This window comes from Pogona vitticeps, chromosome 2 (genome assembly GCF_051106095.1).
Source record: "Pogona vitticeps strain Pit_001003342236 chromosome 2, PviZW2.1, whole genome shotgun sequence".
Taxonomy (NCBI): domain Eukaryota; kingdom Metazoa; phylum Chordata; class Lepidosauria; order Squamata; family Agamidae; genus Pogona; species Pogona vitticeps.
Window position 1 is genome coordinate 56,217,707 of NC_135784.1, and position 513,604 is coordinate 56,731,310.

The 513,604-nt window shown below is 40.9% G+C and overlaps 7 protein-coding genes, 1 long non-coding RNA gene and 1 pseudogene across 18 annotated transcripts; 5 read left to right on the plus strand and 4 right to left on the minus strand.

Moving 5' to 3' along the window:
- Positions 1 to 14,861: 14,861 nt before the first annotated feature.
- Positions 14,862 to 248,581, minus strand: SRGAP3 (SLIT-ROBO Rho GTPase activating protein 3). Of its 5 annotated transcripts, XR_013541621.1 has the most exons (23): positions 248,043 to 248,581; positions 154,867 to 155,062; positions 134,944 to 135,106; positions 106,711 to 106,773; positions 99,721 to 99,906; positions 95,495 to 95,623; positions 66,406 to 66,627; positions 65,861 to 65,962; positions 64,702 to 64,899; positions 63,053 to 63,137; positions 57,589 to 57,616; positions 54,457 to 54,559; positions 49,329 to 49,359; positions 48,371 to 48,431; positions 46,736 to 46,813; positions 44,358 to 44,492; positions 41,716 to 41,821; positions 41,256 to 41,483; positions 37,885 to 37,964; positions 31,783 to 31,963; positions 26,215 to 26,364; positions 25,663 to 25,990; positions 17,171 to 17,278 (listed from the first exon to the last, which is right to left on the minus strand). XR_013541621.1 is itself a non-coding variant. In XM_020791403.3 (22 exons), the coding sequence occupies exons 1-22, from the start codon at positions 248,107 to 248,109 to the stop codon at positions 16,862 to 16,864; spliced, it is 3,306 nt and encodes a 1,101-aa protein (XP_020647062.1). In that variant the 5' UTR covers positions 248,110 to 248,581; the 3' UTR covers positions 14,862 to 16,861. The 5 variants fall into 5 exon arrangements, 4 of the variants coding, with proteins under 4 accessions (XP_020647062.1, XP_020647063.1, XP_020647065.1 ...); XM_020791403.3 differs by lacking the exon at positions 49,329 to 49,359 and having other exon boundaries at positions 14,862 to 17,278; XM_020791404.3 differs by lacking the exon at positions 54,457 to 54,559 and having other exon boundaries at positions 14,862 to 17,278; positions 248,043 to 248,533.
- Positions 144,931 to 145,085, minus strand: LOC144587660 (U1 spliceosomal RNA; annotated as a pseudogene).
- Positions 248,582 to 345,437: 96,856 nt separating the features above from the next.
- THUMPD3 (THUMP domain 3 tRNA guanosine methyltransferase) lies at positions 345,438 to 370,056 on the plus strand. Of its 4 annotated transcripts, none has more exons than XM_078385225.1 (10): positions 345,438 to 345,577; positions 351,647 to 351,923; positions 352,528 to 352,605; positions 353,747 to 354,250; positions 355,116 to 355,246; positions 355,933 to 356,002; positions 358,322 to 358,437; positions 358,593 to 358,700; positions 363,616 to 363,739; positions 367,257 to 370,056. In XM_078385225.1, exons 2-10 carry the CDS (start codon positions 351,672 to 351,674, stop codon positions 367,386 to 367,388), a joined length of 1,515 nt encoding a protein of 504 aa, XP_078241351.1. In that variant the 5' UTR covers positions 345,438 to 345,577; positions 351,647 to 351,671; the 3' UTR covers positions 367,389 to 370,056. The 4 variants fall into 4 exon arrangements, with proteins under 4 accessions (XP_078241351.1, XP_020647070.2, XP_078241350.1 ...); XM_020791411.3 differs by having other exon boundaries at positions 345,513 to 345,815; XM_078385224.1 differs by lacking the exon at positions 345,438 to 345,577 and adding an exon at positions 346,053 to 346,163.
- Positions 349,060 to 372,052, minus strand: LOC144586672 (uncharacterized). Its single transcript, XR_013541622.1, has 2 exons — positions 371,911 to 372,052; positions 349,060 to 349,568 (listed from the first exon to the last, which is right to left on the minus strand). It is a non-coding gene; the product is annotated as an uncharacterized LOC144586672 (long non-coding RNA).
- On the plus strand, positions 371,548 to 377,480 carry VHL (von Hippel-Lindau tumor suppressor). The gene is made up of 3 exons (XM_020791430.3): positions 371,548 to 371,914; positions 373,887 to 374,009; positions 375,216 to 377,480. Exons 1-3 carry the CDS (start codon positions 371,698 to 371,700, stop codon positions 375,398 to 375,400), a joined length of 525 nt encoding a protein of 174 aa, XP_020647089.3. The 5' UTR covers positions 371,548 to 371,697; the 3' UTR covers positions 375,401 to 377,480.
- Positions 377,481 to 381,167: 3,687 nt separating this feature from the next.
- IRAK2 (interleukin 1 receptor associated kinase 2) lies at positions 381,168 to 415,502 on the plus strand. 2 transcript variants are annotated; one of them, XM_020791419.3, is made up of 13 exons: positions 381,168 to 381,473; positions 387,202 to 387,381; positions 393,228 to 393,356; positions 395,079 to 395,179; positions 399,355 to 399,552; positions 400,558 to 400,604; positions 402,656 to 402,770; positions 405,638 to 405,747; positions 407,244 to 407,439; positions 408,529 to 408,591; positions 411,181 to 411,381; positions 412,337 to 412,862; positions 414,449 to 415,502. In XM_020791419.3, exons 1-13 carry the CDS (start codon positions 381,305 to 381,307, stop codon positions 414,559 to 414,561), a joined length of 2,148 nt encoding a protein of 715 aa, XP_020647078.3. In that variant the 5' UTR covers positions 381,168 to 381,304; the 3' UTR covers positions 414,562 to 415,502. The 2 variants fall into 2 exon arrangements, with proteins under 2 accessions (XP_020647078.3, XP_020647079.3); XM_020791420.3 differs by having other exon boundaries at positions 414,452 to 415,502.
- A 9,205-nt stretch (positions 415,503 to 424,707) lies between these two features.
- TATDN2 (TatD DNase domain containing 2) lies at positions 424,708 to 443,439 on the plus strand. Of its 2 annotated transcripts, none has more exons than XM_020791409.3 (7): positions 424,708 to 424,832; positions 425,501 to 425,892; positions 426,850 to 428,352; positions 433,221 to 434,114; positions 435,217 to 435,344; positions 440,434 to 440,617; positions 442,121 to 443,439. In XM_020791409.3, the coding sequence occupies exons 2-7, from the start codon at positions 425,515 to 425,517 to the stop codon at positions 442,259 to 442,261; spliced, it is 3,228 nt and encodes a 1,075-aa protein (XP_020647068.3). In that variant the 5' UTR covers positions 424,708 to 424,832; positions 425,501 to 425,514; the 3' UTR covers positions 442,262 to 443,439. The 2 variants fall into 2 exon arrangements, with proteins under 2 accessions (XP_020647068.3, XP_020647067.3); XM_020791408.3 differs by lacking the exon at positions 424,708 to 424,832 and adding an exon at positions 425,004 to 425,272.
- A 10,120-nt stretch (positions 443,440 to 453,559) lies between these two features.
- SEC13 (SEC13 homolog, nuclear pore and COPII component) lies at positions 453,560 to 479,741 on the minus strand. Of its 2 annotated transcripts, none has more exons than XM_072989487.2 (9): positions 479,556 to 479,741; positions 472,013 to 472,057; positions 471,244 to 471,359; positions 470,372 to 470,523; positions 466,670 to 466,803; positions 466,350 to 466,483; positions 465,367 to 465,487; positions 461,190 to 461,336; positions 453,560 to 454,374 (listed from the first exon to the last, which is right to left on the minus strand). In XM_072989487.2, exons 1-9 carry the CDS (start codon positions 479,739 to 479,741, stop codon positions 454,264 to 454,266), a joined length of 1,146 nt encoding a protein of 381 aa, XP_072845588.2. In that variant the 3' UTR covers positions 453,560 to 454,263. The 2 variants fall into 2 exon arrangements, with proteins under 2 accessions (XP_072845588.2, XP_020647092.3); XM_020791433.3 differs by lacking the exon at positions 479,556 to 479,741 and adding an exon at positions 475,621 to 475,765.
- LOC110077864 (cullin-associated NEDD8-dissociated protein 1) lies at positions 479,399 to 511,576 on the plus strand. The gene is made up of 15 exons (XM_020791407.3): positions 479,399 to 479,798; positions 486,171 to 486,314; positions 487,467 to 487,621; positions 491,135 to 491,258; positions 492,327 to 492,583; positions 494,370 to 494,475; positions 495,710 to 495,858; positions 496,712 to 497,004; positions 498,700 to 498,841; positions 499,662 to 501,167; positions 502,055 to 502,150; positions 504,201 to 504,370; positions 506,428 to 506,592; positions 508,860 to 508,967; positions 510,341 to 511,576. Exons 1-15 carry the CDS (start codon positions 479,731 to 479,733, stop codon positions 510,566 to 510,568), a joined length of 3,711 nt encoding a protein of 1,236 aa, XP_020647066.2. The 5' UTR covers positions 479,399 to 479,730; the 3' UTR covers positions 510,569 to 511,576.
- Positions 511,577 to 513,604: the final 2,028 nt, after the last annotated feature.

The following is a 513,604-nucleotide window of genomic DNA, read 5'->3' on the forward strand; positions in this document are numbered from 1 at the left end:
TTTTAGTTGGGGTTTTTTGTGCCATAATTGCTCAATCTCATTCTGTAAATCTGTCTTCAGCAATCTTTTCAAATCCATTCTCTTCAGTTCTAACATCCATATCTGCTATCCAGACCCACTTCCTTTGAACAATTATTGAGTCACACATGGTATGAGCCAGATGTTTATCAGTGTGAATATGGACATCCCATTACATTTTGACTTCTCTATTTTCAAGAACTATTTTCAAGAACTTTTTCAGCTTTGTGATCTTACTAGTTTTGATCACTGATATTTCTCTTACAGATATTCCATGCACCATTGCTCCAACTATATTTCCTTTCAAATAATCTGTTTGTGCAACCTTCTTGAAGCCAAAGATACTGTTTCATCTGCCTCTTTACACAACTGATAATCACTTTCATTATATGATTTCTCAGCCTGGGTTTTACTTGCACTTTTTGTTTTCTCCCAACTTACAGCTGTATCCTGTATCCCCTGGACCAACAAACAACAGAGTGCTGTCCTCTGAAGATGCCGGCCACAGAGACTGGCGAAACGTTAGGAAGAACAACCTTCAGAACATGGCCAATGAGCCTGAAAAACCCAGAACAACCAATTCCTGTAGTCTCTCTCCCAGTGTGTATTTAAGAATTGGCAAAGTCCCAGATGCTCATGTAGCCCTCCCCCCCCAGCTATTTTTGTGGGTCTCAGACCCATTGTATCCCCTGGACCAACAAACAACAAAAAGGTGATTTGCTATTCCTGGAAGCTTCCAGGTAGAGTGAGGTTACCTGCATAATTAACTTGTAAACCGCCCAGAGAGTGCTTGAAGCGTTATGGAGCGGTATATAAGCAGCACGCTTTGCTTTTTGTTTTTTGCTTCATTCTTTACATAGGCCACAGGGCAGGCCAACTGAAGTGTTTAACAGCCAACAAATAACAAATTTTTCAGAACTGAAAGTGGACCTCCATCTGTTTCTGATTTCCATTTTCTCAGCTTTCTGTGGTCCCTGCATCTTGGAGGGTTCTATGGGCAGAACATTTGCCTGCAGATTGCCTTCTCCTGGGATACAGGACGGTGCTTCTTCACAGGTAGAGTAATTGTAAAAAAAGGTTTTGAATGCTCTTCCAGTGTTTCCATTCAAACATGGAATTGCCACATGCTTACAGAGATCTCTGAGTGTCACCCTCACACATAATGATTCTCCTGCTTCCCCGCCAGCACAACTTACTAGTGATAGCATGGAACATGGAAAAGTAAGGGCTGGCACTCGTCCCAGAAAAACAGACATCAGTAGTGTGATTCTAAACATTAACCATCTGTCTCATTAAGTGGCATCGTGCCAAACCTTCAATGCAGGTAATTCAGTCATTTCTCAAGGTTTATGGGCTGTAGTGGGAAGGCACATGCATTGCATGGATAAGTCAGTCCCGAGCATCCAGAGGTAAGGCTAGCCCATGTTACACATAAAAATAAATCTATGTCTGTCCGGTAAACTGCCTGTGTATTCATGCTTTTGTTACCAAATTGTACCAAAACACAAAACATACTTGCTAGAGGGAGCTTTTAGGCGTTCTGAGAGCAACACAGCTCACCGAGAGGCATTCAGGGCCGGAACTGAATTTACAACAAAGACTCAGAAGATGGCAGCATGCCTCTTTCTCCTGAATTGCAATTGGGCCTGACAAAACTCTTGAGTGTTGCTGGCAATATTATTAGGATATCACTATTCTAGTTTGGACTTGTAAAATCCATAGATTTGTTTTTTAATTTTGGAAAATCAGAGACTATGTGTTTGAAGTCATTTCATTGGGAGTGAAACTTAGCTACATAAATCTGGACTCGTTTGAAGTCATGAAGCCTTGGATTATAGTGGAGAGAGTGATGGAGTAGGATTCAGGATACCCGAGTGGAGCATGGAAACTCAGGGAGAGTGTTGGCATTGATCAAATCACTCCTTCAATATCTCACTTACCTTAAAAACCTTATCAGGGACTCTCTGTCAGATGTGACTTGACATTGTGTAACAGATAGACTAACACGGAGATCTTGAAATGTTACATATATGGAATCTGTAAGCAGTTAGAAGTAAATACTGTACTTATAGTTCCAAGGGTACAAATCATAGCTAGTTACACTTTTGAAAAGTAACTCTTTGATTTCCTTTTTCTTTAAAGTAATTGAAATAATTAGTTTAGATTACTTTTAAACCTTTCTGAATGCCTACAGGCCACTGTCCTATTATACAAAACAGTCTGCTGTTATTGCATTGTCAGCCACAGCAAAGCTTGTGCCAGTACTTTGAGGCATAGCACGAGCCCACACTGGTTACGGCTACACTTCAAACATCTGTTGTTATCCTTCTTTAAACTTACAGTCATCATATAACTGAATTCTATGTCTTAATTATAACAGGAATGAATTACAAGTTAATGAGTTATTTCCAGAGAAGGACGGCAGCAGAGCAACTGTCCAAGAAACTTCCTTCTCCTGCGACAAAATTCACAATGAGCCAGTGGCAAGGAAACCGTAAGCAATTTTGGAGGGTGTTCAGAAACAGCAGAGAGCGGTGTGGCAGGCAATTCAGAAAATCCAAACTTGGAAAACTTTCATTTTTGGAACAACAACTAATCAAAAATACTTGGTTTTTTTCCAACCTCTGGCAGCAACTGTAGGATAAGCTGTGAACATTTTGTATGAAAAAGCTATCCCCTACATCTTTGGGAAGGGATAGTTTAGTGGTGTAGCACATGCTCTGTGTGCAAATGATTCGAAGTTCAGTTTCCAACATCCCCACAAACAGATACTTGATCTAAAACTTTGGAAAGTCTGTATTGCTCAGTGTAGATTATGGGTGACCAACCGCGGCCTCCAGGCTATCTTTAGCCCACAGTACCCATCAGCCCCAGCCAATATAACCTGTGATAAGAGATCTATGAAAGATACAGAATTTTTTTGTAAAACCAGCAGAGTTACAGTATTTGAAAGTGCTCATATGCAGCAGCTGTTCTATGTTAGTTAAAACCAATACCATGTAGTGGTAGCAAAAAGAAAGCAAAGGCCCTTACTCAGTCTTTGGTAAGGCCAAAAGCAAGATTTTCTTTTCCACAACTCACAAATAATTTACATACATTGAAGCACATGTTGATTCAACTTTGTCCAAGTTATCAACTTACTATTAGTTAAGCAAGGCATTTTTCCAAAAGAAACATTCTTCAGGAGCTCATCTGTGAATATTAAGGGTGTGGGTTTTTTGTGTTTTTGGACTGCCACTCCCGAAATGATGCAAGAATTCCCTCCATCTTGGATTGTGCTGCCTGACTGCCTCACTGCCTCCATCTTGGATTCTTTCCCTTTTTAGCTTTTTTTCTTGGTTTTTGGAAGGATTTTTCCCATACCTTTGGAATATGTTTGTTGTTGTTAGAAAGCCTACCTGTGCCAGCATGACTCATTGAGACGATATTTAGATCCTCCTCAATTTATTTCTTCTTTCTTTGGTCTTTCCTTCACTTATATTGTTTTTGCTGATGCCTGCTGAACTCAAAGAAGAGGACCAGACGCCAAAATATAGGGGGGGGGGGAGATTTCCCCATTTAATTTTGATGGGGTGGGGGCTTTATTGATTGATTGATTGATTGATTGATTGATTGATTGATTGATTGATTGATTGATTGATTGATTGATTGCCTTTGCTTTCTTGCTGGTTTTTGGGATAAGGGATTGTTTTTCTTTTTTTGCTGTTTTTTTTCCAGTGTATGTACTATGTGGAGGGAAGGTGGTTCTTTCCCTATTTTACAGGGTTTTTAAAAAGTGATTTGATTAATTTGCTCTGAGTGGTTGAGTTTTTTTTTAAGGTGTACATCTTGTTGGTGGTTTGGGGGGGCTATTTTTGTTTGATGGTGGCTGCTTGTACTGTTGCCTGCTTTTGGAATAGACTGATTATCTGTTGCCTTACCTCTGCTTTTTGGAGTAATTTTTAATTAATTTAGGGCTTTTGAATGAGTGCCATAAAACATGAAAGGGAAAAAACAAAATTATTTGACCCAAAAGAAGTTATTTATTTTATGTAAAACAAAAGGACCAGTTCACAAAACTAAGAAAATGAAAGTGGCACTCCAGAAAGAATACAAAATGAAACATACATTTATTTATTTATTTATTTATTTATTTATTTATTTATTTATTTATTTATTTATTTATTTATTTATTTATTTATTTATTTATTTATTTATTTATTTATTTATTTATTTATTTATTTATTATGAACATTGCTCATCTTTCCCATTTACCCTTTAGGTAACACTGTTTCCTTCATGGAGCATCTGTCATTTCTTTTACGCCCCTTGCGGCCTTTCTTTCTCTTCTACCTGATTGATGCTGCCCCCTGTCCTACAGCTACTCCTGCGTATATTTGCCTCTTTTTTTGCTCCAATATACTTCTCTCTCTAAATAACCTTACTGTCTTTAGAACAAGTGGCCACTGACATGATTCTTTTTAATTTTTTGGTACAGACAACTACCAACATGTTATCATTATGTGTAGTCCACAAAATTCAGGACCATTACTGTTCTTAGTACCTTATTATTATTACAGTGGTGCCGCGTTTTACAATTGCCCGCATTACAATGAAACCGCATTACGATGATCTTATTGATCATTGCAAAATGATGGTCCGAATCAGTTTTTTTCGCTTTGCGATGATTGGTTCCCTGCTTCGGATTCTTCAGACCGATTCTTCGCAAAACGACGATTTTCCTCCAGCTGATCGGCGGTTTCAAAATGGCCACCGGGTAAATAAAATGGCTCCCTGCTGTTTTCTGGGATGGATTCCTCGCAAGACAGCCACTGAAAATGGCCGCCCTATGGAGGATCTTCACTGGACCGTGAGTTTCCAGCCCATTGGAACACATTGAAGGGGTTTCAATGTGTTTCAATGGGCTTTTTATTTTCGCATTACAATGTTTTTGATCTACAGCAATTTTGCTGGAACGAATTAACGTCGTAATGCGAGGCACCACTGTATCTTTTTACAATCTTCGGTATTGTCTCATTCCTCCCCCCTTGCTCACCACCTCTCTCTCTGTGTGTGTGTGTGTGTGTGTGTGTGTGTGTGTGTGTGTGTGTGTGTGTGTGTGCGTGTGTGTGTCACGTGCATGAGAGAGAGAATCAGTCTAAGGTTTATATTTTCTGGGCACAGCGACAAGGACCTGTGTATGCCTTTTTTATCTCTTCAGAGATTTCCAGTGTGGCCTCTAAATCTATTGCTAAACTAGTGTAGAAAAATTGCCAACTCAGCATGCTGGAAATCAATCAGGAAGAATTATAGCAAAGACTGGATTTAAAATGTGCCAGGGTGACAGGGGATTAAATATTAATTTGCATTGCACAGTTAAGGCCAATCAGTCTTTGGAACCGTGCTGCCAAAAGGGCAAAGATCGTACAAGCGTGGCAGCTGGCCAGCAAAATAAATCATTTCTTCTCTACCCTGCTCCCCTATACACCGAGGGAGCAGAATAGGAATGATCAGCCCTGTCTCTGGCCAGGGCCGCTCTCCTGGTTATGAGATTTAGCTGCTCAGCTTGCCTTCATAATATGTAACTTCATGTTCTCTAATGCTTATAAAGTGTGTTGTCTGCAAAGGCACAGCCCACCGACACACACACACACACACACACACCGTAACTTGGCAGGCTGCATCCTTAACACCAGTACCGTGAAAGCATGCTGTAATGGCAAAATAAGCTTTTAAAGGGAAGTTAAAAACCCATAGCATGGGCTGATGTGTGCGGCTTATGCAACTGGAGTTCAAATCCAGGGCATATGGGTGTAATCAGAGTACCTATTTTGCATGCAGAATGGCACAAGTTTAGTCCTGGAGAAAATATATCTGCCTGAAATTTGGAACACCCAGGGCCTCCTGATGTAAACGAGGAAACCAGGAATCTTTTTCAGTTCAGTGGCTTCATTCAATTTCCAGGAGTTCCAAATGTAGCCAGCAGTCGGCCGTGCCAAGGACATAGAAGGCAGGGCCAAAGACAGAGTAGGTGAGACCATAAGAAAGTCAGGTGGGGCTACCTGTAATCACAACCCATGGAGATATTCTGTCTGTGGATATAATAAGATGCTAAAGCCCTACAGTAACTAAGCAGCACTAGGTTGGTGGATCTCAGCGCATCATCTCAGTACTGCTCAGCTGAGCATTTCCATATCTGTGGAACTCCCTCATTGAATCACATGCTTTTAGCTTTGATGCCATCTGTGTTGGCAGTATCTTTGGTTTGCTTATTTTTATCTCTTTTTTAACTCTTCTTTTTTTGGCGCACAAATGCTAAACAAATGCCATCTGACATGCTCCAGGTATTTGTTCCATTGCCAAGAAAGAGGAGATAAATAATGTGAACTAAGCTAGAAAAAAAAGGAAGCCAAATGGTGGATGTTATTGAAGCACATAATTATTTCCTTTGCTATTCTATCACCCACCATGAGATACTGATATACGAAATGATCACTGAATGCACAGGTGGCCCTTCAGCTTATCCAGAACAGAATGCTCAACTAAGTTAGCTTTTGCTGTGATTTGGCAAAAGCTAACCTACTTCAGTATTCTTTTGTTCATTTCCTTGAGAAAACATCATTGTACCAGCTTTGCACCTGGTTCTCGTGTCAGTGCTGATGCAACATTTTTCTGTTTGCTAAAAACTTGGAGAAGTCCGTTTTCTGGATTATAGCTTCCAGCTTCCACCAGGCTTTAGCTCAAAGTGAAGAGTTCTGGGAGTTGTAGTCCAAAAAAAGAGGGGGAGAATTTCCTACTATTTCCAGGAAAGAAATTGTTAGTAATAGAATATTAAAATACCTGAAATGAAATAGAATGTTGTCCCCTCCATTGTGAGTATCTTTCTGGGTATACTTTTAGAGGTCACCTGACTGTAGGTATAACTAGATGGTGAAGTTATCCTGGACTAGATTGGGCTAACCAGGGCTGCTGCAAAGGGCGGTTTGAAATTTAGAATGACCCTTGTATTCAGATGCAGGGATCGGGCAGTTTCAGGAGAGCAAGCCACATAGCACCTCAATGCTGCTTTCTCTCTCCCATTCCTTTCTCTCAGCTTCCATGCCACACCCCACACCCCCACACCTATATCCTCTCCTGGCTCTCTCTGGTTTAATTAACATGGGATATTATGCTTCTGCATTGGTGATACAAAATGCCAGGAAATGGCTTGATATTATTGCATAATTTCGTGCCTGCATTGCCAGGAGGAAAAAGGATGCTAAACTTCAGAAGTCAGACTGTCCTTTGCTATGGAGATGATACCCATGTCAGCAGTCAGTCTACAGCAGTGGTCCCCAACCTTCTCCGACCTGTGGACTAGTTGGGGGGAGGGGTTCTGTGTGCAGGAGGGGGTGTTGCACACACTGCTTGTGGGTCGACGGGGCGTGCTCGCAGGTGAGTGTGGCATGCTCACGGGTGGGCAGGGCACACTTGCACGCATGTGTGGGTAGGCGGGGCACCTGTGCGTGTGGGTGGAAGGGCCATCTGTGCATGTGGGCATGCATGGGGGGAGTGCATGCGGGGGGCAGGAGATCTGTCTTTGCAGCCCAGTTCTGCGAAGGCCACGGATTAGCAGCGGGCTGCGGTCCGGGGGGTTGGGAAACCCTGGTCTACAGGACACTTCCTTGTGCTGACCACCATTCACAAAAGGGCACCAAGCTTAATAATCAGTTAGTCACTTCTTAACCTAATGCAAAGCAATTGTCAGGGTAGCTTTTCAACAAGTTCTCTATGCATCTATTGCTTGGGGAATATGGATGATCATCAAATGCTGTGATGACACCTATGCTTTGCTGGGGGTGGGAGCGTGCGATTGACAAAGGCTTATACATTCCCATGATCAGTCACACTCCTGAGAGAACTGTCCTTTGAACTGATTTCAGACATGTGTGGAGAGAGGAGGTTTCATATTTCATATCTTGGATTCTGTAGATTCTGAGAATGGAAGTCTTCCTGCTTTCTTCTCCTATGTGTGCAAGAACATTCATTTCTTTGCTGATGCATGGTATCAGCCAAACTTGATCTTTGCTGCTGCTCTGGTTTTTGAATCTGGTGCTGCCGATGTTTCAAACACAAGGTGCTGATTTATAAATTCTGGAATTAAGGAGCAGGCAGGGAGAATGGTTGACGATATTTACTGCTCCATTCATCTTGATGTAGAACAGCAACTCAGGAAATACAGAAAGGTGGGATACGCACTGAACTTGATTTAACATAAATGTTTCAATCCAAAAGAGACAGACAATCGGATGCCCTGATTTAAGCCATTTCACTCCCCTCTCAAAGGTTTAAGTAAATACCCAGTAAACATCATTTTGCAAAGAAAGACCCTTATTTACACTCCTGAAGCTAATTTAAAATGAAATGTTGCAACAAGTGTCCATATCTTTCCATTAGCCTTCTCGCAGACTCTAGATGTGTTGTGCGCCACTCTTGAACGTAAAAGAACATTGACCTTGAAGGAACATGGCTAAGTCTTCTTTCCATGAGCTGAACCTTCTTTCCTTGCGCATTGGGTTGCATGGGACAGAAACACTCCAAATTCCTATAAAATCCTTGGGGGTTTACAATCTAATGCCTTCCAACTGCACAGGCATGTATTGGGAGAAAAAAAAAAATCTTCTACGCATTTTGATTTCTTTTTGGCTCTAAGCGATAGATAGCTAGATAATTTGTTGAAAAACAGCCCCTTTGTGTTTGGGTGAGAAGTGGTTAACAGAGTAATCTCACCCATCTTTAAAAAAAAAAACAACCTCCCAAAAATCAGTAGCCACTGCTAGGGATCCCAAAAATTCTAAACTGACATAAATGTGTGTTGGGCTAGTTCATAGAGTGAACCAGCCTTTTCCCCAAATTACAGTGGTACGAACTCCTCGGTTAACATTCTTCTTGGTTTATGAATGAAAATCCATTGAAAATAATGCATTGGTTTACTTTTTTTCCCAGGACGCATTGTGCCTGAAGGTTTATAGTGCCGCCCCTGTTCCTATGGCAATCCACATTTTGGTTTACAAATTTTCCACATTACGTAACATCCTGGAGAACACATTAAATTCGTAAACTGAGGTACACCTGTAGTTCAAAGCATCACCAAGCAGTATGTTATCCCAGGAATGCTGGTTTTTAACTTACAGGTTTTTAAAGGTTTTTGAATTGCTCTTCATACTTTATTTTTTTAATCTTGAAGACTGTTTAATCATTTTTTAAATATGATATTTATATGGTGTTTTTAAATATATGTTATTTTGGTTGTTGTAGGTTTTTCGGGCTGTTTGGCCATGTTCTGGAGGTTTTTCTTCCTAATGTTTTGCCAGTCTAACTTTTGTCCTCTGAAGATGCCGGCCACAGAGACTGATGAAACGTTAGGAAGAAAAATCTCCAGAACATGGCCAAACAGCCTGAAAAACCTACAACAACCATTGGATCCCGGCCGTGAAAGCTTTCGATAATACATTTGCTGTTTTATCTGTTATGAGCCACCTTGGGTCCCTATGGAGAGAAAGATGGCAAACAAACAAACAGTGAGATAAAGCATCATCTGATCACATCCTGCCAGTTTGTCTTTCTCTCTACTCCCTATCCGATCTGTCCTTTTCCATCTTCCATGGAATATATCCACAAGGTTCAATATGTGTGCTTAAGAACTCAGAATTTTCCCCCTTACAGCTCCAGCATCACACAGCTCCATTCAGATCACCACACCCAGAACAGATGCAACATAATTTTGAAATGATTGTCATGAAATATTTTTAAAACTATTTAAAAGCCTGGTAAATCAAAGCAAACCACTGTTTAAGACAGCCTGCGTTGCCTTCTAAACAACATACAGTAGTCAGAATCCAGTCCCTAATCCCACATATTTGATGCAATGAGAGATTACCTTTGCCAAAGCGGGAGATGCAATGCAGTATGCATGAGAGAAATTATTCTCATATACTTAAAAGCCACTTGAAGTTGAGGCTCGTAAGGTCAGTAGCGCATCTGATGGCCTTTCTGCTACAAAACACTTAAAAAGAAACAATGTTATTTGAAATTCACTTAGCAGATGGGGGGGGGGAGGTCTGGATTATAGCCTCCAGCTTCCACCAGGCTTTGCCCAGTCCAGAGCCATGACATTTGGAAATGCTCACGTTCAGAAAAGGTTAATGGACGGTGGAGGGAAGGATGAGAAAGAGGGGACTGTAGCAGCCTATGAAAGGCTCTTGTGCTAATTTTGGCCCTAATACCATGACCTTACCTGGCACCCTTTTCCAGGCAAGGCGTTAGCCATGTCCAAAGATTTTCGTGGCTGATTAAAATTGAACAGCTTCTTGCAGCAAGTGGGCGATCCTTGTTGCTTAAGGTGGGGCAGGGGGAGGGGAAAACTTTTCTTCTGATGCACTTAGCAAATAAATAGCTTCCGCATCCACTGCCAGTATTTTGTCCTGCTTTGTATGTACAAGATGAAGGCAAGCAGAAATGCTGACAAACTTGGATTGTGGAGTTAACTTTGGAGAGGAAACGGAGGACAGGCTGGAGGATCACTTTCTTGTGCGAGCACCTAATTCATTCACTCTTGCTGGCTGAGGTCAGTGCCACATGCACAGCAGTGTTCCTAGATAACAGTCTAACGCCTCCAGTAACCCTAGGGTTCAAATTATGTCAACTGATGGAGTAAGTCCTCTGAAGATGCCGGCCACAGAGACTGGCGAAACGTCAGGAAGAGCAACCTTCAGAACACGGCCAAAAAACCCACAACAACCATTAGATCCTGGCCGTGAAAGCCTTCGCTAATATAATGAAGATCTTTGTTAGTATTGCAGAGCGGAACTGGGAGGCAGATATATGTGTTCTTCAGTATCTTCAGCTTTGTCAATATCAGTGGCCATGTGAACAGTATCTCATCTGTGAGATGAACTACACTCCTACCTACACTGATGGTGATGTGGGGAATCACAATAGTTATGGTCTTGCACAGAATACAAAAACGGGGAGTGTCTAGAGTATTAGTAGGTAGGGGAGAACTCCCTCAGTCTCCGCCTCAATTGATACAGATGACAGAATGTGGATTAATTGTAAACTGTAGCGGTTTTAAAATATATGTATTTTTACAATAAATTATATGCTTCTTTGCAGCCACTTATTTTCTACAGTAGAAGTATTGCAGATAATTAAGATGATGGGAATTCTGGCACTGATTTGTATACACTTTTGACATCAAAATAAAAAGTCACTGGCATAAATGCATACAACATTGCCATGGTCTTCAGCCTGCACTGCTGACTTAGGCTCTCGGCATCATTGGATGATTATTCATGTTAAATGTAGTAACCAAATGCTTAGAAATCAGATACAGTGGTTCCCCGCATAGCGAGGTTAATCTGTTCCGGATTAATGTTCGCTATGCGAAAACATCGCTGTACAGGGCAGGAAAAGCCTATTGGAACGCATTAAACTTAGTTTAATGCGTTCCAATAGGCGCCAAAACTTACCCCTCCAGCGATGTTTTCGCGGTCCGGCGGCCATTTTGGAGCCGCTGATCAGCTGTTCGGCGGCTCCAAAATGACCGCCGGATGACCCGAAATGGCTCCCTGTCAGTGTTTTCGCGCCCTCCCCTTGCTTACCGTATAGCGATCCCTTCCCAAAAAGGGATCGCTATACGGATTCTTCGTTATACGGTGCGCTCGTTAAGCAAGGCACCACTGTACATTCTTTGCTGGAAGCACAAACAGAAGAGACTCTGCCAGCAGCAATAGATTTCCAAAGCAGCCTTTGTCTAGACTCGAGCAGGCTGCCATTTTCAAGGAAATAAGAAGGGCAGGAGGCTCAATCCCGGGTTTCAGCATGGTACATTGGTAGGAATTCAGTGGAACTGTCTTCATTGTGGAAGGGACTGTCACTCTTGAATTGGCCTTTTCAGCCACACTAGACGCTGTGCCAAGTCCTCCATACAGAGCACATTATCATAGTCTCTCGAGACTGAAGGATGCCTAATCTAATTAGTAGGAATTTATACTGCTTCTCATCTGTCCATCATTGCATACAGTATAGAGCAAAGTGTGGAAAAGTTAACCTTTCTTAAGCTTTGGTGAGATTCTGATGATGGCAAAGGGGACAAAATACAGTGAAATGTACTTTCAGTTTTCTCAGGTTGTTTGTTTCCAGCTCCATGGGTCATATTTCTCAGTTCCTCAACATGATTATTACTCCTTCCTCTCTTTATCCTGCAGAGCTTTCATTTCTATATCAGAGTCTCCATCTTTACATGCTGATTTCAGTCCTGAAATCTAACCATATGATACCCCTACCTCTCAAACTGTGATTGCCCTCAGCAACTCTCCTGTAACTAGGCTTTACTAAGGCCTCCATTTGTGCAAATAAAAGCTTGAGAGGTTGGGAGTGCAGTTCCCTACTGTGTCTCCTGTGTATAGAGCCAGCCTGTGTGGCCTTGGGCAACCTGCACAGTCTCAGGGAGCCCTTAGAATAAGGGAATGGTAAGCCACTTTTGTGTTTTCTCTATGTAGAAATTCCTGGAAAGGGACACCATAAGTCAGAATTGACTTGATGGCATGCAAAAATACCAATTAATATTGTTGTTGTTAGCTATTGTAAGTTAAATCATGACAATTTTGAGAAAAGGTAAACTATTTATTCAACAGGATAAGTCCACACCCATCCACTGGTTTGATCTACATGGCATGATCAGCATACATAACAAAGGACCCAATCAGACACTCTAACTGAATGGCATTTTATCATACTTTACAGAGACAATATCCATAAGAAGGACAAGAATCATTATACAGGGCAGCCAACCAGAAGTTTTTCTAAAGTTTTCCGGCAAGAACAAAAAGCAGCCACTCAGAAGCAAATTGAATTCAGGAGGCCTATTGCCATACTATGAAAACTGCAGCACGGCTAGGAAATTATAAAGTCCATGTTTTGAGGGGAGGGGGGACAGGGGAGGGAAAGGTATTGTTTAGTCTACGAGTGGAAAAGTGCATGGTCCTTATATCATTAAAAGGTCTTAAAAGTTTATGCTGTTTGCTTATGATGGTTTCTATACAACAATAATATAAAGGGGGGGTGCAATTGCTTTTAAGTCAGCACCATTACACACATCACTTGGTTGAACAAAGGGAGTATCCGCACCAAATTACAGGGTAAGAGAGGAGGCTGCAACATTTACAGTCAGCCATCTCTGGGTGTTCGCTAAAGTAGCTTCAGCTGAGCAAGAACTGCAATTTTATGGGAAGGGTCAGAGGTCAGTTCACTGAAGTTTCATGTGCTCTGCATCAGTGAAAATCCAGTCTTTCCCTTTGGGTTTACACCATCTTACAATACTGTGCTGATGGCACTTGAACTCTCCATTTCTGCACAGATCAGTAATGAGAAAGGAAGTCTTCATTGTTTGAAACGTTGGTTTTATTGGTTAACTATGGCCCTTTTAACTTTAAAAAAAAGTGCCTCATATTTCTTTCAATTTCATAAGATTCAATTTAAATATTAGAAGGAATACTCTGGTCAAATCAGGATAGATACCATGATTGCTGATTCTAGGATTAGCAGCAAGAGAGAACTGGTAATGTAAGTGCACGACTAAGGTTTTATCCCCTTACACCAAAAGAGAGTTGACATACCCATCCATTATTTTTCTTTGTATTTGCTACTTTTATGCATTGGCCATTGTCCTTTGAAATCTTTATGTTGGGCCAAAAGAGGCCCAGTTGTGCTTAAGAATACAGAGATGAATCCATTAGGAATTCCTCTGGTCCGAGACACCCAGGAAATGGCACTTTAATGGAACAAGATGAAAAGAACAGGTCACTGGTAGATTGCACCCAAAATCTACATAGGTGAACTTGATAGAAATGTACAAACATTACTTAAGATAATGTTTTGATGATTCAACAGCACAGGTTGCAAGTGTTTTGACTTCGTACTACCAAAAAAATGCAGAAGAAAATCTACAATTCATAGTAGTCACCGACAATTGGAGAACAATGCATGAAGTAGGTAGTTATTCCTCAAAATTCAAATACATTTCTTGCTCATAAACCAAAAGAAAGGAAAGGAAAGGAAAACTTCAAAGCAATACACCCATAGCATAACACTGACTGTACAAGAGTTATCTCGGTATGACCAGCTCCCCAGCACATTTAATCCAAGTATTTGTTCTGGTGCTCAAAAGGCACTTTAAGATTTTTTTTTTAAAAAAAGAACTTCAACAACACAACCCACTGATAAGAAATGAAAAAGTACAAACAAAAATAATTTAATTTAAAAAGGCATTGGAATTGTGTTATATATTTAAGGGAACAAAAGTTAAACCCTCAAATGAACTCATGGTTCTGCTCTCAAGTCATTTTCAAAAGTTGTGCACACACAAACACGCATGCACGCGCACACGCGCGCGCACACACACACATACACACATTGTCAAGGAAATTGTTCTCCAAGAACAAAAGTGGGGTACAACATTTTGCCATATGGATTTCTCTAGCCACCCATGCCCCATGCCTACAACTACATTTGATAGCTCATTACGACAGCAAACTGGGCATCTGCTGTGATAATGATCCATGGATGACTCTAAAGCGAAGAACAGCATGGGAAGGCAGCAGAGGAAAGGAAATTAAATTCATTTCGTTTATGAAAAAGCTCCACTATTAACTAATTGTGGCAATTACAACAAATGCCTACAACATTAGCAGACATGTAGGTAAACACAGATTCTCTCTGTAATATTATATTGAGGAACAATTATAGAATAGCTACATACATTATTTATCCTTCACACTATACATGGGAAGGTCAGGTCAGGATTGTTTTGTGGGACACGGTACGTTGTTTCCATTTTTATTGATGAATTTCTGTTACACTGACTTATGCAATAAGTGCAAAGATTTGATTTCACCAGGTCTCAAATAAAATTTAGCCATTAAAAAAAAAACAGGTTACATTTTAGCAGTTACTTTCCAGCAATTAAGCAGGTACGGCAATATATAAACAGGCTAGAACAGGCAAGGGGCCATGAAGAGAAGACGTTATATGGAATGAAACATGCTTGTAAATGAGGTATAGAAAAGGAGAATAACACAATGATTGTATGTGTTAATTTCACGGTGAAAAACATTGTCTTATACAATGTATATCTATTCTATGCAATGTATATACAGAGGAGGGGTTAGGGATGTATTTGCTAAAACAAAGGAAGAGAAAGACAGTACATTGCTAAATGGCCTGGTGCCCCCTTCCCTGCTTTGATTATTTACTTATTCATTTTTGGCCAACAGCGGGCCATGAATTAAGAGCATGGAAAGCCACATCCAAGGTCATTTTAATACATTACAAGCTGCTAAAATAAGACCGATATAATTAAAACGAGCCTCTAATAAGGAAAGAAAATAATGACAGCCTCTGAAAAATTAGGTCAAGAAATATACATGGGGGTGGGGGGAAGAAGGTGCAGATTTAACTAAGTTCAAATGAGATCTATCAAAAAGGCATTTCATGTAAAAATAAATGTGCAGTGGTATTTAAAGTAAAAAATAAAAGTGAGCCCAGTAGATGGGCCCATGTTGCAAACATCTGTCTGTCAACAGACAAATATTTTATAAAAAAATAGCAGCATGAAGTTCAATGAGTAAAGATGTAGCTGTCATGCAAACCCCAGCTCTCACTGCATAGGTTTTTTTTGCCTACATTAAATTTTAAAGAGAAAGAAATATAACTTTATTTTCATAAATTCAGAACTGTTGTATATTGTTATATAGTACAGTACAGAAAGTGCAAATTGTAACCCCATCAGATCAGCTATACGACTGACACGGTCAAATATGGCTCATGCTTATTCATGCAAGGGAACACAGTCTGAGTAAAGTCATGGACTGTTGAGTTATTTGACAGGGAATGTGATTTTACTAATAGCTTCCTTGCCTGTTTTAATCCAGATTTTTTTTCCCAAAGTAATCATTAGCAAAAAGAGAGGATGGGGAATAAAATATTTCAAACACTATATAAGTTACCCTATTTATTTATTGTTATTGACCACAGGTTACTTCAGAGTCCTCTTCTGTTTTGAAAACAGCAGGCGCTGAGTTTCTTTTGTACACACATAACACTGAGATACAGCATAAAGTACGTACAGAAAATCCTTGGTTTCCCTTTCACACAAAAGGAAAATGTACCGCTCTTCATCCCCTGTGTCCATAGGTGGTACATCTCTCCAACCAGAAAACAGCCACAAGCTTCCATGTCTCAATGAAGCAGTCTTTGAAGAGATGGTTCTGAAGACAACTATCCATCCATCTGGAGGACATGATCGTATCTGCAGGACTATGAAAGATGCTTTCTTTTGTTTGCAGGGATAAATCCAGACCAAACTGTGTGAAAACTCAATCCAAGAACTGACCAATTGTCTATTGCCTACTGCACAGTTGCTGTGTAATCCACGCACGCGCACACATACACACACAAATGCTCTCTAGAAGAAGTCTAAGGGTGAGTTTCTGAGGTAAATCTACTAAAATGTTATTGAACTATGTACAGTTTCATATATACTTCTACAGAGACTTGAATTCCAGTGGTAATGCACATAAAATGGCCATCTTATTTGGCTGTACCAAATATTTCCAGCAATCTTGAGACAAATGTGTGTAAATGTCATGAAATCCCTAAGCCACATCTACCAGCCCCTTGTTTTTTCTACAAGAGTCATTTTCTTTGTCTTTGTCTTAATGACATCACTTGCACAATCATAGTTTTTGACTCAAAATAAATGAAAACTGAGATGAGTTACCCATTTTTTACCCCAACAGAGATTTCCTTGGAATGGTCGTCAGAGCTACATAGTGCCAGATTTGTCTGAGGAGCTGTTAGGGAAGATCTTCTCTGTGGGCGTCACTGCAGGACTACCCATTCCTGAGCTGCTACTGCTACTTGATCTGTGTTGGACAACCGGTCTGATGGGTCGCATGGGTGGCGGCCTAAGCTGAGCTCCAGCGAGCCTGGCTGACAGGGCTGGTTTGAAAGTAGTCATCATTTCAGTGGTTGAGCTGCTACTACGTCTCATGGCAGCATCAGGATCTCTAATCATGATAGTATGAAGGGGGCTGGCAGGTTCAGAGTTGACAGATCCTATCTGTGGGTTCTTCATGGGTTCAAGGGTATCCAGGACTACATCAGGGGCTTGTTTCACAGTATTTTGCCTCTCAAGTTCACGAAGCTCATTCAGTGCTGTGCTCATAGTCTTTTCAATATCCTGTAGATAAAATAAAAATATAATCAGAATTTTTTAAAATAAATCCTGCACTGGTTGATCTAAATGTGTTCATATCCCATTTTCTGGTGTCACTAATTTGCCTGCCCTAATCAGTGACTTGGATTAGAGGAACTGGCAAACCAAAGAAGTGGGGAACTCACTGCCTTGTTGTGCATCAGCTGATTGCACTGGGACTGGTTAAGTACGCAACAGAGACCTTTGCTCTACGGATTGCTTATCATGTCCTTTGAACACAAATGTTCTCTCTTCTATGATTTTTTTCTTCTCAACCAATCAGAAAAATTTGATTTCTGGCTTGTCAGTAGAAAAACATCACAAAACAGAAAGCATCTGCTTTCAGATGATATGACAAATAGAAACCACAGATTAAAATTCTGTCCTTTTCAGCAAGAGACACAATCAGGCAGTAGGCACTGGAATGTTTCTTCCAATCAATTCAGTCAGGCTTCCCATGGAGCACAGGTTTACTGTATCATCCTGACTGATCCAAAGGATTGGATCTATAGAACTACGAGTGGAACTTTTACCTATGCGTTCTCATAAATTCCCTAAGTGCAAGAGTTTGCCCAGCGGTTTTTTAAGCACAGTGGTGCCTCGCTTAGCGATTGCTTTGTTTAACGATGTATTCGCTTAGCGATGGGTTTTTTTGAGGAATTTTCCGCATTGTTTAACGATGTTCTCTATGGGCGATTTTCACTTAACGATGTCCGTTTTTACTCATTTAAAAGTGTCTTAAAATGTTTGAAACCTGTTTTAAATGCTTGGATCCGTTAGTGCATCTTGTAAAACATTTGCAAATTTAATTTGGCTTTTTTCTGAGTCTTCGTTAATTTTTGGTGAATTCCCCCCCCATTGGAATTCCAATGGGGGGGGGGGAAAATTCACCAAAAATTAACGAAGACTCAGAACAAAGCCAAATTAAGTTTGCAAAGGTTTCACAAGGTGCACTAAAAATTCCAAGCATTTAAAACAGGTTTCAAACATGTTAAGACACTTTTAAATGAGTGAAAACGGACATCGCAAAGCCATTGAAATGCATTGAATAGGCTTCAATGCATTCCAATGGGGGAAACATTGTTTCGCTTAGCGATGTTTCCTATGGCGATTTTCGCTTAAGGACGGTAATCCGTTCCCATTGGAACGGATTAACTGGCTTTCAATGCATTCCTATGGGAAATGGTGTTTCGCTTAGCGATGTTTTCCCATAGCGATTTTTTTGAACCAATTAACATTGTTAAGCAAGGCACCACTGTATATTCTATAACAGTTGTCACACTTCATCTTGCCCTAAAACTATGCAAGAACATCTTTGAATAATGTTTTTTCCTTGTGCACCATTCTAGCTTGACATACTAACAAAATACACACACACATACACATACACACACAGAGAGATATGAAGAGTTCAATGAGCAGAAGACATTTACAAATGGTGAAGGACCCCTCTTACAGACAAGACACAGGAGAAGAGATAGGCCACCTAGTGTTCTCCAGTTGTTTTGTACTAGAAGTCCCAGAAGACACAGGCAGTTCGCCACAGAGACTGTGAGAGCTGTAATCCAAAATATCTGTAAAATGGCAAGCTGCCTACATTGATTTCATTTCCCACAGCATGGAACATTTTAAAAGATGCTCAAAGCAACATAACTATAAACACCTTTTAAAAAATTACAAATTAAAGAAATTGAAACACAAGAGAGAAATTCACAAATCCCCGCAAATGTAATGGGCCTAATCTGGTTGTGACTTAGTACCAAATTTCAGCTCTTGTCTGTTGTGTACTGAGTAGTCGGACTCAGTACCCAGGGATTTCTGACCCCAAAGGTTATGCTGTGTCCAAAGGTACACAAGAAGACTTGGGCCAGGTTTTCCATTTACTGTCTTCTATCAAGTCCAAGTTCAGGAAGACTCCCTGGAAAAGACCCTGATGTTGGGAAAAGTGTGAAGGCAAGAGGAGAAGGGGACGACAGAGGATGAGATGGTTGGACAGTGTCATTGAAGCTACCAGCATGAATTTGACCCAACTCTGGGAGGCAGTGGAAGACAGGAGGACCTGGTGTGCTCTGGTCCATGGGGTCACGAAGAGTCGCACATGACTAAACGATTAAACAACAACAAATCAAGTTGATGGTATTTCTGCAAAGATGGTTCTGGTATTATTAAACTCCAATTGTTTATTATTAGTTATTTTCATTTTTGCCAAACTAATAGATTTAGGGTCGTATGCAGAAAAGTATAATGGTTTATAATTATTTACACAAACAAACAAATAGAATAACACAACAACTATGTTATGCTGATGCAATAGTTGAGATGATAGTTTCACATTTCTTTGTTTCTTTTTTATTAAAATGCCCACTGAATGTATTGAAGGGAAGGAAACAGGCTCGTGAGGAAGGCAACAAGATCTTTTAACACAGGCGAAAGGAGGCATCAAAATACTGCCAAGAAAGCATTCCTTTATCACTGCATCTAGCAGTGCAACACACTAATAAAAAATCCCCACTCTCTCTTTCTGTTTTATACTTTAGTTAATTGATCCTAAACTTTCAACTCTCCCAACTGGATGGGGGTGATAAAAAAATATTCCAAATGAATTTGCATCTATTTCACCTCAGTTACTAAATCGAAGGCTTCCTCTCTTACACAAACTTGCACTGGGAGTTCCTCAGGCCCCTTCTCTGCAACTCTTTATGAAAGTTCTGAAGACTCACTAGCCAGTGTGATGTTACAGCATTAAGACTGGGACTCTGGAGGCCTGGATTCAAATTCCCACTTAGTCATGAAACTCCCTGGGCCAGCTTTTAAAGGAATCATGGTCGCGTACATGTGTAAGGGTCCTTTAAAAATATTCTGCTTCTGCCACACTGATGGTATTGCCCAACAGATTAAACCACCAGGTTAAAGAACTACATTAAGAACTACATTTTCTCTTTATAAAACATTCACATTTTAAAAAGGTGAGGACTAGGCTCATGAAACGGTTATCCTCGAGGATGGAAACAACTCTGCAGCCATAGGACTACTGCATATATCAACTGTCTCTTAATAGAATTTTTATTATGGTCGTTCATCTTCCACTTTAGGCACCAGAGACACTGGATGGATAAAAATATGACCCAACTCTTATTATCCTAGTAACAGGGGGGGAAAAAGCTCAAGAGAAGTCAAATTCTCCACGTTTGCACTCTTAAGCGTCGGAATGAAAGGGGTGGGGGACAGAAATGAGAGGAAATGTAGGTTTTCTTAAATGTCATGATGATTGCTGGTACATCTTTTACCATGGATATAGCTTGTAACTCATGATTCTTAATAAAATGGATTTTTTTAAAAAAAACATATTTATATCTAAGGTCTAGACTCATTTGCAAGTAAACCATCTCTGCCTCATTAACAGGAGAGCGAAATATGAAAGACACAGGTCAACATAAAGAAAGATGCAGCTCTGGCAGTTAACTCTTGACAGCTATGAATAATGTATTTGATAAGATCCAGCAGAAAAAAAACTGACCTATACACTATTCAAAAAGAAAAAGAAAAACCTTGATTTTTTCAGTGCATTGCTAACAGGCAAAACTTTAGCATGAGAGTGATGGTGCCTCTGCACATGTACACATGCATACACACACACATACACACACGCAGATGCATGTGCACATGCACCCATGTTCACACACAGGCTGATGGCCGAAACACTTCATCGAGAGAAAGAACATAAACTGCCATATTTGATTTGCTATGGGGTAGAAAAAGTGTTATTGGACAGAAGCAGAACCTCCCATTTACATAAATCTCCACTAATGTATTTCTATTAAATTCTTATTAATTTCTCATTCTATTTTTTTTTTTTTTTGTTTCAGTAAGATCCCAGAACAGGCATAATCCAAATTTCTACAGAATTTTGGGGAAGGCTCTTTGTTCAACAAGGGACCAGTGGCAGCTTCATACTGAAAATAAACCCCCCCCAGAGTTCAACAGAACCTTTATTTCTGAATATGGAACACTGCAGCCTCAGTACTATATAGGAAATAAAACGCCAAGTCATGCCCCTGGCACTTTAGGACTCTTTGAGACAGACCATTTTTCTCTCCTTAATGTACCATGTTCTGTACTACTGTTATCAGTAATTTCCCCCCATTATTGCCCTTATCTTGCTTTGCACAGTGCTCTTTCCCCTGGACTTTCTGCTCCTTTTCAAAACTTATGAGTCTTGTTTATTTAAGTTCTTCTTCAGAATAAAGTTCAGCATCCCCTACTTTCAGTCAATGTATCTTAGGGACAGCACCAGTCCAAGCTTTTGATTCACACTCCAAACCAACCAACCAATCCAGGAATTAATCTCCGGAAAGGAAGTGAATTTCTTGACAGAAGCAGATTTCTCAAGGAAAATAGAAGCTGCATTCTAAAGAGATGCTTTTGTGCAAATCCTAGCAACTCCCCAGCTTTTTCAGCATCAGGAAAAGCTCTTGGCATGGAACAAACACTCTCTCTGGGAGAAGCTTCATCCACTGCAGAGCCCACTCTGATTTTTTTAAATCCACATTTTGCTATCATTGGCCTTTTTTAAAAGAAAAAAACTGAACATGAACCTAAGACAGCCTACTCTTCTTACCTTTTAACACAGAATTGGCTGATTTTGTAAAAATTATTCTGTTAGCTGCATCTGAATGAGCAATTGTGAGGTTTCATACTCCTTGCCAATATGCTTTGATGTAACACATCTCTTTCTGATTGTTCATACTTGCCCTTACTTCAGCCTTTCGCCTTCCACAAGTTCAACACTTCCCTCTTGGTAAAAACAGGCTCACAGAAAGGGTGGATCTAGAATCTGACAGCCTAGAAGTCTTATCCAGAGTTCAAGAACAATATTTTTTTCACACCAGCCTTCTATCCTTCCGAGGTCGGTAAAATGAGTACCCAGATCACGGGGGGGGGGGGGGCAATGTGTAGCCTGCATAATTAACTTGTAAACTGCCCAGAGAGTGCTTTATGATGCCCAGAATCTCCCCAGTGCTGATTAGCAAATTCTTGAAGCTGTACTGCAAAAAAGGTAAATTTCCAATCTCTGGTCACTCCACCCTACTTTGTTTTCATAATAAAGGTTAGGAGGCTACAGTATCCATTAAAAGGAGTTTCTCTTTCCTCTAGCTTTCCCCCAATCTCCTTTGGTTGTTTTGAAATTTCCAGTGTATTTCCTTCTGCACTGGCTTCTGTGCCCATTTGAGAAGAATAGTCAAACCAAATTAATAATAATTAAAGGGGGGGTAATTCTTAAAAATCTGTAGGGCACTGATTTCAATTCCTGCATTGAGCAGGGAGCTGGACTCAGTGGCCTTCAAGCCCCCTTCCAACGCCACTGTTCTATCATTCAATGAGACAAAGAGCCCCCATTGGTATACAAAGAAATAAGAATGTTTTGTTTCATCCACTGCTGTTCACATTAAACTTTTTAAAAAAGATGGAAAAGCCGTTTAACTCAAAGCCAGCAACTTCCCAATTTTTCTCAAAGACAATGGCATTAAAACAAAATCAAATCAAAATCGATAGAGTGGGGGTGAGTGGCTGGGGGGATTGCTGTTTCTGTATTTTTATGTTTCTTGTGTAAACTGCCCATAATAGTGGCCTTTCACTAAATTGGGTGGTATATAAATGTCAAAAAGGAATAAAATAAATAAATAAACTTCACCGCGAAACACTTTGTGCCTCTCTTCAAAAAATCCCAAACAGTGCCACACATTAGGGTTACTATGGTGAAAAGCAAGCCACAGAGTGACAACATAAGCAATCCATCAAGGGCCCACACAGAAAAGGTTGAAAGGTGTCAAAAGCTAATAAGTGTGAGATGGAAAATAAACAGCTCTGCCAACCTTTAAGCAACTCATACAGCAAAAAAATAAATAAAAAGAAACTCAGCAGAAAGGTTCAGAGAAACATATTCTCCCATTTAGCCTTTCAAGGTTACTTTCCTTGAGGTGTGTACACACACACACACACACACACACACACACACACACACACACACACACACACACACACACACACACACACACACACACACACACACACACACACACACACACACCTACAAACCACCTTATCCTCTTCATTAAAGTGTTTGGTGACACACATTTCCACATCTATGGAGGTCCCCTCCCTATTTGCTTCTACTGTTCTCCTTTCAAGGCCCATAGCTACACAACTGAATAAAGATTCCACCACTGCTAAATTGTACCTGTTATTAAATATTCTTCAAAGGACATGATTTCTAATATATTCTGAATCATATCTAGTTTCCTCCAACAGACATGAAAATTATACCTTCAATTTATGACCATTTTTTTAATTTATTACTGACTGATAATCTACCTAACTACCTCTACCCTTTAGTCATGACTGGCTTCCAAAACTCTTCAAATCCACAGGTATAAAAATAAAAACACGTACAAATCCATAGAGATCACTTCAGAATTCAAGCAACTATCTTCAAAACATGTCTAATAATCGTGTCTATATATATGAATAGTCTACTTCTGTGGTTTGGCAACCAGCATATTTAATGGACAGAGTCCCCCTCCCTCAGTCTGCTACCTTCAAGTTACTGTGTGTGGGGCTACGTACTTCCCTTTCAGCACAGCCAATGACACAGAAGGCAAGAGGCTTTAGACCAGGGATGGGCAACCGTGGACTTGATGTTTCCAGGACTGCGATTCACACAATCCTTCCCCATTGGTTTTGCTGTAATCCAGCAATATTTGGGAGGTCTCAGTTGCTCTCTTTTGCCTTAAAACATGTTAAATAAGAAACGCATTTGCCTTGAATTATCCGATTTTGTGCAAGAGAAAGCTGTGGTCAGATGGTCAAGCTTTTGAATTCTCAGTCTATAAAAACAGGGAACATTCTGAAGTCAACCTCATGTAACTTTGTGGGGAGGTGGACATGTTCTAAGAATATTGTTTTGGTTCATAATCTAACTAATGTAATTTAGATACTGACGTCTTCTTGTCACAGACTTCTTTGTCTTACTCACGTCAGAGCCAAGATGGGCAAAATGCCACCTCTACCCACATGCAGCCTCCCATGTATGTAGCCTCCAAACTCCCAGGGCTCCTTGGGATTTTAAAACAAAATCAAAAAGATTTTTGCAAAGAAGGCCTATTTCCTCTGACGGGGGTCTCTAAGAGTACCTGTTTTCAAGCTGGTGGATTGGAGGGTGGGCTTCTCCCAAGGCCCCTCATGCCCCTTCCCCTGTGAAAACCTAAAACTAGAAACAGCTGTTTCCCTTGTTCGTTTCTTTAAAAAAAAACAGTTATTTTAGCCAGTTTCATGCCCTGTATAGCCTGAAGTTGACTCTGAGAACAAATATTTTGCCCCCAAGACTACCAAAGTTTGGCTTCTTGTGGATAGGAGACAGCCCTTAATGGTTTGGGACCTCGTTACCTGACAGAGTGTCTCTCCCTAAGATGATTGTCCAGTTAGGCCACCAAGTTCAACCCAATATCATGTTCATGGGTGGCCACCCCTAGAGAGTCCCAGAAAACTACCATCAAGAAACTGGGCCTTTTCAGTGGTGGCCATAACATTATGGAATGCATTGTTGTTGTTTAGTCATTAAGTCGTGTCCGACTCTTTATGACCTCCTGGACCAGAGCATGCCAGGCCAACCTGTCTTCTACTGCCTCCCAGAGTTGGGTCAAATTCATGTTGGTAGCTTCGATCACACTGCCCAACCATTACCCGTAGATATATACAAGGTTCCCTCCCTTCTGACCTTCACGAAATGGGGAAAAACCTATTGTTTGAAGTGGCCTTTAGAAATATCTTACTTCTTTTACATCCTCTGGGCTCATGAAATGAATTGATTATTGATTTTCCATCCAGGTTTCCCTCTTTTTTGGGACATCCTGTTTTTTAATGTTTATTGGTACTCTTTATTTATATCCTTCTGGGTGGGATTGGGTAGTTGTGTTTTAACTTTGTTAGCCACCCAGAGTAATGCCTAGGCACTAGATGGGTAGGATATGAATGTAATGAATTACATTCAAGTCATCAAATACATTAAATCATTTCCCCCATTCTTTGTATTTTTAAAGACTGAAATGCATCACAGTAACCCAACAGGTTGGAACACTGGAACAAAGCACGGGGAAAGGATGTCCTGGTGTGGGTCACCAGCAGTGCCCCACTGAACAACTGCATGATCAAAATACTGTTAGGAATAGTTCCTAATTTGTATGCTTTAAATCCCAAACGTAATGTTCCTTAAACAAGCCACTCTCAACAGCTGAACATGGACTTGAGTGAAATCTGTTTGCTGTCTCCCATGTTCTCTTAATACGCAAATATTTTCATAAAGTTCTCCCTACCTCTGCCAGGGCTTCAGCCTCCAGTGATTTCTGATCTCCAAGACTACTGTGACGAGTTGAGCTAGATGTGGGTCTCAATGGATGGCCATCAGTCAATGCCTTTCTGTCTGGATAGTTGATACTGCCAGCACTACCAAAAGTTGCCATCCGGCGCTTCTCTGGGCTGTCAATCCGGCCTCTGTTCAGAGGTAATATGTGGGGGCTGCTGGGACAAGCTGCTGCTCGGGGAGGGGTGTCAATTCCAGGGCCAATCCCTCTTGGCGGGCTATGAGTATCCCCTCCACTTCGACGGCGAGGGATTGCTGCTCCATCAGATCTCAATCTCACACTGCCAAGAAAAATCACCATGCTTGTGAAACCAAATCTCTACTCAAAGCATCCCCAGTCATTTGGACGAGTGATTAGGTCTCTTTATGCCATTTCCAGATAAGTGAAATAAACTGTACAAATCAGCTCATACATTTCTTCCAGCCCCAGAATTATTTCTTGCCTATCACAGAAAAGGGAAAAAGAAAATGATTGCATCCCAGTAAGAACAGATCCATTTCCTACCGTCCCATCACTCCTCCAAAGCCATAGTCTGGAATATGATCAGTTGGAGACTGGATGTCATTCTTTGACGAAGCTTTATCATCAAGCAGGGGCCCACTGCTAGCCTCACTGTCGGCTTTCTGGCTCAGGCTGTCGGAGAATGCATCATCCCTATAGATAAGGAAATGCTCAGTTAACCTGAAGAGATAAGCAATAAAAGCTTGAGCCTAAAGGAGTAGATTTCGGTCTAGATGGGCGGGGTATAAACAAACAAACAAACAAGAAGCCCTGCTTGGGATTTCGCACCACTGGCCAGATTCTCTGTCAATGGAAGTAGGGACAGAGTAATCCCTGGAGAGGGCGTAGAGTAAAACTGAAAGTAGACAACCCAAATATATGAATTTCCAATGCTGGTCCAAAACCACAAAAACAGTTCCAATACACTAACGCAATTGTACAACTGACTCACAGAACCTTTTCTTCTGGAGGGCTGGGCAAGAATTTAACATACAAACAAGTTGGTTTGGAAACTTTGGAACTTTCCAAATGGATGCTGTCAGAAGATTTACAACTGTACCTTTTACTCTTCTGATATGGAAGTGAGAATGTGAAGGCTCAATGTCTTTCTTATAGTAGAGGTAGGGTACTTTGATATTGAAAGACAACCTTTTAAGGATTCCCCCACTGCTGCAAGAGTTCTTAAATCTAGCACAAGAACCAAATGAGACATCACACACTTCCCTGTGATGGTTTGCAAAACCTGGGCAGTTATGGCCATCATTTCCTTTCCTTTTCTGAAGCTAACTGTACATGTCACACACAAACACAACAAGGGCAGCCTGCTTTTTTCCAAAGATACAACCAACCCATCTGATGCATCTAACTTTTCAGGAGTCTGACAAGGTGTAAGGAAATAGGCACTGACATGTGGAACAGTATACAAACAAACAAAAAAAATTAAAATCCACATTGGCCATAAAAAAAGAAAACTTTTATAAAGCAATATTGAAATGGTATTTGACTTCTCTGGAATTAAATACTACAGATTCTAGTTATTATAAGATTTGCTGGAGATGTGGACAAGTGATTGGTACCAATTTCCATATGTGGTGGAAGTGTGAAGTAGTACTGAAATTTTAGAAATTAGTGTTTTTTTTTTAATGGAAAGAAATTACATTTAACAATAGACGGTTCCCCATATATTGCATTATTGCTTATTTTGGAAGGTGAACAGTATTATTATGCAAAAAGGGAGAGTTAATTATGAGCATGGTAACAGTGGGGTTGTGGGGATGCTGTGGGCTAAAGCGCAAAAACCTCTGGGCTGCAAGGTCAAAAGATCAGCAGTTCAAATCCATGTGATGGAGTGAGCTCCCGTTGCTTGTCCCAGCTCCTGCCAACCTAGCAGTTCGAAAGCATGTAAAAATGCAAGTAGATAAATAGGTACCACCACGCTGGGAAGGTAACGGCGTTCCGTGTCTAGTCACGCTGGCCATGTGACCATGGAAACTGTTGAGGGACAAAACACTGGTTCTACGGCTTGGAAACGGGGATGAGCACCGTGCCCTAGAGCTGAACAAAACTGGACATTTGTCAAGGGGAATCTTTACCTTTGCCTTTTTAACAGCTGCTAAACTAGTGATTGAGAGATATTGGAAACTGAAGTATATGTCTCAATTAACTGAATGGTATAATGAATGATAAGTTCACATGGGACATAAAGGTTTTAAAAGAGAATAAATTTGTTGAAATATAGCAAGACTCTTAATGAAAAGTGAGGGTTGTTTACTGAAACATAAGGTAATGTTATTCTGGAAGGGTTGAGGGACATCATAACAACTACTACAACAAAATTATACGAAATATATTTCTATCTCTCTTGGTCCCAGTCGTGGGTGTAGCAAAATATTTAAGTTTGTTTCTGACTTGTATAGACTTTTTAAAAAGTTTTAAGGTATGTATGTATGTGTAAATTTCTTGTTGTTTTATGTGGCGTTGTATATTGTAGTTAATAAAATTCTAATATTAAATTAACAAAGAAGCAGGCAAGGCAGCAGGAGTTGTTATGAGCTTTGAGCAATTGGGCAAAAATTTCAATCCTATAAATATGCAAATTCTCACTAAGGCTCATTTTTTTTAAAGAAAAAATCATGCCTGCTCACCACACAGAGAAAATCTTGCAATCTTATGTGTTCTCTTGTTTAGTATGTGAGGACAGACCAGATCACGATTTATATCTTGATTTTGGATGTGTTATTTGGTACACTTCACTCATTTATTTAGAAGCATACCTAAATGGACAAATGAAGAGCAGCTGCTGCCAGTATGAACCTATTAGAAAACAGAGCAAGGGGAAAACACACTTGGAAAGAGAGAGGGTGGTTAGCCTAGACTAAACAACATTTTGAAAGATATTTCTTAACTCTTCAGAGTGACTAGACTGCTTCTCTAATCACAAATGTCTTCCATCTTAAAATTAAATCTAAATAGTCTTTCTCAGAGAGTCAGGTGTCAATATAGTACCAAAGACAGATTCTCGCATGCACACACATTCTGCTATCAACAGGTTGAATTTTAAGCCAAGAAGGTCATCTTTAAATAATGGATAAGAGTCAGCCAAAAGGTTTCAGAGTAGTGAATGGGAGGACTCAGGGGCGGTTCCCACTAGATGTGTACAGTCTGTAGAAAAGATCTACATAACTTGTTTCAATATTGATTCAGTATTAAGCCTGTGGGTCAGAATCCACTTCCTCAGACACTACAACACCTAACTTGTGTGGCAAAAGAAAAAGAAGGATCTTGTGGCACTGGTCATGAACTAGTTTAGCTGTTGTAACCATGCTCATAATAGTCCTAAAATAAATCTTCCGAAGTTAACAAATTCTGTTAGGATGAACATGACTCACCATGATTTGATCCTTCCCTCCCAACTTGTGTTTTATAGTTTCTTCTTGACAATGAACAGATAAACTTAAGCAGTCACATAATTTCAAAAACAATGTTAGATCTTTACTGAGATGACAGAAAATACTAAGGGATTATCCATTTACTTGCTTATAAAGCTGTTGTTTAGGATCTGTTACCATAACACTCCTTTGAAACAAGGAGCATATTTCTCCAGTGGTAGATTAGCAGAACACAACAAAATAAAATGTTCTTTGACTGTATCCAGATACACATTCTCTCTCAGTGGATCACAGTCCCAATTTTCAACACTGTTCTTGGTGAACCTCCTGAATGGGAAAAGGTAAGCACCAAACAGTGACTCATATAGAGCCATAACAAGTAAGTTCAACAAAAGTTATTCTCACCTGGGCATGAATAAATATAAAGAGGCATGTATTTGTTAGGGATGGGACTTCCAAGTTAATCTGCATGGGGCAGGGGACACACACAGAAGAATCACTTTTATTTTTTTGATTCTTTCCGAGGCTTTATAAAAGAGAGCCTCTCAAATGTGATAGATTTGGGATTCTGAAAGAGAGGGCAACCATTTGGATTTCTTCATTCAGAACATGACAAATGTGGTGAAGGGTCTGACAATGAGATCTGATGAATCTGATGGTGCTTTTCATTCTCGTTTGTACTGCTTCCTGCTGATGGTGCTGATTAGTGTGTGTTGTGATGTAAAGTGCCAACTGATAATGATAGGTTTGATGATGATTTCTGCTTCTCAGGCACTATTGTTGTGTCACCAGCTTTTGGAGTAGTTGACTGCCTGTTGTCTACACCCTGAGTTTTTGGAGTACTTTTGAGGTTCCTTAGGGCTTAGCTCAGTCTGATGTCAGAGAGCAAAGTAAAGAATTTACTGAAAGGCCAAGTACCCAAAAGGACCGAAAAACACAAAAAACAAAAGAGGATACCACCTGAAAGAACCCAAAACAAAATCAAGCTGAAAGATTTCCCCCTGCATCTCCCTATTATTTGTACTCACTATAAGAAGTAGATTTTGATCCATAAAAATTGGAACTGAAATAAATGTTAGCTATTAAAGTGCTACATTATATTGCCTCTCCCCTTCTTCTTTCTTCCCTTTATTTTTGCCAACAAGCAGAGACAGAATAATACAGCTACTTCTTGGGAACTTTTACAAAAGCAAATAATTCTCCTGGAACCTTTGAATTGAAAAAAAAGATATGTACATAGGAAGCTACCTAACATAAAACTGAACTGTTTTGTATACCATTCACATTCCTCTCTACTCTGACTGGTGCTGATTTTCTCAGGGTATCTGTTGTTACCTGCTCTATCCAGTTGGAGAGGCCAGTGGTTCATCATGAAATATAAAGCAAGTTCTCTATCAAAGAGCTGTTCTCCAACTGTTACACAGGACGGAGAATATGTAGCTCTCCACATGTGTCTGGATTCCAACTTCCATCAACTTGACAAATGATCAAGGATGATGGGAATTACAGTGAAACATCATCTTCAGGGACATGGCTTTCCCACCCTTAAGAAATGAGCTGAAACAAAGCAATGGAATCTGTTGACTAGAATAATCAGCTTCTTCACTGGGTGGAGATTTTCAGGGGGCTGTTCACATTATAGACACACTTTCTAACTTTGAAGTTTAATGGCTATATAAAAATCTGCTGTGCAGAACTGGGAAATGCTCCTGACAACAGTTTTTATTTTTAAAAACAAAACAACAAAAATGTGATGGAATATTGGATTTGTCATTGGAGATCAACAGTGTTTGCCAGCTGACAGCAGGTAAAAACATGCAAATTTCAGCTATATAAAAATCTATCACAATGTATTCTTGATGCAAGCTACAGGACAAGCCATCTTTATGATAAAACACATTTCTCTGCCCGTATTTCTTCTCTCTAGTCTGTACCATTGTTGTTATGTGTCTTCAAGTTGGTACAAAGTTATAGCAACCTTAACCGTTTTTTCAAAGTAAATGTGATATTTAAGAAGTGGCTTTACCAGTTCCACACTCCCAGTGAGCTCCCATAATTGAGCAGGGATTCGGACTTAAGTCTTCCTGAGTCCTAGTGTGTCACTCTATCCACCACATTGGACTTCTACTCTTTATACTAGTCTCCCACAAGCTGGTGCCCTCTAGATGTATTCAGCTACAATTCTGATCAGGAGGGGTACAAGGGTTGGAGGTCTGCTCCACACTGTTAGATAAAGAGTCATGCTTGTCCTGGAAATGCCTTCATTTATAAAATGAGTCACTGTAAACTTAATTGATTTGTGTTTTTCGTGTTCTATTGTTAAACGAGTTCCACCATTATTATTCATCTAGTTTTTTTAAAAAAGCTCCACCTCTTGTATATCATATCACACAATCCTGAAAATATATCATAGAACCATATACAAGAGATCACATTAAAATGTTTTGCTCCTGTTCTCTATTTGCATGCAGTTCAGGGAGACATATACTGTCATGAACAAAAAAATGTTATTGGGGAAAACAGAAGAGAGGGAAATTGCAGCATAAAACCAAATCGATCTCCTCAGTCGCAAAAGACACATCAAGTTTCACACATTCCTAAAAGCAGCTATCCCACTCTACTTCACCACCCACTTTTAACCTCTAAAGTTGGATGAAAATATCCATATTTCTACACCACTTACATGTCTTGTACCACAATGTACTGATGTGGTATGAGGCCATCAACTCCATTATGGCGACCTTCCCACCAATCTTCAGATGCCCGATGGTACAAGAGAAGAGAGGCTCCTTTCTTGAAGGACAGCTCACGTGGTGACCGTCCAATGTAGTCAAACTTGGCAATGGCTTCAATCTGCTCCACCTCTATAAAGTACATGGCAGGGGAGAAAAATGTATGGAAAGTAAAATGAGAAGATTAGCAGGCTATGCTCTGTGCCACAAGACTGTACTTCCCATTTTGCCTCTTCATTCCAAAGGCATCTTCATTAAGTCCTCTCATTTCTAGAAAACAATGCTTTGTAGAGGTTTCTCAGAATTCAGAAACTTGCAATATTCTTTCTTTGCTGAGTGACAGAAGATACTTTTCACAGTGTGGCAAATTTTCTACCTTGACTGATGTGTTGTTTCAGATTTTAGGCTTGCCTTTTGAAATTGCAGAACTACTATGATTGAATTGCAGAGTTACTGTGCATTTTTTACAAAGTAGCATATTTCCATAGCAGAAAACCATGAAATATTAAACTGGGGAAGAGAACAAGTAACTGTGGTTGTCCACAACTTGTTCAACTGAAATCTTCCCTCATTATGCTGGGTAGGGCTGAAAGGGGCTGCAGTGTAAAAATAATAGAAGTCCATAAGTTGACTACCTTTCCAGTTCATTCATTCATTCATTCATTCATTCATTCATTCATTCATTCATTCATTCATTCATTCATTCATTCATTCATTCATTCATTTACCTATTTATTTATTTATTTTATTATTTTGTTCTTCCTTATTCACCCTTCTCTCCCCCCCCCCCTTTCAACTTTGGGGAGATTTTGAAGAAGGTTCAATCGAGATCTAATCCCTAGTTCCTCCTTTTGAACCTGGAAGACATGGGAATAATGATATACATGGAGTGTTCATGATGTTCCCTAACTTTCACTACATTGTTATCGGTTGGTTGTTGTGGGTTTTTCGGGCATTAAATCCCGGCCGTGAAAGCCTTCGCGAATACATTGTTATCATTTTTTTTAAAAAAGAAACAATTATTAGGAAATATTTCAAAATCCAATCTCAATTTGTATACGGATTTTGTAAACAGTAAGCAGGAAAATGTGGCTTCATAGGACTGTTTTCCCAGAGGCTTGTATCAATTTCTGCTTAGGTCATGTAGCAGAATTTTGGTCTATTTACTGGTATAAATTATAGATCACGGGCTGTTGTAAGGGATGATAGAATCTGTGCACACCATTTAGCAGCATGCAATCTTTTTGAATCAGGATTAAGATACTATTCTTCAGTTAGATGCTAAGCAATTATAATCGTTGCTTAGGTGTTTTTTAGAGCCTTTGTAAGGCAGGGGGACAGATGGGCAGAAAGTGAGATCTAGGTAGCTCTATTGCAGTCCCTATCTCTATATACTGTTGGCTCCCCAACTTTAGCTCTACCATTTCGAAAGCCACCCCTGAAAGACTGCAGATTCCTCCACAGTTCCTCCACCAATCTACATGCAATTTTCAAGAATCACAGAACCCACTTGGACAAACGTGTCAGTTGCCAGACATGCAAAAGATCTCTGCTTCAATGTACACAAGTCTGCATATTCTTCCCATGTTATCCAAATGAACATGACTGTCCAGTATACACAACTGCTCTAGCGTACATAGTGTGGCAATAAGTCTCCTACAGCAGATGACTTAGATGAGGATGTACACATGCTGATATGTTTGGAGGAGAAGACTGAGAACCCCAGTGACAGGATGAACAATAAGTAGCCCACATTATATCCAGTTGTGTCAATTTAAGACCTTAAAGAAAGATCTCTTAGCCAATTACAAGACTGTTCTCCTGTTCCTTTATCAAAAGCCTACCTAGAACAGGCCAAAAAAATATAAAACTGAATCACTATTATTTGTATCTCACTGTTCATATGCAGAATTCAGAGCAGTCTTCTGTGGTATAGGTGACAGCTAAATCTACATCCACAGCTTCAAAACAGAATTTTGTCAGATGCCTTTAAGCCAACACACAATCTCTTCACCAGCTACACCATTTTATTTCAGCAACCCTCAATTCTGGTTCAGGCCTGCTCATTGCTAATAGTGCTGAGGACAGACTTCAGAAATTGTGGTATTCCAAATGCAAACCTTCCAGTCGGAATTACATACCCTATTATGAACTGACCCCAAACAGTTTTTAATTGTGGTCCAACTACAGTAATAATGGGATTCCTCCCAGCCAATCAAATTCCCTGCCAGTTCACTGCCTAGTCCAGTCAACCTATCTTTGCAGGGAGAGGGGCAAAGGTTGACAGGCTTGAAAAGCTTTCTTCTTAACTGTTTGGCTGCTTCTGAGCCTGCATCTGGATGCTGAGAAGTCCCCCTTGTCTTAAGCCCATTCTTTCAGCTGCCATTTCATCCAGGTCCTCATAATGCTAAGTTACTTCACAATATCTCCTATGCAAGAAATCAGCTATGAGGAAGGAAGGAGAGTGACAGGATAAATGGGGAAAGATCACCTCCTGCTGTGTTTACATGACCTATCTTGATAAAACAGTCAGGTACACCAGAAAGCTTGGAAGATACCCAAACAGAATGCAAAATGGGAACGTTTGATCTCTGCAGAACATTTCTTTGCATGTGTTTTCTGAAATGAAAAGAGGAGAAGGATTCTAGCAAGAACTTTTTGGGCTTGTTTATCTGATCCATGGACACAGTCACTGTTCAGTATGGTTTTCCTCAATGAATCAGCTTGTGTTTATGCTTATTTAGATTACACAGAAATAAGGTGGAATATGTAGTCCTGTCTGCCATATGAACAACCTCAGTGAGCCAGAAAATATGTCACTGTTCAAAGACATTTCTTTGAACAAAGACTCTCTAATCTCGGCAGAGAGTTTTCACACAAAAAGTGAACCACTTGATCTGCTTAGAGAACTGACTGTGGACTTACAACATAACCCTTTAATAAGCCAACTACAAGCTCATGCAATGCACTCTGCTTAAAAGGATCAGTCATACACAGCACATAGTTCAGAGAAGGATTCTCCTGAGGGACCACCTTCCTCACTTTTAAGTTGTCTCACATCAGGAGTTAGCTGGTGCATGCAAATGGAAGGCAAACCAGACAAAGGGGTTGCAATGGGGTGCTCTGCCGTAAGAGATAACACAGAAACATCTTCACGGCAGTATTATGTGTTTCACCGTCTTGAATCCTCCCAAATCTTCAGCCCATATTGTGAACAGTTTCATTACAGCATTTTCCTCTTGATGTTTATTCAAAAAACAAAAACAAAATCATCCTCAGAAAGAAAAAGGCTAACTGGGCAAATGCACAGTTCACATTTTCACGAACCCAATGATAGTTTCTTGAGTGTATCTACAACTGCTCTGAAACAGCACGATAAACCAGGCTTACTCAACAACAGTAACAAAAAGTGTCAGGGTGGTGTGGTGACAGCCACTGACTGAGGCTGGAAAACAGACAATATTTTTAAAGAGAAGCAAAAGAAGTTTCACTTCCCATGAGACAATATTTGTGCTTGCATGACTCTTTCTATACAAGTATATAAACACTACTTGTCCCACTGTTGCTTCCAAATAAACAAAGTAAGTTCTGGCAAAATCAGTCCACTGGAGGTTGAAAGTGAAATGTGTATAGTTGCCGTAAGAGAAGCTCATCTTGCAAATAAACTTTAATTCAATCTTTTTTTAAAAAAAAGGGTTACACTGATTTCCAGGCCAAGATGTCTTTAACCATTACAGATACAAACAGAGAGAGAAAGTGTTTTGTGTATACCACGAGGTAGCAATGTATCAATGGTTACTTGTTTTTAATTAAAAACTAAATGGCCAGGGCAACATCTATGTGACTATAGGATGCTACCAAAAAATGGAGTGGAGGCCTAATACGTAGTACTGTTCTTCTCATGAGCTTCCTGTAGACCACTGTGCTATGTTCCATGGACCACAACAGAGCAAAAGTAAATGTAGTAAAAGTTCTTACACCTTTTAGGATCATGGGGTAATAAGGCCATTCTGGGAATTGAAGTTGGTGTGCTCCTTTTTGCTTCTGGTGCTATAATACTGGAAAGGTCTCCTGTCCTAGGTCCATTTTTGCTAATCTCATCCCCCCCCCCCCAGATGTTTTAGGCTACACTTTCCTTCAGCCAGCATTCGCCCAGATAGGGTGATGCAACTTAACTCGAGGGTGCCAGGAAAGCAAGAGAGCTCCTGAGTTCCTTGCTGAGGCTGTGGACCTTGGGAATAGGGGAAGGGAAGACGTCAACTGCAAGAGGGTATGTAAATTCATAAAAGAAAACAGCTCTTCCACTCCACACTGTGTCATAGTTAATCACCCATAAAGTCCAATCAGAACTATTATTGTAACCATTCAGGCATAAAATTGCCTAAATGGAAGCTTGCTTGCCTTGCCTTTTCAGCTGAGGTAGACCGTTTATCACCAATACTGAAAAATGAAGGTTGACATCTTCCCTCCCCACCTCCTGCTGTTAGTGACCATCTTTGTTCCTTCCTCTTATGTCCTTTTGTATAGAGTTTAGAGCCACCCATGACATTTCCCCATATCATGCATCCATAAGGCGCTGGACTTCCTATATTTGCCGCATAGTGGGAAAATATTAATGGAATAAAGTCCATAAAGCAAGCAGACAACAGGCATGCATGGTAATGTAACAAACAGGATTCTGGAACAATGTTTCCTAATCTGCGAAATAAGCCAATTTAAGTGGCACCATGTGGTTCCAGGTTATTAATTCTCACTGATGTCCAAATCAAACTTGTTCAGTCTGAAAAATAAAAATAAAAATAAGGATGCGTGGGTAGATGTGTGCATGGGTAGAACAGAAACACACATATTATCCTGTCCATAATCATGCATGCAAAAACTATAATATGAAATGAAAGAATCAAACTCAGCTCCTTAGGGATGTGCCAAATATTTTTCTGTTTTAATTATTTAATTAAAAATGATTATGACAAGGTGGAGAAATGTTTTTTTCTAAAATGCTTTAACTGTGATAATATTCACTTTTCCTTCTCATTTGGTTCTGTGACATTTCCTCTCTTTGCTGCTATTGCTCTCTCTCTCTCTCTCTCTCTCTCTCTCTCCCATCCCCCGAGAACAGTCCCATCAGTGATCCCAGCCCAAGAGAGATCATGTAGACTGCAGGATTAGATCCTAATACTACACAAGCAAGCTTAACCATGAGCTAACATTCCAATGATGGCGAATGAAGGCAATTAAAGTGAGGGCAATATTTACTGGTTTGTATTTTTCCTAGTTAGGAACAATATCAGCAAATATTATGATGTATTGATGCTAGAATTCATTATTGCTGAGGATAATTCAGACAAGGCACAGCAAAGAGCAATGTAAACAAATGGAAAATAAGTTACTGAAAAATTAGGGAAGATGCTTTTCAACACTGCTAAAAATATTTCTCCCCCTGCCCCGAAGCATTTTCTGTTCAACCTTTATTACTATTGCCACATGTAACCACCTCATCCATAGAAACTTCTCACTTTTATAATGTTCAAATACCGGTGTGGCAAACATTTAAAACAAAGCAGATATATGTCTTGAAATACACAAGAAAATACTGCAAAAACAGATCTTCACCTCCTTTACCTGATAGAAATACTTCAAATAGAACTGATAACTGAAGTTTAACAACATCAACAGTTTTTGCTCCCACAACGATGGAATAACATAGATCAAGAGAAAACAATGAGGGATGTCATTTTCATGCCAAATTGAAAAATGGAAAGGCTAGCAGTTAAGCTAGTATAAAGGCAACTCCCATAATGCCCTTGGAATGAAATTACAAAGAAAACAGGTAACCTGGTATGCTCCCATATGGTTATTTTCACTTGCCTCTCAAAATACTTCATCAGTACCCATTTGCACCATCATATACAGAAAGTCATCTCTCTCTGCTAACAGCCATATGTTAGCCCAAGGCAATCTGATTAGGAACCAAATGTACATTGCTGTTCCCCACCTAAATCATAGCAGCTTTTCTTAGACTCACGTTTTCCACTGCTTGTTACTACACTCACCATCATCACTGGTGTGGGGCTCTGTGCCATTGTCATGATCTGCTTCATCAATGGTGCCTGGCTCACTGTGCGGGCTGTCACTAGAATTAAAGATGGGGAAAATAAACACACACACACACTAAAATGGAAAAGAAATAGCTGTATGTTCCTCGCAATTCAGTACACAAAAGGACAGCTGCTCTGAACTTGTGTCAGAAACGCAAAATGGTTACTTCTCATATGCAAGTTGTATTTCTACTAACTTGCATTTTGGTTTGTATCAGAATGGGCAAAGCGCAGCACTCCAGATGTTGTTGGACTGCAACTCTCAGCATTCCTCACCACTTTCTATGCCACCTTGGACGCGTGGGAGGTTCAGCCCACTCTCACCTGAATACCCACAAATTACCCACCTATGTTCCCCGTCCTCTAGGCAAATTTTCCTACACATATCAGCATTTTCTCCATACTTTGTTACATCTGTAAGAAAACATTTCAAACATTTTATCTGATCATGACTGACCCAAGTTCAGAGATATATCTTCCCCTACTGGCTGTGAAACTGCTTCCTTCCAAAAAAAAAACAAAAAACAAACAAACAACAAACAAACAAAAAAACCTGGCCTGAATTTGCTCCCTCTGTCAAAAGACTCACATCAGGATCAGCCCTGCTACTTGATCTGTCCTGTTCCAGTGGATACCTTGCACTTGAAAATTAAAAATCCTAGACTAGTATTTTGCTTGGAACTTACTAGGGTCTGTTTTATTTTATTTATTTATTTATTCGATTTATACCCCACCTATCTGGTCATTTTGACCACTCTTTCTGTATATGCAAATGAACAGTGGTGTTGCTGGAAGCAAGCAACATAAACATGAATCTACACTCCCCGTTGTTCAGATCTAAAATAATATCTTTGCAGCAAAGAAAATCAATAAACAATTTAAAGCCAATAGATCACTGGATATCTAATGTTGGCTTATTCCAGAGAACAGATTTGATTATTGCCTGCTGAGTCTATTTCTGCCTCAGGAAAGCAGATGTATCCATTACACGTGTGTCTGAGGGAAGCCTTAGTTCAGATGTAGAACTGCTGGAACCATTTCTACATAGTAGCAAAAAATATGTTGGAAATGTGACCCCTGTTCACTGCATAGCTTGTTCTTTTTGTCTGGCGAATTGTCACAAGATTCTGACCATTAAAAGTAATAACAGTGATAACTACAACAACAATGTTCCTTCCATAATAATAGTGATAATAATAGTAGTAATAGTAGTAATTGATATTATTATTTAATATTTGCCTTTTTAGTTGTCTCAGCAAAGAAAAGCATGATAAACTCCTTATATATTACTGTATATAAGCAAAAATACTTATAAGCTAAGTAAGAAAAAAGGTACATGGATGTGTTCATGTAGGGCGCATTGTTGATTGTGTGTGCATATGTATGACAGAGAAAAATACACAGAGAGAAAAATCACATGTTCAAGAATGATGAAATATATGCCAGAGGCAAGAAGGGAAGAATACTAAAACAAGAAACTATATTTCTCACTAACTCAGATTTGCTCTTGATTTCAAAATTTGTAATTTCTTTACTATTTCTTTCCTTCTTTGCTTTACACTGTTGAAATCATGCAATCCTATATACACCAGCTGAGTAAGAGTCCCAGGGTCTTATTTTTAATAAAACATGTATATGACTACATAAAAATATATTCACTTAAGAAGAAGAACAGACATGTCATTAGCTAAGCCCATGGAGAATGCAAACTGCAAAACAAACAAAATAAAGTTGTTGTTTTTAAAAATCCAAGTATGGGGGGGAAAAGAGATCCAGTGTAGTGTAGTAAAGTATTAGACTAGTATTCAGAAGACTTGGTTTCCAATTCCTGCTAGGCTGTGTAATGTCATAATCCACTGGCTCTTAACCTTGGGTTACTCAGGAGTTTTGGACTGCAACTCCCAGAAGCCTTCACCACCAGCTGTGCTGGCTGGGGTTTCTGGGAGTTGCAGTTCAAAAACATCCGAGTAACAAAGGTTAAGAACCACTGTCATAATCACATATCTCAAATAAACCATTAGGACCTCTGTAAGTGATATGACCACACATAACAAAAAAATTGAAACTCAGATGGTCACCACCACCAATGCAGAGGACTTGGGAGAGAAGGATCTCAATCAGGAGGTTGTGTTGGGTCAAAGAGGAAGCCCAAGAATCAAAACACCAAATGAAGAAACCAATTTATGCAGGAAGGAAAAAATGGGACAGGATCCATCAATAGCAGGGTATCTGATGGTGGAAGATGAAGAGAAGGAAGGAAGAAGAGAAGGAGATAGAGGAGGAGGGGATAAAAGGAGAGGTAGAGAATGAGAAGAGGAGGGAGGAAGGAGGAAAGCAGAGGAGAGAGGTGGCTGAGGAATTGCCAGAAAGATGGGGATGGATTGAATTAGAGAACTTGTGAATCAAGGAGATGGTCTGGATCAAACGTCCTAGCGAGGAGACAGTGACGAGACAGAACAGTAAGCTCCCTCCAAAACCATCTTATGGAGGGGCAGGGGAGAGAGGAAGGAGTTGAGAAGGAAGGGAGGGCAATCCAATTAGAAAAACTAGAGGGGATGGAATGGAGAGTCCTAGTATCCAAAAACGGGGAGGGGTGTGTGTCCTGGGAGACAACTACCCCACTGAGACAGTTGCTGAAGGGGAACAGGAATGTCACCCTTCCGCAGGAACCTACCCGCAAGTCAACGGTCACCCCTTCAAAAATCTACAGCCTGGTGGAGTTCCCCATTATTAGAAGGGAGTGATGTTAAAGAAATAAGGGATGGTTCGTTACAGTCCCAATGGTTATTGGGTGAAGAAGTGGCAACATCAAAGGATGTTGAAAAACCTCAGGTGTTGTTAAATAAAACTTTGTTAGTTAATCAGAAAGTCCCTACATTTTTAAAAGGGGAAATAGATGAACCACTGGAAGTGAAATCAGAACCCAATCACAGGCTCACTCATATGAACTCTGCTTTCATTTCCATAAATCATATGGTTTGCCACTGTGGAAAGCAGGGTGTTACACTGCGGACTTTTTATCTGCATCCATGGGATTATTGTAACTTCCTGAATTAATTTAAAGGCAAGGGGCCCGTAAGGTCCACATAAAATTCCACAGCTTCCAGCAGAAAAAAACTTTTTCCCTTTGGTTTGGCAGCTGAGAGGATTGAAAAAGCATCTCCATCCCACATGTATCCATGGTTCTATACAGCAGTCCCACCTAATTTGGTTAAAATAATAATCCCTGCATCAACTCACAGCTTAAATCAATGACATGTGGAGCAAAGAAATATTTGACTTTTTCAAATAGTTAAAGGCACATCATTCCTTTCTGAGTTGCTTACCAGTATTCCTCTCCACCAGTCATGCATTTTTCATAAACTGGCCCTTCGAGTTCCCTAAGGCTGGGAAAGATGCCCTCATGATTGATGATGATGGTTTTGATGACCTCATTGACATGAGCTTGACAGGACACTGGATCTTGCCCATCTGGAATATGCATCAAAGTTGGTCCAAAGCATATGGCCAGGTTATAGGGATCCATCATGTTCTCATCACTGTACTGTGATAAGCTGCAAATACAAGCAACCCACAGCTACTGCACTAAGCCATCAAAAGTTTTAACATAGTTAATGCTCTACAGGCATTTCTTGCAGCTAAGTGAAAGGCAATCATTATCAGGTTTAACAGTAAAGGCTCACCCTTCCCTTCCTGTTTAAGCCACAGGTCTGACAAAAACAACCACCAAAAGGTAAACCAATGTACACCTCAATTAAAAATTGAGCAGCTGGTGAAGGGACTCACTGGTTGAGGAAAGCAAAGAGGTATCTCATGACAATGATGACAGCCCGTGGCAAAGTAATAATGATTTGCTGGATCTGGTGCACTCTTTCAGCAAGATTTTCAATTTCTGTAACAGAAGAATTTACAATTGCCCATTAAAGCTCAGAATCAGACACATACCGTTAGCAGACCAACTTTCAAATGGGTTGTCATTTGTGTATTTTAGTTTAAGGTATTTTCAGTTGTTGATACAATTTAATTGGATTTTGTTGTACTTTTGTATTTATTATATAGAGTTTTTATGTCTTGTTGCACATTGTAAACCACACAGAGAATGGCAACACTAATGGGGTGGTATAGGGATGGAGATGGATGGAAGGATAGATAGACGGATGGAGAGAGACAGACAGACAGACAGACAGACAGAGAGTGACAGACACACACAGAGAGAGAGAGCACTACTCGGAGTGGTTTACAATTTAAAACTTAAAGATCCTGCAGATCCCACATAAACTTTCAGGAGTTTTTCTTGGTTGCTTATTTATCTGATACACAATTAAGAGGGTCATGTAACTTCAAAATCATTACGTGGCAACTATTTCTTGCACACACTATTATCTATGAGACTGGTTCTTCTCTCTGAACACCATGTTGAAGTTCATAGCAAGAATGAAAAACATTTCATTGGTCCCCTCCACCAAAATAAGAGCACTGTAATCTAACAGCCAACCTAATAATAGTTTTTGCATATGTTTACCTGGAAAAGAAAGTAAAGATTAAATATTGTAACTGGGCAGATCATATCTGTGTATTCTGTATAAATCTGACTATTCAAGATAAAGTCCCACTGTAAGTGTTTAGATGTATCATTCCTTTAGAATTACAGAGGAATATACTGTAATAGCTGTGCTAGATGTCACTAAAGCCTAACATTCTGTTTCCTACAGTAATCAACCACACATTTCTTGGAAGAGGCAGAATAAGAATAGCTATCTCCCACTTTCTTCCCTAAAGACTGCTATTTCCATAGGGGGTAAATATCACGGGAAAAATCCATTTTTAAACTATGCTCTGTATGGTAAATCTATTTGGGGGGGTGGGGGAGAAGAAAGCAATTTTTTGTAGTAGTTCAGCTGTGGGACAAAATAACCAAAGGAAAATGGAATTTACTTTTGCAAGACTTTTTAATAAAATGGACCATTCAGAGTAAGATGTAAGTGCACCTTGCCTCAAAGTAAGGTTACAGATTTGTTCAGCAGAGTTCTGCCTGGTAGACACCTTGTTATTAACCAAAGAATGTGTGTCTATATGCATGTGTATTAATAGGTAGCTTAAACAAAAATATTAATTTTAATTTGAAGAAGAGAATGCACATATATGATTTTTATACTAGTCCATTCTGTTTTTGGACTGCTACCAGTCCTCAAAGTGACTAACAATAACTTAACCAATATTTTAAATATTCTTAGGCCAATTTTAATAAGATGGGGGGGTGTTTAAAAGCATCTTGAACACTGGGAACAATTACCATTGGTCCACATATGGTCAGAATATGACATTGAAGCGTAAGATTTTTAATTAATTATATTAATTAAATTGCATTTGGATTGCTCTTGTGAGAAAGACTTCTTATATAGACTCCACAGTCTTACCTTCAGCCTCTGTTAACAGTCAGATACCTGCTTCTTTAAGGGGGGGGGGGGGGGAGGCAGCAAGAGACTAACTTATTTCCAAAGCATTTAGTAAGTAGTGGATTAGGTGGCACTGCAGACTTTCAGAGGATGAAAATACCCTGCGACATGCGCCACACTATGTGCTGCCAAAAGTCACTCAGCATAAATCAACACAAGCCCAGGGAAATCACAAGTGAGCTTTCTGTTGTGCTACAGTTCAAAATCTAGAGAGAAAAAGACAGCCCTACACGGTTAGCCTTTTCCATTTATCATATGGTGTATTAAACTGTGTTCTTTGGCTTCCAGATTTCTTCAGTTTTAACTTCAGATAAGAGAAGAGCAGCAACTTAGGCTGAGCACCTCTCAACCAAAAAAGGTTCTACTCTTCCATTTACATCTGAGGTGGAATATAATACAGGAAGGATTCGCAATCTGTGCCCTCCACATGTTTTGTGGAGGGCATAACTTCCATTATTTCTGCATATTGGAGATGCTGGCTACGGTTTACGGAACTGTAGTCCTGAAAATCTGGAGGTCACTAGATTGGTTTACCCCATAACACAACCTAAATTTGTTACACACAAAAATTCACAAACACAGAGGTCTTAGGGACATATTGCAGTGGAGTGTGTTTCTGTTCCATGTTCTAAGGCAGCGGTATGTTATTTTGGCAGGCATCATCCCAACATTTTGACTAAAATATATTCCTCTTCTGGGAGGCTGCACAGGAAGGTCAGGAGCTAAAATGGAAGTAACAGTCATGATCTATGAGAAATCACAAACACCTCCTGGCATGAAGGAAAGGAACTTATTCTGGCCTGAAGCAGTCACATGTCATGTTGTATAGGGTAGGAATGGCCAAGGAACTAATAGGTGAATGTCAAAAAGCAATGACTTTTTTCACTTCATATTACAGGGACTAAAGAAACAGATATCACAATGTGCAGGATTTAAGAACTACATTTATTACAAATAATTAACGTGACTTACTTATAGTAGAGATCAAGTCCTGAAATCTTTCTTTAGGAAAGAGTGGATTTTCTAGTCCCCGGAAATATAACTTTAAGACCCCAGCAACAGAATTAATGTCACGTTCATTTTGATCATCAGCAAGGGGATCTTCACCTGAATGGTTTAAAAGATGATTTTTTTTTCAACATTAAGCCACATATTAACACTTGTAACATATTAGCAGGAGAAGAATTTAGTAGTAACAAGTTACAAATAATTAACTTGGAAAAAAAATGCATAACTATATACCATGTTACAATTATGGCTTAAAAAGCGATAAACTCACTTCATTTATAATGGTATTGTAACTTCTAAAGCTTTCTTTTACATTTATAGGGCACGGCCTTACTAAATGACAGAGGAGGAACATCAAATAGTCCAAGCGCTAGGTTATAATGCTGCCTTATGCTTTGTTGTATATAATTAAGTGATTATGAGGAGAAGGTGGTTTTACAGCATTTGGATTTTTTAAAAAAAATAACTAAAATTATTTTAGTTCTTCTTGAGAGTTAGGAAAATAGAGTCCGATGGTTGATAGAGTCCCTTAAACTTGAAGTTTTAATATCTGCTTCAGTTACATGGGGGGAGAGGGGGGCAGCAAACTAACACAGTGACAGGAATCCTGTTGCTTAGCATAGTAGGCTGTATGATGTGCTGGCCTATTTGAATCAATGAAATTTACAGAGGAGTTGACTCATCCAATCCCTACTGATTCAATAGGTCTAATCTAGAGTAATTTACTATGCTAAGCAACAGGATATTAGCCCCCAACTACTTAGTTTTTAAAAGCAATTTCCCAGGCTTTTTGAGGGAAATAGTGTGCACCCAAGCACTACAAATGCTCTGGAAATGTTCTGTCAGAGCAAAGAGATGCTTGCTTTATCCATCCACTTAACAGAATATTCACTGAATAGCTAAAACAGAAAGATTCCAATTAAAGGATGTAAATAGTGAGAGACAGCAGGATCACATGAAAGCCTGTGTTTTAAACCTTTCTGAATAAGTAGTTCTACTGCAGGTACAGAACGAATAACCATCACACTCCCATTTGGTCTTATGAAGTAGGTATTGCAAACACAATCCCTTCAGCAAAGCCTTATCACATAACTACAGTACACTATACTGAGAAGGATCCAGACTTAGTCTACTCAGATTAGATGCAATGAAATAAAAGAGACAAATCAGTCATAACTAACTGAAACAACACTGATTGGGTTATTAGCATGACTAAATCTGGAACTGATTATTAAATCCACAGATATTAATTATGTGGTTCTTGATTTGTAGGTAAAGGTTCCCCTTGACATTTAGTCCAGTTGTGTCCAACTCTAGGGGGCGGTGCTCATCCCCGTTTCCAAGCCGTCGAGCTGGCATTTGTCCTTAGACAGTTTCTGTGGTCACATGGCCAGCTCAACTAGACATGGAACGCTGTCTGTAGATGATTGATTTGTAGATGTCAATGTTATCTTCTGTAGTACCTTGATCTTGTCTTTCATTTCTCCATCATGACCATCTTAGTGTTGTTGAACAAAGGATATTTAAATGTTTACAACACAGAGGCCTTATTCAGAAGTTTGCATGCATAAACAGGGTTGCAACAGTGAGGGGTGCATGAAGATGCATGTGAAACCTGCCCCCATCTCCCCCACCACCACCAAGACTTTAGTCAAGACCCTTGTGCTTATTGTGAAAGTCTGAAGAGGAGCTTGTAAATGTGTTCAGCTGAATGAGCTTATAAAGTTCCCCTGACCAGGAATCCAAGAAAGGTGGCGCCACTCCAGTTATGGAAGTTCTACATGCACATTCAGTTGATTCTGCTTCCAGTTTTCTCTTCAGACCTTTGCAATGAACATACAAAGATCTGACTGATGATCAGGGACTGGTGGGTAGGGCAGGGCTGACATATCCCCATCACAATTAAGAGCTCTATTCATATGCTCTGGTAGACACCAAAGTATGACTAGGAAAGGGAGGAAAAAAACTGTCTGGAATATGATTAAGGCTCTTCTTTTCTTGGTTATATTTCACAAAGTCCTCAGCTAAATTAATTCAAAGAAAGCAAAACTGGAAATTCTGAGACACTTAGAAAACCTTGCTTAAATTCAACTCCTATGGCCCAGGTTTTTCATGGCTTCTGAAAGACCAAGAAGCATGTTCATTCCAGTGAGTCACTCTGAAATATTATTTTTTTGTATGGAAAATTAAGAATGTAAAACAATGCAACCTCTCTTGAAAAGAAATACTGTACTCAGATTGGGTCATGATAATTTGAAGCTGTAAGATGTTACATCATCTGTATATTACTAAGGGGAAAAGTATCAAACCATCTTACAAGAGGCCAAGGCTTATTCATGTACCTCTCTCAAATGAGTTCTTTATATCATTGACTTCGACCTGAGATCCAGGAACTCTAAAAATACCCTGTTGTTGTAGACCTGAAATGAAACCATAAAAAAAAGGAAAAGACTATTAGGATAGGCTTGGACTTAAATCATTGCCCTTAGCAGTTATTCTTTGCTCACATTTTGCTTAGATGTTTCTGAATTTTGAGTATATGCCAATAATTATAAAATGCAGAACTCCTACTCAAATATAAAAACACACACTTCACAAATAAATCCAAATCTAATTATACATATTCCTGCTCTAGAGCAGTGGTCCCCAACCTTGGGCCTCCAGATGTTCTTGGACTACAACTCCCAGAAGACTTACCACCACCTCTGCTGGACAGGATTTCTGGGAGTTGAAGTCCAAGAACATCTGGAGGCACAAGGTTGGAGACCACTGCTCTAGAGCCTTTCCCTCAGTACCGCCACAGGAGAGAGCCTTCTCTGTTGCTGCTCCCAGATTTTGGAACTCCCTCCCACAAGAGGCCAGGTTGGCCCCAACTTTGCTAACCTTTTGCAATCAGGCAAAGACCATTCTCTTCAGGCAAGCCTTCCTATAGTAACCAGCTACTGTGTGTGATTTTTAGACAAACTGTTATACATTATTGCTTTGATTGGATTTTTAGTATTTGCGTTTTCCATTTTGTGTTTTTTATTTCTCAGAATGACTTTTTTGGATACTTATTGATCTTTGTTTTAATATTGCCTATTAATGTTGTAATATGCTTCCTTATTAATTGTTTTATTGTCTTTTAATGATGTTATCCACTGTTGTATATTAATTGCTTTCAACTTTAAATATTGTATTTCATTGTTTGTAAGCCTCCTTGGGTCCTTTTCAAGGAGAAAGTCAGGGTCAAAATACTTTAGATAAATAATAAATAAATAAATAATGCAATTTCATCTTTATCAGTATATAAAGTAAAAAAGTAGGACAGTGAGAACCTGACTCAGAAAGCTCCTGCATTATCAGATATGGAACAGAAGATTTCTACCATCTGGCAACCCAAATTCTTGGTGTACAGGAAAAAGTTCAGCTGCAAGATAAAAGGCCAATTCTCTTTTCTCTTCTAACAGTTTGAAATATAAAATAAATGGGAACGCATAGTAAAATTTATCTGCCCCTCTAAACAATCTTGCACTAAAGTCAACAAGGTAAGGCTTGGGGGGTCATATTCTGCCAATAAGATTTTCACGTACTTTATAAAAATTTTGCCTGTGGATCAAGCCATCATACAGGAAAAGCTTTTTAGCATGATTATGACCTCTAGGACTCTACATTCTGTCCTAGAAAAAAATCCCAGTGCTTCATCACCAACGTGTCAAAAGGTGTCCTGCAGTAAATGGAAGGACTTTGTCCAATCACAATCAGAAGTACAATCTCACTGTTTGACCAGTGAGCACATATACAATCAAAATATTTATCATACATGTTAAGTTTCGATGCTTAATAAAACATAGATTAATTAATAATGAAGACTAAGGCCTGTATAAATTCATCAAAACAAATGGCATGTTAGTTTGTATTTTAGATGCAAAGGTTTTAAGGCAGAACTTCCAATGAACACCTGAAGCTGGGTAGGGGGAAAGACCAAGGGAACTTACCATATAAATTGATATATCGAATACAACTTTCAACCACAAGTGGAATAGCCTGTCCTGAATCCTTCGAAATAAAATGAGACATGTTTCATTTAAAAATGAATATATTAACTTGGCACAGTCTATATTTTAAAAAAACCAGTCAAGCAAATACTTTACAAGATGTCCCGGGATGAATAACAAACACCATTAGTCACAGAGTTAGCAAGACATTAAGATAACAGTGATGGTTTCCAAATAACATTTCAGATATCCAGCCTATTATCATCAGGTATGAAAAGAAGCATTTGGCAATAGACAATAGATGATAGCAGCCCCTTAGCATCAACCTGACTTTAGCTGAAGCAATAGGGAGAAGTATCGCGGGTGGATTGAAGCTAACACTTTATAGAAAAGTACCAACAACAAAAGCCAAGCGACACCTTCTGAGAAAGTTAAGGTAATTGTTGTGCTGTCAAGTCATCTCCGATGTACAGTGGTCCTATATTTAATGACCTCAAATGGCCCTATCATTAATAGGCCTGGTCAAGTTTTGTCTCCAAACTGGCAGCTCTCCCATTATTGTAGATGCATTCCATCCCGCATCAACAGACTAATGACCCACTGCCCAAACTGGCTGGGAATGATGGGGGTTGCAGGTCCTGCACATCTGGGAACTACAAGCTTAGGTGAAGATTGCACTAATGTGTGGTTATACAATACGAACATTTTCAATTTCCATAAATATGTTTCTAAAACACTTTTGTAAGGATGAGGAAATAGCGATTTTTGCATACATTTTGGCTTTCCTATATACCATTAAAGCAACACTTCATTTGAATTTTAAGGAGAGACTCTAGTACTTTTACTATTAGCACAGGATTACAACTGCATCCCTTGAAATCAGAAGCTTTTTTTTAAGATGCTGTTTTAGATGCAATATAATATTTCTTTTTCCAGAAGGGGGTCCTCTAGTAAATACCTGATTTCTTGTTCGAGCATTCCTTCTTCCTCTGATAAGCAAATAAAGCAACAGAGTAGGGAAAAAAGAGAAGGTTAAGCAAGAATAGGTCAGTTAAAGTAAGTACAACCTCCAGAGGCTATGAAAGCTCAAATGCAATGGCAGCTTAGAAAGATCTAGCCCAACCTCCAACACTCCATATAACAATGGCTTAGTATGCAACCCCACAGCCTCAGTGACAGACCTTCAGGAGCTTTCTATCAGAAGATGTGTTTCCATTCTCCTTCTTCCAATTCTCTGTTTTCCCAACATATTTACTGCCTAGGTCTCCTAATTCACAGATGCCAGAAAACCTTTCTTATCCTTCCACTAGGAAAAAAGGGAAGCCCTCCTCTTTTGAGAGGATATGCTTTGAACTGCTGCTGTTATTTAATTGCCATGGTCTGCTTGCTTGCTTGTTTGCTTTTCGGGTTTTTGTTTTGTTTTTGGTTTTTCTGATTTTTATCTGCATATTATTTTATAGTTGGATTGTTTAAACTGTATGTTACTTTGATGCTTTATTCAGATTATATTTTTTTTTTGGTGAAAGGTTTTTTAAAAAATTTTTGAATGGCTCTTTCAAAGTCTCTTAGACAAAAACATATTATACAACAACATAACACTTCTTTAATAGATTGGACACTTATTTGTTTTGTTTTATTGTATTAAAGATTTTTAAATTGTCTTTCATCAAACGAATACCAGAGGAGACTACAAAATAAAAACAGAAATCATAAGACACAACACAGAAGAATAATTTTAAAACAATCATAAAACTTTTATAAAGTCATCAAATGAGACAAGGACACATTCTAACCAAACGCCTTGGCAGACAGCAACATTCTAACCTGGCATCATAAAAATGGCAATGTAGGGAAGATGTTCCACAATCAGCATGACTGGTAAGATTGTCTCCTTCACTCGTATGTTCTTGTACGGTGTTCAAGAACCGTCCATTTAAGAGATCTTAAGACACAGGCTGATATGGGGGTGGGGGGGAGACACCCTTTCAAGAGTACTCTCATGTACTGTGTATTTGGTTTTCAACCAGGAAACTAAAGTATTAACCAGCCAAGGCAGATTAAGAATGATTAGATCGGACAAACCAGCCACAAACTAATACAATACATTCCAAGTCACTAGGCCTCAATGCTGGACCAAAATGTTACCCATGTGACAGATAACCTGTAACTCTGGCTAGAAAGGGCAGTACTGTACACAAAATTCTGAGATATTGCACCTCTCCACAGGGCCTTCATTTTATCAGGAACAACTTTCCCTCTAATTCTCTAGAGCGCCGCATGGAGGCTGCACCTTCTGCAGGCAGGAGTCTGCTCACAACTGGAAACCAATTGGTTGAAACACTAGATCGGTTGATCGATGAAGAGCTGCACTCCCACGCCCATGTGCCTTAGAGGGAACAGTAAACAGGACTCATCTTCAATTTAGTAACCTTCCTTTGCTGCTGAGCCCAGACACTGGTTCACCATCTCCACAGCCTCACCAGATTCAAATGACATGGAGAAATAGAGCTGAGCAGTATAAGCTTATAGTGGCACCCTGCTCTAGATCCTCTGACAGCCTTGCCCAGCTGTTTCATATATGTACTTTGAAAAAAATAGGGGGATATGACAGGAACGTGTGAGTCCTTTTCTTTTCTCTAGGCCTCAAGATTTATAATGAATACGCCCTTATATATATTGAAAAAAATATATATTTAAAGGAACTTTCACTAGGTCTTAATTAACTAGCATTTTTACTATGTGGACATAACTAGACAAAGAACATAAGAGTATTCTCTCACTCCCCAAAATCAGCAAAACTGATACTTCCAGAAAATTTAAAGAAGGGCAGAATATTTTTCCTTTAAAATTCACTCCTATTAATTTTCTACAGAAACTTCTTTATTAGAAAGGATTCTATGTTGTCTTTAGATAGATTTCCACTGGAATTATACTTTTAAAACTGATCACCTTGACAGTCTCAACTCTACTTATGACTGTGAGTTGTCATACTGGAAGGCAGTTAGAGATGGAAGAAAGTTGGCAGTGGGACTAACAAGCAGGGCCAACAGATGGTACAAACATGGGCTTTGAAAGGAAGAATGGTGCAAGAAGGAAGCATAACTGGAGGGAAAATCTGGAAAACAAGTCCTACAGCAGGAAATGGACCAACACAAAATATTTGGAGGGCTGAAAACTCTAAGACATGAAGTCAAGAGAACCTAGGAGTGCTAAACAGAGGCCCTGTGGATGCTGCTGTACATTTGTGCACAGAAGTTGAATTCTTTCCATTGCAGAGTCTATTGCAACAGTAGTATTTTGGTGTTGCAACCCTATGGACAAAAACAAGCTCAAGGATCTTTGTATGAGCATGTGGCTGCTAAATTATACATGCTGCTTTGAATGAAAATCAAGTGCTAATTCAGTGGACACAGAGGTCTTGTTTTATTTATTCACACAAAGATTTCAGAGTAGCTTGCACTTTGTTCCTATGTGGCCTCCAAGGAAGTAGCCTGTGAGGGCTACTCCATTTCCTCTACGGGATTCTTGCCCACAATAGTAGATATGATAATCGTCTGAATTGAATTCACCCATTCCCATCCATTTTAGTTCACTGGTGCCCAGGATGTCGATGTTTATTCTTGCCATCTCCTGTTTGACCACATCCAGCTTACCAAGGTTCATAGATCTTATATTCCAGGTTCCTATGCAGTACAGTATTTTTCTTTGTAGCATCGGACTTTCCTTTCACTTCCAGGTGTGCCCTTTCGTCTTTGGCCCAACAACTTCATTAGCTCTTGAGCTACTTGTTCTTGTCCTCTGCTCTTCCTCAGTAACATGTTGGACGCCTTCTGACCTGAGGCGTTCATCTTTCAGCGTCATAACTTTTAGCCTTTTTTTTCTGTCCATGGAGTTTTCTTGGCAAAGATACTGGAGTGGCTTGCCAGTTCTTGCTCCAGGTGGATAGCGTTTAGTCAGAACTCTCCACTATGTCCTGTCCGTCTTGGGTGTCCCTGCATGGCATAGCCCATAGCTTCTCTGAATTACTCAAGCCCCTTTGCCATGACAAGGCAGCAATCCGTGAAGGGGGGGACTGCATTACAGTACCCATTTTTAACTTAAATTAAAAAATACTATTTCCTCAGTTTTACAGCAGTGGGATCAGTGAAGCTTTTATAAAGCATACCACATAGTACTGGATATTGTGCATCGGAATCTTTAGGGTGTAAAATATGGAAGAAGAAAACAATCCTGCCAAATACTTTTTGTGAGATGTAGAAACAGACAGGTGTACATATACATTTTTTCCTGAAGATTTTACACCTAGCTATACAGTATTAAAAGCAAGTACATAAAATATGGAACCTCCCCTTTATCACTAAGTTGAACATAACTAACACAGATAAGGAAAAAAATATTTTCCACTTCAGCCTTTATAAACTGTTGGCTCAGATTTCAATTATTTCTTATCCACACTGGGAATGGGGAAGTGGTGGGTGGGAAGGAGACACCAAGATGTTTTGATTTTTAAATGTTTTTATTTTTTTGAACAGATAGTAGGTATGGGAGCTGCTTTTGGCCTATCCCTGCCAAGGGATCTCTGTGGCTTATAGTGCCCTTTGTCTGTTTCAGTAGATAACACCAGCTGCTACTTGGACAGAAATTTCTGGGTCATAATGATCCATGCTTGGGAATCTCCCATTTAGATTATTGCAATGTACTGTAAGTGGGAATACTTTCTTAAAATAGTACAAAAACTGCAGCTGGCACAGAACAAGGACACAAGATTATTAACTGAAAGTAGGCACTTTGAAGACTTCCAGGAACAATCTGCTGGCTTTATTTTTTAAAGCCTGCAATAACATGGGAACAGGTTGTATTTTCCTTATATATAATAATAATCATGTACTGTACCATTGAGTCAGTCCTTGATTTATGGTGAGCCTTTCCAGGGCTTTCTGGGTAGAGAATACACAGTATAGTTTACCATTCCCTTCTTCTGGGGGACCCTGGGATTGTACACACAGGCAGGCTCTACTTGCAGGAGACACGATGGAGCATCGAACTCCCAACCTGTTTTTACAGCCAGATACCAAAACTATCCAGCCAGCTTTTGTTATATATCTCTCTGCAAAAAAAATGTTCTCTCCACTGAGCATCATCTCCAGTGAAGGAAACAATTCCAGTAACCTCTAGGACAAGGGCATTTTTGTACAGCACTGTGATCATATAATAGCTTTCCCATATATAGGTTCAGCTTTACAAGTTTGTGGTTCTTTGAGCACAAGGTGAAGACCTTTTAAATTATGTTTTTTGGGCAGACCCTCTTGTTTCAAATCCACATTTTAATTATAGCGCTAGTTTTTAATGAACAGCTGTGACTGCAGTTTTTATGTTTTGAGAAGTACTCTTAGAACCTGGGCTATAGACTCCCAAACCTATTTAGTAAATGAACAGAAATAAGAAGGTGGGGATACATAATTCTCCATGCTGGGCAATACATCCTATCCCTCTGCAGCCTTCTGAGCAATCCTATCCTGTCGTGGGACAAAATAATCTAATTTTTTCTCCTGCTAATAGCATCTTAGCCTTCTTAAACTACAAAGAGCCATATCAATCTGAGCATCACAGATTTTTAAGCATTTTTTTTTAACTCTGATCCACTGCAAATCCTTTTCGTGGGTAACAGACACGCTACATTTAAATTCCACTATGTGCAGCTTATAAAACCATAGTAGTCCTGCCTGTAGTGATAAGATATGGCAGATGCAATTAGCATGCTGATCAGCATAAAGGGGTGCCATTCTTTCATACTGTTCCACAAGGGCCATTACTATTATCTCATTCCTCCCAGTTGGCACAGCCAGCAGCGAGACACACTGAGAGGGAATAAAACACATGCCTGATCATTGCATGAAGAGGAGTAGCTCCCAGTAGATACAGTCACTGAGGTAAAGGGCATACAAACCACATTAATGGTGTGATGTGCTGTACACGGAAAAAGCCAGATCCAAGAAAAAGAAACAGGTCAGTCAGTGGTTAGAAGAGAAAAATGCTACCATTACATCCACAGTGTTCACAGACTCTTACTGTTAGACAGCAAGTACCTTAATGAATGTTTCCATATTGCCGTTAAAGAGTTTATGATTATACACTGAGAGAGGCCTAGGTTTCCTCATTTTCTGTGGTTTAGGGGGAAGACATGGGGGCCTGGGGAAAATGGAACAAAAGAGACCAACAAAACATCAATGTGAATACATTGGCAGGGGGGGGAATCTCAATGAGCAGATGATAGATAGATAGATAGATAGATAGATAGATAGATAGATAGATAGATAGATAGATAGATAGATAGATAGATAGATAGATAGATAGATAGATAGATAGATAGATAGATAGATAGATAGATAGATAGATAGATAGATAGATAGATAGATAGATAGATAGATAAATAAATAAATAAATAAATAAATAAATAAATAAATAAAAAAGATGAGGGAGGGAGAGCCTCTGTAAAGAAAAATGCACAGACTTCAATCATTCTGTAGGGATATTATAACTTTGATATCTTTTTAAAAGATGATCTTAAAACCAAGTGGTGTGAGAAATTTAGAATAAGCATTCATGTTGAAGCTTAAAGTTACATTGTCAGCAACCTACTGAGAAAGGATATTTTAATGCTGTTTTATTACAGACATCAAAAATATTTGTTTTTTAAAATGTAACCCACTGTGAGAAGGATTAAAAAATATTGTTTGGAATCCTGTTGGTATACATGTTATGCCATGGAAGCCAGATGGTGTTATCATCCGTAAATGGATATGTTTAATTTAATTTAAAAATACCGACCCCACCCCACCCCTTTTAGGTTACAAGAATACCCAGGGATTCATTTTCCATTTGGAAAGCCTGTAGCAATCTCAGGACAGGTAGATAAGTCTTTAATATTGCAAAATCACTGCCATGATCACTTCCAGTGGTCCTAATCCAGACGTGGGACCACCTGTGGGCTTCTTCCACAATCCCAAAGCTCCCAAAGGTTTCCTAAGGGGGGGGAAGGGATCTCCAGGGAGACTTGTAACCTGAAGGGGATAGGAAGTTTTAATTTAATTTAATTAAAGATATCCATCACCAATGATGATCTCATTCAGCTTGTGCAGCATAAATTTACGCCAAGAGGATTTCAGCCATTGATTATGTGACAGGATATATATTAAACATCACAAGAGAAAATCAGGAATATTCTTAGGCATGAATAGATCTTTTCTTCTCAGAAGCAGTTCTGAGAACTCCTGCTAGAATCCATGCCTCCATACTACAATGCTTCTGTGTATTTTTAAATTCCGCATCCATTGTTAGATAATGAAACTCATTGCACCCTAAGGGCCTTACAGTCATTTTTGGATGCATTCAGGTATATTTAGACTAGTGCAAATATATAATGAAATTCATTTGTAGCTAATGAGAAAAGCATTTTTTTTTCACAGAACATGGACAGAGTTCCTACTCCATACCTCTGAAGATGCCAGCCACAGAGACTGGCGAAATGTCAGGAAGAACAACCTTCAGAACACAGCCAAAGAGCCCGAAAAACCCACAAACAACCATCAATTTTTTTCACAATTTCTAGTGACCAACATGATCTGTACCATACTATGCCCATGTGCTTTGCTAGGATGAAAAGTTATTTTATAAAAGCCATTAATCCCAGCATTGACAAAATCACTTTGTTCATTTCTTTGCTAATACAACACACTTGAAATTTTGAAATCCCTCCCAGGATCTTGACAAGCTACCAAGGAACCTAACAAGTTGTATATAAAGTGGAAACTGGTCGCCAGCCAGCCTGGTAGTTTTTAGTTAGAAACAATTTCAGAGGGCATAATTGCTGACAGCTCCATGAGACTTGATCCTAAACTGGTAACAACTGGTGATGTCTAATTTTTATGTTCTTACCATTAAAGTTTAAAATTGGTTACAATTTGAAACATAGTAGGACAGGGAAGGGATTATTGTGGCAGCAGTGGAAAGTGAAGTGCAACTGTGTTTACTAGAAGAGGCCAAAAACCTTGAGGAGAGAAGAAAAGGCAGCATGCAGGTACCGTGTGTTTTAATTTTTCTCCACTAAACATTGGTGAGATGGGACGTATTTTCTTTACTGAGGTCAACCTTGTTTTAGAAAAGTTTTATCCGTATTTCACTCATTAAAGGTTTTTCTCTCCTCTCGGGCTCTCCTCTTCCCTCCATTCCGCTCATTCAATTCTTCCACTAGTAGGCATCCATGAGCCCTTTCTACTGTTGCCAAGTGAACTTTTCCCTGCTACACTGAATCAAGTTTTACTTTTCCAATTTCTGTCAATGCTTTTCTTTTGTCAGCCTCCCAGACTCTACTTAGTCTTTCTTAACTCCCTCTTATTCCTCCCAAGATTTCCATCCCCTCTCCTTACCTTCTCCTTCCCCTAAGCATCCAACATTTTTTTTCAGATTTGTTTTTTTACTTCTTCCCCAAACCCAAATGTTATACTATCTAAGCCTGCAGAAGGGTTCATGGAGAACTCAAAAGCTCACTTTGTTTTTAAGTTGTAGAGACACAATGAAAGTATTACTTAACCCAAAAATTCATATATCACAAGCTATTTTCACCTGCAGAAATCCAATTTTGTTAAAAAAAATCCTGATACCCATCTCATCCACTTTCTACTACTAAAAGGGAATAATGTACCAGACACCATGCATCAAAAAGCATTATGGGGCTAATTCTAGATTCATTTGAGCAGATTTACACTCAATGTTCACCCCTGAACAAATAAACCTAGTAAATAGGGGAGTGCTGGCAGTTTGACTAGGAAGGCTGGCCTGTATCATAAGTGGCTGAACACTCTCTGAACCATCCACAGAGACTATGCTGTATACTGTGCTGATACAGCAATATTTATGATTTAAGGGCGAGTCAGCTGAAAGCTACACTGCAGCAGAAACAAGGGCCCATTTTGGCATCTTTCCAATTAATCGATTCAGGCAATGCAAACATGAGCAGGCCACTGATGTGTGTGTGTGGGGGGGAGATATGTCATTCACTGTTGCTCTCCACAACTCATGCTTGGAACATTTTTACCATATAGATATGGCAGGTACAGGCACACATCTGCTGGCAGTAGATGCAGCTAAATCCAGACCCACATCTTTTGCAGAAGTATACCAACAGAAGAGAAAAATGAAAAGACACAATGCGCACTTACCTGGTGGTCCCACATTCAGCTCTTTCACCTGGTGGGAGGGGGGAAAAAAGCACAGATCACTTTCACTTCATTTACATATGAATGCTACTATAATTTTCAAGGAACTGTTCTAAATGGCTAGAAATGAATTATATTCAGCAAACTGGGAAGGCAGTAGGTCTGTAAATGTGATACATCATATAAAAGTCCCCCCCATTACTACACTACACAGCTTAAGTGACAAGTAGCAAATCATATCCCATAGTTGACATGGGGGCTTCCCTGCTCAACTTCCCTGCCCCACTCAGTCATTCCAGGAGGAAGTCTGCAGATCCAATGTTTTGTTTTTCATAATCTTGACAGTCAGCTCCAGCAAGGCTTGCTACGTATTTCCAGCAGTGCTGGAATCCTCACGCTTAGGGAAGGGATGTTTACCCTCTCCTCAGAAGAACCTGAAGAAGGAGATGGCTGCCTACTGCAAAAAAGTAAAATGGGGATTTCCTCTCCCCCCCCCCCCCTTTATTATATGCAGTGATGCAGGGTGGGAGTTTTCCAGAATGTGTTAACTGCGGACAGAGAAGGAATAAGAGTCACTTCTCACACTCTGCCCAAATCAGCCTCACTGAAACTAGAGAAAGGAAAAAGGCTTTGCATTAAAGTGAAACATGTAGATTGGCTCCTGAGTAAAATGGTTTCTGAAGTAAGAGCAGACTATCAGTTTCTCTGGGCCAGTACTCTAACGTGACTCTCTAAAACATAACAAGATGCTTTCAAATACAAATGCTGAGGGTTGCACCCTGGTTCGTATACAACTCAAAGCATGTGATTTTCTACCACCCTTTTTCAGGCTCTCTCCACAAAAATCCCCCCCCAGAGTCCTCTTTGCAGACAAGGTAGAGGCAACCTCCCTTAACAAAGACATCATTCAACATGACAGGCTATTCATGTATTTTTTAAAAATAAAGAACAGACCTTTCAGTTCAGCCATGTCTAGTTATATTTATTCTTTCCTCATGTTGTCTCTTCCATTTTGTATGTTTCATTTGGGAAACAAACAGCTATAAAAATCACTAAGAAAAATATTCAGAACAAAAGAAAATCACCATAAATAGCAGGTTTTGGCCCTCTGATGGACTATAACTCCCATAGTTCCTCAAGCAGCAACATGGCTGGTAGCTAGGTTTACAGAGGGATTTTGGGAACTGTGGGAAGTTTTCCAGGCTATGGATTAATCCAGCAATGAAATATATCATGAGAAGCTGTTGCCAGAATCCTTAAACAATCTTAAAGCAATACTTAAGCATCTGTAAGAAATGGCTGCTGACACAGTGCCAGAAACACTCAAGGACTCAGACATTCATCCTTTCATGACTCATCTCTACAAAGCGGAAGACTTCCAGATCACATAACAAGAGAAGGCACTTATTAAGAGAATTCCAAAACTGGCTGAGATGAAACCATGTAAACACACTGCCATCTCTGATTAGCTAACAACTACACTGAAACATATAAAGAAGGAAACAACTTGAAAGCTTGTCTACAAGCTTGCATGGAAAAATGTCATATTCCTTGCCTAGCATATCTAGCCCAACTGGAAAATCCAGACTGCAATCAAGACAGCACAGATGATATCACAAAGGAGCTGGGGCAGAATATAAGCAAACATTAAATCAAGATTAGATTGAGAAAATTCATAAAGGGGAAGGAAAGAGTTGCTATAAAGGCAGATGGCAAGACTTGAAGATGGGTATGGTGCTGGTGCTTGTAGAGCTTGATGTCACCGTGAAGGAACAGGGAGAGCGACAACAAGCCTGGGTTTTGTACGAAAAGGAACAAGTAGCCCATGAAGGAAGATGCAAGAAAGGAGAGGGTGTTTATTTAGAAACACATACAGGGAAAAGCTAGGATGAGAGATGCTAGTCAAGAGAAACTAATCCAGATTTTGATTGTTATATCCAACTGACCACATACAGCTCCACATAAAGGCTTTTAACTGAAATAATATCAGCTGTGGGTCTGATGGCAATTTTAGAATATATATTTTAATTGCATTTTAATTATTTTGCCCTTTTATTTTGCCTTTTTATTGTATTTTAAATGCTGTAAGCCCCCCAGAGACCTTTGGGTAGTGTGGGCGGCACATAAGTTAAATAAATAAATAAATAAATAAATAAATAAATAAATAAATAAATAAATAAATAAATAAATAAATAAATAAATAAATAAATAAATAAATAAATAAATAAATAAGAATGCAACAAAATTTAAGCTACTGTATTTGCAGTCTTAGCAGTAATACCTTCCTTCTCAGAACTGCTGTAGCATTTTTACTCAGCAAGAAAAAACTGACAAAGCATCCAACACATCATATGTTGATTGATGGCGTTGTCCTAGCAGTGTCATTATCTCAAAGCCTGGCATCAGTAGGAAGAGCCCAAGTGGGTCAGGTTTCAACTAACTGCCAGGTCCACCTCCTTTCATATGTCAAAACCTGTACATCAGGGAACAGTTGGACTTGGATCTGTTTGGGAGAGCGCAGTGATAGATTGTGCCCAATGAGACCGTCCTCAACATTAATGTGAAATGTGGGCCTGACCATAAGAGAGAGTCACGTGCTTACCAGTTCTGTGGCACACAGTGACATTTCTTAGACAAAACAGAAAACATTAACAACTTTTCCCAGATGCTATATTTGATTATTTGAAATGTTGTTCAACTTAAAGAAATGGGAAATATCCACGGTTCTCATTGATGAGTCAGGTTTTCAAATCATATAAACATGGAGAGGGAAATATCTGGAGGATTAAAACCAATTAAAAGTAATTAAACTTTATATGCCAATATCTGTGTTGCAAGACCTCTGATTTTAAAATGGAATCGAAGGCAGCAGATTCTAAGCTAAAAAATGCACCTATCTCCAGGACATAGAAAATAAAACTGGGCAATAAATCACAAGAAAGCTTGTTAACTATGATCTCTAGATTAAGAAATAGCCTCTTGCTTTAAGCATATTAAGGACCCACAGAGAAAAACTATTAAATTATGTTCTCATTTAGCCAAGTCAGCCTTGTGCCAATTTGCATCTATGGATGAAAATCCTTGATGATTGTTGTGTGGATGCAGTGTAAAGCCTTGCTATATTGATCAGTGGAATTCCTGAATGCATATGTATCTTATCTCTCTGTATTTATAATTCTTTCACTTGTCCACACCTCTCCCCAACCAATCTCTAAACAATATCTTTTCTATGGCTTTGGGGATCCAGGAGTCAGTCAGTTCTTCTAAGAAGAAAAAAAGGGGAGGAATTCTATTGTTCCAGTAAAATTCGGAGGAATAAAGGCCTGCTGTACCACGATTCTAGAACTCTAGAATATTGGAATAACAAAATGTCACTCCAAATTATTGGAACTATGAAGACAACAAGCTATAGGATCTGCAAACACCACTTCTATACTTACAAATTGTAATATATATACATTCAGATGTGAGGATATTATAATAGAGTTATCTTGCTCAGCTGGAAAGCTTGTCAATTGTTTTGAAATGATTATGGTAAACTATTGTTCAAATCTCAATTTTAAAAGCACTTTCCTTTTCAGGGCTATTTTTTTCTACATATCCCCTTAATTATTTTAATTTTCTATATACACAACATTTCAGATCCTGACACTCCCACAAGAAAAGAAAAAGGAAATAGACATCATGCTAGCTCAGTCCCAGTTTGCCTGGTAGACTTGCCAACAACAAATTCATAGAGACTGAATCTCAGAAATCACTACTTGCAGAAAACTGAGAGACTTAAACAAGCTTTTTTTGAAAGGGAGCATGTATAAATGTATGAAAAATTGCCATGTAATCTCACTCTTACAGCTGAAGAAGTAGACTTGATCCATGAAAACCCACATTAAATTATAGCAGTTAGTATTTGAGGTGCCACAATGCTTTTGTCTTTTTTAAATTCTTCTTTTGTTTTTGCCTGATATCCCATAAGCTTTCTATTCTCTTCTGAGCAAACTGGGAGGAGGTGACAGTAGTATTTAACATGCTAATGCTGGTCATGGATAGAAGAATGGTTCCCAGGCTGCCACTGAAAGAAAGTGGAACAGGTGTTCATATTTTTAACACTGCCATTTTTGTGACATCAGTTCTTGGCTCTTGTGAAGCATCTTTTTGAAGTCTTTAGGGTGCAGCTCTTTAAAACTTTTTACCATTTGTAACTCATTCAATTCCATATCAAAGTATAATTGGGCAATCTGATGTAAACACAAGAATGGACAAATGAGGGGGCGGGACCTTCTCAGTGCTGGGATCTGCCACCGTGCCAAACCCTTTACCCAAAGAGGCTGACCAGCCTTAATATTTAGAGCTCAGAATTAATTTTAGACTCTCAAAGTAGAAAACCACCTTTGCACTGAGGAAGCCGAGGCTTCACAAGTACATCTGCTGAAACCGCTGAGTGCTCCAGCACAACAAAGGCCTGGCTGCAGTGCTAACCCCTAACAAAGCCTCCCCTCAATCTCACACCCCTCTTGTGGGAGGGATGGCAACTGAAGCAAATGAGGTTTCCTAGCAACTGGATCTACACACGGAACACGGACCATATACTCTACCGTATATAGTTCCCAAAGCATTTTAATCTAAATAAGGTCACAAGGTTTCCTTGTAAATTTAGCTCCTCCTCTGCAAACAGCACAAGGCTTGTTCAGCGAGACATCAGTCAAGCCACTGTCTAATTTCAACACCACTATACAAGTAAGTGATAAAATACCAAATAAGCCATCAGATTTAAACATCTTTATCATGGGGTCACGAAGAGTCGGACACGACTAAACGACTAAACACACACACACATCATTTTTAATGCCACTCATTTAATGGATTTATTTTTGAGAAAAACTTGATAAAACCTACTGTTTCAGACAAAAACTCTCAGACACCAGTATACCGTTCCTGGAGCTGATATACTTGGCTTTTGGTTTAAAACACAAGAACTCACAAGCTTCTGGGAGAAAACATCTTAGTGAATTCACCTTTATAGTCACCTGTTTGTATCCACAAATGCTAAAGATCTTTACAAAAATCTTTTATTTACCAAATTAAATGGATAATTGCTAACAAGAACACAGCGGCCATGATACAAAGGAGCCTGTCCACAGGGCTCAATGTTTTCATTTCTCTTTTTTACTAAACAAAGAGCAGCCACGTACATCCCCTTGGCAGAAAAACAAAACTAATGTGGTTCATCCCTAACACTGGGATGTCTGCCTTATGCCTTCAAGGAAGCCAATCAATGAAGCAAGGCATTCAAACACCAGCCTCAGCCAAAATTAATGGTAAAGCGAGCAAAGGTTTTCTGTCTGTCTGTCTATTAAAGTTCAATAAGAGGCCAACAGCAGGTGAGATTTTTAAGAAGACTAAGATCTAGTTTGCAATCCTGTTGTGAAGGGAAATGCAGTCTTTTTGTTCAGACATGCTGACGACTTACCTTCTCCCAGAGTCTGCTTCAGTAAGTCATGTTTTGCCTGCAGCTTTGTAATAAGATTACTGCCATTCAAATACTCTTTGAACTTCTGAAAGGAGAAAGATACACATAAAAACATAAACAAAGTGGGCACAGACTCTTGGTAAAACATATTTTGAGATACACATATTTCCCCTATTGTGCTCCTGACTACCTGCAGGAAACAATGGAAATACTGTAAGCCTTAATTAACTTTACTACAGTTATATACATAAAAAAAGCTTGACCAAAGATGTCTTTCTCATTTGGGTTTTTACTTTTTCCACAATTAAATATCTGCTTTTCTTAGACCAGATACCTTTGTGTTGTACCATGTGCTCGAGGTCAGGGCCTGAGATCACAAGGAACTCAGGACAACAGTTCAAAGAAAGCTTTCTTTTGTCAGGCTGCTGGGAATGCCCTCAACAAGCAAAGGAGCTTTTTTTCCTCCTACAGAAAGAACTCTATTTTTGTACAAACACTGATAAAGCAGAGGAAAAAAATCTCCCTGCATGAGGTCTCCTGGCTTGACTGATCAGATGTGTCCATGCACTTGTGGAACTGATCTGAGAATAACTTTTCTTTTCACATTGCCTCATGCTCAACAATAATGCTCTAGAGGCAAATGAATTCAGAGATGCCAAGAACACAACAGGAAGAGATACAAAAATTGGAAGACTTTACACATAATGCAAGCTTAAAACTTCAGAATGAAAATCACACAGAAAACCATCAGAATTTAAGAGACAGTGCTTGCTACAATGCTGTGGAGTTATTAATATTTATTTATTATTGTGACATTAGTGAATTTATTAGTGTTTATTATTTGTGACATTTATATGCTCCTCCAATGAGCTCATGGTGGCTCTATGTCTTTCCTCTTTATCTTTACAACAAATCCGTGACTAGGGATGGAAATCTTTGCTGGTCTTGTACTCAGGAATGATATCTAAGACCAGTTACATCCTTCTACTTCCCAATGAGAACAGGCAGGACTTTACAGGCACTCTTGATACAGTTCCCATAGTTATAAGAACAATATCACTGCAAGGTTTTTGCACATGCTGCACAATTTGTGCAAAATCCCACAATATGCAATTTGAAATTGTGCAGTTTGTGTAAAAGTAGGCAAACTGAACCTTATTTTATGGACAATTAAAAATCTGGAGTATGGTTTTGTCTTTCTCAACAAGCAATCAATCATTTTTGCTTGCTCTGTGTGTGTGCTTGTGTGTGCTTTTGCACTTCAAGAGGAACAGTTTAATTTTATATTGGTGCAAGTTTGGGGGGACAATAAAAAACAGAAATAGCTCCTCATCTTGTTCTCAGTTGCAGGCAAGGAACCTTGTAGTGCTTTTAAGTTCCTTGTAGAGATGTTGTCCTGACTCTAAACAGTTTACATTGACAAGAACAAGGAATTTAAAGAATTGGAATCACCACACAATCTAATAATAAAAAATCTTGGCCTTCATCTCTGACTACCAAACTTTATTGGGTGCACGGACAGTGGGGTGGGGTCTCCACTGGATCAACCTTTCACGAAGGTTGTCTGCAACATTTATTAATTATGTCCAGCCGTTATGACATTTTTAAAAACCACATTGTGCTCAAGAGAAATGGAATATTATCCTTACAGTGAAATAGAACATTTCAGTTTCTTGTTGGTTGGCTCTCCTCTTGGCAATATTTATTTTACTCATGTAAGTTTCTGAAGCAGCTGATTTGACAGACTCAGTGGAGCGACTATGCTGGAAGGCATCTGAGACATCAAAATCTTCCACAGTCAGCATGTCTTGCAATGTCTGCATAGTAGCATCCAGTGTTTTTCGCACCTGTGAAATTGTAGGCACAGAAGATTGTGGCAGAAACAACACAGTTATTTCATAATAAGTCCATGCCTTTTCATATGCTTTTTTAAAAAAATCTGAATTTTACCTAGAAGGAAGATGGCATAGGAAATTATAATTTAGACTCCCTAGATTTTCCAGGAACTTTTCCTAAATCTGTATGGATATACAGGGAAACTATCCTGAGGCTCTCTTCAAGTCATTTTTAAAAAAATACGGAAAATACCCAATAGCGCACTTCCATTGGAACCAGTCATCTCAATTCCTTATACCCCATAATAACCTGCAGTTTTTGCACCTTTTTTTTCAATAGGATAAAGAATGTTCCAATTCTGCTGGTAACAGTTACCAAATCTGCCCAGCCTTATAAACCTATTGTTCAGTACTACTCCTAGGGCACACTCAGATGTTCTCTTTGTTCTCTAGGATTGTATTCCAGGTAGGATTTGTTAAAGAGAGATCTAATCTGTTTTGAATATTTGATCACCCTGACCTCACCAAATTATCTGAACAAGTCTTACATAATAAGTGGCCTCACATTTACATGACATACATGCATACACATTTACATGACATACATACATCTAGTCGCGCTGGCCACATGACCACATAAAAACTGTCTTTGGACAAACTCTGGCTCTATGGCTTGGAAACGGGGATGAGCACCGCGCCCTAGAATCGGACATGACTGGAGTAAATGTCAAGGGGAACCTTCACCTTTACCTTTAAATGCATATACATATGTCACTGTGGGTAAAACAAGGTAAGCCAACACCAGGATCTCCACTCAGACAAATCTGTTCTGGATTCTAGAGCTGAAAAAGCTGTCTTAAATGAACATGTTATACGTGATAACAGTTTCAAAGATTAGTTACACAGAATCATTAGGGTAACTGAGTTGATACAATTGTTTACTTAAAGATTAAAGACAAATTACAGCTCTCACCTCTTCATTTTCTATTTTGAGTGTAGCAAGTCTAGACTGCAGCTGGTGATAGCGCATGAGCAACTCTGTCTGAACCGGCTGTTGGGCACTCACTTGACATACCTGAAGCAACAACAGGTATATTAATGCTAATTCAATATAAGTCAGGTTATTTGACAGCTATCGATTAGCAGCAAAGAAAACGCATCCATACATTAGGGTGCCTCACTGGAAATGAAAAAGAGGAAATTGGAAACTTGATTTTTAACTAGCTGTGTGGTTTTTCTGTTGACTCTTATTCATTCTTTAAATATATATCCCTGGCATGCTCCCCCACCGCTTCGTGCATGCGCCTGAGAGCGAGCACGCACCCACGCAAGCACGGGGGTGGGGGGTGCCCCGCCTTCCTCAGAGGCTCAGCTGGTCCAGGGTCCCAAAAAGGTTGGGGGACCACTGTTCTAAACCACGTGTCTTGTCATTTATTTTATTGGTTTATTTTAATAAAGGGTTCCAGTTTTCGGTGAATTGGCTATGCCTTATTAGTTGACTATGCCTTAGTTACATACCTCATCCCCCATATGAGGCTGGTATTCAAACTTCAGAGGAGGACAGAAGACCTGGTTGCACATATCCATGACTATGTGTTTGTCACTTCGTGCATCCAGGTTGTCTACAGCATTCTCAATGATGTCCAGCCCCTCATGGCGTGAGGTTTCTAGGTTGTACTCAGCAGAAAGGTATGTTCTGAATGTACGTGCCAAGCTGGCATGGAATCCTAGGTCACAGCACTAAAGGAAAAGAGAAAATGAGGCATGAGTAAACTAGAAAAGCCATTAACCTACTCCAAAATATGGTCATATCAGCACCTTGCACCAGAATAACTCCCAATGTATAACTTTAGATGAATCATTTCCAGTTGCTACTAGGGGAAACCACATGCAAATATACATTTAAGTGTAAATATAAACATGTATTTCTAGATTTAAAAGAGGTAGCCATGATAGTCTGTTGTAGCATTTCAAGGCAAAACAAAAGAAAAACAAACAAACAAAAAAACAAAAACAAAAATGCTGTGGCACCTTAAATCCTCACCTACTATACAGTATTTTAACCAGAATTGCATCCTTCATCAATAGATATACAGAATATGTCCCTGTTAACTTTCCCCAGGTTGTTCACAATGGAGCAGCTTCCCAATTTTTGGGGGGAAATCTGAATTTTTATTTTAATCACACATAAACCAAAACTTCTGTTTCACACAAACACAAAATGCTACACTAACACAAATTTCCAAAATTACTTTTCAATAAGGGAGAGTTGGTTTAACTGAGGCGACATTAACAAGAGAATGGTTTGTGCCCTAATAAAATAATGTGGTAGTCTGCCCAAATCAACAAGGAAATATATTGATAGCTGGTATGTGAGTGGGAGGGAGGGAGGGAAGGAAGGAAAGAAGGAAAGGTAGTCTTAACTATCTTAACAACATGGATGTTCCAACTCAGAAGAGAAGAAAAAGAAATGGTGAATCCTGGTTTTTAATGTAAACATTGTCCTGGCGATAAGGCGCAAGATGGCGACCCGATAGCAGACGTGTGTTTTTCCTCCTGCTGGGTCGACTTTTCCCTTTGCTTTTTGGTCTCTTGCCTTTTGCTTTCTCTGTTTTTTCTTTGTTACTTGCCTCCCTCCTTGATGCAGCTGCTATCACCAGCGAGAAAGAACAACAACATTGGATAAAAGAATAACAACGTCGTTGCAGCTGTTGCCCTTGAGGAAAACAGGCAGACAGCGTTGAAGCTGGTCCCACCCTCATGGGCAAGAAAAAGAAAAGACAGCGTCCCTCCAGTGGTTCTCCTAGCAAGGCTCCAAAACAACAGAAGCTGGACCAATGGACCGAACTACTTCCAGTAAGTGATTTTAACAGCCACTCTGCTTCTAAAAACTCTGCCTTGATGGTGAATGATAAGGGGGAAGAGAGTGATACTTGCTCAACCCTAGCTAACCTCCCTTCTTCTGAAAATGGCCAGCTCTTTACCAAACGCTCCCTCCCAACAACCGCAGCTTCGGTGGGAAACCCTAAACAAACCCATCAAATGCTGTGTAAGAATGCTGAAGTGGATTTTGAACAATTCCTGTCCCTCTTGGGAGAACACAGCATTATCTCTGGCAGGACAGTTATGTCTATTTTCCACCGGCTTAAAGAAATATCATCCCAAATTGAAACCCTCCAGAAGCAAATGAAGCAAAGTGTCCTGCAAAATGCTTCGGGAACTCTTCACTGTCTAGATCCATGCAACAGCCGAAACAGAGAGAAGCCTTCTTCGGTTGACTCACCTGACAAAGGGAATGAAGAACATAAGTTAAAACTCGAAACACCGAGCTACTTTTCTGCTTGCTCGCAACGTTTCCAACCCAATCAAATAGTCCTTGAAATTCAAAATGCACTAGCTAACAAGGACAAATGGCTTAACAAACGATGTGCCCTCATTTCTTTAAGTAAACTTCTTCGTATAGAGACCAGCCAAGTAGATCTGGACAAAATAGAATGGCTTCCTGGATCTCCTAACTCAGAAAGAATCCACCTCACCTTCTTTACAAATACACTACCTTTAATGCTCTTGCGCATGGGGAGGTTTCTAGAAAATTTTCAAATAAGAACTAAAAGAGTCTTTGCAACCACAGGGTTAAAACCCCTGCTTACAGGGGAAAAAAAATCCTTGGTAAGCCTCCCTTTTTCCCGAGCTGCTCAAAATATCTCTTGGCCAGCTTCCCAGACTTCCGATAAGCCTTCTGCAATTAACTCACAAACTAATCAGGTGAATCCCCACAGTCACATCCTCACTGAAAAAGAGCAGTCTGCCCTACAGAGTTTGACTCTCAGCCTAGAGAAATCCTTAAACAACATCAGAGGCTCCTCGCTCAAAAGAGGCATGCAAGGAAACTCTGATACGCTACGGAATATTGGCCTAGTAAACCCCCAGGAGTTCCTGATGGAGATCGAGAATTTCCTGGGAACTGACCAAGATCAAGTGGCTGACCCTAGACACCAAGACGATCGAAGGGCTGCCCCTATAGCTGTTCTACCACCTGGCCACGATGATTTTTTTGACCTCTTAACGAACTCTCATAACAAACCTCAGCCGGAAGCAGAGATCATTTCAGTAATGGATCAAGCTAGGACATCTGATTTTAGCCTGACAAACTCCCTTCAAAACTCTGCAAGTTTTGACCCAAGCTCAGGAAAGGCAAATCTCCCAGCCTCTAAACCTACCTCAAAAGACTCACTCCTGCAGCTTGAGTCTGTTGGGGCTGATGCAGCCATTGTAACGAATACTCAGGCTCCGCCCCAACATATGTGTCTTACAATTTCTAATGCCGATCCCATTGCAGTCCCTCCTAGCGAACCCAGCAGAACTACAGTGAGCCCTCTGACAACGGATTCTAATGTTGCTCTGCATCAAACCAGAGACTCTACTAGTTTTCTTGTGGGTCACAATTCCGACCTTGAGGTGATTGCTAATGGTTGCGCCCCATCCCAGTCCAACAACCTTCTAGACCTACTTACTGAATCTGATTGACTGGTCAACCCCCTTTCATACTCCTCCTCCACTTCACCTATCAAGCTAATCTCTTGGAACCTCTCAGGATGGAGGAGTAAGTCCAAGGACAAAGACTTCCTGAACTACCTTCGATCCTTCGATGTCGTGCTCCTCCAAGAAACCTGGGCGTTAACGCAAATCAACGTCGAAGGGTTCAACTCTTATTGTTCTCCAGCCCTAAAAACTAACAACAGAGGCCGCCCACAAGCCGGTCTAGCAAGTCTGGTGGCCTCGCATTTAATTTCTGAAGCTGTCAATCTACTGTCGGACTTTCCTTGTTCAATTCAAGCCACAAAACTCACCATTGCTAAAACAACGCTAATCATACTTAATATATATATCCCTCCATCTCCCAATTCCGCCTCTCTTCATCACCATTGGTCACACTTAACTTCTCTTATGGAGGACCTGGAAAGAAAATTTCCCTCCTCAGAAATTATTCTGGCAGGAGACTTCAATGCAAGGGTTGGTAACGATGCCTTGTTGTTCCACAAGGCTCTTGATGTTGACCACGACACCTTTTTACCACTTCCTTACTCACAAAGCCGACATTCAAAAGACAAATTACTAAACCGTGCTGGCATTTGCTTAACAAAATTCTGTTTTCAGTTTAACAGAATATGGCTTAATGGGTCAACGAACTTCGCCAATTCCGGTGATTTCACTTTCCTGTCACCCAGAGGCTGCAGCGTAATCGACTATATAGTGATCTCTTCTTCTTTTCTGCCATACGTTTATGACTTTGCAGTGGGCGACCGTACAGATAGCGACCACGTCCCTTTAACAATGAAAATTAAGCTTCATTACCAGCCTAGCTCTCTTTTAGCCAAACAATTCCCTGTTGAATCTACCGAGGCCCTATGCAAAATCCATTGGAACGAGGCCTCAATCCAAATATTTTCTAACCTAATCAAATCCCACACCATGCTAGAACTTCGGCTACACTGTACTTCATCTGACGACCCCCCCGAATTTATTAAAAGATACGAGGCTATACTGCTCCACATAGTTGATTCCTTGATCCAGAGTCCAAGATCTCAAAGGAACCTAAGAACGCCTTATAGCTCTCCCTGGACAGACAAGGGGTGCCGTGAACTGAAACGTCTCACCCGTGACACTTACCGCCAATACCGGGACTCCAATGACAGATCTCTACTTCTAAGATACTTTGACCTCAAAAAACAACTCCAACAACTTATCCAGAAAAAGAAAGAAGACCTTTCATTTTCCCAGTGGGAACAGTTATATCAAGCCACAATTTATAATAAACCTAAACTTTTCTGGTCTATAGTATCTGGGTCTTCTCATAAAGCTGATCCAGAGGCTTCCACAGTTTCATCACTGGAGTGGCTTCAACACTTCTCAGCCTTGTTCTTTGAAAGACAAACTGATGTTCCAAATTTTGTAGATCCCCCATTGACCGCCTTACCCAACTGGCCCTTGACCACACCAGACGAAGTCCGTGAGTTAATTTCCCAACTCAAAAATGGAAAAGCCCCTGGCCCCGATGTCATCTCAGCTGAAATGCTAAAGCATGACTCGGACTTCTGGGCCCCCCTTCTTGCTTCCACCTTTTCAATGGCTGACCAAACTGGCTTAATGCCAGAAGCATGGACGAATGCCATTATAACTCCCATCTTTAAGAAGGGAGACCGCTCACTCCCCTCCAACTATAGGCCAATTAGTCTCTTGTCCATCATCGGGAAACTCTATGCAAAGCATCTAATGGCCAAACTTGCCTCCTGGATGGCACAGTCCAAAATCCTTGGGCCTGAACAAATTGGGTTCACTAAAGGGAAGTCAACTACAGACCACTGTCTAGTTCTCTATCATCTGGCCAACAAATATTCACAGAAGCCCAATTGTAAACTCTACACTGCTTTCCTGGATCTGAAGGGAGCCTTTGATTCTATTGACAGAGATCTCCTCTGGTCCAAACTATACAATCTGAACATTGACCAAAGACTGCTCTTCCTCATCAAAAGATTGCATACTTCTACAACTTGCCAAGTCAAGTGTTCCCCCGCTGGAAAACTAACATTAAAGATCCCGGTTAATAAAGGCGTTAAACAGGGCTGCATCCTAGCGCCCGCTTTATTTAACCTGTTTCTCAACGATATGGCCCCTTTCCTGGCTGAAATAGATGCTCACTCTCCTAAAATCGGCTCCCTACAAGTCCCTCTGCTCCTCTACGCGGATGATGCTGTTCTAATTTCCCGCACCCGTGTGGGTTTGAAACGCCTACTCACTAGGTGCCTCGAATATCTTAACCAAAACAAGCTTCTACTAAACTGCGAAAAATCAAAAATTCTTGTTTTCTCCAAATCCTGGCGACCCTTAAAATGGGTAATCAATGGAAACACAATAGAACAGGTTAAGCATTTCAAATACCTTGGTATCAACTTTCAATATAACTTATTTTGGACACAACACCGTAATTCTGTTACAAATCTAGCCACTTCCAGCACCCTTGCAGTCTCCCGGTTTTTCTACAATACTGGCAACCAATTCATCCCTGCAGCCATAAAGGTTTTTAACGCTAAAGTTCAGGCCCAAATTCTATACGGTTGCCCTATATGGATCAGCTCATTCGACCATTCTATTGAGTGTATCCAGTCAAAATTTCTTCGCAAAATATTAGGGCTGCCTAATTGCGTCCCATACGCTGCTCTTTGCCTGGAAACCGGACAGACTTCAATCGAATCTAGAGCCTGGTTGATTACCTTCAAATACTGGCTGAGACTTCATAACGACCCTGATCCAAATAGTCTCATTTTTCAACTACTTCAAGATTCATCCTTCTCCAACTGGCTTGCCATCATCGAGAAAAAAATTAGTGCTTTGGGTCTATGCTTGGACTCCTTCTATATGCTGTCTGCTTCTGAAACGTTTCAAATAATTAAACAAAGAGTCCTGGACATTGAGCAACAAAACCTTTACAATGCGGCTAACAAGACTTGTTCACCAGTGAAATTGTCTCTTCCTTGCAAATTTGGACATATAGCTTCATACCTCTCTGCACTAAGTAACCCCCAGCACCGGAGGGCGTTCTCATTGGCCCGGTTTAATGTGATGCCATCTGCAGTCCTGACGGGCAGATTTTTAAGGACCCCCCACGCAGATAGGCTTTGTTCATGCAAACAAAACTGTATCGATTCAATTTCCCATATCCTATTAGGGTGTCCCAAGTATACTGCCCCTCGTATCCAACTTTTAGAACCAATTTTAAAAAACAAATCAGGCCTCTCTGAAGCTGACAAAGTTTATTTTATGTTGAGTGACTCTTTACAGGATGTATCTGCGAGTGTAGCATCCTTTCTACACTATGTTACAATCCTGTGCAACAAAGACCAGCAAACTGTACTCCTCTTTTAACTTTCCTTTTATACGTTGTCTTGTCTATGCCAATAAAGGTCTGATTGATTGAATGTAAACATTGTCCAATTTAAAATTAAGTGCACAAATTGGTATGAGCTAAAGGCTATGAAAAATTGTATGTGTGCTACTGATGATACATTGGCCTATCTCCCGTTCAATATTTACACATGCAGAATTCCAGTGGTGAAACCAGTCAGAGCAACCTGATGCTGCCTATCACATGTGTTTAGTTGTGCACAGCCTTCTACTCTTCACATCACAAAGGCAGCATCTGTGGTTGGAGCTGCACAGGTGTAAATGCTGATGAGAATAAAAGTGTTGTCACCAACTTCAGTATAAGGATATGAAAATTAGAGTTTAATTCAGAGTTTTGGTCTGAGACTTGCTTCAACTTGGCCTGATCCCGGCTTTTAGATTCTTTCAGGACATAGGATGAAAAGAGGGATTAGTACATGGAGGTAGCTGACACTGTAATATAGAACAATAAGTACTTTAACAGCAACATGTCAGGATCCCTAAGATAGTGATAATCACAACATCAGTAACAGCAAATACCATGTTCTATTTATATGTTTTGGGTATAGCACCAATTGGAGGGAGGCCCTCCTGTTCAAATTTATTCACATACTATATATATATTATGTATTACAAATCTCATGCTTTCCTAAGCAAAACAACCGTGTTGCAACCACCTGCTACCACTCCTTTGGGGAGGGAAGGAACTGCCTTACCCTTCTGGTCATTTTGGCCAGCCTGTTCTGCCTCTTTCCCAGCTTTCCAATAGCCTTCTAAGGCTGTGCTGGGTAGAACTGTACATACCACTCCAAGTGGGGTCACACTATAAATTGCACAAAGGCACAATATGGGCCGCATTATTTTTGACTCCTTTCCTAATGACCCTGCACATAGAACTTGCCCTTCTCACAGCAACTACAAATTAGGTTGGTGTTTTCATCATGGCATCCGACATAACCACAGAATCTTTCTTCTAGATCAAATCCCCCAGTGCGTATGTCAAGAATGGGTAAAGGGTAGTCCTAGAGCAGCATGCAGCTCTTTCCTCAAGGTTGTTTTTGTGGCCAGGCATTCTCCTGGTCTCCTCTGTTCTCTGCAGCTCCTTGAAGCCTACAATTATGCAAAATGCCAAAATACTAGGAAATACCAGTTAAGCACAGAATAAGACAAGGAGTCTTAATGAGTCCAAAAGTGTTTATAACAACATGGGGGAAGGTATTTCAAAGTTTCATTTGGGAACATATAGGAATTAATATCAATGGGAGGCGACTCAAGGACCTTAGACTGATGTCTATGATAGTCATAGCAGGTAACTCTGTCAACCTACAAAGTAAGTTGGAAGAATTCAAAACTGAATCAGAGGGAAATGGTTTAAAACTAAATAAAACAAAAAACTAAGTCCTATCAATATGAAAATACAAATGTTATACTCAATGGATATTGTATCAAATATGTTCAAGAACGTATTTATCTGAGACAGGTAACAGAGTGTGGCAAATGTCAGGAGGTAGAAGTACAGAGACGAACAACACTGTGGTCAGCTTTCAGCAAACAAAGAAAAAAATCTTAAAAACCAAAAAAGTTCCTTTAAAATTAAAAAGAGGATCGGAAGAGAAAGACCACATACTAGACAGATGGATAATTTTAAAAGACCAGCAGGATTGGCATGAACTGGAATATAACAAAACAGAAATTTGTGGAAACAAAAAGTGGAGGCCTATATCCAACACTGCATGTCAATGGGCCAATAAAGAAGAAGAAAAAACCATCAGCAACACCAGCCTACAGAAGTGCTGATCTACCTCCTAAATAGGTATTTTCTTCAAAAGTAGAAGTAGACTTCTATCCTAGTGTCCTTTTCAGCAGGTTTTACCAGTCTGGCCTCATATAGGAAAAAAAAGTTTGTAATATAATATTAGTTAAACAAAATGGCAATTTTTTCCATTTCCAGTGGGGCCTGATACTGTAGTCTACAGGAGCCAGTGGAAGTCACACCATACATGTTAAACAGAGTTATAACACAGTGCTGAAATCCAGTAGCGAGTCACAATTAGAGCAAGCTCACTGAATCGGTAGAACATATGGAGGAGTTGACTCACCAAATCCCTACTAATTCAATGGATGTACTCTAATTGTGACTTTCAATTGGGTTTCAGCCAATGTATGTTTATCATTAACTAGCAACATTTATAGAAGTCCAGTAAAGCTATAAGTGGGACCACTCAAACACAGAAGCAGGAAAATAAACTGTACAGTACTGCTGAATATAGAAGCCACACCTGCAAGCCACTCAATGAAACCACAACTGCCAAAACTGTGCCTGCTTGGAGCTAATGTCATACTTGCTTCTTGAAGGTGTGAAAAATAAAAGAAGGTGCAAACCATTATCCAAGCAGTCCATCATCAAGATACTGGTGTTGTTCTTAATTTTAGCATCTGCCTCACAGTTGCATTTGGTGACAAAATGCTCCAAATTGAGCCATCTGTATTGCTTCCAGTAGCATGGGATCACAGCCAGTGCTCACCTGCATTTGTGGGGCAAGGAAGCAACTGGTGGCAGCCACACCTCTTCCCCCTCCAGATGTCAGTGCTTCTTTGAACACAAACCCTGCCACCAATTCCCCCCTCCCCCCGCCAGTCTGTATGCATAAATGGACAGGTGGTGGGCAGATTCTGTTTCCAACCTCAAAAACCACACTTTTTTTTGGACATCAACTCAGAGAATGCAACAGACAACATGGCCTCTAGCAAGGCTAGAGATCCCTGGGAGATCCCAGGAGTTGTCTAAAATGGTAAAATTTCCAAGCTCTCCTTTCTTCCAAAAGAGATGAACATGGAATCAGGGCCCAGAGTGAATAGAGCCAGCCAGAGAAAAGAGAAGATGCAAAATGGTCAGCTCAGGAAAGGGCAGTATTTGTAACCAGCAGGAACATGGAAAAGAGCCAATGCAAACTGGGAGTCAAACAGCAGCTGGAGGTCACTCCCAGTGTTTTTCATTTCCTCCATAGGGCAAGCAAACACTGGCAGAAATCTCCTATTCTGTTTTTGCCCTCTATATTCCCTTTTTCCTGGGCTGAGATGGGCTAAAGACCACGTGTTCCCTGACTGTAGGGCAATGAATGAATCTGTTCCAGGCATGTGCACCACAGGCCATTCAACTGAGAACTGTAAACAAAATAAATCTTGTTGTGACACTTTTCCCACTAGCTAGCCAATTTAGCAGAAACGTTTGCATCATAAAAGACAGATCAATAAAAGTTAGTGGTCTTACCTGCTTAATTAAAATTGGATAGTTGATGGCAACAGGTAAAAAGAGTTTTGTTTCCCAAATATATAACAGAAAGTTACCCACAACTTTCCAATTGTCCTTTGATCTCTATTTATTTTTAAGACATGTTCACAGAAGGATTTTATAACAAGATTTTTTTCTCTCACTTCTAACTCAAAGTGAAATGTTAAAACTCATAACTGCTATGAGCAATGCTTGCCAGATAAGACATCTATTCTTCACTGATTATTTGAAGAGACATCCCTCAATTCTGATTTAAGTCATACCAAAAAGAGATGCATTTATCTTACTCTGTGTTATGAGAAGCAGTGCAAGTACACATGTTCTCTCGCACACACCGCTTTTGGGAGACTGCAAACGCTAATGGTAATGAACTGCTCAGTAACTATAACTATGAAATCAGCATTTTAGATGGGATCCTGATCTGAGGCCTGTTTAAGCCTTCATGTAACCACAATACTCCCATGCTGTCCAATCCAAGGTATTAACAAAACTCAACCTTTGTTTTAAAAAATGAACTGACATCCAGAGGGTTTACATTAATTTCAAATATAACCTGATGAGGTCTTCTGGAATTTTATTCCACCATTTGTCCAAATAAACTTGTCTTCTACCACTTCCAAAACATGCACAGGTCAGAGTGCTAAGAAACATTTAATTAAAATGAACTTCTACACATACAAAGCAGCCATCTAGAGTTCTTCCTTAGAAAGCCCTGATATTCTAATTTGGTATATGCCCATCATGCATTTTAAGGAAGCAAGATATTGCAATAAGAAATAGAACAGATAAAGGGGGCATCACTAGGATTCAAAGTCTAGAGATGGGGTATTCGTATATGAATATCCCCGCACAGGTGGCGATAATGAGGGTCCAGCCCCATGGGGCCAGACGGTCCATTCACTGATCTGCCACTGCTGCAGATGCCGCAGTAATAGGGCAGCATGCAACTGCTTGCAGTTCCCTGGGCCAACAGTGATTGGGGAAAAGATATGCAAGTCTTTCCTTATTTCAAACTGAGAATGAAACTTTGAAAAGTTTTCTCTATACGACAAGTGTCTTTGTGCATTTTTCCACTTTAGCACTTCTGTAAAAAAAATCACTGTACTATAAGTGTTTTTTGTGCAGAATATCTGTACTTCAGGCTGAAAGCCTTGTGGGTTTTTTGACTTGTATTCTATGCTAAGCACAAATTTTTCTTTTATTTTCATTTACTTATTTATTTGCAAAACCTATGCTTTTTGACAATGCTGCTGCTGATGAAAAAAGTGTTGGCCTCTTTGGTCACCTGTAGAAGCAACTATTTTTTCTCTCTGCTGCTGTTGCCCATTGTTCGAATGGGAAGTCTTGATGAGCTGAGACACTGCAAGTATTTGTTACATTTTTGTTGTAGAATACAAAATTGCCAGAGGACTCATTAGGGTCTCTTCAAAGCAAAAACTACAAAGGCTGAATTCCTTTAAAAAAATAGACCTTGGCCCTTGCTCGTGGGCACGTAACACTCTTGATCATTTCAAATTTTATCATAATGGATCACTATAAGGAAATGTTGAACAATCCTTTCCAGGTACAGGAAACAAGTGCCGGAACCTTATTGTTTCCTGATGTGAGACAGAATTTTTTTCCATTGAGGTTTCCAAGAAAAATGAAGATCATTCTAGATCTGGGGGTTGGAGGGCTTTCATGACAAGTTGTGTGAAGTTATTCAAGCTATGAGAAAAAGAGCAATGCCAGAAAGCCTTGAATACGACATTCCTAAGAAGGATTCCTTCACAGTGTTTGTGTGCTTGCCTTCCCCTCTGCCTTATTTCATTAGAGAGTGCACTGCCTGCTGTGGGAAGCCTGAACGTAACACTCAGCTTACCAAGCACAAGGACAGATCACAGGGACAAAGCACCTTAGAGAGTGCCACACACAAATTCAGCTCCTTTGTAAAGAGAAAGGAGTTATACCCACACATGTATGTATTTCATGTGCAGCAACATTTAACCTATGAATCGCCAGCTAAATCTAGAATAAGGGCACAGCAAAGGGAATTCCTTTAGAAATGTACTGAGGTTGCAACTACATTGGCAAGCCGAATTGGAGTGATGTGGCTCTGTTGCAGCTTGATTCACAGCCTATTTTGTGATTCTGTTTGGATTAGGTGATTACACAGAGGCCACAGACTGATTCAGAGCCAGCATTCACACTGGCCCCTTGATGCAGTTCGATCCAAGCTGCATCCCACAGTCCCACTTGCTTTCATCCTGCCTTCTGCTGAGCCTTGGCTTTCCTTTTATAGTTCATTGTAAAGCTAGTGTACTGTCTGAAGTATTGCATGGCATTAAGGAACAAGGACAGTTTTCAATAGTTCTCCATAACATACAAACACATATGCACATATTGTGGAAACACGGTAATCTGCTGTAGTTCTTCAGACTTGTTTTTACAGTGGTGCTTCGACTTATGAACTTAATTGGTTCCAGAACTCCGGTCGTAACTTCAAATGGTCGTAAGTCAAAGCACCATTTCCCATAGGAATGCATTGAAATGCAATTAACTCATTCTGGCCGAAGAAAAAAAAATCACCCCAAAAACACACACACACAAAAAAAACCACACCAAAAAACCACTGCAAGATATCAGAAACACAATTAATCCATTCCTGCAGAAGGAAAAAAAAAACCCAAAGCAAACAAACACTGCAAGATCCAACGGAAATGGAAAAGAAGAAAACCCAAAAAGCAAACAGAGTGCAAGACCCATCGGAAATGTAAAAAAGAAATCCAAAAATCAAAGAGAGTACAAGACCCATTAGAAATGCAAACAAAAACCTCAAAAAGCAAACAGAGAGTGTAAGACCCATCGAAAATGCGAAAAAAGAAAACCAAAAAGCAAATAGAGTTGAAGACCCATCGGAAATGGGGGGGGGAAACAAACCAAAAAACAAAGAAACCCTCTAAGACCCATCGGAAATAGGGGGGAATCCCCCCCCAAAAAAACCCTGCAAGAGCCATCACAGCATAGAAACATAATCCCACCACCCAGCCCAAAACCACGCTGAAAAACCCCACCTAGAACAGTTTTTAAAAAGTGGAAAGCAGCACCTTACCTTACCAGGCAGTCCAAAGCCTCCTCCGATCGCACTCACTCTAACCGTTGGGGCGAAACAGCTACAAAGAAGCAGCCTCTTCGCCACCAATGATTAGCAATTTGAATTCGCCACCTTTTTTCCCTGCCTTTTTCTGTTTGTAAGTCGAAGTTCCGGTCGCAAGAAGAAGCAACATTTTGTGGCCGGAGCTGGTCGTAACTTGAAATGGTCGTACGTCAGGATGTTCATAAGTCGAGGCACCACTGTATTTCATAACAATTTTTATCTTTCTTTCTCTGTGCAGAGGTAATCTATTGCTAAAATAATGCATCTCTGCAGTGATAATGTGGTGCAGTGGTTAAGCTGCTGTACTGCAGCCAAAACTGTGCTCATGACTCAGAGTTCAATCCCAGGTACCCAGCTCAAGGTTGACTCACCCTAGGTAAAATGAGTACCCAGCTCACCGGGGGCGGGGGGCAATGTGTAGCCTGCATAATTAACTTGTAAACCGCCCAGAGAGGCAGTATACAAGCAGAACACTTTGCTTCGAATGAATGAATGAATACTTTATTATGGTCAAAGACCAGTAAAACCAAATTAATATAAAATAGATACATATAATTATAGTTTCATAAAGTCAGTCAGGGTGATAAAATTCCATTAAAACATGATAAAACAAGCCCTTCTTTCCAGGTAATAACATCTTATATCCTTAATATAAGTAAAACCTCAGCCAGTGTTATATTAAAAGCATTATATTATCCATCTAAAATCACCCACCCAAACATTTGATTATGAATAACCATTGCTGCAGCACAAAATTTGGCCACTTGTCTCGTAATATAAGGGGTATTGTCAGAGAGTAGCAACTGGACATAATCCTCCTCTGATCTCCCGGGAGATTTACAGAAAATAGGTGATAAAAGCTCCATACGAAGATCCCGACAGCAAGTACAGAAAAGGAGAACATGACCAACTGGTTCAACTTTATCACGTTTTATCACGTTTTAATGGAATTTTATTACCCTGACTGAATTTACGAAACTATAATTATATGTATCTATTTTATATTGATTTAGTTTTACTGGTCTTTGACCATAATAAAGTATTCATTCATTCACTTTGCTTTGCTTTTGATCTAGTACTAAACTTAGTAGTTTGTTTTACATTTAAAAAAAAAACAAACTTTGGAATGACTAAATGAGAAAGATCACAGGAATGGGTGTTTCCACAGTCAAAACATATATAGTTTAGTATGTCACCAGAATACCTCCACAGTCATCATCCCTGTCCTTTTGCAGAATGAAATGACTAATCATATGGGGGAAACATCATTTGAACAGATCTTGCTTTAAAAAAAAAAGTAGAAGCCCCTACAGCAGGAGAAAAAAATGCATTTGAAACCAAAAGGACTGGGCTGATTTGCATTGCATTGTGATCAGTTTTTAAAAGTGCAAATTCACCTGTTCTACTTCCGCAGCAAATTATATACTATTTGCCAATGTAGCTGCAGCCTAAGTTCACAGGAGAGAAAATTGCAGAAACTCACTGTTCTTTCAGGCTTCTTCCCAAAGAAAAGCTTGAGCAGCTGCAAAAATGTTAAAGATTATAAAAGTAGTAGCTGCGTCTACACCGGTAAGAGCTTGGTATTATTACTACTATGTACACTGTAGTACAGATGCACCTAGTTAAAAGTCTGAATATAAAAAAGAGTCACAGCTTTCAGTTCACATTTAGAGCAGCCTTAGTTTTTATGTCTAGATGCAGCTCATAAACTATAGCTTACAAATAGACCTTAGCCCTAATCAAGAATTCAGTGAGAGAGAGAGAGAAAGAGAGAAAGGAAGAGATTCGGGTAATTACAGGTTAGTTAAATTGACATTTTCTGGATAAACTGGTGAAAAGGATTAAAGATAAATACATATATCAAGCATACTATAACCCCTATCAAGACTCTGGCTTTAGTCAATAACTGTTGTAGGAAATTAATTTAATATTAGAACTAAAATTTAGTTTATAAGTTGTTTTGTAGGGGGAAAGCTAACGTGCTTTTCACCAAAAAACAACCTGAATAAAATACACAACAACAGTTATACATACCATATTATACTTACATACTTACATTCTAAGTTAACCCATAGCAATTAGGCATTTAAACATTTACTATATACATTACATCAATTTACCTTTATTCATACAAACCAAATTCTAAACCAGGTACATTTAACTTTTTGTCATCGTTATATACACATAGTCCATGTTCTTTCGCCGTCTTCAATCTTCAGGTCTTCTTGATAAGGCGTCAACAACACAGTTCACTGACCCTCTGACCACCTTCACTTCAAAGTCATAGTCCTGTAGGTTCAAAGCCCACCTCATAAGTTTGCTATTGTGGGTTTTCATTGTCTTTAACCATTGCAATGGTGAATGGTCAGTGCACAGAACAAAATGTCTTCCCCAGATGTAAGGCTTGGCCTTCTGGATCGCGTAGACTATGGCCAAACACTCCTTCTCCACGGTTGCCAAATGTCTCTCACCTTTTTGAAGTTTCCTACTCAGGTAGGACACTGGATGCTGGTCACCATTCTCATCCTCCTGGCACAGAACTGCTCCTACCCCGCTGTTAGACGCATCGGTGTAGATGATGAACTCCCGGTCGAAGTCTGGAGCACGCAGGACTGGATAGTTGATTAACGCCTCCTTCAACCTCTGGAACGCCGCCTCACAGTCGCTGGTCCACGGGATGCGGTCATCAGCCGTCTTCCTCGTCAGATCGGTCAGCGGAGCCGCAATCTCGCTAAACCTCGGGATGAACTTTCTGTAGTAGCCCACCAACCCAAGAAATGATTTGACCTTTTTCTTGGTGTTGGGTCTAGGCCAGTCACGAACAGCTTCTATTTTGGCCTCCAGGGGTTTTATCATTCCTCCCCCTACCATGTGACCCAAGTATTTTATTTCTGGGCTACCCAGCTGACACTTGCTGGCCTTTACTGTTAGCCCTGCTGCACTTAACCTCTGCAGCACTAACTCCAGGTGTATCAGGTGATCTTCCCAGGTATTACTGAAGATCCCTATGTCGTCAATGTAGGCCACTGTAAAGTCACTGAGCCCTGCCAAGGTCTGGTCCATCAGCCTTTGGAATGTGGCTGGTGCATTTCTGAGACCAAAGCTCAGGACTCGAAACTCATAGAGACCAAAAGGGCTGCAAAAGGCAGTCTTTTCTTGATCCCTGGGATCAATTCTTAATTGCCAATATCCCTTTACCAGGTCCAATGATGAGATGAACCGACAACCCCCTATGGTTTCAATCAGGTTGTCTAGCCTGGGCATTGGGTAGGCATCAGGAGTGGTTACACGGTTTAATTTCCTGTAATCGACACAAAACCTAATGCTCCCATCAGGCTTGTCCACAAGGACTATCGGAGAGGACCAAGGACTAGAAGAGGGGACGAATATGTTCTCCCTCAGCATTTCGTCCAGCTCCTTCCGCACCTTGTCCCTATAGGGTCCCGTTACTCGGTATGGGGATACTGCCTGCGGGGGTGCATCCCCTGTGTGGATCCGATGCATCACTCCCTTCACTATCCCCGGCTTGTTAGAAAACACCTGTTGATATTTACTAAGCAGCATTTTTAGTTCTTGCTGCTGGTCTTGGGTGAGTGCAGGACTGATCTTTACCTCCTCTGGGTTGTATTTTACTTCCCCTCTACCCTCCCAGAAGGGTAATTCAGCTTCCTCACTCTCAGCTGCTTTTATCGCGAATAAAACCCTCTGTTCCCCTCTGTAGTAGGGTTTTAGTGCATTCACATGAACCACCCTCCTTGCTTGGTTCTCCTCCTGCTCTATTAGGTAGTTCAGGTCTGACATCTTGGAAATGACCCTAGATGGTCCTGCCCATTTGAGCTGCAGTTTATTCTCTCTGCAGGGCCTAAGCCAAAGCACTTCCTCCCCTGGGTCAAAGTGCCTCTCTCTAGCTTTGTGGTCATACCATGTTTTCTGTCTGACCTTCTGAGCTTGCAGGTTTTCTGCTGCCAGCTCTAGATTTCTCCTTAGGTCATTCATCAAGGTGTCTATGTAAGTCACAACGTCTTGTGGGTCATCCTGGGTGATCTGCTCCCAATTTTGTTTGATCAAGTCAAGGGGCCCTTTCACCCCTAAGTGTGCAGCAGACATGTCAGAGTGACCCCTTTGTAAGATCATGGGGCGATACTTTTCAGGTACCACCAGCTGACTTCTGATCCCATCTCCCCCTTTTGAGATATTCCTCAGGGTTTCTCTATATAAAATCCCCTTTTTCTCCAGAAATCTCACTGGGGTTTCAGGTGTTAGCTGGGCGTCAGTCACCTGTTCAAAACACTTTTGGAGAGTGGCGTCTGCCTTTTGCTCCTGTCCAAATCTGCTGTCTGTGGTTAAGGTTTCCACCACAGCTTCTGAACTCCCCTCTGCTTCCGTCTCTGGCTCATCATTACCCCCCTGAACTGTCCCTGTGGTGGCTTGTGAGCGTGTAATCACTAGCACCCGTTTCACATGTTCAGCCAGGTCATTTCCCACGAGCACGGCTGCTGGCAGAGTCGATGAAATCGCTAGCCGCCAATCTCCCCTCCAGCCTTGAAAGTGGACAGGTACCTCTGCTACTGGCAGAGAGATTACCTGCCCCTCAATCCCTGCCACCTTCATGCTCTCATTTGGGATTATAAACTCCCGAGGAATAATATCTGGATGGCACAGGGTTACCTGGGAACAAGTGTCCCGCAGCCCCCTATACTGACGGTCAAGTATTCCTACGTCCACCCCGGCTGTCTCAAACAACTGAGAATCTGTTTTTATCAGCAAGCAGCGCTTTACCTCTATAAGAGGACCATTTTCCTCAGCCTGATCAGCAGAGGTAGCTGTTCCAGACTGAGTAGTCATGGCAACAGGCTCCCTCTGTGACACTGAGCCTTGCTCTTTCTGGACACAGAACACAGCTTTTGGCTTGGTTCCACTAGACTCCTGAGGCACCATTCCTTTTAGCTGCTTTAATTTCTGACACTCTGAGATTAGATGACCCTTTCCCTGACAGAAATAACATTTTCTGGTGTATTTTGATTCTCTCTCATCTTGTTTTGGTTTTCCCTCCAAAATCTGAGGTCTTAGTTTCATGTCTGAGGGCTTCCCTTCACCATGGGCCCCTCCCCCTTTCTGGCTTTTCCCTGGTCCCTGAGAGTACTTGCTGTAGGCTTCTTTGGGTTTACCTACAGATTTCCCCTCACCCAAGGGCTTTCTTATTTGGGAAATAAAATCCGCGATCTCTGCGGCTGCTGCCACAGATTTCGGTTTCCTTTCCCTCACCTGGAATTTCAATTCCCCATGCAGGACTGAATAGAACTGTTCCAGTGCTATCAAATCTTTAAGCTGTTCATAGGTCTCTGTCCCCTCCTGCGATAGCCATTTCTCAAGCAGCCTCACCAATTGGGCCCCCACTTGGGTAAAAGTCTGCTCTGGCTTCTTGGTTAGGGACCTGAATCTTTGTCTCAGCTGCTCTGCATTTATCCCATGTCTGGCAAACACCAGTTTTTTAAACTCTGCAAAATCTTTCATCAGTTCCTCAGGCATCTCGGCATAAACCTCAGCCAGGCTACCACTGATTAAAGATCGCATGATGGTCATCTTCTCAGTTTCCCTCACTGAGAAGTCCACAAACGCTCTTTCCACTAAGGAAAAGAACACCTCAGGACAATCTCCCTTGTGGTACACAGGGAATTTCTTCAGGTCAGCCTTAGACAATTGGCCTCCCTCAGAATCCCTATTATTATTATTGTTCTGGTTCATCATTTCCAATCTCCTTAATTCAAACGCCATCCGTTCTTTTTCCAGAGCAATTTTCTCTCTCTCTCTCTCTAGTTCAAATGCCATTTTCTCTCTCTCTAATCTTTCCTCCATTTCCCTCACCCTCAGTTCATGCTGTTGGGCTAGGAGTATTTTTCTGAGTTCTGGGTTCTGCTCTCCTGTGCTGTCACCTTGCACTGAGCCAAATTCCTCCTCAGAACCTTGATCAATCTGGGGGTCTTTCACATCACTCATTTCTGCCATCTGGCTTCGAGTCAAGGGCATAATCCCCCCTCAGAACAGGCTGCTTTAAAAAGTCAAGCCTCAAAATAAAACGACCACTTTTTTCCTTCTTGCCTCAGAACCAGCTCTCCCTAGAGATTGCTGCTGTTCTTCAGCACTAAACTTGCAACAGTATCGAGTCAGAGCCTACCCCCCTCTGCTGGGCCTCTCAGCTGGCAAGCTAGCTCACTGTTACTATGCAGTTTTGCCTCAGCTTTTTCCCGCCAAAACTAGGCTGCCTCAGAGCACCTTAATCTAAGTCTCCCCAGTTGGCACGTTCTTCTACTAGCGCACCTCCCCGTGAGGTACACCTAGAAGATTACCTACGCGCCTCAGACTGTCCCTGACTAGACCCCCCTTGCTCTGGGCACACTTGCCAAGGCTTTGCTGGACCGCTGGACAACTGGACCAGTCGTATCCCACACGCTGGACACCAATCAATGTGACAAACCCAGACCTACCGGGATATGTCACACAGTTACACTAAGCTGCCACCAACCATTCCCTATAAGAAGTCACACAGACCAGGGATGGATTTTTAAACAATAAAAAGACTAAGGTTTATTTTAAATACAAACAGGGTAAATAAAACAATCAGGTGAATAGATAAAGTAACGTGGCTTATTCTCACTCATACAAGCATACAGTTTGGTTCACACAGAACCTTACTTGAAGCACAGACCCTGAACCTATCAGTTCTGGCTAACCAACAGACACCTGAACCTATCAGGTTGGTACTCTGACACACAGTAGTACCCTGTCTGACCCACAGACTCCCACAACAGCTTCTTCTTCCCAGCTGCTGCTTCGTCACAACCCAGTGTCTCTCAGCATCTCCCTTAGTGTGTTCTTCACCACACAGGCATCACATATTTATACAGTACAGCCCCTCCTCCTGATGTCCCGCCTTCCACTCCCCATAGGATGGAACTTTCCCTCCAAACCCATGACAGACAGGTAACATCAGTGCTGTATGTAACAGTAAGTATCTCTCATTTGAGTCAGGGCAGGTGTTACTACCTCAATTACACATTTCACAATATGTTAGGCAACTGATTGCTTTGCAGTACCTATAATGACAGGTATTACCGGACACTAAAGGACCGACTATATTTAAAAAGTCAACTCCAGTTAATTAACTCTACAGCCCTCGGAAACATAAGAGCACATATTCAGGCCAGGTACTTAAACTTACCTCCTGGAGAGATTTTTAACCCAGTTTTTATTTTTCGTGACACTGTGGTTAAACTGCTGTACTGCAGCCAAAACTATGCTCACGACCTGGGGTTAAATCCCAGGTAGCGGCTCACGGTTGACTCAGCCTTCTATTCTTCCGAGGTCGGTAAAATGAGTACCCAGCTCAATGAGGGGGCAATGTGTAGCCTGCATAATTAACTTGTAAACCGCCCAGAGAGTGCTTGAAGTGCTATGGGGCGGTATATAAGCAGCACGCTTTGCTTTTGCTTTGCTTTGCTTTTCCCCCTGAAAATTCCCTACAATATTTCTCTTGCATCTGCAGGTTTCTGTCTCTCTCTTTTTTTCCCACAGGCATTCCATACATTACATAAAGGAAAGGAATAGAGATTAAAAAGTAATTCAAGCTTCTTTCTCTGATTCTTAAGAATTTACAATGTAATGTACTTCTTAAATATATGGGACCTTTTTCCTTTTTAACTGCTAAGAGCACTAACTGTTGACTTGTCCAAATAAGGGATATCTCTAGTTATTACTACAGCAAATTCTGCCCACTTTTCATATAAAGTCAACTATTTATTAATCATATATTTATTATTTTCACTTCAATAACATCCCATTAATCTGAACACTCTCTGGGCGGTTCACAACATACAATGAAATAGAACTACAGTGTACAATAAATGCAATTTAAAAATACAATAAAAACCCAGTCGCTAGTTATACCAATAAACCTAACTTTCAATAGAATTACAAAAACATTTGGTTATGCTAGCATACGATGCCCCTTCACAGACTGCTGCCTTGTCGTGGCGAAAGGGCTTGAGTAATTCTCCAGTTATTACAGTGAAATCAGGGCACCATGAGCATATCTGTCACCATAAGACAAATAGTTCATAGAAAGCTGACAAAGAAAAGAGTCTCAGAAATATCATGTGAATGAGATAGAACTTTAATGGCAGAGGGATGCAGGGAATATGAACCTCAACTTCCCTCCAATTTCTCCTTGCTTTTTGTGTGCACAATACAGACAAAACACAATGCACACAGTTCACCAGTTGTCAATCTCTCAAATAATCCTGAAGATTACGTGCTCTTTGACCACCTACCATTCTTTAGCATTGAAGCCACTAGCCACCTTGAATCCTTTTGAGGAGTAGGGTGGGGTAAAAATATTTTAAATGAATATAAATAAATAATCGTACACTTACAAGTGACACGAAAAGACAAGATATTAGGGGCAAGACTTACCCAAGAACAAGCAACCACAAGACAGACCCCAAAGAGAAAGTATGTTAGTCTTTTTAAAAAGAAAAAAACCCACTTTTATTTGGGGTAGGGAGGTGTCTGTTTTGGTTTTGGTATTTAAAGTTGCCACACAGACTAGCACAGCTACATGTCTGAAAACTGCTTCAAGGAGAGAAGAGCTCTGTGTGGTGATTCCCAACTGGAAGATTTCTCACCTTTGTTTTCATGCACATACAATAACGCTTCTTTCCCTCACAAGCAACAGAGGAAGAAAGAGGCTGAGCTGCTTAGAACTGCCAGTGGCATTGGAAAACACTCTCCTCAGAAGGGAGCAGCAAAGACAAGACAAAGGAGACTGGAAGATGGAAAGTGCGCCTTAAAACTGCAGTAAATCCGTCGATACAGATTAGTGTCCTCGACTGGAAGCTTCTGCTTCATTTTGGTGACTTTATCTGAACAGTTCTGAAGCTACAGGCTCTTTCTTCCGATGTGCACAACGTATCATGCAAAAGTACTTGCCTTCTACTCAAAGGGGGATTCCCTATTATCCCTCTCCAGACAGACAGTTCTGTTAGTTTCTTGTAGCAAAAGGAAATAATTTTGTGAGACCGTAAAGCAGGGGTGGGAAATTTCTGCCTATTCCTCCCAGAGCACAGACAGCCTACTACCCCAGCCCCCCCAAATCTCAACAAATTGAAAAACAATTATTTGGGAGGAGGGGCGCTCCAGAATTGCTAATTGTATTCCATACAAGTCCTGGTAGAGGGGCATAATTTACTGGCCAGTCACTTCAAGTTTGTAAAAACAAGAATGCTTAAAACCTAAAATAGACCAAGAGAAAATTTAAAGGGTATATATAATGCCCTTCAGAGGCTTCTAACAGTGGGGAGCAGTGGGAAATGGGCTTTTAGGACATAAAGGGATTCTCCCTTCCCACTAACCTATTCGTATAGTTTTCCCCTGCCTCTGTCTTGCTCTTCCCCTCTTTCTGTTTGTAGGCTGTCTTCCTTTGTTTGTCTCTCATATTCCTTTCCTGGCTTCCGAGAATTGCAGGAAGCATGGAGGGGTCTCTCCCACATGTGGAGACTCAATTTTTCCTATTTTTCTACTGACTGTAACTACAGACAATAGCTGTAAGTAAAGATACCATTTTTTTTACTTAAAATGTTTCCAGAGTAATTTTAAACATATAAAGTGCTAGTCAATGGGAAAGGGGGTAAACTACTGATATTTAAGCTATTGTTTCACACTTTCCCTGTGCAGTTGTTGTTCATACCTGAAACTCTGTGCATTACAACAGGAATTAGCCAAATTCTTCAACAGAATGTTGAGCAATGGCACAAGCAGTATTCCAACAGAATATATGTTCTATCCCTAGCATGCCTGTCCAGCTGCACAAAAACTAAAAGACTAGGGAACAGAGCATCGAATTTGAAGAATTCAAATTCTTCTCATTAAGCAAATAGATATTTTGTAGGAGCACATTCAACACAGGGAAAATTAAGTTCTATGAGATTAGGGGAAGATTGGGCCCAAGCACCCCATTGCACTCTTCACCTCCTTAGCAACATGACAAGCTTCCCCTACAACCTCTGCCTTTGCCCTCTCTTCTTACAATGGCTACTTCCTGTTTGTTCCCATTTCCCTGGCCCTTTCTTAAATATATCTGTTCAACTTCAAAGCATGGCATAGTACTGTGATTCTATGGCTGAAATCCAGCAGTAAGTCACATCTAGACTCATTGAATCAGTAGATCTTACAGAGAACTGGCCTCACCAGATTCCCCACTGATTCAATAGGCCTGCTCCAGCTGTGAGTTACTACTGGATTTGATTTCCTCTTCCATTTTTCTCTTGAACTAGAGTGTATGTATTAGTATGTAAAGAGGTTTTATCTTGCGTGCCATTGTTTCAAGCTCAACCACTAAACTCTGGTTGTTGCAATATTTAATTTTTCAGACTCATTTCAATTTGAATTTCAGCCTGCATCTTCTGCTGGTGCTTACTGTGACTTCCAAAGACATATGCATGCTCTCTCTACTGAATTATATCGTTAAGTATAATAATATTTACTGAGGAGACACATTACAGATAGCCCAACCCATAGTGTTACTGCCAGTATGGCTTAAAGTCTTCAGGTCCCGAGTAAAACTAATAAAAAGGTAGAGCAAGCACATTACGTTTCCCACAGTATCCAATTTACTATCTCAAAATTTTTCAAGAGTACAAAAATATATTCTTCAAGAGTACAAGGAGCTTTGTGGTACAGTGGTTAAACTGCTGTACTGCAGCCAAAACTGTGCTCACAGCCTGGGGTTCAATCCCAGGTAGTTGGCTCAAGGTTCACTCAGCCTTCTATCCTTCCATGGTCAGAAAAATAAGTACTCAGCTCACTGAGGGGGCAATGTGTAGCCTGCATAATTAACTTGTAAATCACCCAGAAAAGCTATGGGGCAATATATAAGCAGCACTTTGCTTTTTTGATTTTTACAAGAACTGCAGTAGATCAAAATCTCACTGAATGTCTCATGCACAGCTTGAAAACATCTCTTCATTGGAAATGGTAGTTTACTACCTCTCCCAGAATTTTCAAAAAGAAACAAAAACAAAACATTATTATGACTTTAAGACTAAAAAATAGTTCAAGTGGAATGGGAAACAGGAGATGACACCTGATAAAGAGATTCTAAGGTGACAATGATATGATTAACACGGGGAGTGGATCTTCAAAGTGTTGATCATATTAATGACCTGGAAATGAAGAGATTCATTTTATTCATTTTATTACATTGTTGTGCTTGATGCTGTTGTAACAAATTTGAACGTGTATTTCCTTATCATTAATTTAAATGAAGATACTGAATATTTAAAAAATTATAGTAGTTGTTGGGTTTTGTGATATTGATTTAATTGTATAATTAGTTTCATTTCCTTTGAAAGAGATTGATTGTACTTGTACAATATCATCGCTTCATTGGAACTAAATAAAATAGGAAAGCTTTATAATCATTACATGCAATTAAGTAATTGCTTGTTTTCTTTATATAACATAATTTCTATGTAGATTTAGGCCCTGGTCACACAAAGGAAACGTTTTCTAGTTCTTCTGGTACTTTCCATACCTTTGCTGTACTGAATCTTGGTCACATGGTTTATATCCCAGGATGAATCTCCCATGAACTTTTAGCAGTACCATTTTTTCCCTCCTAATTGAATTGTTATGGCTGGCTACACCAATCTACCGCTTTATCTTCTCTCTTGCTTCAAGGGGCTATTTATCCTCTTGATTGATTGACTGACTGACTGACTGATTTATTGATTGACTGATTGATTGATTGAGTTATATATGATGTATTTATGAATACATCAATATATCAGAAACAAGTCTCCTTCTAAGGTGTGTGACTGTGCAAGCGTGCTTGACTCCGCCCCCCTCCACATAGCTTTCCTCCTCCTCCCGTGCACCCACAGCTATCAATTGTAATGGCCTTTTACAATACAAAGTTATTGTTATTTAATCATTGTATTACACACACACACACACACACACACACACACAGGATGGAAGCATATTTTTACAATGCAAAACATATGTTATAGATATGTAAACATGTTATAGTTATCTAAGAACATTTTAGTAAATAAAAATCCTGTTGAAACACACACAAATGTACAACCCTGCAGTGCATACTGTAGATGACCTTTTCATTCATGGTATAAATATCCCAAGGCCCAGTTCTTTTAGGTGAAACAAGTTACATGCAGTGAACATCTTACACTCTGCACTTTAAGGGGGTACAAAGTTTTGATAAGGCATGACAGCATCAGATGATCCCCTCACCCTGCTTAAAGAGCTGTTGCTCTATTTATTTCTAGAAACTAAGATAGCTTGCACAAGTAAACTGAAGACTCGCAATAGTCTGATTTTATCATGCTGAAGGTGACTTTTTAAGGTTTAGAACTTAAGGGAATCTCTTTCTAGATAACATCTCTGCATATGATGTTGTGCTGCAGTTCCATAGGTCTTTGAGAGCACACAAGGACTGAAGTAAAAGAGAATGTCACCATGCTTGTCTCTGCACTAATGAAAGCTGTTTAACAGGCAGAAAGGATTGACTAGACGAAGTGTTTTAGATTCATCAAATCTTCAGTTTCTCTGTTCACTCTGAACAAAAGAAAATAGATTTATTTTGAAATAACAAGAAGGTAAGGAGAAGGTAAAGTTAAGTTTCTATATATAATAAAAACAGCAAAAATATCCTTCACTCTTACATCTGTTCACCATACATTCACACACACCACACTAAACAGACCACTGCCTAACTAAGAAAAAAATTCCAGGTTCCCCTCAAGAGATTCTTAAACCAACAGACAAAACCAACTGCCTTTTATCTCATCTGCATTCATTCTCACCAACCAATCAACATGTAATGCCATCCACAAGCACTATAATGATCTTCCCACACAGGTAATCCCAACCTGCATATATCCACGCAAACATCAACATACTGTACCAACATTATACATTGTATTAATGTACAAACCTCACCCATACTGGAACCACTACACACATATCTGAGGAAATCACATTACTGCAAGGAATCACAGGGAATGCACATTTTCCTTAGGATCTAGTTTAACTCTCAGAGAATCCAGTATCATTTATTGTTCACTGGACACACAATGGGGCTCAAAGCTTGATATAGTTACTGAGAAATACCTTTATAAACTATCTGAACATACATTCTCTGTGTAAGGATAAAATGGTAGCACTGCAGAGCTGAGAGGGATCTAAGGTTCATTGAGCGTCATTAGGAAACCCATAGATTCATCCCTTATGCTTGGTTACTGTGGCAATCTCCTCTCAAGCCCTATTCCCCCAGGCCTTCACAAGGTTCTCGCTCTTCTTTCTTTGTCACTGCCACCAGGTATTACTGTTTTAACACTATTTAATCATGGAGACATGTGTGTTTTTAAGACTTGAGTCATTTATTAGATTAGGAAAGTTAATATATGGTTAATATTCAAGAGAAAAATCACAGGCTGCTAATCACTTGTATCTGAATCAATTCTGCTATAACTTTAAAACTCTTTTAACTCTCTCTTCCATTCATCGTTCTTACAGATCTCTAACTCACTCTTAGTTCACTTTTAAGTTTCACACAGTCTCTCTCTACCAGAATCTCCCTCAGACTCCATACATCAGTCTGTATATCCAGCCCCCTTGCCCTTGGCTCCGCCTTCCATCCACTCATTGGCTCCTTCTTCACTGTTCTACTGTGATGGACAGGTGACGGCAGGGATGTTCGCTACAGTTACAAGTATTCAACCTCTGTTTAAAAACCTCCATCAAAGTAGTGTCCAAAACTTTCTGAGGTAGTCCATTGCATTGTCAAATAGCTCTTGCTGTCAGGAAGGTCTTCCTGATATTTAGACAAAATCTCCTTGCAATTTTTTAATCCATTGCCCTGAGTTCTATCTTCTGGAACTGAAGAAAACAAGCATCCTCCATCTTCCATTCTGAATTCTCCGTTAAAATTCTGCTCTGAAGTGAAGTACATTAGGCATATATAAAAACCTGTTTGAACAAACAGCTCTTCTCTTGGGGAACTTGAAATTAGGACATGTGTATACAACTCATGCATGCTTAATAATGTTTTGTTTTGTCAAGCAAGCAGAATATATAATTAGGCAGATTTTGTTGTATTGAGTCAAAGATGTTTGGGGTTAAGTCCCCCTAAAGGGATTTCCTGGAGTGAGGAAGAAAAGCCATCTGCTGACTCCAGTGGAAGCATCAGAAAGGAAATATACCAGGGAGGAATGACAGTAAGAGCCAAACTAGCATTCTGCAGCTCTCCAGGAACCCAAATGCCTCAACTCCATAAACAGAAAAAAGACACATCAAAATATAGGAATCCCAAGGGGCAAATCAACAAGGAGGGAATAATAATTTGTGTTTACATTCAAACTTTCAAGAGCTTCCCCCCAGCATGTGAAAAAGCAACGGTTTAAATGAATAAAACTGAAACCAAATCAAACCAAAACAGGGTTACTAACTACAGTATAAACTGGCTTAAACATTAAGAAACTAATACAGTGGGGTCTTGACTTGAGAACTTAATCCGTATTGGAAGGTGGTTCTCAAGTCAAAAAGTTCTCAGGTCAAATCTGCATTTCCCATAGGAATGCATTGAGAACCATTTGATCCGTATCTGCTCTTTTCCGTCCATAGAAACTAATGGGAAGCTGCTATTCCGCCTTCGACCACTAGAGGGGGATATTTTGTTTCTTTTTTTCTTAGGTCAAGAAAGGTTCAGGGAAGGCAGGGAAAATACAGTCCAGGCAGTACCAGGCAGTCTGAAGACTCCCAATCCACTCTCTAAACGCTGGGAGGAGTGAGGAAGCAGACAGGCACCCTTTTCACTGGCCAACAGTTAACTGAAAGTTCAAATTTTGCACTTTCCCTGCCTCCCACGTGGTTTTTTTTCAGTTCTTAACTCAAATCTAAGTATGTAAGTCAAGTCAATATTTTCCTATGAGAGTGGTTCTTAAGTCAAAATGTTCTTAACTCAAGCCGTTCTTAAGTCAAGACCCCACTGTACACAATCACATTCAACATATCTCAAAATCCTCCTAATTCTTTGAAGTCCTACATATTTCCTTTTTAAATTCTAGCATGGAACAATAAATACTGTTTAGAAGATTAAATACTGTATTAACTCCTCATGCATATAGGTGACATTTAAACCAAGATAAGACTTTGTACACAAATTACTGTTATTTATATGACTGTTACTTATATACAGTACTGCTATTTATACACAAGCACAGTCAATTCATACCCAATCAGCAAGAAGAACTCTCCTACTGGAAGACAGTAGTGGCTTCAGGACATATTTCCCAGCATTAGGTTGAAACCTTATTTCTTGAATCACTGGATTGAATGAGTGCATGAAAATACAGAGCCAATCTGATCCTGAGCTATTTACATCTAAAAGGCCTACAAGTTGTTCTAAGCAAGAAGCCTAAAATGTATGACTCCTAGAAGTGTTTAGTGTCCTCCCTACTCTGAGTAACAAAACATCTCTTATATTCTCCTATGAGCAGTCTGAACTCTTGTTCGGAACTCTACGAAGGGCTTGCCCACCAACGCCATACCCTTGGATTGCAGATATTTGTTGTTTTGCACTGCCAGTGCCTCTTGCTTGTTACAAGGGTTGAAGCAACCTTCATGACTGGCCTCCTCACTTGCTACTTCCTTTTTCATTTCTTGCCAGTGCAGTAACTTCTGCAATCATTTCTACCCATAGTTCCTACTGGTCTACTGAGGCCTACCTTACTTTGTCCTGTTACCACAGAATTATTCACACCATTTTTATTTGTGCCCATATAACTACTGAGACACCCACACTGAGTATACATATCAGTATTAGGATTTAACAGTGGCTCAGAATCATGCTTGTCAAGTGGCATATTACAACATACACTTGTGGCAGTCTCTCTATTCACTCCCCCCCCCCCAATTCCTTATACAAAACTATCATATGTGGGATATATGTAAAGAAGATTACTAAGATATAAACAACTTCCCTCAAATGATGCTTGACACTTTGCAACACTCTTTGCAACGGATCACGGAATCACCATAGAAGACAGGGAACCTGGACTGTTGTTCCCACAGAATCCAACAAGGCTTCAAAAAGACGCAGCGGCCTGCCCAAGAACACTTTGGGTCTCCATATATTAAAAAAAATGAACCATTCCAGCACTCACATCAATCAGGTCTGAGACGTCATGGATGTAGTACTTGCTGACCGCTGCATTTGTGGCTGCGAGATTCAGCAGATAGTCATTCCTAGCTTTAGTACACTTCAGCTTGTTTTCAGAATACTTTGCTTGCCTCTGAAAAATATTAGAACAGTACAGACATCCAAACTATTGTCAATCAGTTGTTCCAATTCCCATATTTTCCACATGTTTAGGCTCTTACAACAGTGCAGAGTCACATAAAAAACAGTACTATTGGATTAGAGCACAGACCTATCCAGAGCCGCATTCTTTATCCCATAGTGGCCAGATAGATTGCTACATGAAAGGGTTCACAAGCATCCGCTTTATTTATTTTTACAGTATTTAATTATTTATTTAATTTCTATCCCATCTTTCTCCTGGCAGAGGGGCTCAAAGCAGCTCACAAACAATTTAAAAACAAAAGCATTAAAACAATGGCAAATAGACAAATCATATTACATTTTTTTTAAAAAAAAAGATATAAGGAGAATTCTGTCCTCAAAATCCTCAGCAGCTGTTTATATATTAAAAGTCTGCCTGCAAAGGAAAACCATTGCCTGCTGGCATAAGGATGGCAAGGTGGTGGGCGGCCAACCTGGTTTTCCATGGAAGGGAGTTCCATAGATTGGGAAGAGCCACTGAAAAGGCCCTCTCCCATGACTATGGGGGCAGTAGGATGGAGAGAAAGGCCTCTCTCGAAGATCTTAAAGCTCAGGGAGGCTGCTATGCAAATACATGGTTATATTTCTTAACCACTAGTATTTTCCAGTGCTATGCTGCCTCTTCTCATGTTGTACACCACTACTAATCCCTGACAGCCCTTTCTTCTACTCTACTCTAGTAGAGCAGTACTTTTACAAGAAACAGCTTGCACACACAGCCACTAGTGTCTTGTGGAAAGGACTAACGTCGATAACATCATAGTTAGCACAGGGTACACATTAGTAATTCAGAACTGGCAGATAGCTAGTGGAAGCTAGTCTGTGGTATCAATGTGGCAAAGTGATCAGCTGGTGAATCAAATCTCCAGATAATACTTCACAGCACAGTGGATAAATTAAAAACAGGTACTGTATTATGTGTTGAAAATCAGACTTCATGTGTGAAAAACCAGCCAAATAGCAGCTCTGCTCAACAGCTACATATAAAATTCTTTTTCTGAGGTTGCTGCAAGCCAAGATATGAATTTTCATCACGCAAATTTGCAGTAAGTGGCAGGTTTAAGACATACAATCTCAGCGTGAAGACACCAAGGAAGGACAGAAAGACTTTAATTCCTCATCTGAATGGGGAAAATAACCAGGCAAAGCAAGCTGTTAAAGAATTATTTTCAATATGTGATCCCAATTGTCTCTCTTTGTATCGAAACGTCTTGATTTGTCTCCTGAGCTGGCAGAGTCCTAGAAGTTTTCAGAAAGCAAGTGGAGCCCATCATTTTTAAATATCCCACCAAATATGAGAAAACGTAGAATATCCAAGAACATTCGTCGTCGTTTAGTCGTGTCCGACTCTTCGTGACCCCATGGACCAGAGCACGCCAGGCCCTCCTATCTTCCACTGCCTCCTGGAGTTCTGTCAATTTCATGTTGGTTGCTTCGCAGACACTGTCCAGCCATCTCATCCTCTGTCGTCCCCTTCTCCTCTTGCCGTCACACTTTCCTAACATCAAGGTCTTTTCCAAGGAGTCTTCTCTTCTCACGAGATGGCCAAAGTACTGGAGCCTCAGCTTCAGGATCTGTCCTTCCAGTGAGCACTGAAGGTTGATTTCCTTTAGAATTGATAGGTTTGTTCTCCTTGCAGTCCAGGGGACTCTCAAGAGCCTCTTCCAGGACCACAGTTCAAAGGCATCAATTCTTCTTTATGGTCCAGCTCTCACTTCCATACATCACTACAGGAAAAACCATAGCTTTGACTATTCGGACTTTTGTTGGCAAGGTGATGTCTCTGCTTTTTAAGATGCTGTCAAGGTTTGTCATCACATTCCTCCCCAGAAGCAGGCGTCTTTTAATTTTGTGGCTGCTGTCTCCATCTGCAGTGATCATGGAGCCCAAGAAAGTAAAATCTGTCACTGCCTCCATATCTTCCCCTTCTATTTGCCAGGAGGTGATGGGACCAGTGGCCAAGAACATTAATCTTTCACAAATGATCTGTATGGGAATAAGTCACTTTTTAACTGCACATGCTCAGTCCTGTTTTTATCATTTTCTTTAGTCTGTACAAATTTGTTGTGATTTTCTACTACTGTACTCTGCTTTAGGACTATTTTACAATAATTTTTTTTTAAAAAAATAGGAGAAAGATTAGAAAGGAAACAGAATTTCTAGGCTCCGTCTCTTTAATCCCACATGCAGCTCTTCACTGGAGATGTAAATATGAAGATTCCTATTTGTTATGGACCAAATGAGGGGAGGGATCCTGTGAACACATTAGGCAATGTTCCATGAGCACTGAGCATAGCCAGTTACCTGGCACAAGCAGTGGACATTGTTCATCATTCTTCAAACTGCCCATAGGTTCAGATGATCAGTTGTTGTTCTTTGCTATATATGTTGTTTTCAATTTGCTGCTGGACTCCCTCTCTCAGCAATCAGCAAGGTCTCTTGGATGCCAAGCCATTAAAACTGTCTGTTGGATCTAAGAGAGCTATTCTCAGTCAGGTATTGTAGGACCATTTCTTTTGCTGGCCTTTTTTGCACTTCTCAAACATTTTTTTGTTCTGCTGTGCTTTGTTTGTTTTCTGAGCCATCACTCTCTGGAGACCTTCCTTCCCTCCAAGCTGCCCTTTTCAACTCTCCTTGTGTTGGGCCATTTAATGGCTATGCACATTAGGTCCCAATGATGTAATGCGCCCCCCTCTGTAGAAGTGCTCCAGAATGTGCCCCCAGGCTCCACTTCTTGCTGAAAGGTGCCTGTCTGCTTGACTCAAGCAGTCATGCTACCTGCTGTCTTTCTGGCATATCTCCACAGCTAACAAGCAGTAAATAGAGAGGCTTTTTATATAGCCATCCCAGGCAGCGCTTCACTGAAATTGTGCACAGGTATTAAAGCAAGCAGGCGGCATTCCCTGGCAGTTCAAATTCGTTTGAGGAAATACTGAATACCGTTTAGACAATGTTCACTTCTGTACTTTTTGCATTTCTGCTCCTTCAGGCCCTGGAATCCAACAGCTACAAGAGTTCATTTGGAGGTTAAACTATATCTCTTGCAACTTGAACAAGAAAAAAAAAGATATGTCAAACAGACTATAATATTAAGATGACAACTACTGTTTCTTTTCTACTACCATCTGTTAGATGACCACTAAGATAATCACTAGTGTTTGTACCGTCTGCATTTCAATTCCCTGCATTCACTCTGCACTCAAGTATGGATAGAGGGAGGTGCCAACTGAGGATATTCAAGGCATCCAAAGAAGTGTAATATTATCAGCTAAACTGTAGACATACAGTGGTGCCTCGCAAGACGAATTTAATTCATTCCACGGTTAATGTTGTCTTGCGAAACATTTGTCTTGCGAAACGCGTTTTCCCATAGGAATGCATTGAAATCTAATTAATGCGTTCCTATGGGCAAAAAAAGTCAGAACAAAGTCAAATTTGGTTTACAAAGTGTTTATTAAGTGATCTTTAAAGCCATACATATTGTGCAGATGATTTTAAAAATTTCAATCAAAAAACTTTAACTTTTTAAACATCATAGAAAAACATTTAAAAATCAGCAAACATGAGGCAGGAACAAAAAAAAAGGAAAACATTTGTCTTGCAAAGCATGGCCATAGGAACATTTGTCTTGCGAGTCATCAACCCCCCATTACCAAAACCATTTGTCTTCGGATTTTTTTGACCTGCGAGGCATTTGTCTTGCGATGCACCACTGTATTCCTTGTTAAAATCCTGCTAGGCTCTTCATGTCAAGTGTTATGTGCCATCAAGTTGGAATTGACTTATAGTGACCCTAAAAGCACTTTCAAAGTAAGTGAGATATTTAATGAATTTCTACAGCCAGGCGGAGATTCGAACATAGGTCTCCTGCACCCCCAACTGTCACTATACCATATGAAACATCTCACTAACATCATACAACTGGACAAATATTATCAGGTATGAACTTTGAGCTTAGGAAGTTCCTCCCCTCCACCTTCCCCTTCACACACACAAAACAGGCATTGCCCTACGAATCTGTCAGAGGCAGATTCTGCTTATGCTCACCTTTTCCTTCATCTTTTCAATCTTCTTGACAGAGCTACGGCGCTGAGGCCTATCTTCATGTCGGAGCAAGTTCACACTGATGTCCCCTCCTTTGTTAAACTGTTTCTCTTCTTGCTTTTCAGCTTCTTTCAGCTTACTTTCAGCACTGATGCTCTCAGCATGATACATGTGGTATGTTTTCATCACCTGTAGGCAAGACTCACTCAGTGAGTCAGCTTGTAAAATACTACAACAGCTATAGCAATTACTGTACACCAAAACAATAAACCAGTTCAATGGCTGCAAATGAATAACAGTTTCCCAACTAAACATTAACACCTCATTTTTAACCAGAAGGGTTATTTTGACTGTTCTTTTCACCCACAAGAACACTGTGAGACTCATTACTACAATTTGTATTTCACAAGAGGAGAATTAAGGTTAAAATACTGCCTTGCACTCCACATAACCAGGATCACCTCATATGTACAGTATATATCTTTTAGAGAGTCTACTCTACAGCAATGATATCTAGTCTTGGTGGAATCAACATTTTTCTTTTCTATGTTTTATTTCTGTTTTGTTTGTATTTTGGTCTGGATAGGCAGAATGCACCTCTCAGGATTCCTGACCAGTGGCAATATTGGCTAGGGTTTGAGGCAGCAGGAGTCCAAAAACATCCACGAACCCAACACTGGGAACTACTGATCTAGACATAAGCTTTAAGAAAGAAAGTTTATTAATTTATTGATTTAACTCTAAAGAAAGTTTACTATTTTTTCATTAGTAATTTATAAATATGTATTTACTAATATGTATCGCATAATGTATCACAGCACCATAAACCATCTCTGATCCTTCCTGATTGTACAAACAACAATAAAAAAACACAGAAAACTAAAGTAGCAAAGCTGTTATTTGCTTCTGCCTAGCTTTTGAAATGCAGTTTATGACAGAGTTTTGAACCTTTCTATTCCATATCTTAACCACAAGTTCAGGGGAGGGGCACCAAAAAATCAGATGAGGAATTTGTGTAGGAACAGCAGTACATGGAAAGACTCCTGTAGCTGACTCCAGATTCCTTCAGAGTAGAGATCTCAGGGGTGACAAATATGAAGCCTGCCGTCACAGCTGGCCGGACTGATTAAAACCTCTCCCTTCCTCCAACTGGGGCTCCACTTGCAACTTCCAGCACAGGTGTGCGCTGCTATTGGTCTTCTCCGCACCAATTGCAGGAGAAGCCTGGCTGGGGCTTCCCCACCCCCCTGTGCTGCTGGCCAATCCAGCAAGGAGGCGGGATTGGTCAGCCACGCCGGGAAGCAGGAAAGCCCCAACCAGGCTACTTCTGCAATTGGCATGAAGACAAGAATGGCAGCAGTGTGTACCATGCTGTAAGCCAGACCTGGGCAAAGTGCGGCCTTCCAGATGTTCCTGCACTGCAAATCCCAACATTCCTCACTGTGTGTGGGCTAGGCCAAAATCTCCTCACTATTTGCTGTGTGGGCTAGGAATTATGGGAGCGCAGTTCAGCAACATCTGGAGGGCCGCATTTTGCCCACTCCTGCTGTAAACTGTAAGTGGACGCCCAAAGGGGGGGAGGATTTAATCTGGCCAGCCAGCTGTGGTAGTGGGCTTCATATTTGTATTACAGCTGCATTGTAATCCTAGGACAAAACTAGATGTGACATTAAGTTAATAAATGGCTTTAATGCACTTTTTAAAATGGAATTAGCAGCTGCCTGGGAACCTGAGAAGCAGTGGGACCACATGGGATGATGAAGGAGAAGTTAATTGAAGAATATTGTCTCTGCAAAGCTACAAGGAGAAAACATCATCCTTAGGAGGTTAAAAAGAAACATTATACAGTTGTAGAGAACCAGTTTTCCTTGTAATGGTAAATGCCACATGTTCTATTTATAAACTCACTGGTCAGAATCCTATTGATTATTTATGTTAGCATAAGTGTAATGGTGTCAATCACAATGGCAAATTGTTGGCAATTTATGAACCACTTCTTGTATCATTTGCCACGCATCAGTTATGTGACTTTGTATGCAATAAGGAATATAAGTGGCAATTCCTTAACTGCAATTATTGAAACAATTTCCACCATTCCACTTACATTGGTATAAATACTAGTTCTCTAGGCAATATGTTGTGTTATGAGAGCACAAAAAAGGTAATGTGAACCCACCACTAATCTCTCAAGGCACATTTAGAACCCACATCTGATCATAACACCCAGAAAGTCTGCAAGGTGAATCAAGCCAAACAACTGACAGAAGCTCAGAAGCTTATGTGCCCCTCTTTTTCAAGTCTGTTGGTTTCTTTATTTATAATGAAACAGCAATATTTTCTGAGATGCTCCAACATTCTGTACTCTTTCTTACATATTAGAAAAATGAGTGGCTGCTCCAACGATATCTAAACACCTCTACCAAAAAGGCCTTGATTCTGTTCCCAATAAAGATACATACAAACTGCAGAAGGAAAAATAATCTGTGAGGGTACATTCCAAAGCCTCCTTTAAGTGACATGCCTTTTAGGAAAACTTGTGATTCTGAACCAAACAAGAAGCTGAATATCAGTGCTTTTTAATAAGGAAGAACCCATTTAGATTTGAAAGTCCCTGCACAGTTATTCTGGTTAGGTATGACAGGATAAAACAAAGAAAGATGCTATCTATTAATTGGTGAACAATTTTAGAAATTAGTATGTACAGAATGTGGTAGTCCAAAAAAAATTAGAATGTCTACAGTGGCGACAGGGACAAGAAAAAGACTGTTTCAAACATGGATGCAGCTGTGTCCCTACATCTGCTCGGGCAGTACTTTGCAAGTCTCACCAATGTCACCCATAAAGCTGGGGAGGGGAGATTTACAGGTTCATCTACTAATGGGATACATGCCATCCTCTACCATCAGTGTCCTTCTGACAGTACAAATGGCAGACAGGAAAATATCTATGCAAGGGAATACATGGGTACACACATGGCATCCAATATGCCAACACTCAAAGCCAGTGTCAGAATATTTCAACCTCTCAGGACACTCTTTCAGCAGAGTTAAGCAACATTATCGTAAAAGGGGAAGCAAATGACTAAATATTTATTTTGTTGTTATATTTTTATGAGATTGTCTGCTTCTTGGGCCAAAAACAATTTAGTTGACTTCAAATATTATCGGTGATGGGCATCATTTGGTTCTCTACCTCAATCAGTAATATGTCTTGGGCCATCCCTGTCTGTCACCAACCTCAGAGTAGCCATTACAGCTATTATAGAAACAAGGAATTGCAAATGAAGAATTGAGAGGGGACAGCTGAAGTGCACCATATCAATAAATTCCAGCTTATGCATCTACAAACTTAAACAGAGATTGGAATTTCACTTATATACACACAGAGGTATGTACACACACATATATTAACAAATTGGTTTTCTCTACAAGTCTTGTATATGGTCAAAAAGTTGTGTGTGTTTTTTTGACAAAACTGACCAAAGTTTTGGGTGGGGTTGCACTGCTACTCCCTAAAAATGGGATTAGGACTGGAGTGCGGATTTACTTGGACTGTTATTCATTTTTATTTCCTGGAGAGGTCATATCTAGCCCTGTTCATTCAAGCTTTAGTCACATCCAGATTAGCTGCCTGTGATGACCTCCACATGGGTATGGCCACTGAAAATGGAAAGCTTCAGTTAGCTCCAAACTGCATCCAACAGGGACTTTTAGGTTGGAGCACAACCAGACTGATAGCACCTAATCTTCACCAGATCCCAATCAGGTTAAATTCAAAACGCTTAAATACATTTATGCCCTCTGGTTTAATTGCCACATTCGGTACCTTGTTCTCATGGTTTTTGTTTTGTGATTAACTTCTGAAATATAAACAGATTCCTGGTCCACAGTATCTTGACAAAAGCCTCTTCCAGCATGACCCAACATGAGCATTCAGGACAACTTCTGAGACCCAGTAATGTGTACTGAACTATGAACCATATTCTTTTAGCCGGCTTGATTCTATTGCACAAATTAAAGATGTAAATGTCTTTAAATAAAAATAAATACTTGTTTCGCTTTTTTTTTCTGCCCATCCCTAAACAGGAGAAGAAAAGCAGGACATAAGTCCCTCCTTCAGGACTGCAGGCTGCACACAAGGCAAACATTCCATTCCCGACTCTCACTGGGAGCATTCCACCTCCTAAAGACATTCTGTCTCAACTGGGTTAATGAGAACAGAACAGCTAGTCTTTGAATGGAAGTAAGGGGTACAGGGGGTATATTTGGGGAGTACTCTCAGGAAGGGGTATCTTAAGTAACACTTCCAGTGTTCTTTTTAAAGAGTTGTGTGCAATGGCTTTCACAACATGTATGTTTTGCAGGAGGTCAGTAACACTCTCTTCAGCTGAAAATATTGAAGAAGGGCCATATCTGGCCTCCAGCACACCTTGTTATGTAACTTCCCCTTCAAATGTCAGCTGGAATTGAATCAAAATCCAAAGGACTTTGGCTGAATACGAGTTAGCTGGCATTTGCTGTCCACTACAATGAGGGCACCAGCTTCCACTTTAAAATTAGTGAGAGGATTACTGTCACTGTCACTGTCCCCTATTCAGTGTTTTAACTCAGCATGCACTAGTTTCCCCTTGCTCCCCACAGCCATTAGCAACCTTGAGTGTTAGAAATATCATTTTGAAAAAACACCTCACTCTGTACTGCTTGATTTTACAAGGCAGTGCAATAAAGTGTATCGCTTTTTGCCTCATTAATATTCATTACCAAGAATACCCTGCAATAAATAAAACTAATATCTATTTACTGCAGAGGACTCAAGGCCATGCATACTAATAAAATTATTTCCCAGTATTTTACCCATTGCAGAAAAATAAATTGGTTTTTATGGCATTGTTAGCATGTGTTCCACGCAAGCACCCAGTTTCAGCCAGACGTTGTACACCGTCTACCAGGCACGCCTTGCAGCAAATACTTATGTGTCTCAAACATGTTCTGCAGCACAAAGTCTATGTTCTTAAAATGAAGAAGTGTGAAACTTGAAAAGCACAGCATATGAGGCAGCCTTAAATCTATCTTGGTTACTGCCTTCAGTCTAGTTGGGCTCCAAGACCCATGTCTGAGACAGTATGAATATCTGTCACTGTTCCATTGGCCCTCATAGTTTGGGTTACATTTTTAACCCTTCTTTCAAGAGCACTAAGAAAAAAGATCTCCATTTTTCATCAGCCTCCCACACTAATGCTCACACTGGTCTTAAAATCTTATTTTTCAAGTGATTTGGCATACATGTCACACTCTTAAGACACCTTCCTCCTTGAACTAAGAATTCTGGGCTGCCATTTACCTGGCACCTAATTTGGACTGTGTGGGGGAGGGAGAAGAGAAGAGGCCTAAGCAGCCGGCAGCTTAACAGGCGGCTGTTTCCTGGCTGTTGGTGACACAAAACTGGGTGAGAGACTTCTGTGGTACACACCAGGCAATCAGAAGCCAAACTGCCTCCAGAGGTCTAGAGCCATGGCTGGGTGTCATCAGCTTACATAAAAGCCAGTCCACTGTGCTGCCCTGCTTCTTTTTGCATATATGCTCTGTCAGTTAACTATCTGTGTAACATCAGCATGTCTGTAAAGTCTGCCTAGTGGCTTGTATGGCAAGGGCTGGGAGGGAATTTTACTTAGAGGGCACAACTGGTCTAACCTATAGGGCTTTTGCCTTCATCATAGCAATTATAATTAGCCTCCTTTAAATAAAATGTTTCATGCCAGCTTCCAAGAGAGGCCCTAGAAACACTGGGTGCAATCAGTTTGTGAGAGAGCATAGTAAGCCTGTCGACTTTCCATATGGGACTTTTAGGAGCAGGGTCTATGAATTATGGCCTGATTCAGTTGGGCCTCACTCTCAAATGATAGGACAGACTCACACAGTAGTTATATACCCAGGTGAGCCCCATATAAGTTTGAAGGCTAAGTCTTCAAAACATTCGCTTGTGGGTTGTCTTACTTTTGTCTCACTTGTACTTCTGCAAAAATTATCAGCAAGCCTTTCATTTGATCCAATCTCGAGGCATACTGTATATCTTGTAAATTCTGAGATGTTTGTCACCAGCAAACTGATTTCAAGCCACCCAGCTCCAGTACACAAACAGTGACTAATACTCACAGTCACTTTACTTCTCTTTTCTGTAGCTCTTGGACAGTGGGGAGTGTGTTCTGGGACATCATCCAACAATTTATTGTAACAGAAGGAATGTAAAGACCACCCAGTGTCAAATGCAGTCAACACTGGCACCAAATCAGAACAGTTATCAAACAAAAACATGTTTTGGTATTGCAGTTGAGTTCTTTGCCACAAAGTAAACATCAGAAAGTATTCCTAGAATAAGATTTGCCTCCATTTACAGAGGTGGGCAGAAAATGAAGCCAACAGGAAGAACAATATCAAAGCCAAACAAACTTTGTCTTTATAGTAGAAGGCAAAGTTTAATTTCACATATCACAGGACACCATATTTTATGCTATCACGTGAACAAGCCCTATGCTCATATGCACTTCTCTTTCTCTTTGGTTAGTTACTGCCGCTTCTGCAGAATCCTGAGTAATATTAAGTGCATTTTGGTGTAAGAGAGCTCTCCAAATCAGGACTGCAACCAATGGAGTGGACAGGTACTGAGTTAGTAAAACCACCATCTGTCACCGTGTATGAACCGATCCACAGAGTGTATCAGCTCAGCATTCTGCATAACACAGAGAAGGATCACATTCATGTTTGTGAAGTTAGGCACAACTAGGTGAGAAGAATGCATATATTAAGAACAGTATCACAGGGCTGGTTCAAATTGACCCCTTCTTTCCCATTATAAAATCTCATCAAAATGAAATAAATCTGGACATTTCTAAAAAGGAGCGGGTTAATGCTATCTCTGAACCACAAGACTCTGATAAAAGTTACTGTTGGGAATGTGGATTTATTCCAGAATTTTACACAAGTGCAAATTACTTACAGTGTAGAGTTCATTGGTAACCTTTAGGAGTTCTTCGTGCATCTGAAGACCAATCTCCTTACTCTGGAATACAAAATAAAAACAGAAAAGGGAAAAATAAATTTATGCTAAGTTCCTGAGATTTGTTGTGAAGGAAAGAACTCAATTGATAAGAACACAGACTTTTAAACTGAGCTAATGTGACACTGTGTGTAAACAACTGTTAGATTCGATTCCATAAACTGTTCTAGCTGCCTCATACAACACTGTGCATGCCCTTTGTAAAGAGTCTGGTATTAGAAACATTTTACTAGTATTTTTTTAATGGCAGCTTCACATTGTTGGCTTAGAAAGTTTTAAATACAACAACAGACAGAAGGATCGAATGCATTTCAGCCATTAGAACAATCAAGCACCAGCTACATGGTAGAGGATAAGATAAACTCAGGATACAGATCATTCGGTAATGACTAGAACAGAGGTGGGAAATAGTAAACCAGATGTTGTTGGACTACATTTACTGTGATTCCTGACCACAGGCTATGCTAACTAGAACGGACAGTATTTGTATTCCAAAAAGATCTGTAAGAATACATATTCCCTTAACCTGGAAGTCGAGATGCAAAAATGATATACAGTATTTATGGTGTGCAATTGATATGCTTGTTCAACTTCCATTTCCAGGTGTTCCTGCAACAGAATTCTGTTAAGCCACTAAAAACCCTAGTAGAGTCAGCATAATTTGTGTGCAACTTTGTGGCACATAACATATACCATCACTATGCAACTGCATTTTTCACACAGCTTTCATGCTTTCTAAATCTCTTTACACTGTTCTCAGTTTGTAACAGTGATGGTAGATCTGGAAACAGAATTAGTTTCTGGTAATAGCATGTTTATATTTTTAGAAGTCATTCTCTTCCCTGGACCATCTCCACGTTGCCATATGGTTTTAAAATCTTAGCTCTATTCTAGAATGTTACGGCTTTTAAAAAACAACAACTAAAACAGTATGTATGTTTTAATCATGAATAGAACTTTTTGGAAATTGCCTTTCGGTACAGAAATGCTTTGACAGGGTGTTATTTATAATATACCAACATATCCTTTCTGTACATTTTCTTTCAAAAACTGAAATAGCACCATACAAAAGAAGATGCCAATCAACATTCTAATTCTGCCTTTCTCGTTTGAAAAATAAAATACACAAACTACTGCTATTCTGTGTTTTGAAACTGACAGTTAATGAACAAACACCTACATATAGTTCTATCCAATTAATCCCAAACATTGACACAATGGGGATGATCCCCCACAAGCCCTCCACTCTCAGAATCTGTCAGTGGGATTTGGAAGACATTTTGGAACAGAAAGATTCCAAAATCTGTGGGGAGAAAAAAGTACATGTACAAATTTCACCGGGAAAGCAGAAATTTGCTTACATGCCTTTGGATTCTATCCATTGTCCTCCTAAACTGTAGATGAGTTAGTAATTCTAAATCCAGATTATGCCACATCAGACTCAAATTGAAGGTTTGTATTTTTCCTTACCCATTATCAATTTTATTTAAATATCCCTGTATACTCACCAACAATTGTGACATAAGTACATATACATGTGAAATGTTGAACACAGTGGTGCCTCGCTTAACGATGTTAATTCGTTCCACCAAAATCGCTGTACAGCGAAAACGTCGTAAAGCGAAATAAAAAAAGCCCACTGAAACGCATTGAAACCCCCTCATTGTGTTCCAATGGGCTGAAAACTCACTGTCCAGCGAAGATCCTCCATAGGGGCAGCCATTTTCGCTGCTTATAAAGCGAGGAATCCGTCCGAAAACACAGCGGGGAGCCATTTTAAGCAGCCGGCGGCCATTTTGAAACCCGACGATCAGCTGTTTGCTGATCGTTGTAAAGCGAAAATTGGTTCCCAAAGCAGGGAACCAATCATCGTTAAACCAAAAAAACCATTTAAAACATCGTTTTGCAATCGCAAAACCTAATCGTACAATGATTTCGTTGTAGAGTGGGGCAATCGTTAAGCGAGGCACCACTGTACACTCCCAAAATACTTTTCCTCCCAAAGTTTAAATAGTGAAAAACATTTCTATGTTTCAAGAGATCCATCCTGACCTGTGGTTGTATAGGAAAAAGGGAAATATATTCTGGGCAGGCTCATTTGCCAGCCTCTAGCCTCAAATGCAGCACTGAGAAAATTCTAGGGTCAAGTCTTGGATTAAATTAAGACCCAGTGAAGTGGCTCTCAATGAGGTACAGCCAATGGTTTTACAGCCGTGCATTCCTGTGGCCTCTAATTAAGCTAGTATTAACATCGGAAAATGCTTAGTTCACAACTAATGTTTAACAGTTTGCAAAATATCATCAAGGCTGGTGCATGAAGAGGGGAAACTAAACCATAGGAACAACTCCTTGTTTGCCTTGAGAGGTACAAATCTAGGCAATGGAAGAAGCTGAACATTTAAATGTCATTCAGCAAATAGGCAGATGTGGACAAATGTATTCCCTCAGGTAACTTGGTTTCAAGTTGTTAAGAACTTCACATGTTAACAACATCACCTTCAACTGGACCTCACAATGAGGAAGTAAAATATACCATCCTCACAGCAGGTTGCTTCACTTGGCAACATAACAACCAAATTCTGATAGGACTTGCAACTTCAATGCGTATAACATACAATGCGTTCAAATCTAATTCTGAGGCTACCAATTTACAGATCACAGTTGGCCAGATTATCCCAGTTCAGATATGTTTAAAACTGATGTACCAGCCAAAGTTAGTACAAGATTATTCTTCTCACTAGAGATACCCAGACCTCCATTAACAGAGCATGTCCGGAGAATCCCAGGTACACATCGTGAAAATACAAGCCCACCCAAAATGAACACACTCCCCTGTCCCTATACTTTTAAACCACTGAGTTGTTATGTTTCATTGCACCTGCTGGGGTAAATTAAAGAGTAAGATAGGCTATGGAGAGGTCACTTATGCCTTTGTGTGAGCATACCTGTCCTCTAAGAGTATGGTTGGTTTTACCACAACTGGAAGTGACCTCTAGAGCACAGAGAGAAAAGAGGGAGCAAGTTTGCCTTTCTTTCCCCTACTAGTAGGAACAGAGGAAATTGAGCTAAAATAAAAGATGGACTTGCTACTACTGTACCTGAAATCACACTGCTGAAATAGTTTTGCTCTAAAATCACACCTGATTTAGCATTCCCTTTTCATTCAAAGCTGAAGAGCCACCTGCTGGAGATTTGTTTCCGATTCACACCGTGGTTGCTGCATCTTTCCTGGTTCACCTGCGAAAACCCTTCCTCACTCTAGTTCAGTGCTTCCAAGCCTTGGAACCCCAATGTTCTTAGATTAAAACACCCAGAAGCCTTCACCACTGACTAAACTGGTCACTATTTCTGGGAGCTGTAGCCCAAGAACATCTAGAGATCCAAACCACTGCCTCGCTCAATTTTGGGATAAAATGTTATATAATGGGCTTTTGTGCTCTGTGTTAAGGGAACTTTAGTAAAAACTGAATAATAGCATACCTCTAGATCAGTGGTCCCAAGCCTGGAGTCCCCAGATTGGGCTGCAGTTCCCAGAAATCCTGGCTAGCACAACTAGTGGTGAAGGTTGGGAGTTTTAGTCCAAGAACATCTGGGGACCCAAGGTTGGGAACCACTGCTCTAGACCCTGAACCTAGACCTGGGTGAGAATTGAAGGGTTACACTTGCACGTTGCCGGTATTCTATCTCAGTTTACTAAATGCACAGGCACACACATATCCTTCACTTTACACAGACATAGCATAATCATATCACACAACATGAATGCTTCTGTCTAATCTGTGTGATTGGGTTTCATTTCAATTTAATAAATTTCTTAACTCTTTGTAAGATCTGACCTGTAGTATCTAGTGAGAAAAGCAAAGAATACTGAACCCTATTCAATATCCCATAATGTCCATATTTACAACTGCACAATACTGTTAGCTATAAATAACAGCTTAGTGTATGTTTAATGGCTGTTAAAGAACATGCATTTGTGATTACTTTAAAGCACCTCTAAGTTTAGCCTCATGGCAAAATTTATTACTAGAAGGTCAGCTGATATATAAGACTTTAACCTTATATGGAGCAAGAAATGCCTGATGTTCAAGCAGACTTTTGAAAAGGAAGAGGCACTTGAGATCATATTGCAAATATCTACGGCTATTGGAATGCCCAAAGAATATCAGTGGAAGACCAATCTATGCTTTATAGACTACAGCAAAGTCTTTGACTGTATGGATCATGACAAACTATGGGTTGTTCTGAAAGAAATTGATGTGCCCCACACTTATTTATTTATATTATGGACAAGAAACTACTTTTAGGATAGAATATGGAGAGAGTGAACCATTTCATAAAGGCAAAGATGTCAGACAAGGGTGCATTTTATATTCAGTCTGAACATATCATATGGAAAGCCAGGCCAGATGCAGATGGAGGAGTGAAAATTGGCAGAAGAAACATCAATAATTAAAATATGCAGATGACCCCATTTTACAAGCAGAAAGAAGCAATGACTTGAAATTACTTTCAGTGAAAGTGAAAGAAATTGTTACTATGTGTTGTTATAGCTGACAGAGAACAGATAACTTGTGACAAAGATGACAAAATAGGCTTTTGCAACAATAATTAAAAAGTGCTCATATCTCCACAGATCTTTGTTACATTACTTCCTCAATTGACAAAAGCCAACAAAAAATGCTTTGCTACTAGGCCTGACACCATTATGAAAATCTATTTTGTTCACATAATTATATAAAAAATTTTCTCATAATTTTCTTGTGTGGATAATTCTTATAATTCTGAAAAAAAAATCAATTATATTTGTAGATGCAAGGGCAAAATAAGAGCCAGTTTTCTATTTTATTTTTGTTCAGACACCTGGATTGCATTAGCTGCTCAATGGACAAACATATTTCAGCAGAGCTACTCAAGATGCCACCTTTAATTATGTACAGAATACCATAAAAACCACAAATCTGTTTGCCAGTGATGAGTACCTCTCCTCAACCAAGTGAGTGCCCTTGTCTTAAACACCCATCAATAGGATCCCACATAAACACCTATGTACATACTGCGTGTATACATGCATTTGCATACAATGATGAGCCGGAATCAATTCTGGCTTGTCACGGACAAGGTAGTATGCCAAACTATTCCTCTGTTTTGGTGGAGAAAAAAAGAGATTGCCAGGATCAGATATCACAATAAAGAAACTACAGGCAGCCACTCCTGCTTCCAACAGACATCATCAGGCAGTAAACACTAGAACTGTGGTTCCCAACCTTGGGTCCCCACATGTTCTTGGACTACAATTCTCAGAGCTTCACCACTTGGGGGTGCTGGCCAGAATTTCTGGGTGTTGTAGTCCAGGAACATCTGGGGACTCAGGTTTGAGAACCACTGCACTAGTACATTCTCTCATGCAAAAGCTAGAATTCTACAGAACTGTGACTAATCAATGTGTTTGAGAGAGAAAATATTCTCTCATGTATAAGTTCAATAAAAGTAAAAGTAAAATACAAGGACAAAAAAAGAGAATGCAAATGCAAATAAACCATCATATCACACTTTTCTCCCATACCATGCCTTCCCAGTGCATGGAAAAGTTTATTACAGTATAAGTTTATTACAGAGGCACTTGAGATCATATTGCAAATATCTACGGCTATTGGAATGCCCAAAGAATATCAGTGGAAGACCAATCTATGCTTTATAGACTACAGCAAAGTCTTTGACTGTATGGATCATGACAAACTATGGGTTGTTCTGAAAGAAATTGATGTGCCCCACACTTATTTATTTATATTATGGACAAGAAACTACTTTTAGGATAGAATATGGAGAGAGTGAACCATTTCATAAAGGCAAAGATGTCAGACAAGGGTGCATTTTATATTCAGTCTGAACATATCATATGGAAAGCCAGGCCAGATGCAGATGGAGGAGTGAAAATTGGCAGAAGAAACATCAATAATTAAAATATGCAGATGACCCCATTTTACAAGCAGAAAGAAGCAATGACTTGAAATTACTTTCAGTGAAAGTGAAAGAAATTGTTACTATGTGTTGTTATAGCTGACAGAGAACAGATAACTTGTGACAAAGATGACAAAATAGGCTTTTGCAACAATAATTAAAAAGTGCTCATATCTCCACAGATCTTTGTTACATTACTTCCTCAATTGACAAAAGCCAACAAAAAATGCTTTGCTACTAGGCCTGACACCATTATGAAAATCTATTTTGTTCACATAATTATATAAAAAATTTTCTCATAATTTTCTTGTGTGGATAATTCTTATAATTCTGAAAAAAAAATCAATTATATTTGTAGATGCAAGGGCAAAATAAGAGCCAGTTTTCTATTTTATTTTTGTTCAGACACCTGGATTGCATTAGCTGCTCAATGGACAAACATATTTCAGCAGAGCTACTCAAGATGCCACCTTTAATTATGTACAGAATACCATAAAAACCACAAATCTGTTTGCCAGTGATGAGTACCTCTCCTCAACCAAGTGAGTGCCCTTGTCTTAAACACCCATCAATAGGATCCCACATAAACACCTATGTACATACTGCGTGTATACATGCATTTGCATACAATGATGAGCCGGAATCAATTCTGGCTTGTCACGGACAAGGTAGTATGCCAAACTATTCCTCTGTTTTGGTGGAGAAAAAAAGAGATTGCCAGGATCAGATATCACAATAAAGAAACTACAGGCAGCCACTCCTGCTTCCAACAGACATCATCAGGCAGTAAACACTAGAACTGTGGTTCCCAACCTTGGGTCCCCACATGTTCTTGGACTACAATTCTCAGAGCTTCACCACTTGGGGGTGCTGGCCAGAATTTCTGGGTGTTGTAGTCCAGGAACATCTGGGGACTCAGGTTTGAGAACCACTGCACTAGTACATTCTCTCATGCAAAAGCTAGAATTCTACAGAACTGTGACTAATCAATGTGTTTGAGAGAGAAAATATTCTCTCATGTATAAGTTCAATAAAAGTAAAAGTAAAATACAAGGACAAAAAAAGAGAATGCAAATGCAAATAAACCATCATATCACACTTTTCTCCCATACCATGCCTTCCCAGTGCATGGAAAAGTTTATTACAGTATTCTTTCTTTCTTTCTGGACTCCTATTAGTAGACATTCATGTGAACTACAGATTTCTGGAAGTTGAAGTCTAAAATGTAACTTTTCCAAGTGCTCTCTTGCTGTCTCTCACTCACACATTTTTTCTATTGTTCATTACAGTGCCTGGTCTGTGTACCTCTCTCTCTAAGAGTCATATAGAACCGTATAGACATCCAGGGGAAAGAAACTGTGTTCACAGCTAGCAGTTATCCCAAAACAGTTAACTCCAGTATGAACCAGAGGAATATTTTGCAACTTGTATCTTTTTTTCTGAATATCCTTTGGTATCTTCGCCGTATACAAGGCAAAATGAAGGTAATAGAAAATCTCTTTTCTTCCTTTTATTGAACAGGCACGTATGTGTTCTATTGTTTTTATCTACTGACTTCTCTATTGACTACCCTAAAAACTTAACTATAAAAACTTAATACAATGTTATAGGAATCTAACTTGAAAATGTAATGAATTAAAAGGAAAATATAAATACTCTACCAAAACTTTAAAATGTTCTAATAAAAATTAATGTGGTACTTTAAGAGCGACTAAGTAACTGTAACGAAAGTGTTACAAATCATCATTGATTTAGTTTAGAATGGATAGGTTTGTTCTCCCTGCAATCCAGGGGACTCTCAAGAGCCTCCTCCAGCACCACAATTCAAAGGCATCAATTCTTCAGTGGTCAGCTTTCTTTATGGTCCAGCTCTCACTTCCATACATCACGACAGGGAAAACCATAGCTTTGACTATTCGGACTTTTGTTGGCAAGGTGATGTCTTTGCTTTTTAAGATGCTGTCAAGGTTTGTCATTGCTTTCCTCCCAAGAAGCAGGCGTCTTTTAATTTTGTGGCTGCAGCCACCATCTGCAGTGATCATGGAGCCCAAGAAAGTAAAATCTGTCACTGCCTCCATATCTTCCCCTTCTATTTCCCAGGAGGTGATGGGACCAGTGGCCATGATCTTAGTTTTTTTTATGTTGAGCTTCAGACTGCTTTTTGCACTCTCCTCTTTCACCCTCATTATAAGGTTCTTTAGTTCCTCCTCACTTTCTGCTATCAGAGTGGTATCATCTGCATATCGGAGGTTGTTGATATTTCTTCTGGCAATCTTAATTCCGCCTTGGGATTCCTCCAGTCCAGCCTTCCGCATGATGTATTCTGCATATAAGTTAAATAAGCAGGGAGACAATATACAGCCTTGTCGTACTCCTTTCCCAATTTTGAACCAATCAGTTGTTCCATATCCAGTTCTAACTATTGCTTCCTTCCCTATTTCTCAGGAGATAGATAATGTGGTCAGGCACTCCCATTTCTTTAAGGACTTGCCATAGTTTGCTGTGGTCCACACAGTCAAAGGCTTTTTCATAGTCAATGAAGCAGAAATAGATATTTTTCTGGAACTCTCTGGCTTTCTCCATAATCAAGCACATGTTAGCAATTTGGTCTCTAGTTCCTCTGCCTCTTCGGAATCCAGCTTGTACTTCTGGGAGTTCTCGGTCCACATACTGCTGAAGCCTACCTTGGAGGATTCTGAGCATAACCTTGCTAGCGTGTGAAATGAGTGCAACTGTGCGGTACTTGGAGCATTCTTTGGCACTGCCTTTCTTTGGTATTGGGATGTAGACTGATCTTTTCCAGTCCTCTGGGCACTGTTGAGTTTTCCAAACTTGCTGGCATATTGAATGTAGCACCTTAACAGCATCATCTTTCAAGATTTTAAATAGTTCCAGTGGAATGCCATCACCTCCACTGGCCTTGTTGTTAGCCAGGCTTTCTAAGGCCCACTTGACTTCACTCTTCAGGATGTTTGGCTCAAGGTCAGCAACTACATTGTCTGGGTTGTCTGGGATATCCAAATCTTTCTGATATAATTCCTCTGTGTATTCTTGCCACCTCTTCTTGATGTCTTCTGCTTCTGTTAGGTCCCTACCATTTTTGTCTTTTATCATGTCCATCTTTGCACAAAATTTTCCTCTGATATCTCCAATTTTCCTGAACAGATCTCTGGTTTTTCCTTTTCTGTTATTTTCCTCTATTTCCTTGCATTGTTCATTTAAGAAGGCCCTCTGGTCTCTCCTTGCTCTTCTTTGGAAGTCTGCATTCAATTTTCTGTAACTTTCCCTATCTCCCCTGCATTTTGTTTCCCTTCTCCTTTCTGCTATTTCTAAGGCCTCGTTGGACAGCCACTTTGCTTTCTTGCATTTCCTTTTCTTTGGGATGGTTTTTGTTGCTGCCTCCTGTACAATGTTACGAGCTTCTATCCAAAGTTCTTCAGGCACTTTGTCCACCAAATCAAGTTCCTTAAATCTGTTCTTCACTTCCACTGTGTATTTATATGGGATTTGGTTTAGATTATACCTGACTAGTCCAGTGGTTTTTCCTACTCTCTTCAGTCTAAGCTTGAGTTTGCTATAAGAAGCTGATGATCAGAGCCACAATCAGCTCCAGGTCTTGTTTTTGCTGACTGTATAGAGCTTCTCCATCTTTGGCTGCACAGAATATAATCAATCTGATTTCAGTATTGCCCATCTGGTTATTTCCATGTGTAGAGTCGCCTCTTGTGTCATTGGAAAAGTGTATGTGATGACCAGCTTGTTCTCTTGACAAAACTCTATTAGCCTTTGCCCTGCTTCGTTTTGAACTCCAAGGCCAAACTTCCCTGTTGTTCCTTTTATCTCTTGAATCCCTAATTTAGCATTCCAGTCCCCTAGAATGAGAAGAACATCTTTCTTTGGTGTCAGTTCTAGAAGGTGTTGTAAATCTTCATAAAATTGTCCAATTTCAGTCTCCTCAGCGATGGTCGTTGGTGCATAAACTTGGATTATTGTGATGTTGAATGGTCTGCCTTGGATTCGTATTGACATCATTCTATCATTTTTGAGATTGTATCCCATTACAGCTTTTCCCACTCTTTTGTTGACTATGAGGGCTACTCCATTCCTTCTACGGGATTCTTGCCCACAATAGTAGATATGATAATCATCTGAGCTGAATTCGCCCATTCCTGTCCATTTTAGTTCACTGATGCCCAGGATGTCGATGTTTATTCTTGCCATCTCCTGTTTGACCACATCCAGCTTACCAAGGTTCATTGATGTTACATTCCACGTTCCTATGCAGTATTTTTCTTTGCAGCATCAGACTTTCCTTTCACTTCTAGGCACGTCCACAGCTGAGCGTCCTTTCGGCTTTGGCCCAACCACTTCATTAGCTCTGGAGCTACTTGTACTTGTCCTCTGCTCTTCCTCAGTAGCATGTTGGACGCCTTTCGACCTGAGGGGCCCATCTTCCAGCATCATATCTTTTAGCCTTTTGTTTCTGATCATGGGGCGTTCTTGGCAAAGATACTGGAGTGGCATTGCCATTTCCTACTCCAGGTGGATTGTGTTTAGTCGGAACTCTCCACTATGACCTGTCTGTCTTGGGTGGCCCTGCACAGCATAGCCCATAGCTTCTCTGAGTTACTCAAGCCCCTTCGACACAACAAGGCAGCAATCCATGAAGTGTTACAAATACTTATCAATAAAAAGTATTACAGAAACATACTCTCTAAGTTATAAAAAATAACTCTCAATTAAGTCATACCTATGAAAATATCTTAACAGACTATGCAGTTAGTAGACTGGACCAGAGATAAGCAATTATAAAATCACATCAGCATACAGAGAAAAAAATCTTAACACACAAACCCCAGCAGAGTTTCCTCCACTCTAATGGTGATATTCTGTCATCTTTTGTTCCCTGCCCTAGCTAGTTTTCTGGTCATTATTTATACCCCTACCTTTCCTTCATTAGCTATCAACAATCCTTTCTGTAGGGCATGAAGCTCTAAGAGCCTGGTACACCAAGGAAACAATTGTAATAGGAACCCTTGTAATAGGAACCCTTACAGGCCCTTGGAGAATGTCCCTGCACTCTCCAAGGGCCTGTAACTCAGAATCTGGCAGGCTGCTACTATGATGATAAACAGTCTTATCTAGCAAAGCCTGGAGGAATAAAGGTTTGTAACGTAAAGAAACTGGTCTATCAAGGTCCTGGAAAGCCAGAGCATTGGAAAACCAGAGTCCTGGAAAACTAGAATATTGTAGGTATAGAGAGTGCAAGTTATAAGTCCTGCAATCTTTGTTTATGCCTATCATTTATAAAACACGTTCAGTCATCAGAAATGTTATGGTACAGTGACTTCGCTTGGCTGGAGAGCTGGCTAATTGTTTTGTAATGACTTTAGGAAAGGATTGTTCAAGCTTCCAATTTTAAAAGCACTTTCATTTTCTATACCTACCTTTATAATTTCAACACTCTATACACATAAAATTTCCTATGTTGACAAGGGCATATTTTTCCTGCTGGGCTTTGGCATGAAGAAACGGCAGCAGAAATAACACTTGTATTTCTTTGTAGCCTTTACACATTACATCTATACACAGTTCATAAAATGAAGAAGCCAATGTTAAACTGAAATAAAATCTGGCTATTAGGCCAAATGAAAAGAAAAAAGAAAGAAAATTGTAGACACACAACTTTATAAATGCACTATGTTTGTCAATATGAATCAGATTTTTAAATGCATTGTTTAGTTTCTTTCTTCCTACAGCCCACAACCTATCTCAAGAGTGTATTTCCTTTAGGGAATGGCTAACCTGCAGGTTTTTACAAGACAATTTAAGTTATGATCACCTTATTTTGTACCATCTTTACTAACTGCTTAAAAGAACAGCATTACATCTGTGGTCTGGAATCCTGGAAGAGGACAATGGAATTTTAAAAGCAGCTGCAAGTAGCATAATGGACAGGTAAGGAACCTTCAGCATTCCAGATGCTGATGTACTCTGTTTCCTATTGTACTTCACTACTGGCCAAGATGCCTAGGGCTGATTTAAACTGGAGTTCAACAACACCTGGAGGGCTACACACTCCCCAACCTTAACACAGTATGTGCTGCTATCCTTCTAGGAAATTATGAGGTATGACAGAAAAAGGAACATGAACAAGATATCAAGTAATTAGAATATCTTCTACCAGCTTAAAAGTCTTCAAACTAAGAGTTTTGCTTCTATTTCTGTGCTTTCCATTTCCACAAAACAGCAGTATGCAGACATGTTTAGAAGATGAAGCACAGTGGTTCATTTTAAGGCCAACAAGAGTGAGAAAGACAAGTAAGCAACAGATAAAATATAACCAACACATACTGTAGATCAGTGGTTCTTAACCTTTGTTACTCGGATGCTTTTGAACTGCAACTCCCAGAAACCCCAGTCAGGACAGCTGGTGGTGAAGGCTTCTGGGAGTTGCAGTCCAAAACTCTTGAGTAACCCAAGGTTAAGAACCAGTGCTGTAGATCAATTGCTTAATTTATTTTTTTCCTAGAAGAACTTGCACATTTTGATGCTCCAGTGAATCATTAGAACAAAGTAGAGAATGTACTGTAATTAAATTCAAGTCATTTTTCAGGACAAATGACTGCATTCCAGCTATGAACAGCAAACAAGTCCACATACTTGATGGACATTTTTTTCCTACCTAAATAGCTGAAGTTTGGCAAAGCTTGACAAATAGATCTCATCTCTTGGAATACAGATTACTCTGGTAGATAGTAAAAAAAATCTTACAGGCTATTCACAGCATCAACATTATCACAAAAGATATCATAACTTAAAATAAGTACCAGTGGTGCCTTGACTTACAAATGTCTCGACTTGCAACCAATTTGAGTTACGACCAGCTCCAGTTGCAAAATTTTGCTTTGACTTGCGACCAGCGCTTTGAGTTATGACAAGGAAAAAAAAAAAAGCTCCCTCCCTCATTTCCTGCCCTTTTTAACCTTAGAGGTCATGTTAAAAAAAAGTCTTCCCCTAGTGGATGGATTAACCGATTTTGCATTAGTTCTTATGGGAACTAATGCTTTAAGATACAACCAGCGCCTTAAGATACAACCAAAACACAGCCAGAACAGATTAATCGTGTTTCAATGTATTCCTATGGAAATGGTGCTTTGAGTTACGACCAACTTGAGTTATGACCATCATCCCAAAATGAATTGTTTGCAACTCAAGGCACCTTGACAATTTCTGTCAAAAAAAAAAATAAACCTAAGCAGACTACCTGAAATGTTTTGTGTTACATCCCTGCTACTACTAATACCAAAAGGCAAGGCAAGTGTGAGAAAAATCTTGATTGCTTTTCAACATTGGCACACATGAAAAGTGAGCAGAGAGAAGGGAGGGGCACTGGCAAACATTCTTGTTGATGAAACATTGCTGTGGCCATCCAGATTTGCAGGAGACACAAATACAGCAACGCTACCTTAATAAGCTGCAAAGAAAGACTGATCGTTTCTTCCTCTACTTCTTTTCACACATCACTCTTTTTTCCCTTCTGGTTTCCTAGGTGCTCCTAGGACAGCAAGCCTTTACAAGAAAGAAAGAAGAATGGGAAGGGAAGACGAGAACAGGCAAACCCAGGCAGCAGGTTTGGGGAGAAGATTAAATTGCAACCAGTTTGCCACTGCCTTGCCTCTCTCTCACTGCTACAGTAACTAGGTGGAATGGCTTCAGATAGACTGGCTACAAATCCTTCCACATTGGCTGAAGTGACCACATTACCTAAGCCACATTATTTGTTAATGTAGTTGCACTCTTTGAGGGAAACTGCTAAGAGACCTTCAACTGGAAGATGACAGCATGGCAATGACCATTTCCAGGATAATCTGACCCATGACTGTCCCAAGTTTGAAAGAGTTCCTGTCTCAGCCTGAAGAGACACAGCAACTATCTGAAGTGTGTGTGTTTGTTCAGCAATTTGTGGAAACTATTACAGTATCTAGTTTCACTGAAGTATCCCTTCATTTGAAGGACCACTTCTTCACCTTCACTGGTATTGTTATGTTCCATCAAGCTGCATCCAGCTTACAGTGACCCTAAGAGGGTTTTCAAGGTACAGATGTACCTCAGTTTATGAACGCAATTTTCTGTTTACGAACCGAAATCTGTTGAAAACAATGCCTTGGTTTATGGGTTTTTTCCCCGAGTTTTTTCAGTTTGTGAAGAAAGTTTCCCCAGGATGCATTGTGCCTGGAGGTTTGTAGCACGGCCCCCATTCCTATGGCAATCTGTGTTTCAGTTTATGAAATTTCCACATTACGTAACATTCTGGAGAACACATTGATTTCGTAAACCAAGGTACTACTTTATGTGACATATCTAAGGAGTGGTTTTATCAGTACACCCTTCCCCATTATTTGAACCCAGGTCTCCCAAGTCCTAGTCTGTCACTCTCTCCAGCACAGCACACTGACTCCTGATATATTATTTAGTTAATTTAATTTAAAGGATTAATGTCCCACCTTCCAATAGACTTTCCTGCCTGAGACAATTTGTTTCAGGCTCTTGAAAGCAGTAATATAGAGTTACTTAAAAATCTGTCTTTAAGATATTGCCAACACCTAAAAAATACATGATGCTAACAGAAAATAGCAAAAACGATGCTCCTCCCCCCCCCCATATAATGCCTCAAATCCCCAGTCAGGTACCCAACTTTGAGACAGATTTCCCATTGTGTGTGTGTGTGTTAAAGAAAATGTTTAGAATAGAAAGGTGATTGTTCTAGTAATATATCTAGAATGGGTGGTGGGGAGGATTAACAATTTTTGCTAGCGGTGTTTAGCTTTCCATGTAGCCAGCTATAAACCTTTCCAAGGAAAATTTACTACTGTGCTCCTGAGGACTTAGGAGTTTATGCCCAAGAAACCACAACCACTGGAGGACAAGTGCCTATTGTCGTGATAATTTTAAACATCCACTGGAACCAGCACAGCAATATGACTGCTGAGTATTATAAAGATATTGAAAGACACGTTTAATACCACTGCAAGCCAGCCTGTCAATGGAAAACTCATTGACAGGAGCTTAAACAAGCTTAGTGTAAGTAATGAAAGGCCTTCAGTTTGGATCTTGAGAATGGATCATGTCTCTCACACAAAGGTTGTTATAACAAGTGACCTAGTCTTTGACCAATTTGACAATCTGGGCCACATCAGTAACATAATGCTAGGGCATCAATGGGGGCTGGGGGAGGAATCCAAGCTCACTCAGCCTGCTCCACAGAGCAACCCTGGACTGGACCATGCTATTACACATAAACTGCTCAGCGTAAATGGCACCAATGCACCATTTCAGTAAAGGTTATGGCTCCTATAGAGTGATGTGGGTCTATGGGGTGACTACTCCATGAAGGCTAGCAGAAATCAGCAATGTGGGATCTGCAGGGTTTAGCAAAGCTCCTTGTTTGTACTACAGCCCCCAGAATGGGATCTGGGAGATCTAATCTAAAAAAAGGAACTTTCCCACAGACTCAGGCATGTATGTATAGGGATTCTGGAAACTCTGTCGTAGACTATGGACTTTGTTCTATGTTTGGGGTGGAAGCTGGAGGCATATAAAACTATGAGTACCTGTCTGTTGGTTTCCAGTCTAAGGGAGTGACTGTTTGCCCAATGTGTTGTTGTGCAGTGGTGTCTACAAAGTGGATCTGTTGCATGGATTAGCCTGATGTCAATGGTGGGGGGTATAAACTTAAAATTCCTGATGTACATTCATCACTGCCCCCTTTCTATGAGTTCAGATAATAAAGATGACATCAATAAATCTCAAATAGAGAATGTCAGGATGCCCGTACCTCCCTGGGAGCTGCAGGATCAGGGCCAACCTGATCCAGGAGTGGCCTAGTGTTTGCAGGTTCAGGCCTTGGCCTGTGTAGCAGATGTTGGATCACTCATGAGGCTCACCTGGAGGCAAGGCCCTCCCAGAACTTGCCTCATCAACAAAGGTCTTTTGGCCTTGCTGCTCCTGAGCGCCACCATTCCTGCTTCTGTTCTTTCCTTGGACTGTATTCTATAGCACTGGTTCTTAACCTTGGGTTACTCAGGAGTTTTGGACTGCAACTCCCAGAAGCCTTCACCACCAGCTGTCCTGACTGGGGTTTTTGGGAGTTGCAGTTCAAAAGCATCTGAGTAACAAAGGTTAAGAACCACTGGTCTATAGCAAACTGCCAATGGACTCCTGTTTTCTCTGGAAATCCCAGTCATTTTGGTGAGAGATGATCTGAATATTGAGTCCGTACAGTATCTTCAAAACTCCAAACCCCAGCAAGGAAAGAGAAGATGCTTGTTTGAGGCACATTTATGTAGGACTGTTCTTTCAGTCCTACATAATGTAGGAAATTATTTCAACAGGTTGTGCATTTCCTTGTGGTACTCCCTAACAGGATCTGAGGATAACGTTCTGAAGAGTGTAGTACTTTCAGCCTCTTGAGTGTAGAACAACTTGTTCATGAGTGCAATGACTCCTGTTTTGTCACCCCCTTTAATTACTACATCAAAAATGTTTCTGGAACTATAGATGACAATACTTTCCATGTAGTTCAAGTTGGGTGAATGATGTTTCCTGCTAATTACCTTAAAGTAGGACTTACCATAAAGGTGGGGCTTAAAGTAACCTGAGATGGGTTTTTAAAGGGACAGTAAGTAGGACACAGGACTCAAGACAGGTGGAAATAAGAAATATTAGAAAGGGAGCTGTTCCTGCAGAGAATGATAACTCACATCTAAACAGGTCTACTCTGAGTAGGACCAGAATCTCTTCAAGAGCAGGAGGCTCTAGCACAACAGGAACAGGATAAAAGAAGGGGGGAAACATACTTTAGTGCCTAAACATTCGACTAGACTGAAATTTAAAACATAGATTTAAACTTTAAACTAGATTTAAACTTTGCCAACGTTCTAAAACTCTAAAGCCAGCAGGTTTAAAATTGAGGGGGGGACCAGCCTGGGGTCTAAACACAGGTTTAAAAACAAACCAGTCCAAAAGTCAGTTGGAACTAAGAGGTCAAGGCTGTAGACTTGAGTTTCCCAGAGAATTACCTCAACTAACCCTTTCAGTTGTGAATTTGATTAACAAGGTGATACAGGACCCAGGGAACACTCTAATCAGGGCTCCATTGTCCTCATGACACTGCAGGCCTCTTCAGCCCTTTGCAATCAGCCAGAAGGGCAGGGGGAGTACCTAGGAAAGAACATAAAAGCCAGGCCTCCTAGTGAGTGCCCTTGCTCAAGTGCAAGTGCTTCCTGCAACAAAGTGCCACTGTGTAACAAAGTGCAAGATAAGAAGACACAGGAAGTTCAGCAGTAGGGTGGGGAAGCCAGGGCTCCAGATACTTCCTGTCACTTCCCTTGAGAAAAGGTTTGGCAAGCTCTAAAAAAAAAATCAGCATGCAGTCAGACAGAGAGCAGTTGGTTGGGGGCTATCCTGTGTTTTGCACCAAATGTCATAGGTATGACTCTATGCCTCTTGGCTCCAATACTTTGGCCATCTCATGAGAAGAGAAGACTCTCTGGAAAAGCCCCTGATGTTCGGAAAATGTGAGGGCAGGGGGAGAAGGGGACGACAGAGGACGAGATGGCTGGACAGTGTCACTGAAGCTACCAACATGAATTTGGGAGGCAGCGGAGGACAGGAGGGCCCAGCGTGCTCTGGTCCATGGGTTTACAAAGAGCTGGACAGGACTTAACGACTAAAGAGACCTTTGGGTAGAGTGGGCGGCATATAAATTAAATAAATAAAATAAACATATAAATTAAATAAATAAATAAACAACAACAATAACCTCTTGGGCAAAAGTCATGGGTGTGTCCTTATTGCAAGGAGCTCCAAAAACTCAGGAAATGGGTTTGCTCCCTTGAGGTCTTGGTTGTGGACCAGGAGAAGCACAGACAGTGAGAGAAGGACTATGGTGAGACTTCCAGGGATCTTCAGGCATCATCCCACCCACAGACAAGCAGCTCCTCAGCTGCTGGGACTGAAAGTTTCTGGGCTGGAGGTTGCCAATCTGGACAAGAGGGAAACTGTCCTCTAGAGGGGACCCCTTTTACAGGTGACAGGCCTGTATCCAGTGGCACTGAGGATACTCCTCATGGGGAAGGGGGCTTCTGCTACTGTGCAATTCAATTGTCAGGAACATAAAGTGAGGGGTCTGTGACAGTTGTGAGGGATCTGACCTAGGACCAGTGCTTTTTAACCTGTTTATAAAGGACCTGGAGACAGGGATAAACAATAAGGTGGCCAAGTTTGCAGGTGACACAAAACTTTTCCGGGTGGTGAAGACTAAAAGGGATTATGAAGAGTTCCAGAAGGATCTCTCCAAACTGGGAGAATGGGCAGCAAAATCGCATATGCGTTTCAATATAAGCAAATATAAGGTAATGCACAGTGGGGCAAAAAAAAAATCAAAACTTTATTTCTCAGCTAATGAGTTCTGAGCTGTCTGTGACGGATCAGGAAAGAGATCTTGGTGTGCTGGTGGACAGTTCAATGAAAGGGTCAACCCAGTGTGCAGCAGCAGTGAAGAAGCCCAATTCCATGCTAGGTATCATTAAAAGGGGGACTGAAAATAAAACAGCCAACATTATAATGCCATTGTACAAAACACTGGTAATGCCCCGCTTGGAGAATTGCATACAGTTCTGGTTGCCACACCTCAAAAAAGACATAGTGGAACTGGAAAAGGTGCAGAAGAGAGTAACTAAAATGATGACTGGGCTGGAGCACCTCCCTTATGAGGAAAGCATTTGGGGCTCTTTAGTCTAGAGGTGCCTGGGGGGGGGATGATTGAGATGTATGAAATGATGCAGGGGATGAATAGAAGGAAGCTCTTTTCCATCTCATGCAATACCAGAACCAGGGGACAGCCACTCAAATTGACTATTGGGAGAGTGAGAACAGACAAAAGAAAGTATTTCTTTACTCGGAGTGTTGTTAGTCTGTGGAACTCCTTGGCACAGGATGTGGTGATGGCATCTAGCCTAGATGCCTTTAAAAGGGGATTGGACAGATTTCTGGAGGAAAAGTCTATCACAGGTTACAAACTATGATGGGGATGTATAATCTCCAGGGTTAAAAGGGAGGTACCTCAAAATGCCAGATGCAGGGGAGGGGTATCAGGAGACAGATATCTAGTTGTCTCGTGTGCTCTCAGAGGCATCTAGTAGGGCCACTGTGAGATCAAGGAAGCTGGACTAGATGGGCCTGAACATAAGAAGAGCAGGGCTCTTCTTATGCTCAACTTAAACATAGTCTCTAGATGCAACACTACTATTTTTGTTTGTTGGCATTGCTGCTGCTGAAGCACACCATGACATCCACCTGTCTGAAAACGTCTATTCTGTACATTGTTTTGATTCTTTCCGTCCCCTGGGTAGGTAAGGGTCTTAATTCTTGAAACAGTTCACTTGTTTGTCTCCTTTGCTTACTGGGTACAAGGTTATGCTATAACAACAGACAGTTCCATCACATTATACACTGGCAAGAGGAACAATGACAAATGCCTCTTATGGGGCTTTATATTTTACACTTGGCTAAACAGAAGGACTTCCAACATCACCATTAGAATCAGCATGGGAAACTATCTCCTAGAACTTTAAACCATTAATATCAAAATACAGTATGTCATATTAATAGATATACGGATCCCTTATGAAACAAGGGGGCAAAAAGCTGTAAGGGAGTGTGATATTGGTTTTAATATTGAAGTTTTATCATTTCACCTAAGGACCAACAAAAATAACTCATATACAAAGGATTTTTAATGTACAGTTGATTTTGTATACATGCGCTATGACTTAAGATTGCTAATGATTCTTGCAGAGTAGTGGCTTGCCACCAGATGGGCAGGGTATAAATCCAACAAACAAATAAATTCACATTTACAAAAAAAGAGCTTTCTCCCTCTCTTTCTCACCTACACAGAATGAATCATTTACTCTACTTCCTTTACAAAATGTAAAGTATCTAAGAATATTAAGGGTGATGAATTTCTATCTATCAAAGCGATCCCTTATTAAGATCACAGGATGCTATCTACCCAGCCTATCAAACAGATCTGTCTTTAACAATTAGACCCTCACACTTAATCTGCTATCTTGAGATTTTAGCTCTTTATCCTTGCAAAGTGAGCCCATTTCCCAGGACTGAACATTAATTATTCATGCAACTATCACAACATGATGAGGCAATGTCATCTGATACGAGCCAGCCAAGTGCAGCAGTATGACCCAATGAGGGTTCTTAGCAGCATACCAGGATAAATAAGAACAGTTACAGTTGCATTAATGCAGGCATCCTTGGAAGGCCAAGAATTTCCAGCAAGGAATGGATATCATGGGCAATAATGCATTTAGAAAACTTGTGTGTGTGTATGTGTGTCTGTGTCTGTGTGTATGTGTTATTCCACAAGCCACTGCTGTGTTTGTTGATTTGTTTTACTTCCATTCAGATGTCAGCACAGTACAAAATAAACAATTTCTGACTAAACCTTCTGCATCCATGTTCTCTCTTAATTCTTAGGATTAAACGTATTACAATTAGTTGCAAAGACATTATTGTGCAATAAATGGATTTTTTGCCAGGTAATCCTGAAAGGCAGTTCAAATAGGGCTGCAAATGGCTCTTTATTCTAAGGAAAGATAATTGGTTTTGGAATACAATTTAACTGGACAGAATCTTCACAATAGTACACAACTCCCCTAATTTGTCAAACATAGGGATAGTCAAAATGTTCAGCATATTATACTGTTGAAGACTGTGGGGCGGGGGGTATGACTGATTGTGCCTAGAGACACTACCATGTTGCATGAAATCTATCTTCAGTCCTCCCATTACAATAAAGGATCTAATTATGTAATATATCAAAATACCAAAGAGAGAACAAGATAATGATGAGACAGCGGGGGTCTAAGATTACTGGTGAAAATCTCTCCATAAGGGTGAAAATCTCTCCACAAGCTACTCTTCGCTTTTCTATTAGATCATCAGGAGCAATAAGTAAATCAGCATCATGTCATCTCTAAAAGTGATTGGGCTATACTATCACACTGACTCTCTGAAACCACTGTTCATGTCTTTTGGGATAATTGCATCATATTCCAAACCATATCGACATTTTAAACGGCAAAGTCTAGTTTATTTGCAGAACAACATACAACACAATTAGCCACAGGGCAGAATCCTATTAGCAAATAAACAGGTCAAACACTCTGTTGGTGGGCTGCTCTGCTATTTCTCCAGTGGTCCCTGACATGCAGTTACAGGAGTACAGGAGCTGGAGATAATCTGCTAAAAACAATGGGGCTGAGATGCTCACAAGGAAACAGTGAATACTTCCATATGCAACTGGCTTTAAAAGACAACCAAACATGAAATGGTCTCCTGTGTGCACAGAGGAAAAAAAAACCAGGATTTTGGCCACCATCTAAACATATGACGACTATCTATTTATTATTTATTTATTTTAAATTGTTCTCCCGTTTTAAATAATAAATACCTTCTTAAAAAGGACCCAAGGCAGCTTACATCATTAAAAGAGAGTATTTAAAGCTAACAATGGGAAGTATACAAATACAAAAAGGATCAAACAAATAACATACTAAAAACATAAGCAACACCAAAACACATCCAAAGCAGTTAGGAACAACAATCCATTTAAAACCCCACTCAGGCAGCCATCACTCAGAGAAAGCTTGCCTGAAGAAAAGGTTTTTGCCTGCTTGTGGAAGGACAGCAAAGATGAAGCCAAGCTAGCCTCCTATGGAAGGGGTAGTTCCAAGGTCTGGGAGCAGCAAGAGAGAAGGCTCTCTCCTGTGTCCCCACCTGTGAGGATGATCTTAACAATCAAGCAGGCACATAAAGGAAGATGCGGCCCTTGAGACAGCTTGGCCCGAGGCTACTTAGGACCTTACAGATTTGAACTAGCACTTTGAATTCAGTCCTGAAATGAACTGGCAGCCAGTGGAGCTGCTGTAACAGGCTGGGTTATGTGATCCCTGTGGCCAGCCCAATCTGGCTGCTGTGTTTTGGACCTGCTGAAATTTCTGAACAAGTTACAGTAATCCAGCCAAGATGTAATTAAGTCATGTGTCACTGTGGCCAGATCAGGCCTCCCACAGGTCTGGGCACAGCTGACACACTAGTTTTAAATGTGCAAATGCACTCCTGGCCATCACCGAAACATGGGCATCCAGACTCAGATATGAATCCAGGAGAACCCTCAAGCTGAGCACCTGTGTTTTCAGAGGGAGTGAAACTCCATCCAACACAGGTTGCATCCCTGATTCTTGATCTGCCTTTCAATGGACATGGGGAAGCTCTGTCTTTTCAATCCATTCACCCTCATCCAGTATATTGCTGACAATAGACAGTGATCCAGAGCTGAAACAGCTTTCTTAGATTTAGATGGAAAGGAGAGATAGGGTTGGATGTCATCCACATAGGCGTGACATCAAACCCCAAAACTACTATCTCTCCCAGCAGTTTCATGTATATGTTAAATAACAAAGAAGACAAAACAGAACCCTGAAGGACTCTGCAGGCCAAAGGCCATGACATCAAATAGGAGTCCCCTAGCATCACCTTCTGAGTTCTCCCTTCTAGGAAGGACCAGAGCCACCATAAAACAGTGCTTTCAAGTCCCATATAGTCACCACCACCAATTTTATTATAATAAATAACAATCTCAGCCTTATATTGCTTTTATTGAATTTTGTATCTCTTTATTAAATAAATATGCATCGTTGCTATTCTTTTCTTCAACACAAAACATTTAAGTTCTTTCTGAAACTCCAGAAACCTGTTGTGATTAACATTTGCAGGTTACTGGGCCTGAAACACTCAAATATTTTTTTTCCTATGCACCAATCGACTTCCGGTTTTTCTTAGCAGACTACGTGGCTAGTGGTACACTACTGGGAAATTTATTGGGAGAGTTCAGCAGAAGAGTCTGATAGGGAAGCAAGCACCTACAGAGTACAAACAGAAGCACGGACGGTAAGGGAGCTTCTGCAATGACTGGGTCCACAACATCTATGCCACATTTGTTTTTCTGCTTAAGGATGTAGGGTGTTATTATTTATTTATTTAAAATATTTCTACCTTGCCTTCCTCCATAAAAGGACCCAAGACAGCCTGGAGCCAATGCAAACAGGCCCTCCTGGTGGACGAAAGGGCTCAGCAATTTCACACCAGATGCCTGTAAATATGTTGCCGGTTTCTCAGCCACTATCTGACTTAGGTTTTGAACTGGCTAGTTACAAAGATGCCTCTGATGAGAAATCTCAGCAACACATTTTATAAATAACAAAATATTAGGAACGGTGTAATCTAAAACATGCTTGACTAAGAGTTGCCATCAAGTTTGTCCATCTGCTGAGCTAAGGCCACATTTCTGGGGAATACTTTGTTTAGAAAATTGGGATCAAAATGATGAAAATATTTAAGTACTGCTCAACAGGAATTCTCCAAATAACTACAGTGAAGAAATCTTGACTGGATCACAAGAAAGGTTTAAGTAAAGAGAAGATGAACATGCAAGTTTATAAAAGGGTTTTGTACATTATGAGGTGCTACTTACTATTCCTGTTAAGGATTGTGAGTATTTTATCATTGCTTCTGTCTCAGAACAAATAGGAATTTGCATTCATTAAACCATCCACAGGGAAATGGTCAAAGTTGTAATTTTCAAAGAAGTAGCCAGTTAGTCTATGCTAGCATATCAGGCCAAAAATATAAGAAAAATCAAAAATCAAAACAGCAAACATATTGTGGAACCTTAAAGACAAACTGCTATATCTTAAAGTTAGCTTTCATGGACAAATCCACTTCCTCAGACTGCCACAATGTTTCTGTCTTTATTTTTCATGTCTCTTTTGATTTTGCCCCGAAATAGAAATTGACAATAACTAGAAAGCTAAATCGTATTTTGCAACATCACTTTGATCCATACTAGGAATCTATATGTGTGGCTAGTCAGTTCTACGTAGAATTAAAAGTAACCTCTCAAAATTGGTGAGAGGAAAAACACAGACTTAACACATGTTTTACAAGATTGAGGGGAACCTCTCAAATACCCTGTGGAAAGGAGAGAAACCTTTGAGCATTGCAGGAAATGATGATGAAACCCTTACTTGAAACCAAGGAAGAAATCCCTACACAGAACTTTTTTACTTCTTGAGTTTGGTTATGGGTTATGGGCACATGGATTCATATCATTTTGTGAAAGACCATTCATAAAACTACATGATGCATTAAGGTGGAGATGGGACAGCAAACCTGTGACAAAGGACAGGCCATTCCATATTAAATCATACTTGAAATGTGACAAAGAAAGGGGCATTAAAAATATCTGAACAGTAACATTTTTGTTGTCAGTTTTGTAGCATGATGCATGGAAGTCAAAACATGAAAGAACCTTCAAATGTTACATTTAGTAATCATTATGTTTACCTAGTAAATAGTCCACATTTTATAATAATCCTGCTAAGCATCTCAGGTAGAACAATATCATAAACAAAGGTGATGACTGATCTTAAGGCATCTAAAGCTGAAGGAAATATAGCCCTCCCTCCGTGCGCGAATTCCAGATATAAACACTACCAACAGATTGCCAAAGGCAATTCACAATCAAATGTGAATCAATTACGTATGTATGTAAATATCCCCCCTGTTTATGACAATTGTTTATGTCTGCACAGTGAAAATACCCATTTGCAACAGAAAAAAAAATGTGACACATTATCATTCTTGTATGTATGTCCCCATGATATGTCAAAACCTATTAATAATGGCTGAAAGGGGAAAATTAAAACTGACATATTTGAAACAAAATGTTGCTCCAATTTACATCAAAGCAATCTTCAGCAGCTGCGGAACAATTAGGGATGTTCTTAACCCTTTAGTACCAAGCAGTGCACATTGCTATTCAAAATGGGTTTGAACACATCTTCATAGAACAAAAAGCAGCAGAATGCCCACAGTACTCAAACAACCTTGCCCTGGCTGAAGGAACATAGACAGATTTCTCATTCATACAAGCATTTTCAAAGGCAGAAAAGCTGGGCTACCTGCTATCTCAATATTCACATGTCTATCTTACCTTTCTATTTTGTTTTGTTTCTTAAGATGAATCACATCAGCTCATATAACCACCAAAGCAGTGGGCACCTTTTCTTTATTAGTAAAGAATGAAGTAATCCATTCAAATATACCCACATGGTAAAAATACAAGGACAATTTCTTGGAAAACACAAGAGAACTAGTCACCTCCAGGACACAGAAACTTGCAGACAGTGCTAGTCTTATAAATTGTAAGAGTACTTTGTCATAGATGGTATTTGTCTAGACTGCACATTGATCACTAGGCAATAATGAATATTCTCTCTTTGTCAGAGGCTGGAACGGATTCTGTTGTTAGCCTGTCTCACCTTACCAAGTTGTCACATGACCCTTGCTCCTTTTACGTACTACCCTAAACTTAACAAACAGATACAGAACAGACAAGGTTAGAAGTACTAAACAAGGGGTTAAAACCTAGAAATGTTAGCTTGTAACATATAAAACACATGTATCCACACACAACAATGGCAAACTATAACACCTTCATTCCTGGATTTAGCCATTCATTAGTTATGACACATCAAGACTTCAGCCTCAAGGGAAGTACTGTGAATATCAGAATCAGAATTCAGCAACACAGCTTCGCTCTGATTAAAAGCAGATGCTGTGTACAGCAAGCTGTAGGTGGAGTCAAGACTGATCTTACCTCTGCTCATATAAGGATCAAATCAGCTATGAATATGGGAGACAGACTATAGAGGGGATAATGTAAACATCACGCCACTAGTCATGGCTGCAGAGGATCTGCTAAAATGTCACTAACTTAAAAAAAGGCCACTGAAGTTGTTAAAACTAAGCCAGATTTTATAAAACTTGCTATGAAACATGTCACTTTTTATAGAAAGTCAAATTTAAAACTATGACACTGGGTTAGCCTGAAGCTGACCTATCACAAGGGAGCAGTTGCAATTCAAGGGTTATGCCTATATTTAGATGGCAAAAGAAAGAGCAGCAATTCAGATTTACAATAAAGTATTCCAACACATGCAATAAGAAAAGGGATGAAAAAGATGTATTGAAACAAAACTATATTGGCTCTATAAACAATGAAAGAAAGATTAGAATGATCTAATGTAAAATGCTAAACAATACTCACAACAGGCTATATTTAACACCATTCCACCTAGCATATTTATCTAACCACAACAATACCCACAGATCTCAATATTCTAAGTAAGACTAGCACTGGGTTTAGCCCATATAACCACAGGAAGTACTTTGCAATCAAAATCGGGATGGATAAGTTATAAGGAAAGGAATATCATTAGATCTTTTTAAAATTTTTGAACAAAGGGATACTCCACTTGCTCCCCCTTGCTCTTGCTCTCTCTCACACATAACCATATACAGTACATACACAGACACAGACACACACACACACACACACACACAAAAGAGGCAGTAACAGTCTCACAAATGTTGTGAGTTCATTTTGCCACCTTTAGTGCACATATTTTGATAGTGCAAGGGCAGCCAATACGGTCCTAGTTCAAAGATAGCCTGCATGCCATCTCTGTTCTGAAATTTTAAACCCAACTTAGGTCTACTCTCAAGTAAGGCCAGAGTAATGATTATAAAGTGAAAAAGGTGAAAGCTCCAGCTCTTTGTAACTAGGAGTGAGCAAACAGAAAGAGTGAAAAGGGTGTTTTGCATAAGCATTTCCAGGAGAGTTTGATAGGAAAGCCAGGAGTTTCGTGTCACCACAAGAGAAAGAGTGATGGATGGTGAGAGGATTTCTGCAATGATTTGTGTCATCTGCCCCACGTTTGGTTTACTGCCTTAAGATTTAGGAAGCTATAACTGCAACAAGTACAAACTGGGTGTACAGCTGGAAGACAAAGATAAAAGTAAAGCTTATGGCCTTCCTATCCACACATAATATGAGGCATATCTGGATAAAGGAGAATAAAGTCTTCTGGAACAGCAACAGCAGGGGGTACAATGTGAAGTGCACAAGTAGAACTACCTGTATTGGCAAGCACAGGAATCATTCTCTTCTATGGAAGGTGGTGACTCAGAACCAAGAGGACACAATTCTGGAAGTGAACCATTGGCATTGAAAATGGTAACATGAAGAAAGATTCAGCTCTATCCATCATGGTCTGTATTCCCATTAAAAACTCTTGTCAAGTTATGGATTACACCTTATAAAGTTTGGGAAGAATGTGTTTGATGGGAGTCTCATAATCCTGATCAGGAGGGCTATAAGCCAAGTTCTTACATGGGAGGAAGGAAGTATTCAAGAAGACAAGGGACACCAAGTAGTGGTGACGCAAGTGTTGGTGTTTCCATACCAGTGGTACAGGAACAGAGAGAAAAACATTAAGAGAGTAGCAAGGGAAAGAAGGCCTTTTGTGCAGGAGAACATGTCCATTAGCACCAGCTAAGACTTAATTCTTAAGACCAGAATCCTCTTGAGTGTCACATATTTTACATTTTATTTTATTATATTGTTTTTAGTTTCATGAATTATTGTTAGACACCCAGCGTAGACTTTGGTCTAGAGGGGTGGGGTATAAAATGAATGAATGAATGAATGAATGAATGAATGAATGAATGAATACACCTGTTCACACAATTTGCACCCTGTCAATTAGCTTTCACTCTATCGTTCATCATTCAGTGATCCCTGAAAAGATTCCAGCATAAGATTCCAACCATACAAAGGCAGGGAAAGAATGACTCTGACATAGGTACTGGTCAAGTAATGGAGGAAGACTATGTGGAATGTGTGCAAGCTGTTGGACCAAATGGCAGAGTAACTTTTATAAAAGGTTTTCTTTCTTTCCAGGGCTTGCGGAGGGGAGGGAAACTGCAGCACAATTCTCTGAACAACCAAGCTGGAGGATTGTGGGTTTTGTAATGCAAAAGCATTTTTTCAAGCTTGAAACGTTTTTCCAACAGGGGGATTCTGGGATCTATCGTGAAAGAAGTAATTTTTCCAAGAGCTGCCTTTTCCCTAAGTATTCCACGTACAAGGGTGACAATGGGCTCTGATTACACTGCAACTTACTAAAAGAGAGGTCATTAAGTGACACCTGGGCATTTGTTTACCTTTTTAAATAGCCGGATAACATCTTCACTGATCTGGGAAAGCCTGACAATGACATTGTTCATGAAGATGTCATTCAGGGTAGCATGGTCTCTACTTTCTCTCCGTGTCTGCGTCAGGACGAGATACCAGCAGTTCACAGGCGACAGCAAGTGCTGATCTTTCCTATAAGGAGAAAAGACAACAGAAAAGATTGTTTTTTAAAAAAATGTTTTAAAAGATTGTTTACTGGATAAAACACAATTCTTCCTAGTCAAGAAGGCAGGTGGATTCAAGTATTTGGTCTATAAGGTTATAAATGGTAGTTCATAAATGAGGATGGTCTTTCTTCTATCATTAATACTGAGTTTCAATGTGCAAAGTTTCATCTCCCAAAATTAGCCGGGGGAGGGGGGGCTGAAAGTCCAATGTACTGTCTTTGGAAAGTGTGCATTATCCAGCTGATGAAGTCCGTTGCAAGTCATGAGTCAAGGTGATGCTGCAGTTCTCCGTTCCTTAAAATTAGACGTGAGAATGACGATTGAATTAGCCCAGCATGGTGTATTCTTTGACAGCGCAAGTCTATGTGTGTCAAAATGGAAATCTTATTCAAGACAGCTCACTGCACATGTGTGTGGATACCTCTGGCACATAAAGCACAGATGAGGTACATATGGCCCTCCAGATATTGCTGGACTCCAACCCCCACCAGATGAAGGCAGCATAGTCGATACAAAGAAGTCGCAATCCAAGAATATCTAGAAGGCCACACTTCATCCAGCCCTGGAATAAGGAGTTCATTAAGAAATGAGGCAGAAAAACACCTCCACCATGAAGTTTACCAAAACCAGATACAGTGGACCCTCTACTTAAGGAATTAATCCGTATTGGAATGGTGGCTGCAAGTCGAAAAGTCTGTAAGTCGAATCTCCTTTGACCTACAATGCACTGAAAACTGATTAATCCCATAACCAATGGTTTTTATTCTATTTTTATTCCATTTTGGTTTTTTTCTGGTCTGTAAGTCGATTCTCTGGCTGCAAGTCGAATCTAAATTTTGCAGCCAGAGAAGTCTGTAACTCGAAAAGTCTGTAAGTCGAGCCGTCTGTAAGTCGAGGGTCCACTGTAGATATTGAGAAGGCCAACTTTACACATTGGAACTCATTTTTGAAAATATCAATATTTATTTTGCAATACATTGTACTATGCAGCCCACAAATTGAAACTATGAATCTGTTCATTTGTCACACAACATCTCACAGCAGAAACACTTGTGTTTTCAGATATTTTTTAAGAGAGCACAACAATACATCTGAACTCATTTTACTGGATAAAACACAATTCTTTCCAGTCAAGAAGGCAGATGGATTCAAGTATTTGGTCTATATGGTTATAAATCAACAAAGTAGCACAGAAGAAAGAAACTGATAATTCACCTATTTAATAATTACAGTTAAAAGGACATGGTAAAGTTGGTTTCACTTTTTTTTACATAATTACCTACCATGTGTATTAACAGAATTGCACTCTTGAACAAATTTGCTAATGAGAACTTCTTCAAGCTGCTTTATCAAACTGTTACTTTGTTTGCTTTATATCATGCAATTTGTGTGTATCTTAAGATGGCCACCAAAATTAACAGTAAAATAATAAAACCACCGCACAAGTAAAGCAACAGATTAACCAAAGACCAGAATTCTATTTGCACAGCTCCACACATGTAAGGCCGATGCTTCTGTCAGCTAGGGATGGGATTTTTTTTTCATTTCTTGGACTATAAATCCCATAATTATCCATTCTAGAAGCTCTACCTGATCAGCAGGCACCTTAAGGATATCTAGATGTGGCTACTCTGTGAGAAAAGGCTAAATTGGAAGGTTTTGGGGCTTAGCTAGGCTTAGCTCCACACTACCTGAGACCTTTCTTTCTGAACAGGAAGCTAAGCACAGCTAGACCTAGGTAAGCCTCAAAGCTTTCATGTTTAAGCTTTTCTTCCAGGAGCCACATTTACTGTGTTTTTCTGAAAATAAGACAGGGTCTTATATTAATTTTTTCTCCAAAAACACATTATGGCTCATTTTCAGGGGATGTTTTATTTTACAGTCATGTCATCTTTGGTTGCATCACAATGTTGTACAATGGTGGAGGGCGGGGTTTCACTTAACTGGGGCTTATTTTGGGGGTAGGGGTTATATTACAAGCATCTTGAAAAATCATACTAGGGCTTATTTTCAGGTTAGGTCTTATTTTTCGGGAAACAGGGTAGTGGCTCCTGGAAGCTATCCATAAGGTATCTTGTCAGGAAAACTCCCAGAATGGGAAATTATCGAATCTGTAGTACAGTACATGAAATTTGAAAAAGGACCAGTGGCAGCACTGTTCAAACATTAAAGGGTCCCACATACATATCATTGGAGTAGGAAATGGCAAGCCACTCCAGTATCTTTGCCAAGAACGCCCCATGATCAGAAACAAAAGGCTAAAAGATATGACGCTGGAAGATGGGGCCCTCAGGTCGGAAGGCGTCCAACATGCTACTGAGGAAGAGCGGAGGACAAGTACAAGTAGCTCCAGAGCTAATGAAGTGGTTGGGCCAAAGCCGAAAGGACGCTCAGCTGTGGACGTGCCTGGAAGTGAAAGGAAAATCCAATGCTGCAAAGAAAAATACTGCATAGGAACCTGGAATGTAAGATCTATGAACACTGGGAAGCTGGAGGTGGTCAAACAGGAGATGGCAAGAATAAACATTGACATCCTGGGCATCAGTGAACTAAAATGGACAGGAATGGGCGAATTCAGCTCAGATGATTATCATATCTACTATTGTGGACAAGAATCCCGTAGAAGGAATGGAGTAGCCCTCATAGTCAACAAAAGAGTGGGAAGAGCTGTAATGGGATACAATCTCAAAAATGATAGAATGATGTCAATACGAATCCAAGGCAGACCATTCAACATCACAATAATCCAAGTTTATGCACCAACCAGCATTGCTGAGGAGACTGAAATTGAACAATTCTATGAAGATTTACAACACCTTCTAGAACTGACACCAAAGAAAGATGTTCTTCTCATTCTAGGGGACTGGAATGCTAAAGTAGGGAGCCAAGAGATAAAAGGAACAACAGGGAAGTTTGGCCTTGGAGTTCAGAACGAAGCAGGACAAAGGCTAATAGAGTTTTGTCAAGAGAATAAGCTGGTCATCACAAACACTCTTTTCCAACAACACAAGAGGCGACTCTATACATGGAAATCACCAGATGGGCAATATCGAAATCAGATTGATTATATTCTCTGCAGCCAAAGATGGAGAAGCTCTATACAGTCAGCAAAAACAAGACCTGGAGCTGACTGCGGTTCTGATCATCAGCTTCTCATAGCAAAATTCAAGCTTAGACTGAAGAGATTAGGAAAAACCACTGGGCCACTCAGGTATAATCTAAACCAAATCCCTTATGAATACACAGTGGAAGTAAAGAACAGATTTAAGGAACTAGATTTGGTGGACAGAGTGCCTGAAGAACTTTGGATAGAGGCTCGTAACATTGTCCAGGAGGCAGCAACGAAAACCATCCCAAAGAAAAGGAAATGCAAGAAAGCAAAGTGGCTGTCCAACGAGGCCTTAGAAATAGCAGAGAGGAGAAGGGAAGCAAAATGCAAGGGAGATAGGGAAAGTTACAGAAACTTGAATTCAGACTTCCAAAGAATAGCAAGGAGAGACAAGAGGGCCTTCTTAAATGAACAATGCAAAGAAATAGAGGAAGATAACAGAAAAGGAAAGACCAGAGATCTGTTCAGGAAAATTGGACATATTAGAGGAACATTTTGCGCAAAGATGAACATGATAAAAGACAAAAATGGGAGGGACCTAACAGAAGCAGAAGACGTCAAGAAGAGGTGGCAAGAATACACAGAGGAATTATATCAGAAAGATGTGGATATCCCGGACAACCCAGACAATGTAGTTGCTGACCTTGAGCCAGACATCCTGGAGAGCGAAGTCAAGTGGGCCTTAGAAAGCCTGGCTAACAACAAGGCCAGTGGAGGTGATGGCATTCCAGTTGAACTATTTAAAAGCTTGAAAGATGATGCTGTTAAGGTGCTACATTCAATATGCCAGCAAGTTTGGAAAACTCAACAGTGGCCAGAGGACTGGAAAAGATCAGTCTACATCCCAATCCCAAAGAAAGGCAGTGCCAAAGAATGCTCCAACTACCGTACAATTGCACTCATTTCGCACGCTAGCAAGGTTATGCTCAAAATCCTACAAGGTAGGCTTCAGCAGTATGTGGACCGAGAACTCCCAGAAGTACAAGCTGGATTCCGAAGAGGCAGAGGAACTCGAGACCAAATTGCTAACTTGCGCTGGATTATGGAGAAAGCCAGAGAGTTCCAGAAAAATATCTACTTCTGCTTCATTGACTATGCAAAAGCCTTTGACTGTGTGGACCACAGCAAACTATGGCAAGTTCTTAAAGAAATGGGAGTGCCTGACCACTTTATCTGTCTCCTGAGAAACCTATATGTGGGACAGGAAGCAACAGTTAGAATTGGTCATGGAACAACTGAGTGGTTCAAAATTGGGAAAGGAGTACGGCAAGGCTGTATATTGTCCCCCAGCTTATTTAACTTATATGCAGAATACATCATGCGGAAGGCTGGACTGGAAGAAACCCAAGCTGGAATTAAGATTGCCGGAAGAAATATCAACAACCTCCGATATGCAGATGATACCACTCTGATGGCAGAAAGTGAGGAGGAATTAAAGAACCTTGTAATGAGAGTGAAAGAGGAGAGTGCAAAAAACGGTCTGAAACTCAACATCAAAAAAACTAAGATCATGGCCACTGGTCCCATCACCTCCTGGGAAATAGAAGGGGAAGATATGGAGGCAGTGTCAAATTTTATCTTCCTGGGCTCCATGATCACTGCAGATGGAGACAGCAGCCCTGAAATTAAAAGGCGCCTTCTTCTTGGGAGGAAAGCGATGACAAATCTGGACAGCATCTTGAAAAGCAGAGACATCACCTTGCCAACAAAAGTCCGAATAGTCAAAGCTATGGTTTTTCCTGTCGTGATGTATGGAAGTGAGAGCTGGACCATAAAGAAAGCAGACCGCCGAAGAATTGATGCCTTTGAATTGTGGTGCTGGAGGAGGCTCTTGAGAATCCCCTGGACTGCAAGGAGAACAAACCTATCAGTTCTAAAGGAAATCAAGCCTGAGTGCTCATTGGAAGGACAGATCCTGAAGCTGAGGCTCCAGTACTTTGGCCATCTAATGAGAAGAAAAGACTCCCTGGAAAAGACCCTGATGTTGGGAAAGTGTGATGGCAAGAGGAGAAGGGGACGACCGAGGATGAGATGGCTGGACAGTGTCTGCGAAGCAACCAACATGAACCTGACACAACTCCGGGAGGCAGTAGAAGACAGGAGGGCCTGGCGTGCTCTGGTCCATGGGGTCACGAAGAGTCGGACACGACTAAACGACTAAACACACACACACACACATACATATCATCCTGAGGCTCAAAAAGGTTTCCCTGGATCAAAAAGGGAATGCTAGGAAGCCTTGGAACCTGAATGGGGTATAACAGGAAACATTTAATTAAAGAGTAAAGTCCATGGCTGAAAGTGTCATCAGCATTACATGCAAGGAGCTACATGAACAGAAATTAGGCCAGTAAATCATAGGAAAAGCAAAGAAGATGAAATAGGAAGTACTTTTTCAGGAGTAATCATCAGTTAAAGAAGTAGGGACAAATCTGTACTAGCAGTGAAGGCTGGAACAACCAGATTACCCTTGGGATCAATGCTGTATTTTTCCTTCTATTACTTATGTACTCTTGCTGCACACACAGTTTTCCCATTTCATTGTCGTAAAAAGCTGCAGTGAAGTAAGCTAGGGTGAGAAATCATTACTAACCTACTGTCACCCAAGAAGCTTAGTGACCGGATGTGGATTTGTCAAGGATATTATTTATGTGGAGAAGGGGATGCACTTCAGAAGAAATGCTATAAAGTCACAAAAATACATATTTTCACAATTTAGTACTAAAGAATAGGCTTTGAGCTTCAATGTTTGCATTCACCAATGTTTAGTATTGCCAAAAGGACAAGCAAATGGTAGATCCTTCTAAAAGCCATTCATGATCATTCATGGACATTTTAAAGCAAACACCACTGAAATTTTAATTTCCAATCAGATCTAGGCAATACACCATAAAACATCTTCATATCACTGGCTTGTGTAATAGAACTGAACATTAAATATAAGCACTTCTCATCAGCAGAGTCCATCCATCCTGGTTCATGTACCAGCTCTTCCACCAAGTGAATACAACAGTTTGTTTGTTTTTCTAGTTTTAGGATCATTCAACATTAATACTAAGCAACATTCGGCGATCTGTTTGCATGCAATTAAATTAATTAACATATAATTTTGCAACAACTCTTCTTTGGAAGATGGCAAACCAATTTTCGTTTATGTCTTTGCTAGAAGGCTGAAAATGGAAGTAACAGTTGTGTACAAGCCATGTTATGTCAGTAACGTTCTAATTTCTGTACTACAGCCAGATGGTCAACCCCTTTGTGCTAGGAGAGAACAGCAGGAAAGCATGAACAGTCATACCATTGGCTGTGTTCCTCCACAGAGCTTGGGAAAGATCTGTACAATATCACGAGCCTCTATCCAAAGTTCTTCAAGTACTCTGTCCACCAAATCTAGTTCCTTAAATCTGTTCTTCATTTCCACTGTGTATTCATAAGGGATTTGGTTTATACTTGACTATCCCAGTGGTTTTTCATACTCCCTTCAGTTTTAGTTTGAATTTTGCTATAGGAAGCTGATGATCAGAGCCACAATCAGCTCCAGGTCTTGTTTTTGCTGACTGTATAGAGCTTCTCCATCTTTCGCTACAGAGAATATAATCAATCTGATTTCAGTATTGCCCATCTGGTGATTTCCATGTGTAGAGTCACCTCTTGTGTCATTGGAAAAGAGTGTATGTGATGACCAACTTGTTCTCTTGACAAAACTCTGTTAGCCTTTGCCCTGCTTTGTTTTGAACTCCAGGACCAAACTTATCTGTTGTTCCTTTTATCTCTTGACTCCCTATTTTAACATTCCAATCCCCTAGAATGAGAAGACTATCTTTCTTTGGTGTCAGTTCTAGAAGGTGTTGTATGTCTTCATAAAATTGTCCAGTTTCAGTCTCCTCAGCGATGTTGGTTAGTGCATAAACTTGGATTATTATGATGTTGAAAGGTCTGCCTTGGATTCGTATTGAAATCATTGTATCATTTTTTGAGATTAAATCCCATTACAGCTTTCCCCACTCTTTTGTTTACTATGAGGGCTACTCCATTCCTTCTACTGTATGGGCTTCTTGCCCACAATAGTAGATATGATAATCGTCTGAATTGAATTCGACCATTCCTGTCCATTTTAGTTCACTGATGCCCAGGATGTCAATGTTTATTCTTGCCATCTCCTGTTTGACCACATCCAGCTGGGAGTGGGGTTGAAAAATATGCATTTTTCAGAATGTGAAAACTTTTCCGTGCACTTTCTCAAACAATTATTTTTTTCAAGGCAAGTTTTTCAAATACATTTGTTTCCACTATTTTACAAGTGCATGCCTTTTTTATATGCTTCACAAGTCTCAGGTTGCACTGCAAATTTCAAAAATGTATGAATTGAAACAGTAGTCTGCCATTACTGTATGTTTGGAGAAATGCAAATTGGTTACATTTGATTTGAAATGTGAATGCAGCCTATTTCTCACCTATCCCAACCTACAAACTGTGCAAGCTTTCTCTGTTTCTAAGGAATTAGAAAAGAAACCCAATTTTTTCAAAATGTAGCATGTTGTTACATGAAATCACATTACATGTGATTAAGCCCAAAGAATTACTAACAGAAGGCTTGAAATTCTTCATGAGTTCATACCTGTGCTGCAACACTCTTCCTTTGTAACTTCAATTACTGGCCGCTGGCCACCACAAATTGCTGGGCTACAAAAGATTGACCCTACAGCCATTCTCCCTGTGGCTGTATTGTGCTGCCGGTGATATCTTTCTTAGCATCAGGGTGAAGGCTCATAGCCTGAAGTTACAACTCTGCATCATTCAGCATTCCTCCATGGATTCCAAAGTGTTAATTAAGCCTTTGCAATGCAGCCCAACCTCCTTGCATATAAACAAGCTAAAACGTAAATCATTTAAACATTTCTGGTTTAGCAAAAAAAAAAAATTAACATGCTTTAATGCTTCACTGGTGCTCTTTATCAATACAATGAGCAAAAAGCACGAAGAGGGTGACAAATGCAAGGAAAGTGTGGTGCTTGTCTGGGCTTATTTGTCCCTCAGCATCTATTAAGTACAAATCATCCAGTTTCTCAGAATGACCTCTAATTAGGAGAATGTGATCATCATCTGTATTCTTTCAACACAGATAAACACTGCAGCCACTTGCATTAACTTGGCAGAAGTACTAGCTGGCTAATGGTCCAAAGTAAGAACATTTCTGCAGCTAAAATTTTGAGCCTCATGACTTCATGGAGCTTTAAACAAAGCCATTGTGATTAATCATAATTATGTAAGGGTTCTGAGAAACTCCTGTTAACATTACTGTTTCCACATACCCCATACACAGATTGTTCTTGCTGCATGTTCAACATGTAAGATCTTATAAGTAGTGATGGCACGGTGATGGAGGGGGCCCTGAAAGCATTTACATGTACTATATCTTCAAATAGGTCTCAAAAGGTGCCAAGTAGGCTTGACAGAAAATGTAAATGCAAGAAAACTCAGAAAATTGCCCAGTAAATGTGTGCTATCAGCCTTAAATATTTCAAATTTCAACAAGAAAGGATACACCAGTGAGAAGTTAAAACAATGATGTATATGGCCTTTATGTGAATGCAATGCAAGGACTATGGGGCTCTCTATATGTTTTTGAACTACAATTCTCATCAGCATAACCAAATATGAAGGGTGATGGGCACTGCAAACTAAAACTCCTGAATAAGCTCATTGGCTGATATTTTCTATATCAAAGCCAGAATTCAGGAGGAGACATTAAATTTGTTTGGCATCACCTTAGCATCAACACTTTTGGACAAGGTTCCCTCTAAGCTGCATGGCTCCACAGGCATGCAGTGCTGCAGCCCCCTCTACACATTGTTGCACCCCACTCCACCCACATACCCACAACGAGTGTTTCAAACCTCTTTAGTTTGGGTTGTGGACGGAACCCTGTGTGAGGGTGAATCCCCAGCCAGAGTGGCTGAAAATTAGAGGGGAACATAACTTTTGGATATATTAAATCCAGTTGGGCATCTGCCCCATTTTGAATTTCTGATCAAATGTTCGTTGATTTTGACCAGAAGTATGGTCTATACCTGTTATAAGCCTGACATGGTCATTTCCCATTTACATCACACCATTAGTGATATGAACTCGTTTATCTCTGCCCACAAGCACAAAGAACTGCAAATTATTCTTCTCAACCAGCGGGAAAACAGGGTGGGGGTTGTGGATTTTTTGCACATATTAAGGAAAACAGTGAAAGCAACACAAATAATGCTTGAATGCAAAGAATATCAATTCTACAAAGTAGTAATGCCTGCTGTTTAGACATGTAGGCTTCTTACAAATCAGAATCAGAAACATTCAAGACCTTCTATTTTAAATTACCGTATTTTTTGCTCCATAAGACGCACTTTTTCTCTCCAGAAAGGTGGGAGGGAAAGTACATGCGTCTTATGGAGTGAATGCAATAACCCAGGGTTCAGCCACCACCACCCAAAAGCCTCCCACTTCCATGCCAGGAGACCTCTGAACTGGCAGCAGAGACTGCTTGCTGTTCAGACCTCAGCATTCTGCACTGCTGACTTTCCAAGATCTGCTCCCTGCAGCTCAATTGGAAAACCAGCAAGGAAAACAGGCCTATGGCAACAAACAATGCAAACAGCCAATGACCAAAGGGGAAGGAGTGATTCTAATTAAACTAGAGGAAACCAGAAACACAGTCCCCCATTTAGGCAGTTGATTTTCCCACATTTGGGGAAATCACAGGGGTCAGCTCATCTGAAGTGCAATAGATGAGACTTACCCTGGGAAAACCACTCTTACAAGAATGGTATCTTCCCTGCCAGGTCTGTGTTTGAATGGCCCCTAAGCCTCCTGGCCCTTTGTGTGCCCTGCCCTCAAAAGGCATGGTGACCGCCTGGCTGCACCTCCTGATCAGAACAGGGTTGCACAGCCCCAGTGCTGAAAGAGGCCAGGAGAGCTCCTCAGTGTTTTGGGGTGCCCCACAGGACCCCCATCAGGGGCTAGATGTTCCTCCCACAATCCTCCAGTGCACATATATTAGCATACCTAATATGTGGGGAAGGCGGGGAAAGCAGGGGAAATCGAAACTTTCAGTTAGTGAAGAGGCTGCTTGTCCGCTTCCTTGCTAGTCCAAGCAGTTAGAGAGCTGCTTGTTTTTCTTTAAAAGCTTCTTGTTTTGAGTTAAACCCTGTTTGGATTAAAAGGTGCTCCGTTTGAGTTGAAACCTGCTTGCCTGGGAAGTGGCTGATCAGCTGTTAGGTGGGGAAAGGGCAGGAACGGAGAAGAGCACAAAATGGCTGCCGTCTGCAGGCTGCCTGCTGGCATTTAGCTGTTTGGGGCTCTTTTTTGGCTGTTCTGGGGTCTACCAAGGCACTGTGAAGAGCCAGGCTCAGTCTACAGTACCTGGTAAGTGAATTTCTTTTAGGTTTTTTAAAGTTTCTGACCTTTTTCAATGTATTTCTATGGGAAATTTGGATTCAACTGGCAAACTTTTCAACTAGTTCTGGGCATCTAATAGAGAATGTATTTCCAAAGGGTGTTGCAGCAAGGAAACTAACTGTGCCTCGTGACTTCTAACTGGATTACAGTACCTGCTTCCTGATTTCAGTTACTATAGTTTGTATTCAGTTTTTTTGGCTGGTCAAGAACATTGTTCCTGGCTTTGTGTGTTGTGCCTTGCATGCTATAAACGTTCAATTATGTCAGAAAATAGAGATTTGGTCTTATGCTGAGATTTGGTTCAGAATATATTTTCCCTGTTTAACCCCTCTAAAAATTATGTGCGTCTTAAGATCCGGAGCGTCTTATGGAGCAAAAAATACGGTATCAGCCAGTTTTTCTGTATTTGCCCTGTTTATGTGTGGCGCATGCACCTACATTGTTGTTCTATCGAATGGACATCTGTTCTGCACATTTGATACAAATTATGGATGATGAGAAAAAAATAGTGCTCTTTATCTATCTTACTTTTGCCCTGAGGCAAGAAATCTCACAGAGTTTGAAGTGTTATAAACAACCTAAATCAGTGGAAGGAAAGAATATACTGAGTATCTATTAATAAGATATAATGTTGGCAGTGAAATAAATGCAGATTTAAAATTTCAGAGAGACACATAGGCCAGGATCTGGAAACCACACTTTGAAGGAAGCCAACAAACTGGAACAGATTCAGAGGGGGGCAATAAGGATAAGCTTTGAGAAAGAAAAAAGACTGAGGGGAGATATGATAGCATTTTTCAAATACTTGAAAGGGTGTCATACAGAGGAGGGGCGGGATCAATTCTTGATCATCACAGAGTACAGGACATGTAATAATGGGCTCAAGCTACAAGCCACATTTAGGCTGAATATCAGGAAAAAAACTCTTACTTTTAGAGCAGTACGACAATGGAACCAGTTACCTTGGGAGGTGGAGAGTATTCTAATGTGGGAGGCATTCAAGAGAAAATTGGACAACCATCTGTCAGATCTGCTTTGATTTGGATTCTTGCATTGAACAGAGGATTGGACTTCATGGCCTTATAGGCCCCTTCCAACTCAATTATTTTATTATTTTATGATTCTATCCCTCTCAAGATAATCCATGAATAGAGAAACTACCATGGATCGAAGTCGTTCTCCAGGGTAAGAGAGGTCAGGAAGTGTTAGGCAGGGTGCTGTTCAAGATTATTAATGTGTAAAGAAAATAAATGGTTCAGTTTTGTTAAGCTCATTTCCCACTTTCCCTTTGAAACCATCGTGTTCAATAATATATTACAGCTATTTAAAATTGATGAACCACTTTATAAGATTCTGCAGCAACAGAACTTCTTCACTTCTAATTTACACTTAGAGATCTCTAAATACAGGAGAAGTCCTACAAATTCATTACCATGGTTCTTCCATAGACCTTCCGGCCAGGTGAGCAGCAAAAGATTACACTTAGCATCCCAACCGCAACAGATCAGTAAAAAGTACTCTCTGTTATCTAAACAGCATGCCAGAAAGATTGAGGTATTCACAAAGCTCAATGAACTAGAAAATGAAGCCCAATGGCCTAAAGCAGCTGGTTTGCCCTGACCTCCAAGACATTTGTCAGGGCAAGCAATTTGTCAGGGCAAGCAGAAGCTAGAAGCGTCTTAGGATGTCTTAAACAATGGCATGTTTAAAGAAAAAGACACTGAAATTTTTACTTCTCACTCAGAATGAACAATGATTTCAGACAGTGGTTCCCAACCTTGGATCCCCCATATGTTCCTTGACTACAAGTCCCAGAAATTCTGGCCAGAACAGCAAGTGGTGAAGGCTTCTGGGAGTTTTAGTCCAAGAACATATGGGGACCCAAGGTTGGGAACCACCAATCTAAAGCAGTACAAGTAATGCATGGCCAACAGCAGATTTTATTCCCAGGGGATCATGTAAGAGATCTCCCATGAATTGAATTCCTAAGTGGCTAATTTGTTTTTCTAGTTTCAGAACTTCTTAACTTTAATGCTAAGCAACAATCAACTATCTGCTTGCATTTAAGTAAAGTAATCAACATGGAAGTGACAAATTCACTGCTCCTATTTAGATAACGGCTAACTAATTTTATTCTGTATCCTTGGTACAAGAGTAAATGAAAAAGTAAGCAACAATTCATATGTCTAGGCATCATGTGACAGGGATACTCTCCCCAGTCCATAAACCACCCCATGTGCGTCTATAAGCCACCAGAGAATCCTTTCTGCTGATATAATAATAATAATAAAAAGAACAGCAAGATATGATGATATGCCGAATTCTTCCATAAAGAATGAAGAAGTTACTTTTCTAGACTACAGCTCCCAGAATTTTTCCCAGGGGACAGGATGATTTAGGGAATCTAGTAGTAGTAGCAAGATCCAGATAGATTTTCCAAGCTCTGCTCCAGGTGTTTGTTCATTTGGCCACAATCCAACTGCTGATTTATGCTTTCGTAAGTAGAATTACACAAATCACACAAACAAACTGTCACAAACTAACAAGGTGATGGTTTTATTCCTCAGCATGCAAGCATAACTAGCATTTATAGTGAGCTCTAGTCTGTGTTCAGTCAGATCCACTGCAAGTTGTCATTCTAGCATCTGTCCCAATTGCTCCATTAACATCATCTCCCTTATGAAACAGGGTTCTAGTCTGGCCTCGTTCCACAACAGTCAATGTGTTCACAGCCCTGATTACTTCCCTGTTCCAGAGGTCAACCAGGGCTCCAAAGGACTGTCTGTCAAGATGACAGGAAACTCTCCAAGAGCTATCATGAAATCATTTGGATCCATTGAACTCCTGGGGCAAACCATTTTAATCAGTCCCCCACCCCTGAAGAGGCTGCAAGAGTCTAAACCCCACAAGGTAGTAGTCTAACTGAACTACAGATAACTCTTCCTCACCAAAATAATCCTTACCCTGTCCAACAGAGGGTGAGGCCCCTTGCAAGGCTATCCTGGCCATCTGAGTTTGGTGATAGTTAAATAAACATGGAGGAAGGGAAAGAAACAGGTTCCCAAAGTATCTCGCCTTTCTGTATCTCCTTCTGCCTTTCCAAGCTTCCAGTGACTGCTCCCTGCTTCCCCTCACCACTCTTCTCTCTTTGGATTAAGCACCTTAATCCTGTCCTTGGGATAACTGAATAATTACTCCATAATAACTCACAACCAGCATAAGCTCTGGACAGATTCACTCAACTGCTGATCTAGTAGATTCCCAGTTGAGGCAGATACAAGCAAGACAATCTTCAAAGTGAACATGTTATTACAAGACTAGTAAATCCATCCTATTTATTCCTATTACTTTGTTCCGCAAGGTGCCCATCTCTTCAAATGGAAGATTCAACTGTGTTGAATAATGGTTTTTAAAGTTTTTAATTTTTATGATATTGTGAGCTGCCTTGAAAATATTCTGGAACTGGAAATAATTTCAAATATTGAAACTACAGTATAACCATGTGAAATAATCATACGATTGTTTAACACACCTATCCCCAGAGATTTTACAGACACAATTTCTTTTCTTGTTTATCACTGGACTGCTTCAGAGTCTGACATGTCTTAAGGGAGGAAACACACATGTAAATATCCATCCCAGACCACCAAAAACTGCAACACTGCACAGCATAAAGAGACACTTTTGCTAACAAAGGTGACTGCCCTTTCAAATAGCAAAGCCTCTCATGGCAATAGCACAGCCCAAATGTCTTTGTCTAGGAAATTAGTAAAGAGCGAACAGACTCTTATTGTGCATCTCATTCTCTCTAACCATGCTTTACTTTCCTCCCCACCCCCTTGTTGTCTCAAGTAGTTTTAAGAACACTTCAGCATAACTTACTGTACAAAGCATTCAGGAAAGCTTATTTTCCATTTTTCAGATATATAATATCCTTTCCATTATAAAGGACTGGAAGAAAGTCTTTTTCCTTTTTGGCATTAAAGAGGATGTCTATTCTGCCTCAAACTTTGCCTGTACGTCCAGTATTAAAAATTCTGATATTCAGAGTTTTTTCTCTGAATCAAAAGCATAATCTTCCTATTCATACACATGAGAAACGGACATGAGAACAGGACAGTGTGCAATGCCTCTGTCAAACAAATATCATAGCACGTATGTAAGATAAACAACATTTTAAGTAACTAATAATTATAGACAGCAAGTGAGAAGTATAACATTTCAAGACAAGTGTTCATATTTACTACACTATTTTTCTTTTATATGGCACAGAGTACAGGATCTAAATGGCAGTCCTAAATCTTTCCCCTGGCCTCCGTATACATCAACACTTGCAGCCCCTCCCTTTCGTATTAGCACAGAACAACCAACACCCTCCAGCTGCTTTTGCCTGGGGACTCCATAATAATTAGTTCAACATTCACAGTATGTTCCAGGGCTGGCTCAATCTATTTGCCAGATGCTACTCGTAGCTCCATCTGGCTGTCAAAACGAACAGAGGCACAATAAGCTTTGCTTTTCAAGTGAAATAACAGCCAGTGAGCTCATGCATCTCATAAGAAAACCAGCCCATTAGGTTTTGAACTTTGGAAATAGTACTTTTGGGACGACAATCCATGGTGACTGGAAGATTCTGTGAGTTACAGTCCAAAAAAGGTAATATATCCTAGCTCTAGCCCCTTCATTTCATCTTGCTTCCCCTAGTATACATACCAGTTGATCCTGGATATGTCATTACTCAAGGAATATATTAGATAGCCAGATGCTGTTGCATAGAATATACTATCTCTTAACATACAAGTTCACATGATGCTCACTGATTTTTGCTACTTATGGATACCCAAGTAGTGGCAGTGAAGAGGAGCAGTTTTAACAAAGTTTGATTAATTTGCAAGACTGGAAAACAAAGCATGATCTGGTATACCTTTTATTCTTTTCCTTACCCTCACTCCCATTTTTCTTTTAAATAGGTAACACAGGTTCTCTTTCTATCTTTTATTTTATTGTTCTGATTTTCTATCTCCCTGATCTCCCTCTCATAGCCTTTTCTATTTGTAAAGGTCCCACCATCATCCGTCTCTTTAGGATGACCCAGTTTGATTAATTCCCATAGGCATCCCCTTATTTCCACAAGCACTCTTCCTCTTCTGTTAGCTTCACTGGCAGCAGGCAAGATATCCTAACACCTGAACACTGGGAGCTTGAAACGTTAAGCTCAGTATTTTGATACAATGCCATCTTTACTGGGAGTATGTCTATTTCTGGCTCCAGTTTGGAGTTATGTAGCTCATGCTGTAAGCTCTAGCTCATTTTATCAGCCACACTTGCTTGCACATTGTACAGTGACAAAGTATAACACATATTACAGTAATTTAATCTAGATACTACTAAAACAAGAATAACTGTGTCTGGGGCAGTTTTATTTAAGAAGGTGCACAGGGTAGATATTAGCCAAAAATGCTTCTAATCACTGCTTCTGGTCACTGCAGCAACCTGACCACCCAGGAGTGAGTATCAGAGCCGGCAGCAATGGCAAGGTGTAGACCTGGATCTTGAAGAGAGAGTTAACAGAATCAACTTAACTATTTCAATCTGATTTTAAAAACCTATTTAGATAGGTTACCCAGAGAATGAAGTATAAAGCAATCTTTTAACTAGTAGGGAGCTTGATTTTCTAGCTTTGCCTTGGAGTATGGGAGTACAAATAGTGCCACTACCTTAATTTTAACTACCATGCATAACTGGATAGACAAGTCTAAGTACAGACCAGAAGCTTGCTTGCAAAGAAAACATACAGGTTGAAAGACAGACATTTAATTTCAGCATCCGTCAAAGAAACTCATACTGTTGAGTTAACTAATCTTGGACTTTGATGTGAACCAGGTTGGCTTTGAAGTGTCACCTAACTTCCTAAACCAAGATATAAAATGTTCCCCTTAGAATAAAAATACAGGTTGCAATTCTACAGCATCCATTAGTAAATTAATACACAAACTAGGACTGCTCCTAGAAAAGAATTAGTAACTGACCACATGTAAGTCAGAAGCTTGGCTCTACAAATATGCAAGAACCCTGGGCCACAAAGGTGAGGAGGATGCTGCCTAAAAAGTAAATACTTATATACCTGAACACTCACCAGAACAACCCAGTGAGACAGGTTAGACTGAATAACAAAGGCTGGCTCAAAGGTACCCAGAGAGCTTCATGAATAAGTGGGAATTTGAATCTGGGTCCCTCCAGCCCATTTCCTACTTTTATCTACTACACACAGGGTGTGACATAAGATAATACACAAGAACTGCCTGTGGCTCATGACCTCAAATATGCATGAATGAAAATCTGTTTGCCTCTGATATATCATGCAAAGCATCTCTGGTTTTAGTTATTAAAAATATTTATAGACTGCTTTTCAACATGAAAAGTTTCATAGAAATAGTGGAGCAAACACAGCAAGAAAATGTAAAAAAAAAAACCACCTAAACAAAGGGAATTAAAGACACATAGAAAACAGCAAATATAAGAACAGTATTTAGACACTAAATAACACCTGCAAAAGCCAGAAGAACCTTTAGAATCATTAACAGTGTCCCATCTAGTGGATTCCCAGCGTGGTGTAGGGGATAGAGTGACAGACTAGAACTCTGGAGAACAGGGTTCATAATCCCCACTCAGCCATGGAAACTGACTGGGGTGGTGGAACTGGTAAATCGATTCAAAATATCTCACTTACTTTGAAAGTTCTGTTAGGGTTGCTATAAGTCAGTTCCAACTTGACGATCAGAACACACATCTAATGAAACGGTCTTATCCTCTCCAAGAGGTTACGTGTAGGCATTTTCCTATAGTTATCATAGAAGAACATTGCAGAAATATGGTGCCACCAACTCTAACCATCTAACACAGTTGAGAAAGCCTCCAGAAAAGAGCCTCCAAGGAAAACGTTAAATCGGAGTCACTTCACGGACAGCCAACAGTTTATGTATTCTTCAGTCGAGCTTGGAAATATACTGAAGACCAACTTAGATCTTTGGAAATCTAAATATTCTATGGTCAGAACTATGAGAACTATGGTCAGAACCTGTCGCCAGACACACAGCCTTGTTCTACACTGTTTTCAAGGGCAGTTTAATGTGTAATACGTACATTATTACACTAATCTAAATGGTATGCTAGTATGTAACAGTTTTAAGAAGAGCATTGCAAAGAATTGTCCCTGGATCAGAACAGAGGTGACTCAATAAAGCCCAATAGTAGCTAAGCAGATATACCTAAAAAGCTCACAAGTTGGGAAGGCGCGAACAAACAACATGCTTCCATTTTTTCTTTTGGTGCACATCCTGCACCTTATGTGCAACCAGAGCTTGGAAAGCAATAACTTTCTGGATTTAAGGTTCCAGAATCTCCCAGCCACTATGGCCACTATGCGTAGGGAACAATTGGAGCCATAGTCCAAAAGAGGGGGGGGGAGGACTGTGCCAGTTTTTCTCTTACATGACTGGACACAGAACTAAACTCAAGCAGTGTTAAGATTACTTTCTCACAGGCTGGTAACACTTTTCCCTCCAGCACCTCTTTTTTTCCTTGCATTTGTTTCAGTCAGAAGCAATATGCACAAACCATAAATTCTGTCAACAGCTACAAGCAGATTGCCATGTTTTAACACTGCGCCGCATGCTATTTGGGCACATCCAGGTTATACACTGCACCTAATAGTGATCTCCAAGCAGATATGATCATACATTGCCCAAAGACGGATATGTCCATTTTACAAACATCTCAAACAGACATCTGAATTCTTAACCTTTGTATTTGACATCCTTTCCTTGTTTAAAATACTGCATTAACATTCTGCCTAAGGTCAGTCCTCTTCCCAAAGAAACACAGAAACAAATTTTGTAGTCAAGTAAATTTTGCATACAGGTGCTGTTACTAGTGCACAGAGTCTTCAACCATCCACCCACCAAGGTGCAACTATTTGATGAGGGTAAGATACAATATCTGAATTGCAATGACATGTTGTATAGTCCTGGGCAGACTCTGTACATTAGGAGGATTTAAGTAAAGAGATCAGAAGGGATTTAGCAATATGGAGTAAACAGGATTGTAGTTACACAGTGCAACAAGCTGTATCTCAAAACAAGATAGGGATTTGTGGGCTTAGGGGCTGTTTCACTAGCCACACCACAGAGTCAAAATTTTAGATATTTTGGAAGAAAAATGGTATTATGCTATGGCCCAGACAATCAGCACTAGCAATAGTACAGCAAGATAATAACACAGAAGAAGTTTGTCTTGGGAAAGAAACCAAGTTCCACTGGAGTGCTGCAAAACAGAACACACATGCTTAACATTCTACTTATTCTTACTCTAAGCCCGTTTAGAGTTCACTTGGAGTTCATAACCTCAAAGGGAAACAGCAGAACATGGCACACCATAAAAAGCATCAGTCATGCTCTTCCAAGCCAGACACACAAGATCACAACTGGAAGCCAAAGGCAACGCCTAATTTTTTAAAAAATCCAAAAATATTCATGAAAGAAAGAGGAAGAGGTTCTTTAATGGATATTAGTTTCCAGACTCTTCAAAACTCAAACATCTTTGGTAGTTATACACTGCCTGCCTACTATTAGATCAGGAACGCAGAACAGAGCTCACTTGGGCTGTACTGGGTTTTTAAAAAGATCTCATCCTCCACTGATTACATTATTTTCGTAGTTTAACTATGAAACATAAATCATGCCATACTCATTTGCCAGAATCTCAGGCATGGCATTTATCAACCAGAGCTCAAAGGAGTTCTAGTTTCCTCATATTCCTACCCTCCTCTCTTGAGGTAAGAGCAGCAGGCCCTTAATATCTTCATAGCTACCGCTTCAGAAGGAAACAAGCAAACATTATTTGTACACCATGCTGAATGAAAAACAAGTAAATAACTGATAGGCTTAATGAAGAACAAATAATTCTTTGTTTCCATTTGCTAACTATGCATAAATCTCTCATAAACTCTGAGTGGCATCAGAAAGTCCTGCTAACGTTCTACCCCACTATGTCTACTGCCAGCAACTATCTGGAAGTGGCCCAGAGCTTTGATGTCAAAACAAAAGTGCATTATTTCACACAACTCTGCAGGATTAAACATTCTGATTTATCAGAATCAGGAAATGCATCCTTACTTGAATTGATGGTGTTCCCTGGAGCTGCGAATCTTGGATGAAAATCTTTCCGCTAGTTTTTCCAGATTTCTGGAGTATTCCAGTTCAATCTCAGCTTTTCTGCGGAAGAACTCCTGGAGGTCCTGCAGGAGCTGCAACCGGGATTCAGACTGTTGTTCTAAGCATTTGAACTGCTCCACCAACTGGGTACGAATTTCTGGATGCACAAACCAGAAATAAAATGATACTGTTAACAAATTGGACCAGTACCTGAAAACTGACTTGCAAAATCCTCTCACATTAGCAGGACTATAGTGAGCATATCTAGATCAGCATGAATTAACAAGATATTTAAACAGACTAACTTCACTTAACTACAGAAATACACAATCAGACTGACTTCAAATCGTTGAACACTGACATGTCGTTGAAGTGAGACAATCTTCTGTTGTCTATCCTCTTGGAGAGAAACGAAAAATGTTGAAGTCAACATGCAATGAAGTCAACAAGAGCTGTTGTAAAAACCATACTTTTGTAATCTGTCCTCTACCAGTAGTGCTATCAATTGCTCCTTCAGAAGACAACTAGGCATGTGGGAAGACAGGAACCCCCCCCCCAGTGCTTGTGCCACTGCTCTCCCACAATCACATTAACCTACTCATTCAAACCTGCTGCTGGGCTCAAGCATGTGTAGAAACACAGGTCCTTGAAGTCAAAGGCTGGTTTTCGTGATTTACTTGCATGGCCATGTATATGCATGAGCACACACACACACACACACACACACGCTTGCATTCCACATGCAGGGGGAAAATATAATAATAATTAGGGAAGAACAAAAGAGGACTGTTCTTTTGGAACTGTAACCAGATAAATGCAAACATCCTAAACTCTTCACCTTCTAGGTCAGGTACAGCCTACAGAATGGTTAGGTTTTATCCAACAATGCCACAATCCTGCATATGTATGCTTGTGACCATATAATACAGGCCAATGGCTATGATGACACATCTGACCACTATGGATGCAACATATCTGTCTCACCATTCATTGCCTTCCACTGCAGAGAGAGAGACAGAGATTTGGTTGGGCCACTGATTACAGTCTGCAGTTTTTTCCCTCATAGATCATGTTCTTTATGCTGCTGTTTAGGCTTCAACATTTTCTTCCCCACCTTAACACTGCTCTTTCTTTGGAGGGCGGGTAAGAAGTCATGCAGGTTGCCCAGCCTGTTTTAATTCCAGTAGCATCCCATATAGGTCTCATCTCTGGGAATGTGATACAACTGATACAGCAGTTCTTGAAATCAGACTGTTTGGAAGTTGCCACTGAATCAGCAGCATTATATGAAAATGTGTTTAGGGGAGCTGAGAAACTGTATTAATATCCCAATTCACATTTTCTAACTCACTTCAAGGTGAAAAAATTAAACTGAAATGCCTACAAGGCCCACTGTCAGGGCTATATGAATAGGGAATGAACACAACACTATTTTCATTTCATTTGTATTTCTTGTTCACATAATACTCGCTAAAATAAATCTAGAATCACCAATTTCATAGATTATAGACTGACTCCATGCACACAATGGTGTCTTTTTGGGGGGCCTATTTGAATAAATGTGTTCTTCACCATGGAGATATTTATCAAGATCTAGCTGTATTCAGTAATATCTGTCATTTTAGTATGCCCTCTATAGCAAATCAAGCTGTCTTCATGATATATCACCTTGCACATCAAGAAAAGAGGTTTCCCATTGATGCTTATCTTTCACTGGGAAATAGCAACAGATCTCCCCCTCCACTGCTCTCCCTTCTGAGCCTCTTAAATAATGTAACAGGGGCCACAAACCTCTGAACATAGGATTGATTCTTGGAAGCCCAATAATCAGAAATGGAAAATTAAAAATAAACTCTGTCTCTTAGCCTCTGGCTAAGAGCAATACCTGTTTCTGTTGTTGGGTGGGGTAATTCAGCAACAATAACAAAAATAACACCTTTTCTATGTCTCAAATACATTGATATTTATCTGAATGAATAGATGAAGGAACTCTTTTTTTCATTTGAGACACTTCTGCATGGAAAAGATTTTTTGCCCCAAGAGAGAGCTAATATAGATGTAAAAATGGAGGAATCAAGGTGACAAGTCCTGCCTCTGAACATGCACCATAGAAGAATCCCAGTCTCCTTAAGATCACCAGCACTGAAAAACACCTGTTTTCTTTATTCTTCCAAAATTTCATACATAACCACTGATGTGAAGATTGCTGTAAATAATGCTGTCTAATCCTAACTCATCCCACCTCTAGACAGTCACCAAAATCCTGTGGGCAGAACTACATCTGCAGAAGGCTGATGACATTATATACAGGGGATTCCAAAATTAAATACTGTACTTTATTCTTCTGTTCCACCATTCCCACAGCTTCAACATAATGAAACGGATAATGCAGGAGCCATGGGACCAAAGTAGGAAGTGTTCAATTAAAAAAACCTCAGCCCTTGCTGATGATGTCATTAGCCTTCTGCATGCCAACAGGATTTCAGCCAGTGACTTTTCAAGGTCTCAGGCACTCTAAAGAGCCTTTAGGCATAGATGCCAGGGTTTGGTACTAGAGGCTTCTTGCATATGTGGGAAGAAGGACCTGGGATTGCCTCCGTCCCCAGGGACCTGCTCACAGACCTGGACCTTCTTCAAACACCCTCTCTTAACTCCTTTTTGATTCTTCGTTTAGGCAAATAACAATTGAAGAGATGACAGCCAGGATCTTATAATTTACTTCTAGCCAGTTAACTCCTTTGGAGAATATGTCAGCAGCAAAGTGTCGTAAGTTAAGAAGCCAGTATTGACATGGCTCAGTGTTTCTATGCCAACTTCTTAACTTGCAGCAATTCCTAAACATTACATCAATGGCATTTTGCAGGCAGAAATACATGATAGCATTCCAAACAACTTGTCCTAGCATACCATCTCAATAAATTCAACTATTTTTTATTGTTTTACTTTGAGCAGTTTTTGTTACTGCTAAAAAAAACACATACACATATAACATTTCCAGTCTCTATTTCTTCATTTATTAAGAAATAGATTGGGTGCTTTGTAAAGTGGAAGGTGACAGATAACTATTTTAAAATAAATAAAGCCCAAGTAACTCTCTCTCCCAGATAACCAGCCATGAAAATGGATCACTGTACCTGCTACCAGAACCAGTCTGGACTGCAACAACATCCAAAGCTAAAACAGAGAAACTGAGGCGGGATAATTTTTCATCTACGTCACAACATCCACCATCAAAAACTATTAGTCTGCATCTCAGATGAGAATGGTTAGGTTTGCTGATTTCATTAAGCATAATTTTTTTATTTTACTTTACTTTATCAAATGGTAAAATCCTGCTAATTTATTTCTTTTCAAATGGAAGTGTTTTAGCTTAACATCTTCTGACTGTTATTTCCTTGCCTAGTTATGAAAAATTAAAAAAATATAACCTGGATATTCCTTCTATAGTAGTGCATGATACAACCATAACAGTTCTGTATAGTATTGCCTCACATATACATTAGGGCACAAATTAATAATAATTGTATGTCATCTACCTATAGAGTACTCAGATGTGGCTCAGTATTCCCTCCATCTGTGGCCACCTGGGGACTGCGCAGCTAGCCCAAAGCTACTTCTCTTGGAAGGCACAATGAGGAATCAAATCCTAACTTCTGAGCGATGAAGCCAGCTAGGTCATTAAAAGAAAGTGAAAACAGTGGTTTGAATAACAGTTTTTGTGAATGATCTTATTTTTACAAAGAAAATGAAAAAGAAACCAGTCATATAAAAACTGGTATTTTAGGATTCACTGTTTTACTGATTTGCACACGCTGGTGACTTTATATTTTGAAAAAGTCTGCTAAAATCTCTGCTTTGGGGGGGGGCAGGAAATATTTATCATTGCTTCTTGAATAGAATGAGTTACCAAAGGAACTCTCCACCTACTTTGTAAAAATGCACATTTCTCTAGCAACTCAACTGCTGTTCACAATATAATGGCAGCCCCTAGTGAGTGGAATTCCAAAAATACAAAAAGTTTAAAAACACTGTAAACAAGGTTTAGGGGGTTATGAAATAATAGTCAATGTCTTTTCACGGTTCAGAGAGAGAGAGAGAGAGAAACGTAAACACCATGTAACAAAAAGGCTGATTTACAGCTAGGTGAACCAGCTGATAAGTGGTCTGTGCCCATTCATTACAATCCTAGATATACTGTCAATACAAACTATTCAGGTTCTGGCATTAACCAAGTGGAGGTGTTTATGAGAAACAGTCAGCCATCTCCGGGGTTCCTTCATGCTTCTTCTTTCTCCTTGCAGGACAATACAAAAGCTGTTAAATGATGAAGGAACCTGAAATACAAGGGTGTATCCAGTGACAGATTTCTGATTGTGCAAGAAGGGAATCCAATGGGATCCAGTGCAGCCAACACTTTGCCCCAGATGCTGAAACCTAATCCAACTGAGACAGAGGTGCTCCTGGTCAATCAAAAAAAAAAAAAAAACAGATCAAGGAACAGGGATGCAATCTGTGCTGAACAAGGTTACACTCTCTCTGAAAACACAGGTGCTCAGCTTGGGGATGCGCTTGGATTTACACCTCAGCTTGGATACCCAGGTTTTAGCAGTGGCCAGGAATGCCTTTGCACAGTTAAAACTAGTGTGCCAGCCGCACCCGTTTCTTCAGAGTGCTGATCTGGCCACATGCCCTAGTTACATCTTAGATGGACTACTGTAACACACTCTACATAGAGCTACCTTTGGAAAATATTCTGAAACTCCAGTAGATCCAAAATGTCGCAGTCAGATGGCTAGCTAGGGCTGGTTAAGGTAAAGGTAAAGGTAAAGGTTCCCCTTGACAATTTTTGTCCAGTCGTGTTCGACTCTAGGGGGCGGTGCTCATCCCCGTTTCCAAGCCATAGAGCCAGCGTTTTGTCCGAAGACAATCTTCCGTGGTCACATGGCCAGTGCGACTTAGACACAGAACGCTGTTACCTTCCCACCGAGGTGGTCCCTATTTATCTACTTGCATTTGCATGCTTTCGAACCGCTAGGTTGGCGGGAGCTGGGACAAGCGACGGGTGCTCACTCCGTCGCGTGGATTCGATCTTACGACTGCTTGGTCTTCTGACCTTGCAGCACAGGCTTCTGCGGTTTAGCCCACAGCGCCACCACGTCCCACGAGGGCTGGTTAAAGGGAACATAAAAGTCCTCTAGTACAGTGGTTCTTAACCTTTGTTACTCGGATGTTTTTGAACTGCAACTCCCAGAAACCCCAGCCAGCACAGTTGGTGGTGAAGGCTTCTGGGAGTTGCAGTCCAAAACTCCTGAGTAACCCAAGGTTAAGAACCAGTGCTCTAGTACAACAACTCCATTTCCAGGCACAATTCAAAGTACTGGTTTTAACCTATAAAGCCCTAAAGCTTGGGTCCAACCTCTAAAAGACCACATCTCCCTCTATGAGCCTGATCAGGTGTTAAGGTCATCTCTCAAGTCCCACCACATTCACAGGTGCATCTGGTGGGGACACAGGAGAGGGTCTTCTCTGTTGCTGCTCCCAAACTTTGGAACTACCTTTCCCAACAGGAGGCCAGCCTTTGCTGCCCCTCTGCAAACAGGCAAAGACCTTTCTCTTCAAGCGAGCTTTCTCTCAATGATTGGTTGTTTGAGGGGGGGTGTTAATGGATTGTTCTGCACTTTGAATGCGGTTTGGTATTACTTTTGTTTACCATTTCTTAGAGCAGTGTTTGATTTTTTTAGTATTTATATACTTACTGTTTTTACCTTTAAATATTTTATTTTAATAATGTCAGCTGCCTTGAGTCCTTTTTAAGGCAGGGCGAAATATTTTAAAGCCGCCCAGAGACCTTTGGGTAGAGTGGGCGGCATATAAGTTAAACAAACAAACAACTATATTTAAGTCATTCAACAGCTTCTTCATGGATTAGAGAGAGAAAAAACACCCAGGAAGTCCCTTTAATTTAAAAACACGTCTGTTCCGAGATTTCTTCCATTTGTTCCAGGGATTCATTTCTGGTCACTCTCCCCATTTTTCATTCCTCATGGAATGATTTTCATTTTTCAACTCGACAAATGTGCCTGAAGTGCAGAAAGGAGCAGAAAGCTATTTATTATTTATGAGATACTGTCATGTATGTGTGTCTAATTCCACACTTAATTGGATGCAAACAAGGACCCCAAGAGGTGCACGCAAAACACCATCAAGAGCAAGAGCAGCATCTGTTTGGCCTTTGGTCTCTGCTGAGAACCCACTGAACAGACTCATTCAGCAACCCTCCACTTGCCATTCTGAGTAGTAGTCAATGGGGACCATCTCTAATGTTTAGAAAGTGATTTGTCGCTTAGAGATAGATTACAGGCTGAAGCAGATCTTTTGACATGTGTGCCTGCTTCTGTACTTCTGTTACCTCACAGCCGCCTAGTTTAAATTCACTCCTTTGAGGAAAGTTTACAACATGCTGGTACTTCCCACACCACCACGCACAAAAGTCACTATGAAACACTAAGGGCTAACTCACACTCAAAGGAGCTATAATTGACTAACAGCTTGAGGTGTATAAAGATGAACTAGGTTTTAAAAAAGCTGGTTTATTACACTGCCTGTGTGTGGTCACATATATGAAGAAGTGTATTCATCTGCCAGACACTCCATCCTCTAAAGGTGGGGTTGTTTAAAAAATAAGCCCCAATGACTATTCCTAACAAAAACTGTACTAACATTTTGTCTTCCAAACAGAATTATAAGATCTGAACCCAGGATATTTTCTCCCAAGGTAGGATAACATGAGAACTAATTCCACAGCATGCAAGGACAAACACCTTCCAACAACAAAGCCAGCAAAAAAGAGAGAGACAGTTTCTGCTTTGCAGGACGGGTACAAGAGCCCCCATAAATTGCTTCCTAAAATTAGACATCTTCAATAAAATTGTCCTTGGCATTTTGTGAAGAAACACTTCAAAATGCTTACTAAGGGAGGAACATTCATTCATTCTCAAGTACTAAGGAGCCATTCCCTACTTGCTAAAAGAAAGTGTTGGGCTTATTTGCACATCACAGCTGTCAAACGCAAGCTATTCAAGCTCACTGGGCTTTGTTAAACCTCACAACAATGCCCCAAGTCCAAAAGAGTGTTGTGTGTGCAGAATCAAAATGATCCACCCAAATACCCAGAACCAGAAAACATGAGGTAGACTAAAATGAAGACTAAACGATATTTAGAAGCCTTTACTAGTTTGTTAAATCATTTATAATCCTTGTACAGTATACAACTATTGGACATTTTGGCTCCCCTACCACCACTGTCATGATTTCTTACAGAATAAAACATAAGTTCTGTACTAGTGAATTCCAAAACTTACCCCCCAACACACACACACTGGAGTAAATGGAGCCTCTTGATAGCCAGAGCAAGACTTTGTTGTTGTTGTTCCAATATGTTACATAGGATAGGGGGTGGGGGAATTATATCAGTGGCAAAAATCAATAGTTTTCTGAGACTTTTTTGTCCCAGTTTTTTCCTTTGCAGGAATAAGAAAAAGTACAAGGCAAATGTGTCCTCAGTTAATATTTAATATTGTAAATCACCTCAGGTTGCCTTATTGGGAGAAAGGCAGACTACAAATAGGCCTTGCAAGGAGAAAAGTGGGGTATAGGTAGGTAGACAGACAGACAGACAGAACAGTTATTTGTAGTCCTTGTTTACAACGGTGCATGTTCCAATGTTGCAGGATAGAGACCTGCATTGTAAATCTAGGTCTGTATGAATTCTACAAGAAATTGTGATGCAAGGCAAAATGTCCCATAGTCATATGTGAATATTACAAATGATTTAACAGACAAACTAGTAAAGGCTTCTAAATATCATATGCAGCATTAATAATTTCATCGAAGTATTATTTCAGCAGTTACTCCAAAGGTTCACGAATCTTCAGGACAAAAATGAAACATCCGGATGAGTCAAGCCAAGTACGACCATGTCAATTCTGACCACTAAAAGAAAAAGTCTGCAGCACAGCAAGGGAACTGTGGAAGCTATATGCCTTGCCCCCACTGGAAAATTTGGTGTGGTCTACTTCGTGCTCATGAAGAGTCGGACACAAGTAAACGACTTAGACGACGACTTTGTGCTTAAAATATTTTTATCTTAAGTGAGATTTATTTTTTCTCTCAGTTGAGCTCTCCTTCTGTCCACAGTGGTGATTCTGTTACAGGTCTTTTTCTCCCACACTACAGGTCCATACAGAAGAAAAGTTATCCATTTTTCCTGTAAGTTAGGAGGCAGGAGCAACAGCAGCTGAGGACAGCTGAAGTGTGAGGGGTAAACACTGGAGTGAAGTTTGGGAGATGAAAGAGTAACTATTTTTCCATTTTATAAAGATCTCTAGGAAATAGTGTTCACAGTCCAATCTCTGAAGTATAGAGGGGTAGATTACACAGTTTGCAGAAATACAAAAAACTGAGGGGGAGAAGCATTTATACAGGACCTTTAAAATAGTCAAATGATGACTGTGTGTGTATTCAATGGCAACAGATTTCCTGATAAATGATTAAAGGTGAGAATGAAAAATCAAGAGTGTGATCAAATTAAGAGTGTGTGGACTCTATACTGCAGAATTATAGCAATTATCTGCCAGGGCTTCATCCTACAGGAACCCTGGATCTATTGTAAAATAATGCATCTAGAATTTTCTGCTAAATAATAATTATGTACCTTCAAGTCAATCCAGACTCACGGCAACCCTTTTCAGCATTTCCCTAGTAGAGAATACTCAGAGGTGTTTTAGCATCCCCTTCTTCTGAAGGTGCTTTGGGACAGGTTGAGAATTTTCTTCTAGAGACCTTTAAATTCATACTCCTAGGAACTACTAAGAATTCTAAATGCCTCACAAGAAACCACGAACCCCAGGATTCTCCAGGATGGAGCCATGAGAGTTAAGCAGCATTGAACTGTTAGAACAGACGCAGTACAGATACATGTTTTGAGTGGCTGGAATCTGCAGCATATCACATTGCAATACTGTATCTTGTAACTGATCTCTTTTAGTTTTGTATCAGCAAACTGTGACAGTTTTAGCAAATCTGGCAACATCTCATTTTCTGTCAAAAACAAGCTGAGAAAATGTGAGGGAAGTTGTTCCTATTTGCACTAAGAAAAAACTAGTGAAATGCTTCTTAAAAAGCTCCTCCCCACGTATCCACTTTCACCCACTCCTACAGCATCCTATTCACAGCAGCATCTTTTTAAAGGGCTGGGTTTTATCCACTGTAGGTTTAACTAAGGACAATGAACAGATTTCTTCCTTCAGTTTTCCACCACTATTTTTAACTCCTATGTTCTAACACAGTGTGACATTTGGAACAACATGATTTTAAAATGGCTCACCGAATAAAACTTTACAGGGGCCATCTGCACACATCTGATGTAAAACATCCCCATGAATAGGATTCACTTTATAAAAACATGGCAGAAAAAATTAAAAAGCATAGATAAAATGCCATAGCATGCCACCCAGTGAATATAAAACAAAGCTGGAATCTATTAAAATGCTCAGTAATTCAGCTCTCTTTCCCATCAATGGCCAAGAGTCAGATCACATATTAAGACATGTGTGCATTTCCTCCCTTTTATCCCTCCAGACATACAAATCCTTCTGTGCTAAGTACCTGAGATATCAGGCGTGCACACGAAGCTATGCTAAATTCCAGCTGAACACTTACAAACCAAAGTAATCAGGGTGGGCTTGATTTTATTCCACCCTGAAACTAATTGTACTTGCCGAGGATAGGCAGAAAGTCTTTATTTCATAAGGGTGGTACACAGCTTTTAGATGTGGAATCAGACTGAGGATCTGTGTGGGGTCTTAAGGATTCATGAGAACTCTCAAGTACCTAGCCACAGAAGAGTCAGAAATGACTTTCTTCTAAAAGGACACTGAAACAACCAATAGATTTCTGCTTAGCTCACCTCACAGATTGATTTCCAGAAAAATAATAGAAGGGTAACAAGGCTACGAAGTTCACTTTTCTAAAATTCATGACCTACTGTTGACATTGAAAGGCCCATCATCTGTCCTAAGTAGGAAAGAAAAATAAGCCAATGATATGGTTGTGTTAATTTCACTGGGATACACAAAGCACCATAGACTGGCCCCATTCCCACAACCCTCTGCACACAAGACCACTTATTCTCCAGCCTTGCCATTTGAGTAGCAAGTTCCGCAGAGGTACAGTATTCTACTCATGTTCAAGCACATTCTCAGACTACTAGTACTAGTACTGCTGCTGCTGCTAGTAGTAGTAGTCATAGTCGTAGTCGTAGTAGTAATGCCAATACTGTACAATGTTCCATGCAAACAGGATCTTGATAATGTAGTCTTCCCTATCATTCAGAGACTTCTACTCACATGGGACAGGTGTAGAAGATCTACTCACATGGAACATGGGCAGAAGATCTCTTTTTACACAGAGCCAAAGGGTTCAAGACCAACCCTCTCTCTGTACATATCTAGGCCAGTGGTCAGAGAACAGGGGTAAATTATCCCAAATGGGATGAAAATGAAAATCCTGGGGGTAATGAGGACGTGACCCTAACGCCCTTCCCTCCTCCTCCTCCACTTCTGTCCAGGGGGGGTCCCAGGCTGCCCGATTGCCCCCTTTCTGCCCCCTTCTCCAGCCTGGCTGCAACTGAGCCACAGTGGATGGTGGCCGGCGATGGGTCCCGGCCGGCGGCGTATGGCAGCAGGGCCGGCCATGGCAGAGGGCAAGACCAGGGCAAGTGGCCGGAGTGCCCCAGCCAGGAGGAGCCTCTCTTTCCAGTGCTGAAGAGGTAGATCGCAGCGGAGGAGGGCATGGCCATTACGAGAGCCCAGGCCAGGTTCAGCCTCCTGGTGCCAGAACGCCACACCCCATCCCCATTCCTGGAGGAGCCTGTGGGGCAGCAGCAGCGCTCACCCAGCCGTGCGGCTTCCTTCAGCAGTGCCGCTGTGCTGGCCGGCTGGGCCTGGCAGAGCCTCTCGCCCTCCATGTGGCAGCTGTCACAGCACTTTGATGGCGAGGCCTGATGCGGCCACCCCAGCGAGCAGCCGCCAGAGCTGGTGCCAGAGCGGGAGGCAGCCCCCAGCGGGCGAGCCACCTGCTGCTCTTCAATGGCCACCCGGGAGCCGCCCGCTGGCATAGAAAGGGAGCCACCCTCGCAGGGGCAAAGGACTGAGTGCGGCCCCACCAGGCGGTGAAGGCGGCAGCCCGCGAGGTGAGGCTTTGGCAGTGGCGCTCGACTGGCCATGCGTGACTGAGATCCTTCCTTTCAAGTCAAGGGGGTAATGTTGGTGTATATAAATTTTTTAGGGGGTAAAAGGTAAAAAAGTTCCCTGACCCCTGATCTAGGCAAAAGGTTTAAAGTCTTAATTCTGTCATGTAACTCATGGAGTGGATGATAACGACATGGCTGTTTGTCTCATTGAGAACATAATGTCTCTGTGTATCCCAACATGCATTCATAGCTAGGGAACGCAACCAGAAAAATGAAACCTTTTTTCAGATATTGCTTGTTGGCATCCTGCAGGCATACACCTGGCACCCCATTATAACAGAATATAGGACCCGCCAGGGCTCTGGCTGTTATTTTCTTAAGTTTTATAAGCAAGTTTGCATCAAAAATATCTGGTTTCCTTGGCCCTTTGGCAGTTGCCCTATACTGTACTGGGAAAACTACCTATTGAATATTAAAAGCAAAGGTGCAAACTAAACAAAAAGGAAAAGTATTGTGACACCTTGAAATCCCCTATGAATTTATTTCAGTGTGAGCTGAAATCGACTGCAGCCCATGACAGCTCCACCTTTTGTGAGTCTTAAAGGTGCCATAACACTTTCGTTTTGTTTTGATGGCTGTCATTAAAACAGACTAACACAGCTACCTCTCTAAACACAAAGGATCATCACAGGCATTATTATCAGATATCAACAAGGCAACAGATTGAAAATTGCTCTCTGAGGGGAACATGGTGAGGTTGACAAGTCAATCCCCTTGTCTTTTTCCTATCCCACACCCACAGTTCTGAGAATTTCTAGGCAACACAGACAAAGGGAATAGACTCCTTGTGTCAAACATACAGACAAACAGGCACAATTTTGCTGTTTATTAAACAGACAGTCTTTCAGATCTTCAACACCAGACAGGACACTGCGCTAACAATTTGCCACTTTGGCATTTTCAAAGTTCATTCCGGAAGTTCATCCAGATCAGCTCCATCTGAGTTATGAAAAGACAAAGGTCAACTTCACCAGACACATAAACAGATAGCTAACTTGTATCCAAAATTCACTCAGCTGTGAATAGACACACAAATAATGAATACAGTAAGCACAGGGTCATAAATAAAAAAATTAAAAAGGAGCAGGGGGACGAGGAGAGAGCTGAAGCAGAAAATAAAGTGAGGAATCTCACACGAAGCATCAAAGCATACCACAGAGAGATGGAACAGTGTTGAGAGAAGGAGGGGAAAACGTTCTATTTTTCTTAATGTTTGATAATTAAATTTAAATGAATGAATAAAAGCCAAGCATAGTACCTTAATATAAGTAAAATCTGAACCCACATTTTTAAAAGTACATTATTATATTGTCAATGTTTCTACCAGTGATAACTTTGACTTTACAATATTGTCATTCCACAAAAAGTCCAGCAATTTACACAAATCTTAACAAATAAAAAATATACCTACACATTTACTACTATTGAATTGATGGACACTGCTGTCCTTCAGGTGTACAACTACAATCCTATCATCTCTTCTGGATGGGACTAATGAGCACTGCAGTTCAGATATCTAGAGGGCACCAGGATTGAAGGAGGCTTTTAATCCAATTGTTCTTTTAACCAGTGTAAATATATTCTGGTACAATGAGCCAATATTCAATGATCACTCCACATGGATCCTAAAAATCACCTTGAGGGAAGCAACTTTCTCAAACAATTGAAATAGCCTATGAAAAATGCACGTGTTCAGATACTACACTGGTTTTATACATCAAAACTCATACTGAAAGTGAATACATGCCAGAGTCTGCCGGAAGCTACCTAAACTTTCTCCTTGCTCTACAAACCAATCTTTCATAGAATCATAGATTCATAGAAAAGTGAAGTTGGAAGGGGCCTACAAGGCCATCAAGTCCAACCCCCTGCTCAATGCAGGAATACAATCAAAGCATATCTGCCAGGTGATTATCAAAGTTTTTCTTGAATACCTCCACTGTTAGAGCACTCACCAACTCCCGAGGTAACTGGTTCCACTGTCATACTGCTCTAACAGTTAGGAGGTTTTTCCTGATATTCAACCAAAACCTGGCTTCCTTTAACGTGAGCCCATTGTTACATGTCCTGCCCTCTGGGATGATTAAGAACAGATCTTGCCCCTCCTCTGTATGACAGCCTTTCAAATATTTGAAAAGTGCTATCATATCACCCCTCAGCCTTTTTTTCTCAAGGCTAAACATGCCCAATTCTTTCAGCTTTTCCTCATAAGGCTTGATTTTCAGTTCCCTGATCATCCTTGTCACCCTCCTCTGTACTTGTTCCAATTTGTTAGCATCCTTCTTGAAGTGTAGTGTCCAGAACTGGATACTCAATACTCATGGTGAGGCCTAACCCAAGTTTCCAAATTGCGAGATTTGGAAACTATACTTATTTGGAAACTATACTTATTTGGAAACTATACTCCTGATACGACCAGATAGGCGGGATATAAATAAAATAAAATAAAAATAAAATAAAATAAAATAAATTAATGCAGCCTAAAATAGCATTGACCTTTTTGTGTAGTCAGATCACACTGTTGGCTCATATTTAGCTTGTAATCTACAACAATTCCAAGATCCTTCTTACTCATAGTTTTGCTGAGCCAGGTATCTCCCATCTTGTAACTGTGCAATTGGTTTATTTTTCTGAAGTGCAGTAATTTGCACTTTAATTTCATTCTGTTGCTTTTGGTCCAGTGTTCCATCCTATAAGGGTCATTCTGACTTTTGTTTCTGTCTTCTAGAGTGTTAGCTATTTCACCCAATTGTGTATCATTTGCAAATTTGACAAGCATTCCCTGCACTACCTCATCCAAGTCATTAATGGCAATTTTAGAGTATCTATTTTAATTGTATTTTAATTGTTTTATCTTTTTATTGTATTTTAATTGTAGGCAAGAGGAGAAGGTGATGACAGAGGATGAGATGGCTGGACAGTGTCATCGAAGCAACCAACATGAATTTGAATCAACTCCGGGAGGCAGTGGAAGACAGGAGGGCCTGGCATGCTCTGGTCCATGGGGTTGCGAAGAGTCACACACGACTAAATGACTAAACAATAACAACAATTGTATTTTAATTGTTGTAAGCCACCCAGAGACCTTTGGGTAGAGTGGGTAGCATATAAATAAATAAATAAATAAATAAATAAATAAATAAATAAATAAATAAATAAATAAATAAATAAATAAATAAATAAATAAATAAATAAATATTGAAGAGCACCAGGCCCAGGACTGAGCCTTGGGGTACCCCACTTGTTACCCTCTCCCAGTTAGGGGAGGACCCATTAATCATCACTCTCTGAGTACATTTATGTAGCCAATTGTGTATCCACCTGACACTTGGTCTATCCAGACCACACCTAGTTAGCTTGCTATTCAGGATATCTTGGGGTACTTTGTCAAATCTTTGCTAAAGTCAATATATACTATGTCTACAGCATTCCCTCTGTCTATCAGGGAGGTGACCTGTTCAAAAAACAAGATCAAATTAGTTTGGCAGGATTTGTTCTTGACAAATCCTTGTTGGCTTCTAGTTATTACTACTTTGTTTTCTAGGTGCTTGCACAATTAGTGCTTTATGATGTGTTCCGGAATTTTGCCTGGGACTGATGTCAGGCTGACTGGCCTGTCATCAATCTTTGTTAAGATTAACTGTCTTTGTTAATCTGGTATTCTCCAGATAGTTTGGAATTGAATTCCCATGATCTTTCAGCATTAGCACTGTTAGTTAGGCACAGGGTGGATAAAAATCAAGGATTTTTTAAAAATTTAAATTGATTTAAATCACAATTTAAATCACAATTTAAATTAAAAGATGATTTTTTAAAAAAAATTTAAACCATCAAAAATCTTATTCTTAAAATTTAAATAATGATTGAAATCATGCTTTAAAGCAAACCCACCTTGGTTAGGACTGATGAAAACTGTTGTCCAAAACATCTGGGAAATTTCCAGGTTGAGCTTGTATGCATCCCTGATATATGAAAAAAAATTGCTGTAGAAATGGGTATCCCACATTTATGCCAGCTTGACAATGCAGTCACAAACGTCATCTACAGAAAAGCAATGATTTTTTTTAAAAAGCTGAATGCCAGAGCTGCTAAATGTTACAGCCATACTGACTTACTAAGATGCCACATATTTAAAATGTCTTGTTGAAAGCAAACAAAAATAAGTGAACTACCAAAAACATTGGTTTCCAGTCCTCATGGTTTCGAAGATATCTTTCAGCCTAATAATATATATGAAATGCTCCACTGGTGATTAATTTATTTACATCAGTGACCTGTCACTTAATCTTGTCAAATATTACAACCCTGTAGTAAAATCAGCTTCACAAAACAGTGTAACACTTCACTTCAGAAAACTCAGGCTACAGTATTCACATTTGCAACTCAAAGATCAACAGTTTGCTGTTGTCTTTTTTAATGCAAAAATTGAGGAGTATCAACTGTATTAGCTACACTAGTTCAAATCTGAAGTCTTCTTCCATGAACATTTAATAAAACTACAAATAATTTGTGTGATGTATATTCATTTAAAATGTGACACAGGCCATTTTGACAGCAATTAATTAATTTGGAGACACTTTTACAACCATATCAAATTAATGTTGGGGGTGAAGTATAGCAATAACAGTATGACCAGCATGTTATCATGAGAAAAAATGTATCAAAAAAAAAAAAGAAGTACCACTGGAAGCATGAAGCTGGCACAGAGACTTTTACTAGAAATTAAACAGAAGGAGTGAATTACAGTACAGTAACAGTGGATAACGTTGTTTCAACAAAAGAACAGAGGGCAGTTTCTCTTTTTATATACTCGTTCGACTCCTTCTGCAAGCAGCTACAATCCTATATTAACTTTTTCAGATATATTTAGATTGAAATATGACAGACTGAAATAAGGGCTGTCTTGAGCATAAACTATGAGAACCATTTGCAACTTCTCCAAATGATATCCAGCAAAATAATTCATTTCCGAGAAAAATGAAAGGGACCTTCTAGTCTACAAACATATGGTCAGCATTGTGACATCAACTCAGGCCAGCTCTAAGATTCCACCCCTGAGCTCTATCCTAGCAAACACAGTCTTCATCAAGCACTGAGTTTACCACCAGGGTCTGTTTCCGTCTATGGTCACATTTAGCTGCCAGAAGAAGACACAATTCTCGATTACCATGAACAGGCTTGGTAATCACTACAATCGCTTCTCATCACTACAGTGACCATCAAACTATCTAGGAAACACATCTTCTGTGTGCACTTGAACTGAGATTTTCAGCATACCAGTCTCATGCCAAGCCAAAACTCCAAGTTGGAGTTGGTAATCAGATTATTCTGGCCAGGGATCAGATTTTTAGATTTATTTGGACGGAAACTCCCAGAATTTGCCAAGAATTTTCCTAGGGCAGTGGTTACCAACCTTGGGTAACCCAAGTGTTCTTGTACTGCCATTCCCAAAAGCCTTCACCACTCGTTGTGCTGGCTGGGATTTCTGTGAACTGCAGTCCAAGAACACCTTGGCAACCCAAGGTAGGGAACCACTGCCCTAAGGCAAATTCTTGGAGATGGAGTCCAAAAATTGCAGTTTACGGGACAGGTTTCATTATCGACATGCAGGCCTCTATGCCACTATTAATCTTTCAAGACTACCCTTGTGCTCCTGGGAGTAGCAAGGCTTCAGGGGGCAGGTAGTTCTTTCAGAGACACTCTATTGACCCTAAGGGGCAATAAAATTATCCATCCCATGAACCCTTGGGATTTCCATGTAGCCTTGCCATTCCTAGGTAGCACTGGCGCAGTTTTACTCTTCCTGTCGTGGTTGTTGACATTTTCATTATCCAGATGCATTTTTGTCTTGTACATTTTTGTACTGAAGTATATTTTTTAAATTAACATTTAAAAGGAAATAAGAAATAGGGGAACACGCCTCCAGATGTTTCTTGCTCATATGCAGTGCATTGCCATGAGAACGATTTGCTAAAGGTTAGCACCTGAAGTCAAGAGCTCATATCTCCAGAGGAGGGCCTGCCAAAATCAGCCAGAGCACATGTGACTATAAGCTTACATATCAACACCTTAGGCAAATTGAAGAGCCACAGAACAACACCAAGAGAAGGGACTGGTAAATCATTTCTGAGTACTTCATACCTAGAAAAGCCTGGGAGCCTTGCTATTGAATGGCACATATTTAAAGGATATACAGTATTAAATTTCTGGCTGGACAACTCAGTGGTATCTGGCTGTGGAGACAGTGGTTGGGAATTTGAGTCCTCGCTGTGCTTTCTGTGAGTACAGCCAGCCTGTGTGGACTTGGGCAAGCTGCACAGTCCCAAGGTTCCCATAAATAGCAATCGGCCTCATAGTACCTACCCCACTCCCACCTTAACCCTTCCCCCAGGTTTCTAGAACCAAGCCAATTGCTTTTCCTCACCTTTTGTCCTCAACCCAACAATTTAATATTTAACATATTTTCTGTAGGCCTCAGGGTCTTGCAACTTCAGACCAATCTATATGCAACAACATTCATGCAAAGAACAGGCAGGCCAACCCAGATCAGGACATCAACAGGGATGGAAATGGAGTCATTTACTTCTTTATTATTCTTATATTTCAATTGTTTTTCAGTGCTGAAAAAAATGGCTCTGTTTGCTCCCCCCCACCTCACCCTTTACCAGAGAACCTGTGAGTGTTAATATATTACGAGGAAAGCTTTCACTGACACCAGGAGGAGCTTTGCTGCCAGTAAATGGTAAATGTTGGGGCTGCAGTGGGGAATAAGGATTGGAGAAAAGATTCATCACCCATTTGATGCCCTCCCAGGGTCCTGATGGAAGAGTGCTGCATTATCTATGTTTAAAAATCACATTATTGCTCATCTTATCAATCTTATTGTCGTGATCCCCTCTGAAGTCCCTATCTCCCGGGCCTTCACAATGTTCTCGCTATTCTTTCTTCTTCGCTGCCACCAGATATTAATGCTTTAATATAAATTGAGTATTGAGACACGTGGGCTATCAAAACTTAAGTCTTTTATTTAATCAGGGAAGTTAATAATAAATATTCTTGAGGTAAATTACAGGCTGCAAATCACTTATATTTGGATCAGTTAGGATATTACTTCAAAACTCTTCTCTGCTTCAATCTACACTTTTACAGTTCTCTAACTTACTCTTCATCCACATACAGCCTCCCCCTCTCTCAGACTCCATTCACCAGTCTTTTTATCCTGCTCCCTCCCCCCTGGCTCCGCCTTTCATCTCTCATTGGCTCCTCTGTCAATGTTCTGTGGTGAAGGACAGGTGAGGTCAGGGCTCTTCCTTACACTTATATCAGGTTTGGTCCTTGTTAGGGTGCAGCTACACTGTTGTAATGAATCAGGGCTAGATCAGGGCTCTTGGAGTCAGTTTACAGTCATGTGGTTTGAGATTGGTGTGTGCTTCTTTTTGGGACAATGGTTTTAAGCTGTGTTCTGTATTGGACAAGGTGGGTACAAAAATCATATTTTTAAGTGAACCCTGGCATTCCAGCTTCCAGTTTTTCCAGGTCCCTCATCATGCCAAAAACCATTTTCTTCTGCTGTGGTGCTTTTAGTCCTTTTGTAGAGAATTGTTTACTTCTGTTATAAATTGTCTTCTTGTTACTTTTCCTTATTTTTTAATATTTGTGGTTCCTTATGCACTTCAAAGCGGAATAGCACTACATTGATGTTACATATAAAAATACAGATAACAGTTAAGATTGAAGGTTACCCTGCAGCCTAAAACCCTCATGGGTTTCAGGAGGCAGTATCCAATATTTGACAAATCCCACAGACACAATTTGTTCTGACACAGGTGAGGACACATGTATGTCTAAGCAATTTTTTAAAATCACAGTCAAATTGATTCAAAATAAACAACTCCCTTGTGAGTGTAAAAAAACAAACACCTTGCTTTCCAACCTAAAAAAATACACACTTAGTTGTATGTCATGTAGGCAGGTATTTTTAAATCAATTTCAAGTGTGCTAAATCTGACACGAAACCAGGAGTATTATGACATGTCGCTGAGTCCTTAGGTAGTCACAGACTCACAATTGTTTAGGAAAGTAATCCTTTCACAGAGTGCCTGCAATATATTTCTCTTTCAGTGTCCACTTTGGCTGCTTTAAAAAAAAGTTATACCTGCTTTTATTCACTAAATAAATCGGAGCATTTTCTAAAAAGCAAAACAAAGAAAATATGTTTATAAATTAGGACATAGCTTCCATTACATGTCTCACATGAACAATTTTAGAAATGAAGACAGATAACAGAATCCAAGGCAAATGTCCTGATAAATTCCCAAGCTACCTCAAAATAAAGACACTAGAGAGGAGCAAGGCATTTCTAATGCTGGGAAGCCTAGAAAATTCTGACCCCATATAAATGAGTTGTAAGTTTAAAAAAAAAAACCATATATGTTAATAAGGTCACTCCAGCTATAGTAAAAAGTATGCTGACTACAATACAAACAGAATTTCTTTCAAGGAAATGTTTTCCTACTGAAAAAACCTACTGGTAAAATATGCCAGTTTTCCGTAGATAGAATGTAGCTTTATTTGTCCCGCTATGTTTTGTCTTCCATGGTTCTCCCGAGTTACTGCAACCTCCTCCATCAAGGCCTCTGCACACATGAACCTCTCCAATGCTATCCTGTGCAGGTCATAAATTAGTGTTGCTTTAAATTATTTCACTTCTGATTCTGGTTATTTTTGTTTTGTTGTTTTGTTTTGTTTTGGCCTTGCACGCTCTGGTGAACAGCCACACTCTGAAAAAAGCAGCTGTTCCTAGCATAGACAGACAAAAGAGGGGGGTTTCTCTAGCAACCAGAACGAGACAGAAAGCTTTCAGAACCTCCTTCCTTCTCAGGTTTCTTTTCAGTGCAGTGGTGTTCACACAACTCCCACAGAGACTTAGAAATACTCAAGAATTTGTTGAGGGGAGGGAGGATGAATCCATTAAATTGTGCTGTGCTCCTCTAATTTCCTGCTCTTTTCAGCAGCTTTAGAAGCAGATGGCCCAGAGAATCAGGGGTTATTCTCCTTTCTAATTTTCCTATCTATAACCCAGGAAACAAATCTGCTTTAGGAAGTCCAAGTGAAAAAGGCAGAGATTTTTCTTGCTTACTCTGCCAAATTCTCTCCATTGTGCTTGGACACAGAATATTCATAATTTACTATTTCAAACCCTGCTATTGAAATTGAATTACAAGAAGATAACCCTGCAGTTATAATTTATAGAGACATTCCTTTCTTTGAGAAAGTGGTCAACTCTTTCGTGGGGTTCGTAATTTCCCACCATGCCCGGAAATGACTTGCTATTATTGAAGCAAAGAAAGCCGAGATCAACTCTGGAAACCGAAAGTTGAATTTCATGTTCATGAACATAAAGTTTATCCTTTCTCATTTTGGATGAGTGGCATCCTGCTGCAAATGCTTAATGAAAAGTACAGATATACTGTATAGTGATCAACCACAACTTTAAAACCACTGATGGGTGAAGTGAATAGCATTGATTATATTGTTACAATGGCACCTGTCAAGGGCTGGGATACATTAGGCAGCGAGCGAACAGTCAGTTCTTGAATTTTATGTGTTGGAAACAGGAAAGATGGGCAAGGAAAAGAACTGAGAAAGTTTGACAAAGGAGTGCATTATTCATAAGCGTAATGATCCCATCACTGTGGCATGAGTGCAGAAAAACAGTGTGCAACAATCTTATGGCAATGTTATATGGGGGATACAAAATCCACAAAATTAAAATTGAACCAGAATCCCACAGCCACCAAATCTGGTATTCTAACCAGTAGGATCTAGTGTTCAAACCTCCTCCCTTCCCTTGAAAAATTTTAAGAGCTAATTGTACTATAATAAATTATTTCTGTCATAGTCCAAGGTAGTCAGTGGTAGAGACAATGTGGTATAGCAGTCAGTGGAGATCTTAAAAGATCCAAGTGCAAGTCCCCAGTGACCCTGAAACTCACTGGGTGACCTCAGACCATGCACTCATGCTTAGCCTATTCTACCTCACAGGGTGCTTGCAAAGAGGAGAGCCATATACACCACCTTGAGCTTAATGGAGGAAATGTAAGATAGAACCATAACCAATAAATTAAAATAAACTATGCAGAGGGCAGTTCACAAACCAACCACAAATAAACAACTAGAAAATAATTATCTTCACTTACTATAACTAAGTAGGAAAACAAGTGGAACAAAAAAATAATCCAAGCACAGCTTTAGGATTATTTCCAGGCAACTTTTCAAAGTGTGTAACAGGATGAGCCTATTGTCTTTTAACCTGAGGAGAGATGGTTTGAGGGCCTCCAAGTTACTCAGAAAGGAACAAGATGGCTTCTGCTTCTTGTTCCCATTCCAACTCTGCATTAGTGAAGACCACAGTTTTTTACTAGAAACCAAGGCCAAGCCAGGAAGAGGAAACTATGGGGGTAAAAATACTATAGGAAAGTCCAAACAGGTAGAAATGTGAACGCTACAAATTATGTGTACCTGTATGCTACATAAATACAAAGGACAAGACTCCTACAAAATGGGAGCATCCACACGCTTATTCAGTTTCTCCCCCTTAGGCTCAATTTACACATTTCAATATACAATCATGTTGTTGCGTATAGTAGTACATGCGCTGCTATTAAAGGATATCCAGAAGTGCATTGAAGCACGGGATAAGGGAGAGAGAACTGTTAGAAGTGTCACTTGATTCACATTTGTTTTCCTCTGTTCTTTTGTTTCTTCTCCTAACTAAGGTTGTTTCTCTCTTAAGTATTCTTATGTTTGGACTCCCTTCCTACTCTTCCCATCATGAACAAAGCCATCTTTTGCCCTGTTACAATGAAGCCTCTTCCATTTGTCTAAATGGGAGCATCTCTACAACCTGCATGAGACACACCTGAGACTTTGTTATGACACTTTCCCACCCAGATTAACAAACTGAGACATCTGACCAATACTAAAACTGCAAAAAATGCATTCACATTAACCTAGGAAGCCAAAACCCAAGAGAAAAGTCATTTTAGTATCTTCCCTATTTGCCTTGAGTATTTTAACCTATTATTTAAGCATAGATTTGATCAAAGATTCATAGATGTTGTTTTTTCAACTGATGCTTTAAATTTTCAACAAGGGATTTTTCAAGTGCCATTTCAACTGATTATTTAAATAGTAAAGAAGGCCCCATTGACATCCTATTATCAAATTATGAAGACAAGACAGAATGATGAAAAAGAAAAGAAAAGAGAAAGCAGAGATCTAAACAGAAAAACTAAGAGTGAGTGCCCTTTTGCAGACTGAGTTGGAAAGGGGGCAGCCAGTAAAACAATTACATTTCTCCTGAGGTTTAAAAAGCAGAGGTAGTATCGGCTTCTCCCTTACTGAATTTCTTTTCCTGACTCCTTATACCTCAAATAGCCCAGGATAACATGGCGGGGGGGGGAATAACCCAGTAGGGAAAAGAGACAACCCTTCAGCCTCGTTCTGAAGGGTTACATACTCTTTGACCTCTAGAGCTTTACTAATCACTACATTTTGGGCTATAAGACAATATCATGGAAATTAAAATGTCTAACTGATATCTAGACCTTGCTTTCAATTCTTAATACTTTATCTTGATCGTCCCCTTCCAAAGTCTTGACTAAGGAGACATACAACAGCGTTGACAAGCTGTAGATGAGAATCAGCTTGTAACTGCATGATCCGAAAATACAGATTAGTATCTCAAACAAACTTGATTTACAAATAACATGCATGCAAATGCTTCCAGCAGTTAAGGAAATTCCTCATCTAATCACAGCTATTAGTAATGTCTTTCTTCCCTATAAAACCCAATTAAAAACATGTCTGTACATCCAGGCCTTCCCTCCAGTTAATACCTGATTTCTTTTATATTTTTCCCTCTTATTTTTCTTCTTTTTATTGTAATTGCCATTGAAGGATTATGTATATTCTTGTGTTTTATTGTTTTATCTTATATTGGAAGCTGCCTAGAGTGGATGAATAGTCCAGATAGGCACGGTAAAAATCAAATCAAATCAAATCAATCAATCAATCAATACAGTTTTTAAACAGGTAGTAGCCAGCCTTCTTAGCAATTGTGTCTGAAGTTCAAAATATGTCACCACTTCCAGTGCACACTTCCAGTACATCTTTACATTTTGAACAATATTTTTAAATTTTCATCTGAGTTTGCTTCTTCTCTGCTAGACAATTCCCCTGGCAAGCTCACATGAATCATATTTCTCCATACTATGTGATTAACTCCTGGCATATATTTTTTTTCAAGGCGAAGAGACTCCACTTTTAGGATTTCCTTCTGGGTATGTTTCAAGCTAAACAACAGGACTTGAAATGTAAACAGGCTTCTTGGACATGGACATAGTAAACAGTCATGCTTGGTTTCTGAAAACCGGGCATCCCAAACAATTCACAACCCATGCAGTATATTCTATGATCTCTCTGGAAGATCCCCAAAAAGAGTTCACACCCAGGACATTCTGGCAGAATCAATGACAACCACAGCAAGGCAAGTGCTATTTCAATCCTCCCCTGGTCCTTTAAAAACATAAGAAGCTGGATAGAAGTTTACTTCACTCTACAGCTGACTTTATTTATTTATGTATTTATTTATTTATTTGGCAACAACTCAAGCATAATAGTCTAAACTACGAAAGTATCTCTATCTACTGTATCTCTCTCACCCATATACTTTTTTACTGTAGTTTCATATAAATTCTTACTCCAGACTTTTTGTCACATAAAAGAAACAAAACATTTACAGTGGTACAGATTACACACCTCAGATCTGAATGTGTGAAACAAGAAATGCCTTTACAGCATGCGGTTCGCAAAAAAAGGCAAGAGTTAGACCTCCACCCTGCAGATGCAGCAGGAGCAAGCCTCCCTTCTACATCTTCCATAGAACATCAGATACAAACTGAGGTTCATGCAGCCATAAATACATGCATACAGAGTCATCACTTACCCCTGCTTCCCCACGCTCATCCCTCAGACCGCAAGTTAAGATAAATCATAATATATTTTTGTATCTATGAGTTGCACATTGGAGGGAGGTAACTCCTGCCACAGATACTTGGCTAGGATTAGCAATGAGGAAATCAATTCAATTTCTCCAATATATATACGGTACAGTACTTTAAATCTCAATATTTTTTTTTGAGTGTAAAGAAATTTGCACATTTTGGTAAATTTTAATATAAGAAATAGTGAAACAAAAGTTATCATCCGGCCTTAGCTGGGACACTGTGCAAACAAGAACCAGTGCCAAACCTAAACCAATCCCAGCTAGGGTGCAATTAAGTAAGTATTCAGCCTTTTTTCCTGCCACAATAATTCATTTCTAAAATAGGACCTGCATGCATTTCCTGGAATGTTTTAAGATAAAGACTGTTAAACATTTTTTTCCAAGTACTGAACAAAATAGTTACCAATAACCAGTTGCATGAAAGATATGCATGTCATGAGAGGAAATACTAAAATTTTCAGAGTGAGAGACAAGTCTGGTTGTCCTTCATCAATCTTAGATATTGATTATATCAGTGTATGCCTACTATTTCTCTGCAGTTTATATATACATGGTAGGTAGGTAGGAAGGAAGGAAGGAAGGAAGGAAGGAAGGAACTGATCATTTCTGCACATATACTGCCAAAAGGCACATGATTGATTGATTGATTGATTGATTGATTGATTGATTGATTGATTGATTGATTGATTGATTGATTGATTGATTGATTGATTGATTGCATTTGTATCCCACCTACCTAGTCAAACGACCACTCTAGAGCGGCTTCCAACACTGGCTTATTTGTGGAAAAACCAGTAACCGATAACAAATGTCACTTATTCTGCAGGGATATATTATATTATTTTATTCTCAGATTTGTACTTCACTGATTTTATAAACAACACTTGGAGTGACTCCCAAAAAAGGCTAAATAGCATTGTACACCTATTCAGCTTGCCAGATTGTGGTCTCTATTCCTTGGTAAACAGGAAGCCATCCAATTATACAGAGCATTTTTCAAACCACTTAAATATCTGCTTCATTTCAATGAAGTCTTCCTTGCTCTTCAAGAAGAAAGTAGCAGCTCTGTTTCTCTAATTGCAAAGTTCAGCAGGCAGCAAAGATCTGTCTCTTTGACCCATATAATATAGGCAGTGGTGTGGTCTTTATCTACCTGGTTCCTTTGTTCGGTTGCATGCATTTTGCTTCCTTTTCACAATTTTTTTACTTTTTATTTTTTGTTCCCATTTCACTTTAAGGAAATGGCAACGCAATGTATTAAAAGATGCCAAATAATTTTAATATGTTAAGTCACTAAGGTTTAACAGATACAACAGCACCTTTACAATAAAGGTTTGAGTAAGGCAAGTACTGGCTACCATTGTTCACATGATGCACTTTTTAAACATATGCCCCATTACATCCTTTTAAACATTACATCCTCTTTCAAGGAGGGAAGGTCGTACTTATTTTGTAAGAGATCAATCTAGCTTCTCTTAAATTGTCCACTTAGTTCTTAGAAATTAACTAATGGTTAATGGGAACTGAGTCTTTGTACCCTTACTGTAGCTAAAAGATTGATGTTGCAACAAGGAAAATAGAAATTATCACCTTCGCTTACTCAATGGACTGAGGATCTCACAACTCTTTTAAGCATTTTGAATGGGAACTTTGCATTCACTGATCAGGTCATTTTGTTTTTGTGTGCATATTTTTTCACCACCGTGTTTTCACTTTATGCTTTTTTTATATAGAGAGCTTGAGAGTTCTTGGTGGGGCATATTTGGTTTGTTTCTCTAGGGGAGGGGTTACACAGCAAAAACAAAGTTATGGCACTACAAAGATTGCAGTATGAGCTTTCATGGATTACAATCTACTTCCTCAGACACAAGGGACATAAAGTTAGGCCACAGGTTATACACACAGAATGTATTTATGGTGGAGGAGTGGGGACTAGGACTGATCTCCACTGAAAAAAGAAAAGAAAAAACAATCACCAAAAAATAACAAGTGATGACATAGGGATCTGTTTATTCTTCTTTATATGAATTAAGCTCACTTAAAAATAAAAAAACTAAAAGGTTGCCAAATCAGGATCTAACAATTTGTAACTTGTTTTTTTTTAATAGCCATAGTTTTTGAATAAAAAAAAATTACTTCAGCCTCAAAATCCAGAGGCTGGATTTAAGATACAAAATTTAAGATACTACTTCCAGTTGGGGCCAGAAGACAGGGCATTGAACCAATGGGTACATAAGTGTCACATTTTGGGATGGGTATGTAATTATTTATTTTCAAGATTTGTGTGCTATCTTTCATCAAAGATTCCAAGGTGGAAATTTAAAGAATTTGAGGTCTGTACAGTACATAGTACAGTATTTCAACACCTTTCCCATTAGGAAGCAGCAACAGTGTTGTAACAATGAGGCAAACAGAAAGGGCAAAGGCCTGGCAGGGATTTTGCCTGATGGGCTCACACAGGCCTCTCGCAGGACCCTACTTTTCTATCTTCTAGCTGGACCATCAGCCCTCACCAGGGAGGTGACCAAAACAGGCTAATTACCTAACTGTAAAAACCTTCTGACTAGAATGAATCATCTTAACTGGGGTGTACATAGATAAATCGCATGAGGAAAGAAATGAACAGGTTTCACCAAGTCGAATGGTTTTTACTTTGAAACCGGCAACAGCAAGTTTGAAAACCTGCTGACTCATCAGAAGCGAAGGTTTGTTCTGCAGGTATGTCTTTCCCCAGGCTCTTAAAACTCTATGTCAGTATTCTTATTTGTAGCCTCCCTTTGCTAGTGGCAAGTAATCATTCCTTTATTGCAACCAAACAGCGAAGCAGCACAGCATCTGTCAAGCTGTATGAGCCTCTCCTTCTCCCTTCTGCCTTGAAGGCACAGCCTTCAGAAAAGAAAGGAGACAGACACGCTGAGCACTCTGTCTGTTGTAGCAGAGACCAACATCAGCCCTCCCTCCGCATGCAAATCTTCCTGCGTAGAGCGAGAAAGGCAAACATCCTTCATGTCTTCATTGTATCTTAAGAGCTAGGGAGCAACAGACGCAGACTCAGCTGGGAGGAAAACAGCCTCTCTCTCTCTCTCTCTTGAGCGTCCCACGTCCTGGAAAAGTGAAACAGGGGTGGGAAAATGAGATCATGTGACACTATCACTACCCAAAAACTGGCAGTGGAAAAGGTAGGAGCCAGAAGGCCAAAAGTGGTACTGAACATTATTTTGCATCCTTTTCACTAGAAAAAAAGGTGAAGAAATTATGCCCACTGGAGAACAGAACTCACTGCTTTTCTCCATTTTGTATAATATTGGAAGCTAGACTAATAGCCGTTACAGGACTCTTTTTTATTTCTGCTTTGAATGGCTATGCAGCCTTTAGAAGAGAAAGGAGACAGACATACTGAGCACTCTTGGGAGGCTCCCATATCCCGGAGAAGTGAAGGGGCGGGGAGTACTTTTTTACACAGAACACAGTTAAACAGTAGAATTCCCTGCCCAACAATAGGGACCAATTTGGCACAGTTTTTTAAAAGGATTAATTAATGGAGACTAGAACCACTAATTTCAACAACAAAAAACTAAGTTCATGGCCACTGGTCCCATCATCTCCTGGCAAATAGAAGGGGAAGATATGGAGGCAGTGACAGATTTTACTTTATTGGGTTCCATGATCACTGCAGATGGAGACAGCAGCCACAAAATTAAAAGACACCTGCTTCTTGGGAGGAAAGCGATGACAAACCTAGACAGCATCTTAAAAAGCAAATACATCACCTTGCTGACAAAGGTCTGCATAGTCAAAACTATGGTTTTTCTAGTAGCAATGTATGGAAGTGAGAGCTGGACCATAAAGAAGGCTGACCGCCGAAGAATTGATGCCTTTGAATTGTGGTGCTGGAGGAGACTCTTGAGGGATGCCTGGACTGTAAGGAGAACAAACCTATCTATTCTGAAGGAAATCAACCCTAAGTGCTCACTGGAAGGACAGATCCTGAAGCTGAGGCTCCAATACTTTGGCCATCTCATGACAAGAGAAGACTTGCTGGAAACGACCCTGATGTTGGGAAAGTGTGAAGGCAAGAGGAGAAGGAGACGACAGAGGATGAGATGGTTGGACAGTGTCATCGAAACTACCAACATGAATTTGACCCAACTCTGGGACGCAGTGGAAGACAGGAGGGCCCCATGGGGTCACGAAGAGTCAGACATGACTTAACAACTAAACAACAACAAAGGACCAATAATTGGGGGAAAGAACAACTGAGCCTCTTGAGGACCACTAATGGATACTCAGCATGGTGCAGTGGACAGAGTATCAGACTAGGACTCAGGAGGCCTGGATTTGAATCTCTGCTAAATCATGGAAACTTACTGGGGAATGGAACTCGTAAAACCACCCTTTAAATATCTTCCTTACTTTGAGAGCCTTATTAGGGTTGCTGTAAGTTGGTTCTGACTTGACAGCACAGAACAACAACAGAACTACTAATGGCTAGTGGTTAATATGGCTTTATGTCACTTCCAGTACTACAGTGCTCACTACTGCATACATCAGTGACTGAGTCACGTGAGAGATACACTTGTGAGCTTCTCATAGGCAACTCAGAGTACAACACGTTTCACTAGATAGTCCTTCGGTCTGATTCGTAGTTCATTTTATATTGATAAATTTAAATTTTAGCAGCTAAATTTCCCCTGATGTTTTGCTGTTTCAGCTGGATTTTCAAACGTTTAGCCGGGCTTCCCATTTCCTCACTATATGATGCCAAATAACCAAAAATTATGTGATTTACCATCACTAAGGCATTCTTATTGTGCTATTCTGCAACATGTATAAGATCAAACTTATCCTAAGATTGAACTTTTCCTTTAAAACCATGATGTAGCTCTAACTTCTCTAAATAGCCATTCTCTATATGTATATATTTTGGGCTTATTTATATAAGTTGGTTTGTGCAAAACTGTTCCCAGTCCGTGGCCCCTGTTGAGAATGGTTGCTCTAGATCGTGCATTTTGATAAACAATTAATCACGCAACCCCTTGCAGAGACCACATGTTAATTGATTTCTGCCATTTGTGCTCATTTTGTGCTCTAAAAAAGTCGGCTGAACCTTTTTATTATGCCCACAGAGCAATGTAAAGTTTTACACTGCTAGAAAAAAGAACACTTTAAAATAACAATGATGGAAACTGGATGGTTATCTTTCCACCTCTACCTCATCCCCATTGTAGTAAGCATTTCATAATATTGGCCCTTTTCCCAGGAAACTTCAAAAAAACATAGTGAAGGTGTAGCAGTGTAGTCTCAATACTGGCCTGAAAGTAGCCAATTATTTCTATGGACTCCTGGAACATATGTGGTTTTAAATAATTCAAGCAGCCAAAAAAAGGGTTTCTAAACCAACAGAAATACCATACTGCAGCAGGAGCTTTCTACCTTATTTATGGCATTTCCTGATGTAGGCTGAAACTCTATCCCTGTTCTGCAAGTTGCTGTTTTCCAGCCAAAAATAAAGCAGGACAGAGGCCTACGGCATCACTGTGTTCATTCAGATAGCTAGCTTGCAAGTGCAGGGAAATTCATGCAAGAATCAGCCCCTGGCAAGATGAAAGCCATACTTGGCAGTTTCCAGAAGGGCAGATCTTTTGTGTACACACATCTGTGCCTCTCTTACAATGACAATGAAATTTGGGAGCACCAGTTTCACTTCATGACAAAAAAAATTGTAACGTTGCCAAAGGAAGAATGTGTCAAAGAGGAAGAGACATCCTGTCAAAAAAATGAAGCACATTTATTTGCAATAGAAATAATGCACACACCTTCCCAAGTTACTGTCTATCTAACACGGAGCTCAAGGAGTCATTGACCAAGTGTGTGTGGGGGGGACACAATGTTATATCAGTATAGAAGAAAATACAAAACATTTTGCCATAGCTTTCAAAATTTCAAATGAGATGTTATGGGGAATTCATTTTCACCTCCTTTTCCTCCCAAAACAGGGTCTCCTCAGAGGTGTGTGTCTTGGCAATCAGACTTTCAAATCAAGTCCATGTTTACCTTTAAATGACCAATCACAAAAGCACATTGAAATCCACGATACAAAGCCGTGGAAAAGTATGTACATGGACAAAAAAAATGTATTTAAGAGCCTGAGGGAGCACATATTCCAAAAGATTGGTAAGCATTTTGTGGAGTTTGACACAGTGTTTTGAAGCTGATGACACCACAGGATTATGTGAAAACGACATGCATCTGACCAAGATCTATGGCTGAGAAATGATCTGAACATAAGTCTCTCTGATTTACTTACTAGGAAACGGGCATTAATTTGGGGGATAGGGTGGAAGCCAGTGGAGCCTCATATGGTCCATACACATCAATTTCCATTTGTTATATAATGGTTTACATTTAGTATAAGGATAAAGGAATTTTTTGTTTCAGCTCATCTTTCAAATTTCCAATTCTTTTTCACAAATGGGATAGAGAAAACTAGAAATATGATTTTTAAAAAATGGGAGGTGGAAGACAACTGATATCCCACTTCTGACTGAATGTACATTTCTTCCTTTCGTTACTTTCATCTGTATTCGTTTATATCGTTCTGGTAACCTCCTTGGATGATAACACTAACAGAACTGATTTGGTAACTACTCCTAAGGACCATCATCATCTCTTCTTGATTACACCAAAGACTGCAGCTTTCCAAACACTTTGTGGGAAGGGCAGCGACGCTTTTCTCTGTTGTAACACCCAGTCATGATACCACATACCAGCAAGATCATTTGTTCCTGTCCCAGTATATGGGCTTTTGAACAGTTTTGTATACAAAGGAATGATGGCTAGGCCCTACAACAAGTTGTCTCAAATATCTAAATATGTCCTTGTGACGGACGACCAGAAACCACACCTGTCCATCACAATGGAACACTGATTTAGCAACCAATGGTTGTGCAGGAGGGCAGAACCAAGGACATATAGGAAGAGAAGGGAGGACAGTTAAATATCAGTTAGAGTTACTGTGGCACTTTGTCAACTAGCCACAAACCTGCATAGCAAGTTACACAAACCTTACATCAGAATGGCCTTTTCCCTAAGAAGCTAGGCTGAGGATGAAGGCCAGGTATGTTTGCATTCACATTTTGCTGAGGAGGTTTTTATTTTCTGGACTTTCTTTTGGTCTCCCAAATTCTCTGACTCTATCTCTGACCCTAATATGGTAAACAGGAAAGCCAATTAGAATTGCATACACCTGGGAGGCAGGAAAGTTTTAAGGGTCTGATCATATTTCCGCACTATTAAAGAGCAGGCCGGGTAGGTGGGGCTCGTCAGCCATGGAAGGCAGCCCATCTAGGAGAAGGAAAACTCCGATTTCAAACCTCCACTGCCTTGTGGCTATATCCACTCATGGAAAAGGCTTCAGGAGTTAACCTCGAGGCAAAATCCGGAGCTGGAGTCCCGAAGGCAGTTCGTGCTGTTATACCAACTCCTGAGATGTTGCTGGAACCAGTTGTATTGGCTCTTGCCTTTCCATTGGACCATTTCAGCAATGTGGAGAGGGGGGATTTGCTGCTTGGGTAACAGCCTATCCTCCATATTACTTTACCCGGGCTTCATGCTCTGGAGAGGACACTCCTTGATTCAGAGCATGTTACCATAGTCTCTCGAGACTGAAGGATGCCTATGCTATAGAACTAGTGAGGAGACAGTTTTTAGGCAGTTAGGGACAGAGTTGTGTTAGAGAGAAGAATAATAGAAAATTAGAGAAAGAGATAAGAATAGGACAAATCTTGGAAAGCATGTGGTTAAATTTGGACAGAGTTAAATGTATTAAGATATAAATATTTGAATCTATAAATACCTTGATTACAGTGAATCTACATGAGCAAACTTAAATGTAATCAAAGCAACGTGTATTAAATGAAGAATAAAAGACCTTCCATGATTTTCTGTATATGACTGACATACAAACACGTAAATAAACTTTGTTTTATGGGACAACACTGATCAATTAGTCATATGTGATATAGTGAGGAACAGATCCTCTGGTGGCAGCAAAAAGGGTTTGAAAAGAACATGCCATGCCCGAAAGGGAACCTGGGTTTGTAGAGAAAGAAACAGGGGAACTGGGGCAGGGGGGGTGACAGTCCTGACAAATCACACTGTTTTAAAAAGACAAAGAGCAGGAATTGCTTGCTTTGCTTGAAGTCTCATGGATTTTCTCCATGGTTTAGCTAAACTTCTAACAGAGTCTGTCAATGTTACAGGATCCTGGGGGGGGGGGATAACCATTTTCCTCCTTCAAGCACTCTATAGAACATCACATCTGGCCCTTCAGTACTGTCTACATCAAAGCTCAGGTTATGAAAAACAGGTCTGTGAGCTGAGCATCTAACATAGTTTTATAAAAATGGGGAAAACAACCTAACAGTGGTTCAGCATCAGATTGTAATGAGAGGGAGCAAAACAAAAGGAAGAAAATGTATACTGGCTGAAGATAGCTGTAATGTTCCTGACTGCCTTCCAATATACGTCTCCCTGAACTGAGCACAGTATATTTATTCATCTAATTTGGAGGCCCATATTTGCATTTCAAGCACTAAGGGGCACATGATACTAGTTGTGACATTAAAAATGCAAATTCCACTAGAAGGCCAATCCAGCTGGGACCCACAGGATAACCTTTTCTTTTGCCATCCAGACCGCTTCCCCCATTGCCATTAGCCTCAAGAGCTCCACGGATGCAAGTAAAGATTTATCTCACAGCACAAATAGCAACTTTAAAAATTAGATGATTTTCAAAGGACTACCACCCTGCACCCAAATACCAGTCATTTCCCTGCTTGCTCATTATAGCTCTCATTTTCCTCTTTCATTAGAAAGGGTAATTTCAGTGTAAAGCAATGTTTTGGATTCACTGTCAATTTATTTTTGTTTGCAGTTCCATGTGACGTGAATTTCTCTTTCTGTGCTTTGATTCCAGGTGTATGGGCAAGAGAACTAACATGGAGCACAGGGATCAATCATTCATTCTCCTTCAGGGACATTGGGGCCCGACAGTGTAGGGCCAACAGACGCCAATTTCTGATGACAGCAAAGAATTTTGTCACTCAACAGCCAATTCTAAACAAAGAAATCAATAGCTGGAAAAATGCCAAAAGATACACAGAAGTACTCTTCAACAGCCAACTGTAATGACAAAGAAAGTTTCCACGTGGTGTCAGCAAGTTTTTAATGTACAGTGTTCCAACTCCCGAAAAGGGAAAAAAGAAAGAAAGAAAAATTGGAACTTGGTGCTTTAGTGACTGTACTGTTTCCTCAAGAACTTGGCAAGGGACTGAGCACAAAGGGAGGGAAGTAATGATTTCCAAGTGAGGCTGGAAGATTAGTTGATACTTTGCATTTTAAGTGCCTGCATTATGTTCTTTCAAGGGGGCGGGGAGGTTCTGTGGCTGGCTTAATATAATGAATAGAATTAAGAATGAGCAAGAAAATCTTCTAAGATAGAGATAAATCAGAGGTGTATGTTTTAGGCATGGAGAAACAGAACAGAAGCTCCTATTACTCCAGAGCCAATCTGTAGACAAGACTCAGCTATTGAGACCTCCATTATTTCTTTCAAAAAGGTGTTTTCTTTAAGAAACAACTGTTTAGTAAAAATGCCCTCTAGAGCAGATGGTTCTAAGTTAACTATGACACTGATTAAAGCTTTGTAATTCACAAGCTGCCTGAAGTTTAAGATATGTCAATTTGACCTTTTCACTCCAAGGGTAATTCTTCCAAGTCTTCTCCACCACTGCTGTTGATATTAGTCTTCATCACCACTACTGATTCAATAATATTTGGAAACAAAGACAATTTTTCGGTGGAACTGTATATGCACTGTAAAGCAGAAGCTTAAAATGCCTCCACAGATGCAAAGGAGGATGTCATTCAACCTCAGTGCTGAACAAATGACTGGGGTGATACCGGGCTGCACTGGCTAGAGATATCCCAATTCCCAACACATCCAGCAACTCAGCTTTTTGTGATCTACAGGCATAAGAAAGAGCTGCACGCATGTTTAGAGTTCCTTATCCATCTATCCACACACCCTTCTCATATCTGGTGAACTCATGACTGGAAGAGCATGGCTGGCACAGGCAGCAGGGAACAACCCTTCATCATCTTTTCTCTTTTAAGTCCCTCCCACACACAAATAATTACTATCTAGGTTAACCAAAAATAATTCTGCAGCTTGTAATAAACTTGAAACACTAGTCATCAACTACAAGAAAGATCAGAAGCAACATAGCATACTGAAGTTGAAACTTCCACGTTCCCAAAACTGAGATGGGGTGTGTGGCATGAGAAGAGTAATTTCAAGAGACTGTAATAAAATATCACAGCCTTGTTGCTTTTAACCCACCTTCTCCTCAGTGATAATTACAAATGTCTTGGCCGAAGGGCACAGTTCCCAAGATAGTCTGTGCACATTTCATCTCCTTCCATAGACAGGCATTGCATACGCTGCCTTGCTTCATCACATGAACTATTCTTAGACCTCCTTGGGAATGACTGCAAGGGTTCCAAATAACAGCATCTTTTAGTTATTTCAGATCAGTACAAAGGTTGGAAGTGACAACATGGAGCAACTGGTAAGATCAAAAAGAAAAGCATCACATTTTAGAAAATCCAACATTCGGCTGAATCTCTAGCAAGTTAGGATGTCACTGAAAGTGGCCCTTTCCAGCTGACTAAACAAGATTTCAGTGTCCAAAAATCTGACTAAGGGATTTTACCAGAAATCGCTCACTTCCGACATCATGCAGCCAACAAGCATGGCTAGGAGAGTCCGGTGATAGAGAAATAACGGCCACAACTTTTTATGAAAGCTACCAGCCCCAAGCAAAAAGTCATCTGGGTAGATAAACATGTTCTCTTCTCAGGCACAAGAATTGTCCAATCTCTGTCCAAAGATGTGCTTTGTTCCTTAATTATTTTTTTAAATGAAAACTACTGCATATATTTAAACATGGAGGTAAAAATGTTTAAAATGAAATAAAGGGAAATGTACCAATTAGTTCTGCATCCAAAGCTTACTTACTCCAGTCACAACTTCCTTTCTAAATATCATGAAAGAGTTGGAACAAAAAGCCCTTCTATAGCTGACACAGAATCTTGCCAAATTAATGTCAATTTAAAAAAATAAAAGCCTTTTTTATATTACAGCCACATGAGTTGACCATTTCAACACTAAAACCATATTTTGTAAATGTTTTTAAAAGATTTTTAAACAAAGAATTTTAGATATTAGAGCTCAGATATATTTAGCAGACTTGGTACCAGTGAGATCTATGAAATGGCTGGCGAAGTCAAAGGTTTAGTTTCAGGAAGAAAAATATCTGTCTTTTAAAATGAAAAGGGTAATGTGTGTGGCCTTTACTCATCTCCACTTCCAACAAATGAATACAATGATGCAACAGGGTCAATTTTTAGATATCCCTGTCCAAAATAAACTCTGCCCATGTGGAATAAATGAAGTTGAAGATCTTGCACATTATCTGTTGCACTGTTAGCTATATGACAGCATTAGAGAAAATTACCTTGCTCCATTTTGTAGTAGTATGAGAACATGGGATAATGAGAGGAAACTGGACCTTCTGTTGAGTGGATCTAGCTTATACATGATACAGAGGGTCGCCCTTTTCACTGTTAAGGCAACTTCCCTTGTAAAGGAACATGTGTGTCAGAGACATAACTGGATGTCTATTTGAGAATGAAAATTTGATTGATGTAATCTTATACTGTATGAGAGTCCTTGGGTTTTTGTATATTGTGTGTGGTATACTATTTGAAATGGTCTGAAGACCTTTTCAATATATGTTATTCTATTCTATTTTAAAAATAATAATATCCTAAGCAGCTTCTAAGCCAAAACTGCATGAGTCAACATTAGCTTCACACCTTCAAGTAAATGTGTCCCTCAATCATGCCCTTTTAAGGCACAAGAGGATTCACAAACGATAGATGCTGAATTATCCTTCTGCAGAGCGCCCACCATGAAAATCCATATCCTGATTCTAAGGTCATGTCATCAAAATGAAAAGCCCTTCTAGCATAGCAGTGCCCAGATTACACTCTTGCAAAAGCAGTCAAGCAAAGTGGCACTGTAAGCCTACTGTACTGAAATGTGCACACTCCCCTGGATGCTAGCACAACAGACTAGTCAATGGAATAACAATGGCAGGTACAGGCTTCTTCTACCATAGCCCTTCCTCTCAGAGGCTCCACATGAGCTTGTTTCTAACATCAGGGGTTTACTGGGGGGGGAGGATACTTTAGTGACTGACTGAAGAACAGAACACAGCAGGGCAGTGAATAAAGAATACTGGCTTAAGGGTAGCCCGTATTTGCCTCCTTGTTTGTTTCTTCGCAGTCCCATGGAACCACCAGCCCAACTGCTTCAGTTCACCGTGGTGGGAGCTGGCATTTGGCTTAAAACAAGACACAAGGGAAGGGCACACCTTGTTTAGAAGATGGTTGGTGTCGCCAGAAGCAATTAACACTTGTTCCCACAAATCTTGTCGTATGGCAAACTGCAATCTCAACCTGACACCACCAAAATTAACAAGGCAGTGGGAGATACAGCTTTCAGTTGGGGGCAATCCATATCTATCCACCTACAGTACTGAAATTATGGGGTGGGAAGAAAATGCAACAAAAAACAGATTTCTGTAACTTTACTTTACTTTATTTAGATTTATACCCCGCCCCTCTAGACAAAGTCTACTCGGGGCAGCTTACAAAAAATGATAAAATATAACAGAATAATATAGTTATTAAAACTTAATAATACAAGCAACTAACTAGTGGATATATACATTATCAAGATAGGAAATTAAAGAAATGAAACAGTTAATTGACTGGAGGGAAGGCCTGCCTAAAGAGCCAAGTTTTTAAATGGCTTTTAAAAACACCCAGCGAGGGAGCCAGGCGGATTTCCGTTGGTAGATTATTCCACAGCCGAGGGGCCACTGCCAAGAAGGCCCGTTTTCTTGTTCTTTCTTTCCGGGCCTTTCTCGGTGTAAGGCCCCTCAGCCATCCCTGCTGGCTTTGTTGGGTGATTCGAGTAGACCTGGGTGGGAGAAGGCGATCTGCCAGGTATCGAGGTCCCAAACTGTTTAGGGCTTTATACGTCATCATTAAAACTTTGAAATCAATGTGGAAATGAATGGGCAACCAATGCAGAATATAAGAAGATATTCAAATCCTACTGGAAATACCAATCCTTAATGTGACTAAAAGATATTACAGAAAAGACAGTGGAAGGAGATAAATAACTATTTATCATTTTATTTATTCATAAATAACTATTATGAAAAACAAATTTGACAAACTTTGCTTAGAGAATTCAATCTCCCATTCTTCTGACACGCATGCCCACACATGTTGCAGGAAATCACCAGAAGAACTGTGAGACCCATATTCTTCTGTCTCATAATGATGCCCAGAATCGGGGGGGGGGGGGGGGCAAAGGAAAGACAGTTGTTCCGCGCTGTTCTCAGTAAGAAGCTGTTTGTGTAAAGGAGCATGCCACTCAATAAAAATCTGCCAAAGAAGTACCTAAAGGCAATGGGGAGCTGAAGATTCATTCTTTCCTCTGTTTCACAAGGTTTGCTCCATACTCCCTATACAGTATTTAACACTTAAGATTGTTTCACATTAGACAGATACAGAGTTAGTTCTAAAAGCTATGGACAGCAATGAAGGTACATAAATCACAAAGGCAGCAGAAACTCTAATCCTGACCAGAGGTTGTAAACACTATATTAATGAACAGGCTCCAAAGCTATCCTGAAATGCCATGAACGAGACAAGAAGCAGAAATAAAGTGCAATAATTCCATTTGTAATTGACTTTTCCCCAAGCTACTGCTGTCTGCACAAAAGCCATTAAGGGAATTGCAGGAAGCCTCTGAATATAGCCACCTTTGCTAGCCTAATAATTCCTAGACAATTCTGATTACAACTAAAATAAAACTTAGCCATTAATTCTATACTCTGGAATTGCTCCATAAGCTTGAAAATTTGCAACCACATGGAGAGAAAAAAAACTCGCTTTGTATCTGACTTTTTCTATGGATTATATTCACTTTTCTTGCTGAAAACAGCAAAGAACAAAGATGAAACTGAGTGCTGAACCAAAAGGAAAGAGCATGACTGCTATTCCAGGCACACACTTCTGAGTTTTCTCATTTTCTAATGAAGTGGTCGTGCTCATCTGATGACTCATAAACCCAGCAAGAATTACTCCAAGCAGAAAAAATGACAAGCCATGTGGTAGGGAGGGAAGATCACTCCCTTCTATATATTCAGTTCCAGAGTCAATGTGCCAGCTCAGTCTACTTCTATATGGAGAACCAAGAGGGGCACCATCTTGCCTTTTGATTCAGGTAGCAAAATTTCTCAGGCCAACTTCTCAGTGAGAAAATAATTAGTGGAAAAACAATGTAAGCTGACCCACAAAGCTTTTACTCTCCCAGTTTCTTCTTTTGGGGGTACATCTGAAGTGTTACAGCCTGCCCAAGGCTAGACAGACCGGCTCTTTTTCTGGGAGACCTACTGAGGAATTGAACTTTTTAACATCTGGCTCCGCAGCTACATAACTAAGTCACCAAGCCAGCCAGCCAGCTGTCACTCTTATAGCAATCTCTAAACAATGATCTATAAATTTGTGCTGTAATGCAAATCGTAGAAGAGAACAGTGTGTAGGGCATCCACTTATGTGTTATCTAAAGAGGACATAATTTAGCATAAAGCTTGCTTTTTTATGCTAATTCATATAAATAGAAATTTATGCAAATCCACATCGCCTTTGGGTAAGTGGATACCCTATACAATGCTTCCTTCTACTCTTTTCATTACAGCACAAACTGCACAGAGCACTCAAGTCAAAGCCACATCAACCCAGAAAATATTGCTCGCCAAGATGACTGACCTGAAGCCCTGTACAGAATCTGGAACTTTATGAGGTATGGGCTGTGCTCGTCAATTAGGGAGATCAGAGAGAAGAACCCAATGACTACATTCAGCAGTTTTGCATATCTCGCCCATCAAGCAGCACAGGACTTTGTGGAACTAACCGTCATGGGTTGTGGGACACAATGGGTCAAATTCTAAAATCACATTAACCTCTGCAAATAAATATAAATGACAGAGGACCACATCATTTCTAAAAACAAAAACCAACAAACAAAAAACAACATAGAAAAGTGGATAACCTTTGGACAGTCAAAGTAATTTTCTGTTTTCCTGGATTTCTAAAGAGTTCTCAGTTCTTTAAAGGGAGGAAGTAGAAATTAAACGGCTTGAAGTTCAACATAGTGCCACTCCAAAAAAAAAAAAACCACACACACACACACACACACATCAAAGGCCTCCACTGCAAAGCCTTAAACAGAGATGTCTGCAGGAAAAGTCAAAAAGCAATTAAAACTGAAGCTCAGCCTCTTAATCAAAGGGTGCAGAAAAGTTCCAATGAAATATATCGTTACTAGAAGAGCTGCATCTCTTCCATTCAATCTATATTTGGATCTTAAACAGAGATGGTCACAAACTGGAAAACCAGCAGTTAGTGATGGTACATGGCTACCCACAAACCAAAGACTTTCATGAATCCCCTGGGGAGAAAAAACTGGTTTGCAGTTCGTTTTTCAGGTTTGTGGTGGGGAGCAACCACCCGCCCTTTTCCCTGCGACTGTCCCCATCCCCTCCCTACCTTCTCTTGAAACCTCCACACCATGATCGTCCTAACAGGCAGCAGTGACCCAGGCCTGCTGCTTCTGCACATGCACCCACTTGTCACTTGAGTGGTGGGCACATGCACACAGGCAGCAGGCCCAGCTCCTTACAAGGCCCTGGCCCTGCAACCTGTCAGGTGGTGTCTGTAGAGAAGTGGCAGTGGCAGCAGTTTGAAACCAAGATAGGGAGCTGAGGGGGAAAGTGGAAGTTGGGTGACCAGCTCCTTTTGATCAACAAAAGAAGATGCTGGGGAGGGGGTGGGGAGTTAGATGCTTCATTTTGCTTCAGCAAAACGGGATCCCCAAACTGACCCATGAACTGAATCCCAAACTAGTACAGTTTGTGGGCTTTTTCTGGTTCATGGTTCAGTTCCTGCCCATCTCTGATCTTAAACCACCAGATGGTGCTTAAAAGATCAAAGTCAGAAGACAATGGGATATCTTAGAAGCATGCAAGACCAAAAATTTTAAAAATATGAAATAAAAATATACTTTATTATACCAAAGCATAGGAGTCTACCAGTCTACTTAAGGGGAAGCACTGATTATCAGACAAGTGATGCCTCCATGGTTGTGGCCCAAGAGAGATCATGCAATTCAACACTTTAGTCAGACTGGGATCTCAGTTCCCCATGCCTAATCTTTTATCCTATGGCCATTTCTGACAGTATCCATGGATATTTTGAGCCCAATGGTTTCCACAGGTATTTCTGTGGGAATTTTCAGGAAGAAATTGTTTCACAAAAAGGACCTTATGAAGGACATCATAATGGGCAAAACGGCACAAACTCCAACAACGTTTCAAAAAAAGAAATTGCATACACCAGGGCAAATAAGAAGTAACAGATTGCAGATTTCAACCCTGCTTCATTTTAGTCCATGACTACACTGACAAAATAAAAAAAATATCAAATGTCACTTAAAAGGAGTATTGATATTAACTGTTTTAAGATGGAGTCTACAAGAGTCATAAAATCATAGACCTGAAGAGCTCTGAAGGACCCAGAAAGTCACCAGGCCCCTTATTAAGGTTAAAAAAAAAAAAAAGACAACCGCACAAAGTTACTATCCTAAGACTCCTGCCATGGTTACAAAAGGAGAACTTCATTTACACTGGTTCATAGAAGTGGACATGAATGCCACAAATAGTATTTTCAAAATACAGTTATACCAAACAGGAAAGACAGATAAAATGGTATCAAAATTGTTGACTGTTTTATTTGAGATACATTCTCAGGGAGATTCAGACTGCTCTACCTGATCTGACTTTTTGCAATTAAAACAGAGAACCAGTGTAGTATGGTAAGCAGACCTGGATTCAAATCCTGGTTCAGTCAAGGAAACTCACCAGGGGATGGCAATGGTAAACCACTCCATCAACACACACATTAAAAGCCATAATAAAATCACCATAGGCTAGAAGCAAATTTACAGCACACAACAGCTAATTAAAACTGTTATTACACTTGTAAAACTTTTAAAGATAATGTGAAATATCCCCTGCTACTATTCCAAACAAGTTCTAGAAAGATAGGAAAATAAAATCTTTTTATCTTCATATCATAATTGCATCTTGTCTTAGCACCCAAGCATACTCCCAAAAACAAACCTGTACTTCCTGTGAACTAGTAGACTGACAACATTCCTCTGCTATTATTTTTAAGACACCTGCTGGAGTATTAAAACAGGACTACGGTATGTTTTCCTGAAAACAACACAAAAGAGGTTTTGTTCTGACAGTCCGAATTGCAATCGAGTAGAGGCAGCTCTACGGGCGAGCCTTCCCATTTCCGTTCAACCCTACTGTGGGTCCCTAACACTTGGGCCTAGACAGTGCTGTTGCATGATGGTGTCATATCTATCTCTGGACACTACTCAAAGCTATATTGAGAAAAGGTTGGACTGAGATGGTGACAAAGAGCCAGCTGCTGAAACATTTGTGTCATATCTTGAATCACTGTTCTGACACAGCATAAGAACGCATTAAGCAGCTCAGTGGAGAAAAACTTAAATACTTTCATCCTGACATAGGAAATCTTTTGAGTCTTCTGCAAAAAACAGAAGCACTCCAGAATAAATTTGCTTTCCTATGCCCATATATTTGAATGGTTTTAAAAGAGTGCTTTGCTACTTGTGGTTTTGCAAAAACAGTTGACAGTTCCACATTAGGGTTTACCTCCTGGCATTACAGGTGGGAGGTACGTCCTACACACAAACACACACACACACACACACACACAGAGAGAGAGAGAGAGAGAGAGAGAGAGAGCTATATATACACATGATGTTGTGATATGCCATCAAGTCATTTCTGACATATGACAAAATTATGAATGAACAAGATATCAAAGGGGTTAACATGCCTACTTCAGTCTGTTGCCCATATCAGGATTTTGACCAATTCAACCTCTGAAGCTTGGAACACCCTGTTGGTATCCCTATGTTTTCCTAGTGATTTATTTCTTCCAGCTGCTTAGAAAGCAGCACTCATTACACTTCCTCAAATTGCAGGTTCCTAATCAAAATCTTCTTTAAAGGAATCATCATCCAGTTCTTCAGCATATTGTGTCCATCTTACCTTTATTTTACCTTGGTCAGATACTACAGTTCCCTTTTGATCTTTCATCATTCTTACTCTTGACTGAAAGCTCTCTTTGATTTCAATCCTGTTCTCCACTTTTATTTATTTATTTATTTATTTATTTATTTATTTATTTATTTATTTATTTATTTATTTATTTATTTATTTATTTATTTATTTATTTATTTATTTATTTATTTATTTATTTATTTATTTTCTGTATTGAGATACCACCTTCCTTCCTATGTAAAGAATTCAAGGTGACTTACATCACTTGAAACAAGCATATAGAACATATTAAATAAATCAGTGAAGTTTCAAATTTAGATCCCAAACACCTTAGAAAGGATTGTTTTCGCCTGCCTGCAGAAGAATAGGAAGTAGAGGGCCAAACAAGTTTCACAAGGAAGGGCACTCCTTAGTCTGCCAGTAGTCACTGAAAAAGTCCTTTCTCACCAGATGAACCTGTGAAGTTCATTAATTTTATTTACATCCTGTCATCCTCCCAAAACAGAGACATGAGGGGCCCAACAAAAGACCTCATACTGAAACCATGAACAATACAATTATAACGTTTTTAAAAGAACTGAACAGATTACATATTAAAAGTACTGGGGGGAGGGAATCACCGTTTAAAACTATTTAAACAAACATTTGAAAGATCAGAAAAAATACAACAGCATCCTTGTTAAACGCCCTTTCTTGGCCACTGGTTGATAACTAAAAAAATGGGAAGAGTCTTTGCCTATCTGAAGGAGAGCAAGCAGGAAAGGAACAGCCTAGCCCTCCCATGAAATTTTTCCACAATCTAAGAACAGCCACCCAGACAGCCCTCTCTCATGTCCTCACCAGGTGTGCCTTTAAGGGTAGTGGGATTCGGACAAGCCTTCCTCAGAAATCCTTTTTTTAAAAAAAAGCTCCTGTGGGGAAATATCACTGTTCTTTCTTGTTGCTGCTGCTGCTCTTTTATTTTATTTTATTATTATTATTATTTTGCAGGACAAATGACTTATTTCATTTATTTCAAAAATGACACCCACAATACACACATGTATACATGTATTAATAACTGGCGTTACAACAGAACAGAAGTACTGAAACATCAAAGTAAGATGTTTTGACTTCTTCCTTTTTTCAGCTGCTCTAAATCACAGTATTGTGTAACCAAGGTGACATTGATAGAATATAGTATTCTGTAATTGCCACCTTAGCTACAACATACTTTGATACTGAACAGCTAAAAAAAAGGTAGAAGTCAAATATTCTTCTATAGGGTTTTTAATATTGTATTTTGTTTTTATCATTCAGGGATGAACAACTAACTTGTTTGAACCACTATCTGATTCTTTAAAAATTATGCATAGACACACTTATGATTTATGTACTGTATGTTATTTATATCCTATCTTTTTCTACATAGGTGACCCAAGGCAGCTCCCAATCAAAATTAAACAATAAATACATATTTAAATAAACTGTAAGAAAAAATTACCTGTGTAAAAACAATTAAACATTTACTTTTATACATGCATTCAAACAGATATGTCTTTACAAATTAAATTCCCATTCCTTGCATTTCCATGTGCTGCAAATATCCAGTGAATTGAGCAGAATGATAAATGTAATTGTGACAATAGAGAAACTTTGAAAAGATGTTAGGACGAGTTTTAAAGTAGCTGTCTGTAAGCAGTGGCCTATACTATCCACAGTAAATAAAGCTATTTTCCCTGATGCCTATCAGTCTTGCTTTCCTGGTGCCCTTTATTTCACACACGGTCATGGCACAGATTATGCAGCTTTTTAAAAGGCCCATGCCTTAATTTAAAAAAATAATAATTAAAAAATTAAATTTAAAACATTAATTTAAATGCTTAATTTAAAAAAAAAACACCTGAATAACTGCAGTTAACCCTGCAGATGTACAGCTGACAGTCTTTTATTTAATGAAATGAAATGCCTGAAATTATAGATAAAAACAGGGGGGAAACAGAAATGCAGCCAATTCCAGGTAGGACTTAATTAAATTTTTAAAAAGACATTGCTGCACTAGTGGCTTAAGAAGCCACCAAAACAGTGGAGAGCTCCTAAGGACCTGTAAAGAATTTATGACAAATACACCATGTCTCAGTGACTGGCAGAAATATTATGGCTTTATACATGCTAGTCAGGATTTGTGGGAATAACAAGTGTGTGTAAAGTAGAAAGAAGACCCATCTTTGAGAATAAGGTTTGTGCTGCCACCTTTGCAGACCTGAGTGAAAATCTTCTCTCTGATAATTGTTAAGCTTTCCTGCAGCCCTTGAGCTTGCTTTACCTAATCCTGCAGAAAAACTGCAAAGGAGTTACTTTTAAGAGGACCTCATTATTTCCCTGAAATCCCTGAGAGAGGAAAGAGTGTTCTGTACATTTCAGACACTGCATTTTCACTGCAAGAGGATTAGGTTATCTCTGGTATAAAATCCCTGCCTGCAACTTAAGGTTCATGAATGTAAGCAAATTAGTAGGGTGACCAAACAAGCATGCCTTCAAAAGGGTTAAAAGGAAGACCCAGAAAAGAGAGGAAGAGAAAGGGCTAGGGATGAAAAGCAAAGGAGAGAGAAAACACAGTGGGGTTGGATGACCCACTTAGAAAAACTGTGCTCTTAAACCAAAAATGGCCTACAAAGTTGCAGGACTTCATCACAAATGTGCTAATCAGCTAAAATATCCTGCTTTTCATGTCCTTTCTGGCTAATTATCCCCACTGTGTTCCTTCTGCACTACCAAAAATAGCCGTACTGATGCAGAGTATCTTTAGTATACTCCCCTGCCCAATAAGTTTTTATATGCTCTCATTCCAGGACAAAGTTATGTACAGCTATGATGCTACTGCAAAACGTTTTGTCCCATAAATAGCCTAGGAAGTCATTCTCTGAGTAGGAAGAGAGAGGAGGCTCAGGGTTCTGAAAAAAGCCAGAGTCTGCACTAGAATGAGAACTATACCTGGCTTTAACTTGAAGCAAGGAAAATTGGAAAGCACTGGGATTTTCACTCACTGTGCCTTCACCCTCTTGTATTTCAATGTTCTTTTCTGCAAATAAATAGCTTCCTCACCCAGTAAGGAGAAAAGGTTTGAATGGTCTTTGATTTTGCCTCTACAAAGACAGGCTACAATACTAAACAAGCTCACCTTGATACTAATCCCTGTGTTTCCCTTTAAGATGAAAGTGTGAGGATCAAGTGCAACACTCCACTTTTCCATTTTGTCACCCTTGCCCCCTACTAACCATGCCTAGTGTTTTACTTTCTCCTTTGCCCACTGGTCAAGGTGCAGGGATAGGTTTGTGTTCTGCAGACAAGATGATGCAGTCCAGAATAAAAAGGGTTGCACGATTTGTAGAATAAGAGGTCTCTCAAATGGCACAAAATAGAAGATGCAAGCAGCACAACGGCATGTGCAAGTGGCAAAGGAGACCTATGCAGAGATGGACATGCATAAAGACAAATGGGGGGGGGGGGTAATGATTATATCAAGCCTGCACTCTCATTAGAAGATAAATGATTATGTGCATATCTACATATCTAAGACAAGCTCCTGAAGGTCAGCACTAACATAACTTTTCCATTCACATAGCATAAGATGGGTTGTGTGGGAATGGTACATGCACAAGAAGAAATTCAGAATGAAGACTTTGGTCCGTTAAACATTCAGAACTGAGTCTGACATATGGACCTCATACCCTCTGATATATTTTGTTAGCGCTACTATGGTCACATCACATCACCAGACACAAGTGGATATACTTGCATTAATTCTGTGATTGCAGTGGAGATAGGATCTCCCACCCCCCCCACACAGACACACAGATGTGTTCCCCAACACACTAAGTGGGAATAGTCCACCAAATCTAAAGGGAAGCCAGTCAGACAAGGCTGATTTGTTTTATTATTTTAAATTCATTTCATTTACACACACCCCATTCAATTCAAAAACACATGTGCCTGTTAAAGCATTTCACAGAGTAGGATTCTGCAACCAAAAAACCACCACCCTAATTTTACTTTGAAGACCACAATTTATCTTTTGGTGCCAGAAACTCTGCACAATAAAGGCTACTGGGGGACCTGGAGAACAGTAATGCTGATTCTTTTCCATTCACTCTAATGTAGATAACATGGTGTTACTACAGACCACAGAAACTACGGCGAAATAGCCCCCACCCTGAGCTATGAGTCTCATAACAAAACTTGTAAGGTGGTATGTAAAGAATTGTTTCCAGTCTGTAGTTTCCTTTAAATGTACAAGGGGGTCAAACAGGCCCCACTGACAATGACTGCTATAAAACACTTCAGTCCAAGCAATATATGTCAGAGCCTTCTGGTTCAGGCAGCTTAATTCTTGCAGGAAATTAGTTCTCACCTATTGCCTTTAGAAAAAAAGGTAGGCCTTTAATATTGCCTCCAAAAAAGGAATTTCTCCCAAATATTTCCTGTTCCACTCACAGCAAGATGGATAGACAAGACAGGTCTGAATAATGTGGAGTAGACATGGGGGCTGCGTATCAGCAGCTGAGAGGGGCAATTCATTGGAGCAGTTGGCTATGGGGAGAGACAGAGCGGCGCCAGCAGGACTACATCCACAATTGGCTCAATGTCACTGCCGTCAGACATGAGTGCTGTGAGAAGCCCAGTGAGTGGACCGGGCTGGTTCTGGGGGTGGGGGTGGGAATGGACTGCTGTGGCACCCCCAGGATACGAATACGAAGCTCCCATATCTAATGTGGAGTAGATGCAACTCAAAACGTCAACTGAGGTTAAACTAGATGTTACAGTGAATGTGTTTAAGATTCTACTATCCATTTTATTCATTTTTTTTCTCTTTCAACAACAAACTTCCTTAGAGTTATAGTCTCAGCAATCAAACTTGAAAATAAAACCTTCTAATGATCCATCATAAAACCAAGTTACACAGCTGGGGAAAAGGTCCAGCTGTAATAGATGTTCTTCAATGAACGAGAGAGCACTTCTTTGAGAAACATGTTAAACGCTAGTTTGGTTCTTAAGAGTGCATTTGTGTTTGTCAAATAAGGAAGTTTGGATTTTTTTAGACACGGGAGTGAGGTGAGGAGTCTCTGCATAAAAGGGATGGGCTCCACATAAATCATCAGGGAACCAAACTGTTAGCACTTTGTATCAAAAACATAGTACGTATAGTAGCCAACAAAGCATCCTTTGAAGAAAAGCTGGGAGGCATGTACAAGTAGTTCCAGATACAGGATCCCAGAAATAAGAAGTGTTTACGGTCACCCGAAGGTGGACTGCATTACACCTAAGAGCTACAAAGCAAAAAATGTGACAGAAACGTAGAGAAGGACATCATATCCCGTTTCCATGCTAGAATTCTCTGAAACAAGATGGCAGAAATGGAGTCCCCAATTGAAAAGGAGAACAGACATAGTAGGCACAGTGGAAATTTAGTGCAATGGAAAAAACAAGTTGCATCCTTTCACTATAAACTCAAAACGGAACGAAAGACACATTGGAGACAGTATAACTACTTATAATCAACATGCTTAGAAGGCAGCACGTAGCTCCATTTCCGTGGAATGACAACTGGAAGCAGACAACCCAGCCTTCCTTGGAAGGCAATTCTACTATTTGGACAATCAGTAAAAAGGCATTTGTGCTTTCCAGGCAACCGCGTTATGAACATGCTGAAGAATAAGGATCAAAATGAAATGGAGATTCAGGTTTTCTCAACAGAACTGTGTTCTTGCTCAGTAGTCTTCAACAATAACCAAGCAATTAACACTTAAACCAGAGCAAACAAAAGAACAAAACCAGACACGGTTATAGTACACTTTGGGATGCAATTATATGCTATCACATTGCACAATATTATACAATATCACATTTAAAGACCAACATATCCTGAATATTCAATTTTTAACAACTGAAGCTGTACAGCCAACATAAATGGTTTTAAGACTTTCACATATATATTGTAAAGGTACAAGAAATTTCTGATTCCAAATGAGCAGTATAGTATTTGAAATGTAGCTCAGTCATTTCTGTTCTCTTTTAAAATATGGAGTAAATCTAACACTGGAGCTATAACAGGACAATACAAATAAAAAGTACTGCATATGGCAATCATAAAGAAGATACTACATCAGTTCCAAACAGTGTGGTCAGCATATACGTCAACTATAATGTGGCCATTAGGATGATCTATGCTTCCTAAATTGGCTGCAACACATAAACTCTTCAAAAGCCACTTGGGTCCTACTTTCTCCATTTTAACTACATGGTCACACATTTTTCATTGCAATGGGCACAGTTTGCCAATAAGGACTGTTAAGCGTGCAAATAGAGGGATTCAACTTGGTCTTAAACTATATGCTGGATTGGTTATTTACCTTTCTAAGCAGTCTTGCAAAGCATTACCTCCAAAGGTGGTGTATAAATACACCTTGGTTTCTGCTTCAGCAAGATGGCTACATTTTGCTTTTTATCTAGTTCTGGCCAGCTCTACAAAGTACAATGGTAGAAATCTACATATGTACCTTGTAGCTTAATGACGTAAATCTATGTACATTGGGAATAAACTCCATTGCAGCTAATGAGGTTTAAATCTTATTAAATATGCATAGGATTGAGCTGTGAATACTCCATTCATATTTTATTGCCTGATTTCACACGTCACTCAAGTGACTAAAGTTTACATTTACAGCAGCTACATCTATAATTATACAGCATAATCAGATTAGATTTGATTAAAATTTTTAAAGATCTGATTTTTTGTCAAAAATATATTTTTAATCAAAAAATCTATTTTTATTTAAATCATTATTTAAATTAATTTGATTTTTAAACAATCATTTTTATCCACCCGGTATATAATATACAGTTCTATTTCATCATAAACCTAGTGTAGTGATAGTGATCCTTTTTGAGCCCGAGTGCCCAAACTGCAACACAAAATCAACTTACTTATTTCGAGGTGCCAATACTGCAATTAAAACCCAAATGCTGAGGTTTTGGTTTAGAAAAAACAACTGCTCCTACACTGCAAGGGTTAAATGCTTGTGTTTTTTTTTCCTATGGGTAGCATTAACAAAGAAATACTTCCTGGCCCTCCAGTCCCCCATTGGGCTAGACTGGTAATGGTTGCCATTGCACCCCTCCACTGGACCACTGCACCAGCAGAGGGGAGTGCTAAAATCTTGGATTGGAGTATGGGTCAGTAATTATCTATGGCAATTTACAACTCGTGTGCCCACAGAGAGGGTTCTGTGTGCCAACTGTGACACACGTGCCATAGGTTCGCCATCATTGACCTAGTGTCTTCAAAACCAGATATAACAATATGTTGACACATGCTTCAGTTTGAGGATATCTGCAAGCGGGATCTGAAGGCCTTGGAAATGGACCTCAACAGATGGGAAACCCTGACATCTGAGTGTTCAGCCTGGAGGCAGGCAGTGCATCATGGCATTTCCCAATTTGAAGAGACACTTGTCCAGCAGGCCGAGGCAAAGAGGCAGTTGCGAAAGCAGCAATATCAGGGAGCTAGACGGGGTACAGCTTGTATTTGTCTTCTGTGTGGAAGGGATTGTCACTCTCGAATTGGCCTTCTCAGCCACACTAGACGCTGTTCCAAGTCCTCCATACAGAGCACAATACCATAGTCTCTCGAGACTGAAGGATGCCTAACTTCAGTTTGAGCTATGTAAATGTAAGTTAGCACTCTTAAAATATTTAAAATCTGTGTTTGAAGAAACCCATATAACTTGTTTTCTCAGATTAATTACGAGTTATTTTTTAGATATATATATATATCTTATGCCAGTTAATAATTCTGACTTGTAGCAATCCCTTCAAGGTTTTCTAGATATAAAATACTGAAAAGTACTTTAGCAGACTTTCTTTCTGGGGGTACTCAGGAACTTGCCCATGATCACATTGGTAGCAGGGCATTAACTCCATCTGCCATACCTCATTTGGCTGCTCTTAGCTGGTCCCTTTCCTGGAAGGCACAGGGGGTGTTCAAACCCCAGACCTCAGCTTTACAGCCAAACACTGTAATCCACTTAGCAATAGCAACGACTTCAGTTAGTACAGCACCACCAGAACCCAAAAACTGACATCCTGTTGCACACCTTCACATGAGCAAAAAAAGATAATGTCATAATCAGCTGCAAATTACCAATGATGAGCAGCAATGTTTGGGTGCCCATGACTCATACACAATGCAATAAAGTTACATGTGCCCCAGAAGCCTTTAATCAGTGGCAATTTGCCACTGAAGGCCATGTCATCAACACTGCACACACTAAGCCGGGCAACAGGATTTCAGCCAGAAGGTAATGGAAACTCAGGAGCCAGACTGTCCCAGAACATCTGGAAGATACCAAAAAACCCACAAATGGGGAAAAAAACATTTAGTTCAACATTAAAAGAAAAATATAAAATTACACCATCTAGCCATATAGTATGTCGCTATTCACTGAATGTAACATTCACCTTAGATCAGAAGATGTAGCAACTGTTTGCTGAAGGGAGTGCTCCTTGTGCTCTGTTATATTTTTTGCTCTGACTCCTTTGCAAGAAGAAAGGGGGAGTGAGAAGCACAAGTTCCAAGGCACTGCAAAGCGGATAGTGCAGAAATTAGTGTGCAGGACCATAGGTGTTATCTAAGTCAAACTGCAGAAAAAGTCAGTCACTTGCAAATGTTGAACTGCAGGTGAGCTATATGAGTGATTTTCCAAAGCCTGTTCAATAAGCCCACGCTTTTAGTTATTCCACAACACTCTCTCTAAATTTAATTGCTCCTGTAGCGATCACCCTGCCTTGACTCATGTGTGAGGTTATTTGCATGCACTAATGGGAGTTGTTGGGAAGCGGAGCCAGAGAAACTAGAAGGGAGGGGTGAGGCAGATAAGAGCAGTTGGTCAGTGGGAATTAGATAGTGAGAGAGCTGAATGTGAGAAGTAGTTAGAGAGTCAGAGAGGAGAGTCTGTGAGGAGTTAAGGGAGGCAGTTGAGAGTGTGGAACTTATAGAGTTAAGTGTGAAACAAGTTATTACAAAACTACTGAATAGTCTTCAAGGAACCTGTGTATGTGAACTGTATCCAATAAACTCATTTTTGTTAAACTTTACACTCAGTATGGGCCTCCATCTAAGTAAATATTGTTGACAGAGATCAACTGGTGGCAGCGTAAAGGAAGGAACGTGGTGTGGGCCTTAGGTTAGTGAACTAATCTGGGAACACGCAACGGGCACATCACAGCTTCCTTGTCTCAGAAAAAGATGTATTTCCTTAGCTTGTGGATCACAGTGACAGCCAACAGTTGCATAACTGTCTTCAGCACCTTTTTGTTGTATCTAAGCTGTAACTACTACATCAGCTGCAATGTTTGAACTTCCTCTTTGCTGGAGCAGTATTGTCCCATGCCAATTTTAAAAATCAATTCCAGGCTTATGCATATTCATATCTTTTGTATTTCCCTATCTATCATCTTGCAATCTACAACGTTCCTCGTCTTGTACACACAACAAAAAAAGTTTCAATACATTCTGCCTCCCCCACTGCACCGTTTCAGGATACAAAAAGGTACACTCACTTGGTGTGTTTTTTTAAATAAGAAACTCACAACAAGGGACACATATTCAGCCAAAGCCTATGACTGAACATCACACAGACACAGAAATGGAGTTCAAAACCACATTTTATAATGGGATCATCAAAGCAGTCCAATACTTTGAACACTTACGATGGCTATAAGATTTGCTAGCTCACATACAAGATTATCATTCAGATTCTGAACAACAGCATGCAAGATATAAACCTTAACTGGTCACTTAGAGGCTGTTTCATTTCTTTAAAAATAATCTCATTTAAGAGAGATGGGTTAGCATGCTGTTTTTAAAAAAGTGACTTGCCAACGTTTTATAGCCACCCACACTTTTCAGATTTGGTTTGCCCTCAATACAAACAGGGAAAATTATAGAAAATTTACAATTCAGATTATAACTAAAGTCATCCAGCAGGATGAATTAGATTTAAATTAAAATACATTGGATTTTAATTATTTAATATTAAAAAATATATATTTAAATTAAAACATTTTAAAAATTTAAATCATGATTTAAATTCTGATATAAATCAATTTTATTTCTTAAAAAAACATTGATTTGTATCCACCCTGTCATTCAGCAGAAAAAGCATTATTTGAAAAAGTTTTTAAACTTCCTTTTTTATTCTCATGAGATTATCTGACTGATCTTGTCTAACTCAACCTTCCTCAGAGGTACAGTTTCCAAACTGACAACACAAGGGCCATGTCAGGACTCCTGGCTAAAGATTTTCTGTTATGAAAAGGTAAGGGTGGAAGGTTGAGACTCATCTGAACTTTATATGGGGTAGCTTCTGGTCTTTACTGGACTTAATTGGGTCCATGAGTCCCAGAATCCCCAATACCTGAAGGTTTGCTTTTTCTGGATACTACTTAACTACAAGGAACTTTTCATACTGATAACTATCTGAATAAGAAGGAGCTGGTGTAGAGAATTTCCACAAAGTTAGACTGAACCAAATGCGTATTTCTTTCAAGTGTTACTGTAGTTACACTGGTAACCGCTGGGTGACAAAACTTCTGTGTAGGACAGTGGTTCCCAGCCTTGGGTCCCACAAACTCTTGGACTAAGACTCTCAGAAGCCTTCACTACTAGCTGTGCTGGCCAGGATTTCTGAGAGTTGTAATCCAAGAACATCAGGGGGCCCAAGGTTGGGAACCACTGAGGTAGGGTGTAACATACAACCCTGCTCTCACCTGTCCGTCACAGCTGGGCAGTGGAACATCAGCCAGTGAGGGGACAGAGGATGGTGCAGAAGGGGGAGGAGCTGAAATATAAAAGGGGGTGTGTGAGGTGTGAGGAGAGGGAGAGATTGATAGATTGAGAGATTGAGAGTTAGTGATTAGCATGTTAGTAGGCCTGTGAGCCAAAATAGTCAGTGAGGAAAAGTCTGTGTGATTTAATGAATGAGAAACAGTGATTTACAACTTGATTTACTACCTGTGATTTATTTATTTAATTTTGTTATTCCAATAAACAAGTTTTGTTTTGGGAAGAAACACTTGTCCTTTTTGAATATTACATTTAAGTGGTGGCAGCAGTTGAAGAAGAGTAGTGAGCACTCCTGGAGGCCTGAGTTGGCAGAGGCTTCAGAGTGTCCCGCTACATAGGGGTGTTTTTATCTGATCCACAGTTCTCCACCTGCTAGAACTAAAAAAGCTCACCTGCATAGTTATTTCAGTGTGATAAAGACAATGAACTCTTGAATAAAATTTCAAACTACATACAACTAGTTAAGAAGCCAAAACCTCTGCTTAAATTCCAACTGTAAATTGGAATTTATGGATGAAGCCCACTTTAGCCATTTCCTTTATAATTTTTAAGCAATAAGTCTATTGTTTCCTGCTTTTCAAAAGTAACAAGTAAGCACTTTAATTACATTTTTAAAAACACCTGAATTCCAGAAGTCAGTGGTTTGTGGTGCAAAACATATTATCCTCCCATACTCTTAGCAGCCTCTCTGCACTTTCAACAGACCACAGGGCTCAGCAAAAGCAAGGAGTTGAATCACGTTATGTTCTTCCTTCTCCTCCATTTTGGGGGACACACCCTTTAAAAATATATGGTTACACCACAAAGTAAGTGAAGTTGTCCCTCATTAAGTTACAAACATAATGTTACTTGGTTATCCTTATCAATTGTTGCTGGAAAAATAAATGATTGCAAATAGTTCATACGAAACTTCTTGGATAAAAAAAGATGAAGGAAGGAAGACCAAGGAGAATGAATAAGGACCAAGAAATCATAATACACATAAAATGCATGAAGCTAAAATACCTTGCCCACTCAGTGAGAAATGACAAATACAGAATGGTACAGATCATTTCACGTAAAATAATGGGAAGAGAAACACAGGAAAGAGAAGAACCTATTGGCTGAGATACTGTAGATAATGGTTTGGATGCAATGCAGCACTACTGGCCAGAATATTATTGGCAATTTTTCCTCTGTGCAAGTGAAATCACATAAATCACAGAAGTAAGTTGCTGTTATTTAAAAAGATGGCAGCCGCAATCCTGGCTGCATGCCTGATATTTACTGCTGCAACTTACACAAATTTCACTGACATACTGTACATGTAAATCACCAATAGAATTTTGGCCATTGCTTAGGGCTGCTGCATGCAAAATGAGAGCAGAAATGCTGTCATCTGGTCTCTGGTAGGAGAGGAGTGAAGTAAAGTAATAAGAAATTAATTACAAGTTGCTAGTTACTTCTAGACATTAGGATTTGACTCCATATCTAAATTTATAGACTTGGTAAATTTCATACTAGAAATGTCAAGGTTGTTTTTAGTTTGCAAGTCTGATGGACAAACCTCTTTTTTGCAGGAAGGCAATAGAACTGTGTACAGTTTTTGAAACTGTATTTCTTCAGTTTCCTCAAATAAAATCCATTCCCTTTTTGCTTGTCTTAGGCCCATGAGGGAAATGTTCTCTAGTTATCCCTTAGTTAGATTGTTGCTTTTCTGGTCACACGACACACAGTCAAGATGGAAACATTTTCCCAGCCAGCACTGTAACTGCAGTCTATATTCCACTCCCTGGGAGGGTTGTTTTATTTTTTACATCTGTTGTATTGGTGCATTCCTTTCTGGAATTGCCTGTATGCACGACCTGCCCTGCTTCTTTTCAGAATCAAAGTCAGGAAAGTGGCTGCCATTACTGAAGTGCAAATCACATTGTCCCAGCTGTCCAACAGCAAATTCTCTTGTGCATTTTGAATACCCAATATTTTTCACTAGCAAATTCCCAACGAGCATATTTGTTCCAAAACTCCATAAGGGTACCTCCGTCTTTCATATCATTTTGCATCACTAGCTAATTCCTGGGAGAAACTAAAGTACCCAACTGAAACTTACAGAACTCAGTTGAAATCAACAGAAAAACAACCACTCCCAGATTAGGGACACTATGGAACTTCCCATCACACTGTTTAATAGATATTAGTCATTGCATTTGCATCAACTCTTGCAGAATCCTTCTATTGCTCTTTTTAGTCTTGTTCATCTTGTCTGTTTCATGTTTGTTTCCTGCAAGTGTTTTGTGTTACACATAACTGCAACATCATCCACCTCCAACATTATTCCTGGACACATTAATAGTGAGATGCTCTCATTAAGCCATTAATGAAGAAACACTGCAGGGAGACTCCCCTCCCCCCAATATAATAATAAAATCCAGATGGAGCCCAGTACAGACCATAAGAACATAAGAGCCCTGCTGGATCAGGCCAAGGGCCCATCTAGTCCAGCTCCATGCATTTTGCGGCAATGCATTAACATGCAGTGAATATTTCACTCCATCTCACCCTGCCCATACACAGACAGAGATGCCCCTTAACATACAGAAAAAAAGTAACTGCAGGATGAGGTCTTTTGCTTGGTAACAGGCTCCTCTACACAAGGATTCTGGGACTTACATCTGAAACAAATAAAACCCATGTTCTTGTGTTTTTCCACAAATTACGATCACTGCACACCCAATCGAACTTGTATTTTTAAAGTCAATAGGCAATCAGTTTTTTCATCAGCTTTATTTGACAATACACAAAAATCAAAATAAATTCAAGGAATCCATTTTTTTAACAAATCAGTAACTGATAGAAGTAAATGTCTTCATTGTTCAAAGTTTCTTCACACCACACCAGTGCACATTTTAAATCTATTGGCAACATATCTCACCTGTACCCAATGAGATGCCACATCATGCAAAAACAAAACACTAAATCAAACACTTTTCTGCACATTTTAAAAATAAAAAATCACTGGAGCTTACAAAAAGGGATCTTATATTCATGTGCTTCAAGTCTCATTAAGTCCAGCAATATTAATTAGGAATACTGGATTTGGTACATCTTTGGCTTATACATAATGAAAGAAGCCCATTAATTTTTTTTTTTTTTTTGAAATAGCCACAATAAAAGTTAATTACCACTTTGAAAATCAGCAACACTGGTCAATATAACACAGTTGTTTCTTGTATTAACCCTAGACAGTTGAACTTTGATTAAAATCATGCCAAAGGTAATATCTGACTATAAGAAGAGATCTGTATCTTACTAAACAAAATCAACCCAAGCTTTTCAGTTCCTAAATGCTCCTAAAATAATGTAAGTGCCATCTTGCATTTTCTCTGTTTCCTGATGGGATCACAGCCACTGCAGTGAATATTATTGTTCTGAAACCCTTTTACTGCTTACGCTCTCATTTCTGACTTAATCATAAGCTTGGCTCAATTGGATCTTTGCGCTTTTCCTAAGGCTAGTATTCATCCACCATTTATGTTTGGAGGTTTTGTTGCTTCCATCTCATTCCATTTAACTTTCTGGCAATTATCTCAGCTGAGCTTAACCTTCGGGATAGAAATCTTCATTTGGGAAAGACAGTACAGTACAAAAAAAGTGGGGAGGGGGAGAGGTTTCTGGCTTGAATTCCAATCAACCCCTATTCAAGCAGAATGGGATTCTACTCATGTGAGAAAATAATCACAATCCTTTCATGAACGATCTGGTTGCAGAGGACGAGGGACACTAGTGGCTGCATAGGCACAAATACAGAGAGACCATGTTCTTCAGATCCAAGCCCATCGTTTTAACGTTTTAATATTTGGTTCAGAATTTTCAGTCCCAATAGACCAGATATCCAAAGATTTGTCCTTGCCAGGATCCTGACCCTCTCCAAAGGAATTGGGGAGGTTGTGCCTGACCTCTTTCTGAGTTTTTAGAACCTCAGCAAAAAGACAGGAAGAAGATCCTGGCAAGGACATACTGCACCACACACTAATCTATTTATAAACGCAAGAGCATGTTTTTGGTCAGAAACCTGTTCCAGATAAATCAGAATTATCCCCAGGGCCAAACTACCTCAGAGAGACAACATGCTGTGAGAAGCTTACAGGGCCCTAATGTTCCAGCCATGCAATACTGTTTCAGGAATCAGATCTGCAGACAAAGCCAGTGTTTACCTTTCAGTGACCAACCGCAAATCAAAGCAAGATAATTTGGAAATCACATGGATTGAGAAAACCTTCTACTATTAGCACATCAGTAGTTCCCACTGTCACCAGCAATCGACCCATAAAGGGCAACCACACGTCAGAAACCTGAATAAAGCTTACAGGTAAACATTGTCGGCAGTACTGATCAACCACAAGGCTTACACACGCACTATGTCTTCCGGCTTAGTGAATCCTGACTCCAAGGCCAGGTCCTACACTAACCAGTATAACTCCTTTCTATCAGTACTTAAAAGAGATTTGACAGTCATGTAAATATATGGGTTTCAAGTCAAGCCACATCTTATTGGCCTCACTTTCCAAACCTTGTGACTTCAGCCCAGAGTTTAAAGGCGGGGCACATAAAATTATTTGATGGAATACTTCAATGCTTGAATGCTTGAAAGAAAGAAGAGGGGACATCCTGAACAGATGCAAACCCCAAGACGACAGAAATAGACAGAAAACAACTTTTTATTTCTGTATAAACTCAGTATTTCATCTGGCAAATGAGCACAGAATAGCAAAAAGTTGACTTGATTAGCAGAGGTGCACTCTGGAAGATCATTTCTCCAACATGTTGAGTTACATTAACATAAAATAAATACTTTGGGATTGTTACAGTTTTGTTTTCTTTTCTTTTCAGTTTGTCATTCCAACAATCCAGAAGATCCTGAGAAGTTTTCCTTCTGAAGGTACCAACCCTCCACACTGAAATTGCACCCTTGACCCAGATATCTGGAGAACAAACTGCATGTACTCAACACAGAGAGAGTTATATGCTCTTCATGATTGGTTTCACATGTTTTCCATGCCATGGCTCAGCTGTGAAATGAGTTCCAAAAGCTGACCTTGTGAAGTCTGGTTCAAATTAAGCCCTATTTCCAGGACTCAAGACTTCATGTGAATGGTGAATATGGCACTCTGAATTAGTACTAAACTAGATTTAAAACAGATTTTTTTCCGAAACTCAGCTGGCTCACGTTAGGCTAATTAGTAGATAGCACAAGACCACTATTTAATTAAAGCAGTACATTATTTTTTTATTCTAATGCTCTGGAAGATTACATCCAACTTTTTTTAAAAAGCAGTCTGACCGTCATCATTTCAATCTTCCTGTCTTGGTAACTGCTCAGGCAGAACACCACTTCTCTTAACTGCAATGAATGGCATGAATAGGCTTTGAGATGGAACACATGTGTCTGATGGACTTGGATATAAGCTATCAGACTGAGTTCAAATAATTACAACTCGAGAGAGAGAAACCTGGCAGTTATTTGACATGGTTTGTTACATTGAACGGCATCCCATGTCTTGTGTGCAGTATCTTTATTCACTTTGATGCATGATCTCTCAGCGTACCCCTTGATTGCTTTTGAAAAGCAATCTAAATTAATGTGAATTGGAAAAGGGTAATTACTATTATGAATAATTAGTGCATGCTAATAAATGCAAATAGGCCAAAATGGTAAGCCTTACTGGTGTGAATAGATCTTGTTTGTGATACACCTTCTAGGAAGAACAAAGACAAGGATTCACAGCCATTGTTACATGGAAACATTTTACAGCAAGAGGCAATTTAAGTGAGCCAGACTGAATAAAGATTCGGGAATTTGGACTGTGAATTAGACTATTATTAAAATACTTGCAAATCATATGAAATGTTAGATTTGATATACAAAATTCCATAGCCTTCCAGCACTCTGTATCTGAACTAAGGAATATCATCAACAAGACTGTCAAAGAGAACACCATCCCACTCAGATTGAACGAAACTACACACTTCACATATTTAAGTGCCTTCTTTCAGAGAAGGCAAGGTCTAAAAGCCAAGTCTACACACCCAACCACAACTTATGACAAACCATGGGTTGGATGCACAAGGTCCACTGACAAATGCCAGTGCAAGATCTCATTTCTCAACTGGTAGCCAACTACATCATATATACTACTATTCCTCAGGATCGGCTTCAATAAGGAGTGCAGGTTAGAGAATGGAGTGAGAAACTATCTTTCTGAGAACAGAATGCCTCTTACGGTTCACAAGACCCAAACTAATGCTAAGATTAGAAATTGAGTTGCATTTTTATTAAAGGCAATGTATTTCTTATATACTGCCCCATAGCATTTAGAGCACTCCGTGGTTTACAATTTTTAATCACGCAGGTGACACATCCCCCCTCCCCCAATTTACCAACCTCAGAAGGATGGAAAAGCTGAGTCAATCTTAAGATCATCAGAATCAAATTCAGGTCGTGAGCTTTGATTGTGGTAGTGCAGTTTCATTATTTGTTGATTATTAATATGTTTAACTGCTGTTTGTAATCATTGTTGTAATACAATACCTGGCTACTGGTATACTGCTTACAAAGCTACTGTTCACTATAGAGTGGAACAAAAATAAAATGAATGAATAAATAAATTAGAAATAGAAATAAGGTGAAAGACTTTTTGAAAATCCCAAACATAAAAGCTTCTACTAGCAGACTGCAGAGAAAATGGGGAATTTTTTTTCTTCAGAGGGCTTCCTATGAATTACAAATTATGGTGTGAACAATGGTGTACATCTCACATAGACAGACAGGTACCAACTGAAGATAACATGTCAAACATTGGATGTGAGGAGTCTCTCGCTGTAAGAAAAAAATCCTTCAGCTGCTGCATCTTTAACACCAGCACAATGATGGTTTAATTTGTAGACTAGTAAAACATTTGACAAAGAAATGAGTGTTGGTCCAGATCCATAAAATATTTTCTAGCACTTACAATTCATTTTTTTAAAAAAGTATATTATTAATTTTTAATTATATTTATTTGCAGCCACATCGGAGCAAAAACAAAGCAGGCTTCTAAAACAGGCACTAAACAAAAGGCAAAGAAAAGCATTCCTCAACAACTTCCTTCTTTGAGTATTGCTTTCCATTTGGCATGTGGGCAGGTGCTTTTAAACTTTCATGTAACAGGTAATATGCTTTGAAGCCAGAACAGGATGACTTTCTTATTTTGTGATCACCATGTGATAATCTGCCCATTTTCCTCTCCCACCAGCATCATTTAGGGCAATGGTTCCCAACCTTCTGTCCATAGAGCCAGCGTTTGTCCGAAGACAGTTTCCGTGGTCACGTGGCCAGCGCAACTAGACACAGAATGCCACTACCTTCCCACCGAGGTGGTACCTATTTATCTACTTGCTTTTACATGCTTTCAAACTGTTAGGTTGGCAGGAGCTGGGACAAGCAACAGGGGCTCACTCCATTGCATGGATTCAATCTTGCGATTGCTGGTCTTCCGACCTTGCAGCATGGAGGCTTCTACAGTTTAACCCACAGCGCCACACATCCCTTTAACCAATGTTTTAGGCCGTCACAAATTTAAGATGCTAATTTCATGTAATAAGCTCATTCAGATGGCAGCAATATACAAAATGTAAGGCCTGGTATCCTGTCATGTGGCTGCATGAGAATAAGATCATCAGCAGTAATTCACCACTTATTAAGGAGACCATTTTTCCATTGTGAATACATAACTCCTGTGCAATGTGACAAAGTCACATGTACACTGAAATCAAATACGTCTTTAATTAGGGCAATCTGCTGCTGATAATGATTCTATAGCTTCCTATTCCCTTTGCCAAAGAAACTTGCTTCTAAGATATAAAAGATAATGTTTCCAGTGGGAAAGGTTGATATTAACCAGGACTTATAACACCTTTTTTAATGAACAAAGGATTCATTGGAGAAAAAATGTGCACTGCAAAACAACACACCTGATTCAGACAGACCCTTCAATTTGCTGCAGCCCCCCTGTTGGCTAGCAACCCTGGACTTGTTGCTATCCAGTGAAAACTAGTGACATTGCATTACCTGTTAGCATTCACTTGTGAAAACCAACACAGTTATCTAAATATCGTTCATCCAGTTAAGAGACAAGGTATAACTGGCAAATTTTAAAAAGCTTAATCCGTTAATTCTAGAAACTGAGAAAGCAACCTTAAAGCAAGGCAAACCACCTCGCCTAATATGGTCTGTCCTAAACAGCAGAAGCTCTCTAGGATTTGAAGAGAGAGTCCTCTTCAGCCTATTACTAAGCTATGGCCCTATAATTGTCCTTTAATTGTGTTTCAGATACTTAAACAAGACCAGCAAAAAATATGTCTTGTGAAAGAACAAGGCAACTGAGAAATATGCCTGTTTTATTTCATTTCTACCAATTTTAAAGCTCTGTTTAGTCAGATATAGACAATGCATGGTGTTATATTAGAGGATACAGTCAAAATGCATGATGCGACAATTTTATGTAATACCAACTTCTGTTTCACGTCCTGCTAGAAAACACATAAAGTCACAGAACACTGGCCATCTGATTAATGCAATGTTGTATTTACTCATGTTTACCAATTTTTATGAAACATCCACTTGCAGTTCAAATGGGTTCTTCCTGCTCACTGGAATAACTAGATAACTATGATTTAGAATATTTGGAAAACCTCTTTTACTTCAAAGTAGAACTCAATTTTACCCCCCGGATTTGTGTTGGATAGCAATATTAAGAAATTTAAAAAGCTATAATTAGAATTCACTAGGAATAAGCAAAATATGAACATCAAATAATAGTGAAGTAAAATGGAGCTACTTGGATATGGGAGAAATTTTCTGTGACTAGAGAAATTCAGTCAATGCAGCATTTCTGTGAATGCAATTTATGTCCCACCACATGTACAAAATAAGATTTAGCAAATGGTCAAGATAACACTATTGAAGCACTATTTGCTTCTCATCAAAGGTAGTCTAATTATCATACATTTTTATTTGTTTTTAGTTTTACTTATATTTCTTAATTTTAAATTGTGCATTGCTCTGATACGAAGAAAGGAGTATTTCAAATACTGTACCTTATTATCGTTTTTGGATTTTTCTATGAAAAACCAAAGGAGAGGAAACCAAAGTGTAATGTTATTAATCTTTTAAAATGGAAGTCTGAAGGTTACCCAAAATATTTGAATTATTATAAAGCATGGTTATTTCAGTCTCATAAAACATACTTTATTTTTTATGTATAAAATTCACTTTATTCTTGCATCGTCTCTTTTGAAAGATTCCTGGATGAGTTGTAATATATATTTTTAATTTTTTTATTTTATAATTAAAAAAACACCAAAAAAAACACATGTAACAACAAAAATACAGGAAAAAATTACAAATAAGAGTGCTTATTATACACTAAATTCTAACGTGTACCCCATACCCACGGGACTCCATTTAATAATATTTTATTATGGACTACCTCTCCAAAATTGTATTGAGTATTCTTTAGAGGCTTTACCCCTTCCTTTCACTAACACAAATTCCACAAATTTAACCCAAATATCATAAAATTGTTAGAACTTATTTCCCCTCTTTTTGTTTTAAGTTCAATAGTCAATTTATCATTTAATGCAATATCCCACACTTCACAATACCAGTCTTCTATTGTAATATCATTTTTTATTTCCAAAATCTAGCTATTAATATTCTAGCACTTGTCATAAAATTGGTGATTAATTCCTTCGAGTAAGAATCCAAATCTGTGTTATTAAAAATTGACAATGAAGCAATTTTAGCATTAAAATCAGTATCTTTACCAAATATGTCACACATTTTCTTTTAAATCAATTCCCAAAATTTCTTAACCACTTTACATTCCCACCACATATGAAAATATGTACCAATTTCCTCATCACATTTCCAACATGCTTTGGGGTATGCTGGATTTATTATAGTTAATTTTACAGGAGTCAAATACCAGCTTAAGCAGATTTTTAAAAAATTTCCTTTATTCTTGTTGACATTAATCTTAAGACTCTCATCCTCCACATTTTTATCCAATCCTCTATTTTAATTTCTATTTTTAAATCATTTTCCCAAATTAATTTCAAACTTTCTATTCCTCATTCTTTTTCCTCTTGTTCCAAAATTGTATTATATATTTTACTTACTATTCCTTTCAAAATTGTATCTTGCATATCTTCATGTGATGACAGAAATTGTTCGTACTTAGTAAGTTCTCTACATTTGCCATTAGTTTTCAACCAATCCTTTGTCCAGGTGTGTAAATGAGTAAGATTATACCATGATAGTTTATTAGTTTGTAGTTCAGACATAATCAACTCCTTCGATCTCATTTTACACATCCATACAGTGGGGTCTTGACTTGAGAACTTAATCCGTATTGGAAGGCAGTTCTCAAGTCAAAAAGTTCTCAGGTCAAATCTGCATTTCCCATAGGAATGCATTGAAAACCATTTGATCCGTATCTGCTCTTTTCCGTCCATAGAAACTAATGGGAAGCTGCTATTCCTCCTTCAACCACTAGAGGGGGATATTTTGTTTCTTTTTTTTTTCTTAGGTCAAGAAAGGTTCAGGGAAGGCAAGGAAAATACAGTCCAGGCAGTACAGTGGACCCTTGACTTACAGAATTAATCCATATTGGAACGGTGGCTGCAGATCAAAAAGTCTGTAGGTCAAGTCTCCATTGAGCTACAGTGCATTGAAAACCGATTAATCCCGTAACAGGCCATTTTTGTTGCATTTTTGTTTTTTTCTGGTCTGTAAGTCAAATCTCAGTCTACAAGTCAAATCTAAATTTTGCGGCCAGAGAAGTCTGTAACTCAAAAAGTCTGTAAGTCAAGCCGTCTGTAAGTCAAGGGTCCACTGTATATATTTTTAAGATCCTTGAATTTGAACCGGTTCAATCTTTTAGTTTCCTTGGACCAGGCCGTATGGAGGCACCTGATCCTAACTGAAATCCACCATATCCAGTAGTATTGAATGCGAGAGTGGGACTACAGCTCCAAGAGTGAAGGAGTTCAAAATACCACAGCTGTCCAGGCCTCACTGAAGCTCAGGGGGGGGGGGAGGCTCTGCTTGGGACATTTTATTAGAAAAGAAAGACCAAATTACTTAAACTGTTTTCTAAAAGTGTTCAGTGAGGTCCCAATATTTTGTTTCCTAAAGGAGATGATATATGGAGGGTACACTATTATCAGAATTATGGGAACAACAATTAGGCTTTGCATGATGCTGCTTTAACAAGGCTTTTTGACCTTGCTTTTGCTTTAAACTTTGCGCAAAGTACACAACATGTTTTTAATCTAAAGAGAACTGTGTCCACAGTAAACAGCTTCAGGTTGATACCCCAAAGAATATAGATACTACCAATTCTATCCTAGAGGACTGTTTTGTGAACAGTCAGGTGTGGCCACAACACTTACGGGAAAATGAAAGAGTTTCTTTTCCTTTTATTATTTCCTGAAAAGAACAGCATCTCCTGTGCAGCTCCATTCATTCATTCATTCATTCATTCATTCATTCATTCATTCATTCATTCATTCATTCATTCATTCATCTTATATGCCTCCCACTCTACCCATGTGCTGAAAACCTCTCTCCAGTGTCCTTTTTAAATGAAGAACATGAAACAACTTGAGGACTACAGTACTGCTTTAATCTCCTGCCTCACATGTACTGACCATTATTCTATACTGTTTCTCCTGCAGCAGTCAAGATGGTCTACAGGATGTCCCCTTCTGCTCACTTGTTGAAAAACAGCCCAGACAGGTACTTTGTGTTTGGGTGACAAGTGATTAACTGATGAAGAAAGGAGTCTGCTGCTGGAATTTTCCCTTGTGTTGTGTCAATTTCTGAATGGTAATGGATATAAGAAGGTATCCAAAAGAACACCTTGACTGCTGTCATTGGTGTTGTCGACATTCAGGCTGCCCTTTGCTATGTAAAGTTTGGCATCATTTTTTCCTTCTGGCAATGCAGGCATTATATTGTGGAGCAATATGAGGCCGTTTCCTGGCTTTCTGAATTATGGCTACAGAAGCACAATATCCCACATTCATAAACCAGTGGGTTTTGGGGAGTGGGGAGAGTTTGAAGAATTGAAATCATATTTCTATATCACCTTTCTCCACTTAGGTGACCCAAGGAGGCTCACAATAAGAAAAATTATATCTATAAAACAAACAGCAGCTTTAAAAATACTAAATAAATATTTGTCTGCCCATTGAGAATTTGATGCTTTGGACTAAAAGTGGATGATTTAATATTATACAATCATAATATTTGGGCAGAATCACTTTTTAAATTTGTGGGATCTGATACATTGTTCAAAATGCAGTTGAGTTCACTCAGGTTTGTTGTTGTGTTGTTTAATCATTTCCAACTCTTCGTGATCCCATGGCAAACAACACTGATAAATGTTAATATCTTCAATTGTAGAACTATTTGACTTACAGTTCTTCTCATCTCATAGACCAAAACAAAAGTTCCTTACCCTTAGTCTGACAGATTATGTACCCAAGTTTTACTGCTTTTCAGTGTCCTATATATTGATGCAACTTGTCTGTAAACTAGTCAAGAGATTTAAAGGAAGGCTTCCTGTCAGACTAAAATCAGATTCTAGAACTCTGGACCAAACCATTTTTTCCTGGTTTCTTATTCTCTCTAGTGGGAAATAGATGAAGTAACCTCATGATTTTGAACTCCAGGAAATGAGGAAATGCAACGTTCAGAAATGCTTCCACTCGATAATCAATATTGTAGCCTCTGTTTTATAGTCCAAAATTATATAAAGTTAGTTGCCAACAGAGTGATCTTGCTGTTGCAGCTGTTTGTCCTTTAAAAGTATTCATAATATTTTGGAACTAGAATTTTTTAAAAAAAAATAATATTTTTTTCCACAGTTAGGAAAATTATGGACTCCAGCTTCAACATTATCCAGCTAGCATGGCCTGTGGGTAGTCTCGCTGGGATATTTTGAGAAATAAAACTCTTAAAACTAAGTTTTCCAAGCTCTGCTCCTTCAGGCTCTGTTTTAATCCACTGTTAATCACTACCTATCAGTGATGGCCTCATTTGACAAGTGCCCCTGTACATTCTGTGGAAACCCAGTTAATATCTTGATAGTTTACTGTAAACCTTGGGATCTCTTACTTCCAAAGCCAATTACAACATAAGCAAACTGAATCTCATCATTAAAGCCCCCATCCTTCTTGTTCCGTTGTTAGGCAAAAACAGGCAGGCTTTTAAGCAGTAAATAGCTCTGGAATGCTTTTTAAAATTAACGTACAGCTTTTTAAATGTTATAAAATTGTTTTTAATCTTGATTTTTACTCTTAATATATCTTTTACTTATTGTTAATATAATATTTATGTAGTATTTTAATGTCTAACCATTTCTAATATAAATCCATGATCCTAGCTATCTGTTTTGAAAAAAAGTGAACTTTATTTTGCATACTTCGCTTAAATAAATATTCTGTAACTAAACGGATCTCCACTTGTTTATGTTTCTATGTTAACAAATTCAAGTTGGATATACATCCATAAGAGGAAAAGTCATAAAAACAATTTTATATCCATCTCTCCTTTAGTATTTTAGTATTAGTATTATTAATGTTTGGTGTCAGTTACGAACGTGACTCTATATAGTATGGAAGATATACTGATTTATGGGATATAAATGTAACCAGAGCTATGGCCATGCATTTGTTTCAGGGATAAGTATCGAGAACCCCAGACATGTCTTTTGTCCATATCAAGAATTCACTCTCTAAGTATGTGTTTCTAGCGTTCAAGTTACACTATTCCTGGTTAAACAGTTAATCATTGGTTATACTAGCTGTGGTTGATGGGATTTATAATCTAGTCTCTGCATCGGGGAAGACTTCCTCTGATGCCATTATCCAATTTGCCCTGCTTTTGCATTCCCAGTTAATCAGTTACATAGCACTAGGCTCCGGGAAGTAGTGGAAGACAGGAGGGGCCTGGCATGCTCTGGTCCCTGGGATCATGAAGAGTCGGACACAACTTAACAACTAAACAACAAGTCTTTGAAACCTGTTTGATAAGACCCAAAACATCATGATCTGTCTGGCACGTAATAGCCAAGGTATTCTGATGTCAGATGGGCCTGCCTGCAAGCTCTATGGAAAATGGGATGTCCTTATTTTAATTTTGATATTCAGTACTTCACAACAAGATTGAAATTATACCTTGCCAGTACACATTAGCTGAACCCTCCCATAGTCTTTTGCTGGAAAAACAAAACTCTTCTTGCTTATATGTAAATGCCCTACTTTTAATTTTCCATTTTCTAAATAAATTCCTTAGGGACTTGTTTACACACTCAGTGATGCCTGAAGTTGTTGTTGGATAATGCTACCAAATTATACCAGAAATTGGGCAGAGATCAGATAGGCTTCTGTACATTAATATGCTACTGAATTAATGTAAAACATTTTTTACTTCATGTATACATCCATACAATGCCATTTCCTAGCAGATACAGAAAGAAGATTCCTCAAGTTGTCTAGGCAGAAGATTCCATTAACTGAATTTAAGTCTCTTTTTCTTAAGTTGAATCCATTGCTTCTTGTCAAATCATCACTACCAGTTGTGACAAACAGTTTGTATTTTTTTATATTTGAAGGCTGTCAACAACCACCATCGTCTTTTAGTCGTTTAGTTGTGTCCAACTCTTCGTGACCCCATGGACCAGAGCACGCCAGGCCCTCCTGTCTTCCACTGCCTCCCGGAGCTGGGCCAAATTCATGTTGGTGGCTTTGATGACACTGTCCCACCATCTCATCCTCGGTCGTCCCCTTCTCCTCTTGCCTTCACACTTTCCCAACATCAAGGTCTTTTCCAAGGAGTCTTCCCTTCTCATGAGATGGCCAAAGTATTGGAGCCTCAGCTTCAGGATCTGTCCTTCCAGTGAGCACTCAGGGTTGATTTCCTTTAGAATTGATAGGTTTGTTCTCCTTGCAGTCCAGGGGACTCTCAAGAGCCTCCTCCAGCACCAGCCCTTCCCAATTTTCTTTTCTTTAAAATAAAACATCTTATTTGGCCTTCATGTCCACACATATGCAGATTCTGTAGCAACTGCAAGAGCTCAATCACAAACCGATTCTCTAACTTTTATGAAATGTAGCTATACAAGCCTGCTGCAGATGAATTAATCTGATGAAGCAGCCTGCAATCCACGAAAGCTTATGACAGAAAAAGTTTTAGCATTTTACATGCCACAACACTATTCTCAGACACTTCTGGGAGGACCCTAGCATGGTGTTAACATCCATGCTTTTACATGCAATAGGCCCAAGTTGAGTTTTTGGCATCACTAACACATAGGTCTGGAAAACAACCCTCTTCACAACTGTGGAGAACCTACTGTCTTGCTGGTGCAATCAAGAGTGAACAGCACAGTCTAGTGGTTCTCAATCTTAGGTTCCCAGATGGTCTTAGACAACAACTCCCAGAAATCCTGGCCGGCATAGTTAGTGGTGATGGCTTCTGGGCATTTTTGTCCAAGAACATCCAAGGTTGGGAACCTCTGCCATAGACCAACAGCCTTATCCACTAGAAGGGAATAAAGTCTTTCAGTGGCAGCAACCAGAAGCATGGGCGGGGAAACCCAAACATTTTAGGACTACCTCCAAATCAGTGAAAGGATGCTACTGTTGTCAGATTGCTACAATTTAACTTTGTCAGATTAAAATGTAGAGAATATTCCAACTCTTGAAATACCTCACCATGTTCAAGACTTGCCATATGCATTAGGAACAGCTACTGTGCTGGGAAAGTTATGACAGCACAGGGCAACGTGGAACTCTCATATGACAGAAGACCTATTTCATACCTCAGAATCCTCTCTTGTACTCTAGGCCAACAGAAAGTGAGCAGCCCAGGTCTCAGTCAGCCAAGACAATGGATTTCATGGCTGACTGGACAGTAGAACCCTGATCTCCAAAGTCTCAATTAAACTACATCACAAAGGTTAATACACATACTTAGACTCCCAATTAAACGACAATATTATATAGGCTAACACACATACAGGACTTTGAATTGTAGAACTGTTCAGATGGAAAGGAATTGAAGGGTCACTGAGAGGCCAACCCCTCTTCCACGCATTTCCTTACACAATTATGTCCACCATGAACAGGACTGATTGTTTGCCACAATTGTTCAGGGGTGCAGGAAAGCCTGTGACTATAGCAACAGAACCTCAGCTTTCTTTCTTCACCCCCCCACTTAAGAAACAAGATTCATTACAGAAAGAAAAGGTCTGTATAAATGCCTACAAAAATTAAAGAAGCCTAGAGAAACTGAGGAGTACAACTGAGGCACCCCTCCCCAACAGTTAGCAAGACTAGACTAAAATTATGAAGAGAGACAACACAAATACACTTGATTGGTATACAGGTCCTTTTAGCTTTTTGTATCAGAGATTTTGGAGTACTGTGGTTTAAAACCGCCCTAATTACAAAATACAAACAGCTCTGACTATGGTGCCACTGTTTACCAACCAATAGGTAGTTAAAATATCGACACTGTAGCCTTAGAGATAGATCTGCTTCCCAAAGGTATGAACAGATTCGGTGACCATAGCAACAGAATCAACGTCTTCTTTCCATGCAAACACTGCCAGTTCTACTGAATCATCCAGCAGATCTCCGATATGCCATTAAGCTAAGTATGCTAAAAAGCAAAGGCCCAACAAAATGGGTATAATTATCTAAAAGCCTTTCCAGTGGGAATGTGCCTTCAGCACATGAAATGGGGAAATGGCTATGATCCTAGCTGTGAAAATACCCTCCATGCACAAAATAATCACACCCAAAAGTGTGTTGCATTTACTATGAATCCTTCATCCCTTATTTCTTCCCCAGCAACAGCTTTCTTCTAGTGAACAGCAAGATACCTTCAATGCTAAAATTCAGGACTAATAAACTGATTATCCAGCTGTTGCTGGATTACAAGTCCCCTCAGTCTTAGCCCATTTAGCCAAAGGTGCTAGACCATGGGAGCTGCAGGGGAACGATATCTGGATGCCATAGGTGCCTGTTCCACATCTAGAGTTTCAGTAGCACTTTCACATTCTGCTCAAACAAAAGCTACAAAGCAAATTAAGTCAGCAAACACACAACTGTCTATGTGCAAAGCCTTCTGTCTGCCACAAAGAACACTCAAACCTTTGTCCACTATAAGTTTGTACTCTACTCCACAAACCACTGAACTTTCTGATTTAAAAGGCAATTACTAATGCCTGCTTAGGTTCTCCTGAACTACAACAGAAGTGAATGTGTGGTCTTCTAAACAAAGGTGAACTACAACTCCCATCATCCATCACCATAATAGGGCTGACAGCAGCTTCTTGTTACTGTTATAGTCCTAAAACATTTGGAGGCCCCTACATCCACCCTGCTCTAAAACGTAGCAAGCCATGGAATAACAGCGGGGAGTGTGAGGCTGAAGAGCTGCTTGTCATGCAAAGAAGCCACCCATCCATTAGTGCAGCCAAGGTTTCAAGATGAGACTGAAATAAATTCATTGCAGCCGTTTCAAGATACACTGCACTGACACTGCACCCGTTGTTTATCAATATTTTTCCCAAGGTTCCCTTATCAAATGGCAAGCTGTCAGAATTTAAAAGAGCTTTTCAGATAAGATACCAGAAAAGAACTCCCAAAGACACATCTTAATATTCTTCAACATTTAGACAACTTGAAGGCATATAGTATAATCACTTGATCCATTATGGAGATTTCAGCAGAGAGCACATTTTGTATGCTGAAGGTCCCATGTGCAATCCCTTTAACAAAGAAATCTCAAAACATTATACGTTGAAGGAAAGTCACTATGGTACTCATTACTGTTTGGATATAAAGATTGCCATTACAGTTACCATTGATCACATGAGTAATTTGTTGAGTTGCATGTTATTACCACTTTGTGCTGGCATTACCACAGAAACACTGACAAATATTTTATTTCCCTTTAGTAGAAAAACAATGTTTTAATCCTGCAATTTAAGGAATATCTAGACAGTATGCTATTGAGCTTCAGCGGAACAGAAAGTCCCACTAGTACAGCAATGTGAGATGATGCCCTTTGTAAAAGTGCTCCACAAGCAGAGGGTAGATTGATTTTATGGAAATCACCCTCTGGGCAATGGCAATGTTTAAACAAACAATGCCACCCTGTATTACTAAACTGGAGGCTCTTTCTATTCAGCAGCAGCTCAACACGAGACTGGCCAAAGCCCAAAGTATTTTATAGTATTGATTTTATTAATATCTGTCTTCTTTATCTTGAAGTAAAGTCCAAATAAGAATGTTAAGCTTCTGAATTGTGAGACAGAGTAAACTCAAAGAACAAGAACAGAACAAAGTAAATAAATTAACTAATTTTAAATTCACAAAATTCAGTCTGAAATAGTTTGTGTGCAACCCTCATTTATACAAATATTGATTGGAGGGAGATCAGAATCCACTGATTCACTTATCTGCTGCCTGTATACTTTTGCTAGATGCATGTTTTTCAGCATCCACACCGAGGCTTGGAACTGATCCCCTGCGGATACTGTGGTCCTACTCTAGTGTGTTCAATATTTGTATATATATAGATTTGCAGAACAACCATGGGTTTAAGGTCTTTTCTTGAACTTTGTTTATTTTATACAATTTTTACTTTGAAAAAGTGCACGTTATCTCAGCCTTAATAATTTGGATTAAATCAGTTTACAAAAAAAATGTAAATACTGCATGAGTACACAGCTCATGCTACATAACTAAGCTCTATTTCATGTTGAATAACCTTTGAACTATGATGCATCTTAAACAGAAAACGATCTTTAGACAGATCTTTTCCTCCGAAAGCATTTCATTAAAACAAATCCAATTTAAATTTGGGAAAAAAATCTGATTTTTAAATTTTTTTTCTAAATCATCAATTTTAATTTATCCTGGAAGATGCATACAGTATTTGAACTGAACTAAAAGTCAGTCTCTAAGTCACTAACAGGATAAAAGCTAACAAAGGCGAATATCCAGCTGACACCAACTTCTGTGAAGAAACCTCTGCATAGTTAGGCAGCTTGCTCCATTAAATCTTAGATCCAACTCCCAGGAAAAGAGAAACTGAAGAAAGCAGTGTTGTATAGTTGCCCATCCAACCTTGAAGCAATACTGAAAAGGATTGTTCCAGGAAGAATGCATTCCAAATGTGGGAGTTATGAATGGAGGACAAAGGAGGCCCTCTTTCCAGTTAGAGCTAGCCTCTTTGCCACTTTGGTCTAGGAAGTGGAATTCTGAGGAACCCAAACATATGAACTACAACCACCATCAATCCCAACTGCTAATCCTACTGGCTGGGAATGATAAGAGCTGGAGACCAATGATATCTGGACAATTTCTCCACTCCTGCTTTAAGCCAAAATCCTAATGCTAATCTTTTTTCTTTCTTTTCGCAAAAATAGTTTCACTGAGCTTCCAGCTATGTTTAGCCTACATTATGATTTTTTAAAAAACAGCATGCATCCCACTCTCTTCTTGGCCTGACTGACAATTAAGGATTAACAAGCACAATGCATCTAGAGTTCTGTGTACTTCCTACACCCATATTCCCCCCCCGGGGGGTGCAATAACAACTTGGCAGTTTCCTCTTCTCGCTCTAGTCTAAATCATGTTACACATTATTGGGGCCAGGAGGAAGGCCTGTTGTTCAGCAAGTGGATAAACCAAAGCTTTGTATGCCTTGCAGATGACAAGTTGACCAATGGTGCAATAGATGGCAGCCTAATAGCTTTGACGCAACACAAATTTTAAGGGGCAAAAGATTAAAGGAAACCATATGGAAGGGATTTTCTCCCCTTATTTATTTATTTATTTATGTTTCCTTCAGTGGGCTAGAGGAGGGGAAAGTGTAAATCTTGTCCCTAGACAGAAGGCTGAAAAATGTGCACACATCATGTTAAAATATAGTCCCTTGGAGAAGCCTATAAATATAGCAGTTAAACACACTACAAGAATTAGGTGCAAGAGAAAACAAAGCATTTGGAAACTGCTTGCCGAAAACCAAACAAGATACAGCTTTGGTGAGCAAAGGAAATTATTACCGTTTTTAAAAGGCGAATAATTTTAGCTCTCTTACTAAAAATGTTACAGAAGAGAGCTGCATGTACATGAGTGTTTCTAGTCTGTGACCCGCTTCAAATGTGCCAGGGCCTCTGAGAGTGATGGGTGCTAAAGCAAGGGTCACCACAATGCGGCATTCTAGATGTTGCTGGATTCCAAAACCTCGGCCCTGGGCAATACATCCAAGGGAAAGTAACAATGGGAATCCCAAATCCCCAAAAGACTTCCTCTGGGCCGGGGGATGGCCGCAGCCAGGATTTCCAGACTCTCACTAGACTTTGGGGAGCAAATGTCATGAGACATGAAAGACTCATCATTTGGGGGTGTCTATATCAGGCCCAGAATGTTGTGGTCCCAACTCCTTTAACTGAGGACACCCATTCAAAAAGATCACAACTTGACCCTTTGCCCTGTGGAGCTAACTACTTTAGGCTGCAGCTGCTTGCCAAGCCAGGTACTAGTAAGGAGTTTTTTCACAACATGAATTTGACACTACAGTACTGTACCAGATTTTCACCTTGCTGTAGGAGCTCTCTTTTTATGTGTGACTAATGTATAATTTTGCATGCTGCTTGAATTATTTGATACATATGTCTGTGAGCACTACTACAAACTATCTATGATGCTATTAATTAAACACATTCATGCACTATCAAACTGTTTTACAACTTTGTAGTAGTAAACATTGTGGACTGATGACAGATTTTAAAGACAGGGAAACAAAGGGAAGCCCACAAATTAGCAGAAAACGTTCGAGAAACATTTAGAAAAGGTCACCATGCTATCCATCCACCACCAACACACACATATACAATGCAATTCAATGTTTGGAGAATTTCCATTTTCAATGGAAAATAATTTGTTTGCTGAGGAAGTGCAGAGACACAGTTTCCATCACGGCCTCATTGAGGATGATCAAAATCATTCCCATCCCAGGACTGTACAGTATCCATGTTAAATTTGATTTGTATTTCACCCCATCAGTGAACACACAAATCCTAAATTTGATAGGCATCTCAGAAGGATACCATAGCTGATGGTATCAAAGGCTACAGAAAGATCCAGGATCATCAATAGGGTTATACTCCCACTGTCAGCCCCGCTTAGGAGATCATCTTGTAGATTAACCAGTGCTGTTTCAGTACAGTGATGCAGCCTTAACCCTGACTGAATGTATGGCTACCAGTGTCATCCAAGAATACCTGCAGCTGATCAGCCACCACCCTCTTATCAAATACTGGAATATTTGCAACCAGTCTATAGTTGTTTAAATCATCTGTCACCAAATTGGTTTTCTTAAGAATGGGCCTTATTATGGTTTCTTTTAAACAGGAAGGTGTATGGCCGTCCTGAAGCAATGTCTTAATAACATGGGTGGCCCATTCTATAATTATATTCTTAGCGACTTTAACAGCCAAGGTGGGCAAGGATCTACAAGAGGGGTGATAGCCTTACAGCATACAAATGCCTTGGCTACTTCCTTGTGTCTTAGCAACACTGATCCAATACAACTTGACTAGACAGTGCATGGGACATCTCAATCCGCTCTACTGGACAAAATGAGGAGTCATTTAGCCTTGAATCCTAGATCTAACATACTGTACACATCTAACCAGTTGTAATTTTCTAGGCTTTGCTGCAGTGCTTGTCTGTCCAGTGTTTAAATAATTTCGATTATTTAATTACCATCTCATTCCACGTGATCTTTAGAATTCATACAGATTAGAAAACAGAGATGGTAATGGCTTTAGTGGATTTTTTTTATATGAGAGAGAGAGAGAGAGAAATCAGAGACAAAAGAATTACTTTCGAGATCTGTTAGTATATTATTTATTCTATTTTCTAGGATCTGACAACATAAAGACACCTGATTTTCAGTAGCAAGAATGAGAAAAAAATGAAATTAGTCAATACCTGACCAAGACCTGGCATGTTCATAATTCAATGTCCGAAATTGTCTTCCCATAATTTAAGCTGTAAAAAGCTGACATCATCATCAACTGTTGTAATTTCATGGAAATAAAACATTCCTGATCACATCCATCCACCACCACCATGCCCAGTAGATCCCACGGCTCCTATGAAATCTGTTTTGTCATGTGGAAACTATTAGGAGCCACAGGACCAGAAGGGGAAGTCTTTCATTTCTTAAAATTGCCACCACTGGTAAACTCAACCCAGCAGCAGCAATTTTCAGAAACTCTGAAACTGCAAAAACGAGTAGCAAAACCTGCTCTGAGAGGATTTTACCTTTAAAAATTATTTAAAGGCCTTTGGACCATCTCACAGTATTGTAATTTAACCTTTGTTGTTATACCAAAAGATTTGATTTTTATTTAGGACATAAAATGTTAACTACTGAGTTTAGCTACTGGAGTTAGTCTATTTTTAGTTATTTTGTTAGCATTTATCCCTGTTCAGAGAACATAAAGCTATTGGATTAGTAACCTCGTGAGAAAGTTATTAATTATGGCAGGACCATTTTGCCTGTTGCAGGTTTTAAGCTCAAAAATTACAATCACCTTCGCTCTCCTCACACCCTAGTACCGGTTACACCCATGCAGCACAGTCCCTTCTAACTTGTTTTCGTACACAAGACCAAATATTAGCCCTTATTCAAGCTTAACGATGGTAAGGCTTTGCATAAAAACAGATCACAGACATGGACAAATCACAGAAGTTGGTCACAGGGAAAAGTTTCCTTCAAAACAATCCAACTGTATTTCAAGGCATCAGATCAAAGGTACAAAATCAAGCAGATGTGTCTATGCCCGCACAATAATGTTTAACTGGTTCTCAAAAGACTTTCCTAAAGCAAATTCAGTTAGGAAATCCCTGTACCAGGCATGAGGTAAGAATCAGCAAACTGCTGTTAGGAAAGTGGGGGTGGGGTTGGGGTGGGGGTGGTTGTTTTTCAAAGATGGATCTCTATGGTTATCCCTCAAGAGCACCTGATGGCTCCAGGTTTGAGGCAGCTGCCCAGGAGAGGAGCTGTCCAAAGTGCTGAATCCTCTCCTCAAGGTAGGTTCAGCACCACAGACAACCCTTTAAAAGTGCGAACCAAAACCCAGAATGGATTCACAGCCCACATGAAACTTCAGTCACCAGAGCCACTGTTTCCTCTTATCCTCCCCTATCCAAGTCTCTCAGTAACATTTATCTTACACACATCTTTCCTATTCCCCTACATTCCACAGGCCATAGAAACAGCCATGGCTGAGTTATATAGAACCACTATGCCATTGACTCAATCTTGTTGGGTTTATCTGTCATTCTTTCCTGATTCTTCTCTGCAGAAAATAGACTATTGTGAGGCAGGAGTTTCTGCCCCTGTAATCAAGAGCTTATCCCTGTTGTGTGTATAACTGAAAGGATTGCATTCGTCACCTTTACTTTGACCTTTCACTTCGTTATACCATATTGGCATAAATGATCAGAGTCTACTCAAGCTGAGAACACTGAAGCTTTCGGTCAGGGACGTAGTTTTCACCCGTATCAAGAATGACAGACGCTCAACATTTATTATTTATGACCCTTCACCTGTACAAGGCAACAGTATATAAGATCCTACAACTGAAGGGACTAGAAAAATAATACTGCAATCAAAACAAGACATTCAAGGGAATGTGTTTCCCTTGCAGTTATTCCCTTTCCCCCACACACACAATGTGATTTCCTCAGAGATACTGGCCTTGGCAGTCTGATTCACAAATCAACCCCACTTGCCTTCCACTGCTTGTCAATCACAAGCAGGGTGGATAAAAATCAATCTTTAAAAAAATCTATTCAAATCATAAATCAGGATTGATTTTATGATTTAAATTGTCAAAAAACTTCAATTTTTCCCCATTTAAATCAAACACACCCTGAACAAGACAAAGCATGATGGAACACAATATACAGAGAAGGATATACCTCTCAGCACTTCAGAGAGCATAACTTAGTCCAACCCTAATATAGACAGGGGAAGAATATGTAGACCTGGCATCATCAGCCATTTCACTTATCAGTTACATATAACACTTATATCCTTAAGAAAACAATATCTAGTGTGCTGCAGGTAGCAAAAGGAAAAGAAAAAAAATCAGGAAGATTAGGAACAACTGGTTTGGAGAAAATATATCTGGGGGCTTGAACACTTCTGAAAAGTACTGTTGCCACACACCCTTCACTGAGTAAATGCTGTGGCTACAAATCACTGCTTATGGAAAGTCTTGATGTCTTTATACGGCAAGCAGAAGAGTGGCAAAGCAGCAAGGAGCGAGGGTGTGGTGTTGTGCACAATTCCAATAGAGATGCTCTAGCCATGCTCTGTGGAGGAGTCAGAACTGCATCCAAGTATTTGGAACTTATGACATCTGGGTCAATCAATAAAACCATAAAAAATGCAAATGCATGCACAGAGACAGCACACAATCTGTTCCCAGAATTCCATCTTGTACATACATTGGCACAAGTGCATTTTCCACTGGTTTATATACCATGCCAGCTGTGATACCCAACTCTTTTCAGCTACTCACTGAACAAAGCCACTTTTAAGGAAATTTGAATTGCTATCTAGTCATCCGCAAACTCAAAGATTAATTTAAATGGATTCTGATAGGCAACATTTTCCAAGAACTTGCTGACTTTGTTGAATTCCCCTGGCTTGTATGCAAAAAACTGTTCTGGATGATAGCTGAATAGGAAACACCTATGATAGATTCAATTTGTTTTCATTAAAAAGGATCAGTTAATCTTTATTATGAATCATGAAAGTGCAGTTCTTGCTCACTGCATCCTGGCTGGTGTTACATGCTGTACGTGAAGCCTCCCCAATTTATATTTCAAATATTCTCATGCAGACTACCATGGACTCACACATATGTATGCTTACTCAGAAGGGAAGGTGATGAGAATATATAGAGGCGAATAAGAGCCAGTGTGGTGCAGTGGCAAGAGAACTGTAGGACTTGTGACATCTTAGTTCATATCCTGGACTTAGCCAGGGCAATTGCTTAGTGACCATGTGCCACTTCTACAGCCTGATTTGCATACCAAGATTCTACTGATTAAATGGAACAAATAAATAACATTTATATGCTATTAACAGGAAGAATTTATGCTCCAATATACATTGTTATTTTAAAAAGACCAAAAGTAAACCTACTGCTTAAGCATCTAATGCTCAAAGCTGATGCCCAATGCTCAAATCTAATATTTTTTTCAGTTTGAGCCACAGATGTTCATGCCAGCAAAATGAAAATAGTTTTAATTTTGCTGCCCTGCAAGGATGCCCAGCACACTTGCAGAACACACAGCTTGGCTGAAGAGAGGAAGAGGAACACTGACTGGGTTTTACTGGGACAGAAGGCCAATTTCAAACCACTTTTCTATAAATATTCAAGGGAGGTGGTTGACACACCCATGTGTAGTTGTAGATCATTACATCTTCATTCACATCTGAATGAATGAAAAAAAGATAGGCAATCCACCAACCTCTCTACTGAAGGAATGTTTATAAACAACAAATCAAGACTGGGATGCACAATCTAGCAGCAACTCATTTATTTCAATAAAGCTTGCACAGGAGACTGCTAAAGCACAACTTCAATCTGTTCCAATGGAAGATGCACAGGAAAAGCCTTCCAACCTAATGCTCTAGCCTTCTATTTTCACTTTAATATACAAAAATAAGTGCCAGGGACATTCAGGCAGAATCATTCTGAATTTGTGGACAAGCTAACACATGTATACATTACTGAAACAGCAACATCTACATTGGCTTGGGCATGTCATGAGAACGGCTGATGGTCGGATTCCAAAAGATCTCCTTTATGGAGAATTAGTGCAGGGAAACCGCCCCAGAGGGAGACCACAGCTGCAATACAAGGATATCTACAAGTGGGATCTGAAGGCCTTAGGGATGAATCTCAGCAGATCTCAACAGATGTGAAACCTTGACATCTGAACGTTCAGCCTGGAGGTAGGCGGTGCGGCATGGCCTCTCCCATTTTGAAGAGACCTTTGTCCAGCAGGCCGAGGCAAAGAGGCAGTCCAGAAACCAGAAAAATCAGGGAGCTGGACAGGGGACAGATTGAATTTGTCTTCATCATCCCTATATAGCATGCCACAAGCAGTTCAAAATATCTATAGCTTAGAATCCACTAACAGGGACACAACTGAATATCATCAACACATAAGGCCCAAAGCCCAAATGGCATCTCTTATGTATTTATTTATTTGCTTATTTGTTTATTTACTTAAAATATTTTTAAACTGCCTTTCTCATTAAAGAGGACCCACAGTGATTTATGGCAATTAAAAGACAGTAATTATGTTAGTAACAATTAGTATACAATAGTAAAAAGATCAATGAATACAATACTAAAAAACATAAGCAATACAGAAACACATTCAATGCATTAAGATACTACAGTCCATTTAAAAAAAACCCACTCAGGCAGCCAGTCACTCATAGAAAACTTGCCTGAAGAGAAAGGTCTTTGCCTGCTTGTGAAAGGACAGTAAAGATCCTAGCTTCCTGAAGGAGCAATTCCAGAGTCTGGGAGCAGCAACACAGAAGGCCTCCTTCTGTGTCCTCACCAAACATACCTATGAAGGTGGCGGGACTGAGAAGAAAGACTCTCCTCATAATCTGAAAAGATAATGCTGAAAATATATGGAAAAGTAGATGCTGAAAAGCACAAAAGCTAGATATAGACCTTAAAATACATTGTGCCTCCATCAAAATATTCCTCCAGAACAACTGCCTGCAAGTTTTCATACACTGGCCATAAGTATTTCTGAAAACACCTAGGACCCCTAAGTCTCCTTGACCAAACATTCCTAAAGTATTTAGTGACCACTGGCACTAAATGCAACTGATGGATTCAGCAGAAGCCATAGAGATAGACTCCCCTTCTGCAGAGCTCAGTATAGATCCTCCTTTAAGACAACCAAGGTATTTCCATCCCAAACCTTAACCCACATTTGAAAGGATCCAAGTACAGTGGTGCCTCACATAACGGGCGCACCGTTGAACGATGAATCCGCACTGCGATGCAGATTTCCCCATCGCTAATGCGAGGGCATGCTCGCATTACGACGGGGAACAGGTTCCAAAATGGCCACCGGACACCCAAAATGGCCACCGGGACACCCAAAATGGCCACCGGGACACCCAAAATGGCCACCGGGACACCCAAAATGGCCGCCAAAACACCAAAAATGGCCACCAAAACACCCAAAATGGCCGCCGGAACATGGGAAAACATCGGAGAACGGTGAGTTTTGGGCCCATTTGGAACGCATTAATGAAGTCCTTATCTCTAAAGGTGAAATGCAGGTAATAGCCAAGGAGGGAGGTAAGAAAGGATAAACTCATGGGGGCCAGTAGGGCAGGAAGACTTTCCAGACGTTAGATTTCCTGGGCTGCAGTTCACCTATTATCTCTTAACACCTTTAACAGCTACCTTGCCAAATATTTTTCCTCTGAAATAGATACTAGAAGTACCTACTTTCAGATATGAGAAAATATGGGGAAATAAATACTAAAACCCATCAGTGGTAGAAATCCAGTAATAAGTAGCTACTGGAGTAGACCTACTAAATCAGTGGCACTTATGGAGGAGCAGACTCACAAAATCCCCACTAATTGAACTGACCTATTCCAGTTGAACCTCACAGGTGGATTAACCACTAGGAAAAGCAGCTCAAGGTACAAGAGGCAACCTCTACGGAACACACTTCTGCTCCAAAAAGAATTTTACATGTCATGTTTGTTTAGACATCTTTTTCCCCCTTTGTACCTCATTACACAGGGCAATTACAGAGAATTCTCAATCTCAGCATGAATCCCTTGACGTTCCTTTCACAGATGCTTTTGTGACCCTCTCAAAAACTTCAGTAGAAGAAACAGCCTACACACCGTTGGTGTCAGAATGCCAGCAGAATAACAAAACAAGAAATATGCTTCGGTATATGCACCTCCATATCTTGCAGGTCCTTGTAAAAGATGAACACTTCCCCCTGTCTTGCCTTAGTGAACAGAAGCTTCAATAGGGCACTTGGCATTGAACTACCTGAAAGACAAATTTCCTAGCATTTTCATAAAGCTGTCTCATGACGGTTTGCCTCTCTGCTATTAAAACAAATAAATTCTGCAATATTTAAAATGCCAGACAACATAGTCTTACTACCCTGGTTACACAAGACAATTAGGAGTTCAGTTCTATGTATATTTATTCAGAAGTCCCACTAAGGACATTAACAGCATCCTCTGGTAAGTGCACACAGGCTTTTAGCACAAGCTATACTGACTGAAAACTCATTTTTTAAAAAATTAGGTGGTTAAGGATATTCCATATCATATAGAAATGACATCTGGCTGCAAACCCAGAGATGAGGAGTTCAAGTCCCACTGTTCATCCCAGAAAAGGCTGCCTGGGTTCCCTTAGCCAAGCTGTACAATCCCAGGAACCCCCAAGAAGAAAAGAATGGTAAAGCATGTCTGAGTACAGTGGTGCCTTGACTTATGACCATAATCTGTTCCAGAAGATGGCCGTAACTCGAAATGGTCTAAGTCAAAGCACCATTTCCCATAGGAATGCATTGAAGTGCAATTAATCAGTTCCGGCTGAACGGAAAAAATCACAAAAAAAAAAAAACACTGCAAGACTCACTGGAAATGTGATTAATCCCTTCTGGCCAAATTGGGGGGGAGGGGAGAGAGAAAAGCAATCATGTATGCAAGACCCATCAGAAATGCACAGAAAACAAATGGAGCAGATCAGAAATGCACAGAAAACAAAGGGACCAGGTCGGAATTGCAAAGAGAACAAAGGAAAAAGCAAGGGAAGCATGCAAGACCATTGGAAATGGGGAAAGCAACCCCAAAAAGCAACAAAAAACCCAAGACCCATCAGAAATTGGGGGAAAGCTAAGAATAAACCCCCAAGACCCATAGGAAATGGGAGAAAAAACCCAAAAAAGCAACCAAACCCCCCAAGATCCATCGGAAATGGGGGGAAAGCAAAAAAAAAATAACCCAAGACCCATCAGAAATAGGAAAAAACACTCCAAAAAGCAAACAAACCCCCCAAGATCCATCAAAAATGGGGGAGAAATAACCAACAAACCCCCTAAAACCCATCTCAGCACAGAAACATAACCTCCCCAGCCCAAAAACGCTGCAAAAACATCCAGAACATTTTTTTTAAAGCAGAAAACAGCACCTTACCTTACCAGGCAGCCTTCTCTGATCGCACACTCTCTAACTGCTGGGGCGAAACAGCAACAAGGAAGCAGCCTTGTTGCCACCTACAATTAGAAATTTAAATGTCCCACCTTTTTTCCCTACCATTTTCTGTTCGTAAGTGGAAGCTCCGGTCACAAGTAGAAGCAAAATTTTGCGGCCAGAGCTGGTCGTAACTTGAAATGGTCATAAGCAGGGATGGTCATAAGTCGAGGCACCACTGTATTCACTATCTAGAAAACCCTGAAAAGAGTTGCCATAAATAAACTGACATCACATTATTAATTATAATTATTATTATTATTATAGAAATATTAATTTGGCTGAATATGTCCCCAGCCCCTCTTTAGGGATATGGGTTTTCCTTAATTCCTTTCCCAAAAGCCTAAACTAATCTGTATCAAATTTAGCAGCCAGAATCTTACTACTTACATATGTAGTGCCAGCACAAGTGCAATGGCATAAATGGCAGTGGAGAAGAATCACTAAAGTGTTGACTAGTGGCAATGCCTTAAACTGGTGACACCAGCCGCATAGCTTGGTCTGCAATGAGGAATACAAGCATCAGTTCTTTAACAAGTGCCAATCCACCATTGCTATTTATAGCATTGCACCGATACCAGTGAATGTATGAAACAGGACTCTAGTCAGCATTGTCATTTGACTTATATCTAGCAAAACACACACACACACACACACACACACAAACTTCAAAATTTATTCATTTTACATGCTGCATAAATATCTCAAGTGCCCTCTGCTTCGCTTACACTGAAAATGGAACAGTAAAACAAATGGATGGCCAATTTTACACAAATGTACTACATACAAGCGTCACTTTATTAAATGCCACTCATACATGAGTGAATACAGTTACAACTTTTAACGTGGTATATAATACATATACTGTATAGTAAACACATTCCAACTGTATTATTGAATTTTTTCTAAATGTTTTTAATACAGAATGATTCAATAGCATGCATGTCCTTTATACAGATTAAATACAAAGGGAGCAAAATGAAATCACTAAACTGTTAATACTGATATGATCACATTCAAACACCTCTGCATATGTATATTTTATTTCCAGTAGACAATCTCTGAAAATCACAGCTTTGAAACTGCCTAAACTGGTATTTCATGTCTTCATTAGATTATGGATGAATGTTTTGAAAACAGTAAATTTTTCAGAAAAAGCTTGTTTTCCATCAAAATATACAACTGTGGAAAATTTTCTATCATCCCAATGTTGACCTACCTTTTTGCACATCTATTTTGTCTCAACAAAAGCTGCAACATAAATGTAGCTGGTTTATCAAGTCAAAATTTGTACCTCTGGATCATGACACAGAGGTTCTAGCTACTGAACTGAGGGAGTGAAGGGCAAGAAAGGAGCCTTTGAAAGTATGCTGGATATAATTTATTTATTTTTATTTATTTATTGCATTTATACCCCACCTATCTAGTCGAACGACCACTCTAGGCGGCTTACAACTTCCATGTAAGAGTGTTTAGCCATGTCTACTCATCTCAATCAGATGTTCCCCTTCACAGCCCTCCACCATCTTTACTAATGATCACACACAAGAATCCTCTGGAATTAGCAGGTACAGTTAAGAACAGGGTTCTAAAAGGATTCTACAGTGTTCTAAAAGGTTTACATTATCAGTTTCTCCAAAAACAGTCATATCCTGCACCGAAGAAACCCTACTGAATCCTGTCATGCAGTTTCTGTTTTCAGATATTTTTTCACCAAATAACCTACTCTTGACAAATTGGCAATTCTTAAGAGATGCAACAGCTGAGTTACATAATTAGTATGCATTAAGTTCTCCTCTATTCAGTCCCAGGAGTTTCCACTTAATTAATCTCAGATCAGGTAATGTTCACTCTTTAATACAATGGTTCCCAACTTTGGATCTCCAGATCTTCTTGGACTACAACTCTCAGAAATCCTGGCCAGCACATCTAGCAATGAAAGCTTCTGGGAATTTTAGTCCAAGAATATCTGGATACCTAGGAGTGTGAACCACTGCTTTAATACCTTGAAAAAACAACAGTAGGTCCCAGAACAGAGAGAAAGAGCACCCATTCATTTATCAGCAATTACAATTACAAGTGATGATTATCAAGCATGGATCAAACCAAATATACAGGAAGGGTTTCCATACCAAAAAAAATCAGTGTCCTTAAAAATCTTTGTTACCTAGGGAGAGGAAACATTTTTAACCTACTTGAGGCTCCCTTTAGCAGCTTTGGCCCTTTCATGTTCATAAATAGAGCTGTTATCACTATGCGTTACCCATCTTACAGAGAGCAATACTTCATCAAGCATTGCTTCTCTAAAGCCAGGGGTTTTGTTTGTAGTATTCCATGGGTTTGATTCAAAAGGTTTCACTTGTACCTAGTGATACTCTTGAGGATCTACGGATGTCCTTGTTCCAAATAAATACATGAAGAAGTGGAACAAATCCTCCAGATAATGTTGGACATCTGTTCTGTAATAGCTCTCTTTTGGATCTGGCTGCTCTACAATGTCTTCCCCTCACTCAGTGAGGGTTTTTTGTTTATAGTCTAATTTATCACTTGATGGTTAATGGATTACAACACAGCACAGACTCATACTTTAGGTTTCCCCTTTATAGTTCCTGACACAATGGATCAGAAAACTGCCACTTAATATAGCCATAATATTTATCAGAGTGCTATCAAATGCCTAAAAGTCTTTCACTATAATAAAATACAAGGCATGCATGCATGGTTTTCATTACATGCATTGCTGGCAGTTACCCAGGCTGCTTTTTTCCTCTAAATCTCTCATTTTGGGAAGGTGTGGGGTTTTGACCTACCGCTCCACACTGTCTTACCCCATTTTCTGCTGGAAATAAAGTCCAAGCTTCTCCTAACCGATCTGCCTTTTCATCTAGCATTGTGCAAGACGCTGGCCTTGAGTTCAAGTGCAAACCTCTGCTTTACTTCAGAATCACAAAATAATGGAGCTCGAAGGGGTCTATAAGGCCATCAGGTCCGCCATGAAGAGGACACGCTTCCTATATTTCCTTTTATTAACATTTTCATATGCCAGCTGTTCTATTTCAACATGCTATTTCTCTTAGGCTTTTCTCACTTCCTCCTCAAATGGAGGAGTAATTATTCTGAGAGTACACAGTTCAGGTTTGCCTTTAAGTTTGCTGCATTAAGAAAAGGTAGCTGAACAAGTATATTCTCCAGGTTACAGCCTTTGAGAGATTAACAGGATTAAGAATGAAGGGCAATATACAGTTTCAAGCTGAAGCCTGGTACAAAACGAAGATACAAAAAAAAAAAGCCCACAAAGAGAGAGAGAGAGAGAGAGAGAGAGAGAGAGAGAGTTAAAAGCAGATGCTTTTAGAATTTATGTTTATAGTCCACTTTTCGTCTATAATGGGACTCAAGATAACACACAAGGGTCAAAACCAGTACCCCATGGATGCAATGAACAGCCCAAGACCTGCTTAGCTTCACACAACCAAGATAACCATCTATTTGTAGCCTCTATTGTTTCTATTTCTTCACCATCTGCACCTTGGCCTCCATCTGGACTATGGCCTTTGCCTTATGGTTTAACTTCAGTGTCTTTCTAACTTCCTAGGTTTAATTGTGGCTTATCTACAGTCACTGATTATCAAGATAACTCCGACCTTCCCAGCTCCAGATTGAGCTTCTTCTTGCCCAAACTCTTCAGCAGCTGATCTGGCAGAATTTTTAGATACAGACCATTCTTCCGCAGTAGGTTATCACTAGTTTATAAATTTGCTTGAGTCCAAAAAATATCATATTGCCGTCCTTATGCTGGGAGGTAAATGAGCAAAACACATAATACTCCCTTTCAAAAACTGCCCTGTCCAGGTCTTCATTCATTCTGTACTGGATTGTTCACTGTCTGAAATTATCAGCAACACTGTAATTTGGGTGCAGAGTTTTATAACACTGCAGTAAAAAAAAAACCCACTTACATAAACAATCCTCCCAAAACCAATTTGACAATTTCTCCCCATTGTGTTTGACTTTATATAAACTAAAATCAATCATCTTAGAAGTCCTGAAAATAAATCAGTCAGTAGCTTTATCCCTGGTCCCAGAATAAATAATAATAAAATAATCTCTCTCTCATTCTCTCTGCATCAAAGGTCAGTAGCTTGTGATCTTCTACATGTTATCTTCCATTCTCCCTAACCAATACAATCCATGGTAAAGGATGAATAAAGATTCAGTCCAATAACACTTGGAAGGCCACAAGCTGCTCACCACACAAAAAACTCATCATTCCAACCACCATCCCAAAGAAGGATGTGCCCATGAAACCATAAACCAGAGGTGCATGTAGAGCTGAAAGAAGCTGGTTTAGCTCTTTCTTTCAGCACTGTAAGTGGCACCCTCATGACAAGTTCTCCACTTCCCAGCTATCTTACAAAGGCCCCAATTCACAGATCAAGCCCCCTACTCTTGATCAGAGACAGCAAGAAGTCAGAAATCTCACTGCAACCTTGTACAAGAATCAGTACCTAACTCATAAAACATTACAGCATGTAATAAGTCCATACCCAAGTAGAACATGCATAAACAGGTAAAACAAATTCTGATAATCAGTGTAGTATCGAGGGTAGAGTTTTCAAATAGGACTGAGGAAACTTGTGTTTAAATTCCCACTCAGCCATGAAAACTCACTGGAGGTTGCCACTGATAAAACTGATCTTTCATATCTTAACATGAAAGATGTAAGTGAGAATCACTATGATGGCAAACAACACAAAGCAGTTTTCACACAAACAACACACTAGGAATCTATTTTCAAGTGAAATGACCCTGTTTGAGGCTAACAGATCTACGTTAGGACCCCACCTAATTTCCCCTCACATGTGATATCTACCACAGATGGAATTTACAGTAATCATATCCCAGACAAAAGGAAGACTCAAGTACCAGCTCGGATGCTTTCATGTTAGTCCTCCATAAAATATTTCCATTAGATGTTTACATGGCCACTAAAAATACTTACTTACCACTTCTTGTCATTCTTTATCTTCTACTTTTTGAAGAATTTCATCTTAACTTTACCTTGCTACATAACCCATCTGTAGGGACATATGGTCCACTGTAATTGCAAAATCCTACCATTAAGCTGACCTTCTCTATTACCCACAGAGAAAGGCTTCAGTCTCTCACTTAGAGAGAGTAAGAAGATGATGAAAGTACTTCACATATTTTCTTTCCCACTAGTTTTGGGAATCACCAACCTCCTCACCACAGCACTACAGTCCATTTCTGCAAGCAAGTCAAAGTACTGGTGCTTCCCTTTAAAGCCCTGGATGTACCTTGTACCTCGGTACTGAAAAACTGCCTATTACAGCATCAGTTTGCCAATAAGCTAAGATATTTGAGGGGCTTTCTTTTAATAGCTAGCATCATCTGATGCAAGTAATGGGGAAAGAGGGCATAAGAACATAAGAAGAGCCCTGCTGGATCAGGCCAAGGGCCCATCTAGTCCAGCTCCCTGTATCTCACAGTAGCCCCTCCAGATGCCTCTGGGAGCACACGAGACAACTAGATACCAGTCTCCTGATACCACTCCCCTGCAACTGGTACCTTCCTTTTAAGTCTACAGATTATATATCCCCATGATGGCTAGTAACCTGTGGTGGACCTTTCCTCCAGAAATCTGTCCAATCTCCTTTTAAAGGGGCAGGCTTAGTGAGGCACCTCCACCAAGGGTATGCTTGGTGGAGGTGCCTCACTTGCAGAGTGGTTTCTTCTGAAAGCTTGACTGGCTCTTCGCTTGCTGTCTGTGCCAGTCTACGTCCATAATAAAATGTTACTTACTCCCTGACACCTTTAAAGTGATCAGAAAAGACCTAGTTCTACATATTCCAATGTTATCTGTGTTAGTGTTTTTTTTAAATCTTCCTTTTTCCCCACAGGGAGTAAAGTAGTCTACATTTATTTCTAAAACCCTCAACATTTATTATTTAAGGACAGCATAAAGATATTTAAACATAAATTATGTTTGCATGCCAATCTAAAGTGAAGCCTTCTCACACCTCCACACTTCCTCCTTATACCTATATAAGATATAAAGAAAGAGTTAGCCTTGTTACCTCTGCCTTCACCGGCTATCCCCAGGACATAGAGGGTCACCAGAAATCAGAGGGTGCAGCAGACCTTTGGCCTTCCTCATCTCTTAAGCAATCTCCTCTGCATCCCAAACATATAATTTCTAATATCCTTTGAGAGTATCAGAGCTGCCATTTCATTCACTAACACTACAAAAAAATGTAACAGGTACAAATGATGAAAGCCAAGGACTACCAGTGACAGCACCTAGACACCACTCCTCACACGTCTCCTGAACTGGGAAAGAAACAAGAGCCCTGTCTCTCTCAGTATTCTAAAAGCATACAGATCTATTGAGTGAGAAGCAGTGAAAGATTTGGAATACAAACACCCATTCCCACAGCCTCTGCAAGGCAGTGCCACATAGCCCAACAGAAATCTAAAATGCAGGCAGCTGTGTTGATTATTCTGTGTGTGCATGTGTGCATGTGCATGTGTGCATGTACACACTTATACAGAGAGAGATGAGCAGCATCAAGCAATACGTAGTATAATATACTGTTCATTAGAATCAGTTGACCATAATAGATCTCTAGCAAGAAAAACAAAGGGTCTTGGGGGACTTTACATATTGAGATATTTGCAGGTGGGAGGGAAAAATGCATTTTTGTGGGTGTCCATAGCCCATTCTTTTTCAGATGCACTGTTAAGAAAAATATTCCTTCCTGGTAACAAGAAAGTCATTAACTCCTATAAAGTAAGAGCCCAACATTTGCTGTTGTCTGGAGATGGTGAGGAAAAAGGAAAATACTTTGGCAAGAAGAATGAATGCTGGGAATGATTCTGAAATCCCACTGCCGAACATATCAATTGGATGCCGCGCTTGTCTGGAAATCACCAAATGCATATCTTCTCATGTCACATGCACAACTTACTGTATCAACTGGAGCTCTTACCTCTTGCACTTCTCTGGCCTACCACCACTGTCAATCTGGGGATTGGGCCAGGACGTACTCCAAAGATTCAACATGTGCAGCCAGTGGGCTTTACAGAAGTACCTAACTTCTCACTTAGTTTTCACAGTAACAATGATGTAAACACTCTCCCTTTTTTGCATCCTGTTCTCTCTTAATGCATTGAGACCGCTTACTCTCTTACAGGAAGTGAGGTAGATAAGGAGAATGCTGCAACTGGAAAGCAAGCATCCTTTCTCATGGCACAATGGCTGGCTAAAGCAATAATGATGGATCTTGCACCTAAATTCATGATATTCCAGAAGTAACTAAACCCAATTCAAAGCACCATTTCAGGGCAGAGCATGAGGAGAAACAAGAATCCAAAAATTAATATGGGCACATCAAATTAGCCAGACCTAAATTAGTATTACTGAGTAATCTCTCTCTCCAGCCCCCCCTCCCATCTCCTAAACCTATACATTAAGACAACAGATCAGTAAAGACTAGATAGTCAATTCATTTTATTTAAATTTAAGGCAATATCAATATGGTCCCTAATTATAGAAACCAGTGAAAACTGGCATATAGCAATATGCACTGTGGCAGTCCCATCATGAATTGTAGCCAACAATAAAAGGATTTAAAATATAGGATACACGGACATACAGAGATATAAGGTCAGAGGCCCCAAATCCCCCATCTTATAGCCTGGTTCTTGCTCTGCAGAACAAGTAGTAGCACAACCTGTTTAAAAGCATCTGAGACAAGATGGGGTAAAAAAAAAACTTAAGCTTATCTCAACCAATCTTGACCCTACAGTATAGCTAAAATAGTCCTCTGGTTTCACTGCAGTGGTAGAATCAGTGTGGCTCTCACTTTCCAGGTGTGCTCTGTTCATAAGACATGGGTATCATGTACATCTCCTTTCATTATTACGTCTCCTCATACTGTACTTTCAGGGGGGAAAGATGTGCCACAGAACGAAGCCAAGTTCACCTATCTGTTCAGGTTCTCAAAGAGGACATGAAGCCCTTACATAAATGCTGGCACACATACAGAAACACTACTGCAGGCCACTCAATGTCCAGGATATGACGTAGAACTCATTGACCAACACAACTTTATGGCAACAGCAGCAGCAGATTAAAGGAAGTTTCCTATAAGAACTATTACAAGGATATCCATGAACAGCCACAAAAGATAATAGGAGACACTTGAATCCTTATCAGCTCATATCTTGCTTTTATTAAGATTCATGAAAAAGCTTTCATTGACATCCCAGACTCAAACATCTATACAGTACTGCAGTCTGTGGCCACAGCTCTGGTGTTCACTCCATCGTGTCAGGCCACACAGTGTTGACCAGCATTTTTTCCTTGCCTATACTCAAACAGTGACATGTCCCAAAAGTCTATGTGCTGTGAGCCTGATGCACCACCCTGACGAGTTCTCTTTTCCAGGAACAGGGCCACATGCTCACTATACTTTCCCACTGGAGTGGAGGAGCTGAGGTCCTCCCAATGTGTCCTACCACTCCTGACCACCTGTTACACTGACTAAGGCTGATGGGATTTAGAGAGGCCACAGCTTTCTCACCATTTTTTTTCAGGACTTTCCAAAAAAAAAAATCTGAAATCTTTAAATTTGTAACAAAAACATACTTATAGTTCTGCAATGCCAAAATATCCATATTCCAACATTATTCCAAGAGCAAAAGACAAAGAAGAGCATTAACCTTTGAAATCATTACAGATAGTAGCCAAGTGATAAACTTTGCAGGCCGGCCTTCCCCCACCATCAGTGCCCATCAACAATCCATGGATTAGGAAAGCATAAGTGGACACTGATATCTCTTGTCATATCCATCCGATAGTAAACAGTACAATGCAGGATGAAAAGTCAACACCATGTTTAGGTTTGAGCATCTAAGGGGCTTTCCTTTCTCAATGAGCAGGAGGGGAAGAAAAGTCCTTTCCGCCCTAAATGCTTGCAAAAACACAAGAAAGGCGCCGCAGTTTATGGGCTTCTGTTGTTCCAGGGTGTTGCTTAACACAGAAAAAGAGGAACGAGACCAGCAGAAATCACCAGCTAAAAAGCTCATCCTGTTTAAGCAAGGTCCCCCCCCCCAAGGGCGTGCCATAGCTCCAGGAAATGGGGGCCTCGGTGACAAATGCCCAGGTCCAACCTTAGTGTCAAGAGCTTCCTATATAGATAAATTCTAACAGCAACTGCTTCCTTTTAAAAAGTAGTATTGATAAGCCCTTCCCACTCCCTTGGGTAGCCTAACCTAAGAGCTAAGGAAAACAAGGAAAATGAATCTGAGCACTTAAAAGGAGGTTAAAATATGGTCTCTCTCACACACACCCCACTCACACGCCAACAAAAACGGGGGTGGGAGGCTTTTTCACTTAAAAGCTATTCAAGATTGGAGATGGGGGGGGGAATAATAAGCATCGGTTCAGAAAGCCTTCTACATACGGGAGATATAAAACCTACTCTTACACACCCAGTATACGCTAAATGTAAATTCAGCCACAGACGTATCTGTTATATACAGATGGATGCCCCCCCCCCTTCTGCCTACCCTGCAATGGGGCTTTAATCAAAGGCAGGCACCATTTATCAAGACATTTAGCGGGAAGGGCAGACCCCCCCCCCCCCGCGCCGCCGCCGTCAAGAAGATAAAGTGTGGGTCTTCCTCTCTAAATCGACTGTTCCCAATTTGAAAGCAGGGGGGGGGGACACCATGCACACGACTGCAATGCAGCTTTCACTACCCCCGGAGTGAATCCACCACCACCCACCGGATCTCTTGTCCACAAAAACAGCAGCCGGGGATCGCTCCGAGGATCCGCAGATTTTCACATACAGAAAAGATTCCAGATGCCTAGTAAGATTTTGTAACAATGAAGAGGCCGAAGCAAGGGGCGCGTGGAAACGACGAGGGAAGGAGGGGGCTGAGGAGACGAAGAGTGCTGGAAGGAAAAGGGCGAAAGTTTAAAAAAAAAAACACCGAATTACGGTATAACATTCGCTCACCTTTTACTTGAGTTTCATATTCTGCTATGATCTCTTTGTCTTTCTTGAACTTTGTTTGAGATGACATCTTTGGAAAGGTCGACCAAGATCCCAGCGATCTTTAATTCTTGCGTTTGAGGTGTTGTTTTCTCTTTTAAAACAAAACAAAACGAAGGCAGTAGCAAAAGAAGGAGCCGGAAGGAGCAGCCGCCTCCAAGAGTATCTCCCCCAGTTTGGTCGGCGTTATTGGATCACCGAGAGACGACGAAGACGGCGCTGCAGCTGGAAGCGATCGCCTCCGGATAGATGGTCTCTCGGTCGGGAGCAGGCGCGCCGGCATTCATTTGCCTTCGACCGGCGGCGGACGCAGGCAGTGATTGGAAAAGCGGGGCGGAGGGAAGAAAGAAAGAAAGAAAGAGAGAAAACACCCGGTGGATCGAGCTCTGCTGTCTTTGCGCTAACTGGCTCGGTGAATGAAGAGCGAGCGGCGGCGGCGGCGGCTCCGGGGGGGGGGGGGAGCAACGAGGGTGTGTCACCTGCACCCAAGTAGGGGTTTTGTACTGGAGAGGGGGAGGTTGAAAGCACACACACACACACACACACACACACACACACACACACACACAGAGCGCCAAGAAACAGAACAAGTCAAAGGGGCGCGAGCCCAGCCCAGGAAGCGGCTCAGGAGAAAAATTAAGGGCTAAAAAGAAGGAGAAGGAGGAGGAGGAGGAGGAGGGGTGGAGGAAGCAACCACCCGACCTCTCCACGCGAGGGCTCCTCCTTCAGCAAGTAGGCAACGCCACGGCAAGGAGGAGAAGCGGCACGGGAAGCTCTCTGGCGGCAACCCAAGGGGAGATCAGGTTGCCAAAGGAGCTGGCATTGCGCATTTCCCTCTCCTGTGCCTGCCACCCACCCACCCACACACCAACCCCCTGAGGTAGTCTCAAGCCTCCTCCGAACGAAAGGACAACCGGGGAGAGGGTTGAGAAAGGACAGGGAGGTCAGTCAGAGGGGCGAAACGGCGGCGGGGCGACCGCTTAGTTCAGCCGCCCAGGAGGCACCGGCTCCGACCCGAAGCCGCCCGGGGACGGCGCTGCTTTCCACTGCAGGCTTGAATTAAGTTCGCCTCACGTCACGCACAGAGGCGAAGGCCCGCCTCCCTCAATTTGGTAACAACCGAGACCGTGCAGCAGCAGCAGCAGCAGCAGCCGCCGGGAGGACGCCTCAACTCCTTGCGAGAGGGAGAGGCGCGAGCCGGTCGCGGGGCTGTGCGCGCGCACCTACGCATGCACACGCACCCCGAGGGCAAGAGGGCGCGTGAAGAAGGGCGCGGGCGGGCCAGTTCGCCGCGGAGCTTCTCCCGCCTCTCGTGGCGCGCGGAGGGCAGCGCCCCTTGGCCCCCTTCCAGAGGGGGGGGGACGCCCGGCTGGGCTCAATTAGGGAGAGTGAGCAAATAAACGCGGGAGGCAGGTTTAAGCAAAGAGTTAAAATATAATAAATGAATTGCTTTTTGTGGTGGAATGTGGTTCGCCTCCAGCAGCGCATGAAAAGTTCGAGAGGCGGCGGAGGAGGAGGGTGGCGGATGCGGAAGGTGGGCTGCGTTACCTTGAAGAGCGCAGCTGTTCGGAATAAGCCGGCTGCATGTCGGTCATTCTCCTTACCTGCCCAACGGTGGCGCCGGCGAATGGTCAGGCAATCTTGTTTGGTGTCTGTTGAAGCAGGAATGCGTTTCAACCAAGGATGTGGGTCCGAGCTTGCAGTGCGAGAGCGGCTCTCGGGTGTCTCTCCGCGTGTGAAGTGCTTCGTAGTCTTTGCCTTTCTGGCCTTTCCTAGCCGTGCAAGAAGGGCGAGTTCTCAGTGTTATCCAGTGCACGTTTATTATTGCTCCCTCAGCCCTACCTGGTACAAGGGGACTTGAAAGTTCAGGCAAGGGTTTATGAGATGACACCCTTAACTCTTCATCCTTATTTTATGTACCTCTGACAGAAACATGGAGGTAAGAGGGGATAGATCACAGAAGGGCATGTAGTAACTCCCCAAAAGAAACTACTATGGGTTTGAACTCAGGATGAAGTGCAGCCCACTAAAATACAGTACTTCCCAAAACAGTAGAGATTCTAAAGGCTTGCACACTGATTGATGACGCTGGGTATTCTAGGAATATTTTGAAGCTCCATGTTAAGGACCATTTTGAACTCTGCAGGAAACATCGTCTCTGCTGTCTTTCTCCTCTTAACAAGACTGAAGGGCAGCACTTGGACCAAGCCGTCTATGCCAGGGCCTGGGTGGGTAACCTTATACTGTACCTCAGGACGAGGCCAAGAAGACTGAGCTGTCCTCCTCCCCCATCAGCTAGCAAAATGGACCAAAACTTCAGTTTAGTTGAGCCTTTCAGGAGTTATAAATCAGAAGAGTACTATAAATAATCAATAGTAGTAATAATAATGTGCCACCCAATCAATTCTGACTTATGGTAACCCCTTTCAAAGTTTTCCAGTAGAGAATACTCGCTACGTCTACCTTTCCCAAGGCCAACACAGGCTGGCTCTGCTTGCAGGTGGCACGGTGGGAAATCCGACTCCTAACGAAGCTTCTCAATGTGTCTTTTCTCTCTCGGCTTTCCTTCACTCTGCTTCTTCCTTACCTAGCTAAGGAAGGGTCCAGTGTAAAGCTTTGCAAATTTTGTCGAGGGCTATATGTGATTCTAGGCAGCGCATCAGATGTCATTGGACTACAGTTTCCTCCAGCCTTAACCAGCACAACCAGCAGCGGAGAATGCAGAGAGCTGCAGTCCAGAAACCTCAGGAGGGCCTTGCATACTTTGCTCACTCCTCTGTTCCATGTTCTCTTACTGAGTTCATTCATTGGGTAATTCTAGCCCTATTCTGACATTCATTGCATTACACATCTAAAGGGGAGGGATACATTCTAATCCTGTTCCCCTACTTCAAACCTTCCCATGTAGATGAAGACAGTCTGGTAACGTGCCAAAAGTTGAAATGGTGCAATGGCTGAATGCAATTACACATAACATGAAACCTTGATGTGACAGAACATCTGGCTGTGGAGTTCTGTACCCAAATTCACTACGGTCTGATTACAACTCCTTTTTAGACCTTTTCCAAAATCATGGGAGAACTGGAAGCAGAGAGGGTGAGGTTAGAGCAAGGGTCCTCAGCTCTACTCATACAGAGCAGTAGATGTCTTACTTTGCCCTAGGATTTTTTTTTAAAAAAAGAGCTTGCATTATGTGCATTGTGGAATATTTTCTGCCTCTCTTGCAAACTAGTCCCATTGCAAGAAGGTAAACTGATTGTAACTCATTGCTTCTTTAATTTAAATATATATTCCTGATTAATGAAACAGAAGTGTTATTTTTAAATGCACCTATTTCAAAATAACTGCTTCTAATAACTACAAGGGATAGGTACCATTTTAGGAATTGTATGTGTCACATGCTAAAGGAAAAATCTTATTTTAAATAGTATCTGTTATGAAATACATATAAAAGCAAAGTTTTTTCTTTCCTTCAAAAAAAAAGCTAGCATAACCAGTTTAAACTGACAGGATTTCTCATCTACAAATGTTTTTACACAACAACAGCTTTATTACCTCTGCTTCTATCTGAAACATCAGATAGCTTCTGGATGTTTAGCATTCTGCTACTACCCATCTGAGAGCACAGACAACAGATGCTCTCTGTGGGTCACAAAAAGAGTTTCTCATCCCTAGGTTGTATATCCTGTGGATGTGATCAAGTGCTTTATTTCTTGGAGATCAATAAGGCATTCAACGACAACAAAATGCAAAGATTCATCCATTCCATTGAAGTATTAGTACTATTCATTCATTCATTCATTCATTCATTCATTCATTCATTCATTCATTCATTCATTCATTCATTCATTTCTATACTGCTGACTTAGCGTACAACCCTACACTAAGTGGTCTACTCATAAAAGCAACAATCCAAAACATCAACAAACACAAATATAATAACCAAATAAACCCCAAGTGATGAGGGACTACGGGAAAGCCTGCAAAAATAACTCATGGAAGGATCCCCTTAGAAGCTTACTGGAACGGTAGAGTCTCAAGCATCCTTTTAAATGAAGGGAGGGAAGAAGCCTGATAAACTTCCACCAGGAGCCCATTTCCTAAGGTGGGAGCTACAGCCGAGAAGTCACCATTCCTGGTAACTGTTTTCTTCACCTTTCTTGGTGTGGCAACCCAGAGGTCTGTGAAGAACAGGTGGCATGAGCTGATGTTCTGAAGGAGAGGCACTCTGACAGGTATTGAGGCCCCAAATTAGGAGTAATTAAATGGAGCTACAAAAAGGCTGGTGCTGTCATAACTAGACTGATTTTCATCAGGTGGCTGACCTGATGAAAATTCACCACCAGAACCCACTGGACCACTTGCCACAAGGCACATGGTGCATATGGCCAGCATCATCCTCCATGCCCTAATTGCAGCTGCAGCCCTGCCTCCCTGCTCGCCTAGCCACTCCGTGGCTGATCAGGGAGACTTATCCTCCTGCCTGGGGGAGGCAGGGCTACAGCAGCCGGACTACTGCCACAGTTGGGGTGCAGAATATGATGTTGGCCACACAAAACACATGCCATGCGATAAGTAGTCCAGTGGGTTCTGGTGGCAGGTGTTCATCAAGCTGGCTACCTGTGGACTTCCTATTTGTATGCAAATACGACTCTCCCGTCTCTAGTTATGACAGCATCTGCCTCCTTGTAACTCCATTCCTACTATAATGTATATTGAATAATTACTCCTAAGATCAGGAAAGTTAAGTTGCCTCATAAAAATGAAGCCAGACATGGAAAGTCTTGGCTCTTGCAAAAGTTAGGGACTTTGAAAATGTGCAAGGAAAAAGGGACTATACTTACAGTTTGGCACATACTCTCTGTTTCTGGGTGCTTCTACCTTCTAGCTGAAGCAGAAACCCTGTGCTTCAGTGGTGGTCAATGGAAGATCTGCGGCATGACCAGCATTTCTTGATCTACCAAGACAAAAAAAAAAATTTGACTCTCCATATCCTTAAGCAAAATCAGGTACTGCCAATGCACCTTGGACTGACTGCTTCCTCCATCTTGGAACATTGATTTAATTATAAAGCCTATCACTTCAACATGTAGCCAGGATGGTTTGGGGATTTTTCCATTTTTCTCATTCCCAAGTTCTACAATGCACAGTCTTACAAAGAATCCCACAGGACTTGACATTTTTCCTGTTTATGGTGTTTTAGTAGTAAATTGAAGGTATTATATCTAGATTTTTCTATACAGTAACATCCTAAATATATAAAAATGGTGGGAAGTGACTTTGTGACAGCTGTGTCCTAATCCCCCCCTTTCTGTGGGGTATTTTTTTTTCTTATTTTAGTGGTTGAATACTGACCCAGTTGTCTCCTTGACTGTATCTTTTTTTTCAGTGGATATTTGGGAAAAGGTTTGTCTCTTTCCAAAAGCTTTCCTGCATATACTGTTCATGTATGTACTTCAACACTGCTAAATGCATGCACTGTATCATATTATTAGCTGGAAACTACTGTAGTAGCTGCAACAATCATAGCAGACTATTCCTTGAGATTTTTTTCCCCACCCCACCCTGTTCTGAAAAACCTTTTTAGGAATTAAAGGGGGGAAAACGAGGGAAAATCCCACAATTAGAGAACAGATTGAAACACATTTAACAAACAAAAGATTGCTTGGCCAAATTATGTTAAAAAGGTAGATCTGAATCAAGTTGGTAATTCCTGCTAGAACAGACCAACTGAATCAATGAGATTTTACAAAAGTGCTGACTCACCTATTCAGTAGTCAGATGGGTCTACTCTACTTGAGACTAGCACTTGGATTTAGGCTATACTACTTCTACAAAGGAGTAGGTGTTGTAGCTCACATAGTTTATACAATCAAGGAGAGTTTTAGTGAGAGCAACAGAATTTTGTACAGGCACCTAAAATGCAACTTCTCCTAGCCAAACACACAATCTGAATGTCATAAAGCTAATTTTATGTTCTGAAGTGAAATGAAACTTGCAGGGTGGAGACAATGTTCAACACATGTATTTGTATCCTCACTGTTCTTAATTTAATATTGTCTTTTAATGATGTAAGCTGCTTTGGGTTCTTTTAAGGAGAAAGACAGTGTAAAAACATACATACATACATACATACATACATACATACATACATACATACATACATACATACATACATACATACATACATACATACATACATACATACATACATACATACATACATCATGCCATGAGCTCCTTATGTTGTTTGACCACTTGTTTCAAGGTAAAGGCTTGCTAACAGTGTAAGAATTCCCTTGTAACACTATATTATGCTATATGCCATCAAGTCAAAACTGACTTTGAGCAATCCCAGTAGGACTCTCAAAGTGAGATACCGGTACTTAATGAGTGGCTTTACCTGTGTGACACACACCTTCTAGAGTTTCCATCACAAAGCAATGATTCCTAATCCATCACTCTATCTACTGTACCACACCAGGTATTTTTTATTGTAACACTAGCTAGGACATTAAGCCTCCTACTGTGCTTGAGTGCTCAGGACTAGAGAGAACTGAGATTCTGTTGCTTAGCGTAGTAAGTACCAACTAAAGTAAGCCCATTTCAATCAGTGAAATATACAGACCAAATCCCCACTGATTCAATGAGCCTACTCTACTGCCTTTGAAATATTTTACTGGTTACAGCAACAGTCCCTGGCCTAGCATTGGGAGTTGGAACCAGTGCATTGAGATCCTCCTCCTCCTCAGCAGCTGAATCCAACTGCTGAAGGTTTCTCTGATAGCAGCAATCTTCTGTGGACCACAAACACATAAGCCACTTCATGACTTCCTGCTGCCTGAGGATGGGGCCAGGCCAGTGGGCCCACAGCTGGGCCAGACCACATCCCGATACCTCCACATATGGGGGTGGGGTCCTTTACTATTCTGGACAACCAAGGCTCCTGCTTGTTGCCCCCATACCATCAGGATCCAATCCCAACACCCCAAACCACCAACAAAGTTGTGATGAAATGATATCTCGAATGCATAGTGACCATAACACACAACCAATATTCCCCTCTCATGCCTGGATATACCATCCTCTTACTTTAATGAACAGGAAGTGTGGACAGTGACTGTAATTTAAATTGTGAACTGCAGAGAAGCTCACATCAATCCAAGGCAAACTTCTACATGGTCGTGCCCTGAGCTATAGCTCTCTGGGGGAGGGAGTGGTCTGCTGCCACCTCTCCTTTTGACTAGCAGGTATTCTTAAACCACAGATTGCAGGCAACCACACATACAGTAACTCAGGCATGAGTATTGTGAATATTAATATATTCGTGAAGGCTTTCACGGCCAGTATCTAATGGTTGTTGTGGATTTTTCAGGCTCTTTGGCCGTGTTCTGAAGGTTGTTCTTCCTAACGTTTCGCCAGTCTCTGTGGCCGGCAGCATCATCAGAGGACACCACAGAGAGCACAGAGTGCTGTCCTCTGAAGATGCCGGCCACAGAGACTGGCGAAACGTTAGGAAGAACAACTGTCAGAACACGGCCAAAGAGCCCGAAAAACCCACAACAACCAATGTAAATATTCTTAAACATTTAACCTGTCGAACAGCTGTCTCCAGTTTACTATGCCTGGCTCACATGGCTACTAGCCAAATAATTTTAAATGATCATCTTTGATTTCTAGAGTAAATGTGACCAATCACATTCACAAGGCCCATCAGTGAATGGAGAAAGGTCCAACATCACCTTTTTTTTTTCCCCTTACAAGCTCTCATAATACCACAGTATGTATCCACAACTGACAAGGACAAGTGATATTTATAAGGGGCACTGATGACTGAAGTGTGATTCATGGACCCGGGAAAAGACAGAGGGCCATCATTAGGGAAAGGGTGCTGGGATTGTGAAGCCAGTAGTCATACCATTACAAGTGCTAAGTGCCTAAGAAGAACAAGGAAGGCTGGTGAGCTACCATCAGGGCCTCCTCAGCCTGGATTGTCCTCTCCCATCTTTCTCACCAAGCCAACTAGTATCAACTGCCCAGTAAGAAGGTCCTAATTAATTGTCATGGTTTTTATTTAGTGCTTTGAAAACACAAATTAGTGTCTCAGTTGTTTTTTCCCCCCCTTTCCATTTTTTCCCCTCTCATGTCATGACTTTGCAATTTATTTATTTATTTATTACTTATTACATTTATACCCCGCCCATCTAGACACATGTCTACTACAATTTCAGTTGAGGATACATACTGTCACATTATCGGGGTTGTAAGAAAAAAGTTACAAATAACGTATTCATTTGTAACAGGTTACCTTTTTTGTCGCAGGAGTGTAATGAAGTTATATTTCAAAAGTACTGTAATATCAAGAGGTATAAATTAATCCATTTTGGGATAGGGCTGTAAAAAGTGATGATCTCTTTGTTGTTGTTTAGTCGTCTAGTCGTGTCCGACTCTTCGTGACCCCATGGACCAGAGCACGCCAGGCCGTCCTGTCTTCCACTGCCTCCGGGAGTTTGGTCAAATTCATGTTGGTCGCTTCGATGACAGTGTTCAACCTGTCGTTCCTTTCTTCTCTTGCCTTCACACTTTCCCAACACCAGATCTTTTCCAGGGAGTCTTCTCTTCTTATGATGATCTCTAGATACTTTTAAAGTTAAAGTTAAACAAGATTTTAAGTCATTTTGAAGCCCATTTAAAAGCAAAAAGCGTGTTGCTTCTATACCTCCCTATAGCACTTAAAGCACTCTCTAGGAGGTTTACAGGTTAATTATGCAGGCGACACATTATCTCCCCCCCCAGCAAGCTGGGTACTCATTTTACCAACTTCAAAATAATAGAAAGTTGAGTCAACCTTGAGCTGGCTGCCTGGGGTTGCACCCTGGGTCGAGAGCACAGTTTTGGCTGCAGTACAGCAGTTTAACTAGAGCGCCATGAGGCCTTTTTAAATTGCATTTATTAAGTTTCATGTTTTTCTCTCATTATTCTTGTCCTCCAGAAGTTTCATAAAAGTAACATAAAATACCAAATTATACAATGAGGTCCTGTTAGAAACATTTTAACAAATTATGACAACAATTTTTCTTAGCAATCTGGTGAATAACAATGAATAACACCTTAATAGTAATTTTTCAAGCTGTACATGGTATTGATCTAATAAACTAATAAGGGAAGCTTTTTCTTTGTTGACTGGAGAGCTGGGTACTCAGCATTATGAAAAATAAATACCAGTTTCCCTTATTTTCTCTTATTTATCTTCTGAGGCCAAAAGTGGCAAGATAACTGTGCTGCTTCTGGTTCTTTACAGGACCTCAGAAGATCAAAACTGGAGACTCTGAATCATACAGTAATAAAAGGTGGTGAGGCATGTCTGTGTTTTCATGAAAGGTTTGAAATAGTGTTGAACTTTCCATAAGAAAGAACATTTATTTAGAAAACAAATTAATGATGTGCCTGTACAAAATTCTGTTGCTCTCACTAAATACTTGGCTGGTCTACTTGGATTAAATCAGAAAGACCACTAAAACTAATTCTTTGGTATGTGCTTCAATATATAATTTTTGCTATGGCGGCCAGAATCCTACTGGCATGCATATAAAGTTCATGTATCAACCTGCTCATTTTGGAGTGGGCTGGATCTGGCTAAATAAGGTCACTAGGATATCCAGTACGCCATTTGGTGTGATCCAAACAGCACATGGACCATTGCCAATTTGCCAGTGTCATGAAGTGGTTTAAGAAAGAGCCACTTCAGGATGTTGGCAATTTAAATACTTCCTCGGCTTCATGAAAGCCAAGGAAGTGGAGAAAAAAAAGTTAAGTGTCTTAGCGCAGTGCATAAGGAAGGGCTGGAATCTTGTTACTTATCATAGCAAGTTGCACTACCGTAGGTCTATTGGATCGGCAGGGATTTTATGAGTCCTCCATATGTTTCATTGATTCAAATGATCCTACTCTAATTGCAACTGACTATTATATGAATCAGCAATCTTGTTTAGTTATATTAATATCTGAACCAAAAGAAGAACATTTACATTGCTTACCATGCAGATGATTTTCAAATATAGTAACATGGAAGGGCAGAAAAGCATTTAGCTATAAATATAAACGCTTCCCAGCTGCAAGGTATAAGGAAGCCAATGGTAACTATAGCAACAGGGTCACTCCAGTAAGGCTAATCCAGATTACTTCCAGGGCAGTAGCCTTGCTTATGCTCAAGAAGCAGAGGTAATGTTAGCTTCAAGCTAGTCCTAAATGAAGGAACCTTCCTGAGGGGCTGTTTGACTTGCATTGGTGGTCTATCACTTCAGACCCTATTGATTTGTTACACTTATATCGAAGGTTTTCCTTCAGGAAGCTCAAGGTGGCATACACAGTCCTCATTCTATGTTTGATCCACACAATAACCCTGTGCCAGAGTTTAAGCAGAAATCTAGGAAACAAGCACAAGTGAACTACATGACCAGGGTGGAAATTGGAGCCTGCTATTGTCTCCAATCAGAGATCAGCAAGAAGGAGAGGAATTCCTCTGCATGCTTCTTCCCCCCCACTCTAAGAAACCCTAATGTAGTGATTGTGCACTTGATGGCTGGCATTTAAATTTGAAAATTCACTCGACTGAAAAGCATCATGTTCAAGGAGTGATAAAACCTCCATTTATTTATAGGATTATACCTATGATGGCCCATTCACATGTGAAAACAGTTCTTAATACCCCAGACACCAAGTAATCTGTGAGCCAGTTTGTGCTATAGAGTATGCATCAGTGATTTATTCCAAAAAAAAAAATTGAAATAGTTTTTTTACGCATAGACTTAGCTCAGAATTTCCTGATTTCTAATAGTTCAGGAGAAAAGCGCAACTAATCATTTATGCCACCTTCTCCTTGCTTACTTAGAGTTATTCCAGCTTCTAATCACCGGCCCTGCAATCAGGGCACAGTCATCTCTAAGTAAGAAACCATTTAATGAAATAACACTCTGTTTTGTAGAACACTTCTGTGATTAAAAAGCTTTCCTGCTGAAATGCATCTGCTTAAAAGGCTACCCCCATTGGAGAACAGACCACTGTTTGGGTTGTGTGCACATCATGTTTGCAGTCTGTTTCAGCTTCTGCATCTCCCCAGCCCCTCCACCGCTTGAGTTCCTCCCCTCTTCTGCAGTCATTGCTCTCTTTCTCCTGTGAAGCTCCTCATATTTTGAAACCAGGTCCTTTTAATTTTAAAACTGCCCACTGTGCACACCCACAAATGTGCACCCGATGATACCAGCTAACATTTTAAGAAGGGAATATTATGGAATTTGAGGACATATCTATATGATGTTAGGGAAATGGGAGGTTCCTCAAAAATATAGTGGTCAGAATGGGCTAGATCAAATTTTATAATTTGGCCCATGGAACACAATCGTACTTGCATTAGGGTTGATTGACAAATAATATTAATTCCAGTGGGCCTGCTCTAGTAGGGATTAAAATTTGGTGTGGCCCAATATCCTGTAAGGCTCTGATATTCTGAAATAAGGGGGTTTACCTCAGATTAATAATGGAAACCTAGCATCGCATCACTAGGCAAGATAAGTTCAAGCATGCCAAATAAAAACCAGAATTCTGGTGAAGAATCACAAGTGAAAGTGCAATGGCACAAGCGGCCCTGCCTCAATTGGGTACGTCATCGTTGTTGTTGTCGTCGTCGTCATCATTGTCCATCAAGCTAATTCAGACTTGCCCTTTCTGGGTTTCTCAGGCAGACAATACTCAGAGTTGGTTTATTATTCCTTTCTTCTGAGGCCATCCTAGGATTGTGCAGCTTGCCCAAGAGCTTCATCCAGGCTGTCTTTACCCACAAGAGGCACAGTGGGGAATCAAAATCGCCATTTTCAAGCCCCTTGTGTCTGTGGGGTTCTGGCTTGTGGAGCTTCATCCAGGCTGTCTTTACCCACAAGAGGCACAGTGGGGAATCAAAATCGCCATTTTCAAGCCCCTTGTGTCTGTGGGGTTCTGGCTTGTGGAGCTTCATCCAGGCTGTCTTTACCCACAAGAGGCACAGTGGGGAATCAAAATCGCACCTTCTGGCTCTGCAGCCAAAAACGTACTGCTTATATATACTGCCCCATAGCGCTTAAAGCACTCTTTGTATGGTTTACAATTTAATTATGCAGGCTAAAGATTGAATGCCTTCCCCAGCAAACTGGGTACTCAATTTACTGACCTTGGAAGGATGAAAGGCTGAGTGAACCTCGAGCCAGCTACCTGGGATTGAACTCAGGTCCTGAACAGAGTTTTGGCTGCAATAGTGCAGTTTAACCACGGTGCCACGAGGCTACAGATGCCTAATCCACTGAGCTATCCAGCTTTCATAGTGGTTGTGAAAATCAGACACAGGATTAGACAGGGGAAATAGTTTCGCAATTTCCCTCATACATAGTTTTTCCCAGAAAGATTTTAGCCAAAATATCAAATTTGCTTCCCATCTAGTGGGCAAAGAGATGAGTCACAAGAATCTAGCTTGTTATTTTCAGCTAGGCTGGAACCACTGCATCAATTGCATACACATAAAGGTTGATTCCTCGTATTCCTCACTTGTTTAATAAGTCCACCCGAGTTGGGATGAAGAATTAGATTTAGGTCAGATCAAGGAGAGACTGATTTCGGCATGTCATTTCTCAGATGTAACCACACAGTCACATTTATTGATCATTTTCTACAAAGATGCAGGGACTGGGACTCAAGAGCCACTGAGTTGCTATCAAGTCCCACTCAAGTTGCACCAGTGAATTGACTCAGACTTGGCTCAGGGGTTTGAAGAGCAGACTTGACTTGCAACTTGTAACCATTTTCCTTTATGAGCCTACCTGCCGCCACCGTTGCTGCCATCCTGAGAGACAACAGACCTGGCTTCCCTTCCAGTAGTTGGCTGCTGCCTCCATCCATGCATGCTCCACCCAGCTGATAGGGCAGCACATGCACAGAGGAAGGGCCCAGCTCTGGGAAGACCACTGTCTCTGGAGATGGGCTGGCCTCCACTCGACGACATGTGCAGAGTCCAAGTCCTGAGTCCCAAGCCTCAGGCTGGGGGTGGGCAAAAGGACTCAAGACTCAGAGTCAAGGCTTGGGACTCAGGACTTGCTCCTGAAGACTCACATTCAGACTTAGGAAGTATAGACATCCCAACAAATACGGTATGTTTATACTTCCTACCACAAGCAAGCAAGTATCAACAAATGATTTGAGAAGGCAAAATCTCCAAATTCTTTAATGCCATTTTCAAGCCCCTTGTGCCTGTGGGGTTCTGGCTTGTGGAACTTCATCCAGGCTTCTTTCAGTCCTGTTGTGCTCATGTGCAAAATGGAGAAAAGGAATGGTTTTTCCCAGCGGATATGCCTCAGCACTTAAATCCAAAAACTATCCGGAACTGGAATTTAGATCAGAAGCTTTTCACCCTAATCTCACATGTCTTGTAATATCTCTCAGGTGCTGCCCCATCAATTCTGATTTAAGGCAACCCTTTTCCAGAGTTTTCTAGGCAGAGAATAGAGGTTATTTACTCTTCCCTTCTTCTAGGGGCGCCTCCTAGGACTGTGTAGCTTCCCCCAGGCTGACTCCACTTCCCAGCAGGCACAGTAAGGAACCAAACTCTCAGCCTCTAGCTCTGCAGCCAAATACCTAAGCCACTTAATTATTCAGCCAGCTTGTGCCTGACCATAATTAGGCAAAAGTCTGTAAAATCTGTAATCCTGTTTTTTTAAAAGAGCCTTTAAAAATTAGAGATGAAATGGTGATTTAAAAAAAACAAACAGACTCGTATACTATCTCTTGGTACAAGAGCCGACATGTGAAGCAGGGGTGAAATTTGAAAGGAGTTAACTTTTTACAAAATTGTTTCCTAATTAAAATATACCCACCTTAAGCTTTTGGTTTTCTCCATGGGACAAAGCACTCAAAGGTGTTATTTGCCATGGCAAGGGTTTTAAAGATATTTATAGCTACTTTTACATTTACTGAGGGTTTTTTGTAAAGGTTTATTTGTAGAATATTAAAAAAAAGATATAAAATGCAAAGTTCCAAATAGAACAAAGTTCCAAATAGAATAGTCCTAGAACAAGCTTTTAGCATGTATACATTACTGAAACAGCAACATCTTCGTTGGCTTGGGCATGTCATGAGAATGGCTGACGGTCGGATTCCAAAAGATCTATATGGAGAGTTAGTGCAGGGAAATCGCCCCAGAGGGAGACCACAGCTACGATACAAGGATATCTGCAAGCAGGATCTGAAGGCCTTAGGAATGGACCTCAACAGATGGGAAACCTTGACAACTGAGCGTTCAGCCTGGAGGCAAGCGGTGCAACATGGCCTCTCCCAATTTGAAGAGACCCTTGTTCAGCAGGCCAAGGCAAAGGGGCAGTCCCGAAACCAGCAAAATCGGAGCTGGACAGGGGACAGATTGTATTCGTCTTCAGCGTGGAAGGGATTGTCACTGACGAACTGGCCTTCCTAGCCACACTAGAGGCTGTTCCAAGTCCTCTATTCAGAACACATTACCATAGTCTCACGAGACCAAAGATGCCTAATCTATAAAATGCAGTTTTAAGAAAGAATTATAACAATGAGTTTTGCAAGAGGGGAAAAGAGAAATGTTGGGGAAAGAAAGAAAAATGGAAATGTGACTACATTTTCCAATATATTTGCATATATAATATATATGTTAAGTCTTGTAGAATTTAATGTGAGTTCCATGTGAGTTCTTTTCAGTGACAAAGCTGAGAGTCACAAGGATAGGCGATGTTTATTACCATTTCAAGACATTTCAGAGCTAAGACTTGGCATCAGAAGCAGGTTCCAGCTAATTTCTTTTTATCTGATGTATGGTTTCATTAATTTATTGTATTAATATGGAATTTCATACTGTAAGCTTTGGGTATACAGCAGTCTTAAAATATAGGTTAAAATTGGAATAAAACAAAGCCAGAAACCTGGCATACATTTTGAATGTTCACATCCGATTTCATTAGAAATGTAACTCAAGTAGGGTATTAATATAGAACTATATTATTAGTTAATTATATAAAAGATAAACTGTTCAGAGCCTGCATCAAAATGTTCCTCACTGTTGATTCTGTATTTCCAATGCATCTGCTTTATTCCTTTAAGGGATATTCAGAGCTCCATGTGTGAATGGGGGGGGGGGAACGCTGTTTATTAGGACTGCAGGCATGTCATATCTGTTCATTTCATTGCTATCAGATCTCAAGAAGAACAGAAGCTGTCAGCAGCTAAGGTCAGCTCTGTGTATCTGCCCTTATTCTGCAGCAGGAAGATTTTCAGCTGCCTTTAACTCAGCTTTCATTGAGAGAGAAGGACTGTATTGCTTGCAGGCTGCACATTTTTATCTCACGAGACGAATGAAGTTGTTACAAGGAAATTATACTTCTACATTGACCTTGAAATATTAAATTTGCCATAATCTTGGTCTACTTATGAAGTTGAGAATACTGCATTAGCTTTTCATTTCCGGGAAGGAATGTTCAAAATTATTTTCCAGTCTCAACTCCAGTGGCTCCCTACAGAAGTCTTTAATAGAAAGTACAGGGGATTGATGGAGTTGGCAAGGAAAAGTTCAACAAAGTTTACACATTATCACACAAACTATAATCCACTAATTTGTTTGGTGATATATAGCAGAGCTACTGGTTCATATAGAACATTTACATCTTCTAAAGTGTTTATAATTTTTTGTTTCTGATGCAGGTATGGGAGACCTTTGGGACTTCTGCGTCCACAGTTCCATCTGACTGGCCATGCTTGGTAGGGATTGACGGAAGCTGCCGGTCCAGAGCTTTAAATGTTACTTTTAGAAAGGAAATCATCTGCTGCACAGTAAGGCATAACTTTTGGAAACAAATTGTCATAAGTTAGACCTCTCTGTAGACATTATCTGTTACATACTGAGCTGAACAACCTGATCTACAAGAGATAATGTCTATGAATATTCCTTAACTTACAGCAACTCAGTTCCAAAAGTTACACAATTTGCATAACTGCACAACAGGATTTCAGCCACTGTTATTCATCACTGTGCCTTGGCATTATGCCATTGTCTGTTGTGTAACTGCCATTCAGGAATATTGCATGTTATTTGCGCATTAGTATTGCTGTTAGCCGCCTAGAGTGGTCCTGATCCAACCAGATAGGCGGGATATAAATAAAATAAAATAAAATAAAATAAAATAAAATAAAATAAAATAAAATAAAATAAAATAAAATAAAATAAAATAAAATAAAATAAAATAAAATAAATAAATAAATAAATAAATAAATAAATAAATAATCTTTGCACCACTGGAAAATATTCTCCAGTTCACCCAAGAAAACCGCGGAAACACTGAAACTCCATCTCTAACACTAAACATTTGAAATTCAGGATTAATATCACTAACATACTAAATTGCAGCAGCACAAAATGAGCCACCCTGGGGCTTAGATCTAAATCAGCAGTTTACCCCATGTAGCCCTGCACTGAACCCCTGTGCCTCACATGATACACAAGCAAAACCTGTAGTAAAGCTCCTTCTGAGTACAGTCATTTTTTTCCTGCCATAGGTATACTGTGATTGAGGGAGGAGGGAATATTCCACACTGAGACCATTTCACAGGTGTTTGTGTGCCCCAGTAATGTAAGACCCCTCTGTGGCAGGGTGGGGGAGTTCCCATTCTTTCCTACTTTCCTGCCCAAGATGAGTCTTCCTTCTTTTTCTATGCTTGGGCTCACCATGTCCCCTTCCCCGTGCCTCTTCCCCCATGTTGGATTTGGGCACATGTGTTATGTTCACCAAACACTGGGCGACGTTCCCTGTGACATTACCAGATTTTGCTCGATGGCTGGACCCAAGGTGTGCCCACAAAAACCCACTCCGTGTGCTTGCATGGCCATGGGCCTGTCAAACATCCACAACAATGGAAATTGAAACTATACAGTAACGGCGCTGTGTGCACGTACAGGTACCAATGCCATAGAAAGTCAGCACCTGGAAAAAGTTTTGAGGAGGTGTAGGTCTGCCCTGTGATCCTTTCTCCCTCCCAGTCACTGCTCAGGACAAACCTGTCACCAACACCAGCAATCAGTATAACAGGTTCTCTCTCTCTCTCTCTCTCTCTCTCTCTCTCTCTCTCACACACACACACACACACACACACACACACACACACACACACACACACAGAGCTCTCACTTTCTTGAAAAATAGAGAATGATAACCATGACCGTTATAGACCAAAAAAAAGTAACTTTGTTCCAACTTGTTACTGCTAAATGTAATTCGTTGTAAAAGTAACTCACGAGTCAGTTTCAACTTCAAGCTGTTTAGGCTAAAATATCTGGTTCGCCAAAGCTTCCCCACTCCTTCTCTAATGGTTAGAGGCTTAGCTTTAAGATACTGCTGGGAGCCCCTCTGGTCTCACATGCTGGTGGTCAGGAGAAGCCTGCCTGCCTCACACTCTTGCTGGATTGCCTAGCCGAGCAAGTTGCTGATGAGGAGTTCAGGCTAGGGCATGAAGTGAGCGCCGGGACCTGTTGTCTTCATTCATTATGTCTGTGACATAACGGTAGACTTGTGCTGCATCAGAGCAGAAAGAAGGCACTGCAAGAAAGAACAGAGCTGCCTCTCCTGAATAATATAACTTTTTGGTTTGCTTGCTTTCTCAGCTCAAATCAACAACCCATTCTCTGATATGTGGGTGGGAAATATCACACATTGATTTATACTGGCTTTCACCAGAAAAAGGGGAAGTGAGCGGGACAAGAAGCTTGGGTATCTCTGTATGTCATATTAACATCTCATCCCACTTCTAATGATAGGATTTCAGCAAACATTTGTCATAATTAAGTGCCAAATGTCGTGCGTCACACAGCCTCAAATATGTTTCTTCTAGAGCAAGGGGGAAACAGTGATTCAATGAAAATGTTATAAAATTAACTAAACAATTTGAAAAGAAATGGCTTTGTGAAATTGCCCCTTCCCCTTAATTTGTTTATGAGAATCACTCCAGAGCTCCTTCAACATCTTCGCTTGTTAGTATATTCTGTTGAGCTCAGTGGGACTCACTTCTGATTAAACATGCTTAGGATCCCATTGTTAATCTCTGATTCCACACCCCGATCCCACAAAAATACAAACATGGACTCTGTTCATACATTTACGTCAGCTTTCAAAGAGAGCATATTTGTGGATGTTGCAAAGTATAAAAAGAAAAAATATAAAAAAGAAAATCCTGACAGTTCACATTTAAATACAGAATTGCAATACACTTCACTTTGGCTTTATATTTTTAACAAGCATCCTTCAGTCACTCATCCTTCACTGGTAGTTATTGGCACCTCTTGAATAAAATGTGCTGCTAGAAAACAAGCCTACCTATGTTTTACAAATCTGTCCTCAGGATCACAATCTACATTTATGTTCTAAAAGTGGCAGTGGCTCCTGAAGCCAACACCCCTTCTGTAGATGCTAAACTGGAATCTGACAAAATGGAAGATTCCCATGAGTGACAAAGCAGGTGGCCATGGTTTTAGCTGTTGTGAGCCACTTGTATCCCCTATGGGGAGAAACACAGCACATTCATACCTATCTGCCTGCCTGCCTGCCTGCCTGCCTGCCTGCCTGCCTGCCTGCCTGCCTGCCTGCCTGCCTGCCTGCCTACCTACCTACCTACCTACCTACCTACCTACCTACCTACCTACCTACCTACCTATATGTTTGTTCTCCAATTGCCCTTAGATAGCTACATTCCTGGCCACTTTGCCAAATTTCAACTGAGATATGCTGAAACATATTCACAATTATTCCTGAAGATTTTTTTCCAGATTGCAAGATGCATTTAGAATAAAATGGCCATGTAATACGACAGTGTTTGTATTTGTATGTGATGCAAGACTAAGCTCACATGCTAAGTGGCATCAGCTTTCTCACTGAGTTCAATTGCTTGAGAGAGAATCAGTCGTGCAATTCCAGCTTCTGGTATAGAATTTGGAAAAAAGCATCCCATCATAATACAGCAGATGGACCTCCCACTCAACGACAATAGAACTTGCATAGCCAGAGACGACACTTCATGATATGCTGCGTTTGGAGCAGCAATCCTCTTTAACATCTGCAAGTGGCAGGTGATCAATTGCCCATAAAGAGTCATTCAGATATGATTAAAATAGCATGATGAACAGTATAAGGGCCCTTCTTCTCCTACTCCAGCACTAGTTCCTTTTTTGGTATGTTGTTGCTACAGCAACTGTGTACTAAGAACAAAGATGACAGAAAGTTATTAAATTGTGGAGCAATTAAATTTTCCCTGGAGGGTTTCCTTTTGCCTCCTAGAAGTGAATCCTAGTCAACAAATTACATTACAGATTGCAAATGGAAAACATAAGGCATGCCTTCCCTCTGTCACTTCTTTTTTTTTTCTTTTGTTTAGAAACTAGTTAGATCAAATGACCTACTTCTCCATTCAGAGTCTCCCACTTGGGACCATTATTACAACAGGGCAATGAGGGCCTTGCCTCCAAAGCTTGACTTTGCCTTTTAGTGATCAATCGCAAAATGATGCTCAGTGCAAAATACAAAGGTGAGGTGAAGCATGTGCTATGACAAACAGATGTCTTCAGCCTTTGTGAGGACCTTGCTCCAGGGCAAGAGAAGTCTTCAGTTATCAAAAACCTCCCATTGCAGCTGATGCTATCACTCTTCCACAGGCATAACTAACACAACAGGATTTTGGCCACAAACTCATGCTAGTCTGCTGGGAGACAAATTGTGCCGAGTATGGCCCTTCCAAGAAATTCCTGGCTTGTGTGGCTGATAATTTTCAACTACAAAAAGTCGAGAAAGAAATTAGAGGATGAATTATCCCTAACCTCTAACCAATAGAGACAGCTTGGTGGAAGAATTGGCAGGAAGGGGGACTCTAGGTGAGAGTGACCATGTTTTACTAGAATTCTTGATTTCAAAAGAAACCAAAGCAGAGTGCAGCCACACACATATGCTGCATTTTTAAAAAGCCAATTTTAATGAACCCAGAACAAGTATGAGATTCTAAGGAAATGGAGTCCAAGAAGGGTGGACTAAAAATGAAATTCTAAAGGCATAACTATAAACAATTCCAACAAGAAATAAAGGTGGGAGATGGGGGGAAAGGGCCAGTGTGGCTTCAGAAAAAGCTCAGAGAGGACCTGAAACCCAAAAAGTACACATATAGGAATTGGAAAGAAGACCAGGCCACAAATAGTACAGACAAGTAGCAAGGGATTGCAAGGACGGTGTTAGGAGAGCAAAAGTCGAGGATGAGCTGAGGTTAGCTAGAGATACTAAAAGCAGCAAAAACATTCTTCTGGTATGTGTGTAGCAAAAGACAAAGAAAAGAAACAGTGGATCAGCTACTCAATGGATATGGAAAAATGATAACAGAAGACAAAGAAAAGGAAAGAGTGCTCAATTCCTATTTTAGCTCAGTCTAAATGGGATAGACTATGAGCCTCCAGACAATTGTGAAGTACAAGTACAGGGGACAGGATTGCAGTTGGAGATTGATAAACAAAGGGTCAGATGAACTGCATCCAAGAATATTGAAGGAACTGGCTGAAGAATTCTCAGAACCACTGTCCATTATTTTCTTGAAATCAAGGGAAATAGGTGACATACCAGACAGTTGATGTTGTCCCTATCTATGGAAAGTGCAAAAATGAGGAACCTGGAAATCGCAGACCACTCAGTAATCCTAGGGAAAATTCTGGAACAGATTATAAAGTGGTCAGTATGTGAACACCTAGAATTCAAAGCAGTAATAACTAGGAGCCAACACGGATTTGTGAAGAACAAATCCTGCCAGACTAATCTCATTTTTTGATTGGGTAACCTCCCTGATAGACAGAGGGAATGATGTACACAGAGTATATCTCACGTTTAGCAAAGCTTTTGACAAAGTGCCCCATGATATTCTGATTATCAAGTTAACTAGATGTGGGCTGGATAAAACAACTGTCAGGTGAATACACAGTTGGGTGATGATTAATTACTCCTTCTCAACCTGGGAGGAGGTAACAAATGAAGTACCCCAGGGCATAGTCCTGGGCTTAATGTTATTCAATGTCTTTATCAATAACCTGGATCACGGGATACAAAGAATACTAATCAATTTTGCAGATGACAAAAATGGGTGAAATAGCTAACACCTTGGAAGACAGAAACAGCATTCAAAATGATCTAAATAGGCTTGAGCACTGGGCTGAAAACAACAGAATGAAATTCAACAGGGATAAGAGCAAAGTACTGCATCTCAGTTACAAGATGGGGGATACCTGGCTAGCAATACTTTGAGCGAGAAGGATCTTGGAGCCATTGTAGATCAAAAGCTGGGTATAAGCCAATAGTGTGATGTGTCTACAAAAAAAAGTCAAATGCTATTTAGCCGCCTAGAGTGGTCCTCACCCGACCAGATAGGCGGGATATAAAATAAATAAATAAATAATAAGATGCATTAACAGAAGTGTAGTCTCCAAATGCTGTGAAGTTCTAGATTCTCTCTGTTCAGCAATAGTTAGGCTTCTTCTTGAGTACTGTGTCCAACTCTGGATAACACACTTCAAGAAGAATGCCAACAAATTATAACAAGTCAGAGGAGGGCAAGAAGGATGATCAAGGGATTGGAAACCAAGCCTCATGAGGAAAGACTGAAAGAACTGGACATGTTTAACCTTAGAAAAGAAGACTAAGGAGAGATATGATAGCACTTTTCAAATATTTGAAAGGCTGTCCTACAGAGGAGGGGCAGGATCACTTCTGAATCATCCCAGAGTGCAGGACGCACAACAATGGGCTCAAGTTACAGGAAGCCATATTTTAGCTAAATATCAGGAAACATTTTCTAACTGTTAGAGCAGTACAGCAATGGAATCAGTTACTTCAAGAGGTGATGAGTGCTCCAACACTTGAGGCGTTAAAGAGAAAGTTAGACAACCACTTGGCAGATATCCTTTGATGTGGATTCCTGCACTGAGCAGGGGGTTGGACCTGATGGCCTTATAGGTACCTATCAACTTCATGATTCTATGATTATGTAGTCTTCTACAGATCACCCAGTAGATCCTCACAGGCCTGTCCATCCCTAAAATAAGACATCTCTACCAATCCTTAACTAGGTAGTACTTCCAGATCTTCTGCTAAGGTTGACTCCAAAGGAGAGAAGTAATAAGGCCCTGAATTCAGGAAAGAGATTACAAATTTTACATCGTTTTCTGTATACATGAATCATACAAAGGCAGTGAAGGTCAATCCAGACAGAGGGGAAAATTAGTGTGCATTTGGGAGTGGGGCTTTTCTCAAGTGGCTGAAGGCATCTGTTTATCATAGCACATGCTTCACCTCACCTTTGTATCTGGCATTGAACATCATTTTGAAATTGATCACTAAAAGGCAAAGGCAAGCTTTGTGAGTCTGATTTTTGAGGTACACATGACATACTGTTGCTCATGAGTAATCCAGTTGTAGGGAATTTACATTTCCCTTATGATCTAATTTTGCCCCTAAGAGTCTGATTTAGGTAATTGATGGCTGGAGGTATTTAAACCCTAAAGCGAGAGAATATACATATTTTTCTAAAAGATATTGTACCTACTCAAGAATTGATCACTTCCTTATATCAGGGATTTTGGCCCCAAATTTAGACAAAATACAATTTGCCCCTGAGATAGCCTCAGATCATGCACCATTAAAACTTTCTTGGGTTAGTGATGCAAAGAGTACATCTAGAATTTGGAGATTGAGCTCTAATGTGTGTTTAAATATAGAAATTATTGGAAAAATAAAGAAAGAAATTAAAAATTTCTATGAAATAAATGATACCACAGAAATAAAACCAGCATTGCTATGGGATGCCTTAAAAGCCTACCTAAGAGGAATTTTTATTATGGAAACCTCTAGAATAAAGAAAGAACAAAATAAGTTCCAAGAACAATTAGAAAGTAAAATAAAAAAAACTATCGGAACAACATAAACAGCTAGGAACCAAGAACATACTTAATGAATTAACGAAAACTAGAGCAGAGTTAGAAGCATTGGATACTGCAAAGGTTCATACTGCTATGAACTATTTAAAGAGAGAATATTATGAACATGGAAATAAAAATATTAAACTGCTATCACATGCAGTTAAAAAGATGGTAGCAAAAAGATGGTAGCAAAAAGAACAATTGTCTCACTAAAAACGAAGGAAGGAATAACGGTAAATTCACAGCAACAAATACTCTCTATATTCATGGAATATTATAAAGATCTATATAAATCAGAAGTAACACCGGATACAAATAGTAAGAAATTTATACAAACATTACCAATAAGCCAAATTTTAGAGGAACATAAAGACTATTTAAATAGCCCAATAACGAAAACTGAGATAAATTCAGTTATCAAAAAACTTAAGAAAGGAAAAGCACCAGGCTGTGATGGATTCACAGCTGATTTCTATAAAGTATGGGAAGAAGATGTCATAAAACATCTTCCAAATTTATTTTATTTATTTATTTCATTTATTTAATTTATACCCTGCCTATCTGGTCGGTGAGGACCACTCTAGGTGGCGAACAACAATAAAATACAGTAACAATATAAAAAAGCAATTCTAATTAGTAAAAATACTACAATACATTACATAGAGTGCAAAACAGAAACAGTAAAGAGGGAAGAAGGAGGTCAAGAGGAATATGATGGAAAGGCCTGCCCAAACATCCATGTCTTCAATTGTTTCTTAAAGATACCCAGCGAGGGAGACCCGCGAATCTCAGGAGGGAGATTGTTCCAGAGGCGAGGAGCCACCGCCGAGAAGGCCCGATTTCTTCTCTTCTCCTTCCGGGCCTCCCTCGGCGTTAGGCTCCTCAACCTCACCTCCTGGCTCGCATGAGTGACACGGGTAGAACTTGGTGGGAGTAGGCGTTCCGCCAGATATCAAGGCCCTAAACCGTTTAGGGCTTTGTACATAAACGACAGCACTTTGAAGTCAATGCGGAATCGTATGGGCAGCCAATGCAATGCGGCCAGAGTGGGTGAGATATGTTGGAATTTCCTCACTCCACTAAGTAATCTGGCCGCCGCATTCTGCACCACCTGTAGTTTCTGCAGCAGCCTCAAAGGGAGCCCCACGTAGAGCGCATTACAGTGGTCTAATCTTGAGATTACGAGCGCATGTACCAAGATGGTGAGCGCCCCCAAATCAAGGTAGGGCCGCAGCTGGACTATCCGCCTAAGGTGAAAAAAGGCGGAGCAGACTACCGACGCCACCTGTGATTCCATGGTGAGCGCCGGGTCCAGGTGGATCCCCAAGCTGCGAACCCCGTCCTTGGCAGGGAGGGTCACTCCCTCAAAAAAGAGGGAGTTTCCCAAATCCCCAACTGTGGGAGGGCCCACCCTCAGTACCTCCATCCTGTCCGGGTTCAGCCTCAGCCCGTTCTCCTGCATCCATTTCAGTACGGTCCCCAGGCAGCGCTGAAGGGACAGGACGGCATCTCCTGCAGAAGATGGAAAGGAGATGTAGACCTGAGTATCATCAGCGTGCTGATGACACCGAGCTCCACACCCCCTGATGACCCCACCCAGCGGCCTCATGTAGATGTTAAATAGCATTGGGGAGATAATCGACCCCTGTGGAACCCCACAATTGAGGCTCAACCGGGCCGAGATGTTCTCCCCAAGCTGCACTCTCTGGGGATGGTCCTCCAAGAAGGAACGGAGCCAGGCCAATGCCCAACCACCTATTCCCAGCTCAGAGAGCCTCCCCAGGAGGATACCGTGGTCAATGGTATCAAAGGCCGCTGAGATGTCGAGGAGAACCAACAAGGACACTTTGCCCCCGTCGGCCTCCCTCAGTAGGTCATCGCACAGGGCGACCAATGCCGTTTCTGTACCATGGCACGGCCTGAAGCCCGACTGAAATGGATCCAGGGCATCTGTTTCATCCAGGAGCGCTTGAAGCTGATCGGCCACCACCCTCTCGACCACCTTGCTTAAGAAAGAAACGTTGGCGACGGGTCTATAATTGCCAATTTCATCCACCGCCAAACTAGGTTTCTTCCTAATGGGCCTAATGAGTGTCTCCTTGAGGGCAGATGGGAATCTGCCCTCAAGGAGAGATCCATTGATTATTACCGTGGCCCATTCCGTTGTTAAAGGCCTGGCTGCCTTGATTAGCCAGGCCGGACAAGGGTCCAAGGAGGAGGTGATGGCACGGCAGCGATCAATCACCCTGGCCACAGAGTCAGGCATGACAGGCTGAAAAGAGTCAAGTGTCACCGGGCAGGACGGAGCGCTGGACATCTCAGCTCGACTCACTGTATTCAAAAAAGGAGAGAGGTCCCGGCGGATGGCCTCCACTTTTGATTTAAAAAATGCTGCAAATTGGTCTGGCAAAAAGCTAGGGGGAGGCCCATCACCCAGACCAATTCCAGACAGGTCGTGTACTATGCGGAATAATTCCACCTGCTGATTGAACGCCTCGCTTATCCAGTTAGCGAGGAATGATCTACTGGCAGCCTTTACCTTGGCAAGGTAAAGGTTAGTAGCGACCTTGACAGCTATCCGATTAAAATCCGTCAGGTCCTTTCTCCACTTGCGCTCTAGCCGTCTCCTGACCCGCTTCAACGCCCGAAGATCCTGATTAAACCAGGGCGCCGGGCGGTCTCTGCGGCGGAGAGGGCGTTCAGGAGCAATCGTGTCAACAGCCCTAGTCGCTGCGGCAAACCAGCCGTTGACCAGAGCCTCGACAGGAGCGCCAGCCAGGTCAACCAGTATACCTCTCATGGCTTCCTGGAATCCAATCGGATCCAGTAGCCTTCGAGGGCGGACCATAACAATAGGTCCCTGCTCCCTGCGAGGGGGGAGAGCCATTTTAAGGGTGCATTTTATTAGGTGGTGGTCCGACCATGACAAGGGTACCGACTCAAGGTCAGTCACCATCGGACCACTCTCGCTCCCATTAGTGGAAAAAACCAAGTCAAGTGTGTGGCCACCCACGTGGGTGGGGCCGTTAACATGTTGGGACATGTTCAAGAAGGCCATGGTCTCCAAGAACTCAAGAGCTGGCCCGGAGGTCTCTGCCCCCGCATGCACGTTGAAATCCCCCAAAACCAAGAGGTTCGGGGAACTCAGCAATGCCGCGGAGACAAAGTCCACCAGCTCCAGTAAGGAAATGGCTGGGTCGCGGGGAGCTCGGTAACCCAGCAAGATCCCAATACCATCCCTGGCCCCAATCGACACGTGGAGGGCCTCAAGACCCGGCTTTACCACTGAGGAGCGCCTAGCGACCTCCAAGTTGGATTTGTGGACAATGGCTACTCCCCCCCGACCCTCCAGTCTACCCTGGTGTTGGACAGCATAACCGGACAGACAGATGAGTGCTAGAGGGGGACCCCCCTCTCCACCGATCCATGTTTCGGTTATGCAAGCCAGGTCTGCATCCTCCTCCAGGATAAGGTCGTAGATTACCTGGGCCTTATTGGATACAGACCTGGCATTCAACAACACCAGGCGTAGGGTGGAAGGCTGACTGGTCTGGCTGCCTCAATACTGGGGGCTGGTCACGGTCTCAGAACAATGTACAGCCTTCAGACATCTGTTCATCATTCTTCTTGCACGAGTGGGGACCGTGCCAATGCCATAATGCCCTCTACCCGTGACCACAGAAATGTTTTGGGGTCCCTCGCTGGGAGGGCAGGCCGTCCATTCCATGTCAGAGGGGGAAGGAAAAAGGAAGGGGGGGAGAAGAGCAGGAAAGGAGGGGGAAAGGAGAAAAGAAAATTTTAAAAAAGATTAACTTAATACATCTAGGTCAAATAACAAAAAAGAAAATTAACCATATACAGTAAGACAGTGCATAAAAATGATATACATAAAGTAAATAAACATAAATTGAATACAAAAAGCTATTTAACTCAATTTTGGGAGGTGAGAAAAGACCAGAGTCATGGCATACAGCCAGAATAATAACTATATTAAAACCAGAAAACGATCCAATGTTTCTTTCATCTTATAGACCTATAACATTGCAAAATCAAGATCAAAATTTTTTTTCAACAATATTGGCACAAAGATTAAGTAGTTTAGTAACTAAATATGTGCATACAGATCAATATGGGTTTATGCCAGGAAGACAAATGCGAGATGCTATCTGGAGAGTACTGAATATTATATATACAGCCAATAAAGAAAAAAAGAAGATGGCAATACTCTCATTGGATGCCCTTAAGGCCTTTGATCGGGTGGAATGGAAATTCATGTTTGATCTGTTGGAAAAAATGAATATGGGTAAAAATTTTATTAAAGTTTTAAAGGAATTATACACAGGAGCAGGTGCTACGGTACTCATTAATGGATTAGAATCTGAAAAATTTACACTGCTTAGGGGAATTAGACAGGGCGATCCCTTGTCTCCAATCCTATTTGCATTAACAATAGAACCTCTTGCGACAAAAATAAGAGAAAGTGAAAACATTAGAGGACTGTCCACAAAAAATAGACAACACAAAATAAACTTATATGCAGATGATATGCTCCTTTTTTTGGAGGACCCATTACAAATAGAACATTTAAAAGAAATATTAGAGGAATATAGTCAATATACAGGTTTAAAAATTAATTTCCAAAAATCTAAATTATTATGTTTAAATATCCCTATTAGGGAACAAAATGAAATTAGAAAAGCATCTCATTTAGAGTTATGTTATTCAAGTTTTAAATACTTAGGAATACGGGTAATAAAAAATCTTAATCAATTAATTTACAGAAATTATAAAAATCTATTTAAATTCGCAAAAGAAAAAATGACAAAGTGGGTCAATTTGAACCTATCAATGCTGGGGAGAATTGCTTTGATTAAATATTATATATTACCAAAATTTCAATTTCTATTCCAAAATATCCCATTACAGCCAGATACAAAAAAGTAAAACTATGGCAAGGAAAGCTAGAAAATTTTATTGCAGGAAAGCGAAAGAAGATAAGATTTATAAATAGTGTCATATAGACAGGGTCAAAAGGGGGGATTAGGGATACCACAGCTCCAAAAATATTATGAAGCTTTTCAAATAAACCAAATTATTAAACTTATACAAATTGACGAGACTTGTAAAAATTCTGATTGGGTCAAAATGGAAAGTGAAATGAAAATGGACACAGTAAACAAGTATATTTATACTACAAAAAAATTGGAAAAGGAGAACAAATACAGAACCCATTCATTTCTGAAACATTAAGGATATGGAGAAAACATAGTAAAACATTGCCCCCCCCAGTATCCCCTTTATGTCCCCTCATGGATCACCCAGATTTTAAGTCTAAAGAGAAATATGCACAATTTAAGGAATGGAAGCAAATTGGAATATATAGAATTAATGACTTATTCGACTCAGGGGAACCACTTACTATCAGGCAAATAGAAGAGAAAACAAAGCAAATAAAAAGCAATTGGCTACAAATAAAACAAATAAGAAGTTTCACTACTCACTTACAACAAAAAACTGGCCTTCTAAGAACATTAACTGAATTTGAACAATATTATATACAAAAAGACAAAAATAAAAAGGGAGGACTAACCTCACTAATATATAAAAGCATTATTGAGAAAGAATATGGAAAAAGTGGAGGATCTAAAACAGTGTGGGAAACAAATTTAAATATTAATATACCTGAAGAAATTTGGACAGGAATCTGGAAAAAATATCCATATAAATCTATTTCAGCAAGTGCAAAAGAAATGGTTCTAAAGGTAGTGCATCGATGGCATCTATGCCCTACAAAACTACATAGAATTAATAAAGATACAGTGGTGCCTCGCAGAACGAGCGCACCGTAGAGCGATGAATTCGCTCTACGGTGACGCTTTTGCGATCGCTAAAGCGATCGCACAACGATGGCCCCAATGGGCGAAAATCGCAGAGCGAAGGTCGGTAAGCTGCTCGCTTACCGACCTTCGCTTTGCGACCCGCCGATCAGCTGTTCGGCGGGTCAAAAATGGCCGCCGGAACAGCCGAAAGGGGCCGGGGCGCAGCGTTTTCGCGCCCTTGGTAAGCAAGGGGAGCGCATGAAAATGCTGCGGAAGCCCCGAAATGGCTGTGCGCAACCATTTCGGGGCTTCCGGCAGCGTTTTCACGCACTCCCCTTGCTTACCAAGGGCGCGAAAACGCTGCACCCCGGCCCCTTTCGGCTGTTCCAGCGGCCATTTTTGACCCGCCGAACAGCTGATGGCAGCCATTTTGGCGCCCTCATTCTGCGAGGGGAGGGCGCGAAAATGGCTGCCGCCTATGGAGGAACTTCGCTGAACGGTGAGTTTGAAAGCCATAGGAACGCATAGAACAAAGTTCAATGCGTTTCTATGGCTTTTTCCCTCCCGCACAGCGATGTTTCCCACAGCGAAGGTTAATCCGGAACGGATTAACCTCGCTGTGCGGGGCACCACTGTATATCTGATAAATGTTGGAGGAACTGCGGACAAAAGGGAACTCTGGAACATATGTGGATCTCTTGCCCCAAAATAGAAATTTTTTGGCTGGAGGTAATTAAATGGATAGAAACACTGACTAATCAAAAAATAGAGATTAATGAAACATTATTGTTATTTTCATTATTCACAGGGGGAAATGAGAAACTACAATATAAAGAATTAGTTGCAAATCTTATAGGCACCGCAAGATCCGAAATAGCTAAAAATTGGAAAAAAGCCCAAGATCTCTCATTGCAAGCATTCACAAGTAAAATATGGCATACATTGCTGATGGAAAAAAATGACTAATAAAGTTAGAGTACATAGAGGAGAAATAAGCCAGAGTAAATTCACGGAAAATTGAAAGCAATTATTAAAATATGCCGATAAAATAGACTTTGAGACACGTGGTTTGAAAAGAGACTTAGATTGTCAATATTTCTTTAAAAGGTGATGGGTAAAGGTATATATGTGATTTGGAGAAATGTGGGGAATAGCTTTGTATTTAATATTTGTAATATGGTCGATTGTCTTTTCATTCTTTAGAAATAAATACATTATTTTTTTAAAAAAGAGTCTGATTTAGGTAGGAATCTATGCATATAGATGACTTATCACCAGGATGGGAATGACTTCCATTGTGGCCCATGAGCTATGCCTGGATCTACGTACTGTATGTGTATTTTAAGTACGTATATCTCACTGTGTGAAAAGAGACTTGCTGTGGTTCCAGAATAAGGCACTACCCATGACCTGAAAATTGAGGTCCTAGCATTCATGTGGACCTACTAGGTAAGTTTGCTTCATAATCACACAGTAATTGTTTGTCAGGTGCAAAATGGAGTTAGTGAGTTAGCAACATTACAGACCTGCCATGAAATATGCTACAAATTAAAGGTATTACATCCATATAATCAGTATTGCTAAATGTTTGTACAGCAGAATACTCTATGTAGGAGGAAAACTTAGGCAAGGGGCTGCTCTCTTTGTGTTAAAAACTTGATGAGTTGTCACAGCAACCTCCAGAAGGAAGAAATATGTGGAAAACAAAGCCAGAACAAATAAATAAACAGCAGAACTGTCAGTCTTCATGAGAGTATTTTCTCCTAAGGGAACATTCATAGCAAGAACAAAATTACCATATCTCATATTCTCTCTTTACCAAAGTGTTTGAAAATAGAGAAAGAAAATTAACTGAAGAAAAATATGAGATAATACAAATAAATCTTCTAAATCCATGGTAAGGCAGTGCCTTTATTGGCCAAGTCTTGGAGTGGAAAAGAATTTTGCTGCATTTTGCAGTCTCAGTGAAAGAAGAGTGTTGTATACAAGACTTGTTGCATGACACCTCAAGAATGCACTACACCTAAAAAAGTGCACATTTGAAAGATTTAGAACAGTGGTGTCCAACCTTGGCCCTCCAGATGTTCTTGGACTTCAACTCCCAGAAATCCTGGCCAGCAGAGGTGGTGGTGAAGGCTTCTGGGAGCTGTAGTCTAAGAACATCTGGAGGGCCAAGGTTGGACAAGCCTGATTTAGAAGGTGTTTCAGAGAATTATACAGTATATGAAACAATGCACACATTTAAAGATGTGAATGGCTAAAACTGCATAATTGAAAATACTGTATGTGCAAGCAAATTTGCGAGAAATGCACATACTGTATATTTCAGTGCATGAATCAAACATAAAGCCTCGTAATACAGTATGGACAGGGGAGTAGGAAAATGCAAGTGGAATTTGGAGAAACTAGTTGAAATCAAAACAGTTTTTTAATACAGTATTTCCAGGCAGCTGAGTTTCAAAAAGAAGTTCAAGCTTTCAAAACTGCTTCTGTCAAGACTTAATGAAATCAATAGTCCTATCCTGAAACAAGTTGTTCCACCATGAAGAAAACACTATATTTGTGGTTATATAAGTTTTCCAGAGTTACACCCATTTCCTCAGATGCAACAAAAGTAATTTTGCTTTCTCTCTTTCTTTTTTAACCACCAAAAGTGCCCTGCAACCTTTTTGTCATTTTTACTACAACAGACGAAAACATTTACTGTTTCTCCATGTCCTATAAGGAAGAAGTTGTGACTTTGAACTCTGTGTAGGAGAATGAAAGAGCTATATGCACCCTTCATGGAGATGTGGAAGTCTGCTTGTGTGTGTGCGCGTGCGTGCATGCGTGCATGTTTCTCTCTCTTTCTTACATCAAAGTCTGCTTCACATGGAAAAATTAAGTGACCTTACAAGATGAAAGGACTGGGCATTTACACAGACCAATGTGGGCAAAATGCTAATTGACTGCAGTTCTCAGTGAATTCAAGTGTACAAGATCAGGCCATTAAGGATGTTGACTTAATGTTTCTAAACCCAAATCTTGACACTGTCTTAGACCATTACAGATTTCCCATGGTTTCCAATATTCATTCATTCATTCTTTCTTTCTTTCTTTCTTTCTTTCTTTCTTTCTTTCTTTCTTTCTTTCTTTCTTTCTTTCTTTCTTTATTTATTTATTTATTTATTTATTTATTTATTTCTTACTTACTTACTTACTTACTTACTTACTTACTTACTTACTTACTTACTTACTTACTTACTCACTTACTCACTTTTCAGATTTAGACTAGGAACAGACATTAGACAGAGCCCATGATTGGAAAAGAGATATTTACTAACCTGAGTGCCTGACTGTCATAATGGGATATTCTCTCACTTCCAAGATTATGCAAATTAGCTTGTTTTCTTTGGCAATTGCTCTTCAAGATTTAAGCACAGGATTCCTTTGCGATCACGTGACCATGATCAGAAACCCAGTATCTGGAAATTTCAATTCTGCAGTAGCATCTTACACTCATAAACCTGAAATAAAGGCCACTTAAATCAATTGGGCTGACTTTTGAATAGCAGTATATAGAAGAATTGGCATATTAAATTTCTTTCACCATACAGCTATTTCCAATTGAACAGAGTAATTTCTATGAGCAGTCTAGTCTCCATCTGTAGGCTCATAATAGCCACGTGTAAGGCTTTCTGAGATATCAAAGGAAACCTGGTTTTGTTTTCTTGGTGATATAAACCTTGGGGGATTATGAATGATTGCCCCGACATTCTTGCAACAAAGGCCAGCTGCTGGAGGAGGAATAGCCTTCCACGCTCCTGGCTGTAGACCTCAGGGTGCCCTCTGAAGCTCTTGGAAGGCCTCTCTCTTTTGTCTAGGGCAAGTCACTGCAACCCGTTCGCCTCATTACTAGGCATCTCAAGAGTGAAAGAGAGGGAGAGTGGGAAGGAGGGAGCCTGGGAAACTATGACTTCACTGTTTTTCTTCTACAAAGCTCTATTGTTCGGAGGCTCCAGCACTCCATTTTAGCAGGCCACAGTGTACCCTTTGCTCACTGCTGCCAATGGGGCGCACACAAAACGAAAGGAAGCGGTATGCAGGGGCCTTCTGTTAAAGTGACAGCAATAGAAAACCAAAAGGGCATTGAATTGAAGGCATGCTTTTCACTAAGCATTTAGCACTCTCATTAGGCCTGAATTAAACTGGCCAAAGGGGCCTTCCCATGGCGAAGCCCAGAATCTTCAGCCACATTATCCAAGCTTCGTTGTAAATTCAAGCACGATAATGTCATTTCCTGAAACAGAGAAGCGCAGACTCCCTGCCCCCTGCTTCAACCAAACATGCCTATTTGTTATGATTCCGCCACAAACCCTTTCCTATTCAGTTCCTACAGAATGGCAAAGGGGCTCTTTTTGCCATTTTCTTTTTCCAATATTGATAGCCCATCTTTGCTACATTTGGCCTCCGTCCCTTGAAAACAGGGAAGCTGGCTTCTCGGTCAGATATCTTTGAATTTCCTGCTCCGGATTTCAACTCCAGTCGGTTTAGTTCCAACTCTCCTTCTCTCTTTAGCAATATGTGAACAAGCCGCCCAGTTCCAGTTCCCTGTCAGCTTCTCTGTTCGTGCCCCCATGGATACACTTGCATCTAGTAGTACAATTAGATAATTCTGGGCTCCTATTGCTCACAACTGAAAATCATGACACAGCTATTCCGTTTTTGTCCTTACCAGATTTTATTCTGTTTTTTAAAAAAAAGTAAAGAAGAGGAAGTAAACTAGAAATAGAGGAAGGATGCAAACTGAAAATATTTTGGAGTCACGAAATGAGAAGGCTGATGGCCTTTGTGATGATCACCAGATAATTAGGATAGCAAATAGTCTCTTAGAGATAGAAGTTAACGAAGTAAGCCACACACAGGGATGTCTGCTGGCAGTGCTCCTGGTGGGCGACTAGTAGAAGGGGCAGGATAACACCGAATGGGTTCCCGATGAATTCTGTCCTGCCCCCAGGAGGACTGTGCTTTTATTAACCTCACAAGCTCATAGGTAGTGGACAGTATACAGATAGGTTACAGAGTTCAGATAGGACAATGGTAACATCATGCTTTTATAATTGGCCTAAGGAAAGGCTCTATGCAAGCTCTCTAGCACCTATGAGAAAGAAGAAGCATGGTGGGCAGTCATGCCCCTCAGAAGCAGCTGGGATGTCATCCAGGAGTGTTTGCCCTCTACTGTAGATTAAGCCAACAGATTAGCAACCTTGGGAATGGCATCCCCACAAAAATAGACAAACACTGCCATAGTCATCCATGAACAAGGCAGTGTGCACAGGAGACGCATCATCTTCAAGCACCCTCTCCTTCGATTTAATGGGAGGACATTTTGGTGGATAATGCAGATTACATCACCTACTTAAAATTGTGGCAAGTAGGACTTGCTCCTGAATGGGGCCCTGACCTTAGTCCCAAAGCCTTGCTTGGAAAGCACCATTGCCTGGGTCCAACTGGGTAATATAGCAACAAAGAGTCAGGGGATAACCCCACCCACCTACCACCCACCCGTGGTGATCAACAGGAATAAAGTTTCTGAGGTTGACGCCACACCATTCTTGACCTTGCTCCAAGTGGCAGAGTAGCACTATTGGCCTGTCACCTTCTGTCCAGCCTTTTTCCATCATTCTTTTGGGGGATCCAGTCTGTGCAGAGGTCATTATATGGAGTACAATAAGCTACTTACCCTTCTCCAAAGCTTCTAGTGTATGGTAACTCTTCAAATATAGAACAGTAAAAAAAGGCATGTGGTGGAGATAAAGAGACAAGGAAAAAAGGCAAGATACTGTATTTTGTATTACAAACTTGACACATGATGAAGAGAATCACAAAGAGGGAAGGAAATTCCTCTACAATGAGACGACTAATAGTGCTTGTATATGTTTCAGAAAAGGGGCATATTATTTATGCCTAGGGCTGGACTGTCTGCTGGTTTGAATACCCATTTCTCCATGGTGATGTGTATGATAAAAGAAGCACCCAATTAGTAAAGAGGAAAAGAAGATGAAAAAGATGCAAGATCCTGGAGTGGAGAAAAAGATATGATGCAAACAAAGACCAAAAGGGACAGATACCCCTGACATTGTCTATATAGAACATCCTCAACAACGTTTCAGACACCTGTCCAATTTCAACTTTACATGCTTATAATGGTAATGGTTCCCCTTGACAAATGTCCAGTCATATCCGACTCTAGGGGGTGGTGCTCATCCCCATTTCCAAGCCGTAAGGCCAGCATTTGTCCGTAGACAGTTTCCGTGGTCACGTGGCCAGCAGAACTAGACATGGAACGCCGTTACCTTCCCACCATGGTGGTACCTATTCATCTACTAGCATTTTTACATGCTTTCAAACTGCTAGGTTAGCAGGAGCTGGGACAAGCAACAGGAGCAAACTCCGCCGCGTGGATTTGAACTGCTGATCTTACAACCTTGCAGCCCAAAGGCTTTGCAGTTTAACCTGCAGTGCCACCATGTCTCTATTTGATTTGCTTGCTGCAAATCAAAACCACAAAACCTTGCTATTTGTTTTCCATAAATACCTGTAACAGCTCATAGTACCCCTACATCAAATCAGATGGTTGCTACATGTAGCTCTGTAGTCTTCACATCCTGGTGGGCAATGTTGATGTGTCTTGGAGTCAATGTTGCCTTGCAGAGCAGCCACTGTAGGCCAAACTAGCACCCATATAAATGTGGCAAGAGTGTGTGGGGGTGGAGGGATAAAAACATGTAGAGCAAGCATTTGTTCTACATTCAGCAGCAAACAACTATGTACCACTTATATCAAACAAGACGCCAAGGATTGAATTAGGCATATCTATCTATCTATCTATCTATCTATCTATCTATCTATCTATCTATCTATCTATCTATCTATCTATCTATCTATCTATCTATCTATCTATCTATCTATCTATCTATCTATCTATCTATCTATCTATCTATCTATCTATCTGTTATGTAGTATTTGTTTGGTTTTCAGGCACCCTTTGGAATGTCTGTATTTCTTTCTTTAAAAAAAACATTTTGAGTCGTGTATCACTACCATGATGCAGCGCTCAAGTTAAAAATTAAAACTAAAATATATTTCGGACAGGTGGCAGTGTCCCTGCCATCTGAAACCCACAACTGCCCACAAAGAAATATTTAATACAACAGGGGCGTTCACATTGCCGAAAGCGATTCATAAAGAATCAGTCAGAAGTGTATTAAATTAAAAAGCCCCACCAGCCTCTTTTTTTAAAAAACTCAGATTATAGTGAAAAAGAAGTGGGCTTCATCGTGCATTATGTAGCAATGATTTTTAACATTGATTTAAATGACACAAAAGCCATTTGACAGTAGTTCTTATTATACGTTCAACTGCATCCTAAGTTGTTATGTTGCTATCTGCTAGGCTTCTGTCAGTTATCCTTCTTTTGTTTTATTACAACGTAGTCTAATCAATACATCAATCACATGGGTTTGGCTGATATTCTACAGCATACAAAAAACCCTGTAAATCACAGAATTGAAATACTGCTCTTTTACCTACAATAATAAAATGAATATAAATGCAAAATTGGTGTTCCCAAACTCCTGAATAGAGGGGTCCATTTCCATTTGAGTGGAAGTGAGTAATGAGTGGAATACAGGGCCTGGAAATTGCATATTAGCACTAAAATGATTACCTTTCTGATATAATGAGAGGAAAAGATTATTAAAAATATTCAAAATAGCATTTTGGAAGTAATATTAAAAAGAGTTATATTTCTAATAAAGTTTTGACATGCCATAGAAAGTTCTACGTTCACCCTTCCCAGAGGGAAAGGCACAAATCTTTCCCTCTGCAACTACTTTTACTTACTTTTACTGTTATTGAACTTATACCCCACCCCTCTTGACAAAATCTACTCGGGGCGGCTTACATGAGTAATAAAAAGGAGAGAGGTCACAGCGGATAGTCTCCACTTTTGATTTTTAAAATGCTGCAAATTGGTCAGGTGAGATATTGTTAGGCATCCTTCAGTCTCGAAAGACTATGGTAGCGTGCTCTGTATGGAGGACTTGGAACAGCGTCTAGTGTGGCTGAGGAGGCCAATTCGAGAGTGACAATCCCTTCCACACTGAAGACAAATCCAATCTGTCCCCTGTCCAGCTCCCTGGTTTTGCTGCTTTTGTGATTTCCTCTTTGCCTCGGCCTGCTGGGCAAGGGTCGCTTCAAATTGGGAGAGGCCACGATGCAGTGCCTGCCTCCAGGCTGAACGCTCAGATGTCAGGGTTTCCCATCTGTTGAGGTCTATTCCTAAGGCCTTCAGATCTCGCTTGCAGACGTCCTTGTATCGCAGCTGTGGTCTCCCTCTGGGGCGATTTCCCTGCACTAATTCTCCATACAGGAGGTCCTTTGGAATCCGACCATCAGCCATTCTCACGACGTGCCCAAGCCAACGTAGACGTCGCTGTTTCAGCAATGTATTCATGCTGAAAATTCCAGCTCGTTCTAGGACTACTCTGTTTGGGACTTTGTCCTGCCAGGTGATGCCAAAAATCCGTCGGAGGCAACGCATATGGAAGGTGTTCAGCTTCCTCTCCTGCCGTGCACAAAGCGTCCAGGACTCGCTGCAGTACAGGAGTGTGCTTAGGACACAGGCTCTATAGACTTGAATCTTTGTATGTGTCGTCAGCTTCTTATTGAGCCATACTCTCTTTGTGAGTCTGGAGAACATGGTGGCTGCTTTGCCAATGCGTTTATCCAGCTCGACATCCAGAGAGAGGGTGTCAGAGATGGTTGAGCCAAGGTACACAAAGTCATGAACAACCTCCAATTCTTGTGTAGAGATGGTAATGGAAGGAGGTGAGTCCACGCCCTGGCCCATGACTTGTGTTTTCTTCAGGCTGATTGTTAGTCCAAAGTCTTGGCAGGCCTTGCTGAAACGATTCATGAGTTGTTGGAGGTCTTCAGCAGAGTGGGCAACGATGGCTGCATCATCTGCGAAGAGGAAGTCCCGCATGCATTTCAGTTGGACTTTGGTCTTCGCTCTCAATCTGGAGAGATTAAAGAGCTTTCCGTCTGATCTAGTCCGGAGATAGACACCCTCGGTTGCAGTTCCAAAGGCATGCTTCAGCATGACAGCAAAAAAGATCCCAAAAAGTGTTGGTGCGAGGACACAGCCCTGTTTCACTCCGCTTCGGATGTCAAAGGGGTCTGATGTTGAGCCGTCAAAAACTACAGTGCCTTTCATTCCCTCATGGAAAGATCTGATGATGTTAAGGAGACGAGGTGGACATCCAATCTTGGGAAGTATTTTAAAAAGGCCATCCCTGCTAACCAGATCAAATGCTTTTGTAAGGTCTATGAAGGCCACTAAGAGCGGCTGTTGTTGTTCCCTGCATTTCTCCTGCAGCTGTCGGAGGGAGAATACCATGTCAGTGGTGGATCTATTAGCTCGAAATCCGCACTGTGATTCTGGATAGACTCTGTCTGCAAGCACCTGGAGCCTCTTCAGAACAACACGGGCAAGCAGCTTCCCTACAACGCTAAGAAGAGAGATGCCACGGTAGTTATTGCAGTCACCCCTGTCTCCTTTGTTCTTGTACAATGTGACAATGTTTGCATCCTTCATGTCCTGTGGTACTCCACCTTCCCTCCAGCAGAGACAAAAGATTTCGTACAGTTCAGTGGTGATGATCTCCTTACAGCATTTCAGCACTTCAGCAGGGATGTTATCCTTTCCAGGTGCCTTGCCGGAGGCGAGGGAGTCCAAGGCCGCTTTTATTTCTGCTAGGGTTGGTTCGCTGTCCAGCTCTTCCAAGACAGGTAGGCACTCAATGTTATTTAATGCTTCTTCGGTTACTACATTCTCTCTGGAATATAGCTCAGAGTAGTGCTGTACCCAGCGTTCCATCTGCTGTGCTCGGTCCTGGATGAGCACACCTGTAGCAGACTTCAAGGGAGCAGATTTCTTCTGTATTGGACCTAAGGCCTGCTTGATACCGTCATACATTCCTTTGATGTTACCTGTGTCCGCTGCTAACTGTATATGAGAGCTGAGCTGGAGCCAATAGTCGTTGGAGCATCTCCTGGCAGCCTGTTGGACTTGGCTGCGAGCAGCTCGAAGAGCTTGCAAGTTGTACTCGCTAGGACAGGCTTTGTATGCTGCTAGTGCTCTTCTCTTAACCTCGATGGCTGGCATTAACTCCTCTGAATGGGCTTCGAACCAGTCAGCCACCTTTTGGGTCTTCTTGCCAAAGGTGGACAAGGCGGTGTTATAGACAGTGTTCTTGAAGTGTTCCCATCGTTCAGGTGCATTTGCAGTAGCCGGACCTGGAAGGGCTTCCTCAAGTGCTTGGGCAAATTCTTTCACTTTTCTTTGATCGCGAGTCTTGCTGATGTCAATACGTGGTCTTCCTTCCTTTTTCGTGTGATATACTCTCTTTGTTCGCAGTTTTACTCTACTACACACCAGGGAGTGATCAGTATCACAATCAGCACTCTGGTAACTGCGTGTGATCGTAATACTAGGAAGGCTGGACCGTCTAGTGAGGATTAGATCGAGCTGATGCCAATGCTTGGATCTTGGATGTCTCCAGGAAACTCTGTGTTGCAGCTTCGTGTTAAAGAATGTGTTGCTGACGCAAAGACCATAATGGCAGCAAAGCTCCAGCAAGCGCTGGCCATTTTCATTCATCTTTCCAATGCCAAAACGGCCTAGACAAGTGGGCCAAGAATTATGATCAGCACCAACTCTAGCGTTAAAGTCTCCAAGAATGAACAGTGCCTCTCTTTCAGGGACTTTTTTGATACCAGCTGCCAGATCGTCATAGAATTTGTCTTTCACTTCTGGAGTGGATGACAGTGTTGGTGCATATGCACTAATGAGGGTTACTGGTCCTGCTGATGAGTGGAGCTGCAGAGACAGGATTCTTTCACTCCCCACAGTAGGTGGAACAATGCATCTCAGGAGAGTATTTCTGACTGCAAAGCCAACACCATATTCCCTGGTCTCATTCGATGGTTTTCCCTGCCAGAAGAATGAGAAGTTTTTTTCCTTGACAGATCCCGAGTCTGGCAATCTTGTCTCTTGCAGGGCAACAATGTCCATCTGCAGTCTACTCAGTTCCATGTCAATGACAGCTGTCTTGCGCACATCGTCTATTTCTTGCAGGTCGTTAGGAAAGCCGTAGTCAGGAAAGCCAGGGGTCATTGTCCGTACATTCCAGGTGCCCAGCTTTAGGGCAGGCGTTTTCTTACGATTGTTGCATGGTGCACAGTTATCGATCTCTGTCTCCCCCCCCCCCCCACCGCATGGTTAAATTGGGACTTCCCAGGAGAGCTTTCCTCCATTTCCTCAGGAAGTTTTGTCTAGGAAGGAAGCAGAGGTACTGGCTTTATGGGCTTTTCTGGCTTATTCTCTCTGTCTCCCCCCCCACCGCATGGTTAAATTGGGACTTCCCAGGAGAGCTTTCCTCCATTTCCTCAGGAAGTTTTGTCTAGGAAGGAAGCACAGGTACTGGCTTTATGGGCTTTTCTGGCTTATTCTCTCTGTCCCCACCCCCCACCGCATGGTTAAATTGGGACTTCCCAGGAGAGCTTTCCTCCATTTCCTCAGGAAGTTTTGTCTAGGAAGGAAGCAGAGGTACTGGCTTTATGGGCTTTTCTGGCTTATTCTCTCTGTCTCCCCCCCCCCACCGCATGGTTAAATTGGGACTTCCCAGGAGAGCTTTCCTCCATTTCCTCAGGAAGTTTTGTCTAGGAAGGAAGCAGAGGTACTGGCTTTATGGGCTTTTCTGGCTTATTCTCTCTGTCTCCCCCCCCCCCACCACATGGTTAAATTGGGACTTCCCAGGAGAGCTTTCCTCCATTTCCTCAGGAAGTTTTGTCTAGGAAGGAAGCAGAGGTACTGGCTTTATGGGCTTTTCTGGCTTATTCTCTCTGTCTCCCCCCCATACCGCATGGTTAAATTGGGACTTCCCAGGAGAGCTTTCCTCCATTTCCTCAGGAAGTTTTGTCTAGGAAGGAAGCAGAGGTACTGGCTTTATGGGCTTTTCTGGCTTATTCTCTCTGTCTCCCCCCCCCCACCGCATGGTTAAATTGGGACTTCCCAGGAGAGCTTTCCTCCATTTCCTCAGGAAGTTTTGTCTAGGAAGGAAGCAGAGGTACTGGCTTTATGGGCTTTTCTGGCTTATTCTCTCTGTCAAATACTCCTATTCTATCTATGATCCCATCTCCGTCCTTAACATGGTAGATATGCATGGCCTGTGGGAAGGTGGAGTTTTTAGCTTTGAAGGAGGCTGAGCAGGAGAGCGTGTCAAATGGCGTGCTAAATCTTCAAATCCTATCTTTACCGAAATTTGATACATTGGAATGACAACAAACATAGAACACTTCCACACTATTAGAGAGGAGGTCGGGTAGGTGGGGCTCGTCAGCCCTGGAAGGCAGCCCATCTAGGAGAAGGAAAACTCCGACTTCAAACCTCCACTGCCTTGTGGCTATATCCACTTATGGAAAGGGCTTCAGGAGATAACCTCGAGGCAAAATCCGGAGCCGGAGTCCCGGAGGCAGTTTATATCATTCCGCCAACTCCTGCGACGTCACTGGAACCAATTGTACTGGCTCTTGCCTTTCCACTGGACAATTTCAGTGACGTGGAGAGGGGGGATTTGCTGCTTGGGTAACAGCCTATCCTCCATACTATTTTACCCAGGCTTCGTGCTCTGGAGAGGACACTCCAGCTTCGCATACAGCGTCGAAACAACACGGGAAGTAGCAGTTACCGGTTATAAGTCCTTGCTCAATTGGCGTAGAGCATGACGCCAGGGGCTACTTCTGACGGTGGGAGAGGTCATTACACCTCACCAGGTAGATACCGCCCGCCTTAAGCTGGGCAGCCCCCAGCCAGTAAGGTGCTACCTCGCCACGGTCTGTTAACTTCACGGGGTGCGTGGGGTGAGATATTAGTGGGAGGCCTATCACCCAGACCAAATCCAGATAGATCGCAAACTATACGGAAGAGCTCCGCCTGCTGATTAGAAGCTTCGATTATCCGGTCAGCGAAGTGGGATTGTCTCACAGCCCTTACCTTAACTAGGTAACGGTTAGTTGTGATCCTGACAGCTATCTTGTTATAACCCGTCAGTTCCTTCCTCCAAGTGCACTCTAGCAGTCTCCTGATTCACTTCATTGCTCGTAGGTCCCGGTTATACCAGGACCCTGGCCGAGCTCTGCAACAGAGAGGGCGTTTAGGAGCGATTGTGTCTACTGCCCTAGTGGCAGTGGCAAACCAACTGTCCACCAGAGCTTTGACAGGAGCACCAGACAGAGCAGCTGGAATCCCTCTCATGGTGGCCTGAAATCTCATTGGATCCAGTAACCTTCGAGGGCGGACCATTAAAATAGGCCCGTGCTCCCTGCGGGGGTGGGAGGGTGGGGGAAGTGCCATTGTGAGGTTACATTGTATTAGGTGGTGATCCAACCATGATAAGGGGACTGTCTCTAGGTCAGTCACCACTGGACCACACTCACTACGCTCAGTGGAGAAAACCTGGTCTAGCATATGGCCGCCCATGTGTGTGGGACCGTTAACATGTTGGGACATATTCAAGGAAGCCATGGTTTCCAAGAACTCAAGAGCTGGACCGGATACCTCCGCCTCCGCATGGATGTTGAAGTCACTCAGGACCAGAAGCCTCAGGGACTCCAACAGTGCCGCGGAGACGAAGTCTGCCAGCTCCGGTAGGGGGAGTGGCTGGGTCAAAGGGAGCACGGTAACCCAGCAAGATCCCAATACCATCCTTGGCCCCAATCCACACATGTAGGGCCTCCAGACCCAGCATCACCACTGAGGAATGCCTTGTAACCTCCAAGGTATTTCTATAAACAATAGCTACTCCCCCCACCCCTCCAGTCTACCCTGGTGCTGGACTGCATAACCCGGAGGGCAGGCCAGTGTTAGAGGGACACCTCCTTCCCCACCCACCCAAGTCTCAGTTATGCACACCAGGTCTGCATCCTCCTCCAGAATAAGATCTTGTATGAGCTGGGATTTATTGGATACAGACCTGGCGTTCAACAGCACCAGCTTTAGATTTATAAGAGAGAGACCCAGTCCTGGCACTATAAATATGTTTGGAGTATAATTCCCAGAAATCTTTGCTAACACAGCCAAGAAATCTCCCTAACAATTATAGCGCAAGACTATCAGGAACCCCAAGTTTGGGAACCATTGCCCCACAAAGAACCAACCAACCACTTCCAGTAGTATACTTCTTTAGCATAATACTCCTTGCCTGAAAGTATAGTCTTCACTGGAGCCTTTGCTTCCCTATCCATGTCTCTACCCAGCAGTCTCCTGAGGCTATTGCAACCAATTCATATTGCACCTACAATCTGGCAGGATGGCATTTTTTGTAATTAAATACTTCCTACTTTGCTCCTGCCATTTTCCCAACTCCCATGTAATTCCTTTAGTAGAAGCCCTGGGAAGCATGGGATGCAGGAAGGAAGCCTTTACCAAAAAAATCTCCCTCTGCCAGTAATGTCATCTGCTGACAGTGATTTTTGGTAATTAAGGACTTCCTCCTTCCATCCCAGAGCTCTCACAGCTTCCATGTGACAAAAGAGATTACACTGGACTAGAAAAAGCTATGGGATATAAGTAATATCTTTTTAATTATCTAAAATCTCCCTGGCCAATTGCATAATCAGGTTTCTGAAGGTATAAGTTATGCATCAGATTTTGGGCTATGGAATTAATTGAAGAAATATTAGATATAAATTATATTAGATATAAATTATCTGACTTACTATCAGACTTAATTTTGTTGCTGTTAAATTACTTGAAGAGTAGTAAGACTGTACCAAACAGCATGAAATTTATTACAAACCTTTACTCTGTTGGAAGGCTGTATAGACTGAGCAACAAAGAGGAAAGATAATGAAGCATCCACAACTGATGACAATCTAAAAGGGATTTGGCAGATCACAGAAGTGGTAATGATAACTAATTAAGTTAGAAGAAGAAACAGCAGACAGCAGGAAGATATGTTTATTGGAAATTAGATAATGTATACTCAGTAGTAGAATAACAAAATGACTGGTGTGAGACTCTTTCCCCCTCTTTTACATTGTGTAATATGTGATCATCACACCATCATCATGCCTTCTCCGTAACTTATAATTTCTGAGCATTCTGGCTTGATGTTGATCAAACATGTAACATAAAACACTTTCTGAAAAGCTAAAACAAGGAAGTTGTTCTTCTGTAATGAACAGCATAGAAACGGAGACACATATAGGGCAGCATTAATTAACTCCGAAAGGATCAGATAAAGAAGTAGAGTTAATATAGATGCTTGGTAAACATGTCACATGCATTCTTTCAGAAGTGTCATTTTTGCCCAGTGATCTCATTTACTGTTGTTCAACAGAATTCTCTGTTGTTCCTGATCGAGTCATAGCTAACAACAAAAAACCCAACACCTTATGTAGTAGCAAAGTTTGTGTCAGTTCTCCCTCTAGTGTCTGGTTAACAAAGAAAGCAAGAGTTAACTCTTCTTTTAGATGGCCACTATTGTTGGTCATTCATATTTGCAGCCATCCATGATTGAATTAAGTCTTTATTATTGTATTAATTTACCTTGTATCAGCTTACTATAGCAGTGTTGATAGAAAAAGTTGTATAAGTGAATTTACCATGTATACTTTTTCCCACTTAATTCTGCTAGTTTCCCTGATGCTGTCATTTCAACATTCTACTTACAACTTCTGTAAATTTTCTTTCCTTTTAATAGCCTCAGATTTTGCTGCAAACCTTATGCAGCAGAACACCAGTAACAAATAAAAATGAAACTAATTGATGTAGACAATTGATGTAAAATGTGTGGTAACGGAGAATTAGGCTAACAACTTACCTCTTCTGTTTGAACTTAACACATTACTGGTAGTGATAATAACTTTTTTAAAAAAAAACTTTATTGTATTGCAGTGTGTACCTTGAGCTTCATAGTTGAGGCTAGGCCAGGAGAACTGAAATGACTAAATTATCCATTAATGTTTCATGCTGTGGATTAGGATGGGTGATTAGATTTCTCTCCAAACCAGAGATGCTGCCAGTATTGAGTTGCACCCAGGGGTTCTGGGCTTCATCGTTTAATTTGCTAGACATTGCTCTGTTGCATTTCTCCCCACCACTAGCTCAGTCAAATGTGAAATAGTACACCATAATCACAGTTCTGTCTTGACTCATAGTCAGTCCCTTACAAATGAAGAATGCAAGACTGGGCATGGATCATGCACTGCACTGCCAGAGTGAAGTAAATCTTGCTTTCAGGGTGAACATGCTTGCTTTCTGTAAACACCTTTTGGCCCTCTTAAGCCTAGGTTTCTTTCTTATTTTAAATAGATAGAAACAAGCAGGTTTATGTGTGATCCTTTTTTAAATGTAATTCCATCCATGTCCATCATACAATGCTTGCTTCATTTTGTTATCAACTCATTCTCATGTTATTACTTCCTTTCAGCGTTTAAAATATTACCCTAATTGTTTTCCTGTCACCAGTGGCACTGATTGTACTGGTGCCAGAACGGATTTTAGGGGGCGCCATTTAATTTTCCTATGAAATCCAGTACATTGAACTAGTCTGGGTTAAGGTTAGGGTTCTAAAGGAAGCATAACTAGGCTCCACTGGTAACTGCTTTTATTTTCCCCGTAACATATCAAGCAGCAACTGGGAAAATAAGAAATCTAAGAAATCTAAGCTGAGTCACTCCCAAGGAGTGAGGAATGGAAAAGCCTGTACTGTATTTGTACCTATTTGTTACTCATGGAATTCAGAAGGACAACCGAGGCACCTTTTTTCATTACCCTGCTTATTGCTATTCTTCGCAACAGGTGAGTTCCTCATTATTTGTCATTCGCACTGCCACAAAGAATGTTGTGGTCCTGCCCCGACTTTATTGTTTCTCCAGTCACTACAGCAATGTCACATTTCTTGCCATCCACACTACTCATTGCTAGCTACATACACACACACGAGCCAGCCTGTCCTTTCTTCCCTTATCTATCTTTCTGCAGCTTCCTGCCCTCTGTATTTCCACCTCTACTTCCTTCTTCTTCTTCTTCATTCCTTCCTGTCAGAACAGTGTGTGCATGAAAATGAGGGAGGGAGGGAGGAAATGGACGTTACGTTTTTATTTAAAGAATTCCAATTCTTTCCTGTTCTTTTTTATCTGTGACATCGCTGTGGGTGTCTATCCTGTGTGCTCCCCCAGTTCCAAGTATATTTAGTACCAATACCGCCAGGACAGGGCTGCTGATAATTGCTCCCAACAGTCCTTTCCACAGATCTGTAGGACTGCATCCATCCTTTCCTCTTCATCCCTCCCACCTTTCACCCTGGCCTATACTTCGATACCATCACAGCATTGTGTCATTCCTCTCACGGTATTGCAAAGTAATAGCTGAATCATAACCATCAGACTTCTTGGAAAACCTATCAACACAACCATTATTCAAGTCTCTGCTCCAACTACAAATGCTGAAGAAGATGAAATTGAAAGCTTTTATGCAAGCGTCCAAATGAAATTGATCACACACCAAAAATAAGACATGCATATCATCATAGGCGACTGGAATGCAAAAGTAGTGAACAAAGCAGAAACAAATGTTGTTGGAAAAAATTGCCGTAGGGGGTCAGAAATGAAGGAGAAGGATGACCTGTGGAAGCCAGCAATGTGTCTATTGCAAATGTATGCTTCAAGCAACCAGACAGATGACTGTACACATGGACATCACCAGTCAGCCAATGCAGAAATCTAGTAGGCTACATACAGTAATTGGAAGCAGGAGATGGAAAAAGCTGTATTGTCTCTGCCAAAACAAGACCAGGAGCAGATTGTGGGTACTGATCATGAACTGATTTTATCAAAGAGTAAAGCTGAAGAACACTAAAAAGATCCTCGCACCAAAATATAATTTAAATAACATCTCTGATGAATTTAAAGTCCACACAAAGAATAGTTTTGTGTTTCCAAACTCAATTGACTGTGAACCAGAAGAAGGGTGGTTTAAATGAGAGATATTATTATGGAAAAATAAAAAAGGCAATTCTTATATTAAAAAGAAAAGAAAAAGCAGAATAGATGATAGAAGAAGCACTTAAAGTTGTGAAGGACAGGCTAGGCTAATTGTAAAAATAAAAGATTGCAGAAATACGGTGAGAACCCTGAATGCAGTTTTTCAGTGACTATCATGTAGAGAGACAATTATAATGGGCAGTGCAAAGAAACAGAAGATAGCAAAAGAAGAAAAACAAGAGATCTCTTCCAGAGGATCCAAGAAATGAATTTTAAGATTACGTTAGTAATGCTGAAAGACCAACAGGGAAGCACATTCTCTGATCAGGAGAAAATAAAGAAAAGGTGTACACAGCATACTGAAGACCTATACAGAGGAGATAAAAGGAAGACAAACTCCTTTGAAGAGGAATGCTATGAAGAAGAACCAACAGTTCTAGAAAGTGAAGTGAAAGCTGCTCTGAAGCACTGGGAAGAAATAAATCACCAGAGGTAGATGGGATACTGATTGGATTATTTCCAAAAACGTTGCAAAAATGGAATAGAAATGGGGAAAAAAGAAGAGCTGGTCTGCTGGCCATCAGAGTCATCTGGCATAATGGTGTAGTAAGGCACATGGAAGATCTGTGGGTGGGATCAGTGGTAAGGTGCAGGAGCAAAGGCCACCACTGCTAAGTGAGAAGCAGCACTATTGCCTATATCTTTAGATAACAATAAGAGATGGGTCTGGAAACACTGAACACTTTGTCATTGTTGTCCCTTCCCATGAATAGAGGGAGATTAATCTATCAACATTACTTTCTGCAACAACAAAATATTTTACGTCTCAAGTTCATCATTTTTATCAAGATAGCAAATGTTAGAAACGTCTTATAAAATGAACCAAACAAAAATCTAAACGAACTGCTCATATCAAATTAAAACAGTACAGATATTCCCAGCATAGATGCCATCAAATTGTGTAACTGCTAAACATGAGGAGCCCATCAGATAAAAAGAGGTGGCCATGAAGTGGGTGTTTACATGAAGTGGGTGGGAGGAAGAAAGAGGCTTTCGCTTTTTATGTTCTTTTGTCAGTAACTGAGAACCTCTTAAACATGAATTATTCATATTAATGAATGAGGGTTCATATTTCCGTGTTTGGGAGTGGGGTGAGTCTTTATTTGCTTGCTTGCTTTTCTTGGTTTTTTTGAAAAGGAGGTCCTGTGTTTTTGTGTGCATGTGCATGTGCATGTGTTTCCTATTTTTTCCTTGTGTGGGGACTGCTTGCCCTGTTTGATTGATTTTTTAAAAAAATTGTTATGTGTTTAATTTACTGTGTATCTATTTTATTCAAGCTGTATATTTTTGTGGGCCAGCAGGGTGGTCAACGTGCCACTGGGCTATGTGCCTGCATTTGTTTCATGTGGATTTTTCTTTCTCATGCCTGCATTTGGAGGAAACTAATTCTACATTACCTTGTCTGCTTTTTGGAAATAGCTTTTACAGGTTCTTTAGAGCTCTGGACTAGTGCCAGAAATGGCATATACTGTAGATGAAAACAAAATGAAATGACCTGAAAGAGATAATCTCTTTAAGGTAACCGAAAGGACCAGTGTACAAAATACAGGAAAACAAAATAGGCACTCCCTGAAAGAAACTGAAATGAAATAAATACAACATTTTTTACTGTACATACCCCTAGCAGCAAACTCAGTTCAGCTCTACAAGCATGGTTGAATTCACAGAAGTGAAAAGACAGGCTTTTAAGACCTAAAGATTCCTTAACTTACAAAGTGAATCAGTCCTGTTGTGAATTCACCCTGCTGTGGACTGTAGATGGCACAGGAGGAAGAGGTTATAATTCTGAAATAATATAACTGAAATAATATCAGCTGTAGGTCTGATGGCAATTTTTAGAATATATATTTTAACTGCATTTTAATTATTTTGCCCTTTTATTTTGCCTTTTTATTGTATTTTAAATGCTGTAAGCTGCCCAGAGACCTTCGGGTAGTGTGGGCGGCATATAAGTTAATTAATTAATTAAATAATAAATAATTCTGCACTTGGGCAATCAACATTATTACCCAAGAAAAAGCTGAAGAAAATGTGTTCCAATTATCAAATGAGCAAACTTCAAGTAATTTATGATGGTGGGAAGGACCATAATAAATTATTCGCTGTGGGAAGGACAAGATGCTGTTAGGCTGCATCAGCTACGCTGAGAAACATAGCCATTCAATGCTGTGGATTTTACCAAGCATTTGCCCCTGTGTGTTCAAGAATATCCGAGCAAACATAAGAGCTAGAAGCTTATTCTAAATAAATACATACAACATCACTATGTTTATCAGAAAGCTGAGTTCTGCACATCATAGTGTGTAATTTTCTTTGCTTTCACAAAAATCACAGCATGCACCTTGTTTTAATAGTCCACTCAGTTCCAACACTAAATAGCAGTAGCATTGATTCCATCCTGGCAACTCAGGATGCATTGACATTGGCTTTATGTGCAGGAGCACAAAATGCTGAGTAATATCGACTCCATACACTACAACCTGCAACTTGAAACAGTTGTTGATACACCAAGAATTGTTCAGCCAGAATTCCTTCTAAGAAATTTAGGGAGTTGTGACCCAAAACGTAAGTTGGTAAAATTAAAAGGAAAAGAGGGGGATGGAACTGAAAAAATATAACATTGCAGCACTTTAAAGACTAACAGGTTTATTTCAGTGTGAGCTTTCACATATCACAAAAAGCATTTCTTCCGATACAAGGGAAGCAAATACTGTATGTGTCCCATATATTTATGCATATGTCTATGGAAGTGAAAATCATGACTAGGTGAAGGTAAGAGATAATAGACAACATGTTTTATTTGCCTATGCATGTTTTGCACCTGTGCAGAGCAGTCTGAACCATTGCCCTCTCTCTGCAGTGTTTTCACTAAGGACCTTTCTGCTAGGTTTTTGTTGCTTTCTCTTGCCACTGCTTAAGTGAAAGAATGTGAGCTGACACTCATGCTCCTATGCTTTGTGTTGTCATGTCTGCAGATCCCAAATATTGTCCTTGGCGGAGTGACACATCCACTATTTCCTGGTAGATAAAATAGTCAGCCATCACAGTGCCAGGGCATTGTTTTGAAATACCTGGAAAACCATCTGAAAGACTAATAAATAAAGCACTGGCCTGCCAGAACCCTTAAGACTAGAAAGAACAAGTGGGGCAGCTTGCCAGTGAATAAGCTGAAGGTCCACACATCATCTTCCACTTGGCCTTGCTTGGCAAATCAGAGGAGAAGGGTAGCAGTGCCTGCTTGCCCAATTGTGATGCAACATTCTAGGATGTCCACTGGTTCTGCGCAGAGCTAGGAAGAGCTATGTTTTTGGTCTATAGCTCCTAGTTAGTTATGTGCCATTAAGTTGCAACCAGCTAATAACAACCCTAATAGGACTTTGTGAGGGGGTTCACCACGAGAGGTCCCAGCAGGCTGTATGTCTTCACCCCACAAGCCCATGGGAGTCCAGAAGAGAGTGAATCTCCCAGGGCCCAATCCAGCAGGGATGTCCTACTGTAGGTGGAGGAAGGGCCACCCCCTGAAGCGGGGGCAGCTGGAGAAAGGTGCAGCAGCTGGAGTTGGAGGGCTCAGGGTCATTTTTATCTACATAGGGTGAAAGGGAGACATGGGGAAAGGCAGTCAAGCACCAGGACCCCATCTTCTGTACATCTCTGGAGATGCAAACGGGGATAAAGGACAAGGGAAACCACCTCAGCCCATTCGGCCAGGGAAGGGGCTGGAGACCTGAGGTTTCAGCCATGCAGTCCTCAGTTCCACCCCAGCCTTGACATCCTTGCCAACCGTCAAGAGCCGTGCACCTACTCTAACCCAACTTCAGCACTGGAGATGCAAGTGGCAACAGGCATGGCAAGGGAGCCTCTGGGAGGAGCAGCGCTGCGCCACCCGATCACCATCCCCTGCCTATAGCAGCCCTCCGGCTGTGACCTGGATCAGGACTCATTCTTCAGTGAAGTCAACTGGGACCCGAGTCTGAAGGATTACATCTAAGGAGCTGGTGGCCGGAAACTGACTTGGTGCCTTTACTCTGTGCCAAAGATAGCTGACGCTGTGCCTTTAATAAAAGCTACCATGAGTGACAAAATGAATCTGGAGACCATGGAATTATTGCCTGGGGACTTCTCAGCCCCCAGGCCATTGGGATGGGGAGGGGGGCATCAGGACTCATAGGCTTTCAAATTTAAGTGAAATGTTTCAGGAGTGGTTTTACCAGTTCCACTCCCCCAGTGCATTTCCATGGCTGAGCAGAGATTTGAATCTTGATTTCCTGAGACTTAGTCCATCACTCTATGGACTACACCAGACTAGGTACTGTATATATAGCTCCTAGCCAGCATGGATTCTGGAGGTTGTGGTAAAATAAAAAGTTCTGGTCCTACGTTACCAAGAGCAGTCCAGTACTTGAAGAAGTCCAAATCTGATTTCAAGATAAAGCAATTAAGATGGGAGGGGAAGGAATTTGAAGCTTCCCATGAGTGGTGAGAGTTGAGATCAGATGCAGAGGTCACATGTACCCCCACTGAAGTGTTAGTTTGTTATTTTAAAATGCATTTTTTTGTACTTCTTGTCTGACAGTGAATAAGGGCCACTCACTTCAGAATCTGACCATGGGAAAGGGGCAAGTAAGAAAAGCAGGATGGAAAGGGGAAAGAAATGTTACTGACAATGAGAAGATAATATTATTTTCACCTGGGAATTCTGATTTTAACCCTTGATCCTTCTCCTGTCAGTCTTGACATTTTGCACTTATTTCATCCACTGAATGGAGGCCAATGTATTCATAAGACACTGACTGATAGCATGGATTGTTCTGGAATGAGAAAGCAGTCCTAATGTTTAGATTACATAATCTCAGCTTTCTGTTTAGACTGGATCTATTTCAGAAAGTTACTAACCTTACAAACAAAAGGGAATGAATTCGCGAAGGGAATGAGTTACGAACTAGATCCTAATCATTTTTGCTGCGTGCCTTCTTACATAAGTCTACCATACCTCTTCAGTGCTTTATTTATTTATTTATTTATTTATTTATTTATTTATTTATTTATTTATTTATTTATTTATTTATTTATTTATTTATTTATACCCCGCCTATCTAGTCGAATGGCCACTCTAGGCAGCTCCCAACATACATAACACAACATATAAAATATAACAAAATATTTTGTGATTGAGAGCACATCGTTCATGGTGGCCACAGGAAGATCTAAGACTCCACAGGCAACACCAACTGGGTCAGTGAACCCAATTGTTTATGGTTCCTCCTGGCCCAGCTGAAGTATCACAAAATCACAAAAGCCAGGCAATGTATGCTTCTCCAAACAGTTCTCCATTGTATCTTTTCAATACTGAGGAACCAACATCCTAAGCAACTGCCAAACTGTCACACCTTTATTTGAATATGTGTGTGCAGGTGTGCATAGATCTGTGCATGTCTTGTACTGTATATTTATTGTTATCACTTGCTCTCGTATTGTCATATTGTGCTAGTGTAGTTGTTCCTGCATAATTATTTTAATTTCATTGGCTGGCTTCCGACTGAGCTTTCACTGGTTGGAAAGTCTACAGCATCGTGATGTGGGAACATGCTGCTGGCACACACGTTGCCAGTGTGCAGGTAGAGGGCGGGTTTCCTTTATGAAAGTCATCTCTTGCACAATGGCACGGCTTCCATAAGCAATGTCATCCTACTTTACCATACGGCTGATGCATTTGCACAGTAGAAGCTCAACAGGACACTGGCTGTTGTTGTTAGCCGCCTTGAGGTCTGTTGAGGAAATGTTTTCAATGAATGAATGAATGAATTGATCAATTCATCAGTTAGTAGGAGAAAGAATACAAGCATGGCTGCACTAAATTGTAAGGGCCCTGATGACTGGAAAGTCTTGGTCTCTGAGAGGGATATGAGACCTGCATTTCGGTCTGTTCCAGCTTCGGAGATGTTCACTAATTTTTGTTGCTTCTTTACAGGGACAATCCAATGGTGCTTGAGGCATGACGTAAACTCAAATTACATTATGTTTTTTAGGCAGAATGAGTTCTCGGCAACTAAACAGTCCAAATGTAGCACCCATCCTATGTTTCTAACACTGATTTCATCATCTGTTTAACCAGATCCAGCTGAATTGGGAGGCAACTGCTACTATAAAATAAAATAAAACCAGCTGTGTGAATTGACCTAAACCCAATTAAATGTAAAGATGTAGTAACTTTGTTACAGTGCTGAGTTACTGGTGAATAAAAATATTTTTTAAAAAAATTCACTAGTATTCAAAGGCTGGCAGACTATAGCTTAGAGTGAGGATCTCTGCAGAAACGATGCATAGTGCCTTCCCTGCTTTCCACCAGACTTCCTCATAAATGGGAACAACAGTTAGCCTATCAATGGTGCTATCAGGCAGCATCAGGAGGGCATAATGTGATAAGGGGCTGTTATGTTGCATGTAATAATATCTCTACTGTGAAAAGCAGCTATATTGCCTTAGTTTAACGTGGTGCACAACGAATGCAATAATTTTTTCAAAGCTACAAATAAAACACAGTGCTACTAACACAGTGTGTGAGCCTCTATGCATGCCTACTAGGCTGGCCTCTGCATTCTCATCAGTGTATGATGTCTTGACTTGACAAGATGTGTGCATGAGGAAGTTTTAAGCTCCGAAAAATTCCTAGGTGAGAGCAAGACAAATCATTTTTTCTCTTCTCTTAGGCCAAATCTACATTAATCATTTGCATCTCTGTCTCCAGTCTCATGGTTTTGAATCACATCAAGAGTTTTTTAATTGCTGTATGCATTTCCTGGCATGCTGTGGTCCATGGGGTCACGAAGAGTCGGACACACTATTAAACAACAAAGAATGCATTCCCACTGGCAGGGCCAAACATCGGCTCTTCTGCACTGCCCAGGAAGCCACGACAAGCAGCAGGGCTGAATACCCCCAACCTGGAGGAGGCCTCCTCCAGCTGGAGGATTTGGTGCCACAGCTTCTCATGGCTCCCAGGCAGCCGCAAACAGCTGATGGTTGTCCCTGCAGCTGCTTGAGGCTGCTTGAAGGAAGTGGCAGCAGGGAATCCCCCAGCTGGGAGGAGTCCCTCTCTGCCATGTTGTTGCTGTTCTTTAGTTGTTAAGTTGTGTCCGACTCTTCGTGACCCCATGGACCAGAGCACGCCAGGCCCTCCTGTCTTCCACTGCCTCCTGGAGTTGGGTCAAATTCATGTTGGTAGCTTCGATGATGCTGTCCAACCATTTCATCCTCTGTCATCCCCTTCTCCTCTTGCCTTCACATTTTTCCAACATTGGGGTCTTTTCCAGGGAGTCTTCTCTTCTCATGAGGTGGCCAAAGTATTGGAGCCTCCGCTTCAGGATCTGTCCTTCCAGTGAGCACTCAGGGTTCATTTCCTTCAAAATGGATAGGTTTGTTCTCCTTGCAGTTCAGGGGACTCTCAAGAGTCTCCTCCAGCACCACAATTCAAAAGCATCAATTATTTGGTGGTCAGCTTTCTTTATGGTCCAGCTCTCACTTCCATACATCACTACAGGAAAAACCATAGCTTTGACCATGCAGACCTTTGTCGGCAAGGTGATGTCTCTGCTTTTTAAGATGCTGTCTAGGTTTGTCATCGCTTTCATCCCAAGAAGCAGGCATCTTTTAATTTTGTGGCTGCTGTCCCTATCTGCAGTGATCATGGAGCCCAAGAAAGTAAAATCTGTCACTGCCTCCATATCTTCCCTTTCTATTTGCCAGGAGGTGATGGGACCAGTGGCCATCATCTTAGTTTTTTTGATGTTGAGTTTCAGACCATTTATTTGCACTCTCCTCTTTCACCCTCATTAAGAGGTTGTTTAATTCTTCCTCACTTTCTGCCGTCAGAGTGATATAATCTGCATATCGGAGGTTGTTGATATTTCTTCCGGCAATCTTAATTCCGGCTTGGGATTCCTCCAGTCCAGCCTTTTGCATGATGTATTCTGCATATAAGTTAAATAAGCGGGGAGACAATATACAGCTTTGTCGTACTCCTTTCCCAGTTTTGCACCAATCAGTTGTTCCATATCCAGTTCTAACTGTTGCTTCCTGTCCCACGTATAAGTTTCTCAGGAGATAGATAAGGTGGTCAGGCACTCCCATTTCTTTAAGGACTTGCCATAGTTTGCTGTGGTCCACACAGCCAAAGGCTTTTGCATAGTCAATGAAGCAGAAGTAGATGTTTTTCTGGAACTCTCTGGCTTTCTCCTTAATCCAACATATATTAGCAATTTGGTCTCTAGTTCCTCTGCCCCTTTGAAATCCTGCTCATACTTCTGGGAGTTCTTGGTCCACATACTGCTGAAGCCTACCTTGTAGGATTTTGAGCATAACCTTGCTAGCGTGTGAAATGAGTGCAATTGTATGGTAGTTGGAGCATTCTTTGGCACTGCCCTTCTTTGGGATTGGGATGTAGACTGATCTTTTCCAGTCCTTTGGCCACTGCTGAGTTTTCCAAACTTTCTGGCATATTGAATGTAGCACCTTAACAGCATCATGTTTGCATAGTAATGTTTATGTGCTGTGATGGGTCTTGGGGGGTTTGTTGCTTTTTCCTTTGTTTCCTTTGCATTTCCGACCTGCTCCCTTTGTTCTCTGTGCATTTCCGATCTGCTCCATTTGTTTTCTGTGCATTTGCAATGGGTCTTGCACACTTGATTGCTTTTCTTCCCCCCCCCCTTTTGACTGGAAGGGATTAATCGCGCTTCCAATGAGTCGTGCAGTAATTTTTTTTGGTGATTTTTTTTTCTTCAGCTGGAATGGTTTAATTGCATTTCAGTGCATTCCTATGGGAAACGGTGCTTTGACTTATGTCCATTTCAATTATGTCCATCTTCTGGAATGGATAATGGTTGTAAATTGAGGTACCACTGTATTCTCCAAGGGTAGTCCCACTTAAGAGTGTATTGTGGTAGTCTAAATGGAAACCAATAGACTTTGGAGTGTGGTACAGGGAATGGGTGAGGCATTCTAGGACTTACAAGAGAGTTAATGGTAGCTCTCTGTATAAATTATAAAAGCTATAGCAAGTGGTTAAGTAGTCTCCCTTCTTCAGCTCTATCCTTCTCCCAAAGTCAGCACTTTATAGAAATAACACTCAGGTTATTCCACACCCTCGGCTGTGGAACACCCTCCCAACTGAAATTCGGCTGGCACCCTCGCTGAGTGTATTCAAAAGCCAGTTAAAAATTTGGCTATTCAAGCAGGCCTTCCCTCCAGTCAATTAAGTGATTTCTATTTTTTTTCTCTCTTTTCTCCTTGAGTCATGCCATGTTGGTATTGTGTTGTTTGGAACTAATTGTTACAATTGTATTTTTGATGATTTTATATATGTCATACTGATGTGTTTTTATCCATGTAAGCCACCCCGAGTAGACATTGTCTAGAAGGGCGGGGTAAAAATTGAATAAATGAATGAATGAATGAATGAATGAATGAATGAATGAATAAATGAATAAATAAAAATAAATAAATGAATAAATGAATAAATAAATAAATAAATAAATAAATAAATAAATAAATAAATAAATAAATAAATAAATAAATAAATAAATAAATAAATAAATAAATAAATAAATAAATAAAATAAGGTGGCTATATTTAGGTATTTAAAAGGAAAAAGGTGTTTTGCTTACTATTAGCTGGCTCCATAGAGGTTCAGAAGATACGAGAAGAAAAATGGAGTAAAGAATAGCAAAAGATAGTTTTTCTCAAACCCATGTGGATGGAGAAATCCATGCAGAGAAGGTTTAATCTGCATCATTCCCTGGGGACGTCTCGGAAGAAGACTAAAAAGGACTAACAGATAATGAACAAAAGAACATGTGGAGTGAGACGGAGGAAGAGGAGGGGTTTCTTCTTCTTCTATGGGGTGTTACGGTCCCACAGGGAGCTGGGATGCAAGTCCCAATAGGGCTTTTTAGGTAATGACAAGCACTTTGGATTGGGTCCGGAAACAATCTGGCATCGAGTGTAGTCGTTGTAGTAGGGGTGATATACACTATGCTCTATAACTGGCCCCAGTCAATAGTCTGACTGCTTGTCTTTTGAACCAGCTGAATTTCCGAGCCATCTTCAAAGGCACGCGTCACTGTAGCCTTTGCACTTGTGCCAGTTTATCTCCTTTTTTTAAAAAAAAGTGCATTATCCAGAACTGGACGCTATTCAAGATGAGGCCTAACCAGTGCCAAATAGAGGGGAACTAGTACAGTACTTCATCAGATTTGGAGACTATACATCTGTTAATCCAACCTAAAATAGCATTTGCCCATCACACTGTGGGCTCACATTCAGCTTGTGATCTACAACAATTTCAAGATCCCTCCTGCATGTAATATTACTGGACCAAGTATCCCCCATCTTGTAACTGTGCTTAATTTTCCTTTTCCTAAGAGTACAACTTTGCAGTTTTCCCTGTTAAATATCAAAACTGTAGCAGAAGACTATCAAAGAAAAGTGGAGGCAAAGGTCTCAATAAAGAACCTCGAGTTCTGCAAGATGATTATGGATTTCATAAAAGAAACTGTTTTGTAGCCTGACACATCTCCACAAGGTATTCTTAATATCTCAGTTTCTCAATAAGATGTTTTAAAATGGTGTTTGTCTAAAGAATGAAAATCCCAGACACATCAGTGCTGTAGCGTAAAAGAGATGTTCAGTATAGTTTAATGAGCCAAACAGACAAAAAGGAAAGGCAGAACAATTCAACACAACATTATTCCAATTTGGGGATATCCTTCTGTTACACTCGTAAAATACAGTAGCTGCCAAATTCTCTCTATAGAAAGGGGGAGATGCTCTGAAAATTGAGACAAAAACTCCATGCATCTGGACTGTGGCGCTGCAAAGCAAAGATGCTCCTGAGGTTTGGTCAACTGTGGCAATAGCTGGACTGGACTGGACTGCCTGGTCTTTGGCAATAGAGAATATGCCTGCCCATCCAAATAAAGGCCTCTCATGTCTATAGAGGACACATTCGCCCATTCTCTTCTTTTCTGTCAATGTACCTTCCATTGGCATAGTGAAGATGTTCCACTGGTACAAATGGCATGCCAGACTCCAACAAAATCTGGCATCTAAGAGCTCCTACCACTTGCAAAGGCTGCTCAGCTGGAAAACCTAAGAGATGGGGGAAAATTTGGGGTGGTGGTGGTGGTGGACGGACTACACATTTCATAATATCCTAGTCAACATGGCTAGGATATTCAACATAGGGTGTTCTTTTTTAAAAGTAACTTTTATAATCTGTGGGAAATCTTGACAATAGAATTGTAAGTGAAAAGAAAGTCATAGACATACAGCTCTGGCCTGATTTAAAAAACATAGTAGACTTATTATATGAGTCTTGATTATTCGAATCTGTGTGAATTTGTATATATATACAGCAGAATTGTTTTGGATTCAGACATAGAACATAGCTATTAGAATAAAAGGCCTTAAGCTAGTTCTGGCTAATGTGGGTCCCACTGTCAATGAGTCTACTCTAAGCACGATTAAGGCTAGATCTAGTCTAGTCACCACATATGCACATGCTGCAGCAGACAGCTGCTTCTAAGTTGGGACTGCTAGCTGCTGTTTTCATAACCACAAGCACCAAGGTCATTCAGCAGGGTTTTCTCCTGAGTGCACATGCATCCTAAACACACTGTCTTGAGCACTGTGTTAGAGTGAACAGACAGTATATAAGTCTTCTAAGTAACTTCAGTCTATAAATCAGTTGCTCCATGTTTCAGCTTTTGGTAAGAACGTTACATCCGGGAGAGGTATGCCCTGCTCCCATCTTCCACTTTGGTTGATTTGTGGGAACATAAAATGAAAAAGATCTACTTGAGAAGAACATTAATCAGCTGTTCAACTTCCAACAATACATTTGTGTACTGAACAAAAGCCACTTGTTAAAATCACAATGAGACAGGTACCACGTGGATCAGTGTTTGAAGAAACTACTCAAATTACATTAGTCAGAATTAAATGGTTCCATCAGTCTCATGACTAGCTCCAGTTGGATTGGGGCCATTTTGGCTTGAGAGACAATTTTCCACTTTTAAAAACAGAGAAATGATTATTGTTGTTATTGTTGTTATTAAAATCTGTAGTGTTTAAAATTCTTTACACAAAATCAGTCCTATGTTGTATATCAATGGTGGCTGCTGTGTTTTCTGCTCCTGTCCTTATTTGCTCTCACTTCTCCAACCCAAACCATAGAAGAAATATGAGCAATCCTAGCAGATGGTTTGTTCAAATTTGTTTTGTATTGTTTTGGCAACGTCTAGCTTTTTGACACTACCAGAGGAGGAGTGGAAGAAGTGGGAGAATCCAGACTGGTTTCCACTTAATAGAAATTTGTTGCTAAAAATGTGTATATCAGAGAATATACTCATACACACATACACAGAGAATATACCCTTCACATAGTTGATAGAAGAAATGAAGAATTTCCTTTGTCAGCCAGGAATACTATTCTGCAGAATGCAAAAGTTGCAGTTCTGTATCTGTGTGATCATATATTACACAGGGTCAAAATAAGTAGAAAGTAATAGTGAATGTTAAACACATGACGGGCCATTAAAAACTAATTGCACTGGCAATCCTCCACGTTCAGTCCAGTGGTACCCTAAGTGAGGTGGTTGCTCGAGACAGGACAATTTGGGTGTCTTGAAAGAGAAACAAATTATTTTGGTTATTCTTGCAGTTTAATTGGTGTTGAGTAGAAGAAGATCATTTGATTTATTTACTTTTTGCCTCAGGCCCAACATCTGATTTACATATCAAACATTCCTAAATTAAGTTGAATTAATTTAAAGCCAATTATTATTTTCACACACACAAGTAAAATTAACCACCAGGATCTCAGAGGATACGAGACTACTTTTAGCATCTGGTTTCTATCCACAAAGTTACTTTGGACACCTGCCGGAGGATGTAAGCAATAGCAGATTATCTAAAAATGTTGCACACACACATCTGACTTAAGTCAGTGCAGTATTATGGACAGTCAATATGAAAATTGTTGTTGCTGGCAAAATTAAATTCTTAGTATAAATACCATCTTGGCCGTATTATTCGTTTTACAAATCTATATGCACCTCAATAGGATAATATATTTAAATGTGCATACAATTCTAAAATATGGATCACATATATATATTCAGAAATGAAGCTCAGGGGTGGGGAAGAAGGTTATATATGGTGACCATTACAGTATTACTATTTTGGATGCAAACTTGTTCAGGCAAGCATTCCCTTCAATTTACAGTTTGTCATGTTACTGGTGAAAAGAAAAGCAAAGAAGGTAATTTTGTACAGTGGTGCCTCACTTGACGATTACCTCGTTAGACAAGGAAATTGCTTGATGACTAGTTTTTTGCGATCGCTATTGTGATCGCTAAATGATTACTGAATGGGCTTTTTTCGCTAAACGCTGATTGGTTCCCTGCTTCGGGAACTGATTTTTTGCTTAACAACGATCAAAAACAGCTGATTGTCGGGTTTCAAAATGGCCACCCGCTGTGCAAAATGGCTCCCCGCTGTGCTTTAGGACAGATTCCTCGCATTACAGGCACCTGAAAATGGCAGCCTTATGGAGGATCTTCGCTGGACGCTGAGGTATTTCGCCCATTGGAACGCACTGAACCGGTTTTCAATGCATTTCAATCTGCTTTTTTGTTTTGCTTGACAAGGATTTCACTTAACAGTGATTTGAATGGAACGAATTATCCTTGTCAAGCGAGGCACCACTGTATTGTGAGAAAATGCAGCTGAGCTAGGGACTTTTTAAATTAAGCCTGAAGCATCATGGTTAAGGCACAGATTTCACAGTAGCCCTGTTAACTAGGTCTACGCATGGCAGGCTAGTCTCAAAGTCAAAAATGTGACACTCAAACAAAGACCCCAGAGCACTATAAAACTTTATAACATTCCTTGGTAGTTTGAATCTGTGCTGGTCTATCACAGCTGACATTTATCTCTTAAAGGATTAATTCCAGTGTAAAATCAGATAATCATTACACTCAAATCACAATTCATCTAAATATCAAGGTGTACAATATTTAGCTGCTCCTGCCTGGCTTACCCAAAATGTAGCTTTCAAATGTGTGCCATTTCTCTTTGGGGGATGAAAATAAATCACTGTTTTCACTCAGGGTGAAATAAAAAGAGGAAAATAAGTCCAAGCAACACTAGCTTGTTTAACTCTACAAGCTTTATTCATCCACATTTTTCTATGCACAAAAATTCAGAAGTTATTGAAAACATGTAACTTTTTGAGAAGTCAAAGGTATGTGACCTCTAAATATCATTCTTACAGCTGTGTCCAAAAGCTATAGGCACAAATGCTTAAAAATATATGAAGACAGGCAAATGCTTAAAGTCAGAAAAATATACAGTATTTCAGTTGTAAGCTTTTAGCTGCAAAAGTTAAAGACAAGAACTTACTTCAGCCCAAAATACAAGAGTTTACTGCCTTAAAATGCACAGCTTTTAGAAAGAGTAAAAATAGAAATAACCTTTTAGAAAATTTGGACATCCATGTGAAAAACAATGTTTTCTAAGTGCTCACTTATTCATTCACCAGTTTAATTCTATTGAGGAGAATCCATGATTTCTGTTTGGCCTCTCTGCTGCTGTGCTTATTGATGCTGCTATTGCATGTTATTTGATGGGCCTCCTTCCTCCCCCTGGTTTCTTGGCTCAGTTTGGCTTGCTTCCGTAGGCTCAGATGGCTTCTGGCCTACATTGCGCTAGCTCTTTCATAGGCAGAGGATGTTTATGTTTCCCATCTTAGTTGATAGCTTTTCACCTAAGTCACAGATTACATTAGTTGCCAAGCTAATACAACATTTCATAGACTGGAGAGAGTTTGCTAATTAGGAAAATGTGAGCATCTCTTTCTGTTGCTACTCTAGCAAAAGCAGTGGGTTTTGCTATGGGCTTCACTTGAGTAGTAAACTCCATTTGCTTACAATGTGTTTTACTAGCCTTGCAAAGACAACAGACTTCTACTTTTGCAAAGCTAGCTGTTTTGCCCTGGCAGTGCATTGATGTTCAAACCTCTATTCAACAACCGCATCTCACATGTCTAAGATTACAATTCTTATAACCCTTAATCATTTTATACTGTATTTATATGAAATTTCAAACTTTGACAGGTCAGGTGAGGGTGGGGAAGTCTTGCTTGTAGGTTTTCTCTGTTGGTCAACAATCCATTTTGGCAATCTTGATACTAGGATTTGGATGGGTGGAGTGATGCTAGTACAAAAGCCAACCTTGTAAATTAGACATGAGACAGAAAACCCCACAAACACTTTAATTAGTTATTAGTTAAATAAGTAATAATCTGCTATCCTCTCATGAAACCCAGCATCTACTGCAGGAAACATCCCTGTCTGTTTGATGGCACAGCCATCTCTGGCCACCCCACCCCCCAAAGACTTCTTGGCCTTCTTGCTGCATCACTGCTTTCCCCCATATTTCTATGTTTCTTCTACAGTGATTCTGTTTGCAAATGTATCTTAAGTAGCATTTATTGTGAAGATGGCAGGGATGGTAATATCAGTGTGTAACACATTAGTCTCCCTCCTGCCCCACCCCTAAGCCTTGTCATGTCACTGCTTCTATATCACCACTATTGCCCTGTTGTCACTACTGTCATAAACCTCCCTCTGCCTCTGCATGACATTTTAAATGATGACCCCAGCCAAGGCTTTCTCCTTCTAAATAACAGCCATTTAAAACCATGGTGTGAGTACATTCATCTCAATAGCACAGTGTCTAAAAGTCAAGCTGCACATGACAGAGAAATGGGGATAATGGAGGCTCAGAACCTTTTGAAAATAACATGCAACCTTGAGAAGGGGCTATGATGAAGCAGGCAGGGCAAATTAACCTTTCCTGTGCTGGCTGTTTTTAAATATCTAAATATATGTTTCCCTATCCCAGGGGTGCATGAATAGTTAGTCCCATTCTGTGTGGGAGGATGAGTGTATATGAAGGTTCAGGCTCTAGCAAGATATGGCCCCAGTCAAAGTACAAGGGAATGCAGCAAAAACAATTCATTCTAAGTATATTTATGCAAGCTATTCCAGACATCTCTGTTATTTTTCGTACTGTATTTCCTCCATACACTTTGCATTTACAAGAAGCAGTCACCTCAACTTTGCTGAGAAGCTAATCTGTGCTATCTTGTACATTCTATTATTTTTTTAACTTTGATATGGTTTGTTAACAAATTATATGTCAGCTTTCCTCATTCCATAAAACATAGAAGCCGCTCCTGAAGAGGTCTGTATTTTATACAGTTGATCATGATTAAATGTGAGAAGCATCTCTAAAGGAAACATCATTTGCAAATGAATCATTCCAGAAACATTAGCTGTACTAAATGAACAGGAAACAGTGGCTGTCATTTGTATGTTGATGGTGAGAGACAATCAGAACTTAACTGCAGGATAAATTAACACAGCACTTCCCAGAGTGTAGACATTAACAATACCATTGCGTCCATTATGTTACTTGTATGTGTTACTTTAGGAGATAGGATAATAATGTGTGTTTCTAAAAGAATAACATAATGGCTGAAATCCTGTTCCATAAATAATATCATATAAAGCTGATGGCATCATCATTTGCAGTGTCGTCATTAAAAAGCAGAGACATCACATTGCCAACAAAGGTCCGAATAGTCAAAGCTATGGTTTTTCTAGTAGCGATGTATGGAAGTGAGAGCTGGACCATAAAGAACGCTGACCACCGAAGAATTGATGCCTTTGAATTGTGGTGCTGGAGGAGACTCTTGAGAGTCCCCTGGACTGCAAGGAGAACAAACCTATCCATTTTGAAGGAAATCAACCCAGAGTGTTCACTGGAAGGACAGATCCTGAAGCTGGGGCTCCAGTACTTTGGCCACCTCATGAGAAGACTCCCTGGAAAAGACCCTGACATTGTGAAAGTGTGAAGGCGAGAGGAGAAGGGGATGACAGAGGACAAGATGGCTGGACAGTGTCTGTGAAGCAACCAACATGAATTTGACCAAACTCTGGGAGGCAATGGAAGACCGGAGGGCCTGGCGTGCTCTGGTCCATGGGGTCACGAAGAGTCGGACACAACTAAACAACAACATGACTTTTAATGATTAGAAATGTCCTCTGTCCCATGCCCCCCAATGGCTTCCTGACAAGAAACTGCTTCTCACGGGAGCCTTGGGACCTTTTGGGAAGAGTCTGGGAATGTCTTGTTCCCCCACTCCTCCAAAAAAAGTGGCTGATGACACCTTCAGATTTATCTGCTGTAACTTACTGAAGAGGATTCCAGCTACCATAGAGCAACATCATTACAATTTTGGGTGTCATGGCTAATGTTACTTGCATTCTTTGAAGATTCCCAAATTGTTGCTTTCCGTTGGATTTTTTGACTATTGTGTTCTTCAGTAGATTAAAAAAAATCAAAAGTAACTAAAATTAAAACTTTAAATGTCAATAACAAGTTATTAATGTGTCGCTCTATACATAATGAGTAACAAGAACAAGTTGTGTTTTCCTGTTGAAAGCTTGATCTTTTATTATTTTACTAATGTTTTTACTTGAAAGCTAAACCTGTGAAATTTTATGTACCAATTCAATCTATTTGACTGGGATTGGCCAACTTTTTCCAAGAACAAGACATTTTAAAAAGTGCAAAAGGGAGAATACTTTCAAAAAAAAAAATCTAATGGTTCAAGCAATAATGCAACCAAAAGGAGAGCATAGATTTAAGGTAATTTCTGATTAGGTTTTTATCACAGCCTTTCTCTGCCATGTTCACTAAACTTTACAAATGCTCTCATTGTCTGTTCACAATCCTCCACTGTTTTCCCAAGGTCTCTGTAACGTTGCTTATTTAGAAAATAAATGCAAAAGAGAATAGCTAAAAGCCTCCCAAGGGTGAGCATGATTAAAAATTTTCCTGAAACCACTCTTTAAGGTCCTGATCCCTTTTTGAGAAGGATTTCTGCAGCACAAGCCAAATGGCACACCTGCCCAAAGCACAGTTAGCAGTTGCCATAATCCCCCAGCTATTGGCTCTCTTGATTGCAACTTCACACCAAGCTCATCTAGTTAGTTTGCAAAGACAATATAGGAACTGGATTGTTGACTGGATTGCACATCACTCCCCATCACTCCATGTTGCCGACCTAGAGAAGGGAAAGAGAAAAGTAATGTAATAAACCAAGAGTATGTGGGACAATTTCTTCCTCAGGTTGCCTAAATAGAATTAGTGCATTCATTCATTCATTCATTCATTCATTCATTCATTCATTCATTCCTCCCTTCCTCCCTTCCTCCCTTCCTCCCTCCCTCCTGCCCAACTCTGAGCCACAACTCTGGGTGGCAAACAAATCATAAGAACACAAAGCATACAAAAACAGACCCAATTTAAAAATTGCATAAACAGCAAGGAACATTATATCTATAAACAAGATTTAAAAATAACTATAAAATAGTTATAAATATTGAATGCAATAATATGAGGTGGCAAAAACAGAGCAAGTGTATAAGTGCAAAAAAATTGCAATCGTGCAAGAAAGATTACTCTGGGGTAAGGTCATAAAAGTTTTTTTGAAAACAGTCATGTTTTAACTTCTCTCCTAAAACCAAGGAGGGGTGAGGCTACTCATACCTCAAATGGGTGTGTGATTGGGTTCCTTTTGTAAAGTAGGCGGACCCAGGGATTCGGTGGGAATGACAGCCGGAGTCGAAGTAACCGTCAAAAAAGGATTTGTTTTATTAACATGACTATTAAACAGTTCTGAACCAAACGGATTCGTGTTTTCTTCATTATCAAACAGATTGCATTTCTTGGGTTTTGTCCCAGGTTCCGTGTCTTTAACCTTTACAGTTTCTTCACCCCAAAGAGGGAGGTTGTGGTCGGGGCAGTGAGGGGTGCACTCAGCACCGAACAAGTGGTCCGGCAACACGGGTGGATGACCACTGAACCTTCCAATCGAGGGAGGTAAGGGCTGGTTCCACCAGGGGTCCCTTTGCTCGTCACGGGGGAAGAACTCGCCCCCCTCCCTGTCTCCATTCCCTACGAGGATCACCTACTACCAATTTATCGACTTCTGTAGGTAGCGGCAGCAATCCGTCCTCCTTCATGAGATTTGGGAAGGTCTTTATCAGTATCACAATCCTCTCTCGCTCTATTCCAGTTTCCACTGTCTGTGTACCTTTCTCCTCCCTTAAGCCAATTGCCCACCTCCTTTCCTCCTCTTCTTTTATAAAGTCATCTCATCTCCACGTCTCTGACTCCTCCCCCCAGTCTCCGGTTCTCTCTGCCAGAAACACCTCTATTGCTTTATTCATTACACCCTCATTGTCATCGAATTTAATCAACTCCCCCACCACACATCCTTCGCTTTCTTCTCTCTCTGACATCTGCGAGGACAGCTCACTTCTCTGCCTCCACTTGCAGGGTGCAAATTCCAAAGCCATGCGGCAACCACAGAGAAGGCCAGGTTGCAAGTGACAGATTCATGGGCCTCCCTCAGGGTAGCCACCTGCAGCATCCCAGTATGTGAGGTATGGGTGGGATGGGTAGACATTTTGAGGGAGTGGTACTGGAGCCCAGAGTGCTTTTCCTACTGCCAGAATTCTGAGGTTTTTAGTATCTTAGGTCTAACTCTTCCTGTGTTTAAAATTATTTTGGGAGAAACAGGTAGAGAATCAGATAAGGAAAATAAAAATAACTCCAAATTTATTTTCTTTTTACAACATTAATTCATTTTAGAGCACATGTACGCCAAGTCCAGTTTATGGAAAAACAAATCAGAAATCTTCTAATGATCTAATAGTTCGTCATCTTAAGGAATTAATTTTCAGGAAGAGAATGTGAACAGAATAAGTCCAGTACGCTACTGACAGTATCCTGGTTTCCACTCTGCTTTTGAAAAAGATGATAATTACATGTGTGCTGCATATGCAAAATAGCTGCTTCAAACCTTTCAGTACTGTATATTTTTCAGGTTCTCAGCCCTTTCCAAGACATCATAATAGCTAGCAAAGTGAACACTGTTATGAGCTGGCAATCTGATGCTGCAGGAAGTGTCATATTAGCCTTGATTTATTAAAGTAGCATCCAAAGCATGAGAAGCAAGAGGATGACACCATGCCTGCAAATGCAGCTGGCTGGATTCTGGGCCCATGGCAGGTCCAAGTCCCCTACAAAATTAATCTGTCTTCTGCAACCAAAAATAATGATATATATTCATCTTAATTCTGAACATACATTCTAGATCCTTACCTGTGTGCCATCCCCTGCGGCTTATGCAAGTACGCAGAATGTTTATTCTTGCAAAAGAAAATAAAGACTAGACTTTAACATACAATGGATTTAATGCTCACATGTTCTTCAGCACAATCCTCCAACAAAGGGGAATCTTAAATGACAGTGGAAATAGCAATGGTAGCTTACGTGCCATACTGCCAAACCAGAAAGCCTGAGACACTTCATTTTGTGAAAGCCCTTCCTTGCTTGAAAAAGCACTTAACTGTATAAATTTTACCTCCAGTCACATTCGCAGCTGTCGTAATTCTATCTTCTCTTTCATTTTTACCTCTCTTCCCTCCTCACTGCTGCTGGATCTCACCTAAGGCTAATTTAATCAAAACTCAAAACTAATTCCTAACATAGTACAACAATCTGTACTTTCATGTCTGAAATGTTTCTTTATCAGATTAGTACAGAACCATAATAAAGAACAAATGGATTTTATATCAAGAAAATTGCTTAAGTGTTGAAAGCCAACGCATCCATCCAATCACTTTGGAGGATTCTGCCTTGGCACTATTTACAAGGGAACAATGTCGCCATATTAATATTTCAGGATTACTGCAGGATTGCATTCTACTACAGTAGTTTTCTTGAAGTGGTAAAAACAAGTGAGAAGTTTTCAGTGGCTTCAGGTTCACTAAGTTATAAGATCCCTGCTAGGGACCTTGTAGATCAGGAATCCTGAGGTTGCCCATTCACAGTAGGTAGCACCTGGGCAGTAGATTCAGCAGTTTACACTATAAACATTCTTTCTAACTTTTCATCTTCTCATATACATCAGCTCATGCAATTCCATGCAGATCTGGGTCTTCTTTGGCCCTCTGAGGTGTAAAGTGGCCATCCTAACTAGCACAAGCAATCGGACTGCATCCTTCAGCATGTAAGGGGGCAGCATGTTAATTCAGGGCATATGGGATAGGATGTGTGACACATACAATGCCCTCTTCTACAGACCAGAACAACCAGGAACCTCAGGAGAACTGAATTGAAAAGATTCTCCCTCTGTCCCCTTCAATCTGCTGCCTGAGTCAGTTGCTGCATTCTGCTTAAATTTAGGGCTGATCCTCAACAGTATACTGTATTACTGTGCAGCTGGCCTGCAGGACAGATTGTGCCCCCAAGCGGTGGCCTCAGTCCAGAGCTTGGAAACATCACTTTCTGAGTCCCAAGATCTTTCCATGCTTTTTTTGGGGGGAGGGGATGAAGGGGGACAGTTGCTCTGTCCCATGGCATTTATGTCATGGGGTTCCTCTAGATCCATTTCAATCGGATTTCAGGCCAGGTTTTGGTACAGAGACTGCCTTGGTCACCCTGTACGATGACCTTTGCCGGGAGAGAGACAGGGGGAGTGTGACCCTGTTGATATTCCTGGACCTCTCAGTGGCTTTTGACATCATCGACCATGGTGTCCTTCTGGATAGGCTGGCTGGGTTGGGAGTTGGGGGCACCGCTTTGCAGTGGTTCCACTCCTTCGTAGCTGACCATGTCCAGAGTGTGATGGTGGGGCACAGGTGCTCTGCCCCATGGCATTTATGTCATGGGGTTCCTCAGGGCTCAATACTGTTCCCCACGCTGTTTAACATCTACATGAAACCGCTGGGAGAGGTCATCAGGAGGTTTGGGCTGAGGAGTCAGCAATATGCTGACGACACTCAGCTCTACCTCTCGTTTTCCACCAATCCAGGTGAGGCAGTTTCTGTGCTGAACTCGTGTCTGGACCTGAAAATGGACTGGATGAGGGTCAATAAATTGAAACGCAATCCAGACAAGACGGAAGTGCTGTTAGTGGGTGCTTCGCCAGACAGGCTGGAGGGCCATCTCCCTGCCCTGAATGGGGTTACACTCCCCCTAAGGGACAGGGTCTGCAGCCTGGAGGTGCTCCTGTACCCCAGTCTAACTCTGGAAGCCCAGGTGGACTCAGTAGCTGCAGAAATTGTACCAGCTATGGCCCTACCTGGATGAGCGGAGTCTCATGACAGCTAAACACGAACTGGTAACTTCTCGTATAGATTACTGCAATGTGCTCTACGTGGGGCTGCCTTTGAAGATGGTCCAGCGACTGCAACTGGTCCAGAATAGAGCTGTGCGGCTGGTGAGTGGTGGTGCCTCTAGGGGACATATCAATCTGATTCCGATTAAATTACATTGGTTACCAGTTACTGCCCGGACCCAATTCAAAGTGTTTGTTTTGACATATAAAGCCCTAAACGGCTTGGGCCCTGGATACCTGAAGGACCACCTCCTTCCATATGAGCCTACCCAGCAGTTAAGATCTAACCAGGGGGCCCTTTTGAAAGAACCGTCCCTCAAGGAGGTAAGAGGGATGGCTTGTAGACAAAGGGCCTTCTCGGCAGCTGCCTCCAGACTATGGAATGCCCTTCCGACTGAGATCCGTCTGGCGCCGACGTTGATGACATTTTGGCACAATGTCAAAATCTTCCTGTTCCAGAAGCTTTTAATTGAAACAATATCAACTGTGGGTCCTGATGGCAATTTTTAGAGTATCTATTTTAATTGTATTTTAATTGTTTTATCTTGTTATTGTATTTTAATTGTTGTAAGCCGGCCAGAGACCTTCGGGTAGAGCGGGCGGCATATAAAATAAATAAATGAATGAATGAATGAATGAATGAATGAATGAATGAATGAATGAATGAATGAATGAATGAGAATCACATGAACTTAACACCTATGTGATGCCCATATAGCAGACTCAGTCCACAGTTTGCCACATATTCTGTATGGAAGCAGATGGAGTTCTGCACTTGCTCTACCACACTTTTGCAGCACTTCTCTCAGCTGAATGCATGACCCAGGGCAGCGCTTACAGGAGGCACACAACAGGCTTGCCTAAAACAGCGCCATTTGGCTCTCTGGTTAGAAAGGAAAATCTGTATTGAAAGCAAAGTTGACCAGCCAATCTTACTATATAGAGACATCTATTTCTCAACCTTTCAGTTTTGTCTGGAAAGGTAATTGGTCTGGATTCTTCGGAAACAGCCATCATTGGAAAACTTAGGATGCTTATAGTTATAATGCCTTCCCTTTAACTCTGTATACACGGTATTAGCAAAAAAAATTTCAGCAAGCCCTTAAAAATGGAGAACTTTGCATGGAGTATTTTTAACAGGCCTTTGAGTGCTGCTTTCTCTTGCGGCTTGCCAATCTCCTTTTATCTTCACTCAGGATCTCGAAATGCACTTAACCCCCATTTTTCTGTGCAGCATGTAGGAAGTTTTCAATGATGTTGTAAGGTTTTGATTACCTCACAAAGCTAACCGTTGCATGAGTAATACTAGAGCTGCTTATTAGCAGGCAGCAAACACTCTCAAAAATCTCCTTGACACAGGAAGTGTCAGTTCAGCCTTTCCATTTTAACACTGAATTCCATTTTAACCCTTTGAAAACAGATTATTCAGATAGCAGGTCATTTTTCACTATGTATGTAATTTCTGAGTTTTAAGCAGCAGCTGTTCTGCTGAATTTAAAGACCATCCATGTACCAAATCATGTCCAGTGTGGCATAGTGGATTAGAACTCTGGAGACCTGAGTCCAGATCACTCCTTAAACATGGAGAGCCATGGAGAGGAGTGACGCTGGTAGAACACTCCTTGAAACCCGTATTAGGGTTGCTATGAGTCAGTTGAGATTTGATGGCACATAACATAAATATGTAGTGTATCAATTTTAATAAAATGCTGGAGAGGCTGTCAGGTCAGAGCATGTTATTTCACATGCAGTCAGCCTGTGAAAATGTTCAAATATTTTGTACTGCCATTTCCAAAGATATACAACTCAAACAGGAAAACAAACTATCCAGGAAAATATCCACGTTACTATTAGCTCTTCTCTCTATTTCTAATGATCCACAAAACCAGTTGTTATGTAAATATTTCCTTTTGTCACTGTTATCAGCAGCCAGAATAATGAGGTATTGGCATGCAGGCTGGAAGATTCTGGTAGTCTAAAAACAAAGTTTTCTGAGCTCTGGATACAAGCAAGCCTGCAAAGTGGGGAAGAAGCCATTTTCTGGCACTGCTAACTGAAAGCCTGTGTGATGTAGTTGTTAGAGGACTAAAATTCAGAAGATGTGGATTCAGATCGAATCTCAAATGTAAAGCTTTCAGGGTAACCTTGGAAAAGCAACATTTTTAGGATGCAAAAGCATATCAAGGAATTTCAGAAGAAAATTACTTTGTGTTTATAGATTAGAGTAAAGCCTTTGAACATATGGATGAGGAAAAGTTATGGATTATTCAAAAATAAATGGATGTGCCGATATATTTGATTGTCCTGATGTGGAACATACTCCAAAACAGGCTTTTTTAAGAACAGAATTGTATGATTTTCATCTGGCAAAGGTATCAGACAAAGATATAGTTTATCTCTCTATCAGCTCAATCTATACATAGGGCATATCATATTGAAAGCTGGATGAGATTCAGATGCAGGAGGAGTGAAAATGGGTGGAAGAAATGTCAGTAATTTATGATATGAGACCATATTACTGATAATGTAATGATTTGAACTTACTAAGAATAAAGCAAAGTGTGCTGCAAAAGTGTGCCACTTATATACTGCCCCATAGCACTTAAGCACTCTCTGAGTGGTTTACAATTTAATTATGCTGACTACACATAGACTTCCCCTACCCAGCAAGCTGGGTATTCAATTTACCAACTTCAGAAGGATGGAAAGATGAGTCAATCTGAGCCGGTTACCAAGCCCATTGAAATCGACCACAGGTTGTGATCAGAGTCTTGACTGCAGTACTGCAATTTAACACTGCACCACGAGGCTCCTCCAATAAAATGCAAAGCATGATTCATCCATACTGTTGCATCCCTAGTTATAATACACAAACATTAAAGTTGGACAATGAAGGAAGCTGACAGAGAAGAAAAGATCTGTTTAGTCTAAATGTGGTGAAAGAGAGCTTTCTGGACCACTAAAAAGACAAATAAATCAGTTGTCTTAGTAAAATCAAGCCTGACCTCCCTCCAGATCAGGGATCCCCAACCTTTTTCAACCCACGGATTGGCTGGGGAAGGCAGGACACAAGCGCGCTCTTGCGCAAATGAGCACGTGCGCACGCAAACGGTGGCACAGCACTTGTGCGGGCAGGCCTGTACTCATGCATACGCAAACGATGGCATGGCGCTCACAGAGGCATGGTGGAGCGCATATGCATCCGCAAATCAGCTGTGCAGGAGTGAGTGAGTGCGCGGGGGAGTCTTGTCTCCATGGCGCAGTCTGGCACTGGGCCATGGACCGGGGGTTGGGGACCTCTGCTCTAGATGTTAGAATGACCAAACTGATGCTATCGTACTTTTGATATATCATTATAAAACAAGATTAACTGAAAACAAGAAAAACAAGAAAAGTTAAAAGACACTGGAAAAAGAGTAAGACTGGACATATGATGGATTAACTAGTAAAGAAAGCTATGGCCTTAGTTTGCTGGAGCTGATTTGTACTGTTGTTGATAGGACAGTTTAGAGGTCACTGATTACTAGAATCAGCTGAGTACTTGGCTTCTCAGTCAGACAGAGCAGTTTCCCACTGGGCTCCTACAAAAAGATCCAGCCTGTGTGTCCTTGAGCAAGCTGCACAGTCCCAGGATGCCTCTACAAGAAGGGAATGTTACGAGGGGGTGCTGATAAGTATTGAGCGTTTCCTAGAAAAAAAGGAGCTAGGAATCTATAAATTGCAGGGTGTATTGGCCAATTTGTCTGTATTCAATGGTGCAAAAATCAACTACCTATGATTTTAACTTTCATGTTCAGGTCCAAAGTGAACATGGCAGCACCTCCAGAAAACTTCATTGTGGAAAAACATAGGACCATAATCAAGCTCCTGTTTCTCCAAGGGAAAGGTGCAAAGCAGATCCGTGATGAAATGTCACAAACTATGGGTGACAGTGGCCCTTCATATGCAACAGTTAAACGCTGGGTTGTCAATTTTAAAACTGGCCATTTCAATGTTGAAAGTGAGAAACCCAGTGGAAGGCCTGTTTCTGTCTCTGTGCCTGCAAATGTGAAAGCCATCCATGACATGATCATGGAGGACCGCCGAATATCAGCCAAATGTATTGCTATATATCTGAGAATATCACATGAGAGAGTTGGTGCTGTTATCCACAACGACTTGGAAATGATAAAGCTGGCAGCAAAGTGGCTGCCCAAACTTTTGACAAGCAAACAAAAGAGGAAGCATGTGGAGTCATCGGTGGCTGTTTTGGAACATTTTGCAAGAAATGAGTCAGATTTCCTGGGCAAAGTGGTAACTGGTGATGAGACATGGATCTAATGCTGCAAATGAGTGGTTACACCAGCAGTCAGAAGAATTTTATTTGCAGGGACTTAAGAAGCTGCAAGACAGATGTTGCAAGTGCATTGACTTCCTGGGGGAATATGTAGAATAGTGTGGCAGTTACAGCTTCCTAGCTCAATTTTTTTCTGGGAAAGGCTCAGTACTTATCAGCACCTCCTTGTAAAGCACTTCTGAGTAATCTCTACATAGAAAACCCTGAAAAAGGTCTCCACAATTCAGAATCAATTTGGCAGCACATGATTTTAAGAATGGGTAGAATCACCATAATTTAGAAGCAACTTGATGACACACAACCCAGAGAGAGTGTTGTATGCTTTGAGCTCATTGGAGGAAAGGTAAACGATAAATGTAACAAACAAGCAAATAATATTCCCCACTCCTATAATCCATGCAGTCTTACAGGTTTGGTTCAGTCAATGGTAAAGGCATAATTTTGTCATCATCTATACTAGCATTAGCTGCTGTGATAATTTTTCCATGTCTTATCGTCAACACAGGACAAATGGAAACAAATGGAAAAATATATGATCTTCTGTTACAATATCATTGCCTGCTTCTGTGCTGAATGCATCCATATTCTGTCAAACAGAATCTGGATGTCTGGCAAGGCCCTTTTGGTCCAGAGGGATTAGAAATCAAAGCAGAAGAGGTAGCCATGGAGCCCTGATCAGCCAGCCACCCAGCCAGCACTCTGCACTGCTCTCGCCTGACTTGCTTTTAAAGCCACTTTTGTGATGCAGATCACAGCAGAGCAGTCATTCAAGTATTGCCAGAGATGGATAGGAGCAGTGATTTTTCAGAGGCCCAAGGAAGAGGGGAAAACAAAGCCCCAAATTTCTTTTTTAAAACAAAAGACCTCCCTATCCCCTGCCCTGCTCTGCTTTGAAATTAATGGGAGTTTTGCTACTTGCTTCAGTTATGAGGCTAGACTCCCACGCAGTCTTGAAATGTGTTTTGAGTGAATGGAAACACACAATCAAAGAGTAATTTTATATGGCAAAGGGAAACAGGATAGAGAGAGAGGCAGCCTGGCTTTCATAAGACACATGCCAAACAAGCTTCTTCCTTGCAGACTCTCTGGCTGTGTTACAGACGTACAGTCCTCCCAAGCCATCCGCGTTCATTCACTTTTCCTATCCACTGAGCATGAACAATTCTACATCTGAGCGCTGGCTGCATTCCTCTCCTTGAGTCCTCTAACAGTTTCCATACAAAGGGAAATCTCCTGCTGCATTTTCTTCTTCTTTTTTAAATGAACTTCCTGCCAAATCTTGCAAGCCTGTTTATTTCTGTTCAGAGCAGATAAGTAGCTTTCCAGTTCTAAGGAAAGAATCCATACAAAACCAAGTCTTATTCATTCAGTCCCCAATTTTCTAACCATTTTTTGTTTCTAGTGGCTATGCAGTGCTTGGAGTGAGGATCTAAAAATACAGAGAGAAATCTCTTGACCATCCAATGAATGATGTTTTGAAGTTTCAAACTATTTCTTCTCCTAAAAATCGATAGATGTGTGACTAGACCTTGCAATGGATAAGAAAGAAAAGCCAACTGTTGCAGTGGGGCAGAAACCATAAATACATTTATTCCCAGATAATGATCTTTGTCATATCATTTTCCACCCCACATGTCTTCCATTTACTCACTTTGATTTGTGATTAGTTCTTTGAAAGTAAACATGTGTTTAAGCATGCCAAGTCCAATTGTTGGGGCAGATACCTCTGAGGAAATCCATTGTGGGAAAGAAAATGGGTTAGTCATTGGATTATGTGTTTTCCTTAATGGCTGAAATCCAGTAGTAAGTCAAAATTAAAATAACTTTATTAAATCAATGAGACCTTTGGAGGAATTTAAATCACCAAATCTCCACTGATTCAATGGGCCAACTCTAGCTGTGTCTTACAACTGGATTTCAGTCCAAGTGTTGTTTTCGCCTGTGAGGAGATGCCCTCTATCTATTGTACTCCATCTTTCCTTCCTGTTTTCTTTTCAACGTGTGAAGAATGTAACAGTTTCATTTCACATACTCCTTTTTTTAACTATCACATTAAACCACCTTAATCTCTCTTAATCTACCATTTCTTAAAGGTCAAGTCTTTGCAGCATGCTGATCACCAGTGATCTATGGGTGCCAGGGCCAGCAAGAGTGATAGGATTAAGAGTGGACAAGAAAGATGATGCAAGATATAGATATTTTGTAAAAAGATCTGTAGCTAAATATCGTAAATCTAAGCTACAACCAAATATTTATGTGTTGGAGGGTGGGGAAGAGAGATGTAGCTAAACCACGTTCTGAATCTATAAATAATATATTTTGTTTCTTTTCATAAAATTAATCTATTGCTTGGTTACTGTCACAGGTAATTTGTGATCAGATGGGCTGGCAAATGGGGGGGGTAAGCTGCCCCCCAGCCACTACCATAATGAATATACTGTGTGAGTAGAATCTAAGGTAGCCATATACTCAGAGTGGGATATGTGCAAAGATCTGTTTACAACAGTAACAAAAGAGGAGAGACTGTGAAGGTGTTTGACTAAGGTGGCGCCTCAGAACCCAATTCTAAAGGGTAGGTTGAAAGGGAGTAGATACTGGAGAAGGTCAAGCAAATAAATGTCACAGCCACCCTCTCAGGTTTCCTTATTCCTTCTGAGCTGAGCTGCATTCTTCACAAGAAGGTGTGTGGTGAAGGAATAGATTTTCCAGCAACAACATCTTGTTGTGAGCTTTCAACATATGAATTCCAATTGTAATGCAAAATATTTGACTCTAGTTGGCTTGGTCTTGAACATACAATTAAGTTCTACATTTAAGAACCATCAACATGACAAACCTGTGCATCTGCAGCTATGCATGTGAAAAACTGAACAGAACACTGGCCTGCATGTTTGGTGTACACGTATCCATATTCGACACCTAATCATCTTTTCTGGGGTGAGAAAAGTAGCAAGAACTGGTTTGTTCTTATGAATCAGGACAACTGCCTGAAACCTAGTACTACAGTGATGCCTTAACTTATGAACTTAATCCGTATTGGAACGGTGGCCATAAGTCAAAACATTCGTAAATCAAAGCACCATTTCCCATAGGAATGCACTGAAAACCATTTAATCTGTTCCGGCTGTTTTTTATCCTTATGTCAATAGGCATGGTTCGTAAGTCAAAGCATTAGTTCCCATAGGAACCAATACAAAGCCGGTTAATCCGCCCTCTACTACTCATCGTCGTTTAGTCGTGTCCGACTCTTCGTGACCCCATGGACCAGAGCACGCCAGGCCCTCCTGTCTTCCACTGCCTCCCGGAGTTGTGTCAAATTCATTTTGGTTGCTTCGCAGACACTGTCCAGCCATCTCATCCTCGGTCGTCCCCTTCTCCTCTTGCCGTCACACTTTCCTAACATCAAGGTCTTTTCCAAGGAGTCTTCTCTTCTCATGAGATGGCCAAAGTACTGGAGCCTCAACTTCAGGTTCAGCTTCACCACTAGGGGGAGAATTTTTCTTCTTCTTATGACCTAAGATTAACTTAGCAAAGCAAAGCAAAAGCAAAGCGTGCTTATATACCGCCCCATAGCACTTCAAGCAATCTCTGGGCGGTTTACAAGTTAATTATGCAGGCTACACATTGCCCCCCCCCAGCGGGCTGGGTACTCATTTTACCGACCTCGGAAGCATAGAAGGCTGAGTCAACCTTGAGCCCGATACCTGGGATTGAACTCCAGGTCGTGAGCGGAGTTTTGGCTGCAGTACAGGGTCAAAAAAAGGGCAGGAAAGGTGTGGTTTTTTTTCTTTCGTAAGTCAAAGCTCCGTTTGTAACTCAAAGCAACATTTAGTGTCCGGAGCTGTTTGTAACTCAAAACGTTCATAGGTCAGGGCATCCGTAAGTCAAGGCACTACTATATATCATTCCTGATATGCCTAACTATACTAGAGGTGTTTTCTAGGGTCTTCGCCCTCCTCTATGGAGGAGTCCGTTTGGACTGATGATTGAGCCAAGGAATACCCAATATTTAAATTTTTCAATTTCTTCATCATCAACACTGAAGTTTTGCAGTTCTTCTGTTGTCATGATTTTTATCTTCTTAACAGAGGTCAACACAAACCATTGATTTGGCAGTTCGGACTGGTTTGTTTACTGCAACAACAGGTGTTTGGCAGTTCGGCACCCCACCCATTCCAGCAGGCATCCACTTGGAGGCAGCATCCCAGCTTCCCTGCCCTAACTCCTCCGGGCATTGCCTTTGAGCGGGCACCTACTGGCAGGGTCAGGGCACCAAACTACTGAACACCTGTTGTAGCAGTAAACAAAGCAAGATGAACCGCCAAACTGGCAGTTTGTGCCACTCTCTACATATTAACATTCAACTGCAGTCCTGCTTTGACATTTTCTTTTTTCATTTCCCCCAAATGTTGTTTCAAGTCCATGCTACTTTCTGAAAGTAAGATGGTGTCATCTACATGTCTTACATTATTGACATTTCTTCCACCAATTTTTACCCTTCCTTCATCTGAATCTAGTCTGTTTTTCTGTATTTATTCCGCAAAATGATTGAACAGCCAAGAGAATAAAACGCACCTCTGTAACACCTTTGACTATAGAAAACTATTCTGTCTCTCCATATTCTGTCCTAACAGTAGCTTCTAACAGTATTCTGTACTAACAGTAGATACAATACATATCAGGACAATCAAATGCTGAGGCACATGCTTTTCCTTCAGAATAACCCACAGTTTAATAACCCACAGAATAACCCACAGAAAGAGCCTCATGTCGCAGTGGTTAAAACGCTGTACTGCAGCTAAAACTGTGCTCACGACCTGGGGTTCAAATCCCAGGTAGCCGGCTCAAGGTTGACTCAGCCTTCTATCCTTCCGAGGTCGGTAAAATGAGTACCCAGCCCGCTGGGGGGGGGGGCAATGTGTAGCCTGTATAATTAAATTGTAAACCGCCCAGAGAGTGCTTGTAGCGCTATGGGGCGGTATATAAGTCCAAAAAAAAGGAGGGGGGAAAGGAAAAAAAGTTTCTCCTGATCTACACCAGGGTTCTCCAAACTATGGCCTGCGGGTGACATCTGGCCCGCCTTGCCGTTTTATCCAGCCCATTCCTTTCAGCACATGCACACATGGGGGAGAGCAGGCAGGGGGCGTGTGTGGGTGTGCATGCAGGCAGGTGAGCATCCATGCGGTCAAACATCCATGCGAGATGGGTGCATGCAAGCATGTGTGTAGGTGGGCAGCGTGCGCATGCATGTTCCTTTGGCCCTCAAAAATGTTGAAAATATACAATGTAGCCCTCACCCTCAAAAGTTTGGAGACCCCTGATCTACACAATTAAAGATTTTGCTGTAGCCTATAAAGCACAGATCTCCTGAAATTCTTTTATGTGCTCCATCAGACAGCAGATAGCCAGTGACGTACCTAAGCATGGACGCTCACTATACTGAGGAAGGCATAACAGCTCTGGAGACAGAAAGGGAAATCGAAAGGGTGTACTTGAAGAGTCTATCTATAGCAGAACCACATTTCCACAGCAAGAGTCAGCATACAGAGTCTGCCACTGGGGTGGGCCCCTATTGTAAGCCCCAGCTGGGCAAGTCAATTATGGTACACTTTGTAATCATTAGCTCAATTTGTGGAGGTGTGAACATGTGAGGTGGTTGGGAGCCCTTGTACAACAGAAAGGCCTCTTCCAGATTGGAGTCTGACAGCGAGAGGACCAATTGCTTCTATTTTGCTTTAGTATGACTGGCAGAAGAGCAGTTTTCTTTCTGTCATAACTACATGGGTTGGTCAGCATGGACACAGATCCAGTGGTCAGGAGGAGGGCTATGTGAATCCTAAGGGATCATGGGGGAGAAGGATGCAGGTACATTATTAGCTTGGAGGTTGCAGCATGCACTTCAGCACCAGGTAATGAGGAGGGTCACGTAGTGGTTTGCATTCACATTTTCACCCATAGTTCTGTCATCCCAGCTAGTGGGCTGGAGAGAACACACAACAATCAGTTCAACGAATTTTGGATATGTCCTCCATGCATAGGCTGCCTGCAGCTGTAACCAAAAAGTTGTGGTCATTTTCCTTCTTAAACCTATGATGTGGTGTTCTTGTGGGATTACCTCAAGCTCTTGCACTTGTGCTGCTGAGTCCGCAATTGACTCTTTAAAGGGATGTACTGAGAGGACTTGCTGAGGGGCCACTAACCCAGCTAGGGTTATTTCAGTTGAAAATGAAAGGTATAACTCCACAAGTTTCAATAATGCAGTAAAAAACGGTTATACTTTGGAATGTTCTGGGTATGCACGTATTTTTTTTTTCATATCTGGATTCATTCAACTGCAAGGAACTCAGGCATCTCAGCGCATGTGGACCAAGGAACATGAACAAATTTCCAAAAGGGATGTTAAAACCATAGCATACCCTATTAGAGTGGCAGCTCCAATAGGATATATAATGGTCTGAATGTCTATATCATGTAATTGTTTTACAATCACTTGCTGCAAAAATTTAATGACGGGGGTGTTGTACATTTCCTCACAACAGGATACAGTAGTCAACTTCAGATCTACTATGAAAAGCCAGCTTCTTCCTCCACCATATTTTCTAATTTGTCCAGATGTCTTATGTACAATTTACCAACAACATCTAAAGGGTTCATAGTGTGGCTGTTTGTAGGATCTGAGAGGGATCACAATAGCCACAGCCCAACCTGCAAGGAATTTTCCAGTTCTGTTGAACAATATAAATAAAGCAGCAGGCATCAGTATTCTCCAAGGTGGGTAATCAATCAGGAAATCAGATGGGACGCTATTGCACTAAAATCGGCCCATTGAATCAGTGGGATTAGGGAAGTCAACTCCTCATTAAGCTCCACTGATTCAAATGGGCCTGCTTTAACTGCTACTTATTTTAGTATAGCAAGTCATTGTTACAATAGACCCATTTGAATCAGTGGAACTTACAGGGGAGATAACTCATTAAATCCCCATTGATTCAATGGGCCTATTCTAATGCAATTTACAATGTCAAACAACAGGATTTGGGCCATAGTGATCAACCTAATCATAAACATATGTGTTATAGTTTTTTACAGTAACACCCAAATATTTGATGAAGGTAAATTCTTCTGTTATGTCTTTCCACTGTGAGCCATTCAAAATAAATAGATCAGCATGCAGAATCATTTGAATAAAGAACTATGATTAATCTAATTGTGAATCCAAGAGGAAGACCATTCTAACTACTCACTAGATAGTAAACCATCACAAGTTGAACATTATGCTTATGTAATACTGAAGCAAATACACACTGAGATATATTAAGGTGTGTCTTTTTTTAAAAAAGAAAGTATTCTCAGGAAATTCAAAGTAGAGCAAGAGTATTTTAGTGCCATTATGCTCCTAGAGAGAGCTCTATGTTGATCAAAAGGTACCCATAATAATGTTCTAAACAATAGAGAGCATCAGATTGGTGCCTTATTTCATAAACTCAGAAGGTCCTCATTTTCTACGGAAAAAGCACCTCAGCATGTTGCATATGCTTCAGCTTTCGAGGTCAGAAAAATATTCTCAAGCTGTGATTAATCTAATTGTGATGCAGTCAGAAGGTTTTTTTGGAGAGTAGCTCTCTGATTAGGCTCTGATTGGACTTCCTTCCCTGTGTTCAATCACATAACACAGTTCAGCACTGTAAATCTGTAATTCATTGCAGACTGGGCCAGTGAGCTAAAAAATCAATGCACTCATAAATTGTGTGTGTGTGCGTGCACAGATGAGAAGAGAGGGAAGAAAGAGAAGGGATCAATTTTCACCTTTTGGATATTTTGACATCAATATTACAATGCTAATAAATTATAGCAGCTGATATAACAGCCTGGTGGTCATAAGCCAATTTAAGCCTTGAAATTTAAGCTTTCCTCAGAATTACAAAGGAAAAAAAAAACCCAATGATTTTCTCAGAGTGTGACTACACCTTGAAATTAAACTGGGAGCTGGTTCAAGTTTTTAGAAATACATTTAACACCATGTGGGGTTTTTTTTTGTTTGTTTGTTTCAGTGTGTGCATTGTGTCCTCGCGGAACAACTCTTCGTCCAGTTGTAAACTGTGCAGCATATTGGCCCTTTAGCATTCCCGATCCCAGTTTTCCTGGTTTTTCTTTCATACCAGGAACTTAATTCTTCACCTCAACCATTCCTTGTGTCTTTCTTGAGGCGGAGCTTGCCTGCCTTGAGACAGCTGATGCTGGACTCGGGCAGCTTTTATTCAGCAAAGCTTCACACATACACATGCACAACTGTCTTCTGAGTTTATAGCACCAACAAAACACCAGGGAAGGAGTTGCTTGAAGAAGTGTCCTTTAAAGATTCCTCCCTCTCCAAGGCCAAGGAATCACCCTCAGAACATTGTCTTATATAGGCCAATACACATAGCCTGGAACTTCCAACGTGAAAAGCCTCACAGACACTGAGATAAAAAATATTTATTTATTTATTTTATTTTATTTGTATCCCTTCCCATCTGTTCTATGCAACCACTCTATGTAACAATAGATTCAATATATTATACAACTGAAATAATTGTGCCTTTCTATTCATCTATGAACACATCAAATGAAATTTCATTACCTAAGTGAAGGTGATGAGAGCACAGGCCCATTTTTTAGAATTCCCCACCCACGGGGTAAAACCAACCAGTTCAGAGTGGGCTACATGTGCTTCTGCTGAGAGTTACAAACAACTTTGTATTCTGTCTGGTGATTTTATGCCCCATTTGGCTTTCCAATCCTCCACAAACACCTTAGTCATTCACTAGTCCTGTTTAGTCACTATTAAAATGGGTGCACAAACCAGAGGTACAGGGGAATGTGCTAGCCCCATTCACCTCTGCATTAAGTTTATTTTCTCCCTACATATGAGCAAGGCAAAGATCTTCCTTTTCAGAAAGACTTTTAAGCAAGGGGAGAGGGTTTCATCCTAGTTTCCTATATTCATTTTTAAAACTTTTTTAAAAAAATTATCTTTTTCAATGTTGATTATTTTGATATTTTTAAATATTAATATTGAAATGGTTTTCATATACTGTAGTTTTAATTGTATTTTTAACTGTGATAATTATAAGGTTTAATTGTTGTAAGATGCTTTTGGTCCCCTGTGAGGAGAAAGTTGGCATATATATGATATCATATATCTGGAGGGTAGTGAGAAGAAACCATGGTATCCATGGAGGCTTCTATATTAATTAAAACCCTGGAAAAGTAGCATCCTAACTCACATGGTGTGTAGGGTTCCTTGTTAAAGACTGACAGCTCCTTACATTTGGCATGAAACAACAAGAGAGGAGATTCTTTAACAACAAACTCTTTATTAATAGAACTCTTAGGTTTCTCAAAAATAACATCTGTAGGGTCAACAAGACCAACATCAACAGGAAAATCTGTCCATAATAACGGCAAAGTTTCTTCATAACTTTCTTTCCTTAATGGGAAGCATGTCCGAATCACTCTTGGTCGGTTGGCTTTCTCAAACAGCCACTCCTCATCGCACATATTGTCCTGCAGCAGGGATGATGAGACCTGTCTCCCTTCAGTGGCTTCTCATTCAGTTGGAGAAGTCCTGGCTGGATTACCTCCCTCCAGGGATCCCGTCCTCGAGGATATACCAGTACGATCCATTCTTCAGGTCCTAATTCTTCTATTCGCAATTTCACTTCACTCCCTTTTCTGTCTGCTTTATTCTGGCATCCTCCATCTCTTATTTCTCCCTTCTGAGGTATCTTCCAAAACTACCACCTTCCTTGTTTCCCCAGACTTGTCCCCCTCCTCTGTCATCAAGAAAAATATCTATCTCCTTTCTCCCCGGCTTTCCTAACTCCTCCCCCTTTTCTCCTGCCTTCAGCTCCTTCACCTTTTCTGTAAACTTCACTACCTCTCTATCTCCATCCTCTCCATCTTTTTCCTCCTCTATAGACGTGTGAGGGGACTGCTCTCTCTCTCTCTCTCTCTCTCTCTCTCTCTTCTTGTCTTTTATTCTCCAGTTCACACATGGAAAGCTTCCACAGAAAGTGTGAACTCTCTTCAGACTGGTTGTCCTTTGTATGTTGGATGAAACTGGAAACCTTGGTTCAATCATCAACCCAAATGGAGACTGCAGCCAAGAAATTGGAAGATGTCTGAGACTTGGAAGGGCAGCAATGTAGGAAGCAGAAAAGATCATCAAGTGCAAGGACATGTTCCTGGAGACCAAGATCAAGATCATCCACATTACTGTATTTCCAATTACTATGTATGGGTGTGAAAGCTGGACAGTGAAGAGAACTGATAGGGGAAAAATTATTCATTTGAAATAAGGTGCTTGAGTAGAGTTTTGCAGATACCCTGGACCGCCAGAAAAACGAACGCATAGGTCCTGCAGCAAATCAACCTTGAACTATCTCTGGAGGCAAAAATGCTGAAACCGAACCTCTCCTACTTTGGGCACATCATGAGAAAGCAGGATTCTCTGGAAAAGACAATAATGTTGGGAAAGATGGAAGGGAGCAAGAAAAGAAATAGACCAAGTATGAGATGGACTGACTCCCTAAAGCAGGGGTGTCAAACACAAGGCCCGCGGGCCAAATCCGGCCCGCCAGACCTCGTATGATGGCCCGCGGAGCCGCCGCCAGCCTTGCAGCCTCCCCCCTTTTTTTTTTTCAATGAATTTACTCCGTGCCTGCACGGAGTACAGTGGTGCCCCGCACAGCGAGGTTAATCTGTTCTGGATTAACCTTCGCTGTGGGAAACATCGCACTACGGAACACAAAAAGGCATTGGAACGCATTAAACAGCATTTAATGCGTTCCAATGCCATAGAATACTCACCGTTGTGCGATGTTTCCCAGGGGCCGGCAGCCATTTTCACGCCCTCCCCTCGCACAACGAGGGCGCCAAAATGGCTGCCATCAGCTGTCCGGCGGGTCCAAAATGGCCGCCGGAACAGCCAAAAGGGGCCGGGGTGCAGCATTTTCGCGCCCTTGGTAAGCAAGGGGAGCGTGCGAAAACGCTGCCGGAAGCCCCGAAATGGTTGCGCGCAGCCATTTCGGGGCTTCCACAGCATTTTCGCGCGCTCCCCTTGCTTACCAAGGGCGCGAAAACGCTGCGCCCCGGCCCCTTTCGGCTGTTCCAGCGGCCATTTTGAAGCCACGGAACAGCTGATTGTCGGGTCACAAAGCGAAGGTCGGTAAGACCTACAGATACAACCGGCCCTTTGATGGGGACCAAACTGCTGATGCGGCCCCCGATGAATTTGAGTTTGACACCCCTGCCCTAAAGGAAGGCACAGACTTGAGTTTATAAGAGCAGGGCTGTTGAGAACAGGACACTTTGGAGATAACCTATTATTGGGTTGCCATAAGTCAGAGATGACTTGACAGTACTTAACAAGAACAACAAAAACAATAATAGAATTTTCAAGGTATATGCGGTGTTCAAGTAGTGGTTTTACAAACATTGCCGCCCTGCCACGGAGTTTCCATGGGCAACTGGGAATATGAATCCAGGTCTCCCGGATCCTAGACTGACACTCTGTCCACTACATCATTTGCGTCTTTGCCATGGAAACTCACTGTAAGGACGGCCACCAATAAAGGTGCTCCTTAAATATCAACAACCTCCGATATGCAGATGATACCACTCTGATGGCAGAAAGCGAGGAGGAACTAAAGAACCTTGTAATGAGGGTGAAAGAGGAGAGTGCAAAAAACGGTCTTAAACTCAACATCAAAAAAACTAAGATCATGGCCACTGGTCCCATCTCATCCTGGCAAATAGAAGGGGAAGATATGGAGGCAGTGACAGATTTTACCTTCTTGGGCTCCATAATCACTGCAAACGGAGACAGCAGCCACGCAATTAAAAGACGCCTGCTTCTTGGGAGGAAAGCAATGACAAACCTTGACAGCATCTTAAAAAGCAGAGACATCACCTTGCCAACAAAAGTCCGAATAGTCAAAGCTATGGTTTTTCCTGTAGTGATGTATGGAAGTGAGAGCTGGACCATAAAGAAAGCTGACCGCCGAAGAATTGATGCCTTTGAATTGTGGTGCTGGAGGAGACTCTTGAGAGTCCCCTGGAGTGCAAGGAGAACAAACCTATCCATTCTAAAGGAAATCAACCCTGAGTGCTCACTGGAAGGACAGATCCTGAAGCTGAGGCTCCAATACTTTGGCCATCTCATGAGAAGAGAAGACTCCCTGGAAAAGACCTTGATGTTGGGAAAGTGTGAAGGCAAGAGGAGAAGGGGACGACCGAGGATGAGATGGCTGGACAGTGTCTGCGAAGCAACCAACATGAATTTGACACAACTCCGGGAGGCAGTGGAAGATAGGAGGGCCTGGCATGCTCTGGCCAATGGGGTCACGAAGAGTCGGACACGACTAAACGACTAAACGAAACGAAACGAAATATCTCGCAAACCGTAAAAAGCCAAAGGGCTATAGTACTTTTCTAAACAAAATTTCATTCCCAAAGCAACTCTCTAGCCTTGTATTTTGATGTATTTTCCATATCAAAAGTAACACTTGTTCTATAAACTTCTATTAGTAATCATTTCCTTTTTTTAAAGTATCTATTTTAAAAAATCTCTCTGAAACACTTGACAGCACCACTTTTGTAGCTTTCAAAACTGGTTTTCAATTAGCACAGCTATAATGGTTCTCTGTTGTAAATGGCTTTGTGCCAAGTAATATGGCAATAACGATGTCATTGATGTTTTCACAATAGAACAGATGGAAATATAGAGCAATATGGCACCATCCTGCTTACAGTGTTAGCCATACACAAACAACAGTTGCTCTTCTGTACAACAGTTCTAAATAATGTTCATATTTTTAAAAGCACACACACTATGCACTGGCAGTCTAAGATACAAGGTTTATTTACTGAGAGGAATGGTTTGAAACAGCACCCCTTTGAATATTTGAAATGTTTTGAATCTATGTGGTGGTGAAATGCTAAATTATAAGTACCATTTCAAACAAAATGCTAAATTTCCAGAGCATACCTGCATTTCTTCCCAGTGGGGCAAAAAGCATCTATGGAAGACGGGGAAGAGAAGAATACAATTTTAATCTAAAAACCAGCATGGAAAAAAATCAAGCATCATTTCATCCCTTGCTGCTGTGACAGAAATATTTGCAGCCACCCCCCCAAAAAAGCAAATTGAGCTGCTTATATATTGCTTCATAGCACTTAAAGCACTCGCTGGGCGGTTTGTAAATTCATTATGCAGGCTACACAATGTGCCCCCCTCCCCCAGAAAGCTGGGTACTCATTTTACCGACCTCATAAGGATAGAAGGCTGACTCAACACTGAGCCAGGGACCTGGGATTGAACCCCAGGCCCTGAGCACAGTTTTGGCTGCAATACAGTGGGGTCTCTACTTAAGAACTTAATCTGTATTGGAAGGTGGTTCTCAAGTTGAAAACTTCTTATGTTGAATCTGCATTTCCCATAGGAATGCATTGAAAACCATTTAATCCGTATCTGCTCTTTTCCGTCCATAGAAACTACAGTACCAGTTTAACCACAGTGCCATGAAGCATCCACAAGGCAGCTGCATTTAAAAAAAAAAATTTCAGGAGAACCAATACAAATTTTCCATGTTACATGTCATCAGACTCCAAATCAGAATGTTTCAGTGTCTTTATTTCAAGTAACGAAAGAAACTAGGCACGCACATTTATTTAATAATAACCTGAATATTAATTGTGTTAACAACAATGGCAATCACCTCATGACGAAAATGGTTCCAGAAATTCATTGAACTGTACAGCAGTAGCAGAATTATCATTAGGGGTAGGATTTGTATGACATTTCACATTTTCTCTGCAACCTACATTTGAACCCATAAACTAGTTCAAACATGTTTATGAGTAATCTGGTCTTTTTCACCAGATTACTCATAAACATGTTCAAACCCACCCATAAATTCAAACATAGGTTACAGAAAAAAATACGACATGTCACAGAAGTCCTCCCCCTAATTATCACCAATCTAAATTAATAAATCAGGCTAGAACCTTGAGATGGGCTAACCTACAAATGTTCATGGAATAAGTCTCTCATTCCTAAATTATTTGGTTATTAATCGGTTACATTTCTACGAAAACGTTCTGCCAATTAACTCAAGACAGAGTTTTCCTAGCCAAGGTGGGTCTACAGTGTGCATCTCCAAAGTTCCAGTCCAGCACTCTAACCACTACACCCTGCTGCTCCTACTATTTTCTCAGTTGCCCTCTGTGCTCTATTCAGTCTTGTGAGAATTTTTTAAAGGATGCAGGTCACAGCAGGAGAGAATAGAAAGGAAATTTTCCCTCCATAAACTTCCTCAAGTTATGTGAAAATCCAAGTTTCAACCTTTATGCAGCAGATTAAAAATCCTCAAATCCTGCTGTGCAGTTACATAGAAGACATAACTTTATGTGCAAATTGCCTAAATTAAAAAAACATTCTGTAGACATTATCTGTTGTCTGCTGAGTGAGACTAGACAGATGTCTTTATGCTTTTCTCAGCACTAAAAAGGGAATAACTAAATTCCAAATCCCTTCAACATGATCAATGTTCCACAGTGTTTGGATTGCACCATTCTTTCCTTATTTCACTGAAATCCCCCACATTGGCACTAAAGGAGAACTAAGAGAGAAAAAAGACACCATAGCCAATGCTAAAGCAAAGAAAATTCAGTAGCAAATGACTGGCCTCAACAAGCAGACATAAAAATGGTTGCTGTTCTGTTCTTTTTATGTACTCTCAAGCCACCTGCAACTTCTGGCAACCTCATGAATGAGCCATCTCTTCACAATGTCCTGTACTCAACTGTCCTGCTAAGCTCTTGTAAACTCATGCCTGTGGCTTCCTTTGGGGAGTCAAGCCACCTCATATTTTACCTTCCCCTTTTCCTGTTGCCTTCTACCTTTCCCAGCATTATTGTCTTTTCCAAAGAAACTTGTCTTCTCATGAGGTGCCCAAAGCAGATCAGCCTCAGTTTTAGCATTTTGGCCTCTGGAGATACAAGAGTATAGATGATCTTGGTCTTGGTCTCCAATGACACATCCTTACCATTCAGGATCTTGTCTAATTCCTTCATTGCTGCTCTTCCAAATCACAATCATCTTCTGATTTCTTGGGTGCAATCTCCATTTTGACTGATGATTGAACCAAGAAATACAGTATCTCTAACCATATCAATTTCTTCATTATCAGCATTAAAGTTGTGTGTTTCCTCTATGGTCATAATTTAAGTCTTCTTGATGTTCTAGCGCAGTCCTGCTTTGGCACTTTCTTCTTTCACTTTCACTAAAAATCATTCCAGGTCATTGCTGCTTTCCGCCAGTAAATGGTGCCATATGCATATCTTAAATTACTGAGATTACCTCCGCTAATTTTCAGTCCTACTTCATCCGAATCTAGTCCGGCTTCCGCATATGTTATGCGTACAGACTGAACCAATAAACAGATAAAATGCACCCTAGTCTGACACCTCTGTCTATAGGAAACCATTCTGTCTCTCCATATTCTGCCCTAAAGGTAATTTCTTTTCTACCGTACAAGTGCCATAGAATCCCCTTTGTTATAGAGAAGCTGTTGGGAGTTCAGGGGGGGTGTCTTTAACTTTCAAAGATCACTACCACTAAAGTCAGTGGCCGTGATTTCTGGAAATTAAAGATTTTCCTTGTCCAGCTGCCCACAACAGCTTGCCCATGATGAAGAGGATTTCATAGGAGCCACAGGACCTTTGGCGAGGGGGGGGGGTGTTGTCAGGAATTTTTATTTCTGAAAAACAACTGCAGTTTATGACAACTTGTGCCTTACCCAGCTTAGCTGTGTGAACTACCTTTAAGCCATCATCTGAGAAAATCATCTTTAGTCACCAACTGTATTGTAGACTCTTTCAACAGAAATTGTTATTTTTAATTCCCTGAAGAATTAAAATATTAAGAAGCTGAAATGCATTGGGCAGGTTATTAATAAGCATTACTTGCCAGCAACTAGAAATGTCTCCTATTTATTTAGATGCTCCTTATTATGGAAATCATTTTAAAATCTGATGGACTTGGAAACATATCTATGTAAGTACATGCTCTACAATGTACAATTGTGTTGGTTAACAAAACATTGTTCCTCCAGTGCTACATGAGATCATTTCCTCACCTCTTTCTTTCTTTCTTTCTTTCTTTCTTTCTTTCTTTCTTTCTTTCTTTCTTTCTTTCTTTCTTTCTTTCTTTCTTTCTTTCTTTCTTTCTTTCATTCATTCATTTATTTATTTATTTATTTATCTTATATGCTGCCCACACTACCCAAAGGTCTCTGGGCGGCTTACAACAATTAAAATACAGTAATGGTTGTTCTGGTTTTTTTTTTGGGCTCTTTGGCCGTGTTCTGAAGGTTTTTCTTCCTAACGTTTTGCCATTCTCTGTGGCCGGCATCTTTAGAGGACAGCACTCTTGTGCTCTGGTGTAGTTGGCTTGGGAGTGGAGTCACACCAAATACAGTACTTGTTAAGTACAACAAGCCCCTCACCTTTTATGGTATTGTTCCAGTAACATAGAGATAAGGAAGCTGTGGCTTACCAGATACTGTCAGACTACACAGCTCATCAGCACTGGCCATGCAGTCTATGGCTGATGGAACTGGAGTGCAACAACATCTGGAGGCGTTTTCCCTCCCCTGAAATTTTAAAAAAAGTATTTGGAACTATAGCTGTTAAGACATCCTCTCAAAATGGTAATAGCATACAGCTCTTGTTCATTAGCTTTCCTGAAAATCGAAGGTCCATTTCTCTAAAGTTTCCTTTTCTAGACTACAACTCTCAGACTCCTCTGCTACTGGCTAAGTTGGCAATGGGATTCTGGAAATTATAGTGTCCAAAAAGGTAACATTTCCAAGCTCTAAATTTCTCCTCATCTTGGTGCACAGACACCTCACATAAAGAGCATCATAATCTTTTTTCAATTTTTCCCCTTCAAGAAACAGCTCTAGCACCAATCTGTTGTCATGGAAACAATTCTTCACCTTAAGGTGCTTGCTATTTGTCTTTCTATTTAATGACATTGCTTGTGGGGCTCACAGCTTCCATTCTCATTTGTTCTCTGGCTCCAACAGGGATTCTTTAAGGCAGTTGTAAGCTAGTTCCTAATTGCTGTATTTTATTTCTTAATGATGACCTTGAATTTTTTTAAAAAACAAAATTTTGGTCAGGCATTATCACATCATTCTTTCCAGTATAATTTTAGTTTAGACCAAGAATTGTTATGGTGAACTAAAAATAATTTTAAATTCTCAAGGGCCCAATTTACACAATTAAATGAGGTAAGCTTATGTTAGAGAGATCCATTTATCAGAACTGATTGGCCCTCTTCATGTACCACAAGTGTGGGGATAAAAAGTCCTAGCAGATTTGTTATATGGTGTGCCCTGGGCAGAGAAAGGAAAAGTTGCTTTTTTTATACTACAGTTGCCAGAATATCCAAGCCAGCTAAGCCATTGAAGGTATTCTTGGAGTTGTCGTTCCAAAAAGTGAGGTTTATATTTCTGCTCTTTGACTGACTGAAAGATGGAAGTGCAACAAATTTGCATCATCCTTCAAAAACATGAACTGCCTGATTGTTTAGTTAGCAAAGGACTTTTGGCAGAATTGGTGCTAAATGTACAGCTGCTCCTGAGGCTATATATGCCAGCCCCCTCACCAACAACACACAGAGAAAAGCTGTCCACACAAGCTGTTTGATTAACAATTGCTCTGAGTACATAATAATTTGGATCCAAGTGCTACGAAATGATCTGAAACTGATGGCTTGGGACAATATTTTTTGCTGTTATTTGGCTTGGTACAGTTCCGCTTGGCACAGCGGGTATTTTCACACTTTTCAAGAGCCAGTGTGAGCTGCTGTTTCTCTACATACAGTACTTCTAACTTTAGAAATGAGACAGTTTCCACTTGGAATCCTCTGTGTCTAAACTATTTAAAAATACCAGTGAAACAATGGCACTGCAGAACTGTATAAAGTGAAGTACTAAGAGAATATAATCGTTTCTTTGATTTGTCAGAAGTGGAAACAAAAAATTAAGCTTACTTAGCACTGTGTAATCCCATGGGTTCTCTTAAATTTGTTCTCTGAAATATCAGACTAATTGCCCCCCCCCCCAGGTTTGGAAAGAATATTAGTCTCTCTGAAATATTCTATGAACACTCTTCAACATCACAGGTACTGCCACTGGCAAAATAAGGCAACTGATTTGGGGACTCCATGCTTAAGCGGAACAGCTCCAGTCCTGTCAAATTTTATAGCAAGATACCCATCAAACAGCAGGGAAATATATGAAATGCGGTCCTAAAACAGATTGACTGAGTAACTGAGGGAAAATACACTTTGACTCTCTGCAATTCACACCCATGGAAATCAGGTTGCCCAGGAGAAATTGCCCTAGCTGTCCACAGGACAATTTGCATGAGTCAGGAAGGCAGAGAGCTCTGTTTGCATGGAACTCCAACAGCAAAACGTTGGTAAGGTGTTAACAAGTGCTAATGGGCAATTTCCACTTCTCTCTCTCTCTCTCTCTCTCTCATATTATTTTCCTAAGTACCCTAGTGATAGTGTGTTCCAGTAGTGAGTTGAAACCTTAAAGAAAGTTTGAAGATAGGAGGCATTATGTTGAGAGAAACTGACACTCCTGTACACACTCCTTTGCATTGGATCAGATGATCACATTAAGAGAAAGTGGATAAAAGCAATGTCTACTCAGCTACATCTGATGCTGTATCTATATGCTCATGCTCCCATTTATTTTACCCTGCTGTTCTTCAATCCAATGCATTCATATATCATCACTAGTTTAGTACTGGGAAAAGGAATGCTTATGCAGGTTTCCTCTTCCTGAAACTGGAAGCAGCAAGCAACTAACATGTTACATATGCTCAAAGGCACTCACATCCAAAGGGGAGGAATGACATTTAAAACAGACTTTCATATCAAACTCTGGATTCAGGATCAAGAAGGAACCAGAGTTTTCCTCAAGTATTGTGAGAAACTTTATTTCTTAGACTGCAAAACACGGAAATAATATATATTATTTTAAGATGAAACAAAGGCAGATATTTAATGTTCATGATGTTTTATGATATTTTATGATATTTGTAAGCCGCCCTGAGTAGACGCTGTCTAGGAGGGCGGGGTAGAAATCTAATAAATAAATAAATAAATAAATAAATAAATAAATAAATAAATAAATAAATAAATAAATAAATAAATAAATAAATACATACATACATACATACATACATACATACATACATACATACATACATACATACATACATACATACATACATACATTCAAACCATCTAATATAGGCTACACCAGATGTTTAAAAAAGATAGTGTCCATGTCAGGTGTGATTTCAGCCACAGCTTAATTAGCACCGAAGGGGAAAAGACAGGCTTTATACTGCTGTGAATTCAAATGAGTTATCGTAACCCAGTGTCTAGTATTACTTTCACTTAGCTCCTTATTACTTCCTTTCACATTAAACACCTAATCTTAAAAACAGATGAGAAAATACATTTATTATGTTTTTTCTGTTTGTCTAGAGGGGCAGGGTAAAAATCGAATAAATAAAATAAATAAATATGTCTCCCTTTTTTAAAGCTGTAAATAGAAAGGTGTCTGAGAAGATTAAATCACGATTACAGAACTTTGGGCAAGGTGTTTGTTATTAAGGGTCAGATCATATGTTAAATGTATATTTCTTTTTCTTTTAACATTAGCTCTTCAGGCACACAAACCTTTCAGTACCACATGCCTGAACATCAGACATGCACAAAGCTATTTTACTTGCCAGTTGACCAATTACAAAACAAAACCAAGCTATTTTGCTAAATGTGGATTAAGGAAAGCTTGTGTTAGAATAAGCAGATAAAATAACCCTAACTCTCTGCTTCTAGCTGTGGAATCAGCATCTCACTTAATGAGGCCTGTAAGATGATCAAGGTAGATATATACAAAATAAAATGTGTGAGAGAGTTATGGGAAATATTGCCTCATATGTTGAAAACAGACAATTTCTGCTCATAGTTATTCATGTTTAAAAGAGAAAGTTAAAGGCAACCAGTCCATATGGTGATCAACATGGGATAATGTACCACATTCACACTTCCCTCCCCATTGAGGACTCCTGTTTTCCAAAGAAGCCAACTCAGTCAGCTCTGCCACATGCTGAAGATGCTACAGCAGACAGAAAAAACAAATGCTAGGTATTTAAAATGGTGATCTTGTCAAACTTGCTATTAAAACATAAAAATATCAGGTGCCTCAAGTCATTCTGAACAGTAAGGTTTAGTAAGCAAAAGAACATAATCTGTGCTCGATTAGACCAAAAGGTTATCTATCTGTTTCAGCATTTTGTTTGCGTAGAGGCAAAACAAATGCTCCGGAAACCCCAGGACATGGCTGCAATAGCACCCTTTCACTCAAGTTCCCCAGCAATTTGCATTTTTCCTCACACAGGAACTGTGCACTACATCAGCATTTTCATCAAGCTGTCCACCACAACCACAAGTCTCTTTATCTGTCACCAACAACTTAGATATCCACAGAGCATATGTTAATGCTGTCATAAGGGTTATGCCTGATATGTCCACACAAGACTGCCCTCTAGCGAGCTACGGAATATCACCCAGAGAATGTGAAGGAAATCAAATGCCGCATAATTCTTGTTAAGAGTTCAGATTTGGGGAGATTTACAAGTCTAATGAACAGAATCCTACTGCAGAACCAAACATAATCCAGAGTCAAGCCAGCAAAGTTACATGCAATAAACAGAGAACATCCAAGAAATATACTCAGGCAGTCCAAAAATTATGTACAGCAAGGAGTCAGCAGCAGAGTGAGGATACTGAAATAATAAAAGACATTATCTTAAAAACAAATCACACCTCCCAGAAGAAAGTTTATATAGCTAATTAGTGTAATCCCTTCCACAGCTGATCTGCAAGCATCTAACCAGTTCAGAATTTGGCCCACTAATCTACCTAGAAAGAAGAGCTTTGCCGTTAAAAAAACTATTCTCAAAAAGGCCTCACAAGGAGTCTCTTCCTGCAAACCAAACACTTCATCATGGGCTTCTAGCTTGGCCTTTACCTGAAGAGGTGGCTGCAGGTGTGGTGCTAGCGCCCTGACAGGCGGCAGGCCAGGATCCGGAGCAGCTGGCGCGCCAGCTGAGCTATAGGCAGTGGCGGGGTTGGGCATGACTGGAGGTGGATCCGGAGTGGGGGTCTGGGGGCATCTCTGTGCCTGGGATTCCCCCTTCTGCCGCCACTTCTGCTTCCACCACCACCCACCATGTTTGTTTGGGTTTTTTCAGTTTGTGCACTTGGACTAAAAAAGTTCTTTATCACTGCCATAAGGTGTTCTCATAGACCACCCTCCTCCTCTTACTCAAACACTAAATAATCTCCTGAAGGATTTAGCCTTTGGGGTTTCCAAAGTCTACAGGATTTAGCCTCTCTCCCCTCCTTGCCATCTTTAAGGTGTTCTAGCTCGGCTTCACTGGTGGACTTATCCAGTATCATAGTACTTTTTTAAAAAGTTACATTAATAAAAGGAGCACCAAGTAATAGCAACAGCAGTATCTCCACCAGAGATTTGAAGCTCTGATTTTTAAATGCTTAAAGTACCCCGACCACTGGAACAGATGTAGAAAAGAACAGTATCCCACAAATAGACATTGGATTCCCAGATCTGTGGTTCAACTGAATGAAGATTTTGGAGGTTAACACAAACAAGACACAGAATTTTTTTTAAATGAAAAAGACTTTCATGAGCTTTAGTGTCTAAAATGTTAAAGTAATTAAAATTTGGGGAGAGCAAGGCTACTGGGGATACAACTGGGTAAAATTGGTATGAATATTCATCTGTGTTCAGAGTTCGGGAAAGTTAAAACTATTTTTTCCTGGAAAATATTCAGATCTAGTAATTTCAGTTATAGGAAGATTATTAAAAGTATGTTGGAGAAAGGAAGATGTGGCATGATGCAATCACAATAAAAAGTAATGTTTATATTGTGCTTTTCATTGTAACAACATTTCACACATCTTCTCTCTCTAATTGGAAAGGCACTAGGATCACAGTAGAATATGCAGGGCTAGAGTATTCTGTACCTGGAAAATCCTGAAAAGGGCTGCCATACGTTAGAATTGACTTGACAGCACATAATTATTAATTTTAACAGGTCATGTTGTTGGGTGTAAGACCACATGCCAACTATGGCCAAATATCAGAGATTACTAACTCTGCTCCCACTCCATTTTGCAGCAGTTTTGTCCTTTGCTTGGAAGTTGCTGCTCTGATCTGAGTGAACAGTGACCAAAGGAAGGAGCAGCAGCATTATCAGTTCATCTTTTTCTAGGCAGCACTACAGACTGGCCAAAGCAAGTCAATTAACAGCAGCAGCAAAGAAAGAGAAAAGGTCTACTGATGCGGCTTCGTGAGGACATCATCCCAAGACTCCTTCAAAACATAAGGCCAACAGTACTGGGAAACAGGGTGATTCTCCTAGACCCATGTTGTCAAAATTAGACACTGTATTTTATAAGGTACATTTGTAATACAAGGCAGACAGAAAAGTGCACTGTTAAAAAGAACAGAAAGTGGTTTACTCAGTACTACTTATTGACAGTGAGATATCCAGATAATTAATCCACCATATGTACTATCATGAACCTGTTTAGAGCTGTTTAGACCTGTTTAGAGTAAAATTGATCCATCTCTTGGATGAATGGATATTTGATTCAAGCAAAACTTTCAAGCAGCTGCTTATTACCTTTGCATCTTCATGCTGTTCATACATACTGGCCATTCAAGGAATGGTAAACTTTTCTTGTGGTTGCAAAGGAGGCTATTGACTCTATATCAATTGGGAAATGGATACCTATGGGCCATTTTCATGATACTGAAACCATAGAACTCTTCCCAGGAGAAAGTCAAATAACTAATTGTGTGTGCTGACCTGTATTAAAGACTTCCCTTCTGAAAAGCATTTTAAATTTATTTTTTCAGGCATAACTGATCTTTCCCGTTTAACACAGTCTTTGTTTGTCACATTATGGATGCAGAAGTGGCCAAAGTACAGTCTTTTTATCTATTTTATGACTCCAACTCCTCCCCAGCCTAACCAGCATAGCCAACAGTGAGCAATATTACGACCTGCTTTCCAACAAAAGGGTCTCTCTTTGCCTGCCCCTGAAGGGTCTCTCTTTGCCTGCCCCTCCCGTCGTGTGTGTCATTCATTGCTATTCTCTTTTTTTAAAAAAAAATTGCATTGAAATGTTTGGAAAACGTTCAAACAAGCCTATTTAGTTCAAATACCTATCCTGGAAGAAATACACTGAACCGAAAACAAACTCCTATGGAGGCTGATTTCAATTCTCCTCGAAACCGTGCCGACCGTTGAGACCGTGATTTAGTCACATGAAAGAAAACCTCCCTACGTTCAATGGTACGGAGTCACCCGAGAGCGAGACAGTTCCACGGGAAAAACCAGCGTGCGGTCAGCAGAACCTCACCTCGGGGCTCATGATGGAAAAAATAAATAAACGAGGTGAGACCACCCCAAAACGGTAGTGAACAGAAAGACTACCCCCCTACCCCACCCCACCCCACCCCACCCCGTTCTAGAGGAGGATTCGAGCAAGGCTGCTTCGGTTGCCATGGCAACGCGGCCTTTTCTTAACCCTCCCCTAGAAGTGCTTCCTTGGCTGGCACGGCCGTTTCCCCGGAAGAACTTCTCGGTGCTCCTCGTGCACCGGCCGGTCTGTTGACACGGGTAACTGAGGTGCATTGGGGGCGGGGAAGGGAAGGAATCCCCCCCGAGAGTTGTTTATCAGCCGAGGCAGGTGCCTCCCCTCAGAGCGGATCCCGATTTGGCCACCTTTTCTTATGCAGCGGCCGTGAACCTGAGGGCTCTGAAGGAAAGGGGCCTCTTCTCTTCCCGAACAACCTTTCTCTCCCGGCCCTGCCCTTGGCTTCCAGTGAATGCTGTTTGTTGAGCTTTCGGTTGGAAGGTAGGAAAAGCCCTGGGATTAAATCCGGGTGTTTGTTTCCGTTATAATAGATCCACTGAATGAATGGGACTTCCCCTTTGGGGAAGATCTTTTGACTTGGTGAGTCAGCTGAAGTTCGGACTGGCCTTCGGATTTAATATATGATTTCTTGAAGGCCTTTGGCGGAAGATTGTTGCATGATTTGTGATATTTCGAGAATTAACTTTATTTTGTGTGATAATAGCGCTTTTCATACAGAAATTATAGAAACCCATCAGTCCAGGAATCCAAATCGCAGGATATCTATCAGCTGGTTGTCTAAATTTCTCTTGAATGCCTCCAGTGCTGCAGCACTCGCCACTTCTTGAGGTAATTGGTTCCACTGTCATACTGCTCTAACAGTTAGGATGTTTTTCCTGATATTCAACTGAAATCTGGCTTCCTATAATTTGAGCCCATTGTTGCTCGTCCTGCATTCTGGGATGACAGAGAACATTTCTGGTCTCTCCTCTGCATGACAGCCTTTGACGTATTTGAAAAGTGTCATCATATGACACTTTTCTCAAGGCTAAACATGCCCAGTTCTTTCAGCCTTTCCTCATCCTTGTCGCCCTCCTCTAAATGTGTTCCAGTTTGTTAGTATCCTTCTTGAAGTGTGGTGTCCAGAACTGGACACAATACTCAAGGGAGGTTTGAATAGAAGGGGACTAGCACCTCTTGGGATTTGGAAACTATATTTCTGTTAACGCAGCCTAAGACAGCATTTGCCTTTTTGTAGCCACATCACACTGCTGGCTTATATTCAGCTTGTGATCCACGATGATTCTAGGGTCCTTCTCGCTCATAGTTTTGCTGAGCCAGGTATTCCCCATCTTGTAACTATGCAATTGGTTTCTTTTTCCAAGGTGCAGCACTTTGCACTTATCCCTGTTAAATTTCATTCTATTGTTTTCAGCCCAGTGCTCCAGCCCATCCAGATCATTTTGAATTTTGTTTCTTTCAGGATATTAGCTATTCCACAATAAAGTTGTGATCGTTTTGTATAAGTGAGAAAGATATGCTGAGTAGTAGAATTGCCTCATTGTGTACATAGGGGTTGTCACATTGTGTGTTCATGTGTGTTAATTACTGTGACAAATCTCTCCAGGACCCAAAATGATTCAGTGTAAGGAGGAAGACCCACAAAGCATTCCATTATAAATCAAGGTATAAAGTAATTCCCTTGCATGTTAATTTCACTTATTATGGCAACTTACCCAGTAGATTGTTGTTGCTTAGTCGTTAAGTTGTGTCTGACTCTTCGTGACCCCATAGACGAGAGCACGCCAGGCCCTCCTGTCTTCCACTGCCTCCCAGAGTTGGGTCAAATTCATGTTGGTAGCTTCAATGACACTGTCCATCCATCTCATCCTCTGTTGTCTTCTTTTCCTCTTGCCTTCACACTTTCCCAACATCAGAGTCTTATCCAGGGAGTCTTCTCTTCTCATGAGATGGCCAAAGTACTGGAGCCTCAGCTTCAGGATCTGTCCTTCCAGTGAGCACTCAGGGTTGATTTCCTTCAGAATGGATAGGTTTGATCTCCTTGCAATCCAGGGGACTCTCAAGAGTCTCCTCCAGCACTACAATTCAAAAGCATTAATTCTTTGGGGGTCAGCCATTTTTATGGTCCAGCTCTTACTTCCATACATCGCTTGTGAGAGGTAGAGTGTTAGTGGAGCCATCCTCCATCCAAAACACGTAGGAGGAAGCTTATGGATGTGTAGAAGGGATACTTGTAGATATAGGAGAAGAAGAAATTATAGAAAAAAGGGCTATAGATGTGTGTTTATCAGAAGATCAAGGGGAGGAGCAAGACTTGATTATATGGGAGGAGGTAATAAAGAGGGAAAAAGTTATGCGGGAATTTAGTATTCAAACAGAAGAAGAAAGGGGAAAGGGGAAAGACAAGGGATTGCGCAGTACAGACCGAGAGAGAAGAAGCCGCCTCAAGGTCTGTAATTTCTTAAAAGACTTCCTCAACTTGAAGACGGGCGGAGGATTGCAGCCTGATCTGGGGCTGCCCAAAACAGAGAGGAAAGGAACCAATCTCCTAGAATGGACTGTAGTAATCTACCCCCACAACCAAGGTGGGTGGAGGAAAGCGATTCGTCCCAGTCCCTCTTACAATGTCCCGCCTCTAGAAGGGGACTGGGCGAGACACCCATGTTGTGGGACAGTTTGCGTGGCCAGGAGTACCCCACTAAGAAGAATGACGGATGGAGAGCGATTTGGTCCAGCCCCAGTGTGAGGAGTGACGTGTTAACTCCAGGTTACTCAGAACAAAAGTTCTGAGTTATAAGACTTTACCAGAATTAAGTTGTTTAGACTCATTTAATTTGGTCAACCTGGACATTGAAGTTAATAAAGTTGAATCAGTTGAGTTTTTAAAATTGCCTCCGTCTCTTATTCCCGCCAAAATGAGGGAGCCGCCACCAAAACATGAAGGACCTGATCACATTGCTTTTGGAAAAACCATAACTTTGACTATGCGGCTTATTGTCGGCAAGGTGATGTGTCTGCTTTGTAAGATGCTGTCTAGGTTTGTCATCACTTTCCTACCAAGAAGCAGGCATCTTTTAATTTTATGGCTGCTGTCACCATCTGCACTGATCATGGAGCCCAAGACGGTAAAATCTGTCACTGCATCCATATCTTCCCCTTCTGTTTGCCAGGAGGAGATGGGGCCAGTGGTCATGATCTTAGTTTTTTTTTCAGGTTGAGCTTCAGATCATTGTTACATACAGCACTGATGTTACCTGTCTGTCATGAGTTTGGAGGGAAAGTTCCATCCTATGGGGAGTGGAAGGCGGGACATCAGGAGGAGGGGCTGTACTGTATATATATGTGAAGTTTGTGAGGAGAGCTGAGGAGAAGCTGGGAAGAAGAAGCTGGTGTGGGAGTCTGTTTGTCAGACAGGGTACAACTGTGTGTCAGTCAGTACCTACCTGATAGGTTCAGGTGTCTTTATGGGTAGCCAGAACTGATAGGTTCAGGGTCTGTGCTTTATTTAAAGGTGTTCTGTGTGAACCAAACTGGTGTATGTATGATTGAGACTAAGCCACGTTACTGTATCTTATTCACTTGATCCTTTTATTTTCCCTGTGTGTTATTTAAATAAACCTTATTCCTTTGTTTGGTAAAAATCCATTCCTGGTCTGTGTGACTCCTTACAGGGAATGGTTGGTGGCAGCTTAGTGAAACTGTGGCATATCCCAGTAGGTCTGGGGTTGTCACAATCATTTTCTGCGCTCTTTTCCCTCTCACCCTCATTAAGAGGTTCTTTAATTCCTCCTCACTTTCTGCTATCAGAGTGGTGTTATCTGCATATCTGAGGTTGTTGATATTTCTTCATGCAATCTTAATTTCTGTTCGGGATTCATCCAGTTCAGCCTTTCGCATGATGTATTCTGCATATAAGTTAAGTAAGCCTTGTCGTACTCCTTTCCCAATTTTGAACCAATCAATTGTTCCATATCCAGTTCTAACTGTTGCTTGCTGTCCCACATATAGATTTCTCAGGAGATAGATAAGGTGTTCAGGCACTCCCATTTCTTTAAGAACTTGCCAAATTTTGCTGTGGTCCACACAGTCAAAGGCTTTTGCATAGTCAAAGAAGCAGAAGTAGATGTTTTTCTGGAACTCTATGGCTTTCTCCATAATCCAGCGCATGTTAGCAAGTTGATCTCTAGTTCCTCTGTCCCTTCGAAATCCAGCTTGTTGAAATCCAGTAGATACCTACAGAATTACAGAATTATAGGTCTGAAATAAATTTACATAGAAATTTGCCAGCCATTTTGCATAAGTCATGCTTGCACTTGAATAGATCAGTGTGACATTTCTGAAGAAAAATTGTTAGAATTGGTGGTTGCAAATAAAGATGCCTAGGAAGTCGCCTTTTATTGTGCCTAGAGATGTAACATTTCCCAAAATTTCCATTTTTTCAGGGAAAAAATTGTCAGAAAAAATGAACATTTTCAGAAAGTTTACATCTCTAGAGAGAACTTAAACACATAAACTCAGAAGTCTTTCATTAAAGCCTTCATGTTGTATAGTTTGAATACCATGTCATTGACATTTGTCATTATAAAATAACATACTCTGCATTCCCCTTTTTTTCACTTTTTCCAAAAAAATACAAAAAAACTTGTTTTTCCTCCCATTTTTTCAAGATTTCCCAGGTCTTCCCATTTCTAATTGCACCACATATTTTCAGATTTCACAGAATATTTTTGAAATTTCTGTGAAATAAGGTTGTTCAGATGAAAAATAAGATTTTTCAGATGTATGTTTCTCCAGATAAAAAATCTGATCAACCATATATGTGATGGAATTAAAGTGGAAATCAGGACTCGGGAGAATCCTAAGAAGCAGTTCCATTGTGTTCAGAGAGTGTTGCAATCTTAAAGTACTAAAAGAGATCAGTCATGTTTAGCAAGATTTGTTTAGTCCTAAAAGATCAGGTAATTAAAGGGGGGGTGCATAATTATTTTAATTGTTAATGCCATGTTAACAGAGGTGATAATAGCACAGGTGTAAATATACGCAAAATAAGAGAAATCTTGACTGTATGTACAAGTAGGTTCCTAGCAAAAAATGGGGGAGAGACTTAAAAAAACCACCAAATTTTCCTCTGTCCTTTTTAGATTTGCTTATATCTCCTTCCCTCCACAATTCAAGACACTAAAATACTTCTCTAGAAGAAATCTCTTTGTTGGTATCAGATTACATTTATGTCATGAGTCTTGTAAATAGTATCACTTGTACAATAACATGGAAAGTTGTTGCATTTAGATATACGGTAGCATATTTCTTTTCCAAAGAGTTTCTGCAGGGGTATAAAACATCTTGTGTATATAGACACATGCCATGAAGTACTTGACCATGCAGTGCTGTCCTAGAGACCATCTGTTTCTAGTATAAAAGATGGCTGATCAGGTTGTGGCTTCTCAGTTCCATGGATTCCTGGATGAGATGAATTATCAAAATCAGTCTGGCTTCAAACCTTGTTATGTGGCAGAGACTGCTTTGGTCTTCTTGGTGAATGACCTATACTGGGAACTGGTCAGGGGAGTGTATCCCTGTTGGTTCTTCTGGACATCTTTGCAGGTGTCAATACCATTAACCAGGGTAACGTTCTGGTCTCTCTGGGATGGGATTTGGAGGCACTGTTTTACAGTGGCTCTATTCCTTCTTGGAGGGGACAATCCAGGCCCATTATGAGCCTGCCTAGGTGCTAAGATCACCAGGGAAGGCTTTTCTCTCAGTCCCATGACCCTCACAAGTGAGGGTCATGGTGGGGACACAGGAGAAGGGCTTCTGTGTCACTCCTCCCAGACTCTGGAAGCCTCTCCCAAAGGAGACCAAGCTGGCTCCATAATTGCTGTCTTTCTGCAAGCAGACAAAAGACCTTGTTTTTCAGGCAGACTTTCCATTAATAACTGGTCTGAGAGGGGCTATTAAATGGGTTGTAGTGCCTTACTGCTTTTAAATGTGTTTTAGTATTGATTTTATTTATAATCTTTAATGTAATACTTGTTTAACTCTTTTTTAATATTTGTGTACCTACTGTTTTTAGCTTTTAAATATTGTATTTTTAATGATGTAGCTGCTTTGGGTTCTTTTTAAGGGGAAAGCCATCTAAAAGTATTTTAAATAAATAAAAATAAACGAGACAAGGTTTCCCAAGGGTCATGCAGGTTTCAAGGATGCGGGCAGCAAGAGAGTAGGCCCATGGTTACCATCTTGTTTCAAAAATCTCAAGTACACTTCTTGACACTTTTGCTGATTTGCTTAAAGACTGTGTTTTTTTTCAGAAGGTATATATAATAGTCTACCACAATGTCTGGAGTTGAAGATGCTGCTGGTGTGTTATCTGAAGTGAGCCTTGATGATGCATGTAAATTGTCAAGTGAAAACAAAGAAGCCAATGCAAGCCCTAAAGATCTTGTGGTCACTATTGGAGCTACTGTACCCACTGGCTTTGAGCTGACTGCAGCAGATGAAGTACAAGAGAAACTCGGATCAAAGTCTCTGATCAGTAAGGACCGAGGGAAAATCTATTTCAAAATTCCTGTTACCAACCTTCCACAGGTTTGTAGATTACATTATTTGAGAAAAATCTGCTCTATATGTGGTTGAGACTATACAGTATAATTCATTGTAGTTAACCATTTGCAGATTTCCTTGATGTCACAGAGGGGGGAGAATCGTAACCTATTCTTAAAAGTTGTGTTCTTTTCTTGTTTTAGAGCAAGGAATTTCAATTACTAAAATTGCAGATAGCAGCAGGGAGGTGGAAAGCAAAAAGACTACCCAAATATTTTTTTTCTATAATAGCGTTTTTGTCAGTGCATTTCTACTGAGTGCATTTTCTCAGATGCATTTCAGCAGTGCCTCTTTTGAGAATGCCTGTTGTGTCCAGTGGATCTTATGCCCAGATCCACCGAGTTGGAATATTTGGTGTAGGTTTGCATTTAGTACTGCATCACATTTCATTCTGATGGACAGACTTATGTAAATAGTAGTTGAAGAGGTTTATTCAAATTGTACTGCAAGAGAACTCAAAATGTTTGTTCCTCAAGATAACGGATTACTATTTTTTTCAACTAAAAATGGCACTCTTCTTTTAACCAGGCTATGCATACTATTAAAATATAGTACAGCAATAAATAAATCTGTATTTAATTTCATCTAGGTCCACAAGTTAAGATCGGTTGACAACTTATTTGTTGTTGTTCAAGAATTCAGTGATTTTCAGTTCCAAGAAAGTAAGGTAAGAAAGAATCTTCCCACTACAAACTTCTAACCAATTGAGATTATTAAATTGCAGAAAATGTTCAGGAATCTGTCATGTGGAAATTATTTCTGAACTGTTTTTCATGTGAAAAACTCTGTTTACAGTTCTTTATGATAAAAATAAGTATGGAGATAAATGGGGTACTAATGACCATCTGCTGGAGCAGCAAATATAGATATTTAATTTCAGCAAGTGAATAATATCCATATTTGTGGCTCCAGCAGATTCTTAGTACATACAGACATTTAGCAGTACAGCTAGTAGCATTTTTTTAAGTTTTGTCTTTATTAACATTAATTAACTTTGTCCTGCCACATGTATATGCCTAAGAGCTTTTTAAATTCAGAAGAATTTCTGTGGCTATTTATTTGATAGGAAGGGATTATTTGCTGCCATTGAAGGATCAAGCCATTTCATACAATTACAAATTAATTATACAGTGGTACCCCGTATAGCGAGGTTAATCTGTTCCGGATTAACCTTTGCTATACGAAATCTTCGCTAAGCGGGAAGTAAAAAGCCATTGGAATGCATTAAACTTCATTTAATGCGTTCCAAATCGGCCCTAAACTTCCCACTTAGAGAAGTTTCCTGGCCCCGGGCAGCCATTTTCGCGCCCTCCCCTCGCTTGCCGAGGGCGCGAAAACGCCACGGGGGGCCATTTCGGGTCATTTTGAAGCCGCAAAACAGCTGTTTTGCGGCTTCAAAACGGCCGCGGGCTACCCGAAATGGCCCCGCGCGGCGTTTTCGCGCCCTTGGCAAGCGAGGGGAGGGCGCGAAAACACAGCGCGGGGCCATTTCGGGTCCTCCGGCGTCTATTTTGGAGCCGCCGATCAGCTGATCGGCGGCTCCAAAATGGCCGCCGGGCGCCCCAGTCGTCGCAAAGCGAGGTGCGGCGATTGGGTGCTCCGTATAGCGATCCCGAAAAAGGGGATCGCTATACGGATTCGTCGTTGTATGGTGCGCTCGCTAAGCGAGGCACCACTGTATTATAGCCATAGTGTGTAATGTGCCATATCAACAGAATAGTTAAACTCAACTGCTCTGAAATTTAGTCAATATAGAATATACCTGTATAAAATGAATTATATGGATATGTCATTCTGACATGATATAGGAAGAAGCACTAAAGGATTTAGAGGACCTTGTTAAGACACTGCCTTGGACTGATCCTTTGGAAGTATGGAAGTTAAATACAAGCCTTAAGAAAAGAAAAACAAAATGGAAAAAAGGCAATCAAAAAAGTAATGCTAAGAAGGAGAAACCAGAGGATGCCATAGATGAAGAGGGAGCTGTTAGCAACGAACTGTCTGATCCCGTGCCAAGTGTTTCGGAGTCTGCTGAGGTGCAGGACCCTGGAAGTACTGATGAAATGTTACCAGAAGAAGAAGAAGATCTATCTGATTCTAAAGAAGACATAACTTCTAATGGTGAAAACAAAAATGGATCAGGTGACTGCAAGAAGCACGAAATGAAAGATGAGCCGCTGAAGTTCCGTGTGACGTGCAACAGAGCTGGCGATAATCACAGCTTTAAATCAAATGAGGCAGCAAGAGATTTTGGAGGAGCTGTGCAAGACTTCTTTCAATGGAAGGCAGATATGACGAATTTTGATGTGGAGGTACAACATGCTATTGTTTTTAATAGTGTTGCCTTACATGTGTAGCAATAAGAGTCAGCTAAAATATAACAAGACATGAGTTACCACTTGGTAATGGATGAAGCAAGATGCAGTGGGCTAATACAAGTATCACAATGACTTGTAGTTTTTTGTGGCTATAATTCACTATAGCTTATTGTGACAGGAATGAAAACTCATGCTTTGGATGTAAAAGCTCACAGGTTTAATCCCTGGTGTCATCAGAGAGAGTCTGGAAAACTGCAGGCCGAAACTGGACCATCACTGCCAATGTTGGTGGTGCTGGGGAGGATGGCCCAATGGTCTGAGACAGTATATCAGCCAGCTCTGTAATGGTGGGTAAAAAATAGTTGATGGAGTATTTAAGCTGTTTGCTCTATTTCAATAACATAAGTTGTGGCGGTTAGGACAGATAAATCCAGAGGTAACAGCACACTGTAGCATACAAGAATTTGGTTTTTGCACCCTAAATAGGCAATATTATTGATGACTCAGACCTCTGTTTCGTGATACTGTAGCAAAGTATCCCCTGCTTTTTAAGAATACAGTTGTCTGACTATTGTTAAAATGATTTAATACATATTTTAACAATATAATAACAGGAACAGCAGCAAGAAAATTTTGTCAAGTTGGTTACAACTTACTGTGGCTTTTTATAGGGGTTTTATAGAGTACTCAGAGGTGTTCTGCTCTTTCTCTTTTCTGGGCATTCTGGAACTGTGCAGCTTATCCAAGGCTACACAGGCTGGCTGTTCTCCCAGAACATACCATGAAGAATCAAACTCCCAACCTCTGGCTCTGCAAGCAAGTAACCAACTCACTGAGCTATAAATGAATTTTATTCCAGGTTCTTCTCAACATCCACAATAATGAAGTAGTAGTAGGGATTGCCTTAACAGAGGAGAGTCTTCATAGAAGAAATATCACACATTTTGGGCCTACAACTCTTCGATCCACTCTAGCCTATGGTATGCTCAGGTAAGACTGCAGGTTTATCAATAAATTGGAAAAGTTGCAAGCTATCATAAGCGGAATACTCCCATGCCTTAAACTGGTAGGTAATCAGAAGTCATTTCCTGTTATAATTCTTCTTATCTTAGAAATGTGCTAGCAAAGATTGTGGTTCTATCACATTTTTTAAAAAATTTGCTTTTGTTTCTTTTCCTATATCTATTTTCCTCTCCTTTTATAAGAAAATGCTTTAAATGTGGTTTTAGTGTTTTTGTATAAAGAACTGAGGCAGTATTTAAGAACTGTGAGGAGTAGTTGCATAAGAATAGCCTCTCCAAAGAATGTAAGAACTATGAACACAGTTTGGGCATCCCCTGGGCAACAACAGCACACTGTCAGCTGATCCTTCCTGTCTGGAAGCACTCTTGGGTTGCTTCTGATACAAAAAAGGTAGGATAGTTTCTAGTTATAAAAATATGTGTATGGGCCACCTTCTCCCCCCCCCCCAGTTCAAACATGTCCTGATTGGATGTCCCCATATTGGATGAGAATATTTGTCCTTGATTTTGGCTTTGAATCTTAAAGGGAAAGAGCCAGCGATTTATCTTAATGTGTTACATATTCATATTCTATCATTTTTCTGCAAACCTTGATATGGTTTATGCATATTTTCTTTTTTATCAACCCCTTCTTTTGATTCCAAATTTGTCTAGGTTCTGTGATCCACAGCCAGCAGACATAATAATTGATCCAATGTGTGGGACAGGTGCTATCCCAATAGAGGTACTGTATTTATTTATTTATTTATTTATTTATTTATTTATTTGATTTATACCCCGCCTATCTGGTCCAAACGGATTTTAAAAACCAAAAGGTATTGCCTACCTTGCCCATTTAAGGCTGCACCTCAGAATAAGCTTGTTGAACTCAGTGGGACATAATTCTGAGAAGGGGCATGCAGAATTCCACCACATTATCTCTACCTGAGCTACAAAATTCAATGCAGTAATTTCACCAGGACTTAGAAATGGCCTGGCATGTTTATATATTGTTAGGGGGAGGATTTCTATGACATTTCACAACTTCTCTGCAACATACATTTGAACCAAAAAGCAAGTTCAAACATGTCTATGTGTAATCTGACCTTTCTCACCAGATTACTCATAAATATGTTCAAACCCATGAGATCAAGCTTTGGTTACAGAAAAAAAATATGACATGTCATAGAAATCCTCCCACTAGTTATGACATATTAAATAGGAGGCACTCCATGGAAAATAAGAGTGTTGCGGTATCTTAAAAGCCAGTGAGATTTGTTTGGCATAGTTTTCATGGACTGTAACCCATGAAAGCTTGTACCCCACCAAAAAATTCATCAATCAGGCTTACAATCTTCCCTTTATCTTTTTGCTACAAAAGACTAACCCACATATCCCCTGGAAATTTTTAGAACATAAGAGATTACAAAGAAATACAGTGGTGCCCCGCATGACGATGATAATCCGTTCCATAGAAATCACTGTCTTGTGAAAACATTGTCTTGCGAAAACCGTTTCCCCATTGGAATTCATTGAAACCTGTTTAATGGGTTCCAGTGGGGAAAAATCGTCGTTTTGTGAAGATTACCCATAGGGAAGCCATTTTGCGAAGCACCGATCCGCTGTTAAAATGGCTGTCCTGTGAAGCATCGGTCCGGAAAACACCTGTTTTGCAAAGCACTGATCAGTGCCAAAATTGTTGTATTGCGAGAAACTGTTTGTCCACTGAAAATCGCCCATTGGAAACACTGTTCTGTGATTCGCTATAGGTAAAGGTAAAGGTTCCTCTTGACAATTTTTGTCCAGTCGTGTTTGACTCAAGGGGCGGCGCTCATCCCCGTTTCCAAGCCATAGATTCAGCGTTTTGTCCGAAGACAATCTTCCATGGTCACATGGCCAATGCGACTTAGACACAGAACACTGTTACCTTCCCACTGAGGTGGTCCCTATTTACCTACTTGCATTTACATGCTTTCGAACCGCTAGGTTGGCGGGAGATGGGACAAGTGATGGGCACTCGCTCCGTCGTGTGGATTCGATCTTACGACTGCTGGTCTTCTGACCCTGCAGCACAATCTTCTGCAGTTTAGCCCGCAGCGTCACCACGTCCCTACGTGAATCGCTATAGCGATCGCAAAACATTGTCATGTGGATTCGTCATTTTGAGAGGTCGTCGTCTGGCGGGGCACCACTGTACTGATGTTTACTCAGAAGACTGTCCCTCAAAGAGATGAACTGGCTTGAAGGCGTCAAAGATTGAATTCTTAGATTATTTATCTTGTGCAGGCATATAGTGTGTGTCCTTAGGCTAACAGCATATATAAGCTATTACTGATCTCAAGTGTACATGATTTAGGTGTTTAGAAAATGTTCATATCATCTTGGAACATCCTTATGACAAGCCTATATTATTTCTGCCAAGGTGGTTCTTGAGGCTAAGAGAACACAGACTTCTAAATGTGTTTCCCTGACTATTGTGTACTCTGTGTTGGGGCCTCTATACAGTATTTTAGCATATGGGTAGCTGTTGGGCTTTCAACTTTCTTTACATCAGTTAAAATAAAGAATCTGGTGGCAAGTTTTCTTTGGCATATACTTCCATGGAGTACAGTCCACTTGATTAAATAATTTTGTTCAAGTGGGCTGCAGTCCACCAAAGGCTATGCCCAAGAAAACTGGTTAGTCATTAGGGTAGCACAAGAGTTTTGCTGCAGTAGACAAACGTGCTACCCACATGTTCTGAAATGTGTAATCATCCGTTGTAACTATCTGGCTTAAATTGCAAAGAGTAGGAGGTAAACAATTATCATGAATCCAAGCAAGGCCAATGAAGAGGTTGATTTGTCACCTGTAGTAGTCTGTCCTGGTGCTTGGGCTCAAAACCTGCTCTCCCTCCCAAAAAACATCTCTTTGGGTCAAGTCAAGGGTGAAACACCAAGGATCAACTCCCTCCCTACTTCCTTTAACTTTTAAATAGACATAATACAGTAGGAATTCTCTTCCAGAATTAAGTTCCAGGTGAGTTTTTAATTTGCTGATTTCCCTATTTATTTCCAACTAATAGGGTGCTGCTGAATGGCCTAACTGCTACCATCTTGCTGGAGATAACCATTCACTGGCTATCAAGAGAACAGCAAATAATATCTCTTATATACTGAAGCAACTTCAGAGTGAAAAAGGGTAGGAATTAAGTATGTTATTTTATCAACTGTTCAATAATACTCTTCTATTTAATTTGATATTTAGAAATGTTTTCTAGTTCTTAAATATGTACTAAGAAGCTTTCCCCTAAGAAATAACATATTACCTGATTTTTTTAAAAAATTTCATAATAGCACATCTCCAAGCAAGCCCATAGATTGTATTCAGTGGGACAGCTGCAATCTACCACTCAGGACTGGCTCTGTGGATGTTGTTGTGACAGATATGCCATTTGGAAAGAGGTAAAGATCCATTAAACTTGCATACATTTTCTCATTTGCTTTGTTATTGATCCAGAGCCTTAATTGTACAGTGGTAGTCCCAAACGTGCAAGACAAAATTTGTAAGTGAGGAGCAAGCACTGGCTTATTTAGGAGCAACAAGCTAGAATGTTGGGTTTAGGTAAAGTGTACATGTTTGCTTGTCTGCTCCCCGTGAAAGGGCTTTATGCATCAGGATGCAGCTTGTTATCAATAAATAGGATTTTCCAGGAATGCTGGTGTACCATTTTGTGTGAATGTGGCCATTTTGACCCCCCCCCAAATGACTACTGTATTTTTGAAACGTTATATTGTGTTAGCCTATGTATGCTTATTAATCCTTTTCTTTAATATTGCAAAATAGGCAGGTTTACAGAAATGTATTTGATTTGCATAGTTTAAAATGTTCACATTCTTCATAAGGTTGGGAGTGAAAAAAGGTTTTTTTTCATCATAGGCATGTGGAATAGAATGATGTCATGAATTGAAGACATCTGTAAGGTTACAGGTTTGGAAACCATGAAGGTGGGGAGAAGCCAAGCAGTAACAAAAATCTGGTACAGTGGGGTCTCTACTTAAGAACGTCCCTACTTAAGAACAATTCTACTTAAGAACAGCTCCGTTTGCTAAATTTTGCTTCTACTTGAGAACAGAAATCCTAGATAAGAACAGGAAAAAAAAACCTTTCCTGCTCTTTTTTTAACCTTAGATCATCTTAGGTTAAAAAAAATTCTCCCCGTAGTGGTAGAGTACGTATTAACCAGCTTTGCATTAGTTCCTATGGGAACTAATGCTTCAATGTACGAACGCACCTCTACATAACAAAAAAACAGCCAGAACGGATTAATTGGTTTTCAGTCCATTGCTTCAAAATTAGCTTCATCAGAAGTGCTTTTAACACTGTTCCCTGACCTAAGAAAAAAAGAAAAAATATCCCCCTCTAGTGGCAGAAGGCGGAATAGCAGCTTCCCATTAGTTTCTATGGACGGAAAAGAGCAGATACGGATTAAATGGTTTTCAATGCATTCCTCTCCTTCATGGATTGCTGCCTTGTCGTTGCGAAGGGGCTTGAGTAACTCAGAGAAGCTATGGGCTATGCCGTGCAGGGACACCCAAGACGGACAGGACATAGTGGAGAGTTCCGACTAAACGCAATCCACCTGGAGTAGGAAATGGCAAGCCACTCCAGTATCTTTGCCAAGAACGCCCCATGATCAGAAACAAAAGGCTAAAAGATATGACGCTGGAAGATGGGCCCCTCAGGTCGGAAGGCGTCCAACATGCTACTGAGGAAGAGTGGAGGACAAGTACAAGTAGCTCCAGAGCTAATGAAGTGGTTGGGCCAAAGCCGAAAGGACGCTCAGCTGTGGACGTGCCTGGAAGTGAAAGGAAAATCCAATGCTGCAAAGAAAAATACTGCATAGGAACCTGGAATGTAAGATCTATGAACGTTGGGAAGCTGGAGGTGGTCAAACAGGAGATGGCAAGAATAAACATCGACATCCTGGGCATCAGTGAACTAAAATGGACAGGAATGGGCGAATTCAGCTCAGATGATTATCATATCTACTATTGTGGGCAAGAATCCCGTAGAAGGAATGGAGTAGCCCTCATAGTCAACAAAAGAGTGGGAAAAGCTGTAATGGGATACAATCTCAAAAATGATAGAATGATGTCAATACGAATCCAAGGCAGACCATTCAACATCACAATAATCCAAGTTTATGCACCAACCAGCATTGCTGAGGAGACTGAAATTGAACAATTCTATGAAGATTTACAACACCTTCTAGAACTGACACCAAAGAAAGATGTTCTGCTCATTCTAGGGGACTGGAATGCTAAAGTAGGGAGCCAAGAGATAAAAGGAACAACAGGGAAGTTTGGCCTTGGAGTTCAGAACGAAGCAGGACAAAGGCTAATAGAGTTTTGTCAAGAGAATAAGCTGGTCATCACGAACACTCTTTTCCAACAACACAAGAGGCGACTCTATACATGGAAATCACCAGATGGGCAATATCGAAATCAGATTGATTATATTCTCTGCAGCCAAAGATGGAGAAGCTCTATACAGTCAGCAAAAACAAGACCTGGAGCTGACTGCGGTTCTGATCATCAGCTTCTCATAGCAAAATTCAAGCTTAGACTGAAGAGATTAGGAAAAACCACTGGGCTCCTCAGGTATAATCTAAACCAAATCCCTTATGAATACACAGTGGAAGTAAAGAACAGATTTAAGGAACTAGATTTGGTGGACAGAGTGCCTGAAGAACTTTGGATAGAGGCTCATAACATTGTCCAGGAGGCAGCAACGAAAACCATCCCAAAGAAAAGGAAATGCAAGAAAGCAAAGTGGCTGTCCAATGAGGCCTTAGAAATAGCAGAGAGGAGAAGGGAAGCAAAATGCAAGGGAGATAGGGAAAGTTACAGAAACTTGAATGCAGACTTCCAAAGAATAGCAAGGAGAGACAAGAGGGCCTTCTTAAATGAACAATGCAAAGAAATAGAGGAAGATAACAGAAAAGGAAAGACCAGAGATCTGTTCAGGAAAATTGGACATATTAGAGGAACATTTTGCGCAAAGATGAACATGATAAAAGACAAAAATGGGAGGGACCTAACAGAAGAAGAAGACGTCAAGAAGAGGTGGCAAGAATACACAGAGGAATTATATCAGAAAGATTTGGATATCCCGGACAACCCAGACAATGTAGTTGCTGACCTTGAGCCAGACATCCTGGAGAGCGAAGTCAAGTGGGCCTTAGAAAGCCTGGCTAACAACAAGGCCAGTGGAGGTGATGGCATTCCAGTTGAACTATTTAAAATCTTGAAAGACGATGCTGTTAAGGTGCTACATTCAATATGCCAGCAAGTTTGGAAAACTCAACAGTGGCCAGAGGATTGGAAAAGATCAGTCTACATCCCAATCCCAAAGAAAGGCAGTGCCAAAGAATGCTCCAACTACCGTACAATTGCACTCATTTCACACGCTAGCAAGGTTATGCTCAAAATCCTCCAAGGTAGGCTTCAGCAGTATGTGGACCGAGAACTCCCAGAAGTACAAGCTGGATTCCGAAGAGGCAGAGGAACTCGAGACCAAATTGCTAACTTGCGCTGGATTATGGAGAAAGCCAGAGAGTTCCAGAAAAATATCTACTTCTGCTTCATTGACTATGCGAAAGCCTTTGACTGTGTGGACCACAGCAAACTATGGCAAGTTCTTAAAGAAATGGGAGTGCCTGACCACTTTATCTGTCTACTGAGAAACCTATATGTGGGACAGGAAGCAACAGTTAGAACTGGTCATGGAACAACTGAGTGGTTCAAAATTGGGAAAGGAGTACGGCAAGGCTGTATATTGTCCCCCAGCTTATTTAACTTATATGCAGAATACATCATGCGGAAGGCTGGACTGGAAGAAACCCAAGCCGGAATTAAGATTGCCGGAAGAAATATCAACAACCTCCGATATGCAGATGATACCACTCTGATGGCAGAAAGTGAGGAGGAATTAAAGAACCTTGTAATGAGAGTGAAAGAGGAGAGTGCAAAAAACGGTCTGAAACTCAACATCAAAAAAACTAAGATCATGGCCACTGGTCCCATCACCTCCTGAGAAATAGAAGGGGAAGATATGGAGGCAGTGTCAAATTTTATCTTCCTGGGCTCCATGATCACTGCAGATGGAGACAGCAGCCCTGAAATTAAAAGACGCCTTCTTCTTGGGAGGAAAGCGATGACAAATCTTGACAGCATCTTGAAAAGCAGAGACATCACCTTGCCAACAAAAGTCCGAATAGTCAAAGCTATGGTTTTTCCTGTAGTGATGTATGGAAGTGAGAGCTGGACCATAAAGAAAGCAGACCGCCGAAGAATTGATGCCTTTGAATTGTGGTGCTGGAGGAGGCTCTTGAGAATCCCCTGGACTGCAAGGAGAACAAACCTATCAGTTCTAAAGGAAATCAACCCTGAATGCTCACTTGAAGGACAGATCCTGAAGCTGAGGCTCCAGTACTTTGGCCATCTCATGAGAAGAAAAGAGTCCTTGGAAAAAACCTTGATGTTAGGAAGGTGTGATGGCAAGAGGAGAAGGGGACGACCGAGGATGAGATGGCTGGACAGTGTCTGCGAAGCAACCAACATGAACCTGACACAACTCCGGGAGGCAGTAGAAGACAGGAGGGCCTGGCGTGCTCTGGTCCACGGGGTCACGAAGAGTCGGACACGACTAAACGACTAAACACACACAATGCATTCCTATGGGAAATGCAGATTCTACATAAGAACTTTTCCACTTGAGAACCACCTTCCAATACGGATTAAGTTCTTAAGTAGAGACCCCACTGTATTTATCTTGTATACTTTGAAATGAGTTGCAGATTACTAAGATGATGGATACACTGTGTACTGTGCCTCAAATATTATCTTGGAAATACAGACAAGATGGTACATATTGTATATTATTATTGTTAACTGCCGTCAGGGCAGAACAGACTTATAGTGATCCTAGTTTTTAAAGTAAAATATTTAAGGAGTGGTTTTACCCATTCCACTCCACAGTGAGTTTCCATTGCCGAGTGGACACTTGCACCCAGGCCTCCTGAGTCCTAGCTTGTCACTCTATCCGCTACACCACGTTGGATATCTGTACATTGTAGAACTCACTTAATGCACTTCTCCATGCCTTCTTAACATTAAAATGCACATGCAGATTTACACTACACTGAATGTTATCCAAAAGGCTGAGAAGTGAAGAACTGACAACCCCAGTATATCTTACGTTTTGTATTGTTTCACAGGGTAGTTTGAAACATTATTGTAGAACATGCATATATGACCACATAAAAGAAATGCTGGGCATGGACTTAGTTTCTGTTGATTCTGAATTTGATTGTAGGATAGGATCTAAGAAAAAGAACTGGGATCTCTACCCATCTTGCCTTATGGAGATGGGTCGGATCTGCAGACCAAGGAGTGGGAGAGCTGTGCTGCTGACTCAAGATAGGAAATGTTTTCTCAAGGTAGGTAGTAGCAGGCTCAGTTTTTATTGTAGTTGCTGGGAACGTCTTCACAGAAGGATTGTCGCTGCCATTTGCTTTGTTAGGCAGAATTCTTGGTTCATGGCTCCTAGTGGATGGGGCAATTGTGATGCTCATTTGAGTGTGCTCCAGTTCCTCTGCACGTCATCTTCATCCTACCTCCTCTTCCTCCTTGTTTTCACAACTGCACCAAGCAGATCTAGACCACGTCTGAGGCCATCAGGGAAGATAACAGTCCTGAATTCTCCAAAGACACACAGCGCTCAGAGAGGGGTGGGCTGTGTCAGGGATTATATCAGAAACAATGAGGAGTCGGACCTCTGAAGATCCTTAGAAGTCTCCTGCTTGTACTGTAGGGCCTCTTTTTAATTTTCTGATCACACTCAGACCACTGAGGGGATCTGAGGGTACCAGCCAACAATGACAGCAATCTCAATGCTGAAGGTCAGGCGAATATAAGGAGCCCAGAATTGGAAGATCCTACAGCAGTCCCCATGTTTGATGAGTTTTATTTCTGGATGCAGGCAGTCTCGGTTACCCTCAGAGACAAGAGGCTATTGAGGCAGATACAGAATTGCCTCCCTCAGAAAAAGAAGTCAAAAGTTCTGCTGGTCCACTCCTCCCATTTAAAACTATTAATTAGCATGGAAAATGGAGTGTCATTTTGAGGGATTCCCTCCTTTATAATAGAGGTCATCAACCCCTGGTCCGTGGCTTAAGCCCAACCTGGCCGCCAAGACAGACCTCCCCCCCGCACTCAGCCCCGCAAAGGCTGTTTGCGCCTGCGCGCATGCTTGTGCGCCTGCGCAAACAACGGCACGTTTTCTCGGAACCTGGCTGGAAAGCTAGCAGTGAGGAGGGACCCAGTGGCTCAAGACAGGAGCCTGGGAAATTCAAATGGCCTCCCCACGGGCTTCAAAACAGGGCATGGAAGGGCTTTCTAAGAAAAAACAGAATGCTGCTTTTCCACTTACCTTTACTTTTGGCTGATAGAAACATAATGGCTGTTTTAAGATGTACCACCAAGATGGCTCTCCCCCCTCGCAGGGAGCTCGGACCTATTGTTATGGTCCGCCCTCGAAGGCTACTGGATCCGACTGGATTCCAGGATGCCATGAGAGGGATTACGGCTGACCTGGCTGGCGCTCCTGTCGAGGCTCTAGTCGAGGCCTGGTCCACTGCCGCGACTGGTGCCGTTGACATGATCGCACCTAAACGCCCTCTCCGCCGCAGAGATCGCCCGGCGCCCTGGTTTACCCAGGACCTCCGGACGTCGAAGCGGGTCAGGAGACGGCTAGAGCGCAAATGGAGAAAGGACCCGACGGTTTTTAATCGTATAGCTGTTAAGGTCGCTACTAACCTTTACCAGGCCAAGGTAAAGGCTGCCAATCGAACATACCTCGCTAACCGGATAAGCGAGGCGTCCAATCAGCAGGCGGAACTATTCCGTATAGTACGTGACCTATCCGGAGTTGGCCCGGGAGATAGGCCTCCCCCTAGCTTTACACCGGACCAATTTGCAGCATTTTTTAAATCTAAAGTGGAGGCCATCCGCCGGGACCTCTCTCCTTTTTTGAACACAGTGAGTCGAGCTGAGATGTCCAGCGCTCCGTCTTGTCCGGTGACTTTTGATTCTTTTCAGCCCGTTTCGCCCGATACTGTGGCCAGGACGCTTGACCGCTGTCGTGCCACCACCTCCTCTTTAGACCCTTGCCCGGCCTGGCTAATCAAGGCAGCCAGGTCCTCAACAACGGAATGGGCCACTGTAATAATTAATGGGTCTTTCCTTGAGGGCAGATTTCCCTCTGCCCTCAAGGACACACTCATTAGGCCCATAAGAAAGAAACCGAGCTTGGCGGCGGACGAAATTGGCAATTATAGGCCCGTCGCCAATGTTTCTTTCTTAAGCAAGGTAGTTGAGAGGGTGGTGGCCGATCAGCTTCAGGCGTTCCTGGATGAAACAGATGCCCTGGATCCATTCCAGTCGGGATTCAGGCCGCGCCATGGAACAGAAACGGCATTGGTCGCCCTGTGCGATGACCTGTTGAGGGAGGCCGACAGGGGCAAAATGTCTCTGCTGGTCCTCCTTGACATCTCAGCGGCCTTCGATACCATTGACCACGGTATCCTCCTGGGGAGGCTCACCGAGTTAGGAATAGGCGGCCGGGCATTTGCCTGGCTCCGTTCCTTCTTGGAGGACCGACCCCAGAGAGTTCAGCTTGGGGAGAATGTCTCGGCCCCGTGGAGCCTCAATTGTGGGGTTCCACAGGGGTCGATCATCTCCCCAATGCTGTTTAACATCTACATGAGACCGCTGGGGAGGGTCATCAGGGGGTGTGGAGCTCGGTGCCACCAATATGCTGATGACACGCAGCTCTACATCTCCTTTTTTCCAACTGCAGGAGATGCCGTTCTGTCCCTTCAGCGTTGCCTGGAGACTGTACGGGAATGGATGCAGGAGAACGGGCTGAGGCTGAACCCGGACAAGACGGAAGTACTGAGGGTGGGCGCTCCCACAGCTGGGGATTTGGGTAATTCCCTCATTTTTGGGGGCGTGACCCTGCCTGTCAGCGATGGGGTTCGCAGCCTGGGTATCCATTTGGACCCGGCGCTCACTATGGAAAACCAGGTGGCGTCTGTGGTCCGTACCGCATTTTTCCATCTTAGGCGGATAGCCCAGCTGCGACCCTACCTTGATGTGGGGGCCCTCACTACTTTGGTACATGCGCTTGTAATCTCAAGATTAGACCACTGTAATGCGCTCTACGTGGGGCTACCTTTGAGGCTGCTGCGGAAACTTCAGGTGGTGCAGAATGCTGCGGCCAGGCTACTCAGTGGAGTGAGAAGATACCAACATATCTCCCCCACCCTGGCCGCATTGCATTGGCTGCCCATCCGATTCCGCATCGACTTCAAAGTACTGATGCTTACTTATAAAGCCCTAAACGGTTTAGGACCTCAATACCTGGCGGAACGCCTTCTCCCACCAAGATCTACCCGTGTCACCCGCGCAAGCCAGGAGGTAAGGCTGAGGAGCCTGACGCCGAGAGAGGCCCGGAAGGTAAAGACCAGAAATCGGGCCTTCTCGGCGGTGGCTCCTCGCCTATGGAACAACTTGCCTCCTGAGATACGTGCGGCCCCCTCGCTGGGTACTTTTAAAAAACAACTAAAAACATTTATGTATAAGCAGGCCTTCCCAACAACTAATTCCAACAGTTAATTCCTGACGGCTTTTTCTTTTGTTCTCCTATGACCTCTATCTTCGTGTATTTGTAATATAATGGTTTTAATATTTACTATTGTGGATTGTAAGCCGCCTAGAGTGGCCGAATTTGGTCAGATAGGCGGGATAGAAATGAAATAAATAAATAAATAAATAAATAAATTTTAGCTAGGGTTGTGATAAAGTTGAGACTTAGGTGGGTGAAAATGGAAGGGTTTCTGTAACATTGATAGTGGTCTGGCCTACTAGGAAACATGGAACTGTTTTGTATTGCAGGCCTTGTCAAAAGTGGGACATCTGTGGCGGAAGTCGCACACAATCTGGGTGAATGTGGGGGGACTCCATGCTGCTGTTTACCTCCTAAAACGCTCTGCAGAAGCATTTGAGAGGATAGCATCACAGTGGTAAAATCTTGACCAATATTCTAGATCATAACTGCACTCTACTGCATTTCTGAAAGCCATGTGTAAGATGTCTGTGTTGCCATATCAGCCCTTTGTGATGTTGAATGGGTTGAAAATATGAGCTGGTGGCAAGCTTATTGATCAATGTTAAATCTTGTCATATCCATGTAGAAGCTCTTCAAGGAACTTTGAGGGTACAAGTAGAAAAATATAGCCAAGGTATTCATGAGTAAGTCTTCTTTGTACCTGTGTTTCTGAGCTTACTGTTTAAGATTCAGTAAAAAAATATATTTTTCATATTCACAGGGCAAGTTATCTGTTTTTTTGTGAAGATAGCAGGATAGCCTCTGATTACAGAATGACCTTTTCTGCAGTCTTATCTCCGATTGCAGAAAAGCTAATTCAAAATATGTTTGAGAGTCCACAACACAATTTCCAGAGCATTATTCAGCTTAGAATCTATTTTAGATAGACACAGTGCTTTCCAGTGAACAGATTTTGCCACTAGAGAGGCCCTTACATTAAGTTCATTTTAGCATTGCCAAAAATTAGCAGTAGGGATACTAGAAATTATTGCTTCAATTTAGAATTTGATGAGCTCTGGATTACAGCCTAAGAACTTGATAATGCTGCCCTGTTTTCTCATCTGCTACCTCAGTTACCTTGTATACATCAATATGCCATTTGTATTGCTACTGAATTTAGTAGTGAAAGCATGTATCATCAGCCTTTGTATTTTTTCAATATCGACACATACATAAGACTTTGAAAATACTGTAGTTTTCATATATATACTGGTGATTTTGACACAGAACAATGTGAATGACAAGGATACACAGATTTAGTGTATCACTTAACAAAATTATTAAACAGTAGAAAAACTGTTTTCACTTCGTTCTTGGGGAGATTGTCAGGTGATTGCCATACTCTATAAATAGTTATTTTGCCTGCTCTATTGGAATGCTGAGACTGAATTGTCAAATTTGGGAGTCTTTTCATGTTAGCTTGAAATGAATGATAAAACAAACAAAACCCCAAATATTCCAAGATACATGCTTTGGAACTGAGGCATCGAAACCCATATAGTATAAATGTTTGAGTATTGTTGTTTGAATTTTGAGTTAATTAAAAGTGGGAAGGGGCTAGTGACTAGAAAAAGCTACTGGCCAAAATCCTGTTGCTTAGCTGTATAATAAATATCAGTATAGTAGGCCCATTGAATCAGTGGGGGGCTTGCCAAGTCAGCTCCTCTGTAAATTCTACTGATTCAAATAGACCTACTTTAGCTACTGTTTATTGTGCTAAAATAGTAGTTAGAGGAGGCAGATTTCAATCAGTGGAACTTACAGAGGAGTTGATTCACCAATTCCCCATGGATACAATGGTCCTACTGTAGTGCAATTTACTACTCTAAGCAACAAGAACTTGGCCATTGAGTTATTAGAAATAAATTACCAGCACTGTTCCGGTTACTGTAAAAAGGTAGCTAGCTATTTGTCTCCAAAGCACTTTTGCTCCTTAAGATTCTGTTGCCTGTCTATGGAGTTTGCTTTGGTGTCTCATACGTACTAATTGTTTTATCGACTTTAATTTTTACCTGTATGTAATAAAGATTTACAACAATGACCTTTCTTTTGTTGTAATGTTTATGACCATGTGAAACAATACTAATAGTTTCTTTTGGAGGCAATTTTGTTGTATTTGCAAGTGTAGGAATTTCTTTTTTTGTTTCCTTGGCTTTGAACTTCTCCATCCCTATACAGTTTTCCCTATTGGAGAGCTTCCAGTGTAATTCCTACTACTTTGCAAAAATACAAACAGATCTGCCACAGTAAGCAAAGGAAATCCTTTCAGAAGCACTGCATATATTAAATTTCCCCCTCTCATTCCAGTACTAAGGTTTTTCCTCCAAAGGATCTTCCATCTGTCACAGAGACTTGAACCAAGTGCTTGGTCACTTACTTAGGAATAATGTTACTGTTATCTGTTACAGCCAGGTAGTCACAAAACTGGATTGGTTTTGGTCATGGTGTTAAGCAATTGAGAAATCAAAGGATTATGGATTTTGGTGCTTTTCTGGAAAATTCAGGCTTTGTAGTCAATGCCTGGATCTAGCCTGCTGAGCAAAGGATGGAGGTCATGGCCATCAGTCATTGGAAAAGAGGAACACCTGCAGCTTATTGGTGTGAGACCGATCTTCAAGGTCAAGATGGCTCATTCCCTGATACTAAGTTAATTGGGAAAATGGTTTCAGCTGAGTGAGGGGAGAGGAGGAGAAATGGCTCTTATCATCTTGATTGTTCAAGGGAACTGCATGCCTGATTGGAAGACCCTCTGGAAAAGTCCAGAACCTGAAGTTATGAAACGGAGAAAGAAGTTACTTTAGTTAGTTTTATTATTTCTTAGGAGAGACACTATGTTCCTTGGCTTCAAGGATTGCGCTTCATATATGTTCTGAGATTATGCTGAAGCTATGATAAGAGTCTAAGTACTGGAATAGTTCAGCTAGCTTTATTTTCAGGTGTGTTTGCTCTGTATTGCTCCCTTCTCAAGTTTTAATTATTTGCTCCAAAATCTTTTTGACTGTTCTTGTAACTGTTGAGACTGTTCTTGAATTTTTCTCCTCTTTTTGATCTTTTCAGTGTTTTTAAATAAAATATAAAATTTCTTGATACAGTTGTTTGACTTTTTGGATTAAGAAGTTTGGGGAACATAAAACCAGGCACGGCCTTGACCATCTATCTGGAGCCTGTATGTAAGTGTGGTGGCATTTCTACCTTGTAGGGTTGGCATAAAAGTGCTTAACCGTATGGATTTTCCAGAGAATTCTGGAAACACTGCTTAGTGAGGTAAGACTAAGGTGTCAGGCAGGAAGATGTTCCCCAGCCATCAGCACATTTGGCTCTCCTAGTTTCACTCACAGCAGGACCACCGGGATAATGTAGCTAAGTGGTTACAATAGCCCCAAAACCCAGGAATCCTTGACACATGGTACCATATAGGCAAGATTCTCAAAGAGGTGAAGGCTACCACATATCTGCTGGACCCTCGCCCTTCGTGGCTTATAAAAGCTGCCAGAGAGGGGTCTGGCCAAGTGGGTAGCAGGATTGGTGCATGCCTCCTTGCAGTAGGGTAGGATCTCTGCATGCTTAAAGGATGCAACAATAATAATTGTTGGATCCCACAATATGGGGTAATTAAGCATCAGTCTCTAATGATCCATTCTTGGGTAAGGTGACAGAGTGAGTCATGGCTTCTCAGCTCCAGGGGTTCTACATTGCTTCTGTGTTTTATCTGTAAAAATACTTCAGAGATCTTAAAAATATCTAAAAGTCTTACAGCTAGGCACAAATGCTTAAAAATATATGAAAACGAAACCTAAGTTGCAGGCAAATACTTAAGTCAGATTTCAATCCAAAATACTGGAAGTACAAAAACCAATATTTTCATTACATTCTAAAATCATGGGAGCTTATAGCCTAAAAAGATACAATGAAAAAACAGATCAGAATAAATCGGAAAAGGCCTGGTGGTCCCCAAAACAATTCAAATGCAGGAGCAGGTAATACCTTTATTGGGCTACTAAAAAAAATAAAACAAAAAGCCAGCAAGCTTTTGATGATAATTCATCTTCCTAAGGCTGTGCACCAAGCTCCCATCAGTAGCTCCAAAATTATATTTGAGACTTAAGAAAAGCATATAATTTTGGAGCTACCCACAAGAACTTGGTGCACAATCTGAGGAAAATTATCATTGAAAACTCACTCTTTTTAAAAAGTTGTCCAATAAAGGTATCACTTGTTCCTGCATTTGTATTGAAAAAGCACAGAACATGTCAATAAAAATTAAAAAGTATTTTGTTTAGTCGTTAAGTCACGTCCTACTCTTCATGACTCCAGCAAGTATAAACGTCTGACCTATTTATCCCATGAAAGCTGCCGAAATGTCTTTGTTCACCTCTGCGCACTGTTCCCTGTGCTATTCCACACTTTCATAACTCCTTCGTAGAAGACTGTAGGAACCGCTTATTCATTTTGGAACAACTGTTGCTGTCACAGCATGATAGCGAACCAATTAAAACATCAGCAAGAAACACGCGCCGCCCACTTTCACCCCTCGCTAAGGGCGGAACTGCGCAGGCGCCCATAAATGACCCCCCCCGCGCGCGTTCCAGCGGCCGCGCATGCGTCCAGGCTCCTATTCCGGGCCGTTTCATCACAAAGCGGTGGCCGTCGGCGGCCTGCGCGGGTCTCTTTTTCGGGATTGCGGTGGTGCAGCTGGCCGGGCAGCCCGGTTGGTGCACGGCGGCCAGGATGCCTCAGAGGCCCGGAGGGGAGGATGAAGTGGCGGCGGTGGAGGAGGAGCTTTCCCAGCGCCTGCGCTCGGTGAACACGCGAGAGCCCTGCCAGGTTATTTTCTGCAACCGCTCCCCTCGCTCGGTGAGCCCCGTCTGGCTGGACTTCGAGGGGAAGCCGCGCCCTTATCCCACCCTGAAGCCCGGCACGGGCCGCCGCATGCACAGCTACCTAGGTGGGTGCCTCCGACACGCGCGCGGAGGGGGGGCGGTGGTCTTCGGAACGGCTTGACTCGTGTGGGAGGGTTCGCGGTGCTCGCTGGGGTGTGTGTGTGTGTGCGGCGCTTTCGAGTCGTGAGCGGCCTTCCGGGCGGCGCTCCTGGTCCTCGTGCATTCAACAGGTGAAGCCGGGCTCTGCCTGTCGAATGGCTGGCTGCACGAGCAGCTGGGGGAAAACGGCTCGCCCGCTTCAGCGCCAGAGACGGAGCCAGTCTGGGTCTGGAGGAGGAGGAGGTGAGTGGTTTCACCCTGCCCTGGAGAAGCAAATGCGGGTCAGGGGGGCTTGGCGTGCTGGATAAAAGGAGTTGCTTGCGAGGAAGAGGAACGAGTTCTGCCTATGGCTTAGCCTCTCGACCTTGTGTGTGTGGCTCATGGTGTCAGGAGCAAAGTGGAAAGACTTGAAAAACAGGGAATCTGCCTGCTTAGCAGCGCATTGGTGGCATTAGTCAAGACCTAAATGATATGGGGGGGGGGGGGGTTGGGGTTGTTTTTAAAAGCTTGCCCTGGTGCTGGAAAAAGCACCAGGTAACCTTTTTTGAGGGGGAATTCAGGTGGGGAGCCATTCTCCCAGAAGGGCCCTTTTCACCTCCTACCTACCTACCCATCTCTTCTCTCCTGACAGCGGGGCACTTGGAGGAAGGAGGGCCTTCGATGGTGGCTGCCGCATCTTGGTTGGTCAATGCCAGCATTAACAGCTCTTTGCCAGATTGAGTCACAAGTTGTGCAGGGCTTTAAAAGTGTTACCATCTTGGGTTGTGTCTCGAAACAGTTGAGTTTTTATAAACATGATATTGTATTCCTCCGTTGAGCAGGGGGTTGGACTTGGGCCCTTCCAACTTCACTTTTCTAGGATTCTATGTTATTTTTGGTTGTTATGGAGCCCTGATAATTATAGTCACATTATTCCTCTCCGGGGCACATAAAGAGCAGCTGAGGGAAAAGTTTGGACTACTAGTGACAAGTCGGGATCTAGGAAGACTAGGATACTGCAAAGAGTACTGTAGGACAGGGTTCTGCACCTTTAAATATGTAGATGGAGGAATTTCAGCAAATATAGTTTACATAAGTTACACCTGATGAAATTCCTTGCCCTATGCAGCTATTAAAGGGACAGGAGCCCTGTCCTCTTATATTTATGGCTACTCTAAGGAGAACCTGAAGCCGGCTTGCATGCTTCTTCCATTAGAAGTGTTACTTCCTCCACAGCAGGTTCTTTGTTTTCTGTCTAGTCAGAATATCCTACACCAATAGTATCGGCATCTTGTCTAGATGACCTTGAATTCATAGGCTGCCTTCTCTGGTCCTTTCCTGATCCCAAGTTTACATCTGGCGCCTTTGCAGAGAATAAAGGAAATTAGAGATAGCTGTTGTTACTTTATTGATGATACCACATTAAATCCATGGATGATTTCTTGCAGTGCTTTCATGTATACGTTAGAAAGCTTAGAATGAGAAATGGATGCAGCAGAATTTCATAGTGTGACTTCTTGACTATGCAGCTGAAGAGTTGCCCAACATCCACTTTGTAGATTTGGGTGCTGTGTGTGAAATAATTGCACGAAGATTATGACCAGATACTGGACAAAACATTTGTATCAGTTTGAGTAGATATTGTGAGAATTACTGCAGAAGTCAAATGTAGTTCCAAAAAATATTACTTCACTGCTGACTCTGAGATACATATTTTGAAGGCTATTTCTTCCATTGTGTCTTTGATTCAGTAATTCATAGTTGTATACCAATATCAGATAGTCAAATCAGTTCACACACATCATCTTCTCAAAATGGGTGTACTAAGTGCAGTATGGTTAGTGTATATGGATGTATAGCAATCTGTTTCTCATGCAATTCTTAGGATGTTAAATTTTTATTTCTGCAGATCTTTACAGCTCAGACAATACAGTTTATTTCTGGTTTGTTCTTTTCTAGAACATCTTTGGTTGTTCAGAGATGCTGGAACAGATGATAGTCTTCTTGTTAACCAGGCAGAGCTGTTTGTGGCTACTCGAAATGTGAATGGACAACCTATATTTGCAAATATTACATTACCAGGTAAAGACACCAGTATGATTCCCCAATAACGATAAGGTTATTAGGTCTATCCCTTTGTACTGTGCAGAACAGCATATAGCTTTAATGGGATTCTTATTTGACTGAATGGAAATTACAGTGGTGCCTCGCATAGCGAGGTTAATCCGTTCCGGATTAACCTTCGCTATGCGAAAACATCGCTAAACGGGACTAAAAAAGCCATAGAAACGCATTGAACTTTGTTCAATGCGTTCCTATGGCTTGAAAACTCACCGTTAAGCGATGTTTCTTCCATAGCGCCGCCATTTTCGCGCCCTCGGTAAGCGAGGGCAGGGCGCGAAAATGCGGCGCGGACCTTCCGGCGGCCATTTTGGAACCGCCGATCAGCTGTTCTCCCCCGCTTCGTTTTGCGAAGATCGCTAAGCGAATCGCTTAGCGATCATCGCAAAGCGAAAAATCGCCATAGGGGCCATCGCTGAGAGAACGCTCCAGCGATGGCCCGGACCCCCTCGCTATGCGAATTCATCGCATAGCGAAGCACTCGCTAAGCGAGGCACCACTGTATTTAATTATTTAATCAATTACATTTCTGTCTCACCCATCTAGTGATCAGGCACTACTCTGGGTGGCTAACATCAGCTAAAAAACACAACTACCCACCCCGAAACAATAATCCCCGAAAATAAAATAAACCTAGGGGAAACAGTGAATCAAGATCAATACCCAGTTCCTGGATCCTTGAGGATGTCAAAGGGATAGGATATTTCTGAAGACCTCTTCAAACAGTACAGTTTTTTTTTACATTTCCTAAAGGTCAGAAAGGAAGGAGCCTGGCATATAGATGCTGGCAGCACATTCCATAACGTTGCAGCCACCGCTGAAAAGGCTCAGTTTCTGCTGGTAATTTCCCAGGCCTCTCTAGGGGTGGCTACCCGCAACTGCCAGCCAAGGTGGCCTGCATACACAATCTTAGAGAGAGGCTCTGTTTATATGACTTTCTAGTGTTACAACACTAAACAGATTTCCTATTGCTTATTTTCCAAATTAGACTGTTTAGATGCTTTCAGTCACAGTACACTTGAAAATATTATAATTAATTAAAACTTAACTTTGAATAAGAAAACACTGTCCTGTTGAATTTGAGAGGTTAACAATTTTTTCTCAAAGTTTAAAACCCTGGTGTGATCAGAACCCCACTGAAAAGCTAACTTTTCTCCTTTTCCACAGTGTTTACCCTGAAAGAAAGATGTCTTCAAGTTGTCCGTACTTTAGTGAAGCCAGTAGACTACCGGAAATTAGATATTGTCCGGTCTTTATACGAAGACCTAGAAGACCGTCCAGACATTGGGAAGGATCTTAAGCGACTTTCTCTGGAAAGGAGTAGGAGGTTAAGGAATGGAGTCTCTGACTGAGATGAAGGGTCATAACTTGGAAAATTTACTTTATTGACAAATTGTTGACCATAAGAGGCATTAACTATACTTTGTGAACTGAAAAGACATTGACCTTTGATAGTTTTCTAAAGCAGAGCTTTCTGTTACTTTCCACATGTGACTTCACTGCCTGGAGACAGCCATACTCATGGGACGTTGCAATGAAGTGCTACCATCCTACATTTGAAAATACTTAGTGAACCCTATCTTGGCTAAAACTACACAAATAGTTTTTTTAAATATTGGATCATGTATAAACACGCCCAGATGTCAATACAGTGGAAGATGAAGTGTTAGTAATGCTGGTTTTGTATGGTTCCGTACTTGTTTAAAATAATTTTGTTACAGCAGACAAAACACTGATGTATTGTAATCAGAGGTTTGAAAAAACAATTCTCATATGGGACCATAATTTATCTTCAGTATTGTCGTTCACCCTGTACTGATGACATAGATGAAATAAAAGAGGTTAGCATTCTGGATTTCCTTTTCCCCTTTTCCCTGTAGTTTCTTACAGGTCAGTGCTATTTCCAATGGTGCTTCCAGGATGCAGATCTGCTTCCTGCACTCCATACTGAACTTACCTATGCTGCTTCAAATATTTGGTGTAATGGGAACAATGTTGGAAGCTACATGTAATTGTTGCTCCTGATACATATAATTCTTGTCGAGATGAGGATTATTTTTATGTTACTGTTCTCACTTGTAAGCCTAAGGGTAGGTCTAGTCTGACAGTAGACAAAAAATGTCCCCTGGGTCATATTTTCATTACTGCAATGAAAGTGAGTGGAGTTAACATAAATACGGTATCTTGTCTCCTTTAGCTGCTCCCAGAAAGAACCTTATCCCAACCACCATTCTGTGAAAAATAGCAAAAGAATACTTGCCTTTCCTGTTGTTTCAGAGCTATATATTAACTTATTAATACCTTCTAGGAGTTGCTGAGGAATTATAAAACAGATACAACTCGTTTTTTTTTTTGCTTTGCATTAGAGTTGAAACTATTATCCTGCTTTCCATATTTTGCAATATCTTATTCTAATGACTGAAATGTGTTTGTTTGGGCAACTATTATGCTGTTGTCAGACATTAGCAAGCTTAACTTACGCAGTTTGATCATGTACACTTATTCAGTTGCACATAGATCCTAACAAAACTTCTGTGAAATAACTGTTAATAACATGCTGTACTTATTTTTTTCTTTTTGCACATTTTACTAGCTTATGTGAAGTTGCAAGTTTGTGATTTTAAGTGTCTACTGACTTCTTTAAAGTTTATTCTGTAAACTTATAAAAGATAAGCTATGGCACAAAGGATTTTTACACATATTATGAATATACTTCAGATGTTATGTTGAAGACAAATATATATGGAAGTAGTTCTTTCCCTCAAAAATTGTGTTGTTAAGGAAATAAATGGGTTTTTGCAATTGTAAAAAGGAACAATGTTTTGATTACCCTGTTTAATTTCATTTTCTAACTTGGCTAGGAGAGGCTTCTTATGGTTATCAGATAATTTCATTTCCAACTTTGACTGTGAAGACTGCCCACTTTGCATGGTTCTTGCACTTGTTAGCATTTGGTACCTTTGGTATAAAGGTACTTCTAATTCTGGATGATAGATATAGAAGGAATGGGAGATGTGGCTTTCCGGATACAGTACATTGGAATGTAACCATTGGATGCAGGCTAGGACTGTTAGTCTAACAGTAGTTGGGGGGGTGTCATATATTCCATATCACTGAAAGAGAGCAGTACAAAGTATTTCTGAAATGTATGCAGTCATGCTTAATTCTGATTTTCCGTTCTGTACCTGAATTATTGGACATGATAGGGCATATTTTGTTTCTGCTGCCCTGGATAGAATTATTTGGAGCATTTTTCTGTTCAAGTCTGTGTTTTAAAGTAATAAATGTAAACAGGCTTGGACTAGCCCGTTTGAACTGTGTTTCTGATCTTTTAAAAAAATCACATATGTACTCAGTTGTTTTTCAGCATTTCATACAGTGCAGTTGATATTTTTACAAGATTTTGAAATAATAAAACAATTTGCTTCTTAACTGCAGCAGTGTACTTATTTTCCTACTATCTCATTCATCAAATCAATTCTGACTTAGTGGAAAATGTTGCTCGAGTTTTTTAGGTATCAAGTACTCAGAAGTGGTTTACTAGCTACTGAAAAAATGGTAGTTGTGTTGGTAGGAAGGATAACAATTGGACAGTACATTTTTACGATAAACTAAAAAGCCACACATTAGAAAGTTTGCACATTTATGGTATTCTGATTAGTCCTAAAGGTTTTGCCCCTTAATTTATAATGAAATATGGAACATTGCTATAAATGATAAGTTAACTTGTAATATAAAGATTAAGAAAGGAGAGATGAAAAATAATAAATTTTATGATATATGGGGCAGATTTCTTGAATATGTGCTAACAAGAAGAAAAGGGAAAGCTCCAAATCAGAAATCAATGCAGTTCTGGAGAAGAGGACAATAAAGGAAGAAGTACAAAGATGACTTTGAATTATGGTGCTGGAGGAGGCTCTTGAGAGTCCCCTGGACTGCAAGGAGAACAAACCTATCCATTCTAAAGGAAATCAACCCTCAGTGCTCACTGGAAGGACAGATCCTGAAGTGTGAAGGCAAGAGGAGAAGGGGACAATAGAGGATGAGATGGTTGGACAATGTCAGCGAAGCAACCAACATGAATTTGACACAACTCTGGGAGGCAGTGGAAGATAGGAGGGCCTGGCGTGCTCTGGTCCATGGGGTCACAAAGAGTCGGACACGACTAGACGACAAAGATAAAGGAAGAAGAAGACTACTGCAAGAGGTCCCGATTATGGTGGTGGGAAACGCAGTTGATTTGCATTTTGGTTTATGTATGTTTATGTTGTAATTCATTTAATAGTAATAATAATAAAAATTTAAAAAAAACTACAGAAAGGGCAATGTGATCTATCTAAATCCTGCCCTATACTGTATTAAAAATTGCCATGCAAATGGAAAACCTAAACTGAAGGCTAAAGGCTAATCCAAAATCCTATCTTCCTGGGGTGCTGTTTTTCTTCATATACATAACTTTCTTTGTTTTCAAATTTAGGGAATATTTAAGTGTATTAACTTCCCATAACTATATTTTGAATTCTGTCTCTGTACAAATTGATTTGCATCCTCTTTTGCATCTTTTGTAGACCAGATCTCAGACCTACCGGTAGATGTCATGATTAGACAGAGGACTACATCTTATTCAGGTCTCTAAATGTTCCCCCAGGATTCTGCTTTGTCTTGGCTTGCAAGAAAAGGCATCAACATGAATGTCAATCTGAGGATGTATCTTCTATCAATTCTTTCAACACGTGGCTTTAGGTTTCTCAATTGAATTAAATGTGTTACTGATGAAAGACTTCTAACTTGAAATGGTTTGGTGGCTTATGGCTCCCATCTAGGATGCTTTCCAGCCTTTGGAGGGTTGATACCCCCAACTGTCTTTGGAAAAAAAAACAGAAGAAAATACTCCACAATTGCATTTTTCATTCTTCCATCTGGACTTTAGATACCTTTTCACCTTTTAGTTCCAGGGCCAATAATTCCAGTTCTGCAAATTGCCACAAGGATATGTCAAAAGTGAAGGACTTTTCACAAGCATTACACAGAGATCTTTCTGGTGTGAATCTGCCCTAGTTCTTTGATGCAGGTGACTTGCTTCTATGCATCAACTCCTGTCAGAATTCTTTCATGGAGAATTTTTATCTTTTAAACTCCCTTGCTGTTAAGGTCACAAAGCTGCCATGGAAAAACTACAACTTTATCAAAAATAAGTACAACTTTTAGGTTTCACATTCTGCTTTTTCATGTGCCCTTCTATAGACTATAAGCTGCATTTTAAGAATGTAATTAAAACATCCTTTTTGGTATTTCTAGTATTTTTTATTTAAATCTGGCTTAAGTATTTGCAACTTAAGTTTACTTTTCATATATTTTTAAACATCTGTGCCTACAGTTCATCCATAGTTCTTTACATGCCTAGCAGTGGAGCTGTGCAAAGGATAGTAGTAGACCTTTGGGCTAGATAGGTGGGGTAGAAGATGAATGAATGAATGAATGAATGAATATTGTATCCTTAAAAATAAATTGGCAAAGATTTTTTAAACTCAAGATCTAAATTTAATTCAAGCACTTATCCTAGCCTTTACGGAACTGAAAGCTACTTCATCTCAGACATACAAGCTTAGCCCCTGGGAACTGTTAGGAATTTACCACAGTCCCTGACCTCAAACTGTCCCACAGTATATGAGTCAAATACTGTCAATTATATGAAATAATGAGGATCCATTTTTTATTTCAAGGATTCGTTTTTTAATTCTGATTCTGCTCATTTAAATAATACTAACAAATGTACGCCATAAATTACATTTTAAGTTTCTCATCAGCAGATTTGTTCCATCAATTTAAGTTTTGCAACTTTCCTTCTTCTCCTTCTCAATTACATTAAAATGTTTGTAAAAATCTGAAATGTGCTAATAGAATGTAATCTTATGCTACATGTGGAACTGATTTATAAAGCCACCTAACAGGGCTTTTAATGTGAAGTATTTAAGTAGTAGTTTTACAGTTCTACACCATCACACATTACTTTCCATTGATGAATAGTCTTTGAACTCAATGTCCCTTGAGTTCTAGTCCGTCACAATGTCCACCACACCACACTGGGTGTCTAATGTAATGTAAAGAAGCCCCTACTCCTTATTGGCACATCCACTGGATTTATTGAGATATATTAGTTTCCTTTTATTGGATCTTACAATAAAGGTTGAATTGAATTAGTTTCCTAAAACAAGATCAAGAGAGATGTGTGATCCAGGTGTAGAAATGAAAGCCTGGGTTGGGCAATATCTTTATTGAAAGACTACAAAGTTACAAACCAGGTGAGCTTTTGATTTCTTCTTTTTCATGTGTTGTTGTTATGTGCCATCCAGTCATCTCTGACTTATGGTGACTCTATGACTGAGAAATCTCCAAAATGCCTTGTCCCCAACAGCCTAACTCAGCTCTTGTAAACTCCAGTTTCTGGCTTCCTTTAAGGAGTCAGTCAGTCCTTATCTCCTATTTTCTCATCCTCTTCTCCTGCTGCCTTCAAGCTCTCCCAGCATCCTTGTCTTTTCCAGAGACTCTTGCCTTCTCCTGAAGTGCCTAAAATAGGACATGGTTTCAGCATTTTTGCCTCCAGAGACAGTTCAGGCTTGGTTTGGTCTAGGACCCACTTGTTCATATTTCTGGCAGTCCAGGGTATCCACAAAACCCTTCTCCAGCACCCCATTTCACATGAACCATCCCCCCTCCCCCACTTCAGCTTGCTTAACTGCCCAGCTGAGATAAAAATTTGGGGAGTGAAGAAGAAACAAAAAGCCCCCCAATTAAAGCAGATGAAATAATGTGGTTGAATTCAGTAGTTCTTTGGTTTTTGAAATCCAGTTCAGCAAGCCCTCTCCTGACGTGACTTTTCATCTACTATGGCCGTCGCGGGGGCGCTTCTCACACGCAATCTCTCCGAGGGAAACCCCCCGTCAAACCCCGCCCGGAGCCCGTTCCACTGGTGGTAACTGACGTCAGAAGGGGGGGAAAGGAAGGAGCTCAGTGTAAGCCGGAGCTGCGCCGGGAGCAGAAAGCGGACCTCGCCGCTGGTAGCACTGAAGCCACAACTGAGCGGCTGAAGAGCGCGCGAGGGGGGGGGGGGACCTGGAGCCGGAGACGCGCCCGCAGCGGGCAAAGGGGAAGGGGAGTGACGCGCGGCGCCCCGGTTCCCGCTCGAGCCCCTCCGCGGGCGCCAGAGGAGGCGAGACGGGGATTTCCCCGGGCGTGTGACGGAGGAGGAAAGAGACATGGCCATGCAGCAGCACCCGCCGCCGCCGCCGCCGCCGCCTCTCTCCTTGCCGGCCCGGAGCCCGGCTGCCCCTCCGTCTCCGTACCTCCACAGCCTGCCCGCTTGGGTGCTCGAAGATTTCTGTCGGAAGATGGACTGCCTCAACGAGTACGACTGGATGCGCTTCGGTGAGGAGAGTCGCGCTCTGGTCGCTGTTCCCGGGTGGGGGGGGGGGGCAGGGGGCAGGAAGGGGCCTTCTTAGGCAAGGTCGGCACCCGGCGAGGATGCCCGGCTCCCTGGGTCTTGAACGTTTGCATGGAGCCAGAGGGACTGGGGCCAGGGAGCTGGCGGGGCAAACCAGCATCTTTTCATGCGCCCCCCCCCCTTGGGAAAGTGAACTTCGGGATGAAAAGGAGGAAAGCGTTGCCTCCACCGGGGGGTGGGGGGGAGAGAGAGGAAGAAACGCTAATGCTACACGCGATTGGGATCCATAAGCACCAGCCAGCTGGTCTCCTGGGAGTTCAAGGTCTTCGACACAGTCCTCCTTCCTGTTTTTTATTCTCACAACAACCCTTGTGAAGGAGGCTGCGCTGACAGAAAATAATTAAGCCCCAAATTAAAAATAAAAAATAAAAGTAGTTTTGCGGTCCAAGTGCAAGCCTGGGTTGAATCATATCTTTATTGAATGCCAGATAAGTAACCAAGGCAAACGTTCCAGTCTCTCTGGACTTTTATTCAGATGTCATAATAACTGAGGGGCTGAAAGAGAAGAAGAGGTTGCTCTGCAATTTTCTCTGGCTAAGCAGGGATTTGTATCTAGGTCTCCTCCTTTGCAGACCAACAAAGGGCTAGACTAACTGCAACCCCAGGCTGATGGCATGGCATGTCTTCCTTGAAACACTACCATTGCTCATAGAGTGGGTCCGGTGGTCCAGATAGGCGGGGTATAAATCAAATAAATCAAATAAATAAATAAATAAATAAATAAATAAATAAATAAATAGGGGAACTATATTTGCTGACAGGACAGCAAATATTTGCTGATACAGCAGCCACAGCTTGTACCACACTGAGGTCTTTCAAACTGATAGGTGTAAAAATGCATTAAATACAAGCCATTAAATTCATTAATCAGACTTGTAATGCGATAAAAAAGATTAACCAATTGCACAGTAAATCTCTGCTCAGTTCTCAAAATACACTTCCTCTTCTGTTTAGCTTTCTGAAATCTCAAATCAGATTAGCAAAATAAGAAGCTGCTTTATACTAAGGCAAAACTATTGGTCTAATTTAGTCCTATATTGTGGCCACTGGCAGCACCTTAGGAGTTCAGGTAGAAATCTTTCTCTGTTTGAATAGGTCAAGAACTCGGTGTGCAACCTTTTGCATGTATGGATACCACATAATTGCCATACATCTTGTAGATAAAGTCAGCCATTAAAAACACATTTTGAAAACACATTGATAATACTTTCAGGAAGGTAATTCTGGTGCTACATTAAAACTTGAATATGTAGACCTGATCCAGTACATAAAACTTCTGTGCTTCTAATTCTTATCCCTCACATGCCAGGCTTACTGTTCTTGCACTGTACCCTGAAGTTTATGGAGAAGCATGTAAGATTAGCAAATGTATGTTTTTAAATACTGTACTGTTTAGCTGCCAGCAAGCATGATTTCCCATTTCTCAGGTCCTCTTTATAACTTAATATCACCTAAACCTGGCACATTCAGGTATAACTGCTAAGAAAGATTCCTGCTTGAAATCCTATAGACCCACTGCCAGGCAGTATGTAGTCAGTATAGCTGGGTTACATCAACTGTAGAAAGCATAGCAGAGCTTGAAAAAGTTCCTACGCCCTGCTTAGTCCATGGTCTGCTAGGATCTTTGGGACTAAAACTGCCCCAGCTAGCATGGCCACTGGATAGACCTTTCATTTGATTGAGTGACTATTTTCTTATGTAATGTTGCAAAGGATCACAGTGGTATTTTGATGCTCTCCAGCCCATCTGGCTTAGTGACACACCACTTGGGATCTGGACATTTAAAGCAAAGCAAATATATTAGATATAGTCACAAATGTCCCAAGTAATATGCAGTTTGGTCAGGTGAGAGTCTGTCCACATCAAAGCAATGGCACTTGGTGGGCACGGTGCTTAGTCTGATTATTCAATCCAAATTGCATTCCCACAGATGTTTTTCGGCCCCATTTGGGGGGGGACCAGCTACCTATAAAAGCAAACCCCTTTGTCAGGGCACATCTTTAGATACATATGTATATGCGCATGCCTTGGGTCTCCTGTGGGGAGAAAGGCAATATATTTATGGAAGAATGGCAGCTCACATAAAATAACATGAGAAATACAACTGAAATTGCAGTAAGATACAATATTGTTAAAATAAATAAATAAAACCATAATTAAAAAGCATAGCAACTTCTGACCTGTCTAGTGAAACACCTGCCTGAAAAGGAAGATATTTGCCTCGGCAGAAGGACAAGAAGGAAGGGATCAACCTGGCTTCACCAAGATGTGCAATGCATTCTACAACCACTCAAAAAGAGAGAGGGCATTTTAAGCAACTATTTGTGCCACAGTGTTTCTTCTGAAGCTGTGTGAGCTGTAATCCATTCCAAAAACTGTTGTCACTATGAGACACAGTGGGTATGCAAGTTTATGTACAAACTACTTCTTACTTTTATTACAGTTTACAACACAGGGATTTTGGATCTCTTGTTTCTATTTCCATCACCATGTTTGTGATGTTTTTGGATTTTTTAAAAAAATAAAAGATAATGGCATTGTGATTGGAATTACTCTAACCTGGAGCCAAGCTGCTCATAAAAGCAGGTCATGTTAACTACAACAATTTTTCCAGGTTGGTTACCCAGTTCTTTTTTATGATGGCCATTTCAGGAAATGCCTTTCATGGGTGAAAGCAGTTGTTACTTCAGCCATTCCTCTTCATTCCCAGGGTCTTGTGAGTCATGTCCTGTGTGTGGTGTGTCACTAGACCACATTCCTAAAGCTTGTCGTCTGTTGGATATTTTAAGGTGTAGAAAAAAGGCCAGTAGAATTATTAAAAAGCTGGAGCAACTCTCTCATGAGGAAAAGTTTCAACATCTGGTGCTGTTTAGCTTTCAGAAATTCACTGTGAGAAATTTGATCAACCCTAAGGACACTTACGTTCTTGTGCTGTCCAAAACTGTTATGCAATGCAGCCATTCAGGAAGGGGCAACCGTGGTCTCATGCAGTGTGCTCTGTACAACATAAAACAGACTTGTGGTATATTAAAGACAAACACATTTAAATTTGGCATAAATCTTGGTAGATTACAGTTCTGTACTTCAGGTGAATCGTAAGCAGTGTGTGCTATACTCTGTTGAAGCTCGGGCCTAATAAATCTTTTTATTTTTAAGGTGCCACATGACTCTTTTCTGGTTTTGCTGCAACAGACTAACAGAGCTATCTAACCTCTTGGAAAAATCTGTACAAGGTGTTGCATGATTCACATGTGAGCAGTGAGAAGCCATAGCCTAGGTCAAGTGAGAAGGGGCAGGTACTTTCTGTCTTGTCCAAGTACTCCTCCTCCTTGCATGACTGCTTTGGAAAGCAGTACTGTATAAATGGCCACTGGCCACATCACCTGTGGCAAATAAGAAACACTGCTTGATGACCAGGCAAAAGAAACCTGCTGTTTAAAATATTTAAAATATATACCTTTTTATTTTGATCAGCTTTGTTTTACTTTAGTCATTTGATGCACCTCTCCAAACTGGGCATGGATATAAAGGAAGAGTCTTGTGACTTCTTAAAAGACTAGCAGCTAGAATGCTATTGGTTTCGCATACAGTTTGCATAACTGCCATGGTTAATTGACAAGGTGATGGAATGCCTCTTGGTTGCATGCCTGGCCCAGTGCCCAGTTGTGCAACTGAGATGCATCTGTGGGCCTTGTCCATTAGCTACAGTTTAGGTGTGGCAGGTTACATAAGCCTTATGGAAATACCGATAGGATTTGCCAAGCAAGTTTGATTTGGTATCAGCTTCCATTGACAGTAGCCCAGTGTGTCAGATTCATCTAAAGAAGTGGTCAACGATTTGCTAAAGCTTATACCAAAGCAAACTTGATGGTCTTTAAAGTGCCACAAGACGGATTGTTGGTTTTGCTGCAACAGACTAAGATGCTGCCCTTCAGACAGTTTTGTGACTCAGTTATTCCTGTTAGTAGTGAGGTTTGGAAGAGCAAAAGAACATAGGAAGATCTGTACAGTACTGGGTCAGACCAAAAGGCCCACCTAACTCAGGGATTTTTTTTGGGGGGGGGGCGGCTGTAGTCCAAAAAATGATTTTCCCAAGCTCAAAAATTAAGTCAGTAGTATGCAGCACATGTGTGTTATTTCACTTACAGCAAGCCTAATAAGCACTTTCAAGGTACCGTAAGTGAAATATTTAAGAAATGGTTTTGCCAGTGCCACCCCTTCAAGAAGCTTCCATGACTAAGCAGGGATTCAAATCAATGTCTCCTGAGTCGATCATCCTACCCACTACTCCACAGTGGGTACCCTGTGTAGCATGTAGCAAGGCCCAAAAGCAGATAGGAGCTTCAAAATGTCAACAGGCTTACTGTGATCCCAGTGCAGCATGGCAGGTACCTCCAATATACAACTGCCTGCCCATCTCTTCCTGTGGCAATTAATGGGGCACAGGAGGTGCAGTTGATGGACCTGCATGAGGTGTGTCTGTGCAGGCCCTGTTTCCTTGATGCTTCTCACTGGTATTCAGTTGGTCTCTGGTGCTTTAAAATCTTGTTTCATCTGTCCTTTCTTCCTTCTGTGCTCATGCAAGGGTAAACTGCCAGAGCTTAGCAGCCCCTCAAATTTAGCTTGCTAGCTTTAAACTGAAAATTAATTTGTTAAGAGGTTTTGTTGTAAAACAAATTCATGTCTAATGCATGTGTTTTAAATTAAACAAAGAAAGAAAGAAACAAAGCAACTAATTTTCCTGAAGTGACAAATTAATATGAAGTGAAATATTAATTGTTACTTAACTCATTAATGCTAGTCACATTAAATGAGTTAAATAACAATTTCTAAACCAATATTTTAAAATAATAATAAATTATATGTAATTGACTGATTTTAAACAATTTACAGTGTAGCTCTGTTCTTATAATCCTGGCCTCTGAAATGCCAGGGGATCCATGTATTGTCATCCCTTGTTCTCTTTCCTCTCCCTGTTCTTGAGGCTGGCAGATACACAAGGAACTAATACATAAGATCTCTCAGTTATCCTCTTGGAAATTTGCCTTTCAAATCTGAAAAGCATCCTGCATTCCAGAACTGATCCCACATGTTGGGAAAATCAAAGTATACAATAGGCAAAACCATGTCTGTAGGTAATATGGATAAATCTGTTCAGTGTTCTGGAAAAGACTATGGATGTTTTCTAACAATGTCCAGGATCTTTGACCAAGATTTTACTGGGGCACAGGAGGAGATGCTCAACTCTCCATTGTACCTTTTCCCTGCTTGTACATGGAGGTAAGCAAGTCCTCTTTAGGCATATGGTTCCTAGTTGAACATTTACATGATCCTAAGACATGCTGATTGGGAATCCAAGCACCAGTCTACTTCTGAAGTCTCCTTGAGATGGCCACCTTGTCAGCTGGACATCTCATCCTTTTCTCTTGTTGAGATCCCATGGAGCTATTCCAGTGGGCTTTGTGGTCTACCATCATCAAAGATAGGATCTCAGCCTTTGACTGTAAGTTCAGAAATATTTTTCTCATTGAAAGAAATCTAATTTGTTGGGCACTCTATTTATATGGGAAAGAGATGAGAGTTGCTTTTTTTCCTGCTTAGTTGTTGTTTCGAATCTTATTTCTAAACCAGTCTTTCTGTGTTTCTTCTTAGCATCCTATGTCATAACGGACCAAACTGAGCTGAGGAAAATCAAATGCATGGAAAAGGCCGGAATCAGTATAACAAGAGAGCTGATGTGGTGGTGGGGAATGAGGCTTGCAACTGTCCAACAGCTGCTGGAACTCCTGCAGGAACTGCAGCTCTATCAGGCAGCCCAAGTGATTGCTGAGTGTGAGTAATTCATTTTTTTCTCTTTCCGTTATCAGGCAGTCATCCATCACCAATCAGTATCTTGTTCTTCACCCTTATCACTCCTTCTAAGCCTGAACGCAACCTGATGACTCTGACTGCTTTTTGTAGCCAAGATTGGGCCACTGAGCAACAAAAAGGAAATGCTGGCATGCTTGGAAGCATCCTGTGCTTTGCAAAAATGTAGTTTTTTTGGTGTATACGTGTGCGTGCACGCGTGCGCGCGCGCGCGCGCACACACACACACACACACACACACACACACACACACACACACACCGCTTTCCTTCAATTAATGGGAAATAGATGGACTCTTTCTGGTTTCTGTTGTATATACAGTGGTACCTTGCATAACGAGCGCCCCATTTAACGACAAATCCACATAGTGATGCGGATTTAGCGATTGCAAAAGCAATCGCATTGCGATGTTCCCAATGGGTAAACATCGCATTGCAATGATCGGTTAGCGTTTCGCTTACCGATCTTCACATTGCGATGTTTGGAAAACAGCTGATCGGCTGTTCCAAAATGGCCGCTGGGTGAAGAAAATGGCTGCCCACAGTGTTTTCGCGCGATTTCCTCGCTTACCGAGGCAGCGAAAATGGCGGCCCTATGGAGGATCTTCGGATAACGGTGAGTTTATCCCCCATAGGAACGCATTTGCCCCATATAGTGACGTTTCCGCATAGCAACGATTTATCCGGAACGGATTATCGTCGCTATGCGGGGCACCACTGCATATATAAAACAGAAACCAGAAAGAGTCCATCTACTTCCCACTACTTGAAGGAAAGGAAGGATGAGGGGGAAGTAAAAGTACATACAAGTGGCATTCAGAAACATCACTTTGGGGGTCACAGAATACTGCCCCCCACAAGCATGCCCTTTGTTTGTGGAAATCCTCCAACAGTACATTTTCCAAACTGTACATACAACCTATCAAGTCCCTTAATGGAGATTCCCAATGTTATTAAGTGAGAAAACAGGACTTTGGCTCTTAGAATGCTATCAGTTTTTTTCTTACCTCCCCCCCTTTTTGTGTTTTTACTCCGTGTATGTTGTAAGTGAAGGCTCTGTGCAGCTATACTGTAGTTTAACTGACAAGCTTTGGTAAGCAAAGAGATTAAAGAAATGATGAGAAAAACACCAGAAGGCTGCAAACTGTAGGCAGTGAGATCGGGATCTCTCATAAACTTCCATAAATGCAATTGCACTAAAATCTGATGAAAGAAATTACTTGCTGCCAGGCTTTGAGCCTGCTGAGCCAACGTATTCATAATTCCCTACCTGAGATTATAAAAGAACTGTGGTTCCTTTGTAACTAAAAGAAAAAGATTTCAGGCCATCTCTATGGTATATAAATGAGGAAAGGAAAGAAGGGGAGTGAGCAAGCTTGAGCCTTAACTGCTGTGATTCGTGCACACAACATAAAATAGTTTCACTTCAGATCTGAACACTGCCATTCTGTGCTTAAAGATATACAGTGGTGCCCTGCATAACGAGTGCTTCGTTTAACGACAAATCCGCATAGCGATGTGTTTTTTGTGATCGGTTTTTGCGATCATTTTTGCGATTGTATTGCAATGTTTTAAATGGTAAAACATCGCTTTGCGATGATCGGTAAGCATTTCGCTTACCGATTTTCGCATAGCAATGTTTTTTCTAACAGCTGATCGGCTGTTCCAAAATGGCCGCCGGGTAAATAAAATGGCCGCCCGCTGTGTTTTTGCCCGGATTCCTCACTTACCGGGCAGCGAAAATGGCGGCCGCATGAAGGATTTTCGCAGAACGGTGAGTTTTTTCCCCATAGGAACGCATTAAATGTGTTTCAATACATTCCTATGGGCTTCTTTGTTCCACATAGTGACGAATCCATATAGTGACGATTTTTCCGGAATGGATTATCGTCGTTGTGCGGGGCACCACTGTACCTACATATGAGAGCAATTACAGAGCTTGGGGAAAAGTTGCTGAATGAACTACAGCTCTCACAATCGCCAAGCCATCAAAACCAACGGCTATGCTCACTGATGGATACTGAAACTTGTAGTCCAAAAAGTAACTTTTCAAAGCTCCAGGCCACTGTATTCCAGAAGCACATTGACATATTATTGTCACTTGCACCTATATTCACTTCTCAGAGTAGTTTGTCTCCCACATTTTAAGTTGCCACTTAGAATATTTTCAAAACCAACCAGTAAATCCGAAAGTGCAGCCTTACAAATACTGAAATGAAGTGAAAGAAAGCAAATGTAACCTCAGGGGACTGATAAATTTCTCATCACAAATATGAGCTGTGGGCTTCCTCTCTCCTCTTTTGTACACAAGATATGTTGAACAATTTCTGGTTACAGCATTTTTGCAAAACAGTATTAGACAACCATGTGTCTTCACTGGGGCTGTGACATGCCAGTATCTAGAGTGAGAGTGGCTGACAGTGACTCATCAGTTACATGCAGAGTCACTGCTTCCCTTCATTGCAAATTCTAGAATCTCCCATCTAGGTTTGCTGCCTTCCTTCCTTCCTTCCTTCCTTCCTTCCTTCCTTCCTTCCTTCCTTCCTTCCTTCCTTCCTTCCTTCCTTCCTTCCTTCCTTCCTTCCTTCCTTCCTTCCTTCCTTCCTTCCTTCCTTCCTTCCTTCCTTCCTTCCTTCCTTCCTTCCTTCCTTCCTTCCTTCCTTCCTTCCTTTCTTTCTTTCTTTCTTTCTTCCTTCCTTCCTTCCTTCCTTCCTTCCTTCCTTCTTTCCTTCCTTCCTTCCTTCCTTCCTTCCTTCCTTCCTTCCTTCCTTCCTTCCTTCCTTCCTTCCTTCCTTCCTTCCTTCCTTCCTTCCTTCTTTCTTGTTTGTTTGTTTGTTTGTTTGTTTGTTTGTTTGACTTATATGCTGCCTATACTACCCAAAGATCTCTGGGAGGTTACAACAATTAAAAAACAATAAAAAAGATAAAACAATTAAAATATATACTTTAAAAATTGCCATCAGGACCCACAGTTGGTATTATTTCAATTAAAAGCCTTCTGGAACAGGAGGGATTTGACTTGGTGCTGAAATGTCATCAGCGTCAGTGTCAGACGAATCTCAGTCGGGAGGGCATTCCATAGACTGGGGGCAGCTGCAGAAAAGGCCTTTTGTCTACAAGCCGTCCCTCATACCTCCTTGAGGGATGGCTCTTTCAAAAGGGCCCCCTGGCCAGATCTTAACTGCCGGGTGGGCTCATATGGAAGGAGGTGGTCCTTCAGGTCTTAAAAGGCAGCCCCACGTAAAGCGCATTGCAGTAATGTATACGAGACATGTGTAACTGTCACGATACTCCACTTGTCCAGGTAGGGCCGTAGCTGGTATAATTTCTGCAGCTGAAGGAAGGCGCCCCTGGCCACTGAGTCCACCTGGGCTTCCAGAGTTAGACTGGGGTCCAGGAACACCCCCAAGCTGCGGACCCTGTCCCTTAGGGGGAGTGTAACCCCATTCAGGGCAGGGAGATGGCCCTCCAGCCTGTCTGGCGAAGCACCCACTAACAGCACTTCCGTCTTGTCTGGATTGAGTTTCAATTTATTGACCCTCATCCAGTCCATTATCAGGTCCAGACACGAGTTCAGCACAGAAACCGTCTCACCTGGATTGGTGGAAAACAAGAGGTAGAGCTGAGTATCATCAGCATATTGCTGACTCCTCAGCCCAAACCTGATAACTTCTCCCAGGGGTTCTATGTAGATGCTAAACAGCATGGGGGACAGTATTGAGCCCTGAGGAACCCCATGACATAAACACCATGGGACAGAGCAACTGTCCCCCAGCACCACCCTCTGGACACGGTCAGCTAGGAAGGAGCAGAACCACCGTAAAGCGGTGCCCCCAACTCCCAACCCAGCCAGCCTATCCAGAAGGACACCATGGTCGATGGTGTGAAAAGCTGCTGAGAGGTCCAGGGGTATCAACAGGGTCACACTCCCCCTGTCTCTCTCCCTGCAAAGGTCATTATACAGGGCGACCAAGGCAGTCTCTGTACCAAAACCTGGCCTGAAACCCGATTCAAATGGATTCAGAAAATCTGTTTCATCCAGCAGCGCCTGGAGTTGGCGGGCCACAATCCGCTCCAACACTTTGCCCAAATAAGGGAGGTTAGCCACTGGTTAACCACCAGCCCTGGGTCCAGGTTAGGCTTTTTTAGGACTGGCTGAATTACTGCCTCTTTCAAGGTGGTAGGGACCACTCCCTCTCTCAAGGACGCGTTCACAGCCTCTTGGACCGAGGTGCGAACCCCATTTCATCCTGCAACAGATGAAACGGATTATGGATGAAACAAAGGAGTGAAAAAAAGGAGTAACTTCTCCATTTGCCTGGATCACTGAAAGAGTTTTGATGAATGGTGGTTGTGGGTTTTTCGGGCTCTTTGGCCGTGTTCTGAAGGTTGTTCTTCCTGACGTTTCGCCAGTCTCTGTGGCTGGCATCTTCAGAAGACTGGAGTAGGAACTCTTTCCATGCTCTGTTGCTGTTTGTTGGATAGTTGAGTATTTATAGCTGTGGGAACAGTTTTTGTTCTATTCAGGAGATAGGATGATGATGGTGATCAGCGTGTTTTTGTTGTGGATGTATTGTTGTCATAAGAGGGAGAGATTATCTGTCACTGTGATTGATGGGTGTCTTTAGCTGGTCTTTTTTGTACAATGATCCTTGGTCCTTGTGGCTGGTTAGAGTTTGTTGACCTTTTGCAGGCTGTATTTTCCAGTGCTGGAAGCCAGGCCTTATTAAGTTTTAGACTTTCCTCTTTTTTGTTGAAACTGGTGTTTATGGATTTCCATGGCTTCCCTGTGCAGTCTAATATAATGCTTGCTGGTGTTGTCCAGTACTTCAGTACAGTATTTTGAAATAGAATTTCATGTCCGCTTGTTTTAGAGCATGTTCAGCTACTGCTGATTTTTCCGGTTATTTTAGTCTGCAGTGTCTCTCATGTTCTTTGATTCTGATGTGAATGCTGCGTTTTATGGTTCCAATATACAGTGGGGTCTTGACTTAAGAACGGCTTAAGAACATTTTGACTTAAGAACCACTCTCATAGGAAAATATTGACTTGACTTACATACTTAGATTTGAGTTAAGAACTGAAAAAAACCACGTGGGAGGCAGGGAAAGTGCAAAATTTGAACTTTCAGTTAACTGTTGGCCAGTGAAAAGGGTGCATGTCTGCTTCCTCACTCCTCCCAGCGTTTACAGAGTGGATTGGGAGACAGTCTTCGGACTGCCTGGTACTGTACTGCCTGGACTGTATTTTCCCTGCCTTCCCTGAACCTTTCTTGACCTAAGAAAAAAAGAAACAAAATATCCCCCTCTAGTGGTCGAAGGCGGAATAGCAGCTTCCCATTAGTTTCTATGGACGGAAAAGAGCAGATACGGATCAAATGGTTTTCAGTGCATTCCTGTGGGAAATGCAGATTTGACCTGAGAACTTTTTGACTTGAGAACCGCCTTCCAATACGGATTAAGTTCTCAAGTCAAGACCCCACTGTATACCTGGCCACAACTGCAAGGTATCCGGTATAGTCCTGCAGTGGTGAGGGGGGTCCCTTTTGTCCTTTGCTGTATTTGTTGTATTTTTGTGGTGGCTCTGAATACTGTTTGTAGGTTGTGTTTTTTTCAAAAGTTTCCCCATGTTTTGATGAACTTAGGTCAATAAATGAAAATCTTGGCCTGTTTGAGCAGATAGTCATACCTACTTCATTTTCCAAAACCTTCTGATAAATAGCAGAATACCTCACCAGTATGACGGTGTATTGTGTATGTATGAGAGACGGTGCATTATATATTATAGATCCTCTTTGTGTGTTTTCTACAGGGAAGTCAGTCTCACCCCCTCATGATTCAGTCTGGACCCCTCAACAGAAGAATGCATCACTGCATCCAACTGGGAATAAAAATAAGGACCTGGAAAATGGATTAGAAGCACCAGTGTCACAAAATTCAGGTAGAGGCAGCATTTAGAACTTTCTTTAAGCTCTTAAACTTCGGTGGACTCATAAAGGAAGTGGTTCTCATAAGGGAAGTGGCCAGCATTAAACCACATGTGTAATAGGCATACTAAATGTACAGTTTCTAAATGTTTTACGTTAGCAAGCTCTTGACATTTAGCCCCTTCTTGATTTATTTGGATTAAATGAAACCTATGAATTTTATATCCTCCTGTGAATGTAAGGCATATAGAGCTATCAGTTGCAATACAGGGGCAAGGTAAGAAATGCTTAAAAGAGCAATTCAGCAGATGCTGCTTCTCATCCCATATAGCTGGGAAACTGAAAAAAATATATCAGCTTAAGTCTTATCTACAACTGTTAGAGGTAGAGGAGCTCTTTAATAGCATCTAATCCCCCTGTCAGAACAATTTTTCTCATTTATGCAAAAAAATTATTTTAGTAAATAGTAATGTAGGGGCTATTAACTGTGATTAACACACTTACAGGTTCCTCTCAGATAAATATGTATGTTTCACTCAGCTCAGAGGGGAATCAGGGCCTTGCTTTGTTTTCTGCAGAAATTCATGGGCCTTTCATAATGAATGGTATTCACTGTTTTTAACTCGGATACTTAATATTCAAGTTTTAAAAGTAAACTGAAGATAACTTTCCTTAACTTGGTTTATAGGGTCTAAGTGCATTTATTTGTTACATTTATATCCTGTCCTTCTTTCAGGTAGGTCAAGGGGATGTACATGACCCTTTCCCCCTTTTTTAATATCACTACTAGAGATGGGCACAAATCTGAATATGAACCAGGAAGTTGGTTAAAAATTGCTGGTTCATTGGTTCAGGTTCGCCAGATCCAGCGAACCCAACCTGATCCAACAACAAACATTTAAAGCGATATTAACAAACTTCCTCGTTTGTTTTATCCCCACTTCCTTCCCGCTGCCCCTCACCCCCTTCCTACTGCCCCGGTTACTTCTCTAACTGGTCCTGCTGCTGCCTCCTCTTCCATCTCAGTTGCTGTCTTGAGAGACAGCAGTCTGGCTTCCTTTCTCTCTCTGCACATGCATCCACCTATCAGATCAGGTAGATAGGTGACGGGGGCAGTGGGAAGTGGGGGCAGTGGAAAGAGGCTAGGAGGTTAGTTTTATTTTTAAAAGAGCACAACTCATAGTGTTGTTTTTTTAAAAAGTTTGGATGGTTTGTGCTTCGTGCCCATTTCTGCTCACAACAACTCAGAGATACAGTTTATGTTAAGAGATTGGCCAAAAATGACCCAATGTGCTTCATAGTCAAAAGGGATTTTTTTTTACTCCAAGTATTCTAGCCACTCTCCCATGCTGGTTCCCTAAAATTAGTTTCTAAAAGTTTTCTGCTTAATCTACTTACTGTACTTGTAAACCTATCAGAGTTATGAGAGTTCATGGAATCTTGATGGTCCTAGAAAATAAGAGAAATATGTTATATTCTTATGTCCACTTTCTTTGGGGAATTTTCTGTTTCACTTGTGGGAGTTACTTCAAGTAAACAAATCATTAGAGGATTAGGCCAAATCATTAGAGGCTTTCTCTTTCCTTGAAACATCAAGTTTAAAATGAAATAGGATTAAAAACCAACTGTTCTTCACTGGGCATAAATGTTCAGAACAATCTTTTTCTTGTGGAGTTCTCAGAGTTGCATAAATAATGTTCTTCAAACCTTATTGTATTATATTTTGCCATTTTCAGATTCTGTTTTAAATGATGAATCAGGCATAATTCCTTTATCTCCACTCCTAACTTCCATGGACCTTCCACATTCTTTACGTTCAAATCCACCAAATGTAAAGGTAAGCAAATAATGCGTGCCCATCCTAACATGTTTGTATCCTCTAACTGAAAACATACTTCTGTGTGCCAATTAATACATTGGCTGAAATCCTGTTGCTTTGCTTAGCAGGCAGAAAGCAAACGGTGTAACATTTACTTGCTTTGAGAGCTGACAATTAAGGAGTCTCTGCTGAGATTCTCAAGCACATGAACCTGTCCATAGGTGTACCCTCAAGAATCTTTGATTGCCCGGTGGAAGCAAGTGAATGGTACATCATTAGCCTCTTGCCTGTGTTGACAAAGCACAGGATTTCAGCCACTATGCTTTTAGGTATACATATCTAGTAGTGTCACTTAGAAAGAGAGTCAGGATGTCTGTAGTTTCCTGCCAAGTTATTTTTCAGAGGGTTTCTGTCATTTGCACTGCACACAAAGGTCTTGAATTTATGCATATACATAGAAATATATTAGTTGTTCAAAGTGTGGTAGTTGAAAGTACTCTTACATTATGTTCCATCATTAGTGAATGAAGGAGCCCACATTTTTTTAAATTAAACATAATTTACATGTTTGTAGGCATTCTCTTGGAACCCGTAAGAGACAACACAAAAATATAGAGTGTATGATTTGGTAAGAAATACAAGCACTGGCTGCTTATCTAATGGGAAACTGTTGCAATGTAAATAACAGTATTCAATCTGTTTTGTTGAGGACGAACAGCATATGGCACTCACTTCCCAATTCAAGGAGCTTAGTGTCTAAGGCTAGCCAAATTATTTTGGTACTTGAGGGAGAAAATCACCTAAAATCAATACATGTCATATTATCCTCAATGGTGATGTGGAGCCTCTGTGATGGACTGCCCCTGTAAGTAAACAGTACCCATTGAAGGTGCATAAGGATATATTCTCTGAGATAATTCACATTTTCATCATATTATGAAAAGCTGTATTGAAGGGAGTTCATTTCCAAGACAACTGTTGAAACACAACAGTGGAAAACAACCTGGGCATTTAAGGGGGTGGAGGAGGAAGTAAGAAGAATCTGGCTTGCAAGGATTAAGCAGCATTTCCTGTCAGATTCTAAAAACTTTTTTGCACACATGTTTCTTTAGTAAACCACAAAACCAGATTGACGGGGTTTACTAGCAGAGAAAGGACACCGTTCCTCTAAGATGCATAAATCTAGGCTGGGTACAGAGACAAATGTTTGGAGAGTTGTAAAGAGCGATGCACATGCATGCTATACAGTATTTCCATTTCTTGTTTTTTGGCTTCAGCACAGTCTCTGGCCAACATATTTCATACATTTTTATAAACATTTCAAAAAGTGTGCATAGGCCAACCATGTATGTTGGAAGGAAAAGGAATTAGGGCGGGGCTTCATCACAGCAAGATCCTGTGGCACAGCAAGGGCTCCTGAAACTGACCGAGACCACTCAATTTTCACCTCGCCCAAACTTGGGGATGAAAGGGCTTTTACTAGGAGAAGTGAAATCTGAAGTAACAGAATCGGACTAAGAAGGGAGGGGGGGGGCTGGGAGATCCCTGGGGTTGGCCTCTCTTTCAAGTCGCATCTGGAAGCAGAAGTTGAGTAGACACCATCTTGGCACAAATCTGTGAATGCCCCAGGGCAGAGAGCAGAAAAGTATAGAAGGATTTTGGAAATAATCTTGACCAGAGCTTGAAGTACATGGCTTGCTTTACATATGGAACTCTTAAGGACAGAAACAATGAAGAGAGTGGGTTCAGTCTTTCAGAGAAAATGACTAGACCTATATCTGGCCAGACCAGGAGCATTCCCCCCCTTCATTTGAGGCCTGGCTGGGAGAAACAGAAAGAAGGGGGAGAAAAACAATTTTGCTTTTATTGTTGGAATAAAACTCTGGACAATAGAACCATAAACTACTTATGGGTTTAAATCTGTGAAGCAGCCAGCGACTGTTTTGGGAAAAGCCCTTCCCCCTGTCAACCATTGCTAACTAAGGTGGTTAGCTTGGGAGCTTCATTATGTATAGTACTACCCTTAGTAGCCCCTTACTTTGGCAACAAAAGCTGAGTAAAGGAAGACCTGGAAGGGGGGAACAGGAGGAGAGGAGGACAGATTACTAGAATCTTCTGCTTGTTGTTGTTTTTGTTAAGCTTATTGAGCTTATGTCTGCCATGAATCTACAATTTCTGGAAAGATGTGTCAAGCAACCAGGAAATTATAATATACTTTTCAAAGAACTAACTCCACATGTATTCGTCTTGAGATTATGTAAAGCAAAGCAAAACCAAAGTGTCCTGCTTATATACCTCCCATAGTGCTTAAAGCACTCTCTGGGTGGTTTACAATTTAATTATGCAGGCTACACATTGCTCCCCCCCCCCCCGTGAGCTGGGTACTTGATTTACTGAACCTGGAAGGATGGAAGGCTGAGTGTAAGACCAGAGGTGAGAGCCAGGTGTCTCTCACAGGAGTGCCGTCCCTCCCGCCTTCTTCTGATAAGGAGAGTCAAACCCCACCAATTCCCCCACCCAGGAAGACAAGACCACCTGGACCAGACCCGGGGAGGATAGAGGAAGATTTGAATGAGTTAATGGTCAAAGAGACCGGGATGGATTTGGCGGGAAGGAGACAAAAAGCGCGGTCAGTAGTGGAGGTGGGGCTGGCTGGTATAAAAGAGGGGGAGGAGAGAGGACTTCCAGCAGGTTGGGAATGGATGTGGATAGAAGACCTGTGGACTGGGAAGGTGGAGAAGCTAAGAGTTCCTAAGGAGGAGGCAGATGCAAGAAGGAGGCGAGAGAACACAAACCATCATACTGGGGTGAGAGAGAAACAATAGAGTGGAGGAGGAAATTAAGGGAGGAAAAGGAAAAAGTAGAAAAGGAAAGGAGGGAGAGATTGGAATGGAGAATCTGGGAGATGCAGCAGATGTCCCTGAGGAAGGACCCTGGCAGACGATCGACCCCACCCCAGAACTTGCCTGGGTGGAACAGCAAGACAAGGATATAATCCCCTTATTGGGAGAATGGACCCTTATTGAACATGGGTGTTTCTTTAGACTGGCCAGGACCTTGGAACGTACATGAAGAGAACCCGTTTAAAGTTGATGAATGGAGACCCCTGTCAGACTTGTTGTTTGACAGGGAGAAAGGTTGGAACACATTTGCTGATACAGGATTTTTGTTAAATAAGCCAATAAACATTACACCAATTTCAAAACCCTGTAAGACTAGGTGATTTATTTGGCGCAACCCAGGAGCCGGGAATCGAACCCTCACACTGAGTCAGCCTTGAGCCAGCTACCTGACCCCGTTGGGATCGAATTCAGGTTGTGAGCAGAGTCTTCACTGAAGTATTTCAGTTTAACCACTGCACCACAAGACCCCTGGTTCTTTATATTGCCTATTCACATATATGTGTATTATATGCCATCAAGTCACATCCAACTTATAGCAACCCAAATAGGGTTTCCATGATATGTGAGACCTTTAAAAAGTAGCTTTACCAGTGCCAAAATACCCATGAATTTCCATGGCTGAGAGGGGATTTGAACCCAGGTCTTCTGGAGTCCTGGTCTAGCAGTTTATTGTCTACAGCACACTAGCTCATTGATTAATTGCCCATGCAAGACCAATCAACCTCAAAAGACTTTACATTAGAACAAGAATAGCTCATGGCAATATGCTGGGAGTGAGAGAATCCTTTGGTCTTCAGCTACTGTGGGGGTGGCAGATACACTTGGGAGGCACAAGTCCCAAAAGAGGGTGGGTGGATGGAAGATTATGATACTTGTTAATGAAAAGGTCTGGGCAGAGGCTTTGACCCTTCAACTTTGGCTCTTCTACATCACTATCTTTTTACTGGTGTAAATATTTCACTGTTCTCCAGACTCAGACTATGAAAGAGATGAGGATGAGGATGATGAGTCCTAGTTCATCCATCTACCCACTACATCACACTGGGTATGACTACTGTACATATATACCCTACTGTTAAATGACTGTTACACCTCTGTAAAAGTAGGTAGGATGTCAATATAGTTTGCATTTATTAGAAAACATGGATTAGAAAAGTTGGCTCTATTGGACAACAGCTTCCAGCCAGCATGGTGAATGGCTGTGCTGGTTGATGAATTCTAAATGCTGCAATTCCCACCCACCCCCAATGAGTGACTAATATTGTAATGTCTTCTATTTGAAACCTATAGCCTTGCAGTACTTCGATTCCTCAGCAAGAAAATATGCCTAATCAGCTCAGTGACAATCTTTTGTGGACACCAAATGAAGTTGAAACTGCTACTGATGGCTTCAGTGAGGAAAACCGACTTAGTGAAAGCATTTTTTCCATTGCCTACAAAGGTCGGAGAGACAATGCTCTTTGTGTTGTTAAAAGGCTAAAAGAAAAGGTAACGTTTCTACATTTATATTACAGATTTCATGCAACAGTTGCACTAGAGACATTTAAGGAGTAGTTGCTTAACTAGCTTATCTGTGAGAAGCTGGTTAGAAATAAAATTATCTGCGGATTCCCTCAGTGAATTCTTCAGACTGCTCTTCTTGTATGTCTTTGGTAGAACACTCTTAGAAGACACCTTTCCAGCTCTAGATATGCTCCAGAATTGGTTCACAGGGGTCTCCACTCCCTTGCACAAAGCTTGTTTGGTGTGCCAATGTTGCTGCTCCGCTTGGTAACCTTAGGCTTGGCTTAGACCAAGCAAAGAAGCCCTCTTCCAGAAATCCAGGTCTTCCCATTATCTCTTGGTGTTCTGGAAGAATAATTTGGTGCATTCACTTTATATCTATATAAGAACCACGGGCGGTTCACATTTCCAAAAATAAGAGCAAATCATTTTAGGTATAGGTTCTGTCGCTTTTTAGTGGTAGAATAGAGATCTGCAAATACTCCTGTTTTTCTACTCAAGTTCTGAAATATGAGCAACAGAAAGATAAAAACAATACAAACAGGTGCAAATCTAACATCGTGCCAGAGACTGACCACAAGTATGAAATCCCCTCTTCCTTCCCCCTGTAGCCTTCAGTTTTGTAACCCCACACCCACCCCATATTGAGAGGAACCCCAGAACAGATTAAAGCGGCAGAGTTGAAGACATGGACACAAAAATATAACCCATCATCAAAAACATGTTAAATAAATCCAGAAAATAGTGGAGTGAGGTACAATATGTGGCAGAAGTCGATTTCTTGGAGGTTGTTGAGCTAATTAAATTAAAAGATGGCAATCACATCACCTCCATTCTTAAGTCAGTTATACGAGTACAATCTTAAAATTAGAGAATTTAAATACTTAAGAAAATGGTTAGTCAGTACAGACTTGCGTTAGAATATACAAATATATTTATTATGTTCTTTGAAAAGTAATATATCTGTTCTCTTTTTACACTCTCTACCAGAGTCAGACACAAAGATTTTTTCGCATAGAAGTACAGATCTGCTTTCGGTAAGTAACTGCCCAAAAGTTGGTAGTGAAAAAAGAGATTAATATAATCAGCTTGAATATAATTTCTGAGCATTAGTTATAGCTCTGAATCCTGCTGGCAGTCTTTTTAAAGGCTCCAGGAAGCACCAGGAATCCTCATCACATTCTGTGCAGGTAGAAAACTAACACTAGCTAGTAGAATCGATGGATGATGTCTTGGCACTACTTGTGTCCGTCATTCATATTTTCATATGCAAATGAAGAGCTGTCACATTAAGTTTATTTATTTTATTTATTTATTTTATTTATATCCCGCCTATCTGGTCAGTTAAGACCACTCTAGGCGGCTACAGGTGGTATGTTGATGCCCATTGCTCAATCAATCTTGCCTGTTTCCTTCTGCAAGCATAAGCAGCTAAATGCTTGTTGTGTTACATATGAACTCTCCAGAGTGATAACACTGAAAACACAATCAAAAGCAATGGCTTGTAGTGGTTTATAATTCTGGCTGCTTGAGTGCAATAAACCAAGTGCACCAAAAGTCAGACACATATCCAAGCAAGCTCTCTGGCTTTGGTTTTCTGTACCCCACTAACAAAATCCACAACTGGTGCATTCCAAGCTGTAATACATTCTGTGAATTATTTGAAAAGAATATGCATGCTGTTGTGGAATCTTTTTGGTCAGTATTGGGCAAGATCTGCAGGTTTATCACAGCAATGAATGCAACAGATTCATTGAGATTCTCCTTATTTATTGGATGTAAATACAATAAATAAATAAATGTTTGTCATTAGAAAATATTGTTTTATTAGCCTATCTGCAAATCCCACCAGTCCCCCAATGATAACTCCGTAGTCGCCAGTAGCCTCTTGGCTCAAAACAGCTTTTATTAGTGGTGCAGTGTCACTTCCCCCTGCCTCTCCTCCCCCCCACCCCGTCTCATAGTGCTGAATTATAGTCTCTAAATGCCGGGATGTAACTTGCCAATTTGGGGACTCAGTTAAATTCACCAGAGTTCCCCAGTATCCATGTCTTGGAAAGCAAGGAGGAGATGAGAGCTTAGGTCCAGAATGCTCCCCTTTTAGAGAAAGCTTATATAGATGAGTAAAAGAAGTCAAGGCTGTGCAACTCATCTCTGTTTGTCACCACTTGCCTCTCCAGGGTTGTGGCAGTGCTCAGGCTTAACATAGCCTTGTCCAGGCATGTAGTTGGAGTCTTTGCTGTCTGATTTTTGTCACAAGCAAACAAACCCAATAAGGGTAGACAGCTTCCAACGTTCTCCTCTCTTGCATCTTCCCACACATCCTCTTCCCTGGAGATAAGCGATGGCCCTGTGCCTTCCCAGTTCTGCTCTTTTCTTCTCCTTGACTCTGCCTCCTCCAAATGTTCCCTGCCAGACAGACGTATCTCCTTCTGCTGCGTGGACTCTATCCCTTTGGCTTGACACTAATACTTGCTGGGACCTGGTGGCTTTCTAGGGGTGCATGCCTGCACTCCCTCACACTGTCATATATTTTTTCTTCAATAGGAGGCAGTAGCAAAGTGCCAGTTATGTGTGCATATTTACCATCTGCTGTATTACAATTATAATCTGTATGTAAAAATATTGGACTGTGCTACCTTAAATGCTTCGGTGTGTAGTTCAAACCTTGAAGCGAACCTGTGAACCCATACTGCCACTCCAGATTTAATCGTGATAGAAGCTGTGGGAATTTTTCCCCCTGTACTTAAACCATTACACTCCAGTCATGAGCTTCGTGACCAGGCAGGATCTTATTACTTAGCTGTTCACTTCTTTGTGGCAGGCAGAAGCTGAGGGGACTTGGGAGGAACTGCATGAATTTGAGACATGTCATCATTCTGACCACAGGGCAGAGGAAGAGTAACATCTGAATCATTTCACAGCTAACATTTCTCTAAATGAAACAGATGTGATCTCTTGCTAAATTGTGTGGAAGTTGCTAAAGATAGATTGTACAAATACCAGAGTTTAAGACTGAAAATTTAGTATTGTTTTAAGTAATAGGACATTCTTTTTTCACAAGTGATGTTGTTCAAATACATTTCAGCTGTTGCCATCCTAATATTCTACGGCTGTTGGGCTTCTGTGTAGAAAGTGGATTTCATTGCCTCATATACCCTTACATGTCAAACGGATCATTGGCTGATAGATTACAGTGTCAGGTAAGCAATAAAGTTGCATATTGTGGCTTACTATGTCAGAATTCTCAAAGTAGATGGAGTTTGAACTGAACAGACAGAAAACCATAACACTGAAGAATGTACTATAAAGGGGCTGGTATACTTGTGGCTTTCCAAATGTTCTTCAGCTTCAGTTCCAGTCAACACCAGCCAACATGGGCAATGGTCCCAGGTGATATGAATTGTAGTCCGACAAAGTCTGGGAGGCCACAGATTCAACACCCCACTGTTTGTTTATCTGTTGTTATTGTTAATTTGTTTAAAATATTTTACCTCACCTTTCTGCTGAAAAAGGACCCAAAGTGGCTTACATCATTAAAGACACAACATTAAAAGCTAAAAACAGTAAATTATTCAAATATTTAAAAATAATTATTAACATTATATTAAAAATGTTAGATCAAAGCATTGCTAAAACAGATTTAGAAGCAACAAAATATAAACCATCCCATTTATTGTCTCCTAGACCACTGGTTCTTAACCTTGGGTTACTCAGGAGTTTTGGACTGCAACTCCCAGAAGCCTTCACCACCAACTGTGCTGGCTGGGGTTTCTGGGAGTTGCAGTTCAAAAACATCCGAGTAACAAAGGTTAAGAACCACTGTCCTAGACAGTCAGTCACTAAGGACTGCCAGAAGAGAAAGGTCTTCCCCTGCTTGTAGAAGGATAGCAAGGATGGGGCCTTCTGTGGGACAGAGTTCGAGTCTGGGAGCTGTGACAGAGAAGGCCTTCTCCTGGGTCACCTCTAAATACACTTAAGAAGATGTTGAGACTGAAAGAAACAGGCTCATAAAGGGAGATACAGTCTTTGAGATAGCTTGGACTCAGGTCATTTAGGGCTTTATAGGTTGAAACTAGCACTTTGAATTGTGCCCAGAAATGGATTGGCAGTCCGTGGAGCTGCTAACAGATCCCTGTAATCAGCCCCAGTTCACAATCTGGCTGCAGCGTTTTGAATCTGCTGAAGTTTCTGAGCATTTTCCAAAGGCATTTTCCATTACAGTAATCTAGCTAAGATGTTACTAAGGCATGTTGCTGCAGAGGTTGAAGGGCTGGGGGGTCAATATGTACTGTGACATACTGAAGCAGAGCATGATGTAGACTGGGCCACAGGGCCGTATTCCAACATGCTGACCCCAAACACACCTCCAAAACGACCACTGCCTTGCTGTAGAAGCTGAGGGTAAAGGTGATGGATTGGCCAAGCATGCCTCCAGACCTAAACCCTATTGAGCATCTGTGGGGCATCCTGAAACAGAAGGTGGAGGTGTGCAAGGTCTCTAACATCCACCAGCTCTGTGATGTTATCACAGAGGAGTGGAAGAGGATTCTAGTGGCAAACTGTGAAGCTTTGGTAAACTCTATGCCCTAGAAGGTTAAGGCTGGAAAATAATGATGGCCAAACAAAATATTGACACTTTATGCCCAATTTGGACATTGTCACTTAGGGGTGTACTCACTTTTGTTGCCAGTAGTTTAGACATTAATGGCTGTGTGCTGTGTTATTTTGAGGGGACAGCACATTTACAATGTTATACAAGCTGTATACTCACTGCTTTACATTGTAGCCAAGTGTAATTTCTTCAGTGTTGTCACATGAAAAGATATACAGTGGTGCCTCGCATAACGAGCGCACCGTTTAACGACAAATCCGCATAGCGACGCATTTTTTGCGATGTTTAGGTAGGCTAAACATCGTGTTACGATGTTTAGAAAACAGCTGACCGACGGTTCCAAAATAGCTGCCGGATCAGCAAAATGGCCACCCGGAGCATTTTTGCACCCTGCCCTCACTTACCGGGCAGCAAAAATGGCAACCGGATGGGGGAATCTTCGCTTACCAGTGAGTTTTCCCCCCATAGGAACGCATAGCAATGAATCCGGATAGCGACGTTAATCCTGGAACGTATTAACATCGCTATGCGGGGCACCACTGTACTAAAATATTTATGAAATGGGAGGGGGTATACTCACTTCTGTGATATGCTGTATATTCCCAGGCATTGGCCTCTGAGCAATAGTGGGCTGAAGGAACAAAGTAAATAAATCTGTGAAGATTCTAAGTAAATAAATGTGTTTCTAAACCAGGTATGAAAGGCTATAGATGCTTTGTATGCAATAGATGTTTTCTGTCTTAAGATCAGCCAGTTTGGGAAGGATTGTTTTCCTTTTTTAGATTCTGTTCATGTTTTACATATAGGTGTCTGGATCCCCAAAACAACCTGATTAGTTTTAGGTCACATTGTGCTAAGGTTTTGTGAAAAGCAGTTACCAGCACAGTTTGTGTGATGGTAATGGAATATGCTAATTAACGAGGGTTTTTTTTATCCTGATTGGGGGGGGGGAGAAAATCCCCTTAATCCCACTGAGCATATCCAGCATAACTTTCTGAATCCCAGCTATGAAATTTTTCTATAGTGTAAATATGACATGGAGGTCTATTCTACACAGAAAAATCTAACCACCTAACCAAAAGTAAATATAATCTAAAAACATTTGTGAGATTCAATACATTTTATTACCTTTTGATTTTTACCAATGAACTAGCAGTGTTCATAGAAACTGATAATATCCCAGCTGGAGCACAGTTTAAAATATATTCTGCATATATTTTAAAAGACAGAATCTCCTCTGATTCTATGAAGTGTATGATTTACTGATTTCATAATCATCTTAGAACTTTCAGCACAGCTGGAAAGGATCCAGTGGATCATCAGGTCCAGCCATTTGAACCAGTATAAGATCAATGAGCAATCTATCAGGAAATTTATGATGTTGGTTACTACAAGAGAGAAAAGCAGATTGATGGCCATGTAATTTTTAACGAGTAACTTTCCCTTCTGTTCCAGGAAGATTCTGCATCATTAACTTGGGAGAAACGCACCAGCATCTCTTTGGGACTTATTCAAGCCGTTCAGCATTTACATCACTTTGGAATTATTCATGGAAACATAAAAAGGTGTGGAGCTGATGTTAAAATGCCATCCCCCCTCCTTCATGTAATTATAAAATTTAAAAAGACAAACTGCTGAAATGTTTCAACGGTTAAAAAATGTACTTCATCAAAATAACACGAAACAAGAAAAGCAGCTATTTTCAGTTCACTACTGAATGTTAGAATGAAATCATGTACTTAACTGTAAATTAATTTCTGTGTGAAAATTTCAAGCATAGGAATCTCTTGCCTGTTACTGCTTAAGATGTTCTTTAAAATATGCCCCAAATAAATTTTAGATAGGATCAGATAGATTATAGTCTCAGAATATAATTTTATTTTCCCAGGCTTTTTAATATAACTGCCTTAGCCTTGTCGTTGATTTTTTTTGTTCTGTCATTCGTTTTGTGATTGTATGGTTGCATGTGATACGGTTGCTGTTCATGGCCCTAGCATCTGTTGAATGGAGGGCTATAGACCACCTAACTGAAGTTTTATATACTAGGACACTGATGCAGACTTAGATAAATTTAGTAAGTGCAGAAAGGTCTCTCTCCCTCCCATCTCATTTCCTTCCCCGAAGTTTTCAAATTGGGATTGTAATAGTATGCCATTTCCTTATCCTAACTTGAAATATTATTGTCTGTTGCTGGAAATGGGAATTTCAATCTATTTCATGAGAACCTGCTTCACATTCTCAAATAGTAATATATTTTTCCTAAAAGAAAAACAGGATGTGGCCAGCAAGGAATTAAGACAAGGATCAGGTTCCCTGTGCATATTTATCTTATAACACTAATCTAGCTGGCCTGAAGAAGCATTTCATAGTGGAGATCAGCAGATGTGATTGTAGTCCTTCCCTCTTCTGGTGACTCTGCACTGCCAGTATCCCCTCCATTTGGGTTTTAGCACATCACCTCTACTCCCAGCTGAGGAAGAAAGCCACAAGGGTACAGTATATTCACAGGGAAAATAAGTAGATGCCAGAATGGTTGCTTCTGCCCATCAGTTGCCCTACAAATGCCCAAGTACATCCATGTTAGTTCAGCAAACACAGTTGAAATTATGTGGTGAAATAACTTGCTTCTTTGCCTTGAAACTTAGAATGGAGAAGATGAAATACAGTAACTATGTAAAGAGTACCACTGTCTGGCATTACTAAAATATTGGAATCTGGAATTTTGTTGTACCTTTTCAGTGCTGCAATGTTGCAAGGATTCTTATATTTGTAACATAGAGATCCTTAAACTTAACATACATTGACCCAAGCTGCCATATGGAATTCAGCTTTGAATCAGAAGCTAGCCCTCGTAGCTCAGTGTTGTAGCATATTACCACTGAAGACATGGGTTTTGTCTGAAACATGTTTTTAAGGAACTGCTTCTTTTGTTTTGTTTTGTTTTATTTTTTGTTTGATCATACATTTGTCTAGTGGTGTGGCAATTTTGCTGCCACAACACATTTTAAGCAATGGTATAATTGCCCTTTTCTTCTGTACTTTTTATTTCTTACACACACAGTTCCAATGTTTTGCTAGATGCAAACTTTGTGCCTCAACTTGGGCATTCTGGTCTTCGGTTGCACCCTGTGGAGAAAAAATCCGATTATGCGATGGTGAAAACCAAAGTTTTACAAGCTTCTCTTGCTTACTTCCCAGAGGATTTCATCAGGCATGGGCAACTAACAGAAAAAGTGGATATATTTGGTTGTGGAATAGTAAGTGGTCCCTTTTTGTGTGTAGATACAGGACATTTATTTCAAGCGAATTTAATTTCTTGCTTCTACCATGTGTATTAGTATATATAGTGCCTGTTATTCATTTCTTCATTCATTTGTTCATTCACTTGCTGATTTGTTATTTAAATTTTTAAAAACAGCACTCTGGACATAGAAACATAGTATATGGGCCATGCTTCAAGTGACAACAAAAAGGGTTTTATTTTTTGAGAAAAGGCTATAAAAAGCCAAAATAAAGGCTAAAAGAAGCAGTTTTATCACCAAGTTCATGTGGTTGTTGGTGATGTATTTTGATCATGTCTTTTTATTGAGATTGACTATTAATGTCAGCCAAAGTGCTGACTTTATTAAGTTTTTATCTCCTATGTTTCTAACTCATTCTAGGAAGTGAGCCTCTGATAAGTGCCAGAACACATACTGTGCATGTAGAAGGTCTTCAGTTATATCATAGTTAGCCCTAATGAAGAAAGATTGAGAAAGCAGACCTCTGGTTCTATCAGTCAGAAGATACAAAATGGGGCTAGATTAATCTTCTTAGTCCATTTAAGGCAGAATCATAGATTCTTCTTAAGGGCTCCATTTTGGGGAATAGGGTGTACAGTAGTTGACTGGGTGCACACAGTGCTAGAAATAACCTGTATACCAGGACCGTAGGGAAGCTCAGCACAGCTGGCTGTCATTCTATGGTATCATGAAACGAGCATCTCATTGAAGGTAATGACAGCCTATGTCTCACTGCAATTGACCAGGTAAATACATGAAAGCCTAATCCACAGAACTGCTGGCTGGAAGGGATTAGGACTGGATTGAAGAATCCTTCTTCTAGCTTGGAGCTTCTACACTGCAAATGCACCCATTATGCCCATGGAGAACTCCACATGCAGGAGTTTATCATTGGTAGGCTTTCTGTTTTGCCAGACTGGTAAAAGCTGGCAGCATTTTGAAATTGGTGTTAGATCTGCCTTTTCACTTCCCCACCCTCAATGCAATTTAGGATTATTTTGTAATATTTCTTTGATCTAAGTGAATAATCCGTTCTAAAGAAAATACATAATTGAATTTTTCTAGGTTTTAGCAGAGATCTTGACTGGCATGAAGGCAATGGATGAAGGAAGACACCCTGTTTTTCTGGTTAGTGAAGTTTGTGTTCCTTTGTGTGTACATGTTAGCAAATTGGGTTTTGAAGCAGAGCAACTTTGAACGGTCTGGGCAATGCAATCTTAGGGCTAAGATCTGTTATTTCATGCAGATCTCTCTGTGTGTGCACATAAAGACACACATAAATACAAAAACATATACAATATCATACAATCCAGCAATAGGCAACTTGTCATTCTCTAGATGTTGTCAGAGTACAACTCCCCTCACCATAGCTTATGGTAAGGAATTCTTAAAGTTGTAGTGCAGCAACATCTGAAGGACTAGAGACTGCTGGTTACTAATATAGTATAAATGTACAGAGAAAGCAAAAAGCAGAGACATCACTTGTCGACAAAGAGCCGAATAGTCAAAGCTATGGTTTTTCCAGTAGCAATGTATGGAAGTGAATGCTGGAGCATAAAGAAAGCAGACCGTCGAAGAATTGATGCTTTTGAATTGTGGTGCTGGAGGAGGATCTTGAGAGTCCCCTGGACTGCAAGGAGAACAAACCTATCCATTCTGAAGTAAATTAGTTTCTGCAGTCCTCAGGGTTCATGTGGGTCAGCTCTTCAATATGATTCCCACACAAACGAAATGGCACACTGTCGGGATCTGCAAGATGAGAGGAAGTAGGGATCTTGCAGATGAAGCCTCAGGGCAGGGATCTTTCTCCTCGACCAGCAAGGAGAAAGGAAAAGACACAGGACACTCGAGTGTGGTTTTTCAGGACAGGATCCGGATGAACAAGGACAGCCTGCCGTCAGGCATCTGTCCAGAGGGACTCTCTTGTTCCCCCGCCTCCTCTTCTTTTATTGTTTTCTCCTACCACAGCACTAGTTAATCAATACAGAGTTAACTAATTTCTTGAATACACAACAGAATAACCAGAGTGCTGGTAAACAGAGACAAGTAATTTCCTTGAATACACAGGCATCAGTAAACAGAGTGGTTGGTAAACAGACAGGCTGGTAAACAGACAGCTAATAGTAAACAGACACAGATAACTCCAAATACACAGACAATGTAAACATTCCTGAGGTAGACACTTTAACTACATTACCCAGAGACAATAGACAGCAGGTTAATGATTATCCTTACTGGAAGTTAGCCTTGCAGTTTTAGCATGATGTCTGCTACTAGCATACAGATATATACATTTATAATATACATTTGTTACTGCCATAGATATATACATTTCAAAGGCATACAATTTTCCCACATCTCATCCGTTTTTATTTAATTTTGTTGAAGACGATGGCTGTTGTCCACTTGAAAATTTTGAGTCCAGATATGACGGCATGAAGTCAGGCTTATCTTCAGCAGAGGGCGGAATAGCATGTTCCAGGCCACTGGGAATAAGGGAAGCATTCAAATAGCCAAACCTGCTTCCTTGTTGCACTGAGAGGCAAAACTCATTCTTTACAACTTTAAAACATTGTTCAGATGGAAAGAAACCTGGAATCTGGCAAGAGAATTAGACGGCATATTCTGATGACATCATCATTACAGTGTAGATTAAAGAAAACACAATATTGGATAATTAAAATTACAATTGCATAACAAGGGTACGTAACAATTTTCAGGAAAAGAAAACATATTGAAAACATATTATTCAGATATATAAGCACAACATATTGCTAAGAGGCAAAAGCAAAAAATTTTAAGGTATACAGAACTTTTGCATAGAAGCATGTGACACAGAAACACTTTGCTTGAGTTTTGCTTCTGCAAAATAGAATTAAAAGTTAAATGTGCTCTTTTCACAATTGCTTGCCCTGTGGAATTTAAAGGAAATGTGTCAGTGTGATTTTCCACTGAAGACACACACATGAATTCCTTATATGAGACTTGATTGGAGAAATGCATATGGTAAATAGGAACTGAGCAGTGGCTTCCATACATATCCCAGTAAATTTACTTCTGGGTCACTAATTAAAAGGCAATTATCAGGTATACAGCTTAGCAAAAAGAACAGCAACTTATTTTGAGGGATGAGTAGTAAAAAATGGTGCTTGTATGCATCTGCCTGGCTCCGGGGCAAAGTTCTTAAACTGTACAACTGACTGAATTAAAAAGTTGCCTGCTAGTGCCCTTAAATTTCCCCTGGACTGAAAATATGTTTTTACAAGCATGTTAGATGGATTAGCATCACAGTGTACAAAATTGCCTACTGTGGGGCCTACTTGTGACACATTTTTATGTCTAATTTTAAATTACCTGTAGATGAGTGACTGGTCTTATAACAAAAATACCTGTAAAAATGCTCAGGTTGCATCATGGAGCTATGACCATAACACAGTCATATTCAGACTTAGCATATAGACTCAGAGCAAATTTATGCCCGTGCAGTGATTGAATTTTCTGCCACATGTGCTAAAGTGATGTGTAATTCTGGAAACCATATCTCTTATCTTGTGCACGTTTTTTGCTTCTCTGTCTCAGACATAAATAGACAAAGTTTTCAAAGTTTTCAAGGAAAGCTTGTGACATAGGAGAGAGCTGCAGTGAGATAATGTAAGTTTCATCCGCAGATCCCAACAGCACACCTATATATCTTTACCATTCTTTTTCCCTTAACAGAAAGATGCCATCCTTGAAGAAATCCAACTAGCAAAAGAACTGCTCTCTTCTAAGGAAAAAACCTTTGAAAGATTTGCTGCAATAGAAATATGTCATAAATATCAAGACAAGCACGCAGGCTGCTTGGCAACAACAGCAGCTACTTGGTTGGCCACAGCTGTCTGTGTTTGTCTTCGGAAAAAGAATGCTAATATGGCTGAGGTAAATGTGATATCTCCTTCCCAGACCACTTCCCCCTTATGTTCAAGAAAGTAACTGGTGGAGATTGTTCATTTATATCACAAGGTTGACATAAAAGGTGCTATAGACCCTATTTTCTGTCTTATTGGCCTGGCAGGTCTTATTGCAGTTGCTTCTAAGTTTCATGTCTTTTCTTCACATGTTATACATTCACTATGTGAATTGCAACTTGGTTCTTAGTACCAAAACTAGATATAGGATTTTTTTAAAAAAAATTCTCTCTATGGCAGGCAGACCCTAGCTGATGATAGTGAGTGGACTTAACCAGGGGATTGCCATTTGTGCCACATTACTGATGCAAAAGTTTTTCAGCTGCCACCTGGTTTGTCTCCCAACATACGTAGCATTGCAGAGTAGTGGCACTGTACCAGCCTTGGAACTTTCATATTTTGCCTTGGGCATCCTGTTGCTAGTGTGACAGTCCTCAGAATTCAGAATGAATCTATAAAACTAGATGAACTAGATGTACTGTCTGTACATGGAAATAGAGGTGGTTTTTGAAGGGACCTCATGTGAAGGCTAGGATAGTTCACCCCACTGATCTCTCCTCCAGCACAGTACACTCTGCTGGCTCTGCATCTTCAGTGCCCACGTGTTCAGTGGTACATCTGCACCTACAGACCCAGGCACTCAGCATATGCATGTTGAAGGAGTGCCATCATTCTCACTATATAGGTGTCAGTCAGGAGAGAGTAGCAGCTCAAGTGATGTTAAGGTGGAGCTAGCAATCCCACTCCTTTTCACACCCTTATTGCACATGTGGCAGGAACACATGAAGAATATTGCTATGAAACTTATTTTTTTGGGTGGAGGGAGTTTCTCTGTCTGAGAGCCTATGCCAAAGTGCTAAGGATAGACGGTTTTATTTTAGTGAGTTAAATGCAAATAAGCTGTTGAACATTGCTTTTAAATACAGGTGAAAGAAAGTGTGGAAATGGCAGATCGTCAAATACAGTATCACCAAATGCCTGAAGGAAACAGATGTTTTCGCCTATCTGTCAATACCCCAGAAGAAACTAATGATGAACCCACTACTTCATTGAATGTTGGTTTCTCAGGTGACCACAGCTGTGAGGGTAGGGTGAATTCAGAACCCCTGAATGATGTGGATTTGTTGCCACCTTTGATAAGAACTGTGCCTCATGAAACCAATTCTGAGCAATTATTGCAGATCCCTTGTGAATCAGATGAATACGATAGCTTTTCTTGGGACCATTCAGGGAATGCTTGCTGCCGGTCGCGGTCGCTAAGCAATGGCCATCCACATTTTGAAAATATTTCTCTCCTTAAGCACCTAAACAATGATGCAGAATATACCAGTGATTTCACAGCAAAAAAAATGGACTCTGACAGGAGTATGGAGCCACAGGAGGCAACGGCCTCTTCCAGCGGAATTGTTCCATCACACAGAGGCAATAGTAGCGCTACCTGTTCATCAGAAGGTAACTTTTATATATACTTTGAAAGACAGAGTTAAAGTGGCTGATATTCTGTTGCTTAGCATCGTAAGTTGCAAGTAGAGTAGACTCATTGAATAAATACATGACTTACCAAATGTTCTTTAGAGGCTCTTATTTGTGATTGTGATGAAATGAGATGCTGTCTTCTTCACAATGACATTCAAATTCACCAAAACTTGCAGCTACTTGTGGCGATGGGAGGTGGCAGAACTGCAGAGGTCCAAGTGATCATACCATCTGAACTAATATGAATAGATCCACTGGGAAAACAATAGAAGCCCCAATAGTGGAGGGGGAAACTACTGAATAGGAGAGGAGACTCTGGGCTGATTTGCATTTCTTTTTATGTCATGTGATCAATAGAAAAAAATGTGATTCACTGACTTTCCCAGTCTTGTAGCATTTACTGCATTTTATGTCAATGTAAAGCTAGCTGGATAGCTCAGTGGTTTTTGTATCTAGCTGTGTTGCCAAGATTGGAGTTTGATTCCCCACTGTGCCTCTTGTGAGTAGATCCAGCTTATGTGGCTTTGGGCAAGCTGCACAGTCCCAGGGTGCCCCCGGAAGAAGGGAATGGTAAACCATTTCTGTATGTTCTCTACTTAGAAAACCCTGAAAGGGGTCACTGTGTATCTGAACCGGCTTGACAGCATGCAATTATGTCAAGGTAGTTGCACCTTGAATGTCACAATTCAGTATGCTATAGATCAGTGATGGCAAACCTATGGCACTCGTGCCAAAGCTAGCACACAGAGCCATTTCTGTGGGCACACGAGCCATAAGTCGCCGGATCGCTACCCCCAGCAGCTAAACCTGAGGAGGCAGCTGCAGTCGCGGTGCTAGCACTGCGACAGGCGGCTGGCCGAGATCCAGAGCAGCGAACAGCAGCAGGTGGACTGAGCTATAGGCAGTGGCGGGGTTGGGCACAACTGGAGCCGAATCCAGAGTGGGGTCTGGAGGCACCCACTGCCACTTCCGCCACCACCTGCCGCCTACTGGGTTGTTGTGCCTCCCCCCTCCCAGCTTGGGCACTTGGGATCAAAAAGGTTTGCCATCAATGTATATGGAGATTTCTTACCATGCAGCAATTGGCTTCCAGAAGTTATGCAGTTGGCATAATTGTGCAACAGGATTTCAGCCACAGAGAAGTACAATGTATCTTTTCCATCTCTGCACCAAATTTCCAAGTGATATTAGTATCTTTCAAAAGGGGCCATTTAAATTGAATCTCTGTCAATTGTGGTACTTCCAGGCTTAAAGTTGTCCTTGGAGCAAATTCAGTTCACTAGTCTAACTAAGTAGACCCATTGGATCCATTGCTGAATTCTAAGACAAGTCTTGCATAAATCCCATCAATTCAATAATAGTTCTTTACATTATGTTCCTTCCTAAGTAAAAGAACCTCATGAGCCATTCCCCGCCATATAGATTTAAAAGTTTATTTACAAAAGCAATTAATATTCAATATTTGTTCAAATAACTTTTGATTTACAGTTAACTCAGGAATTCAGAAGTGACTGTATTAACTATTCATAGTTCCAGTGAAGTTATAGTTTTTTTATTTTCAGCAGTGACAAAAGAAATAGAGATCAACAATAAAAAGAAGAAGCTGATGGAACAAATTTTATTGTATAAAGAAAAGAAGATAAACAGCTATGAGCTCTTTGAGTCATCTCTGTAATTAAATAATCTCCTATGGCATTCTCTGAAGATGAAATTTCTTAGCAATAGGAACTGAAGAAAAGATTACAGTACTTAAAAGTTATATTGGATTAACATACAAAGAAGAGAGGAGAGTATCAACATGATGTGACTGGAATGAAAAAAATTCTATCCACTACTTTATATCTGCAATTTGATATAAAATTTCATGGACAGCCTTAGAAGCCAAAGAAGTCATGTCATTAAATAAAAGAAAAGCATTATTCTCTCGTGGTGGCATTAGCTGAATAATATAACACATTTTGACTGGTTGCCTTTAGTGTCTCAAGGAACAAATTGTATTTTGTTATTATATTGGCATCTGTATATATTCTTCTTGCTTGGCAACTCAGAATGGAAAAGTATAGTCAACTGATTCAAGTGAAAAAGTGTTCAGATGCTAGAAGGGGATATGAAAATTCTATTTGTTGTATTTCACTTTTGAAGGTGAAACTTCAGATACAACTACCCACCAGGCATGGTAATCAACTGCTCCTCTTGAAAAATATCCTCAGTCTCGCAAAAACTCTATAATCTGAGTAAACTCACTAGAGCACACAGCTTTGCTTGTGTGATGTTCTCAGGCAAAATCTGCTTTTGTCAAAATTATTGTGTGTGTTTTCTAGAAATCAGATTTAATACATACAAACAGTGAATCTGTTCTCCCAGTGTAGATCCACATCTAGCCTAAAATAGCACAATCCATGTTCAAGAAGAAATTATCAAAAAGATTGAGGGATGTCAAAATGTTTCAAAGTTATCATTCGGTAAAATGCATTATAGGGGGTGGGGAGAACCAAAATAGTCCAATTAAGACTGAGTTAGGCTCCACAGGCAAAGAACATTGAATGATTGTGGAAAATGAAAAATTGAAGGGGAGAAAAATGGGATTGTCTATCATGGAAAATAAACCCTTAAACAAACATTTCACAACTCAGCATTTTACTGCATACAATGATAAAACAAAATAGCCATAAACCCTGGCTGTAAACCTGTTAACATCTGTGATTACCTCTGCAATATAATATTTACAGTAGTATAAACCACTGAGAACAAACCCTTTTAACATGTGCTGCTATTAGTTCCCTCCAATTAAATCTTATAATCATTAGGCAAACCTATACAGTATTTGAATGTTTAATCTAATTCCCAATTCTCATTTATATGGTTACAGTGAACAGTTTAGTAGACTTTGCTGGCCACTGTTCGTAGTGTTCTACAAATTCTGTTTTCCATTTGGTCAAATGCTGAAGTTAATCAGAAGTAGAAACATAGTGATCAAGCAAGAGCAGTCTGTACATGGGTAAAGGCTCTTGCACAGAGAATACACATTGCCAGATTGTCTGATTTGTATACCTCTTCGTAAGTACTTTCATTGAATTCACTCCAAACTCCTATGCATGGATGCTCTGAAGTCAAATTAAGTCCAATGGGATATACTGCCATGTACTTGTGGTGTACGATTGCAGCCAGTCAACCAGTGGCCTTTGAGAGACAATCTGATCCCATGCAGCCATAGGCATGACAAAGCCACTGAAATCAGTGGACTTAAATACACATAAGGAGGACCAGCCCCAGAGAGTACAGCTTGGGGAGTGTGTCTCGGCCCCGTGAAGTTCCAATTGCGGGGTTCCACAGGGGTCGATTACCTCCCCAATGCTGTTTAACATCTACATGAGACCGCTGGGCGGGGTCATCGGGGTGTGGAGCATCGTGTCATCAGTATGCGGATAACACCCAGCTCTACATCTCCTTTTCACCAACTGCAGGTGATGCTGTCCTGTCCCTTCAGCGCTGCCTGGGGACCGTACTGCAATGGATGCAGGAAAATGGGCTAAGGCTGAACCCGGACAAGACGGAAGTTCTGAGGGTGGGGGCCCCTGTGGCTGGTGGCCTGGGTGACTCTCGTTTGGGGGGGTGGCCTTGGCTGCGAAGAGGGGTCCGTAGCTTGGGTGTACATTTGGACCCGACACTCACCATGGAAACACAGGTGGCGTCGGTAGTCCGTACCGCCTTTTTCCACCTTTGGCGGATAGCACGGCTGTGGCCCTACCTTGACATGGGGGCGCTCACTACCTTGTTGCATGGGCTCGTAATCTCAAGATTAGACCACTGTAACGCGGTCTACAGTGGGGCTGCCTTTGAGGTTGATGCGGAAACTTCAAGTGGTGCAGAATGCAGCGGCCAGACTCCTTACTGGAGTGAGAAAACACCACCACATTTCTCCAATTCTGGCCATGCTGCACTGGCTGCCCATTTGTTTCCGCATTGACTTCAAAGTTCTAATGCTTACCTATAAGGCCCTAAATGGTTTGGAACCTTGATACTTGGCGGAACGCCTGCTCCCACCAAGATCTACCCGGATCACCCGCGCGAGTCAGGAGGTGAGGTTGAGGAGCCTGACGCCGAGGGAGGCCTGGAAGGAAAAGACACGAAACCGGGCCTTCTTGGCGGTGGCTCCTTGCCTCTGGAACAACCTTCCTCCAAAGATTCGCGAGGCCCCTACGCTGGGTATATTTAAAACCCAACTAAAAACATGGATGTACATCCAGGCCTTCCCTCCTGCCAGCACTTAATTATTTCTCCTTTTGCTCTCTATCATTTATTATATTCTTGCACTGTTTTTATTATTGATATGTCGATGGCTTTGTATTATTTTAATGAATATATGTTTGTTGGTAGCCGCCCAGAGTGGTAGAATATACCAGATGGGCGGGATATAAATCAAATAAATAAAATAAGTAAATAAATAAGTATTACAGTCATAAAACATGTGAAGAGGCAAGAAGTGAGGGAAAAGAGGATAAAAGGGGCCCAGTACAGAGAACTGCAATAAATCAGCAGAATCTAGGTGTGTAGCTGAGGTACAGATAAGTGTTTGGGGCCAGAAATCCAAGACTGTTGTAAACAAGGGTCTCTTCTATATAAGTCCTTTTTCTTTCCAGAAAAGCAGCATTAATTATTACAAAGTAATGAATTTTTATAATGTCAGGAAATTGAGGCATATATAATACAAAAACCTGTATGGGTTTTGTGTTTTTACTGTCTAAGCTAATCTTGTTGGATAATAATAAGACTATTCAATTAACACTTGTATTTTGAAATTAAAATGTTTACATTAGAAATATTTTCATTTTATTTTTATATATATAAATAACTTTATGATAACTAAAAGAACTTGGAAAATATGAACGTTACTTGCATTTATATTTTTTGCCATTTTTTGTGTACCAGATTTTTAAACATTTATTTAAAGGGGGAGGATTCCACTGTAATCCTATATATTTAGTTAAAAATACTCCCTATTCAGTCTAACAGGATTTATGCCCTGGGATGTGTATAGGTTTAAAAGATTGGTGTCATTAGAGAAATGATAAAAATTGAGTGTTATGCATTACTATAACTTAAATAACAGCATCTTATTTCTCCATGTTGTACAACTCTCTGCTGCAATTTGTATTTCAAGTTCATTGCCGCTAATGCATAAACCATGCACTTGGAATAAAAAATTGAAAAAGACTGTTCTGGGAATGCAGCCCTTCTTAAATATCTATCATGGTCTTCTGCGGTAGCAATTCTTCAACAATTAGTCCAACATTTATGATAATTAAGTTGCATACTCTGTGGCATTGATGGGCAAGATGTGTACTGTGTTTCCCTGAAAACAAGACAGGGTTTTATATTAATTTTTGCTCCAAAAATGCATTAGGGCTTATTTTCAGGGGATGTTTTTTTTTCATGTACAACCATCTACATTTACTCAAATACAGTCATGTCATCTTCTTCTGGTTGCAGCACAATGGTGGAGGGAGGGGTTTCATTTAACTGGGGCTTATTTTGGAGGTAGGGCTTATATTACGAGCATCCTGAAAAATCATACTAGCGCTTATTTTCAGGTTTCGTCTTATTTTTGAGTTAACAGGGTAGCCCTCTTAATCCTGTCAGACTGCAGTTTATTTTTCACTGCTAGCTAAATGGTGGCACTGTGGCTTAAACCACAAAAGCCTCTGTGCTGCAAGGTCGGAAGACCAGCAGTCGTAAAATCGAATCCACATGACTGAGTGAGCTCCCGTCGCTTGTCCCATCTCCTGCCAAACTAGCAGTTTGAAAACATATTAAAATGCAAGTAGATAAATAGGTTCCACCACGGTGGGAAGGTAACAGCGTTCCGTGTCTAGTCATGCTGGCCACGTGACTACAGGAACTGTCTTTGGACAAACGCTGGCTCTGCAGCTTGGAAACGGGGATGAGCACTGCCTCCTAGAGTTGGACACGACGGGACTAAATGGGGAACCTTTACCTATATTGTCTAGTTCTGATCGTTGTAAGTCTAACAGCATTCAGAAGGACACACTTATGTATTGTTTCAGATGGGCACATCTGAGAAGGTAAAATATATTTCCTCATATCCAGCATTGTAGTACTTTTAATTTAAAGTTCCTAGCTCTCTCCCACCGTCAGAAGTAGCCCCTGGCATCATGCTCTACGCCAATCGAGCAGACTTATAATTGGTAACTGCTACTTCCTGTGTTGTTTCAACACTGTATACGAAGCTGGAGCATCCTCTCCAGAGCATGAAGCCTAGGTAAATTATATGGATAGACTATTACCCAAGCAGAAAATCCCACCTTTCCCCACTTCTGAAGTAGTCCAATGGAAAGGCAAGAACCGATACAACTGGTTCCAGCTACGTTTCAGGAGTCTGGGGCTCTGGCTCAGGATTTTGCCTCGAGGTTTACTGCTGAAGCCTTTTCCATCGGTGGATATAGCCACAAGGCAGTGGAGGTTTGAAATCAGAGTTTTCCTTCTCCTAGATGGGGTGCCTTCCAAGGCTAACGAGCCCCACCTACCTGTGTAATAATAGGTATTGTTGATGAAACCCACTGCTGGCAGCTGAGGGGCACATAGCTTGAGTTCTTTGTTTGGTGAAACAACAAGGGGCCATGTGGAATCGTGACCGTGCCATATTCAGATACTTCAAAATACAGCCAAATCCAAATTTGATAGTTCCTAATATTCAGAGTCCCATTTACTTCAATCGATTAGAAAGCAAAATGATATGTTGCTGTTTGCTAGTGGAAGAAGAGAAAGTGAAGTCTATTTATCAGGCATCCTGAGTGATTTATTGAAAAACCAAAATTTAAAAGAAGGTTGCAGGAATACTGCCTCCACTCACTACAGCAGCTTCTACTGAGAAGAGTAAGGTAAAGGTTCCCCTTAACATTTAGTCCAGCCGTGTCCGATTCTAGGGGTCGGTGCTCATCCCCGTTTCCAAGACATGTAGTCCAGTTGTGTCTGACTCTAGGGTGCGGTGCTCATCCCCGTTTCCAAGCCGTAGAGCCAGCGTTTGTCCAAAGACAGTTTCCATTGTCACATGGCCAATGCGACTTAGGCATGGAATGCTGTTACCTTCCCACCGAGGTGGTACCTATTTATCTACTCGCATTTGCATGCTTTCGAACTGCTAGGTTGGCGAGGAGCTGGGACAAAGCGACGGGAGCTCACTCCATCGTGTGGATTCGATCTTCTGACTGCTGGTCTTCTGACCCTGCAGCACAGAGGCTTATTTGGTTTAACCCACAGTGCCACCACGTCCCTACTGAGAAAAGTGGGAGAGGGAAATGAAAAAGACAGCCTACAACTGCTATTATGAAGCCCCCTCAAACAGAATCTGTCACCTGTCTACCTTGGTTAGCATTGACACTATCAAAGGCAGCAGTACAGGGTATGCATGTCCTTACCAAGGAGGTAGCAGAGATGCGTCTGGTTGAAGGTGAGATGAATAGGAGTAAATAAAAAATATGGTGAAGAAGGAACTCTTGCACATCAGCTCTTTGGGAGAAAAGGGCAAAGATGGCATCAGCATTCAGACTAACACGATCAACTAAGGCAGAAGCAGTGCTGCTGCTTTTGTGGTTGGTCAAAAGATTTATGAAGAGAACCAGACATTGCCAGGGATGTTGACAAGTCTTTGGATCTGAGTCTCTGGTAACAAGTACCAAGCCTCAAGTCAGTCCCTATTAAAAACAAGCTTTTTTCTCCAAAAAAGGATGGGGGAGTAAATTCTGAATCACAAGTTGAGTCTGATTCATTGAAAAAAACTAAAAGGACGAGTCCTAGTCAAGTTACCAGCGTGACGTAAGTCTGACTTGATAGCAAGTCCTATGACTTGAGTCCCCATCCCTGGACACTGCTTTTCATATCTATGCCATGCAAGTCTATCATATTCAAAGAAGGGTTTGCTTCCATTCCCAGTAAATCTCTCCTGTGCAAAGTAGCACTGTGCTTGCTGGGCACTCCCTCACATTCAAGTACACGTACACTTGACACGGGGGAGAAGGATACTGAGGGGGCACTATTTTGTAAGCATGTGACACTGAAATGACCCCTGCCCCTCCATCTGCACTTGCCCCACCAGCTGCTGGAACTAGAAGTGATGACAAGTCAGAAATCCCTGTTAGAAACATGCAATCAAAAACTGGAGCTCCTAAGTAGTCAATAATGTGGAAGAATTTTCAACGGTGTGCAACAGACGATCACATGGCTGAGTATGTGCACTGCAGAAAGGTGCTCAAGGATGGGCAGGACTTGGGCCACTTCTCCAATAGTAGCATGCTCAGCTGTCTAAAGACTCAACACACGGCACTGCTGCTGGCAAATGAAGTGAACACTGTGGGGACAAGTGGCTTCTTTATTTTGAAGGGTAAGTGTCATCAGAGGGCTGAAGTTGAGTCACCAGCCCAGGGAAGCAAGGAGGCAGATGGGCAAATCGTAAGAGGTAGGAGACAGCAAATGCCAGTGTCACATCTCAAGAACAAGTTCCAGACTACCCTGGAGGAACTTCGAGGGATGCAGAAAAAGGTCTTCTGCAAACAAAAATCCCAGGATCACTCATCACTTAGACGAGATGATAGCCCTGGATGAACAGGACACTGCTGGGAGGTGGAGGCATCAAGCATAGGGCACCCACACAAAGGCAGAATACAGGTGAGCCCAGTTGAATGTGGCCGAGATGGAGGGCAGCCACACCACTCACAACATTCAAGAGGCTCTTAGGACACCTGTGGAGTCTAGCTACAAAAAGGAAAAGTCTGTTTGTCATGGAGAGGCAAACCTAGTGGCAACACTGCAGGCTGGGAAGGTGAAAGGGGTGCGGTGTATGGTCCAAACTGTCAACCGAGTAGTTATATTTATTTAAAGTATTTTACCCTGTCTTTCTCCTTGAAAAGGACTGAAGGCAGCTTTCTGCATTGAAAGACAATATTTAAAATTGGAAACGAGTATACAGTGGTGGTTAATATCATTAAAGGTAAAGGTAAAGGTTCCCCTTGACAATTTTTGTCCAGTCGTGTTCGACTCTAGGGGGCGGTGCTCATCTCCGATTCCAAGCCATAGAGCCAGCGTTTTGTCCGAAGGCAATCTTCCGTGGTCACATGGCCAGTGCGACTTAGACACGGAACGCTGTTACCTTCCCACCGAGGTGGTCCCTATTAATCTACTCGCATTTGCATGCTTTCGAACCGCTAGGTTGGCGGGAGCTGGGACAAGCGACGGGAGCTCACTCCGTTGCGTGGATTCGATCTTACGACTGCTTGGTCTTCTGACCCTGCAGCACAGGCTTCTGCGGTTTAGCCTGCAGCGCCACCACGTCCCATAATATCATTAAAAGACAATATTTAAAGTTAAGAAGAATGAGTATAAAGAGGCACCTTACATAATTAAAGGGCAATATTAAAGCTAAGAACAAGAATGCAAATATTAAAAAAACACACCAAATGCCACTCTGAAAAATGGAAAACACAAGTAGCACTAAAAATCCAGTCAAAGCAGTAATGCATAACAATCCATCTAAACATCACACACAGGTAGCTTAGTTACCGAGGGCAGGCTTGCTGGAAGAGAAAAGTCTTTGCTCGTGGAAGGACAGCAAACATGGGGCCTGTCTGGCCTCCTGTGGGAGGGAGTTCCAAACGCTGGGAGCAGCAACAGAGGCGGCTTTCTTCTGTGTCCCCATTAGACGCACCATGAAGGTGGTGGGACCAAGGCAGAGACAAAAGTAGAAGCATATGCAAGAGCCTTGTAAGCCAAAAGAGATCAATCTTTTGTCTTACTGAGCTGAGGAGGAATCTGTCTGGAGAGCTCTGGCCCAGGTGGCAGTGAGACTGCTACCATGCTCACCATCCCCTGTGCTCAGTGCGTGTTCTCTCAGACAGGGGACATTGTCAGTTCACACTGCTTGCACCTGGAACCTACATCCGTAGAGAAGCTTTAGCCATATAAAGTGCAACCTCAGTAGATAAATATTGCCATACCAAGTAGACATGGTCTAGAGGGGCAGGGTATAAATTTAATAAATAAATAAATAAAATACTATATAAATATCTACTGATGCCTAAATATCTCCTGGCATCTGAACAAGGGGACTGCAGTCCACAAAAATCTTATCTGTTAAATAAAATCTGTTAAGTCTTCAAAGTGCCACAAAGGGAGTTATGTGATCCTTGCACAATAAAAATGCAAAAGGCAACACCTTTATAGGCCCACTAAAAATCAAACAACCAATGCAAACTTTCTGGAATTGAAAATTGACTTCTTCAGGCATGCACCATACTCTTGCAGCCAGTGCAGAAAAATTATTAATGAATGTCCCAAAAAATTTATGGCAGACGTTTGCTAGATATCTTTTTAAGGTGAGTTTAAAGCTGGTTGCAACCAGGCTTTGAGGGTGTGAGGTAACGCTTCAGGCCCTGGTCACATGCGGCTGGAATTTTCCATCCAGCTATTCGGACACACGTAGCTCACCACGCCGCAAAAACCTTTCTTCCTCCCACACTGCTTGGCTGAGGGTGCCACAAGCCCCTTTGTTGTTGTCTTCTTCGTTAATAGGTCTGTTTTCAAAGGAATAACAGGATTACAATCTAGTAGACTTTCTTATGGCAACTATGGCAAGTCCTTAAAGAAATGGGAGTGCCTCACCACTTTATCAATTTCCTGAGAAACCTATATGTGGGACAGGAAGCAACAGTTAGAACTGGATATGGAACAACTGATTGGTTCAAAATTGGGAAAGGAGTACGACAAGGCTGTATATTGTCCCCCGGCTTATTTAACTTATATGCAGACTACATCATGCGGAAGGCCGGACTGGAGGAATCCCAAGCCGGAATCAAGACTGCCAGAAGAAATATCAACAACCTCCAATATGCAGATGATACCACTCTGATGGCAGAAAGTGAGAAGGAATTAAAGAACCTCGTAATGATGGTGAAAGAGGAGAGTGCAAAAAAGGGCCTGAAACTCAACATCAAAAAAGCTAAGATCATGGCCACTGGTCCCATCACCTCCTGGCAAATAGAAGGGGAAGATATGGAGGCAGTGAGAGATTTTACTTTCTTGGGCTCCATGATCACTGCAGATGGAGACAGCAGCCACGAAATTAAAAGATGCCTGCTTCTTGGGAGGAAAGCGATGACAAACCTAGACAGCATCTTAAAAAGCAGAGACATCACCTTGCCAACGAAAGTCCGCATAGTCAAAGCTATGGTTTTTCCTGTCATGAGGTATGGAAGTGAGAGCTGGACCATAAAGAAAGCAGACCACCGAAGAATTGATGCCTTTGAATTGTGGTGCTGGAGGAGGATCTTGAGAATCCCCTGGACTGCAAGGAGAACAAACCTATCAATTCTAAAGGAACTCAAAACTGAGTGCTCACTGGAAGGACAGATCCTGAACCTGAGGCTCCAGTACTTTGGCCATCTCATGAGAAGAGAAGACTCCTTGGAAAAGACTTTGATGTTGGGAAAGTGTGAAGGCAAGAGGAGAAGGGGACGACAGAGGATGAGATGGCTGGACAGTGTCTGCGAAGCAACCAACATGAATTTGACCCAACTCCGGGAGGCAGTGGAAGACAGGAGGGCCTGGTGTGCCCTGGTCCATGGGGTCACGAAGAGTCAGACACGACTAAACCCCGAGACTTTCTTAGGGAAACCAACTGCTGCCCAGTGATGGCCAACCCTACAAGCTCCCCCTCCTACAGGGCGCTCGACAGGAACGGCACAAACAGGGCCGGCCACTTCCTCTCCTTCTCTTTTCGCTTCAGTCACGTGGCCCCCCCACCTGCCCATCCGACGCCCGCTCTCGCGGCGCTTTCACACCCCGCCCCTTTCCCCGCTTCCTCGACACAGGGTGTGATTAGCCCCCTTCCGCCCCCCCTCCCCCAAGCCTGGACTAGGAGAGAGCGCGCGCGTGCCAGTGAGTAACCAACGGCCGTAAAGGGGGCACAGGACCAGCTGCCCGCGGTCGCGCGCTGCACAAGGGGCGCGCGGGTCGAGTCTCCCGAGGGGGGGGCGGGGAATGCTAAAAGGGTCCTTGTCCGCGAGGGCTTCACGGCCCCCCGTGCCTGTTGGTGCTCAGGCATGGAGAAGGTCGCCCATTGTTGTTCCCATGGGAACGCCTTCGTTCCTTCCGGCCCGCCCCCCTCCCCCGGCTTCCTTTTCCAGCCATTAGGCGGTCTCTGTTGGGATTGGCATCCGCGAAGTTTCCCTTCCTGTCCGCCCTCTTCCTTTTCCACCCAAAGCAGGCTGGGAACTCTGGCCTTTTGCGCCCTGGCCTTCTTCCTGGGAGGCGGTTTTGGGGGGGGAGAGAAGGGAGGAGGTGTTCCCGAGCAGCGATTGGTGGCATGGGTTGATCAGGTAGAGACGCTCCCTTTTGATTTTGAACTCGCCTCCCCTGGAAGCTGGCTTCTGTTTACAATGTTGTGGGAGACTGTGTGCAAAAGAAAAGGGCTTGGCTGTAAATTCTGTAATCTTCCTTGCATGATATTATTGGACGCAAAGACTTGAATGTTTGCACAGTATATGCTTTTATTTTCTGAATTTTTTTGAAAAAATAACCCCTGCTTTCTCTTTTCTAATGCCCAGACAATCCAGCCTCAATGCAGCCAAACAGGAGACGCAAATTAGATTGGGACAGTTCTTCCATTAGCTTGCCTACCAAATACTGCAAGCTCACAGAAGACGGGCCACCACACCCTTCTCCTAACATTAGCTTTAGTGGCAAGAAGACCGCTGCTTTCAGAAAGAGACAGACTTTGTACCTGCCAGAATCTTCTTATAAAGAGTTTCCCAGAGCTTCCTTTACTGCAGAGGATTCATCCTCTGATGAGTTTGATTTAGATGATGAAGCCAGCAGCATTGTTAAAGAGATCCCAGACCATTCGCTGTCGAGCCAAACCCTGCCTGTAAAGCATTTGGACTGTGACATGTCTCAAAAAAATGTGATACCTGAATCTCAAGAGTGCTTGAAACATAAGGTAATGTAGATAACGACAAAAATGTGCAAAGAATAGTTACTGACTAAAACATTAAAAATGCATGTATGTTTTGGACTGTATATGTTCAATTACCTTTTTGTTATAGAGAATCATAACATTTCGCTTTGGAAGGTTTTACTGTAATGTGGTTTAAAAATTGTATACATAATTTTGTCTTAAGGGGGGAAAATAAGATGTGTGTAATCCATTTAGCCATTGTGCAATTTTAAAAAATCATTTAAAAAAATCATTTAAAAAATCATAAATTCCGTTTCTGAGAAAAAAGTGTATTTCACTTCAAAATAGAATTGCTTTTCCTCCGTGTATTTTGGAAAGCAGAGGAAAAACCCATGATCTGTAATATTAGCAGCAAATTTAAAAAAAACATGATCACTGGAATCTACATTGTTTCGTGTACTTGTTTAATATGTATTAGATAATTCAGGAGTGGTTATTTAATTTCCAGAAACAAACAAGATTCCCCCATCCAATTGGCTTTCTTCAAATTAATATAAGAGTTTGTAAGCTGGTCAAGTAACTGCCCTTTTGCTAAAACAGTGAGTGAAATGTAAGCCAGAATTCCAGAAAAACTTGGCTTTTCATTCATGAGTTGCATACTATGGCATGCATCCCTTTCTGGATTCCTCCTGGCAATAGGAGCACATAATCCCACACTTTTTTACCAGAAAATATTGTAAGGTTTCAGATTCTGGTGGGTTTACCCACTCCTTCTGGCAGAAAAAAACTAACTGGGAATGAAAGGGCTTTGTGCAGTAGCACACAGATGGTGAATTGTAAACTGTGCTTTTCTGGAATTCTGGTTTATCGTTCTGGTTTATCGTTGCTAACAAAGTCACCCATTGCTAACTAATCTATCATGTGGAGATAATAGAAATTCATATTTCTATGAATTTTATGCCAGTTGTGTGTGTAACTTACATTTTTCTTACTGTTTAGAATAAGCAAGATGATTGCAGTGATGAAGGTCCAAGCCATACACCAAACATTGAACAAAAAATTACGTCAAAAGAAGCAGAGGCCTACCATGGTAGGAGGAGAGTAAAGAGCCAAGATTATTATCAAGGATCTCGAGAAATATGCCGCAAAGCTCTGCTTGGTATATTGGGGGGAGCACTACGAACTAAGCGAGAGGGAGCACCTCCAAATGGAATTCGTGTGGAAAGAAAGGAGACATCAGACTCTCCTGGCAACCTGAAACATTTCTCAGAAGCATCAAAACCAGGAGAACAGGAAAGTGGGAAAGATCCACACTGTCCAAAAAGTATAGCAAAAGATCAAATTAATATTTCTATTAGCCAGAGTAGAGGAAATTCTGGCTCAGATGGTAGTTCAAGGCATGTGTCTGTAATTTCAAGGTCGCAAAAAGAACTGCAGTGTGACTCCAGGTTTAAAAAAACTGATCCTAAAGAAGAAAATATCACTAAGAGCAGTGCAAAAGAGCCTTCTAAGTCAAGTGGCAGCTTAAGACTTATCCCAGCAATACCAAGATTTGAGGACGAGGATGAAGCAGAATGTCAACTGGAGTCCAACTTACAGAAAGCTGCTCTAGAAAAAGAACTTAATGCATCAATGCACAGTGGGAAAGCGCCTTCGAGATCAAGTGGCAACTCAGGATGTATTTCTAAATTACCAAGAGTTGAGGATGAACCAGAACTTCAACAGAAGTCCAGTTTTCAGAAAACGGCTGTAAAAAAAGAACATAATATCTCTAAGCACAATGGAAGAGAGGCTTTCAGAACAGGGTGTAGTTTGAGACATATCCCTAAATTATCAAGTTATGAAAATGATTCAGAATTTCAGTTGAAGTCAACTTTTCAAAAAGCTCCTCTAAGTAATAACTCTAGGCACAGTGGAAAAGAGGGTTCTGAAGCAGGTGGTAGTTCAAAACGCATAATTGACTTACCAGAATGTGAAGATGAACCAGTACTTCAGCAGGAGCAAACCAGCCCCCAAATAACAGCAAAAGAGGGCATCAGTACAACTTGTGAACATAGTAAAAAGAGATATTTTAGAGAACCATGTAGCTCAGATAGTAGTGTAAAAAATATGTGGAAGCTTTCACAGACTGAAGGTAAACAAAAGCCTGAGAAAGAGTGCAGCAAACAGCAAAGTAAAACTCCTGAAAAAAATATTAACGTTAGTCTGAGTGAAAAGAAATCATGGAGGATAGAAAAGCACTTGAGATGTGTGTCAGAAGTTCCAAAAGACAACGGTGAAGAGCACCAGCAAGACCACAGGAGAGAGAAAACTATTGCAAAGGGAACTAGTAACTGCACAAAGCAGAAGAATGTGTCAAGAGAAAAATGTGCCTCCCACAGTCCATTTGGTTCACAGAGTGATGCAAACAATGACTTTGTGAATTTCCAGAGGACTGTTATTGTTGCAACTTCTCCAACACTTGTGTTTGTGGATGAACATGATCCAGACATCGATCAGAAGGTAGGGTATTGGGCTGGGAACAAGTGCTGATACATTGAAACTACTGTAACTAATTTTTTTTTTCGATTTCATCCCAATGTGGAGCAAGCAGTTAAATATTTCTGGTGTGTGACATCAAATCATATCTGAGTTATGGTGACCCTGTCAAAGATTCTGTCATTAACCTGTTCACATCTTCCAAATTTTTGAGTCAATTTGTTTTACACTTGGCCTTCTTTTCCTAGCATTATTGTCTTTTCCAGTGAGTCTTCTGTTCTCATGATACCTTCACAATATAATCATTTCAATGAAGTCTTTCTAGATTCTAGTCAAGCATGTTTGATCTAGAACTGATTTGTTTGTCCTTTTTGCAGCAGGTGATAAATGGGAATATTTCCTCCAGCATCACATTTCATTTTTTTTCCTGTCTGCTTTCTTCATTAACTTCTTTCACATCCATACATAGTGGTGAGAGATACCACAGTATAGGTGATCCTGGCCTTTGTTTCCATCCTTACTCTTAAGGATTTCCTAGTTCATTCTTTCTGCAAAGGACCTTGGCTGAAAAAAATATATAGACCTACAAATACAATAAGAATAATAGGATCTATATATAACCTTCTGTAAAGGCATCCAAATGTGTAAAACATAAAGACATATGAAATTGTCTTCTACATGCTATGTATTCATATGTTGATACATTGAACGACAGAAAGTGGGCATATATGTTTCTAATATAAGCCTTTTTGCCACAGCAAGGGCACAGAGATGCTCTCTTCTTTTTTGCAGCCAAGGAATTTGGCAAATAATTTAAAAGCATACTGTATAAATATCAGCAGAAGTCAGAAAATGATCCAGTACAGAATTAATTCAAGTAATAAAAAGAACATATGACAGGACAAACCCATAGCTACTTATTTTATTTAGGAGCACAAGTCAGGTGTTCCAAACACAAAATACAACGGGAAAGGGCAATTTAGTCTTACTGGTGTCAAGAGGAAATAATGCAGATAAAGTATGAATACTCTGTACCTTGGATCTTGAAAGTGAATAAAGAATTGTGATCCATTTTAGAAACTCAGAAGGAAAATAAAATTCAGCAAGTGTATGAATTTCCAATGTATTGTATTGAAGGCTTTTTCAGCATCAAGTAAAAATACAAATATAGTCTGTTAGCTGGCTGAAAGTGTGGAAGAAATGAAACTAAGACAAACTAGAAACACTTTTGGTTATGCATTCTAACATAAATTTCAGCGTGTATAAATAGGGTCAGGCTATTATTTAGTTAGTTTGTTTTTATACTGCTTCCATTAGTGCCAAGGCACTACTCTTCGCTTTTGTTGTTGTTGTTTAGTTGTTCAGTCGTGTCTGACTCTTCGTGATCCCATGGACCAGAGCATGCCAGGCCCTCCTGTCTTTCACTGCCTCCCAGATTTGGGTCAAATTCATGCTGGTAGCTTCGATGACACTGTCCAACTATCTCATCCTCTGTTGCCCCCTTCTCCTCTTGCCTTCAAACTTTCCCAACATCAAGGTCTTTTCCAAGGAGTTTTCTCTTCTCATGAGATGGCCAAAGTATTGGAGCCTCAGCTTCAGGATCTGTCCTTCCAGTGAGAACTCAGGGTCGATTTCCTTCAAAATGGATAGGTTTGTTCTCTTTGCAGTCCAGGGGACTCTCAAGAGTCTCCTCTAGCACCACAGTTCAAAAGCATCAATTCTTTGGTCTTCAGCCTTTATGGTCCAGCTCTCACTTCCATACATCACTACTGGAAAATCATAGCTTTGACTATGCGGCCCTTTGTTGTCAAGGTGATGTCTCTGCTTTTTAAGATGTTGTCTAGGTTTGTCAAGGCTTTCCTCCCAAGCAGCAGGCATCTTTTAAATTCATGGCTGCTGTCCCCATCTGCAGTGATCATGGGGCCCAAGAAAGTAAACTCTGTTACTGCCTCCATGTCCTCCCCTTCTGTTTGCCAGGAGGTGATGGGGCCAGTGGCCATGATCTTGCCATAGTTTGCTGTGGTCCACATAGTCAAAGGCTTTTATGTAATCAATGAAGCAGAAGTAGATGTTTTTCTGGAACTCTCTAACTTTCTTCATAATCCAGCGCAGGTTAGCAATTTGGTCTCTGATTCCTCTGCCCCTTCGAAATCCAGCTTCTATTTCTGGGAGTTCTCAGTCCACATACTGCTGAAGCCTGTCTTGGAGGATTTTCAGCATAACCTTGCTAGCATGTGAAATGAGTGCAACTGTACGGTAGTTGGAGCATTCTTTGGCACTGCCCTTCTTTGGGATTGGGATGTAGACTGATCTTTTCCAATCCTCTGGCCACTGCTGAGTTTTCCAAACTTGCTGGCATATTGAGTGTAGCACCTTAACAGCATCATCTTTTAAGATTTTAAGTAGTTCAATTGGAATGCCATCACCTCCACTGGCCTTTTTGTTAGCCATGCTTTGTAAGGCCCACTTGACTTCAGTCTTCAGGATGTATGGCTCAAGGTCTGCAACCACACTATCCAGGTTGATTGGGACATCCAGATCTTTCTGGTATAATTCCTCTGTGTATTCTTGCCACCTCTTCTTGATGTCTTCTGCTTCTGTGAGGTCCCTTCCATTTTTGTCCTTTATCATGTCCATCTTTGCACAAAATGTTCCTTTAATATCTCCAATTTTCTTGAACAGATCTCTGGTTTTTCTCTTTCTATTTTCTCTGCAAAAACGCTGCGCTTTACAATAGATAAAACTTCAGACAGATATAAGAATAAAACACTTAAGATACTAAGAACAAGTTAGCAAATACGGTGGTGCCTCACTTAACGATTGCCTCGTTTAGCGATGTTTTTGCTTAACGATGGGTTTTTTAAAGAATTCTATGCATCATTTAACGATGTTTCCTATGGGCAATTTTCGCTTAGCGATTTCGGGACAATGCTTCACATAGCGAATGGATTTTTAGGTCCCCTGTTTCACTTAACGATGTTTGTTTTTTCAATTTTAAAAGTGTCTTAAAATGTTCAAAAACATTTTAAATGCTTGGAATCATTAGTGCACCTTCTAAAACGTGTGCAAACTTAATTTGGCTTTGATCTGACTTTTCGTTAATTTTTGGTGAATTTCTTTCTCCCCCATAGGAAAGCATTGAAACCAACTTTTGACAGCTGTCAAAAGTTGGGCTCAATGCATTTCAGTGGGGGAGGAAAAAATTCACAAAAAATCAACGAAGACTCAGAACAAAGCCAACCTAGGTTTGCACACGATTTAGAAGGTGCCCTAACGAACCCAAGCATTTAAAACAGTTGCTGACTTTTCGTTAATTTTATGTGAATTTTTTTTCTCCCCCTTTGGAAACAATGGAGCCCAACTTTTGACAGCTGCATTGTTTCCTATGGGGGAGAAAAAAATTCACAATAAATTAACGAAGACTCAGAAACTGTTTTAAATGCTTGGGTTCGTTAGAGCACCTTGCAAAACCTGTGCCAACTTAGTTTGGCTTCGTTCTGAGTCTTCGTTAATGTTTTGTGAATTTTTTTCTCCCCCATAGGAAAGCATGGAGCTGTCAAATTTTGACAGCTGTCAAAAGTTGGTGGGGGGAAAAATCAGCAAAAATTAACGAAAAGTCAGATCAAAGCCAAATTAAGTTTGCCCCCATTTTAGAAAGTGCACTAAGCATTTAAAACAGTTTTTGAACCTTTTAAGACACACTTAAATTTGCAAAAATGGACATCGCAAAACCATTGAAATGCACTGAATAGGCTTCAATGCATTCCAATGGAGGAAACATTGTATCGCTTAACGATGTTTCCTATGGTTTTTTTCGCTTAAGGATGGCAATCCATGCCTATTGGAACGGATTAACCAGTTTTCAGTGCATCTCTATGGGAAAACGCGTTTCGCTTAACGATGTTTCCCATAGTGATGTTTTTTTGGAACCAATTAACATCATTAAGCGAGGCACCACTGTAACAATAAAAATATAAGAACAGATGGTGCCAACAAAAAATGCACAGAACAAAAGTGGGTGAAAAATGGACAGTTAGCTAGGGCTGGTGTGGAAAACCTCTCTGAAGAGCCATGTCTTCAATAGCCGCTTGAACATCTACAAGGAGGAAGCCAGGTGAAAGTCCTCTGAAGCTGGTTCCACAAATGTGGAGCCATGTGGAGGCTAGCTTAAAGCTATAAGATGAAACTTATCCAAGAAAAGGTATTAAAATAGTATTCAATTTGTGTATAACCCTTGGTAAAGGGGCAATATGTCTTTATAATTTAGTAGTGATGCAAAACTGCATTTCTTATTATTTTTAAGATACCATACCGGTTTTACTCTGGTGACTAAAGCATTGCACAACAATCACGTGCAGTGAAGTATTACTTATTAATATGTATGTTTTCACTGGCCCACATATTAGTTGGGTCTTTCATAGTGGGACAAGCAATTTATCAGAATGAGGTGATGGTTATCACAGTAAGTAACATACTACAAACTACGCATCTTCTAGCTACTTGTTGAATGCCGTTTTGCATTTTTAAAAGATGGCAAGAAGCCTGTTGATGGTTTTCGTAAATTTTGTGTGACTTGCTGCTTGTAATTGTGGTTAACTGGCTAGGTGCTGAGGCACGTCTCAGTTGTGGGCTGGGTCTTATACCCAGTTTTCCAGCTGAAATGAATCCCAGACCTGATCAGCTACGTGCAGTTAGCTGTGGCAAATTACCCAAATCTTAAACAAATCTTTCTCATTTGTGCCCTTGCTGTGTTCCCCTTTGCTTTGTTCTATGTGTACGCATGTTAATATAGACACATAATAAATTACACTATGGTGATAATGCTAGCTAATCATGTTGACTTGAATGATGTTGCATTTCTACTTATACCTTGTTTACATTTTGACCCGCAGTTTATGGAACCTGAAAGAGAGTCATCAGTTGGAAGTGATTGGTCTGATATGGAGGATGTGGAACCAGTAAATGCTTTCTCACAAGAGGATTCCATCCCAAACCAGAGCACTACAGAGACAATGGAGAATTCAGTATTGTCAACAGAGTTTGTGATGTATCCTCCACATTTGTATAGTTCTGGGATGAGTGATTATGCAAAGTATTGGATAAGCACTCCCAAGCCAGTAAAGTCTCCTCCATTTTCAAGCCCCTCTAACGATACTTCAAATGCCAGTCACCTTTGTGATATTTCAGGTCTTTCAACTGGTACTCCATCGAACACATCAAAGGATAAATCATTTTCAGAAGAAAGTATGTGTGGTAAAGGCAGAAGGCACTCACATGGTTCCCCTTGGCTTTGTGAGAAAAAAAACCAGCGAAGGAGTATAGAAGAAACCTCTTGTGTTCCTATATTCTCCAGATCGAAGAATTCAGACTCTTCTGTTGATAACTATGTAAACTGGGATTTGCCTAGTGACTTGCCTAAATATTTAGAAGAAGGGTTTATTGATACTCACTGTCATCTGGACATGTTATATTCAAAGATGGCTTTCAGAGGCACATTTTCAAAATTTAGAGAAACTTATGATAGCACCTTTCCCAAAGAATTTCAAGGCTGTATCGCTGACTTTTGTGACCCTCGGACCTTGAACAACTATTTATGGGAAGATTTGTTAAAAGAAGACATGATTTGGGGGGCATTCGGTTGTCATCCACATTTTGCCCGTTACTACACAGACCTTCATGAAAAAAATATTTTGCAGGCAATGAGGCATCCCAGAGCTATTGCCTTTGGAGAAATGGGGCTTGACTACTCCTATAAATGTAGTACTGAAGTCCCAAAGCAGCATAAGGTAAAGGGCTCTGCTTCTAGGTTGTGGGACTTGTCTTGTTGCCCCATGGGCATTCTCTGTGTAACTGGAATAGATGCTGTCATTTGTAAAGTTGTGCAATAATAAGGCCCCAGTTGGGGTGAGTGACTCTTTTTCTGGGAAAATAACTTGGTGGACCACTCTCAGTATCTTGTGACCCACAGTAAGAATTGGGGGTTGTTAAATAATTTTTGGAACACTGTTTTTTGTTTTTTTAAAGGAAAAGTTATGTGCAATGCTATCATAGAACATTGGAGGTGATATGTAACTAACATTGTTTAAGGTAAGGCCTAGTCCTGTGCTTTTGCAGTTTGAATAACTCATAACAATAAGCTAGCAAAGTTTTATTTATATGTCTTAACAAGTAAGACAGTTGTAAACAACACAGGATATATACATACATCATGTGGCTTATGTAGGAGAATGGCAGTGTGTAATGTGTTATCAGTGAACTGGATGCAAATAGCTTACCAACAGTGGTGTTCAGTGAAGTGACCAGAATAAGAAGACTTCTGGCTGAAATCCAGCAGGATGAACTGTGGTGTGCAATGCCAATGATATGTTCAGCTGCAGCAGAGTTTTTGGAATTTGAAGTTTTCAGATTCTACCTGAAGGGAAAGTATTCTGACAACAGCAATTTTCAGATATTAAAGACTTCCTCTCCATTCCCCATGACCTGCAGTGATTCCTCCATAATGAAGAGGATCTTGAAAGAGCCTCTGGGCCTTTTGTGGAATGATTTGGAAAATTTTAATTTCCAAAAAACAATAATGCCTGGTAACATCAGCCTTACATGGTTTAAATGACAGTGTTGTCAGCCAATATCTGGACATTCTCTGTGAATCTTCAGTAGGAAACTTCAAAAACCTGTAGATACAGACCTGTTAATTATATCTTTTTATCCATGATTTAAAAATCCAGATTATTTTCACTTAAGGGTTTCTTAAATCTGTCAGAATGGGCTGTGTGTCGACAAAAGTTGTAGGGATAACTGGACGATGCTAGAGCATTTCGCCAATATCTTACCTTCTGTTCTCAGGGCAATTCTAATGGCATTTGAAGATGTGCTGCTTTCTTACTTCAGGTATTTGAAAGGCAACTGAATCTAGCTGTTTCCTTAAGGAAGCCATTGGTAATACACTGCAGAGATGCTGATGATGATCTGTTGGACATCATGAAAAAATGCGTACCAAAAGACTACAAAATACACAGGTGACTTTTAAATATTTTAAATGCTATCATTTTTTCATTTTTTAAACGAATTGCTGAAATCCAGAAATCTTAAAATTTAGTATGACTCTGATTGTATTATTTCCAAAAGCACTCTTCCTTCAAATTTTAGCTTCATATTTTTCTTTATATTTCTGGTCATCCTTATGGGAATGAAGTGCAGGAGAGATTTCACTAAATACAATGAGAAGTGTTAGTGAGGATTTCACTTCAGATGGTCTTGTATTGCACAGCTGTTGTGCCCTCTCTTTGGGATCTGTGACCTTGTTGCTTTTTGTTAGTTACATCACCTGTCTCCTTGTGTATCTGGTCTCCAACAAACACCAAATTATTAACTAAAATCCAAATTCTTCCTCTAAATGAATCATGTAACTATGTAACATTTCATATTTGCTGGCATTATATAATTTATTATAGTTAATAACTTTCCACTAAGGAGCTGGAAATAATATACAGTGGTGCCCCGCATAGCGACGTTAATCCGTTCCGGATTAATCGTTGCTACGCAGAAACATCGCTAAACGGAATGGGAAAAGCCATAGGAACGCATTAAACTTCGTTTAATGCGTTTCTATGGCTCCCAAACTCACCATTCAGCGAAGTTCCTCCATAGCGCCGCCATTTTCGCGCCCTCGGTAAGCGAGGGCACGGCGCGAAACCACTTGCGGTGGCCATTTTGGAACCGCCGATCAGCTGTTTAAAAAAACATCACAGTGCAAAGATCACTAAGTGAAACGCTTACCGATCATCGCAATGCAATGTTTTGCCTATTCAGAACATCGCAATGCGATTGCATTAGCGATCTAAAAAAATAGATCGCCATGCGGATTCATCGTTAAATGGTGCGCTCGTTAAGCGAGGCACCACTGTATATATATACAGTGGTGCCTCGCATAGCGAGGTTAATCCGTTCCGGATTAACCTTCGCAATGCTGAAGCATCGCTGAACGGGGCAGCGATTTCCATTGGAATGCATTAAACATCGTTTAATGCGTTCCAAATAGGCCAGATACTCACCGTTCAGCGAAGCTTCAGGATGGCCGGCAGCCATTTTCGCGCCCTCGCCTCGCTTAACGAGGGCGCGAAAACGCTGCGCGCGGCCATTTTGGGCCATTTCCCGGCTTCCGGCGGCCATTTTGGCCGCCAAACAGCTGATCGGCGGGGGTCGTTTTGCGAAGATCGGTAAGCAAAACGCTTACCGGTCTTCGCAAAGCGAATTTTTCCCTGTGGGAACAACGTTGTGCGATCGCATTAGCGATCCGAAAAAACGGATCGCTATGCGATTTAATCGTTATACGGTGCGCTCGTTAAGCGAGGCACCACTGTATAGTTCTTCCTCTCACTGCCACCAATTTTATCTACATCAAACCCTGTGGAGTAACTTACACTGGTAGAGATAGTAATGGGCTAAGGTTACTCAGTGACCTTCATGGCACAGTGGGGTTTTGAATATGAGCAGAATAGCCCCAGTGGATCATTTGCACAATGGGCTGAATTTATTTGCTGCTAAGTTAAAATCCTTGGTTCTCTGAAATGAGACAACCACAGATTACAAGTCATCATATAGCCTGTACAGAATGCAGAAGGATGGAAGCAGGGTTTTTTTTTTCCTAACAACTGGTCCTGAACTTGGTGTAATGGTCTCACATGCAGGGAAAAAAACACCAGCTTGTGTTAGGGAGTGAAGATGCGTGGACTTGCTTGGCCACAAGACCTAACTCCTGCACAGCCCTTGCACTAAAAATTGCAAATCAATGAACTTGACTTGAGGTGATACTTGTTCCTATGAGACAAATTGTTTCTCTCATTAAGAGCAAAAAGCAGATGGTTGTCTCATTTCAGAGAACCAAGGATTTTAACTTAGCAGCAAATAAATTCAGCCCATTGTGGAAATGATAGAAGTTCTCAGAACTAGGGAGTGGTAACTTTGTATTACCATTTTCGGCTGTAGTCTGCCAGTCTATTGCAAGGGGATAGAGACAAGGTAGCTGACATGCCCTTCATTGGCTAAGGTCTCTTCTCAGCTAAATCAGTTGAGAAATGTGATTCAGGCTGTAAGCTGACTGATATGGTCTTCAGGCTATAAGCTGACTGATATGGCCAAAGACATAGGAGTTTTACCTTTCAACACCAACAGACTAGCAAGATCAGATACCATTTTGTTATATGCTATCAAATAGTATCTGACATACAGTGACCCTAATGGGGTTTGCAAGCTATGTGAGATATTTAATCAGAGCATGCCTCCCATATCAATGCCAGGATCACTGTCTTTGGTACCAGGCTTTCACAATATCTTCAGGTCTAGAGCTCCATTGCTACTGATCAGTGGGTCCTACTATAGTGTAGTGAGGCACTCAAACAGAATTCTGTTTGAACATGTATTCTGTTCAACACTATCATCTGAGCCTTTTCTACAAGAAATCAGTACTCACCAAAGACCCCTTTGGAACTGCCCATTAGCATCACAGTTGATTGTCCACCATGTTGTAGCCATTATATCGTCAACCACGCTGCAGGCATTTCCTTGAGCTTTGTGAACTTTTAGGACTAATGGCATCTATGGTCTCTGCCTTCCAATTTGCAAGGCTTCACAAAATAGTTACAAACAATTATAGCTTTTGCAGCTTTACAGTCTTGCCTTCAACTCCAAATGAATCCAGGATATGGTTCCATCAAAGGTTTCATTCAATGGTGGACCAAACCCACAAACTTTTCCAAGGCATGTCTTTCTACTTGAGCCTTGTCTGGCTGTGACAACCAGTGAATTCAACAACAGTTGGGTAGGCTAACATGTTCAGTAACATGTCCAAAGCAAATGGATGACTAGGGCAGCAAAACATGTCAACTTTCTGGAACTTTTGGGGTGTTCAGAGTTCGTAAATCTATTTGACCAGTACTCATCTTGATTGTACAGTGGTGCCTCGTTAGACAGTTACCCCGCATGACAGTTTTTTCGCTAGACATTGACTTTTTGTGATCGCTATAGCGATTCGCAAAACTGATTCCTATGGGGGAATTTCGCTGGACAATGTTTGGTCCCTGCTTCGCAAACCGATTTTCGCTAGACAACTATTTTGACAGCTCCTTCCGCGCTCGCAAAACAGGTGTTTTCTGGACCTAAGCTTCGCAAGACAGCAATTTAAACAGCTGATTAGTGGTTCGCAAAACGGTTTTCCTATGGCCGATCTTCGCTAGACAACGACGATTCTTCCCCATTGGAACACATTAAACAGGTTTCAATGCATTCCAGTGGGGAAATGATTTTCTCTAGACAATGATTTCGCTAAACAACGATTTCAGGGGAAGGGATTATCATCTAGCGAGGCACCACTGTAATTCGTATTGCCACTTACAATTCCATCATGGCATAATACATGAATGAACAGGGCAGCAGCAGGTCCAAGCAACTAGTGAGCCTCCCGCTTTCTCCTTGGCCCTGGTGTATCTGCTCCAAAATATACCTTATTGTGGTGCATATTCTAGGAGAGATTAATCACTTTGCTGACTTGTTAAAAGGAGAATACAGAAACATCCACAAGTGGGAATGGCACCCTTTTCTTCTCCGGAGAGTGTTCCACATATGGACTTTACCACAGGTCAAAGTGTGTGCTCTAATTGGAAGTTTTCACCGTACTACAGCAGTCCAGGCACAGGTCAGGACTCTGGGAAGTGCACTGCTTTAGCTATGGAACAAGAAGAGGCTCTACATGTTTCTACTCTTCGGTCCTCACCAAGGTTATTTCAGTGTTTTGTCAGGAGCAGCCATGCTGCATCCTGAGAGACCTGTGATGGCTGTGCCAGCTTTGGTTCCCTGTTTTATCTGTACAAATAAGAACTTTTGTTCAGGCAGTCCTCTTGGTCCTCCTTTCTATATTCTAGACATTAAAAAACAAGCTGTTTCTGCTCAGAAATTTGCCAACTGGGTCATGAAACCAGCTGGCTTAGAAACCTCTGCCTAACCTAAAGCCCGTTCCTTCAGGGCTATAGCTATCTCTACAACCTTTCTGTGAGTGGCCTGCTTGAATGATTTGTGTAGAATTGTGGCCTGGTCTCAGCATTCCACCTTACTACCATCTAAACAAAAGACTGTTGTCTTCACTTTGCTCTAGGATGTGAAGGTGCCTACTCTCCTAATTCCTTGTCTGTGTTTGGAGGCAAGCCAGAGTATCTTCACCCATTACTGTGAATGCAGAAATACCACAAAGAAAAAAAAGTTTCTTTTTTGTAACATTTGTTCTTTGAGTGGTTATCAATGACTTTCCACCCCTTCTTGAACCTTAGTGTTACTTGAGATTTAGAATTAGAGCAGAAATAGCTTGTTTTTTAATGTCTAGAATATAGAAAGGAGGACCAAGAAGACTGCCTGAACAAAAGTGTTATTTGTACAGATAAAACAGGGAACCCCCTCTTCTCTTTTTTGGCACCTGCCGGTAAACAACCTACTTACTGTCACGGTGTCATCCAAATGTGTAGAACTGGTGCTGCAGATGTTTCTGTAGGGCTGTGTGCTGATGTTTGTGCTAGCCAGGAGTGGGATACCACCAAAACATTTTCATCTAGGAGGTTCTGAAGGGTGGCTTCAAGCATGCACAGACTCACTAGTGTGGATGCAGAGATGACCACTCAAAGAGCCAATGTTACAAAAAAGTGATCCATCTATATCCTCTTCAGAAGGCCATGGTACTTATTTTGAGCAAATTTATAGATACTTAGGCGATTGCCTTTCTAAACATTCCAGTTTAAATTTCCTGCTAATTCTAAATCTCAAGTACTGTAGTTTCTATGGATGGAAAAGAGCAGATACGGATTAAATAGTTTCCAATGCATTCCTATGGGAAATGCAGATTCAACATAAGAACTTTTCAACTTGAGAACCACCTTCCAATACGGATTAAGTTCTTAAATAGAGACCCCACTGTAACACTAAGGCTTAATTTGAAGGAAGAGCTTGGTGTCCATAATTACTTGTGTATATTTTTAGAACATCTGCTTTGTTTCTCTCCAGCTAATTTTGCTGGCTGATAGTCTTAATTGCAGAATTACCTTTGTTTCCTCTTTCTCTTCTTAGGCATTGCTTTACTGGCAGTTACAGTGTCATAGAACCATTGTTGGACTACTTTCCAAATCTTACTGTTGGATTCACAGCATTATTGACATACCCATCAGCTAATGAAGCTAGAGAGTCGGTTCGAAAAATTCCATTAAACAGAATAGTAGTGGAAACAGATGCACCTTATTTCCTTCCTAGGCAGGTGAGATGTTTGCTGTTTTTTTTAAAAGGAAAAATTCTTAATCCTATCTGATTAATACTGCATGAATATATTTCATTAGTTTGGGTGGTACTAATGAAGGAAATAATAACATGCATAAAGGTTTATCTACTGCTACATCTTTTCAGAAATAAATTAAGTCGTAGCCCAGCCCCTGTTGTTGGAACATGGTCTCTTTTTTGTGCCAGAAAAGTTGATAAACAGTGTATATAAGGCATATTAGAGGGATTTTTTGTTCTCACATAGATGCCAAAGTAAACAACAGTTCTTCAAGCTGGAAAAAAGAGTGCAACACATTTTAGAAATAGTAGTAGATTAAGTGGGGACAGGTAAGATTACTGTGGTGGGTTCATATAGACTAGGGAACAGCAGGATTTTGTTCCAGAGCCCTTTTGGTTTGCAAAGAAATAAGAGAAAGAGATGGAATTGCTGATTGCTATGAAGGCATCTTAGTTGCACAGTGGTTGACTGAAAGTGGAAATCTCTTACCAGTGAAGAACTATGGATTTGCATCCCTCTCCTAACCCATCTCACCTGAGAAGAATATGAAAGAGGGTTGTATGAGAGACTGATCTTGTCCCCTTGCAATGTCTTAGCAGCAGTAAGAATTGTGGGGTTTTTTGCTTGAAATATTTCTCCTCAAGGGAACCGCAGGCACCTTACAATATTAAAACAAATGATGTAAAAAAAGTATTTAAAAAAAAAGCTGTGTTTTTAAGGACTCCCTCTTAACTAGCAAGTTACTGAGAAAAAGTCTGCCTGAGGATGTGGCTCCTCAAAATTATCCACAAGACATCCAGCATAAGATATGATCATTCTAAACTCCACTTAGTTCTAGCCTGCAGAATAATAATAATATCCTGTAGCTAATGTAAAGCGTGCTGCTTATATTCCGCTCCATAGCGCTTGAAGTGCTCTCTGGGTAGCTTACAATATAATTATGCAGGCTACACATTGCCACCCCCTAGAAGGTGGGTACTCAGTTGATCAACTTTGGAATGAAGGAAGGCTGAGTCATCCTTGAGCTAGCTACTGGAATCTACTGGGATCAAACTCAGGTCGAGCAGAGTCTTGATTGCAATTCTACATAGCCACTGTGACACAAAGCTAATGCATAGTGCAGTGCTGCACTTAATAGACTTCAGAGTCACTTAATAGACTTAGAAGCAAAGTAGGAAGATCAAAGAATAATTAAGTAAAATGGGACTACTTGGATACAGGGCAAATTTTCTGTGACTAGAGAAATTTAATCAGTGAAGTACCTCTTTCCCTACAATTTATTCCCCACCACAAATACAAAAGAAGTCTAGCAAATGGAGATAACACTATTGAAGTAGTTCATTAATAGCCAACTATTTTAACATTTTAATTTGTTTTTAATTTTGCCTATATTTCATATACATCTATAATTTTAAGTTGTATAAGTCTCTGATATGAATAAAGAAAAGAAGACTAATGTACATTTTTCTTTTCCTTTTTCCCCAGGTACCCAAAAATGTATGCCAGTATTCACACCCGGGAGTAGCACTGCACACAGTGAAAGAGATTGCCCGCCTCAAGGAGGTGCCATTATCTACCATGTTAGGCATTCTAAGACAAAACACAAACAAAATATATAACTTGTAGAAAAATACAAGGTAGTATGGGAAAATGCTGAGGCAAAAATACTTGCGTAAAGTGATTCTGATCTTTTGAAACTCATGTAATTATAGATTTGGGGCTTGTACGTTAGTGTTGACCAGCCTGTTATTGGGACTTCTGGGAGCAAGGAAAATACTAGCAAACGCTTAAGTGGGACAAAGATATTTAAACATTCATACCTTTTCCTGACCCTTTCCAGTTATTTGTTGCCTGCGATATAAGGTGCCTTAGTGTTGATTTTATTTCTAAGAGTGGCTTGCCTTTTTAATTATTAATTATTGGGTGCAAACTGGTTAACTTTTTATTTTTGTTCAATTTAGGTGAGTTTTAATATCTTCAATTTCTTTTTTAATTCGGGAAAATGATTCAATGTTTCTATAATAGTATCATTTGGACTTTAAGATTCATTTGTAAATAAATGTATTTTTATATTAATATTTATGTTGGTTATATTATTGGGTTATATTATTGAGGCAAGAAATTAAAATTTTGTAATCTCTGATAACAACAACAAAATTATGTTGTGCTTCATCTTTCTTCTGCCTTTAGTTTAGCTATGTGATTTCATGTTATTTTGTCTTCCAGATACTCATGATGTGGGATATTTCCCAATATATGTGAAAATAGCTTTTTATGAAGCTCTGTATTTTAGGACTACATACCCCAAAATTCCCCAGGTAAAACAGTCTGTGGCCATATTGCTTGGGGAATTCTGGAAGCTGCAGACCAAAACCACAAATATGCACACTTCTAGCAGAAATAACAATAAAACCACTGCTACCTAACTCCAAGTCATAGCCAACTGCCATGTTTGTAATCTTAAAATGCTATCAAAGCAAAAGTATTCAGAGGTGACCAACCTGTTGCCTTTAGTGCCAAATAAACAGTTGCAAAGCAGGGAAGAAAATTCTTTTCTTGCTTTATAAATATGTCTTTGATTCCACATATATCTTCTAACAACTAATAACCTATTTTTTTAATAGTGGCTTTCTTTCTCAATGCCAGCTTGGTCTGTCCATTTACAGAGAATATGTGTTATGTTCCTCACTTCTCTGTTGTTTATTTATCATGCATTTATTTCTCTGCTGTTTTAAAAATATGTCATAGTTAGTGCAACATTAGTAAAATCCCTGCATTTTCAATAAAAACATTACCCAGCAGCACCCAGTTGAATTCCTAATACAATCACTGTTATCCAGACTGCTACTATCCCTCCCTGTATTTGTTTTATTTTATTATTTTTTTAAGTGCTGTAGGTTTTATGACAAAGTCTCCAAAATGTTTCTTAGTATACCTTTTAACAGAATCATTAATTAGGTATTAAACAGAATAAAGCAAGGTTTTATTCAAAGTGTGAAACTTATTTTTAAGGTGAAGCTGCTTTTTTCCATCCTAGTATCTCTGTTTTCATCTTCATCCTGTTACTTGGCTTTCTGAAAGGTTAATAGAAAAGTAGTTTTAAACAATTGTATTTCTATATCTAACATCAGAGATTCAAAAGTTTTTAAAAAAACAAACCAAATCCCTTAATTTTTCCAGAATCCCTACCTGGTAAGGCCACATCTGAACCTAGAAGCGCCATGTAGGTATCATGGCTAATAACTACTGAAAGACAAATTCATTGAGAATGGAAAGAGTGGAAAAAATAACCATTGCTACCCCTTACCATAGCAAGTTTAAAACATTAATTATTAATTTAATATAGACAGAGGTGAATTCAAGCCCCATTAAAGAAACCGAATGGGAATAAAATGAAATAAATTTTCCATTTTCTTTGTAGAGAAAATATTCCAAACAGTTGCCTTTTCCTGTCCTGCTCCCAATTCGATAACTTTTTTTGAGGGGCGATATTGCCAGAACTGTACACAGTGTTCTGGATGTGGTTGCATATTAGACTTCAAAATATAATTGCAAAAAGAAAAAATTACTGTGACAAGAAACAGATTTTTGCAAGTTACCAAATCTCATAAGGGAGAACCAGTGTGGTATAGTGGATAGAGTGACAGACTAGGGCACAGGAGACCTGGATCCAAAATACTGCTTGGCCAAACAAACCCTCCGGTGAGGGGCATTGGTAGAACACTCCTTAAACATCTCACATACCTTGAAATCCTTCTTAGGATTGCCCGGAGGTAGAAGCGACTTCATGGCACATAGCCATGGAACAAGTCTGCAAAAGAAAGGCTTACATGTTACTTACTTGTGTTGACTGAGATGGTAAGGTTATAAGTCCCAAGTATTCAAAGTGATCCAATTATGATAAGAGTTTGAAAAAGCATGAGGTTTACAACTGAAGAACATTATTCACTTTATTATTTGTTTAGTCATTTAATGTTTACTCCAACTTTTCCCTGTAAAGAGCCTCAAAACAGCTTACAAATTATTTAACAAAAATATTAAAACAACAAACATAGAAATCACATTATTAGAGAACAAACATATGAATTGTTAAAAGGTATTAAACCGAATCCCTTGCAGATGATTTAAAATACACATTTTAAAACATTTTTTTAAAAAACTCGCCCCCTAATATCCTTTCCTCAGAAGCAGTTTACCTATTAAAAGCCTGCCTAAAAAGAAAGATCTTTCCTTGCCACCAGAAGTACAGCAGAGAGGGGCCTAGCCTAGTCTCCCATGGGAGGGAGCTCTACAGCCTACAGCTCTATAGCCACAAAAAAGGCCCTCTCCCAGGTCAGCACCAGGCATGCTTGTGAGAGCCGAGGGAGCAAGAGAGAGCCCTCCCCTGAAGAACATAACCCAGAAAAGCTGATACAAATAGTTCTCTCAAATAGCCTGCGCCCAAGTTGTTAGGGCTTTATAGGGTAAAAGCAGCACTTAGAATTGTCCCAGAAATGGACTGGTAGCCAGTGAAGTTGTTGTAACAAAGAGTTTGTTACAACCAGCTTTGTTATACCGTATTTGCCGGTCTATAAGGCGACTGGGAGTATAAGACGACCCCCCAACATTCCCACTCAGAATGTAGAGTTTGTTATATACTTGCTGTATAATACTACCCCCTCTTCCGCATGCGTGATTCTGCTTTGGCTGCATCATGAGGAGAGTTCCTTTTGCCCCTTTTGGTTCCTTTTCGGAGGCGGCAGCCATTTTGGAGAGGCAGCAGCCATTTTGGAGAGGCAGCAGCCATGTGGTCACATCTCAAAATGGCTGCTGCCTCTCTGCTGTTCCGACAGTCAGCTGTTCGGCGCTAGAGTCAGGCTGTTCCCAGGCTAGGAGCGGAGGTCTACTGGGTCTTACTATCAGGTAAGTGACTTCGCTGGGAAAGAGGGAGGGTTTGCTAGACATGCACCCAGTATACAAGACGACCCCCCCCGACTTGGAGGCATGTTTTTCAGGGTCAAAAAGTCATCTTGTACTCCGGCAAATATGGTAACCAGCTCCAGTAGGAGTCTAGGTAGCTTGTAGCATCCTGAAACTTCTGCCATTTCTGAACCGTTTCCAAAGGCAGCTTCACATACAGCATGTTACAGAAATCACTGGATCAGAGCATATCTCTAAAGTAATGGTTGTAGATGACATGCTAGGTTTAATTGTGCAACCACATCCGAGGCGGCTGCCAAATTCTGGCCATCCAGGTTCAGGGTTGAATCCAAGAGTACTCCCTAGCTGCAAACCTGAATATTCATGTGGAGGTTAGCACCATCCAGCACAAGCTGGATCCTGTTTCCTGATCTACCTTTCAATTGACCAGAAGCACCTCAGTCTTATCTGGATGAAGCTTTAATTTGTTCTGGGTACTGGTTTAGGTTCAAAATGGCTTCCCTGGGATAAGATGGAAAGGAGGAATAGAGTTGAATATCATCCACATATTGATGACACGGAACCCCAAAACTCTAGACAATCTATTCCAGGGTCAAGGTCTTCTAGATATTTTGAACATACTGCTTTAGTATTTTTAAGTTTCAATCCTCATTAAGCATATTTACTTGGAAACACTAAATAATTAATTAGAGATGTATTTAAAATTGTACTTGCACAGTCAAATATATTGCTTTCTTTATTATGCTTTTGTGCTACCACCTTATAACACCTGGATTACTTGGGCAGTTTACAGCAAAGGTGGACAATATCCCAAAGCAACAAAAATACAGAAAGTAATGCTTGTTTTCTGTTAAAATGAAGTCATCAAGAGATGTTTGCCTCTGCTATTAAAGCTTTTGGTTTATTACTTCTCTGATTTTCAATGGTATGGTGAGATTAATTCAACCAGTAAGAAGAAGGGAGGATATTCAAAATGCATGAAGTCTGATATATAGAAACCAGCAGTTCTTAATTTGCATATAGCTTGTATGTTGGATAAGTTATTGGAGTCCTTATTTACCTTCATTGTTTTCAGGAAGTTACCTTCATTGTCTTCACAAAATATGTCTTCTAGAATTTTTTTCCAGTGGTTGTCCATATTCTTTATATTGATCTTTGGAGAGTTTCAGGCCAATTTCAAAGGGAAGATTAAACTAAAGAAAATGGCAAAACTGAAGATTAGGTTCTTCCCATAACTATTTGTACATTTCGTGGGTTGTGCTCATTTACTGTAGAGGTTCTCTTAATTTACCATTGGAAGCAAGCAGTTACAGTGGACCCTCGACTTACAGACAGCTCGACTTACAGACTTTTCGAGTTACAGACTTCTCTGGCTGCAAAATACTGGGTTCTTGAGTCCTAGTATAATGCATTTTCTAAGAAAGGGTGAACCAGGTCCTTTCTCATTTGGAAGCCGTCAGAACAACGCCTACTCATCTGAGGCTGACTGTGATATTGGCCCTTAATTTCCATCAATGGTAGAATATTTAATCTACAGTTAGTCATTAAACTCTTGAAACCATGTGTACAGATGAAGCGATGGTAGCAAGTGCCCAGGAGGGGCAATAAGATTTTTGTATAGTTTCTTCGTTCGTTCGTTTAGTCATGTCCGACTCTTCGTGACCCCATGGACCAGAGCACGCCAGGCCCTCCTATCTTCCACTGCCTCCCGGAGTTGGGTCAGATTCATGTTGGTTGCTTCGGTGACACTGTCCAGCCATCTCATCCTCCGTCGTCCCCTTCTCCTCTTGCCTTCGCACTTTCCCAACATTAAGGTCTTTTCCAGGGAGTGTTCCCTTCTCATGACATGGCCAAAGTACTGGAGCCTCAGCTTCAGGATCTGTCATTCCAGGGAGCACTCAGGGTTGATTTCCTTTAGAATTGATAGGTTTGTTCTCCTTTCAGTCCAGGGGACTCTCAAGAGTCTCCTCCAGCACCACAATTCAAAGGCATCAATTCTTTGGTGGTCTGCTTTCTTTATGGTCCAGCTCTCACTTCCGTATGTCACGACAGGAAAAACCATAGCTTTGACAATGCGTACGTTTGTTGGCAAGGTGATTTCTCTGCTTTTTAAGATGCTGTTGAGGTTTGCCATCGCTTTCCTCCCAAGAAGCAGGCGTCTTTTAATTTCGTAGCTGCTGTCTCCATCTGCAGTGATCATGGAGCCCAGGAAAATAAAATCTGTCACTGCCTCCATGTCTTCCCCTTCTATTTCCCAGGAGGTGATGGGACCAGTGGCCATAATCTTAGTTTTTTTGATGTTGAGTTTCAAGCCGTTTTTGCACTCTCCTCTTTCACCCTCATTACAAGGTTCTTTAATTCCTCCTCACTTTCTGCCATCAGAGTGGTATCATCTGCATATCGGAGGTTGTTGATATTTCTTCCGGCAATCTTGATTCCGGCTTGGGATTCCTCCAGTCCAGCCTTCCGCATGTTGTATTCTGCATATAAGTTAAATAAGCCGGGGGACAATATACAGCCTTGTAGTACTCCTTTCCCAATTTTGAACCAATCAGTTGTTCCGTATCCAGTTCTAACTGTTGCTTCCTGTCCCACATATAGGTTTCTCAGGAGATAGATAAGGTGGTCAGGCACACCCATTTCTTTAAGAACTTGCCATAGTTTGCTGTGGTCCACACAGTCAAAGGCTTTTGCACAGTCAATGAAGCAGAAGTAGATATTTTTCTAGAACTCTATGGCTTTTCCCATAATCCAGCGCATGTTAGCAATTTGGTCTCTAGTTCCTCTGCCCCTTCGGAATCCAGCTTGTACTTCTGGGAGTTCTCGGTCCACATACTACTGATGCCTACCTTGTAGGATTTTGAGCATAACCTTGCTAGCGTGTGAAATGAGTGCAATTGTATGGTAGTTGGAGCATTCTTTGGCACTGCCTTTCTTTGGGATTGGGATGTAGACTGATCTTTTCCAATCCTCTGGCCACTGTTGAGTTTTCCAAACTTGCTGGCATATTGAATGTAGCACCTTAACAGCATCATCTTTTAAGATTTTAAATAGTTCAACTGGAATGTCATCACCCCCACTGGCCTTGTTGTTAGCCAGGCTTTCTAAGGCCCACTTGATTTCACTCTCCAGGATGTCTGGCTCAAGGTCAGCAACCACACTATTTGCGTTGTCCAGGATATCCAAATCTTTCTGATATAATTCCTCTGTGTATTCTTGCCACCTCTTCTTGATATCTTCTGCTTCTGTTAGGTCCCTCCCATTTTTGTCCTTTATCATGTTCATCTTTGCACAAAATGTTCCTTTAATATCTCCAATTTTCCAGAACAGATCTCTGGTTTTTCTGTTTCTGTTATTTTCCTCTATTTCCTTGCATTGTTCATTTAAGAAGGCCCTCTTTTCTCTCCTTTCTCTTTGGAAGTCTGCATTCAATTTTCTGTAGCTTTCCCTATCTCCCTTGCATTTTGTTTCCCTTCTCCTCTCTGCTATTTCTAAGGCCTCGTTGGACAGCCACTTTGCTTTCTTGCATTGCCTTTTATCTGGGATGGTTTTTGTTGCTGCCTCCTGTACAATGTTACAAGCATCTATCCAAAGTTCTTCAGGCACTCTGTCCACCAAATCGAGTTCCTTAAATCTGTTCTTTACTTCCACTTTGTATGCATAAGGGATTTGGTTTAGATTATACCTGAGTAGCCCAGTGGTTTTTCCTACTCTCTTCAATGTAAGCTTGAATTTTGCTATGAGAAGCTGATGATCAGAGCCGCAGTCAGCTCCAGGTCTTGTTTTTGCTGACTGTATAGAGCTTCTCCATCTTTGGCTGCAGAGAATATAATCAATCTGATTTCGATATTGCCCATCTGGTGATTTCCATGTATAGACTATGACAATTAACTACTTGTCTAAGGATAACCTGGTAGTCAACACTTATTAGATGTCTGATAATCTCCATATGGGCATCCTTTCAGCCCTTTGTAGTTGGGACATCAACAAAACTTAGTTCAGAGACAGTTCAACAGATTTTGGTAGGACATGAATCTGGGCCCATATCTTTGAATGTTTGATATTAAGAAGAAGCTTGTTTGGATTATTATTTTTAGCCAGAAACAAATGACTGCTTTCTCTACTACAATTCACACAGACCACCTTTCTTAGGTGTTTCAAGAAAAAAACTATTGGTCTGCCGTGATGAAAATCTACTTGCTCCCGAGAGAGATTATTTTCAGAGTCTACCCAGTTTTCTGGCTTGTTCAAAAGCTATTTCATGTAGAGTTTATTGATCACATCTGGAGGTCTTATAAGTCAATAGTATTTACAGTACTACTGCTGTTCTTCACATGTAATTCTTCCTGAATGTGTAGTACTAGTTGAGGTTCTCTGAAAACCTAGTGACACCTTTATGATTGATGAAAATATATTAGAGGTTCTTCAAGTTAATTAAACATTAGTCGTGAAGGATATTTGCCTGGGATCCTTCCATTTCTCCCATCTCCATTAAGTGAAGTAACATCAAGTAGAAGAAAGAAGAAGGGTGAACATGCATTGATGTCCCAGCAGTGTTGTGGTGAAGTGGGAGAAAGACTTACAATGTTGATCTTCCAAAACTTGCTTGGTTTAGGGATGTCTGCTGATCTTTTGTATAGGTAGGCAATCTGCTGTGCTATTTCAAAATACTCTTACCAAAAGATCCTAAATGGTATTGGACCAGGATATTTGAAAGACCATCTCTTCTCATCCAGTCTTTCCTGGCCATTGAGTTCATCATCATGTCTTGTTCTGCATTTTGTCTTCAGAAGTACAGTATAGCTGACTGTGATGAGGGCTTTTATGACAAATAGTACTCTCCATAAACAGGTTTGGTTGGCTTCCACCTTGTGAGCCTTGGGCATACTGTTTTGTTTTTTTCCAGGGGTTTAGCCTGCAAGAACTTATTCTGTTTCTCCTTGCTGGTTATACCCTTCTGTTGTCTTATTGAAATGTCTTTGAATGGCAAATCTCTTTTTGTCAAAGGAGTATTAGAACAGCCAAAAAATGTAAATATTTTTATGAACAAACACAAATTTGCTGTACTAGCTGTATAACAAAATGGCAATAAACATCTACTCTGTGTTTAGAGTGGTAAGGTAAAGGTTCCCCTTGACATTTAGTCCAGTTGTGTCCGACTCTAGGGCACAGTGCTCATCCCTGTTTCCAAGCCATAGAGCCAGCGTTTGTCCGAAGACAGTTTCCATGGTCACGTGGCCAGTGCGACTAGACAAGGAACACTGTTACCTTCCCACCGAGGTGGTACCTGCTTACCTACTTGCATTTGCATGCTTTCGAACTGCTAGGTTGGCAGGAGCTGGGACAAGCGACGAGAGCTCACTCCGTCATGTGGATTCAATCTTACGACTGCTGGTCTTCTGACCTTGCAGCACAGAGGCTTCTGCAGTTTAACTCGCAGCGCCACCACATCCCCCGATTGAATGTGAGCCAAATAAATGAAAAGATCAGTGCTAGACATTTGCTGTCGGAGCAGCAGAATCCAGTGTAAAGTGGGAGATCTCCCTTTTCCAGTACAGCCCGCCAATACTTTGAACACCTGCTCCAGCATGTTGGGACAAACTCCAAAGTCAATAGCTTCTGGGGCTGCAAGGAGGAAAACATGGTCAAATTGCCAGCAATAGTGGAACATCAGATTTAGGCATAAACTTGTACATATTCTCCCCTTCCCTTTCCCCCCTTCTGTATATGCATAGTTGGTGTGATAGTTTGAAACCTCAAGAAATAGGAGCTCTCTCCCCACCCCATGTTTCTTTCTGATAATTTGGCTCTGATCCTAAATGTACTTGTTGAAGGTAAGTAAACATGTTTTCAACTAGACTGGACACCTAGCTTTCTGGAGAAGAGCTAAATTATTCTTTTAGGTCCATGCTCTCAGAAGTAATGTACAGAATACAAGAAATACTGTAGAAATACATGGACAAACAGGTAAAAAGTGAACCTGACCTCTGGTGATTGTGCTGTTAAATGAAGAAACTTGCTTTAGATTGAGTTGGAAGGGCAAGGGGGTAACATTTATCAGACGAAAGCATCCTCCTTTGCTATGGTGCTTATATAATGTGATCTACTCTAACGTGCAGGCCACAGGGTGAAACTCATTTTTGTGTTGCTCAGGGAAGTTATTTTATGCAAACGCAGAAAATACATAGTCCTTAGAGTGTTGCCACCAGTATTTTCCCCAGTTTGTCTCGTAGTTTAATATTTTTAAGATAAAGCCTATTTTTTCTTAAACCATCTGTAAAGAAACAGATGTTTAAATACAAAATCCAGAATACATGTTTAGAGCTCATGGCTTTCCAGGAAGGCTGATTTTGCTCTACTCTTGAGCTTCCATCAATAAACAATTTTTGGTTGCCATTTAAAAAACCCACACTGGGCAAAATTGTGTTCGCATAGTTACAGGTCTTAACCATATCCAGGCATGGGAAATCATTAATTTAAATGAATGAAAAGGTTTCTATCCCTCCCTGCTTTTGAGATTCGAAGGCTCATTATAGCTCCTTTTTACCCCAAGGCGGCCTTGTGAGAACCTTGGGACAGGTAGTGGTGGTGGGTTTTAATAGACAAAAATTGCTACCAGATTGCCACTGCCAGGATTGGGACCACCAGCAGCAATTTTTAACTATTAAAAGCTCCCACCCTTAACTTCCCAAGGCTCCCAAAGGTGAGCTTTGGAACCTCATAGGGGAGAACAAGCAGCTTTCCATATGTTAACATTATTTCTGGCACGTATCTGGTTTGTGCTAACTTAGTTGAGCCAACAGGATTTAGACCTGTGTAAGGCAATATGTTTATTAGGCCTAGCCAAAGTATGCCACATCTCAGGTGCCCACTACTCAATCAGGTAAGACAATATATAAAGGCAGGAAGTTGGTGAAGGGAAAAGATTTAAACCAGATATTATGGCCATGCACTCTCAGTTAAGACTCACTCTCAGGCTGATTATAGACTGGCACGTGTGCAGATACCAGTTATATGTACGAATGCATACAGGGTCACATATAAAAGTGCTTACTGATGGTTTTCTTTTCCACAAATGCACAGGGATCTAAATAAATTCATTTTTATATTAATTCTGCCTTATTTTTATATATTATTTTCAACCACAGTAGAAATCTAGTACATAAAGGGGTAAACATTTATAGATGTATTCAGAGCATGTTGAAAAAACCTGTTATTAGCCCTGTATTGTTATAAGAACCTGTTAGCCGCCCCGAGTAGACATCATCTAGAGGGGCGGGGTAAAAATCGAATAAATACAGTACAGTAAATAAAATACTCAAAGATGTAATCCTATGAATATTTTCCCAGAAATAAGTCCCCCTTCCTAATAGTATATAAATACAATAAGACTGCACAGTATGTTTCCTAATGGTTTCATAGCTGAAATGTGATTTGATAGAAGTTCCTTACTAGTAATACCTTTTATAATATAGTAAATCTTAAATTCAGATTAGCATGTGATAAGATTGACTGTTTTTTTCACATGAAACATATTAAAGTTGAAAAAAAAATCAGATTTCTACATTAGAAAGAACTACCTTTGCTCTTGATACTGGGTAGCAAGTCTTTAAATTTGGCTCCTAAGATGGATGAGGTGGTGGAGCCTTCTTCAACCTGGTACCCTCCACTTGCCCCCCTGGGCATTCCTTGCAGGTACCAGACTGGAGAAGGTTGAGCTAGTGCAACCAATTCATGGGAAGCAACTGGCAGGCTTCTGTATATACATTTCCCCTGCCATTACTACTACTACTCTGTTTTGCTAATACAAAAACACGACTTCACTTACACAACAGTTTCTTGCTGTTTGACTCCAGTGATTTTAGATTCAAGTGAAATAACAAAGTATGAAAAAAGCCCTTCCTGGGGGACCTACCTAGGGAAGTAAAACATTTTAGTTGTAAAATGATATTAACAAGAATTGCACAATAAACACCTACAAAGAACACCCTTCTTTCCACACAATTCAGAAAACACCGTTTTAATTGGACTTTATTCAGTTCTTTAAAACAAAATGAAAGAAAAAAGTACAGAAAGGGCTTAATGTTAGAAACGCAGTATTTTGGACACCAAATTTGTAAATTCTGCCAACCATACATATAAAGACAAACTAAGACAAGGGTAACTTTGCATTTCTCCCTCCTCCTGCAGGTGTAGATGATAGCCTCTAACAAGCTCAGACTGCTTACAAAGCAGGTCTATAGCTTCTTCCTTATTGCTGAAAAAGAACCTATAACCAGACTTTAAATGATGAGAGAACTGTAAAATTTTATATATTTTTTTAAAAAAAACATGTTCTGAGAAGTATTGAGCTGTAGGGATGTAACCTCTCCTCTTCATACAATCACGAGTTAACCGAAGGTTTATGAAAGTTCTCCACAATAAGAAAACAAATTCATATTCAAAAAAATAAAAATAATTAAAGTAAGAGCAATATAGTGATCAATACCTTGTCATGCACAATTTGCCTTAAATTTTAAAAAGTATCACCTAAGGCAAGGTGCTATGGTATAGATTGTGACAGAAAGTAGTTACAAAACTTTCTTGAGAAGTGATTTTTGTTTGTTCCAAATTCAGTAAATCTGGCTTTATAGGAAAGTACTTAAAAAACCAAAAACACATGTTTGTTTGTTTGAACTGAAAATTCTTGATTGTTGTTCATCCATTTGTCACTGTTCATTCTGCTGCCCTTCTGTAATAGCAGACACTGCTCCTTGGCCCTTATTTACATCACTGATGCATGCCCATTGTCCATCTACAGATTCTTTCCACAAAGTTACCTAAAAAGTGGAGACAAAATTAAAGCATTTAGATTAGTTCCTTCCATATGCATAAGCCTGTTGAATGTCTCTAGCATTCGCCCCATAAAGTTACAAAGCTACGAGCTTTTCTGTCTTTGGGGTGGCTACTCATAGGCAAGATTTTCTAGGTTTTGATTTTAAAGTTTTTCCATACAATTTCTACCTTAGTTCTGTTCCAGCAAGATGTATATATCGGCAAGTCTTCTATTTTCACATTTACAAGGAGAGTGAGCACTAATAAGCTCAGTAGCATGTGTGTTTGCAGATGTCATACACAACCAGAAAACCAAATGGCATGCCAATATTTATGCTACATAATATGATTTCCTGTATTCTGTACAGTTTTAACTTAGAGAGAAAAAAAGGAAAACCTGTATTTCTTGGGAAGAGGAGGAAGTAAAAACTGGGTAGTAGGCAATGGTTTAAGAGTAGACAAATGGGATTAATAAAGAAAAGCATTTGGGGCCAATTCCCAGTTAAGAGTATGATCAAATGGCTTATAAAAATTATGAACGATATGGAGAGAGAAGAAAGTTTTTTTCCCTTCATAATCTTAGAACTCAGAAGGATAATGGCTCAGATCAGATTTGTTTCAGTATAACAAACCATATTTCTTCTTCGTGGCCTCTGTGAATACACACATATGGGTTTAGTCTGCGCCTGCGCTGACATTCTCGGAGCATTCTAGAGCTAAAAGTAACAATTTTATGGTGTGATCCCCCATGAGGCACAAGCTCCTCCCACCCAAGATTCCCCTCAGTTCCTTTTTTCCGCCGTGCTGTAAAGTTCTACAGAGCATAGAGCTATTTCCACAGGGGTTTTTCCCCTTAGCTTATTGATCAATTCCCTCTAAATTGGATTCTTTCCCTTCTCAATTATCTAATCTATGATCCCCCGTGAGTTGTTTTCTTTTTTGCTTGCCAGCTATTTGGCTTGCCCCCCCCTCCCCCGCACACACACACACTTCAACTGTTTGCTTCTTTCTCCTTTCCCGCCTTTTTCGGCCTACTCATTTTGACTCTCAGGCACATTAATTATTTTCTGCCTGAGTAAGCTACATCTTACCCAGATAGGTGCAGGCCGCAGTAGGGGACCCGACAATGCCAAGGAGTCCTTAAAATCTAAGTCTACATCAACAGAGGAATCCTTGCCAGAGGCTAGCGAATTTGCCTCTGAGGAGACAACGTGCCAGCTCTACCTGCACAGACTCCGGGATCGCCTGATAGCCTCTGCTCCAACTGGCCATTCAGTGACTGCGCTACCGTCCAGTCCGGCCATGGCCCTTTTAGCCCTACATGAGGGCGGGCATTTGACGTTCCAGAGTTGGAGCTTAAGTCTCTCTATCTCATGAGGAGAAGAGAGTGAAAAGGAGGCATGTCTCACCACACCCTCTCTCTGAGCAACCATGAGAGAGACTGGTGATGGATGATTGTTTCAAGGGGCTTGTTCAAGGGACCCTGCAGGAGTTAGGGCTCTGTCGCCCTGTCCCTTGGAGAAGAAGGGCCTCCTGTTGCCCCGGTCACCTTCCCTGACTGTCAGTAATTCCTCCTGACATGGGAAGTGCCTCTGTGTGTGAGTGCCGCACACCAACCCTCCTTCGTGCGCCTGCTCATGTAGCTGCGACTTCTGGAGGGAGCTGCACACCGAGGCTGTAGATGTGCCAGCAACATAAGGTAAGGCTTGGGTTTTCCCTTTGGGGATGCAATGGGCCCCTTCAGCTCCTGCGGCTAGCCCTGCATGTCAGTGCTTTGCCTGTCTGGGGTAACGCCCTTGGGTGTTTGGTGTATTGGGCCTGATTTATCAGAGGCCTTGTTCACGTGGCTGCTATTTCCAAACCAGGTGCCAAGGCAAAAGCTTTCTGACAGCATTTGACAGCCCTAGTTTGCCTCTGAAAGGGGGGGCTGCAGCAACTCCCACCACTAGCCCTGCTAGTCAGTGATATTCCTGCCTGGGGTAGCACCTGCTGGTGGCTGTTAATTTGGCACAAAACAGTCCTCTTTATCAATGGGCTCGCTCACAAAGTAGCCTGCGGCCCTGTCTCAGGTGCCAGTGCCCGCATAGGTCATAAGGAAAGGACTCACAAGGGTCCACCTGAGAACCCTGCCGCTGTCAGGTAAGTCTGGATAATTTTCCTCAGGTAGGTCCTGACACACTGACAAGGTTGCGTAGGACCAGTCCCTTTTGTTTGGGATAGGAGCTATGAGCTCTCGGCCACCATCACCATCCCGCTCTACCTGGCATCGTTCTGAGCCATGGGCTATGGAGTGCTTTATGCCTCCACATGCGCTTTACAGATGTAGTGCTCCCTCGAACTCGGCTCTGGCATCATAATGTTTGGAGCCTTGATCAAACCTGCTGTTAACCCATTCAGGTTTGAGACTCACATGAGTTGCTGGGGGGTGGAAGAGTTTCCAACCAATCTTCCTACACCCCTCTTGGTTGTCGCAGATGGTCACACTCCTTTACTGTCAACAGATGAGTTCTTTGGTTGGCGTTGTTGTTTTTGGTTGCCGTGTAGCCACGTACTCCTCTGCCATGAGGGCTTATCACCACTTATGGAGTTTGATTCTGCCCACCCTGCAGGTAGCTCATGTGCACGCTTACAGTTCACGCCTTCCGCATCACTGGGAGGCACTGTTGCAGGTGCATCACGAACGCACTGCTGCTCGATACGCCTGAAAACCAGTGTCTAAGCAACTGACAGGTTAGGACCTGCCATTTGTTGGTGTATGGCTTTTAGCCAGAAAAATGTTGTTATTCTTGATAACCTGCTCAGGCTCTAGAAGGTGACACATTCATTGTGCGGTAACATCTGCAAGAGCCTGAAGATGTTCCCATCAGCCTATGGCATTCCGGGAACGTTAAAAGCCTGAACCCCAAAGTTACCAGCTGCCACCCCTAGACATGTGGGGAGGCAGTACCTTGACTGGCAGAACTGCTGGTAGGACTGCAAACTGAGCGGGCTCTTTACTTCTGTGTTGTTGACCAGTCAGTCCGTTTGACTTCTTTCTGTTGTAGCTACCAGCTTTGCCACTATCTTCGATGTATGTTGAATCCATTAGGATCGACCTCAACTTGGAAAAGATTTTTGTTCTTTTTCTCTACCATACAACACTCTGGCAGGAAAGATGCTTTCCAAATTCCAATCCATCTCGTGTCAAGGCCCATTATGATCGAGCACGACCGGTCCTGGCTTTGAATCTTCCAATTCTGGACATAAGCTCGGATCTCACTCCTTGAACGAATCTCCCTCCAATATGATGCGATCCATTATCATCCTCTGTCACCTTCAGTATGCTTCTTTTCATTCGCACAGCTCACTTTTTGGTTAACCGCATCCCGTCTATTGGGAATGGAGGAACCACCTTTTCCAGACCCAGCCATCACTTAGCTGAGCACTTACACTAACTATGCTGAAGCTAATAAAGGATGCTTGCACCAAGCCACTTCCTATTAAAGATCTAGGAAGAATGTATCACAGGTACGAGGTACGAGGAAATGGCATAGAAATTTTGGGATGACTCCAGTCCCATTTCTATCATCGTAGAACAAATTTATCCAAAATGAGAAATGATTTCCCTGAACCCTACTAATAAGAATACGGAAACATTGATGTCTTTGGCAGGGAGACTTATTCCCTTCATTCACTTCTGCTCCATGTGGCCAACTATCAATCACAATAGGTGCCTACCTGGAGCAATTTTGGTCTCAAATTCTACATCTCTTGAAATCCATTAAAACAGAGCTTAGAAATTCTTGCTCTGAGACCACAACTCTAGCAAAGCAACACAGAATTGCTGCTTGACGTGCAAAGGGCTTCAACTACTGTCGCATCCTTAGAATCTATAGAAGGCTCACGTAGTCACGATCCACTGGCTCATCAAGGACACATAGGACAGAATTGAATGTCTTCCATTACATGGTACCAGTCTCTTCAGTCTTAGACTGGTGACACTAGAAATATTATTATTATTTACACAGAATAGGAAAACAGCTAAATTATATATGGGCTGACAGCCCTTTCATCCCTCTTTCAGTTCTACCCATAGTCCTTTGAACCATATCTGGAGTTTCAGCCTCCCAGACATTTCGGTTCATACAAGAATGTCACCACATCTCTCAAGGTTACATTATATAATTGTCTTTGTTCCCCTTTGAGTAACGTTAGACTCACTCTTTTTGTCTATATCCTCCAGGAAGAGACCTCTGCCTCCTGGGCAAACATGCCATAATCCAAGTTCCTACATCTGGCTTATGCATGGCTTCTACTTCTGTGCTATTATATACATAGAAAGGACGGAGGCATCCGTCCCATCCTTGGTCTCAGAAATCTTTCATGTGTATTCTACCACAAGTTTCAGATTCCAGCCTCAACACTATTATCTAATCAGTAATTCCTAAGGTTTCACTGCCATCCAATTTTTCAACATTTGCAAGGTCTTTCAGATGGTACAGGACATCAGTTTGATAATAACCTTCCCCTGCGAGATATGGACATCTACCTGTACTGGTACTATAGCGTATGTTTAAAAAAAAAAATTACTAGCAATCATCTCCCCAAATTCATGACCTCCACGGCTTCAGTGCTAAAGCAATCCAGACTCAGCCTCAAACCACTCCAATAGTGGAACACCTCTTTTGACCAACTAGAGGATCCCTAATCCAAGTAATTCCAAGTTCGATTCTATCACCATTGGAAAGTATCGACCTTCAATGTATTCACTGGGTTCCGTACGCCGACTACAGGTTTTATTGCTCCTGTGCAGGTGCAGATGGAAACACTGTCGGGGACCTATTCATATGGCAGTGGACAGAGAATTTGCCATAACTCTTCCCTCCGATACTTTTCATTCTACAGAGAATCTTCCATCACCATCATTCCTAATCGAATGCGATCCAAATTCCTCCTTGAGGTACTTGGTCCTAGTTAGCCTGTCTCAGATCGATATAGACAGACACATGTCAGTTCCCTCTGGTTCCTCACCTCCTGACTTCCATGAACTTGGCAACCTGGGAAATACTCCCACTTTGGCATCAGTGCTCGATCGAGCTCAAAAATCATGAACTCAATGTCGATGTGTAAATAAATAAATCTTTATTAAATATACTGAAACAAAGAACTACCTTACCAACTTTCTTAGAAACTGTTGCCTACTTGGCTTTCTGTTTATGCTTTAAAATGTTATATATCTGCTATTGTTGCCCATTAACCAGATTATTCTGGTTGGTAGGACTTTTGTCTCACTCTAGGGTCAAACATCTTTTCACAGGACTCAGTACCACCCGTCCTCCATCTAAACGCGTTGTTCCTCAATGGTCTATAGATTTCTAAATTCACTCATGTGCCCGCCATTCGAGCCCATTTTCTCTTCAAATGCCAAATTACTTACTTTGAACAGCCTTCCTAGTGGCTGTCATATCTGCCAAGGGAACATGTGAAATAGCTGGATTGTAATTCGATCCACATGTTATTCAATTTTCCTGATTAAGTGACTTCCTACTTTAATGTCTCATTCCTGACGTATTCGACTAATTTTCATGTTTATCTATGCTTCATCTTACCATCATTCTTCAGATCACCATCATCTCCTTTAGAGCACATGCTCCACAATATTTATGTAAGATGCTCACCAGCATTTTCTCTGGACACTACCAGAGCTTCTAAACAGATGACAGGCTCTTTTGATGCTTTCATTCTTTCCATTTCAAAAGTCCAGTTTCTTCCTATCCATCTCTAGATTGATGGTCCAGGCTGTATCTGTGGCTTGCCAGCGGTCAGACGAGTCACCGTCTAATCAGCTTTAGCCTCGCTCCACGGAGTGTTGTCTACCTCGGCTGCATCCAGAGTAGAATCGAGACTCTCGACATCTACCGTGCACCAATATAATCCATGCCATCTACCTTTGCAGAGCAATACTGGCTACACGTAGGTACATGCAATACCACTGGATTTGGCAGAAATGTGATGCCATCCTACCGTGACGTCCCACCTGCCAATAAGTAAGCTTGCCAGTCACCCATATGTGTGTATTCACAGAGGCCACGAAGAAGAAAGAAAGGTTACTTACCTGTAACCATGGTTCTTCGAGTGGACCTCTGTGAATTCACACTACCCACCCATCCTCCCCTCTGTTGTCACGGGTATCTTATTGTTGTATAACTCTCATGCCCGGCGGACAAATTGCAGGAACTGAGGGGAATCTTGGGTGGGAGGAGCTTGTGCCTCATGGGGGATCACACCATAAAATTGTTACTTTTAGCTCTAGAATGCTCCGAGAATGTCAGCGCAGGCGCAGACTAAACCCATATGTGTGAATTCACAGAGGTCCACTCGAAGAACCATGGTTACAGGTAAGTAACCTTTCTTTTATTAAAGTCATAAACAATGTCCCCATCCTGTCTCCTATTTCAAACTGTAATCCACAACTCATTAAAGCAGTGTCATTTTACGTACTGGTCATATTGCCTGGGAGATTCTGGCAGCTGCAGTTCAAAAAGTTGCATTTTAAAGCTCTGTTTTGAACCAGGTAACTGGCATAAACTCTGGTTACAAATCAGGATTAGATTTTGAACTTTTCTCCAGATAAAAAAATTTGAAGTCACATACAAAAGAACTGACACCAGCATTTGGTCGCCCTGGTGGCAGGGTAAAGGTAACACTGGAACAGGTTGCTGTCCTCTGAAGATGCCGGCCACAGAGACTGGTGAAACGTTAGGAAGAACAACCTCCAGAACACAGCCAAAGAGCCCGAAAAACCCAGAACAACCAATATTGGAATTATTGTAATACTCACTTTGTTGTCTCCTCCAGACACTGCAAGAATATTTGCAGTAATGGACCAACTAACATGCCAAACCACATCATTAAACTTGTGTAGCAATTTGGGTGACCAGGAGTTTCCTGAGGCATCATCACACATCCAGATAAACACTCTGCCATCCTAGGGAAAAACAAACAAAATCATAAATATAAAGGCAAATTTACTTTCAGCCATGGCAAGGAAAAATTACCATGTTCTTCTCGATGGACATCTTATCTGAGCCACTGGCCCAATATATGAGATGTGTGGTACTTATTTTTAAGCATCACTGAAAATCTGTAATTACAGTGGTGCCTCGCATTACAATGTTAATTCGTTCCAGTGAAATCACTGTAGAACGAAAACATTGTAAAGCGAAATTAAAAAGCCCATAGAAACGCATTAAAACCTATTTAATGCGTTCCGATGGGCTTAAAACTCACTGTCCAGCAAAGATTCTCCATAGGGCGGCCATTTTTGCTGCCTGTCTTGCAAGGAATCCGTCCCTAAACACAGCAGAGAGCCATTTTATTTACCTGGTGGCCATTTTGAAACTGCCGATCAGCTGTTGGAAAATCGTCGTTTTGCGAAGAATTGGTTCCCGAATTAGGGAACCGATCATCGCAAAGCGAAATTCTCCCATAGGAAACATCGTTTTGCGATCGCGAACAGTTCATTGTAATGCGATTTTGTTATTAAACGAAGCGATCGTAATGCGAGGCACCACTGTACTGATTCACACACAAACTGCATTTGGTTCCAATATACAAGTGCCAACATAATATACTGAATATCTCATCTAGACTTTGTTTCAGATTACTTCTCCCTTAACAACAATAACATTCTATAAAAGACAAGGTTAGGAAAAATTGGAGGTATTGGGAGAAGAATAACATCTAATATTAGATGGATTGACTCAAAACAAGACATACCCTTTAGACCTACAAGACCAGAACAGGGGTGTTAATGATTAGACCATCAAGAAGTCATTAATTTATAGAGTATAATAAGTCAGATGTCATTTGATGACACTATATACAGAGTTTAGCAACTCCCTGGTTATGTAAAGTTTGCCTTATTTTACTTATCTGCTCTATTCTGCCATGTATATATTATATTAGGCATCCTTCAGTCTCGAGAGACTGGTAACTTGTTTTGAATAGAGGACTTGGAACAGCGTCTAGTGTGGCTGAGAAGACCAATTCGAGAGTGACAATCACTTCTACACTGAAGACAAATACAATCCGTCCCCTGTCCAGCTCCCTGATTTGGCTGGTTTCTGCCTCTTTGCCTCTGCCTGCTGGATAAGTGCCTCTTTGAATTGGGAGAGGCCATGCTGGACTGCCTGCCTCCAGGCTGAACACTCAGATGTCAAAGTTTCCGATCTGTTGAGGTCCATTAACGCCTTCAGATCCCTCTGGGGCAATTTCCCTGCACTAATTCCTCATACAGGAGATCTTTTGGAATCCGTCCGTCAGCCATTTTCACAATATGCCCAAGCCAACGTAGACATCGCTGTTTCAGCAATGTATACATGCTAACAATTCCAGCTCATTCTCGTCGTTTAGTCGTGTCCGACTCTTCGTGACCAGAGCACGACAGGCCCTCCTATCTTCCACGGCCTCCTGGAGTTGTGTCAAATTCATGTTGGTTGCTTCGATGACACTATCCAACCATCTCATCCTCTGTCATCCCCTTCTCCTCTTGCCTTCACACTTTCCCAACATCAAGGTCTTTTCCAAGGTCTTCTCATGAGATGGCCAAAGTACTGGAGCCTCAGCTTCAGGATCTGTCGTTCCAGTGAGCACTCAGGTTTGATTTCCTTTAGAATTGATAGGTTTGTTCTCCTTTCAGTCCAGGGGACTCTCAAGAGCCTCCTCCAGAAGGCACCTTCGGCAGTCAGCTTTCTTTATGGTCCAGCTCTCATTTCCATACATCACTACAGGAAAAATCATAGCTTTGACTATTCGGACTTGTTCTAGGACTACTCTATTTGGAACTTTGTCCTGCCAGGTGATACCAAAAATGCGTTGGACACAACACATATGGAACATGTTCAGCTTCCTCTCCTGCCATGCACAAAGGGTCCAGGACTCGTTGCAGTAAAGGAGTGTACTCAGGACACAGGCTGTATAGACCTGGATCTTGGTATATGCCATCAGCTTCTTATTAAGTCATACTCTCTTTGTGAGTCTAGAGAACATGGTAGCTGCTTTGCCAATGCCTTTATCCAGCTTGACATCTAGAGAGTGTCAGAGATTGTTGAGCCAAGGTACACAAAGTCATGAACAACCTCCAATTCTTGTGTGGAGATGGTAATATGTGGAGGTGAGTCCATGCCTTGGCCCATGATTTGTGCTTTCTTCAGGCTGATTGTTAATCCAAAGTCTTGGCAGGCCTTGCTAAAATGATTCATGAGTTGTTGGAGGTCTTCAGCAGAGTGGGCAACAGCTGCATCATTGGCAAAGAGGAAGTCCTGGACTTTGGTCTTCACTCTCATTCTAGAGAGATTAAAGAGCTTTCCATCTGATCTAGTCCAGAGACAGACACCTTCTGTTGCAGTTCTTCAGCATGACAGCAAAAAAGATTCCAAACAGGGTCATCGCAAGGACACAGCCCTGTTTCACTCCACTTCAGATGTCAAAGGGATCTGATGTTAAGCCATCAAAAACTACAGTGCCCTTCATTTCCTCATGAAAGGACCTGATAATGTTAAGGAATCAAGGTGGACATACAATCTTGGGAAGTATTTTAAAAAGGCCGTCCCTGCTAACCAGAATCAAAGGCCTTTGTGAGATCTATGAAGGCCACAAAGAGTGGCTGTCTTTGTTCCATTTTTCCTGCAACTGACTGAGGGAAAATACCATGTCAGTGGTGGACCTATTAGCTTCAAATCCACACTGTGATTCTGGATAGACTCTGTCTGCAAGCACCTGGAGCCTCTTCAGCAAAACATGGGCAAGCAGCTTCCCTACAACACTGAGAAGAGAGATGCCACAGTAGTTATTGCAGTCACCCCTGTCTCCTTTCTTCTTGTACAATGTGAAGATGTTTGCATATTTCATGTCCTGCGGTACTCCACCTTTCCTCCAGCAAAGACAAAAGATTTCATACAGCTTGGTGGTGATTATCTTTTTGCAGCACTTCAGCAGAGATGTTGTCCTTCCCAGGTGCCTTGCCAGAGGCGAGGGAATCTAAGGCCGCTTTTATTTCTGCTAAAGTTGGTTCGCTGTCCAACTCTTCCCAGACAGGCAGGCACTTTACGTTATTTAAAACCTCTTTGGTTACTACTTTCTCTCTGGAATATAGCTCAGAGTAGTGCTGCACCCAGCGTTCCATCTGCTGTGCTGGGTCCTGGATGATCACGCCTGGAGCAGACTTCAAAGGAGCAGATTTCGTCTGTATTGGACCTAAAGCCTGCTTGATGTATTAACTAAATAACAGCTCAATAATCTTACAGGTCTCTACATCTCTACATGTTGGCTTTTCATATCTAGTGGGATTTTTATCTAAAATGTTTGAATACATAATCCTCTACCTGCAGAGGGGGGGGGGGGAAGAGAGGTATTTACAGACAGGTATAAAAGCTGCTGTCTTGAACAAAATTCTATTTGGATGTCTCAGTGCAGCATGAAAGTGACCCGAGGCTTTCACTAGAAAATGGCCTTCAAGTTATAGCAGCTATAAACACAGTAACAAAGTGAAATAGTTGCAATCTGCATTGGTGGAGAGTCTAATTACACCAATGAAGTCACAGATCATCAGGATGGAGATAATAAAGACATTTTAGCATTATAATAAAGACATGTTACCAAATAAACATGCTTAAAGTTTCCACCACATTCTTGATTACACTGAACACATCTTATTGAAACAATTACTGGCCAAAATTCTTTTACATAGTTACATCTGTATAACTTTAAGTTACTCAAGTGGTTCTGAAATTCACACCAAAGAAAACATAATATCTAGCAAACAGTTTTGCAGGCAAGTTGTGATCTAGAATCCACAAAGCTAGTTGTGCAAGCAGCTGGACGATCAGGCACAAAATGCAGATTGCTTGGGCATAAGGCCTTGCAAACATCTGCAGACATAACTTTATGCTATGCCAAATGCAATTTAACTTCAGCCTATATGTATTTTTTACTCCCTTCAGACATTTGATTTTTACCTGTGAGCAGCTGGCAATAGTGCTTGTTGGCAAGCCTATGGAGGGAGCCCAGGCAACATCTCTAACCCAATCACTGTGAGCTTCTAATTTCTGTTCTTCTTTCCACTGGCCATCTTCTTCTCTGGCAGAAATGTAGGGAAAAGAGATGCAAACTGAGAGACCCCAAACTTTGCCTCATCATTATTTCCTTCACTAAAATTTGCTTTGTTGCAATAACGGAAACGGCTGTCTTTGCTAAATGAGGAACAGAAGCTCTGAGCAGGAACTGCATTCCAGCCCCATGCTCATATTAAAATCACAAAGAACATTCTTATTTTCTTCTGATCAAAATACTTTGCAGCATGACTTTTCAAAACTCCCCATGTTATATTAGCAACTGTTTGGGAAAGACATAGTACTTTTTCGGCAGCATCCTCTGAAAAGATCCAGAGGAATTATTGGCCAGAAACATAAGAGGGAGCAAAAGCCTGCTGCAAATGCAGAACTCCCTTGACCTGGAGCCTTAGTCATCGTCATCATCCAACAAAGGTATAAGGAATGCCAGTGTAGTAGAAAATGAGAGAGGGAGGAGGAGGCGAAACCCACTACTGGAGAGGAAAAGAAGGCTTTTAAGCAATCTAACATTTTGGACAGTTAGTGGCAAGGCTGAAAGAAGGATAAACAAAGGACTGTCTTTCACAGTTTTACATACACAAAAAAACTGTTAAATAAGCCTCACAGGGCAGAACAGAGTGTGATGTAGTGGCTAGAGTGTTGGACTGAAGAGAGAGTATGTTGTAGTGGTTAGAGAGTTGGACTGAGACTTAAAAGAGACCCACATTTATTTCCCCACTAAGCCATGAAACTCAGGAGGGAACCTGGGACAGTCATTCTCTCTCACCCTAGCTGACCACAAATAGGGATTGGGAGGAGAGCCACATAAACCAGCTTTAGCTCACTGGAGGGAACGTGGGATGTCATTCTAAATAACAACAGCAACTTACTTCCAGATCTTGATCAGGTTATCACAGCCACCTGAGGCAAAACGCTTGATGTAGTTTGGCTTTTGGCTTGACGGCTGGTCTATAAGGCTTCCTGGTACAACCGCAGGGGCCCAGCTCACAGCATTGCAGCCAATCTGTGAAAAATAAAATTCTGCAATATTTTTACTCAGAACTAAAGCAAGTGCCCAAATTTCATTCTTGAGTGCCCACTATGGTAACAGAATACAGTGACATTTCCTGAAATAGCCTTTGAAGGGTCACTCTCTTGTGAGGTTCTGAATGGTATTTTAAGAAGTGTTACAAAATGAATATATACTCACAGTGTGTGCATTGCTGATTTTTTTCACTTCCCACTGTCCATCACCAGTGTAGCTCAACAGAGAGATGGCCCCATCAGAACTGCCACAAGCCAGGATCAATCCATAGTCTTGTGGTGCCCAACATACGGAATTCACTGTCAGAACACACAGAGGTTTGATTGGATTATAGTACAGAACAGTTGGAAGTCCAGATAAAAGCACCCGCATGCTTGTTGGCCCTAGAGACATGTTAGAGGCAGCAGTAGACACAAGAGCAGCCTCTTCTTTCAAGTGGGATATGTAGATCATACTAGGCTGATAGGATTTCTTTTTAAATGCAAGTATTAGATTTTTAAAATAGTGTCAGTGTGGCCTGTATTGGCATAAACATTTTAAAGCTGGTGTTGATCCCAGAGCTGCTGTACTATAGCTAACCAATTCACACAACATCACTGTACCACATCTGCAAATACTAGTGATGACAGGATACCTGCAACAGCAGGGAATTTCTACAGGTGGCAGTGAAATCACTGTAAAAAGATGCAGAAGGCAAGAAGAATCCATTGTATACAAATACCATTTGTAACTGAGTTGCTGTTTTCATGTCGGTTTGTTCCACTCAAATGTACTGTACATTTAAAAACATCCTGATAATTTGCATCTTTGCCATCTGGTTCCAGTGTAATAGCCAATATGAAGTACTTCTCTATCTGCCATACCCCAACTATTTCCCCCTAAATGTTATACAGTAACTGAAAAAGATTCATGATTTTAAATGCAAGGGTGTTTCCATGACAGCTAAAACTACTTCTCATGTTAAAAAGTCTCCAGTATCCAGTTGCTGGTGTGAATGAAAGCAGTGGCAATACGTCGGGCTTTTGATGAAGAATGTTCATTAAATATGTGGCTTCACCTTCATTTACAACACTTGTGATTTAGATAATATGAAATACAGGGATTTCTGCAGTTTACTATAAATAACTAAGATAACACCAACACTAAACACAAGTTTGGATGTATGGAAACTGTTGTTTGCTATTAACTCGGGGCAAACTGCTAACTCAATGAGAGGAAAGGACAGAAGGGGCTTTGAAGGCACAAAGAACATTCTCAGTCTTTCATAGTTTATAGTATTTGGAATATAACACTTAAAGAGATCTGGAAGGTCACAATGCATGTTATTCATAGGTCTCATTCATAGGTCTGTAGGTTTTGTCCTACAAAATGTCATTTTATATATATATATGACATTTTGTAGGACAATACCTACAGACCTATGAATGAGAGGAAGCTAAATGTCTAGGTTCCAAACAGGCACTTGCTGCCTAGTGTATATGCAAGTGACCCACATTTCTCAAAACTTCCACCAGAGGGCTGGAGTGAGCCTTTACCAGACCAAGGGTGGATGATCTACAGAGGTCTTGGAGCCACATGGCCCAGGCCTTGACCTTGGAGGGCTTCACTTACATCCATGACTCCACCTCTAAAGAAGTTCTAACAAAACTGAGTTTTTTTAAACTGATGCGGTCTCCTTGCACTTAGTGGCCTTTTTTTTAAAGTAAACAACAGAATGGGCCACAGCAATAATTAATGAGACACTCATTAGGCCCATAAGGAAGAAACCTAATTTGGTGGCGGACGAAATTGGAAATTATAGGCCCGTCGCCAACATTTCTTTCATCAGCAAAGTGGTCAAGAGGGTGGTGGCTGATCAGCTGCGGATGAAACAGACACCCTGGATCCGTTTCAGTTGGGCTTCAGGCTGCGCCACGGTATAGAAACGGCATTGGTCGCCCTGTATGATGAGGAAGGTTGAGGGGTAAAATGTCTCTGTTGGTCCTCCTCGACATCTCGGTGGCCTTCAATACCGTTGACCACGGTATCCTCCTGGGGAGGCTCTCTGAGTTGTGAATTGGTGGCCTGGCATTTGCCTGGCTTCGATCCTTCTTGGAGGACAGTCCCCAGAGAGTACAACTTGGTTACAGTGTTTTGGCCCTGTGGAATCTCAATTGTGGGGTTCCACAGAGGTTGATTCTATATGAGGCCGCTGGGTGGGATTATCAGGGGATGTGGAGTATCGTGTCAGCAGATGCTCTACATCTCTTTTTCACCAACTGCAGGAGATGCCATTCTGTCCCTTCAAGCTGCCTGGGGGCTGTACTGCAATGGATGTAGGAAAATGGGCTGACAAGACGGAGATTCTGAGGATGGGTGACCCTACTGTAGGTGGTTTGGGAAACTCTCGTTTTGGGGGGTGACCCTTAACGCTAAGAGTGGGGTTTGCAGCTTGGGGATCCATCTGGACCCGGTGCTCACCATGGAAACTCAGGTGGCATCGGTGGTCTGTACCGCCTTTTTTCATCTCTGGTGGATAGCCCAGCTGCGACCCTATCTCAATGTCGGGGCACTCACTACCTTGGTACATGCGCTCATAATTTCAAGATTAGATCACTGTAATGCACTCTACATGGGGCTACCTTTGAGGCTGATGCGGAAACTCCAAGTGGTGCAGAATGCGGCGGCCAGACTCCTTAGTGGAGTTAAGAAAATACCACCATATCTCATCCACTCTGGCCGCACTGCATTGGCTGCCCATTCGGTTCCGCATTGATTTCAAAGTGTTGATGCTTACGTATAAAGCCCTAAACGGTTTAGGGCCTCGATATTTGACAGAATGCCTTCTCCCACCAAGATCTACCTGTATCACTCGATCGAGTCAGGAGGTGAGGCTGAGGAGCCTGACGCCGAGGGAGGCCCGGAAGGAAAAAACAAGAAACCGGGCCTTGTTGACGGTGGTTCCTCGCCTCTGGAACCTCCCTCCAGAAATTTGTGCGGCCTTGTCGCTGGGTATTTTTAAGAACCAATTAAAAACTTGGATGTTTAAGCAGGCCTTCCCTCCAGTTAATACTTAAATTTCCCCTTTCATTTCCCCTTTGTTATTTTTCCATCTTGAAGAATCTGTTTATTGATTTAAAAAATTTTCTTTGTTACATTTATATGCTGTTTTTTATTTGTTTGGAAGCCGTCTAGAGTGGTCGCAAGACCAGATAGGCGGGGTATAAAATAAATAAATAAATAAATAAATAAATAAATAAATAAATAAATAAATAAATAAATAAATAAATAAATAAATAAATAAACAAACAAACAAACAAATACATAAATACATACATAAATGAATAAATAAATATTTGAGGTGGAGATGAGGTGTTGACAGCCCCTCAAAATATGGTAAAATTGCCCCCACATCCCCTAGAAGGCACAAAGAATCTTTAAAGTCCATTTTATTCCAATAAAACGACTTATTTATTTAATTTATATGCCGTCCACTCTACCCAAAGGTCTCTGGACTTGTAGGGGGTAGGGGCTCTGCGGGCTACATGCTGCACACCCCTACTTTAGAATGGTGTTCATTGTAAAGGAGTGGCTGCAGTCAGATGCAAGAATCAGCAAAATCTGCAAGTCCTCTTATAGGGTTCCTAGTCTTCCAAATAAGTTTTCCAACTTTTACTGTTTGTGCAGTTGAGTCAAGCTTCAACACAACATTGCATGTCAAAGGACATTGAACTGTATAACAAAAACTCATTGTGCTCAGTTAAAGAATACAGACCAAAAATCTGTGATTAGAACTACTGTACTCCTTTTCTAATCAGTGTACGGAAATTACAATTGAAGTCATGTAAAAATATTACACTTTCCTGCTTGCACTGAAAAGTGCCATACCTGAGGAATCATGCCCCGTATATTCATACGTCTTTTCCCAGGTACCATTCTCTTCTTTCCAAATAATAACTTTCCTGTCATAGGAACAGGAAGCCAAGATGTTTCCATACATAGGATGAGCCCAGGCAACTTGCCACACTGGGCCTTCATGCCTGCAAAACCAAGGTGAATTGAAAGAAGAGAAGGATAAGTGCACCCAGCCTTTCTTTACAGTTGTTTACACACTGGGGTCATTTCGAAGTGATTCAGAATCATATTACACTTTAAACATTATATACTGCCAAAATATGGAAAGTAAAAACCAAGAAGCAATTATACCAGAGAGGCGTGACTTCTACTGTCTGAACAGATGAGTCAGGATAGTTTTGTTCCCACCCTACCAAAGGTTTCAGAGCATCTATTCACTAGATTTTTTTTCTTTTTTAAAAAACAGAAAGCTAAAGAAGAGAAACCATGGCAACCAAGGACAAGTGGAATTTAGAAAAGCTTTGCAATAGGGATGGAAATTGTCACATTATCCTCTTTTAGAACATCTATTTCACCTCCTTAGTTACTCAATGAAGGGTAGATGCCATAATGCCCACCTTTTGCATTTTAGCTGTCCAACTGCCATCCCAATTAGACCACATGCAAAAATTTCCCTTCCCTGCTTTTTGTAAATATATTCAATTCAGTTTCCATTCCAAGAATACTTAATTCTAAGCATTAGATAAACAGATGTGGAGGTTATATTGTCAAGTTCATTGAACATCAATATATAAACAAAGCATATCCATTTTCACTCTCCAAAAAGTCAATGATGATGTGATTAGGAAAAGATAAATAAAAACGGGAAATGTAGCATGAGATTACCTTGTCTTCAATTGACTCACCCTCTTAAGTCAGCTATGAGAATTTGCCCTCCATTCCTTACATCAAATATTTTGACTGATCTGTCTGAGGAGCAGGTTGCCAGCCGTGTTCCATAATAATCCATCTGAGCATCATGCTGGGACATAATAAAAAGGCTTTCATAGCAATGAATTCTAACTTTATTAATACAGACATTTTTTAAATCTTAAAAAATAACCTTTAATGTTGACACAGTGCAACTGAATGAAAAATTACCACAAAGTGGCTGAAATCCTGTTGCATAAAAATTCTTAATTTTCAGTATGTATGTATGTATGTATGTATGTATGTATGTATGTATGTATGTATGTATGTATGTATGTATGTATGTATGTATGTATTCATTCATTCATTCATTCATTCATTCATTCATTCATTCATTCATTCATTCATTCATTCATTCATTCATTCATTCATTCATTCAGCCTATCTGGTCATTGTGACCACTCTAGGCGGCTAGAGTGGTCGCAATGTACATTCTTAAGCACCAAATAAAAACTCTCCAGTCCCCATCACAATTCTTGGGAGTGTGCACATGAGCACATCAAGCCAGCATGCATGCATGTCATCAAAAATCGTGGTAAGGAGGACTGAAAATAATGAATTTGATAAGCAATAGAGTTTCAGCCAGTACTTTACTAGAAAATAAGTTGTAAATAATACTGTATCAGACTGTATTTCTGCCAACAAAACAGAAACACAACACTGACAGCCAAGCAACAGGTAAAATAATAATAATAAAAAACTTACTATCATATCCTCATGGGAAGTGTCCACTGTATTGATTACAGACACCTAATGGGAAAATAGAGATGGTTAGACTATGGATAAATCCTAACCTTAGATTCCTAATCAAGTATTAAAATATTTCATTATTTTGTTTCAAGTGTTTAACTAAGATTTGAATATATTGTTTAGGACCACTGATCTTCTGAAAGCCAAGATATCCAAGGAGATAGGTAGAGTCAAAATGGGTTGGAAAACAACATAGCCGACATCCTGCAATCTGTACATGTACATTACAGTGGGGCGGGATCTGCCTTTCCCCTGAGTACTTCCAATTGTGCATTGACATGTGGGCAACTGCCATTTGGATGTATCTGCACAGTGCCAGACTGGATCTGAACGTTCCTATTTGTCACCAGATTCTGACAATTGTAGTGTATGACCAAAAGGCCAGAATTGTTGTTTAGTCATTTAGTTGTGTCCGACTCTTTGTGACCCCATGGACCAGAGCACGCCAGGCCTTCCTATCTTCTACTGCCTGGACATGATAAAGGACAACAATGGGAGGAACCTAACAGAAACAGAAATATCAAGAAGAGGTGGCAAGAATACCCAGAGGATTTATACCAGAAAGATTTGGATTGCAGCATGCTTTGGATACCCCGGACAACCCAGATAGTGTGGCTGCTGATCTTGAGACAGACATCCCGGAGAGTGAAGTCAAGTGGGCCTTAGAAAGCATGGCTAACAAGGTCAGTGGAGGTGATGGCATTCTAGGTGTACTACAGTTGTGCCCCGCTGGACGATTACCCTGCTCTATGACGAATCCGCTTTACGTTGACGTTTTTGCGATTGCAAAACGATGTTTTAAATGGGGTTTTTTCACTGTGCGATGATCGGTTCCCTGCCTCAGGAACCAATTTTCGTCGGGTTTCAAAATGGCCACCAGCTGAAGAAAATGGCCCCACGCTGTTTTCTAGGACGGATTCCTCGCTTTACAGGCACCAAAAATGGCCGTTGTATGGAGGATCTTCACTGGACGAGCAGGTATTCAGCCCAATGGAAAGTACTGAACAGTTTTCAATGTGTTTCAATGGGGTTTTTTATTTCGTTTGAAGTTTTCGCTCTACAGTGATTTCGCTGGAACGAATTAACGTCGTCAAGTGAGGCACCACTGTACTTAAAATCTTAACAGATGATGCTGTTAAGGTACTACATTCAATATGTTAGCAAGTTTGGAAAACTCAATAGTGGCCAGAGGACTGGAAAAGATCAGTCTACATCCCAATCCCAAAGAAGGCAAGTGCCAAAGAATGCTCCAACAACCATACAATTGCACTCATTTCACACGCTAGCAAGGTTATGCTGAAAATCCTCCAAGGTAGGCTTCAGCAGTATGTGGACCGAGAAGTCCCAGAAGTACAAGCTGGATTCCGAAGGGGCAGAGGAACTAGAGACCAAATTGCTAACATGCACTGGATTATGGAGAAAGCCAGAGAGTTCCAGAAAAAACATCTACTTTTGCTTCATTGACTATGCAAAAGCCTCTGATTGAGTGGACCACAGCAAACTATGTCAAGTCCTTAAAGAAATGGGAGTGCCTGATCTATCACCTTATCTATCTCCTGAGAAACCTATACATGGGACAGGAAGCAACAGTTAGAACTGGATATGGAACAACTAATTGGTTCAAAATTGGGAAAAGAGTACGACAAGGCTGTATATTGTCCCCCAGCTTATTTAGCTTATATGTAGAATACATCATGTGAAAGGCCGGACTGGAGGAATCCCAAACCAGAATTAAGATTGCTGGAAGAAATATCAACAACCTCCGATATGCAGATGATACCACTCTGATGGCAGAAAGTGAGAAGGAATTAAAGAATCTCGTAATGAGGGTGAAAGAGGAGAGCGCAAAAAAACAGTTTGAAGCTCAACATCAAAAAAAAAACAACAACAACCTAAGATCGTAGCCACTGGTCCCATCACCTCCTGGCAAATAGAAGGGGAGGATATGGAGGCAGTGAGAGATTTTACTTTCTTGGGCTCCATGATCACTGCAGATGGTGACAGCAGCCACGAAATTAAAAGCCGCCTGCTTCCTGGGAGGAAAGTGATGACAAACCTTGACAGCATCTTAAACAGCAGAGACATTACCTTGCCGACAAAAGTATGCATAGTCAAAGCTATGGTTTTTCCAGTAGCGATGTATGGAAGTGAGGGCTGGACCATAAAGAAGGCTGACCACCGAAGAATGGATGCTTTTGAATTGTGGTGCTGGAGGAGATTCTTGAGAGTCCCCTGGACTGCAAGGAGAACAAACCTATCCATTCTGACAGATATCAACCCTGAGTGTTCACTGGAAGGACAGATCCTGAAGCTAAGGCTCCAATACTTTGGCCATCTCATGAGAAGAGAAGACTCCTTGGAAAAGACCCTGATGTTAGGAAAGTGTGAAGGCAAGAGGAGAAGGGGACGACAGAGGATGAGATGGTTGGACAGTGTCATCGAAGCAACCAACATGAATTTGACACAATTCCGGGAGGCAGTGAAAGATAGGAGGGCCTGGCCAGAAGATACCACAAATGTGCTAGGTACATACCATCCAGGATGAGTCAATGCCCTCTGAAGGATCCTTTAATTAGCAGCCCAGATTTTTAGCTTTTTCATTATCCGGCTTTTGTATCCACATATAGTAACTGGAAATATCATAATATTGATGCTCTTGGCCTTGGTCTCTGGTGTTATGCCTTTCTACTTTACGGATTTTTTTCTAGTTTTTTTGTATCTGCCCTTCCAAACCTCACTCTTCTTCTAACTTTTGGCAACCTCTATTTTGATTAATGATTCTTTGCATTATTCCACAAATAGGATAAAGGAATGTTTTCCAACTTAATAAAAATTAAGTCCAGGCTACTTTATTTGCAAACATAAGGTCAGAAAGAATATGTCTCACAGGTGTATTAATCATGACAGCTACATTGGGCTTCTAGGCTACAAGACAGTAGATCTTTAAAAAAAAAAAACAACTTCTAGGCTGGAAGACAGTAGATCTTCTTTTTTTAAATACCTGAGGTAGTGAAGTGGGGACACTGCCTTCACACTGACTTCTTGTGGAATCCCACAGGAAGCTGGTTGCCCCCCCCCCCCCCGAAACAGGATGCTGGACTACATGGTCCTTTGATTGGATTTTGTGCTTTGGTCTGATCTGTTCTTAACAAGCTGCTGCTTTTGTTTTCCAACCAACAGAGCACGAATTTTGCCAGCCAAAAGGCCTCAGCAAAGTATAATAAGTCCAGGGGAAGGAGGACAAAGTACAAAAGCGTGTTTCTGCTGGAGGATTTCTACGCAGCCGCCTTAGAAAAATAATGGAACTGGGGAGCGGCTAGTTTTGTTTGAGCCCGAAAGAGGCTAAAAAAAAAAAAAAAAAGCATATGGGAACACCCCCTTGCTCGATACAAACCCCCCCCCCCAGGTCTCTGGTGCTAACACACATCCCCCTCAGCGCACCCCATGTCTAAACCACCTACTGGGCAAACATGGGGGCAGAGGCAGAGGGTGAGCCCGATGGACCCCAAGTCGGGGCAGAAGCTAATTAACGAACCCCCTTAATTATTCCTAAACGGTCTCACCATCACGACGGCAAACGGTGTGGAGAAGTGTCCCCAGGCCGGGCGACTGCGCTTCAACAACCGCTCTCTTCGCCGCTCACAGACGTGGCAAATCGCTGCCGGGCTGTACGTACAGTGAGGGAACCCGGCCGGCCGGAAACACGGCCTCCACACCAAGGTTCCGCCTACTCTTCGATCCCCTTCCCTCCCCGCCTCCCGTTGACTGATTTTCTCTGGTGTGGGCGGGGGCCGCGGGCTCTGGGCTTAAAGACACCCATTGCTTTTGCGTTTCTGCAGTTTAGTTCTTATCTCTACCGGGATAGTCGCAAGCGATCGTCCTTTCCCTTCAGCTTGATGACTGGCACCTCAAAGCTGGCCGTGTCGCATCTCGGGAAGCTTTCAGTTCAAATGCTGACCGAGTCTAGGTTGCAAGATTCTTCTCAGTCAGCCTCAGTTTCCATGTCATCAAATCTTAACTTCTGGATGATCAAAATTCTACCCCTCCATTTCAGCAGGATGATATACATGGGATTTATAATCCCGCGCCAGTCCTGCCCACCACTTTGTAAGATATTTACTTATCCCAAATAACTCTGTCCTCTGCTACAGTATACCAGCTCACAATTAACGTACTGTAATAACACCAAACGCCCCAGGGCTTGTTGCTGAGTTTTGAATGTCTGGTTAAATTCCTTTAGCTCAGTGGTTCCCAACCTTGGGTAATTCGGATGTTCTTGGACTACAGCTCCCATAAACCCCAGCAAGCACAGCTGGCAGTGAAGGCTTCTGTGAATTGCAGTCCAAGAGCGCTTGGTTTACCCATGGTCAGTAACCACTCCTCTAGCTACACTGCAGAAGAGCAGAGATTCACAAAAAATAATAACTTCAAGTTTCCCAGAATAGACCACACCTTTTCCTTATCAACAAGCACTTACAGTCTCAGTAAGTCACCCAAGACATTAATAGCAGAAAGAATAAAAGGCTTCATTACTGACAGGTGAAATTGCACACTGACAAACATGGCTGTTTTCAGCATCATGTCTCAACAGATTCACTGCTTCCAACAGACTAAGGAAAGGGGGAAATCTCAGAGCAGAGAGAGGGGACTATCAGAGGCAGGAGGGAAAAATTTGTTTGTGCTGGATAGATTGACAGTCACCCAAACCCAGAAAAGCCTCTCCCAGCTACACCTACGAGAGGCAGCATGTGAGGTTGCAAAAACTCCAAGAGGGCTAAGGTAGAGCACATGTATACAAAAAGTAGAAAATAATAATATGCACAGTTGTTGGATTACTATTACTTTTCTACTTCCCAAATCCTGTTGCTTAGCATAGTAAATTAGACTACAGTAGGCCCGTTGAATCAATGGGGATTTGGTGAGTCAGCTCCACTGCAAGTTCCATTGATTCGAATGGACCTATTCTGCAACTTTGAGTAAGTTAGAGAGTAGGCCCCCTTGTATTGACTTGATTCAGTGGACCTGCTTGTGTGTGATTTACTATGATAAACAGCTGGGTTTTGTTCACTAGTACGTTACTGACAATATGAAATATTGATATACAAATTCAGAAATAGTAAGTTACCCATTCTTTTTGTACAACCACGCCTTCCATACAATCAATAGCTTGCCCAGCATTCATCCTGTGTAACTGGACACTACTATTGTACATTCTTTGTTTAGATCAGAGGTGACCAAAGTAAACAGCCCAGCAAAGCCATTTTTGCAGGCCCTGAATAACCTCCAACTTGCAAAATAATTGCAAAAAGAGAGAGCAAATTTCCATTGTTAAAAGGTTTTAGAAACAGTGATTTTACAATAAAATAGGTTGCAGAACCCATCAATCTCTCTCCTCATATGGTACATCTTGTGCATAAGAATAATGACGTACAGTAATTACTTGAAAAAAAGTAATTTTATTTCTTCGCGAAGGCTTTCACGGCCGGGATCTAATGGTTGTTCTGGGTTTTTCAGGCTCTTTGGCCGTGTTCTGAAGGTTGTTCTTCCTGACGTTTCGCCAGTCTCTGTGGCCAGCATCTTCAGAGGACAGCAACCTGTACTCTGGTGTAGTTGGCTTGGGAGTGCAGTATTTATGGCTGTGAGATAGGCTTTTGTCTTTTCCTGTAGATGGGTGATTAGTGTGTATTGTTGTGGGTGTATTGTTGTGCTAAGGGGAAAAGATTATCTGTTCCTGTGGTTGACAGGTGTCATTAGCTGGTCTTTTGTGTGTAGTGATCCCCTGTCCTTGTGCGTGGGTAGAGTTTGTTGACCTTTTGCACGTAGTATGTTTGATAGCTGGGAGCCAAGTTTTGTTGAGCTTCACACTTTCCTCCAACTGGGACACAAGGTCTACAGATGCCGGCCACAGAGACTGGCGAAACATCAGGAAGAACAACCTTCAGAACACGGCCAAAGAGCCCAAAAAACCCAGAACAACCAATTTTATTTCTTACTTTAAAAAAATAGCAGCCATAATTTTTATGATAGAATGTGTGGATAAAAACAAGGTGAAGAAATAAAAGTTTCTGTAGGAAGAAAATGTGATTTGGTGTTTTCCTTAATATTTCCAAATTCATTAATGTATGTTTTATTTTTCCCCCAAGAGGAACTGAAAGATGAGACAGCAAACAAACAAAACGGATTTTTAAAATAACGATCTCATTTCCAGATGCTGTTTAGAAATTAGAATAAAAGATGTAACAATGTTTGCCAAATTCCTATTTAAAACCTTCTTAATGAGTTTGCTTTGGGACGAAATATAAATGTCTAGAAACATCAATATTGATTTTATTCTTATGAAAACCTCATTTTTTTTCCTGACTGTTTTCTTTTCTGTATTCTAAGTGATTGGTCTCACAGTATATGGAATAATAATGAGAAATCAACCACCAGTTACTTGTGGTGACTTGGCTGAAAGGGTTAGCTTCACTTCTTGTTGACAAATAATTAAATACTTCCAGTTTGGCAGCTAGCTGTACATTGTAGGGAGAACAATATCCTGGAACTTTTTTGGGGGGGAGCATTCCCTGGAACATTTCCATTAAAGGACACCGTTTCTCTCCTGTTTTTGTATTCACCACTGGAGTGTATTTTCAAAAAAATACTTCTTATTTTGAAAATGTTCTAAGTTTCAAGTCTTTTTATATCATCATTATCTATGCATTTTATTTGTAATGCAAACAACCTAGAAGTTTTATCATATACTAAAGTCGTGACTGTCAGTTTGTAAGACGTGAGCTGTTAATGTTAGGACTTTTCGGGGGTCGTTATTATTTTGGGTTGCCTCTATAGAGCAGAAGCGACTTAACAGTAGTAACAGCAATGCAAGTGTACTAAATAAAACCTCGGCGTCCACGCTGCAGACATCTGAGCGTGCTCCCAGCAGTTTTCGAATTGAGATTTCACATCGCGTTTTTTGTGCCCGTTTAAAAAGTGCTGTGTAAACAATGTCTAGAGCAATCGCTGATTTTTTTTAATTTGGTAATTGCAGGTCCATTTTGACAGAGAAACTTGTCCTTCTCGCTGCCCTCCTCCGTATTCTGTGTGTTAACGTCAAGAGATCCTCAGCAGGGTACCATGATTTATATGATATCGCCGCCTCGATCACGGTGGTGTCACGGTTGTCATTTAGGGTGCAGGATGTTGGCAAACATCTGCAGTTTTACTGCAGTAGGAACAGAGTAAACCGCTGGGACCGAGAGCTAGAGTTGTTCTTGCTGTCTCTCCCCCCCCCCCACCCGCTCTTGTAACTTGAGAGGCTGCAGATGTCTGTCAGTAGGTGGCGCCCTTTAGCCCAGCTGTAAGCTCTGACTATTGGCTCTATATAGTGAGATTTATATATATCCTATGATAACAGTGCAGGGGCTCAGCTTTTCCAGCGACTTCTAACCAGAGGAGGGGGTTGGGGGAGAGAGGGGGGAAAAAACCCAGAGAGAGAGAGAGGAAAAGCACTACCCACCACCACCCCGGCTCCCGGTGTCCTTTTCTGTCGCCATATTCTCCATGCAGATCTCCAGCCGCCCGAAGGCCCTTTGCTCAGGGCAGCGAGAAACTTCCCTTCGCTCTTAAAAATACCTCCGCTCCCAGCCGGCTGCAGCGAAGAAGAGATCGCCTTCCAAGGCCAGCTGCCCAAGATGACGAACATATCTTATCACATCTCCAACCTTCTGGAGAAGATGACGTCCACCGACAAAGATTTTAGGTAGGAGCCGAGCTGGGGTGGGGAGGGCGGGAATGGCAATAGCTGATGTCTTGCTAGGTTGGGTGGCGTGGCTTTTGCCAGCCGCCCTGGCAGTTGCCACACACGTGTTGGTGGGGTCTGGAAGGCTCGAGGTGGAGAAGGGCAGCTAGAAGAGGAAGAGAGAGAGAGAGAGAGGCTGCACAACAGAGCCCCTCCTCCTCTTCCTCCTGCACTGCTGTCTGTGATGACCACAGGCAGGCCTGATGAAGCAGATGATAGAATGTGCCGCAGGCTTGGAGGGCGGGGAAGGAGGGTCTTGCATCCTAACATTTCCCTTGGTGGCCCTTAGTAGCTTCAGGTTAGAATAACTTCTTCATCTTGCTGCTGTAGAGCTGGAAGGAGCCCTATGGATCACCCAGCCCTGCCCCTGTCCAGGAGGCCCAGTGGGGGAATCGAACTCCCAACCTCAGGCTCTGTAGCCAGATGCCTAAGTAACAGAGCTATCCGTGCACCCCTTATGTCTCTCCGTTGAGGGGGAGGTAGAGATGCACTTCCACACAGCTGTAGTGGGAGCTGGGGAGGGAGAGAGAGAGAGAGAGAGAGATTATTCTGAATTAGCTATTAACTGGCCAGGAAAGGCTTGGTTGCTTTCCCTGAGGCGTGTAAGAAAAAGAAATGGGACATTGGGCGAGTAAGGTGTGAAACTGCCTCGTAAGGGTCACTAGGCCGCTTGTGCTTGTGCAGTCAGCCCAGTCTGGCACCGAGTGCCATTCAGGAGATGCCATGAACGGGAAGTAATAGGCAGGAAAAAAGAGCTGTTGGTCAGGGGTGTGTGGCGGAATCAGTGGCCAAATGAAAAGGCTGAAATTCAGCCCTTGGATACATGACAGCACCAAGTTTGTAGCTCAGTATAGAAAATAATTAAGTCAGAGTATGCTATGTCTGAGGCCTGGAAGGGAATCCCTTCTCTGCCCATAGAATGTAGGACCTAAATTGGCTTAACTCCAAGCGACATGATTCTGTTTTATCCTGTTTGTAGTTTGGCCTCTTCCAAGAGCAGGGTTTTTTTTTTTTGTTGAATTATTTTGTTGAACAGCTGCATTGAAATCTAACCATACAAGCTTGATGCTGTTGGTATCACCAGACTCATAATACCTCTCCTGATTTCTTTCACTGATTTTGAACGCAAAACTTTTATTTTGTATTGATCAGGTACCACAAGTGTACTTGTAACCGCTCTCGTGAATTCAGTGGCTCCTACAGGTATAGCCAAGATAATGTTCTTTAATGGCACTCTAAACATATTAGAGATCCTGTGAAGGCTGTTGAGCTTGGTTCTGTTAATGCATTCATGGTGTCTCATTGTGTGTCAGAGCTGAGTATTATACAAGTTCACTAGAAGCAGGTGAAAGTATGTCTTACAAAATTACTCTTCGGCCTTCCTTGCCATAACTCAGAGATGAACTTTTTTGAAAATCTAATTTTGTGGATAAGGTTTGTTAAGTCTTCAGAGCCAATAGCACAACAATTAACTTTATAAATAAAATTACAAAATCCAAGCAAATATGAAAAGAAAGTTCTAAAGCATGCTCTGATCTTTAAAATGTTGGTTTTGCAAATTTGGTTTATTTCTGTGGCATATGGTATCAGGTGAGTCCTTCAGGTAGTGCAGTCCTGACTCAAAAAATTGTGTTGGTTATATTGGTTTTAGAATGGCTCCTTATCCTGACAGCCTTATGGCAGCATCTGATGGGCTTGTTCCATCGGTTAATATGGGATTAAGAGGAAGAGTGTTGGCTGCTATTCTGGTAGAAATCCCAGTCAGTGGCACCAAAGTCACGCCAAGCTGGGGAAGTGTCTCAGGGCTCACAAGGCCTAGGGTCCTGAGGTGTTCACTAAAGTTAAGTAGATTAGTACAATAGCGCTTATTAGACCAAAACCCTTATACCGTAGCACAGGTAACAAAGTCTTGCCTAGCTGCAATGTGTAGGAGGGCGGAGTTTGTCCTGATTACCCAGTCTCTCAATGTACCTATCCCTCTGTTGTCCCTCTCATTATTTTATTGTATACCGTCTTTCTGTATGGATCATATGACCACAATAAATTGAAATTGATTGCTTTGTACTGAGTTTATGCCAGAGACCTGGGAAAAATCTCTTTCTTTGTATATATGAATTTCCTGGAGAAGGTCGACTCTAGTTGTATCTCCCTAGTGGTTACATCATTATGTGAGTTTAATTTTGGTAAACTGAAGGATGAATTGCTACCAAAGGTCAAGAAACTATTAATCCACCTTATTATGTCCCTTGCTGAAAATATACCTGCCAGACAAGTCTTAATACAAAAGTATTAAATTATTTGTATATATGAAATAGTATTTATAGACAAGTATCACATTCTTATTTCATTACTGTTATTTAGGGCCTTTTCTTTTAGTTACATGCATGTTCGGTAATTTATGTTGTTAATTTTAGTAATCATATCTATAAATACTAAGATGATGCTCAGTTTCCTCAACTTGTAAGGCATTTCTTTTGCATTTTACTCTTAAATTGTATAGAAAAATAATTCCTTAACAACCGGTAATTACATAGGCAAATTTGTCTGTCTAATGAATTGACATTTGTGATAATTAATTTATCATCCTTAAATACCCCACACTTAGCTACTTTGGATTGATATTCAATGTATTTAAATATACAACATTTATTAATGGCTGTGGTGCTTCTGATATGAAAAAAGAAGGAAAGCATAATGATATCTCCTGACAGCATGGAGGAGGAAGGCTTGAATACTATGTTTTGCCATGGGATTTGATTTATGTTGCTAGGGTCCTACACCACAAAACCTGACCTTGACAGGGCTATGTGGATTGTTGCTATCAAGTGTAGAATTTCAACAAAAAGCATGCACACATACAGAGTGGACCTAAATATGTTATACATTTAACTGTTACAGGAAAGCACATCATTCATTCATTCATTCATTCATTCACTTATTCATTCATTCATTCACTTATTTATTTATTTATTTATTTATTTATTTATTTGATTTATATCCCGCCCATCTGGTCTGGTCGACCACTCTGGGCAGCTTCCAGTAAGGTGTATATGAAAACATAAGAATTTTACAAACAGTCCATAACATATACAATAATAAAACAAATAAATAAATGAAAGAAAAAATAAAGAAAGAATTAAATATTGACAGGAGGGAAGGCCTGAACATACAACCATGTTTTTAGTTGACTCTTAAAAGTGCGCAGCGTAGGGGCCACACGAATAACTAGAGGAATGTTATTCCAGAGGCGAGGAGCCACTGCCGAGAAGGCCCGGTTTCGTGTCCTTTCCTTCCGGGCCTCCCTCGGCGTTAGGCTCCTCAGCCTCACCTCCTGGCTTGTGCGGGTGATCTGAGTAGATCTTGGTGGGAGCAGGCGTTCCGCCAAGTATCGGGGTCCTAAACCGTTTAGGGCCTTATATGTAAGCATTAACACTTTGAAGTCAATGCGGAAACGGATGGGCAGCCAGTGCAGCATGGCCAGAGTAGGAGAGATATGTTGGTATTTTCTCACTCCAGTAAGGAGTCTGGCCTCTGCATTCTTCACCACCTGAAGTTTCCCCATCAGTCCACCTCTTATGTTTATGTGCTATGAGTAGTCTGTTGACTAGATAAGCGGGATATAAATTCAATAAATAAATAAATAAATAAAATATATAGTACTGTATTTGATTTTGAGTAATTGCAAAACTTGGTACATGCTTCTTCAAAACAATGGAAAATATTTAAAAGGGTGTGACTGTATAGCAGGACAGATGCAAATGGATTTGCTGTTAAGTCACATCTGGGAAGTTGAACTCCCCAGGTTCATTTTCTTGAACTGACCACACATGAGTCAGCAAGAGTGGAGGAAACTTTTTTTGCAGCTTGTTAACTGTTTGAATGCTCCCCTACCCTCATGCCTGGGTCCCCTTGCATTGCTCTTCCTGTCCCATTCCATTTCTTTCCCTCTCTTTTTCTTGTTAATGGTTTGCTGTCATTTAATCAGCAGAGAAACAGGAGGAGGTTTTAACTTCAATCTTGTTTCCAGCTTCTTAAGGTAGCATTGTTCTGCTGTGGCAGATTTGCAGGAGGCACAGTTGGAGTAGAGCTTCCAAAAAAGTCTTCCCCCAACCCACCCTGCTGTGGTTGGCCAGCTGCCCCAGCACAAAGAAAGGAGGAAGGAAAGAAGGAAGGAAGGGGAAAGGGGAAGCAAATCTAGGCACCAGGTGTGGAGAGGAGAGAATTCAACTGGCAGCCAGTTTTCCTGCTGCCCTGCCTTTCTTGCTGCTGCTGGAACTGACTGGAATGGCTTGAAATACAAGAGCTATAAACCCCTCCACAGCAGCTCAAATGACACGCTCCCTGAAGGTTCCCCTTGATATTTAGTCCAGTCATGTTCGACTCTAAGGCGCGGTGTTCATCCCTGTTTCCAAGCCATAGAGCCAGCGTTTGTCCATAGACAGTTTCCGTAGTCAAGTGGCCAGCGCGACTAGACATGGAAAGCTGTTACCTTCCCACCGGGATGGTCCCTATTTATCTACTTGCATTTACATGCTTTTGAACCGCTAGGTTGGCAGGAGCTGGGACAAGTGACGGGAGGTCATTCCGTCGCGTGGATTCGATCTTACGACTGCTGGGCTTCTGACCCTGCAGCACAGAGGCTTCTGCGGTTTAACCCGCAGCGCCACCACTCAAAGGCTAATGGTAAAGGTACCCAAAGTAGAAGCCCCAGTGGTAGAGGGGGGAAAATTGATTTGCAGCGGCAGGGAGGGGAGAGATTTGAGGCTGATTTGCACTGAGTTTTATAATGGAAAATAATGATAATCAGACCATCCCTATCCCAAGGCACTTCTTGCATTATTTGTTAATGTAATCACACCTTAACCCTCACCCTACAGAAGCAGTGTATTCATGAGGTTAGCCTATAATGTTGTGCTGTGTACATACTTCCTCTTCTTCCACTATTTCCCCCACATTCTACACATGGAAAGACTCTTTGTTTCCATTTTCTCGTATTATTATAATGAAAACCAGTAATGAAAAAACAGCTAATGAAAAAACACACTTTCTGTTCCACTTTCAGATGACTCTGAATCAACAAGGAAGCATTCCTATATGCTCCTTTCTGTTTATTCCTCTCTCTTATCCCCAGAGTCAGCGCGGATGAGGAGGGAGAGAGCAACCAAGGGGAGAAAGTGGCAGAGAAAGAAAAGCTGTGTTGACAGTGTGACTCAGGGAGGCACAGACAAGTTGTAACAAACCCACAGCCAATTTTGGCCTGTAGTGGTAAAAATCTGATTCACCTGCCTTATAGGGAATGTCAGAATTCTTATTAAACATCTTATATGTGCAATTGAAAGTATGCTCATCTCGAAGGTCAGTACAGCTAGATTTGCCCCCTTGTGCTCATTTGAGACATTTTGAGTTTGCCAAATATTCAGAGCATACATTGTCTGCTTCAGACCCTATGCTCAAGATACCCAAACAAAGGTAAAACAATGATGTTTGGGTGCAGGGTATATAAAAATCTAGTGGTTACAGAAATTAGGCAATACTGGAAACTGCAATTTTTGTATATTAATTAACTGTAGAATATGTATGCAGAAATTACCTTTTGAGATTGTTTGGTGGTATGTCTGGAGAAATACCACTGTTAAAATGTGAAGAAATAATATTTCTGCTTAACATTACATTTTTTCAGACAGGCAAATTACAGTTTGGTTTATGTAGCAATTTCAATACTTAGATCATTAAAATGTAAAGATATTTAAAGAGCAAGATATTTAAACTTTAAGGCCTTTAAAATCCCTCTTATCTCTGATCATGGTTTGGAAATAAGTGTAGTGATTCCCTGCACAGAGCTGAAGAAGACATAGATATGAAGGAGTTGTAGAATTATTCAAGTTATCTGTGTTACCTTGAACTCATTGGAAGGCAGAATATAAAACAAACAAACAAATGCCTATAGTGCATTCAGCTGTAAATAAACCACTGGAATTCTCCATAACAATGGCAGAACAGCCGGCTGCTACTCTAGCAGAGTTGCAAGTATGTGACAAGCTATTAAAGAGCAGGTCAGTGAATGCAGCATACACAGAATTTGTATAGAGGTACGCTGCAGGGAAAATTGTGAGCTGTTGCTGTTTGGAATGCTTTAAAATAAATATATATTTCGAATCATCTCTTATTTTTGTTTAAATAGATTCTCTTTACTCCTTTAACTGTCAGGCAAGTCATTAAGTTGTTGTTAGTAAGAAGCCGCTTTCTTGGCATTTATTGTTTTTTCTTGCTGTCCCCACAATCAGATTTGTATTTGCCAGGTGTCCTAATTACTGCTGATGTTTCTTCCTCCAGGTTTATGGCTACCAATGATCTGATGATGGAACTGCAGAAAGATTCCATAAAACTGGACGAAGATAGTGAGAAGAAAGTGGTGAAGATGCTTCTGAAATTGCTGGAGGACAAAAATGGGGAGGTACAGAACTTGGCTGTCAAATGGTAAGGCCCCTTTCCCATTAACAGCAGTAGTGCTTTGCATGTGCCATACAAGTGGCTAAGAACAACAACAACACAGAATTTCACCCAGTATTATAAGCAGTATCAGACTTCAATATTATAAGCAGTTCCATATCTCAGAAATCACACCATGAGAGCTACAAAAAAACGGCATTAGGAACAGCATACATACTGTGCCAATATTTAACAGATACTTAGATTTTTGGTTAAAACTTGTGTCTGTTATATAATACCAGTCAATGTTTTTATAGTTATAATTGACTGTGCCTGGTATTTTATCATCATCATCATCATCATCTTAGAACTGCAGAGCTGGAAGGAACCCTATGTTGTATTTTATGGTCTTATCAGTTATTTCTTTTAACTTTCTATGTCATCCTAATGCAGATTTAATTTCTGCTTTAGATGTTTGCTTAAATTAGGCCAGCCCAGCCCAAGAAAGCCCATGGATTATCACATTTCATGGACTAGAAATGTTTGTGCTTGCCTGTTAAGGAATGCACAGCTGGACCTTTTCCTCAGTGCATAAAAGCAGAAGGAATCACAGTTGGAGGAAAAATACTTTGGGGGGAGGGGAACTACAGCTCCTAGACTCCCCTAGTTTGCATGCCCACTGATCATACTAGCTTGGAGATTCTGTGAGCCATAATCTCAAAGTGCGTGTTTTCCCAGATCTGGGATGGATCCACTTGGAGGATTGAGGGAGGGGAATATTAATCTTTGGAACCAGCCTCCAGTGCTATAAATCCACTAACTTCTCAGAGTTGGGGAAAAGTTTTTCTAGAAAATTTTTTAAAAAGTGGCTGGCTTGGGGATTCTGAAAGATGGAAAGTAATGTCTTCCATCTTTCCTCCTCCCTCGCTGCCTCATCCGTCTGTGCTTTTTTAGCACAGAAGGCAATAGATGAGAGGGGAGGAGGTCTCAGGAAGGACACGAGGCTATTTCCCTTGACTTCCCATCCCCTCGCGCTGCCTTAGGAAGCTTTTCTCTTGGCAGGGAAGTTCCTGGTGCAAGACTAGGAGGGAAAGGAGTTTGGAAGGGAGGTTGAGTACATTTCCTTCACAGCTGCTGTCCGTTTGGAAAGATGTCTTTGGGGAAGGCATGTGATTTTTCTTCTTCTTTTCCTTCCTCCAGTTTAGGCCCTTTGGTGAGCAAAGTGAAAGAGTATCAAGTGGAAACCATTGTCGATACGTTATGTACGAACATGTTATCTGATAAGGAACAGCTCCGGGACATCTCCAGCATTGGGCTGAAGACTGTAATTTCTGAATTGCCTCCTCCGTCTACAGGTTAGAAAATCCAACCCTTCCGTCTAGCTCATCAGGAAGGTTTGTGATCTTTTTGCCAGCCTGTGTAAAAGACAGGAGACCACGTAGAGCTTGTGGTTTGGTACAGTTCTTTTTTCAAATGTTGTCAGTTACAAAATAAAAAAAAATCGCATCCCAAATGAAGAGGGTTTAGACCAGACCTGAGCAAAGTGTGGCCCGAGGGCCACATACGGCCCACAAGCCGCTCCTGTCCGGCCTGCGGACAGTTTTGAACATCAAAACCATTTATAGCTTTTTGTCTAAAGTTGATCAGTTGCTTACCTTTAACATACCGCAAAAAAACTCTTTAGTATTTCTGAAGTTTAAAATAAAAACAATCATAACATTACTTGTCATTTTACTTTTAAGTAAGTTGGTTTGGCCCCCGAACATAGTTCAGATTTTCCTTGTGGCCCCTCATAGAAATTAATTGCCTACCCTTGGTTTAGACAGAACTATGGGATGGAATGGCTGTAATTCATACGGGCGTAGAAGACAAATTTCACCACACATTGGTGAGATAAGAGAAGAACCAGTTTTAGCGAAACCCATCTTTGCGAATAATTTCTGGCCTCCCACCAAACCGTTCACAAATGATGCTGTTCATGTTTTAAGGTGCATTCATGGCTTGAAGAGTAGTTGTCATATTTGCCAAAGTTCCATGATTCATCCAGATGTTAAAATAGAAAACTGGGGCTATGGGATGACTGCAGAGCCACCATATTGAATGAAGTGTGCTTCTGCCTAGGCACAGAAGAGACGCTGACAGTTCACTATATGTAGTGCAGGAACTATACATTGTATTCACGAAGGCTTTCACGGCCAGGATCTAAAGATTGTTGTGGGTTTTTCGGGATCTTTGGCCATGTTCTGAAGGTTGGTCTTCCTGACGTTTCGCCAGTCTCTGTGGCCAGCATGTTGTCCTCTGAAGATGCCGGCCACAGAGACTGGCAAAATGTCAGGAAGAACAACCTTCAGAACACGGCCAAAGAGCCCAAAAAACCCACAACAACCAGAACAATACATTGTTAGCATACATAGTGAAGGAGCACTATTTGATTTAGTTTCATCATAGTTAAATGCCACCTCTAGACTGACTTATAAATTATTTCCTTACAGACATTAATAATATCAGAATTCTTATATCCTTTACTGTATATGTTTCCAAGCCTCATTATTTTTTCTACCAAATTGTATTACCATAACACTTTAAGCAAACCCTCTTGACATTCTGCTTCCAATAATATTTTATGAATTTTGGTTACTGGCCCTTTCATGACCTTGTTTTGACCTAGGCTTTTCTTTTATAATGCAGTTCCTTCATGTTTCATGAGTTCTTTACATTTACCATTTCTTTTTATCCCATCATTTGTCCACTGCTCTAATTGTGAAAGGCTGAACCATGATATTCTATTCATTTTGAACGCTTTTAATTGTTCTTTATCCCCCATTTTTCATAACCAAACTTTTATCCTAATAACTTGCTTCTGTCTGAATACATGTTCGCTCCTTCCTTTCAAATTTCGTGGGAAATGCGGTATAATGGAAAAATTCATGGGATAAGTGTTTTCCCATACTTATCCCAAATTAAATGCATATTTTTAAAGAACAGATTTTCAGTATTTGTACTATATTCTTGTTATATAAAAATAATTTGGGTATGTGTGTTCAAATGTAATTCTTGTTTTTCCATATTTAACCACAGTAGTTTAATGAACTGAGCTATAATATCAAGCGTATGTCTTATTTGATTGTCAGTATACTGTGATAGATAACCTTAAATTAGGAAACCCTAGCCCTCCTACTTTTTGAGACTTCTACCACCTCTTCTTGTTAATCCTTGATTTTTTTAATCTCCATTTTAGAATCTATTAATCATGTTTTGCCAATATTTTAACACTTCTTCACTTATCTTTATTGGTAACATCATAATTTTTTTTAAAAAAATCTTATATAAAACCTTCATTTTACATACTGCTATTCTCCCAAATCATGAAAGCCCAATTTTCCTAAAATCAGCTAACCTGTTTTTTATTTCTTGCTTCAGTTATTTTTTAAAAAATGCTCCTCTTTTGATTTTTCTGAACTCACAGGAATGATACCTAATAGACTTTTGAATATTAATATCAGATTCTTTTATAATTATTTCTTTTTTATTATTATTAAAAAACATCATCCCTGATTTATGCCAATTTATCTGGAGCCCCATTGTTCTTCCAAATTCTTTAAAATATAGTTTTACCCTATCCATGATTTTTAATGGCTTCTCAATTGTTATTAAAGTATTATCAGCAAATGAACTAATGTTAACTCTGTCTTTAATACTAGTACCACAAATGAATGTACCTTCTCTAATAACGTTCACTAGCAATTCTGTAACTGAACATACAATACTGGGGAAAGGGGGCATACTGTACTTGTCTTGTACCCCACTGTAGGGATATCTGTTCTGTTGTCCCATCATTTACTAGCACTGCTGCAATATTCTCTGAATATAATCAGTCTACCATATCTTGAAATCATTCCCCAAAACCTAATCTTTTTATTATCATTTTTAATGTTGACAATTCCACACAATCAGTTGCTTTAAAAATTTCTAGTGAAATTATTCCTGCCTTCACCTTTTGTTTTTTATTACATTTATTATATTTAACACTCCTCTAGTCAGAGTTACCATTTGTCTTCCTATCATAAAAAGACTTTGATCGTCTGTGATATATTGAGTTAATAAAATTGTTCATTTTCTTTGCTAATATTGCTGTATACATCTTAGTGTCATGATTTATTAAGGAAACAGGTCTGTAGGCTCCAGGATCAGTTGGATCCTTATTCATTTTTGGAATTAATATAATTAATGAATGTTTCCAAGATAATGAAATCTTTTCACCTTCCATTATTTTAATAAAACTTGTTATTAAACTTAAATTAAAATTAAATTAAATTAAATTTTTGTAACACTCAGGTCCCATCCCATCATTTCTGGAGTCCTTCCTACATTTCATTTATTAATTCTTTCCTCTATATTCTTTTGCCTAACTGGTTGCTCCATCCTATCTCTATCCACATCTTGAAGCCTGTTCCCCATATTTTTCTCTATATATTCCCTAACTTTTCTCAAATAAAGCTTCCCCCATATAATTTTTGGTAAAACTCTTGAAGACTTCTAACTTCTCCTTCATCAAATTATATGTTTTGTGCCTTTCATGTTTAACTATTCCAATAAGACACTTGGCTTTTTAAAATTTGCATGGCTCTGGGCATTGAATTTTTTTTTATTATTTGTTAAAAATCTATCTTCAAATATATTAACTTTCTCTAAACTTTCTCCATTTCAATATTCTCAGCTTCTTTAATTGTTGTCTTTATTTCTAATGGGAGTTTTTATCTTTATCCATCATATATTTCCCTTCCAACAACAATCTATCCTAGATTAATTTTTATGAGAGAATTGCCTTCATTTCTAGTTTCATCCCCATCTCCCTCTATACTCACTAGGTTCTACCATGACAGCCAACGTCTGTAAAAAAATCACAGCCCAGCTGACCGGAGCCATAGGAAAACAAGAAGATGTGTCTGTGCAGCTTGAAGCTCTGGACATCTTGTCAGACATTTTAAGCAGGTATGAAAATCATTCCTTTTTATGCTGCGATGTAGCAGGTGCCACACTGTGCTGAAGAGAGCTTCAAGATGGGGTGGGAAAACTTTGGTCCTCCACGTGGTTTGGGCCTCCAACTCCTCTCCATTCCAGCCAGCATGGTTAACGGGGAGGAACTGTGGAGACCGAAGACCAAACCACCTGGAGTACCAAAAGATTTACACCCTTGCCTTGAGCACATCTATCACCTGTTCTGTACATACAGTCACAAAACTAGGACCTGTTAAATTCAACGGCACTTACTCAGAATTAACTGAGCAGAGGATTGCAGATTAAAAATTAGATTACCAATGCAATTTTAAGGATGTGTACTCAAAAGTAAATTTCACTATGTTTACTGGCACACACTTTCTAGATCAGGCTTGCAACGTAAGTAGTAATAAAGCACAGTTGAGGGAATATGAGGCTCTCCAAATGATTTCAGTCTATATTTCCCATCCTCCCTCTATTAAACATGCTGTCTATGGCTGATGGGAATTGGAGCCCAGCACATCTAGAGGGGCCACACATTTCCCACCCACAGAAAGGGGCCGCATTTGTGTGAGAAGCAGTCCTACCTCAATTTCTTACTGAATGTTACAGAGGATATATCAGGGGTCACCTTGATTGTGTAATTGTGGCCTGACAGGCTACGTAGTCGGGGAAAATTAACTCGGCTCACCCATCCTGGTGTTCCTTTGGGAAGGGTGGGGCAAGGACCATTAATAGAAACTGTGGTTTCTGTATCTTTTTGCAAACCTTCTGTTGTGAAAACGATTATTTCTTCAGTGCTGAAAGTGAATGACACACATTTTATTAAAAAAACCAAACACCATAGTAGAAAATACTCATAACTTGGTTTTCATGAACTTCCTCTTGTGAATAAACTGTTAGGGAGTATGAAGAACAGAAGGGATGCATCTTTGTAACAAGGTGAGGAGATGTGCTATGACATCTTCATAAAATTCCAGTAGACTGAGGCAAAATATTGTCTCTGTTTGGAGAGTATCTTCACTGATGTCAGTTTCTTCTGTCACTTGCTCCTGGCTGCAGGTTAGGAGGGACTCTGTACTCCTTCCATTCCTCCATCCTGAACTGCCTTCTTCCTCAGCTCACAAGTCCCAGGCTGGCTGTGCGCAAAAGGGCCATCATTGCCCTTGGTCACCTGGTCTTGACTTGCAACGGGAACATCTTTGCGGAGCTTATGGAGCACCTCTTAGCAGAGCTGAAGAGGAACAACTCCACTTCCACTACAAGAACATACATCCAATGTGTTGCCGGTATTAGCAGGCAAGCGGGACACCGCATAGGTAGGTGGTCTTGTTTGGATGTTTGTTTTGAAAAGGCTTGCCACATATTATTTGAGCTGATGGCAAATGTCATTGCAACTGGTGTCCTAGGCCTGTCTCTTGTCCCTATGATCCCCATCACACCTTGTTTTGTCTTCTTGAGTAGGACTTGGAAGTTGAGTCATGGCAACTGGACTTCTTTCTTGTTGGGTTGAAATGTTTCACTACCCATCCAAGTAGCATCTTCAGTCTGAGGAGAGTTGGTAGGAGACCCCTGATATATCCTCCAGGTTGGTTTCACTTCCCCCTGGTCTGAATAGGCTCTTTAGATGGACTAAGGACTGGAGGTGAGTGAAAATACCACTTCTGCAGTCCTTCTCCACTCATTGTCATGGGTCATTAACAGTCATTAGCAGTGGTCTTTCTGGTGTGTGATCTTGATCTTTCTGAGGACTCATTTTGTACTGAGGAGATAGGTGGTTTGAGTGAGGGGTCAGGGAGGCCATGCACGTGCATATAGAAAATCCCTCACTCAGCAGGAGTGGAGGCCTTAGATACAATCTGTCTCCTATTTATCATGCTGCCCTTTCATCCGTCCCCAGAAAGATCAGGACCACACACGCCAGAAAGACCACTATTAAATACTGTTAAGGACCCATGACAATTGGTGAAGAAGGACTGCAGTGGTGGGCTTTTCACTCACCCCTAGTCCTTTGTCCATCTAAGGAGCCTATTCAGACCAGGCCGGGTGGGGGGTGCCAGAGTGAAACCAAAGTGGAGGATATGTCAGGGATCTCCTACCAACTCTCATCAGACTGAAGAAGCTACTTCGATGAGTAGCGAAATGTTTCAGCCTGATAAGAAAGTCCAGTTTCCATGACTCATCTTCCAGATAACCTCACCTGGATGACTGAGGATCTTCACAGATTCTTGACTAGGACTTTAACCTTACCAGAGATATCGTTATAGTTTTCCCTGAGTGCTCCAGTTGGAGTTTTTGCTTGTGCTACTGTGCCACCTCTTGAGTAAATTATGATGTTAGGAGCAGTCAAAGACAGTTTTTAATGCTGATTGTTAATGAATCTTTTATAGAATCAGAGGGGCTGGAAGAGGCCCAGGTAGGGAGCCGACCTTTTGTATCTGACCTAAGAGGGAGCCCAGCTTTCCACCTGCAGTAAGATCCTACTCATAATAACCCACACAATCCTTATTCTGTAATAGGCTATATGGAAAGAATAGGAGTGGAGATAGTATTCTCTGTCAAAAGTATCTGCAGAACTGATTGCTCCTGATGGCTAAAACAGAAGAGCCCAACCACAAGCGATAGGGAAAATCTTCATGTGGATGCTGGTAGGAATGAAAATAAATCCACGGGTGACTTTATAATGGAAACAAGGGATATCCTCTCTCTACAGCTTCCACTGCTTGTTTCCTTAGAGAAGGAAAATTTCAAACACAAACCATCATTGCATGCTTGTCTCTGGATATGGGCTCTTTCTGAAAAACATGATATTCCAGATGCCCTTTCCAGTTCTTCTTCATAAAGAAATGAGGAGGAGAGGTGTCATATGTTTGGTATACCGTAACACCATGTTTCACCTAGAGCACTGGAATATTTGACAGGCACAGAACTGCCTTTTCATTTAACAAAGTAAGTTTTAATTATAGCCTGCTTTTATACTGTGTCCACCAATGGACTGATCACACCCATAGCTGTTTGGCTTCAGCTGTGTTGCTCTCAAGAGCTTTGAGACCATTCCATGAGGAAAGACATCTATTGATAGTTCATTCTGTTGTTGTCTTCTAGGAGATTATCTGGAGAAGATGATTCCATTAATAGTTCAGTACTGCAATGTTGAGGATGATGAATTGAGGGAATATTGCTTCCAAGCCTTTGAGTCTTTTGTGAGAAGGTTGGTTTCTTGATTATAGTCTGGATGTCTGCAGCAGACAAGGTTGCCATTTTTAGTTGGTCCAGTTCCCCATCAATTGCTGCTCAGGAATAGAGCAGACCTCCTGAGCTACCTGCTTTGATTTTCCATGTTTGATCATGATTCTAGGAAGTATCTCTCAGCTGTTCTTCAGTGAAGTTTCCTGGAAGGCCAGCCAGCCTCATTTCATCCTTATCTAATGGCTTCCTTGTGTGAAGTAACTGTACCTCTTAGAAAAAGGACCCCCCCCCCCTTGCACTGAAAAGGCATCTATTCAATGGCTCTAAAATTCTTCAGTTAGAAATTCCTCTTTTAAATATTTCTGCAGGGGAATCCTTGGGTGTTTCAATTAACCAGGTTTTATTTAATTAACCACCTTTTTTCAAATGAAGGAAGAGGATTGTGGTTTTGGAAGCAGATGATAGGGTAAGATTAGATCAGGTAGTGCAGAAAGAGATCCCACCCTTTGTATAGCGTTTTAAGTACGGTATGGAAAAACAAGAGAGATCTGCCCCTCCTGTCACCCAGCCTCAGCGCTCTAGTCGTGCCATGTGAATTCTCTGACGTGCCTCCAATCAGGAGTCCCAACTCCAGTTTTAAGACTCATTTCAGTTGGGTGGACGGCCGTTCTGGAGGTTCCAAGAACCAGTTTTCTGTCCCCAGAGAGCTGACCACATAAAATACCAAAAGAATGGAGGGCAATGTAGTCAGAATTGATGGAAGTACTGTATTATGGGTATGAAAAATTGGTAGTTTGGGTATGGTAGATCATAAAAAGGACCCCATGCAACCTATTTAGCAGATAAAAAGCAGCCATTCTACTATTTATGCTAGGGAGATTTTGGGAGGAGGGACTGATAGATGCTGGGACCATTTGGGGCGCAAGGGATGGAAAACAGTGAAGGGAGATGTATGCAGTCCCTGGATTGCCCTTTGCCCACCCTTACAGTAGAAGTAGATGGATTGTGTGTCTGTTCCTTTGTACCTATTTGTCCAGAACACTTAATTGAAATGTACAGAAGGCACTTGGAGATGTCCTGGGCTCATCCTTGTAACCACTCACCGGAACACAGTGGATGTGTTGAGAAGTGTTTTGGGGTATTTGGGGTCTGAGGGACATCAAGCCTTCATCTTGTCAGGAACAGCTGGTTGCTTGGAAAGTACCTGGGCATTATAATCCATGTTAACCTGAGGTTTTGTTGGTTTTTTTCTCAAGGTGTCCAAAAGAAATTGGCCCTCACCTTCCAAGTGTGACTGGATTGTGCCTCAAGTATATCACTTACGACCCAAACTACAATTATGACAATGAAGATGATGACGAAGAAGAAATGATGGAAACTGAGAATGGGGAGGATGAGGAACAAGGTGCTGTGCACACTGAGGAGGAGGAGGAGGAGGATCAGAGAAGTCAGGCCTTTTATTGCCTGCAGCTCAAAGAGCCTTTTCAAGCTTCTCTGTGTTTTGCCTGAATTGTTCAGTCCAAAGACTGGCTGAAAACTCTTTACCTTTCCCTGGCCAGCAGCAAATGAAAAGCTTAGTATGGTAGAGTGTAGCTTAGTTTAAAAATAAATTTTTTTTATTAAGCTTAATCACATTTACAGATGCTATTGAAATGGCAACTCCATCACCTCTTAGCCTTGGCTGTGTTGGCCATGGCTGATGGGAATTCCAGCCTGTCACTTCCCGGGCTTTGGCCTTTACCCTATTTGAGCCAGAGAGGCCAGGTGCTCTGCTTGGTTATGATTAACTTCCTTTCCCAAGAACAGTGGCCATCAGTGACCATTCTGGCCAGCAGGAAACCTGACTGAGCACCCTGTTCTCCCATAGGGAGTTCTGCTCTCAGCCAGTTTGCGTAGCAGCCAGAAGAAGGAAAGGACCAGTGATGACCTTTCTGCTTTTTATGCCTGGGATATAGGGCCACCGTCCACTTCTCCCCCTGCCCCCATATGTTATTCTGCATATTGAGCAATGTTCAATGTTTGTTTATGGTTCTAACCAGGCAGAAAATCCTATATGAAGGTTAAATCATAAGATTTAATATCATTATGTACTTTACTGATGGTGTTGTTCACCTTAGGTTAAAAGAGGAAAATTGTGTGTGTACACAGAGAGAGAGAGAGAGAGAGAGAGAGAGAGAGAGAGAACACCATTCGATTTCAAGCAGTCAACCCCAATTTCTCTGTTTTAATGACACTTGGTCTTACCTTTACCTCCTTAGAAAGTGATGATGAATACAGTGATGACGACGACATCAGCTGGAAAGTTCGCAGGTCTGCCGCCAAGTGCCTTGAGGCGATCGTCAGTACTCGGCACGACCTTCTGCAGGATTTCTACAAAACCCTCTCGCCAGCTTTAATCAGCAGGTTCAAGGAAAGAGAGGAGAATGTTAAAGCAGACATCTTCAGTGCTTACATATCTTTGCTGAAGCAAACGCTGCCCATTCAGAGCTGGCTGCACACGTCAGACGACACAGGCAAGGAGGACATCCCTCTCACCATGCTCCAGAACCAGGTGAGCCGTGGAGCCAGGAGCCGTCCGTGTATATGAAGAGGCAGGCTTTGCCTACCTTGCAATTGGGAAGGCCATGGACAGGCCGGGGGTGGCCCTCAGGCCTTTTTTTTGCAGCCCATTGTGGGCTGTTTTTGTGGGTTTGTCTCTTCCCCACTTGCTGCAAGAGCAGCATCTCCTCTCCCCTTCTCAGTCCTGCTCTCCTCAGTGAGGGACACAAGAGGTCCTTCTTCGTGGCCATTTCAGATAGTGGAAATAAGGGAGGCTACCCTCTCTCTTCCCTGAAAAGATATCTTTTTATTCAGGCTTGTTTTTTGGCAACTGACTCTCTGCTGAGAGAGGGAATTTTTAGCCCAAGTGGGTGCCCTACTTTTTTTATTGATGTGATTTTAAGTTGCTTCTGATGCAGGTTATGTTTTAATCTTACAAGTTGTTTAGCTTTGTTTTAATCTAATGTATTTATTTTGTCTCATTAATAGTACTTCTTCTCTTTGGAGCCACTATGAGCCCCAGTTTTAAGGGAAAAGGACTAAATGAATCAAATAAACGCATTGACATAAATAGGGGAATGAGGGTCTTATGACCTACACTGGGAAGGCTTTGTGGTGCAGGAGGCCCCTTTGATGGACAGTCAGTTTTGTCTCGTGCACAATAGCCTATTTCCATTTTGCCCTAAGATGTCCCTGAAAGAGATAAGAACCTTATAGGCACCAACGAGACCCCTCCCCTGATGCAACCACTGTCGTTCCTGCAGGCTCCCAGGAACAGAGTGAGGACTCTTGTTTTTTTTGCCCTAAAAATTTTGTAACTTTTCAATGGGGAGTTCTGGGGCTGCAAAGGTGGCCTTGAGGGGCTGCCTTTTTCTCACAAGCTGTGTGCTGCCCGCCCCTGTTCTATCAGGAGTAGCAAATTGAATACCGTTATTACATAAGTGAATTGCACAATAGCCTGGTAATGACATTTGTTGAGATCCTCTGTGATTCTTGCTTGATTACTTATTCTTAGCCATGGGCCCATCCATGCATTATGAAACGAAGCCGCAACTGCCATTTAAAATTAGTGTTTGATGTCACACATTCAGATCTTGATTGACTGACAGCCAATCACGGATTATAAAATAATATGCTGTGTGCAGATTGAGAGTCCAGAAAAACAGTTCCACACTGATTCTGAACATATTTACACGTTAGTATATAAGCACCAGTTTTTTTAAAAAATGCCTGTCTTGATCTGATGGTCCTAATGTGTGGATTTTAAGGAGCCTTGTGGTACCTCTGAAAGTGGTTGTGATTCCCGCTGTGACTGGAAGCAAAATGGGTGCCAACACTGGCTTGGCTACACAACCTTGGCGTGGTGCTGCACGGCCCGATGCTCACACAGCTTTAAGGGAACGTTGGCTGCCATGATTTGGCAATTTCATGTATGCAAGTGTAAATTGCTGACCTGATTCTGGCTATCATCTTTGAAACAGCAATTTCTATAAAGTTATTGCTGGAATGAAAATAAGGTCACCTCATTGTTCACATCAATGAATAATAATAATTGTAAAAAAAAAGTGCACAGCTGCACTCCTTCTTATGTAACGGAGCCTCTTTGCTGATGGGATCACGTTCCATTTTAATGCTAAATTATTAACACAGCCTTAAGTTCAGATGGTCTGCTTGTGTTTGGTTACTGAGTTTCTTTCTCATCTTACAGGTTCCAAACATCATCAAAGCCTTGCACAAGCAGCTCAAAGAGAAGAGTGTCAAGTCCAGACAGGGCTGCTTCACCCTCCTGACAGAGTTGGCCAACGTTCTCCCTGGCTGCTTAGCAGATCACGTACCTGCCCTCGTGCCTGGTAAAGTTTGCCTTTGAGGTGGAAGGACAGAAGGGTGGGAAGTTATTTTATTCTAGAAACGTCTGCCCCCCCCCACCGAGTGCTTTCTAGCTGCACGGGGTTACAACACACACCACAGACCTCCATGGTGATGTCTAGAGATGATACTGTAATTATTGTTATCTAATGCATCTGGAAGGTTGCAAGAGGCAGGTGTAGAACATTGTTTTTTCACTCTTATATGTGAAACATCTAGCACTATGGCAGTGGCCTCTTTTCAGTCCTATTCTCTTAATTCCTTAGTTTTCTTTTCTTTATACAAGTCCATGGATATTTTGCTCTTGGCTTAACTGATGTCAAAATTTGGCACTGAATTTGGAATAGCTGTTTTTTTGGGCTACAGCTTCTAAACCCTCAGCCAGCTGGACCAGTGGCCACACCGGCTATGAGATTTTGGGAACTGTAGTTTTTTTAAAAAGGTAACTCTTCCAAAATCCATTCACCTCAAAAGTCAATTTGAACACCACATATTTGTGGTGGACTGGTTTGAAGTTGCACACTTGCTGCTCAATTTTGTGTGTACTCTGGAATAATTTCAGGGATTTCTTATCCCTGCTAAGCCACACTTCTTCAAAATGTTGCCATTAGAGGCACACTCTCCAGTGTGACTGGATCATTCAGTCACTCCCTTGGCAGAGGGACTGAGCATTCCTTTGGCATCTGCTAGGGACCCAATGAATTGGGTCCTCCCCCAAACTTTAAAAAATGGTTTAATGTGTTCAAAATACTGTATTATTACAAAAAAAACAGATCAAATCTATCAAATGTATTCTCCAAACAGGTATTGTTTTCTCCTTGATGGATAAATCCAGCTCCTCCAACATGAAGATTGATACACTGTCGTTCCTCCATGTCGTTCTTTGCAACCACTCCCGGGAAGTATTCCATCCCCACATTAAGGCCCTGCTCCCACCCGTGGTGACTTGCATTGGGGATCCTTTTTATAAGATCACCTCCGAAGCTCTGCTCGTCACCCAGCAGCTTGTGAAAGTCATTCGGCCTCTGGACGTGCCTTGTACATTTGATGCCAAGCCTTATGTGAAAGACCTGTTTGCAGCTACTCTGAAGAGGCTGAAAGCTGCCGACATTGATCAGGAGGTGAAAGAAAGAGCTATTTCTTGCATGGGACAAATTGTTTGCAATCTTGGAGATTATCTATGCAGTGATCTTCAGCCAACTTTGAAAATTTTTCTGGAGAGGCTGAAAAATGAAATCACAAGACTGACCACGGTCAAAGCGCTGTCTTTAATTGCTAGTTCTCCACTCAAAATAGATTTAAGGCCCATTCTGGGGGAAGGCTTCCCCATTTTGGCATCCTTCTTGCGTAAGAATCAGCGTGCCTTGAAACTGAGTACCTTGACCGCCCTGGGCATCTTAATCAAGAACTACAGCGATAGCCTCAAGCCTGCCATGATTGACTGTGTTCTAATGGAGCTTCCAGATTTGATTAGTGAGAATGATATGCATGTTTCCCAGGTGGCAATCACGTTTCTGACCACCTTAGCTAAGGTCTATCCCTCTTCCTTGTCCAAGATCAGCGGCACCGTTCTATCAGAGCTTTTTCAGCTGGTTTACTCTCCCTTGATGCAAGGAGGAGCTCTGAATGCTATCGTGGACTTCTTTCAAGCCTTGGTTGTAACCAAGACAGTCAACATGAGCTATGCCGAACTGATGAAGCAGCTCACAAGTCCCATATATTCCTCAAGCCCTGCTGGGATGTCTGTTAATTTGCACAAGCAGGCCTACCACTCTGTCGCCAAGTGTGTGGCGGCTCTTTCGTCCGTCTGCCCCAAAGAAGCACCCGGGGTGGTCAGCCAGTTTGTTCAGGACGTGAAGAACCCTAAGTCCAGTGCTGCTGTGAAAATGCTGGCTTTCCTTTGCCTGGCGGAAATAGGACGCACCACAAACCTCAGTGCTCAGAAGGAGCTCAAAGTGGTGATCTTGGATGCCTTTGCTTCGCCCAGCGAAGAGGTGAAATCTGCAGCCTCCTATGCTCTGGGGAATATCAGCGTTGGTAGCCTTAAAGAATTCCTTCCCTTCATGCTCAAAGAGATTGGGGGCCAGCCCAAGCGGCAGTACTTGTTGCTCCACTCCTTGAAGGAAGTGATCAGTTCCTCCTCAGCAGACAGCCTGAAACCCTACGTGGAGGACATCTGGGCCCTGCTTTTCAAGCACTGTGAGTGTGCGGAAGAAGGGACACGCAACGTCGTTGCCGAATGCTTGGGGAAACTGACTGTGGTGAATCCGTCTCAGCTGCTGCCTCGGCTGAAGAAGCAACTGTCCTCAGGTAGTGTGAAGAAGAACAAAAAAACAGGACGAAAGCAGTTGTAGTTCTCTGGGGCAAGATGGTTTGAGCACTGTGCAAATAGTTTCAAGATATTGTGTTGTGATTTATTTTATTGGAGGGTATGCAAGGGACGTGGTGGCGCTGTGGGCTAAACCACAGAAGCCTCTGTGCTGCAGGGTCAGAAGACCAAGCAGTCGTAAGATCGAATCCACGTGACGGAGTGAGCGCCCGTCGCTTGTCCCAGCTCCCGCCAACCTAGCGGTTCGAAAGCATGCAAATGCAAGTAGATAAATAGGGACCACCTTGGTGGGAAGGTAACAGCGTTCTGTGTCTAAGTCGCACTGGCCATGTGACCACGGAAGATTGTCTTCGAACAAAAACGCTGGCTCTATGGCTTGGAAACGGGGATGAGCACCGCCCCCTAGAGTTGAACACGACTGGACAAAAATTGTCAGGGGAACCTTTACCTTTACCTTATGCATGGATCACCAGTGCCAGAATTCATTTACTTTCCTAGCGTGGGCTAGAAGGCTTCGCTTGGATGGCCCACATGCTGTATTCATTGCTGTGCACTAACATTTGGGAAAACTTGCCCAGAAATATGGAATCATTAATTCTAACATGTTAAAATGTTATTGATAATCACACAGTCCAGAAGTATATGATTCTAAATGTGGTCATCAGGGAGTGAGGGTGAAAAGAAAAGAAATGAAGGGAAAAGACCAGTTTCAAAGTTATAATTTGTTGTTTGGCCTGCTCCCATTTTTAGAATTGTGTTGTAGAATGTTGATTTGCTTTGCTGCTTAATATCATCCCTGTATTCTCATGCAGTGATAATTACTGTGTTCCTTATTAGTCAGTGATATTTCTTCTCTTCTTTTGTTTAGGTTCCCCATATGCTCGAAGTACTGTAGTTACCGCAATCAAATTCACAATTTCAGATCAGCCTCAGCCTATTGATCCTCTTTTGAAAGGATGCATAGGTAATATTTGATTTTGAAACTGCTGTTTGAGATCAGGCATTACTAGTCTTAAGACTTCAGATGCATACAAACCCCACAAACTAGTAATAGGAGCAGTACATTAAGTTTGCTTTCAAGACTTTCTGGAATACAAATTCCATTAAATGAAAATAAAAATGAGGAGGGTACACTTGCTAGCCATCATCGGTGAAACTGGAAGGTTAAATGCTTGTATAAAGAAGTGGAGGGGGGGCATGTGGACTGCATGCAATCCCCACACCATTTTGTAGTCCCATTGTTTTTGGTATATGTTACAAATGGTGCTCCTGAAACTATGTTTCTCCTTGAAACCAATCTATGTGGCCTTGGTGCATCCTGTTTTGCTAAAGAAAATAAGGGTTTTGTGCAGACTTGCCAATTTTGATAGGTGGCACAATGTGGCCTGAAGTGAGTCTGAGCAGGTGGGAAATTAAACCCTGGATCTCTCAAAATGGCTCATTTCTGTTTTAAAGAAACAGCTCTCTCGCTGTCTCTTGTTTGTTTGTTTGGGGGGCCATTAAGAGCACACCTTTGGAAAATGGAAATAGTTCTATGAACTTCCAAGACTTCCTGTTAAAACTACAGGGATTATGGTGGTGGAGTCATAAATTGTTAAGGGTGTCTACTGAAAAAAACAGTGGAAAAAAGAAACGTAGAGGTGAAAGGAGACGCAACTGCTTTAGACACTGTCCTTGGGATCGGAGAAAGGCCTACCCTGAGGTTAAACACACTTTCCACTGTGCAACTCTGCCCCTGTCTCCCCCCTCCCCCAAACTGTCAAGCAATAAAGCATTCACATATTGTTTTAGAAAAAGGCAATGAAACAATATACTGTAGTCATTCAACACAGGATCAAACACACTTCAGTTGTGGCTTCATCTTAATGGCAGATGTTTTCAATTATGGCTTCATCTTCATGAATTCACTTCTCTCCCCCTCAGTATTGCAGACCCCTGTGCCAGACCACATTCTGTTCTAGTGAGTTCCAGATCTTCTGGCCCACTTTTGTGGTGGGGTGGGCTGCTTAAGATGCCCTGAGCTCAACAAGAGGAAGCTGAAGCAAAGCTATCAGTGGATACAACCAAACTTCTTTTTGCAATACAATGAGTTTATAATAAGGAAAAGCTCTCTGATCTATTTTCTGTCCATGTCAGCACCTGGAGTCCAATACATCTGGAAAGCACTAGGTTGCGCAAATTTCTTGCAATTTGTTCTTGCTACGTTGTGACAAAGCACCACAGCCACGTTTGGACAGTAGAGCCTCTGGATTTGTGTACATGTTTAGACCTCCAGCCCCCTCCTCATTACTATACTCATGCAAGCAGCAACACAGCTGGAGAAGGGTCCTGCTCCACATGTGAGCAAGGATCCAGAGCTTCCTAGGCTCTTGCTCCTTTGTAGAACTCATGTGCGAGCAAGACACTTCTCTGCCATCTGCTGTTTTGCCAGCTGTATCCCGGCATCAGAGAACATTATTTAGCCCCATTCCTTGACCGCAAGAGAAAGTGGGAGGTCGTGGGACGTTGACAACACCCTAAAGTTCTGTCTACAAGGTTCCAATCAGTTTGTGACTGAGAGGTGCCCTCTTTGCAGGTAAAGCAGCTACTCTCAGCAAGGAAGAAAAATAAAGCACATCTGTTTAAATGAGCCATCTAATACATTTTATCCTCATTGGGATTTTATTAAAATTGCAACTTTTATTTTAGTATAATTAATTGACTAAATAAAATGTATAATAATAACTAAGTAAAACATATGAAAACTAAAACATTTAATAATTTTAATGCTTTGTTTTAAATTATCGTGTTAAGTTTGACAAGTTGAGTATCTACTGGGTTTTTTTGTTTTCATTATAAGTTTATTGCATTTAAATTAAAACATTCTGAAGGTTTATTCAATAAAATATCTATCTTCACACTTGTTACTTATATGAGTAAAGTATGTCCAAGCTAGGGGCTCCCTCTAAGTGTGAACGCATTCCTAAAGGATATGATGCTTTTAAAAACAGTTGTTTTTGCATTCTTACATATAGGTGACTTCCTGAAAACTCTTCAAGATCCTGATTTGAATGTTCGCCGTGTTGCTTTAGCTATGTTTAATTCTGCTGCTCACAACAAACCTTCTCTAATCCGAGACCAGCTCAGCACAGTCTTGCCCCACCTGTACAATGAAACAAAGATCAGAAGGGAACTCATACGAGAGGTACGGACCTGGGATGGCACTATCCCTTGCAATCTTATCCTCAAGACCTTGGCTTTCTCTCTGAAAATGCATGTATATATTCTCAGGGTAAAGCAGACAGAGTTATTTGGATTAATTCTATAGTAGGGATTTAACTTAGTTAAAATGTTTCAATTATTATAATTTATTGTAAACAAATTGTTGTAAATTTTTAGTGATACTTTAAAAAAAATCTATTAGGTAAGCATTTTTCTTAACTCTTTCATTGTAAGAAAAGTGGATTTTAAATTTTGGATAGCACGAAGAAACAGGTGGTGTGTCCTGCAAGTTAAAATGGAGTTCAAAACCAGAATTTGGAAATTTTTGGGTGGTGGTGGTGGTGGTGGTGGTGGGTGTTATTATTATTGTTATTGTTATTGTTATTATTTATTATTTATTATTATTTATTATTATTTATTATTTATTATTTATTATTATTATTCTCATAATCTCCCAGCTGCTGTGTGGGAGAGCCATGTAGTCCAAAAAGTAACTTCTCCAAAATTTGTTCAAAACCCAACTCATTCATAAACTGCTAAATAGTTTGTTCATCAGATAAAGGATGATACTTGGTTCCTGCCAAATGGTCTTTATGTGTATGTACAGTAGAATGAGAATGTACATAATCAATATAAAGTGCAGTAGGAATATTTTTGAAATAGAGGAAACAGGCAATAACAGTATAAAATGAAGGGGAGAGACAAAAATAACCTTCCAAGAGGGCATATTTAAATAGTTAAGTGCGAATTTTGATAGGGAAGAAAGCAACCACCCTGGGGATTTGCAATATACCTGTTGGAAGAAGAAGAGCACAATTGTTGTGTACCATGTGGGGAGCCTTTCCCTGGTTGTTGTAGCATTCAGCCATCATTTTTAAGGACTAAGTGTTCCTATGGCTGGGCTTTCAGAACACCAAACAGAGTGATCTGAGACCCCTGAAAATCAGGTGAGTGAGTGAACCAGCTCCCTGAGATGAAGCCCTGGGTCTAGGAATAGGAGAACTAGAAGTGAAGTCTGTAGGAGGCTTGTTGGAGAGGGCATCCCACTTCTAGCTGGCTTTGAAGTTTTAAATGTTTTGGACGTCCTAGTCTAAATGGCAGGGAAACATCTGTCAGTCTCTAATCTTATCTGAGGGAGATTAGCATCTCTGAAACAAGGTCTTGTAGCACCAGGGATTGCTGCTACCCTGTTTTCCTGATAATAACCCCTAGTATGATTTTTCACGATGTTCGTAATATAAGCCCTACCCCAAAAATAAGCCCGTTAAGTGGAACCGCACCCTCCACTTTTGTGCAGCAACCCAAAGAAGATGACATGACTGTATTTAGATTGTTGTGCATGAAAAATAAAACATCCCCTGAAAATAAGCTCTATTGTGAAAATTAATAAAGACCCTGTCTTATTTTCAGGGAAACACGCTATATCAGTAGGACTGAAATTGCAGGAGTACAAGACTCCAATAGATTAGAGAAGGGTGTTGGGCAGCACAAGGCAAGGGGACACATGGATGGGACTGAATAGGGAATTGTGACAAAAGTGTTCTAGATTATGACGCTATTACTATTATGAAACCAACTGGTTGATGCGGATACTGAACTGCTTTGTCTATTTTTGTTTGTTAGAGATGGCAATGATCTCCCAGGACTAGGATGCAAGGCAGTTTATGATAGATTTTTTTAAGTATCACTAAAAATTTACAATAATTTGTTTACAATAAATTATAATAATTGAAACATTTTAACTAAGTTCAGTCAGTTATTCTTTTGGTTTAAAACACTGTGAAAAATCTGAATTAAAACAACGGTTTGCAATAAAAAAGCAAAGGAAATTAGCGGAACAGTTTAAAATCTTTGTCTCTTGTTAGGGAGGCAGCCTGTTGGCCTGATCCAGAACAGCTTCCTTTGCAGTTGGTTTGGCTGTATAGAAGAGTTTTTGCACCAGTTTCTGTGCTGATCCTATATGAGTTCCTGTTTACCCTGTTGATAAGAGAGCCCTTCTTCCTTGTTAAACAAGCAGCTGTTCTCTCTTTCTTTTTTTAGGTAGAGATGGGGCCATTTAAACACACTGTAGATGATGGCTTGGATGTGAGAAAAGCTGCCTTTGAGTGCATGTACACCCTTTTGGAAAGCTGCCTTGACCGACTGGACATTTATGAGTACTTGAATCATGTGGAGGATGGCTTGAAAGATCATTACGATATCCGGGTAGGCCAATCGTTTTTGTTATCATCCTAGGGTTGAAACCTGTGGTTTTTTTTGCTTTTCACTAAAAAGGGCTAAGCAGCTCTTCAGGACAGTTTGGTGAGGCCTGTTTCCCACCTCCGTTGCAATGTGCAGTGAGAACAGGGTCGTTCCCTTCATTCCCAGGCCTAAAAGGGACAGTTGTTGTAGTGGTGGTGGTTGTGGTCTTCCATGGCCCCGAAAGCTGAAACCCTTTTCTCCAAAACAGGACTGGGCAAAGTTTGCTCCCTCTACAAATGTTGTTGTACTGCAGCTAATGGTGAATACTGAGAACTGTGGTCCAACATTTCCTGTAGGGCTGCATTTCACTGAGATTTTAAATTCAGAACATCTCTGTTCAGATTTTTACTTTGATTCAGAATGGCAGGATAGGGCTCTTGCCATGGGCATGTTGGGAGAGAAGAGCTGAACAGAGATTTGATATCATTTGCTCCTTCCAGTTTATTTTAGAAAATGTGGAAGATGTTTTCCAGTACAGATTTGGATGCTGGAGGTTGCTTATACCAGTTACACAAAATACAAAAAAAAAAGGTAGCCAACTGATCCATAAGAAAGAAAGAAAATCCACACGCAAGCAGCACCTTTATATGAGCAACAACTATTCTGCAAGAATTTTAGAGCACACTATGGTGGGACTGTAGCCAATTCTCATTTGGGCTTTGTGCAGGTTTCCCCATTTGATCCAGTTGCCATTTCAGCAGTTCAGATCTGGACCCAAAGTGTCTCAATTCTGTCTGAATTCTCTGTCTGAATTACTATGCCAAATTCTAGGCATGTGGCTCTTCAGATCTTGGGGCAAACCACACTGATTTTGCTTGTTTTCATCATTTGTATTCTTTCTTATGTGTCTAGTCCCACCCCATGTCCCCTTTGGTCACTTGCTGTAAAGCAAGCAATGATGAGAATGAAAAGAGGTTCCTGCTCACAAGTAGACACTATGTGTAAGCAAGAACGTTAATGTAGTGTGTGTGAGGGAGAGAAGAAAAAGCTGAAGGACCACAGGCAGTATTCTTTCTCTGTGGACAATGCGTTCAGCAAATGTCTGGCAAAAGACCCCAACCCAGGCAAGACAGAAACCCTGAAACGCCAAACATACAAACGGGGGAAAAAAAGAAGGATCAGACCCTACTGTGTTAAAACTTAAGCTTAACTACTATCTTTGTTTTCACCCTTCAAATGCTTAGTTTCGCTGGTGAACTCTGGGATGGTGGAAGACCACTGGGTCTGGGCTCTTTGCTTCAATCTGTTCCACACCTAGATCGACACAATGAACCCCAATCCAGAATTTGGCATTTGGCTGAAAAAGTCTACAGCCCTGGTTCTGATAAAGCAGGGGTCCCCAAAGCCTGGGCCACAGATCGGTCCCCATCTGTGGCCTTGGAAGGACTGGGCTGCCGGGGACAGTTGAACAGTGAGCAGAAGGTAAGTGGCAAGCGAAGCTCCGCCTCCTGTCAGCACGCTCCTATGAGGTTCTAAGCCGTTGCTGATCTAACAGGAGGCGGAGCTTCAATTGCAGCTCACCTCCTGCTCCTGATCACCATTTCCTTTATGAGCTCAATTCAAAGCTATCCTCCAATAACCTACTACATACAAAGTACCCCCCCCCCCAATCTTTGGAAAAATGGTCTTCAACTAAACCAGTCCTTGGTATCAAAAAGTTGAGGACCACTGTGATAAAGGATTTCATATGAATTTTGTATAGTATTTTGTTGTGTGAAAATAAGCATGAAGTACAGTGGTGCCTCGCAAGACGAGTGCTCCGGTTTACGATGAAATCGCATAACGACAAAGTTTTTGTGATCGCAAAACGATGTTTCCTGCGAGGGAATTTCGCTTTGCGATGATCGGTTCCCTGCTTCGGGAACCGATTCTCGCAAAACGACAATTTTCCTACAGCTGATTGGCGGTTTCAAAATGGCCGCAGGGTTAAAAAAATGGCCGCCCGCTGTTTTCTGGGACGGATTCCTCGCTGCACAGGCAGTGAAAATGGCCACGCTATGGAGGATCTTCGCTGGACGGTGAGTCTCAAGCCCATAGGAACACATTAATCGAGTTTTAATGTGTTTCTATGGCTTTTTAATTTCACTTTACGATGTTTTCGTTCTACAGCGACTTCCCTGGAACGAATTAACATTGTAATGCGAGGCACCACTGTACTTGAAACCTGGCAGTAGAAATTGGTGGAAAATACTAATGAACCCCTTTGACTCTCCCTTAACTATTATTTCTAGATGCTAACATTCATTATGCTAGCTCGCCTATCAACACTCTGCCCTAATGCTGTTCTACAACGATTAGAACGGCTCATTGAGCCCCTGCGTGCGACATGCTCTACTAAGGTAATACACATGGTACCATTAGAAGACTCATTTCCTTGCAGACCTATAGATTGCAAGAACCTCTGTGCTCAAGCTAGTCCCTGCCTTTGTTTGCTGAAATCTACTCCCGGAATAAGGGCTGATTGCAGCAAAGCCTTTTGCCTTTGAAAACCATGAGTATGTCTTTGTTTTGCCTCCTACAGCAAAGATGAACCACTTCAACAGGTCCAGTAACCCCTCTTTTGCTTCCATAACCCACCAAAATAGGGGAGTCGGTGGATCTGGAAGTGGCAAGAATCCAATTTTGGTTTTGAAAAGTGTGTATGCCCTGCTGCTACATAATGCAGGGATGCCTGTGACTTTTTTTTAAAAAAAAGAAATTAAATCACCATTCTTGATGGCCTCTGGGAGCAGCAGTTTGCTTCCAATTTCTGATTTATTTAGAAAAACATTAACATTCCCCCTCTATCCTCTAGAGGGCCTGGGGAGGGCAATTTTGTCACATTTTGAAATAAATCTGACATGAGACCTCTGGGTAGAGTGGGCAGCATATAAATAAATAAATAAATAAATAAATAAATAAATAAATAAATAAATAAATAAATAAATAAATAAAATCATGGGAGCAGGTTCAGGCCTCTATGGCCCAAATCATGCATATTTTGGCCTCTGGACTATTGAAGGTTGGACACTCCCATGTATATCACCCCAGGGAAAAGCAGGGGAAGACAATCTATAATCACAACCAGATACTTGTTTTTGTACTTTTGAATATTTCACTGTACAGTGGTGCCTCGACCTTACGAACATCCTGACTTACAACCATTTCGAGTTACGACCAGCTCTGGCCACAAAATTTTGCTTCGACTTGCGACCGGAGCTTCGAGTTACGATAGAAAGGCAGGGAAAAAAGGCGGAAAATTCAAACTGCTAACCGTTGGTGGCGAAGAGGCTGCTTCTTTGTAGCTCTTTTGCCCAAGCTGTTTTGGGGTCTTTTTTTTTTTTTTTTTGCTTCGGCCAGAACAGATTAATCGTACTGTATTTGAATGCATTCTTATGGGAAATGATGCTTCGACTTACAACCATTTTGAGTTACAACTATCTTCTGGAACGGATTAAGTTCGTAAGTTGAGGCACCACTGTACTGTTTCATGTTGTGTTTGGGGTTATTTCAAATATGGCTGTAACCTCTATATGTAAATATGTAAAGTAGAATCCATTTGGAATAGCCAAGGCTTTTCCTTCATCTGTTTTGTAGTCAGGTGACCAATGTGATGGTCAAATTGCAGACAGCCACAAGCCTATCAGGCAGGATGATTATTGATATTTTATTTCCAGCATGAAGATCTTCAAGGTGGCCGATTTTCATTATGTTGTTTAATCTGTTTCTTTAGGTAAAAGCTGGTTCTGTGAAACAGGAATTTGAGAAGCAAGATGAGCTGAAACGCTCAGCCATGAGGGCAGTAGCTGCTCTGCTGACCATCCCTGATGTAGATAAAAGCCCTGTGATGGCCGAATTTTCATCTCAAATCAGAGCCAATCCTGAAATGGCATCACTTTTTGAAAGCATTCAAAAAGATTCTAGTTCATTATCTAGCACAGAATTAATGGACATGAATTAGAACTCCTCCCAGTCTATTCTGTTCTTTATACAATCCACTGTGCTATGAGGGTGGAATAACATATTCTGAAACTGAATTTAGATACCGATGTCATTTTAAAAATGGCAACTATTTTTATTGAACGAGGTATGATTTCAAAGATCGAGGTGGTGGCTAGTCCTATTGATGTAAATAGGGCAACATCACTTTGTCGCCATCAGTTATGACACAATTCAAATACACGATCATGAGTTTTTGCCAAAATTTATGCATTCACCTTACCTACTTTTACCTGAAGTATTGACAATATTATGTTTGCTATCTCTAAAGCGATGGCACTGTGATAGCATTTTAAAAAGCATTTGCAACAGAGAAAATACTGCTGTGCCCAAAAACTAGTCAGTGGCTACTAAGCTTCCATAATCACCGTGGCAGTGGCTTTCATGTGTGCAATTAATACTCTGACTTCCTAGTTTCAGATGATGAATTAAAGCTATCACCCTGATCCTTCTTAAATCTATAGATTTCAAATTATTAAAGTGAAGTGACCCCATTGTCTTCCAAGAAGGAATGCCTTACGCTTAATTACTGGTTTCAGAATGCTCCTGCACCCTCCTTGAACACAGCAGTTTTTCCTGTATTGCACCCTCTGGCTACAGTTTTTGGATTCAAAACAAAACAAAGAGGAGCTGTTACCAAAGCACTGATTATTTCAAACTCTGAAAAGTCAGCATGTTACTCACAAGAGACATTCATTTGGTATGAAGTATGTAGTAGTGAAATGGCACCACCTAGTTATACAAGCTATTGTACTGTTACTTCCCCCAAATGTGTATTGCTGTTTTACGTTTACTGTTCAGCAGAGATAAGGTTGATCTCTTGCAACCATGGATTACTAAGCTTCACTTTTAGGATTTACTCCACTTGAGTCAATCTTTGAATCACTTAAGTGCTCTGTTTATAAAACAGGGTATCACTTTTTGTTCTACCTGAAATGCATCAGAATAAAGTTCATGAATGCATCCCTAACACTTTGCTTCAATTGCAGCTCTCTACCCAATTTTTTTTTTGTTTTTTGGTAAAGTTCTCCTTATACAGTATGTGAAATTGAAAGTAATCACTTAAACAACCATCATTTGTATAGTACAGACATAGAAGTTTTGAGACACCTAATTTTCCTGCCTACCTATACTGGTTAATAATTCAGTCTGCGAGTTGACTGTTTTTTCAATGAAGTTGACTTTCTGGAGGATTTGGGATCCCTAAACAGCACTAAATCTGATGAAGCATTTTAATATCCCAGCTATTTGAACTATATGATTCAGAAAAAAAAAATCAAGCAATACTATATGGCTTTAATATTGGTCAAAATCCTGTTGTGTAGTTTCACGCTCTGCCGCAGGAACAGTGTCCTCCTCAGAAGCAGATTGCCACCTATTAAGAACATCCTTATTTAATTACGGGGTGCACGTGGCTTACATGCGAGATGAAGTCACATGCACCCTTTATCAGCCGCAATCAGTCACTGACAAGATCATTCCCACTATGCAGGTGGAACCATCCAACAGGATTTCAGCCATTATATAAAACCAAAATCTTGTGTAAATCTTACCGGTAGTCCTTCCTAGAGTAGGCCCATTTACACATATGTAGACTTATCCTTCAGCAATTGATTCAGTGCTGGAACTAACAACTGGAGTTCCATCTTTACATTTTGACATAAACACATTCTTCCCTTCTTTGAAGGATGGCAACTGTTGCGTACCATCAAATCACATCTGGTTTAGTGACCTTAACAGTTTTTCAAGGTATGTAAGCTTTTTCTTCATGAGAAGAAAAGAGTCCTTGGAAAAAACCTTGATGTTAGGAAGGTGTGACGGCAAGAGGAGAAGGGGACGACCGAAGATGAGATGGCTGGATAGTGTCTGCGAAGCAACCAACATGAATATGACACAACTCCGGGAGGCAGTGAAAGATAGGAGGGCCTGGCGTGCTCTGGTCCATGGGGTCACGAAGAGTCGGACAAGACTAAATGACTAAACACACAAGCTTTTTAACAAGTGGTAGTTCGACCAAAGACACCTAAATGTGGCTCACCAGGGAAAAAAGCCTAAGCTTGAAGGATTTCATAGAAAATTTTGGAAGGGGCCTACAAGGCCATCAAGTCCAACCCCCTGTTTAATGCAGGAATACAATCAAAGCATATCTACCAGGTGATTATCCAAGTTTTTCTTGAATGCCTCCACTAACTCCAGAGGTAACTGTCATGCTGCTCTAACAGGAAATTTTTCCTGATATTCAACCGATATCTGGCTTCCTTTAACTTGAGCCCATTGTTGTGTGTCCTGCATTCTGGAATAATGGAGAACAGATCTTGGTCCTCCTCTGTCTTTCAAATATTTGAAAAGTGCTATCATATCACCCCTCAGCCTTCCTTTCTCAAGGCTAAACATGCCCAATTCTTTCAACCTTTCCTCATAAGGCTTGGTTTCCAGCCCCGATTATCCTCTGAACCTGTTCCAATTTGTTAGCATCCTTCTTGAAGTGTGGTGTCCAGAATTGGACACAATACTCTAGATGAGTCCTAACCAGTGCTGAATAGAGAGGAACTAGCACGTTGTGGGATTTGGAAACTATACTTCTATTAATGGACCCTAAAATAGCATTTGCCTTTTTTGTGGCCACATCACACTGTTAGCTCATATTTAGCTTCTAAGCTACGACAATTTGAAGACCCTTCTCACTTGTAGTTTTGCTGAGCCATGTATCCCCCATCTTGTAACTGCAATTGGTTTCTTTTTCTGAGGTGCAGTACTTTGCACTTATCCCTGTTGAATTTCATTCAGTTGCTTTTGGCCCAGTGCTCCAGCCTATCCAGATAATTTTGAATTTTGTTTCTGTCTTCTAGGGCAGAGGTCCCCAACCCCCAGTCCGCGTCCTGGCAGCAGTCCGCAGCCTATCCAGGACCAGGCCGTGGACACAGATCCACCCCCTGCAAGCGCTGTTGTGTGCATTTGCGCAAGCACGTTCTGCTCGCTGTGCGTGCATGGTGGCCCC

Coding starts and splice junctions, on each gene's coding strand:
- THUMPD3 (XM_078385225.1), top strand. CDS start 351,672: ATGTCTGGAGTTGAAGATGCTGCTGGTGTGTTATCTGAAGTGAGCCTT. Junction 352,606..353,746: donor TTCAGTTCCAAGAAAGTAAG/GTAAGAAAGAAT, acceptor GACATGATATAG/GAAGAAGCACTAAAGGATTT. Junction 358,701..363,615: donor GATATGCCATTTGGAAAGAG/GTAAAGATCCAT, acceptor ATTTGATTGTAG/GATAGGATCTAAGAAAAAGA.
- TATDN2 (XM_020791409.3), top strand. CDS start 425,515: ATGCAGCCAAACAGGAGACGCAAATTAGATTGGGACAGTTCTTCCATT. Junction 425,893..426,849: donor AAGAGTGCTTGAAACATAAG/GTAATGTAGATA, acceptor CTTACTGTTTAG/AATAAGCAAGATGATTGCAG. Junction 434,115..435,216: donor AAGTCCCAAAGCAGCATAAG/GTAAAGGGCTCT, acceptor TTCTTACTTCAG/GTATTTGAAAGGCAACTGAA.
- VHL (XM_020791430.3), top strand. CDS start 371,698: ATGCCTCAGAGGCCCGGAGGGGAGGATGAAGTGGCGGCGGTGGAGGAG. Junction 371,915..373,886: donor CCGCATGCACAGCTACCTAG/GTGGGTGCCTCC, acceptor GTTCTTTTCTAG/AACATCTTTGGTTGTTCAGA. Junction 374,010..375,215: donor TGCAAATATTACATTACCAG/GTAAAGACACCA, acceptor CCTTTTCCACAG/TGTTTACCCTGAAAGAAAGA.
- SEC13 (XM_072989487.2), bottom strand. CDS start 479,741: ATGTTCGTCATCTTGGGCAGCTGGCCTTGGAAGGCGATCTCTTCTTCG. Junction 471,360..472,012: donor CTTCCCATGAGGATATGATA/GTAAGTTTTTTA, acceptor ATTATGTCCCAG/CATGATGCTCAGATGGATTA. Junction 466,804..470,371: donor TACGGGGCATGATTCCTCAG/GTATGGCACTTT, acceptor GTGTTCTGACAG/TGAATTCCGTATGTTGGGCA.
- LOC110077864 (XM_020791407.3), top strand. CDS start 479,731: ATGACGAACATATCTTATCACATCTCCAACCTTCTGGAGAAGATGACG. Junction 486,315..487,466: donor CAGAACTTGGCTGTCAAATG/GTAAGGCCCCTT, acceptor TCCTTCCTCCAG/TTTAGGCCCTTTGGTGAGCA. Junction 494,476..495,709: donor TTTGAGTCTTTTGTGAGAAG/GTTGGTTTCTTG, acceptor TTTTTTCTCAAG/GTGTCCAAAAGAAATTGGCC.
- IRAK2 (XM_020791419.3), top strand. CDS start 381,305: ATGGCCATGCAGCAGCACCCGCCGCCGCCGCCGCCGCCGCCTCTCTCC. Junction 381,474..387,201: donor GTACGACTGGATGCGCTTCG/GTGAGGAGAGTC, acceptor GTTTCTTCTTAG/CATCCTATGTCATAACGGAC. Junction 405,748..407,243: donor ATTCATGGAAACATAAAAAG/GTGTGGAGCTGA, acceptor TTACACACACAG/TTCCAATGTTTTGCTAGATG.
- SRGAP3 (XM_020791403.3), bottom strand. CDS start 248,109: ATGTCATCTCAAACAAAGTTCAAGAAAGACAAAGAGATCATAGCAGAA. Junction 65,963..66,405: donor AGCCTCATATGGGGGATGAG/GTATGTAACTAA, acceptor TTGTTGCTTCAG/GTATGTCAAGTGAGTGCCCA. Junction 31,964..37,884: donor GCCCCACACCAGTGATGATG/GTGAGTGTAGTA, acceptor TGTACTTTATAG/AGGTGGAGCAGATTGAAGCC.